The sequence below is a fragment of the Sus scrofa genome, chromosome X (genome assembly GCF_054392235.1).
Source record: "Sus scrofa isolate SSC_HxYL_T2T_F1_AM1 chromosome X, Sscrofa_HxYL_maternal_Yorkshire_Landrace_v2.0, whole genome shotgun sequence".
Taxonomy (NCBI): domain Eukaryota; kingdom Metazoa; phylum Chordata; class Mammalia; order Artiodactyla; family Suidae; genus Sus; species Sus scrofa.
Window position 1 is genome coordinate 21,053,143 of NC_139401.1, and position 576,716 is coordinate 21,629,858.

Sequence of the window (576,716 nt, forward strand, 5' to 3'; positions counted from 1 at the left end):
TGGCATATGAATTATATCTCAAAAACAGCTGTTAATAAAGAGAAAGTTGCTGCTAAATTAGCAATGGTAACTGTGATGATGATGTTGACAACAAGAATTCTAACAAGAGCAACAACTACCATTTGGCAAGTATCATTCTAGAAGATTTCCATGACTTTACATCACAATAGTTTCTTATGTTAAACAAGACGGTATTGTCTCACTTTTCCATGAGGTACAAGGAGCTCAGGTAGCTCATGCAATTTGTGTAGGGTCGCAGAGCTAGTAAGTGGTGAATCTGGGATTTAAATTCAAGTCTGTTTGAATCCAAAACTTCTGCTCAAACTACCTCACCAGACCTACATCCCTTGAAATTTGGAGCATTTGATAAAATATGTTCCTAAAACTTCATTTGGGGGAAGGGGGAAAAGGAGTCCCATTTTCCACTCTAGTAAAGGACATCTAAATGCCTTCATGTGGGCATCTCAAGCTCCAGAATGATGTTGGTCTTGAGCCACATTTATCTCTATATGAGATAAAATCTGAATTGGAATGAAAGATATGGGTGTGACTATAAGTATGGCAGCCTGATAGGCACTAATTAGGGACACAGAATGTTGTTGAAGTTAAGAACTTGGACTCTCTTGACAGATAGACTTGAATTTCAATCAGCCATCTGCCACTTTCTCCCTGTGTCATTTTGTGCAAGTCACTAAACCTCTCTAAGACCCACTTATCTCATCTATAACACGAAACTAATACCTTTACTTCATAAGGCTGATGTGAGGCTTAAGAGCAATAATGCTTGTAAAGCATTTGGAACAACTCCTGGCATAGAATCAACATTGAACACATGGTACCTCTTATTCCTGCAGTGTAGGATAGGAGGGGGACTTAGTAAAATGCAATAGCGGCGGAAAATGTATTAGTGAGGTAAGACACAGAAATTACAAGATGAGGTAAGATCACCATTAGAAAAAAAAACAACTGTGCTTGTCTTGTGTTTTGCTCTAAAGAACACAAAGAAATTAAATTTCTTCTCTAGAGATACATAGGACCGGATGAATCTGAAGTTACCCTTGAGAATAGAACCAAAAACATGATGGGAGGGCAGACAGGTAGGCAAAACTAAGGGGATTCACAGGGGGAGAAAAGGGAAGAGGTCATAGAAATAAGGGTAACTTTGCGTGGACTCTTAGGACTTTATGAAATCAGTACAAAATTATTTTATCCCAGCCTCTATACTCAGTATATATTGAAGATAATTTTATAATTTTCCCTTTCCTTCTCTATTTCATTTTTTATTTTTAGCAATAAACTGTGTGTGCATGCCATCTCAGACATTACATACATAACTAAGAAGTCACAAATGTTACTATCATTAATAGTAGGGAGCACCCAAATTCCACAGATGACTCAGAGTCAGGACTGAAGAACATATACTGGGTCTTCCTCAAGTTGTTCCCATGTCTCCTAATAGTCTGGGGATGAGATGAAGAGCTTCAGTAAAGACCCCCATTCAGCCTCACTTTTTAAAATTATAAATATAATATTTACATGTGGGAGTAAAAATTCAAGCCATATAGAAGTAAATAAAAGGAAAGCTTAAAATGTTTCTCCTTCCCACCCCTAATCCTAACGTCCAATAGTAACAGGCAGTTTTTATGTTTAATTTTTCTTGTGGTTATTTCCATTACTCTAAATTAGAGGTTCGCAAATTTCTGTGTACAAAACAATTACCTGAAAAGCTTGCTGCTTGCTTAAAAAGCAGATTACTGGGCATCATTCCAAAAACATGTGTGGTGTAGCCAAGGAATTTGAGTTTTTAAAAACTACTGTGGGCAATCTTGACTCAGGTAGTTTATGAGATGAACTTTTTGAAAAATGCCATCATAAATTATACATTTATATCTCTATTTTTAGCCAACCAGCTTATTAGCAGTACATTTCCAATATTGAAGATGGGAAATTTTAGCACACAATCCCCTCTCCTTTTCAACTTTTTGTAATGACATTTTTAGTTATAATTTCTCTATCAATTGCCATAATTTTATAATGCAACTAAAGCTTTGCTTAAATGTATGTGGTATATGTTGACTTTCACTATATAGGATAAGAAATTTACCCTCTGTTACTCTTGTCTACCACTCATCCTTCCTCCACCTCTCAGTCCTTTGTCAGTTTTACCTTTACTATAATCAAATTTACTATGGAATCATTCTGCAACCAAAAGCCAATAAAAATATCTATACTCTTGTGTTAGTGTAAATCTGTTTCCTTGTGAAATAAAGTGCATCACTGTACAATAAAGACATTTAAATATATGTCACAAAAACTTCAGCACTAACAACCTGTGCCACCACTCCAATTGTCAAGATTAAATTGGTTTTCTTTTCTTACATTGTATCAATTGCTTAAAATCAAGTCATGCATTAGTTGGCTCCACATTTTAGTTGTGATTTTTCTTATACACATTTTTCTGGAGAATTTCTTTTATCTTAATGACTAGGAAATATGTACTTTTATTACCATGTCACTAAGATCATACAATATCTTAACCATACTACTATGTTCTGGGTCTGCTGCATCCTGGGAGTTTCTTTTTGGTACAACCCTATATTGCTATTGCTTCTTAGAAGCCTCCTCTTCCCAACTTTGTGTTACTTCAAAGGAAACTAAAAGAAGTATTTCCAGAATGGAAAAGTATCTAAATCTTTGCAAATCTGAAAATATCTTTATTTTGCCTTCATAAATGATTCATATTTCAGGTGTATATAAAATTCTAGGTTAAAATAATTTTCTAGGGCTACTTGAAAATTTAAAACTTCTGTGCATTGAAGTACACAATCAGAAAAGTGTAAAGGCAACCTATGGAAAGGGAGAAAAAATTTTCAAGTCATATATCTAATAGCGAGTTAGTATCTAGAATATAGAGAGATCCCTTAACTCAAAAGGAAAATAACCCAATTAAAAAGATGTTCAAAGGACTTGAATAGACATTTCTCCAAAGAAGATACACAAATGGCCAACAAGCATATGAAAAGATGTTCAACACCACTAGTAATCAGGGAAATGCAAATCAAACCCACAATGAGATATCACCATGTATCTGGTTAAATGGTTACTATAAAGAAAAGAAAAGAGAGAAAATAAAAAGTGTTGGTGAGGATGTACATAAATTGGAATCTTCATTCACTGCTGGTGGGAATGTAATAAAATGGTGCAGACACCATGGAAAACTGTATAGTGGTTCCTTGAAAAGTTAAAAATAGATCTGCATATGACCTAGTATTTCCATGTGTGGACATATAGCCAAAAGAAATGAAAGATATTTGTACACCCATATTCATAGCAGTATTATTCACAACAGCCAAAAAGTGGAAGCAACCTAACTCTGCATCGATGAACAAACAGGTAAGCAAAATGTAGTATGTACATATAATAGAATATTATTCAGCCCTAAAAAGGAAGGAAATTCTGGAGTTCCCACTGTGGCACAATGGGATCAAAGGTGTCTCTACAGAATTGGACATTGTACATTTAGGTTTCCAATTATTCAGAATGATAAATAACCCTGTCAAAATATTCATTGGTCTAATTATTTCCCTAGGATAGGTATCCATGTTCATCTTTTAAGTTCTTAACTAACAGTCTCTGAAATTGCTTTCCAAGAAAGCTGTAAAACTCCCACCTATATGCTAATTTTATAGGTGAAAAATTATATCTTACTATTCCACTTCCTTTTAATTAAAACTTGGCTAGTATACAGACCATTCTGGATTCAAGTCAAGAAGAAGACAGTAGAAGGAGTGGTTACTTTGACTCTCATCCTGGTCCAGCCATGCGGAAAGAACAATGTCCAAGGCTTCCACTGACATCTTCTCTGGATTCTTGCTTGGCAGCCAAGGAGTTGTAGAGAAAGACCTCTCTGTAAGAAGACCTCTTGTAATAAAACCACAATTCACATTTTATTAGCACTCTTCAGTTTTTTGGTCCCTTCATATCAAATGTCAAACAACCCTCCCAAGGATGGTGTTCTTATGGATGAGATACATGGCTCCCTATGTTCCTGGGTTGCTAGGCTCCTCCATTTCCCCTAGCCTCTCTGACCATGGAAGTATTCTAGGCTGGAGGTGATAGATTAGTAGCTTGATTCTAACTCCAAATATAATACTCTTTCTATTATTCTTTCTGTTTTGCCATAGTCTAATCCTATTACAAAGGCAGGTGTACTGAAAAGAACAAAATATTGTTAGAGTGTGGGCAGTGAAACTGATAATGCCAAATCTTTAAGCCGCCCCCCACCCCGCCCCGTCTCTTTTAGTACATCCCTCTCTCAGGCAACAGACTCTTAACATTTTCTTCAGAAAAATCCTGGGTCAGTGGCCTCCTCAGGGACAAAGTTTAGCCGATATATCCAGAGCACCAACTCAGAACCCAGTGACATTGAAGGCAAGGTGGGCAAAAAGGGAGGCACATCCCAAGTTGAGGACCTCATAAAGAGGGCACAGTAGAGGCCAGGTTGAGCTGACATAAAAGAAAATGAATCATGGTGTTTATAAGTTTTGGGAGGCATGGTGCACATAATGGGGACTCGTTATCTCAAATTATGAATAAATTAGACATTGTATCATAGACTTTAGGAGTTCCCGTCACGGCTCAGTGGTCAACGAACCCAACTAGCATCCATGAGGACGCGGGTTTGATCCCTGACCTCGCTCAGTGGGTTAAGGATCCGGTGTTTCAGTCAGCTGTGGTGTAGGTTGCAGATGAGGCTCCGATCTGGCATTGCTGTGGCTGTGGAGTAGGCTGGCAGCTGTAGCTCTGATTTGACCCCTGGCCTGGGAACCTCCATATGCCACTCGTGTGGCCCTAAAAAGACAAAAAAAAAAAAAAAAAGACTTTAAACCCAACATGACCTATCTTGCCATGGCTAAACTGGCTTAATTTCACCTGTGACTGGGCTGCCATTTGTGGTTGGATCCATCAGTAAGGGGTTCTGACCCTTTTTTTTTTTGTGCATGAGCCCCTTTGACATATGATGATGTCTATGAAATGCACCCTCTTCTCAGAATAATGTTTATTTATTTATTTTTTCTACTGTACAGCATAGTGACCCAGTTACACACACATGTAAACATACTTTTTTCTCACATTACATGTTCCATCATGACTATTCAGAATTTGCAGTGCTACACAGCAGGATCCCATTGCTAATCCATCCCGAAGGCTACATTCTGCATCTATCTACCTCAAGCTCCCACACCAACCCACTCCCTCCCCTTCCCCCTTAGCAACCACAAGTCTATTCTCCAAGTCCATAATTTTCTTTTCTGCGGAAAGGTTCCTTTGTGCCATATATTTGATTCCAGATATAAGTGGTATCATATGGTATTTGTCTTTTGCTTTCTGACTTACTTCACTCAGGATGAGAGTCTCTGGTTCCATCCATGTTGCTGCAAATGGCATTATTTTGTTCTCTTTTATGGCTGAGTAGTATTCCATTGTGTATATATACCACATCTTCCTGATCCAATCATCTGTCAGTGGACATTTGGGTTGATTCCATGTCTTGGCTATTGTGAATAGTGCTGCAATGAACATGCAGGTGCATGTGTCTCTTTTAAGTAGAGTTTTGTCCGGATATATGCCCAAGAGTGGGATTGCTGGGTCGTATGGTAGTTCTATGTATAGTTTTCCAAGGTACCTCCATACTGTTCTCCGTAGTGGTTGGACCAGCTTACATTCCCACCAACAGTGCAGGAGGGTTCCCTTTTCTCCACACCCCCTCCAGCATTTGTTATTTGTGGACTTATTAATGGTGGCCATTCTGACTGGTGGGAGGTGGTATCTCACGGTAGTTTTCATTTGCATTTCTCTAATAATCAGGGATGTTGAGCATTGTTTCATGTGCTTGTTGGCCATCTGTATATCTTCCTTGGAGAAATGTCTCTTCAGGTCTTTTGCCCGTTTTCCCATTGGATTGTTGTTTTTTTTTTGTTGTTGTTGAGTTATATAAGTTGTTTGTATGTTTCAGAGATTAGGCCCTTGTCAGTTGCAACATTTGAAACTATTTTCTCCCATCCTGTAAGTTGTCTTATTGGTTTCCTTTGGCATGCCAAAGCTTGTCAGTTTGATTAGGTCCCATTGGTTTATTTTTGCTCTTAATTCTATTGATTTGGGAGACTGACCTGAGAAAACATTCGTAAGGTTGATATCAGAGAATGTTTTGCCCATGTTCTCGTCCAGGGGTTTGATGGTGTCTTGTCTTATATTTAAGTCTTTAAGCCATTTTCAGTTTATTTTCATGCGTGGTGTGAGGGTATGTTCTAGTTTCATTGATTTGCATGCATCTGTCCTGGTTTCCCAGCAATTCTTCTTGAAAAGACTGTCTTTTTCCCATTTTATGTTCTTGCCTCCTTTGTCAAAGATTAATTGACGAAAGGTTTCTGGGTTTCTTTCTGGGTTCTCTATTCTGTTCCATTGGCCTGTCTGTCTGTCTGTTTGTTTTGGTACCAATCCCACACTGTCTCGATGACTGTGGCTTTGTAATATTGCCTGAAGTATGGGGGAGTTATACCTCCTGCTTGGTTTTTGTTCTTCAGAACTGCTCTGGCAATTCTGGGTCTTTTGTGGTTCCATATACATTTTTGGATTGTTTGTTCTAGTTCTGTGAAAAATGTCATGGGTAATTTGATAGGGATTGCATTGCATCTGTAGATTGCTTTGGGTAGGATGGCCATTTTTACAATATTAATTTTTCCAACCCAGGAGCATGGAATATCTTTCCATTTCTTTACATCTTCTTTCATTTCCTTGATGAATGTTTCTAGTTCTCAGCATATAAGTCTTTCACCTCCTCGGTCAGGTGTATTCCCAAGTATTTGATTTTTTGGGGTACAATTTTAAAAGGTATTGTATTTCTGTATTCCTTTTCTAATATTTCATTGTCAGTATACAGAAATGCGACTGATTTCTGAATGTTAATCTTATATCCTGCTACTTTGCTGAATTTGTTGATCAGTTCAAGTAGTTTTTGGGTTGAGTCCTTAGGGTTTTCTATATATAGTATCATGTCATTGGCATACAGTGACAGTTTTACCTCTTCTCTTCCTATTTGGAAGCCTTTTATTTCTTTTGTTTTTCTGATTGCTGTGACTAGGACTTCCAATATTATGTTGAATAAAAGCAGTGGGAGTGGGCATCCTTGTCTTGTTCCAGATTTTAATGGGAAGGCTTTCAGCTTTTCTCCATTGAGTATTATGTTTGCTGTGGGTTTGTCATAAGTGGCTTTGATTATATTCAGGAATGTTCCTTCTGTACTCACTTTGGTGAGAGTTTTGATCATGAATGGATGTTGGACTTTGTCAAACGCTTTTTCCGCATCTATTGAGATGATCATGTGGTTTTTGACTTTTCTTTTGTTAATGTGGTGTATGACCTTGATTGATTTGCATATGTTGAGCCATCCTTGTGAACCTGGGATGCATCCCACCTGGTCATGTTGTACAATCTTTTTGATATGTTGTTGGATTTGGTTGGCTAAGATTTTGTTGAGAATTTTTGCATCTATATTCATCGAAGATATTGGTCGATAGTTTTCTTTTTTGGTGGTATCTCTGTCTGGTTTTGGAATTAGGGTGATGGTGGTGTCATAGAATGTCTTTGAAAGTGTTCCTTCTTCTTCAACCTTTTGAAAAAGTTTAAGGAGGATGGGTACCAGATCCTCTTTATATGTTTGGTAGAATTCACCTGTGAAGCCATCTGGTCCTGGACTTTTATTTGTAGGGAGTGTTTTTATGACATATTCAATTTCATTTCTAGTGATCGCCCTGTTCAGTTGATCTATTTCTTCTTGATTCAGTTTTGGAAGGCTGTAAATCTCTAGAAAGTTGTCCATTTCTTCTAGGTTGTCAAATTTGTTGGCATACAATTGTTCATAGTATTCTCTTATAGTTTTTTGTATTTCTGTGGTATCCGTTGGGACTTCTTTTTCACTTCTGATTTTGATTATTTGGGTTTTTTGTCTCCTCTTCTTGGTGAGTCTAGCCAGAGGTTTGTCAATTTTGTTTACATTTTCACAGAACCAGCTCTTGGATTTATTGATTTTTTTCTACTGTTTTTTTTTTAATCTCTATTTTATTGATTTCTTCTTTGATCTTTATGATTTCCTTCCCTCTACTGACTTTAGGTCTTTTTTATTCTTCTTTTTCTAATTCGTTTAGGTGGTGGGATAAGTTGTCAATTTGAGATCTATCTTCTTTTTTTGAGGAAGGCCTGTATTTCTATGAACTTCCCTCAGAGCACTGCTTTTGCAGCATCCCATATATTTTTGAGTGTTTTGTCTTCATTATCACTTGTCTCAAGGTATTTTTAAATTTCCTTCTTGATTTCCTCATCGACACATTGGTTTTTTAGTAGCATGTTGCTTAGTCTCCATGTAGTAGGTTTTTTTCTTATTTCTTTTCCTGTGGTTGATTTCTAGTTTCATGCCATTGTGGTCAGAGAATATACTTGCAATAATTTCTATCCTCTTAAATTTGTTGAGGTTAGCTTTGTGCCCCAGTATGTGATCAATACTTGAGAATGTTCCACCTGCACTTGAGAAGAAGGTATTTTTGATTTTCAGGACATCCAAAAAATGTCCTGAAAATGTCGATTAAGTCTGGCTTTTCTATTGTGTCCTTTAGGATCTCTGTTGCCTTATTGATTTTCTCTCTAGAGGATCTGTCCATTGATGTGAGTGGGGTGTTAAAGTCTCCTAGTATGATTGTATTCCCATCAATTTCTCCTTTTATGTCTGTTAGTATTTGTTGGAGATATCTGGGTGCTCCTGTATTAAGGGCATATATATTGATGATTGTAAGATCCTCTTCTTGAATGGATCCTTTTACCATTAAATAGTGTCCTTCTTTGTCTTTTTTTATGGCCTTCGTCTGAAAGTCTATTTTGTCTGATGTTAGCAGTACAACTCCTGCGTTCCTCTCTTGTCCATTGGCGTGAAATATCTTTTCCCACTCCCTCACTTTCGATCTATATGTGTCCTTTGCCCTAAGGTGAGTCTCTTGTAGACAGCAGATTGAAGATTTTTGCTCTTTTATCCTATCTGCCACTCTGTGTCTTTTGATTGGAGCATTCAGTCCATTGACATTTAAGGTGATCGTTGATAGATATGTGTCTATTGCCATTTTAAACCTTGTTTTCCACTTGACTATGTTTTTCTTTTCTTCTTTTCTTTTTTTGTTTGGATGGTTTCCATTTATTTTATGCTTGGAAACTTTTCTTTTCAGTTTTTGTGAATGTAATGTTCAATTTGATTTATGGTTGCCCTGTTTTTTAGGTATGTTAACCCCTTCCTATATCTGCTTGCTTTAGCCTGATAGTCATATAGGCTCAAACACATCATTAAAAAAAAAAAAAGAATCTGTATTTTCTTACTTTCCTTCCACGCATTGTATGATTTTGATGTCTTTTTTTCTTTTAACATCTTCATGTTTAGATCAGCATTCTGGCTTATTTAAGTGACTGCTTTCCAACTGTGGTTTCCTTCATCCTAATTCTTCTTACTTTTTTTTTTAATTTAGAGAAGCCCTATCAGTATTTCTTTTAGCATGGGTTTACTATTGCTGTACTCTGTTAGCTTTTGTTCGTTGGAGAAATTCTTTATTTCCCCTTCTATTTTGAATGATATTCTTGCTGGATAGAGTATTCTAGGTTGCAATTTTTTTCCTTTTAGCACTTTAAGTATATCTTGCGACTCCCTCCTGGCCTGTAGTGTTTCTGTAGAGAAATCAGCTGATAACCTTATGGGGATTCCCTTATAATTAACGCTTTGCTTTTCTCTTGCTGCCTTTAGAATCCTCTCTTTAACTTTTGCCATTTTTATTTTAATATGTCTTGGTGTGGGTATGTTTGGGTTCAACTTGTTTGGGGCCCTCTGTGCTTCCTGTATCTTGATATCAGTATCCTTTAGATTTGGAAAGTGTTCAGCCATAATTTCTTCAAATGTATTTTCAATCCCCTTTTCTTTTTCTACTCCTTTTGGAATTCCTATTATGTGTATATTGGCCCACTTTTTATCATCCCAGTGGTCTCTTATATTGCTTTCATGTTTTTTCATTTGGTTTTCTGTCTGCTGTCCTGTTTGGGTGATTTCCATTATTCTATCTTCCACGTCACTAATTTGTTCCTCTGCATTATTCATTCTGCTCTTTATTGCCTTTAGTTCAGTTTGTAGCTCTGCCAATGAATTTTCTAGTTTTTCTTGGCTCCTCCTTATATTTTCTAGTTCCTTTCTGAGGGAATCTGCATTACCATTCATATCCTCTCTTAATTCCTTCAGTATTTTCACTGTCTCCATTTTGAACTCAAAGTCTGTCAGACTGCAGAGGTCTGTTTCATTGTGGACTGCTTTAGGTGAGTTCTCCTGTTGTTTTAACTGGGAATGGTTTCTGAGCTTCTTCATCTTGCTTGTGGGTTTTTTTTCCTGTGAATTTGGGGAAGCCAAACTGTAGTCTTTTAAGTATTTTTATATGCAAGAATACACCTTTGTATTTTTTTTTTGGAGGGGGAGTTACTATTGGTTTTTTTTGTTTGTTTGTTTTAGTTTTTGTTTTTGCTATTTCTTTGGGCCGCTCCTGCAGCATATGGAGGTTCCCAGGCTAGGGGTCGAATCGGAGCTGTAGCCACCGGCCTATGCCAGAACCACAGCAACGCGGGATCTGAGCTGCGTCTGCAACCTACACCACAGCTCATGGCAATGCTGGATCCTTAACCCACTGAGCAAGGGCAGGGACCGAACCTGCAACCTCATGGTTCCTAGTCGGATTCGTTAACCACTGTGCCATGACGGGAACTCCTGTTTTTTTTTGTTTTTTTTTTTTGTGGGAGTTTGAATCTTTGCTGCCTCTTTCTTTGGTGTGAGCAGTCTGTTATCCCCAGGATGCTCAGTGTGTTTTCAGGGAGAAGGGGGGCAATGGGTAGGGCCAGCATTCAGTGGGCCAGCATTCAGTGATCGTTGGGCTCTCAACAGAAGCAGAGATCTGTAGAAAGGTGGCACAGGTTACTCTTATTTGCAGAGCCCTGGGCAGTGGTAATGAGCTCTAGAAGGCTCTGCAAGGTGACCAGAGAATTTGGCTGTAGCTGCAGCAGGGTGCATGAGTTCCCACGGGGGGGGGGGGGCGGTGAGAGCAATAAAGGCTTGCGTTTGATTGCAATGCCCTCCTCCGAGGTGTTTGGAACCACAGGTGGTGCCTGGTCAGGGACCCCTAGTGTGAATGGGCCATGATCTTCTCTAGCTTCTGTGATAACTGCGGTGGTTTGCCTCCACCACCTGTAGAACATGTATGAGGTGATCTGTCTTACTTACCCACATAGGAGGTACTTGTACAGGCTGTTCCTAGTTGTAGGATCCTGGGAAGTGACAGAGATCTGGCATATGGGTACTGCCCTGAACATTCAGCAGTGGCAGCAGCAGGGCTGGTGTGTTTGCAAGGGTGCGAGAGCACCAATAGTTTATTTGGTCACAATGCCTTCCTCTGTGATGCCCTTGAGGTGAATGGGGCTGCAAGTGGTGCCTGTTCACCGACCCCTAGTGGTGTTGGGCTACTGCCACCTCTGGAGCCAGAGATAACTGTGGCAGTTTGCTCCCCCCCACCCCCCGCCGTAAATCATGCAAGAAGCACCTGGTCCTTCTGAACAAGGTGCTCTTAGTTGCAGATTCCTAGGAAGGGACAGTGATCAAGCGTCTGGGCCCCTCCCAGAATGTTTGGCAGTGGCAGCTGCAGGGTAGGTGTGCTCCTGGGGGAGCAAGAACAACATTAGGTGGTGTTCCGTTGTAGTGTCCTTCTCTGTGATGCCTTCTGAAGTGGTGGGGACTGCAAGATCATTGTATTTCATTGTTGAAGTGCATTTCCATTTTCTTTCTATTAATTTGTGTTTGAATTACAGTGTCCTTGTTGTTGTTCACCGAAATCTTTTAAGTTATTTGTCAATTTTGTGAGGGTCACCTGAATTACTATTAGATCAATATAATAGTAATTATAATTACAGCTCATTTAATGTACAAGATATCACAATATACTGAAAATGAACAGACGAGTAAAGGCCTGCCTTAGTTTGGGGTCCCTTGGAGGCAGAGCATGAGTAGAGGATTTGAGTGCAAGTAGTTTTTTTTTTAATATTTTTTTTTAATTTTCCCACTGTACAGCAAGGGGGTCAGGTTATCCTTACATGTATACATTACAATTACAGTTTTTCCCCCACCCTTTCTTCTGTTGCAACATGAGTATCTAGACATAGTTCTCAATGCTATTCAGCAGGATCTCCTTGTAAATCTATTCTAAGTTGTGTCTGATAAGCCCAAGCTCCCGATCCCTCCCACTCCCTCCCCCTCCCATCAGGCAGCCACAAGTCTCTTCTCCAAGTCCATGATTTTCTTTTCTGAGGAGATGTTCATTTGTGCTGGATATTAGATTACAGTTATAAATGATATCATATGGTATTTGTCTTTGTCCTTAAGTGCAAGTAGTTTTATTTGAGAAGTGATTCCAGGAAGCTCCAGGAAGGCAGAGGGAGGACAGAAAAAGACGAAGGCCAGTAGAGAGTAAATTATTGAGCAAATTACCACTGTAATGGTTGGGACCTAATTCTGCAGGGGATTTCTGGAAGACCATGTAGGTTATCCTCCAGAGTTATAGAATATGTGCTTTAGAGTGCTCACCCACTGATACTCTGACTTTCCATTTCCCCTTCATTTTTGATGCCTCAGGGTTTCTATTACTTACTTGCAAACTCAGTTATGATCATAAGAGGTTTTTCTAATAGTTTATCTATATTTTCTAACTATTATGTTGAAGGAGAGTTTTCAGTTTCATTTACCATCTTTTCCAGTTTACCCAAAACAGAAATATTAGGATTAAAGATGAAAAAAATCAACAAATATATAAGATGTAAACATCTTCAAAAAATGCTTAGCACAGTATGAGAGCTCATTAAATATTATCAATTGCTAATACTGAGATGGTAGTAATAGAAGCCATAGAAGTAGATGTAGTATCCAAAGAAAAAGAGTGAAAAATTGATGGGGCTTATCTTGGTGTTCCTGAGAGGAAGAACAATAAGACTGTTTGTCCCAACAGTGTTCTATTTCTATTACTCCCACTAAAGTCCGATTCTCTCTCTGCACATGTCTCAGTTTGCATCCTTGAACTTGAACGACATATATGAATTATGTGAGAAAACATTTCATTTTATTAGCAGGTGGTATAAGAACATTTTTGTAGGAAAAGAACAGTTTTATTAAAAGGGGCTTTGATAAGCTCACCATGGGGTAGAGATAATTCTCAGATTGCTCAAGTATTGTCATAAATGAGAGAGTCACTGTGTATTAAATAAGAACAAGTTTGGGAGTTTCCTGGGGGAAGGATGAAGGAGATGAGGCCCCTGACTGTTGAAGTGCCTAAAGAAAGATATGGGGGAAGAGTCAAAGCATCCAATGGAGACTTATTTAAATGACTGCAGTGTGTTGTGTATTAAAAATTCTCTCCCATAAGTCCTTTTTGAAATTCTTCATACAACTTTCATTATTCACTAATCATTCAATGTGAATGGGTTTTCAGTTTGGAGGACCCCAAAAAGACCCGAGTGCCAATAGCAATATTCCTCCCCTTAGGAGTGGATGCAGTGAAATAATCTCTGAACTTCTCCTTCAGACTAAGGGATTGAACAGAGGGAAAGAGACAAGGAGCAGCATGGGCATCTTCTTGGAACTGGAAGCAGATAAGGGGAGGCACATCCCAGGGTACAGAGTGGTAATGAGGCAAGAGGTGTGACCAGAAGAGAAGGCAGGAGACTATGAAGAGCCTTCAGTGCTGATGCAAAAGCATAGAATTTTTAATAGAGATGATGAGGATCACTGATCAGTTTTAAAGCTGGGAATGTATTCTCATTTAATGTTGTAGAAAGGTTAATTATTGACAGTTTGGGATAATGTTTTGTAGAGAAGTAAGGCCAAAGACAGGCTAGAAAATGGATTCAGGGCTATTGTAGAGTCTCAGCCTAAGGAGAGTGATAAAAGAACAGACAGCTGGGATGGTGGTGATGGGAAGAATTCGAGAGCTACCCACAAGACAGAATTGATGAACTTAGGGATAGTAGTGTATTAGGCAGGCTAAGCTGCAGTAAAAAATAGACCCAAATTTATATACAATGGTTCAAACAACATAAAAATTTATTTCTTGCTAACTCTCCAAAAAAGATGTTCATCATCTGGAGACCCCCCTTCATTTGATGATTCAAGAATCTAGGCTCCTTCCTTCTTCTGGATCCAATGTCATTAGAACTTCATGATAGTCAGCAAAAGGGGAGGCAGAGTGTGAAGGGGGCACACCCTCATTTTAAAAGCTTTGGCTGGGAAATGGTTCATAACACTTCCACACATATTCCACTCACTAGTACTTAGTACTATGGCCACTTAGTACTGGAGTCTGGGCAATGTGGTCTAGCTCCATTTGCCAAGAAGAAAAAGAAATAGATTTTGGAAAACATCTAGAAGTCTCAGCATATTCAGTGAGGAAAAGAAAGGATCTTGGAGTAATTCCTAATACTCTGATTATCCAACTGGGTGGTTGGTTGTAGCATTAGGCAATATAGGTTTGCTTGGAGGGAGGTGGGGTAAGGAGTTCAATTTGAAACATGTTGAGTTAGAGGTGCTCATGAAATACCTAAGGGGAAATATCCACTATATCTGACTATGCACATCCTTAAGAATTAGAGATGTACAACTTTGGCCATTATGCTACTATACTAAGTCTTATATAAGCTTTAAATGTGTACACAACATATAGAATATTTATTTAAATCAAATCTCTGAAAACTTTTCCATTTGAATCCTTCACTGGTCTGTACTCAGAGGCACAGATGGGAAAAACAAAACTTAATATTCTTCCAAAGCAGGAAGCAAATTGATTTCCCATGAAAGCTAAACAATATGTTCTATTCAGAACTGAATTATTACACAGTGCACAGCCATCCTCAATGAAAAGAAAAGAGATTGGGAGCATTGTCCTGATATGGCTGTGCTTGATTTCAAATCATGGGACTAGCAAAGGTGAGATTCTTTGCTTGTTTATTTTTTCAGAGATATCCTTTTAAAAATATGCCCTATGCATTTGAGGAAGATGAAAAGGAGATATTAAAATATCTGATGTTTTGAGAGTAGGAACTTCAGTTCTGATGTCCTCAAAGTAAATTGCCTCAACATGAAATCAGTTCTGACTCTAAGGTACCACATTCTCGCTATCTATAAACCAACCATTAAGAGAAATCTGAGTGGTCTTAGGATCACTTGGTAAATGACCAAGATTTCAGTGTCCTTGATGATTATCTTGTGATCTGAAAGTGTCTTGTTAGTACCGAATACAGAGGTTTTTCACTAGAATGATGCAGGTGATTGGATGAATTAAAATATTTCCTTTTTTTTAACTTTTAAGAAAATAATAAAGTATGTATCTTTATTATTAATGAACTTGGAGAGTAATACTTAAATTAAGATTTTTCTGTATCTTTTATGTGTCAAACTTTGCTTCATTATTAATTGTGTGATAAGAGCAAAAGGATGGGGGTGGGATAAAGGCATTAAATGCCTCACTGGGATCATCACAAAACAGGTAGTTTGGTGGAGTCTACATATTTCAACTCATTCAGTCAGGGTCAGCTAGGATAATAATGAGTCAATAAAAATGGCTATAAAACATGTTTAAGAACTTCCCAAAATGTTATCATGTGAAATATAGGACAAAAGGACCAAAAAATTCAACTTTAAAATAAGAACAATATGGAAGACTATATATCAGAAGTATACCCAAGCAGTTTGAGAGAGAGAGAGACAGAGAGAGACTGAGACAGAGACAGAGAGAGGAAATGTTTATACAATGCTCTTTTCCCTTGGAAGAAAAAAAAACTCTGGCAGTATAATAGTTTAAGTGTTAGAAAAGACCTTGGCACAAAACGCCAAAATGATATAAATAAGAAAGGCTCTCTTGCTTTTCTTCATAGAACAAATATTTTTCTACTCATACCAATGAAAACCCAGATACTACATAGCCAGCCAATCTGTATTTACTTCTCCCTGTTATGTAACCTGTCTTTCCCCTAACTCTCATACCCCACAGGGGAGTCAGAGTTCTACAAACAGCCTGAGATGAAATCATCTTTATTATGGCTTTTGCACGTGGAGTTATGGCTTGGTCCCACAATTCTAAGGGCTAAACCCATAGAGACAAAAAAGATTAGCAAAGGCTCTTTGCCACTCTAGCTGCGGGAGTTCACTTGGAAGACTTCTCCACTGACTAACCCCTATGGAAACCCAGTGCCGGATTCTGTATCACTACAAAACACAAGGTTATATTGCACACCTCTTTACATGGATGCCAGATGGAGCTGCCAGTAGGGAAAATGACTAGGTCTTGAATTTATATTTCTTCTAGGGTTTGAGGGAAAAAGCAAAACCTATCACATGTCAATTGATAACATGCCCTCAGTCCTTGTCTTTCTCCCTCACTGAGAGTTCACTTCTTCAATTAATTTTCACCTCAATTAATATTCACAAAGTGTCCACAGTGAGCTAGGCCCAGCTGGGGGTAGTGGACCAAATAAGGACAATCACTCTCTCTGCCCATATTACTAGTGTGGAATGTATTCATCAATATGGAAATTTCCAGCACCCCCACTGACCTTGAATTGCTGGTCTTCATGAACTCTTCAGAAGTAATTATTAAGCCATCTGCCTTATGTAGACATATATGACCCTAGAGGAATTCCAGTGTGAGTAAGAGGTACATCTGTCTGATAGATCTGCCTTTGCCTGTGCCAAAGACCTTTTTATAGAGCTCTCTGTAATAAGATGTTTAGATGATGTCAACAAACCACAATCCCAACTATATAAAAAAATATGCACATTTAATTTTCTTCTGCAAAAAAAATAGTAATAATGTTGACACTTAGAATGTATTCGGCAGCTCATTTCAGATGAATCTGATTACAGAAAGGAAGGCATAAAGTGATAACCCAGTGTCCTCTCAGTTCTCTATGGAACAAAGCTGAGTTAAAGGATTTCCAAATGTGAAGTGATGACAATTTTCTAAGCTTCCTTTGCTCTGAAATTTATTGCTTAATATTTCTCAATGGCAGGCCCAGTCAGTGGTAGTCCCACATACACTTTGCAGGATAAAAGAGCAAACCTGAATTAGCACTAGTCTATTAGCTTTAGAGCTACATATATAAACAAATTCTTGTCTGTATTTTCTATATTTGAAAACTTGCACATTGATAGGTAGACATGAATTGTGCTATATAAGTCCACACCAAGTTCGAGGCATTTTTAAGGCTATTCCTAACCATTCTAAATTATTAATTCTGGCCTAAGGGAAGTAATAAAAATCATTCAGTCTCCACCGGAGATTAATTTTGTTACCTTTCTTATTAATAAAGGCAAAGCTCTCTGGATCCAGTGTTTTGCTATACCTTCCAAAATGTCCATTGTTTATTCTGCTTGCCGTGAATTGAAGATAAAAAGTTTGCATTACCGACAGCTCTTCCTCAGAATTAACAGGCACTTCAATTTGTCGTTAATGGCATGCAATAGTGTTCTATGCTGGAGCAGTGCCCACCTTTGCATAATACTCCAGCTTTCACAGCTGGGCTATAACTAACTCATTTACTGGTATCTGGGGCTTAGAAAGTCAAATGTCCATTTCTAGCAATTTAGCTTGTAGAGAGCATGATACAGTAAAAGGTCAGTGATCTGACATAATCTTAATAGTCCACTCTGGTGTGGTGCTACTACAGGTTCCTGCAGAAAGAGATGGCACACTCAAACTGGGTAATTGAGGAGAATTTAAGGATTGGACCATTTACAAAGGTGTAGGAAGTATTTAGGAAAAATAACATGGGACACTGCAGTTCTTCGGTGCTAGCAATATCAGGGAACCTGAAGCCTGAAGAAACAAGGGAAAGGAGTCATCACTAGAAGCTGGGTAGAGGATCTATATGGAGATACCTGTGGCCTTCAGTTAGAAGCAGTGAACTCCTGGTGATGAGGTAGAGATGGAGCCAGGAGATAAACACCTTTCCTATTTCTTGCAGGTACCTGCCTCCCACTGGCCCAATGGGAAGTCAAAGGAAACCTACAGAGGTAGTCTGCAGAGGTCAGCCTGCCTGGGCACAGCATAGCAGGAAGAGTAATACAAGGATATTGGATAGAAAAGGGCACATTCAGCTGAGAAGCCCTACCTCATCATTGGACGTTTTTGGACATTGCTCTAATGATAATGCCAAGACCTCTTTATGTCACAATGTGAAAGGCAAGATTAATACAACATGTACATATAATAATTTAAACTATATAAAAAATAGTACACTGAATTGTAAAAGCAGTAGTCTATAGTTAAGATGCACTGATAAACTCTTATTTGAAACTTCAGCATCCCAGAGCTATACTGGTTTAATATGTCACAGATATTTACCAACAACATATCAGAGATGCATGAAGTGAAATAATCTGTTGTATGACATTAATGTGCAGTTCTGAGTCTATATTAACACATTTTGAGAAACTTAAATATGTTTGTAGCTTAATCTTTCTTTCTTTCTTTCTTTCTTTCTTTCTTTCTTTCTTTCTTTCTTTCTTTCTTTCTTTCTTTCCTTTCTTCCTTTCTTTCTCTTTCTCTCTTTCTTTCTCTCTTTGTCTCTCTTTTTTTTTTCTGCTATGCTCATAGCATGAGGAAGTTCCCCAGGCCAGGGATCAAACCTGAGCCACAGCAGTGACAATGCTGAATCCTTAACCTGCTGAGCCACCAGGGAACTCAATCTTTAATTTCCTTTTATGTTCCCCAAAGTGTCACTGTATATATAGTGATTGTAACTTGAATGCATTGTTTATATCAACACAATTGATTTAGTCTTGAATACAAAAAGTCAATAATTTGACAAAAATGTTCACTTAACTCTAGATCATGTAGTTGCTTGAATAATCAAGCAAATACTCCATTGGAGACTTTCAGAGAGAAAAGATTCCAAACACTTTACAGATGCATTATCTCTGCTGTATTAATGACTACTGGACTGATCATATTCAAGTAAGTTATGACGTTTGGGTTAATTTAATTCTAGGCTTTTGCCTCTCTCTTCCATTTCTTGAAGCATCTCTGGGTGAGTAACTCATTCACCAGTTGGCTATTCCACTGCTGTAATGCTTCCATTAGTATCAGTTGATTCCCACTTCCTCTTGTAGAACTGAATTAGGTGCCTCCATCTATAAAAGCTCAGCCATCCTTTGAAATTCTGCTCATTATATTAAATCCTTTAGACTCTTCTGAAGAGTGCTAATTCTTCAAGTACTTCTCAAATTGAACACTTGGCAGCTAATGTGATGCTACCCAAGGAGTCTTTACTGGTCAGCCAGGGAGCCAGCCCTCCTGACTGACTTACTCTGCAGATCCACCACTGAAACTTCTCATAGTAACCTGTTTGTGCACTGAGACAAAGCCCAAGTGTAGGGAGCCAGGACTTTGGAGCATCATTCAAAGTGATTCTCAACCTTTTTTCGATTATCATGCCCCACCTAAGGAGACTTTTTGGACATATTTGCCCAAATAACCTCCCACAACGTGAAATTTTAATACCACAGAGTCACTCTATTTCTGTTTATGTATTATGTGGCCCTTTGGAGGGCCACAAATTATTATAATATCTAAGTTTTTTGGCTCTACCAAAAAATGATTTGTGCCTCTTTGTGATATCACCTCCATTGAGAAGGCACGCCTTATTTGGAGGACTTGAAGGACTACCTGTAGCCTCAAAATTATGAGATACTGGTTCACTGGATTTCCACTTTATCTGGAGGAGGAGGAAGAAGAGTGAAGGGTAATGGCAGAAAGTAGATGAAAATAAGATTACCATGACTCTGACTTGAGGGCCTAATCAATCACTCACTTACTCAACAAGAGATTTATTGAGTTCTGATTGTGCTATGTAGGTATACAGATACAAAAGATACAGGGTACAGTGTTTTTTTTAAAGGCTCCATTCTTTAAATATCCATTCAGTGTGCACAGGCCCTCTTCTGGTGTGCCTCATATAGTTGCCATGAATTTCAAATGTAATTACATTAAGACTTTATTCTTTGGAAGGCATTTCTGCAAAATATTTTTCTATGTATAGGTATGTTTACAAAGATGTGAAAAAAAATCACAAAAAAATGCAGTGGAAACTCAGGCTTAGCCATTTTGCTAGAGTCAGGGGAAGGAATGCATGATCTGCTTTCTAAACAGGAGCGTCTAGGTTTGATGCCAGCCCAGGAAAGAGTAATTGCTATGCCAGTAATACAATTCCCTTCATTTCCAGTCTTAGTAATATAAATATTCCTATTAACGCCTGCTCTGTCACCATAGTAACAATGAAGTTCTTCCTGGACCTGAATTTAAAATGAGTAACTAAGAGCACTTGGGCACAGAGCTATGGCCTGGGAAAGTTATTCCCAGACAGAGGACAGTTGACCTACATGAGAATAACCTGCAGAGTTTGTCAAAAGTACAGACCCAAAGGCTATGGCCATATTTAATGGAGAAGAATTTCCAGAAGTGAGGCCTAGGGATCAGCAATGTATTTTTTCAAAAGGTTTTCAGTTGCTTCTGATTCATAGCCAGAATTGGAAGGCACTGTGGGATAGTTGAAGGCATTCGTTTGTCACAGAAACAGAAAGAAAAATGGCTAAATAGTGCTCTGATTCAGATTTTGCTAGTCACTAAGTTTATGACCTTGGGCCAAGCACTTATAATTGCATTGACTTTACCCTCTTCTTTGTATGTTTTCTAGTTCTTCCTTATTCCTAGCTTCCTCTCAGTCATGAGTCCCTCACAGTCCAAGTTGCCTCAGGGCCTCTCTAACTGGTCCTCTCTTTGTATATCTTTCAGCTTCTGCTGCCACTAACAATTTCCTTGTTCTTTCCTTTTGTTTCTTACTCCAAGTAACTGAAGGAGATTAAATTGATTCAATCCATTACCATCATCCCTGATAAACAATGTTCTCATGGGCTACTGGGACTATTAGAAATCTAGGCCAGGGAATCACTGGATAGCCTGTAGTTTGGCTGCTTTAGAGCTGGATGCTCTCCTCAGTCCAAGCAACTGAGCCCAAGGGTATGGGGTTACTTGGTGCAGAACAAGGTTATCTTGGCATCTCAAACTGCCTAGGCCATTTTCCTCAATAAACCTTACGTTTACGGTCACAGTTGCCTAAAATGGTCCCTTTCTTCTCTAAAATTCTATAATTTTATTGATAATTAATTTCCCAGCCAAGCACGTAGATAATGACAAGTGTATGCTTGATGCAGTATTATAATCCTAAATAAATTACTTACTTCTTAAATGAGTTTAAGGAACTGTGAGGCAGCTAAAGGCTGTCCTTGCTGTGTGTTAGTCTTTCTTACTTATTCCTTAATGAATAAGAGGTTATTGCAGTATTATTCATGAATGTTCAAAACAACTACATTTGCTTTTTTTTATTTTGCTTCTCAAGAGAGGGATCACCATCCAAACCTAACTCCTACATATATGCCATGAATTCCACTGCCTTCCAACAGCGTCAGAACAAGAACTCATAAATTATCCTTAAGTGTCTTTATCTTCAACTTTTCTTTTCCCCTAGATCCTTCCTCTCTGTCTATACCTATATTCATTTCATTCCCATTTTCATAAGAAAACTTTCCTTGGACCAAAATCTCAATACAAGTGATGAGCCCATATTTTCTTCCTCTTTAGATTCTGAAAAAATAATTGATTTACTCACATGATATTTCTTCCCAATTTTACATCCATTCTTTAATCCACTGCATTCTGACTTCTGCCCATTCATCTGAAATGATTTTGTCGAAAGTGACCACTACTGGCCTACTTTCTGAGCCCTTTAATTATTTTTTTGGGTGGGTTCCTACTTGAAAGTTGATACTGCTAAACATTCTTTCCCTCGTAAAACTCTCTCTTAACTTGGCTTTCATGACATAATTCTTTTGTGGTTCTCCTTTTCCATTTCTTTTTTATCTTTAATTCAATTTTTTCCCTTTTTTAAGTATAGTTGATTTACAATGTTGTGCCAATTTCTGCTTTATAGCAAAGTAACTCAGTCATATATATTTTTTCTTTTTTTAAATATTATTTTCCATCATGGTCTATCACAAGAGATTGCATATACTTCCCTATGCTATACAGTAGGACCCTATTCTAAATGTAATAGTTTGCATCTATTAACCCCAAATTCCAAGTCCATCCCAATCCTTCCCCCTTCCCCTTGGCAACCACAAGTCCCTCTTCCATTTCAAATGGATTACCTTCAAAGACTATTCACATACGAGGCATCACCCTTTTCCTACCATCTGTGAACTGAAGTTTGGCGCTTGCCATCAGCCTCTACATGGAGTAAAACATGAACCACTGCAGCTGCCAACCCGCAGCACCCCCTGAATGGAGCTCAGGGTGGAGACCAGGAGCGAGGCCCTCTGTGCTCTGGGAAAACTGGAAGAACAGGTCTTCAGATAGTCAGATATTTTTAGGGGAAGATTGTATCAGCCCAATTCTTGCATCTCCTCATATATAGAAAAACATTACCATCCTTCAATGATGACTGATGTCTGTGACTAGTAGTAACCTTCACGAGACCAGCAGCAAACTTCTGGAAAATGTGTGCATGGCTGCATGCACCTCCCCCTCCAAGTTTCTGACTTCTATCTTGATATTCTCCCTCTCTTCTTTGGGGCAGTATTTCATAGCTATCAGAAATACCACCTCCTAGTCTGTGATAAGTGGACAAAAACAAAAGAAGTCAGGTCATCTGTGAGAACAGCCACTCCTAAGGGTGAGCCAGTGAACCCTGAGGAAACTCAGGAAAGAAACAGAAGACTGGCCCACTGCTGAGGTGCATATCAAAGGAGTGATTCCAGTATGACCATACTTTTACATCTTCCCATCTTCTGTAAATCTCTTTGTCTGTCAACCTGGTTATCTGTAAATCTTTTGTTCCAACTACCTTCCTTTTGTTGCAAAACCTCGTATATCCTAGCTTCCCCCCTTGCTTCCTCATAGCGGTTTCTCAGGGCTACATAAGATGCTGTCTCCCGAACTTAAGTCCTAATTTCACTCCAAATAAAACTTAACGCTCAACTTTTTGCCTTTTCTAGGGCCGCTTCCTGCAGCATATGGAGGTTCCCAGGCTAGGGGTTGAATCGGAGCTGTAGCCGCCGGCCTACACCACAGCCACAGCAACTTGGGATCCGAGCCGTGTCTGCAACCTACACCACAGCTCAAGGCAACGATGGATCCTCAACCCACTGAGCAAGGCCAGGGATTGAACCCACAACCTTATGGTTCCTAGTTGGGTTCGTTAACCACTGCACCACAACGAGAACTCCGCATCTTTTTTTTTAAGTCAACAATCTCTACTCATCTTGTTGTCTGAACACTGGTATTCCCATCAGATACTTCAAACTGTTTTCTCTAATGTATATATTAGATATATTTTTTTAGAGCCACACCCATGGCATGCCTGGAAATGTTTTCCTCTTTTGCAGCTGTAATTAAAAATGTTTTTTTAAAAGTTCCCTTTGCCTTCTCAGTTTGTTGTTACTTCAGTTCTGCATTCAGTAAGGGTTTGAATGTCTGTTGCCAACCACTGTGTAGTAGGACTGGGTTAACACAAGCATTTCATCAGTGCAGGCAAACTGATGTTTTATGGTTCTCTTTTTAATGTATTTATTGATGTAACTCCTGGTTGTCTATTACTGCATAACAAACCACTCTACACTTAGTGGTGTAAACCAGCAACAATCATCTACTTTTTTTTTTTTTCTTTTTAGGGCTGCATCTGCAGCCTATGGAGGTTCCCAAGCTGGGGATCCAATTGGAGCTACAGCTGCTGGCCTACACCACAGCCACAGCAATGTGGGATCCCAGCTGGGTCTGCCACCTACACCATAGCTCACGGCAACAACGGATCCTTAACCCACTGACTGAGGCCAGGAATCAAACCCACAACCTCATGGTTCCTGCACCACAAAGGGAACTCCAACAATCATCTATTCTTTTGCTATTATTATTATTTCACATTTCTGGGGTTGACAGGGCTCAGCTAGGCACTTCTTGTTTAGAGTTTCTCATTCAGCTACATGCAGACAGGTGGATTCAGCTCAAAGTCTTCCTCACTCACATATGCTAGCAGGTGATTGGGACCTGAGCTGGAACTGTTGGCCAGAATAGGAACATATGGCCCCTTTATGCAGCTAGACTCCCTGATAGCATGACAGTTGGGTTCCAAGAGGAAGCACTTCAGAAAGAGGCAGATGAAAGCTCTATATCACCTTCTATAACCTAGTCCTAGTAACATGGCATCATTTCTATTATATTCTGGTGGTCCATAGAGCCATAGAGGTCCGCCTGGCTTCAGGAGGAGGCAACATATACTTCAACTCTCAATGAGGGAGAGGCAATTACTTTTTAAGAAGAGAATGTAGAATGAGAGATATTGTTATGGCCATTATTGGAAAATACAGTCTCTGACAATACATAACTTTAAAAATTATACAAATAATAATATATTCATTGTAGAAAAAATTTTAATGAATATAGGTAATCATTACTTTTTTTTTTTTGGTCTTTTTTGCCTTTTCTAGGGCCACTCCCACAGCATATGGAAGTTCCCAGGGTAGAGGTAAAATAGGAGCTGTTGCCTCCAGCTTATGCCAGAGTCACAGCAACGCGGGATCCGAGCTGCGTCTGCGACCTACACCACAGCTCGCTACAATGCCAGATCCTTAACCCACTGAGCAGGGCCAGGGATCGAACCTGAAACCTCATGGTTCCTAGTCAGATTCGTTAACCACTGCACTACGACGGGAACTCTGGTAATCATTACTTTTTAACATTAAACAGGACTTATAATCTGCCAAGGAAGATAGAAGCACAGTCAACCTTAGGCTGTTTCACACCTATATGGAAATCATATTTTCTAACCCCAATGTTAAGATCCATTGATGTTTCTGCTACTTCCAGATATAGAAAGAAATCTGAGAGATAGTTTGAGTGCTTAAATATTGATAATTTTGGACATTTGATGGTTAATGGAGAGTGAACAAGATAAAATATATTAAGCTAGCATATGTTTCTCAGAAAATTCAGTGTATGCTTATCCCACTTACAGGATCTTATAGAGAACTATTCCTTTCTAAAACTTTACTTAATTGAGAGCTTTATTCTACCTTGCCTTTCTGACCTTTGATATGTTTACTTTCCTGAATCACTCATAAGAACCTTTTCAGAGTTGCTTTCATGCCTTTTTGAAGTGTTCCACATGTATCACCCCCATTTGATCCTCTGTAGTGCTGTCAGTCATTTGTAATGCCAACTAGAACAATTAATTAACAACTTTCTATTGTCATTTAAGATATTAATTTGCACAGCAGAGCCTGAGAAAATAAAAGATGGTAAATCAATGTCATGGCAAATTATAAGGCTACTGAAATGGTATCTAAGAATATGTCATAAGTGGAAATGTGCAAAATTTTTAAAAATCAAAATTATATATATATACCGTATATACATGTATATACAGTACAATATGAATATATAGTACATATATACATATGTATATACAGTACAATGCCTTTTGTTTCAATTACATATATGCAATGGCAGGAGAATAGTGATATTATAGTTGGTTTCATTCGCCTCTTTTAGCTATTCACCATTTTCCAAGTTTTCTTACAGTGAATATATGTTAGAATCAAAAAGAAAAGTTTATACATTTTAAAGCCAAGGTCAAAAGGTCAAAAGAAAATAGTAAAAGAATAAATCCTCAGTTGCATACACTATCTGTGATGAGGCTTGTACACATCCTTAATTGACCTCATTTTCATTATATTGCTGTGCATCCAACAATTTAACCAATCCTGAAAAGAAAAGTAACTTCAATTTCATATCTTTTTAGGGGTACATTTCAACTGACACAGTTATACCACCTGGATAGATCTCATTGAAACATAATGATGCTTATATGAGAAGCACAAAGTGTCATCAAAAGAAATTCTACTTGTAAAATTATGATAGTAGAAGTGTATTACCAGTCTGAACCACTAAGAGTTGTGAATTTGCACTCCATTCTGTGGTCAGTATATTTGTCATAAATGTAAAAGAGTGGAATGTAGTTCTTTATGAGAGGGCCTAACATGTTAAATTCATATTCCCAATTCAAATAACTCCTTTGGTGACAGCAACAATGTCACATGTCAGTGTGACTAGAGAAGAGGGAGCAAATACAAGAATGGAGGAGATAGAAGCCGTGTATTATAATTTATCAATATATGAAAGCTTACGATTGGTTTTTACTTAAAAACAAGTACTGGAAGAATGAGTGAATGCCGTGAATATGTACTTACTTGCAGCAACAGACAGGAGGGTGAGCACATGGACTGTAATGATGAATCAACTATTTGGGCTATGAGTCAAAGTGCAGCACATCTATCGCTATGTGTGAGTAGAAAAACAACCCTTGTGCTTCACTATGGTCTTGCATTGGACTCATTTAATATGTCTACCAAGTATTACGAAGGAAAATGTATATATATTTTAAGCAAATAAATGCAAATAAGTATAAATTCTAAAGGATACTTTCTGAGGATTTGCTGGGGGACATTTGAATGCATTTGGTATAACTCAGAGAGAGAACACCTTTTGGTTTTCCTTCTACTTGTCTGGCAACTCTTCAATCTCCTTTACAAGTACTTCCTCCTCTTCCCTCCCATTTATATTTTGTTTCTCCCACAAATTCACACTCTGTCCTCTTTTCTTTTCACTCTGGATAATTTTTTGGGGAAGTTTTACCTTCAGGAATGGCTTCCACAATACTCATGACTAATGACCAATGTCTACGTCACCAGTCTGGCTATCTCTTCTGTGCTTCAGACCCATAAATCTAACAACTGCTAGACATTTCACCTGAAAGTATCAAAAGGAATTCAGACTCACAGAGTCTAAAGCTGACCTCATGATCTTCCCAATCCAACATGCTTCAACTTCAGCTTCAGGCTTTCGTTGTTTCTTGCCCTGATTATAGAATAAAACCTCCAAACTATCTTCGCTTCCAGTCTTGTAACTTTCAAATATTTAATTCACCATTTGGAAATTAGGAGGGAAACATTTCTTTGATGAAAATTCACTACTTCCCTATTATATTTAGTAGAGTTAGCATAACTGCCTAGGTATCCATTCTTACCTCTTGCCTCTTCAGTCCCTCACTGAACTACTTGCAGTTCTTTGGACGCAAGTAATGTTAGACTCTATTTATTTATTTACTTATTTTTAGGGCACACCTGCAGCATATGGAAGTTCCCAGGCTAGGGATCAAATCAGAGCTACAGCTGCCGGCCTACACCACAGCCACAGCAACGTGGAATCCGAGCCACATCTGTGACTTACACCACAGCTCACAGCAGAGCCAGATCCTTAATTCACTGAGTGAGGCCAGGGGTCGAACCTGCATCCTTATGGATACTAGTCAGGTTCCTTACTAGTGGAGCCATGATAGAAACTCCATTGTTAGATTCTTTAGATTACAGGAAACAGAGACTAATTCCATCCATCTAAGGTATGACTGGGTCACTATGCTGTACAGTAGAAATTGGCACAATACTATAAATCAAGTATACATTGATAGAAAAAAACATCTGTAAGTTAATGTAGGAGAAAAGAATCTCACACAAAACTAGGAACAGCTGCCATTCAGGACCTAAGGTATTAAGCTGTTTCGGCAACGCTTAAGCCACAAGATACTATGGAATTTTGCAACAGTGTTCCACCACTATTCTTTTATTCTTTACTTTCTTTTTTTTTCTGTATATCTTGTCTCTTTTTCTAGTAGCAATTTTCTGATACTTTCCATTAACCCTTCTCAGATGAAAAAAGTACAACCTATGATTAACACACTTAGCCATCATTACTTTTCTAGGTACAATTTTTGGCCACAAACCTCCTCATGTATTACCAGTCAGCCAACCAGAGTTGGAAGCTCTTGAGTCATGTATTCATTTCCAGCCCATTAAGTGGCTGCTCTTCACCAAGATCCCCCCCCCCCCTCAGTCAGGTGGTCCCGCTCAAAAAGAGATAATGGGTTTGTTGGTAACAACTAGCATGTATGACAGATAGGATAGTTACAGACTATGAATCAAGGTAAACAAAAATATAAATTTGATTTCTCTATAACTGAACTGAAGTCCTATTTTGAAACTTTATTCAGATGATAGAAAAAAAATTAGGCTTCAGTAATTTAAGGTAAGTCACTCAATTCAGGGTTTTCTCAGTCAAATAAGAATTCTTCCCTTACTGATTCTCCATGTGTCTTAGTTTGGGTGAGCCCAAAAGTAGCATCTGAGAGGAGGAATTAGATTCTGGTGGTTTGTGTGAGATGTATCTTTGGAAACAACAATGAGACAGCAAAAAGAGTGAGACATAGGAGAAGAGAAAACAGTAAAGAGTTTGTTGTTGAACTGCTGGCAACTGGAACTCTATTCTACTGCATCCTCTTAATGGCTGGTTAGAATGAGACCCATAATTGTTTCTGAAAAATAGGGTGCTGAAACACTAATCCTCCAACTCCCACTCCTCATTGGTTGAGAACTTCCCCTGGAGGTATTAATTGCTCTGTATTTCTGGACTACCCTGCATGCAAATTGAGAAAAACCCCGCATCTTCAGGAAACATCCTTAGACAGTAAAGTGTAAATTTTCGTGCATGCTTGGAGTAGTCTGCACAAGAACTAGCCACTGGAGCTGCAGTCAATATCTGAGGGTAGTCAAAAGAATGTGATATGGAACCCCAAAATTTTCTACCACACTCCAGGAGCAAAGACATGTTGTATCACTGTGTGGGTGATAGTCAGATATCATAACCTATCCAAGTTGGAATCTACTGAGAAAATTAAGGCTCAATTTAACTAGTCTTTATCTTCTAGCTCTGTTAGTAAATTCTGAGGCATCTTCATTGCCCTCTAGTTTCCAATTGTCAAGGATATGTAGGAAATATGTACCCTCCTTCCCATGCCCATACAGGCCCACACAACCTGCACCCTCTCTCCACTCAGCTCTTTCTTCATTCCTCTCAGGGAAAGGCCTGGAAAGGGGCTTGAGGAGCAGTTCTTAGGAATGAAACCTGTGGACCCATTCTCAGGGACACACACAAAAATCTATTTCAATATTTGCATCTCCTGACTCTCCATTCCTTTACACTAATCTATGAGAACCCTATCTAATTTCAGCAGCTGGGGAAAACTGCCCTGACTCATTCTGTATTTTTTTCATGTGTTTTATTTATGTCATAAACTTTGTGTCCTGAATCCTTTGAGGTTCTGACTCTTGATATTATGCAACTCAAAATTTTTACTCTCATCATTACTGTCTCTTCTGGGAGTTTCAAAAGGCTGTTTTGAGCCTAAAAAGCTGAGCATTGACTCCTTTCTTTCCCTTTTGTATTTCTTAAGTAACTGTACCCTAAGAGTAGTAAGTATAGAATATCCTCTCATATTGAGTCTCCAAAAGCAGACCTTGAGATGAGGACTTGTGTGAAAGTAATTTATTAGGACATGTTCCCCTAAAATACCAGTAAAGGAGTAAGGAACTGGAATAGGGAAAGGAAGAAAAACAAGCAAGGCTGTAATATTAAACCAAGTCCTGTAAGAGGGTAACTTTGGCTCCATCCCAGAGTCTATCCCTGGAGACAATGAAGGTCATGCCTCAGAATTTTCCCCCTCAAGGGACAAGAGAGTTAGAATATTTATCCTCTCATCCCATCAGTCATTGGTTAAGGGCTGCCCAATGGGAGAAGAGGGAAGGGGAGAGGGTGTGGAGACTGTGGTATTAAAATCCCAGTCACTTCAGCAAATTCTGTTCTGACAGCATCTGTTGGGATAGCCTTACCATTATCTGAATGGGGGATCAGTCTGAGCAGCAGGAAACAGGAGGGAAAGAAACAGAGGATGATGTTTCAGAATATAATCTTGCAATGCATATCTACTATGCTTAACTCCCATGCTCTCTTACACCATCATGAATTTCATAGGGGGATATTAAGTTTTGTATACTCTCCTTTTCTTCCAGGCCAATGGCTTTTTCTGCAAAACTTAATCTCCCTAATCACAAGCTCTTTCCCTCTCTGCTCTTGTGTACTATCCTCTGAGAATAAGCCTATCAAAGTTGGGTTTCCCCTACCAGAATTTGGAGTCCATAAGAGCAGAAACCAGCTTGTTCTTTTCTGCATCCCCAGGCCTAAGTGCTCTGTAAATGCTTATGAAAGAATAGATAAAGGTGTACAGTTCACTCACAGGCTTGGAAATGTGAGGTAAATCCTGCCTTGTGCCTCCAATTCATGCATTTTTATTCAGATCAAAACAGTTTACAATGAATGTTAAGGGAACAAAATGTCAAAAATGGTGACACGTGGTTTTAGGGATGTGTATGAAAAGGGAAAAGCTTGTTTAGCCCACTTTGCTTTGATTATGAAAAGGCCAGCTGATTAAGAATAGTTTGTTTATGAGCACAAGGGTGGTTTTTAGCACTGACCAGGAAGTCCATCTCCTTGTGCTGCCTTGAGAAATGTGAGATTTCCCCCTCTGCAAAAGTGTCAGGTTTTTCTAGATTTTCTACAACCTGAGGATAGCTCTTCATGCACATGTGCAATTGCCAAAGATTAGTAATGATATGAATAGATGGGTTGATAAGTGCATGGATGGATGACGTGTAAATACATTTTACTGGACCACTAAACTCTAATAGAAATAAGGTATTAACTGGGAAGACAGTTCCTTTTAGGACAGAAACTTAATATCATGTCAAAATATATTTTTAGAGCTTAAAAAATATCCATAGATTATCATTAGGCACTTATAAGAAGAAAAATGAGGAAGTTGAGCATGAAGTGAACAATCTGATTTATTTAATAAACTGACATAATCACTGGGCCTTAATGATTTCCAAAGCAAGCATATCCTATAGTTGGGTCTATTATACCTGACAAGACCATAATAATGTGTTGCTATTTTAGTGGACTGTAAATAAAACTTCCTACCTGTACCCTTCACCCAATTCTTAGGATTGATGACATCTACGCCAAGTTAATGGAGGGAGACATTCACTGAGTGTTCCTCACACACCAAAAGATAGAACCAAAAGATTTTTTAATATTCTGTAACCCACGAAGAGTTTTGTTGTCTGGTCAACTTTCTTTGAGGGAATTTACTGACCTATGTTATATTCTGGACCACATGAAAAAAATATTTTTTTGTATAGGAATTTTGTTTGTAGACATGAAGGCTGAGATACACTCCCTTTTACATGCACTCCTCCAGTTCAGACTGTATCTCAACATAACATCACAGTTCTTTCATTGCTTTTAGAACAGTAGGATTGGCAGGCAGGCTGCCTCATATTAGAGTTTACATCTATATCTGTTTCTTTTGTTGGATTAAGACTTTCCCCAAAGTATCTAGAGTAATGCCTAGCTCATAGTCTCTGTCACTTCTTTTCTGTGTAGGAATCCCTTACTGATCTTCAAAGATTTAGCTCGAAAGTCAACCCTCATGCTCCTCTAGAACAGTTAATTGCTCCCTTTTATGAGCTCCCCCTACACTGCATTCACAGTGCTCCTATAGTGTTTATCTCAATTACAGTCACTTAAATAAATATATGACGCTTCTATTGAAGCATGAACTTATGAAGAGAAAGAATACTGCATTTTCACCATTTTTCCCTTAGTGCCTAACATACTGCTTGCCATACAGTAGATGCTAAATAAATCTCTGTTGAATTAAAGTGTAGTTTATCTACCAACAAATAACAAACTGAAGACAAAACTCCCTGAAATGGAATTCCAGTTCAAATTAGGAAATGTGAGTAAATTCTAACTCTCAGGATAATGATTAGGGCTGAAGAAGAAATATTCTTGGGCTTGATAAGAGATCAAGGAAGCGGAGTTCCCGTCGTGGCGCAGTGGTTAACGAATCCGACTAGGAACCATGAGGTTGCAGGTTCGGTCCCTGCCCTTGCTCAGTGGGTTAACGATCCGGCGTTGCCGTGAGCTGTGGTGTAGGTTGCAGACGCGGCTCGGATCCCGCGTTGCTGTGGCTCTGGCGTAGGCCGGTGGCTACAGCTCCGATTCGACCCCTAGCCTGGGAACCTCCATATGCCGTGGGAGCGGCCCAAGAAATAGCAGCAGCAACAACAACAACAACAACAACAAAAAAGACAAAAAAAAAAAAAAAGAGAGAGATCAAGGAAGCAACTGCACTAGAAAATAATTGTGTGTAGTTTCATTTCTGGTCCTTTACTAGGAGGTAGTCACTATGTTAGCATTATTTTATATTATTTATTGTAGGAATAAATTCTTAATCCTGGGTCTACAGCATATTAAATCTCTTGGCACATGCAAAACTCTAAAATTTAAATCTTAAAAAAATCATTTTGCTCCTCTTTATTCTCTAAAACTATCATGTCAATGAGAATAGTTCAAGAACCTAACATTGTTGACCCTTGTTTAATTAGCCATCTACAGCAGATTTGGATTTTTATATAACTTAAGAAGATATTCAAAGGATCCTTTGTTAGAAATATTTCACATATAAAATTAAAAACCTGGCAGGAGAGAATTTCAAAAAAAAATAGCTGGAGTTCCTGCTGTGGTACAGTTGGTTAAGAATCCAATGGCAGTGGCTCAGTTCACTGCAGAGGCCTGGGTTCGATCCCTGGCCTGGCACAGTGGGTTGAAGGATCTGGCTTTACCACAGTTGCAGCTGAGGCTTGGATTCAATTCCAAGCCCAGAAACTTCCATATGCCATGGGCGTAGCCATAAAAGAAAAGAGCTAACTAAAATCTAATCATGATGAAAGAGATGGCAAATTCAAATTAAGAATAGTCTACAAACCATTTGACCTTTACTCTTCAAAAAAATCAACACTGAAGCTAAAATTCAGCCTGAAAAATTGTTATTAATTAAAGGAGACTAAAAATACTTGACAAGTAAATGCAACAAGTGACTCTACATCAGAAAAATAAAATGCATTAAAGTAATCAATAAAACAATGTATTAAATTTGAATGACTATGGGATATAAGATAATGCTTTTGTATCAGTGATAAATGTCTCTAACTGTATCATGGTTATGTAAAAGAATGTCTTATTCCTAGGAGACAAAGGAAGTATTTCCAGGTCAAGAGATATCACATCTACAATTTCTGTGCAAATGATTCAGCAAAAAATAACAACTGCAAGTATAGATTAATTTATTCTTGTAATTTTTCCATAGATTTAAATATTTTCTTTTTATAGCCACACCTATGGCATATGGAAGTTCCCAGGCTAGGGGTCAAATTGGAGCTGCAGCTGTAGACCTATGCCACAGCCACAGCAATGCCAGATCCGAGCTGCATCTGTAACCTACATAGCAGCTCATGGCAATGCTGGATACTTAACCCACTGAGCAAGGCCAGGGATTAAACCTGCCACCTCATGGAGACAGTGTCAAGTTCTGAACCCACTGAGCTACTATGGGAACTCCTAAAATTTGTCAAAATAAAAAATGTAAAATGATAAAAATAAATAAAGGGACTAATCTAGAGAAACTCCTCTACATGTGTAACAGGAGACATGTACAAGTTTATAACAGCAAATGTGTTCTCGTATCATCAAAAAGTTACACAACCCAAAAGTTCTTCAATAATAAAATGGATAAATAAATCATGATGTATTCATACGATGGAATACTAAAGAACATTACAAATGAATCAGTAGAGTTACATATCACAACATGGATGAATTTCTAAAACATAAAAATCAGAGAATGAGGGAAGTTGCAAAAGACATTATGCCCTATGACTCCATTTATTTGAAATTCAAAAACAGGTAAAACTGTGGGGTGATTGGGAGCTTGGGGTTAATAGATACAAACTATTGTCTTTGGAATGGATTAGCAATGAAATCCTGCTGTGTAGCACTGGGAACTCTGTCTAGTAACTTATGATGGAGCATGATAATGTGAGAAAATAGAATGTGTACATGTATGTGTAACTAGGTCACCATGCTGTACAGTAGGAAAAAATTGTATTGGGGAAATAATTATTAAAAATAATAATAATAAAAGTCAAAAAAAGAAATAATATTGATACACACTTTAAAAAAAACAGGTAAAACTAATGGCTATAAGGTAAGATCCTAAAAAATCAAGGGTAAAGAGGTCATTAATATAATATAATAATCTAGTATCTGAAAGCAATGTTTATTTGGACTGAATATCTTGTTGTCCCTTACCAGTTGTGCTCTTCTCATCTTGTTAACTCTTTATGGGATTGTGTTCAGGAAGCTTCATTGATTATGGTCTCATCATCATCTGTGTTAGATCAGTTGAGGGGTTTTGTTTGTTTGTTTCATATTTACAGTCATTCTAATGAGTGTTATAATTCATGAAAGAGTCTGATGACAAGTAGGAAAACCATGAACTATCCTGTTAAAATCCCCGCCATATATATGTGGGTGTAGCCCCTCCAGGGGGCAAGCAGGTCAGGGCAGGGAAAGCCCCTGCGGTGGTCAGCTTCCTGCAAATGGTGAGGCCAGCCCTCCAGTCATCAAAATCATAAAATGTGGGAAAGGGAAGTAAGGAAATAAATAAACTCTTTGTTAAAAAATTTTTTTTGTTTGTTTCTCTTCTTAATTTTAGTATAGTAATGAAGGGTTTGAACCTACAGGACCATCAGGCCAAAACACACAATTATAGGAAGAGGTTAGCATACTTAAAAAATAGGGCACCTACAAACCAAAACCAAACATTGCATTCACAAAAAAAAAAAAAAAAAAAAAAAAAAAAAAAAAAAAAAAAAAACAAAACACTCAAGCAGAAAATAACCGGAGACCATCCAACCAAAAAAAGAAAGGAAGAATGGAGAACCATAGAATCAATTGGAACATGAGGTTTAAAATGGCAATAAATAATCACCTATCAATTATCACCTTAAATGTCAATGGACTGAATGCTCCAATCAAAAGACACAGAGTGGCTGAGTGGATAAAAAAGAAAAAACCTTCAATCTGCTGCCTACAAGAAACTCACCTTAGGACAAAGGACACATACAGATTGAAAGTGAAGGGGTGGTGGGGCTGCCTGCCATCCAGGAGGGCTGTCCTCAACAATTGCCTGAAGCCCACCACCGCAGGGGCTGTCCCTGCACAGGCCTGCCTGCCCTTTGGAGGGGCTACACTTCCGCAGAGCAGCACCAAACACCACCAGCCCCTGAGAAAAGGCCTGCAGCCCAGAAAAGCTAGAACAAGCTTAGCCAGGCTGTGAATAGATCGGCCTAATTCTCGGACGGTTTTTCTGAGTCGGGTTGCCCCGGGGAGGAGTCTCTTCAGTTTCCAACGGCCCTGCTACCCGCCCAAGCCCTCAGGGGATGCTCTAGTGGACCAGCTGCATAGGACTGCCAGCTCCAGGCAGGACCCCCTGCAGCCCAGAAAAGCTGCAACAAGCCTGGCCGAGTCGGGAAAAGATCTCAGACGGTTTTTCTGAGTTGGGCTGCCCTGGGGAGGAGCCTCTTGGGTCTCCAATGGCCCTGCTACCCGCCCAAGCCCCCAGGGGGTGCCCTACACCCGTGAAATAACTGCTCAGCACCACCAGCCCCCTGGAAGAGCCCCTGAAACCCAGAAAAGTTGCAACAAGCTCCGCCAGACTGTGAAAAGATCCGCCTACATTCTCAGGCCGTCCTTCTGAGTTGGGATGCCCTAGGGAAGAGCCTCGTAGGTTCTCAGTGACCCAGATAGCTGCTCTAGCCCCAAGGGGGTGAAGCACCTCTGAAGAGCAGCTGCCCAACACTGCCAACCCCCTGCAAGAACCCCACAGCCTAAAAACACCAGCGCAAGCTCTGCATGACCAAGTGAAATCTGCTACCATCGTGGTGTGGACCTCCCAGTCCTGTCTGCCCTCAGGAAGTCCTCCTTTGCTTCAAAGAAACACTGTTAGCCCCATCAACACTCCAGAAAAGCCATGCTACCTCAAAAAAGATTGACCAACAACGCCAGCCCTCAGGAAATATTCCACGGCAGTGACAAGGCAAACACTGCCCGATAACGGAGAGTACAACTCCCTCAGGAGAAAGAAAACAACAAGCAAGATGAAGAAGCTGAGAAACCACCCCCAGTCAAACCAACAGGAGAACTCACCTAAAACAGTCAACAATGAAACAGATCTCTGCAGTCAGACAGACCTGGAGTTCAAAAGAGAAATAGTGAAAATACTGAAGGAATTAAGAGAAGATATGAACAGTAATGCAAATGCCCTCAGAAAGGAACTAGAAAATATAAGGAGGAGCCAAGAAAAACTAGAACATTCATTTGCAGAGATGCAAACTGAACTAGGGGCAGTAAAAACCAGAATGAATAATGCAGAAGAACGAATCAGTGATACAGAAGATAGAATAATGGAAATCACTCAATCCGGTCAACAGACAGAAAACCGAATCAAAAAACTGGAAAGCAATATAAGAGACCTATGGGATAATATAAAGCGGGCCAATCTACGCATAATAGGAATTCCAGAAGGAGTAGAAAAAGATAAGGGAATGGAAAATATATTTGAAGAAATTATCACTGGAAACTTCCCAAATCTACGGAGTTCCCGTCGTGGCGCAGTGGTTAACGAATCTGACTAGGAACCATGAGGTTGTGGGTTCGGTCCCTGCCCTTGCTCAGTGGGTTAACGATCCGGCGCTGCCGTGAGCTGTGGTGTAGGTTGCAGACGCAGCTCGGATCCCGTGTTGCTGTGGCTCTGGCGTAGGCCGGTGGCTGCAGCTCCGATTCGACCCCTAGCCTGGGAACCTCCATATGCCGCGGGAGCGGCCCAAGAAATAGCAACAACAACAACAACAACAAAAAAAAAAAAGAATCAACCACATATTGGGACGTAAAGCTAACCTCAACAAATTTAAAAGTATAGAAATTATTTCAAGTATCTTCTCTGACCACAATGGTATGAAAGTAGAAATCAACCACATGAAAAGAAATGAGAAAAAATCTACTACATGGAGACTAAACAACATGCTACGAAAAAACCAATGGGTCAATGAGGAAATCAGGAAGGAAATTTAAAAATACCTTGAGGCAAACAATAATGAAGACACAACCTCTCAAAATCTATGGGACACTGCAAAAGCAGCACTCAGGGAAATTCATAACAATACAGGACTTCCTCAAAAAAGAAGAAAGATCTCAAATTGACAACTTAACCCTCCACCTAAACGAATTAGAAAAAGAACCAAAAAAAAAAAAAAAGACCTAAAGTCAGTAGAAGGAAGGAAATCATAAAGATCAAAGAAGAAATCAATAAAATAGAGATTCAAAAAACAATAGAGAAAATTTAAAAAAAGCAAAAACTGGTTCTTTCAAAAGGTAAACAAAAGTGACAAACCCCTGGCTAGACTCACTAAGAAGAGGAGAGAAAGAACCCAAATAAACAAAATTATAAATGAAAAAGGAGAAATCCCAACAGATACTGCAGAAATACAAATACCCATAAGAGAATACTATGAACAATTGTATGCCAACAAATTTGACAATCTGGAAGAAGTGGACAATTTTCTAGAATCTTACCACCTGCCGAAACTGAATCAAGAAGAAACAGACCAACTGAACAGACCAATCACTAGAAATGAAATTGAATATGTCATAAAAACACTCCCTACAAATAAAAGTCCAGGACCAGATGGCTTCACAGGTGAATTCTACCAAACATATAAAGAGGATCTGGTACCCATCCTCCTTAAACTTTTTCAAAAGGTAGAAGAAGAAGGAATACTCGCAAAGACATTCTATGATGCCAGCATCACCCTAATTCCAAAACCAGACAAAGATACCACCAAAAAAGAAAACTATCAGCCAATATATTTGATGAATATAGATGCAAAAATTCTCAACAAAATCTTAGCCAACCGAATCCAACAACATACCAAAAAAATTATACACCATGACCAGGTAGGGTTCATCCCAGGTTCACAAGGATGGTTCAACATATGCAAATCAATCAAGGTCATACACCACATTAACAAAAGAAAAGTCAAAAACCACATGATCATCTCAATAGATGCGGAAAAAGCATTTGACAAAGTCCAACATCCATTCATGATCAAAACTCTCACCAAAGTGAGTACAGAAGGAACATTCCTGAATATAATCAAAGCCACTTATGACAAACCCACAGCAAACATAATACTCAATGGAGAAAAGCTGAAAGCCTTCCCATTAAAATCTGGAACAAGACAAGGATGCCCACTCCCACTGCTTTTATTCAACATAATATTGGAAGTCCTAGTCACAGCAATCAGAAAAACAAAAGAAATAAAAGGCTTCCAAATAGGAAGAGAAGAGGTAAAACTGTCACTGTATGCCAATGACATGATACTATATATAGAAAACCCTAAGGACTCAACCCAAAAACTACTTGAACTGATCAACAAATTCAGCAAAGTAGCAGGATATAAGATTAACATTCAGAAGTCATGGGAGTTCCTGTTGTGGCGCAGTGGTTAACGAATCCGACTAGGAACCATGAGGTTGCGGGTTCGATCCCTGCCCTTGCTCAGTGGGTCAAGGTTCCGGCGTTGCTGTGAGCTGTGGTGTAGGTCGCAGACGCGGCTCGGATCCTGCGTTGCTGTGGCTCTGGTGTAGGCTGGTGGCTACAGCTCCGATTAGACCCCTAGCCTGGGAACCTCCATGTGCCGCAGGAGCGGTTCAGGAAATGGCAAAAAGACAAAAAAAAAAAAAAAAAAAAAAAAAAAGAAGTCAGTCACATTTCTGTATACCAACAATGAAATATTAGAAAAGGAATACAGAAATACTTTATAAAATTGCACCTCAAAAAATCAAATACCTTGGAATATACCTGACCAAGGAGGTAAAGGACTTATATGCCGAGAACTATAAAACTTTAATCAAATTAAAGAAGATAGAAAGAAATGGAAAGATATTCCATGTTCATGGATTGGAAAAATCAATATTGTAAACATGGCCATACTACCCAAAGCAATCTACAGATTCAATACAACCCCTATCAAATTACCCATGACATTTTTCACAGAACTAGAACAAACAATCCAAACTTTTATATGGAACAACAAAAGACCCAGAATCGCCAAAGCAATCCTGAGAAACAAAAACCAAGCAGAGGGCATAACTCTCCCAGACTTCAAGAAATATTGCAAAGCCACAGTCATCAAGACAGTGTGGTACTGGTATCAAAACAGACAGGCAGACCATTGGAACAGAATAGAGAACCCGGAAATAAACCCTGACACCTATGGTCAATTAATCTTTGACAAAGGAGGCAAGAACATAAAATGGGAAAAAGAAAGTCTATTCAGCAAGCATTGCTGGGAAACCTGGACAGCTGCATGCAAAGCAGTGAAACTAGAACATACCCTCACACCATGCACAAAAATAAACTCAAAATGGCTGAAAGACTTAAACAGAAGACAAGACACCATCAAACTCCTAGAGGAGAACATAGGCAAAACATTCTCTGACATCAACCTCATGAATATTTTCTCAGGTCAGTCTCCCAAAGCAACAGAAATAAGAGCAAAAATAAACCCATGGGACCTCATCAAACTGAAAAGCTTTTGCACAGCAAAGGAAATCAAAAAGAAAACAAAAAGACAACTTACAGAATGGGAGAAAATAGTTTCAAATGATGCAACTGACAAGGGCTTAATCTCTAGAATATATAAGCAACGTATACAACAACAGCAAAAAAACCAATCAACCAATGGAAAAATGGGTAAAAGACCTGAATAGACTGTTCTCCAAGGAAGATATACAGATGGCGAACAAGCACATGAAAAAATGCTCAACATCGCTGATCATAAGAGAAATGCAAATCAAAACTACCATGAGATTCCACCTCACACCAGTCAGAATGGCCATCATTAATAAGTCCACAAATAACAAGTGCTGGAGGGGTTGTGGAGAAAAGGGAACCCTCCTGCACTGCTGGTGGGAATGTAAGCTGGTCCAACCACTATGGAGAACGGTTTGGAGATACCTTAGAAATCTATACATAGAACTTCCATATGACCCCGCAATCCCACTCTTGGGCATATATCCAGACAAAACTCTACGTAAAAGACACACATGCACCCGCATATTCATTGCAGCACTATTCACAATAGCCAAGACATGGAAACAACCCAAACGTCCATCGACAGATGATTGGATTCGGAAGAGGTGGTATATATACACAATGGAATACTACTCAGCCATAAAAAAGAACAAAATAATGCCATTTGAAGCAACATGGATGGAACTAGAGATTCTCATACTGAGTGAAATGAGTCAGAAAGACAAAGACAAATACCATATGATATCACTTATAACTGGAATCTAATATACAGCACAAATGAACCTTTCCACAGAAAAGAAAATCATGGACTTGGAGAATAGACTTGTGGCTGCCCGGGGGGAGAGCAAGGGAGTGGGAGGGATCAGGAGCTTGGGTTATTGGATAAAACTTGGAATGGATTTAAAAGGAGATCCTGCTGAGTAGCATTGAGAACTATGTCTTGATACTTATATTTCAACAGGACAAAGGGTGGGGAAAAAATGTATACATGTAAGAGGAACTTGGTCCCCATGCTGTACAGCAGAAAAAAATTAAATAATAAAACAAGAAAAAAAACTTTAAAAGGATCATACACCATGATCAAGTGGGATTTATCCTAGGGTTGCAAGGATTTTTCATTGTCTGTACATCAGTGTGATACATCACATTAACAAATTGAAGAATAAAGCCATATGATCATCTCAATAGATGTAGAAAAAACTTTTGATAAAATTCAATATCCATATCCATTTTTGATAAAAATGCTCCAGAAAGTGGAAATAGAGGGAACATATCTCAACATAATAGAGCCCATATAAGACAAACCCACAGTTAATATTATACTCAATGATGAAAACCTGAAAGCATCTCATCTAAGATCAGAAGTTAGACAAGGATATCCACTGACACCACTTTTATTCAAATAGTTTTGGAAGTCCTAGCCACAGCAATCAGAAAATAAAAAGAAATAAAAGGAATCCAAAATGGAAAAGGAGTAAAACTGTCATTGTTTGCAGATGACATGATGCTCTAAGTAGAAAATCTTAATGCTACCAGAAAACTACTAGAGCTCATCAATGAAAGTGGCAGGATACAAAATTAATACACAGAAGTCTGTTGCACTTCTATACACTAACAATGAAAGATCAGAAAGAGAAATTAAGGAAACAATCACATCTACCACTGCTGCATCAAAAAGAATAAAATATGTAGGAATAAATTTACCTAAGGAAGCAAAAGACCTGTACTCCCAAAACTATAAGATACTGATAAGAAAAAAATTGAAGATGACACAAACTGTGTCATACTGTGTTCTTGGATTGAAAGGATCATTATTGTCAAAATGATTATACTACCCAAGGCAATCTACAGCTTTAATGCAATCCCTGTTGAACTACCAATGGCATTTTTCACAGAACTAAAAGAAAAAAAATCTTGAAATTTTTATAGAAACACAAAGGACCCCAAATAGCCAAAGCAATCTTGAGAAAGAAAAACAGAGTTGGAGGAATCAGCCTCCCTGACTTTATACTATACTACAAAGCTACAGTCACCAAAACAGTATGGTACAGGCACAAAACCAGAAATCTAGATTAATGGAAAAGGATAGAAAGCCCAGAAATAAACCAATGTACCTATGATCCATTAATCTACAACAAAGGAGGCTAGAATATACAATGTAGAAAAGAGAATCTCCTTAATAAGTGGTGCTGGAGAAATTAGACAACCACATGTAAAAGAATGAAATTGAAACATTCTCTAACGCCATAGACAAAAACTAACTCAAAATGGTGTAAATATCTAACTGCAGCAAGACTGGATACTATAAAACTCTTAGAGGAAAACATAGGCAGAATATTCTGTAATAAATCGCATCCATATCTTTTTGGATCCACTTCCTAGCGTAATGAAAATAAAAACAAAAATACACAAGTGGGACCTAATTAAACTGAACAGTTTTTGCACAGGAAAGGAAACAATAAACAAAATGAAAAGACAACCCACAGAATGGGAGAAAATCTTTGTAAATGAAGTGACCAACGATGGATTAATCTCCAAAATATACAAACATCTCATACCTTAGTATTAAAAAAAAAAAACAAATAACTCAGTCAAAAAATGGGCACACAATGGAATACTATTCAGTCATAAAAAAGAACACAATAACGCCATTTGCAACAACATGGATGGAACTAGAGCCTCTCATACTAAGTGATGTAAATAAGAAAGAAAAAGGTAAATACCATATGATATCATTTGTATATGGAATCTAATATATGGCACAAATGAACCTTTTCACAGAAAAGAAACTCATGGACTTGGAGAACAGACTTGCTGGGGAGGGGGGGATGGACTGGGAATCTGGGGTTAATAGATGCAAACTATTGCCTTTGTAATGGATAAGCAATGAGATCTTGCTGTATAGCATTGAGAACTATATCTAGTCACTTACAATGGAGCATGACAATGTGAGAAAAAAGAATGTATGTGTGACTGGGTCACCTTCCTGTACAGTAGAAAAGTGACAGAATACTGTAAACCAGCTATAATGGAGAAAAATAAAAATAATTAAAATAAAAAAATTATCATAAGGGATAAATGTAAAATTAATAAGGTACTTTAAAAAAAAGGGCAGAAGATCTAAATAGACATTTCTCCAAAGAAGATACACAGATGAGAGTTCCCATCATGGCACAGTGGAAATGAATCCGACTGGGAACCATGAAGTTGTGTGTTCAATCCCTGGCCTCAATCAGTGGGTTAAGGATCCGGCGTTGCCATGAGCTATAGTGTAAGTCACAGATGTGGCTCAGATCTGATGTTGCTGCAGCTGTGGTATAGCTCCGAATGTTCCCCTAGCCTGGGAACCTCCATCTGCTGTGGGTACAGCCCTAAAAAGCAAAAAAAAAAAAAAAAATACACAGATGGCCAAAAAACACATGCTCAGCATCACTAATTATTAGAGAAATGCAAATCAAAACTACACCAATTAGAGTGGTCATCATCAAAAAGTCTACAAACAATAAATGTTGGAGAGGGTATAGAGAAAAGGGAACCCTCCTACACTGTTAGTGGGAATGTAAATTGATGCAACCACTATGGAAAACAGCATGGAGGTTCCTCAAAAAAAAAATTAAAACTATCATATGATCTAGAAATCCCATTCCTGGGCACATATCCAGAGAAAACTGTAATTTGAAAAGATACATGCATCCCAATGTTCACTGCAGCACTATTTATAATAACCAAGACATGGAAGCAACCTAAGTGTTCAATGACAGATTACTAGTGGTAATAAGATGTGGTACATATATACAGTGGACTATTACTCAGCCATAAAAAAAGAATGAAATAGTGCCATTTGCAGCAACATGGATGGATCTATGGATTATCATACTAAGTGAAGTTATTAGACAGTGAAAAATAAACATCATACGACATCAGTTATATGTGGTATCTAAAAAATATACAAATGAACTTATTTGCAGAAGATAAACAGATTCACAGACTTTGAAAACAAACTTTTGGTTACCAAACGGGTCAGGTAGGGAGAGGGGGATGGAATGGGGGTTTGGGATTGGCAATATGCACACTGTACAATAGTTGGCCAGTTAGTACCTGATGCATAGCACAGGGAACTCTACCCAATATTCTGTGATAATCTATATGGCAAAAGAATCTAAAAAAAAAAAAAGAATGTGTGTATATGTATAATTGAGTCACTTTGTTGTACAACAGAAATTATCACAACATTGTAAATCAACTCTATTTTCAATAAAACTAAAACAAAAAAACAATCAAAAAATAGGCAGAAACTCTAAATAGCCATATATCCAAAAAAGATGTACTGTTGGCCAATAGGCACATGAAAAGATGTTACATCACTAATTATTAGAGAAATGCAAATCAAAACTGCACTGAGTTATCATCTCATGCCAGTCAGAATGGCCATCATCAAAAGTCTACAAACAATAAATGCTGGAGAGAGTGCAGAGAAAAGGGACCTCTCCTATACTGTTGGTTAGAATGTAAATTGGTGCAACCACTATGGAGAACAGTATGGAGATACTAAAAATAGAACTACTATTTGACTGAGCTATCCTACTCCTGGGCATAAATCCAGAGAAAACCATTATTTGAAAAAATAATGCATCCCAATATTCACTGAAACAGTATTTATAGTAGCCAAGATATGGAAGCAACCTAAATATCCATCAACACATGAATGAATAAAGATGTGCTACATATATACAATGGAATATTACTCAACCATAAAAAAGAATGAAATAATACTATTTACATCAACATGGATGGGACCTCAAGATTATCATACCAACTAAAGGAAGACAGACAAAGACAAATATCATATGATATTGCTTATATATATATATGGAATCTTAAAAATTATACAAATGAACTTATATACAAAAGAGAAAAAGACCCATGGGCATAGAAAACAAACTTAAAATTGCCAAAGAGGAAAAAGAGGAGGAAGGATAGGTTAGGAGTTCAGGATTAACATATATACATTACTATATTAGTAGATTCAATCTATTACTTTTTTTTTTTTTTTTTTTGGTCTTTCTAGGGCCACACCTGTGGCGTATGGAAGTCCCCAGGCTTGGGGTCTAATCAGAGCTACAGCTGCTGGCCTACACCACAGATATAGCAACACAGGATCTGAGCCATATCTGTGATGTATACCACAGCTCACAATAATGCTGGATCCTTAAGCCACTGAGTGGGGCCAGGGATTGAACCTGCATCCTCATGGATACTAGTTCACTAGTCAGGTTTGTTACCACTGAGCCATGATGGGAACTCCTAAACTATTACATTTACAATGGATAAGTGATGATATCTTACAGTACAGCACAGGGAACTATATTCAATCTCTTGAGCTAGAACATGATGGAAGATAGTAAGGAAAAATAATGTATATGTATGGCTGGGCCACTATGCTGTACAGCATAAATTGGCACAACACTGTAAATCAACTATAATTTTAAAAAAATAAATAAAATAAAATGATCACATGAAAAAAAGAAAATAAAATAGTTAACCAACAAAGACCTACTGTTTAGCACAGGAAACCATACTCAGTATTTTATAGTCACCTATAAGGGAAAAGAATGTGAAAAAGAATGGATATATGCATAAGCAAATCACTCTGATATACACTTGAAAGTAGCACAACATTGTAAATCAACTACAATTTAATTAATTAAAATTTGCAACATTAAACTTATTTAGAAAACCAAATATCTAAAGAGGTGTCTCATGGAAGCTGGATTTGACTTGCTCTTTATGAGCCCAAGGGACAGATTTGGGGCCCATGGATGAAAGCTTCAGGAAGCCAGATCTGAAACAAGGTAAGGGAGAGTCCCACAGAAATATAATACCCTTACAGAGAAGTGAATTGTGTATTTCAAGAAGCATCGTAAAAGAGATTGGCCAAGCAATGGCATTGGGGCTGAAGGGTAAAATGATTTTTTAGGGTTCTAACTGCCTAGGTTCTGTGCAGGTACTAGGTATGGGAGAGGATACTGAGCTAGCAGTTAAGAGCCTTGGGTCATTGCCCCTGTTCACCAACTAACTAGCTGTATAACCACCATTTGGGGGATTAACTTCTTCTCTTCCAATGACGCAAGTGTATGAGGAGATACTGATATCATTGTCTTGATACACATCAACCCATATCAGGTTAGTTTGACACTGATGTCAATATCATGACAGAAAATCTGTTTTAATGAGGCCAACCTAATTTACTAACTTTGGGAATCTCATGTAGACCCACAAGTTTTAGAGCATTTCCTCTCTGGGGAAACAAGAGTGAAAGTATAATGTAGGTATCAATATCATGGAGTTAAACAACAATTTTAATCAAAGGGAATACCCTCTAAGAGTAGCTTTATTCTTGGCTTCTATGAAATACCAGTCAGTATACTATCTAGAACTAAGTATAACAAACATTTTATTTTTATTATTTTATTACATTACTAAGTAGTACGTAATGAACAAAATTAATTGGTCACATATTGCTCACATTTTAAGTCTTGATTATAAGAGCATGCATAAATAGCTTACAGCATCCTTGATATCCCAGAAACCAGAGAGTCAGCTGTGTTTGTTATATTATAGATTTTACGGAGAAGGGAAAAACATTTTTTTGGCACTAAGATTCAGGACTATGGACAGGAAGTACATCTCATTTCCTACCATAAATGTTCCCATTCCTATATAAGGAATTTAGTCATTCATATCTACTTTTCAAGTGCATGGTAGTTTTTAGTAATTTCTAATGGAGAAATGTATCAGTCAAGGTTCTGGCAGGAAATAAAATTCTACTCAGGCAATTCAAGGAGGAGATTTTAATAAAGGGCTACTTCCAGATGTGTATAGTGGGGTAAGGGAAACAAAAGGAAAGTTGAGGCATCCAGAGATGAGTCATAGCTAGAAGCAATTACCAACCCTAAGACCAAAAGGAAAAGGGAAGGAAACAGTATTATAGAAACCAGTGAGAGCTGGAAACATGGAAGAGAAGACACTCAGCAGAAGCTGTAGTCATGGAGAGATTCAACCATAGCCAAAACCAAAGCACAAAGCCAGGTGGAACAAAGAAGAGATATCCCAACCTATACCTCTCTTTATGTCCTGTTGTCTCATACCAGTGCCTCCCTTTAGCTGACTCTATGAAGCATGCTTAGAAACTCAGTACATGTACATAATTACTTGTTGAATGACTGTCTCCTAACTCCCATTTCATATTTCTTCCCATAGTAGCATACTTCCATGGGGACATGGTCTAGAAATGTTTGGTGATGACGTCCAACCTGTAAGTAATTCAGTCCATATGCTGCTTGGAAAGAAAAAAGATGCATGGAGTCACCTTGATTGAAATTTCATCTTTACCCCCAAATTAATTCATCCTCTACTATATTGTGTTGGAGACAGAAATGATCTCAGACTTCATGGATCTTCTACAAACAGAAAAGTATCTGGAGACATTCTGAGCAAAAAGAAGAAGGGATATAGACAAACATGCCCATACAAAAGTTTGGCTATACAGATACACATATCTGGGGTATGTGTGTATGGATGTACATGTGTGAGCCTTTACTGAGTATGCATATATATGTATATGTGTCTGGATATTCTCCATTTCCCTTCTCCCTTCCCAGATCCACTCTTTCCTACCTGCTTTGTATTCTGGGAGACTGAACTATGTAAAGTATGTCAACAGATTCCCTCACCATTTGTCTTCCTGTTCAGACCATGGGAGGAGCACCAGCAGAAGATCAGAGGGCAGTAAAAAGGTCTGGATATTAATTCTTCTGATTCTTTCTGTTCTTATGGGGTCCCTATGGCTGGCCACCTCCTCAAATGAAAATCAAAATGTCTATCATGTAATCCATCTTTAGCTCCAAGTTCTCTCGTCCCTTTTTCCCTGTCCCTTCAGTGGTGATGATACCTTGCTGTGACCATCTCTTGAGGTATTCCACTACCTCTGTGGTTTCCCTGCACACCGCCCACATCTTGTAAATAGTACTTTTATTAAACTCTTCTCAGATTATCCAATTTGAGTGTGCCATCTGTTTCCAACAGAGACCCTGACTGATGCAATATGCCCTGACAACTCACAAGGATTAAGTGTTTTTCCAGTCTACTGCAACATTCCATGCTTTAAAAAATCATATTTGATATTCACTTGGTAATAATCCGGGTCTGTTAGACTGTAAGGTCTTCAAGAACAGGGTTCATATACATGGTTGTGATGTTTACAGGTCTAAATACCTCCTGACCTATAGCTGGCACTCAACAATTATTCTGAGGAATTGAACTAAACTAAATACAGCAGTTACTCCCAGGCTATGATCTTGAATGAACAGGATAAATATTATCTTAATCATGACATAAAAATCACGTGATCCTAAAGAATTTGGGAATGTTAACTTGCTGAACATAATACCCATTTTAATGTCTTCTTCATGCAGAAATAAATGGTGTTTAAGGGTATTATACAGCTTGCTGTATAATTACATTAATCAAAGAGTGCCTCTTCTGTTGGTTCCTTTGCTGTTGCTATGGTAGCAACTACATGTTTGCAAGTAGAAAGCACATGTAGAACCCATTCTTAATTGCACGGGTAGCACTACATTTCAGAGAACACAATAAATATGGAGGTTATGGAGTGCATGGAAAAGAGATATGATGAAAAAAAGATTTCCTCTCCAGCTTTTCTAACTCTTGGTTATTCCTAAACCCTTTATTAGTATGTTCTGACTCCCTATTACCCTTTTTCTTTCACCACAGTAAAAAGGCCGCTGCAGCCACCCACCAAATTATAATCCTCTGTTCCCAAAATGATCCAGAACTATTCCTGAAAAAAAATGTCAGTAGTAAATTAACTCCTGTCATAACAAAAATACAGTGGAAGAAAATCGTCTAGAGGCAGTTTTCTACGAAAACTGATACTACCTTCCATCTTTTCTCATATCATGGCAAAGCATCAAGGCCTTCCTTTTCAAGTAGTCTTTGTATTACTAAGAGTTCTTATTTGTGTTTAAATACCTTGCTTGGCTGCGCAATGTGGGTAATAGCTCTTGTCTTTCACAAGGATTTTGCCAAATTTAGTTAATTATTGCACATTAAAAAAATTAACAAGCCAAAAGGCATAATATCAAGCCCCAAAAGAATTTTACAATCAAAAGTTTTTCATTAAACCAAGGCTAATAATACTTTTTCCTTCTCTTTCTCTACTTTTCAGATATTTTTTAAGGAAGATAACACATTTGTTGGAGAAATAGGAGATGGTCTTTCCTTAATTCTAATTAAGTTATTCCAAATAAGATCCGTGTGCCAACTCAGTCTAGTTGAAAATCTTTTACTTATTTTAAATAGTCTCACAGTTTAATCACACAATTTAGCACTCTTTTTGCTGAGGAAAATTTAATCTTATATTGGCAATGAATTACTGTGCAACAACACATTTGTTTTTCCTCCATAACTCATCAATATTGATTATTTGTTTATTTATCCTTTCTATTAGCATTTTGCCAACAACTTATTATGTACTTGACATTTTCTCAGGCTCAAAGAACACTGAAATTAATAGTTCCAACTCTACAAAAGCTCATATTTAGTGAATGAGATAGAAATGAAGTCAACTTGAAAGGCAGCTGTTTATATTCCATGAAATCTTTAGTGGGAACACTTATCTCTGCTCCCTGTGCTTGCTCATCCTCCAGCAGCCTATTTCAAGATAATTCTCATGGAAAGGGGCACAGGAAAAAAAGGAAAAAGAAGTGAATAAGGGCTGCTGAGGCCTAAGCTTGAAACTGGACTACTCTATCGTATTGGTCAAAGTCATAAGGCCAACCCACATATACGGGGTAATTATATAGGCTCCACTTCCTGATGGAAGGGACAGCAAAATCAGCACAAAAGGAGTGGATGTAGGGAGGAATAAAGGATTTGGGCCATTTTTACAATGACTATAGTAACAAATGCTTAGTAAGAAAACAAGTTCAACCTAGTGGGAATCAGAAAAGGCTGAATACAGTCTGGAAAATGAGTAGAATTTTCTATAATGATATGCATTAAAAGATAACCACTTAGAATGACAGTGTAAAACAAGGAATCCAAAACATAAAACTGAGTAATACCCTTGAGTTAAGTGTGCCCTTGTTACATTTCTCACTTAGCTATACCTCTGAAAAGTAAAGTAAGACCTTTTTTCCTGAGCTTTAGCTATTTAAACTATGATTAAAGTCAACCCAGATTTTACATTCCCATAACCACTTCAATTGTGGGATTGTTATTCTTACAAATACTTAACCATTCTTATCTCTCAACGACTAGAGAATCACAAAAATTCCAAAGACTAGCCTATAGTGAGTGCCTCATAGGTATTTGTTTACTGAACAAATGAATAAATGAAAGGATGAATGATGTAATTTTAAAAGACTTTAAAACGTTATTAGCCCAGCCAGGCAATACCAGGAGAGATGCTGACACAAAAAATAGCCCAATCTGGGAAGTCTCTTTACTCCTACAAGCTTGAGACAGACTCCCCTCTCCCATCAAAAGAAACTAGACATCTCAACCTGGATAAACTCTTCTTAAACTCTTTTCACTTCCTCAGGCAGCACCAACAGAGACCAGTGGGAATCACAGTGGCACCAAATAAATCAAGCAGACCAAATTACTGTAAAAGCTCTGAATATTAAGTGGTAATTGGAAATAGAGCCCACAAAGGTGGACTAGGTCCTACTTGCTAAACCTAAAGAAGGTGACAGCCTGATAAAATAAAATAGTTAAATAGAACTCTGAGATTCCTAACATAATAGTAAAATATACAGTATACAATTTTTTAAAAAATAACCCAGAGGGTGTGGAGAAAAGGGTACCCTCCTATAATGTTGGAAATGTAAATTGGTACAACCACTGTGGAAAACAGTATGGAGGTCCCTCAAAAAAACTATATATAGAACTACCATATGATCCAGCAATCCCACTCTTGGGCACATATACGGACAAAACTTTCCTTGAAAAAGACGCATGCACCATATGTTCATTGAAGGACAATTCATAATAGCCAAGACATGGAAACAACCTAAATGTCCATCTACAGATAAATGGATTAAGGAGATTTTATATATATACACAATAGACTACTACTCAGCTATAAAAAAAGAACAAAATAATGCCATTTGCAGCAACATGGATGGAACTAGAGATTCTCATACTAAGTGAAGTAAGTCAGAAAGAGAAAGGCAAATACCATATAATATCACTTATATCTGTAATCTAATATACAGCACAAAGGAATCTTTCCACAGAAAAGAAACTCATGGTCTGGAAGAACAGACCTGTAGTTGCCAAGGGGAGGGGGATGGAGTGGGATAGACTGGGAGTTTGGGGTTATTAGATGCAAACTATTGTATTTGGAGTAGATAAGCAATGAGATCCTGCTGTGTAGCACAGTGAACTATATCTAGTCACCTGCAATGGAACATGATGGAGGATAATGTGAGAAAGAAAATATGCATATATATGTATGACTGGATCATTTTGCTAGGTCACAGTAGAAATTAACAGAACCCTGTAAATCAACTATAATGGAAAAAATTAAAATCATAAATATATATTTTTTAAAAATCACCCTTAACTCCAAGAAGCAAGAAAATCACAACTTGAATGAGAAAAAACAATCACTTGATATCAACATTAGGACAAGTCAGAGGTTGGAATTATCAGAAAAAGTTTTTAAAGGAGTCATCATAAAAAATGTTTCAACAATCAGGAGTTCCCATCATAGTGCAGCTGAAACAAATCTAACTAGTAACTATGAGTTTGCGGGTTCAATCCCTGGCCTCGCTCAGTGGGTTAAGGATCTGGCATTGCCATGAACTGTGGTGTGGATGGCAGATGCAGCTCAGATCTGGAGTTGCTGTGATTGTGGGTCTGATTTGACCCCTAGCCTGGGAACCTCCATATGCCACGAGTACGGCCCTAAAAGGACAAAATTTATAAAGAAAAATACCTTTCTGTATGGGCTCAATAGTAAAGTTGGGACGATATACAGTAGAATCAGTGAACTTGAGTACAGATAGATAGATTTACCTAATCTGAAAAACAGAGGGAAAAATAGTCTGAAAAAGGAAAGCATAAAGAACCTTAGATATTTGTGATACAATGAAAAAAGACTCAAGTTTCCTATCATCAGAATCATAGAAAGGGAGGAGAAAAAGAATGAGGCTGAAAAAGTCAAAGAAGAAATAATAGCCTAAGACTTCCCAAATTTGGCAAGACACAAATTTACAGACCTCAGAAGCTTACTGACACTCAAGTAGGATAAATCCAAACACATCCACACAAAAACACATCACATTTAAACTTCTGGATACCAAAGACAGTCTTTTGAAGATAACAAATTACCTATAGATAAACACCAATTAAAATGGTATCTGAAACCATGAAGGCCAGAAGGAAGTGGAAAACTTTTTCAAGCACTAAAAGAAGACTGTCAACTTCAAATTCTATGTCTGATGAAACCATACTCAGGAACAAAGGGGAAATAAAAATGTTTTCAGATTAAGGAAAACTAAACGGATTTGTCACTAGCAAATATACCCTTAGAAAAGAATTTCTTCATATAAAAAGGAAATAATAAAAGAAGGAATCTGGAGTTCCCGTCGTGGCGCAGTGGTTAACGAATCCGACTAGGAACCATGAGGTTGCGGGTTCGGTCCCTGCCCTTGCTCAGCAGGTTAACGATCCGGCGCTGCCGTGAGCTGTGGTGTAGGTTGCAGACGCGGCTCGGATCCCGCGTTGCTGTGGCTCTGGCGTAGGCCGGTGGCTACAGCTCCGATTCAACCCCTAGCCTGGGAACCTCCATATGCCGCGGGAGCGGCCCAAGAAATAGCAACAACAACAACAACAACAGCAACAACAACAACAACAACAAAAAAGACAAAAAAAAAAAAAAAGAAGGAATCTTAGACCACCAGGAAGAAAAAAAAATGAAAGACCAAAGATATGTGTATATAAAATAGATTATCATCTGTATCTGTTTTAAAAATAATACCATATAATCAATACTAAAATTCTAATACTGGGAGTTCACACTGTGGCTCAGTGGCAATGAACCCAACTACTATCCATGAGGATGCAGGTTCATTCCTTGGCCCAGCTCTGGGTGTTAAGGATCTGGAATTGCTGTGAGCTGTGGTGTAGGTTGCAGATGTGGCTTAGATCTGGCATTGTTGTGGCTCTGGTGTAGGCTGGCAGCTGTAGTTCCAATTCAAACCCTAGCCTGGCAACTTCCATATGCTACAGGTGCATCCCTAAAAAGCAAAAAAGCAAAAAAAAAAATATATATATATACATATATATATAAAATACTGATACTCAATGACATTTAAAACTGGGGAGTGCAAATAAAATGGTAAATGAAATGATAATAGTAATGGAAAATGGAAGTAAGGCATATTTCACTAGAAGTGGTAAAATGTTATTATCAGTATGTATGTATATATATACTATTAATACCCATAAACTGCTATAAAAACATACAAAAAATTGCTATACAGATATACATTCAAAAAACACTATAAATAATTCTAAGTTTGACTATGTTGATTAGGTTTGATTAGGCCCCAACTGTTTATTTTTATTTTTATGTCTATTGCCTTGGGGACTTCCCCTGTGGCCTACAGTATAACTACACATTGTTGTCTCTACTGCTTTGGGAGACTGACCTAAGAAAACACTGGTACAATTTGTTAGAGAATGTTTTGCTTATGTTCTCTTCTAGGAGTTTTATGGATTCATGTCTTATATTTAAGTTTTTAAGCCATTTTGAGTTTACTTTTGTATATAGTGTGAAGTAGTGTTCTAACTTCATTGATTTACATGCAGCTGTCCAGCTTTCCCAACACCACTTGCTGAAGAGACTGTCTTTTCTTTCAATTGTATATTCTTGTCTCTTTTGTCCAAGATTAATTGACTGTAGGAGTGTGGGTTTATTTCTGGGATCTCTATTCTGTTCCATTAACCCATATGTCTGTTTTTGTGTCAGTACCATGCTTTCTAGTCGTCTGAAGTCTGAGACGGTTATGTCTCTAGCTTTGTTCTTTTTCCTCATAATTACTTTGGCAATTCTGGGTCTTTTATACTTCCATATAAATTTTAGGATTAGTTGTTCTTGTTGTGTGGAAAATGACATGGGTAACTTGACAAGGATCACATTAAATCTGTAGACTTCTTTGGATAGTACAGCCATTTTAACATTAATTCTTCCAGCCAAAGGGCATAGGATAGCTTTCCATTTCTTTGACTCATTTTCACTTTCCTTTATCAGTGTCTTATAGGTCTCAACATATAAGTCTTACACCTCCTTGATCAGGGTTATTCCTAAGTATTTTTTATGTGATTTTAAAAGGAATTTTTTTAACCTTTCCTTTCTGATTTTTCATTGTTAGTGTAAAAAATGCAACTGATTTCTGTGTATTAATCTTGTATCCTGCTACCTTGCTTATTTCATTTATAAGTTCTAGTAGTTTTTGAGAGGAGTCTTTAGGGTTTTCTATATATGGTATCAGGTCAAATAATGACAAGTTTACCTCTTTCTTTCCAGTTTGGATACCTCTTATTTCTTTTTCTTGTATGACTGCTATGGCTAGGAATTCCAATACCATGTTAAATAGAAATGATGAGAGTGGGCAACCTTGTCTTGTTCCAGATTTTAGCAAGAAATCTTTCAGCTTTTCACCATATTGGTTGTGCTTTTGTCATAAATAGCTTTTATTATGTCGAGATATTTTCCCTCTATAACCACCTTGCTAAGTAAGAGTTTTTATTATGAATGGATGTTAAATTTTATTAAATGCTTTTCCTGCATCTATTGAGATGATCATGTGGCTTTTGTCTTTTCTTTTGCTGCTGTACAGTATCACATTGATTGATTTGCATATGTTGAACCATCCTTGTGATCCTGGGATCAACCCAAATTCATCATGGTGTACGATCTTTTTTATGTCTTGTTGGAATCTGTTTGCTAATATTTTGTTGAGATTTTTGCATCTATATTCCTCAAAGATATTGGATTATAAGTTTCTTTTTTCATAGTGTTTTTTTCTACTTTTTGGTATCAAAGTGATGGTGGTTCCATTGAATGACTTTAGGAGTGCTTCCTCTGTTTCAGTCTTTTGGAGGAGTTAGAGAAGGATCAGTATAAATTAATTCTATGTTTGGTAGAATTCCCCATTGAAGCCATCTTGTCTGGGACTTTTGTTTGCAAGGAGTTTTTTTTATTATTATTATTACAGATTCAATTTCATTTCTAGTGATCAGTCTATTCAAATGATCTACTTTTTCTTTTTGAGCTGCACCCACAGCATATGCAATTCCTGGGCCAGGGATCAAATCTGAGCCACAGTTGCAACATATACCACAGCTGCAGCAATGCCAACCCACTGCACCACAGTGGGAACTCCATATCTATTTCTTAATTAAATCTGTTTTGGTAGACTGTATGTTTCTAGAAAGTTGCCCATTTCTTCTAGGTTGTCCAATTTGTTTGTATATAGCTGTTTATAGTATTCTACTTTTTGTATTTCTGTGATATCTGTTATTATATATTCTCTTTCATTTCTTATTTTGTTTATTTGAGTCCTCTCTCTTCTTCTTGGCAAACCTATCCAGAGGTCTATCGATTCTTTTTACCCTTTCAAAGAACCATTCTTGGTTTCATTGATATTTTCTATTCTTTCTTTAATTCTATTTTACTTATTTCCTCTCTGATCTTTGTAATTTCCTTCCTTCTGCTGATTTTAGGTTTCTTTGTTCTTTTTCTCATTCTTTTAGGTGGAAGGTTAAATTGTTTATTTTATATTTTTCTTATATCTTGAGGAAGGTCTGTAATACTATGAATGTCCCTCTAAGGACTGCTTTTGCTGCAGCCCATAGATTTCATATGGTTGTGTTTTCAATGTCATTTGTATCAAGGTTTTTTAAATTTCCTTTTTATCATTGTTCCCCTGGGTTTTCAGTAGCATTCTCTATAGTTTACATGTAATCTTTGGATTTTTCTTGTTTCTCTTTCTTTGGTTATTTCTAGTTTCATGTGACCGAGGTAAGAAAAGATGCTTGAAGAAATTTCTAGCCTCTTAAATTTGTTGAGGTTTGTTTTATGTTCCATTATGTGGTCTATCCTAGAGAATATTCTATGTGCACTTGAAAAGGTATATTCTATTTTTGTTTATGTTTTTCTGGATGTAATGTCCTGAAAATATCAATTAAGTTCAGCTCTTCTATTGTGTCATTTAAGATCTCTGTTGCCTTATTGATTTTCTGTCTGGAAGATCTGTCCATTGATGTCAGTGGGGTATTAAACTCTCCTAATATTATTGTATTCCCATCAATTTCTCCACTTATGAACGTTAGTATTCATTTTAAATATTTAGGTATTCCTATATTTGATGCACATATAGTAACAAATATTGTATCTTCTTCTTGTATTGATCCTTCTTCATTATATAGTTTTCTTCTAAGTCTTTCTTCATGGCCTTTGTTTATGAAGTCTGTTTTGGCTGAGTATTGTCATTTCATTTTGCATAAAATATCTTTTTCCCTCCCCTCACTTTCAATCTGTGTGTGTCCTTTGTTCTAAAGCAGGTTTCTTGTTGGCAGCATATTTGAGGGTCTTGCTTTATTATCCAATCTGCCATTCTATGCCTTTTGAGTGGAGCATTTAGTTCACTGATATTTATGGTACTTATTGATAGATGTGTATTTATTGTCATTTTAAACCATGTTTTCCAGTTGATTTTGTATTTCTTCTTTGTTCCTTTCTCTTTTATATTTTGTTTTTACTTTTGTGGTTTGATGGTTTTCATTTGCATTATGCTTATGTTGTCTTCTTTTCTGTTTTTGTGAATCTACTGTATGTTTTTGATTTGTGGTTACCAATTAAGTGTGTTAACACATTACTATATCTACTTGCTTTAGACTGGTAGTCATATGGACTCGAACATATTCTAACAAAAAAGAATCTACATTTCCTTACTCCTCTCCCCACATTTTATGATTTTAATGTCCTCTTTTACATTTTCATGTCTATCCTTTCACTGGTCATGGTAGTTATCATCACTTTCACAAGAATTTTTTTAAAAATATGTGTACTGGCTTAATTAAGTGATTTGATTTCCAACTGTGATTCTCTTTCCTATGGATTCTTGCTTCTTTTCCTTTTATAGAAGACATTTCAATATTTCTTTTAGGATAAGTTTAATATTGCTGTATTCTTTTAGTTTTTACTTGTCTGAGAAATTCCTTATTTCTCCTATTGTAAATGATAATATTTCTGGGTAGATTATCCTAAATTTCAGGTTTTTGCCTTCCAGGATTTGTAATATATCTTGCCACTCCCTTCTAGCCTACAATATGTCTGTGTAGAAATCAGCTGATAGCCTTACTGCACTTCCCTTATGACTAACTCTTTATTTTTCTCTTGCTGACTTTAAAATCCTTTCTTTAATTTATGCCATCTTTACTGTAATATGCCTTGGTGTTTGGCTTATCTTGTTTGGGACCCTTTGTGCTTCCTACACCTGGATATCAATTTCTTTCTTTAGGTTTGGGAACTTTTCAGCCATAATGTCTTCAAATACATTTTTCAATTCCCTTTTCTTTTTCTTCTACTTCTGGCATCCCTATTATGCCAAGATTGGATGCTTTATATTATCCAATAGGTTTCACGTATTGCTTTCATATTTTTGTCTTTCTGTCTGCTGTTCTGATTGGATGATTTCTATTATTTGCCAGATCACTTATTCTTTCTTCTGCATTATTCAGTTTTCTATTTATTGCCTTTATCTCAGCTTCCATCTCAGCAAATGAATTTTCTAATTTTAATTGGTTGTTCTTTACACTTTCTAGTTCAATTTTACATAATCTGCATTTCTGTTGATAGCCTTTTTTAATTCCTTCAGTATTTTTATTACCTCCTTTTCAAACTCAGGATCTTGTAGAATGGAGAAGTCTGTTTAATTCTTCTTTTGGAGGAATTTACTTGATCTTTTAGTTGGGAATGATTCCTCTGCATCTTCATTTTACTTATATTTATCTGTGAATAGATAACTGTTCACAGTAGAAACAGTTATCTACTGTGGTCTTGAAGTACTCTTTTATGTGGGAGCCTCCCTGTATAGCCTGTGTAAGTCTAATATTTTTGGTGCAAGAGCTATTTTTAGATGGATGCCTGCTACATGTTTACTTAGTGTATGCTTGCCATTATCTCTTTGATTGGGGTGTGATTGGAGCTGTGATGACCAGCTGCACTGGCTGCTGAGTGGGGCCTTCTCTTTGTTCTGTGGTTGTCACAGCCTGGTTGGGGGCAGGGTTTGCTCCCCAGAAGCCCCAGATCCATTTCTGCTGTATTGTGAGGTAGGAAAGACCAGAGCACTTCTGCTGGGAGAGGAGCCACTGAGTATTCCTCTGCAGAGCTTGTCTATGAGGAAGTATGCTCTGTGACGTTGCCTGCCACCCATTGTGTGGGATCACAAAGTACACTGTTGTTGGCACTTCCCCCAGCCCTGCCTCAAGCATGTAAATGCAGGTAATCAGCTTAGGTTTTCCTCAGGGCACTGTATTCACATAGCCACCAGTGCACATTCATTGGCACAGATTTGTTGAAGTCAGGCACCAGGACCTCCACAGTCATGCACCTGGGCCCACTGTGGGAGCTAATGAATCAGCCCAGACCCTGGTCCCACCTCCACATGTGTCTGCTGGCAAAGATGCAGCCACTAATGCTAGACTGTCCCAGCCACAGGAGCACCAGTAATCTGCTCAGATGTCAAACAGGCACTGAGCTTACAAAGCCACAAGAAGCCCATAAATTGTGTAGCACAGCTGCTGGGAGATGGCTCAGATTTCAGCCCTGCTTCCAAAGTTGTGACCTCTAGAGATTGGCTCAGATTTCAGCCCAACCTCTCCATGTGGAAAACCCAGGGAACATGTATGCTCCCAGAGCTCATACAGGCAGAGTAACACCAGCTGTGAGCACAGTGAAAAAGAGGCTGCTATAACAGGCCATGGCCCTTCCTTCACGTGTATGCTAACAATGGGGTTTCAAAGATGGATCTGGGTTCCTTCCTGTGCACACCCCTGGTTGTATTTTGGACTACACTCTAGACCCTTCAGGCTGTCTCCATGCATCTAACTCTAGTTATCTTCTTAGGTCTGTCCACTAAAACCCAAGTTTCAGCACCCAGCCCCCACACACACCAGCAGATGTGGGGCTTAGGCTGGGGGGTGCAGGAGGTGACCAGTACCCTCTGTGCTGGTCTCCCTCTGTTCTGCCTACCATGAGCCAGCTGTTGCACTCTCCTCTGAGCCCCTGAAGCTACCTTTCTGTACCACTGATCTCCCAGCTGGTGAAGCAAGTTCCCAGGGGGAGGGACTCTTTCTTCTTTCACAGCTCCCTCCCAGGGCCACAGGTCCCATCCCAACTATTTTTTTTCCTTCATCATACCCAGTAATTTGATGATTTTTCTTGCAATTTTGGTTGGTAATCTTCTGCCAGTGTTCAGTAGGCATTCTGTGAGAAATTCTCCACATGTAGATATACTTTTGATGTATCTGCAGAAGAAAATGAGCTCCAAGTCCTTCTATTCTGACATCTTGATCTCCTTTCTAGTGTTCTTTTTAAAACGATAAATTTGGACACAGAGACAGACATGCACAGAGGGAGAATGATGTGAAGAGATACAGGGAGAGCACCATGTGAAAACAGAAGCAGAGATTGGAATTATCCTGCCACAAACCAAGGAACAACTGGGGCTACTTCCTGTGTAGGCTCCAGGAAGCTGGAAGAGTCAAAGAAGGATCCTTTCCCTACAGATTTCAGAGGGAGCATGGCCCTGACAACACCTTTAGCCCTAGTAGAAGACAATAAACTTCTGTTGCTCTAAGTCACTCAGTTTGTGGTACATTTTTATGGTAGCCAAATGAAATCAATACAAACATTAATGACTTTATGCTCATAAATATGACACTGAAAAAAATCAGACCAATTCCTCCCAAACTCAAGTAAGATGAAACAGATCATCTGAATTGTCCTATTCAGGAAATTGAATCTATAATTTAGAAGTTCCTGTAAAAGAAATCTCTAGATAGTTGCACAGGAGAATTCTGCAAAACATTAAGGAAGAATTAACATCAATTTTGCATAACCTCTTCTAGATAAAAGAGAAGGAAATACTTCCCAAATCATTCTAACACCAGTATTACTCTTATACCAAAACTTAACAAATAGAGTACAAAAAAGTTAAAGAAAAACATCTCTTATGAACTTATATACAAAATTCTCAAAATTAAATATTAGAAAACCAAATCCCAAAGTATATAATACAGGACCATGACCAAGTAGGATCTATTCCAGTTATGAAAGGCTGGTTTAATATTTGAAAATCAATGTAATCCACAACATAAACAAACTAAAGAAGAAAAGTAATACAATCATATCAACTGATACAGAAAATCATATGGATTACTTAAATACCCACTAATGATTTAAAAAAACCTCTCAGCAGGTTAGAAATAGAGGGGAATTACTTTAACCTGAAAAATAGCATCAACATAATACCAAAAACTAGCATTATACTTAATGAATAAAAATTGAAGGCCTTCTACCTACTATTAGAAACAAGATAAGGATGACTATTTTCACATCTCTTATTCAAAACAGTACTTGAAGTCAGAGCCACTGCAATAATGCAAGAAAAAGAAATAAAAGGGTATAGTTTGGGAAGAAGAAAATATAACTGTCCCTATTTGAGGTTGAAATGATTACACAATAAATCTCCAAAAAAAAAAAAAATTCCTAGAACTAATAAGCGAGTTTTGCAAGGTCGCAAAATACAGCGCCAAAAAACAAAAAATCACAAGTTCTCTTGTGGCACAGTGGGTTAAGGATCTGGTGTTGTCACAGCAGCACCTTGGGTTGCTGCTGTGGCACAGGTTTAATCCCTGGCCAGGGAACTTAAACATGCCGTGCGTGTGACCAAAGGAAAAAGAAACAGACAAAATCAATTGCATTTTATATACTAACAATGAACATGTAGAATTAAAAGCATGCTATTATTTACAATCACTCCAACAAAAAGTAGTCATACATTTATCAAAATGCATACAGGTTTTGTATTCTGAAGATTTCAAAATGCTAATGAAAAAATCTAAGGTAAGCTAAATAAATGGAGAGACATATCATGTTTATGTATTAAGAGAAGGTAAAAATGATGCCAATTCTCCTTTTGGATATTAAAACTGATTTAAAGGTTTAATATAATCCTATCAGAACTCCATCAATATTTTTATAGATATGAGAATATTATTCAAAAATGGATATGAAAAGGTACAGGCCCTAGAACACCTAAAACAATTTTGAAGAAGAATAAAGTGGGAAGAATCAGTCTACCCAATATTAATATTTACTACATAACTACATAATCAAAACTATGTGGTATATATATTCAATAATAAACAATAATGAAAAAGAATATATATAACCGAATCACTTTACAGTACACCAGAAACCAATACAACACTAACTGATTAGGTATCAGGATGAAGGCTGGGTAGGGGGAGGGCAATACTAAAGCTCCCAGTAGTAAAAAAACTGTTTTTTTTTTCCTTGACCACAGCAGTGAGCACAATGTGATAAAATTATATAGAACTAAATGCACAGACACACAAGAATAAAGGTAAAATTGGGAAAATCTGATAGACAGGTAGATTACATCAATGTCAATGTCAATGTCCTCTGTGGTACCATACTGTAGTTTTGCAAGGTGTAATCATTTGGAGATATTGGGTACACTGGATTTCTCTGTGTTATTCTTACAGATGTATGTTACCTAGAATTATATAAATTAAAATTTTCAATTAAAAACATGTTACACAGAAACTACAACCAAACAAGAAGTAATCTAGGCATTCTTTATCTTCCCTTAAACAGAGACCTATATTTTTGTTGGTATATGTCCTCAGGACTTTAGAAACTTTTCACGTTGCTGCCTGTTTTTCTAGTTCCTCCTCTATGAAGCGAAATTTATATCAGACTTTGAAATAGTAGAATTTCAAAGAAAGGGCAGCAAAAAGAAAAATATCTTCTAATGCTTTGTCAGAGCAGAGAGTCTAAACCAATCACCCATACTCTCTCAGCATAATATCAAAATTTCAAGAAACAGGTAGCAGTTTTAAGAGATTTTTTTTCTTTTATTTCTCCATTTTCCATAGGATAATTTTATTCAGTGATTTAAATTTAGAATAAAAAAGACAAAGAACAAAAGATGAAAAGAAGCGATAGACTCAGGATCCTGGACTCTAGTGCCAAATTTGCTACTGTCTATGTGAGTTTAGGCAGAACTACTTAATTTTTTGCATCTCAATTTCCTGGTAAAAAATGAAATCATTAGACCAAACCCCAAGATCCCTTCCAGCTTGAAAATAGTCTATGATCCTATGAAATTTAAAATGTTGATGAAAATATAGTTGATGATGTTTCATCCCATTCCTTCATTAGACTTAATTTAATAAGGTTCTCCAAAGCAACTTCAATTGGCAATCCAAGCATTCCCTTCAGCTGTGTAAATGATGCCCCTCATTCCAGCATAACTGTTCAGGTTTCATTACCAAGTCTCTAAGTGCCAATTAACTTTGAAGCAGCTCTCCAATATGGGCTCCATTACAATTCATACCAAACTGCTTCTATCTGCTTCCGATTTTCCCCTTCAATTTTTTTCAGACACATGGAGTTCCTAACCACTTCCTTTGTAGTTCCTCTTTTTCATTCCTCACATTAAGTGAAATAATTTTAAAGTTCAAAGAGACCGAAGAGGACATCAATCACATAGCAGCTTCAAGACTTCTAATGCTTTGGAGGGAATATTGCCTAATATACTTCTGGGACTCAGATATCACCATTCTTAAGAGATACCCTTGATAGAGTATAAAAAAAAATCTTTTTTATTTGACTGTTGCTTTATTAGACCACCCAGTCCCTTGAGAAAATCTAGGCTATGAAAATGCTCAGTGATTTTCACCTTTTCTTACTACCTGATCCTCACTCCCTGCCAAAACCATTAAATACTTTACTGAATCTCTAAGTCAGAGCTTCCTTTTCAAGGGGCAAACCTGGATGTTGATCACAACTTAATGTATGGTGTCTTCCTTCACGATGTTGTGAGGTGCCTACTATGAAACTAGGCTGGTATATTATTCAGGACTTTTACATTAATGCACTTAGTAAAGACTTCTCCCTCTCCTCCCCTCTGCAATTCTCAGTGGCTTACAGGCACAAATACATATTTCTTTCCTACAGTTCTACACGTCAGTTCTTGGTCAAATGGATTTGACTGAGCTTACCTGGCCTGGCTCCTGGCTAAAAATGACTGCAAGTCTATTTTACACATCTCTTCACTCTGCAACCAGCAGCTTTTCTGCAACCAGCAGCTTTTCAACAGTTCAAGTTCTTTGTAACAAAAAATAAGTCTGCAAGAGGGCTGGCAGAAATTTTCCTTATTTCTATGAGCCCTTTAACTGAAAACTGTCATACTCTCAATTCTGCACACGTTAAGTTGACTAAAGCAAATCATATGACTAAGCCAAACCTTAGTGGATTGAGGAAGTATAGTCTATACATGGAGAATCCATGGCAAGAACAGGGAAGGAAAGAACTGTAAACAAACAATACCACCTATCCCTTCTGCCTACTATTATAAAGAGAAAAAAAGACATAACTAGTACTACTCCAATGTAAGTTGAAGGCATTTTACTTTTCTACCTTCCTTTGGAACTGAGAAACATGCTCTCAGTTTCAATGATGTCTTCATTATTTCTCCCTGCCTAGACTCAGAGGACCTGATCAAACAGCCTGTGCTGACATCTCAGTGCTTCTAAGCTATAAAGTGAGAAACAGTCTCTGACTTGAAGGTCCAGTAAGAATTCTTAAGGTTTGAGGCAGGGTTTGGGATCAGATAGTACAAAAAGATGAGTACCACTGAGAGTTTTCCTAGTCTAGTCTTGATTTTCTCAAAGAACTGGGTGGTCTAATAAAGCAAGAGTCAACAACAACAAAATCTGACCTATATCAAGCAAGGGTAACTCTTAACAACAGTGAGTTCATGGGACTTCCCATCGTGGCTCAGCAGAAACGAATCTGACTAGTAACTATGAGGATGCAAGTTCAATCCCTGGCCTTGCTCAGTGGGTTAAGGATCTGGCATTGCCATGAGCTGTGGCATAGGTTGCAGATGCAGCTTGGATCTGGCAATGCTATGGCTGTGGCATAGGCCAGCAGCTGTAGCTCCGATTTGACCCCTAGCCTGGAACCTCCAAATACCATGGGTGCAGCCCTAAAAAAAAAAAAAAAAAAAAAAAAAAAAAAAAGATCAGTGAGTTCTGAGCCCCAGAAAAATATTGGGCACGATCCCACAAAAGCACTAGCAGCTAAAAGTCTTGAAACTGCTCTATGATTGATTGCAAGAGGAGAGTATATAGCACTTCTGTACCCATAGTTCTATTCCCACTCCTCCCCAGGCTCTCAAGTGAGATTTTAAAAGATGAATGACTTGCCCAGGGGCACAGAATGTTAGTGTCAGAGGTAAAACAAACTTCTGGCTAAAGTCTGCGGCTGATCTCCAGTAATTATTAGGATAAGAACCATCAATAATAAGTATTTTGGAAACTTGAGGGGAAATTTTTAATTTTCTCAATGATTTGGGGATAGTATTGGCATTCAGTGGGCCAGAGATGATAGATATCTTACAATGGGCAGGACATAAACAACTGTTCTTTACCTCACATGAATTCCCAATGTCTTGCCACACAGTCATTCAGATGAAAATCCCATTTATAAGTATTTACACTTAGAACCTAATTCCGGGTCACACAAAGTGTTTTTTTGCAAGGTGTTAATTTGTACTGAATTTTCTATAAATGCAACCACTATATAAATCAACTGCATGAGTCTTCTGTGGAACTTGAACAAGAGTTGTTTACCTTTCAGGAAAATCATATCCCTAAGGTAATGCTGTGCACGTATTTGAGTTCCTAGTACAACACACCTGAACTAGTTTGCAGCTGTAGCTGTTGTATTCGCACTGATTACAATAATGGATGCAAACAATGGAAATCATATCTTAAAGTGCAGTCATGCCTAAACATATACTGAAACAAACTACATGTTTCTGTGTAATATATTATATGGAATGAAATATATTGTTGAACACATTACACGCTATAAAATACACATCACTGAAACATATTTATTATAAGTTACTGTCATGTTAATTCTCCTTTATGTTACGATTTGGGTATCTTACTGCTTTTTAAAAACTTATCCATGTGAGGCCAGGATCAAAATAGTAGAATAGAAGGACTCAGATTTCAACTTGCCTCATAAACACATCAAAAAAAAAAATCTAAAGGAGTTCCCATTGGGGTGCATCGGGTTAAGGATCTGGTGTTGTCTCTGTGGCAGCATGGGTTCGATCCCCTACCTGGCACAGTGGGTTTAGGATCCAGTATTGTTGCAGCTGTGGCATAGATCTCAGCTGCAGCTTGGATTCAATCCCTGGCCTGAGAACTTCCCTATGCCATGAGAACAGCCATAGGAAAAAAAAATCATGTATGCAACAATTCTCACTGAAAACAAACTCGAAATGGCAGCACGACTCTTATACAACAAAGGCTGTAGGAAAGATCCACACAGAATCAGGTAGGAAGGGAAGAGAAGCAATTAAGTAGGGGTCCTATGCCCTGGGAAGGGACACCGAAGAGGAGGGGGATTACACAGGCTTAGAGACCCTCCCTGGGGAGTGAGCAGTGTGAACCACATATTGGGTACCTTAGGCCTGGGGTCTGACATCAGAAGTCCTCTTAGTTGGTGTTAAAACTACTAAGGTCGACACTGGGACTGTAAAACATCTATATACTGCTCGCGAAGAACATTCATATGCTTGCTTGATCCTGAAACAAGGTTGGGAAAGCAGAATGAAACTTCCCAAGACTCTGGCTGCTTTCCTATGACTGCCCTGGTGTGTGCCTCAGCCTGAGCTAGTACCAGCCAGACAGGACCTGGAATAGCATTCAGGATGCTGGGACTATGAGAGCCCACACCTCAACCCACACTTAGTGCCCATTCCAGACCCTCTTGCTCCAGCACTGCTCCCCTCTGGGATAAGGGTACCTGTGCTGGGAGCAGGGAGAGCAAACACTTAAGAGGGAATGGAGTCAGCTCATTCCTTACCCTCAGAGATTCTGCTCCAGAAACTTAGGATGTGCCCACACCCCAGCAGGCACAGTTTGCTCTTGTTCTAGCCCCTCTATCCCTAGCCCACCTTCTATCAAGATGATATATGCCAGCACGTCCTGAGGGAAGATGTTACTTGTGCTCATGTCAGATCAACCTCTCCCACCAAAGCCTTTGGGCACACACAGAATGTATAATGACACAAAGACCCTTTCAAGACTAGAGTAGATTACTGTTTCGCCTAATTTCACAGAGACAGAGAAAGTTAAGTAAAATGAGAAGACCTGAGAATTTATTTCAAATGAAAGAACAATAGAAAAACCCTTTAAAAATTAGCTGTTTCAGCTAATGAAACAGAAATAAATAATTTATAAGATAAAGAGCTCAAAGCAACAGTAATAAGAATGCTAACTAAATTAGGGAAAAGAATAGATAAATGCAGTGAGAATCTTAACAAGGAACTAGAAAATATAAAAAGGACCAAATCAGACTGAAGAATATAATAAGTAAAATGAAAAAATACATTTAGAGGAGTTTCACTGTGGCACAATGGGATCACTAGCATCTCTGCAGCACTGGGAAGCAAATTTATCCCCATCCTAGCACAGGGGTTTAAGGATCTAGTGTTGCCACAGCTGTGGTGTAGGTCACAGTAACAGCTCAAATCTGACTCTTGGCGTGGGAACCCCTTATGCTGCGGGGTGGCCAAAAAAAACCAAAAAAACACACACACACAAAAACAAAAAACCCAAAACACACTTAGAAAGAATTAACAGCAGACTAGGTGATACAGAAAAACACATAAGTAATCTGGAAGATAGAATAACGGAAATCACACTATCACACAGCAAATAGAAAAACAAAATTTTAAAATGAGAATAGTTTAAGGCACCTATGGGACAACATAAAGTGTACCAACATTTGCATTACAGGGGTCCCAGAAGGAGAAGACAGAGAAAAAGGGGTCAAAAATGTATTGGATGCAATTATGGCTGAAAACTTTCCAAACCTGAAGAAGGAAATAGATATCCAAGTAAAGAAACAAAGGAGATATCAAACAAGATGAACTCAAACAGACCATACCAAGGTATATCGTAATTAAATTAGCAAAAGTTAAACATAAAGTGAGAATTCTAAAGGCAGCAAGTGAAAAACAGAATCATACACAAGGGAACCCCCCCCCCAAAAAAAGCTATCAGATAATTTTTCTGCAGAAATTCTGCAGGCCAGAAGGGAGTGGTATGCTATATTTAAAGCACTAAAAGAAGAAAACTTGCAATGCAGGATACTCTACACAGCAAGATTATCATTAGGGTTGAAAGAGAGATAAAGAACTTCTCAGACAAAAAAATAAGGGAGTTCATCAATACTAAACCTACCCTAAAAAAACTATTAAAGGGTCTTCTCTAAATGGATAAAAAGGGGCACAACAAAAAGTAAGAATCTGTAAGAAAAGGAAAAATCCCACTATTAAATGCAAATTTATAGTAAAGGCTATAGATCAACGACTTAAATAAGCTAGTATAAAGATTAAAAGACAAAAAAATTTAAAATCAACTATAACTATATAAAAAGTGAAGGGACAAACAGGAAGTTGTAAGATATGACATCAAAACACAACATGTGGGAGAGGGCAGTAAAAATATAGATCTTTTAGAATGCATTTGAACTTAAATAACTACTAGTTTAAAACAAGTAGATATAGGTATATCAACATATATAAACATATATAAACCTATAAGCCTAAAATAGATATGTAAAAACTAGAGAGAAAGGAGCATAAGCACATCACTAAAGAAAATCATCAAACAAGGGAATAAACTAAACAAAGAAAAGAACAGAGAAGAACTACAAAAACAATCAAAAAACAAGTAACAAAGTGGGAAGAAGTACCTATCAATAACCACTGTCAATGGATTAAATGCTCCAATCAAAAGACATAGAGTGGCTGATTGGATTTAAAAAAAAAAAAGACACATCATATGTCTCTTATAAGAAACTCACTTCAGAGCTATAGCAATACATAGATTGAAAGCGAGGGGATAGAAAAAGATATTTTATGCAAGTGAAAGCTACAAGAAAGCATGTGTATAATACTCATATCAGACAAAGTAGATGTTAAAGTTTATAATAAAAGAAAAAGAAGTCTATAACAAAATACAAATATAGGAAATTACAAATACAAATAAAAGGAGCAATAAAGGAGGCTATAACACCCATTAACATATATGCTCCTAATAGAGAGGCACCTAAATATATGAAGCAAATAATTACATCCATAAAGGGAATAATTGACAATACATAATAATGATAGGGGACTTTGACACCCCACTTACATCAAATAGACAGATCAGACAGAAAATCAATAAGGAAACAGTAGTCTTAAATGACACAATAGAGCAGTTGGACTTAATAGATATCTACACGACATTCCATCTAAAAACAGAATACATATAGTTTTCAAGTGTACATGGAACAGTCTCAAAAATAGATTACATGCTAGGTCACAAAACAAGTCTCAACAAATTTAAGAAGATATCAATTTATAAGGCATTTTTTTCTGACCACAACTGTATGAAAGTAGAAGTGAATTACGGGAAGAAAGTGGAAAATGCACCAACACCTGGAGACTAAACAACATGCTACTAAAAAAGTAATGAGTCAATGAAAAAATCAAAGAGGAAATCAGAAAATACCTTGAAACAAATGAAAATCAAAACACAACTTTCCAAAATCCATGGGATGCAGCAAAACAGTTTTAAGAGGGCAGTTTACAGTATTTCAGGCCTACCTGAAGATACAAGAAAAATCTCAAACAACTTAACCTACCATCTAAAAGAATAAGAAAAAGAAGAACAAATAAAACCCGAAGTTAGCAAAATGAAGGAAATAATAAAATCAGAAAGAAAATAGAGATCAGAAAAATTATCAATAAAACAAAGAGCTGGTATTTTGAAAGGATAAACAATATTGATAAGTCTTTAGCCATGCTCATCAAAAGAAAAAGAGAGGACCAAAATAAACAATAAGAAATGAAAGAGGAGAAATAACAACTGATATCACAGAGATACAAAAATCATAGAATACCACAAAAGGTTACAAGCTAACAAATTGGATAATTTAGGAGAATGGATAAATTTCTCAAAACATGCAATCTTCCAAGGCTGAATTAGGAAGAAATAGACAATCTGAACAGAATGATCACTAATAATGAAATTGGATTTGTAATCCAAAAAAAAATTCCAGCAAACAAAAGTCCAGGACTGGAATAGCATCACAGAGGAATTCTACAAACATATAAAGGAGAACTTCTCAAACTATTCCAAACAACTGAAGAGGAGGGAAAATTCCCAAATTCTTTTTGCAAGGCCACCATTATCCTGATAGCAAAACCTGACAAAGACCCTACAGAAAAAGAAAGTTACAAGTCAATATCTCTGACGAATATAGATGCAAAAATCTTCAACAAAATATTAGGAAATTGAATTCAACAATATATAGAAATAATCATACACCATGATCAAGTGGGATTTATTTCAGGGATGCAAAGATGGTTTAACATTTGCAAATCAATCAATGTGACAGACCACATTAACAAAAGAAAGAATAGGGAGTTCCCGCCGTGGCACAGTGGTTAACGAATCCGACTAGGAACCATGAGGTTGCGGGTTTGATCCCTGCCCTTGTTCAGTGGGTTAAGGATCCGGCATTGCCGTGAGTTGTGGTGTAGGTCGCAGACACGGCTCAGATCCTGCATTGCTCTGGCTCTGGTGTAGGCTGGCAGCTACAGCTCCGATTAGACCCCTAGCCTGGGAACCTCCATATGCCACAGGAATGGCCCAAGAAATGGCAAAAAGACAAAAAAAAAAGAAAGAAAGAAAGAATAAAAATCACATGATTATCTCAATAGGTGCATAATAATTATTTGACAAAATTCAACATCCAGCCATGATAAGAAATTCTCATCAAAGTGGGGATACAAAGTAGGGAATAATTCTCAACATAATAAAGGCTATTTGTGACAAATCCACAGCTAACATCATACTCTATGGTGAAAGGCTGGAAGTTTTTCCTCTAAAATCAAGAACAAGATAAGGATGCCCACGGGCTCTTACCACTTCTAGCTTCTAATCTATTTTGTTAATGGTTGTTCAGTAGTTAGTTGTGATTTTGGTGTTTTCGTGAGAGGAGGTGGCTTGAGTCCTTCTACTCCTCCATCTTGTCTAGAATCCTTCACTGAGACCACTTCTATTTAACACAGTACTGGAAGCCTTAGCAACAGCAATCAGACAAGAAAAAGAAATAAAAGGCATCCACATTGGAAGGAAAGAGGTAAAACTGTCATTATCTTCATATGACATGATACTATATATAGAAAACCTTAGTCTCCACCAAAAAGCTAATAAAACTAATGCATGAATTCAGTAAGCTGCAGGATATAACACTAGTATACAGAAATCTGTTGCTTTTACATACACTAATAATGAACTATCAGAAAAAGAATTCAAGAAAACAATCCCATTTACAAAGGAGATGAAAGACCTATACTCTAGACAATGATGAAGGAATTTGACTTAATGCAATCCTGTCAAAATACCCATGACATTTTTCACAGAACGAGAATAATCCTAAAATTTATGTGGAATTGTCAAAGCAATCTTGAGAAAAAAAGATACCAAAAAATCCTAAGAGAATACTATGAAAGGTTAGAAGCTAACAAACTGGATAAATAGAAGAAATGGATTGTCAAAGCAATATTAAGAAAAAAAAAAATGAGCTGGAGGAATCATGCTCACTAACAGCTAATACTATATTACAAAGCTACAGTAATCAAAAAATTATGGTATTGCCACAAAAACAGACATAGACCAATGGAACAGAATGGGGAGGCCAGAAATAAACCCACACACATATGGTCAATCAATCTATAAAAAATGAGGAAAAATATACAACAGAGAACAGTCATCACCTCCATAAGTCATGCTGGGAAAACTGGACAGCTACATGTAAAAGAATGAAATTAGAACATTTTCTCATACCATATACAAAAATAAACTCAAAATGGATTAAAGGACTAAATGTAAGACCAGAAACCAGAAACCTCCTAGGCAAAAGCATAGGCAGTACACTCTATGACACAGCAATGTTTTTTGTATGAGTCTCCTAAGGCAAAGGAAACAAAAGCAAAAATAAACAAATGGGATCTAACTGAACTTAAATGCTTTTGCACAGCAAGGGAAGCCATTGATAAAACAAAAAGACAACCTACTGAATGTGACAAAATATTTTTAAATGATATGACTTAGTGGTTAATATCCAAAATATATAAACAGCTCATAAACTCAATATGAAAAAAAAACAATTAAAAAATGAGCAGAAGACCTGAATTGACATTTTTCCAAACAAGATATACAGATGGCCAGCAAGCATACGAAAAGATGATTAATATCACTAATCATCAGAGAAATGCAAATTGAAACCACAATGAGTTACCACCTCATACCTGTCAGAATGGTTATTATCAAAAAGTGTACAAATAACAAATGTGAGAATATGGAGAGAAGGGAACACTTACACACTGCTGGTGGAAATGTAAATTGGTGCAGCCACTGTGGAATACTGTATGGAGGTTCCTTAAAAAACTAAAAATAGAACTACCATATGGTCCAGCAAGCCCATTCCAGGGTATGTATCTGAAGAAAAAATACTAATTTGACAAGGTACATGTACCCCAACATTCACAGTAGCACTATTTATAATAGCCAACAAAGGAAGCAACCTAAGTAAGTGTCTACAAACAGATAAATGGATAAAGAATATGTGGTATACACACACACACCACACACACACACACACACACACACACACACACACACACAGAATGGAATACTACTCAGCCATAAAAAAACAATGAATGTTGCCATTTGCAACAACACGGATGGACCTAGAGGATATTATACTAAGTGAATTACACAGAGAAAGCCAAATACTGCATGTTATCATTTACATACACAATCTAAAAAATAAAACAAATGAATATAACAAAACAGAAACAGACTCACAGATACAGAAAACAAATCAGTGGTAGTTACTATACAGGAAAGGGAAGGGGGGAGTTCAAATTTGGGATATGGGATTAAGAGATACAAACTACTATGTTTAAATAAGCAACAAGGATATACTGTATAGCAAGAGAAATATTGTCAGTATTTTATAGTAACTTTAAATGGAATATAATCTACAAAAATATTAAGTCACTATGTTGTATACTTGAAACTAACACTGTAGATCAACTATACTTTGATAAAAACAAAAAACAAAAAGAAAAAATACTCTTTTCTCTATCACAACTGATTATTATAGTCTTTAGTCTTAATTAGTGTTGAAACAGTAACAAACTTAATTCTTATAAAAATCTTATATGCCTAAGTGGCTGATACAACATATGAATTTCATCTCAGGGTAATAAAGAGGACCTGTAAAACTATGTTATAAAAATGGAACACTGGTTTTGACAGGTTTGAAAACCCATTCTCTACATCATCCTGCTGTTTCTTTTCCCCCATCTCCTTAATTCTTGATAAATAATTTAGAATTGTAAATTAGTGAAATCAAATTCAATGAAGTAATCCTGATAAATGTCTAGTTTATCTTCAAATTCATAAGTTCAAGGGTCAAGATTATTTTCTCTTAAATATGCTTTTTACAAATGCTTCTTGAACCCATTCCTTTTCTCCATGCTTTCCCTTTTTAGGCCATTGTTTTCTTACTCACTTCTTAGCTCTAACCACATGTTATAAGATCTTTCAGAAAAACTAAGAACTAACCTGTGTTTGGACCAATAGAGAACTCATTCCATAACAACTTGACCATTTAACAGAGTTAGACTTACCGGTTTCTTATTTCACTCTTTATATTCTCTGTTACTGAACATTATATATGACTTATTTTCTCTGTCTCTGAAGAGATCTTACTCCTTTCTTACTAAATGCTTACGTTTTGTGACCCTCTGAATTAAGATCATTGCTTTGGAAAAAACCATCCTTACTCTATCTGATTCACCTGTATGAGTCTCTCCCCAAATGATCTTCCTCTGAGTCAGCCAAATTTATTACTATGTGCTAGGTCAAATGGTAAGCATTAGATAAGAAGGAAGTAAAATTTAATAATCTCCATTTGTGCTTTCAGGGAGTTTATCCTCCAACTTACACCAATCTGCACCCCAATTTTTTAACCAGGAATAGAAAGAAGACAACAGTATATGTACACATAACAATGTCACTAAAAGCCCACACACCAACATATCAATTTCTCGCACATTTTTTCAGTTCTTAGTATCATGGTGTGACTTTTTCAGAAACTCAGTATAACCTTTAAAAACTGTTCAAGACTAAACAGTGTCTGTGAGTGTTCAAACCCAGTACTTTTAAATGGAACTACATGCCATGAAAATATTATCAAATGGAATGAGTTGAAATGCTTTCACGTGTCATTCAAATTGCAATTGCTTTGTTTCTTTGCTTATTTGCTGTTCTATGATTATATGTAAACCAAGGCCACATATAAGGTTCAAATAATAATTATTTCCTAAGGGTCTGGGTTCTGTCATACAATAAACAATGGGTTTATAAAGATTACCTGTGCATTTGTCTTTGTCTGGAATTATTGCCTTAGTCCAATTTACAAACAAGTATTAACAGATGGTTTTATACGTGAATAACAAAAATAACAGGAAGAACTGGGAAAGTGTGATAATGGCATGCTCAGGAATAAAAAAATAAGGAACAATTGTGTAAATTCAGAGAATGAGAAAAGCATCACTACCCTGTCTGTACATTAGGATTACCTAAGGTGGGAGTTCCTGTTGTGGTGCAGCAAAAACAAACCAGACTAGTATCCATGAGGATTTGGGTTCCATCCCTAGCCTCACTCAGTGGGTTAAGGATCTGGCATTGCCACGAGCTGCAGCATAGGTCGCAGGCATGGCTGGGATTCCACATTGCTGTGGTTGTGGTGTAGGCCAGCAGCTGCAGCTCCAAATCGACCCTTAACCTGGGAACTTCCATATGCTGCATATGTGGCTCCCCCAAAAGAAAAAAGAATCACCTAGGGTGATTAAAAAACTCTACACAGTGATTCAAATTTAGCTAATCTGGGGAGTGGCTTGATTACTGGGATTTTTTGAAAGCCCCCCAGGTGATTCTAAGACATAGCAAAGGTTAAAATCTACTGCAATAAACAAAACCTATAACTCAGCTCTATTACCAATCATCTTTACCTGGATTTTGAAGTAATTATTTGAAAGATACTTTTCTCAAAGCAAAAAGCAATTCTGTAAACATAATAAAATATTCTTCACAGCTGTAGATAATATACATTTTCTTCTTGACTATCAATAATAATTCATTCCACCAAGATAATTTAAGTCAAAGAACTATGATATATAACATATTTCTTTCTATCCTAGCTTTCAAAATATCTGACATGGACACATTTAATTAAATGCAATAAAAACAGGTATTTCAAATTCTCAGTGAGTTCCTAAAACTCCATTATTATGCAATAACTGAGTATCCATGTTACTAATTGCTAAAAATCTTATGGACATATTTCATGCTGAGAGCTTAGGAAAAATTAGACAGGATAGCAGATGGTATCATGGCTTTCCCTCAAACTATTTAGATTACTGACACACTAATAAAGGAATTTTTTTTGCTTTTCTCTCATTAGCCAAATCTCTATCAGTTTATTATTATTATTAGCCACACCCACAGCATACAGAAGTTCCCAGGCCAGGGATCAAACCCATACCGCAGTAGTGACCCAAGATGCTGCAGGGACAGCACTGGATCCTTAACCCACTATGCTACCAGTAAACTCCTTTATCAGTATAAAGATTAGTCATATTAATAGCTAAGTAAAATATTCTTTATACAGGAAATCTTAAACAAAGCTCAGTGCATTTGAGAAAGTGAAATAAGTGTGATGTGTGCAATTCTAGTTCAGCTCATCCTGTGTTGACTCACTGAGAACTAATTCCCTATAAATCTATGCTACTCATAATGTGGTCTGAAACAAGCAACATAGGCATCACTTGGGTGCTTGTTAGAAATGCAGGCTCTCAGGTCCCTCTCAGACCTACAAACTCAGAATCTGATTTTTAACAAGATCCCCAAACAATGCACTCTAAGGTTCATATGACCACTTGCATAACCACCTTGCCAAATTTTTGAAGTTTATCAAGTTACCCAAGGAAGTTCAAAGGAATAATCTTGAATTTATCTAATTATTTGCTTCTTAGCAGCATTTTAAGGAATGTTCAGTTGGTTAAAAGCTAAGGATCATAGAACAGCACAGTCCTCTGTGAATCTATCCTTTCTATGAACATATTTATAAGGAAGTTAATTGTGAATAATATGGAGTAATTTTTTAAGATTCTCAAATGTGAATATATTAATCGAAGATATATTCATAATTATACTCATTTCATGTATATTCTAAGACTTTGAATACAATTTTTTGTAAATTTTATAAATTTGGCAAATTGGACATTTGGTGAAATGGTCACTGGATAATTAACTTTAGGTCAAATGGCATTTGGTAAATTGATTTTCAGGGATCAGCCTGCTTCCAATGGGTAATAACCAGCATGGCAAATCTAACCATATTTTGGCTATACTTCCCTTTTTCCACTGTGGTTTTAAAACCTCAGAAGTAGGCTGATTAATATTAAGGCAATATCAGGTAGGATTAAAAGCAGAAATTGGTTTGAATACTAGATTTCACTCCCTGTATGATCATTAAATTATTTAACTCTCTAAGACTCTCTTTCTCCAGTGTACAGGGCTATTACAATAATAATACACAAGTCCATAGTTCATATTAATCATGCACTAATTCTTGTTTTATTATATCATGATTTTTTACTTCAAATGAAGAAAACAAAATGAGCAAAGGTCATGCTGCTACTCTTCATTTTATTTTCCATCATGGGGAAATTATTTAATCCATTTCTTCAGAAAAAAATACTGACAAAGATGATTGATGACCTGAGTCCTTTATCTTGTTTTTAATTTTCTTGGTTTGTATTTATGAACCCCTGCTCCAGAGGTTCATAAAGACTGTCAGTCATTCTAGGCTTCAGAAGTGCTGTTTGATTTCAGCATTCTCAGTACTGAGGGACAGAATCTCCCATAGAATCTTAGCCATCAGGAGAATGAGCCAAATGGATAAATGGTTTAAGGCCAATGGTGTGACTTAGACATGATGGGAGTACAAAAAATAATCTCAATATATTTCAAAGTGTTTAATGAGAGATAATTTTGCCACCTCTCATATATTTTAACAGGGAAGAATTCAAGTAGGTAAGACAACTCAATTTATCCATAACAATCTATACTATAAACAACGCATTACCTGTATTTTCTTAGATGGTGTTGGGCTGCACCTAGAAGTCCTGCAAGCCTTGCAATTGCCCAGCCTCAAGAGCGAAGAAAGAGCCCACAGACAGCTAAAGACACCAAGGGTTTATGGGATAGAAAATCTTACAAATTTGAAACCAAAGGTCCTGGAGCAAAAGGTACTGGAAACTATGTAAGAAAGACATGGCAGCACTTGGTAGTACTGAGGGGGAAAAAGGCTACCATTTATAAGGTTCCCTCTATAAAGAGGGAACTGATGTCAGATTGGCTCTTTAATTACTAGGGAAACCAGTGGCAAGAGAGGGAACAAGCATGGAGGCAGTTACTGATTAAGCCCTATAATTAAGAGGATTGGATAGTTATGTGAGTGAAGCAGGGCCTAGTTAAGCAGAGGGATGTACAGAGAACAAGAGTTATCTTGAACGGCCTGACTATACAGATGGGAAAACAATGAAATGAAATTTCATATCATGGGAATATAAAATTTTTACCTTCAGATAGCCAATGATATGGTGAGATCAGCTCTGGTTTTAGTTTTAAGTTAAAAGCAAATTATGTAGGTTCAGTGAACTGATATGCCCTCTTCACAATAATTCTTTTACAATACGCTACATCAAAGGCAGAGAAGGGAATTACCAAATCATGTTTACTCTTTGCTAGGTACATTATACAAGTTACATCATTTACAATGGCCTCGTGAGACTGATGTTATGTCACTGATGAGAAATTTTTTTAATTTTATTATTTTTCTTCTGCTTTTATCTCCCCCTACTTTTCTTTATTAATCTCTTCTTCATTTATTTTCTTTGAGGATTTTAAACATACTTTGTTATATACTCTTCAGAATATTATAACATTGGAATTTTCTTTGGAGAAATGGTCTTTCATATATCTCATTTATTGCCTATTTTTTTTATATAATGATTTTTATTTTTTTCCATTATAGCTGGTTTACAGTGTTCTGTCAATTTTCTACTGTTTAGCATGGTGACCCAGTTACACATACATATATACATTCTTTTTCTCACATTATCATGCTCCATCTTAAGTGACTAGACATATTCCCAGTGCTACACAGCAGGATCTCATTGCTAATCCATTCCAAAGACAATAGTCTGCATCTATTAACCCCAAGCTCCCAATTCATCCCACTCCCTCCCCCTCCCCCTTGACAACCACAAGTTTATTCTCCAAGTCCATGACTTTCTTTTCTGTGGAAAGGTTCATTTGTGCCATATATTAGATTCCAGAAATAAGTGGTATTATATGGTATTTGTCTTTCGCTTTCTGACTTACTTCACTCAGGATGACAGTCTCTAGTTCCATCCATGTTGCTTCAAATGGCATTATTTTGTTCTTTTTATGGCTGAGTAGTATTCCATTGTGTATATTTACCATATTTTCCTAATCCAATCATCTGTCAGTGGACATTTGGGTTGTTTCCATGTCTTGGCTACTGTGAATAGTGCTGCAATGAACATGCGGGTGCATGTGTCTTTTTTAAGGAAAGTTTTGTCCGGATATATGCCCAAGAGAAATTAAGGTTAAGGTTAAGGTTAAATGACTTGCCAAGGAACACAAAGCTGGAAAGTGCAAAACTGAGCTCCAAACTCAGGTTTCTCTGCCTCTCAAGTCAATGCTCTATGCAACTCTCGGGGCATAAGATAGATTGGAGAAAGCCCATCTGATTTGTCATGGAAAGAGGAGACATCATTAAGAGTGTTGGGCCATCATCAACTAACACCATGATCAAGCAAATTATTTTGCCTATATTTTCTCATCTAAAAAACTAAGAGCTAGAGTATAAGATCTTTAAGATCATCTGCCACTTCTGAAAGAATGCTAATGTTTTGTGACCTGGTACATAGAACACAGTTCTATACACATGCCTTGCTCATTCATTTAACCTTTAATTCATTGATTCATTTAAAGATTCACCATTAATTTATTTAAAAATGAATTTAACAATTGTCTTTATTAAATACCCAGGTTGTCTTCCCACAATGTGTACATATAGATAACATTTGTGCTCAAAGGATGTTTTTTAAACACTTTGGATAATGCCAACACAGATGGACTCTGCCCTGACTTAGTCTCTAGCTACCAAGTACACAAAAAGCTAGTTATGGGAAGTTGAGTTGCTTATTAATCCTATGGTACTAATGAAGCTGAGATTTCTTTCAGGATAATAATAGTAATGATAATACTAATATCGATAACTAACATTTATTCCAGGTCCCTCTGGGGGGAAATGCTTTATGTTCATCATGTCATTTTAATGGCTTACACATCAAATGCTTTTTGTAATAACTTAGAGGTATTGATTTGACACAGGAATTTGAAAAAGTTAATAAGATACAGAATGTAGAAAATATTACAATCTTAAAATGTGTAGCAGATTGTCTTGTTCAGCACCAAGTCAAGGCAGAAGTATTAGCTCCATTATGATGAAAAATATGTCTATTCAGCAATGCTTTACTTCCATTGACAATTCTCTTCTGATTCAACTATAAAATGTTCATACATTTAATAGATGTGTTTTATCAGTGATATGTAAAAAAGCAATAATTGACTTAATCCCTATTTAGCTGAATCCCCCAAAACCATAACCCTGAGTAAATTCCTTTCTAGGAAAAGACAGCCTTGAAGTCAAGTGAAGAGAGTCACTTTTGTATTATGTCAAAATATTTTAAGCTTGAAGTTGCCACCACATTCCCTTGATGAAACAGCAGTCAGCCAATTCCTGCCAAAAAGGAAAAAAATCAGTTGCACGCAGCAACCAACATAGCATTAAATACCGCACATTTAGAACTGACAGATTTGCTACTCATGGAGTCAAGCAGGATAAGCTATGTATCTGGATTAGCAAATTTCACGTTTTCAAAGTAATGATTAGAGGTGACTGAGTGTAACAAAATTGGATACTTCAGTTGTGAAACTGAAGGCATCTGGAATAGATTTTTCCCTTTATTTCCACTGGAAAAAATAATTCCTGAAAAGGAGAACAGAATGTAGGAAAGTTTCTTTTTTCATTTATTTTTTATTAAAATACAGCTGATTTGCAACATTGTGCCAATTTCTGTTGCACACCAAAGTGACCCAGTCATACATATAGATACATTCCTTAGAAAAGTTTCTTTTAACAAACCATATATTTTGCAACAGAAACTGTCCACAGGATGCACTCTCAGACCTTAAACATGTTTATTCTTTGTTGTTTACCAAAATAATGGCCATATGTACAGGACCAGCTTAATACCTAAACAAAATGGGCAGCAAGCTCTCTGTTAAAGAACTTGCACTCTCTCTCCAAAACATTGCTCCCACCAACCTAGTGAAGGGGTTTAAACTGCAACAGTTCTCCCTGTGAGGTAAAAAAATTTTATCTTCCTTGAAGTGCCTGTTAACCTAACTCTAAGAGATTAAAATATTAAATCATTAGCAGTCTTTAGTTCATAAACTCAAATAAATTCATATGTCAAACGCTTACTGTAAGACATAGGACATAAAACAGGTAAATTTTGACAAGAGAAGGGCAGACAAGGTATGAAGCCAAGTTCAAGGGCTGCAAGCCAAAACAGGATATATGATATAATGGAGAGACTCCAGCAGAAAAGGGAAAGCATAAGGATCTATGTTCCTAATGGCAAAAGAGAGGCATGAAAAGGAAGAAAAAAAGAAGATGGAGATGAACTGTGCTTATATTTCAATTTTGCCTTAGGAAAGCACTAGCAATTCTGTTCGGATGCATCCATATCACCATATTCTGCTTTACATTTTTTTAAATTTAAGCTTCCTCATTTGAAAACTCTGGCCTTTCTAATTTTTAAGGATAAGATACAGAATGAATAATACATCCCTATATTACAACATGGTTATGAAGGTACCTAGGGAAGCTGTTGGTTCAGAAGTGATGGCATGTAAAATGGCATAGCTTCTGTTTTAAAAGAAGAGATGAGAATGCCCTCTGGCAGCATGAGTTCATTTTCTGCTGTCTCAGGGACACAAATGTGAATACTTCTTGCTCTTGAGAAAGCCTTGGGGTTTTCTGTAAACAGTTTTCAGGGGTTCACCAATGGAAACCATGAAAGGGACATCAGATTCAGTCCTTGCCCTTATAAAGTTCTTCCCACAAAGTATCTCTACACTAATGATGTAGAGATACTTCCCACTTTGATACATCATTAAAGACAGAGTATTTGTTAGTTGGTTACAGCTATTTTAAACTCACCTAAAAGGTCCTTTTGATTCTTACAGAAAGTTTTGTTTTCTGTGCTGGGTTTTGAGTGATTTTTTACTATAGGTGAAACATAAAGTGGTCTGTTTTAGCCATGGTTGCTTTTACCAGGGTACACCAGCAAAACAACACAAGAAGTTTTGCTGAGAGAAGTATGTATTATGGGGGAAAGTATGAAGGGTGGCGAGCAAGGGGTAGTCAGAAATGTACCAAGTTTAGATGTGGCATCTTTTCTCAAAAACAAAAAATCCATAGGTCATGAAAATATGAGTTTCTCAGAATATCTCCTGAGTTTAGGAGCAGGTCAACAAGTGTTAAAGCATCAAATTAAAGGCACTCATTAAAAGTGAGTGAGGACCTAGTAGCTCAATGGTTAATATCACAGAGCCTCTGGCCTCCAGATCAGAAGGTCCTCCACAGTGACTACCTCCCCTTTGCTTTTCTTTCCAAAAATGTGGGTTTTGTCAGGTGTACATGAACTAAGGGTAGAGAATTTATGAAACATGGAATTAATAGCTCTATATTTTTTTAAATCTTCTTGAACTCAGAATGCCAGTAAAAGAGTTTGGCTACTTCTTTGTTCCATATAGATTGTGAATTCACTATGTGCCACTAAAGGGTATAATGGCCTAGAGAGATTTGTGAGAAGGGCATGCCATGTACACTTGTAACCATATGCCATTTTTATCTATGTTTTAATTTAGATACCTTAATTTTTTTTTCTGGAGCAAGCCAGAGAAGGAAGGAAAGGAAGAAGGGGATGAAGGAGGAAGCAAGGAGGGAAGGAAAGAGGGAAGGAAGGAAACAAGAAAGGAGGAAGGCAGGGAGGCTAAGATATTACAGGTTAACCATTTTACCTATTTTTCAACCTTATAATTTTATATGGGAGGAAAAATTTCCACACAAGGGAATAATTCCAGCGATAAATAGTGCCCCAAACCAAAAAAGGAAAATAAGTTCTTACTCCCTAATGTTAAAAAGAACTGCCTGGTCCCCCATTTGATTTCCAGTTGTCCTACTTCTTAGATCAGGTTCTGAGAAGCAGAGCCTGAGATGGAAATTCTTGTGCAACTGATTTACAGAGGAAGTGATCTCAGAAGGATCCTGTAAAGGAGTGAAGGAATCAGGATAGGGCAGGGGAAGAGCTAACCAAAGATGTGGCATCAGCAGATTAGCTTCATCTTGATCCCCTGGGCAGTTCTAAGGTTTGAATTTCACCTCAAGATAAGATGGTCAGATTTTGATATTTCTGTTTCAGTTAGTCATTGGCTTCAAGTTGTGTCCTGCCCCACAGGAAGGTGTGCTGGTCTCCCAGGAAAGGCAGTTCTCTTCTGCTAAGGTCAGTTCCTTCCACCGAAGGGTGCAGTTGTGAGCCTTTAGCTGACAACATTCACAGCAACTGGCAAGTGGATGTATCATTTTGGTAAGGAGGATCTGAGTGGGGCAGCATCTACTACAGTTCCTTGAACTTTAAAACCAGGCAGCTAGATGGGGCTAAGGGTTTAGAGCAGTAGGACAACTTATCACAGGAATCCTTTTGGACTAGTGCTGTCACCTAACTTTCAGGACTCTTATCTGAATCCTTATATGATATCAAATTATGGGAGCTATGGTATAGTATGGCATTTTCCTATTAACCATACCTCTGTAACTCATGCTATAGAAGAGGTTCCTAACTGCACTGCCACAGGCATAATCTTAAAAATTATAATATAGTTTTGAACCACTCTTCATAAGCCCTGTCAGGGAAAGCTCAATACGGATATGAGATTAGGTTTTAAGATCCCTTTTATACCAAACTGCAAGAGAAAAAGTTTTTGTTTTTGGTTTTTTTGTTTTGTTTTGTTTTTTTCTAACAGACTTTAGTTCTGGAATGAAGACCAGGCATTTACTATCACTAGTTTGTATTGTTTCTTTGAAGTCTTTTAACAACATATTGAAACTAAAATTATGATTTGATTTTTCTCCCTCAGGCCCCATACTTCCATTTCTGTGTCTTTCAATGAGAGACCTATTTCCCCCCATCCTTCTCAATGGACAGCTGTCATTCTCTCATACCCTCCCTACCACTGCTTTTTCTTCTTTGTCATGTAAAATTTTAATTTTTACATAACTGTGAGGAAGGCATGAGGAGGACTATCTTAATTTATTTAGCTGATGCCCCCTTCTCAATTCCTATTAGTCTCAGACACCTGTTGCAATGTTTTACTTCATCTTTAATACACCTTAATTCAAAAAAAAAATCAACATTATATCTTGGTCTGGAGTGGTCTCTCTGCTGAAATGCCAGGTGCTAGCTATAATTCTAGCTTTAAAAACAAAACCCTGAATATTTATAAATAAAAGCTAGAACTAGTTGCCATTCTACTCCAAACCAGCTAGCCTAGAGGAAGAACCTTTCCATAAAAGCAGGGTGGTAGGCAGTTTCTAAGATGGGCCCAAATCATCCCTGTCTCCTCATATTCACAACCTTATATAATCCTCTCCCTTTCGAGAGTGGGCTGGACCTAGTGACTCACTTCTAATGAAAAAAATACAGCAAAAACAATGAGATGTCACTTTTGAGATTCGATTTCATAAAGATTCTGGCTTCTACCTTGCTCTCCCTTTCTAATTCTCTCACTCATTTTGAGAGAAGACTGCTGCCATGTTGCGAAGTGCTCTATTGAGAAGCTCATGTGACGAGGAACTGAGGAAGGCCCCTGGCCAACAGCCAGTGAAGAACTAAGCCTTCAATACCATAGCCAGTGAGAAACTGAATCCTGCCAACAACTAGGGTGAGCTTGGAAAGAGGTAGTTCCCCCAGTCGAGCCTTGAGATGAATGCAGCCCCTGCCAACGCTTTGATTATAGCCTCGTGAGAGGCCCTGAGCCAGAAAACCAAACTAAGCCATATCCAGATTCCAGATTCCAGAAACTGTGATATAATATATGTTGCTTTAAGGCTTCAATTTTTGTAGCAATTTGTTATAAAGCAGTATATAACTAATACACAAATTTTTGGTAAATTTTTTTTCTCTTTAAATTTCTATTCTTAAAATGAAGAAGACAAGTGCTTCACAAGTATGTTTGGCAGGTGGTGACATAAATGTTGACAATGACTGACTATCTGGATCTAAATTACCATCACTATTTTCATAGGGAATACAGGAGTTTTATGTAAATGTATGAAGAAAGAGCCTAAATTTGATGCAGAAAATTTCTAAAACATGAATTGAGAGCTCTTTTCCCTAAAATACAGATAAAAGCAGTGTTCTTTTATGCCATCTTAAATTTCAGTAACTTTTGTTTGTATTATTACAACTTTTGAGCTTCAGTGATGATACATTCATTTTTTCTCAAAGACATCCTGATGAAGCAGTAAGCATTTCCACAATGGCAAAAAAAAAAAAATCAAATATTACTGAATATTACTGAAAAAGAAAAGAACCCAAAAGAAACGTTGAGGCTAAAAAGCAGAGTAGTAAGTAGAATATTTGCAAGTCTTACATATCAACTATCTTTATGTCATCTATTACCATGTATCAAAAAGATATAAGTTCTTGTGATATTTAAAAAATTCTTTTTTGAGGGACTTTTAAATGCATGGTTCTTGAAAGTTACCCTGATCTTCAACAATAATGAGAAAAAGCTTGTCAAATTCTTTTGGAATTTCTCCAATCCTGGTTTCAGCCACTCAAGAGTTAGATGTAGATATAGTTAGTAATAGCCTCTAGCCACAGATCTCAGATCTGGCTACTAGATTATTTATTCCCCTTCCTACACAGTCATTCCAAAATCATGGACTTGGAGAAGAGACTTGTGGTTGCCAAGGGGAAGGGAGAGAGAGTGGGGTGGACTGGGAATTTGGGGTTAGATACAAACTATTGCTTTTGGAATGGACTAGCAATGAGATCCTGCTCTGTAGCACTGGAAACTATGTCTAGTCACTTATAATGGAGCATGATAATGTGAGAAAAAAGAATGTGTACATGTATGTGTAACTGGGTCACCATGCTGTACAACAGAAAAAAATTGTATTGGGGAAATAACTATTAAAAAATAATTTTAAAAAAATCAAACCAAAGAAAATGGCTAACCTTTAAGAAAAGGATGCCAGAATTGAAAGTGCTCATGCAGAGGCTAGCTTATCTTGGTCCCTTAGACAATATGTTCACTGGTTTTAAAAGGCATATAACTTTTTAGTGGTTTTCAAATGGCAAGAAATAGGTTTTATTTAATAACTTTATGATTAATTATTTCTGACAAAATGTACTACCATAAAATTAAATGATTAAATAGACAGGCAATCTAGTACCATGTTGGAAATTTTCTACAAATTAAGTGGGTGCATTCTGTTGAACACTGTTATGTACTGGAATTACAAAGATGATTAAGATATTTAAATAGATAGCTGTAATTTTAAGTGTGCACAGGTATGCACAAGTGCTTATGCAACACCAAAGAGGAAGTGTTATTGAATGAGAAGTAATTATCCAAGTAAACGTGTGCATTGGTTAGGGTGGCAGGGTTGAGAGCATTCCAGAAAGAGCTGACAGCATGAGCTAAAGTTCAAAAGCAATAAACAGTGTGCTATCATCCAGGAATCTATGCCAAACCAGAAAAAACAAAATTCTCTACTAATCCTGGCAAATAAATTTCATCAGTTAACAAAAAGGAGGTAAAATTTTATACTAAGGAGTTCTTTTATGGCACAGCAGGTTAAGGATAAAGTGTTGTCACTGCTGTGTCTTGGGTCACTGCTGTGGCACGGGCTTGATCCCTGGCCTAAGAACTTCCACATGCTGCAGGTGTAGCCAAATTTTAAAAAAAGTAAATTTTATACTAAAACTTTCCCTTTTAGCCCCATATATCTGTTAGAGTTTAATGTTTATGTTGAAGTTTATGACAATGAAGATCTACACATATATTTCATGTAATTCTAAAGGGGTGATCACTTTCAACAACTATTTTGTTATATCCATAAAGTCTTGAATTCCAACAGAACTCCAAAATTATGGATTTGGTCAAATCTAGATTTGGTCAACCCTACTTGAATCTTAGAGGAGCACTTAAACAGCCAAACCAGGTAAACATAACCTGCTAGAACATACTTCCGCTGCAAAGGTTTTTTTAATTTCTGGAGGTGCTGCAAGTTATTCAGGATTTTTGCAAGCATTTTCCTTATCCTACTACCAAATATTGTGATTTTACTCAAGTTCTGTGCTTTTCTAACGCAAAGACTTCCAGTTCTACCGAATACATATTTCTTTAGCTGCTTGATTATTTCTCTGGCACAAATTTATTATATCATGGCCTTTCAACTTTTAGGTCACACCTGGCAATACTGTGATGGGGATTGACTCTCCTTGGCCTAGCATTTGTCCCAGAGAATTATATCATGATGAGAAATAGAAGATAGCACTGAAAGATAAAAATGGAGTATAGGAGTTCCCGTCGTGGCGCAGTGGTTAACGAATCCGACTAGGAACCATGAGGTTGCGGGTTCGGTCCCTGCCCTTGCTCAGTGGGTTAACGATCCGGCGTTGCCGTGAGCTGTGGTGTAGGTTGCAGACGCGGCTCGGATCCAGCGTTGCTGTGGCTCTGGCGTAGGCCGGTGGCTACAGCTCCGATTCAACCCCTAGCCTGGGAACCTCCATATGCCGCGGGAGCGGCCCAAGAAATAGCAACAATAACAACAACAACAACAAAAGACAAAAGACAAAAAAAAAAAAAAAAAAAAAAAGGAGTATAATTAAAATCCTCCAAATTTAGTGTTTGTTTATAGAAATCTTCCTGATTGTTCATCTATTTATTTTTGTCACTGCTAAAAAACATTATCTCTAATCAATGTAGTGAAATAATGGTTGAACACATTTTTTTACTATTCATGAGCTTTCTAGTAATTCAATTTTCTGCTGTAGAAAAATGTCATCATTAAGTTAAAACATTTTACCTGTAGATGGAAACTCTGTGGTATTTCAAATGTACTTTCATTAAAAGTAGTTTTGCAATTTAGAGATTTTAGTGCTTCTCCATATTTGTAATAAGACATCCACGTGTACTTTAGTAATTTATGGCTAATTTAATTAGTGGAATATTTCATGGAATAAAAGAATAAAATAAAAACTGGGGGTTTCTTTCTCAAGACTTACAATATTTATTTCCCTTTAAATTGGAGGCGCCACATGACTATTACTAATCTTTTCATTAATCTACAATGCTTAGGTTTATAGAAAATAAACATTGTTAGCCCTATGTTTATTTTCCCTTTTGACTCTCAAGAAATTTGAAATAGATATTTTATGAAATTTATGGAAGTTCAATTTATGAAAGCTTTGGATCTAACCAGGCTGGAATCAAATAATAATAAAGGTAATGTACTTTAAAATGTGATTTTTTTTCCTTCCTGGCATATAATACTAAAATTACCAACATGTTAGAACAAACTATAGTAATATTTTAATCAAGTATTACTCTTAGATTTATTTCCACATTATAATTTCACTACCATAGGTGGATGAAAATTATTCAGATAAGAAGTAAAATTGTATTTCTCTTCCCATTTGGGTTTTTTAAAAAAGAAGACTTAAAGATTTACTAGAAATCAGGGCAAGAAAATTGTTAACAAAATAAGAATGTTTTCTATTATATTTAATTACAAATTATTTTACTATGTATATGACAGATTATAGAGACCAAATATATTTTGGAACTAATTATGTCCTTAACACATAAAAAGGTGAAAATAGCCTGAGATCTGTCCCTTGGTGTCTGTTTTATAAGGAACTTCTGCTGTATGTAATGGGGACTTTATTCAGAAAGGAAATTATAGTTCATCCTCAAGACAAGTAGTATCAATTTTATTAGTCTCAGTGGAGGTTTTAACCTACACTATTTGTTTCTATGACTAAAACTGGGGCTTTTTTGGCCACACCCATGGCATGTGGAAGTTCCTGGGCCAGAGATCAAACCCATGTCATATCAGTGACCCAGACACAGCGGTGACAATGCAGGGTCCTTAACCTGATGAGCCATTAGGGAACTCCCTAAAACTTTTAGTCAGTAGCAATGGGAGTTCCCATTGTGGCACAGAAGAAAAGAATCCAACTAGTATCCATGAGGATGTGGGTTTGATCCCTGGCCTTGCTCAGTGGATCAGGGATCTGGCGTTGCAATGAGCTGTGGTATAGGTCACAGTCGAGGCTTGGATCCTGCGTTGCTGTGGCTGTGGTGTAGGCCAGCAGCCATAGCTTCAATTCAACCCCTAACCTGGGAACCTTCATATGCCGCAGGTATGGCCCTAAAAAGCCAAAAAAATAAAAAATAAAGTAAGTAGAAATGACCATATATTTCTTAGAAGGTCAACTGCACTACTGAATTACTGGGGAGTACAGTCAAGTGAGTGCACATTTGTATAATTCCTTTCTCAAAAACTCACAGAAATGAATAAAATAAACTGAAAATGAAAAGAAAATTCCATCCGAAGTAAAGCAATGGAACCCCCCCCCACACACAAACACACACACATACACACATGCACACACAGTCCCCTTATCACTGATTTTGGAGAAAAATCTGTCATATAAAACAAAACCTAGATCATACTAAAGAATTACGAGATGTACAGTGTAGGGTGATGTTATCAAGTAATAAGCGAAGAACTGTTGAACAGTCATACCCAAATTCCTAAGCCTAGAAATGAAGTATGAGGAATGTTGGCAGGTCACAGTGGAAGCATTTCAGTAGAAGCGAGCTTCTATACAGCAATATTACAGAGGAGACAGGGCTAAAGGAAAGTCTACCATACAATTACATGACTTTTATTTTTTCATATTCTGCCATTAAACCAATGAGAATAGCATGAAGATGAAGTAGAAGAGAAAAAAAGACTGGGAAATAGCAGTGTACTAACCATGTGAAATATGGTTAAGGCAAAGGGAGACAACAATAATCTTGCAGTCAAAATATATAGCTACTTAATGAGGTTAACTGAGCAGAGGTAAATAATACCAAAAAGCAATGACAAAAGAAAGTCTTTGAGCATAAAGTCCTACACAAGAATCAAGGGAAACAAAATTTTCTTTTCTGTCTCCTACCCCCCACCCCCCAAATACTGAATAATCATCTGGAGCAAATAGTAGAAGACTCCAAAAATTTGGTGAGGAACCATTTAAATTACAGCAGCCAACTGCCTGTTCTATCAGCTCACCAGCCCTGCTTTTAAACAACTGTAGGATTATATCAAAAAAACACATACCTCCCAGTACAAGTTCTAACAGAATGACTCAAGTAGTGCCCAGGAAAAGATGGTAGGATTAAGCAGAATAATCCATATGTGATTTAGTGGCTAAAAAGCTTGAATACTATTGCACCATTATTAGAAACATAATAAGCTGAAAAAACAGTATAAAGCTTTTTCAAAAGTACAAAAAATAAAGTATACATCTATTAGAGGAAGAATTATTCAAGGAAATTGGGGGGAAAAAGCCAAAAACCAGTTTGCACTATTATAAAACTTTAAAAATTAGCCCTTTGAAATAAGAAATCCAAAGGAATGTACTAAATAAGATAAGATAATGAAACTAATTTTTTTAAAGAAGTTAGTATATTTAAAGAAATAAAGTGAAGAGAAAACTATAGCCATTAATGAATGAAAATCATATTACAAATGATGTACAAAAAAGATAATAAATCATGGACAAGTGAATTTATCATAGGAATGAAAGACTGGCTTAACATTAGAAAATCTATTAGAGCACTGAGAGATTTAAATATACATTTTTATCTCAATTGATGTATAAAACATGCATATTAATATTCACTATCTAGTCAGAATAAAATATCTAATCCAAAAGTTAAGAATTCTAAAAATAGAAGGGAACTTGATGTGATTTTTTAAAAACTCTATTGCAAATATCATTCTAAAATGGTAAAACAGTAAATCACTTCACACATAGTCAGAAAGTGAAGGGATGATATAAAAGAATACCAGAGTAAATTGAAACAAACAACATTCATGCTCAGATGACTCAAAACTAAAAATGTTAATTCTCTTTATATTGATGATCCATAAGCTCCATAAAAGTCCAATCAAAATTAAAATTAGGTGTTTTTATTTGCAGAACATGACAAGTTTATACTAAATTTTATTTTATCTTTTTATACTAAATTTTATATGGACTAGAAAATGGCTAAGAACAATCTCAAAACAAAAAACAAAGAAAACTCCTGAAAAAGGACCACAGTGTAGGATTTGCTCTAGCAAATATCAATACTTCTTATAAAGCTATACTAATTTAAATATTCTGGCATTGGTTCAGAGATAGACAAATAGAACATAGCAGAACAGATTCTCATATACCTAAAAACCTGATGTTTAATAAAATGTCATCACAGATTTCTGGGAAAAAGAAGTTTTTAATAAACGGTGATGAGATAATTAGTTCATATGGGAAAAATTAATTTAGATCTCTAACACATATCACACATAAACATTAATTCTAAGCAGAGTAAATATTTAAATAGGAAATGAAATTTTTTAACTTTTGGAAAAAGCATGGAGATATAAATTTTGAAGTAAAGAAAAATTTCTTAAACTAATGACAAACAATAATCCTTAAAGAAAGAATTAATACATTTATGACATAAAAATGAAATATTTATAGTAATAAAAATAATATAATGGAGTTCCCACTGTGGTGCAGTGGGTTAGGATCCCATGTTGTCTCTGTGGTGGCATGGGTTTGATTCACGACCTGGCACACTGGTTTAAAAAACCCCCTTGCTGTACAGTGGGAAAATAAAATAAAATAAAATAAAATGACCAGAGTTGCTGGAGTTACAGCGTGGGTCACAGCTGCAACTTGGATTCAATCCCTGGCCCAGGCAACTTCCATATGCTGTAGATGCAATCATAAAATCATAATAATAGTAATAATAATAATATAATGAAAGTGAAATAAAAACCACAAATGGAAAGAACTGTAACAAATATAAAGGATATAACATTGACAAAGGATTAATATCAAGAATACATAAAGACAGCAAGATGGCAGAGTAAGAGTTTCCAGCCCTCAAACCTCCACAAAAACACTAATTTTAACAACCACTCACAGATGAGAATATCTTTATGGGAGTCCAAGAGTCTAGCTGAGAAGCTCTAAGAATAGATACATTGAAGAGGATAAGGAGAGCACTATCTGGATCAGCCTCCCCCAAGGAGGCACAGTTCAGTGCCAAGAGAGACCCCCTTAGCCCATGGTTTCTCCCACAGGGAAAAGTGAGAGTGAAGTGAGTGCCCAGATTCCTCAGCCTTGCATGATGCTGCCTAAATAGCCCACTTATGTTTCATCCCATCCATAACACTACGGGGATCGGTGTAGGTGAAAAGACTAGGGACAGCTAGGAATAGGGAAAAGGGACATGGGTTTGCAGCAACTGGACAGTAAATATTAACCGCAGTTCCTACTATCAGCCTGTAGTCTCCACCAAGAGTCCTGCCCACAAATTCCATTGGATTGCTTTCCTACAGACTCCTCCAACTACTCAACGCATGCTCCCAGCATTCCACATACTCTCCCAAAGCCACTGCCCTGTGCTCCTCTGCAGCCAGCATGCTCTCCCCCAGTCAGCACATCTGTATCTGCAGGCAGCTTGACTCTACTGGACTAGGCAAAGATGCACAACCTTGAACACTTTAGGATGCTGCCTTAGGAAAGAATAAGTTGGGGGCTCTCAGCATATATCTGAGAAGGCATACAATCCTAAGACTTCTCTACCAAGAGGAAACAAAAGAAGTGGAGTGGATGAATACATAGGAAATGTCTGAAAGAACCCCATGATCTTTAGCTGGGCAGACCGGTGAAGGTATTTCTCTCCTAAAGCCAGCCAATAATGTCTGGAGGAGCTTACTGCTTTCATCAAATGTAAGGATAGGAACAGGAGGCTTCAGGGAACATAATAAATAAAGGAAACTGAAACTACAGTAGGTGCAAAATATAACTCCAGTGACTGAACCCCCCCCAAAAAAAAGAGAGATCTGTAAATGGCCTGACAAAAATTTCAAAATAATTATCTTAAAGAAGCTCAGTCAGCTACCAGAGAACACAGAGAGACAACTAAATGAAATCAGGAAAACAATACATAAACAAGTAAGAAGTTCAACAAAAAGATAGAAACCATAAAAAGAGTCAAACAAAAATTGTGGAGCTAAAGAATACAACCATTGAAATGGAAAAGTCAATAGAGAGCTTCAACAACAAACTCACTCATGCAGAAGAACCCATAAAATTACTCAGTCAGAAGAAAAAGAAAAGAAAAGTGTAAGGAAATCCATTAAATGAACCAATCTATGCATTTGGGAGTTTCAGGGGAAAAAAAAGAAAGTAATTAGGGAAGAAAGTTTATTTAAAGAAATAATGGCAAAAAAAAAATTGTAGCAACATATAGGGAACTAGAGACTCTCATACTGACTGAAGTAAGTCAGAAAGAGAAAGACAAATACCATATGATATCACTTATATCTGGAATCTAATATATGGCACAAATGAACCTTTCCACAGAAAAGAAAATCATGGACTTGGAGAATAGACTTGTGGTTGCCAAGGGGGAGGAGTGGGATGGTTTGGGAGCTTGGGGTTAATAGATGCAGACTATTGCCTTTGGAATGGTTTAGCAATGAGATCCTGCTGTGTAGCACTGGGAACTATGTCTAGTCACTTACAATGGAGCATGATAATGTGAAAAAAAGAATGTATACATATATGTGTAACTGGGTCACCATGCTGTACAGTAGAAAAATGACAGAACACTGTAAACCAGGTATAATGGAAAAAATAGAAATTATTATACAAAAAAAAGAAATAATGGCCAAAAAAAAAAAAACCTTCCCAAATATGGGGAGGGAAGTGAACATCAAGATCTATGAAGTACAAATAACTCCAAATAGATTGAACATAAAAAGGTTTTCATTAGGACACATTAGAGTCAAACTGTCAAAAGTAAATGACAAAATTTTGAAAGCAGCAAGAGAAAAGTGACTCATGATATACAAGTAAGCCCTCATAATATCACCAGCAGATTTCTCTGTGGAAATCTTGCAAGCCAAGAGAGTGTGCGGTGATATATTCAGAGTACTGAAATTAAAAAAAAAAAAAATCCTGCTAACCAAAAATACTTTACCCAGCAAAGCTGCCCTTCAGAAATGAAGGTGAGATAAAGACTTTCCCAAATAAACAGAAGCTGAGGAAGTTCATCACTACTAGATCTAGCTCACAAGCAATGCAGAAAGGAATCCTTTAAGCTGAAACCAGAGGATGCTAATTAGTAACATGAAAACATAAAAATATACAACATCCTGGTAAGGGTCAGTATATAGCTGGATTCAGAATACTCTAATACTGTAATATGCTGGTGTGTTAGCCACTTAACTCCAGTATAATGGTTAAAGGACAAAGATATTTAAAAGTACCTATAGCTACAATACTGTGTTTAGGGGTACATGATATAAAAAGATGTAAATTGTGGTACCAAAAACACAAAATGTAGGAGCTAATGCAACTGGTGACTTTAAATTGAAGCCAAAGCTCATTTACCATTCTAAAAAATGCAAGGGCCCTTAAGAAGTACGCTAAATCTACTCTGCCTGTGCTCTATAAATGAAACAACAAAGCCTGGATGACAGCGTATCTGTTTATAACATGGCTTACTGAATATTTTAAGCCCACTGTTGAGACCTACTTCTCAGAAAAAGATTCCTTTCAAAATATCGCTACTCATTGACAATGTACCTTTTCACCCAAAGAGCTCTGATGGAGACATACAATGAAATTAATGTTGCTTTCATGCCTGCTAACACAACATTCATTCTGCTGTCCACAGATCAAGGAGTAATTCTGACTTTCAAGTCTTATTATTTAAGAAATACAGGCCATAAGGCTATAGCTGCCATAGATAGTGATCCTTCTGATGCATTTGGGCAAAGTAATTGAAAACATTCTGGAAAATACTCACCATCCTAGAATCCATCAAGAACATTTATGATTCATGGAAAGAGGTCAAAATACCAGCATTAACAGTTCAAAGAAGTTTATTCCAACCCTCATGGATGACTTGGAGGGGTTCAAGACTTCAGTGGAGGAAGTAACTGGAGATGCGATAGAAATAGCAAGAGAACTAGAATTAGAAGTGGAGCCTTGAAGATGTGACCGAATTGCTGCCATCTCACGATACAACTTTAAAAGCTGAGGAGTTGCTTCCTGTGGATGAGCAAAGAAAGTGCTTTCTTGAGATGGAAACTACTCCTGGTGAAGATGTTGTGAAGACTGTTAAAAATGACAACAAAGGATTTAGAATGTTAGATAAACTTCGTTGATAAAGCAGTGGCAAGGTTTGAGAAGACTGACTTCAATTTTGAAAGTTCTACCATGCATAAAATGCTATCAAACAACATCACGTGTTACAGAGAAATAGGTCATGAAAGGAAGAGTCAATTGATGCAGCAAACTCATTGTTGTCATTTTATGAAATTGCCAAAGGCACCCCAGCCTTCATCAACCACCACGGTGATCATTCAGCAGCCATAACTATTGAAGAAAGACACTCCACCAGCAAAAAGATTATGACTCACTGAAGGCTCAGATGATCTCTGAGATTCAGACATCAGGTAAAATAATTCATATTATAAATACAAATTCTAAAACATAAAGAGTTATTACTTCTAAAATACAAGTTAAAAATTACTATATTATTTGGTGAGAGAGATGAAAATTTTAAGGGCTATTTTTCTTTAAAAGTCATTTTGCTAAATACCACACATCATACTTTATTTATATTAGTAAAATTCTGAAAACTATATGTCCTAAAACTTGGGTTGCCCAAAAAAGCAGAGTCTGACACAAAGGTTTATATGGTGGTTTATTTGGAGGATAAGGAAAGGCTGAAATATGGGAGGAATAAAGGCAAATCAAAGAATGCCTTATTGAGCAAGGTAGTGCTGTGGGTAATTGGGGGTAATTGGGGCTCAAATCCACTAAGACCTCTGGTAGGAAACATGTAGAAAGCATCTCAGATTTGCATCCCCAAGGCCTTCTTGAGGCTTCACTTCCTTCAACCGCAAAATAAGAACTTGTTCTTTTCATAAATTCTAAAATCAGATACAGCTCTAAAATTGTATTTATGTATAAACACAAATGCTGCTTTGATTGACCAAAAACAATATAACAAAATTCATACTGGAAGCATGAGTAATTTTATTCATGTATTTTGAAATATATGCCAAACTCCCTGAATACTGCTGCATATAATAATGCACAGTGGGAAATTCAGTAGGAAAAAAAAACTTTTACTTACTATTATTTTTTCTATTTTATTATAAAGAATCTACTATACCCAGGCAGTACTGGGAAGTAAGCCCAAATGACTATAGTTATAGCTGAGAATAGCTTATTCTTCAGTTGAGAATGTTTAGGATACTTTTACTCTGCCAATTAATATTTCAATGTATTTTAGCTATAAATTGATTCAATCATAATAATTATATGGAATCAAAAAAGAGGAAATAGAAACTGCTATACCTAAATCAAGAGTTTTCTAGAGTGACACAAAAGAATAAAATAATTTGAAAAAAGCTCTATCAGAACTAACATCAAAGTATTTGGAATTGTTTATTACAGTTGTTTACAACTGCTTTATATATATTATAATCAATTTTATTTTATAATTATATGAACATATAATTTTTAAATTGTTACATATATACATCATATCATTATTAATTATTTCAACCCAATGTTACATGTTCATCTTAATTTACTTTAATACTTTCCACACTAAATGGGCACCTATTATAATTTTATAGGTTAGAATAATAGTAGAAAGCCTTCTAATTTATTAACTTTATATATAAAAATAATATAGCTTTTTTATTAATATGCTTATGGAATTTCCCCTTTTTAAATTTTATTATATTTTATTGTTTTATTTTTATTAAAATATAGTTGATTTACAGTGTTGTGTCAATTTCTGCTGTACAGCATAGTGACACAGTCAAACATATACATACATTCCTTTTCTTATATTATCTTCCATCATGTTGTGTCCCAAGAGATTGGCTATAGTTCCCTATGTTATACAGTAGGACCTCATTGCCTACCCATTCTAAATGTAATAATTCATATCTACTACCCCCAAACTCCCCGTCCATCCCACTTCTATCCACTCCCCGTCCCCCGCATAGTACAATGAGTTTGCAAACCACAAGTCTGTTCTCTATGTCTGTGACAGATAAATAGATTAAGAAGATGTGGTACATATATGCAATGGAATACTACTCAGCCATAAAAAAGAATGAAATAATGCAGCTAGAGATTCTGATAAGTGAAGTCAGAAAGAGAAGGACAAATACCATATGATATCACCTATATTTGGAATCTAAAATATGGCATAAGTGAACCTATCTACAAAGTGGAATTTCTCCTTTCTTAAGAAACATAAGACAGTCAACCACCTATATAGTCTCTACATTTAACAATGATAAAAGAAAATTGAAGGAACATTACTTTTATTTTTATATTTAAATAATGGAAAAAAATTTACAATGCATAATATCATTTGTATGGTCAGAATTTATCATATTACCTGATGGTTTTGAATTTGTGTTTATAAGTCTACGCCAAAATTTTTTTTTTTTTTGTATTTTCTAGGGCCACACTCACGGCATATGGAGGTTCCCAGGCTAGGGATCTAACTGGAGCTGTAGCCACTGGCCTAAGCCAGAGCCACTGCAACACCAGATCCAATCCGAGCTGCGTCTGCGACCTACACCACAGCTCATGGCAATGCCAGATCCTCAACCCACTGAGAGAGGCCAGGGATCAAACCTGCAACCTCATGGTTCCTAGTCGGATTTGTTAACCACTGAGCCACGACGGGAACTCCTATGCCAAAATTAAAAAAAAAAAAAAAAAAAAAAAAAAAAAAAAAAAAAAAAAAAAAAAAAAGCATTTCTGGAGAGATTTTTATTTTCTCTAATAATTTTAACTGCTCCTATATTTTAATCATTGAATGAAAATATGTAAAATAATATCTGTAAAACTAGCCAAGCAGGTTTTATTCCTCTATATACTTACATGGTAACTATTCAAATTATCACTGATTACAAACAATTCTTTTCCAAATTACCTTTGAATTTTAGTGGACATTTTGTTTACTATAGGTAAGGCCAGAGTAGCACATTCAAAAAAGCACTTTATTCTACATCAGTCTTTGCAGTGTTCACAGTTTGTTAATATCACATAAAATTCTCTAATGTGAACAGAAAATGTATACTAGCTGTGTGGCTACTTCACTTTTGCATGTCGGTGTAAATCTTCTCTTAAGCAATGGAATGAACAAAAGGCTTATCTCTTCACTGTGGTAGGTCTCACAAGATTTCCCTCCTATTATGTCCTTTCCCAGTGTTAATCCCTTTGTAATCCATCAGGTAACACATTATATTGTTAAAGGGGTCTCATAACTAAATTCATAGGAGAACTCATAATTCTGGAAGGATTATTTTCATTTTTCTATAGATTTGTGTTTTGGAGAAGTGTCACCCAGGGATTTTTGAAAAACAGCATAAGTGTGAAACAAGAGTTCGCATCTCATCAAGAATCTGGGATTTTATATGAATTGTCTCTGACAAATGTTTGGCATGCAAACATTTATATGTGTGGGTTAGGAGGGTCATAAAAGGAAAACAGCTGTTTTATAAACCTCTTAGTCTCTAAACCACTGGGAAAACGGGAATATTTATACTTTTAGCCACTCACTTCACAGCTTTGTAAAGATCAACACTTGTACAATCTAAGGTCCGCAAAAAACTTCTGCCCCCTTAGAAGTTTCTCTTTTCATCATACAAAGTTTTCAAGCAGAATAAATGTATGCACTTCCATAATTTTCTTTTTATTTCCTCCCCCTACCTCAACCAATCCTGAATTATCCACTAAACAAATTAAGTACAGTTGATTCTTAAACAACATAAGTTAGAAATGCATAGGCCCATTTATACTTGGGATTTTTTTTTTTTTCAGTAAATAGGTGCTACAGAACTGCATGATCTAAAGTTGGTTGAATCTGTAGATGCAGAACCATGAATACAGATAGCTATAAAGTTGTAATGAGATTTTTCTACTAGACAGGTGTCAGCATCCCTACCCCTTGGATTGTTCAAGGTCCACTATATATGCTAGGAAGCCACTGCAATAGCAGTATCCAAAAACTTTTTAAATAACATAGAATTTTATATCTGAACCCCCCCATCCCAGCGTTACAGTAGAATTGGCAAAGTTACAACTTAGATGAAATTCTTTCTGTTAGTAATAGCATTGTTTCTTTTTACTTATTTACGAGGGTGGGGCACCATACTCTTCTCTGTTTAGAACTTTTAATTGCCTTCTTTTTAATATTTTTCTATAGAAATTTTCAAACATAGACCAAAGTAGACGGAAAAGTGTGATGAACCCCCATATACTGATCACCCAGCTTCAACAATCTATACGTCTTGATAATTATTTCATCTATACATACTTCTCACTCGCCACACATCACTGTTCTGCAGCAAATCTGACATCATATCATTATATGTGTAAGTAATTAACTGGGCATCTCTAAAACAGATCTTTTTGAAAAATTCAAATCTTCAGAAAAATTACAAAAATAGCACAATGAATACCCCTACTTCTTTACGAAGATTACCAACTGCTAACATTTTTGCCACGGTCGCTTTATCTTTTTCTACATAGTATATAAATATGTGTAAACATATTCTAATTTTTTTGGTAAGCCATGTAAAAGCAAGTTTAAGTTACAAATATCATGATCCTCCTCCCTGAAACATTTCAGCATGTATCTCTTAAGAATAAGGACATTCTCTTATATAATCATCTTACAATTATCAGTTCAGGAAAATGTTAACATTGATACTGAAGGGGAGTAAAAGATGCCACCCCAAAATATGCCATCTCGGCATACTGATTATTTTTAATTAAAGTTACTTAAGAAACAGCTGGTACAAGAAGGACACTCTGACCCTCCCTTGCCCCCTGAAAGAAGAAAATAAATCTCCCATGTCAAAGGTACCATTCCTGTGCCAGGAGGCTAGAAGGTACCTGTGTTACCAGAGAGGGGGAATTTAGGGCCGAGAAAGCTATGTAAACAAACCTTGTTACTTCCTCACTAACTTGCTACCCCAAGCCCAAACTTGTCAAGTCTTCACAAATTCATTGTTTCTTTGTCTAAAAAGTATAAAAGCTTCCTGCTTTGGTTACTTCTTTGAGTCTCATGTTTTGATGTGCTCCCGTACATATGAATTCATTAGTTTTCCTCCAGTAAATTTCTTTTATGTCAATTTAATTATTAGGGCAGCCAAAATACTTAGAAGAAGAGAAAGGAGAAGTTTCCCATTTCTACAATACAATACTATTGTCTAATACATAGTCCACATTCAAATTTCTCTGAGGGTTCCAACAATGGCCTTTATGGTAAATATTTTCAGTTCAGGATCCAATCCAGGATTACAATTAGTTATCATGCGTATCTTTAATCTCTTTTTTTTTTTTTGTCTCTTTTCTTTTTAGGACCACACCTGAAGCATATGGAAATCCCCAGGCTAGGGGTCAAATCAGAGCTGTAGCTGCGGGCCTATACCACAGCCACAGCAACGCCAGATCCAAGCCACTTTTGTGACCTACACCACAGCTCACGGCAACAAGATCCTTAACCCACTGAGCGAGGCCAGGGATTGAACCTGCAACCTCATGGTTCCTAGTCAGATTCGTTTCCACTGAGCCATGACAGGAAACCCTTTAATCTCCTTTAATCTGAAACAATTCCTTAGTCTATTTTCTTTTTTGTGATATTGACATTTTTGAAAAGTATAAATCAATTTATACTGTGGAATATTCCTCAATTGTCTTAATATAGCCTTGACATTAACCATCTTCACTCCTACTCTCTCGGCCTTTGACTTTTTTTGCAGATGCTATAGGGATAGCTAAAGTTGTCTTCACTTAGAATTGCTCTTTGACTTAAGATAAATTAAATGTATTTGGATTTGTGGAGAAGCAGAAAGGCAGTGCAGGGAAGAAAATAGGAGTGGATACTCTTAAGCATAGGCTCAAAGTCATTAAGATTCAAACACAATGTTTTCATTGCAAGCTTTTTCAATTGCTTCTTGCTAACTGTTACTATATTTATAACTTCACTTGACAAGTGCTCCAAGTAGAACATCTTAATAAGCAAGCATGTGTATCTGATGAGATTTGGTGAGCAAGCTGAGACCACTGCTATAACATACTAGTTTGCTTTCTACTTGCCCAAGGCCCTGCCTTGGCCATTTAAATCCATCCTTCCACTGCAATCAGAGGTACATATTTAAAAATACAATTCTGCTTATGCTATTCCCTTGTTAAAAAACCACCAATGAGATAAAGTTCAAGCTCCATATCATGACCAAAAAAAAAGCCTTCCATGACTTGATATTTCCTAGATAATGCTCCAGTTTCTCATATTTCTGAGCTTCCCAAAGAAGAATATGCATGTGCCCAGAGGTATGGAACAGCATGCCAGGCGGATCAGTATAGTGCAGTTTCCTAGAGCTTCAGCTTTACACAGTGGTAAGGAATTGTGACAGATTGTATTTTCCAAAGATAGTTGCCAAAATATACATCATCCCAAATACTCTTCTTAAAAGCTAAAGTTGACAATCCTTTCATCAAGAGATAGGCTCTATGTTCCCTTCTCTTCAAAAACAGTTGGGGGGGGGCAATATTTGCATCAATATCAGCCATGGCATAAAAAACTTCATTCTTCAGAATTGTCATACCTAGAAACTTGGTACATCCAATCATGCTTCTACACCACCTATTTTCAATATGGGATTCACCCATCCAAGGAGATTCACACTAGGATATGGGGGAAAAAAAATCTAGAACTTGGAACAAACTTCTGATTATATTATCTTTTATTATATTTTTTACCTCTCATAATTTTTTTTTTTTTTTTTTTTTGCTTTTTAGGGCCGCACCCACAGCATATGGAAGTTCCCAGGCTAGTGGTCAAATCAGAGGTACAGCTGCTGGCCTGTGCCACAGCCACAGTAACACAGGATTCAAGCCGTGTCCGTGACTTACACCACAGCTCACAATAACGCCAGATCCTTAACCCACTGAGCGAGGCCAGGGATGGATCCTAGTCGGGTACGTTACCTGCTGAGCCACGAAGGGAACTCCTATTCTCATACTTCTTTAATTTATATTTGAAATGCTTTAAAATATATAAAACTATACTATCAAATACTGTAAGCCATTAGCCACACGGGGATATTGAATACTTGAGATGTGGCTATTCTGAATTGAGACACTAAAATTTTAAAATATACAATAGATTTCAAAGACAGTATTAAAAGCGCAAAATATCTCATAATTTTATATTGATGTCATGTTGAAGTGATAATATTTTTGATATATGAACTTTAAAACACATTATGAGGGAGTTCCCATCGTGGCACAGCAGAAACGAATCCGACTAGGAACCATGAGGTTGTGGGTTCGATCCCTGGCCTCGCTCAGTGGGTTAAGGATCCGGCATTGCTGTGGGCTGTGGTGTAGTGTAGATCACAGACGCAGCTCGGATCTGGTGTTGCTGTGACTGTGGTGTAGGACGGTAGCTATAGCTCCCATTGGACCCCTAGCCTGGGAGCTTCCATATGCCGTGGGTGTGGCTCTAAAAAGAAAAAAAAATTATGAAAATTAATTCCTTGTTTATTTTTTTTTTTTTTTTTAGTTTGGCTATTAGAAAACTTTAAAATTATATATGTGGCTTCATTTGTGGCTTGCACTACATTTTTATTTGATAATGTTGCATATATCATGGTTTTATAGTAATATGAAATGTAAGTTTTAAACTAATAGGCCTTTATTTGGAGATGCACATTCACATTTTTATAATGACAGGAGCGGACAATTAGAAAAGCTTAGAGAATGGTGTTCTAGAAGGCCAATTCGGAAATCCATTTTAAATTATGTAGGATGCAAGATACCAAAAGGAAAGAAACATCCATCTCCATCCTTTTGCCTTTCCTACTCACAAGGCCTCCAAAAACATTCATTATTTTCTAAATCAATACCCACCCTACCCCTTCCCCCACCCCCCACTGCTTGGAGGGCCCAGTCTGCACTGTTCTCTACTCTATAGTTTGCTCGATGTACCCCACTGGCAAAGCTGCTAGCATGGGTCTTTCTCACTTACTAGCTACCTCATGCAAAAGTTTCTCTCTCAGGTAACCTCACATTAGTACTGGCTACATATTTGCGGGGTCCAAGGCAAAAGGAAAACCCAGGGTCCCCTGTTCAAAAATTATTAGGCATTTTAAGAAGGCAAAAGCAAAGCATTAAACCAAGTGCAAGGGTCCTTCTGAGCCCTTGGTCCTGGGCAACGGCATAGATCACATGGCCACGAAGCTGACCCTGCCTCAGGTCATGTACATTCTGAGAACTTCCAGGTGTTCTTAGTTCTTTCATACCCATAGGTAATTACTTTGAGGTGCTGAGAATTCCCCATCCTGATTTAACATGATGATTATAGGTCTTTATAATTATAGTTCCTTAAGTAAAGGCTCTGCTCTTTCATTAAACTGCTAAAACCATATGTTTTCTTGAGTCTTTTCTTGAGTATCTTGGACCATCTCTGAATAGAGCATTCCTGGCCATGGCAAAGAGGAAGTTTTTACTGTCTTGTCAAAAGAGATCTATCTCATTCCCTCAGCATTCTTGATACTTGTTTGACTGAATTTGAATTAGAATGTTTTTCATACTGAGACAGAGACAATGTTTTGATGATAATTATTTCTTCACATAATATAAGGCCTAAGTGACCTAATGAATGTTAAAAGAAATGCAGAAGGCTGTCACTGTCACTATTTCATTAAAATAGTAGAAATACTAACAAATGTATCTTAATATCCTATGAGCTTTTGATCCAATTTAAAATATCATTGTTATGCCAGAGAGCTGCTTAAGGATGATAAAAGGAAGGTGCTAATGTTTCTCCTGAATTTTAAAACGTGAGTTTTTATTAGCAGAGTACAAATAATTGGCCCCAATTAACTTTGGACAAATAAGTCAGAGTATTGACTTCACTACAATAGTAAATATTGATCATTTTTGTTCATAAACTGAGCTGCAAGAAAAGTGTGCCTTCCAAAAGTAGAGGAAGTTTAAAACTATGTCTTTTATTGTAGAACAGAATAGCAGCTAGTACAGGGGACTAGATATGGATAATGGAGGTGTGAAAATAGGGAAATGGAATGATTCGGAGATACTATAAGAGGGCACCATTTCACTGAACTATAACTACCATAAATCCCGTGATTTCTGATTTCACTCCAGTGACAAATGGTTTATTTTTAAATAACTTATGCCCCATACCTTGTTTGCATTCATTTTAAACTTAATTGGGTATGAGATGAATACAAAATAAAGTGAAAACTTTTAAATCAAGGTGTATAGATGTCAAATCAATACCTGAAAACCAATAAAATATACTATTAAACAACTTTCATGAAGCTATCTTGTACTTTTTTTTTTTTTCTTTTTAAGACCACACCTGTGGCATATGGAAGTTCCTGGGCTAGGAGTCAAATCGGAGCTGCAGCTGCCAGCCTACGTCACAGCCATGGCAACACTGAATCCGAGTCACATCTGTGACCTACACTGCACCTTGAAGCAACGCCAGATCTAAAACTCACTGAGCGAGGCCAGGGATTGAACCCACATCCTCACAGACACAGTGTCAGGTTCTTAACAATGGGAACTCCTGAAGCTATCTTGTTTTCTTATAATAAGGCATTTATATAGCCAACAGAAATTTCTAATATTAAGTGTAGTCAATTAGAATACCAAAACAGAAGAATCTTTTATAATGACATATCATCTAGCAATTCAGTCACTGTCACAATTTATTTGTTTTTGGTCAGCACCCTTCTACCCAGACACATAGAAACTACATTAGTGGAAATCCTTTAAATTGTAAACATATCAGGAAATGCCCAAGTGAAGTGTGCCCTTACTTTTACTAACCACTGACTGTTTATTAAGAGCAAGACATTTGTTTCTTTCCAAAAAAATAATCATAATGTTAACTCACCAGCTAATGAGGTACAAATGAGAGAAGGAATATTAAAAAATTTTTTAATTTATACATCATTGTGTAACTCTACCATATTTGTATATATTTTATATCCTCAGAATGGCCTTAGTTCTGGGGCTCATCTATAGTCTCTTCTCCTTGCAATTTAAGGATTATTTTTTCAACTATGTTGCCTCTGTCTTCCAACTGCTACCATAGCATGATATTTCACACTGTGAGTAAGCACATGGTAAGTATGATATCCACCAGTATAACACAAAGCAATTCAAATTTTGTGGTGCTTCTCAATTACCATGACTGTTGCTTATATAAAGCATTATAAGTAAGATTCATCTGCATGTGTTGCCTAAGTAAACAATCCTACCTAGTCACTACTGTAGAACTTCCAAGCTAATGTGAATTAAGTAAAAGAAGAATGGGTCTTAGCAAGCTGCATTTGCTTTGGATAGATGACTCATTTCTCACATGGTGGTTGATTCCTTTGTGACACATGGAAGACAGCAGGTGAATGTAAATGAGAAGGGTCACTTTGTTCAAAGTAGAAAAAATAGCTGTGATGTGATTTTCATAACAGTCAATCATATTTATCCATATAAATGTGGATAGTGACAAAGCCGATACTAAAATGAAACACTTCCTGTTGGATATCTAGGGGAAAAGAAAAAAGAACTTCTCCCTGAAGCTCAATCCAGCTATCTCTAGTGGCCATTTAGTTCTCATTCTAATAAATGGAACACTATCCTTATTTTAGTTACATATCGTAAATGTGGTAGGTATGCTTTGGGGGAGAAACCTAATTATTCAAAATTGTTCTATCATGATAGGTTGGATATGGTCAAATAAGCCCCAACTTGTGCCTAATCCAGTTTCAGCACCCAAAGAATTGTTGCCTGCTACTTGTTAAACACATATAAAGAATATGTACACAATATGGCCTCTAATTTTTTTCTGAATACTCAGCTCCATTCTGAGTCTGTCATTACAACTTCCCATTCTTTTATTTGGGGGGGGAGCCACACTCAGAGTATGCAGAAGTTCCGGGACCATGGGTCAAACCTGCGCCACAGCAGTGACCTGAGCCACATCAGTGACAAGCCAGATTCTTAACCTGCTGAGCCACTAGGAAACTCCCTCCAACTTCTCATTTTAAAGGAGTTTCAAGGGACAAATCTTCAAAAGGCAAAGATCATGGTCCATAATTATTTGTTCCATATCATAAAATCACAAAATATAAAGCTAAAAGAGACTGTAGAGATTTTATTGATTTTATTATATATATAAGGACATGAAGGCCTAAAGAGTTGAAATGATTAATAGAGTAAGTTAACAGTAGAGAAAAGCTTAAATTTGTACCTCTGAGATCTTAATATACATGTTCTTTTTCTACAAACTAAGTTGCTTTTACGACTTTTTAAAAAAAGTTATTAAACTATTTATTTCTAGGATTTTGGCTAAATCAGAAAGACAATTGATAAAACCCTAAATTCTGTCTTTTTTCCAGTAATTTTTTCTCCACCTTATTCACTTGCACCATTGTAACAACAACAGCAAAAATCTAAGTTATAAAATATTTTATATCATCCAAACCTCACCCTGACTCCTTCCTTGAAATTGCCCTAGGGTCCATTTCAGCTTAGATTTCTTCGTATTATTCTCTCTGGAGCCAATCCAAGAAGAGGTAAAGAAGCCCTGGTTAGAGAACAATGGGAATCTGAAAGTGCATGAGGACACTCTCAGTCCTCTCAACAGGGCTATCTTCCTGAGAAAAAGCCATCAAAAGTTGCAATTTCTCCTATGGTTTATACCAGAGCTACCCAGGACATCAATTTAGATTGACTGTTTGGCTATGTGGTTGTTATAAGTAGACTACAGGGTTTCATTGACAACTGTAAACACCACAACATACCATAGGGCCTCTCTTGGCCCCTGCTTCTTGGTTCATGTATTATTTCTACCCCTATCAGTCTCTTTCCAATAATAAGAGTTTAGCAAATATTTTTAACACCTTTTGCATGCCAGAAACTGTGCTGGCACTCAAGATACGGAGATAAATAAAATCAACCAGGTAACATCTCCAAGGAGCTAATATCCTAATGTAGCATGAGAAGAAACAAAGATAATAACTGGTCATGCTAAAGAGAGATAAAGGGAGATTAAAATGTTAATAAGATCCCATTGGTTTATTTTTGCTTTTATTTCTGTTGCTTGGGGAGACTGACCTGAGAAAACTTTTGTAAGGTTGATGTCAGAGAATGTTTTGCCTATGTTCTCTTCTAGAGTAAGGCCTTAAAGACCATGGATGGAAAGAGGGTTTGATTTTATTGTTAGTGCTATAGAAAGCCAATGAAGGACTATGGAGGGATTGACCTTTTTATAATCTCAAGGCATAAAACTGTAAGAGACCATGGCTTATTTGGTTTGAATATTTTATTACAGAGATAAGGGCAGTAATGCCTAGACAGTCAAAGTGACCGATATGGGTAATCAATAGAGAACAGACACTAAACCTGGGTCTCTTAGTTCTAGAGAAAGATTTTTTAAAAAAAGAAAAAAAGGTAAAGTTCAGGAAGGAGTAAAGGGGAAATTTTTTTAGATCATTATATAAGAGTAACAAATAACCATGGGATAAATATGATTTGGGTCATTCCTTCTAAATGAAGAAAATGGTCAGGCCAAAAAATAGCCAAAGGGCTCAGTTCCAAGGTCCAAAAAACTGTAGCACCTTTTCTCTGGCAGAGGCAAGATGGGACATTTGTGTGTTTTTAGGTCATCATTTTCAAAATGTAAGAAATATGCTCCCAAATAACCCTAGTTTCCCCTAATAATTCACTATGATTGTAATTAACAAGCCTTGTGCTATTACATCTTCTGCCATTACCATCTCTTATGATTCCACTTCCAAAGTTTGCTTCTACTATATATAACTTGAGTGATATTAAATAGGATTTTGAAAGTTTTCTTCAATTTCTTAAGCTTAATTATTCTCAAACGTGTTTCCAAATACTGCAATAAATGTATAACAATGACCATTAGTGCTTAATATTTGTTGAAGGCTACAATATACTAAGTATTAAAAAAATTTTTAAGTAGTTGTTTCACACATTCTAAAGAGAACAAAGTTTAATTTAGCAGAAATTTATTATTCATTCACAAATTTATTTAGATTTCAATAGCCCTTTATCCTTGGATCATGTTGGGCAATCATGCTCATTAGTTATTTTTCAATATTTATAAGTACTTTAGCACTTTACACATATTTTAGAAATGGAAAAATTGATTAGCAGGGACTGGAGTTCCTGGCATGAGTATAGGATGTCATATATCTGCAAAGCACTGAGATCTAGAACAACCTTTGGTCTGTAAGTGCTGCAGACAAAATCTTAGACTTAATATCCTAGAAAAAGCAAACTTTCTACATATTTGCACAAAAATGATCCACAACTTCTGACATATCCTTCCTTGGGAATAATCTGGAAAAAAGGCAATTCTTACTCCCATTCTTTTGACAACTCATTGTGTCTTATTTTTAGGCTGATGAAGCATCTAAATGGGGATATGTATACTTCATATATTTGATAAAAACTTTATGCCATTAGGATAATGAGCCAGTCATGCCATGGTTTATTTGGTCTGTCTTTACCTTTATTTATATGCATTCTGCAGGCTCTGAAATCGATTCATTACCAATTAAGATGGTAATTATTGAAACTGCTTGTTGTGTGGTGAGAAATCAGGAGTAAGTATGATGCTGATTATATAAGAAAAAGCAATTCTGTGACACCTTAAATACCAATTAAACCAGCAAAGTGACTATTAAATTGTTATGAAATGCATGCTATGAACTTAAGAACTTTATCCATTGATTCCAGTTATAGCAATTCTAGAAAATTATCTCACAGATAAAATCATACAAGTGTACAAAAATATATGTACATGGATTTTCACTGCAGAATTCTTGTATAAGCAAAAAAGTTAACAAAAATCTCAACTTTCAATAAAGGAATAGTTAAATAAATAATGGTATACCCACAAAATGGGATATTGTGCGATCATTTTAAAACAGAGACTTTGAAAAGGGCCAAGCATATTGATTTATAAAACAGTATCCATGGTATGACTATACATACATAAATTTTTCATGGAAAAAATATTAAAAGGGCTTACTAGGTAAGAAGCTTATAGAAGATTCCCAGTTTCTGCTATTTATATACCTGGTGTTCTCTGAAATTTTGTTTTTGTTGTTCTTTTTAATCTAGCTTATACTGCTTTTGTAATCAGAAAGAGTAAAAATTAAAATACAAAGAATCTGATAAGAGTTGCTATGTCTTGGAGTTCTCTTGTGGCACATCAGGTGAAGGATCCAGCATTCTCACTGTAGCAGCTTGGGTTGCTACTGTGGTGCAGGTTTGATCCCTGGCCTGGGAACTTCTTTGGTGCAGCTAAAAAAAATACATGAAGAGTTACTATGTCTTAACAATAGAATATTGAATATGTTGAAGGTTAACTTTGGAATTTGTGGATAAAAATCCTATTTACTTAATAAAAATATGAATAGAAAAATTAGAAAATAGAGTTGAAATTTATGGGGAAAAAAGTATAAAAAAGATAAAGAGACAACAGAAAATACAAAAAAATTAGAACCCATGCTAGAAGTCTATTAATTGAGAATTAGGAAATGAGAGAGAGGAAAGAAAACAGAGGAGAAAAAATGATCAAAGAAATAATACAGGAAATTTTCCCACAATTGAAGAACACAAATTTCTTCACAGACCCAACAAGTGCTCAGGACAATGAATAAGAGACCCATATCAAAGTATGTTATAGTGAAATTTTAGAATACTGAGAATAAAAGTATAATTCCAATAGCTTCCAGAAAGAAAACAGAGTGTACTTACAAAAGATTGGAAATTAGAACAGCATTGTACTTCTTAACAATACTTGAAGCTAGAAGAAGACACTGCCTTCAAAATTCTGAAGGAAAGTTATTTCTAACCTAGATTTCTATATATAGCTAAACTAATGTGACAGTTCTATGAGGACATTTTCAGATAGGTAAGAATTGAAAAAATGTACTTCTCGTGTCCCCTTTTTCCAAAAGCTACTGGAGGATGTGCACCACCAAAAGAGGAATAAACCAAGAAAGAAGACATGTATTCCAATTACTCCACACAGGAAAAGAATGAAGGACATTCCCAGGATGATGGTAAAGGGAAGTTTCAAGAGAAGACTAAGCAGCAAACCTAAAAAGTAAATTAGGGAGAAGGGGACAGTGGGTACCAGGAACAAGATGCCCAAGGGGGAAAAAATGAAGCTAATGGTTATTAGATGTGTTTGAATAGAGAGAGAATATTAACAGATCTGTTAATTTTTTAAAAATGTACTGTAGGCCAAACTGACTTTAAAGTTTTGCCTCACAGAAAAGTTACCTTGTCAACCAAATAGAATTTTCTGCCAAATGTATGTTCTTCAAATGTTTTCTTCTATAGTGAATGACCAGGGGATTGTTCATGAAAAGCAGTTTGTGCTTAGAATTGCCTTCTAATTTGCTGTTTTGAAACACTGAATCCTTCACTGTCAGAGCTGAAGATCTTCCTGTGGTACTGCTAACTCACTGCCTAGTATTAAAAATTCAGAACTCGGGTTCTGGGTATTTTGTCTCGTCCTTTGAACTGAAGGATGATCATGCTCATTGTTTTCAAGTGTGTGGGGGGTGGGATAGAATTTGAGGAGGGGGAGGGATGCTTGATAAACAGTTCTTCCTCCACTCCATGTCTATAAAAACTGTCCTTTAACTCTTAGCTGTAAGAATTGAATTGCAAACGTGTGTGTGCATGCGTGTGTGTACTCAAAAGATAGCAATATGACAGGCAGTGGGCTACAGAAGGAAACAATAGCCAAATGTTCTCCCCTCAAAGACTTTACAGTCTAATGGAAAAAGTGATAATACATCATTATAAGCTTGATCAGTATAATAAAAGAAGAAATGCACATAACAAAAGGATTTAATCTAATCTATTCACAGCTTTGTCTCCTTAACCAACATATCTACTTATTGAAAAAGCATGCCATGAATCAGCAAACAGGGGTGCAGAATTTCTCTACTTTAACTGCTTAGTTTAATCATCAGTGTGTCCCAAAGTAAACATACTGACCCTTCAGAATTACAATATTTGTACTCACTTCTAGGCAACTACATTTTTCACTGGATATAGATAAGCCAGTTTTTCTTATGCACATTCAAAATAATCAATCCAGCCTAGAATTCTATACCTAGCCAATCAAACAAGCAAACCAGCAAACAAAAACCTTTCTACATGTCTAACCCAGATTGGTCTCTCTCTGTCAATGTCTCAAATTTCACAGCTATGCTGCCTCACTGTTTTAATTTGTAACAGCATAGTTTGATATTCTATGCATTCAAATAATATGTAATGGAGCAAACCTCAGTATAACTGACTTTAGGTGGAATGAAACTACACTGAGAGATGTGCCAGTTATGTGATGGGCAGTAGATTGTCTGACTTAGTGAAAACCATAAACCAAGAGAGTTAAAAAAAACAACAGCTAATACAAATAAATCCTGTAATAGTATTGGCCATCTCTTCTGGCTCAGAAAAATGTTCATTGAATCTAAATATTAGTTATGAAAACCAGACACATAACTTATGAATAAAGGTTTGGGCTGTTTTCGTAATTTTGAAAAATTAAAAAAAATAATTTTGAGATTTTTTTCTATCTCAAGATTTTCCGATTCCACCAATGACTTTAATATTTAAGCTAGAACTTTAAAACAATGCAAAAAGCTTTTGCATAACAAAGGAAATCATTTTTAAAAAACAGAAAAGACAATCTACAGAATGGGGGAAAATACTTGCAAATGATGCAACCAACAATGGCTTAATCTCCAAAATATACGAACAACTCATACAACTCAACAACAAAAAAACAAATAACCCAACTGAAAAATGGGCAGAAGACATAAATAGACATTTCTCCAAAGAAGACATACAGATGGCCAATAGACACATAAAAAGATGCTCAGCATCACTAATTATTACAGAAATGTGAATCAAAACTACAATGAAGTATCACTTCACACCAGTCAGAATGGTCATCAATAATAAGTCTACAAATAACAAATGCTGGAGAGGGTGTGGAGCAAAGGGAACCCTCCTACACTGTTGGTGGGAATGTAAATTGGTACAACCACTATGGAAAACAGTATGGAGGTTCCTCAGAAAACTAAATACGGAACTATCACATGATCCAGCAATCCCACTTATAGGTATATCTGGATAAAACTGTAAGTCAAAAAGATACATGGACCCCAATGTTCATAACAGCACTATTCACGATAGTCAAGACATGGAAACAACCTAAATGTCCATTGACAGAGGAATGATTAAGAAGATGTGGTACATATAGACAATGGAATATTACTCAGCCAAAAAAATGAAAGAATGCCATTTGCAACATGGATGCAACTAGAGATTCTCATACTAAGTGAAATAAGTGAAAAGGGAAAAGACAAATACAATAGGATATCACTTAAATGTGGAATCTATAATATGACATAAATGAACCTATCTACAAAACACAGAACAGACTCATGGATATAGAGAACAGACTTGTATTTGCCAAGGAGGAGGGAGGAGGGAGTTGGATGGACTGGGAATTTGGGATTAGTAGATTCAAATTATTACATTTAGAATGGATAAGCAATGAGTTCTACTATATATCACAGGGAACTACATCCAATCTCTTGGGATAGACTATGATGGAAGAGTATATGAGATAAAGAACATATATAAATGACTGGGTCACTTGGCTATACAGCAGAAATTGGCACAACACTGTTAATCAACTATAATTTAAAAAAATTTTATATATAATTATTTTCATTTTTTTCCATTTTTAAATTAAAGCAAAAAAGAACAATGCTAAAGCAGTTCCCCAAATTAAATATATGTTATTTCTCAGAATAGTTAAATTTCATTGCTACAATCATATTATGACAGACACTTCGTTTTCATCCCAACTATCATCCTGAATGAATCAATGAGCAATTTCCAAGATAGTCAAATGGCAGACTAAGTTACCCTATTCAACCTCTCACTAAAAAAGAACATGTTTTAAACTCATAGATAAGCTGAAACAAAAGGAAGAATTCTGTAGAAGTAAAAGGAAGTGAAACCTTGGATTTAAGTTAACATCAAAGTCAGCCTCATCCAGGGAGTTTCTACTGGATCCTAGAGACTTTAACCTTGTACCCTGGAAGCTTCATGGATATAGAAGGCAGACAGGAGATAAAGTCCAGATGTCCAGATGCCAAAAAACTCCTCATTAGGATGGGACCCAAAGGTGTAAATGAGAAAGAAAAATCAGATCTAAACTAAACTAAACTAAAAGAACATATAGAAAGGAAAGCAAAAAAACAAATGATGATGACAGTCTTAACTTTGACACTGGATGGAATGGAAGAAATATCTCCCTTGAGAACTCGTTCATAACAACAAGCTAGTTAACCAAGAAATTTGTAGTCCAAATTCATATTGCCTACATGACCAAATAAATATCTTGAGCAAAGAATATACTGTAACTTAGTTCAAAGTTGAAACCACCCCCAGGCAACTGGTAAATCCTCACTATAGGAGAGCAATACCAACCTAAGATCAAAGAATTCTCACGGATAAAAGTTTCGAGGATAAAACTCACTATCAATCTCATCAATTCCAAAGCACAATTTTTTTTTTACACTTTACATCTCTGTAATTGAAGAGAATCTCATAAGTGATATATTTTACAATTACTGTCAACCAGGCAGCAATTGGGATGTAGTTGTGATTGCCTATTCATGTATGAACACCAAAAGGGTTAGCATCAAATTTTATAGAAAAAGAGTAAGAGACTTGGAGAAAGTCTTAGAGACAATAGTGAAGCATTTATTTATTTATTCATTTGTTTGTTTATTTATTGCTTTTGTTTAGGGCCACACCTACAGCATATGGGAGATCCCAGGCTAGGGGTAAAATCAGAGCTGCAGCTGCCAGCCTATGCCATAGCCACAGCAATGTGGGATCCAAGCCATATCTGACCTACACCACAGCTCATGGCAACACCAGATCCTTAACCTGCTGAGTGAGGCCAGGGATTGAACTTGCCTCCTCATGGATACTATTCAGATTCGTTACCATTGAGGCACGACAAGAACTCCGAAGAACTCATTTATTTATTTATTTATTTATTTATTTTATCTTTTTTTTTTTTTTTTTTTTGCCTTTTCTAGGGCCGCTCCCATGGCACATGGAGGTTCCCAGGCTAGGGGTCAAATTGGATCTGCAGCCGCCGGCCTTCTCCACAGCCACAGCAATGTGGGATCTGAGCCGCATCTGTGACCTACACCAGAGCTCACAGCAACGCCGAGTCCTTAACCCACTGAGCAAGGCCAGGGATGGAACCCAAAACCCCATGGTTCCTAGTTGGATTCGTTAACCACTGAGCCATGACGGGAACTCCTTGAAGAACTCATTTAACCTTTTCAAAACAACTGGTAATGTGGAGGGAAAGTATTGAATAAGGGTGTTCCTCAACATTCAAAAAGCAGGAATCAAAAGACTAGTTCTTTCACAAACAACTTGTACAACTCAACAGCACAAAAACCAACAACCAAAGTGAAAAATGGGCAAAAGACCTGAATAGACACTTCTTCAAAGAAAAGATACAGATGGCCAACAGGCACAAGAAAAAATGCTCAACATCATTAATTATCAGAGAAATGCAAATCAAAACTACTATGAGCTACCCCATCTCACACCAGTCAGAATGGCCATCATTATCAATTCAACAAATAACAAATGCTGGAGAGGGTGTGGAGAAAAGGGTATCTTCCCACACTGTTGGTGGGAATGGAAATTGGTACAACCACTATGGAAAACAGTATGGAGGTCCCTCAAAAAAACTATATATAGAACTACCATATGATCCAGCAATCCCACTCTTGGGCATATATACGGACAAAACTTTCCTTGAAAAAGACGCATGCACCATATGTTCATTGAAGGACAATTCACAATAGCCAAGACATGGAAACAACCTAAATGTCCATCGACAGATGAATGGATTAAGAAGATGTGGTATATATACACAACGGAATACTACTCAGCTATAAAAAAAGGAACAAATAATGCCATTTGCAGCAACATGGATGGAACTAGAGACTCTCATACTAAGTGAAGTAAGTCAGAAAGAGAAAGGCAAATACCATATAATATCACTTATATCTGTAATCTAATATACAGCACAAAGGAATCTTTCCACAGAAAAGAAACTCATGGTCTGGAAGAACAGACCTGTGGTTGCCAAGGGGGAGGGGCAGGGAGTGGGATTGACTGAGATCTTGGAGTTAATAGATGCAACCTATTGCATTTGGAGTGGACAAGCAATGAGATTCTGCTGCATTGCACAGGGAGCTATATCTAGTCACTTGTGGTGGAAAATGATGGAGAATAATGTGAGAAAAAGAATGTATATATAGATGTGTGACTGGGTCACTTTGCTGTACAGGAGAAAAATGACAGAACACTGTCAACCAACTATAATGGAAAAAATTAAAATCATTTAAAAAAAAAGACTAGTTCATGAATTACTGGGCCTCTAAGGTACTGGCAATGCTTTAGTACTTGCGGGGTAGTTTGTGAGATTCGCCCATGTTAAGTTTAACAATAACTGGTTCATTCTCATGCCTACATAGTATTTCATCTATAAATGTACCAAAATTTATCTATCCGTTCTACTGTTGATAGGTATTTGGAGAAAAATAACCCACTCACACTTAAGGGGGCAAACATATATAATTTGTGGTCTTTTGAAGCAAAGTTTGGTAATATCCAGTATCATATGAGAAGATATAATGTATTTTTCAAGAATATTAATTTCTCTCATCAACAAAGTAGTCTAATTTGATGAGTGGGCACATGAGTTTTGGAGGTAATACTGGAAAAGTAATTTGAAGTCAAACTGGAAGTGGCTTGTTGTAGAAAAAAAGTGTGAACTTTACATTGACAGTGGAGGACACTGGAATTTAGGGATAGATTTATAAAGTGAGATTATTAAAGCTGTGGGTTTAGGATGATAACTTGGCAGAAGTACACAGGAAATTTATGGGAGAGGTAGGGAGTGAAAAGAAGAATGGAAAAAAGATGGAGAGAAGGTGGCCTGTTAGAACACTTTACCTAAATTAAGGGGTAATAAGGACTTCAAATAGGACAACAGCAATGGGAATAGAGACAAGGAGACAGATGCCAATTATGCATAGATATAGATTAGGCAAATATCTAGCCACTGTCTTAAATGATTTGCCCTCCACAAACATTTCTGGACACTAAGTGGTTTTGTCTAAATTCTCCCAATGTAAACTGGATAAATATTTCCTATAATGGCAAAAATTTATGTTAAGTAACCTTAAAGATAGACAGATGAGTAAGCTACTTTATCTGCCCTGAGAAGCTGATGGTCTAACAAAGGAAAGTTCTAAATGCAATTCAGTAATAGAAGATAGATGAGAAATGATGTTATAGTATAATATTTATTATTCCTGGGGCTTATGTCTAAAATACAAAGATGTATTTTTATACCTGTATGTTTGTACATGCATTTCTCTGGAAGGAAACAAATAACAGTGATTATCTCAGGAAGGAAACGAGTGGCTTAGTGAAGGGTTGGAGAGAGACTTGCTCTTCACCGTATACTCTTTTGTACCATTCAAATTTTGTACTATCTGAATATATCATCTATTTTAAAATATTCTTTTTTATAAGAAATTATGAGTACTTGGAAAAACATAACATATTCTACAAATTAGAGTAGTTATTGCATTTTTCTCTCTTAATCATTGAGAGTGTTTTCTTTCCATCTTTGCCATTCATAGCTAAATTAATCTTTTCAAGTTAGAGAAACAGGAGTTCCTGTCGTGGCTCAGTGGTTAACAAATCTGACTAGGAACCATGAGGATGCAGGTTCAATCCCTGGCCTTGCTCAGTAGTTTCGGGTTAAAGATCCGGCGTTGCCGTGAGCTGCGGTGTAAGTCACAGATGCAGCTTGAATCTGGCGTTGCTGTGGCTGTGGTCCAGGCCGGGGCTACAGCTCTGATTTGACCCCTAGCCTAGGAACCTCCATATGACCTGGGTGTGGCCCTAAAAACACAAAAACAAAAAGGTAGACAAAGTCAATATGCCAATATTTTAAGTTATTCTCAAATTTAAGATATATTTTATCAGGAGTTCCCGTCGTGGCGCAGTGGTTGACGAATCCGACTAGGAACCATGAGGCTGCGGGTTCGATCCCTGCCCTTGCTCAGTGGGTCAAGGTTCCGGCGTTGCCGTGAGCTGTGGTGTAGGTCACAGACGCGGCTCGGATCCTGCGTTGCTGTGGCTCTGGCGTAGGCTGGCAGCTACAGCTCCGATTCGACCTCTAGCCCGGGAACCTCCATATGCCGCAGGAGCGGCCCAAGAAATGGCAAAAAGACAAAAAAAAAAAAAAAAAAAAAAAAAAAAAAAGATATATTTTATCAAAAATTACCAAAATAAGGAGAGTAGAATAAAATTCTAATAAGCACAATGTCTAAGAGTTGATATATGCTCTGGCACTTATATCTTTATGCCCATGGCATAATCCCTTACACTCTCTGAGCCTCAGATTTTCCTATCTACAAATCATATAAAATAGAGGAAATAACACTAACCCTGTGTATCTTATAAGATCATGTGTGGTAATCCCCATAATAATCCATAAAGTATATAAAGTGGCTTGTAATGTACACAATTGCAGAAATCAGGTAGGTGAATATGGAAATTTATTTACTTTTCTAAAACTAAACCTAACACCCAGATTTCTGGTTCTTTAGTCCAATTGGTAGTATAAAACTCAATCCTGCTAATTCAATCACTTTCAGATTTTTTTTTCTAAACCTCTGTCTGCTAATCAGTCTATTCTTCATTTTCCCTTTTCTCCTTCTTACATCTGGTTCAGGGTGATTGGAGAAGCTGGTGAAAGGGGTTGATCTATGTTCTTAAAGAGGGATACATATATATAATACACTACCCTGATACAAATATATGTATCTTCGTAAATTATTTGAGAATACACAATTAATATACAAATAAAATACAAGTTTTTATTTGAGAATAACTTCAATATCAAAGATATATATAGATATATATCTCTATATTGATAAGTATATGGATATATATCTCTTTGTATCTGGGAGGTATGTAATATCTGACCCAAAACAATCCTGTCTTCACTAGCCTCTGCTGAGGTATAACTCATGTCATTTAGTTTTCTTCAAGGATAGCCTGGTATTTATTGATGTCTGTCAGCTCACCATGACCTTTGACTACCATGTCCATCCGTGTATTCTATTCCAATTCTGACCTCAGACTCCTCTCAGTAATTTAGTGTTCCAACCACTCTCAAGTGCAGAGGAATCGTTAATTGCCTTAATCCTTCAGATTCCCTTTATTCTGGGCTCAACCAAACTTATCTGGTGTTTTTAATCAATCCTCTCAACAGCATGGGGCAGGATATGGAATTCTCACATTCAGGGTATGTATCAGGGATACACACCAAGGACTAGCTGTTTTATCTTCATCTCCTTATTCTATCTCAATGTCAATTTCTCTCAGTGATAACCAGCTCTTATGCTAAGTTTCATGCTCTGGGTTCTCAGTCTTTTAGACATTTGATACTTAATCTCTCCTACTTTTTTTCTACCAAAAACTCAGGCACTTGCCTTGGCTTTCAAGATTATTGCTGTGAGTCCAAAAAAAAAAAAAAAAAGATAATCATTAAGACTGTACACAAATTCCACTTCTCCTTTTAGAAACATGGTAGGATGAACTCTCCAACCTGTTTTGACATTAGGCTTAGCATAAGATCTGCAAGAGGATGCAGCATGTCACTGTGAATAGAAGTAAAAGCCAGTGTGCATTTTGCTGCATCTCATTTCAAGAGCCCTAATTATAGAAGCATATGTTGAAATGGAACTTTCATCAACTGGGTAGCTCATTGCCATAAACAGAGCTCCCTCTTCCTACCTTTTCATGTTTGACATCTAGGATGAACAAGAAACAAGGTTTTTCTGGATTAAGCCACTGAGATTAGAGGTTTTTATTTTGTAACTGTATCATCATCTACACTATTCTAAAAGATAAGCAAATGAATCAGGAACTTTAATTCAGCTGTATAAAAACCTCTACAGAGGAGGAGTTCCCGTCGTGGCGCAGTGGTTAACGAATCCGACTAGGAACCATGAGGTTGCGGGTTCGGTCCCTGCCCTTGCTCAGTGGGTTAACGATCCGGCGTTGCCGTGAGCTGTGGTGTAGGTTGCAGAGGCGGCTCGGATCCCGCGTTGCTGTGGCTCTGGCGTAGGCCGGTGGCTACAGCTCCGATTCAACCCCTAGCCTGGGAACCTCCATATGCCGCAGGAGCGGCCCAAGAAATAGCAACAACAACAACAACAAAGGACAAAAAGACAAAAAAAAAAAAAAAAAAAAAAAAAACCTCTACAGAGGATATATAAATATCGCTGATTTAATTTGAAGGGCCATGGAGCAAAATGAAATGTTTAACAAAATCTTTAGTTATTTGGAAACATCACCCATTTATATGTATTGTATCATCCATTTGTACATTTAGTTATTTAGAAATATCACTCATCTGTAGTCATCTTTTTTAGGTATGAACACCACCATATAGGAAGAAGGTAATCATTTATAAAAGAAAGGTGAAACCTATTTACCAGGTTGAAGCCTTCGGGAATAGTTAGAAGAAAAGAGCTAAGGATAATTTAAGCTGAGCTAGGGATAAAGAATAAGAGGAGAAGCTTCAAAATAAAGCAACATAGTAGATGGTATACAATTGTTGAGTGATGCTGGAGGGACATTATACTGCATTATAAATCCTCTTTGGAAAATATGGAGAAGAGTCTATGCTTTTGTTCCATTATTAACAGGAGACTTCTATATTCATGATGGCCATTCACTATTGTCTCTCAGTCTCAAATTTATTCTCCTATACTTTGTTTTGTGATGATGGGGCATGGACTCTGCAAACTACATTTCTCAGATTCCTCATTCCAGCTGAAAACTAGCTCTGGGGCACCTGTCACCAGAAATCCAAACACCATCCATAGGTCACCCCACCCAGAAGACTGACAACAAGAGCTCCCAACATAGCCCCATTCCTCAGTCGGACCACCAAGCAGGTTAATTATAGGAGACACTTTCCATCATGAAAAAAATAGCATTTTTCTCAATGAAATAAACATTCTGGATATGGATTTGCTTCTGTGGTACGTAGAATTCTAGGATGACCACACTATCCCCCAACTCCTGTTATACACACCCTGTATAATCTCCAGGATTTTGAATATAGTGAATTTTACTCCTGTGATTAGGTTATGCTATATGGCACAGTTGGCTTTAAGAAAAAGAGACTATCCCAGTGAGCTTGTCCTAATTACAAGAGCCCTTTAAAAACAGAGGATTTTGCTACCACTGGTTGCAAGAGAGGAAGTCAGTCAGAGTTTCAAAGCACGGGCAGAATTCAACACATCCCTGCTGCCTTGAAGGTGCAGGGAACCACATGTTAAGGAATGCAAGTGGCCTCTAGGAGCTGAGAACAGCCTCTGGCTGATAGCCAGCAAGGAAACCGGGGTCTACCTTCTATAGCAGCAAAGAAGTGAATTCTGCTGACAAAAAGAATGGACTTGGAAGTAGAATTAACCCCAGATCCTCCAGATGAGAATTCAGTCCAGCAACGCCTTGATGTCATCTTGAGACACCATGAACAGAGAACTCAGCCACAGCATGCCAGCTTTCTGATCTACAGAACTGTAAGCTAATAAATGGGTGTTATTTTAAGCCAGTAAGTATGTAATGATTTGTTATGCAGCAAAGAAAACTAATACACCTTACCTGTCTGCAAAGGCCTACTGAAGACAACAGCAGTAGTTGGGAGTTATAGTTGTCAAAAAAAAAAAATGCCTGGTGAGATTAGTATAGTATTCTACAGGATGTGGAATATGCTTTGAGCCAATCACAAATACATGATGCTCTTTCTCCCATAGATTCAGAACATAGGAATCCTGGAATTACAAGAGGTGGCAATGAAGGTGGTTCCTGCTTCTCTTACGTCTAATAACACAACTTGGGGTGCGGCTGTCTACCTCAGAGGACAATGTTTCCATTTAATTATAAGCTGAGACCATCACCTAGTCATTTGGAGCTTCTCATACCACTGACCCAAAAGGCAAATAAGGATAGGATGATCAATCTGTATTATCAAAGGACATGTCCACAAAACAGGGGACAATGTCTATAATTCAAGGGATTCTCTGGGATACCACTTCATATTTCCACATCCAATGGTAAAAGTTAATGGAAAACTAGAGCAACCCAATTAAGAAAGAACTATTAAGTACTCAGACCCTTTAGGAATGAAGTTTGGGATTACCTTACCATGAAAAGACACGGTCAACTGATTTTCTCTCTGACATTCTGACAGTAAAGCAAACATGGAAAGAGTAGTAGAAGAAAGAAGAAATGCCAACTATACCCTTATGACTAGTTACAGAAATAAGAATGTATGTGCTATGCATATTACTACCTTGGCTGTTACATTAACTATTTTATCTTTTGTTCTTTTTTCCTCTATTATTTTAACTAAAAAGAGTTACTATTATCTGAATGGTTATTTCAGCTTCCCCTTGTACTCTTTCAGCCTTCCAACATCTAGGTTACTATTTTTCTGTATGAAAGCCCTTGTTTGAATACCTAGCATGGTTTCTGTTTTCCTCACTGGACCCTGACTAACATCATTCTCTCCTATCTTTCTCAGGCCTCAGTTGTTCTGACTATAGATTTCATTATACTTTCTCCTCTTTCCAAGCTATGAAATCAATTCTGTTAATTTCTGTAATAAAAAAAAATTCACTATACATATTGTATGCTGACTTTCATGTGGTGATGGTGATGCCAAGAACCAAATCCTTCAAGAATTGTGGATAAGGGTAGAGAGGCGGTAGATGAATGGTGAGAAGACACAACTGATTTGGAAGTTAGGTAAGGGGGAAATACGTCACACTCTGATATACTGGCATTGGTATTTGGACTTGAATATCAATCAGGGATTTAAAATGCTTACCTTTACACATAGGAGGTAGAGGATCTGGTGGTTACCAGAACTAAACTTTCTTCCTTTTTCTAAAAATGCTCTTTTAAAAAGAGATTTCATAAAAAATTTATTATGTGCAATATATATAGAAAAGAGGTAGGTTCTAAAAGAATCCTGGTAATTTTGGACTAACTAATGAAAAAGTCAAGTTGGCTGCTTGACCTAATAAAAAAAATCATATAGCAAATCAAATTGCCTGTTTGATGAAGGCAGATGGCTTGACTTTGCAAAAATGATATTGTTAAAGAAAATCTTTTTAATGGAAAACAATTGTCTGGCATATAATAATTTTGTTTTCTTCAAATTAAAAGAGGAATAGAAAATAAAAAGTTATACAACCATTCTGCAAGTTTATTGGCAAAATGAATGAATGTGTGTTTTTGTTGGTCTGCAGAGACAACTTGACCTAATTGAAAAAGAAATGTGATGCAGGTGACAGAACTGAATAATTGTCTTTTAGAAAAAGGGAGTGGAATAATTATCCATCTTCTGTATTTCTTTCACAGAGAGTTTATGATAACTATTTCAACCCTGGGAAATAATTTATGCCACAAAAAAAGTCCAAACCAGAGACTCTAATATTAGTAGGGCCTTCATTAGTAAAACAAGCACTTCTTCACAACTACAATCACTGATGAATCAGGAACTGTCCTTCATCTAGAAAGATAATGTTACTGACTCACTATCTTATTTCTAAGACATGAGCTCTAAGATTGTTCAGGGTTTTGGTTATTGGTTTTTATTTTTGTGTTGTATTTTTATTTTGTATTTTGCTTTGATTTTCCCAGTAGCGATTTAAAGTTTTTTCTTACCCATGCACAATCCCTAGCTGTTTTCCTCCTGACCAATGCATTGATTTGTTATGGTGAGTCTGCAACTAGAAACACATTGATGTTAAACAGACATACAGAAGGCAAAAATCCATCAACTCTGCCTCCCTGCCCCATTGCCAAAATAAGTTACTCTTCCCAATTATTTGCACATTTCTCTTTAGTTCCCAGGAAAGTGTGAGCTCCCTTGAGAATTAATCTTATCTTTGTATTCTCAGTTCCTAGATGATGCACTCAATAAATGCTGATTTGTATAGAGCATTTCCTATGCTTTAGAATGGGGCTATTACCAATGGAACGGTATCAGTTATTTAACCAGGCTGCTAAATAAAGTTCATGGAAAAATATAGGTGAAAATACTTTCTTGAGTTCTTGCCTTTACTGTCATTTGGAATGGTACTTTTTCACAAGCTTAATTTCAAAATCAGAACTCCATGCTTTACACTCCTTAATGCCCCCCAAATGAGAACTATTATGGAATAATTAATGTTGTTAAGAGGTCAGTTACTTTGACGAGATAAGCTTCACAGGAGTAAAATCAACAACCACTCATTCAATTCATTTGAAACCATTTACTGAATGGCAGGTTGTGTTCTAAATGTGGATAACAAAGAAAAGCAAGAGAAAATTCCAAGTTTTAAAACACTACACAATCTGGTTGATCAAACAGATTCCTAAAATGAAAGACAGAGTTATACCACAGTATCTTATGGGACAGAAGGGGGAGGGCACCTATTGTAGCCTAGAGGGTTCAGGGAAGGTTTCCAAAAATGAGTCTTAAAGAATGAGTAGGAAGCAGTCAGGCAGAAAGAATGGTTTGAGCAAAGTCGTAAAGAACATAAAGAACATGGTATGTAGGAGGAAATGTAAACATTTAGATGTCACTGAAGCATAATGAAGAAAGGAGTGACAGAAGATGGCAGAAAAGACAAGCAGTATATACATAAGAGGGCGAAATTTTCCATATTATGAAATTTGGAAGTAAAGGGGGTCCTTGAGGAGTTTTAAGAAAAGCAATGACAGGGTTAGATTTGCATTTTAGATAGATCATCTGAATCGGAATGAGGATGGATTTGAGGAGCACACTGTTGAAGATAGGGAAAGCAGTATTACAACAATCTAGGTGAAACATAGCAAGGCTTTGAACTTGGAAAATAGGGGAAGAGTTCCAAAACTATTTAGCAGGGTTTGATGATTGATGGAATGCGAGCTGTAAGGATGAGACTCTCAGGTTCCTAACTGGGACAAAAAAGTGATTATACTGCTTCCAAAGGAGTTACAGAATGAAAAAAAAAAAAAAAAAAAAAAAAAAGGAGATGGTTTGGGGAAAGGATAAGAAGACCGTAAATAGATATGCTGAATTTGATATAATGTCCGGGCATCTGATTGGAATTGTGTATCAGAGAGTTAGATATGTAAGTATTCCTCCATCACATTTTGGCAGTTGAAACCATGAAAGTAGACCTGAGGGGAGAACAGAAATGGCTAAAAGGAATAGTATCATGGTCAACAAGAAGAAAGGAATTTCAAGCAGGGAATTATCCACATGTCATATGCAGCAAAGAAGCCTGAATGGATAAGAAGTGAAACTGCCTGGTCATATTTGATAATTAGAGGGTTTTGTAGAACATAACGAGAGAATTTTCAGTAGGGAATAAAGGCAGAGAGCTGACTGCATTAGCTTCATTGATAAATGATAGATGAAGAAGTAAAATTCAGACATTTTAGAATTTTATACCAGAAAAGAAAGAGAGATGATGATGGTGGCTCAATTTGTTTTTTAATGAATTGTTCTTTTGGTGTCATATCTGAATCTGAAATCGGAATGTATTTTTCATGTTTTCTTCTAGAAATTGTATAGTTCCAAGTTTTACCTTTAGGTTTATGATTCACTTTGAGTTAATTTTTAGATTACATTCTGAAATCGGAATGTATTTTTCATGTTTTCTTCTAGAAATTGTATAGTTCCAAGTTTTACCTTTAGGTTTATGATTCACTTTGAGTTAATTTTTAGATTAGGTCAAGGTTTATTCCTGATGGTAACTAGTGTTTTCTTGTTCAGTCTGCCTATAGGGTTATCAATTTTATTGAGCTTTCAAAGAGTCAGCACTGGCTTCATTATGCTTTTTCTATTATTTTGATGTTTCAATTTCATTGATTTTTGCTTTCTATTCTTTTCTGTCGTCTGCTTGCTATGGCTTCATTTTCTTATTTTTCTTGTTCTTTATTTTGGAAACAAAATTTTTGACACCTTTCATTTAGTGCTAAATGTCTCTTTTTATGCACTGTTTATTTCCCACAAATATTGTTTTGTTTTTGTTTTTGTTTTTTTCCGTTTTGGCCACCCCGTGGCATATGGAGTTCCCGGGCCAGGGATTAGATCCAAGCCACAGTTGCAACCTATGCCATAGCTGTGGCAACCCAGGATCCTTAACCCACTGGGTTGAGACAGGAATCACACTCCAGAGATGATGGCAATCCTGCTGCACCCCAGCGGGAAATTCAACTTCCCACAAATTTTGAAATGTTATTATTTCATTCAGTTCAAAATAGTTTTTTGATTTACCTTGAGAATCCCTCTTTGACCCATGGATTATTTAGAAGTTTGTTTTAAAATTATTAATTATTCAGAGATTTTCCAAATCTGTTATTGATGTGCTGTTTAATTTCATTATGGCCATGGAATATACTTTGTACCGCTTTTAATCTTTTATATTTGTTAAGGTGTTTTTATTGCCTAGAACACTGTCTACCTTAATGAATGTTCATATATACTTAGAAAGAATTTCTATTCTGTTATTGTACATAGTAGTATATAAATGTAAGTCAGGTGAAGTTCACTGATACTGCTGTCCAAATCTTCTATATCTTTGCTGATTTCCTGTCTACTTGTTCTATTGACTACTGAGAGAGGTGTATTAAAGACCTCAAGTATGATTACAGATTTTTCTACTTCTTTCTCTTGCTTTTTGCTTCATGTATTTTGAAGTTCTGTTCTTAGATGTACACATATTGACTTTTTGGTAATTAAAGCCTTCATTATTATATAATGTCTCTCTTTTATCCCTGGTAATTTTCTTTTTTCCTTTTTTTGTTAATTTTTAAATTTTATTTATTTATTTATTTTCTGCTTTTTAGGGCTGCACCTGCGGCATATGGAAATTGCCAGGCTAGGGGTCAAATCAGAGCTGCAGCTTCCAGCCTACACCACAGCCACAGCAACATGGGTTCCAAGCCACATCTGCAACCTACACCACAGCTCATGGCAGCGCCAGATCCTTAACCCACTGAGTGAGGCCAGGAATTGAACCCGTATCCTCATGAATACTAGTCGGGTTCGTAGCCCCCTGAGCCACAATGGGAACTCCCGTTTTCCTTTTTTAAGTCTACTTTGGTAGATATAAATATGACCACTCCATGTTTCTTTTTACAGTTTACATGGTATACCTTTTTCCATCATTTCACTTTTAGAGATTTTTTACATATAGCATATTTGTATTTGGTATTTTATATATTTGTTTTCTATAGTGTTTGCTATTATAACTATGCTGCTATGGACATTCATGTATGGAATTTTGTGTGAATATAAGTTTTTATTTCTCTGGGTTAAATGTCCAAGAGGACAACTGCTGAATTGTATTGTATTTGCATGTTTCATTTTATAAGAAATTACAAAGCAGTTTTCCAGAGTGGCTGTGCCATTATAGCCCACCAGTAATCTATGAATAATCTAGTTTCTCCACATCCTTGCCAGCATTTGGTATTGTCATTATGTTTTTTTATTTTAGCAATTCTGATAGGTGTGCCATATCACATTGTGGTTTTACTTTTCATTTCCCTAATGGTTAAGGATTTTGAACACCTTTTCATGTGTTTTTTTTACATCTGTATATCCTCTTCAGTTAAATGTCTGTTTCTGACTTTTGCATTTTTTCTAATTTAATTTTTATTGTTGATTTTTGACAGTTCTTTATATATTCTGTATACTAGTCCTTTGTCAGATATGTAGTTTACAAATGTTTTCTCCTACTTAGTAGCATGTCTTTTCATCTTCTTAATAAAATGTTTCACAGAAGAAATGATTTTAATTTAATGAAGTCAAATTTTCCTTTATGTACCTTTTGGTATCATGTCTAAGAAATTGCTTCAGCTTAGATTCTGAAGATCTTCCCAGATTTTCCCTTATTTTTTCCTGAAGATTTTATAGATAGAAAGATGTGGAAGAAGAAGCATTATACATTCATATAAAAAATCTCCATCTTTAACTTGACTTGGGCCCCTGGGCTGTAACCTTCATGAGTAATCCTCAGGTTTTCCCCTTCCTTAAGTGAAACAGGAAGGCTAGAGGGGCTAGAGTTGGGTATTTCCCTTTTCAGACATTGGTTAGGCTCTAGTAAAATCCATGTGGGTTAGGATCTGGTAAAAAAGTTTCTCTTGAGAACAGGTCTTTGTTAATAAGAACAGAGTGCTTTGGGCATATTTCAAAATAATTACTTTCTCCCTTTTTCTGACAAAAGAAGGAATTTTCTCCAATCTTCACCCTGAGAATCTGGTGGGGCTCCTGGACATATATCTCAGAGAAGTATAAGTATAGAAGAAACCCCTAAGGCTGAGTCCCTAGGAGTTTTTATCTCTCAAACTACTCCATGTTCAGTCTCCAGCAATATGTTCCTACTGTGCTCCGGCTGCAGCTTCTGATTCTGGTAAGGTATGAGTCTCTGTATTCACTTATGCGTCTAGTTTTGGGAGCTGTGATTTTCCCTATGACTTCAATTTTCTGATAGATCTAAGAAGAATTGTTGATTTTCAGTTTCTTCAGGTTTTCTCTTGTGAGGACATAAATGACAATTTCCAAGCTCTTTGTATGTTGGACCAGAAACTGTAAGTGAACTGTGGGGATAATTTTTATCCATTCTGCCAATCTCTTCTTTTACTTAATGTATACAGAAAATTTACATTTAAGTTATTTATTGATATGTTTTGGCTGGGTCACTTGATTACATCTTTTCTGTTTGTTTTCTTCATTTGTCATTCCTCTTATTTTTCTTACTTTTCAGTAGGGTATTTGAACATTTTAAAGAATTCTCTCCAGATAAATGCATAGTGTTCTCAAATACATTTCTTTGTGTAGTTTTCTTAGCAGTGTTATATATATATATATATATATGTGTGTGTGTGTGTGTGTGTGTGTGTGTGTGTGACATCACAATGAACTGGTTTCAACATTTTATCACTTTAAGTATAGAAACATAACTTCCATTTAGGTCACTTTATCCTCACCATTTAAAAAGCATATTTTTTTAAAGTATGTCCTCTACTTATGTTAAGCACCACAGCAGCTGGTGTTATAATTTTTGCTTCAGCCTTCAAGTATGATTTAAGAAACTCATGAGAAGTAGGATAATCTATTATATTTACCCCTATATTTACACATTCCAATTTTCTTTCCTTTCGGAAATTCTATGCCTCCTTCTGTTGTCATTACTTTTCTGATTAGAGAAGTTACTTTAGCCATTCTTTAATGGGAATTTTGCTAACAAACAATTATCTTAGTTTTCATTTGTCCCAGAATGTCTTTATTGCCTCTTCATTCCAGAAGGATATTTTTGTCAGATATAAAACTTGCTGTTGACAATACTTTTTATTTATTATTTTTTTTTTGGCCACATCTGTGGCATGTGAATTTCCCAAGCCAGAGATCAAACCCATGCCACAGTGGTGACCCAAGCTGCTGCAATGAAAACTCTGGATACTTAACTTGCTGTTCCACAAGGAAACTGACAATTCTTTTTAATTCTGTATTGGAAAAATGTCCTGCCACTTCCTGCTGATCTCCATATTTTCAGATGAGAAATCTGCTGTCATACTAATTTGTGTTTCCCTGTAAGTAATGCAGCATTCCTCTCTGGTGGCTTCCAAAATTTCTTTCTTTGTCTTTTGTGTTCAGAAGTTTAATTATGATGTGTCATGGCATGAACTTCTTTATCTTATGTGAGACTTGCTCAACTTCTTGGATCTGTAGGTTTATTTCTTTTTCCAAATCTGGATTGTTTCAGTGATTATTCCTTGGAATAATATTTCAATCCCACTGTCTCTCTCCTCTCCTTTTGGAACTCTAATAATACAAATGTTTTCCTTTGCTATTGTCCCATAGGTCCCTGAGACTCCATTCATTTTTTTTATTAATCTATTTTCTCTTTGATATTCAGATTGGGTAAATTTTACTCATCTGTACTCTGGTTCACTTATTCTAGCTCAAATTTCTCTCCTATTGAACCACTGAGTGAGTTTTGATTTTGATTATTGTGTTTTTAGTTCTGTCATCACCTTTTTTGTTATAACTTCTTTTTCTTTGGTGAAATTTTCATCTTTTCAAGAGAATTCACAATTGTTCATTAAATCATCTTTACAATGGCTGCTTAAAAACTTTTGTCAGATAATTCCAACACCTGATTCCTTTTGATGTTGACATCCATTAAATTGTCTTTTCTTATTCATATTTTATTTTCCTGGTTCTTACTGTGCTGAATGACTTTTTATCATCCTCAACATGTTGGAAATTGTATTATGAGACTATGGATGCTATTTAATTTTTATCAGGCAGTCCACCTGTTGAGGTGTAGTTCCCACACCAGGTAGAATGTAGGTTATGTTTCCTGCTGGGTCCTGCCAACATCACCTCTGCAAAAGCTGAGACACTGACTCATGCTGCCTTATTGCAGATGGGTTGGGTGTAAGGTCAGCTCCTTCTTCAATCATGCTGACCTTTTCCCAGTGAAATTAGGATGCTGACAGGTGGGTGTAGAGGGCTAGCTTCCTACTAGGCCCTCTTGACACCATCAAGGAGGGAAAAGAAGTGTTGTCTAGCCATATTTAGCACCATACCATTCAGTCTCATTATTACTGGGTGAGTTTGGAAGTTAAACTCGGCACTGGCCTTGTTGATACCTGAGGCAGTTGGAAAGTAAAGTGCTTACTAAGCCTTATTTGTACCACTTTATTCAGTCTCATTGATCCCAGAAGGGGTGGAGGCTTAGTTTCCCACTGAGCCCTTGAGCCCTTTGACATTGGTGCTAGTGGAGGGTAGTATATCTCCACTCCCCCACCTCCCACCACCTCGTTAATTCTCATTGATGCTAGGTACAACTGGAGGCTCAGCTCAACTCTGAACTCCATTAAAATTACCTTAGAGGAATCTGAGAACTGCCTGATTCTGCCAAGCGGGAAATAGAAGATCTGATCCCCACTTAGTCCCACCAACAGTAGCTTGGTATGAGTATCAGGGCACTTCCTCCATCCATGAGGCAGGGGATGGAAGATCAGCTGCCCACTTGGTCCAATCATTACTACCTCTATAGGAGAATCAAATAACTGCTGTTTCCTTTAGATCCCCACTCGGCTTGCTAACACCACCTAGTGGAGAAATCAGAGTGCCACTTACCTGCGCCAAGGGGACTACCAATGAAACCTAGGGGATGAAGCATACTTTTTTCCTTACTGTTTGTCTGGTATAAGGCGAGTCTTGCCAAAGAGGTTTTCTGTTCTTAGGTCACCCTTTTCCTGGTACTTTGGCTAGAGAGTGAGAACTGGTTTTTATCGCAACTTTATTTTGTCTTTGCCTGTTGGTAGTTCTAGGTTGGAGGCTTCTGCCATAACCTATCAAGAACATATGGGAGACAACAAGGAAACCCATGGAACTCTTCACTGTGTCTTTCCTCAAGTCAAAAGTTACCTAGACGGTCAGCCTTCTTTTTCACATTTCAGAGTCTTCCCATGATTGTTATGTCAGGGGGAGAACCTGGAAGGAACGGTGCTAGGATGTGAAGTCTCCTCAAAAATTAGAGAACACAATGTCTTCTGCTTGCACCATACTGTAATTCTTTAAAAGTAGACACTGAATATTTAATTTTACCAAAATTTTTCCTGCATATATTTGGAGGTTAATGTGTGTTTTGACCTTTGATCTACTGATTAGAGTTAGGATGGACATTTAGGAAAAGTGAACATGATGGCCTAAATTTTTCTTTTCTATGAAGGAGGCAAGACATTTTCTTGACTACCAATTTTTAAAATTTAAAAATTCACCAATTTTGTGGAGAACCTGAAATGAGAAGTAAAGGCTTTGATATTTGATGTTATTAGGCTATATATAACTGAAGGCTAGGAGGTGATGAAGAATGTGGTAAACCTAGAATTCTCCAATGAAGCTGGAGTCTTCCCAAATAGAAGCACATAAAACTTTACTGGTAACCATTTTAATAATTATATGTGTGATACATTAGTATGAGAGCAGCTGCTCAGCTAAGTGGCTCCCAATATTTTGTTTCAGCTGACATCACATATCACTCCTCCATATCTCACCTGACAACTGCTTAAAGTCTTCTTTATTTCTCAATGTTCCAGAAATATTTAAAAATTATGATTGAGGCAATACGCAACCTTTAGCTGGTTCTTAGTCAATGGTCGTATGTTGAACCATCTAAAGTCCATCTTAATTTTCTGTTATGTGCAAAAATATAAAATAGAATTTCATTCTTGGATATAAATTACATATCACAAGCAGACCAAAATTGATCAGCTAAATACAAAGAGTAAAACTACACCTTTAAAACACAATGTATGAAAACTTGATTTCTATTATTTCTTTTCAAGGATTTTTCAGAAATAAAAAATAATGAACTACAGATCCATGCATCAATATGGATGAATTTCAAAAACATTATACTGAGTAAAAGAAACAAGACACCAAAATATACATTATATAATTTCATTTACATGAAATTCTAAAATGGACAAAACTAGTAACCTGTGATGACAGAAATCAGATCATAATTGTTGTGGGGGACATTCACTGAGATGGGGCATAAGAAAACCTTCTATGGTGATGAGAATGTTCTGGCTCTTAATAATGGCATGGGTTATACAAGTTTATGCATTTGTCAAAACTGAACCGTACACACAGAACATTTAGCTATATTTAAATTGAACTTCAAAAACAGGTCAAGATCTATATACAAGACCTAGAAAGTATTCTGGCTAAATAAGTTTTCTTCTCCCTAGGTTAAATAAAAAGCCTTAGACATGCAGGGCAGAGAGGAAAATTTGAAGAAAGAAAACAAGAATAGTCAGGTGTAGCGGAAGAAGGGAGGCCTGTGTCCTTCCCGCCAGATGCAATACAGATTCCTGCTCTGGATGTATTTGAGAGAGTATAAAGACTTCTGTGTGAAGACCAAGAAGATGGTAAGCCTTTAAGAAATGTCCTCCAAACCATTAAAAGTGCAATAGCTATTGTTTGTCCATATTGGAGAGGGCCAGAGAAAACCCAACAGAATTTCTAGTGGGGTGGCATCTGAAAGTTCCTAGAGAGTTACAGAGTAGCTATGAAGAGAAATAATAAGCCTGTGAGAGATCCACAGTTGATAATAATGACCACTAAACTAGAGGAATGTACAGCCAAGATTAAGTATATAGTTTGATTTTAGCAGATGTCTGCATGCAGAGGATAGGCCCAAGGATTAGATAGGAGAAATCACATTACAGAGGACACGAGTTTAGGATATAACCAAATCAAATGTAAGTAGATGTACCGAATTTATGGAAACTCTTAAATATTTGTTTTAGCTTCCTTCCAACATTACATCTACTTTGGGGAAGGGAAGAGGGCAAAAGTGATGAATTTATTTAAGAAAAATCTTAAAGGTGATCAACTTTATCTGGTTGTGACCATATAAAACATTGAGACAAATAAATTTTCTGTCACAAGATAAAATTTTCTAGGCACTTGGATTAGGGATTATATTTAGTTATATAAAAAGCAAAAGCTTCTCTTTCTGTTTGTGCCTGTGTCAAATTTACAGAAAAGTTATAAAAGTAGTACAGAGAGTTCCCTTATATATCTATTCCTCACTCTGCTTCCCCTAATGTTGACATTTTACATAACCATAGTTTAATTACCAAGAACAGGAAATTAACATTGATACAATACTATTAACTAAATTACAGACTTTATTCAAAATTCACCATTTTTTCCCACTAACGTCTTTTTTCTATTCTAGGATCCTATCTAGGATCCTACATTGCTATCACAATTGAGTTTTCAGACTAAGAAATATGTGCTCATTAGGTAAGTACAAACATTCTTCATTTCTCCAAAACCTTTAAACTGAATTGAAAGTTAGGGTTGACTGTCATGAACATTTTCACTGATCATTATATGTGTACAAACGTCTCCCCAAAAGTCTTTATATGATAAATACTGGAGGAGGAGCAGGATGCATGGTGATTTCTTATTTTTGAGGTTCCCAGGCCAGGGGTCGAATCAGAGCTACAGCTGCTGGCCTACACGACAGCCATAGCAACACTGGATCCGAGCCGCATCTGTAACCTACACCACAGCTCACAGCAACACCGCATCCTTAACCCACTGACTGAGGAGGCCAGGGATAGAACCTGCAACCTCATGGTTCCTAGTCAGATTCATTTCCACTACGCCACGAAGGGAACCCCAGTGATTTCTTATTTCAGTGAAACCTTCCTTTTGTTTTCATTGTAGCAAACAACTTTCTAGGAGGCTTGCCTTCTACTTCAATGATTTTGCTTACTTTTTCTTGAAAAATCTTCTATATATCTCTATAGATAGTTACAAATTTTTCTTGAATGTTGATGCTATGGCAACAAGTTTTTCTTTTGAAATAATAAAACCTTTTGCTCATGATGCTGATATGTCACTATACTAACTCATTTCTCTTGAACAGCAAAATGTTTTGGCAACATGTGTTGCTTGGATATGAGGCATGAGAATTCACTGTATTTGATCACAAATCTATGCAAAAAAAGTGTTTTGATCTGCTAAATCAGCCCATCCCTATTCAAATTAGCACTGATTATTCTGGTCCTCTTTCCAAACTATTTGATGGTAGATCTTGGCTGATGTCTATGTTTGAGGAAGTCATTAGATATTGGTGAATTTGGAAACATAGGTTTTGCCTACACTCATTTGGAAAAAGAAGGATCATTAAAGTAGAATATCAAAGTCAAACTGTCATAAATTTCCTTGCTTGAGAATATTTTTCTCACCAGCTTATGAGGTAAGTTACACACGTCCAACTTACCTTGAGCTTTTGATTCTTTCTGTTAATCTTGATATATTTCTTTCAGGCCTTGACTCTAGGATAGTATGTAAGGTAATGAAAGGTAGCAAAATATGCCACCCCAAAATATGGTGCTTCTATCATATATTGATTGTTTTGAGCTGAAGGCAACTGAACATAGCAAATGCGGGGAGAGGCTTTCTCTGAACTCCCCTCATCTGCCTAAAGATAAATCCTCCTAAAGGAATTCAGTTATGATAAATCCCCTCCCAAAGAGTTTCACCAACCAGAGAGCTAACTCTTATCACAGGAAAGAACACTAGAAGTCCACACCATAGTCAGACAAACTTTGTCACAAACTATCATACCTCCCATCTATTCTTTTAAGACCCCATTTATCGTCCCTAAAAATCAGTTACTCTCCCCTAAGAGGTCTACTACCCTATCAGCTTTCCCTGTTAAGGTGGTATTTAAACCTGAATTCTAAAGCCACCTCTCTTGTTAACCCATCTTTGATTACTGGGGTCTCAGCTAAGAATTCAGAAGGGTAGAGGGAAAATAATTTTTCCTCCTCTACAGTGATAATGGCAGCTACGTTAAATCTATCGAAGCTGATTTCTAAGAAGCACAACTAAAATATTAGCAAATGATTTAATTCTTTGAGGTATTCAAAGTGAATGTAAAATATAGTCGTATGGAAGCTATCAGTTGGATTCATATTTATGAAATGCATACAGGGAATCTTTGTATGAATGTTTTAGGTTGCTTCTTTCACAATTTACTGAAACAGGTAAATTAGTATTAACAGACTTTTCATTTGTACATGGCTGTTGAACCAAACCTTCATAAGATCCCATCAGAGTCCAGGTATATTTTTCATAGTAAAAATGAGGTACATTGCAGGTTAACAGAACACTTCTGATAATACTAACATTTTTTGAAAGAGACTTAATAGCTTGCTATTTTCACATATTTACCTTCTAATGGACCAAGAAAAACTGAATAAATACAACTTTAAAAAGCCATGATAAAAGAGGAACACACTGCATACAGGAAAACAATATCCCTACCCCCAAAGCAAGATCACATTGACTACCGGTGAACTGAAGTTTGACACTTGCCATCAGCCTGTACATGGATTAAATCTTGAGCCACTGCAGCTGCCCACTCACAGAGATCTGGAGTAAGGGACTCTGCGCTCTGGGAAACTGGAAGTACAGGTCTTCAGATAGTCAGATATTTTAGAAGATTTTATGTGCCCAATTCTTGCATCTCCTCATATCTAGAGAAACACTAAAATCTTTCACGTGATGTCTGCTCCTTGTGACTAGTAGTAACCTTCATGAGACCAGGAAACAAACTTTTGTAAAATGTGTGCATGGCTGCAAGCACCCCCTCACATTTATCATACACACTGATATTATTTACCCTTTCTCTTTAGGGTGGTATTTCACAGTCATCTGTGAATGTAGCCACCTCCAAGGGTGAGGGCCAGTAGCCTGCAGGCTGCGAAAACTCAGCTACTTACCAAAGGAATGATTTCAATGAGCCCAGAACTCTTTTGTTCCTGCTACCCACCCTTTGTTGCAAAAATTCCTATATATCCTAGCTCCCCCATCACCTGCTTGGAGTTTTTCAAGGCTACCTGATAGGCTGTCTGTCTGTCTCCTGGGCTTAAGTCCTAATTTTGCCCCAAATAAAATTAATCCTCAACTTTCAGGTTGTGCATTTGTTTTAAGTCGACATACCTAATATAATTTCTGAATTGTGTTTTTAAACTAAATGTTGGATTTGGTTAGTCCCATTATCTTTCTAATCTCCTTCCCAACTAGCTACAACTTCATCTTCTTATTCAGGTATAAATTTTGCATGTGGTCAATCTTTCTTTTTCCATGAGATTATGCATACTAGAAATTGTGCTATTAAGGAAATAATGCTCTATATTTTCTAGGCATGGCACAGTATTTTTTTTAGAAAAAAAAAATATAATAATTTTATAACTTCTTCCTCCTGTCACTTGATGATTCTGACAATGCTATGTAGGAACTATAGGTACCTAGGTTGGGAGGGAGAACCTTGAACCCATCTAGCCTGCAGAAAGGGCAGTTCCATAAACAGAGAACAAAGGCAAGGTTGATTTTTTTTTTTTTTTTTTTTTTGGTCTTTATAGGGCTGCACCTGCAGCATGTGGAGGTTCCCAGGCTAGGGGTCGAATCGGAGCTGTAGCCACTGGCCTACGCCAGAGCCAAGCCACATCTGCCAACTACTTCACAGCTCGTGGCAACACCAGATCTTCAACCCACTGAGTGAGGCCAGGGATTGAACCCGAAACCTCATGGTTTCTAGTCAGATTTTTTTCCACTGCGCCATGATGGGAACTCCCCAAGACTGAATACTGAATTTTTTAAGCCAATTTTGTTTTATGCAGGTACTCACTTAAATACTTTGACAGTGAAGTTGTACTTTAGTGATGCAAACATTTTTTGACTCTTACCCCTCCCTTCCCCTTCCAATCTTTAGTCACAATCTTGACAAAAGGAATAGTTTACAGGAGCTGACCTTTTATTTTACCTTTCAATATTCACAGAGGAAAAAATATAACTGGATATTTCATATGTCTAATTTTACAAACATAAATCTACATGATTATCCCATTCTCTAAACTTGTGTAAAGTAGTATTTTAAACCAAACATGTATACTTAAGACAGAATAACCAAGGTGCTTATATGGAAACACTACTAAAATGTAGATAAACATATTCTTTTAAGAAACATAACCAAAGAAATACAATCAATTAGTTCTAAGGCTTCACAGTAGTCATCTTTAAGATGGTGATATAGTTCAAAATATTTTGGTAACTTTTAATATATTGCCTTCAGTAATTTTATGCGGCATGCTTTTTTAAAAGTCTATTTTATAGCTATTTTTTTCCTTAACCAAAAACAGTATTAGCTAATTGGAACATCAAATTTACTGGCCACACATGGCTTCAAATTAACTTTGACTATCAAAGTTATCCTTAAAGAAAAAAAGGGGTTGCCAGTTTTGAGGATATTTAGAAGACTATGCTACAAATTCTATGTAATTTGAATAACATTAGCCTACATTTGTATAGTTTAGAATGATTTTGAATACATTTTTTGTTTGAGCCTCATGACAATTCTAAGAATGGGAATTCGCATATTGAAGACGAAAATACTGAGGATTAGTAGGGTTATGTGATTATGTGATTTGCCCAATATTACAGAGCCTTGAACTTGAAGTTTAAACAGAGGCCCAACTCTTCTCACTTCTAATTTAGCTTTCTTTTTAAGTACCCCATATCACTTCGCAATTATACACATTCTGGAAAGCTATTTTTCTTATAATTTTATATGAAATTTATTTTCATATTTTCATAATAATATAATTATGGAGCTGCTCTATAATTTTGATGAAGACATATGCTTCAATGAAAATTAAGGTTTGCTACTGAAAATATCCTTAACTTTGCCTTTTGAATTTATACATTCAGATTCATACCTAAGCAGATGTAAAGCCTCAAATCATTATTTCTAAATTTCTGGACATCTGGTACCATAAGACTCATTGTATCAGAACAACCAATCCTTGATAACAATTTAAAAAATCTCGACACATTCAAAGGAAAATAAATAATAATGTACCCTTTCTCTGAATGGCCATAATCTGCCACAAAATAAACCAAAAAATAAGACTGCTTCATAGAATATTAAAAGTAGCCACATGCCAATGGAAAAAAAGCTTGTTAATTACACCTTCAAACAGAACTTTTGCAAAGTCTTAGGTAGCAAGAAAATGCTGTCAGGTTCTCATTATCAACTGATTCCTGTTTCTTCTATCACATTCCAAATTCCATTAAAATTGAGTTAACATAATTATATGACATTGGAAATAATATATCTTCTTCAACTAGAAAAGATGTGTGGCTTCAGTCAATTCAGAAATAATATATTGTTCCAAAAATAAGATTTCTGACTTAGAAGACATATGGTGAATCTTCATGAAGTCAGAGAGAGAGGAGGAGTTGTCATGAAATGTACTCCATTGGAATTGCCAGAGGGACAGACTGTACTTTCCCACTAACAAATGTCCCTTTTTTGATGTGGTTGTCCCTATATTTTCTTGTTACATGCACAATTCTTTCACTTTTTCCCTGTGAATATGTGAAATGTTTTCTATTTTGAATTCCCAGATTTACGTTTCTATTTAGTTATTAGAACTCAAAAGGTATATCGCAAACCCACTGCATATAAAAATGAAATTTAAAAATACACTGGAAAGGAGATAATAATTCCATTCTTAGGGATAGAGGGTGCTTGATCTGAGAGACTCCACCCTACATTTCAATAGGGTCTGGATGGGTGAGAAGATTACTAGAGAGAGTTAACCAGAGAACTAACACTCAGTTTTCTTATGTGGCTAAAACAGTGTTCCAGGGAATGGATAGAAATAGAGGTAAAGCTAGATTGGTGTCAGCCTGTAAATGATTTCAAACACTATGCAAGAGATTTCAGTATTTATGCTCTTGTCAGTCACAGTGGACTTCTGGGTTTTAATTAAAGTATTTAAAAATATTTACTAAAGTAATACATGCACAAGACTTAATAATCAAATAGTATAAAAGGACTTAAATGAGCAAACCATAGTCTTCTGCCACACTCAGGTACTCCCATTTCAACCCATTTAAACCGACTGCCACTATTAATAGATTTGTTAATTTAGGACACAGTCAAGGGACTTTCTGCCAAGGAGGAAGAGAATTTAGCTAACTCACACCATACCTTTACTGCTTCATTAATTCTTCCCAATATGATTATTTTCAGTTCCTATATTTCTTGCAATTGTAACTAAGAAATATAGTTAATGTTTATTTCCCTTTCATCAACTCTAAAAAGTAACTCTTGGAGTTCCCGTTATGGCTCAGTGGTTAACGAATCCGACTAGGAACCATGTGGTTGCGGGTTCGATCCCTGGCCTTGCTCAGTGGGTTAAGGATCCAGTGTTGCTGTGAACTGTGGTGTAGGTCACAGACGTGGCTCAGATCCCGCATTCCTGTGGCTGTGGTGTAGGCCAGCGGCTACAGCTCTGATTCGACCCCTAGCCTGGGAACCTCCATATGCAGTGGGTGTGGCCCTAGAAAAGGCAAAAAGACAAAAATTAATTAATTAATTAATTAAATAAAATAATAAAAAGTAACTCTTGACTCTTTGCCATGCAAGATGTGTCCCAGCATTTCCATTTTTTCCCTCCTTTAGTTTTCTTCCCTCCTTGAAGTCTAAGTCATCTGACATTAATATAGTCACTCCTGCTTATTTCTAATTAGTATTTGCTACATATATGTGTGTGTGTGCTATATATATATATATATATATATATATATATATATATATATATATATATTTTTTTTTTTTGGCTTTTTAAGGCCACACCAGCAGCATGTGGAAGTTCCCAGGCTAGGGGTCAAATCCAGCTACATCTGCCAGCCTAAGCCACAACCACAGCAAAGAGGGATCCAAGTCACATCTGCGACCTACACCACAGCTCACAGGGAACACAGGATCCTTAACCCACTGAGCAAGGCCAGGGATCGAACCTGCATTCTCATGAATACTAGCTGGGTTCCTTACTACTGAGCTACAATAGGAACTTCAAGTATTTGCTCAATATATTTTTTCCATCTTTTTACTTTCAGCTTGACTATATAGTTGTACTGGAGTTTCTTAAGGATGGCATATAGTTGCTTTATGTTTTTTAATTCACTCTGCTAATATATCTTTTAAAAAAATTATAGAAATACAGTTGAATTACAATGTTGTATTAGTTTCAAGTATAAAGTGATTTACTTATACACATAAACATGTATGTCTATACTCTTGTTTTACATTCTCTTCCATTACAGGTTATTACAACATATTGAGTATAGCTCCCTGTGCTATACAATAGGTCCTTGTTGGTTATCTGTTTTATATATAGCAGTGTGTATATTTTAATCCCAATCTCCTAATTTATTCCTCTTCTGACCTCCCCTTTGGTAGCCATAAGTTTGTTTTCTATGTCTGTAAATAATTTCATTTGTAACCTTAACCTAGATTCCACATATAAATGACATTATATGATATTTGCCTTTCTCTGTCTGGCTTACTTCACTTAGTATGATAATCTCTAGGTTCATCCATGTTGCTGAAATGGCATTATTTCATTCCTTCTTAAGTCTGAGTAATATTCCATTATATATATGTACCACATCATCTTTATCCATTCATCTGTCAGTGGACAGTTAGGTTCCTTCCATGTCTTGGCTATTGTAAACAGTGCTGCAATGAACATGGGATGCATGTATCTTTTTGAATTATGATTTTCTCTGGATAGATGCCCAGGAGTGGTATTGCAGGATCATATGGTAGTTTTTGTTTTACGTTTTTAAGGAATCTCCATACTATTCTCCATAGTGGTTGCACCAATTTTCATTCCCGCCAACAGTGTAGGAGGGTTCCCTTTTCTCCACACCCTCTCCAGCATTTACTGTTTGTAGCCTTTTTGATGATGGCCACTCTGACCTGCATGAGGTGTATTTTTGATTTGCATTTCTCTAATAATTAGCAATGTAGAGCATCTTTTCATGTGTCTATTGGCTATCTGTATGTATTCTTTAGAGAAATGTCTATTTAGATCTCTGACCATTTTTTGATTGGGTTCTTTGTTTTTCTAATATTGAGATACATGGACTATTTATATATTTTGGAGATTAATCCCTTGGCAGGTACTTTATTTGCAAAGATTTTCTCCTATTCTGCAGGTTGTCTTTTTATTTTTTTTAATGATTTACTTTGCTGTGCAAAAGCTTATAAGCTTAATTAGGTCCATTTGTTTATTTTTCGTTTTATTTTCATTACTTGAAGAGATGGATCCAAAAGGATAATGCTGCAATTTATGTAAAGGACTCTTCTGCCTATGATTTCCTCTAGAAGTTTTATAGTATCTAGCCTTAACGTTTAGGTCTTTAATCCATTTTGAGCTTATTTTTGTGTATGGTATTAGATACTGCTTTAATTTCATTCTTTTACACATAGCTGTCCAGTTTTCCCAGCATCACTTACTGAAGAGACTCTCTTTTCTCCATTATATATTCTTGCCTCCACTGCCATAGATTAATTGACCATAGGTGTGTGGATTTACTTCTGGGCTTTCTATCCTGTTCCATTGATCTATATTTCTGTTTTTGTACCAGTACCAGTCTTCTTCTTCTTCTTTTTTTTTTGTCAATTTTAGGGCTGCACTGATGGCATGTGGAGGTTCCCAGGCTAGGGGTCCAATCAGAGCTGTAGCTGCTGGCCTACACCACAGCCACAGCAATGCCAGATCTGAGCCACGTCTGTGACCTATACCACAGCTCACAGCAATGCCAGATCCTTAACCCAATGAATGAGGCCAGGAATCAAACCTGCATCCTCATGGATACTAGTCAGATTCGTTTCTGCTGAGCCATGACAGGAACTCCTGTGCTAGTACCATTCTGTTTTGATGACTGCAGCTTTGCAGAATAGTCTGAAGTCTGGGAGACTGATTCATCCAGCTTCGTTTTTCTTTCTAAAAATTGCTTTGGCTGTCTGAGATCTTTTGTGTTTCCATACAAATTTAAATTTTTTTTATTCCAGTTCTGTGAAAAAATTCTATTGATACTTTGATAGAAATTGCATTGACTCTTTTCTTGGGTAGTATAGTCATTTTGACAATATTGATTCTTTCAACCCAAGAACATGGTAAATCTTTCCACTTGTTTGTGTCATTTTTTATTTCTTTCATCAGTGTCATATAGTTTTCAGAGTACAAGTGCTTTGCCTCCTTAGGTAGGTTTATTCCTAGGTATTTAATTCTTTTTTGCTCATCTGTCTTTTAATTGGTAAACTTAAACCTTTTACATTTAAGATATTTATCATGTTGGCACTTAAGCCTGCCATTTTATTTCTTGTTGTTTGTTATTTATCTGTTTTTAATTTTTTTCTGTTCTTATCTTCCTGTAGGTTACATGAATAGTGTTTAGTTTCATTTAATAGTTTTTGAATGTATCTCATGTACAGCTTTTTAGTGATTGCTCTAGGTTTTACATTATTTATATGTAACTTATTACAGTCTACTGGTGTCATCATTTTACCAGGTGAATTGGAGTTTAGAAAGCTCACCTTTCTTTATATGACTTACTTTCTCTCATTTATATTGTAATAGTCTTATATATATCCTCTATGCACTATACCAGACAGTGTTATAATTTTTGCTTCATCCATCAGCCATAATTTATAAAACTCAAGAGGAGAAGGAAAGTCTGTATTATATTGTACTTACACATACACATACACACACACACACACACACACACACACACACACACACACACTGGTTTTTTTAAGGGCCACACCTGCAACATATGGAGGTTCCCAGGCTAGGGGTCGAACAGGAGCTGTAGCCACTGGCCTACATCACAGCCACAACACCACCAGATCTGAGCCACATCTGCAACCTATACCACAGTCCACAGCAATGCCGGATCCTTGACCCACTGAGTGAGGCAAGGGATCAAATCTGCATCCTCATGGATGCTAATCAGATTCATTTCTGCTAAGACAGGAAGAGAAATCCCTACTTACCCATATTTTTGCTTACCATGTTCTTTATTCCTTATGAATGTTCTACCATACCTTCTTTTTATTATTTCCCTTCTGTTTAGAGAACTTCCTTTAGCCATTCTTTTAGGGCAGATCTGCTAGCAAAATTTCTTAGTTTTCTTCTACCTGAGAATATCTTGATTTAACCGTCATTCTTGGAAGATATTTTTGCTGAATATAAAATTCTGGGTTGACAGGTTTTTTCCTTCCAGTGCATGAAAGATATTGTTCCACTTCTTTCTGAACTCTATGATTTTCCTTTTCTTGCCTTTTGTTTTTTAGTATTTTTACTGTGATAAAATTTACCATTTTAAGCATTTTAAGTGTAAAATTCTGTGGCATTAAGTTCATTCATAGTGTTGTACAACTATCACCACTATCCATTTCCAAAATTTATCAATTAGAAAATAATTTTTCATTGGCCCCGTCTCCAGCCTCTAGTAATTACCATTCTCCTTTGTGTCACTATGAATTTGCCTATTGTAAGTACTTTACAGAAGTGAAATCATACAATAGTTGTCCTTTTGTGCCTGACTTATTTCACTTAGCATAGTGCTTTCAAGGATCATCTATGTTGTAGCATGGATGAGGGTCCAATCCTTTTTAAGGATGAATAATATTTCACTGCATGTACACAACACATTTTGTTTGTACATTTACCTGTTGATGGACATTTGGGGTGTTTACACCTTTTGGCAATTGTGAATAATGTTGCTATGAACATTGCTGTACAAGTATCTAATTGAGTCCCTGCTTTTAATTCACTTTGAGATATACCTAGAAGTAGAAATGCTAAGTCATGTGATAATTCTTTTTAATTATTTGAGGAACTGCCAAACCATTTTCCACAGTAGCTGCACTATTTTACATTCCCAGCAGTAATGTACAAGAGTTCCAATTTCTGCATATCCTCTCAATACTTGCTTTTTCATTGTAGTCAACTAATGAGTGTGAAGTACTATCTCATTGTGGTTTTTATTTGCATTTCCTTAATGACTAGTGATGGTGAACCTATTTTTCAAGGGCTTTTTGGCCATTTGTATAACTTCTTGGGAGAAATTTCTATTCAAGGATTTTGCTTACTTTTTAGGTATTTTTTCTTTTTTTCCTTAGGTTGTAGGAGTTGTTTAATATCATGGATATTAATTCCTGATTGGATACATTTTCTTCCTTACTATGGATTGCCTTTTCATTTTCGTGATAATGCCCTTTAACACACTTTTTTATTTTTCCTTTTTAGGGCTGCACCTGTGGCATATGGAAGTTCCCAGGCTAGGGGTCAAATTGGAGCCACTGCTAATGGCCTACACCACAGCCAGACCAACGTGGGATCCAAGCTGGGTCTGTAACCTACACCACAGCTCATGGCAATGCCGGCTCCTTAACCCAATGAGTGGGGCCAGGGATCAAACCTGCATCCTCATGGATACTAGTCAGGTTCATTACCACTGGGCCACAATGGAAACTCCTAACACACAAATTGTTTTAAGTTCAATTTAACTATTTTTTTTCTCATTGCCTGTGCTTTTGTTGTCATATATAAGAAATCAGTGCTGGAGTTCCCTTGTGGCACAGTAGATTAAGGATCTGGAATTGTCACTGCAGTGGCTTTGGTCACTGCTATGGCATAGGTTCAGTCCCTGGCCTGGGAAATTCCACATGCTGCAGGTGTGGCCAAAAAAAGAAAGAAATCATTGCCAAAGTTAGTGTCAGGAGATTGTCTCCAGTGTTTTCTTCAAAAAGTTTTACAGTTTTAACTCTTATATTTATGTCATAGATCTATTTTTGAGATAGTTTTTTTTGTATATGATGTAAAGATCAAAATTCATTTTCTTGCATGTAAATTTTGTTGTTGTTGTTTCTTTTTGCTTTCTTCCCCCTAATGTTTCTCTTAGGGAACAAGAATTTAAAGCTTGCTAGTTTACAATCTTGCTGACATGCTTCTGGACTCCATGGTTTCTAAGGAGAAATCAACTATTGTTCAAATTATTTTTCCCCATAGGTAAGGCCTTGTTTATGTCTGGCAGCTTTCAATATTTTTTTTTTTTTTTTGCTTTGCTTTCACTCTTCCAAAATTTGACCATAACATGTCTTAGTGTGGATTTGTTTGACTGTCCTGTATGGCATTCATTCAGCTTCTTGAATCTGTAGGTTTGTCTTTTGTCACATTTGGGAAGTTTTCAGCCATTATTTCTTTGGGTCCTTTTTCAGCAATGCCATTTTTCTCCTTTCCTACAGGACTTCAATGATGTGAATGTCAGATCTTTTGTTTTTGTGCCACAGGTTACTGAGGCTCTGTTCTTTTCTGGTTTTATGTCTATTTCCTCTTTGTTGTTCAGATTTGGTAATTTCTATTATTCTGTCTTCCAATTCACTGTTATTCTATCTTCCAATTCCATTCCTCAACACGTCCATTCTGCTAGTTTACTTCTACAATGGATTTTTATTTCAGTTATGATATTCTTGAGTTCTTAAATTTCACTTCTACATATAATTTTTATTCCAGTTATTGTATTAAGTTCTTTTTTTAAATATAGAACTTAAAATACTTAATTTAGGATAACTGCTAAGTTCTTAAATTTTATTTCTCCTTTATGTCTTCTATTTTTTCTTTGCTGAGATTTTCTATTTTTTCATATATTTCAAGTATTTTTTTTTACTTTTTTGCTTTATTTTTTGTTTTATTAAAATTTAAAAAATTGTTTAATGAACTATAGTGGATTTACAATGTTAATTTCTGCTATACAGCAAAGTGAATCAATTATATATACATACATATACATAAATATTCTTTTCTATATGGTTTATCACAGGATATTGAATGCAGTTCCCAGTGGTATACAATAGGACTTTGTGTTTATTCTATATATAATAGTTTGCATCTGCTAATCTCAAACTCCCACTCCATCCCTACTCTATTCACTTCCCTCTTTGCAGTTACAAGTCTGCTCTCAATGTTTGTGATTCTATTACTATTTCTTTTTTTTTTTTTTTTTTTGTCTTTTTGTCATTTCTTGGACCGCTCCCATGGCATATGGAGGTTCCCAGGCTAGGGGTCTAATCAGAGAGCTGTAGCCTCCGGCCTACACCAGAGCCACAGCAACGCGGGATCCGAGCCGCGTCTGCAACCTACTTCACATCTCACGGCAACGCCAGATCCTTAATCCACTGAGCAAGGGCAGGGATCGAACCCGCAACCTCATGGTTCCTAGTCGGATTCGTTAACCACTGAGCCACGATGGGAACTCCTCTACTACTATTTCATAGGTAAGTTCATTTGTGTCATGTTTCAGAGTCCACATATAAGTGATATCATATGCTATTTGTCAAGTATATTTTTAATTGTTAATTTCAGCTTTTTCATAGTGGCTGCTTGAAAACCTTTGATAACTCTAACATTTCTGTTATCTTGTTGGCATTTGTTGATTGACTTTTTTCATTCAGTTTGAGATCTTCATGTTTCTTGGTATGACAAGTGAATTACGACTGAAATCTGGACATTGTGAGTTTTATGTTATGAGCCTTTGGATCTTACATGAACCTTTGTTTTTAGTTGTAACACCACTTCAGCAGAGGAAGTGAGGCTGTGGCCCTCTTTCCGCTGGGCATGGTAAAAGTCCAGGTTCCCCACTCAGCCTTCAAACATACCTGAAGGTGGGGCTTATCATTACTGCTGGGCTGTGGCTGGAGTTCTGACTTTCCTAAAGACTGCCACTAATACCTCCCAGGCTTGGAGGGGCAAGATTATTTTGTTACTTTAGCTCACCATTTGGTCTCTGCTGACATCATGGGGTGGGAGGTGGTGTCATTACTGCTGGGCAGTGATCAAAGTCTTTACTCTCCACAAGGACTCCTCTGATACCACTAATAGCAGAGAGGTAGACACTATGGTACTGCTGGGTGAAGGTAGAAATTCAGGTTCCACTGACACTGAAAGGGGGCTGGGGGAGGTCAATACTGCCTGGCAAGGATGAAAGGCCTTCTCTGATACCACCACGGCAGGGGTGCTGGAGTGCTTTGCTATAGCCTGGAAAAGGTAAAGAAGTCTAGGTGTCCTACTTTGCCTTTGCTAGCATAAGTGGGGGTGGCATTCAGTTTTCTCTGTGGTGTTTGGCTAGTGTAGAATGGTTACTGTCTCAATGTTTTGCACCTTGCCTAGTCACTTAACTAGAGGGCTCATGCTTTTCTTGGGACTTTTTTGTCTGGGCCTTTGGTATTTCCAAGTTGCTAGCTTCTTCGGCTCTAAGTCTGTGATGAGCAAAAAATAAACATCCTGGGGAACTCACCACTGTGTCATTCCTTGGGTCTGGGTTCCCTTGCTTGTTTATCTTATTTTCTCCACCTTTCAAAGTCTTATGTTTTTTTCATATATAATTTCCAGGGGTTTTAGTTATATTTAGTGGAAGGACTAGGGAAAGGTACTTCTACTTGGTCTTTCTGGAGGCAGAAGCCCCCGCTTCTTAATTTATAAATATAAATCAGATTATGTTTCTTACCTAAACAAGTCTTAAAGTTTTTTCACTACACTGCAAGCTAGTTACCACATGGACTTAGAAGACCCTTTTTGACTTGTGGCTGCCTGATGGGAGGGGGAGGGAGTGGGAGCTTGGGCTTATCAGACACAACTTAGAATAGATTTACAAGGAGATCCTGCTGAATAGCATTGACAACTTTGTCTAGATACTCATGTTGCAACAGAACAAAGGGTGGGGAAAAAATGTAATTGTAATGTATACATGTAAGGATAACTTGATCCCCTTGCTGTACAGTGGGAAAATTAAAAAAAAAAAAAAAAAAAAAAAGAAGACCCTTTTTTTCCCAACACCATCCTATTTCTCTAGCTTCTTTCATGCCTTCACCCATTCACTGTGTTTCAGCCACGCTGATTTCCTTTCTGTTCCTTAATCATGTCAAACTCTTTATTGCCCCAGGGTCTTCACACATGCTTTTACTTCTCCCTTGAATGAGCTATTCCTGATCTTTACCTGCCTGTACTCTTGTATATCTCAACACTGAGCCTAAAAGTCACCTACTCAAAGAAGTAAATGATAGTTTTGCACTGTGCTACAAAGTATCTGAAATAATTCCTAAGAGAAACTAAACAAACCAAAATATTTTATTACTTAGATCACCCAGTAATTAAGTTTCCCTTAAAAATCAAGAAAATGTCAAAAGTAGTGACAAACTTACATGCGTCTTTCTGGATACATTTCCTGCAGTGGGAATAAATGATTTGTTCCACTTGGTATGAGCATCCTTAATTTTCCAATCTTCCTAGAAGTAAATAAGACCCATTTGAGAAAAATGACAAAATCTATGGAGAAAGAAAGCAATCTTCCTTTCTCACACCCCACCTTTATTCCTCTGTAGCCTGTCAATTATTAGCCAAGGGTTAAACAAATTGTCTCCTACCGTAAGTACTTTTTATGTTTAAAAGTTTTTATTTATAGAGTTATATTAATTTATAAATAGAACCTCTGAACTTACCCAGCACCAATTTTGTCAGTTCACATTTGCCACTCCAAATAAAACTGCAAAATGTTTGGATGAAAAGGGACCTAACATCTTGAATATGAGGAAATTCCCTAGGATCTAAGTGTTTTGTAAATAAATAACACAAAGCTCAGAGGGGTTTATATCAGATTTTGTTTTTATCCTGAATATTATCAACACAGTTTTTTAAAATTAATTATGGTGCTATTTTAGGGAGCCCCAATGATTAAGAAAATGCAGTCTTTTTAAATTTGAAATCTTGCTCCCACTGCTACCATTGTTGATGATTTACTAGGCCAGAGCTGGACTGGCCTGGTTTATCCAGGCAGAGATTCAGCAGAGCTCACTCCTTTTGGGAGTATTGACGGACTTCTGAAATCAGACCTGAGCCAAGTGGTCAAGCAGTACCTAAGCAGCAGAGTGGTGGTAGCTGCTAGGTTGGCTTTTCACCTTGAACCTCCATAGATTCAGCCAATAAGGCAAAAGCAAGCCCAAATGGATTTAGAAAGTTTATTATTTACACAGACAGTAACACAAGCTCAGCATGGTGTCAATTCCCCATGTCCCTGGTCCCACAGGTTGACCAAACTGGAGGGTCCAGATGACAGACGATACAATTGGTGGGTGGGTCACTTTGTCATCGAGGCGCCAACTCTAAACTTCAGCTGAATAGTTCTTTAGTCTGAAGCTGTACACGAAGATGCTTTGAGATGGAAAGTCCCATGCCTCCCTGGAACCAGGGTGGCAAGAGAGAAATGGATTTGCGTTAGTTCCTCCTAAGACTGTCTTATCATGTTCCAGGGAAGATCACGGGGCATTTCGCCATGACATGTGTCAGACTGTGGTTGAGCTTTGTCTACATTGCCTATGCAGAGATGTGCAAGATGACATGTGCAATATGATGAGGATTTCAAAGTCAGTCTAGTTAAAAGGTGCCATCATTTTATAAATGGTGAAAGTATAATCAGATAAGAATAGACGTCATCATTTCCATCTGGGATTTCATCAAAAATAGTATTGCAGTTGGGGTGGTAAGTTGAAGAAATGTTACCATTCATCGTGGAGCCATCAGAGTAAGATGTACACATAGGTGGGTTAAGAAGAAAAATTGACTTGTGAAAAAGTTGATAGACTATATACCTTAATAAGGCCATGAAGGATATCCAAATTGACAAAACCACCAGATTTTTCTATTTCTTACTAGAACAATATCATTTTCTCATTTCACACAATTTTCTACTTCCCAGAAGTAAATAAGAGGACCTTTGCAAATTCCGTATCTGAAGCACTTAGACTCATTACATATGCTATAAAATCTTATCTAAAACATTTTGGTCAAGAGATTTTAATTTTTTATTGAAATCTAGAGGGTTTAAAAGACAAATAATGCTGTACAATAGAAATAGAACACTGTAAACCAATTATAATTAAAAAATAAAAATCATTAAAAAACAAAAAAAGACAAATAAAAAGATAAAACTATAATGGGTACATTAATATATGATTTAAAGTGGTTTATTCTGATATGGTTGCAAACATCTTACAAGTTTATATCCAATTGAATGCATCAATTTAATATTTCTTCTTTGCTTGCTTCCAAAAAATGCTTGGTTTTTTATCTACACTATTGAAGTATGTGTGACATATCATTTAGTGCATTATTTTGATATGTATTTTATGACAACATTCCTTTCCTCCTAATCTTTGAAACTGTATTGTACATTGAGTAGGCAAAATTAAGAGGTAGAAGTTTGTATGTAATCACATTATACTACAATTTAAAAAATGGGGCAAGAATTAACATTTTAAACAATAGGCAAGAGAATAAAAAGCTAGTTTATTCAAAAAGTGGAAAAAATTCAAGAAAGATTTAGCTGAGTCATTTGGAGTTAATAAGAGAGTGAAGGCAATGATTATTTAATCATTTCATTTTTCTTCACCCCAAGTAAAGAATATTTGAGTGAAAAGTCAGTTATGTTCTGAACAAATTAAGTGAAACAATTAATGCCTATTATACTGTCAAAATCAAAAGCAAATTTGTGATCTTTTGTACATTTTGTAGGGGAAACCTCAGGAAGGAGGACTTGCGACAAAACCTAAGGCCTTGATTATCTCAGGTAGTTAAAATCCTTATTGTGTCATAAATAGGAGGAGAACAGGTACAACTTAATTCTGTGATGTAATTCTCAAAATACTCTTTCTCTAGGATCTTTTTTCCATCTGTTTGGCACTGGTCTTTTCATGAAAGGTATATCTTTTATTTTTACTGCACCCTGGTCTTTGGCATTTGTTTTGATTGATATTCCATTCATTATGCAAATAATATCTCACTTTAAGCTTGCTTGCAATGATATATGGTCTGGCTGCTTGTCATGCAAACACAGGATATACTGTTTGGCATTTCAGACAGATTTCTTTACTCACTATATTCTCATAGTTGGAGCTGGTCAGGAACACTTGTGGTGACTCTCAGACACCTTTGCGGTTAACTTTTTTTTTTTTTGGTCTTTTCAGGGTCCCACCCAAGGCATATGGAAGTTCTTAGGCTAGAGGTCAAATTGGAGCCACAGCCACAGCAATGAGGGATCAGAACCTCACCTGCGACTTACACTACAGCTCATGGCAATGCCAGATCCTTAACCCACTGAGCAAGGTCAGTGATCAAACCTGCATCCTCATGGACACTAGTTGGTTCACTTTCACTGAGCCATGACAGGAACTCCTGCAGTTAACTTTCTAATGAGATGTATTCAGTTTTAACATTCAATAGAACTTCCCCCTTCCAAAATACTGTTCATGTTGTGACCACGATACAAACCTTTTTACAGGTTTTAACAACTCATATTCTGGAATCACCTTAAATTGGTATTACAATCATGCATCATGACCTCAGACAAATTACTTAACCTCTTTAAGTCTTATTCATTAATTTATTCAACAGTTATTGAACTATGTGTAATAGGCTCTGGGGATAGGAAGTGAATGTGATAGCCAAGAGTTTTTCATCTGTGAAATGTGGCTAATGATAGAGCTGTTTTGAGGATAAAATATATGTAAAGTACTTAGCACAGTGCTCAATAATGTTCATTGTTATTATTAGCAGTGTTATTTTGATCAAATTACTTTTAAAATCTCCCTGTGACTGCAACGTCTAATGATTCACAATGCATCCATTCCATTCCATTTCTGAACACAAAGCTAGCTACTCTATAAATTACTGTTGCTGGAAATGATCTTTTCTAGAAATATTGATGCAATATTCTGAGACTCAATTGGAATGTAAGTACTCCGAAATACAATACCTTTCACAACTGGTTAGCCAAGAAAACACTGTAAATCACAACCATGATCTGGATTATGAAAGGAAAGCTGCTATATTTATATTCTCTTAGTGTACACTTGTCTAGATAATCTCCTAAATTTCTTTACAAAATTGTCCGTATAAGTTTCAATTATTAGAAAAATAAAAATCAAGCCTACAGATAGGCCACCTTAAGTTTTACTTGGTTTATATCACAAGCCTGAAAACATCAAAAATATTTTTACTGTGGTTTCAGCTCTTTGTGTGTGGGAGGGGGAATGTCAACTCATGTTAGTTGAAAAAAGTGGCATTTCTGCATCTCATGCAGTTGAACTAGAGAAAATGGGTTACTGCAGGAACTGGAAAATCCTGACATTATTGAAATTGTTATAGAAATAAAATGAGTTTCTCTCTTACTCAGTGGAGCCATTTAAGACCAACAAAGACAAAACACTTAGAATGGTGGCAGAGAGTTTGCATCTCTACTTTGCATCTCTACTTTGAGGGATTAATTATGTGTCATTTAAATAGAGCCTCCTGAGGCAAACTGTTTTTTTACTAAGCGTTGCACAGAAGCCCGCTTAAGATTTCAAAAGAACATGAGTTTTGAAGAATTATGTTTACAGTTTGTCACTCGTTTTTAATCCCAGTGGTACTTTTCAGTTCTTATACAAGAATATCTGAAAACAAAAGGGCATCCTCTAAAATGGGTATTGGGCGCTCTCAGCGTCGGAGGAGTTGGTGGAAAACCCGACACCGGGCCCTTCAAAAGGTACGTGGGGCCGAACCTGCCTCGGAATGGCCACGGCCGGCGCTCGCAGGTTCCAGGCTCCGCGCCTGACTTCCCAGGCCGGCGCAGCACCGGCCCTGCTGCCTCGTCATCTCTGCGTCTCTGACCGCCGGAGCTGGGTCCCCGTCCGCGGCACTCCACACCTCCGTCTCAGCAGGCGTGCGCGGGGCTGGGGAATCACCTCGGGAGCCCACTCAGCAGCGGGGAGGGCGGGAGCGAGGAAAGCCCGGGCTCCCGCTGTAACCCCCGCGCTCAGCGGCGTCCCCCTCCCCTCGGCGGCGGGGCCGCAGGTACCTCCTCAGCTGCCTCAGCAGTCCGCTCAACTGGTGGGCAGCCCGTCCCGCCGCCGTCGTGTCCGCTCAGAGGCCCTTCGGAGCCGCGCTCCAGCCGCCGGCACCTGACTGCCCGACCCACCGACAGACACAGGGCTGGGGCCGGAGACGCCGCCGCCGCCGCCGCCGCCGCTGCCGCCGCCACCGCGCACGCGCTCCTCGCCGGCCTGCGTCCCGGGGCGGCCCGCGGGGCGGGTACTCAACGCTGCGAGCCGCCCGCACCTGCCTGACTGACAAGCAGACCCCGGGATAGGGGCTCGTGCCGGCGCGCGCACGCGCCTCGCGCGCCCGCCGTCGGCCCTGGGGGCGGGACCGCGCGGCAGCGAGCGGGCGGGGGGCTCGTGGCGCGCGCGCCCCGCACCCGAGGGCTGCGGAGAGATATTTTGGGTGGCAGGAGGCCCCTCGTCATTTCCGCCGGGCGGCTGGTCGTGCCGGGGGCTTCACTCCCGCGCACGAGGCGAACGGGCAAGTTGGCTGCGGACGTGCGGCGGCGGCTCATTCCTTTAGCGCTGCGACCCTCGGCAGTGCAAGCCATGAACTGAAGCCCGGGAGGGACGGAGACCCGAGCGGAGTGGCAGAGCCACGGCAGCAGCGGCAGCCTCAGCGGGGAGCCAGCAGAGCCGGCGCGGAGACGCGACCCCGGCGCCTTTCCCTCCCCGTCGCCGCTCCCACCGCTGCTTGCCCGCCGTTTGTTAAGAGACCTTGCCACCAGGAGACTCGACACACAAAAGCCGCCTTCTCCGCGCCGCCCTCCCAGCGAGGCAGCGGCCAGCGAGGGACCCCACCTGGGGGCGGCTAGGGCTGCTGAGTTCGTTTTGTGTCCGAGCTCCGCGCCCCGCGCCCCGCGCGGACCCGACTCCGTGCCCATGGCTCTGATCATGGAACCGGTGAGCAAATGGTCTCCGAGTCAAGTAGTGGACTGGATGAAAGGTAATGCCCGCTGTGCGGAGGGCGAGGCGACCCCTGGGTGTGGGGTCCCGGCGCGCGGGAGGGAAGGGACGCCCGCCGCGGCCGAGCCCGCCATCGGGGCTGCCGCCGGCTGATTCTGGGGCGCGGGGAGGGGGTCCTCCGAGGCTGACAGCCGCTCGGGATCCCGGTCTCCTATTGTCTCCAGCCAGTGGTTTCCCAGCGGGAGAGGGGCGCGGAGAGAGAGGGGGTTGCGGGCGCGACCCGATGGGAAGCTGGAAGCCGGGCGGCGGAATCCTTGTCCATCTTTCCGGCCCTTCGCTCCCCTCAGCGCCCCCAGGCAGGGAGGACGTGGCGATTCTGATTTCTCCCCTCAGGGAGGCGTCCCCAGGGACCTGCTCCTGCGGTCGCCCCTTCCCCGGCCCCTTTGTTCCTGGGAATCCAGACGCCCCCTCGGCGGCCGCCCCTGCCAAGTGCCTTTTCTAGCGCCAACTCTCCCGGCAACTTTTAAGCCCACATAATGGGGTCAAGACGCGCGGCCTCCCGGGTTTTGATCCGGGAAGGCCCCCCCCTACCCCAAATTGGTCTGAGGATGCTCAGGGGATGCGCTACTTTGGGGGATAGGAAAGCATGCTTCCCCTGGGACGGCATCTGCATTGGTATCTGTGGCTTCCTCCTGTGCATCCTCCCCGCATCCTCTGCCTCCTCTTCTGACCGGTTGAGGCTTTGGACCTTACAGCTTTTTACTGGGGGCTCGACGCCAAGTGTAAGGTGATGCGCATTCAGGTGCCCCCTCATTGCTTCCATCTTGAAGACTCTCCCCTTTTTTCCCTGTCAATTTCTAATAACCGTACTTACAGACTCTCGCCCTCCTAGTCTCAAACGTGGGCTTTTTCTCTAGTCCCTGGGCTTTCCTGCCTCACTATCTCCCTCTGTTGTCTGAGTTAAGGGGCCTGTTCACGACCACTGCGCCCCCCTCCCAGCCCCAAGATTCCTAAGATTTGGAGAATGATGACAGGGTATGGATGGGATGGAGAAAGGGATTCCTGGCCACACTTGGGAGGTATCAGAGCTTTGCTCGTGGTTATTCCTAGGCACAAACTCTGGGTTGATTAGTCAGGGACCAAAGGCATACTTATCATTTGAAAATGCCCGTTCCGAAGATGAGGGAGCCCCTTCTTAGGGCTTGCTTAACAGTCAGACTTTCTAAGCTCCAGGTACTTTCGAACGAAATGCAGAGTGATTGGAAGTGATTGAGAACCACAGAGAGAAACTCAGTTTTTGGGTGTTGTTTTTTTTTCCTTTTTCCCCTGAACCTTTTCAGCCTCTTGCTTGCTTTTATGGATTTTCCTTTATCCACTTGCTTTCCTTTTATTCCTCTACTTGGCCCCTTTATTGTTCATTTATTTAGTTTTTCTTTTCTAATATGTGGAAAGTGCTTTGTAACTGCAAAGCACAGTACAAATGAGACTGTATTGAATTAAATCGAATTCATTATTTATCGACTGCCCCCCTGTGTGCGGTGCATTGTGCTAAGGTGCCATGGGTGCCATGACTAAGACAAAGTCCTGCAGTGGCTCATTTTTTTCTGTGTGTTTCTTCTTCTCTTTTCATATTTGCTATTGAAATTCCGTTTTCCTAGATTCCCACCAGTTTTCCCCCGCTTTGGATTGTCAAATGCAGACAAACATCTGTCTTGTGTTTCTCAGTCATGGAAGAAAGAGTCAGGGTACATGCAAGAATGCTTAATTGAAACCCTTCCTTTGAATTTTCCTAAAGGTTGCTTTAGTTTGAGTCTGTTACTGAAACAGTCAAAAGCTATCTTGGCTCCATGGAGTCGGATTACCTTCAGAGACTACCTCTCACAAATTCCCATGATGCTTGTAGTGAGTGCTGCATACTCCATCTTCTTCACCTCCCACCCTTCCAGTATATTTTTGCAGTTTCCCCCTCTCCACACTTTAGGTCCACTGATGCATATGATGTACATGTTCTGACACACATTATTCATTTTTCAGTACACTAGTCTTTAAAAAGCTCTCCAAACTAAAATACAGCTTCTTTGCATTTGGGCTAGTATCATTAGCTGTGATTTTAAATGATTGCTATATTTAAGTTGAATAACTTATTTTCATACCTGTTGGTGCCACATTTTAGAGCTATTTGAAAAGACAGAATTTGTGTATCTTTGTATACATTAAATTGAAAGAGAATAACTGATAACATTATCTGTATATTTCAAGTCCCAAGCTGCTTACTGCTGAAATTTCCATGATTGTCATATAAATTTGATTTTAGATGCTCTCAGAAAATAAGATGTAAAAAAATAGTTGGCTGAAGCAGATATTTCCTCAAATATTAACTTACACTGTTACCTTAATTAATTTTTCCCTTCGTACACCTTCCACCAAGTAAACTTTACAAAACACATTTTAAAAATACTTTTCACCCTTTCTTCAGATGCAGTTATGTTTAAAAGTCAATTAATATAGGCTGTTGCTTTGGAATGGCTAAACCTCATTTAGCACTGAGTGAACAGGACTTTTGAACAACTGCTGCCTTGTGGGAGTTCTTTAAAGCATGCTCCTAATATGTCGGTTTCATCATCCTTAACACTGAAAGCGTATGTAATATAGTAGATGCTTTTACCTAGTCACCATCATAGGTATATGCTTTAATAAGGTATATGCTTTATGGTCTTTCTAAGGTATTTTTCTCTTCACTAAAACAGAAAATTCTGAACCATTAAGTGTGTAGGAATAGCATGGCTATATATTTAAATGCTTCCAGACAATGTATGGAAGTGTAATGGAAACTTGGGCAGCAGGGAGGAAAATAGGGGAAAAAAATCCTGGGCTGACAAGATTATTAAATTTTAGTAGAATATATTCAAGATTAATTCCGCTGAACCATATGTACATTGCAATTTACTTTATTACTTTTAATTAAAATACATTTGAAGGAGACATAAGTATTAAATTTATGTTAATTATTATTAAAGAAAGCTATAAGGAAAAACTTCCTTTTTTTGCTCACCCTAACTTTACTATTTGTGAAATCCAATACTCACTGGATTTTCTGCTGACAATAGAAATTTGATGTGACACAGTGTCAGCGTTAGTTCCAGTAAGTATATGAACTCCTTATGAATCAGTGTACTAAGCATTTATATTCCATATTATCTTGATAATACTTCAGTCTATTTGAAAGTATCTCATAGCCTTCAAAATTAATTTTAAAAATTAATTTTATAAAAATATTTTGAGAAGATCAAATACTCAACATTTAGTGTTTGAACCCAACCTTTTTCAGTTGAAGTTGCATTCAGTCCTCTTGTAGTTTTGATAAAACTTTAAAACCTAAACCATTTTACAGTAAATAAAAGCCAAGCTGTTGTTGGAAAAAGCTATAGGTAGAGAAGTAGGCCAATAACTGTTTCTAATTTTTGTTCAATCTATTACTTTAAAACACATTATTTCTCAGCTCCTATCTGTTCACTTTCAGGGCTTGGAAATATTTCATAATCTGCAGCTGCTTGAGTCAACTTTTTTTTGCCCACGGAAATATAGCAAAAAGCCCTGAATACATTAGGGCCCCTATTATTAATTTTATTATTCACTTTTCTTGTCCATGTCACACCCAATAATTCCAGTTTTCCTCTCACACCACTCTGACTTAGAAACTCTTTCAAAATATCCACATGACTAAGATAAAGTTATTCTCTGAGGCCAGCTCCCTTCATGACATTTTCCCAGTGATCTCTAATCTCTTTCTGGATCAAATAAAATGGCTTATTGTTTTCAAAGTCAACCAAGAGGCCCCATTTTGCTGGTCTTCTTTTAAGGTGATTTACCTCCATCCACTCTTGTATTGTTATGATTCCTAAAATAATCTAAAAATTTTAAGATAGCCTACTAAGCCATCCCACAATTAACTGCTCTGCTCTTTCATGTTTACTATAAACCATTTTCTTTAAGAAGCATTCACTGACTTCTAATTTCTATCCTGATGACTCAGCCTTCTTGAGGATAGGAAATGAAATACACTACTTTAGGTATTAAAAAATAAAGATAAAACCACCATTTTGCATACAACCCTAAAAAAGAGGAAAATTCAGTGATGAAATAAGGTCTGTTTAGTATAAAAGTTTAAATGCTGTAGCAGAAAATATGTCCGATAAGGGAAAGAAGTTTTGACAGGTATGATGCTCTTTAGTGATTTTTCCCCCCGTCATAGGAAGTGGAGATTTATCTTAATGAGGTGAAGGAAAATGTCAAAATTTTGAGTTAAAATTTCTTGAGAGAGATAAGAAATAATTTTCTGGCAGGAACTTCAGAAGTATACATGGTAAGGAAAAAAAAATGTATGTTAATGAATCAAATAGGTGCTATCACCTCTTTTTGAAAAATTAATTTTTTTCTCAGTGCAATGTGACTAGATGGTAACCACCAATCACCTACTTTGGATTTTACATTTTTGGAGCAGTAATTCTTATAATTTTATACAAAGAGGAAAATTTCCTTTTTGATATGTGGAGTTTAGTTCACAAGAAACACTTTGTTTATAGTGTCCTTAATATTTTCTTCTTAAGGTAACACTCATGATTTAGTGGAAGGTAGGGGAAAAAGTATATTTAATGTAGATGTATTCTGTTTCTTACTTCATCATGGAAGGTGCTTTAATGGGTGGACTTAAATAAATTATTCCCTGCTTTGGAGAAATTAATCTCTGTAAGGGATGGCAGTGACATTGACAAATCTGTGCCAAGACCGACAGGTACCAACTAGTGCATTTGGTAAATTTTAAGCGTTTGCATATGTATTCAAGCACCAAAAGTAAGAGAAGATGATTTTAGTAAGTCAGGAAAGAGCCCATGGGGAAGGTGGGGTTTTAACCAGTGTGTTTAATTAAGGCATTTTCAAGAGAGAAGTATTCTAAATGTAAAAGCACAGCAGGAGACTCTAGGGTTAAGATTGGGTGATTAACCAGAAGGGTTGTGTCTAGGTTTGTCTGGTTGAAGGAGAGAGGTGGGCAGTGAGGGAAAGTGAGGGAGGAGGGTGAGTAGGTGGCACAAAAGTACAGGAACAAATCTGCATTTCACAAAGACAATAAAACTCTCATCATGTCCTGAGTTTAAATAAATACCACATTATAAAACTTTGGCTGCCAAAAATAAGCCCACAAAGAATGTGTATTGAATTGGTACAGCTGTTTCAAATCTGTTTCTAAGGAATAATTTGGAAATAATGTTAAAATGAATTATTTTGAAGATTAATTACATCATTAACATTTTGTTGTTGGATATTTAGAATTTTACTGATCCAGATTCTTACATGAAGAATGAAGATGAGCTTTTAAATCTTGATGTTCTTAAAGCAATGATAAGTTTTCATTTTCATTTATATCAGAGTGACTTCAGATTAGGACTTAATTTGTTCTTAATGACTTTTAGCTTTCTATGTGACTTCCCTACAGCATCTCACACATAAGGCTTGTTGTGAACGATGAAACTTTAGCTTCTATGAGGAGTTCTAGAAGGATGGATCATTGGAACTAATATAAAGGTGGGGGGGAAAGGAGGGTAAGAAATTTGGGGAAAAAGTGGAGTCTAAAGCTTTTTTTTTTTATGAGTGTGTCATAGTCTAGTGTCTGGCTGAAGAATAGCAGACTGGATCATTGTGTTGAATAACGTTCAGTGAGTGAATTCTGTTTTCATGCATAGCATAGGCCTGTGCTCCCCCAAATGGTACATTTCTGTGGTTGTGGGAGCCAAATGATCAAAAGAAGCCAAAGAATTGATTTTTGCTAAGTATTTTAAAACATTTTTATATTAAAACACAGTGATGTTATATTCATGGTATAGAAAGCAAGATTGGCGTGATTTTAAAGATGAGACCAGAGGCCTAACAGGAAGTTTAGGCTTGCAGCAGGCTGTTTAAAGCTGCATTTTCTAGATCTCCCACGGTTCTGAGTACACTCCGTTCAGCAATTAGGAGTATATCAGTGGAAAAGTTGGAGAAGTGGTGGTTGGGTTTAGAAATGGTAAAAATTAATGTGCTCCGCTTCCTTTCTTTCTCCTATTGCAAAGGATGAAATCTCTTTTGAGTCAATACCATGATTACAGCATCTTACTTTGTTTGATCCATAAACCTGTAGTCAGGATGAACTTCATGAGAATGGTTCTCATCCAACCCTATCCTTTCACTTCTCACCCCCGTCAGCTTAAACAATTTAATGCTTTGTCACTGCTTTTAGGGTAAATATCATAGTCCTTAAAATGACAAATAAGACCCTTGAAGGTTTGGCTATGGCCTGTGAGGTAAACCTCATTCCTAGCACTAGCTACACCTGCCTTTTTTCAGTCCTGTTTACCCAGCCCTGAGCCTTTGCACTTTTTCTTCAAGCACTCAAGTCCTATTCATCCTCCTTATCTCAGGCCTCCCCTCCTCTGCCTCAGAAAAACCTGTCTGAATACCTGAATCACATCCAATCCTCAGTTATGGTACCTTGTATATGTTCTTTGTCCCATTTGCCAATTTCATTTTCACCTTAATTTTTATGGTTATTTAATGCAGGCGGGGAACCCATCTTTTTGCATAACTGAATAAGAAGGTGTCTGGTAAAAAGTAGGTACTGAGGAAATATTTGTTGAGTGAAGGAAATAAATAAATTTATTCACAAATCACTGGTCTGTCAGCAAATCTGCTTTCCTAAATGACGATGCACATAATAAAATCCTTATAATTTTCTAATGGATACTTCAGCACCAAGTTGTATATTGTGTGCGAGAATACAGTGGAAGTAGGGTTGCTCTGTCCATGTCTCACAGTTGTGTTTCTGTAGCCAGTTCAGTGACCATGGTTTAGATTCATCTTGTTAAGAAATATTAAATACTTCACTGATAATTTCAGTGAATCTGGAATTTATGCTGTAAATATTATTTGCTGATGTCATTTAATAGGCCAACACAATAAGCAAACATTATTTTAAAATTACGTACTTCCTTTCTTAAGCATTTATTTTCTTTCATACACATTTACTAATCGTTTTCTTCATTTTGATGTTTTTAAAAGAACTGCATATTTTGGGATGCATGATAGAATTGAAAAAATACCTTAAATTTGTCCTCTTAAAGTTTTAAAAAGTTCATATAAGAAATTAAAATGTATTTTCCTGTTGTGAGAAGAACAGGAAATTTATTTGTTAATTTGGAGGATAAAATAAAAAGCAGCCCTTTAGCTTAATGAGAACCATTATCTTTATTATATTTAATGTTGAGTTTACATTTTTGCTAGTAGGAATAAAATTGATATATTTAAAATGCATCTTAAATCAGCATTTCTTATATAATTTTTCATCTCACCCTGATTTTTAAAAAATGAATTTTGCTTTTTTAAGCGAAATGTGGATTTACTTGGACTAATTTTTGAAGGGTGCTCATTAAGAACCTATGTTGAGCATTACTCTAAACATAACTTGTTGAATACAGATTGTGCATGCGGATTTTTTGTGAATTCATTGCCACTGGATAATCACTAGTAGGCAGGTTATAGAGATTTTTCTAATAATTTGTGTCCCTCCCCCCAAATTTAGAATGGTTAAAACATAAATCAGAGTAAGTGAAATTTTTAAGACTTTTTTTTAACGTAGTTTTGCCTCTCTGTTAATGCTTAACAAAACACCTTCAGGCTTAAATGTTCTAGCTAGTACAGCAAAACAATGGATTGCAATTGTGCCCTAATTTGAATTACAAATAACCATTAAACATGTAGAATTTTTTTAAACTTTAAAGATATATTTAATTTTTCATTCAATTTCAATTTAAATTACATCATTAATTCTAATAGAAGTTTTCATTATCTTAATCTTACTCTTGCAGTTTCAGGAAAGAAAGGGTTATGGAGATTTGCATAAATTCATTGAATTTTAAATTTTACTAAAGTACAATAACCACTGTTTTAGTTTTCTGTATTCATCTATTGAATATTTTGTCACAACATTAAATTGTTTTAAAAACTCAGATTTATTAAATAAACCAAAACTCACAATGGCATTATTGTATTCTGGTTTGCCACCATAAAATCATTGTTACAAAGCTAATATCAAATATAGCATACTTGTCTGTTTTATATTTACCTGACATTGATATTCTTGGAAATGAGTTTTATGAGGTAGGTTGGATAGTCTTCTGATAAGATGATTAATAAGAACAGATCGCATTTTTGTTTGCTTTTAAAGTGTTGCCCAATATCTTTTTTGTTTGTTTGTTGGAACTTTTTGTTTGCTTAAGCTACATCTGCTATGTTTAAAATGGGCTTGGAACATGGTTTCTGAAGTAATATCTATAACAAATCAATGCAAGACTGACTTTGATCCTGGATTTTATTTTTTTCCAACTTTTTTAACCAATGATTATGAAAGAATCTATTTTCTAGCAAGATGTTAGATTTATAATGTAATTTATTAATAAAAACGCTGAAATATGAGTTCTAAGTTATGCTGAATGAGTAATTTCAATAACATTAGCTGAACTCTTATAATTTTGGTATTTTTTATATGTGTAAGTGAGAGTTTATTTCATATACTTTTTTTCAACTATCAACATTATTTCAATTTTTTTTTTTTTTGTCTTTTCTAGGGCCACACCCGAGGCATATGGAAGTTCCCACACTAGGGTGCAATCTGAGCTGTAGCCGCCAGCCTCCACCAGAGCCACAGCAACGCGGGATCCAAGCTGCATCTGCTACCTACACCACAGCTCATGGCAACGCCAGATCGTTAACCCACTGAGCAAGGCCAGGGATTGAACCCGCAACCTCATGGTTCCTAGTCGGATTCGTTAACCACTGAGCCACGATGGGAACTCCCAAAATGTTTGATAATTCTGGGAACTTGTGATTTTTTTTTCCTGACTGAGCAGAAAATTCATATTTTAATTTTGTGTAATTCATTTATTTTATTTTTCTCATTTTATGGCTGCACCCTCAGCATGTGGAGTTCTCAGGCCAGGAATTGAATCAAGCTGTGCAGCAGATCCTTTAACCCACTGTGCCAGGCTGAGGACCAAACCCACACTTCTGCTCAGATCCAAACTGCTGCACTATGGTTCTTAACCCCACTGCACCACTGTGGGAACTCCTATGTAACTCATTTATATTTTGGCTTTCAAAACAAGCTACCCAGCTATTAAAAATATATAAAAGAGAAAATGGAAGTTTCTTTTGTGGCTCAGCGGTAACGAACCTGACTAGTAGCCATGGGGATGCAGGTTTGATCCCTGGCCTCATTCAGTGTGTCAAGGATCCCATGAGCTGTGGTGTAGGTCGCAGACAAGGCTCGGATCCAGCGTTCCTGTGGCTGTGGCGTAGGCTGGCAGCTGTAGCTTCAATTCGACCGCCTAGCCTGGGAGCTTCAATATACTGTGGGTGCGGCCCTAAAAATAAAAAAAATAAAAATAAAAAATAAAAGAGAAAATGTTGTAGAGTTTTTTTCTACTAGGGCTCAAAACAGACATTATAGTCCAGTAGCTAGGTTTTCTTTCTGCCTGCCAGAACCTTTGTGGAAACCAGGTTCAGTGTGATGTGAGCCAACTTAGGGATGACAGGGCAAGGTGCTCTTTCTCCATTTCCCTCTGTATTGGTTACATGGTGAGTTTTGTGACAGTCTCTGTTTGCACCAGTGTTGCATTAAATCAATGGCAGAAGGTTTCTTATCTAGAAGGCTGCTCCCTTGCCTTCTAGCTGTCAGACCAGAGGCTTTCAGTTTGATGTTGAATTGTCACACGCAGAGAGAAGCTAGTTCTATGGAATATTTAAAACTAGATGATTTTTCTTTCTAATCTCTCCCTCAACAAAATGCTTTAAGTATATTGATGATAAAAACATCTTAATTACAGTTCCATTAATTTGGGTTTTTTGACAGTTTCAATAGGTTCCCATTGAAATTTATTCTCGGTATGTGAAGAAAGGCTTTGCTGATGCTGATCAATCTATTAACGTAGTCAAGATTGGAAAGAAATTGTTTGACCCTGGAGTACGTAGTGTTTTCAAGTACTTTGCTTTGCCAGGAGCCATTTCCATACTGAAAATATGTGAGCTAGAAATGAGCTGTATTTTTAGTTAGAATTTCTGCATGCTTAGCTGGGATCACAATTTTTTATTTTTATTTTTTGGAATATTTTTGCAAACATTCGGTAATACAGCTTGGTTCTTCTTCTCTTTGACCCATGTTAGACAGGTCTTACACATTTCACGCTTCTATTGTTATTAGCACTACTTACAATTGAAATAAGGGACAGTTGTTAATACCCCTTTCCATGTAAGTTACAGGGAAGTTAAGCAGCTCAACAGAGATGTGCAACTGTTCAGTGGTGGAATTAGATTGAACATTAACTATTTTCTTCTCACCTACTGGGTTAGATTTAGACTTTCGTGGGTTAAGAACACAGTTCACGTTTATGTATAATTTTTTTTTTTGTCTTTTTTTTGCCATTTCTTGGGCCACTCCCATGGCATGTGGAGGTTCCCAGACTAGGGGTCTAATCAGAGCTGTACCTGCCGGCCTACGCCAGAGCCACAGCAACTCGGGATCTGAGCCGCGTCTGTGATCTACACCACAGCTCACGGCAACATGGGATCCTTAACCCCCTGAGCAAGGGCAGGGATCGAACCCGCAACCTCATGGTTCCTAGTCGGATTCATTAACCACTGTGCCACGATGGGAACTCCTGTGTATAATTATCTTCAGACTTTTAAAATTTTTTCTGAATTTTCTACCTTTTAAAAATTCATGAGAATGCTTGTACAACTGTAAATATAATAAAATTCATTGAATTGTTTTAAAAATTCACTCTGTTTAGTATATAGTAAAGAGTACTTTGAAATCAAATCCCTGGATTAGTTATATCTAGGCTCTGTTACTTCCTAGCTCTGTGATCTTAGTGAGGGAGAGTGTAAATAACTTGTGAGGTTTTCTCATTTGTGTAAAGTATAGGCGATATTACCTACTCTTAGGTTGTAGTATGCTTAAAATGATGCCTAGCACATAGCAAGTGCATGATAAATGTCAGATTTTTTTAAATTAAGAAGTTTCATTCTATTGGCAATCTTCAGAGACAGAACTGTTAATAGATAGTATTTATCGATTGTTTACTGAATACCATGTACTGTTCTAGGTGCTTTCCCTGTATTATCTTATGCCTGGCCTATCTCTGAAAGGTTAGAATTATCTCTGTTTTACAGATGAAGAAGCTTTTCCTTAGAAACATTGAATGACTTGTCCTATATACCCCCAAATTTTTTGAGCAGGTGTTGAATAAATATTTTGAAGAATGAATAAATATTAAGTAGAAGTGGAATTTGAAGGAATTTCTAACTGGCTCTGAAATACCTTGCCTTTCTACCAGAGGTAGGTATGACGTGAGAGGAATCCTGGGAATACTTTAAAAGATGTGGATGGATGTCCTCTTTTTCAGACCTACTTTTTCTAGTGTGGGCTGTGATTCTTGGCTTTTTTGACCTCTGGGGTGTGTGTGTGGGGGGAGGTTGTTAGTGGTTAAGAGTTTCCACTTGTAATAGGACTTTAGCTGGTGGCAAAGATGCCACATTCAACTGTTTTCTTGCTGACATCCTTCTTATTTTGAAGTGAACTCCAGGAGTTTGATGCTCTCCTCTTCTGAGTCTAGACCTAGGAAAAGATCTACTTTAGGCTACCGCTACTACCAACCCTATGCGGAGGTGTTTTGTTTTCAGAGGATTTTTAATAAAAGTACATGGTGCCTCATGAAAAGATGCTCGGCCTCACTAACCATCAGGGAACTGGAAATCACTACCACGATGAAATATCACCTCACATTGGTCAGAATGGCTGTTGTCAAAAATACCACAAATAGGAGTTCCCGTCATGGCTCAGTGGTTAACAAATCTGGTTTGATCCCTGGCCTTGCTCAGTGGGTTAACGATCTGGCGTTGCCGTGAGCTGTGGTGTAGGTCACAGATGTGGCTCGGATCCCGAGTTGCTGTGGCTGTGGTGTAGACTGGTGGCTATAGCTCCGATTAGACCCCTAGCCTGGGAACCTCCATATGCCATGGGAGCGGCCCAAGAAATGGCAAAAAAGAAAAAACTAAAAAAAAAACACAAATAATAAATGTTGACAAAGATGTGGAGAAAAGGGAACCCTAGTTCACTGTTGCTGGGAATGCACAGGCACTGTGGAAAACAGTATAGAGATTCCTCAAAAAATTAAAAATAAATAGAATTATCATATGACATAGTAATTCTACTCCTGGGTATGTATCTGAAGAAAATGAGAAGACTAATTAGAAAAGATACATGCACCACAGTGTTCAAAACATTATTTACAGTTGCCAAGATATGGAAGCACCTAAGTGTCCATCAACGCTGAATAGATGAAGAAGATGTGTATATATATATATATATATATATATACACACACACACACACACACATGCATGTACACACACAATAGAATATTACTCAGCCGTAAACAGAATGAATTTTTCCCTTTGCAGCAACATGGAGGACATTATACTTAGTGAAGTAAGTCCAACAGAAAAAGACATTGTTTTCACTTATATGGGTAATCTAAGAAGTAAAACAAATGAATGTAGCAAAACAGAAGCAAGCCCATAGATAAGGAGAACAAACTAGTGGTTACCACTTGGGAGAGGGGTAGAAGGAAGGGCTGATAGGGGAATGAGATTAAGAGGTATGAGCTGCTATGTATATGATAAATAAGCTACAAGGATGTAATGTATGGCACAGAGAACATAACCAATATTTTATAATTACTATAAATGGAGTATAATCTATAAAAATATTGAATCACTGTGTTGTACACTTGAAACTAAAGTAACATTGTAAATATACTTTACTTCAATAAAAAATAAATTCTTCTAAAAAGAACTTATACTTCCAGTAAGAGTGAATATGAGTAAAAACATAGAATATTTTAAAGAATATGTTTAATATGTGCTTATAAATTAAAGAAAAAATCCCCCCCCCAAAAAAGTAACAATGCCTGATAATAGATGTGTCATTTTACTGCAAATACAGACACACTTTGGAAATATTGTGGGTTTGTTCCTGACCACTGAAATAAAGCAAATGTGGCAATAAAGCAAATCACATGAATTTCCCAGTGCAAATAAAGGTTCTGTTTATACACTATTGTGATCTATTAAATGTGCAACAGCATTATGCCAAAACAAGTATATGCCTTAATTAAAAAATACTTTATTGCTAAAAAATGCTATCACCTAAACCTTCAGCAAGTTGCAATTGTAGCATTGAAGATCACTGATCACAGATTACCATAACAAATATAATATTGAAAAAGTTTGAAATATTGTGAGAATTAACAAAAGTTGACACAGAGACATGAAGTGAGCAAATGCTGTTGGAAAAATGGTGCCTATAGACTTTCTTAATGCAGTGTTGCCACAAACCTTCAATTTGGAAAAAACAAAATATCTGTGAAGTACAGTAAAGTGAAGTGCAATAAAATGAATTACACCTCTAATGGCTTTGGTTGTATTCTGCTCTTCATATTTACTTAGTAGGGGTTAGTATTGTCTACATTTCATAAGTGTTTCTTTGAACAGCAGACTTTATTCAGTACATTTCTTTAGCTTGGAACCCGTTACCTACCTACTAAATGGTAATTGTTCTCCCCAGATTGTTTTGTTTTTGTTTAGAAATTCTTTTATCATAGACCAAATTGTGATATGACATGAGAGTGTAATGAATCAAACACAAAAAACCTTGTATGCTGGAGAAACTTTAATCATCATCTGCCAAGAAACTATTGTGACATTATTGTAAAATATAGAGTGGTCAAGTTGAGCTAGAGATATTTGATCAGTTGATTACTTGTAAAATGGTAATTATAGGTATAGTTCCATCTATATTATGTTTTAGAATAATACACATGGTTTTGCATGTGTATCTAAAATATATGTTCTAACATGTATTGTTGGAACCTAAAGTAAGATATGTTCAAAGTAAAAACACAAGGATAATATTTTCTATCTCTTGTTTTCCTTTAATAGAATTGAGATGCGTTTGCTTTAGGCTGGAATTTTTAAAATAAGTGAAAACAACTTTAATTCTTCTCTGGTTGTGGAGAGAATGAATTGAAGTCTCTCACTTTTAATGAAAGCTACCACAATACCCAGAACAGTAGACATTTACAAAAGAACATCATCTGTGAACTGTGGTAATTACCAACTATTTTGAAGTTGCCTTAGCAACTTGTCCATTTGATTATCTAAAGTACTTTTTCTCTCTTAATGTGCTCATTCTCTCTCTCTCTCTCTCTCTCTCTCTCTCTCTCTCTCTCTCTCTCTCGTTGTCTTTTTAGGGCTGCACCCTTAGCGTATGGAGGTTTCCAAGCTAGGGGTCTAATCATAGCTATAGCCGCTGTCCTACACCACAGCCACAGCAGCTCGGGGTCCAAGCCCCGTCTTCGACCTACACCGCAGCTCACAGCAACGCTGGATCCTTAACCATCTGAGCGAGGCCAGGGATTTAACCCACGTCCTCATGGATACTAGTCAGGTCTGTTACCACTGAGCCATGACTGGAACTTCTCATTATCTCTTTTTTTAAAAATTAAAAAAAAATTTTTTGGCTGCACCTGTGGCATGTGGAAGTTCCCGGGCCAGGGATCGAACTGGGATTGATCCCAAGCCTCTGCAGTGACAACACCAGATCCTTGAATGCTAGGCCACCAGAGAACTCCTGTGCTCATTATCTTTTAAAGTCCATACAAATTAAAATTAATTTTGTTTGAGTATGTTTTTGAGAATTTCATTACTGTCTTTGAAAAAGCTGACATCCTGTTTTGATAAAGGTGGTCTGGTAAAAAAGACTTTGAATTATGGTAACATCATGAATCTCCATCTGCATTAATTTTAAGATGTGTCTAATGTTTAAACTTTTAAATGGTTTCTAATTTTGATATTTTTCTTCAAATGAGGCTGCTTTGCGAGTTTATTTTTACGGTTGTGACTGACACAGAGAAAATAAATAGAGCAAAATAATACCTAGGGATCTAGTAATGTTTTTCTTTCTACTTATGTACCACTAATAAAATCACAAAAAATTAAGACAGGTATGTATCTCTAAAAAGTAAGCACTTAAATATATATTCATTGGGAGTTCCCATTGTGGCTCAGTGGTAACAAACCCGACTAGGAACCATGAGGATGTGGGTTTGATCCCTGGCCTCACTCAGTTGGTTAAGGATCGGGCATTGCCATGAGCCGTGGTATAGGTGGCAGATGTGGCTTGGATCCTGCGTTGCTGTGACTGTGGCCCAGTCCTAAATTCAAATTCTAGCCTGGGAACCTCCATATGCCACGAGTGTGGCCTAAAAAGACATATATATATATATATGTATATATATATATATATATATAAAAGGGGAAATATAACTTTACAGTGGAGGAGCCTAGTGAACACTATGTTGGCCGTGTGATCAGATATATTTAAATATCTGTATGATATATATATATATATATATATTCAGCACATACACCCCATAATATACAATATTATTACACCAAAGTTTCTTAATATTAAATATCTAGTTCAAATTTCTAGTTACATAAATGTTGTAAGTATTTTTACAGGTTTTTTCCCCCTTAAATCAGAAGCCAAATAAAGCCTACACATTGTAGTCTACATTATTCTTTTTCCCTACATCGATCCTTTTGGACTCAGTACCACCTTTATATGACATGCTCTATTTAATGTCTCTTGGTATAAAATTCATTAATAATAAAACCTACCTCTCACATTATTTTAAAAAATCACTGTGGAGTTCCCGTCGTGGCGCAGTGGTTAACAAATCCGACTAGGAACCATGAGGTTGCGGGTTCGGTCCCTGCTCTTGCTCAGTGGGTTAACGATCCGGCGTTGCCGTGAGCTGTGGTGTAGGTTGCAGACGCGGCTCGGATCCCGCGTTGCTGTGGCTCTGGCGTAGGCCGGTGGCTACAGCTCTGATTCAACCACTAGCCTGGGAACCTCCATATGCCGTGGGAGCGGCCCAAGAAATAGCAACAACAACAACAACAACAACAAAAAAGACAAAAAGACCAAAAAAAAAAAATCACTGTAATGCCCTATTGTAATAAACAAGAAAAATAATTTATAAAAATAAGATAGGTTTCTATATGTAGGTGCTTAACATGACTGTACTAAAAAAAATACTCATTGATATGTTTGCCTGCTTAAGAGCATTCACGGATTTAAGAGAAGCAGGGAGTAAGCTCAGAAGTCATTCCATGTTAAGTACAAGAAAATGGAAGAATGAATGTATTGATAGACACTGGCATAAAAATGAGTATTAGAATGGCTTACAGGCTAGACTATTTGGCATGCCACTCTGATAATTCCTGTTAAACACTTAAAAGTCATATTAAAAGGAACCACAGCTTTATGAAGAAATGGCAGATTCTTGAACTGAGGAGGGAAGATTTAAGATGAGCATGGAGCATCTTATAGTGCCAGAAAAGTAAGGAAGTGCTCAAAAAACAAAATGATGAGGGCATGTCAGAGACTTGGGAATCATTCTGAAAGAGCTCTCAGTTGCTGAAGCTGGAACAGTTTGAGCAACGAAAGTAGTATTGGGTTTATAAAAGAAGTATCAGTGAGCCTATACTGATATTAAAAAGTCTGAATAAATAAATGAGAGGAGAGAAAAATCTCCTATACAGATAATTCCAAATAATGTATGTAAGTACTCTTCTCTCAAGGAGGTGACACTTAACTCCCCCCTTTTTTTTGTGGCCTGCACTTAGTGACCTGTTTCCAAAGAGTATAGTGAGAGAAGGGAAAATATAACTTTACAGTGAAGGAACCTAGTGAACACTACATTGGCCGGGTGATCAAGGTTTGCATCATCATTGATAAGTCATGTTGATAGTGTATACTATTCATATGATGTTGTGAAAATTACACTTCAGGAGTTCCTGTTGTGGCTCAGTGGAAGGAATCTGACTAGTATCCATGAGGATGCAGGTTCGATCCCTGGCCTTGCTTAGTGGGTTAAGGATCCAGCATTGCCGTGAGCTGGAGTGTAGGTCACTGACACAGCTCTGATTCCACGTTGCTGTGGCTCTGGCATAGACTGACAGCTGTGGCTCCACTTTGACCCCTAGCCTGGGAATTTCCATATGCTGCATGTGCAGCCTTAAAAAGCCAAAAAAAAAAAAAGAAGAAGAAGAAGAAGAAAAAGAAAAGAAAATGGCACTTCACCTATGTGATCTTCCTTCCCCAAAACCCATAATTCCAGTCTAACCATGAGAAAAACAGACCATTCCAGATTTTTGGACATTTTACAAATTACCTCACTAATACTCCTCAAAACTGTCATGTTGTCAAAAACAAGGAAAATGAGAAACTCACAGACCAGAGGAGGCTAAGTAGAGATGAGGATTATTTGTATTATGGTCTTTTAGGATCCTGAGACAGAAAAAGCCCAAGAGGAAAAAAACTATTGAAATCCAAGTTAAGTGTGGAGTTTAGTTAAGAGCGATTTACCATGTGGTTCCTTAGTTGTGACAGATGTGTCACAGTAATGTGAGCTGTTAATGATAGAATATGGATGGGAGGTATACAGGAGAGGTAGACTATTTTTGCAACTTTTCTGTAGACCTAAAACTATTCTGAAATTACAAGTTTATTTACATGAAAAAATTAGATTTAAATTTTCAAATTTGGTAATACCAAAAGATAAGCAGAATCTCATATGTGAAATAACTTTGGTTTGCCTTTTGTGTGTGTGTGTGTGTGTGTGTGTGTGTGTGTGTGTGTGTGTGTGCGTGTGCTTTTTAGGGCTGCACCTGAGGCTTATGGAAGTTCCCAGGCTAGGTGTTGAAGTGGAGCTATGGCTGCCGGCCTATACCACAGCCACAACAACGCCAGATCCTTAACCCACTGATTGAGGCCAGGGATCGAACCCATGTCTTCACAGATACCAGCCAGTTCATTACCTCTGAGCCACAACTCCCTGGTTTGCCTTTTTCTAAGTGTTAATAATACACTCTTTCAAATAGAAAGAAAAAACTCATATGGGATACAGGCAGTTCTTTAGTGTGGGACTGTTACATTCATTCACCTTGCAGTCGTTCAGTAACTTGATCATTGTGATAACCTCCTACTCCTCACAATACTCAAAATGCTCCCAAAAGAAACTTCGAACCTGGCCTGGCTACAAGAACCTCTGCCTTACCTCTTTGCTTCTGTGTAAACCTCATGCTCTGCCACATGTGAAAAATTTTTTGAATGACTGTTATAACTGTTTTTCCTTCTACTCACACTAATCTTTTGCTTGATTAGTTTTTGTTTTTAACCTTTTGGTAATCAGGAAATGTGTTTCAGAAAAGGGAAGTGAATGTGCATGGGACTGGGACGGGATGGAGACCACCCAAAGTTAGCTCCATCTCCTTTTTTACGTCACTGCTAACAGATTTGCAGTTAAACTCTTGGACAGAAGAGTGTGCTGTTCTAAACCTTGTTAACAAAGCCTGATTCCCAACACTCTCTAATTGTAGTTTCTGTTTCCTGCAGACACTGTTTAGGAATGTTAAACAAGGCATGAAAATTTTTGAGCAGATAAATGTGGTTTATAATAATTGATTTTAAGCTGCATATATAAATGTGTATATAAATATGCATGTATATTTACTTAGTGCAGATATTTGCCTAGGGCAGATATACTGAAATTGAATGTAACTAAATGACCTTTTCCCATTGCTTTTCTGCAAGGAAGTCACCATTTTTCTTTTTGTCATTAAATGTAAACCTAATTTTCATTGTATCATGGGGCCATGTAGTGTGTTTAGTAGCTGAGTTTTGGGCGCAAGTATGGTTGTTACTTAAGACCTCCTTTGGTCACATCTCCAAGAGATTACATTTGATTTCAGAACAGAACTGCTTTAATATTTGTGCCTTATGCCCATGTCTTTTTCATTAAGATGTTCCTTGTTTTCTAGGTTACTGTTGTGAAAATTCTGAAAGGAACAGGCTCTGGTAATAAGTAGATAAGCTGTGACTGGAAATTTAATGCATTAACCTGATTTTTTTTTCTTGCCCAATAAATTGAAATGTTATGTTTATCACAGTTTCGACTTGATTCTTTGTTATTAACCCACCTCTATGAAACTGTGAAGTTCTGCTAATGTTTATGTCATTGTCTTAGGGTTGTCTCCCTGGCTTGCTGGTAAATATCCCTTTCCTTTCTTGATTTTATGCTCTGTGAGTAGGAGCCTAGATATGCATTCACGTTCTCTCTGAAATACTTACATTTTTGTGTGTGTGCAAGGTGTTTTTTAAGTTATGTTCACAGGAATGAAGAATTTATTTTTTTCTGTTTTGTTTTAGTAAGGTGAGCATGTTTTGCGTTTAAAGAAATTTTCAACAAAAACCCAATCTCTGTAGATTGTACCTTAAATATCAAGGATTTGAAGCTGTCTTTGAATATGTGACGGGAAGAGATGGGTTGACTTTCCAGGATTCTCCCGTATCTATCCCAGGATAGAATCTGTCCCAGGATAGGTGGGCAACATTTAGATTGAAATTTTTTTTACAGCTTTCCAATGATACTTTTCATAACAAAACTACAGATTTAGGATGACTAGCTATCACGATCATATAGTCTCATAACAATTAAAAACAGAATGTTAGAAACAAATTGTGTGATATGCATGACTTCTGAAATACAGATGGTGAGAAGTAGACTTGGAAGCTTTTTCAGAGTGCAGATGGACACAAGTTCTTCAGAGAAGTTAATTAAGAGTAATTATTGTATAGCAACCACTGTCTTGCAGGCTGCCATGAATGTAATGTTCCTCTTTCCCAAATAAAAATGCCAGATGATGGCTTTCAAGGCTGCTGAAAACATCTTTATCACCTGTAGCCGTGCCAAAAGCCTCAGTCCCCTAACCTACCCCGTACTTCCTCCATCTCTACATTTCATACAGATGAATAAAAAAAGATTAAAGGGACAAATATCTAGTCGGAAGCACTGTATGTAAAGGACAACACAAATTATCTGAGGTATTGAGTTGGATCTGGAAATCTCTCCACTTGTGCTCCAACCTGAATTCTATCCCGTCATGTATGTTTAACTCATCTCTTCATTTCTCAAACCCTCGGTTTCTTTATCTAAAAATGAAGGTAAGGACAATGTACTTGATAGGGAATTCTGAAGAATAGTCAACATGAAGTCTGAATAGAAATGGAGTAACATTTTGACACTGGCAAAAACAGTTTGTTAATTACCAAACAGGATTTTAAAATAACTTTTGTGGAAAAGAATTTTTTAAGTATTCCAATTTAGAAATAAATTACTGGATATAGCAAACAAAGAAAATTCTACTGATTTTAAAATTTAAGGTCACTAGCTTTCTCCTGAAAGCTCTTCCTCTTACTAGAGTCTTTCTGTCTTTTTTTTTTTTTAATGGCCACACACACGGTGTATGGAAGTTCCTGGGCCAGGGATTGAATGCTAGCTGCAATCACAGCAATGCTGGATCCTTTAACCCACAGTATTGGGCTGGGGATTAAACCTCCATCTCTGCAGCTGCCCAAGCTGCTGCAGTCAGATTCTTAACCCATTGTGCCGTGGCAGGAACTCTAAGCTTCTTTCTGTCTTGTGTGTAGCCATTTCTCAGCTGTGGCTAAGTCCGAAGCAGTGTAAACCTCCTCTCAGTAGTAGAGCTTGCATATCATGGTTCCTCATACTTCTCAGTTTTATTTTTCCAAAAGGTTCATGATCACTGTAATTTCGTTTCTCAGCCATTGTCAGAGGATTGGAATATAATAGTTTTCTTATCATAGACATATATATGATGATCAAAATTATTAAACACCAATTCTGTGTAATGAAAATAACAGGCACTTATGAGCACTAGAGCTCCACTTAAGTGATAAGAATGAAATGACTTTTCATAGGAGAAACAGTCAGTTGTGAGAAACAAATGAACCAATTCATCTGAGCTTGGATCATTGAAAACAAGAGACAATCACTGACAAAACAATGCCTTTTCTCATTCATGTGTCACAAGTGGTATTTGGATTGAGGACAGTTGAGAAGCATTAAGACTACAAATTAGTCCCCATGTTTTTTATTATAGAATGGTTGTTGGAAGGTGTACTTTCCCAATGCTTGTATGCTAGATTTTTTAAAAACTGCCAGTTTTGTTTTTCTCATTAGGTTTCACATGTTGACTTGCATTTGTGTTTTCCTTGGAAAAATGCTCCATGTATTCAACATTGGTACACTCATGTAAATTATGTCAACTCACACATAAAATTTGGTTTAGAAGATTTTTTAAATACAGAAATAGATTAAGAGCCTTCTTTTTTTTGGTCTTTTTGTCTTTTTAGGGCCGCACCCGCAGCATATGAAGGATCCCAGGCTAGGAGTCTAATCAGAGCTGTTGCTGCCAGCCTACACCACAGCCACAGCAACGCCAGATCCAAACCGCATATGCAACCTACACTAAAGCTCACGGCCGTGCCGGATCCTTGACCCGCTGAGCAAGGCCAGCTAGTCGGATTCTTTTCCACAGAAAAGCGCCGCAGTGGGAACTCCAAGAGCCTTCTTTTAGTCAGTGTAGCAATGTTGACTTTAAAGCTTTTGAGAAATAGTGTTCTCCATGATTTTGTTGTTGTTACTACCTTTCCTCCATCTTCTTGATACTGTATGTGTCCAAATGACAGGAGACAATAATATGACAGATTTTATTCTTCTACTCAAACTTTGAAAACCATTTGAATTTTTTGGTTGCCCCTGAGCCATTTGCAGCTTGTTTTTAGATACTGTGTAAATTTTAAACTGAATGAATATATTTTTAAAATGAGATCTTGTGGTTGAGAGAGCTATACTTTTATAAGAGTTAGCTACAGTAAATAATTTGGACTTCTGATTTTTCTTGCTATAAAAGAATGTTGAGTGATATGTTCTCTTTAAAACTCTGCACTGGGAACTATATCTAGTCACTTGTGATGGAGAATAATGGAGGATAATGTGAGAAACAAGGATATATGTGCGTGCATGTGTGTGTGTGTGTGTGTGTGTGTGAGTGACCGGGTCACTTTACGTGTAATAGAAAATTGACAGAACACTGTAAACCAGCTATAATAGAAAAAATAAAAATCATTATAAAAATAAAACTCTAAGATTCTCTGATTCTAAATTTTTAATTCCTTCTCATATTTGGTTTAGAAGCAGTTAAGTGATGAGCATTCTTGCTTTTCTTCATATCTACTTTAGTGACAATTGGGATTTCTGAATATTTAGAAAGCTAAATTTTTTTTCTTATAAATTGAATGGGAGGCTTAAAACTTCGTATACATTATATAAAGACTTGTTTGTAACAAAAACAGAAGATGTATTTTTGATGTAGGTGAATCTGAATCCCCTAAATCTAGGCCATCAGTGCTAGAATGCTTTTGCAAATTCTGGTTGGCAAATTCCTACTAGGTTACAAATCTTCTTTTTGCTTTTTCTTTTTTCCCCTTTTTTATATAATTTTTCACCACCAATAATTGGAACTTAAGTTTAGCAAGCAGGCCATTGAGCAAATACCTTCTAGTACCTTGGGTAGTCTAACTCCTCATACTCTTTCTCTGCCTAACTCTAGGTAATGTTAAAAAAATTTTTTTTCAGGTAGCTGAAAACTCTTACTATATAAAAATAAAAGTATGACAGTTCCCTTGTAGCTCAGTAGGTTAATGATCCAGCGTTGTCACTGCTGTGGCTTGAATCACTGCTGTGGTGCAGGTTAGATCCTGGCCTAATATACATGCCACTTGTATAGCCAAATAAATAAATAAATATATATATATATATGAATTACAAACTCATTCACAAGACCAAGAAAAACATAAATTAGAACATGTGATATGTGCAATTTGATATAGAGTATCTAAAAAAAAAGCTTTTTGCTCTTGTTCATTTTTAAATCATCCTTTTAAAATCGTCTATGTAATGCAATAGTTTTAAGTTGTTTCTAGGTATATGTGAATGCATCAAACAGATTTATATTAATGAATGTAATATAATTCTTAGCAAAATTTACAGGTATTTTTACAAACCTTTAACATCTGTGGTTTTAAGTATATTTGATACACAAATTTGCAATAAACTCAAATACAGTACTTGTGTGCCTTTATTGAAACACATCATTAGTTAAAACAATTTGCAACTTTTCTTTTATAAAAGAACATGCTTAGTTTCTCTACATGTTGACACTCTTGTTCTCTGTGAGATGAATTGATAAGTTAAAACCAGAAAGAACTTACAGAACTCTCTTGGTCCTATGCCATCATCGTATTACATGGAAGCAGCTGAGCTCAGAGAGGTTAAAGAACTTGTCTAGATTCACATATCTTTCTAGTAACAAAAACAAAAAGAACTCAATATATGAGAGCTCAGAAAATATGCATAGGTCTCTTCATTGTTATAAAAACATCTCTGTTAGGAACAAAAGAGAGTGAATTCTTTTGATCACTGGTGTCAAAGCTAGAGCACGTCTTGATTAACACATGCAGCAGGCCCACTTCATAGAATAATCCCCTCATTAAGAATGTTTGGTTTAGATTTCATTTTATGTAATCAGATGTAAGATTCAGAGAATGCCCAACCCCATTTATAGGGAGTTAAAATGCTATTAAGTGCTAGAAAAACTTCTGATGGTCTTCTAATCTCTGTGTGCTATGACTCAGTGATTTTAAATCTCATTTTCTAAGGCTTTGCAGTTTGTTAATATAGTCCAGTGCAACAGGATTAAATCCAAATCTGAACACAGAGTAGATTTTATGGTGTGTTTAGAGCTGAATGAGTGGTTTTCTATGCTGAATAGTCTATTATAATTCACTCATTTTTAATTATTTTATGATAAACATGCACCTCAGACTCTAAATTGACCCTGTATTCTTTAACTATGTATCACTTAAATAACTTTCACACTACTAGAATTAATATATTAGAGTAAATTGGTCCCAGCCAAATACAAATAGTTGTCTTTGATACATCAAAAAAGTATGTTTGAAAGATCAAGGCCACTGAGTTATTTCAACATTTGTTCACAGAATTTATGGTGATGTCCTCCTTGATGCCTATTTTTAAACATTTCCTTCTTCTATGTAGTAGATATTGCACCATTTATACTATTCTCATTCTTTTCTCTTTCCAACATTCCTACATCTCAGTGTTAGTTAAAGCCTCAACAGTTGGAGTCTCTGATTTCAAGGAATATTTATTTATTTAAAATCTGAAATAACTTAACAGTGTGACATTTGCTTTTGTCAGTGGTTTGTAAATTTCATGACCACAGTGAGATTTCGGTAATTATTTTTTAATAAATATATGAATGCCAAATAGAGAGAAATGACTAAATAAAAGTATTTAGTGAAATGGAAGCAAACATGTTAATGGATTTTTTCCAAGTTAAAAATGTGTTTGGGTCTCTTGTATTAGATATGCTATCAAGTATTCAATAACTAGATGAAAATTTAAAGTACTTTTTCTTTCACCTCTGAAATGCCATTGTGTTTTCCATTCTAAATTTCTTTCTAATGGCATTTGCTATCCTTTAGCAATTACTTCCTTTTACATATTAAGTTTTAGATATTATATTTTCAAGATTTGTCATGCTTTTAAGGCAGGCATAATTATGTAAAAATCACTCAAGAATGAACTGTGGCATTATGTACATTTTCTGATCGCTGCTGTCAAAAATGGAATAATAACACTTTTCCTGACAACTTAAGAAGTGTGGTCACCTCAGGACAAGCACTTAGTCATACTTCTGGGGCCAGTAGGAAAAGTTCGCATCATTGGCAGCCACCTGGGCTCTTCATGTTCCATGACAAATGGCAAACTGGCACATGGTGTAACTGAAATGTTTCTCAAATGTCTAAGTCCCAGGAAAAATTAATGTTAAGAAGTGTAAAAGCTGAAGTCCATGACTTATTTTGAACCAGGACTTTTAAATTCTTAATTCAATTATACTTATTTCACAAATTTGCTGTGTTTTAACTTAACTGAATTTGTATTATAACTTGATAGGATAAAACTAAAGCACCTTACACAGTAAAGAGCTAAAGAATTGGGTCTTGTTTATATGGGTGTGTGTGTGTGTGTGTGTGTGTGTGTGTTTATATATATATATATATTTAAGTGTAGTAACCCATCTCAACAAGCCAGATAACACTGAAATAAAACCGTTAATATTTTTTCTAATTTATCTGTCATAGATATACAGCTGTTAATTTAGCCTAGATATTTGCGGGACTTCTAATTACATGTATATCTGAAGAATATAGACCAGTAATACAGTATTAGAAAACTTGATTTATTACCCTCATAAATACCAATAAAATTTAGAGCCAGAAACTACCCACCTCCACCTACTGAAACAACCTTAAAGCATAAATAGTATTTTAGAGTATTTTACTAATATTATCAATGTCAGTGTGACTAAAATAAACACCTTATAAAAACAAACAAAACTTTTAATTGAATGGCTTCTTTCTTTTGTAATGTATATCCTCAAGTTACATCTTACATTTTTTATATATGGAAATTAATTGTATGCATATCCTTCAAATGAAAGGAAATTTGTTTTAGAGACATTTTTTCTCTCTTTTTAAATCATACTTGAAATTCATAATTTGCTAATTATATCAGAGGTAATCCTGTATGGTTGGGTAACATTTGTATTTGTATGTGGGTTGTTTTTTAATAGTAAAATACAGCATATGTTGCTACGTAATTAGGTATTTTTGAAATTTTCTCTAAACATTGGAGTCTAACATAAAAACTTTTTGGGATAGTTCAGTTATTCTTTTCCTTAGGTAATTAGAATGTCCCCATTCTAATTTTTTTTCATCAAAAAAATTTTTTTTACTGTTTAATCATATTAATTTATAACTCCAGTCAGGCCTATCCACTGTCACCATTGTATAACCACCTCCAATACTCTGCTCCAGTGGTCACTATATTACACAGACTACTCTAGTAGTCACTGTATTACAGAGGGCAAAATGTAGGCTTTGAAGCTAAATATGCCTAGATTTAAATTGCAGTTTTGCTACTTATTGGTTGTATGGATTTGAGCACATAATGACCTCTTCTTTTTAAAATGAGGAAATAACAACACTTAGCATTTGAGGTTTAAATAAGGTAATCTGTTCAAAAGATACACCTCAGTCGTTGGTACTTAGTAAGTTCTAAATAAACATTGGCTATTATTATTATTGTTACTACCAACAATAACACCACCTATAAAAGAGGGTTGTAGTCACGAGTTGATAATGTATGCAAAGATTATAGTAGGAACTGGAAAAGTACTGGTTTTAATTGTTACCACTAACAATACAAATTATGATACTAGCTTACAAACAATTAATTACTGTAATTGATGCTGAATGTAAATAATCAGGTTTTTTTTTTTAACTGCTCCATTTAACTTTACCAAAATTGCATAATGAAACTGGAGAAAAAGAAAAGAATACTGAGAAGATAAAAATAGACATAAAGATTCCAGAAGTTTACATTTGAGTCAGAATCAAGGTTCTTTGCCAAGCATGGACAATTCAACCTAACATAGCCTATTCATACACACTCTTCCGATTATATGCCTCATGCCTGAATATACTTGAATAATCCTGTTCTAGCCATTAAAAAATTGGGAGTTCCCGTCATGGCTCAGTGGTAACGACCTGACTAGGATCCATGAGGACACGGTTCGATCCCTGGCCTTGCTCAGTGGATTAAGGATCTGGCATTGCCGTGATCTGTGGTGAAGTTTGCAGCTGTGGCTTGGATCTGGCATTGCTGTGGCTGTGGTGTAGGCCCACAGCTACAGCTCTGATTCAACCCCTAGCCTAGGAACTTCCATTATGCCATGGGTGAGGCCATTAAAAAAAAGACAAAAAAAATCATACTTCTGAACTATATAACTATGCATATTTTCATTTCGTGATATATATATATTATTTTATTCAGACTTAGCAATGTCTGAGTTTCAGAAGACTTTGAGTTGTATCTGGCATATCTGTACCATAAACATTTGTAAATGAAATAATGAATAAAATAACACAAGCTAACGAAACATGATCTAAGGTAACTACTACTCTTAAACTTCCATGTTATATGTAAATTTAACTACAGAGCTAGGAATATTTTTCTCTCTTTTAAGACCCAAGAAAGATAATTTTTATTTAATTTCAGGAGCAGAAACTCTTTGTTTTATCTGTGTAAATTAAACATGTTATTGAAAGCTTTTCTTTCATAAACTATAAGTTCAAATGTTGTTGCCTGAATGAAAAACCGGACCAAAATATATGAAGAAAATATTTTAAAATGAATAAGCTTTATTTATTTTGGGGCAAATTTGCCTTAATTTGAAGGATTCATTAGGAAAGAGAAAAAGAGTGGATGAAAGAACATTTTAAAACTTTCACGTGTCACTCCTTTCTTCCTTAGTTTTTTTTTTTTTTTTTTTCCCCTGGTCTCTTGTCTTTTTAGGGCCACACCCGAGGCATATAGAGGTTCCCAGGCTAGGGGTCTGATTGGAGCTACAGCTGCCAGCCTATGCCACAGCCACAGCCACAGCAACACTGGATCCAAGCCACATCTGTGACCTACACCACAGCTAATGGCAATGCCGGATCCTCAACCCACTGAGCGAGGACAGGGATCAAACCTGCAACCTCATGGTTCCTAGTCGGATTCGTTTCCACTGGCCACGATGGGAACTCCTTCCTTAGTTCTTTATAAGTGTTTTGCAGTGGTAGAATTATGCAAATACAATTTTAAAATCTTTTAGTCCTTTTTAAGAACACTCTGGAATTTAAACCTACAAGCCATACCTTATTCAAGCTTGTTCACTTTGGCCAAGATGTATCTTTTCTGAGCAGTGATTTGCTAAATTAGGAGTTCTATCATAAGCCAGGATATTGTAATACTAATAGTATTTGAATGAATGAGCTTAGAAAACTGGGTTAAGAAATGATCAGAAAAAAGTAAGAAGGTTGGATAGTCCACTAAAAGGTTAGTGCAATAGCTGAAATTTGTGAATGTAGACAACAACTTTTTGACTTTTTATATTATGTGGTCAAAAATAGAGGGTTTTAAAATTGGAAATAATATATGCTCATATTTCTTAATATTTATCTAACTCTACACTTAACCAAAATGATGACAGCATGAATTATCTTAGAGATAATTCATTTTGGCCTTTTTTTCAAAGCCAGACAAGTATCTCTTATGAGTTTGGGGAGTGTAATACATAAAAATATATATATTTCCTCTTCCTTAGTTTCTGACCCAGACCTCCTAAAATCTTTGGAATTTCCTAATTGAAGAGAGCAATAAAGATGTCTTGTTATGTTAGTGAGGTGACTTTTGGACTATACCTAAGGATGTGGGCTCCTCGCCAGTGGAGCCAACCATGTAATTAGAGGATTCGAATTTTCAGGTCTACCCCCCGAACCTCTGGGGAAGAGAGAGAGTTTTGAGATTAAGTTCAATCATCAGTGGCCAGTGATTTAATCAGCCATGACTATGTAGTGAAGCCTCCATAAAACCCTGAAATCACAGTGTTCATAGAACTTCCATGTTGATGAACAAATGGAGATTTGGGAAGAGTGTCCTACTCAGAAGGAGCTCAGAAACTACGTGCCCTTTCCCCAGCCCTTGTCCCATGCATCTCTTCGATCTTGCTCTTCCTGAATTATATCCTTCTATAATAAACTGGTAATTTTAAGTGAAATGTTTCTCTGAGTTACATGAACTCTTCTAGCAAATTAATGGAACCTGAAAAGGAGGTTATGGGAACATTTGCTTCATAGCCAGTTGATTAGAAGTAGAGGTAATGTTACCGAATCAAACTTGGGTCCACTTGCCCACCATGCAGCAAAGCCAGTCTATTGATACTACATTGTCATGAAGGAAAGTACAGCATTTATCAAAAGGATGCCAAGCAAGGAGAATGCACAGCTAATGCTCAAAAGGCCTGAACTCCCCAATGGCTTTCAGGAAAGGGTATTTATTTACTTATTTATTTTTACTTTTTAGGGCCACATCTGCAGCATATGGAAGTTTCAGGCTAGAGGTCCAATCAGACCTGCAGCTGCCAACCTACACCACAGCCACAGCACCACTAGATCTGAGCCACATCTGCAACCTACACCACAGCTCATGGCAACACCAGATCTTTAACCTACTGAACAAGGCCAGGGATCAAACTCGCATCCTCTTGGATACTAGTTGGATTCTTTTTTTTTTTTTTTTTTTTTGTCTTTTTTTTTTTCCCTTTTCTAGAGCCACTCCCGTGGCACATGGAGGTTCCCAGACTAGGGGTCTAATTGGATCTGTAGCCGCCGGCCTACGCCAGAGCCACAGCAACACGGGATCCAAGCCGCATCTGTGACCTACACCACAGCTCACAGCAACACCGGATTGTTAACCCACTGAGCAAGGCCAGGGATCAAACCCACAACCTCATGGTTCCTAGTCGGATTCGTTAACCACTGAGCCACAATGGGAACTCCCACTAGTTGGATTCTTTACTGCTGAGTCACAATAGGAACTTCCAAAAGGCTTTTCAAGGGCAACATTTAGGGTTAAGGTTGCAGGGTGCGTGACTTTCTTCTCAAGGGTTGATGATGAGGTAACAGGATATTCTGGGAATCGTAATCATTAACCTTCTGGTTCCAGTCAGTCTGGGGTCTATGTGATTGTGGTCAGCATGTAGTTACCATCTTCTACCTGAGAAGGGTAAGGGGAGTGTATCTTAGTTTCTACAAAACAACATTTGTGTCTGATTGTTATGTCTATCACCTGAGGAGGAGCTAGAAGTCTGTTTTATCTCTGAATTATTGTTTAAGCTATTACTTTACTTACTTGACAGCTTTCCTATGTTTCTGCATTTCCTTAATTAGTAACTGCTTGAGTTTGCCCTTTGGAACTCAGGGAAGGCCTAGGAGACTAAAGCCTTTTTCTACAAATAAGAAATGGGGGGCCAAGGAGGAGCTTTTGTCCGGAAGGGCCCTGCATGGTCTTGCTTGATTTCAGTAACTATTTGGGCTTATAGTTGGCATCCTGAGTTGAAGGGGATTGTTGGAACCCCCAATTTGTAACTGGTCAATCAGAAACCCAGGTAACAACCTGAACTTGCTCTTAGCCTCTGAAGTGGACGGCATCTGATGCCATCTCCAGGTAGATAATGTTAGAATTGAGTTGAATTAGATTGTCAGACACCCTACTGATTTTAAAGAAGTGGTTTTCCACTCTGATAGCAAAAAGAAAAATAGGGCTGCCACGTTTAATTGTATAGCTTTGTACTATACTATTTATGATTGTACAGGTTTGCAGTGCACTTCCTGCACAATTCTGTGTGGTGCCCTCAGATAAGAAAGTACGTGGAATTGAAACCTAGAGCAAGTAAAGGGAAACTTCATAAAATTCCTGGTTTTGCTTATCCAATGAAATTAAGTATATTAGAATAAATGATTAATATTTTAGAATGATTTAGTTTATGTTCATATTTGGTTTGGGTAATATAAATGCTTATGCCAAAGGCTATATTCGGATTTATGGTGATACTTAATAGGTTTAATATTTTTAAAGAAAACTTATGTTTATAATTTTTCCACTTCTAATCTAGCAACTAATCTGAAATTTAAATGGCAAGTGATTACATATATTACACTACATCTTACAAATAAAAATGCATTTTTTTAGTATTCCAGAACATGAAAATAATTGACATTTAGTTAGCTCTTAAATATTTATGCTAAAGTGAAAGATCATGCTAAAATAGTAGATAGTGAAATTTTCATATTTATTTGGCATAATTTTTTGTGCCTGGTTTACCATCCTAATTATGTTTAGGACATAATTCTTAATCTGTTGAATCCTTAAGCTTGTGATTGAGTATATTAGTCATCAAACCTATAAACATATAAAAAAAAAAGAGCTGGGAAAACACAGGAAAAGAAACACTATAAGGTGAGATTAGCTTTATAAGACACTAAAACATTCAAAAGCCTCTCTAATAAAACCAACATTGTGCTGGCCCATGGAAAGACAAATATGCCAGTGGAATAGAATAGTAAGTCCAGAACTAGATGCCAGCACATGCAGAAATCTACTAGATGATAAAGGTAAAATTAGATCCATACCTCTTACCATACACAAGATATCCTTCAAATGGTTTCAAGATCTAAATATAAAAATGAAGCAAGAGTACTAGAACCCAAGATTTTAATCTCAGTCTATATTTTAAAAGAAATTTTCTTTTTATGGCACATTTCCCCCCTCATTTTGCAAATATGGTCATTTGCAGATAACAGGCATAGGGGAAATCAGTTCTCCTGTATTCTCAATCTTATCACCCAGTATATGTAGTCTCTTTTTTAAAAATCACTCTCAAGGAGTTCCCATTGTGGTTCAGTGGTTAACAAATCACTAGGAACCATGAGGTTGTGGGTTCGATCCCTGGCCTTGCTCAGTGGGTTAAGGATCTGGTGTTGCTGTGAGCTGTTGGTGTAGGTTGCAGATGCAGCTCGGATCTGGCGTTGCTGTGGCTTTGGTGTATGTTGGTGGCTACAGCTCTGATTAGACAGCCTAGCCTGGGAATCTCCATAAGCCATGGGTGCGGCCCTAGAAAAGACAAAAAAAAAAAAAAAAAACACTCTCAAAACTATGAATCCATACTGATATTATTTAAGAATAGGTTCACTCCCAATGACTTTGGTATGTTTATATGTAGTAGTAATTCTGCCCTCAATATTTTCTCCATGAGCTTTAGTATTAACTTATCTAACTCTAAAAATATCAGTGACAACTCAGATCCCATGATGGTGAGACAGGGAAAAGTACTTATAACTATGACTAATGGGTGTAAAGTTCAGTTATAGAGAAAAATGAGTTAACTGGTGACTGTCTGTTCACTCCATAAAAATTTTAGAAGGAAAAAATCATAAAATTTAAAGAAACCTCACAAAATTAACTTTAAATCTGTGTTGAATTTTAAAATAAAGGAAAAGATATTTTTTATGCAAGCATGTATTAAATATGTTCTGTGAGCTAAGTTCTGTTCTGGAAATACAAAATAGCATAGCTGGTCTTACTAAGTACCTGGAGTTAAATGGATAAACCCATTCCTAAATAAGTGTATTTATATTGACTGCAGTATATGAGTTTCCATCCCGTTTGATTAAAGTATAGTTGATTTACAGTGTGGTGCCATTTTCTGCTGTATAGCACAGTGACTCTCATATATATATACACACATACATTATTTTATATATATATAAAATTATATATGTATACACACATACATTATTTTATATATATATAAAATAATATATATATGTATACACACATAATTTTTTTATATTACTTTCCATCGTGTTCTATTCCAAGGGATTGGATATAGTCCCCTGTGCTATACAGTAGGACCTCATTGCTATCCATTCTAAATGTAATAGTTTGCATCTGCTAACCCCAAACTCCCAGTCCCTTCCACTCCCTCTCCCTCCCCCTCCCCCTTGGCAACCACAAGTCTCTTTTCTATGTAAGTCTGTTTCTGTTTTGTAGATAGATTTATTTGTTCCATGTTTTTAGATTCCATATATAAGCGATATCATGTGATACTTATCTTTCTCATTTCACTTAGTATCATAATCTCCAAGTCCATCTGTGTTGCTGCAAATGACATTATTTCATTCCTCTTTATGACTGACTAGTATTCCATTGTATGTATGTACCACATCTTCTTAATCCATCCCTTTCAATGGACATTTAGGTTGCTTCCATGTCATGGCTATTGTGAATAGTGATGCTGTGAACATTGGGGTCCATGTATCTTTTTGACTTATAGTTTTGTACAGGTACATACCCACAAGTGGTATTGCTGGGTCATATGGTAGTTCTGTGTTTAGTTTTCTGAGGAACCTCTATACCTTTTTCCATAGTGGTTGTACCAGTTTGCATTCCCACCAACAGTGTAGGAGGGTTCCCTCTTTTCCACACCTTCCCCAACATTTGTTATTTGTAGACTTATTATTGATGGCCATTCTGACTGGTGTGAGGTAGTACTTCATTGTAGTTTTGATTTGCATTTCTCTAATGATTAGCGACACTGAGTATCTTCATGTGCCTCCTGGCCATCAGTATATCTTCTTTGGAGAAATGTCTGTTTAGGTCTTCAGCCCATTTTGTGATTGGGTTGTTTGGTTTTTGGTTGTTAAGTTTGTATTAGGTTTGTATGAGTTGTGTGTATATTTCGGAGGTTAAAACACCCTTATTGCATTGTTTGCAACTACTTTCTCCTGTTTCATAGGTTTGTCTTTTTTTTTTTTTTTTTCATGGTTTCCTTTGCTGGGCAAAAGCTTGGAAGTTTAATTAGGTTCCATTTGTTTATTTTTTTTAAATTTGAGATTCTATTTATATGGCTACTATATACTTCACTTGAACCACATGCTGCTTGTCAGAACAAAGGGTACATTAGAAAAATATCTGTTTCCAGAATATTGCATTATGTAACTATGTAACTAGTATGCATTATGTAACTAGTGCAATTATTGCACTGTTCCACATAGGGTCTTCCATTGTAGCTCCCATATTCATAAATAAAAACATGCAGCAATGTGTATATAAAGTAAACTAGATTGCAAGCATAGGTTAATAGTTAAAAGAATCAATTAATAAACCTCAATTATGTAAACTAAAATTCATATAGATAGGTCTGTTTCTGGATACTCCATTTTTAGTTCATTGATCTATTTTCTGTTTCAGTGCAATTTTGAATTAATGTTGCTTTATAGAATGTTTGCTGTCTGAGTGGCAAGTCCATTACCATGTTCTGCTCTTTCAAATATTTCTTGGTTATTGCTCATTTTTCCTTTCCTATGAAATTTGGGTTCAGTTTGTCAAGCCTCACCAAAAAAAAAAAAAATCCCTTGAGGATATTGACTGAGATTGAACAGAATTTATAGGTTAATTTGGGGAAAAATAGTATCCATCCATTATTGGGTCTTTTCATTCAGGAATGTCTATGTGTCCTTTCTTATTACTTGGAGTTTCTCTTATATCCTTTGGTGAAATTTGATATCTTTTAAAAAAGTGTCTTCTGCATTTTTTGTTAGTATTTTTCCTGGGTAGTTTGTTTTTATTCCTATTGTGAATGGAATTTTTTCCATTACATTTTCTAATTGGTTTTGCTGTATGTTGGGAAGTTATTGTATACTACTCTTGTTGGCACTTTAATAAACTTCCTTAATCTAATAGTTTTTCAGTTGATTTTCTTGAATTTCGACCATTGTAACATACATATGTATGTTGATAGTTTTTTATCTTAATGTCTGTAACTTCTATTTTTTCTTACCTTTTTGTGTTTGGCTAGGGCTCAGTGTTGAATATTCTTGACTTTAATGAGAATGCTTTAACTTCTATTTTGATCATATGGTTCTGAATTGTTCTAAATATGTCTCTGCTTTTAATAAGGTCTGGTTAGTTGATACATTAACCTTTAAATTTATGATCAAAATTTGTCCTTAGAAATAAATGTGCAATATTTATATAAATTATAGCAATCGGTTTAGAAAAGTTAGTTTAAGGAAATGATCATAAGGCTTAAAGATTTAGCTTCCTGTCTTCTAGGAAGCAAATTTATGTTGAGGATTATTTTTTTATATATTTTCACTTAGTAACTTAGTTTTTCAAATAACTTGCTTTCATATTTTGTAATAAAATATAATTTTAGCTATAAAAATTCTCTGTTGAGTTAATTTCAGTTTATTTATATGTTCTGATGAGATCATTAACATTTTAATTATTGATCCTTAGGGCATCTGCCCCAGTTATTATGTAAACATTCCTGAAAACTCTGTAAAGGCATAAAGCAAGCCCCTGAGAATGAAGAGGTGGAGAGGTGAAACCATTGGCCCACTCCCAGGTGGGCCAATGGGTATTCCATTGTTTCTGATTTTCCCCTTCATTCTTTCCTTGACTTGTCAAGACCAGAAGAGATGGGAGTAGGAGAGTCAGTGTCATGTCGCTCTTGAGTTTATATAGATAGTAATTTGAAATTTGAGTGTACAGTCTTTTTGAAGTCTTCCAGATGTATGTGAGGAACATTAATCTTGTTGCTGATGTTAAGGCCTATTTTTAAAAAAGCAGAGTAAGTGTTTGCATTATCCTCTTTTTGTTTTCTTAAAGATCACAATATATAAGAATCACACATTGAGAAGTTTCATTGGTTCTGCTCCTCATTGTAACACTTTTGATTTTGTGGCTTTACTAGGTCATAGTCACAGAGTAACACTACTCTTACTATTTGGATAGACTCTGCCAAAGCTTTTAATTGTGGATCATGGATTAGAACTTTATTATTTCTAAAGTAAATCTAAGAACCATAAGATATTTTGAAGAAAATTTAAACGTGTAGTTAATGTTGTACTCTTAAATTATTTGAAGATTGAAATGAAGAAAAAGAAATAAATCTTATTCCAGAAGAAATATCCTTAATTTTAGTATTCATTAGCTGCCCAAGGTTGAACCAGTTAACCTCAAGGCTAGAATACACCATATGTGTTGAAGAGAAGATGCACAAGGGCCACATTTCTGTCCAGAAAGGACTAGTTTTTTCCAGATTAGCTCTATTCTGTTTCCTATGGTAATCTTTTAAATCATTTTTTAGTTTTTTTTTCCTTTTTCCTGTTGTATCCTTACAAGTTTATCACCAACTGCATGTTCCTCCTAATCAAACAGAAATAAATTTGGTTGCTTTTCTCCTCATATTTGACAAGGTTTGGGATTACTATGAAAAGTAATGAAATCAGTTCTTGACATGACTCAGTTTTGAATAGAAATACAAGGTTTTATTTTGAATTCTTTACCTGTTTTTTTGTGGTTTTTTTTTTTTTTTTTTTTTTAAGAGCACTGGAAGGTCAAGATCAGAGTGCTCTTTTCATAAGTAGAAGTGCCCAAAGCTTTAATGGGAACTTAAAGTTGCATTTGTCGTTATTGAATGAATCACATTCTTCCTAAATGACTTTTAATCTGTGATGCTATAACCAAAGAACATGTTTCCTGGGAGGCTGCTGACAATAAAAGTAATTGTAGCTTTTCTTGCATTGTTACATATTTTAGTATAATTCATTTTTTCTTTCTTGAAATGAAAAATTCATATTCACTCTAGGTTCCTTCAAAAGTTTTTCCATTTCTGGAAAAATACCTTGAATTCCATAGCCTGCTGTTAAAAGTTATGAGTAGTGAACTGTTGCCTTTGGGAAAAGAGCAATTTTGACTCAACTATAAAATTAAAATAGAAAGACAATATTAATCTTTCTCATATACATTTAGAAATGTCTGCCAGTATTTCTCTAGCTTTCATCAGGGTTGTTTGTAATGCTTATCACAGTTAGTTTTACTTTTTATATTTATGGCATTTGCAAAACAGTTCATGAAATAGCTTAGTTTGTGGCTGCTCAAGATGATTCTTGGTAAGAACTTGGTTCCTTTCACAAGTTGATTTACAGCTGTCTTGAGTATAGGCCTGTGCTTCAGTCAATGGTGGCACATTTATATGTATGCAAATCTTACATCCCTCAGGGTCTTTTTATTGAAATTAACCAATGGAGAGATTTGGGATTGAATTGAAATAAAAGCTTGCTAAAAGATTGTTTGCACAGCTGCTTTCAGGCAGTGACTGAAGTCTCATCTGAGAGTGAGTGAATGCACTCTTGTTGGAGAGCTCAGAAGCTTTTGGGTAGTGCTTTGCATAATATAAAGTCATTACATATGTTGGGTCTTTGCCCTTGCCCTAACCTCCCCCAGCCTTTTTTTCCCCTCTTCTTCCTTAGTCTCCTTTCCCAGGAAGAGCTGATTGTTCATTCTTTGTGTCTTGTGGCGGTAATTTTTTAAAAATTGTGTTCTCATATGACATCAGTATCTAGCGATTTTAAGTTAAATTTCATGTTATACAGTTTTTAAATTCTGAGAACTGAATGAAAATGATATCCATGCATTTTTCTCTTGTAAACTGCTGTCTATGAAACTCAGCTTTTTGAGCAGTAATTTAATCAAAAGAATCATGGACGGGAACATTAAGCTCCATTAACTGTTGGGTCGCCAACAATATGAATCTAGGATTAAATTATGACTTGGAACTTTGCAAATGTCATCTAAAAGTTAATTCTTAAATTCCTGGCAAGCATTTGCCATCTGGTAAGAAACAGATGTGGTGGAGGTTAATTTGTGTCTAGAGAAGCAGTGTTGTCACTGCAGTAAGTAGTGAAGGCAAGATTGAACAACAAAAAAAGCAGATCTATCAAATTGTTTCTTTGACACAGTATTTAGCCAAATCTTTGATGTCTTCCTGTCCTCTCTCCTTCCTCTCCCCTCACCCCAGCTCTTTCCTCCCCTCTCCCTGATCCCCTTTCTCCTGACATTCAGATGCATCTCTCTAGAAATATTTCATCCTTCCTTCCTAATCTCCTGGTTTTCCTGATTCTGGTCCCTGGGGAAGAATTTGGCATCTGGAGGGAACGGAGGGAAAGCAATGCTCATTGACACCCTTTTCCAGTTTGGCAAAAGGAGGAACCCCACATCCCTAACTGATGGTGATTGCAGTAGAATGCTATTGTGGTGAGGGAGAGTTTTACTGAGCAAAGAGGAATTACAAGATGTATTAGAAGATTCTCATATTTTAGGAGCTCTTTGAGAAATGCTTAGTGATAATGAAACCTAGCAGGACCCTGTGGGACCCTCCATGATACAAATCCTTTCTGTGTCCCTGTTTCTTGTTAGGAAACAATAGTGCAGCAATTAAACCAGGTCCTAGTTTGTTCTCATGGAATATACATAACAGTATCTTTGAGTTCTTCTACTGGAAGTGAGCCACCATCATCACCACCCCAACCCAGGTAGAAGTTGGTAACTTCAGGCTCAGCACAGGATTTCTGGAGCACCGCCCTGCTACCTCACCACCAGCCAATCAGAAGAAAATCCCACACTCTGCAGCTCTCCCCCCAGATTTTGCCTACAAAAGCTTCTCCCTTGAAAACTATCAGGGACTTTGAGCATAAGCCACCTGTTCTCCTGACTTGGCCCTGCAGTGAGCCTTTCTTTGCTTCAGACTTTGGCCTCACTTTGCATCGGGCACAGGAACTTGCATTTAGTAGCAATAAGGAACATAAGTTTGTATTGTTTGTGGTTTCTTTTCCTTTTGATAAATAACTTCCATTGCACTCTTTTATGATCAGTGATAATATTGTGAAGGATGAGACTAATTGTGCTCATTTAGGCTGGTGAGTTTCTCCATAGACTTCATGTTTTGGAAAATTAGGAAATTTTCTAAATACCTATCCTTGAAACATGCAATTAGAGATTTATTCAAATAAGCATAATTACAATTAGTTTGGAATAGCCTTTTCTTTCCACTAGGTCAAAATAATTTGCCGAGCTTACACTATGAGGAATTTGTTCCTTTGTGGTTTATAAATTTATAACGAATATTTGTTGATCCTTCAGTGTCATTATAAATATATTTCCTAATTAGGACTGGTAAGCCGGTAAATGACATGGCTCGGTATTTAGCAGCATAAGCCTACTTCCATCTATTTATGTGTATTACCAGTCATTATTATTGTCCTGTTTCAAAATAACCTCATCATTTGTTGAAAAAAATCAAGACTCTTTTTGCCTCTGACAAGCTCTGTTGTAGTAATGGCTATTGTTACACGGGCGATTGTTCGAAATGCAAAATCTCAGGCCCCACTCTAGACCAACTGAATCAGAATGTGTAGTTTAATTAGACCCCTAGATCTTTTGTGTACACATGAAGTTTGAGAATCAATGGAAAACTGACATTGTTTTGAGGTATAATTATTAAATTATTTTAAGGAGGTCTTATGAATCTTTGCGGAAAAAAAAATCAGCCCCTCCAAATAGCCTGTTTTCTTAGGCCAAGTAAAATTTACATCTTAGGCTAATAAAAATTACTTGGCTTTTGATATAATTGTATTATATTATGTATTGATTCTGATACATGAAGGAAAACAAATATAAAATTTAGTATCAACACATGTTTTTATTTCACAACCCAGAAATGACTGGGATAAATGTAGGATTCTTTTTATCTTGAAAATAAATCCTTATGAATACATTTTAATTTTGTATTAAAAGACCAAAATTCATAGCTTTATTTTAATTTCAATATTCAGTAAAACTAAGTGATATCAATATTAGATGGGAACTAAATGTTGACTGAAAATTAAATTGGGCCTAATATTTTAGAGCCTGTTTTAGGAGTCATAAAAATTTTAAAACACCAAAGATTTATTTTTGGCATGACCCTGTCAAATTATTGAATAGTTAATAATGCTGTCATTCATTTATCAGGTAAAAGTGTGTGTGTGTGTGTGTGTGTGTGTGTGTGTGTGTAACAGGAAGAGGTTCCAAACAGTGGATTTGGAATAATGGGAACAAGATTTGTTTTGTAATTAGGGAAGGATCATAGGAGATGTATTGAGATTAGGTTTACTAGTGGATGATACCCTTTGTTTCTGCAGTTACTTTTATGCTAGAGTTTTCTTTTGTAGACGTTATTTCGATCAAAATTAGTGAGCTGCATGTCTGAATTAAAATGATTGGCTGTAACTTCTAAAGGCAGTTTTTTACGTCCCTGTTACCATACCGTTTTTCTAGAATCACCATTTTAAAAGAGGTTTCTACCTTTTATCATATTTTTTCCATTGATTTTGATTTGTTTTTTGGGAGACCATGGGTATAGTTATAAATAACATGGACTAGATTCTATTTCTAGGTCTTACCTTCTGTTACCAGGAGGAAACTAAACAGGATGTATATAGTAAGTAGGAATAAAGTGGCCAAATAAAGGATATGTTTGGGAAAGCTGTATTCAACTCATATGGCTGAAATAATCAATGAAGTGAAGGTGCTGAGCAGAAAGATGAGTTCCTGCCAAAGATGATCTGTTCTTGGCAAAAGGCAAACTGACTACAAGTTGCTGTGTTACACATTGAAGCCAGAGAGAGCTTTTGAGAACACAAGTCTGAACACAGTCTGCAGACATGCTGGCTTTTTTCAGTGCCTCACACTGTCCATCCTGTCTCGCTCTCCTGGGTCTTTGCTGTTTTCAGAGCCTAATGCTCTTCCTTACCCCTTTGCCTAATTGACTCACACTCATTGAGACCTCACTTCTTGCCACACTTTTCCCAGAAAACCTGTCCTTGAGCTGTTGAATTTGGATATCCCTTATTTAAAAGCTTTTGGAGTGCCATGTAAAGATATCTTTCCTTCCCTCCAATTTACTTGTCAGGATTGTTTGTGTGATTCTTCACTTAATGTGCTTCTTTCCCAATAAACTATTAGCTCCCGGGAAAGGGACCATGTCTGTTTCTGCGTACCTTTTATTTATAATCCCTAGAATTTTACCTAGGTCATTGAGAAATATTTGTTGAATGAATAAATGGAAGTTTCTATCAGGAATTGGAAAAGCACTTGGTGGGGTGGGGGGAAATCCCGATATTAGGGAAAGGAAAGTTAGTTGGTCCGAGGAAAATCATATAGAGGTCTGTGCTATGGCGGAAGTATAAGGAATAGTTAGAGATTTAGGAACCTGTTTTAAATCGGAAGAAATCAAGAGTATTAAGGGAGGGGGATTCCCGTCGTGGTGCAGGGGAAACAATCCGACTAGGAACCATGAGGTTGCGGGTTTGATCCCTGGCCTTGCTCAGTGGGTTAAGGATCCAGCGTTGCCGTGAACTGTGGTGTAGGTCTCAGACACGACTTGGATCTGGTGTTGCTTTGGCTGTGGTGTAGGATGGCAGCTACAGCTCCAATTAGACCCCTAGCCTGGGAACCTCCATATGCCGCAGGTGTGCCCCCAAAAAAAGACCAAAAAAAAAAAAAAAGAGTATTAAGGGAAGCCTGGGGCTGAGATAAGCCAAGATTAGATTTATCTCCAGAAGTAAAGTTGGATCAACAGATTTTGCCCTTTTCACTGGCATGACTCAGGGTTGTCTCCACATAAACACCCTTCCCCCTGCCCACACACACACAACCTTCCATCCTGCCCAGGGACTTGTCCTCCCTGGAGAAGGAAATCTCTCCCAGCACTCAGAGATGACTGATTAATCCTTTGCACTACTCTTCCTTCAGTATGCATCTGGTTGTCATTTGGATACAAAGTTATTTCCCCCCCATTGGTATAGCTTATATACAATTTTTTATATAATTCACAATTCATACATTGCTGAAACTTTTTGGCATATCATCACACTCAACAATATTGTTTAGATATTAAATGAAAATAGTAAAGAAAAAGATGGCAGCCATATTAAATCCTGTTGTGATTAGGCTCATTATTTTTTCATGATGAATTAGCTTGGTTGTGATATCATATTGATGAGTTCCATGTAAGATTCACTGAATTTAGTAAATCATTGGCTTTGATGGTTTCTTTGTAGTCAATAAAAGGAAAAAAATTGTGTTTCTGTTATAGCAATTTGATTATACAGGGACTTAGCTGTAGGAATCAGATATAAAATAGTGACTTACAGTTGTGGCTTTCATAAACCCATATACCTCCCCAAATGTTTAAGTATAATTAAAATTTGAAAGTAGCAAATTTAGGCTAAGTTGACTTGTACTTTTTTAATATACATAATGTAAAATTCACCATTTCACCATTAAAACTTTTAAAATACACATGACAACAAATTTACTATTTTAACCATTTTTAAATGTACATTTCAGTGCTGTTATGTACATTCATACTGTTATGGTACCATCCCTACCATCTATCCACAGAACTCTTCATCTTGCAGAACTTGAAACCTTGTACCCTTTAAACACTAACTCCCCATTCTCCCTCTCTCAGCCCTGACAACCACCATTCTATTTTCTGTCTTCATGAATTACATTACTTTAGGTACCTCACATGAGTGAAATTATATAGTATTTGTCCTTTTGTGATTGGGTTTATGTTACTTAGCCTAAAGTCTTCAGGGTTCATCCATGTTATAGCATGAGTTAGAATTTCCTTTCCTTAAAAAGACTGAATAATATTCCATTATGTTGTTTGTCCATTCATCTATTGATGAACACTTGGGGTGCTTCCACCTTTGGCTATCGTGAATAATGCTGCTATGAACATGGGTGTACAGATAGCTTTTTGAGACCTTGCTTTCAATTCTTTTAGGTATATATTCAGAAGTGGAATTTCTGGGTCATATGGTAGTTCTTTTTTCATTTTTTTTTTGAGTAATTACTTTACTGTTTTCCATAGTGGCTGCACCATTTTACATTTCCACTAATGATGTACAAGGGTTACAGTTTATCCACATCTTTGCCAGCACTTATTTTGTTTTTTCTTTGTTTTGTATTTTTGGATTATAGCCATCCTAATGGGTGTGAAGTGGTAGCTCATTGAGATTTTGACTTCTATTTCCCGAGTGATTAGTGATCTTGAACATTTTTTAAAGTGCTTACTGGGAATCTGTATATCTTCTTTGGAGAAATGTCTATTTAAACCTTTTGTCATTTTTAAAATCAAGTTGTTTCGTTGTTGTCGTTGAGTTACAGGGGAGTTCTTTATACATTCTGGATATTAATCCCTTGTCAGATTTATGGTTTGTAAATATTTTCTCCCATTCCATGGGTTGCCTTTTCACTCTTGTTTACAGTGTCCTTTAGTAGACAAAAGTTTTTAATTCTGATGAAGTCCAGATTATTTGTTTTTTTTTTCCTTTGTTGCCTGTGACTTCTACTTTTTTAAGTCAAAATCTGTAAACATGCTTTTCAAGGTAAGTCTGACAGTAGGAGTCTTTCATTTAAAATTGTCATTATATTAAATGAATATATAGTATGTATCCCCAAAACATTTTAGGCACCTGTTGACAAACTGTCAGTTTTCCAAAGATGATTCAACTCCAACTCACCTATTCATTTTTTACCATTATAAAACAGAAACTCTGCTAGCTGTTTTCTTCATAGGATTATTACCTCTTTTGAGAAATTGTAGCATCCTTAAAGCCATTAAATATAGATATTTTGTCTTCATGATAATCAGTTAGTATTTGGAATATAATATGATATAATTTTAGAAAATATATGTTTCAACATTACTGTAAGAGACACTCCAATTGGAACCTGTGCTTGTGTTTATTGAAGGTGGTATTCATTATATCACACCAGGATTTCTTCCAATGGGAAATCTTTTTTTTCCTGGCTTTAGTATCAGAAATAGATGGATTCTCTGAGAAATTGGCTTGCTTTTCTCTTATGACTGTTTTGAACTATGTACCTGATCCTCTTTTCCTCCTTATTAGTCTCTAGACAATTTATAGGCAGTGCTTTAGCTCCTCCTACACTTCAGTAATTCTAATATTTTTCATTGGTGTGAATTTTTTGTATTACTATTTCTTTCTTTTTTCTATTTAGGGCTGCACCCACGTCATATGAAAGTTCCCAGGCTAGGGGTCAAATTGAATCTGCAGCCATGGCCTACACCACAGCCACAGCAACATGGAATCCAAGCTGCATCTGCAGCCTACACCACAGTTCACGGCAATACTGGATCCTTAACGCACTGAGGGAAGCCAGGGATTGAACCCACATCCTCATGGATCCTAGTCTGGTTTGTTACCCCTGAGCCACAATGGGAACTCCAGGATTATTATTTCCGGCTCTCATCTTATGACTAATCACATTTTCCCTCAATCATACTTTCTCATCTACTTTTAATTTGTGGTATTCTGCTGAATTATGCATCCATGTATGTGTAAATGATGTCCTTAAGCCCTTTCTAATACAAAATGTAATCTAAATAAGTAGATTTTAAAACAATGTTTTTAAAGTTTTAATCAGAAAAAGGGGAAAATAATTTTGGCATAATGTTTTTGGTACGGTACAGAGATCATTTTGGAAACAATTACAATTCCTTCTAATTTAACATAAGCTTTTTTTTTTTTTTCCCAGCTATATCTGCAGCATGTGTCTGTTCCCAGGTCAGGGAAGTTCCCGTGCCACAGCAGTGATAATGCTGGATGTTTAACCTGCTGCACTACAAGGGAACTCCTAATGTATTCATTTTTTATTGTCAATAGCTTTATTGATGAATAACTGACATATCAAAAATTGCACATTTAAAAAGTGTACAGTACAGTGTGTCACCATGTGTATACACCTGTGAAACCGTCACCACAGTTAAGATACTGAATGGATCCGTCACCCCCTAAGTTTCCTCATGCTCATTTGTAATCCCTCCATCCTGCCTCCTCTCCCAGCATTCCATTCTCAGGCAAAAACAGATCAAAAACAGATCTGTGGATTAGTTTAAGTTTTCTAGAATTTTATATAAATAGTACTATACATTTATATACTCTTTCTTTTCTGGCTTCTTTCACTCAGTGTAATTTTATTTAGATTCTTCTGTGTTGTAGCACAGTGAATAGTTTATTCCTTTTCAGTGCTGAGTAGAATACCACTGTATGGATATACTACCGTTTATTTATTCTTTTACTTCTCAAAGACGATTAGTTTGTTTCCTCTTTAGGTTATTATAAATAAAAAGCTTCCATGAACATTTGTGTGTAAGTCTCTGTACAGACATACATTTTATTTCTCTGGGGTAAAAGCCTAGGAATGGGAATGACTTAAGTCGTACTTGATATGACTGTATGTTTTTAAGATTTTAAGAAAGTGCCAGATTGTTTCCAAGTACTTATTACCATTTTTCATAGGGAACTCCTAATTTAGCATAAGCTTTAAAAGCAGAAATTTGGTGTCAGATGGACTTGGTTTTAGATTTTGTCTTACTATTTATTAAGCTGTGGGGCCCAGGGCATGATCTCTAAATCTCAATTTTCTTATCTGTAAAATCAAGATAATGACCTGTAATTCATAAGATTGTCCTACAGATAGAATGAGAAAATGTTTGTGAGGTCCTTAAAACAGTGCTTGGCACACAGCACAAAAGATAAATGGAAAGTATTACTGTTAATCAGCATTAGCTCTTCCATTTAGGAATAACAGAAAACTATTGCCAGCTTAGCATTTTCTAAAACAAATTAGGGCAGAGTAAATGAGAACAAGCCCACAAGAAAATTGACCTTCCTTTTTCTATTTTATTTGGTTTTCTTGGGAATCCTTGTGAAAAGAAATTATACGCTGTTGTAGAGCAAGGATGACGTTAAAGAACATAAGGAAGAGAGTTCTCAAGTCAGCATGTATTGTGTTGGTTTTGGTGACATCTGAAAACTGCAGTGTTTCTCCTTTCATTCGTTTGAATGCAGCTTCAGATTGCATGCCAACCAGGTAGTCTACACTGTGTTCAATTCATCAGCATAAACTTACATGGAATTTGTTCCTTGGTGGTTTTAAATTATTTTTTCATGTACCTTTTGGAGAGTATAATTTTGTTAGCTACTTCTCTGTGTTATCCTTTCTTCACTTTAATAACCGTATGTTTCTGTCTAGTTCCATTTACCTCTTTCCTTTTGCAAGCATTGAGGTTATTGTTGAAGTATATATTTTTTTAATCTTGAAATAATCTGATGTGGTCAAAACAGATTGGACTTCAGAGTCCTCTGGGACTAGATTTAATCCTTGCTTTACCAGTCAGTTACTGTGTACACTTTGAAAGTTACATAATCTGACAAATGGATAAATGGTGACATTATTCACCTTTAGTTCCTCTCACCATATATCCTTTAGTTCTTTGATGTCCAAAATTGGTTCAAAAGTAGTCCCTCTGACCCAACATGATACCTGCTTATCAACTCTCCATCCTTACCAATTCCGTACACTTCCCTAAAAGAATATTCTATATTCATGACCTCTCTTTCCTCACTCCTCAATTCCATGCTCTGTCTGGTTTCTGTTTTTACTATTATGATACTCTTAAGGTCGCTGGTAATCTCCTAATGGTCAAATTCAGAGTGGGCTTTGAATTCTTGCCGTCTGACCCAGAGTTTTCTTTTACCACAGTCCTATACTGCTAGTCTTGCACCTTTTTTTTTTTTTTCCTGTTTGCTTCTACCCTTTTCTCATTTTTCTTCATTCCTCTCTGGCTGCACTTCCTGTTTTCGTTGCAGGTTTGCCTCCGCCAAGCCTGTTATTTTCAAGTTTTGGGGGATTTTTTTGGCCACGCTTGTGGCATGTGTAAGTTCCCAAGCCAGGGATTGAACCGTCACCACAGCAGTGACCAGAGCCACTGCAGTGACAATATCAGATCCTTCATACACTGTGCCACAAGGGAACTCCCTAGAGTTTCTTAATGTTTAGTTCTAAATCTTCTTTTCACTCTATTCATTTTTCCCGAGTCAATTTTCTACCTATATACCACTGACTTGCAAATGTTTATCTCCAAAGTAGACCTTTATTTGTGACTGACTACTCAGCATTGCTGCCTGGCTGTCTCAAAGGAACTGTAATCCCAATATGTCTGGAAGAGAGCCAGCTACCCTAATCTGCTTCTCTTTTGGTGTTTCCATTGTCTCTGAATGATGTCACCATTTATCCACTTCTGTAATCCAGAAATGTAGGCATGCTCTTCTCATGGCCTGCTCTTCCTCACACATCCAGTCTAGCACTAAATGTCCTGCACATTTTATCCTCTTTCCAATTTCTCTTCTTTTCCTTACCTACCATCATCCTAGGACAAATTACTAGCATTTCATACTGGGATTACTTCACATGTCACAACCTGCCTGCCTCTTGGCAGCCTACAATTCATTTAACATACTGTAGCTGAAATAATGTTCACGAAACACAAAACACTTTTAATGTTGCCTATTTCGAACTCTTCGGTACCTTCTCATTGCTCTTAGAGTCATGGTCAGGATCATGAATATGGCATACAAGACCCTGCATTGTCTTGTTCTGGCCTAGCTCTTCAGTGCCATGCTCCTCCTTTCTTTTCCTCATCTCTGCATTTTAGCCGCACCAAACTCTTCCAGTTTTTAAACAATGTACCATGTTACTTTTGTAGCACAAGGTCTTTGCACATGTTCTTTTGCTTGCACCATCCCCTCACTTCCTCCCCTTTGCCTAGTAAACACTTTTTAACCTTATAGATCATAGCACAGTCATTGGTTCCACAAGGAAGCCTTTCCTGACTTCTACCTCAGCCTAGGGTAAGTCTGCATTTTTGTATTTCATAGTACACTATGTATTTTTCCCTTCATAACACTTATCACAGCTTCTATTTACACATCTATTTTGGCAATTAAGTGATTATCGGTTGTCTTCAGTGTTATACTATAGACATCATCAAGTCAACTCCATGACAGTTTTTGTTCAGTGTTGATTCCTAGTGCCTAGCATGTAGTGATCACCTCAGTAAATACTGATTAAGCGAAGGAATGACTGAATATCTATCAGGTGCACACTATACTCAATTCTGTATGGAGGAGTCGGTGATGCTACCCTTTAGGCCCTGTAATCTATTGAGAGAATAAGACACTAATATAAAGATTATAAAAGATGGCATGGGTAATAAATACCATTAAGTGTAAAATCAAAGATATTAAGAGAAAAAAGATCCATCTGATTCAGTGATCAAGACCTAACAGGATTTCAGCAACTAAATATGTAGAAGAAGATATTCTGAGTGACTGGAATCACATTAAGGAAGCATTTGGTTTTTGTTTTGTTTTTTTTTTTGTCTTTTTGCTATTTCTTTGGGCCGCTCCTGCGGCATATGGAGGTTCCCAGGCTAGGGGTCCAATCGGAGCTGTGGCCACCAGCCTACGCCAGAGCCACAGCAACGCAGGATCCGAGCCGCGTCTGCAACCTACACCACAGCTCACGGCAACGCCGGATCCTCAACCCACTGAGCAAGGGCAGGGATCGAACCCGCAACCTCATGGTTCCTAGTTGGATTCGTTAACCACTGCGCCATGACGGGAACTCCTTAAGGAAGCATTTGGGATGTCCAGTTTGGCTGCAATGTGGGATTTATGAATGTATGAGAGATAATGTTAGAAAGATAGGTTGGGCCTGAATTTAGAGGTCCTCCAATACCAGAATAAAAGATGAAAGGCTTTGATGTCCTTAAGCTTCCTTAAAAAAAAAGAACAGGAAATGTTTACCTGTAAAGTTATAAAATGAAAGACGTTACTAATCCTTAGGTTTGCAACTGATTCATTATGCTGGGTCTCCCTGTGATTCATATTAAAGTTGTTTTTCTTTAATAAACCATTCTTAGTAAGTACTATGAAGATGTGAAGAGAGAGAAACAGTTTCAGTTTTAGCTAAAACTGTCTCTAAAACTGACTATTGATTTGGGGGAGAAAGTGTGATCCTTGAAAAATTTGGTATATGAATTCTTAAATGTGTAAACTTTAAGCTCCATGATAATAATAGCCAGCAGTCTTTGTTTATTGAAAATGTCTTTAAAATCATTTTAAACTTTCTTTTAAATATTAAGATATTGAATTCCCATCGTGGCTCAGTGGAAACAAATCCGACTAGTAGCCATGAGGATGCGAGTTCGATCCCTGGCCTTACATAGTGGGTCAGAAATCCGGCGTTGCCATAAGCTGCCATAGGTTGCAAATGAGCTGTGGTATAGGTCACAGATGTGGCTCAGATCTTGCGTTGCTGTGACTGTGGCATAGGCCAGCAGCTGTAGCTCCGATTTGACCTCTAGCCTGGGAACTTCCATATGCCTTGGGGGTGGCCCTAAAAAGCAAAAATAAATAAATAAATAAATAATAAATTAAATTAAAATTAAAATATGGAAGTGCAGAATAATTTATAATATTTAGAGTTTATGTCATTTTTCCTTAAGGGGTATTTAAAAGTTTATTCGTAGGCTATCCTGAAAATCACTTTGAGAAAAACTGCTTGTCCAGATGATTTACCATGTTTCACATCAAAACCTTTAACACTTACAAAATTGTGAAACCATTTAAACACTGTTATTTTGTGTAATGTGCCATTGCATTCTAAGGTTGTTATCTCAAATTACTATATATCAATATATATCAATAATTTAAAATTAGATAGCATAAAATTACATGTAACTATTAATTTTAATTTTTTAAATTAGTAGAGTAAAATTGACTTTTAGGGCATTATAGTTGTATGAGTTTTAATACATGTATAGATACATGTTATCAACACTGCAAATGGGGCACAAAACAGTTTCATGTCCTAAGAAAATTCCCTCCTGGTGCTTTGTAGTCATAGCCTCTTTGTATTCCCAGTGGTGGCAGTGTGATCAGAAATGAAAAGACAGAGCCTGAGCTATTTTGAATGAATAAATTATGTTTCTCACTAAGCGACAAGATAAGAGGTTAAATTGGGGAGTCATCAAAGATGGCTCTGAAACTGGAGAAATGGTAGAAATAGACATATGCTTAGGAGGAAAGAGATTGGCAATGGAGCAGTTGAATCTAGTGCTATTGGTCATTGATCTTAAAAAAACCCAGGGTCAGTGAAATGGGGAGACTGAAAACTAGATTAAAAGTAAGATCATCTATCTTGAATTATCATTCATGTATACTAATACACAAAAGCATATTGGACTGATGCATGTTTGTTTGATTTTCCCAACTTTATTTTGCAGAGGTGGGACATAGGTTCTCACAAAGCTTCATATTCTCCATCTTTGTTCTTCACAGTAAATAGTGAGTGCCAATAGAACTCTAAGTAATGAATTTACTTTTTTTTTTTGCTGTAAATATCAGAGTGTATGATAAGAGCACATGTATTGTGTGTAAAATAATGTAGAAAGAAAATTTCCTGAATTTGAGATAGAGCCCTCCTCTAACATTGATTTTAAGTGCGTTTTTAAGATTATGAACATAAAATTTAGTAATTTGTATATTCTAGTTACACATTGTAGTGAACTTATATATTTATTTTACTTCATCTTTTGTAATATTGTCGACATACTAGAAACATATGTCCCTAGGATATCTCTCAAATATCGACATCATTTTGTAAATGTTTCATTATTTTTGGAACCTCTTTCTGGAGCGATGATTATGTTCATTCCTTTCCCTGCTGCAGATGGCAGAAAATCAGTGTAATTTACTGAAAAAGTCAGAGACATGTTGTAGTAATCATTTCAAGCCTTCCTTTTGATTTTTTTAAGGTGTGGTCTTTCACAAAAGAGTGCATAGTTTGTTTAATATTTCAGTTAACCAAAGTGCATGATTTTCTTCAAGATATTAAATATGCGTGGTTTAAAGTATGGATCAGCATTTATTTTCTGTATCTTTTCATAACAATAGGTAGTAATTACTAAGTGGAGGTTATAAATATTACTTATAACTATTTAGAACATTAACAAGAAAGGGTAAAATTTGAAGGAACCTAAGAAAAGAATTCATGTAACATTAAAGCTTAAAATCTTAGGAAAATGGGGTGGATAATAACATTTTAAAAGTCTGTATATTCTCCAAGGCCGTATATCTGGTCACTTTTGATGGAGCATGATAATGTGAGAAAAAAGAATGTATAATGTATTTGTAACTGGGTCACCATGCTGTGCAGTAGAAAATTAACAGACCACTGTAAACCGGCTATAATGGGAAAAAAAATCATTATGCAAATTAAAAAAAATAAAAAAAATAAAAGTCTATATCAAATATTTTTGATATTTTCATTTTATTTATTTAGCAAATGTTACAGTATTGAAGACTAGTCATATAATCACTAAAGAATTTCTCATTCTTGAAAATGAGTTAGCTCTGCTTTAATAAAATAGTGTATGAGTGAGCGAAGTTTAAATTATTACATGTCTGCTGGGTAGATCCCCAACCTAAATGAGGTTCAGGCTTTAGCCCAATTTTTTAATGTATTCATTTTTGTGATTTTTGTAAATAACTCTGAACCATATTTTCTCCATGCAAATTTGAGATGTTTCTTCTGACTTTTCAGTTAAAACAGCAACTCTTAAAATACTACAAAGATATAGATTACTTATAATTCAGCTGAGGAAAAAATACATTAAAAAGCACTGTATGGGGAGTTCCTGTCATGGCACAGCAGAAACGAATCCAACTAGGAACCATGAGGTTGCGAGTTCAATCCCTGGCCTTGCTCAGTGGGTTAAGGATCTGGCGTTGCTGTGGCTGTGATATAGGCCGGCAGCTATAGCTCTGATTAGACCCCTAGCCTGGTAACCTCCATATGCTGCCAGTGTGGACAAAAGACAAAAAGACAAAAAACAAACAAACAAAAAAACACAAACACCACTGAATGGTTCACAAATACATATATTGACATAAGTGGCATTATTATGATTTTATCATAATATTCTAGATATATATTTACTGTATATTTTACATTTTAAATATAGGAACCAAGATACTTTCTATATATTATGGGCTAGTATACCTTGATAATTAAATTAGGCAGCAATTAATGAGGTACAGGATAAGCCTCTCTTCCTTATTTCTACCCTGCAAATTAGTGTGTGACTTGGTCTGTAGCTATAATGATGCTGGCATTGGTGCTTTGGGAAATCCTTTATCATTCCTTTGCACAGAAGAATTGTAAGAAAAATCAACTCAAAATAATAAGACTCTATCATATTATTCTGCAGTGTATCAAGATGTGGGTGCCTCAAAATGCTGTATACCAAATGTTCTTTTTCCCCCTCTAATTTTATTTATTTATTAGCCATGCCCACAGTATGCAGAAGTTCCAGGGCTAGGGATTGAACATGAGCCGCAGCAGTGACACTGGATCCTTAATCCTCTGGGCCACCAAGGGAACTCCTCCCCACTCTAATTTTAGATTTAGCTCTTATTTGAAATGTTCCTTTTTTTTCCTCTGACCAGGTTATATAACACAAAATTACATGTAACCCTTAATTTATTCAGTTTACACTTACTGAGCATCACTCTGTGTCATCACTGTGTTAAGCCCTGCATTTTCCAAATTCAGAAAACACAGTGCCCAACTTCAAGGAATTTCCAGGCACACAAACATGGGAACAAAGAATTATAATGTGGGTATTGTTGTAATGGAGATCTGTAGATTTGTAGGTTGGAAAGTGTGGAAGGGGTCTGAAATGAGTCTGAAAGGTAAGGACCAGGTCAGGAAGGGCCTTGAACACTATGCAAACAAATTCAGATTTTGTTCTGTCATATATATGAGGAAACATTGAAATTTTCAGAGATAGAGAACGACTTCAGAATTTTTATGTTGAGGAAGATGGGAGGAGATAATGACGAGCAGCAGGAAAACCATAAAACTTTTAGCACACATGAGAGATATTTGTGACCCGATTTAGGAAGATGGCAGTGGAGAATGAGAGGAAAGGATATAAGTAAAAGATATTTCAGAAGACCAGTTGTTCAGACGTGGAGATTGGTTAGGTGCGGAAATATAAGGAAGATGGATAAATCTACATGGCTCCCATGTATTTAGATTTTATACTGGGATAGGTGGTGGTGCTATTCGTTGAGACCGTGAGTGAGGTAGAGAGACTTCTCTGGAGGGGAACATGAGGAGCTGGCTTATGGACATGTTGAACTGTGTAGATGTATAGGTCTAACATTCATGAGGGAGATCTGAAATGGAAGTATGAGGTTCTAGATGGCAGTTGCAGAATGAGATTATTCAGTTAGTATGTAAAGAATGAGGGCAAGAAAGAGGTCCCTGGAATGGAGAGTAATAACATGTTAGGACAGTTGGAGAAGGTGTCCTGAAAGGTGACTGAGAACGAATAGACAAAAAGGACCGAGAAAGAGTGGTGTACACATACCAAATGGAGGGCGAAAGAAAGATAAAGTAGTATAGAGAGACAACAGGGTAACTCATGTTACTTTAAGAAAGTTTGAAAATATAGTAAGAAAATATGTGGCCTGGTACTAAACTATCCTATCAGGAACCATGTGGCTTTTAGGATTGATTCTTTTCTTCTTTGAGTGGCCACATAATCTCTGTTATGGGGCTTTGCTTCGTCTCTGCTTGTGCTACTTATAATCTCTGCCCTGTCATAATTTCATCTGAGTCGTAACCTGTTATGACCTTTTGTCTCCTTCCTTGGTATATAATCAAACCTTTTAGTTTTTGTGAATTGCCGTATTTTCTTGATATTCCTTTCTTACTTAAAAATCTGGAGAGAAGTAATCTTGTTAGTCTAGTTCATCATTTGTATCAGATCATTTCATAGGTGAATACAGCCACTCAATCTATAGCCTGACTAACTATTTATGAAGTGCCCCAAGTAATCTTGAGAAACATACCCACTGTGGATCTCCTCTTTGTATCTTGGACCACTTCCAAATGATAGTGAATTAAGGAGTGCATTTCAGGTGAAGAAATAAAGATGTAAGGGTTTTGTTCTGACTAGTGGGGAACAAAGAATCAAGGAAGTAAAGGACAGGGTTTTTTTTTTGTTTTATTTATTTATTTATTTTTGGCCATGCTTGTGGCCTGCAGAAGTTCCCGGGCAAGAGAGTGAACATGAGCCACAGCAGCAATCCACACCACCACAGTGACAGCACTAGATCCTTAAACCCGCTGAGCCCACAGGGAATTCCATATTTTTTTTTTTATGGAAGAGGTTTGAATATAAAAGGCGTCAATAAAAATGAAATGGTTGACATAGAGCATTTAATTTTTTTAATTTTTGAAGTAGTGAAGTTAAGGTGGCAGAAGATTCCAGAGGAGAGGAAGATTGATTTGCCTTGTATAGAAAGATACCTTTCCCTCTGCAATAGAGTTAAAGAAGAAAGGAGGAGTGAGGTAAAGATAAGTTTGGAAGTAGGGGAACCTACATATTAGCACATTTTGTGAAGCAGGCAACAAAGAGAACTGCTGAAAAGAGATATAATATTTTCCAGTAATTGTTGAGGAAAATTCAAATAGGAACCTAAAAACTAGGGATACGAGGAAGTGAATTTTTATCCCCCAGTGCAGCCCATATATAGGTTGAGAAAAGGTGGATGATTAAACTAGTCCAGAGTTGAAATCCTCTTAACTTGTTAATTGGTAGGAGTTAATGCTTATTTTATTTTATTAAAAAAAATTTTCAAGCTGTTTCTTCATTCTTGTCTTCCATGTTTTCCTTTGTAGGTCTAGATGACTGTTTGCAGCAGTATATTAAGAACTTCGAGAGGGAGAAGATCAGTGGGGACCAGCTGCTGCGCATTACGCATCAAGAGCTAGAAGATCTGGGGGTCAGTCGCATCGGCCACCAGGAACTGATCTTGGAAGCAGTTGACCTGCTGTGTGCCCTGGTAAGGACATGATAAAATTGGTGGGAAGGGAAACTTTGCTTTTTATTCTTGTTTTTTTTTTCCTTTTAAATTTTTTTCCTTAAAAGTTTTTTTGTTTCTTCTCCCTTTTCCCCCCTTTTTAAAAAAATAATTTAATGCAAGCAGAAAAAAAAATTCCCCTAATTCTTAATTGCATGTGGTAGTTACTTCTTTCATTGAATTTGATGTTAAGTGCCAAATTACAAGTTAAAGAAGTTTATTAAATCAATTGGTAACACTTTCTTTAGCTACTTGAAAAACTAAGTTAGAGCTCATCAAGTGAGTGTTTACAGCAGTATTTGGGATATATGATTGCATACAATTGGTTGTAAAGTTCATTCCCTTTTAAAAAATTTGATTTAGTATCACAAATGTTAAGTAATTTTATTTTTTAAAAATCATCCTAAAATAATTATTTTAATGTTCTTTGTATATACATCAATGAAAATTGATATGGTACATTATACTTTTGTATGTTAAAAGAGCAGTGCCTAGTAAGACAAGAGAAATCAGTGTCAGCGTTATCCTGCAAGATTCCGATAGTACATTAGAAATTCTGAGAGGAACATAGATTTTTTTCCATGCTAAGTAAGATGACACTAACATGATTGGGGCTAGAGCTACAGTGACAAAGAACATGAGTTTTGTAATATAATCATCGGGTTGAAATTTGGCTCAGTCAGTTACTAACATTTATGGGCAAATAATTTCATTACAACCTTAGTTATTTTAGTTATTTTATTTAAAATGGAACTACCGGAGTTCCCATTGTGGCTCAGCAATTAATGAATCTGACTAGCATCCATGAGGACGCAGATTCGTTCCCTGACCTTGCTCAGTGGGTTAAGGATCCGGTGTTGCCATAAGCTGTGTAGGTCACCGACACGGCTCGGATCCTGCGTTGCTGTGACTTTGGTGTAGGCTGGCAGCTACAGCTCTGATTCGACCCCTAGCCTGGGAACCTCCATATGCTACAGGTGCAGCCCTAAAAAGACAAAAGACAAAAAAAATTGAACTACCTCTTGGTGGTGCTGTGAAAAGTAAAGAAGATAGTGTTTTAGTGCCTAATTCAGTGCCTGGCATATAGTAGGCATTCAATAAGCAGTAACTGTTGTTAAGATGATGGTGATAAATGATAAATGTGTAGGTAATTAAATGTAATTTAAAAATCAATACACTCAGCACTGTGTATGTCAGATTAAGATCTACTTCCTGCCGTCTTGAAAAGCCTAGTGGGCGGAGAGTGACATACAAATAATCACAATATTAGAGTGTAATTACTAAAATAAAAGTATTGGCTAATTATTACAGGGCACAGAAGAAAAAAATAACTAGTTTTGACTAAGCTAAGTGAGTTCGTATTGCAAAAGGTGTGATCTTTAACAACCTAGTTGGGAATTAGCATGTATTTAAGAGACTGAGGAACAGAGGAAAGGGATTTCCAGGTAGATAAAACAACATATACACAGGCATACAGAAAAAGGAGTATGCCCAGTGTGCATGAAAAATGGTAAGCTATTCTCCCACCAAAAATAAGTGAGAAACAGTGGCATAAAATTAGCCTTTAAAAGGAAGAAGGCCAGATTGTAAAGGGCCTTAATATCCTGATAGGAGATTTTTACTTTTTAGTGTGGACACTGGAGAACCATGCAAGAATGGTCAGGTGGTGATGGTAGTGGAAATGGTGGAATGGAGTAGACATAGACCGAAGACAGGAAGAACATTAGGACATTTTTAAGATAATCCACTTAGGCTCTGAGTAGGGCTTGAACTAAGAATATGCACTAGGAATAGAGAAGATCGATGAATATGAGAAGTGAGTGAGATAAAGGAAGTTGAGAAAGATTCCATCTTTTTGGCTACTGAGACAGAGTAGAAGATTTTGCAATAATGAAGATAAGTAATAGCAGCAAGAATAGATTTAGGTGGAACTATAAACTGGGTTTTGGATTTGTTGAATTCGAGGCCTCTCTGGGTTATCCAGAAAGAGATACTAATCAAACAATTGAATTTATGAATTTGAAGCTGAGAAGTGGCTAAAGACATAGATTTGGGAGTCTCAAGGATATAGGGATTAATCCATAGATAGCAAGATAATCCAGGGAGGGCCTATAGAATATAAAGAATGAAGGACACAAATTGACACTCCAGCTGGGAAGGAAGAAGAGGAGGCTGTGGAGGAGACCTAAGGAGTGGTCAGAGAAGCATGGAGACAACTATGAAAGAGCTGTCACAAGAGTGACAGGAACTGTTATTTTCATTAAGGTACATTGGTCATGTCAGCAGATTTCACTAAAAGCCAATAGGATAAACAAGGGAAAAAGAGCTGATTGAAAATAGTTTTATAAAGAAGAGTAGAATCTCAAACTAGACTGGTTGAATAGTACCTATTTCACCCTTACCTTAATTGTCCTTTCCTCAGAGACATTCCCTGATCACTCCTCCCTGCTCCCCCAGCTCCAACCTGGTCTAAAATTGGCCCTCTACTGTTCCTCTATTTTTAAACCCTCATCTTGTTTTATAACTATGTATTTATATGTGTATTTTTCAGTTTATTGTCTGTTTCTTCTGCTGGAGTACAAGCTATATGGGAAAAGTGACACTGCTTATGGAACACCTAGTATGTAGTGCAAATGCCCGGCAATAGTGGATGCTGAATAAATATTGTTGGAAAGTGGTGATGAAAGAGACTTGACATATTTTTCAGACAATAATCTTGGCATCTTATTGTTTCCTTATTCCTGCGATAAGAGAAATTAAATCAGACCAGAAAGCATGCTTATCTCTCTTATCTGAGTCAAATTGCAAAAATCATGCCTGAAATGAAAGCTAGTACCCAGGGTAAGGAAAGAGTCCATGTTGTTTTTGCATAGTGGTCTGCAAAGCTGAGTCAGAGTGGCCATGAGAGTGCAATAGAAGTGGTGCTTGGAGATGGGAATCTGACTTAGCATCCTCTCTTTGCCACAGCTGCTACAATAGTAAGAGTTGGGTGTGTCAGACCTTGAAGTCTACAGTGTATGTCTCATGAGCAGGGTTTCTCATAGATGAAGCATTCGCATGCTGAGTTCCACTCACCACTTTGAAGAAGGAAGTAAGGTTGGTGGTTACAGTACGACCTAAAAGTAGTAGATCGTAGGCTTTGGAGTTTGGCCCATGATAAGCTCTGCTGACCTATAATTACTTAAAAGGATGGCATTAGAGATGTAGATCATTCCCATGCAATTCTGAATTTAAGCACCATAGTGCTGAATCATTTTCTTGGGAAAAAAAAATAAACATTAAATTCATTCTATGTTTATTCCCAGAAGAGGTCAATTATGTTAAACTTCCTTTTCACTGCTTCCTAATGGCCATACATCAACAAGTTAGAAGTGCACACATCTTACAGTTTATGTACCAGATGTTTTCCAGTGAATATAAAGCAAAAATCTGAGCAGCGGATTCTGATTTTCTTCTATGTGCCATTATAAAATCATAGGGTCTGAGTTGACTAGACCAGGAACTGTGCTATTGGGAATGGGGAGCTATGTTTTGTCTCTTTGAAGCTGTAACATCTATACTGGCATCATTAAAAAGTACAGACTTTTCCTTTACATCTGCTGTATTTATTTCTTCTTTTAACAATTATATATTCATGCTCATACAGTGCTACCACAGGGAATACAAAGATGAAAAAGGCATAGTTTGTGTTCTTAAGATAGATACAGACTAGTGAAGGAGACAGCAGTCATTAAAACAAAATGTAGGTTTAAAGAGGAGTTCCCTGGTGGCTCAGAGTGTTAGGGATCAGGTGTTGCTTCTCTGGTTACTTCTATGGTGCAGGTTCGATCCCTGGCCCAGGAACTTCTGCATGCTGTGGGCAGGGCCAAACAAACAAACAAAAAAGATAACATAGATTTAAAGAAATCCCAGGGGAGTGCAGAAGATGATGAACACTCCTGAGAGTGTAAATGGGATTTGCATTGGAAATAGCAGGATGGGTAGATGTTAGCCAGACAAATTGTTGGAGAAAAGTTATCTAGGCAGAGAAAATATGTGTAACACAGAATGGTGAGAGTATGGGGTGTTCAGAAAAGAATGGGGAATTTGATTTAGCTGCCACAGAGTGAGAAGTGATGGGAAGAAAGGCAACTTAGACTTTATATCACAGTCTTTGCTTAGGTTTTTCAGTCCTCGATATGCTTCCTACCCAGTGCTTAGCCCATAGAGGATATCAAATTAACGTTATCTTACTGAATGAAGTTCTCTGCCTTTCTCCAGAGAACCGTAATTTTTTTTCTCTTGCTACATAGCCTCTGACTTTGAAGTTTCTGTTCTTAATATAAGGAAGACACAGAAAAATTACTGAATTCCTTTGTTTCTTTTAAGCAATGGAATATTTTCATCTGCCTTGTCTTAAAACTAGTTCTGATGGGAAATTAGTATTATGGAAGCTGATGAAAATCAAAGGTTTATTTAGTAACTTGTTCATTCATGCAATATATATATTAAGCACCAACTATATTGTTTGTACTGTGTTATCCTAGAAGGAAATAAGCTGTTCATGATTTTGAGGTGTATTAACTCATTCAAGCTGTTATGCTAATTTGCTCTACTTCAATACAGAGCACATTGTATTAGCAGAAGGAGTTAAGCATAAATAAAATGTATATTGTTTAATGTATAGACCTTAATGTTCTGAAATATACCTTTTATTGAGAAGTATAAGTGAATCATTTTTGACAGGATAAGAACAGTTGTCATTTCATTCTTCATGTATTTTTCATGTAATAGATATTTTGCATGAAAAACTTGATGTCTGAAATTGCTCAGATTTGTTTCTTTGCAACATAATTGCTTGGTTCATTCATTTCAAAATAATTCATTTCTAAAAAAATTCATTAAAGCAATCCTTTTAGTACTCACTCATATTTATGAAACAAAGCATTATAAAACCTAAACACCTGCTGCATGATGCATTCTGATTAATAGCTCTGAATAAAATAGCATTGGCATTGTAAAATATGTGGTGCCAGTATTTTGAGTTAAATGTTTAGTGAGAATTTGCCACTAGTGAGAGAACAGCCAACTCAGTTTTATAAAATGTTAAGTGTATTCCTTCTTTGTTTCTTTCAAATGCTTTTGCATGCATATAATTGAGAGAAGAACAGTATGAACTTCATACCAATTCGTTAAGACTAGACTGGCTATGTTCAGTCAGTGTGGAGTCATGCCTGGTTCCTGGCATGAATGTCATTGGCCAAGTAGGTAAGACATAGGACAAAGAAAACAGTTAAGCACATTTTATGTCCAAGCTTTTATTTACTTGATGTAGTCCTTTCTATACCAATAATAATGCCTATTTGGCCTATGCATATCCAGTAAAAAGCAAGTCTGTAATGAGTAAACCTGTATTTTTAAAACGTTCACAGTCCTTCTCATCGGCACACCTTTGGCCAAGAGCAAAGGGGTGCTTAATTTATTTGTTACTTCTTTACATGGTAAGCAGGGAAGTGTGACTTACTGGTGACTTAGTGAGTCATAAGAAACCATCCACTTTCATGAAGGAAATAGCAAAAGATACCTGTGTTGTCAGTAGTTGATTTTGATCTATTTAGAATTGAGAACTGCAATGATAAAAATTAACTTGAGAGATAAGTAATCCATCTCTTTTGTTAAAATAGTATTACATAGACTCTGTTATATACAAAGAAGCTTCTAACCTATTTTTATACTCCTCTAGAATTTTTTTTTTTTTTTTTGTCTTTTTGCCTTTCCTAGGGCTTCTTCCGCGGCATATGGAGATTCCCAGGCTAGGGGGTCTAATCGGAGCCACAGCCACTGGCCTACACCACAGCCACAGCAACTCGGGATCCGAGCCGCGTCTCTGCAACCTATACCACAGCTCACGGCAACGCCGGATCCTTAACCCACTGAGCAAGGGCAGGGATCGAACCCGCAACCTCATGGTTCCTAGTCGGATTCGTTAACCACTGCGCCACGACGGGAACTCCTAGAATTTTTAAAAATGCTTTTGAATTATTGGCTTAACTAGTTATATTTGTTAATTAGAATAAGTTTTAAGAATTTCCTTTTCTACTCTCTACTCCGCACTTTTGTCTCTTCTTGCTACTGAATTCCTCTGTCGTCCTCATTTTTCACCTGAATTTCCTCCATATGTGATATTTCTCTTTTCTTTTTTGTTGCTTTTTAGGGCCATACCTGTGGCATATGGAAGTTCCCAGGCTAAGGGTCAAATTGGCTCTGCAGCTGCTTGCCTACACCACAGCTTACAGCAATGCCAGATCCTTAACCCCCTGAGTGAGGCCAGGAATCGAACTCACATCCTCATGGATACTAGTCAGGCTCGTTACTGCTCAGCCACAATGTGAATTCCTAGGATATTTCTTTAGTGGGCTTCCAAGTTAGGAGACCTTCTCAGGGTATCTTACCAGGTTTTGTCCAGAAGATTTTTCTCCTAATTTTTTTTTTTAATTTGGTCTTTTTAGAGCCAAACTCTCGGCGTATGGAAGTTCCCAGGCTAGGGGCCTAATCAGAGCTGTAGCCATTTGCGTACACCACAGCCACAGTAATAATGCCAGATCCGAGCTGCATCTGTGACCTACCACAGCTCAAGGCTACACAAGTTCCTTAACCCACTGAGTGATGCCGGGGATTGAACCCATGTCCTATGGATGCTAGTTGTGTTTGTTACTGCTGAGCCACAATGGGAACTTCTATCCTCTAATTCTGGAGTCGTTTTTTTTGTTTTTTTTTTTTTTTTAGTATAATACTAGCTTAAGGTTTGAAAGCTTTGAAATAAGTTTTACTTTGCCTTCAGATTTTCATTTATAAGAAGATGTGTGTTCTTTTAAAATCATTTTGACTTTTATAATAAAATATTTGTGATGCTAATATTTAAAGAGATAATTTAAATGAATCTTTTATGGGAAATTAATGGCTGCAGAGTGAAGGTTATCACATTGACTGATTTGGTTCAACTCTTATAAACGATTTTAATTTGAGCTTCTCTGAAAACTATTCTGATTTGTTTGTAAACAAATATTTTCTCACTAAAATCATTAGTACACAAAGATGAAAAATGCAAAAACACTGTTGTACTTAAGGTAAAATGCTTTAACATAGGGAAACACTTCTGAAAATACTTTCAGCTACTTTGGAAGTATCATTTTAAGTTTAGTTGATATTATTGTAAGTTGTTCTTATGTAGTCATTAGAGACTATCTCTTATAAGAGAATTTTCTTTATAATATAGAGACATCTTGAATAAAATTTCCCAAATGTTTTGCAAATAATCCTAAGAAGCAATAGAATTTGAACAGAATATTGTTTTATTTGTGTAAACTAAACCTCTTGACTTGAGAGACTATGGCAATTCAAATTTAACAGTGAACATATAATAAACTATACTTAAAAAAAATCAAATCCATGCTTCAAAAACAGTCTTTTTTAAGTAAAAATGCAAATTCTCAGTGAAGAACAATCAGATTTGTATCATTTTTAAATCTTTAATGATAACATTCATAATTTGATATTTAACGTTTATATATCAGAATCCTCTAGTCTCTCCCGTTTTCCCCCCGCTGTTTTTTTTTTTGTCTTTTTGTCTTTGTTGTTGTTGCTATTTCTTGGGCCGCTCCTGCGGCATATGGAGGTTCCCAGGCTAGGGGTCGAATCAGAGCTGTAGCCACCGGCCTACGCCAGAGCCACAGCAATGCGGGATCCGAGCCGCGTCTGCGACCTACACCACAGCTCACGGCAACGCCGGATCGTTAACCCACTGAGCAAGGGCAGGGACTGAACCCGCAACCTCATGGTTTCTAGTCGGATTCGTTAACCACTGCGCCACAACAGGAACTCCTGTTTTTTTTCTTAAATTGCCATAGAAAAAACAAACCTAAATTATGTATAAACTAGGCACCGAGTGATTGCTGACCTAATTATCTAGCTAAATTCATTGTACTATTTGCTTCCCTTTCTCATTCCCCAGTAGTTTATCTTCCATTTTACTTCATTTCCATTACCCTGCTTGGACAGGAGTAGATTGTTGCTGCTAAGGAGTTGTGGTAGAGCTATTCCCTCACAGGTGACCTGATGACTTGTAGTCTCATTTTCTACTCTAAGCTCTGAGCTCTTTAAGCAAATCAAAAAATCTCTCTGTGTCTCACTTTAGTTAACTGTAAAAGGAGGGTAAATCAAGCTTAGAATTTGTTTTGACCTCAGTGGTTTTCTAACATTCTTGGGTTTTATGATTTTCTATAAGTTCATAATACTTTTAATTTTACACATGACAGTGACATACATGCTGCTAAGTAGTTTGATCAAAGTCTTCCTTTGATCAGGTTAACAAGCCTTTCTTAGAGCTGTTTTACAACTCAAAATGATCTATTTTACTATTTAATTGTAATTTACAAAATCTTTCCCTAAAGTTTATTTGAGGGGATCATACAGTATTTTCCTATTGAATATAGCTTTTAAAAGCTTCTTTATATTTATTCATATAAATCCTTTTTGCAGTAATTTATAGATAAAATATTTAGAGTGAAGTAATAAATATTACTGGAAATTGAAAAATGAGAACAAGGAAAAGAAGAAAACAAATTATACTTACCAAAAAGTAATTACAATTGCTCTAGATGTGCTTCACATTTGACTGTGAGCTAGTGCCACCATGGCAAATTTGAAAATAAGTTTAGTTTTATAATTTGCCTTATGAAAAGAAGAAAGTGTATTGATTCCCCTGAGGATGCAGAGATTTTCCTGGTATTCCGTATTATAAAAGAAACTTCTTAAACTGGAGTCATTATGAAGAGGACAGAGAAAAATAGTCATATCGTATATGATTTAATTTTTGCCATTTCATTTTATTGTTGCATTATATATACTTTGTTCATTCTGGGGAAACAGAATTTTTCCTGGTACCTACATTGGTGGCTATGCATTTGCTAATAGCATAGATATTCAAAAAATAATTGTTGATAAATATTGTCACAAGTAAATGAACCTAGGTTTGGGTTAAAAAAGAAACTTATTATGAGTCATTATAATCATTCTATCCTGGGTGTCATAGTTCCAAGATATAATGTCCTTATTTTTCCATGTTCATATTAGTTATTATACATTTTATTGTAATTTGTTTATCTGACATTTTCCCAAATTCTCATTCAATTATGGGTTCTGCTAGGCCAGGAATTCTAGTTTATTTATGTGTTACTTACAGTTGTTCTATTGCCTGTACATATAGTACCCAGTAAATATTTTAATGAGTGAATAAAATACTGACTTTAAGTATATTTGTCCTCTGTCTTTTTATAATTCAGAATTATGGCTTGGAAACAGAAAATCTAAAAACGCTTTCTCACAAGTTGAATGCATCTGCCAAAAATCTACAGAATTTTATAACAGGAAGAAGAAGGAGTGGCCATTATGATGGGAGAACCAGCCGAAAATTGCCAAATGACTTTCTGACTTCAGTTGTGGATCTGATTGGAGCAGCCAAGAGTCTGCTTGCCTGGTTGGACAGGTAAAATCTTATGCATGTTTCATAAGTTATCCTCCTCAGACACCAGTTTGAATATAATATTATTTTGTATTTTCTTGTCAAAGGTTTAGGCAAGTGAAGGAATATTAAGTAACACATATCTAATTAGGATTTACTACAGTATAAGCATATCAGCAAATAGATACAAAATTGTTTGCAGAATTTCATATCCAACTAAATAGCTAATCAATGCTTAGTCACTGACAGTTTCAAAATATCTTTACTGCTTCATAAGCAAAATCATTTTTGGCTATCGTAAGTAGTTTTATAATACTGCCTTGTCTCCTGATTTTTCTGTGTTCCTTTCGTTAATTGGTCATATTTAAGATGTGACCGTCAGGATTCTATTTACTGTTTTAAATGGGCAATTAGATACTGTCACTTTTATAGCATGTATTGCATGTCTCATTACCTTTGCTTTATTCATTCTTTATTATTACTCACTTTGCACAGTAATTTTGGATATTATAAACACAATTTGATCCTTTTGTACTAGTTTAGTTAATTTTCATTTGTCTTGGAACATATAAAAGTTTTTATAAAATGAGAAAAGTTAGAATAAAATTGTATATGCAGCTAGACATTTTAATGGTAAAACATTACAGCTATTTATAAACACTAGAAAGCGCTTTCATTTTTGGGTTTTTTTGTAAGGGATGTGTACTGTATTATAATGGTTCCTTAATCAAATCCTAAAAAACACTTTGTCTCTCATAAGAAACTGAAAATATACAATTTTACTAGAATTATTTCTTGAATAAATGTCAGTAGGATTTACATATATATGTGTATATATATATATTATTACAGTTCACCATTGAACAATATGGATTTGAACTGCGTAGGTCCACTTATATACGGATTTTTTTCGATAGATACGCACTACAATACTACGTGATCATCATCATCAGTGTGTTGAATCTGTGGCTTTGAAGGGCTGACCATAAAGTTACAAGCTGCATATTATTAGCTTTTTGATAATTAATTGGTAGACAGTGATTTTTTTATACTATATCATTAAAAGTTTCATGATTGTCTAAACCATGTTTATCAATTATACAAAATAAATTCTACAAGTAGTATAATAGTCAATATATAAATATATTTAAAATATAGCCTATCCTTAAATAATGTAATGCATTTGTTTCAGGAGGCTTCTTAAATTTAAAGAAAACATTTGATTGTAGTTGTATCTTTTTATAACTATCCTCTGTCCTATAATTATAAATTAGTTTAACCTTGATATTTATGTTTGGTAAATTATAAGTAAATAGAATGATTAGAGAATGTTTTTACTTCTTAATGGCAGATATGGCTGTTTATAAAATCACATAATGGCTTTTAGAACACTATATAATAGTTTCTGAGATAATGCATTATGTAATTTTTATGATAGCATTCTTTTTATCATCTAATAAGATGCCCTTAGTAAATGTCAATTCATCTACAAACATACTGAGTGTGCACACACATACATAGCAATCCATGAAGTGAATCAGTAGTGTTTTGTGTTTGTTTCGTAGTAAGAGAAAATGTGACAAAAAGCCTGAAAGAAATAATTAAAATCATCTCTTTGGCTGCCATTGCTGCAGCAGTTCTCATAATGCTTGTTTTGTGTTATATCCTACCCTGATGATAATTAAGTCAAAGGCCATTTAACAGTTTGACCATAAAAATTAAAGGTAAACTTGGAAGAAGAAAAAGACAACTTTGTGACGATAACTTTAAAATCTTCTGCTGAGACTGTAAATTGAGAAAAGAAACTAAAGTTTATATTTTGAAGATTTTTTTGCAAGAAAATTCAGCTCCAAGCTGGCTTGCCTATAACAATTATGCTTGAACAGCTTAGTTTTAAAAAGGAAAGAAAGAGGAGGAAAAGAATTCTTTGCCATGTTAAGGCATTTGGATTTTATACTGCAGGCTGTGGGGAGCTCTTTAGGGCCATTATTGTGTTGAGATCTTTGAATTCTGAAGATTACTTGGGCTATAGCGCTGGGAAAGATTAGAGAAGAATAAGGCTGGGGAAAGGGAAACCAGTTAAGAGTTTATTTTAGGAATAAGAGCTTATTCCTAAAATAATTTCTGTCCCTTGTTATCTGCCAGGGACTTGCTTCCAGGACTCGCTCAGATTCCAAAATCTGAGAAGAATTCCTTATATAAAATGATGTAGTATTTGCATGTAACATATGCACATCCTTTTTTTATACTTTAAATCATAGGTAGGTTACTTATAATACCTAATACAATGTAAGTGCTATGTAAATAATTGCTGGTGCACAGCAAATTCAAGGGTTTTTGTTTTTGTTTTTGTTTTGTTTTGTTTTTTGAGCTTTCATTTTTTTCCAAATATTTTTGATTCGATGTTGGTTGAACTCATGGATATGGAACCTGCCAGTATGGAATGCCACCTGTAATCATGCTGCTGCTTCTATTGGTGATTCTGAGGCTAACAGGCACACTCATTTAATCAAAGCAGCCCTAGGAGCGTTGTCTTCATTTTACAGATAGGAAAACTACCACTCACAGAGGCAGAGGTTAAGTTCAAAACCAAATAGAAAGGAAGTGGTGGAACCAGGATTCATTCCAGGCATCTGACTACAGAGTTGATACTCTCCTCTGCTGTTTATTGAGATCTTTAATTAGAGAAGCAGCAGTGAGGATAGAAGAATGTTAGAGATAGAGAGACTAAGGAAAAGAGAGAGATGATTTGATTGTAAGTTAAAGGTAAGTGATAATTCCTCATTGAAGAATTTTTTCTATGAAATGATTTGTAGATCAGGGTGATTTTTTATACTTTTTAAACTTACACTTTTCATAGAGTCTTAATCTTTTAGAGTGTTGGAAAAAAGGAAAGATAAATGAAGGGTGCTGCTTCCGTATTTGGGAAGTTGACTTTGCTTCCTCCTCTGCCATGGATTGTGTAAATATCTTAACTGTTCCTTGGCTAACATAAATTTCAGAAGTTCTCAAAGTCAATTTACATGTGGCAGGATTTTACCTATAATTGTGCCAGCTGAAATGTTTAGACTGTTTTCCTGACAAGTAGCCCAGATTTTCATTAGAGATTATTATTGGATGTGTATTTCAGTAATTTTTTTATTCCTTTCAAAGAAAAGAAATGTTTTCTAGGTAGCAGCAACAGCACAAGACAACACTCCACATGCCCTTTTGTTTCAGTGTGTCCTACAAACTACACAGGAAACAAAACACATTAATCAGTGTTAGAAGAGCCGAAAGAGCAGTGTTCTTCATGACTGCCTTTGTGAATCCCTGCTGAAATGCATCGTAAAATGGTATAAAAGGGCAGAGGGCTGAGAAAGAGTGGAGTTTCAACTCTGCCTCTAGCCCTGGGTAATCTTGAACCGTAACCTCTGTTTTTATTTTCTTTTTAGAATAAAAATATAAAACCTGCAGGAGTTTTCTTCTAAGCACTAGTATTCTATAATTCATAGACTTTGTTCACCAAAGCCATGTGAAGAATATATTCATCTTATTTCCCTTTAAGTAATTTCAAAAGCTAAGCATTAACAAAATTTGTTAGTGACTTGTAAAATCATGATTTAACTCCCTACCTCTTCTCTAACTGAATTTAGTTAATATTAAATTCTAGAACAAAACTAATCTGTTTTTATGCTTCCTTTATATAAGGTAAGAATGTATCTTGTCTTTTATTTTTGTTTGTTTTGAAGAACTTAAGTACCTAATTATAAAAGTACCATAGAAATGATATTGACCAAAAATTTTTAATATTTTGATTTGTCATGGTAGATTGGGGTATTTGCAAGGGCCATTTCAATTTAATATTGCCAAGCACTGGATCTTTAACCTTGGTTTATTCCTTTAGTATACAATATTGTGTAATTCTTTAGTTGAAGAATAAAAAATTTTGTCAGTTAAATATGATTGTTTTGATGCCAAACAACTGACTTAATTTTCTTAAAAACTGACTTTTTGGCATTAAAATTTTTATTACATTTTGGGGAAGACTTGCATGTATGGCAATATGACAAGTTTATTGCAGTTTTTATTTAATGTTCCTTAACTGGGGAGAAAGGAAAAGAAAGTATAGGAAAAAATCTTTAATTTAGTTCCATACAAGCTAGATACTTTACATGTATTGACTCACTGAATCTCTCACAAAGCACTTGTCATTATCGCCATTTCACATATGAGACATTAAGTAACTTGCCTGAAGTTATTCCCTAGTATGAAAATTATAATTTGCATCTATTTTTGTTGTGTTAAGAAAGCCCTTGTAGTTTCTCTTTTATCATGTTCCTCAGTCATGGTACATCTCCTTTTGAATGTCAGCTAATTCTTAAGGATTTTGAGGAAGTGATTCTTAGGAATGTGGCATATAAAAACATTTATTTGTGCTTTGGTGTTTCTCTTCAAATGCTAAAGAAGAATACCACTTTTCTGTTTCTGACCTTGATTCTTAAAATTCCCATATAGAATTTTATATATAGGAAGTATTTGTAATTCTGCTTTGAAGATATCAATGAGATATCTTTAATATCATTCAAAACCTTTTGAATGTTTAGGATATAAGCATTATGGTGCTAGGGAAAATGTTTACAAATTGCAAAAACTGCATTTTCACTGGAGCTTCCATTTAAATAACATTTATTTTCAAAAACCAGCTCCTTACATAAATAAAATCAACTCTAAGGCTAACAAAAATCCCCTTTTCTGTTTCATTTTAAATATTGACTTGAATGAAACAACAGACTTTCCCAGAGGAAAAGCCTCAGAGATGAATCACAGTTGGTAGCTTTACTGTTTATTTTCAATTCATGGTTTACTTGTCTATTTTTAACCTACATCCTGCTGTTTTTCACACCTCATCTTTCTTGCAGTTTTATGTGGCTTTGCCAAATCAGTCTATACTTGGAGTTTTACAGATCAGTGTATGCACCATTTTGTACAGTAACATCATTAAAAATGTTCAAAAGTATTATTTATAGAAAAAGTTTATTTTGCTATTTATAGTGAAAGTTTATTCTTTTCTCATTTTCAGCATTAATACCTATTTCTATTTGTTTCTCAAATACATGTTAAGACCATTCTGGGTTTTTTTTTTTTTTTTTTTCCTTTTCTTTCTTTCTTGGCCACTCTGTGGCATATGGAGTTCCTGAAGCAGGGATCAGATTCCAGCCACAGTTGTGACCTAAGCCTCAGTTGTGGCAATGCAGGATCCTTAATCCACTGTGTTGGGGGCTGGGGATTCAATCTGCATCCCAGTGCTCCAGAGATGCCACCAATCCCATTGTGCCACAGGGGGAATTCAAGACCATTCTATCTTGAAGGGATCAATGAGGTATCTTTTTATAGCATTGAAAACCTTTAAAATATTTAAGGCATGAGAGGTAGGCCTCTAAAAGAAAAAATATATATTCTTTGAGATTTTTGCTTTATTTAAGAAAGTTGTTGAACTAATTTCTTTTTTCATGCTATGAAAGTATAGGACAAAAATTATTTCTATACTGTTGCTGAAACTCGGCCTCTGTCAACCGGTGCTGGAATAGAAACTCAGAGACAGAGTTTGGGGTGAAGGAAAAAAGAATAGCTTTTACTGCTTTGCCAGGCAGAGGAGGCCACAGCAGGCTAATGCCCTAAAGACTGTGCCCTCCTATGGGGAAGAATTGCAGGGAGTTTCATTCTCTAAAAGGAGAAAAACAAGGTTTCAGATAAGAATCGGGGTTGGGGCAATTCTTTTTTTCAGGAACCTTAGTCATCTAAGCTGTTGACAGGGCATTTCAGCATGATTCTGGTGGTGGTGTTCTGGGTTATTGCTTAGATTAACAGTACTTGCAAAAAGGGCATATTGATCAGCGATCAGAACAAACTAGGCAAGTTCCTGAAAAACATCACATGCTTATAATCTTTAACCCACAGCAATTGTGCTCAAGGTACCTAATCTTTAGTTTACAAGTGATTGTATTTAGGGTGCAATCAAATGAAGGAGAAGCACAAGGAAGGGCTCCAAGCTATTCAATTTTAAAGTTTTCATTTCTAAGCTATTCATTTCTAAAAGAAGCATAAGGAATATAACTTTTCTCTTAGGTGTATGAGATGCCTTACATCATTATGTGTATCCCTTGAGGGGGAGTCAGGATCCTGCCCCAAGGCTGTACTGTTACTGCTTGACTGTTCCTTGTCTTTGGATCCCCTCCCTTCCCCATCAGCAACTGCTGAACCTGCCCCTTGGAATTCAGACCACAGAGCCTGAATGAGGTCCATTTCCTAAAAACAAGAAATGGGGGACACAGAAAGGCTTATTGTGCCCTGGAGCCCCACAGGGTCCTGCTCAGTTTCAGTACCAGGAAAATTACAGAGACAAAGAATACTACTTCAAACACTACCCAATACTATGGCTTATTGTAGTTCGGTCTTATTTCCTCTCCTGTGCCCACTCCTCCCACGTGGCACCTCTTGTTCCAGAAATGAGCAGTGATGTTACAAGGCCACTGTCCATAAACTGCCCCTCAGGCTCAACAGTGCCAACCTGAGAAATAGTAAGACCTTCCAGATTTCCTAGTTAACTCCCTAGATTTTCTTAACAGCTCCTAATTTGTTTAGGATTTCTGAACCATTAATAACCTTTCTATAAGTGCTTTTGTTTGAAAAGAATGAGCAATGAATAATTTCTTATAGGATCATAAACTTTTCCACTATGAAGAAGTATAAGCATTGTGTTATCTGTATGATGATTTTAGAAGGTCAGTTGTTTAACTTTTAAGATCTAAATAGTATAGTTCCTATAATAGCCATTTACTAATGAACTAAGGGTTTCATCTTGTTTTTTGTTTTTAACTTTCTGGCACCAAAAAGCTTTGCTTCCATGAGTTTAATTTCCTTTACTTAAAGTAAGCCCCATGTTTTTCTCTAAGTATCCTGAACTCTAAATCGAGGTTTCTTTAGACTGAGGAAGAAATTCCTCTTAATTTTTTTTTTTTTTTTTACTTATTTTTTTTTTAGGGCCACACTCTGCAGCATATGGAAGTCTCCAGGCTACGGGTGGAATCAGAGCTGCATCTGCCAACTGGCCTATGCCACAGCCACAGCAACATGGAATCCAAGCCCACTGAGCCAGGCCAGGGATTGAACCCTAATCCTCATGGATACTAGTCGGATTCTTTTCCACTGCACCACAAAGGGAACTTCCTCTTAATTTTGTTTTATTTTCAACCTGATCATGTTTAGCTGTTCTACAGAGATCCTTTTCTTTATCTCGTAGATGATCATTAAGTCATGATGGAGTGTTGATCTTTGGTGACTTACAAAGATTGGAACCTGTCAGCCTTCTTTAACTTATACGTATATGTAGCCAAGATCATCAGACCAAACTTTAGCATCACCTGGCTGAGAACGGTTCTTAGTATAGTTGTATATGACTTGCCTTTAAAATGAAAACTTTAGGGGAATTCACTATAAAATAAAATCAGTGTTTTCCTTAGTATATGTTTATTTTTTTTTTCTTTCAGTTTTCTTGATATTTAATCTTGAGAGAGAAGCTTGTCCTACTTGAAATATGAATGGTCAGGGAAGTGGAAAACATGCTTTAGAATTCAGTTTGCTACAGGCATTTCAGTCATCAAATAGATTTTTCTTTTGGTACATTTTGAAGATCATATGACAGTCTTTTTTTAAGATTTTATGGGAAGAATCATGCTGTACTTCATCTCATCACTTTTGAGTGAATTTTTTTAGATTTTATTAACAGACTTTGACCTTTGCAAAAACTAGGAATCCAAGCTCTTTCTAATCATGCAAGAAGCATTTTTAAATTCTTAATTAAAATGCCAATTTTTATGCTTCAATGCAGCAAAAAATAGTTTTTGGGTAGTTTTTTTTAATGATGTTTTCCTGGAAATGCTTATATTTTATATCTTTTAAAAATAGTTTTATTGAGGCCTAATTTACCTTCTATAAAATTTATCCATTTTAAGTTTAATGAGTTTTAATCAATTTAGATACAGCTATGCAATGACCTCTAAAATCACATTTTAGAAAACTTCCATCAGGATAGGTTTTTTTTGTTTTGTTTTGTTTTAAAGCTGGTACTTGCTTACGATTAAAGAAGTTAATTCTTTTTTTTAAACTGAGAACACAGATTAATTAATTACATATATTTTGTTCTAATTAACATAATTTGAATTCCTAATGACTCCTGTTTTAGTAAATGAAGATGAAAAATATACTATTTTGGAATAGAAATGAACAGTAGACTGTAGAATATAAACTCATTTAGAAAACAGTATGTTAAAACCACTGGAAAAAGCAAGGGCATTTTAAGAAATGGAATTGAGGCACTTGGTTAAGGCTTTGGAATGTAAATAATTATAGAACACTACTTGTTCACGATAATAATTTTAAGTATATCATTTAAGTGGGAAACATAAATCCCTGAGAAAACTGGAGAAAATATAGTCAAAATGATTCTTATTAAGTGTTTAAAAATAGAGAATAAAATGCCAAGAAATATGCTTTTTGGCTTTGACTACATACAATTGTAAAAAGTGACTAACTGTAAGACAGATGACAAACTGGGGAAAATATTTGCAACTAACAGTTGGGAGAAGCAGAGAGTTAATGTGTATGTGACTATTACATTTAAATTTAAAAAGCACCAAAATGCAACAGATAAACATATAAATAGACAATTCAAAAAAGAAGAAACAGAAACTGCTAAGATGTATATACCAAAAAACAATTTCAAAGTACGTGAAGCAAAAGCTGACAAAAGAAGAAATAGACAAATCCACAACTACAGTTGGATACTTCATCTTTCTCAAAACAAAGTCAGTAAGGATTAGAAGAGCTGAACAACAAAAAATAACAAGATCTAATTGACACTTTTAGAACATTTCATTCAACTACAGTAGAATGCAAATTCTTTTCAAGTGCCCTTGAAACAGTTATGCAGATGCACCCTATCTCTATCCTAAAACAAACTTTAACACATTTAAACTAATTTAAATCAGTTAGAATGTGTTCTTTAATCCTAATGGAGTAAAACTAGAAATCACACCACACACTTGTAAGTAATCCATGGATAAAAGAGGAAATCTCAAGGGAAATAAAAAGAAATACATTGAACATAATGAAAATTAGAACAAGTCATAGTTTTTTTGGCATGCTGCTAAAGCAGTGCTGAAATCAGAGAAATTTGTAGCACTGAATGCTTATATCAGAAAAAAATAAAGATCTCAAATCAATTATTTAAATTCTTAAGAAGATAGAAAAGTAATTACTAAAAAACATGGGCATAAAGTTTCAGTTATGCAAGATGGAAAAATTCTGGAGATCTGCTGTAGAACATTGTACCTGTAGTTAACAGTACTGTCTTTTACAGTTAAAATTTTATGAAGAGGGTAGTTCTCATGTTAAGTATTCTTTAAAAAAAAAAAAAAAGTAAACTTAAAAAAGAAAGTAGAAAATAAGAGTAAAATAAGCCCAAAGCAAACAGAAGGGACCAATATCAAGAACAGAAATCAGTGAAACATGTTGAGGGGACAATTAAAAGGGTAATAAATACTACAAATAACTTTATACATACATTTGACAGATTAGATGAAATGGCCAGTTCCTTCAAAAACACAAACAACCAAAACTTATCTAAGATGAAATCGATTCTCTGAATAATCAGTAACTATTAAAGAAATTGAACTGTACTTAGAAACTCTTTGGGGTAGGGAAAAAAAAGGCCTAGGCTTATTAGATGAGTTCACTAGTGAATTCTATGTTTAAAAAAAAAAAATAACATGAATTCCACACCCTGTGTTCCAGAAAATAGACATGGAGGTAAGCCTTCCCTTCTCAATTTATTACAAAATCATTATCCTGATTCTAAAACCCAGGAAAGTACAAAAACAAAAACAGACTAGTAATATACCTTAAACTTGTATGTTAATATCCTCCACAAAATATTGACACTCCAAGTCCAATCATACTTAAATAGAATAGTGCACTCTGACCAAATGGGTTTCATTACGGGTAAGCAAGGCTGCTTCAATACTTGAAAATAAATCAGTATAATCTACCATGTTAATGTGCTATAGAATACAAATCATGTAATCATATCAGTAATTTGATAGATTCCTATACTCATTCATGAGAAAAATATTTAGCAAAGTAGAAATAAGTGGGTTAAGGATCTGTTATTGCCGTGAGCTGTGGTGTAGGTCGCAGATGCGGCTTGGATCCTGCGTTGCTGTGGCTCTGGCCAAGGCCTGTGGCCTCAGCGCCAATTGGATCCCTAGCCTGGGAATCTCCACGTGCCGCGGGTGCGACCCTAGAAAATTCAAAAAAAAAAAAAAAAATACAAAGCTAACTAGAAGTAATGGTAATACCTCAGCCTGATTTAAAGCATATATAAAAGGCAACGGCTGACCTTGTATTTTATCGTGGAAGACTGAATGCTTTCCTCCTAAGGTTGGAAATGAGGCAAGGCTATCCTCTCTCATCCCTCCCTTCAGTAATATATTAGAAGTCATATCCTGTAAGCTAGGCAAGAAAAGGAAATAAAAGGCATAGGAATTAGAAAGGAAAAAATAAAATTTTCCTATTTGCAGAGGTATGTCTGTGTGTAGAATGTTCCAAGATATCTACAAAACATCTGTTTGAACTAGTGAGTGAATTTAGCAAGGTTGTATAATACTAAGTCCACATAGAAAAATTAATCGCATTCCTATATATTAGCAATGTACAACTGGAAACTAATAAAAGTAAAAACATGGTACAATTTACATTTGTTGCAGAATTAATTGAGATACCTAAATATAAATTTAGCAAAATGTCCTCAGGATTTGTATGTGAAAACTATAAAGCACTGATTTATGAAATCAAAAAAGACCTAAATAACTGGAGAGACATACTGTGCTTGTGAATTGGAAAACTCAACTTAGTTAAGATGTCCTTTCTCCTCAAATCTTCTTTATATTAATGAAATTCATATAAAAATAGCAGCAGGATTTTTTTCTATAGCCACAGACAATATGATTCTAAAATATGTATTAAAAAGAAAAGGAACCAGAATTCTTCATCAATCTTGAAGTTGTCTTTTTTTGTTTTATTTTGTTTTGTGTCTTCTTAGGGCCACACTACCTGTGGCACATGGAAGTTCCCAGGCTAGGGGTCAAATCAAAGCTGCAGCTTCCGACTTATGCTACAGCTACAGCAGTGTGGGATCCCAGCCAGGTCTGCAACCTACACCACAGCTCATGGCAATGCCAGATCCTTAACCCACTGAGTGAGGCCAGGGATCAAACCCACATCCTCATGGATACTAGTTGAGTTTGTTACCACTGAGCCACGACGGGAACTCCAATTTTGAAGTTTTTAAATGCTATTTTAAACCTTACATAACTTCAGTAATCAAAGCTGGTATTGGTGGCAGGATACACACAGAGAGCCCAGAACTTTATGCATATGGTTAGGTGATTTTTAACATTCAATGGACAATGGATAGTTTTTCAACAAAGGGTGTTGGAACACTTAGATAGGCATAGAGAAAAAAGTGAACGTCAACTCAAACCTCACACCTTATACAAAAACTGACTTATAAACATGGATCACAGATCTAAATATAAAATATATATATTTTTTTACTTTTTTAGGGCTGCACCTGTGGCATACGGAAGTTCCCAGGTTGGGGGTCCAATCGGAGCTGCAGCTGGCAGCCTATGCTACAGCCACAGCAACACGGGATCCGAGCTGCATCTGTGACCTACACCCCAGCTCACAGCAAAGCTGGATCCTTAACCCACTGATCGAGGCCAGGGATTGAACCTGCATCCTCAGGGATAGTAGTTGGGTTCGTAACCTGCTGAGCCACAGTGGGAACTCCCTAAAATATAAAACTTTTAGAAGAAAATATGACTTAGAGTCAGGTTTCTTAGATATAACACTAAACATACACTCCAGAAAACAAATTAGCAATAAATTTGACCTCATTCAAGTAAAAAAACTTTTAACCTGCTAGAGATCAGGATGGAAAGATAAGCCATAGACCAAGAAGAAATTTTACAAGTTACCTATTTAACAAATGACTTGTGTAAGAAAAATATTAAGAACTCTCTTAAACTCAATAGTGATACCAAAAATCTAAAAAAGAATGGACTAAGGTCTTGAGCAGACATTTTACTAAAGAGTATAAACGGATAGCAAATATGCACATAAAGATATTCAGCAGCACCAGTTAGAACATTGTTAGAGAAATATAGATAACTATTAGATATAGATATCATTTAATAGAGAAAATACATACAGCTTTGGGGAAATGTAAATCAAATCTGATATGCTGCTACATAGCTATTTGGCCAAAATACAAAAGTGAAAAACTTTTTTTTTTTTTGTCTTTTTTTTTGCTATTTCTTGGGCCGCTCCCACAGCATATGGAGGTTCCCAGGCTAGTGGTTGAATCAGAGCTGCAGCCACCAGCCCACGCCAGAGCCACAGCAATGAAGGATCCGAGCCGCGTCTGCAACCTGCACCACAGCTCACGGCAACGCCGGATCCTTAACCCACTGAGCAAGGGCAGGGACTGAACCCGCAACCTCATGTTTCCTAGTCGGATTCGTTAACCACGAACTCCAAAAAATGTTTTTTAAAATGTAGCCAATAAAGGGCCTTTCTCATATGGACTCCTGTGAGATTGGGAAATGCTTGAGTTGTAGAGTCTTCCAGAAGTGAAACAAATTCAGTTTATAACCAGGAAGCAGCTTTATATAATCATGTCTTATAAATTGGTTTGGTGTAAGTAAAAACCTACCTAAGTTTATAGAAGTAGTATATTAGTGTTTCATTCTGTGAGAGGTAGGCTCTGGAGTCACATTTGTGGGTTTGAACACTAGCTCCACCACTTACTAGTTTTCACTTAACCTTTCTCTACCTCAGGTTTCTCATGTGTAAAATGAGAATAATAATAGTGCCAGGCTTACAAGAGTTATAAAAATTACTTGGTACATGTAAAGCATTTAGAACAATAACTGGCACATAGTAAGTCCTCAGTTAAGTGATAGCTGTCATTATGACTGGCTCTTAATTGATACTATTTCAAGAAGATGCTGGACTCAGACTCTCAGCTTCATTTGAAAGTAAATTAAAATGTCTTTGCCTAAAGTACTCCTTTTTTGTTGTTTTATTTTAGATGTAGTGAAGAGACCTTGTAAGAAGTACCAAAGAACTTTTACATATTAAGAACTAAAAAAGAAAGTTGATGAAAAGCAAACATTGTTTCTTGAATTTAATTCTCTTCCTAACATTTCCCATATTTTTCCTTAAATATGTCCCAAATATTGTCTATCACATTGTAAACTTCAGAACTTCATTTCATATTATTCAAAATCTTATTTTAGGCTATTTATTTGGGGACCTTTCAAAAGCTGTTCCTACTAATCACAGTTTTCCTTTTCCCTTTTATAGGTCGCCATTTGCTGCTGTCACAGACTATTCAGTGACAAGGAATAATGTCATACAGCTCTGCTTGGAATTAACAACAATCGTGCAACAGGTATTAGCTGACAAACTTTCCTTCTGTTAATTTATTAGTTATTTCATATTCTAACAATGAGAAGTAGTCCTGTTTACCAAGAGTTTATAAAATTCTGGTTTTGGCTTCAAAAGGAAACAATTTAATTCATTGGAAAACTATTCATATAGCTCAATAAAAAGGGTTTTATTTATCAGCAGATGTAAAAGTAACCTGAACCTGTAGAGACATCACTGTAAGTGTATTAATCTTATGCTTTTAGTAAGTATGACTAAACCGTATTGCCTTTCACAAAATTAAATTGGTCCAGTTGGATAACAATCTGAGACTTTTGCTCTAAGACACTATTAATCCCTTCTTTGGAACAACTATAGTTTCATCTGTATAGGTATACATACAAACAAATATACACAATAGTCTTTAATTATCACTTTGATCATTTAAGTGATCTACTTACATGACCTGATTTTTTATTTTGAATATTATTTAATCCAAGGACCTCCAAATCAAACATATTCAGGAGTGCAGCAGCTAATTTATAAGTGTTTTAATCAAGCCTGGCATAAGATATGGGGAAATGGCAGAGGAGTGAATTAACTAGTACATATCCTGCAAAAATTTGTTTAATAACAAAACGCATCTGAGAGGTCTGAGGCCTGCAGCCACTGCCCTTTATAAGACTGATGTTAACCTATTGCTGCTGCTGCTATTTTCTCAGGGTGCCATTATTTGTTAACCTATCCAGTGATGCAGAAATAGAGAAAGCAGAGAATAAAATGTGATGATGTAGAAGATTACTGGGAAATTGATGATTTAATTTATCCTTCTCCTCCCTGTCCTTTACTATCAGGGATAATTAAGAGTTTGTTATATTTCCTTTATTTTCTCAAATAAGACATTTTATTAATACAGATTTAAATGCTTCACTATATTTTCTGTTGTGCTGTATAGATTTTATTTGCACCATTTTTCTGAAACTGCAGGTTTTAAGGTGTTTTTCAATATAGAAAGGAGAGTAACTTTGTGACTTTTAATTGTGGAATACATCAGACATTCATCAGGATTCTGTCATGGCAGTAAGAAGGTCAGCAACCCATTGCTGTTAGTCACAGACATGGATGAAGATGATGAACATTTTATGAGCTTGAAAATACTCTAACAGTCTTACTTCATGTCTTCATGTTTGTTATCAGTAAATTTTATTTCTGAATTTCACAGATATCTACTGAATAATAGGGAGAAGAGTGGCTTTTTAGGGCAGGTGTCAGCAGATGTTTCCTATGAAAGGCCAAATAGGGAGTTCCCATTGTGGCGCAGCAGAAATGAATCCTGGAACCATGAGGTTGCAGGTTCGATCCCTGGCCTTGCTCAGTGGGTTGGGGATCTGGCATTGCTGTGGGCTGGGGTGTAGGTTGCAGACGCGGCTCGGATCCCGTGTTGCTGTGACTGTGGTGTAGGCTAGTAGCTACAGCTCAGATTCGACCCCTAGCCTGGGAACCTCCATATGCCACGGGAGTGGCCCAAGAAATGGCAAAAAGACAAAAAAGAAAAAGAAAAAAGAAATTCAGATTCTGGGCATACACGCTAAATGTACTGTGTGGAATGCCCAGGAATCTGCGTGTTTACTAGTTTTCCAGGTGATTTTAGTTCTCATACATTGTTCTAGAGCACAGGGGTAAAAGTAATAATATAATCTATGGGTAATTTTTCTTACGGTTCTGTATTATCCGTGACATTTCTTCAAAAATGTGTTTTCTAAAGCTATTTTTTTAACTCATTGAAGTTGACCAGAGATTTGAAATGTGGATAGCAGATTATTAGTTTCTTCCCTTGTACTATGAGGGAAAGGAATTCTCCCTGCTTTAAGAGTAGTATTGCACAGTATTTGTATGATAATCATACATAGTATATTGGGTATATGCTCACTAACAATGTATATGCAATCATAATAATACAATTATTATTATCTGCCACCTGACAAGATCTGTGATAACTATATAATATGAATTACTTAAGGTTTTCTTTTCTACCTGAGACCCGAGACTATTGAAATACCATAGAATTAAATAGGAAAACTTTGCTTACATTAGAAACTCATACTGATTGTTAGTTCTATGAAAAGGCAACATATCTGATGTCACCTCCCCAAATAATTTCATTTCCAAGCATAATTATGAAAGAAAATGGATATTTTGAATTTCTCGTGTCCTCTTTATATCCGGATCTGGATGGCCAGTTTAAGGTTAACTTTTGAGTAATTGGCCCATTCTTTGTTGCCTTATAAAATGAGCCTGCAATTCTAAATGGCACCTATGATATATTTTCTTGGAAATCTTGAAGAAGAATCAGATGTACTCGTTTTCACTTAATTTATACATACCTAATGTTTTCCCATGTCAAAAGCAGATAACATGGTCCTGAAAAAAAAAGTTACCTTTCTTTTAACTTTTATCTGTAAGAGTGAAGTCAGAAGTAGAGAGGGTTTTTTTTATTTTAATAATTCAGTGAATTTTATTATAGTTGTACAACCATCATCAAGAGGTGGAGAGTTTCTCTGTTTAGAACTCTCAGGTTCCAGAGCATATCTTTGTCACTCTAACCTTCAAGATGTTACATTAAGAAAGGCTGAAGTGGGAGTTCCCATCGTGGCTCAGTGGTTAACGAAATCGACTAGGAACCATGAGGTTGCGGGTTTGATCCCTGGCCTTGCTCAGTGGGTTAAGGATCCGGCATTGCCGTGAGCTGTGGTGTAGGTTGCAGATGCGGCTCAGATCCTGCGTCGCTGTGGCTCTGGCGAAGGCCGGTGGCTACAACTCTGATTTGACCCCTAGCCCAGAGTGGCCCAAGAAATGGCAAAAAGACAAAAAAAGAAAAAAAGAAAGGCTGAAATGATTTTCAGTGAATTAAAATTTCCTGTAGAGGCATGTGCAGGGGTGGAAGTGCAGTTGTGTTAAGATATGACTAACCCACCCATTCTGCTATTTTAAGAACCTACCATCTAAGTAACAAGTGATGCAGATTTTGTTTGCAGAATATGTGAACATTAGCCATAGACAGCTACTTCATAGAAAACATATGCCCTTCTGATATTGCCCTCAGAGGCTTGTACATACTCTCAACAGGACCTTTTAACAGCAGCACTGTTTGACTCGATCTTCTCTTTAGGAATCTTACGTCAAGGCATAATGGGTTTAAGTTTATCTGTTTACAGATTAGGAAATATTAGGTAGAAAAGAAAGAGATATGCTTTTTAAGATTGAACTTTCAGTACATTCCATCTTGACCAAACACAGAATTACTGAAATTACTCCAAATATACTGAGGACATAGAAGGACTTCTGTACCCTCCACCCATTACACACTTTGTTTTGAAGAGGATGCCTTGTCCCTTCTTAGGACGTTTTGTTCTAACATTACCCATTTCTGTAGTTCATTACCCAGTTCAGTAGTTCATAACATTTGTCACAGTTCCTTCTACCTCACTCTCATTTCCCTGTCACATGTCCTGTTCCACGTGTTACCTTTAAGATGCTTCCAAACTGCAACTTGTCTGTACCTGGGCATTCTTGGTTCTTGCCTTGCCTACACCATCCCAGCGTGTACCTGACTTGGTATCTTAATTCATCTACTTTAACTAGGTCTTTTCTGTTGTGCCTTCAAGGAAATAATAGGTGTAAATTTCTCTTAATAAAATACATCCTGATTTAATCTACTTATTATAAGTATAAAATTGATCACTTTCAGACTAGTCATCCCAAAGCCCAGCTCTAATTTTGTCACTTCCACCACTTTTCCCCCAGTTTCCAAATTGATTACATGTTCCTCTCTTTGGAATTCAAAGGACTCCAAGTATGGTTCTAACATAATTTCTTTCAATTTTATCTTCCATCACTCCCTTGTATTTTAATTATACTCTAGTTCATGTGGAAGAGTTACTGTTGGTAATATAGATCTTCCAGTTTCATCTTTAATGTTGTAAGGCATCCTCAGAACATGCCACATGTACATTTTTATCTCTGCCTGTTGAAATTATGTCCCATCCTCTTAAGGCCTCTAGGAAGTGCTACCTCGCTTATGAAGCTTTTACTATTTCTCATAACTGTTTATATTTCCCATTTTGAACACTTATATTTAATATAATTATTGATATGGTTGGAATTAAATATACCACCTTGATGTTTGTCTTCTGTTTCCAATCTGTTCTTTTTTCATTATTCTATATACTTTTGTGTTATTATGATTCCATTTTGTCCCCTTTGTTGACTTATCAGCTATAATTCTTTTTGTGTGGGAAAAGGGAGAAAGCTCTTAAACTTACTTTACATGCATTTTACACCTCATCTATAACAGTTATATTCTGCTGTGAAACATAATTATGTGACTTCCATTAGATTGCAAACTCCATGAAGACAGGAACAATGTCATGCTCATTACTTCCTTGTTAAAATAAATTCACCTGAGCCCCATTTATGTCATCTGGTTATTAGCACATCCTTATTTGTACTCCTCCAGGAAAATCTAGAAATAAATGCTTGAATTATTGCTTATTTTTATTTCATCTCCAGTGTAGAAGCTGTAGTTCTGTCTCTGCTATTCATGTGAAGAACCTTAGACATACCCATCTTTTTACTTTTCAGTTTATTCTTTATTTAAAATATGAATATTGATCCTCATAACCATTTTACAATGCTAGAATGAAACTGAACAAAACTTCTAAAACACAATACTAATGTTTAATGCCAGCAAAACATTTTCTAGAGGAAACTTTAAATTATAAGCATTATATTAATGTTTATAAATCACCTCTTAAAATAATCTATTGTTTTTTTACTGTTGTGTGATGTCTTATCTTTGATAGCAAATCCTTCTGGGCTCTGTGGTTTGTTGCTACTATCTGAGCAACGGGAATGAGAATGATAATTAAAATAATGAAATAAAGCAAGTGTTTGCTTCTTGATGATGAAACTATCAGTGATTTTAGTTTATTTAGACTCTGCTTTTCTGTATTTTTCAAGTTTTCTGAAATTAATTTGAGTTATCAGAAAAACAGAAAGTAAATGCTATGTACATTGAATAATTACTACTTTAAGTCTGATGAAAGAGCACAGCATAGGTGAATACTTATTGAAAACTAAATGACATATGAAGATGTGGTATATATACACAATGGAATACTATTCAGCCATAAAAAAGAACAAAGTAATGCCATTTGTAGCAACATTGATGAAACTAGAGACTCTCATACTAAGTAAGAAGTAAGTCAGAAGGAGAAAGACAAATACCATATGCTATCACTTATATCTGGAATCTAATATAGGGCCCAAATGAACCTTTCCACACAAAAGAAAATCATGGACATGGAGAACAGACTTGTGGTTGCCAAGAGGGAGGGGGAGGGAGTGGGATGGACTGGGAATTTGGAGTTAATAGATACCAGCTATAGTCTTTGGAATGGATAAGCAATGGGATCCTGCTGTATAGCACTGGGAACTATGTCTGGTCACTTGTGATGGAACATGATAATGTGAGAAAAAAGAAAGTGTACATGTATGTGTGACTGGGTCACCTTGCTGTGCAGCAGAAAATTGACAGAACACTGGAAACCAGCTATAATGGAAAAAATAAAAATCATTATTAAAAAAACCGCTAAATGACATAGTTTATAAACAGTGTCCATTTAATGGTCTTATTTAACCATTAAATACACACTAATAATTGCATTCACTTGGAATTGTATGCAGTATCTAAACAAATTTTTTTTTTTGGCCATGTCTGTGACATATGGAAGTTCTCATGCCAGGGACTGAACCCACACCATAGCAGAGACCAACTGGCTTCAGGGACAAAGCCAGATCCTTAACCTGCTGAGCCCCAAGAGAACTCCTGAAGACAGAATTAAACTTAAGCTGCCAGTAAAAGAGGCCAATTTGAATAAGCAAAGTGTAGATTTAAAAAAATATATCTAGGGCATGCATTTATTACCAGGCTTTCAAGAAATCTCACCTGAACAGTTATGATGATAGTTATGCTTTGAAATATGCTGTACTTCAAATTATTTTTCACTCAACTCTAATTATTTTTATTCCCTTTGCAGCAAGATGAGATGATCAATATCTAAAAATAAACTGTCATAAATAGCTTTTCTTTCCCTTCTTAACACAAAAGGGTGGTGCTATGGAGTAAGTGAAAAGTGCTTCTTGATATTGGCTACTTATATTTAAAGTAATGCAAACATTAGAGGTGAAAGATAAATTTCTTTTAGCAAGCTCTGTTTGGAAGAATTTATTTAATCCTAGTCTATCTGCTTTACTTATCTCCAGTTCTGATTGGTTTAGACAGTTATAGTTGAAGTGTTTTAGAGAGATTTAACCCCCCAACACCTCTTACCAACATAAAATTGGCTATAATAACACATTTGAGAAAAAAGGGAAACTGGTTTTAAAATGTTAAATGGAAAGAATTCTCACAAAGAATTGAAGCTTCATTTAGAGCACTGTCAGCACTGAAACAGAAAAATGAGACAGGTACCCACGCACTTCTTGTCAGCATTGAAATAATTGCCATGATGCCTGCCCTAATGGGTATCATCTTAACCTAAAATTATTCTACTGTGCCATTTCAAAATTTTCCACTTCAAACACAAAAAAATGATTAATTGGATTGTCATTAGTTCAGAAATGGGCGCAAAATTATTGGTTTATAAGGTGCAACTTTGGTGGAACTGGGCAAGGGACAGAGATAGGGACAGTGCATACTGGGAGACTTGAAGCTTAATGCTGTTGTTTCATGAGCTTTTCACCTTGGCCAAACTATGTAATTGCTTGTTCCATCTATAAACAAATAATTCTGTCTGTTATTGTGAGGATCAAATTAGATGTATTAAAAGTGGCTCACAAATGTCAAGTGAAAAACAAAAGAAAGTAATATTAAAGTGGATGAGAAATAAAAAGACTTGATACAGGGAACTAGAACAACTTTGTTTTAGATAATAAATGTACAGAGATTTTTTTCTCCATTTCATGTTTTCTACAGTGAATTATGTACTAAGAAGAATTTCAACGTGTGAAACATTTTATATATTTATGTATTTTTTGGCTACATCCATGCCAGGCCAGGGATTGAACCTGCACTACAGCAATGACCTTAAACCACTGCAATGACAACACCAGATCCTTAATCTGCTAGGCCACCAGAGAACTCCAACATGTGAAACATTTTAAATCAGATTTTGGAATGTTAAATGCAGAGTGAAAACTTCCCTTTTTCGCTTATTTAAAATTTATTTTTTGAGTACCCTTTTTCTTTTGAGATAATTTGTGTAGATTCACAGACAAATGTAAAGTGAAAAACTTCTTTTAAAACCCAAGTTCTGGCAATATACTCTTACCTGAAATGGTCTCTTCTAAATTGTATGTGTTAAAATGGCTTTGTGTGTTCTTATGGTCCTCCTCAGTTTTCATCCTTTTAAGATTCATTGTTGTATGTCTTTGGATAGTAGTACTGGTTTTCTGAATACTGTTGGAAATATACTTCTTCCCTTTCCATTCCTAGCTTAAAATTGAGGGGGGGGGAAGAAAAGAAGATCAATAGTCTTTCACCTAATAAGATTGTTATTAAAAAAAAAACTTTTGAGAAGAAAAAATATGAAGAAAAGAGAAATTCTAGAAGCATTTCGAAAAACTTCAATCTATTTTAAGTATATTATTTTTACCTACTGCATAGTCAACACTTTCTCTCCCCACCCTCTAAAATTTGAAGAAATCGGCTTACTGTTCAAAAATGTTAACTGAGAGAATCTTTACTGAGAACTGAAAGTTCATTTAGATGTTGAAAGAGAGCTTTTGTGGTCTGAGCTTGTATTCATTCCGTTGATATTGAATGCCATCAGTGTAAAGGTTTGTATGTAGGACACTTAATACTCTAATTATTTTCTATGTTTTTCAAATTATAAAAGTAATCTGCTTTAGAGAAAAATTTAGAGTAATGAAAAAAAAGGAAAAACGTTGCTTGTAATATTTCCACTCGAAGAAAGCCCCGTTATCATTTTACCTGTTTCATTTGCCATCTTGCCTGTTTTCATATACATACACATAAAAATATATGGCCTTTTTCATTTAGTATCGTGCCGTAATTTAAAAAAATTTACTGCATACTTCATACTAGGTCTTTTGTCCTTTAAGAAAGTTTATAAAATAATAATACTCATTAATTTAAAAAAATTACAAAACTGTAAAGAAGAGTAGTTACAGTCATCCTAGCCAAAGCACCAGCAAAAACTGTGGCACTCTTTTGGTCTTTCCTATAATAAACGTCTTTATTTAAGTTTTTATTCTGACTTTCTGACAGTTCATTTGTTTGATTTTGATGTTTTTCCCCATATTTCCTTGTCAGATGTACTTTTTTTCCTTTCTAAATCTTTGTTCAAGAAAATGGAAAAAGTAGCCTTCAAAGGTCAGTATTGGAAATGTTTCTTTTTGAAGGGCAACTTCCTCTAAATTATGTGTGTGTATGCTTTCTAATCACTTTTGTTACCTTTATAGCATTTAAAATACAAATCAGTAAAAGTCAGCAATTTATAGGTTATCCTCTAAATATGCATTTTAAAATAAAAATATAAGTTAATATATTAAATATATAGCCCTTTTTAAAAAACATTCCTGCTTAAATTTAATTCAACCTGTTTTTATCTTAATCCGGTTCTTATTTACTCAAGGTAAATACCCAAGAGAAAATAAGAGCTTTTCTAGGACTTAATTGAATTGATATTTGTGGTTTAACTTGGTAGGGCATGTGTTTATAAATACTAAAAAATTAAAATAAGAGATTATAGAATTTTGTAAAAATAAATAGCCTTAAAAGTGATTTTTAATGTTATATTAAGGATTTATGCAAAGGAATTTGGCCTATAAGTTTATTGACAATAGCTATGTATTTTACTTCATTACTTTTTATCTATATGCATAGTACCTCCTTTACCTTCCTAGTTGACATTTTGTATCAATTACTCTTACATTTTGTGGTGGAATAGTGCAGTGAGCTTTGACATAAAAGTAGATCTGAATTCATTATGACTCTGCTTTTTGACAAACTGTATGACTTGGACAAATTACTTCTTATCTCATACTCATCTGTAAAGTGGATCACCACCTTGTTGGATTATTGTAGATGAGTTGCTGTGAATATTGGAAATTTATCTAGTTCATGATTTTGCATTTAGTGGGAGCTTAATAAATGGCAATTTTAGATTCCTTATATAGCAAAAGGTCCTTTGTAAACTCTAAATTTAGTTTGTTGTTCCACACAGAACTTAAAGGAATGATTGTCTGCTTACTTTTGGTAATGAGCAGCAGTGAACAAAGACCTATTTATAGAATGAGTGATTTTTTTTTAATTTAATTTTTTTTTTACATTGGAGTATAGTTGATTTACAATGTTGTGTCAGTTTCAGGTATACAGCAAAGTGATTCACTTTTACATATACATATATCCATTCTTTTTCAGATTCTTTTCCCATATAGATTATTAGAATGAGTAATTTTTTTTAAAAAAAAGGATTTTGCTTTAGTTTAGGATGTGTTTTAGAATTTAATGCAAATTGATAAGTGTACTTCCTTTTCTGGATGATATTTTCAGACATCCATGTTCAAATGGAACAGAGAAGTTAATTTTGATCACCTGTGAACTTGCCATCCCTATCTGTATATTCTAGTAAACTAGAATTGAAAATGGAAAACTCAGAACATGTAAAGGTAAAAAAGCCTAGTGTATAACAGTCATACAGAATATGTGTTTTAAAAGAAATATTAGGATTTAAGTAGTAGTGAAATACATGTGAAGTTCTAAATTGGGGATATAAATTATACTGGAGTAGTCAGGCTATATATTCTAGGGTTCATATAGTAAATACTAAACCATATAAAGCTTATCCAGGATAGTTTTATCATTCATCTCAAACACAACTTAAGTATTAGTTTTGCTATATTTTCAGGGCTAGTGTTTAAGCCTTCCTAAATCGGACACTCTAGGTGACCTGAAAATTGGACTTGGGCTCTTGGGATTGAAACTGGGGCATTTCAGACTAAAACCAGGACAAACTTTATATGTAATTTTTAAATAATTGTTATATTACTTAGCATACCTGTTGAAAGCAGTATGAAGGGTGATTGTTTTTTGTTTTATATTTGAACAATATATTTGGTTCAAAATAATTATACTTAATCCTTTAAGTTTTCTTCAGCTGTTTTAGTTGATGATGAAGCAAAACCATTATCTTTTGAAACTTTTATTTTATAATCCTAATATAGTGAATCACAGGTTAGATATAGAACTATTAGACATAGTACCCAGATAGCTTGAAGACTTTTTCTGAAGATAAATTTGAAACTAAAATATATATATATATTATTTACAAAGCTGAGATTATATTGTATATTTATGCTTTATCCCACCGAAGGCCTAGAATATAGCATTATCATCAGAATAGTTATAAATATACAGAGAGAAAGAGAAATCCTCATACTTGATGTAAAAAAATGATTGTTAGTAGCTGCAAATTTTTTGAAGGCTCAGAGTGAAAGGTAGATAAGAGAGATGAAATGATCACATGCTAAGACTTTAGGAAGGCACTATTTAGACTATCCAGACATAATAATTTTTTATTTATTCTTCCAGCTTTGAGATACTTGCCTGACTTGTGAATAAAGCTTTAAAACTTACTGTATATTATAGGAAAATGAAATAGATTGTTTTTATAGGTTTATTTTACAAACCTGGATCATATTGCATGTTATCTGAGCATCTCATGAAAACGCTTTTAAAGATGTAGAGTATCACTAGCATTAAAAACAGCTAGACATTTGTTGTGTGGTATACTAATCAAATTCTTTGAGATAGAAAATGGCAGGATACTATTTCTCACACATCTGTTTTCTCACTATTACATTTTTAATTTTATGTAATATATATAGAAAAGAAAGTATGTCATATATACGTTATGATGTATAAAAATCAAATACTCAGAAATTGGCCATTTAATTTAATAACTAGAACATTAGCAATATAGTTTTAGTTATTGCGCTTCTCCGTTTTATTACTGTATCTCTTCTCAAGGTGTTTATTATTTCATTTTTTAAAAAAAATAGTTTCCTATATTTTCTAAACATCTCAGTTATGCTTGTCTTTGAGCTTTGTAAAAATAGTATCACTCTGCATATTACTTTTTTCACTTGATGTATTTCTGAATTCATTCCTGTTTTGTTTAGTCACTATAACTCATTCAGTTTCACTTCATATAATACTTAATTGTATGTGTATACTTCAGTATATTTATCCCTTCTCCTGACCATGTACATTTGGATATATACCTCCATTTAAGTATATTTATATATATATATATATATATAGGAGGATAATTGCTGGGTTATACAGTATACACTGCTCATATTTACAAATGTACCACATCCTGTTCTCATAATTGCTTGTTTACGTAATGTACTTGCATTGTCTTCGTACTTTCTGAATTTTTTTTTCTTTTCTTTTTAGGGCTGCACCTGTGGCATATGGAGGTTCCCAGGCTAGGGGTCGAAATCAGAGCTGCAGCTGCCGGCCACAGCAACGTGGGATCCAAGCCTCGTCTTCGACCTGCACCACAGCTCATGGCAACTCCGGATCCTCAACGCTCTGAACGAGGCCAGGGATCGAAGCTGTGTCCTTGTGGGTACTAGTTGAGTCTGTTACTGCTGAGCCACGATGAGAACTCCCTGAATTACTGTATTTTATCATACTGTCTTATTATGCAGTTCACCTTTCGAGAGGCTTTTAAAATTTTCTCACAAAGACCCCAAGAAGATAGAACTTTTACCATTATCGCTATATTATATATAAGCACAGGATGTAGAAAAGGTATGTAATTCTTAACCCGTGTAGATGGTAATTTTTTTTTAAAGAGAATCCCTGATATGCTCCCATTTGTAATGTACTGTAATTATTCTTTTTAAGGAATCAAGCTGAAAGTAATCCTATTCTATTTAAGAAAAAATTTGCTGTGGGAGACTTAGTGAAGGCAGGTTGTCTACCTTTTGCACCTTCGTGTCTCCAGTGCCTGGCAAATAATCATCTTTTGAAAGAATGAGAGGATTCATTTTCCCCTTAAAATCTGACCTAAAAAAGGGTTACAGGATTTTAAATGTAGCTGCTATAACTCATTCTGATGTTGATGAAAGCCTGAGAGCGAGGTAAACAGAAAATACGGTTTTTTGCACCGTTGATAAAACCCAGGTTTAGCATAATTATTACAAATACAAAATTAGTCCTTAGAATTTTAAGGCTGCTTCTTCCTGTTTCTTCTCCTTTTAATGCTTACAACCTCGGAGATGAGCTGGGGGAGACAGTAGTGATAGCACCAGTCTCCTTGTGAGACTGATAATGAGCTGGTGAATTGGGATGGTGCTGGAAAGGAATTCTTATGGAGGATCAGAGGCTTGGAGAGGACTTGTTTTAGAGCTAGAAAAGGTTCCTATTACTGTCCAACCTCCATCCCACCCTCCCCAAATAAATCTATGTGTGTGTTTCTGAGTAGCTTAAAATTTTGAAAGTTCCAATTTTGGAAGTTCCTACTGTGGTACACTAGGTTGAGAATCCAACTGCAGTGGTTTGGGTTGCTGCTGAGGCATGTGTTTGATCCACAGTCCGGTGCAGTGGGTTAAAGGATCTGGTGTTGCTGCAGCTGAGGTGTAGGTTGCAGCTGCAGCTTGGATTCAATCCGTGGCCCAGGAGCTTCTATATGCCACAAGGTGCAGCCATTAAATAAATAAATAAATGTTCCTATTTTGACCTGATAGCAAATTTAGAAATATGAGCCATAAAAGAACATAGAACATGATGTTATTGGACTATGTGATGCCATAGTGGGAGTCATCCAAGTACCTAAAGAGAAAAATCGAAAGGTCTGATTAGGTGCTTTCATTGGTTCTGGTTCTATAAATATTTTATTGTGTATCTTGCTCTTATTTAGGTGCTATCCACAAAGTTTTCAGTGCCTTTTTTAAAAAAATGTCTACCCTAACACTATTCAGCAGATTTTAATACCATAACTATTAATTTCCTTTTTAATGTCTGTCAGTCCTTCTCTCCCCACTAAATATCCCACTAGGCTTCCTGTTTCTTTCCATTTAAACTATCTACACAGATGCCCTGAGTTCCCAACAAGGATTCTGAACTGCTTTTTGAAATTGAAATGTATTCTACCCTTGGATCTTCTGTTTGCCTTTGTAACCCCTCCCTCAAAGTGTATCATCTGGATAAACCCTATTCCTTATGACATTTAAAAATTATTAGCGAGAAAAAAGTGTTATATAAAGTATCATAGGCAAGCAGTAATCTCATTACTATTTTGAGGTTAGCAAAATGCTTTTAGAATGTGTTCTCAGATTTGTTTCTCACAATAATCAGGTGAAGTAGGTAAACCAAATGTCATTATCTTAGTTTTGTAAATGAGTACATGGAATTTCAGAGAGGAACAGTAGCATAATCAGTGAGTTCATTGGCCAGCATATAGATCCAGGTTCTTTGACACGGTTTATAATACTTTTTGTTTCTCAAGTTTGGTTTCACCCTAGAATCAAGTAAAGAGCTTTTTATTTAGAAACACCGATATCTGGCTCCCATCCAAGACCGATTAAATTAGACTCTTTGTGGTGGGGTTGTGTCAGTATTTTGAAAATGATGCCTCAATTGTTTCTGATATGGAGCTAGAGTTAATAATCACTGATATAGTCACACTTTTTTGGTTTAGTATGAGATGAATGTGAGGTGGGAAGAAAATGTATGTGATAAAAAAGCCTTTCCCAACAGTTGGTCCATGGACCATGATTCACCTAGGGAAGCTTGTTAAAAATGCAGATTCCCTGGGCTTCACTACAATATGAATGATTGGTAACTATGGATCAGGAGGTGCAACTATTTATAGGTGATAAACCATATTTGCACTTTTATAAAAGAGGCTACTTAAAGTTTTGAATTAACAACTATAGCTCATAGTCCATATGTGCCACAAATGCATATCCAAAAGAATCAGACTTGTTCTTTGAAACATCAAATATAAGTTATTAACAGAAATGGCCATTGTTGATTTGTAGTAAAGGGAGAACCAGTGCTAGAAACGAATGTGGTATCAATAGACAGGGGCAGAAACTAGAAGGAATGTTAACATTTTTAGCATTTATTATGAATTATACCTTACATGGATTATATCATTAAATCGTTACACAAATCTATGACATAGATTTTCATACCTACATAAGATGAAAACAGCAAATCAAAGAAAATATAGTGCTGCTAGTTATAGGCACTGATTGTCTAAGGAGTTTTGCCCTGCTGCTGAAGTAGTTTTTAAGAACTCAGGCCTCTTGGGTTAGGTCAGAATAACCACCAACATCAGATAGGTAATTCAGAGGAAATTAGGCCCTTTCACAAGTGAAACAATGGATTGAAATTATAATTGACAGTGGCAGGTTGAAGAACTGGTCAGAATAAAGGTATTAGGACAAGTGAGTTTGAATCAAACTTACAAAATGATGGAAAAATTCTATAAAATACAAGATGGGAAAAGACTAGATTTGAATGAAGGTAGCAGAATGTAATACAAGATTAATTGTAACTTACATTGTGTGGAAGTGACACAGAACCTCTGAAAAATAGCACTCATAGTTCCTGAATTGAAGAGGTACAGCATGTAAAATTCATGGAATAGTTATTGCATTAAATTCTGTATTGATTAGGTCTTCATTTCCATGAGTGTTCTATTTTTCCCCTCTTTTATTTGATGCAGGATTATATCAGTCAAGGTAAGCTAGATTATGCTATAGTAACAACCTGAAAATGTTAGTGTCTTTTAATAACACTCGTGTCCAGTGCTCATGTTTCATGTCCATCCTGGATTGCTATAGCTTCATTGTGAAGGTGTATCACATTAAGCCTAGATTTAAGCTAGTACCATTACTTGGATAATTTAGTGTATATTAGTACCTAAATGTTTTATCATCATCAGTGATCTAAAAATATTTATTGAATGCTTAGATAAAGGGCACTTTTCACATGTTGGACACAGTTACTGAAAAGCAATGGTTCCATTTTGTCCAAGAAAGTGCAAACTAAATAGATAAAAAGGACAAAGCTATGTGGATTTAAGGAATTTCTTGGGATATGTTTCACATATACTATAACTTTCATTTATTTTCTGGCAGCCAAGTTCATGATCCTAGATTGATGACTTAATGTTTAATTTATATTTTTATTTGTAATAGGGTGTGGTACTTAACATTGCTTGAACTCATTAGTTGAATTTGTCACAAGGGAAAAATTGTCTCCTAATTTTAGATCCTATAGATTTTCTTTCCATTGTGATATATTAGATGGTCATTATAGTAACTTGAACATATGGAAGTTAGAGAGACTTATTATTACAAAGAAATTTTAGCTTCATTGTATGAGTATAAAATTCTTATCTTTTACATAATATGAATCTTCACGCTGAGAAAGGCCCAATTATTTTTGTTGAAAATATCTGCTGAGATAGGCAGATTAAAGTTTAAAACCAAATTCATATTTAAAACGATTTTAAAGCTGACTATTTATTTTATACAAAATAGAAGTGTGTAGAAGCTAAATGTACTAGTTAGTTTAGCGGTTAGTTTTGTTTTAAAAAATATGATTTTAAAAGTTTAATTTTTATAACTAACCTATTAAAACCATGTTGGATATTTACTGTGGAATATGAAAATAGAGAATCAGTGGAATGAAATAATCATAGCTGATAAATTCAGGTTTTATTTTTAGAGTGTACAGAGCACCTTGAGATATTAAAGAGACAGTGCAGTTGAATCTAGTGTTCTGTCTTAGAAAATATTGACAATCTAATGGGAAAGATTAAGACTAACAAATAGATTACTGATGGAAACATAAAATATGTAGAGTTAATAGTTACCTGAGTGGCCATTTAAAACTGTTTACGTATGGACTCAAGACCTGCATCATAAACAAACTTGGTTCATTGTGGTGATTAGCTCACTCACTGCCTCTTCAAGTTGTCAAAACAAAGCTATTAAAGTTACAGGGATCACAATCTCACTCTAATGAATTTTCTAGTCAATGGCACATTGACTTGACATTTTTACTTTTTATGCCTTTTGACACTTCAATCTTGAAAAGCCTCAACGATTTTGGATTTGTTAGGGAGCCATTTAGATGCTGAAAAAACAATCAAGCTCACTTCTGCTTGTACCCCCAAGTCTCTCTATGCTAAAAGATTAGTTTCCACACATATTCAACTGTTGGAACATTAGTCTCTCATTGTTAAGCGAAAGACTAGAGTGATTAGAGTCAAATGGGGGTTCATTTTAGATGACCTCCCCAGGGGAGAACTGGAGCAGAATTCTGAAAAGGAATATGATACCAAATGCTGAAGGATATGGTTATGTTCACCAACACAAAGACTTATGGCCACTAAGGTCATGACCACCCACATTCTCCTCCCATTCTTTGTTATTGCGAATTTTATGTTATAACTTGTAACCTTATTTAACCCAGTGAAAATCTTAGCCAATTCTTTTAAAAAACGGCTATTTAAAAATTTGCACAGATACCATCCTTCATGAACCTTTTCATTCCCAAAACAATGGCAGGAACACAAGTTGTGGTCATTAAGTCAGACACAATGGTGAAGGGATTACCAAGGAGGTAGTTGTGAAGTTAGAAGTGCCTTTGCTTTATTATGCCTTCACTTCATTTACCAAGGACAATTACATATCTGAAATGAGAGTTAAACAATGGCATTTTGATACCACATTCAGGGAGAATGCCCTTGCCTGTCTGTTCACCATGGACATTCTTCTTTGTGCTTGGGGCACTCAGCTATTGGTCTCTGATGAATCTAAATTTAGTTTGGACTTTTAAAAAAAATTATTTATTTTATTTTATTTTTGGCCATACCTGTGGCATGCAGAAGTTCTCCGGAAAGGGGTTGAACCCGTGCCACAGCAGTGACAACACTAGATCCCTAACCACTAGGCCACCAGGGAATTCTTAGTTTGGATTTTCATCTCATATGCATTGCAAATCTTTTATCACAGGCACCACTTTCTCTATGCCCACAAAGCTATGTAATGGGTACTTTGATTCATTTCCATGGTTCTTTCTGTATATTACCTTACAGAGAGAATTGGTATCATTCTACTGTGCTGCTACTGTAAATGTCATTGTAGACTAGAATCTGCCCTTGCTTAAGAAAGAAAAAAAAAAAAGGTTCTAGTTAATGACTGGGAATTCAGTCTCTTCGTGTTTTCTTCCCAGATACTGCTTTTACTGTTACTTGTTTGAAATTCTTGTTAAATGGGAGTTCCCCTCGTGGCACAGTGGTTAAAGAATCCGACTAGGAACCATGAGGTTGCGGGTTCAGTCCCTGCTCTTGCTCAGTGGGTTAACGATCCGGCGTTGCCGTGAGCTGTGGTGTAGGTTGCAGATGCGGCTCGGATCCCGCGTTGCTGTGGCTCTGGCGTAGGCCGGTGGCTACAGCTCCGATTGGACCCCTAGCCTGGGAACCTCCATATGCCGCGGGGGCGGCCCAAGAAATGGCAAAAAGACAAAAAAAAAAAAAAAAGAAAAAGAAATTCTTGTTAAATGGCTTCTTGTTTTATAACTGGCAGATGGATATAGTATATTTCTTTAGACCTGTGCTAACATGGTAACACTAGCTGCATGTGGCGATTGAAATGTAAATTTAATTAAAATTAAGTAAAATTACAAATTCAGGTACTCATTTGCAGTAGCCACATTTTAAGTGCCTAATAGCCACATATCTAATGACTATTGAATGAGACAGCACAGACATAGAACATATTATTATACCATATTATCACTATAAATTTTATTAGATATGTCTCTGTAGCACTACTTTCTCCATTTACTCCTGGCCACACAACAAACTTTTCCTCCAATTCACTCTTTTTTTTTTTTTTTTTTTTTTTTTTGTCTTTTTGCCTTTTTTCTAGGGCCGCTTCTGCAGCACATGGAGGTTTCCAGGCTAGGGGTCTAACCAGAGCTGTAGCTGCCGGCCTACACCACAGCCACAGAAACTCGGGGATCCGAGCCACGTCTGTGACCTACACCAGAGCTCACAGAAAGCCGGATCCTTAACCCACTGAGCAAGGCCAGGGATCGAATCCACAACCTCATGGTTCGTAGTCGGATTCATCAACCACTGAGCCATGGCGGGAACTCCCCAGTTCACTCTTAAACAAAAGCATTGTCTGATGTTTTCTTTATCTGTCTTTACACTATACATACTCTTTTGATGACTTCGTTGTTGTTGGTTTTTTCTTATACTTTTACCTGTCTTTTCAGTGTAAATATCTCCAGATCTGGCTCTATTCTAAATTCAGCTTTTTTTAGCTACTTTATGGACAGTTGCATATGTCCTCTCAGGCACTTCTAATTTCACATGTATTAAATAGAATTATTTTATCTTCCCTGAATTCTCGCCTCCTACCATCTCTACATTGTTATTCATCCATTTGTTCAGGCTTGAACCTCTGTGGTGATGTTTAACTTTGTTCTTTCCCTGTTATTCTCTGCACCTAATGAATCAGTCACCCAGTTCTCTCATTCTTGGCTACATGTATGTCATCCACCTCTTCTCATCTCCCTTCTGCCATGATAACCTCAGTTCAAGCTCTGTTTTTTTTTTTTTTCTTTTTCTTTTTATGACCTCACCCGTAGCATTTGCAAGTTGCCTAAGCTAGTTGAATTGGAGCTGCAGCTGCAGGCCTATACCATAGTCACAGCAACACCAGATCTGAGGTGCAATTTGCAGCAATGCTGGATCCTTACCCCACTGAGTGGGGCCAGGGATCAAACCTGCTTCCTCACGGACACTATGTCATGTTCCTAACTCACTGAGCCACAGCAGGAACTCCACAAGCCCTGATTACATGTCACATTTTCTTTCTTTTTTAAAAAAAAATTTTTTTCCTTTGTCATTCTTGCTCTCACTTGCTCTCTTCCCCTCCCTCCCTCTTTCTTTCTACCTCTCTCTCTCTCTCTCTCTCTCTCTCACACACACACACACACACACACAGAGAGAGTCACCAGCTCAGTTTTTTTATACGTGAAAGTTCCTAGGAAGTTTCAGAGGAGGGAACTGTTGGGTTCCAGAGTAGGCCACCCAAAAGTGTTCCTCCATGCCATTTTGATTATTGACTGGCCAACACAAAAGGGACACACTGGCCCTCCTTTCTATCTCCCAGAAAACAGGAGATAAAAATCTCTTCCCACAAAGGAAGATAGCAAGTGATGATGTCCATTTCTACACACAGCCAGAATTCTCTAGCAGTTTTGTGGGGTCTGGGTTAGGAAATGGAGGAGGCTTCTTTGGCCAGAGACCAGGTGAGTTTCACATATACATCCTTCCCCACCCCCACCCTGCCTACTACATGCAGTTTAGAAGGGGCAGCCTAAGGGTGGGGAAATTGGGGAAAAAATATGTATCACATTTTCTATCAGAAAAAGTATTCTGACTGACCTCCCTGAATCAAGTTTTTCTCCCTTCCAAATCCACGACCTCCTCCCCATCATTTTCGTAGAATATACGTTTGATCACATACTTCCCATACTCAAGCATCTTTGAGTACTCCCTTGTAGTAGAGCGCATATTTCTTCATCCTCGCTAGAGTTGAAATGTCTACTCGCTATGTCTAGGGAGACCTCAGCTTTGCAGAGATTCTACTGTCTGAGACATTGCACTGAGGTTACTTTTGTAACTAAAGGAAAGAACTCTGAGAAAAGGAACAAGCAATGTCTGTTTGAGTCATTAAGCTAGACCAGAGGGTTTGAACTCCACTCCTACCCCTCTTCCCTGTACCCCCATCACCCACCATTCACATTGCTATTTAACACCAACCATGGCACTAGACAAGCTGCAGCCTTTTCCAAATTAAAGTCACAAGAAATTGTCAATTGACTGAGTTAAATCTTTGTCTACCTGGTAGAATGGGGCTTCAAAATAGATTGTTACAGAAAAAATGAAACTTCTGTTCCCTTTAAAACAACAAAATTCCTGCAGCCTAACATTGGTAGCTCTCTACAATTTAACCTTTGTTATTTCCTAAGCTTTCTTTCTCATTGCATTCACCCCTATTGCGTTTCATTCTCTTTGTAAGCACATATCTTATGCTTTAGTCACATTGGTTTGCTTACTGCTGATTGTGCCTTTGTTTGGTGCGTTCACATAATCCAGAATGATCTTTCCCAGTGCACCCCCAGTTTCCACATTTAAAAGCTATTTAAGGCCAGCTGAAATATCTCCTCCAGAAGGTCATTCCAGAGTTAACAGGTCAGGATTTATCTCCTTTTTTATGGGATCTTTTGTTGGCATTTATCTTGTCTGCTTTGTATTACTATTTGAATGATTTTTGCCTCCTTCTTTAATAAGTAATGAATTAATGATGGCCAAAGACCAAGTTTAATTTAGCTTTGATCACCTAATAGTGCCTAACAGTGAAGTGCATTTAGAATTTCCCTAAAAAACCTTTTTGGCGAATGGTATTGTGACTTGAGGGAATGAATGATTAAGAGTGTAACACTAATTCATTATGTGAATTAATCACATATGAAGAAATTTTGATGCCTAAATAATAGAATATATGGGAAGTATTCAGTATGCAGGTACCACTATTAAAGGGTTGCATAGATGGATCATTTAAATATTACTTGTAAACAAAACAGTATTTTTTATATTTTTGTACAAGCATACTATATGTACTAAAAAGATACAGATGAAAACTTATGATTATAAAGTTCCATGGAATGGTATATACCATTATAGATATACACTATTTCTCTTCCCTCTCTCTTTATGTATTCAATATTAATAACCTATGTACTGTTCTTATGATGATATATAATATACAGATAATGAGAACTATTACTTGTACTGAGCATTCTCATCCCCAGGTGCTTAAAACTTCTGGAGAAAATATGGACCATCAACAGTAACATATAGGATAGAATTTTTATGTGTTCTACGTAGTATAGCAATTGGATCATTGTTTCATAGGAAGGATAACTGATTCTGATCCTGTGTGTGGGCATAACTCATCTATGGGAGACTGGTTCTGTGCATACTTACTTTTCTAAGAATAAAAATGGTCAAAATGGAAGAAACACTCTTCATTTTTATGAATATTGCATTATTAGGAATTTGGTGCATTTAAATGTGCATCACATGGTTTGTATAAGCATTACATGGAAAAAGATAAAGAATAAATGCAAGTATTATTTCACATTACAGTAAAAGACAGACTGAAATACTGAAGAGAATTCCTGGAGTATACAGTGACAAAGCTCTAAATCCAATTTTAAAAATCTAAATTTAATCTTTTCCTAAAAATAACTAGACTGTCGGAGGTGTAACTTTCCACAGTATGAATAAGTTCATAAAATGGAGGTTTTTCCATATATAGTGCATTTTTATTTTTAAAACTTGGGATGTGATCTTTTGGGAAAAGATTTGGCCCTGAGTGTTAATAAAAACCCACACTTCAGAAGCCAGTAATTTAAAAATTACGATTTGATGGAAATAAAATAACTTACTGATTAGATGAATCTCCCAAAGTACCTAGGGTTATTTAAATATTTAGCATGATAAAATGAACTCCAAAAAATTATAGCTTAACTAAGTAGAACATAGCTATTTAGTTTCTAGTCTTCTTCCTGATATAAAGTAGCAGGTTAATATGTGCTTTTCTTTAAAGATTTTTGTTTTTTCCATTATAGTTGATTTACAGTGTTGTGTCCATTTCTATTATTCAGCAAGGTGACCATCATATACATATTGTATTTTGTATGTATATATCTATTTATTTATATATATATATATAGTTGTTATAGTATCCTCCATCATGTTCCATCACAAGTGACTAGATATAGTTCCCTGTGCTATACAGAAGGATCTCATTGCTTATCCATTCCAAAGGTGATAGTTTGCATCTATTAAACCCAGATTCCCTGTCCATCCCACTCCCTCCCCCTCAGCAGCCACAAGTCTGTTCTCCAAGTCCATGAGTTTCTTTTGTGTGGCAAGGTTTATTTATGCCGTATATTAGAGTCCAGATATGTGATATCATATGGTATTTGTCTTTCTCTTTCTGACTTACCTCACTTAGGATGAGAGTCTCTAATTCCATACATGTTGCTGAAAATGGCATTTTTTTCTTCTTTTTATGACTGAGTAGTATTCCATTGTGTATATGTACATCGTCTTGATCATTTCATCTGTCAATGGACATTTAGGTTCTTTCATGTCTTGGCTATTGTGAATAGTGCTGCGATGAACTATACAATAGTGTTGCATGTAACTTTTTCAGTGAATATTTTGTCTGGATATATGCCCAAGAGTGGGATTGCTGGGTCATGTGGTAGTTCTATATATAGTTTTCTGAGGCCCCTCCATACTGTTTTCCATAGTGGTTGTACCAATTTACATTCCCACCAACAGTGCAGGAGGGTTCCATTTTCTCCACATCCCCACATCCTCCCCAGCATTTGTTATTTGTGTTTTCTTTTTGTTTTTCAGTGGGTTTTGTTTTGTTTTGTTTTTTTGGTTTTTTTTTTTTTTGGCTTAGGATCAAATTCATATATATGTATGTGTGTGTATATATATATATATATATATATATATATAATGATTTTTTGATTTTTTTCCATTATAGCTGGTTTACAGTGTTCTGTCAATTTTCTACTGTACAGCATGGTGACCCAATTACACATACATGTATACATTCTTTTTTATTGCTTTATCATGCTCCATCATAAGTAACCAGACATAGTTTCCAGTACTACACAGCAGGAACTCATTGCCAATCCATTCCAAAGGCAATAGTCTGCGTCTGTTAACCCCAAGCTCCCCAATCCATTCTACTCCCTCCCGCTCCTCCTTGGCAACCACAAGTCTATTCTCCAAGTCCCATTAGTTTCTTTTCTGTGGAAAGGTTCATTTGTGCCGTATATTAGATTCCAGATATAAGTAATATCATATGGTATTTGTCTTTCTCTTCCTGACTTATTACTTCACTCAGTATGAGAGTCTCCAGTTCCATCCATGTTGCTGCAAATGGCGTTATGTCGTTCTTTTTAATGGCTGAGTAGTATTCCATTGTGTATGTATACCATATCTTCCTAATCCAGTCATCTGTCGATGGACATTTGGGGTGTTTCCATGTCTTGGCTATTGTGAATAGTGCTGCAATGGGACCTAATCAAACTGACAAGCTTTTGCGGAGCAAAGGAAACCAAAAAGAAAACAAAAAGATAACTTACAGAATGAGAGAAAATAGTTTCAAATGATGCAACAGGCAAGGGCTTCATCTCTAAAATATGCAAAGAACTTATACAACTCAACAGCAAAAAAGCCAGCAACCCAGTTGAAAAATGGGCCAAAGACCCGAATAGACATTTCTCCAAGGAAGATATACAGATGGCCACCAAGCAAATGAAAAAATGCTCAACATCACTGATTTTTAGAGAAATGCAAATCAAAACTACCATGAGACACCACCTCACACCAGTCAGAATGGCCATCATTAATAAGTCCACAAATAACAAATGCTGAAGGGGGTGTGGAGAAAAGGGAACCCTCCTGCACTGTTGGTGGGAATATAAGCTGGCATTTTTTATTTGTTGACTTGTTAATGATGATGATTCTCACCATGTGAGGTGAGATTTGTAGTTTTGATTTGCATTTCTCTAATAATTATTAGAGAAATTAATTTGCTGTTGAGTTGTATAAGTTTTTTGTATATTTTAGAGATGAAGCCTTTGATATTTGCATCATTTGAAATGATTTTTTCCCATTCTGTAAGTTGTCCTTTTGTTTTCTTAATGGTTTTGTCTGCTGTGCAAAAGCTTGCAAGTTTGATTAGGTCCCGTTGGTTTATTTTTGCTTTTATTTCTGTTGCACTGGGAGACTGACCTGAGAAAACATTTGTAAGGTTGATATCAGAGAATGTTTTGCCTATGTTCTCTTCTAGGAGTTTGATGGTGTCTTGTCTTCCATTTATGTCTTTGAGCCATTTTGAGTTTATTTTTGTGCATGGTGTGTGTGAGGGTGTGTTTCAGTTTCATTGATTTACATGCATCTGTCCAGTTTTCTCAGCACCACTTCCTAAAAAGACTGTCTTTTTCCCATTTTATATTCTTGCCTTCTTTGTCAAAGATTAATTGACTGTAGGTGTCTGGGTTTATTCCTGTGTTCTCTATTCTGTTCCATTGGTCTGTATGTCAGTTTTGGTACCAGTCCCACACTGTCTTGATGACTGTGGATTTGTACTATTGCCTGAAGTCTGGGAGAGTTATGCTTCCTGCTTGGATTTTGTTCCTCAGGATCGCTTTGGCATGGATAATTTGATAGGGATTTCAGTGAATCTGTAGATTGCTTCGGGTAGTATGACCATTTTAATTAATTTTTCAAAACCAGGAGCATGGAATATCTTTCCATTTCTTTGAATCCTCATTAATTTCCTTGATTAATGTTTATAGTTCTCTGCATATTAAGTCCTTTACCTCCTTGGTCAGGTTTATTCCCAGGTATTTAACTTTGGGGGGTACAATTTTAAAAGGTATTGAATTTTTATACTCCTTTTCTAATATTTCATTGTTAGTATACAGAAATATGACTGATTTCTGAATGTTAATCTTATATCCTGCTACTTTGCTGAATTTGTTGATCAGTTCAAGTAGTTTTTGTGTGGTGTCCTTAGGGTTTTCTATTTATAGTATCAGGTCATCTGTGTACAGTGAAAATTTTAGCTCTTCTCTTCCAATTTGGATGCCTTTTATTTCTTTTGTTTGTCTGATTGCTGTAACAAGGACTTCCAGTACTATGTTGAATAATAGTGATGAGAGTGGGCATCCTTGTCTTGTTCCAGATGTTAGTGGGAAGGCTTTCAGCTTTTCTCCATTGAGTATTATATTTACTGTGGATTTATCATAGATGGCTTTTACTATGTTAGGGTATGTTCCCTCTATACCCACTTTGGTGAGAGTTTGATCATGAAGGGACGTTGGACTTTGTCAAATGCTTTTTCTACATTTATTGAGGTGATCATGTGGTTTTTGACTTTTCTTTTGTTAATGTGGTGTATGACGTTGATTGATTTGCCTATGTTGAACCATCCTTGTGAACCTGGGATGAATCCCACTTGGTCGTGGTGTATGATCTTTTCTATATTTTGCTGGATTCAGTTGGCTAAAATTTTATGAGAATTTTTGTGTCTATATTCATCAAAGACATTGGCCTATAATTTTCTTTTTTGGTAGAATCTTTGCCTGGTTTTGGTATTAGGGTGATGGTGATGTCATAGAATGTCTTTGGGAGTGTTCCTTCCTCTTCAACCTTTTGGAAAAGTTTAAGGAGGATAGGTATAAATTCCTTTTTGAATGTTTGGTAGAATTCGCCTGTGAAGTCATCTGGTCCTAGACCTCTTTTGTAGGAAGTGTTTTTATGACATATTCAATTGCATTTCTAGTGATCAGTCTGTTCAGTTGATCTGTTTCTTCTTAATTCAGTTTTCTTGGGCTGTATGTCTCTCGAAGGTTGTCCATTTCTTCTAGGTTGTCAAATTTGTTGACATTCTATTGTTCATAATATTCTCTTAGGGTTTTTTGTGTTTCTGCTGTATCCATTGTGATTTCTCCTTTTTCATGTTTTGTTTATTTGAATTCTTTCTCTCCTCTTCTTGGTGAGTCTGGCTAGAGGTTTGTCAGTTTTTTTTTTTTTTTTTTTTACCCTTTCAAAGAACCAGCTCTTGGCTTTATTGATTTTTTTCTATTGTTTTTTGAATCTCTATTTTATTGATTTCCATTCTCATCTTTATGATTTCCTTCCTTCTGCTGACTTTTGGTTTTGTTTGTCCTTTTTCTGATTCTTTTAGGTGGTAGGTTAAGTTGTTGATTTGAGATTTTTCTTATTTTCTGAGGAAGGCCTGTATCGCTATGAACTTCCCTCTAAGCACTGCTTTCATGGCATCCCATAGATATTGAATGGTTGTGCTTTCATTATCATTTGTCTCAAGGTATTTTTTAATTTCCCTTTTGATTTCCTCATTGACCCATGGGTTTTTTAGTAGCATGTTGTTTAGTCTCCATGTAGTCAGTTTTTTCTCATTTCTTTTCCTGCAGTTGATTTCTAGTTTCATGCCATTTTGGTCAGAGAGGAGACTTCTAATAATTTCTATACTCTTAAATTTGTTGATGTTAGTTTTCTGCCCCAGTGTGTGGTCAGTCTTTCAGAATGTTTTGTGTGCCCTTGAAAAGAATGTATATTCTGGAGTTACCGTCGTGGCGCAGTGGTTAACGAATCCGACTAGGAACCATGAGGTTGCGGGTTCAGTCCCTGCCCTTGCTCAGTGGGTTAACGATCCGGCGTTGCCGTGAGCTGTGGTGTAGGTTGCAGACGCGGCTTGGATCCCGCGTTGCTGTGGCTCTGGCGTAGGCCGGTGGCTACAGCTCCGATTCGACCCCTAGCCTGGGAACCTCCATATGCCGCGGGAGCGGCCCAAGAAATAGCAACAACAACAACAACAACAAAAGACAAAAAAAAAAAAAAAAAAAAAGAATGTATATTCTGATTTTTTTTTTTTTTGGATGTAACATCCTGAAAATGTCAGTTACGATTAACATTTTCTTTTGTTTCATTTACTATCTCTGTTGCCTTGATTTTCCTTCTAGAGGATCTGTCAGTGTGAGTGGGGTGTTAAAATCTCCTACTATTATTGTATCCTCATTAGTTTCTCCTTTTATGCCTGTTAATATTTGTTGTATGTATATGGGTGCTCCTGTATTTGGGGCATAAATATTGACGATTGTAATATCCTCTTCCTGAATGGATCCTTTTATCATTAAATAGTGTCCTTCTTTGTCTTTCTTATGCCCTTCATTTTAAAGTCTCTTTTTTCTTTTTTTCTTCTTTTTTTTTTTTTCATCTTTTTGCCATTTCTTGGGCCACTCCCTCGGCATATGGAGGTTCACCAGCTAAGAGTCAAATCGCAGCTGTAGCCACTGGCCTATGCCAGAGCCACAGCAATGCGGGATCCACAACCCACTGAGCAAGGCCAGGGATCGAACCGCAACCTCATGGTTCCTAGTCAGATTCGTTAACCACTGAGCCACGATGGGAATTCCTAAAGTCTGTTTTTTCGGATATGAGTATTGGAAATCCTGCTTTCCTGTCTTTTCCATTCTCATGAAGTATCTTTTTCTATCCCTTCACTTTCAATCTCTGTGTGTCCTTTGCCCCAAGGCAAGTCTCTTGTATACAGCATATTGTAGGCTCTTGCTTTTTTATCCAATCTGCCACTCTTTGTCTTTTGATTGGAGCATTCAGTCCATTGACAATTAAGGTGATTATTGATAAATACGTATTTATTGCCATTTTAAAACTTGTTTTCCAGTTGATTCTATGTTTCTCCTTTGTTCCTTTTTTTTTGGTTGGATGATTTCTTTTCATTTTATGCTTGTGTCCTTTTTAGTTTTTGTGAATGTAATGTTTGGTTTTGATTTGTGGTTGTCCTGCTTTTCAAGTATGTTAACTCCTTCCTGTATCTGCTTGCTTTAGCCTGATAGTCTTGTAGGCTCAAGCACATTCTAAAAAAAAAAAAAAAAACAGTCTAGATTTTCTTCCTTTCCTTCCCCATATTTTATGATTTTGAAGCGCTTTTTTAACATCTTCACATCTGTCCTTTTGCTATTCCTTACTGTTCCAAAGATGCTGAGAGTTGTTTAGAGTTACGACAGCAGATTATTTTTTTTAAAATCATTTTACTTTTTTTGGCTTCTATATATTTGATCATTTTTGTTTTGATTTGGTTTGGTGTTTTATCACATGATATCCTATAGAATAGGGTAAGTCTTACTCAAAATATTATCTTCCATCTTGACCCCTCACTCTGCATCTGCTGAATCTCTTATTTCTGGACATGGGCCTGGGATCTTCATTTTAACCCACTCTCTGAGTGGTTCTTAAATATGTACAGAATTGAAATCTGAAAATTACTCTGGTAGCTTAACTGTATTTGAGTGTACTTTCCCTGCTTTTGCTGAACCTTTATTTTCTCTGCCTAAGGACCTACTTTTTCCAAGACCCGATTAAGAGCCACCTGTCTTGATTTTTTTCTAAGACAAAGTTAGTTGTTTCCTTCTCTGCTTTCCCAGCCCTATGTTCCTGCCTTTATTACAGTAATTATCAGCGTCCCAGAAGTCTTAGTGCATAGTTAAGCTTTAATAACTTCTCATGTGTAAATATGCTACAAACTTACACAAACATCTTTTGAATTTTTCATTAGTTTAAGTTCTTTAATCATTTAGTTCTATTTTATATAGTAAGTTTTTAATTTTAATATTTGTGTGTGTGAAAGTTTTTTAGACCCATGGAAACACTCGGGCACCTCAGTTACTTGATGTAGCTCTCTTATAATTTGTCTCGTGGAGTCATCTCACAATTGTTAAGTATGCATCAGTACCTCATTCTTTGAATACTACTAAGGCCAGGTTTACAAATGTAATGCTTTTGGTCTTTGAGGAGCAGGAGTTGATGAAAGTTTTACAAAGTTTGAAATTTGACTTATATAATGTGTAGCACAACACAGTGGTCATGTTGAATTTTGGTAAGAAATATATGAATATTTTAAAATTTTAAGCAATTGACCTTTCATACATTGATTTATGTAATTTTGTGGCATTTATGCTTCTAAAGTTATTGAAACTTAAAACTGCATGAAGATTGTAGAATTCTATATATTTTAACTTATTTGTGTTAATACCTTTCTCCTTCAACTGTACTTCTTTAAGCCATGTTTTATTTATCTTTATATCCCTAGTACAGTACTAGCTGGATCAAGAGAAAAAGTACATTGTCCAGTTAGTTTACTATATTCAGTGTTATTAAAGTATTACCAAATACATGAATATATTTAGTATATTTAAAATTTAGCTTCAATCATAGTAGTATATTTAATATTACTAATATTTACTGTTTCCATCCATTGTATTTATCCTTTTACATGCTAAAATTGCTCCATCTCTGGCCAGCAACAGTCTCTTCATGATGAGTTCTGAGTCCTACTGACACAATCCTCAGAGTCTTTCATAGCTTCTTTCTATTTTGTGTCACAGTATAATCCAAGCTCCTCTTGTGCAATTTGTGTCCCAAATCTAACATTAGCCATTTTCCAAGAAGGCCTGGGAAATGGTATTTGAAGACCACCAGTTGTGGGGAGTTTATTTATTACTAGACTGGTCATTGTTTCTATGCTTTTTCAGTGGACAGAGCTAAAGCATTCATACATATATACATACATAATACATTAAGAGGCTCTAAGGCTTTTATTTAACCTCTTATAGATGTTTTCTGCTTCCTCTCATTCTAAATTGCTTATCAATGTCACCAAAAGTGATAGAATGGTATAATCACATAATGGTTCAGTTGCTTCATCCTATAAAATACATGCAACTGTTTCAACAAAGCGGTAATCAATGTGGTTACTGAAAATAGTATAAGATGTTGTTTAACAGTTCTTTTTTTAATACTAGGGATGTGCAAGTAAAGTATATTTTAAAGAGTCAAAATAGTTACTCTGTGTGATTATCACTAGCAGGATATACACTTAGTCGTATTTACTATTTCTTTGAGAAAGAATCCCTTTGAAATTTGGACATTTAATCATATCTTCTGATTCTAGGAAGGTAGATAGTTAATGAAACTTTTATCCTTAGCACTGAAGCAAGCTATAGAGGCAGCATGGGGAAATTGGGCAACTTCCCAGCTTTTTCCAGATCATCTCTTCCCAGTGTAATGGTATTTGAAGTTAATTTTGTAAAATTAGACTTGTCCAAATTCAGGTGTAAGTACAAATGCACTTTCCAAATATAAATGTTTTATCTACACCTTGGATCCTTTGTACACATAGTTCATACTTACTTAGTGACTTGACTTTATGTAAGTATATAGACATAGATATAATTCTGTTTGTTAGAAATTTCACCTTTTGAACCAGACCCATTCAGAGCAGCATGGCCCAATCCTTAAGTATTTCTATTAGTTTGTGAAATGAATTAGACCAAATGTAACTTAAAAAAATTTTGCCCTGATAATAATACATACTTCTCCTGACAAAGTATTGTGGTGAAATGGCATTATCAAAAGCTATGTTGAAAAAGATTCCTTATTGTTAAAATTAAATTCAGAGAAAAAAATGAGTGACTCTTATTCCTTGAAAAGTACACTACTGTGGAATATGCTCATTTTTTTCAAGATTAGATGGCCAAATAACAATTAGTTAACTTTATGTTTTGAGGTAAATGTAATTCATTTAAAATTTTAAAATAATGATGCAAAGCAACAATAATTCATAGTTAAAATGTATTTGTCATTTATTCTATGCCAGATACTGTGCTAAGCCATTTATTTCATTTTCTCATTTGATTCTCACACATCCATATTGGATTACTACTAGTATCATGCCCATTTTATAAATTCCTTGAGAAAACAGAACTGTACAAACACAAAGTTTCTAAGTAAAGATCACTTTGCTGTATTACTGCTTATTGAGAGTCTGGCAGTTTCAGGTAAAGGACAGTGGTGAATTTTTTAAAACAAGTTTTTGTACTGTCAGGGACTCAAATTTAGGCAAGAACTATATATACTTGATATTTGTTAGTAGCGTGTGTCAATTTTAAATGTGTAATATAAAGTATGTTTAATAGTTCGTAGTGAAATATTTTTGAGATTTTTTTTTTCTTTTGCTCTTTAGGGCCGCACCTGCGGCATATGGAGGGTCCCAAGCTAGGGGTCCAATCAGAGATATAGCTGCCAGCCTGCACCATAGCCACAGCAACGAAGGATCCAAGCCACATCTGGAACCTATACCACAGCTTGTGGCAACGCCAGATCCTTAACCCACTGAGTGAGGCCAGGGATCCAACCTGTGTCCTCATAGGTTCGTTTTTCTGCTGAGTCGCAACAGGACCCCCAGGATTTTTGAGATTTTTGATATGACTATTAAAATAAATACTGGAGTTCCCGTCATTGTGCAAGGGAAACGAATCCAACTAGGAACCATGAGGTTGCAGGTTCGATCCCTGGCCTCGCTCAGTGGGTTAAGGATCTGGTGTTGCCATGAGCTGTGATGTAGGTCGCAGACACGGCTCAGATCCCACGTTGTTGTGTAGACTGGCAGCTACAGCTCCCATTGGACCCCTAGCCTGGGAACCTCCATATGCAGGTGTGGGCCTAAAAAGACAAAAAAATAAAAAAAATAAATACTAGTATTTTCCTTAATGTTCCAATCTCTAATAAATCACTATTTGAAATGTTGGAACTATTTCAACAAAAAGTATTTATCACATGTAAAATTTTGGACAGTAAATGTTTATAATAATTTTTCTAATATTTGTTTTTACATGTATTTAATGTATATTGTCCTTTAGTATGTGTGTTTAAAGTTAGTAAAATTAGAAAAAACAGCTAAGCAAAAATAAAATCAACCTCGTAACTGACCATCAGAGCTAACTTCTGTGAATATATTGGTGTATAGCATTCAGGGTTTTTTCCCATTCTTATTGCTGTATTTGCTTGAGTTTTCAAGACTTTCAAATTGTAGTACAATTCCTAAGAAAGTATTTTAATAGGAATGCTTGATTTTCCAAAACTAATATATATGTTTCTTTTTTTTTTTTCAGGATTGTACCGTATATGAAACAGAGAATAAAATTCTTCACGTGGTAAGTATACTTGGATTTATTTTCATCATCATTATAAAATATATATTCCATTATTTAAATAGTTATTAAGTAAAAAGCTACAGCCTATAAAATAGTGAGCCCTGTATATTTTATAGGAAAAGTACAGAAGAATCAAAACATAGCAGGTTATATTAGTTATAACCATTCTGTTGTAATTTTATAGAAAAACATGATACAGTATTTTAAGATTGTAGTATGTAGCAAGGTTGAAATGCAATAAGAAAGAATCTAGAGACAAGAGACTGAAATAAGAATTTTTCATTGTTCATGTGTGGCAAAAAGAGATCAGAGAGAAGTATTTGGTTTTATAACAGAGATAATTTACCTCTATTGTTATTTGGATGAAATACTTCACAAAATAAACTGCCTTTACTCTGATTCTATACTCACCAAACAACCTTCCAAATTTTAACTTGGCAATATTTGTTGAATCAATTAATGACTTTGCATGCACTTCATTAATAGAAATATTGCATATTAGTACATATACTTTGTAGAAAATTATTTTCTTTCTTCTTAATGAACATTTTGCCGTTTTTCTTTATAAATCCATTTCTTGGTTGATGCTCATCTGACCTAAAAATTTCATCTCTATTAGAAATGACTGACATGGGAGTTCCCGTTGTGGCGCAGTGGTTAACGAATCCGACTAGGAACCATGAGGTTGCGGGTTCGATCCCTGCCCTTACTCAGTGGGTTAACGATCCCAGCATTGCCATGAGCTGTGGTGTAGGTTGCAGACGTGGCTGGGATCCCGCGTTGCTGTGGCTCTGGCATAGGCCGGTGGCTACAGCTCCGATTCGACCCCTAGCCTGGGAACCTCCATATGCCGCGGGAGCGGCCCAAGAAATAATAATTAAAAAAAAAAAAAAAAAAGAAATGACTGACAACATAAATAACATTGAAGAAGTTTAGAAATGAATGCAATACGTTTGCTTTGGCAGTTTTGCATTTCAGCTAGGAAGAGTTTAAATTATCTTGTCCAATGGTTTTTGAGGCAGTGGATGGCATTAACCAATCAATTCAACTCAGAAAGCGCTTGTATTTTCATGTTAGCATTCCATTTCCCTTCCTGGCCTTTTATGCAAAGATGGAACAGCCTTCACTAAAAGGTTGTATGCTTGTGTATTACTTTTCTCATAAGAAGAATTATTTTTAAAAAATAATTAAACAGTATACAAATCCCTTGCTATGTGATGTTGGAATACTTTATTTTTGTTTATTTATCTATTTATTTATGTTTTAAGCATAGTTTACAGTGGAATACTCTCTTTAAAATAAAATGTTCAGAAAGGTATCTTTCTAGGTTTCTTGTGATACAGAAGTAAAAATACTTGGGAGTCAAAAAACTGTTTGAATCTTAAGTTCTATCACTTTCTATCTTAGTGACCTTAGTCAAGTGATTTTACTTTTTTCAGATTTTGCTTTTTTAAGGTAAATTTTAACAATTTTTTATTGAGATAATATTTATATATAAAATTATGTTAGTTCCAAATATACAACACATGGTTCCATATTTGTAAGAGACTTTGTTCTTAATATGTAAAATGAATATGTATACTGAGGCAACTGAGTAGAGATTATAGTAGCTTGAGATATGCACTGAAATGTCACCTCAGACCACACCCAACCCCTGAATCTTTATTTAGTCTGGAAGATAGGGGAGACACTTGTCAAGAGGAAAGAGAACTTACCAGTTTTGAAAATCTGCTATATCCTAGGAATTACACAGACGATGCAAGCATCAGAGTGTTTTTCAGTACCTGGGCAAACAGATAGCTCAGCAAAGTTGGGAGGTGTGTCTTCTCTTGACATAGATCTCTATTTAAAGATGAATAAAGAAAAAGAATGGGAAGGAGAAAAGGAAGTATTCTGTCATAGATTCGAAGAAAATCTTTCCCATGAAGTAAGTGTATTAAGAACATCTATTTAATGTTCTCAACAAGAACCAAAAGAACATTGTTTGTATTAAAATACAATACTATACTATAAAGAAGGTAATGCCACTATAAACTGAATTTGTAACATGAACTCAAAAAATAGTCTCCAAAACTAAGAACATGGAAAAAGAAATTAAACCAGGCTGAAAGCAGCAAAAAGCAGACTGAATATTGCAGGAAATTGAAACAGTGAGACACAAGATAAACTTTAATGATGTTCAGATATTTAGTAAATTAATGAAAAGACAAAAAATGAGAGAAGATAATAGCTACAGAGACTCGATTATGGTTAATCCACCTCAATTAATTTTAGTTTCTAAGGAAGAAAGTAATAGGAAACAACTAAAAGTAGAAGTTGGCAAATTTGGATTACTCAAAGTCAAAAAAATCTGTGGGAAAGAATAATTTCGAGATGTTTTCTGGTAACATGTTATAGCTTCTATTGCAAGAAGCAACTTAAAGTCATTCAACCAGTGGGAAGAGAGAGATGAGAGGTTTACTTTATAGTGTATTTACATATTTACTCTGAAACCATAACTGCCAGAAGACAATGGAACAAAATCCATAAACCTTTGGAGCAAAACTTTATATCTAACTAAATTATCATTCATGAGTGAAAGCAACCAAAAGATATTTTCAGCAAGATGAGTAAAGGACCATTTTGAAAAGTGTTCTTGAATAAGTTTACCAAATAAATGAAACACACCAAATTCAACAAAAGCTGAATTCCAGGATAGGAAAGTTGTGATAGCAAAGGACTGAATGGATAGTTTTATGCTCCATATAGTGCAATGATCAAAAGTGACTTGTACAATCCTTAAGCTAGATTTCCTATTTACCTTTCTTATCTTTAAAATTGGAGAGAGTTGTTCATGCTTAAAATGAGAAAATAGTAGACCCTGAAGAACAAAAAGCTGGATAGAAAAGAGGGTTTGTTGATTGCAGTAGTAGACGAGATGTCTAATAACATGAAATATGAGAATGGATCAAAAGAGACTGGACCGCTTGGGTTTCCTTGTAATTTGCCATTAAATAAAATGGAACAGACAGTGGAGTAAGATCTATTTTATTATTTTAATGTTAACATTATATTTTCATTGTATAGTACTTTACAGTTTACAGGGCATTTTCATGAACGCCCTGTCTTCTCTCTCCTCTCTTTTATTTCCAAGCTATTTTTTTCATTACTTATTTAGGTTTGATAATGAATTAGGCTTGTTTTACCTTGTTAACTATTTGTTTTATTTCATGAACATTTTGTGTGTAAGTTTTTCCTTTCTTTAAATGTATGAGTTCTTTACTCCTAAGCTCCATTTGGGCTGAGATTATTCTGCCTTCTCTGTTCTCTAGACTAGAAATGGCTGAAACTGAATAGAACCAACAGTTAGGTTAAGAGAAGAGCCTGGAAGAGAAAATAAAAAGCTCATTTTAGACTTTGCCCCACCATCTATATCATTTTATTTATGTAAGCATAGTTTCCCTCTTATAATATCCCAAAATCTTGAGGATGTAAGTACTAAGACAGCAGCATTACCCATAATAAAATAAAAGTTATTGTATTAATAGTTTATTTTTAGAAATGTCTTGAAAACAGTGGTACTGTAATGACTTTATGGAAATAATTATATATTGGACTTCAGAAGCTCCCTGATGCTATGAAAAGGCAGCTTTGCCAATTACAAATTCTTCTCTTAAAGCTGTGGTCTTGGGCCACTGCAAACTGAATGTTTTTGTGTAGTTGACATTGTATGATAACTGTAGCATTTGGACATACAGATATTCATCAGTCTCCTTAAAACATGAATTCTAATACTGAGTTTTATAGATGGAAAGCATTCAGCTGCCTCTTTATAGTGAAAGTTAATGTGACCCTCCTGTCTTGGTCCCCTTTACACCAACACTATTACTGGAATAGGCATTGATTTCTCGAGGGTTAGATTATCTTCAGGTTTTGGTACTTTAATGCTTTATTGCCTTATAAATTGTTTTAACTGTAAATTAGCTTCTCCACAACTGATGTCCCATGCAGGAATGAAGAAATCCAGGTAGAATATGATGGAGTTAGAATATGTTTATCTTTTCTGGGACCAAAGAGGAAAAAAAAAGTGTACATGTGTGTCTTAGTGTGTCTCATGATGTGGATAGACAGTATGTAAGTTGGTGTATTTATGGATGTTTTTGCTAACATCACGTTTGCTGAACACACTATGCATTGTAAAATCCTTTTGTATTCAGATTGACTCTGAGTGTACAATCCTTGTTTTCAGAAAATTTGTTTTAGTTATGGAGTCAAGTGAGGCAGAGTAATGTAGCAGAAAGAGCAGCAAACTGAGTTAAAAAGATTTCATGTCCTGACCCCATTCCAGCACTTACTAGCTATTAACAAACTAAATTAGCCTCTCTGATTAAGGTGGGGCATTGGAATATCTGTGACTTCAAAGGTCTAAATGCCGTAATTCTTTGGTGACTAACTCACAGAATCAGTGGAAAACAATATGGCCACGAGTTCCCATTGTGGCTCAGCAGAAAGGAATCTGACTAGTTAGTATCCATGAGGATGCAGGTTCAATCCCTGGCCTTGCTCAGTGGGTTAAGGATCTGGCATTGCCATGAGCTGTGGTATAGGTCGCAGATGCGGCTTGGATCCTGCGTTGCTGTGACTGTGGCTGTGGTGTAGGCTAGCGGCTACAGCTCCGATTTGACCCCTAGTCTGGGAACCTCCATATGCCATGGGTGCACCCCTAAAAAGACAGAAAAAAAACCTGAAACAATATGGTCACATAAAGAGATAATTTGAAGGACTGTCTTAATCTAAGGCCATTCTTTGTGTGATAAAGACATTATGGTTTTTTGTTTGTTTGTTTGCAGAAATAACCCAGTAATTTAAGGGAAGTTTAATCTAAATAATTATTAAACTGTGATAGAAGAGTACCTATGCAGATGTAAAGAGACTCACTAACATACCATAGGACTAGGGGAGAGCACCCAAGGAAAGACAGCTTGTAGGTGGACACCCTTCCCACTGAGGGTCAGAATTCATTGGAGCAGTAGGATTGCAACTTCACTGAGTTTCCTAAACCAGAGCTTGTCCAGGCAAGCAGAAAACAACTTTCCAGAATATAGGCAAGTGATGCTGGTAAGAGAGCCCTCAGAGAGAGTAGTGTGCTGCTATGGGTGTGAGTCTGGGAGGGCCACAGGACTGTGGTCACTGAGCCCAGAGTGAAGCTGCAAAGCCACTGAGGGACTACATATTCTGGGCATCTTGGATGCCCTCACACACATGTCATTGATGGAGCATGTAGCAAGAGCAAGAAAAATCAAAACATTGCACAGAAGAAAGAGAAGCTTCCTTCCCCTGCAGTTCCCTCTAGCACCCCCTACTGACACAAAATTAACATTATGCTTGCTGTAAAACAAACACTTAAAGAGTCCTGCCCATTAGCAGAGAGCAAGCACTGAAGGGTGAATTTGGAGCTCAGAGCCAGTAAATTAATAACTGGTACAAAGTAATTAGCTCTTTTCTCCATAAAATCACATATGGCAACTTTGAATTTCTCTGCTCTAAGTAAAGACATTACTCACAGGTCTGTTCTCTGTTCCCTCTTTGCCCGTAAGCTATACATGTAGTGCCTGGATTTTCTAGAAGCTCATCCATTTATAAAGAACGGCTTCACTCCTGCTCTTTTAATCTGAAATCATCTTCCTAATAACCTACATCTTACTTGAGCCACCAACATGTCCAGACCCTTGTTAATCTTGAGCCTGATGGGAGTGTTTCCTCTAATGAATACTCCTTTCATCTGCCTGGGGACTCCCTACAAGCCTGCCTGGCTCTGTTTCCTGCCCCTGAGAGAGCAGACACATAGAATGGAGGTTTTCCCAGATCCATTTCTGGTTTCCATATGACTCTTTCCCTATCAGAAATCATAGGAGTGGCAGAGGCTCTTGTCCAAACTTTAATTCAGACCAGGGTGTCTCAGGAAGGTTGTTATAAGTAGGTTGGATGTGTCATGAGTCCACTTCTTGCTCCTCAAAGTAGGTGCACATTTTTGGGACTGATGCTCTCTCACTGTTTAGTACTGAGTTCATCATTCTTAGATAATTATTATTTTAAAGTATTATTATTTCTTTTCCATCATCAGGAACACAAGGACAGCATGGTTAATGTCAGTGATGTTAAGGACAAAGCCAAATACATCACTGGAAACGCTGTCCCAGGTTGTAAAATCTTTGAGCATAGCAGTGGCATTTGAATCATGTAGGAGATACTCAGTGACTGTTGAATGAATGAATGGCTTAATGAGGCAGTCAGTGGTAGTGGTGGTTTCTTTCCCTTTTGCAAATTTTTTGTTGTTTTTTTTTTCCCCCACTATTCAGAGTTTGAAACCTCAAGGGATTGTAGAATTTTCTAGGCCTTGTTCATATTACTTATTTATTTGCAAACACAGTTGCTTTCTAAAGCTGTTTGAAACCCTTAATCTTTGCTGTATACAAATATAATTTTTACATTGTTTTAAAACTGAAATTTTGTTCTATTGTGTTAGTTTTTTAAGTTTAAAAAATTGTTTCTCATTCCGTTCTCACTCATATGAGCAAGAAATTGTTCCTGTGTTTGGGATTATGTATGTAGATTAATACTCGTTAATATCAATTTAAATTATATTTGTGAATTTTACTCTTTCAAATTTACCTGTGATTGTTCATTCCTGGGTCTTGTTAGGGAACATTATAATTAGAAGTACAAAATTGCTAGCTCAGTAGAGATCTGGCAAGTACTATGAATACCGTATTTGTGAATGAGGCTTATATAATTTAGAGCTCTCACTATTTACTATTAGAATAAATGTAATATTTTATAAAAACAAAACTTCTATTGTTCACCAAATACAGTACAAATGTCATCCTAAATTGGCACAGTTGCATGATTTATAATACTGAATTGTACTAATAGATTAAACCAAACAATAAAATAAAAACATGCTCTGTCCTTGACTATTTTATTTGAAATAATATTTATAGCAATAACTAGTTTAAGCTGCATATGCTGTTTATCAAAATTAAACTTTAGTTACTATTTTCCATGTTATTGATATTAAACATGAATTGTTTAAGCTGTACTTAAATTGTAGCTTTCACATCATTCTTGCCATCTTAAAATGTATAGTCATCTGTTTATTGTTTCCTCAGTTTATCTTGCTTTTATACTCTTGTCCCTTTTATATTTGTATATGCCAAAAGTAGAAATTTCCTTTTGTAAAACGTTTTGTTAAGTTTATGTACCTGAAGATCTTTCCTGTGTCAGATGAATTTTTGATTTTTTAATCCAAAGATATTTCCCTTCATTTCTTTCAATATACTTAAGAATAACTAACCAGTATTCCACTTATTTAGGAAAATATAAATAAAAATACTTTAGCTTAATCATGTCTGCTCAGCATAAGACTTTGTCCTACCTCCATAGCTTTTCACTATTGTTTGAATTTAGAACACTTTGTGCACTTCCTTTTAAAATACAATAGCTAAAACTTATTAATCTAAAAAGTGTTTGAGGGAGTTCTTCTTGTGGCTCAGCAGAAATGAACCTGACTAGTATTCATGAGGACGTGGTTTCAATCCCTGGCCCTGCTCAGTGGGTTGGGGATCCGGTGTTGTGGTGAGCTGTGGTGTAGGTCACAGACACGACTTGGATTCCGGGTTGCCATGGCTGTGATGTAGGCCGGCAGCAGCAGCTCCCATTTGACCCCCAGCTTGGGAACTTCTATATGCCACAAGTGAGGTCCTAAGAAGACACAGACACAAAGTGTTTGTTAAATTCAGTGCTAATGAAAGAATACTATTCAGAGATAATGAAATGATGCTGTCTATTATTGATTAGTATATTAATGTAGTGTCGCTGTTTTTCCAATCTCCACAGTGACTATAATGTTTAAACGACTGTTTTAAAACCATTATTTTATAATGAACATGCTATGTTCAGATCTTTTTTTCCCTCAAGAACTTTAGACTTGGATTAACCGGCCGTACACATGTATGCAAACCTGTGTAAAATATAATATGTATATAGAACAGAGTATGAAAACTTATTTCTTCCTGAGAATATGCAATATTAATTATATTAATTCATAGTTGAAATATAAACAACTGGAGAGGAAAAAAAAATCACAATACCAATAAGTCCAACATGCTTCCGTTTTAGAAGTTTAAGTCACAGCTAGCTCTATTAACTGCTATTCAGTCACTAATCCTTTGTTGCCGTCTTGGGTAGTTTATAATAGAATTCAGAGGGTCAGTTATAATCCTCATTGCCTTTTTTTGTTCCTTTTAGCTTTACCAAAGTCATATTATTTACTAAGCTTTAATTTAAAATTCAAAAATTTCCTTTTGTTTGTAGAACTGAAGATAAATAGAACTTAAAATCCTTTTGTATAAATGTTGCAAAAATAGCAGAATTCTCTTTTATACAAATGGTTACCAGTCATCTTCTAGCTAGAATAGAGCTGTCCCTTTTGCTACTAAAATTGCTGTAAGTTTTTTCAGAGAGTTGTGTCTTTTAGTCTCAGACCTCCTAGTCCTTATCTAAACTGAATTCTAAACTACAAGAACACTTGCAGGCTCACCTTGTGTTTCACTATACTGTGTAGTTTAAACATGTTATATAATACTCATTTAATATTGACAGATTTTAAACAATACAAAATGAAATTGATCAAAAACAAATGGAGATTTATGGATTGAAGTAAGAGATGGTAAGCACCATGACTAAAAAGTTAAATGCTTCTTTTGCCAAGGCAATGACCTTGATCTATTTATGTAGCCTTGCTTTCTCATCTACTAAACTGGCTATTAAATGCTTACTTCAGCAAGTTGTTATAAGGATACATGTAGTAATGAAGTTTTAGTGCTGTGCCGGACAATGGTAGATGCTCTGCAATATTGTTGTTAACTTATAATAATAAAGTATTTTTCTTGCTATATTATAATTTTCTTTTTCTAGGATATGCTATTCAATGTTATATATTATATTATAATGTTATTATTATATAATATATAATACTGTGTTTTAAAATAACAATGTAATATCACGATTTCATTAGATGAAAAAATTTACTTTTCTTTTTCATCTTTTTTTGTCTTTTGAGGGCTGCACCTGTGGCATATGGAGGTTCCCAGGCTAGGAGTCCAATCGGAGCTGTAGCCTCAGGCCTATGCCAGAGCCACAGCGACGCGGAACCGAGCCGCATCTGTGACCTGCACCACAGCTCACGGCAACACGCACACATCCTTAACCCACTGAGCGAGGCCAGAGTTCAAACTCGAGTCCTCCTGGATGCTAGTTGGGTTCGTTAATCGCTGAGCCACGACACAAACTCCAGAAAATTTACATTTTACAAAAACATGGAGGGCATTATACTAAGTGAAGTAAGCCTGACAGAGCAAGTTAAAAACTGTATACCACTTATATGTGGAACCTAAAAAACACAGCAAACTAATGTTGACTGGAAAAACACACAAACTAAAAGTTGAGAATTATGTTTTATTTGGCAGACTTTCTGAGGACTCAAGCCTCTCAGTGCCAAAGAGGTAAGGGACGAGCCGGGGTATATAGAAGGTTTTGCAACAAAGATGTGGTAGTTGGAGGAGCAAAAGATTGCAATTGATTAAAGAAAGCCAGATATCTCAGGTTAAAGAATTTAGTGCTTTTCTATGTATGGGAAGTCTGAGCTTAATGAAATCAGTTTTTTGATGTGCACCTTGGCTACCTAGGACCAGTATCCAGTTCTTTCCCGTCCTGAGTCCCCTCAGGGTACACCTTTGGGGAGTAGCTGCAGTGGCTGAGGGTTTGACAGTGGGTAGCCCTTGGCTCCTTCCCAAGTTCCCTCAGGACTCCCCATGGTCCCCATGGTAGGGGGGTGGGGGTAGCTGTTGGTTTGATCACTTCAGCATTCTTTACTGATATGACAGGCAACATTTCTTCATTCAGACTAGTGAATATAATAAAAAAAGAAGCAGACTCACAGAGAACAAACCAGTGGTTACCAGTTAGGGCAGGAGGACAGTGTAAGGGTAGTGGGAGGTACAGACCATTGGGAATAAGATAGGCTCAAGGATATGTTGTGCAATATTCTGTAATAACTGTAAATGGAAAGCCACCTTTAAAAAATTTGTATAAAAAGGAAAAGAAGTTCTAAACCCTATTCCCAATCCAGTAAATAAGTTAGTAAATAATTTAATTAAAATAAAAATAAATAACTTCTCTGGAACTTTGCTGTAGTGCACTTAATGTGGTTTCCTGAATGGCTTGATGTATGATGCAGTAATGAGCGTAGAATTAGCATATAAAGCCAGGCCATTTTATACCCCTTCTAATTGGCTTATTTAGCCAAGTGCCGAATGCTACAGTGTAAAGGTTCTAGTACATTATCCCCAAAACAGGCAGCAAGATTCTAGTGGAATTTCTTTTCTAAGTCTTTCTATTATTTTTTTTCCAAGATCTTTAATCTATAAAATCCTGATAGCTTTGCTGGTAAAGGCACTGTTTTGCTCATCTTTCATATTCCTGGTGGACCTGGCGCATAGCAGGCATTTGGCAAACAAAATTACTTGAGAAATCTGAAAAAATGATTTGCAACTTAATACGGTGGATTTAATTCATATTTCCTTTTTTGTAAAAACATCTACAGTCTAATATTTCTGCCTTTCCTCCTTCTACTCCACTTCTAAGTGCTTCCAAAGCTTGAATGAATGAGAGCTCCTATTGCTTATTACTAGTGTGTTATATGAGGCCCTGAGTGTTGTAATGCACATATGTTGAGCCATTTTTATATCTCCATTACCTTGCTATTTATTTATACTTTGAACTCTTTTGAAATATGCATTAATTTCTAGAAACCAGAAAGTGTTATTTTTAGCATACTGATTTACTAGCTTTCAGATTATCATGCAATCCAAGTATCCTCTATAGAAACCCTTCAGAATTAACAATGCGATAGGGAAAAAAAGAATGAAAAGTAAAACTGCGTAAGGAAAGGAAGAGGTAAAAGATTTATATCTGCCCCAAATTGTTTTTTTTTTCCTGTCAAATAGCAACAATTTGAACTATAGCAAGTTTTTGTATGTTAAGTGCTGCCATTCTGTCCTTCCCCCCGAAGCTGCTAGTGAATATTTTTAAGAGGAAGTAAAACACACACACACATATACGTACACGCAGACTGAGGTCCCAGGATGCACTACATGATATGTGAAACCCAGCGCAAAATGAAAGCATCCTTAGAGCCCCCAAATTCCAAAATGGCACACACAGAGTGTAATACTAAATGCAGGTCCTTGTGGAACTGTACAGGTCACAGCCCATGAGGCTGGCCCTGTAGAGTTCCGTATTTCTGAGAAATGGGCTTCCAGCTAGCGCTTTGCTTGGCAGCTGCTGTAAAGACAAAAAATTAAAAATAAAATAAAACAACTTCAAGTGATGGACGACGCTGATCAGGCTTTAGTAAGTAGAGTGAGAGTCTGTGAAGCATCCAAGGGCCAGAACACTTTTGAACAGTGTATTCAAATTTTCATTCACTTATGTTATAATTTCTTCATGATTTTACCATGTACAGGTTTTAGCCATACCATTATGGATGTCATATACATTTTAAATACATTATTCAGTTTTAATAGATTTATCCTAACAAAAGCACTAGCTTTCTGTGCTCAGTCAAGCCAGTCTACCAGTCGTTAAAGCTTATTTGCTCTTCAGTTTATTCAACTTGTATTTATTGAATGCCTTGTATGTTCTAGGATCTGTCTACCAGGCAAGGGGAAGAATAGAAATCAGATGAGAAAGACATGATCCCTGCTTTAGAGGGCTTCAAGATGGTGTTATCATACCATTTTAGACTGTTCATAGGACATTGACAAAGCAGGTTTGAGAAAGTGCCAGACTTTGTCTGGAGGAGGAGGGAAACTTTATACAGAGGTAACCTTGAGCAGAAGAGTCTAGATAAATAAGGAGGCGTTCACCAGGAAGATTTGAGAGATTTGTCTTCTCTGGACTTTGGATGGATTTTTTAAAACTTTTCTGATCATGAAAAAAAAGTCAAGGTCTTTTGTTCGTTTGTTTGACTGTGCCCGTGGCATGTGAAAGTTTCAGGGATCAAGCCTATGCCACAGCAGTGACCCAAGCCGCTTCAGTGACTATGCTGGATCCATAACCTGCTGAGCCACCAGGGAACCCCACCATCAAGGCTTTTGAAACTATTGAATTCACTTCAGTCCATTGGTTGTTATCAAGAAGTTCTCATGTTATTAAGATCACTTAGAAATAATTGTTTTATTTTAGGTCTGAAGAATTAAATAGTAGAAACAAGACATAACCATAACTTTCTTGAATATTTTGATGTACAGTTCTTCTCTCCATAATTTAGAATATATGTATATTGTGTGTGTGTGTGCTTTAACCTGAATACTTTTTTAATACAGATTTTACAGAATAAAATGCCACCTATTTCTTCTACTGTTTCTTTTATTTTTCCTTGTAAAAAAATGTTATAGTAAAATGTGATTTATATGTTACTTACGAAATGTGTTTACTATAATTTTTTTTTTTTTTTACTTTCAGTGTAAAACTCTTTCTGGGGTCTGTGACCACATTATATCCCTGTCATCAGATCCTCTGGTTTCCCAGTCAGCCCACCTTGAAGTAATTCAGCTGGCAAACATCAAACCAAGTGAAGGGCTGGTAAGAGATACTATGTTTATCAAAGCACTGTCCGTCAGTAGACAGCGAATGATGTGGGCAAAGCAGCTTCTGAATATGAGAATCCATGAATTTTAATAGACTTTGCAAGGTTTTGTGGGGTTTGTTTGTTTGGTTGGTTTTGCCCTAGATAATTTAAGGTGGTTAGAATTAGTCATGATAAGAAATTTTATAAAGAAAAATGGAAGAAAATTGTAAATGGTGATTTTTGAATCAGCCTATTTACTTCAGTAAATAAATTAGCTTTAGTTACATTTTTTACCCCCACCAAAGTTCTTTAGGTTTAAATGAAGTTTAAGTTAAAAGTTTTATAAAAAGAACCACAGTGTTAACCTGCTTATGGAAATGAATGTTTTGTTTATTTTGCTTTTGTTCCAGTTTTTGTATATCTCTCTTCCCTTAAATTGTATAAGCTAAACAAATCCTATATTCTTTATAACTCGTATCTACTCTTTCTTTCAAGGATGAGCGACCAGGTGGTTATTGCTAAAACTAGGCCAACATCTATGAGATGTATTTTTTATTATGTCATAATAAAGATTATCATCTTCTATATTTTTTCACATGATCAAAAAATTGCATTGGTTCTAAATGTTAACCCAAAAGAAAGCTTTTTCTTTAATAAGCCTCTAGAAAGAAAGCATATAATATGAATGAGGTAGAGACAAAAAACAAGAAACTGGCTGGAGACTGTCTTACCTACTACACAACTATTACATGTTTATTTGCTGCTGCAGTGTTTCTACTTCCCCCCATTGGTGAATTTTCCAAGGATACCTTTAATGATATTTTAGAAAACAGAAATCTTGGAAACAAGTGTTAACAATTTAATTCAGATAATATATTCTTAAAGATCTCCGCACATTTTAACTTTTTATGTGGCTTTTCTTCAAGTGTGTGTGTGTGTGTGTGTGTGTGTGTGTGTAAAACTGTTTCTGAAGGCAAAGCCTTCGTTGGTCACCAGTGATTTCTTGGTTCGAAGTCATCTATCCTATAGAGTGGCTTTTCTCCTGATAATTAGCAAATTACTTTTGGGTGACCGTAGCTCCTCATGTTTTTGCGGCTTTTATTCGTGTTTTCCTGAGAAGATGGAAATCAGCATCTCAGACAGAGCCAAAGTATGTTATCATTATAAGCATAAGTGTTATATCTAACTTTGATCAGTTTAAAATTTATATCTGTAATGTTTGCAAAATCATATGAAGTAATCTTTATGATTTTAAATTCTTACTGTTTTTTTTGGTTATCTTTACAAAGTCCAATTTTGTTTAAAGCATCTTTCTACTTGTAGTATTAAAGATTTTCCTTTCTATCTCTCCCCTTTCAGTAGTTCTGAAGGAAAGAAAGCTCTCTAAGCATGATTTGCAGAGTGGGAAATTGTGAACTAATACTATATTATGTTATAGTCTAGCAGTCGGAAAACCTGGAAACAAATCACTTATATAAAATATAGCTGTGACTGTGATCTGGGGGGAGGATGAGGGAATATATTTAACTGCCTTGACCTTGATAATTTCATTTGTAGAATATTGGAGTCATGAAGGGATGGGCTAGATCCTCTTTAAAGCTCCCTCTAGCTCTATTACTTTGCACTTCTAAGGATAGTATTGTTCTGAGAAAAGAGCGTGTTTTTCTCCCTCTAATTTCCGCTGATATAATGGGGGAAAATAACCATGTGAAGTGATTCTGCACAGTGCTCATTAATGGGCTTGATAAAATACTGATTTTTTTCAGTGAAAGTACAGCCTTAGAAAGGTCTTTTATTTTTTAATTTTAAGAACATAGAACTGGGTCTGCTCTTTGGACTAGTCATGAACTTAAAATGCTAAGAACTAGATTCATATACTCTGGAAAAGAGCTGGAAGAGAAAAAAAAAAGAAGTGAGTACCTACCTTATGCCTGTAGAGTAGATATTAATTCTCATTTTGCAAATGAGCAAATGGTGTCACACTTTGCCCTCTATGACATAGAGGTAATATACAATAGAGGCAGAGGTTAAATCCAGGTAAATCCAAATGAGGCACAACTAACAAAGCTTGTTCCATTATCCCACATTTAAACTTGGAATTGCTAAAGGGGAGGGTATGAGAAGTTTAGGAAGATGACTTTAAAACCGTAACTACCTAGAGAAATCCATTTTAAAGGACAATCAGCAGCCCTTCACTGGGAAAATATTTCCAAAATAGGAAAAGAAAAAGCTAACATGTTCAATATTAATAAAAAGAGTGAAGTATGAAACTGTTTCTTGTGATTCATGTTAAAGGAGAGATGACTAAATAGAAATTTTATATGACTTAAGTTATTTTAAAAATCAGCCACTTTTAAGTAACTTTGGTCGCATTTGAAATAGATTTAAGGATTTTGATAACATCTAGCATGTGTTTAGCCATAGGAAGGGTCTAAATTAAGGAAAGAAATAGAATGCAGTGAGGAATACCAAGCTTTAATGAAGTTTAATCAGCTTAAAACATCTGCAGAAGGTCTTCTGCATTTTTCAAAACAGAACATCTCTCATAGGTAAAAGGTAACAGCTTTGTTCTTGCGTTGATAAACTGAATAGATTGTTCATCAGCTTTCTACCTAATTAGTTGTATCTCCTAGGATTTCTTAGTTTTGAAACTCCTAAGCATTATTAAGGAATGGTGGGAAATGTGCTTAGTAATGGGTAAAATATATCAATCTAGCTTCTAAAATGCTTTTAAACAACAATAATTAGCAGAAAGTTAAAGGAAGGGAAATGAGAGCTATTGGAACATATCAAAACTAGATCATAGCCAAGAGATGGGTTGAATAAAGAGGAAAGGGCTTGGAGGGCATCCTTGGAGAAGCCTCTTCGCCTCAGAGAGTTCTTTCACTATTTAGACATTTGGACTATTTCCAAATGTGCCTTATTCCATTGATTTGACTATGAGGTTGCTTTGGCTCCCGTTGGTTAACTGACATTTGGAGACAGTGAAGCAAGTATCATCTTGGCAAGCCGAGCAGAAGAGAGGGAGCTGTTGGAGTCAGCTCCAGAATTAATTGGTTTAAAAATTTAAAAAAAAGAAAGAAGGATGAGTGAAGATTTTGATGAAATGGAAGACCAGATTGTCTCAGTTTCAGAAAAAGAGCCATTTGAATTACATGTCCTCCTGCTGTTTTACCCTTTTGCAGAGGTAACCAAGTGATCAGATGTATCTCTATGGACTCTTCATTATTCAAAAGATGATTAGTTTGAAATTCATCAGGCAACTTGTTTCTTCTCTTTCTTTTGGTGCCTGACTTGGCCATTTGTCTCATTAGTACTACCAGAGAGAGATTAAAAAAAAAAAAAAAAAGCTGAAGAAGTCAGTCAGTCTCGATTAATAAAAGCAATTACAACAAATGATTAGAAATGAAAATATTGCATAAAAGTGTCTTCATTGTGGCGTTTTAAAAGTGCATTTTCTCTTTTATTGCTTATAACTATGGAGTTGCTAGAATTGAACTCTATACATAGCTACATCCTTCTTTAAGCATTTAACAATATTTTTATCCACCTGAAAAAAATTAGCTTTAATATAAATAACATTTAATTACATGTAAATAATGATGAAATCCTCTTCCTGTTACTAATAGATACTTGCTTTAGCTTACAATTGCCATTTTAAAAGTTCGTGGTATGTGCAGTAATTACATACAAATTTTATTTCCTGAGTCATAATTAGATTATCTTCATAAGTTCTTATTGTCCCAATGACTCTAATGTCTTTTCTAAACATTTATCTTAGGGTACTAGATTTTCTCCTTGACCTAATCATTTAAGAAATTATATAGAGCTTTGTCAAACACCTTATTTCATTATCAGTAGTGCACAGTGTTGAAAGAAGTGTGGGGAGAAATATAATCAGCTTCTGCTTACAATGTTGGAAGAGATGGGTGATTAAAATAAATTAGTAGGAGTTCCCGTCGTGGCGCAGTGGTTAACGAATCCGACTAGGAACCATGAGGTTGCGGGTTCGGTCCCTGCCCTTGCTCAGTGGGTTGACTATCCGGCGTTGCCATGAGCTGTGGTGCAGGTTGCAGACGTGGCTCGGATCCTTCATTGCTGTGGCTCTGGCGTGGGCCGGTGGCTGCAGCTCTGATTCAACCACTAGCCTGGGAACCTCCATATGCTGCGGGAGCGGCCCAAGAAATAGCAAAAAGACAAAAAAAAAAATAAAAATAAAAATAAATAAATAAATTAGTAAAATATCAAATTCAGTTACTCTTTATACCCACATTGCACATAGTACATCTATGCTAGAGAGGTCTTAGTCTTTTTAGAATAGATGTTGAACAGTGAACGTTTGACTCGGTGTCTGCAGTTGCCAGATATGTTCTAATAAGAAAAGTGAAGGTGTACAATTCTCCTGTTAGTAAATCTGTAAATTAGGGGCCTCCTGGTTGAGAGTGTGGTCTGGAGTCAGATTGCCTGAAAGCCAGCTTCATCTTCGTGGGCCAACCCCCCAGTCTCTCTGTATCCCAGTTTCCTTCTGGAAAAGAGGTAATGACAGTTTGTATTGCATAGGCTATTGTGAAATAAATTTCAAACACTTAAAGCAGTCGCTAGCATGTTGTAACAAGTAGATGTTAATGATGATAGTGATAGATAATGATGGTGACTGGTGGTTGTTGGGCATGTACAAGCAATATATATTGTTTCTTTCACTGGCTTTTTCTATTTAATCTTCTCACGATCCTTCTATGTAAAAAACTAAAACCAAATTTAGTTTTTAGGTCTTATAGATATACTTTAAGATCCTTTATCAATTTGATGTCATTTTATTAATTCCCATGGGGGAAATGATTGCAAGGATCTTGTCCCCTTATAGGTTCTATAATAGTATCATTGTATTATCTGCCAATAAATAATGGGATTAAACATTAACTGTAAAAGTAAGTATGTTTTACACTTATCACCAATATAAGCTTAAGTATTACCATATGTTTATAGCCAAGAACTACGAGCCAATTTCTTAAGTAATTTCCATTTGTACTTTTGTTGAGGTTAGTTATATATTTTATATAAAGTGATGAACTTTCATATGAGAAACTAGAATTCACAAATAAATGAATATCTTTTAAAATTACATTCATTTTGTTTCACAGTAGAGATCTAGGCTCAGCCATTTTTGGAAATGATACCAACATCTTAGACATGTGACATTACTGAAATGACTTTTCAGAATTAAAACCTAACCAATGAGTTCTTAATAGTTCCATACTATGAACTTACTGCTTCTTGTTTTTATTTCTGGTTTATTTTCAGTGAAAACACATGTATATTTGGTTATCTAAATATATAATTAACATAAAGGTATAGGAAATTAGGATAGTGATTGTCTACTTCACATAACTGTTTAAATAGTTTGCTTCTTCTGAAAAGATATTGTTAGTTATGTTAAGTCCCTTATATTTCAGAATTCAAGTTTATTAAAATTAATATTGAAAAATTTTTGAAATCAATTATTTTGAAATGCAAAACACTTTTGAAGTAAAAGTCTCAGTTAATTTTTCCCCAAAGAGAATTTAAAATAACAGAATTCTCCTTAGGCAGGAATAAAGGCCACTCACTGATTCATCTATTTTTTTTTTTATTTACCTAAATGAAAATATTTCAGTATTTAAAATGTGAATACTTTCTTGTGATATTTTTTCTTTTAAGATCCTATCACGATGCATAATTTAAAGCTTTTATTTGCTCTTAAAGCTTGCACAATTTGAAGATTTCTGGATAATCTTTAAACTTTAATGAAGCTTTATCTAAAATGGTTTTATCTAAATGGAAAATGGAATCTGTCTCTCTTTATTGGGAGGAGGAGTTACCACACATTAGCTCTTAATTATTGATAAAGAGATGATTGGATGTAATTATTAAATTTCATCAATTAGAAATAAAGGCAGAAAACATAGGATACTACAAAAAGCAGGAGAAAAAAAATTATATTAACAGTATTTTATCATTCTCCTGTCTCCAGTAAAGAATGATGAAGTGGTGAAGTGGCTCTGTAGGAGCCTAGTTTTTAATTGTGTAATATGTATCAAGTATAATAAGCTAATAATATCCCAGTATTTGAATTTTTCACTGTAACTTTTATTTTGCCATAGAACATATAGTATATGGATTTTGAAGGGAGTGAGTGAGGTGTGTGTTTTCTTTGGGATACTGAATTACTATGCTGCATTTTATAATTTTCATAGGTAGTTCACTTTTCAAGTAATGATTTGATTAGGCTGAGTACAGGCTTCTCCAGGTAAACTTTTAGAAGCCAGAACATTCAGATAGGAATTTCTTACCAGTTTAAAGATAACCTTACTGGATCATGGATTTATCCCTGGGACGCGGGCATTTTTGTTTTTTAGAAATGCGGTTGCAATATACTTTTATTTTTTTATTTTTTATTTTTTTGTCTTTTGTCTTGTTGTTGTTGTTGTTGTTGTTGTTGCTATTTCTTGGGCCGCTCCCGCGGCATATGGAGGTTCCCAGGCTAGGGGTCGAATCGGAGCTGTAGCCACGGGCCTACGCCAGAGCCACAGCAACGCGGGATCCGAGCCGCGTCTGCAACCTACACCACAGCTCACGGCAACGCCGGATCATTAACCCACTGAGCAAGGGCAGGGACCGAACCCGCAACTTGGTCGGATTCGTTAACCACTGCGCCACGACGGGAACTCCCAATATACTTTTAAATATTTCAATTGCTTCACTTGTTTTTCTGTGCTTTTTCTTAGGGTATGTATATTAAATCAACATATGATGGCCTCCATGTAATTACTGGAACTACAGAAAATGTAAGTATTCTAATATTTCATATTTTGTTGTTTGTTTTTCCTTTTATTATTAAACAACTTATGTAGCTCACATAATTGAGGTTGACTTCTGAGAACATTAACAGATTAGGAGATAAAACTCAAAAGACATATTGAGTTAGGAAGTGCTGGTTTGGGGAGAATTTTAGTCATTTTAGTTAGTTTAGCTGTTTACATGAAATAAATCAGATGTTTTCTGTTCGTAGCCAGAGGTTTGTCTTTGTTAAATATTTTCTGATTCATGACACGTTACAGTGACATCTAAAAGAATCCACTTCAACCTATCAAATAGTTTAGTTTTATTAAGAAACTTAATTCATGTAAGAAAGAAACATCAAATAAGGCTTTCTGAATGCATGAAGTATAATTCAGCTTAATTCAGTGGAGGGGCAGCATGGTTCAGATCAATGCGTTTCCACAGCAAAGTCCCTCAATGGGCTAGCAGCATCAGACTCCCTTGGGAGTGTGTTTAGAGATGCCTCACCCCAGACCTACTAAATCAGAAACTCTGGAGCCAAGCCTGTTTCTTAAGAAGAGATTCTGTTTTGTTTTGTTTTGTTTTTGCCTTTTTGCCTTTTCTTGAGCTGCTCCCGTAGCACATGGAGGTTCCCAGGCTAGGGGTCTAGTCGGAGCTGTAGCCATCAGCCTACGCCAGAGCCACAGCAATGCAGGATCTGAGCCGCGTCTGAGACCCACACCACAGCTCAGGGCAAAGCCAGATCCTTAACCCACTGAGCAAGGCCAGGGAATGAACCCGCAACCTCATCGTTCCTAGTCGGATTCATTAACCCCTGAACCACGACGGGAACTCCAAGATTCTATTTTTAACAGGTGATTCTGAGACAGGCCCCAGTGTGAGAACCACTACAAGCAGTGGGTCAGAGTCCCTATCCCTAGGCCTAGGCCCTGCAACCAGTTTTGCATCTTAATGACAGTGTTAATTTTTGGCAAGTTATTCATTCTCTCATTGCTTTAATTTCCTCAACTATAAATCTGAGATAATATATCACCTGCACTGCATACCTCACTGGGCTGTTGCAAAAATCAAACAAGCTAATACATATGAATGACTATGCTATAAAAAGCTATAGACATGTGAAGTGATTGTGTTGGACATTAACATGATCAGTATAGTAGATTTGAACTGCATAATAAGTCATTAATCCTGTATTAAGATTGTCCCGGATTTCCATTTCCATTCCATTCCAATTTGAAGTGCTGAACTTCAAATTTTTTTTCTGTTAGAAATTCTGACAACTTGCATGTTTATATTGTGTTCCTTCAAAGAAGACTGACATAGAATTAATCTTCAAGTTACTGCTGATCTCAACATTTTACCAGCATTTTCTTCTTAAAAAGTTAACATTCTTGTCACCTAATTCACCTGTTACTTTAATCATTTATTGATTTTTCCCCCTTCGCTTCTCTCGGTTTCTTGTGAATGGTGAAACATATATTGCACTTGGATTATTGTACTCGACTCAAATTGGTATTAACTGTGAGCGTTATTTGAAATCAAGAATATCAGTTGTATCCGTATTGTCAACTACTTAACATTTTTAAATGCAGTAAGATACTATAGCAACTATAATGTTGTCACTAATTTATGGTTCTCATTTGTATGTACATTTCTCTGATCATTTACTCATTTGTTCATTTAACAAACCTCTGCTTCATGTCTGCTGTGTTCCAGGCTTGGGAGTAGGTATTAAAAAAAAAAATTTAATTAAACTAGCTTGCTGCCTCCAAGGAGTACCAGTAGAGGTTAATCTGTGTAAACAAGTAGTGAAATTTACATAGAGGGACAAAGGAAAAAATTGGAAATGATATGAGGGAAAGAATCACAGAAATGGTGATTGTGAACTAATTGTATCTTGAAGAATTGATAGAAACATCTCTGTATTGAATGGAGTCTGTAAAAAAAAGTTGAGCGTTTCTCATTGCTTATAATAAGTACTCAGTAATATTTGATAAATGGATGAGTGATCAAAGAAAGATTGATCCTGTGAGTAGTTCAGATATGAACTAATTTAATTAATAGTTTATCATTTAATTCTTTTTTTGAAAACATTGTACTATTTTCAGTACCCTCAGTCATTAATCATTAGCAATCTCTGTTGAGTCTTAGTAAAGCTGCTCACTAAGTGGGTAAGTCATTTTGCTTTGCTGTGCCCTAGTTTCTTAGTTTTCCCCTGTCTAAAAAGGAGGGTTTTGGTTAAAATGGATCTAGGATCCCTTTTAACACTGCAAGTCTATATTTTGTATGACTTATTTTCGTTTTTACTTATCTGTTTGAAAACTTGTTTCACTTTCTTTGAATTTTATATACCAGCTTTCATTTTCTTTTACATCATGACTTAGAGCCATTAGCTTGATTTTTTTTAAATACTCTTCTTTAAAAAGATCAGTTGTGAGCCAAATAGCACGGGGACTGACTCTATAGTTACAGTTCTGTTTACAAACTTTTCAGAAATTTACATAGTACTTGTCTGATTTGGTAGGTGCTGTGAAATAAATACTTGTGTTTTTCTTGTCATGACACCATTCTTCAGGTTGGGTTCACACTGTAGATGACCTTCCCTCTTTAATAATATGGTTGTGTTATTTCAGTAACTGGAATTCTCTGGGAAACCATTTAGTCTTGGATTCTAGCCTGTGGCAAATAATTTTATTGTGAATTTTTAAATTGGTTCAAATGAGATTGTTTCAGGACTTCTTTATTTTAGAAATAATTGGAAATTGAAAATGAAGAAAAACTAAAAGAGTTGGAAATCACTTTTAAAGTAAATCTTATTCCATTGTCTCAAAAGTAGCATTTTACTTTATAGATTCCATCACCATGTCATTCTTCTTTAGCTTTCAGTAGATACTAATGAAGAGTATTACAGTATTTATAGTTGTATATAATAGATAACACACATATAAGTACATGTTTTTTCATTAAAAACACATTTTCTGTATATTCAAAAGTACAAACACATATTATCATCAAAATGTCTAATATGCATAATCAATCAGTAGTCACTAGAGGGAAAATAAAGAATAGTATTTTAAATTAATTATCCATACCTTCGATATTATAAAATTTCTATCTTAAATATCGTTTTAGTTTCCTAAAGACTTAATAGAACTTGTCAATATTAGCTTACCAAAGTTGTTTTTTGCTTGTTTTTAATCTTTTGGGGGAGTAAAGAAAAAAAGTGAAAATTGTACCTGTAGAAATGTTGGCATTTTACTTTATTTAATGTGGCTTTGTTTGCCAATATATTACACCATATGAAACATAAGAAATAGGATACTCTTGTAATTAGATATTTAGAAAGAGACTCTATAATGTAACTTTGAACTAATGACTATCTATCTTTTAATTTTCTTTTCTCATTTATTCAGAATTGATATTATTAATAATGAAATAAATTAGCAGCTTAATCATTAGTTGACAAAGCTTTGATGCTGATCATAAGCATCCACTTAAAAATATTTGCTGAAGTTAATGAGAATTATTTTTTTTAATGGAAGAGATCAGAGTTAAAAAAGATAATGTTTTGACATACATTTTTGAACTAGTTGCCCAGTAGTGCCTAAGAGGGTTGTTTGTATAAATTTATAATTACCATTTTCCCTTAATGCTCTCAGAAACATATTGGAGCAGAAATTGACAGAATATTGTAAATCAATCATAATAAAAAATTTTTAAAAAGAAGCAAAGAAAAAAAAAAACATTGGTCTTTTATACCATAAATATCTATATATTGTTTTACATTCTCACTTTCTGTCATTAGTTATACATAGAATACAAATAGTATATAAAACATTAGTAACCATTTTTATTAGTTTAATTTCTTGAAGATTATAATTAAATTCTTGATCTAATTTAAAGAGGTGAACTCATACTTTAGTGTTTCCATAGAGAAGAAATGACTGATAAAACTTATGTTCTTTGTTATTTCCTTTATGTTAAATTTAGTCACCTGCAGATCGGTGCAAGAAAATCCATGCTGGGGATGAAGTGATTCAAGTTAATCATCAGACTGTGGTATGTATAATTACCTTACAAGTCAGTGGGAAGAACTAATATAAAGATTGAATTAAGCTTTAAAAGAATACCGGTGAAATGAACTGCCTGTTTGTGTACAAAATAATTGAAAAGCCTTTTTAAAAATAATGACTGTTTTTCTTAATTATCTGAAGGAATATAAGGCACAGTTTGAAAAAAACATGAGGAAATATTGGTGGCTGAGGTAGGCTGTGCGTTTCTGTACGGAAGGTGCAGGTTCTTACCCCATGAACTGGAATGATGAATTTGGAGTAGAAATTAAAGTTATAGTGCACACAGATTCAATCTTTTCTTCATGTAACTTTTAAGTTTCATTTTATAAATCATCAAATTACCTAGTAGATATCTTTTGTAATAGCATACATTCATTCATCTACTTTAACATTTTTTTTTGTTCATTAAACTATCTGGCAGATTGATTTATTTTAAATGTTGATTTTTTTTAATTTAAAATTTTAATAGCTGAATTGGCTCTTCATTTCCCAAAAGAGGACTTAAATATAGTTTAAGTTTGAAAACTATTTCACTTAACTAAATAAGTATATAAAATTTTCTTGCTCTACGAACCTCACGAACCCCTTTCTAGGCTAAGAATGACAGTGGCATTCTGTACCTATGGTAGATTTTCAGGGGCCTTTTTTTTTTTTTTTTTTTTTTTTTTTTTTTTTGGTCTTTTTAGGGCCGCACCCACAGCCTATGGAAGTTAGCAGTTTAGGGGTCGAATCGGAGCCGCATCTGCCGGCCTACACCACAGCCACAGCAACGCCAGATCCGAGCCCTCATCTGCGACCTACACCGCAGCTCTTGGCAATGCCAGATCCTCAACACACTGAGTGGGGCCAGGGATCCAGCCCATGTCCTCATGGATTCTAATTGGGTTTGTTACCACTGAGCCACAGCAGGAACTCCCAAGGGCAATTTTACTTAATCATAGATTTAGAAAATGAACATCATATGATTTTTATTGTGGACTAGTTTCTGTTGATCTAGTTTGTTCTATTTCTGACAAAATTAATTGTATGGTTTTTTAAAAATGAGTTAAAATTAAAATAAGCTGATTATTAATGAATAATCCTCATTTTTAAAAAATGGGGTTTTTCTAGTAAATATTCTCCTTACAGTTCACTAACTCTTCAGAATGAGTCATTATTTCCTGTTGTACCTTTTAATGAAATTTGGTTTTGCATGTTCTAGTCATAGAAGACACTTTTGAAAGGAAAGGATATATTTTGGTGGTAAGAAGGAAGACTCGTTTGAAAAGTTTGATCTTTTTCAGTGATTCTGATCTTAAGGCAAATACTATTTCAATTTAGGATTTGAATAAACTGAGAAGTTTGTGACATTTTGAGCAGCTCCTGAATGCTAATAATAAAGTTATAATATCTCTTCAATGAGTTCACTAAGTGAATAAAAGTTAGTGAAAGTTTGAAAAATGTGTGGGTGTAAAGTTAATGTTAATTAATGCAGAATGCTGGTGCAACAGAGCCTTTGCACACTATGACAGTTTGGATGATGAGTATGTTCTCATTACTAGAAGTTATACAAAGTGATTGTCCTGAATAAAGTTTCTTGTCCCCTTAGGATGAGAATTTGGGCAGTGGGATAAAGCCGCTGCTTCAGTAGATAAGCAGCTTCTTTTTCTTCTGTTCATGCTGCCTCCATCTACAATGTGACCTTAACAAATATGACATCTTTTGGACAGCTGGACTTACTTCCAGTTGGTCAGTTCTAAGAGGATAGAAATTAGTCTCTATTGAAAAATAAAACTGTTAAAGGGATATTCTTTGTGGAGCCAAGATTCTCATGTCTATCAAGTATGAAGGTCTTTGAAAGACTTCGAGTGAACTAGTGAAATAGATATGGAGTGGTGATAGACTGTGAGAATGTATAAACATATCTTTGCATCACAGGAATATTCTTAAATATTAAAAACTACACAAAATTATGGTTGGCGGAACTTGATTCCAGTTTTTGCTCTGTAAATAACATGTTTTTAGGTGAGTCATGGTAACTATTTAAGCATCAGTTTATCCTTTTATAATAATTACCATAACCAACAGTTACTGAGTCCTTACAGTGTGCCAAGCATCATGTTAAGTACCTTATATATTTTATGTCATTTACTCCTCACCGTAATCCTATGAAGAAGGTGTATGTGAAAACTGAATGTTTTTTTAACCTACCCACAGCTCGAAGCTCACTGACTCCAAGGCCCGTGCTCTTACTTCAGTTTTAATATGCTCCTTCCCCAAACTCAGAATATAAAATTAACAAAAGGGGAAGAATTCTAATAAACATGTAGGTAAATTCAGGGAGAGATTAAGTGGAGCCAAGCATAGAGAAGAGGAGTGGATGTGAGAATTTATGTAACTGGGGTAGTGGATCAGCTGAACTGAAATTAGAAGTGGGGTTGAAATTTAACTTTACTGCCACTTTTTGACACATTCCTTTCCTTCAGATAGACAAGCTATGTAAAACATCTATCACAATGCCAGGGACACGTTAGGAACTCAATAAAAATTAACTTTCCAACCTCCCTCCCTCCTTTTTAAGCTGCTACAGCAGTTGGGCTAATTGGAGTCCAGTTTCTTGGTAAAGTGCTACTAGAACCTACAAATTGATAATAGAGACATTTTGCTGGTAGGAAATTATGTTGAATTCCATGAAAGTACCCTTCCTTAATAATGTGATCAATCACCAGATTTTCTTCTTTGTGTTCAAGTGAAGCCATATCTGCCCAAGAATGGTACATGTCATTAAACGAAGCCTACTCTGTCCTCTTTTTCTTGCTGTTGCCTACACTGTGGTCTGCAGTGCTTTTAACTTCTTACTGGCCAATATACAGAGATGGGGAAATTGAAATTACCTGAGTTTTGTTACTGTGAAAGGTTTGCTAGGTAGATTGATTAGTTGAAACAAGTATAAGTTATTTGCCATTTGCAATTACCCATTCTATCCCTACATTCATTACTGGGGACATTAGGGGTTGGTTTAATAATTACATTAAAGCATAGTCTAATACATTTGAAATACATATTTAATAATATCCAGTAATTAGTTGACCAGAATAGTGAGATATTGCCAATATTATTCTATACCAATTTAGATTCAATAATGAAAAGAATAATTTTACAATCTTATATTTTGAATGTTATTAGCCCAGTTAGTAGTTTTCTATAATTCTCAAATTTCCTACTGCTACAGGTAATAATATACAACATAAAATTTGATAACTTTCCTTATTATAAAATACATAGAAAGGTAATTTGAAATTTTTAGCTGAGAGTCTGAGAAAGTTGAACAATCAAAGATGAATTCAAATACTGTTTTTTGAAATTGCTAGTATGGTATATCTTCAAGATGTCCTATTAGGTGTGTGTCTGTTTCTAGTTTGCTATTTTTTAAGTATATTTTCTTCTTTGAAATGAAACTGGAAGTTTTATGTCCTTTTTCACATTGCTATATTCTCTATTATAAGTGGCTTTTAAGCTTTTCTAATCAGCATCTTCTGTGGCTGAGAAATTGTGGCTGCCAGGTAGGAAGAAGAAAAAATCATGAACATCCAAGCAAAGCAGACTGAGTCCTATTGCATGTCTTCCCTGCCACTGAAGATCCAACTCCTCAAAGCCTGCGGGAATCTCCCAAGATTTTTTCCACTTCATCTGCCACTACATTCTTCTCTGGGAGATACCTCGGCATAGTTTGAACCAGCAACTGCTCTCATGATGCACTTTTAACACTTTTTTTAGCTGATAAGACTATAGTTATTAAATCTACTTAGGCATATTCCTAATGAATCTGTTAAATTTTATGTCAGTACTCTTTTTGATGTGTAAGTGTTCTAAAGATTCTAGCCATACTAAAAACAGATATTTTCTTCTTAAGAATATCAGTTGAAAAGAGTGGGGTATGTGATGGTTGAATCCAGCATTTGGAAAATTTTTCCTTTTATTTTGTATAAATGTTAAAACATATTCACCACCATTTTGAAAGGTCTTCTGGAACCTGGTGACTACATTATGGCAAGAAACCATTTGGTAGAAGGGGCTTTAATGCCTATTGGAATGGAAAATAACCAGGTTGTGATAGTCTAGAAGAAAGTAGATTACAACAGATAGGGTGTTGCACATTGATTAGTGAGAAATGGGAGATAAGCACTGAAAGCTAGTGGGTTTTGTTACCTCCCAAATGGTAAACATTGTTGAATGAGAATGCAGGTGATGATAGGGGGTGGGCAGGAGGGAACAAATTAAAGGACTATTGAAGTATCTGGAAAGATCATTCTGACTTCATTTATGTAATTCTCAAAGGTGTCTTCCTTATTCTCGCTCTAGTCTCTCATTTTTTTACTCTTTCTTCACCCTCTGTTCCTTCAACCCCAGAACAACAAGCGAGTATTGTTTAAAGGGGAAGGCAACATAATCAGAATGGATGGGCAGCGTGGTGACCCATTAAAACCTAGCTCCCCCTTTCCCTCCCTTTCACCCTGCCGCCCCACACCTGAACTTCAGCAGGAAGGAGTCGCTCCAGTGGAACTGTACTATGATGTTGGCTAATACTGATGTGCTTTCTCTCTCCTTTTTTTAATTTGTTAAATTGTTTTTCTTTTATAGATTTTTCTTCTCCTTTCCTTTACCATCCTCCTCTATTCTCACTTGACTATTTCTCTACTGTTCTTCACCTCTTTCAGGTTTTTTTTGTATTCCTTTCCATTTTCTTATGTTTTTTTTTTATCAAAGAAGAAAGTATTTATCTTATAATTCCTTATGACCAAAACGTTGAATACTAAGACCTCATATGGCAGTACTTGTGATGCACCTCTTGTTTTATTTCTGTAAACACAAGATGTTGGTGGAGTAGAGATTGAATATGTTAGCATGGTGTTTAACATATTGCTTAATACATGGCTATGATACTTAAATAACTCTGTTAGATTCTAAGAAATTGGTTTTCTAAAGCAGAGCAAAGGAATTGTTCTCTTTTAGAAGAAAAAAAAAAACCATGAAGAGAAACTTACCAAAAATTAAAAGATATAATGCATCATAGATGTCGTTACTCATAGTAATATTTTACTTCAGAGTCTATCTTATATGGTATGTAGTCTTTGAGATAATCATAGTTTTTTCTTTTATTTAACATTTACTATTGTGGATTTTATAAGAATGTGTAGAAACTGGTTTTGAAGTGCCACATACTGATATAAATTATATATTTTATGTTGCCTAGAGACATCAATTCATTACTTTATTATCCAATATAATATTTTATTTTTCTGTTATCAAAAATTATCTTAAGTCTTTGTATAAAGGAGATAAGTTGTATGATGCCTTAATACTGGTAACTTCCTGATAAGCAATTTATTTTTTCTGCAGATCTCTGCATACCAATTTGTTTCTTATTTATACAGTTCTTAACTAGCTTCACCAGGAAAACAGTAATTGCTTTTAAAAATAGTTATTATAGTTTATTTTTATTATTAGAAACATCTTTCAGTGTCAGCATACATTTAATATGGTTTAGTTATTTTACATGGAATTTAAAAGGTTTCCATATAAGTGATTATTTTGTATGTTTAAAATGTATCTATTGGTTAATGTTCTTACCTACTCATGCTTATTAAGTGTGGAACTCATTTGCAAACCAGTGTCAATAACTATATCCTTTTTCCCACATCCATCAAAAAGGCAAAAATCGGCCAGTTGCAATTCCCTGATTTACTTTCTGTCTGTAGTAGTTGTGTGCAATTAGTCGATAACATTTAACTGCCTGATGAAGATAAAAAATTATTGCATGAAAGTCAAATACATAAGAACATCATAAAATAGGAAATTCAAGAGATAATGGTAATAATTTAAAATTATTTTTAGGTTATTTAGCCTTAGGATTCAAATATAGGTTTCAATCACTAAATTAACATTCTGATCAGCATGGTGGCTGAAATTTTAGGTAATGTAACAACTGATTACTTTCACATTTCCTCTCATCTTATTACTCTAACACTGAGCAATCAAGATATTTTAAAATTGAGACAAATGGCAAGTAGAGTTCACTGTGGCCCTACTTAGAGCTGATATTGAGAACCTTTTCTGTCTGAGTTGTTACATTTCTGGTAAAATGATTTCTCAAGATAACTTCTATAGTGAAAGTATTTACTGCCATGTGAAAGTTCTTAAACTAAAACTTTTTATTAATAAATGTGTAGAATGATGTTTATTTAGCTATATAAATGCATATATACACATGCTTTAGTTTTGTTTTGATAAATATAGGCATCTATTGCAGTATTTGCTAGTATTTTCAAATATATATATCTTTGTAAAATGTCTACCAGTAGATAACACTGTAAAACTTATTTATAGAAAAGTTGTAAATTTTTAAGCATAGTTTTGAATCTTTTGAATACCATGGTTTTGGTTGATTTTAATGACATTTTTCATATGGATTCCGAAATTAAATTTAAGCATGCTTTTTTCATAAGTGTAGATGTTTTCTTTACTCTCTCTCAGTATTCTTATAAATAAGATCTACAGATTTTTAAATAACAATACTTTGTTTCATCCCTTAACTTAGGAGACTAGGACTTTATTTTAAAATACACAGCTTTCCATTGTCTTTGCAAGGAGAACAGAGATGAAACATGGGAAGGAATGGCATAAATGTGATAATTTCCATATATATGCAAGTACAAAATTGTTTTAAAATTTAACCCATGCAAATATCTTTATAAAAATTTTAGTTAGGAGTTCCTGTTGTGGTGCAGCAGAAACAAATCCGACTAGTATCCATGAGGTTAGAGGTTCAGTGCCTGGCCTCGCTCAGTGGATGGGTGATCTAGTTGCCATGAGCTGTGGTATAGGTTGCAGACACGGCTTGGATCCCACTTTGCTGTGATTGTGGTGTAGGCCGGCAGCTGTAGCTCTGATTTGACCCCTAGCCTGGAAACCTCCATATGCCATGGGTGCAACCCTAAAAAAAACAAATTTTTTTTTTAATTTTTTTAGTTTAAAACTTGTATTATTATGATTCTTTTAGAATATGTTACTGATTTGGGGGTGAGGATGAGGTTCTGTGGTGTGATCAAAGATTCATCCCCACAGTCTTTTGCCGTGATATGATTTTCTTCCTCCTTTGTGTCCCCCTAGCAGAGGCTTTCAGACTCACTCAGTTTTATGTTTTGATGATGGTAAAGAATACTGTGAATGATAATGAAATAAAAATGAAATGGGCTTTGATTTAGTTTTCTATTGAACCATGAATCCCCCAAAATAAACTTTTGGTCTTCAGAAACTGAAATAGTACCAAATATCATACTGAGCTATAAGAAAGGGGTGAGAGCTGTATGTTCAAGATGCTAAACTATACCCATAGTTTTTGAATCACCTTGTCACAGAAGCAAAGATACCAGTGATACAAGGGCTGCAGTTAATATAGGTGACAGGTAACAGGAGATAATGAAAGTAACAGGATTCAGAAATGTATCGCCTTTGGTGAAAACAATGTGGGTGATTTGTAGAACTTAGTGGAAAAAATTATGATTATTATGTTCTTCCTCCCACCTCATGAACCAGTCAAACTCTGATTTAACCCTCAATTTCTCAGTTATGGAGGAAAAGACTCCAGGAAGGTGGTGTGCAATACGTGAAAAAAAAAAAAGGTACTAGCTTCTTGTAGTCTTCAATTTGGCTTTCTCTTCTATCCATCTTCAGCAGTGTGGAACTTTGTTCTCGGCGCTTTCCTTTTAAATCTTTGTCTCACTCCCTCTGTCTCACACACACAGACACACATGCACGCATTATGTTTGTGACTGTCTATGAAATTCACGTAAAAATATCAAGTACCAAAACATATCTGTAAACTCAAATTGTGAGCAGCTCAGCACGGTCCACGTTTTATAGTAAAATTAAGCCACATAAAAAATAAGCTGTTAAAAAAACCAAATGTTTTGATGTAATCTTATTTCACTGGCTAAGTACTTTTTAAAGTTAAGGAGACTATGACATGAGTGGTTCAGTGAGTAAAGACATAAAATTATGGAATTTTTCCCATCATAAAAATAAAAACTTAAAAATAAAATAGTTTAATTAAAATATAAAATTTATATTTTTATTAAAATTTTTAATAAAAATTAAAAATAAGAAAATAAAACTCAATTCTCTTATTCCTTCTTTTCGAATGCTTGTTCCTTTTATTTTCTCCCACAATTATCTCTTTTAATCATGTTAGTAAAAATATACGTACTGTTTTTATTTAAAATAGATAACACCTTGGGACTTTTCTGAATACTCTGAATTAAATTACCTATATAAATTACTCCATACTGGAATTTAAAATCACTTTTTTGGATTTAGTTACTTAAGCAGATTCATACATTTCAACCTATAGTCCTTTATATTTGAACCATGAATAGTTCTCAGTTTCTATTCAGTAAATGAATGATTGTGGAAGAACAAAATTAGGATGTCTCCAGTTATACTATAGTGAATATAGTATATATAGTATATATACTATATATAGTAAGACTGTATCCTTTATTGTGAAAAATAAATTTAGGTGAAGGTGAAATCTGTAGATTGGTACTCAAGATTTCGTAGTTCTAGGATCTTTGAAAGAGATGCAATATCAAAAGTCATTACTTATGGAATGTTTTTAAATATTTTAGTAATACAGGGGAGCAGAGCACTGTAGTAACTCAGCAACAAGAAATTTGGCAAAGACAGTGTCATTAGTCACAGTGTGATGGGTGTGTGTCAAATTAAATCTCTTCAGTGCTTCTAAAGAGACCAGGAGAATATTTGGGTATGGTGTGACTCATATCATAAAACATCCATTTAGGCACCCTTAAAGTCTCTTTGCAATTTCCTTTGTGAAGAGGTATAATTTATACATTACAACCTGTGGGTAAGAGCTGGTGTATACACAGGAGCAAGTATAAATGTTAATGAATGAATCTGTTACTTTCTCTTCTGAGGGATAATAACTTTGAAAACATTTTGAGAATGTCCTACCTTCCTGCCTGTTGGTATAGAGATGCTTTCTCATAACTCCAAATACAGCTACGGCAAAGGGTGATAGGCTTACATTCTTACCTTTATGCTTGTTCGTTTGTAACTTTGGCTACTTGGGCTCATAGAGTAGAGATTCTTTTTATGTGTTGGTCAAATAAATCACTAGCTCTTGTTTAGAAATCAGGTAAGCTAGAGCAAGTCCTAAAGGGGTCAGAGACAACTTCTTCCCTCTCTTTACAAAGAGTAAAGGAAGACTCATCTCTCCAGCACTAAACCCAAAGCCTCTTGTACACTTAATCTGGGCAACCCATTGTCTGAGGACTTGTTCACTTATGTTGCCATTCCCCTGGTATCTGCTTCAGCCTGATCAAAGCAGTTACAAGCCCCATCTACAAGAAAGCACAACTTCTGGCTTTGAAATCTTGGAATACCTTAAAAGCTTTCTTGGACAGTTTTAATCCTGTTGAGTTGTAGATAAAATACATTTCATAGTCCAAGGTGGGAATTACATATAAACTAGTAAGACTTGCCATTGTTTAGCGACACTGACTTTGGCTACCTGGACAATCAGGAAGATAGTAGTACAGTATATATGAAAAGCATATTGGAGTTCCGGTTGTGGCACAGCAGAAACAAATCTGACTAGGAACCATGAGGTTGCCGGTTCGATCCCTGGCCTCGCTCAGTGGGTTAAGGATCCGGCATTGCCATGAGCTGTGGTGTAGGCCACAGACGCAGCTCGAATCTGGCATTGCTGTGGCTCTGGCGTAAGCCGGCAGCTATAGCTCTGATAAGACCCCTAGTCTGGGAACTTCCATATGCCATAGGTGTGGCCCCAAAAAGACAAAAAAAAAAAAGAAAAGAAAAGAAAAGAAAAGCATATTATCTATAGCTAATAATAATATTTTGTGTTAAGATATATTTGGTGGCTCTTAAATGGTTTATTCCAGTCCACGAACTTAATGTGAATGAAATAGTCTATTAAAATATTGATAAGAGAAACTTGGACTCTTTACAACTGCTATAAAATATTTTTCTGGCAGAAAATTTTCCTAACAGTGCTTATATAATGTGTATGATAAAGCAGAATCTTTCTATGACAAATAGAAACTGCATCTACTGTAATATTCCTTGTCATAACCACATCACTATGTCTTTGACTTTAGGTGAAGATTCCATGATATAAATATTATTTTTTTCAAATGTTCATTCATAAGACAGTTTATTTGTAATTTGAGGTAAAGAATGTCTATAGTTTTAGTATCAAGTATATTATACTTAGAGAAAACTTTAATACTATATCTTGGTTTTACGTACAGATCTAAACTTCCTTTGGAGTTTGAAGGCACTTTATTGTCTCTGAAACATTTACATTCTCATGTCACCATATTGTTTCACTAGTTATCACCAATATTGACTAAGTCTGTGCCATTTGTAAAGCATTGATTGCAGGTATATCCAGACAAATAATACTCAGTTTTTATTCTCAAAAAAAGAAACCCTCAAAATTCAGTTTTTTGATGATACATTAAGGGAGGTGAGGAAAAATACATAACTTTAAAAAGAGGAGGCACATGAAAAAATGCCACTAGAGAGTTACAAACAGTATGATAGGAGATTCACATGAGGAAAATGAGGTTTTAACTGTAAAGACTTTATGATGAACATTGCATTTAATATCAGCCATTATGGATACATAGATTTTATAGGTAGGAGAAAAAATACAAGTAGAAGAAAGAATTCTTTTACAAAGATAACAGCTGAGGAGAAAAGCACTGTATTTGAGGGGAACATATGCTTATTTCACCAACTCTTACACCCATACTGAACTACTGAAAGTTGCTCAAACTGGTTTTACCTTGTCTCATGGCTTTCTCCACATCCCCTTCACCTATCCATCTCCTAAGAAATTCAGCTTAGACCCAATAGGAAACCTTCCCTGAACCCTCAAGGATGGACTCGATGCCCCTTTGGGAGGCTCCCATTTCATGTTGTATCTATTCTATAGATGTACTTCTCTTACTTATTGTGAAGATTTATTGACCCGCTCATCTCTCCTCTGCTTATTATGCTTTTTAATGAAATCACAGGTTGTGCTATATGCCCCCATTGTATCCATGACACATGGAAGCACACAATAAATACTTAGAGATTCTTTAAATTATAATATATAATCTTAAAAACATATTAAAATATTCTGGACATGGGCAAGTCTCTGCCCCACTCTCTTCAAGAAGCTCATTCTCTTATATAGCTGTTCTCAAAATCTGGTTCCCAGACCAGTAGCATCAGTATCCCTTCTTGTGAAAAAAAAAAAAAATGGGGAACCCCACCTCAGACCTACTAGATCGAAGACTGGTGTTTCCAGGTACTTCTAACACATTCTGAAGTTTAGGAACCACGTTAAAGAGAAATCTAGGAAACAGCTATGGCCATATTGGCAAAGGACCTATTTGAGGAATTGATTCTGTAGTTAGGCCTTGTGAGAGCTTTTCAAAGGTTTTGAGAGGAAGAATGTTGTTTGCACAGTAGCAGTATTTTGGAGCTGCAAAAGACTGGAAGTAAAAATAGCAGTTAAGACTCTGTTTTAAGTCTAGCAATCAGGCATCCAAGGCAGAAGTAAGGCAGAGAGAAGAGGTGTTAATTGCTAGAATCTATTCTTTAGGTTATATGTGGATTAAAAAGAGGGGAACTGTTATAGGTTCCCTATAACTGAAAACTTAAGAGAATGATGATGAAATTTTTGTTGCTGCTGTTGGATGAGAACAGGGAGATGTGTTTGACTTTTAAAGTGTTGCGTTCATGTGAACTATCAATGGAATATTTATATAGCTGTTCTCAAAATCTGGTTCCCAGACCAGTAAGTTGGAAAATCAGAATTCACATTCACTGATGCTACTGGTCTGTGAACCAGATTTTGAGAACAGCTATATAAGAGGATGTCATAATGCCTTATGTTTTAGAATCAAACAGACTTGAATGTGAATTCTGATTTTCCAACTTACTGTGTTTTTAATCTTAATTTCTTTTTGCTTCAGTTTCTTCACATGTAAAATTAGTTTAATAGTTTACTTCTCAGGGCTGTTGTAAGAATAAAAATATAGATAAAAGAAATGTAATATAGATATGAAGAATCTATCTTGGAGTTTATGTCGTGGCTCAGGGGAAAAGAATCCGACTAGGAAACATGAGGTTGCGGGTTCGATCCCTGCCCTCCGTTAAGGATCCAGCGTTGCTGTGAGCTGTGGTGTAGCTCGCAGACGCGGCTTGGATCTGGTGTTGCCACTGTGGCGTAGCCCAGCGGCTACAGCTCCGATTAGACCTCTAGCCTGGGAACCTCCATATGCCACGGGTGTGACCCTAAAAGGACAAAAGACAAAAAAAATAAATAAAAAAAAGAATCTATCTTAATGAATTACTGGTGCTTGATTATTCAGAAACTATTAGTATGGGTGAACTGAACTGTTGGAAATAAGGAGCAGGATTGGTTAGAAAGATTTGGGAGTCATGCAGAAAGATGTTAGTGGAGCTCTGGGAAGAGAGGTATAAGAAATGCTAGAGGTATAAGACTTAGCTTAGAGGCAATGACTGCACTTACTGGTTGTGAGGAGAAAGAAAAGATGGAGGACAAGTAACCAGAGATGTACCAGGACCACATTCCTTTACTCAGGCTCATTTGTTATATGATCTATTTGCACTTTCCTACCCATTCTGAGTATTCAAGTTGGAACATACCGTGATTTTGGAAGTCTAATCTAATCATTTAGGCTGTATAAGAATATTTAAATATCTCTGTTGTTGTTGAATTCACTTTGTCACAAGTCAGTGAATTCCTTTTTGAAGGTCTTTGTTAGAATGCTTTCCTTCATTTGTATCCCAAACCCATTATCTCTTAAAATTTTGTACCTTATTTAATGTCTCCCCATATTAGTGGATTGTACTCTTATATTCAAAGCCACCAGGATCCTAGGATCCTTCTTCCTTCTTTCAAAGCTCTCTCTATCTTCTAGTACAGAAAGACTTTCATTATGGCCCATGTAAAGAATACTTTACAATCATTTTTTTTAATTCAGGTCTGTCACACTTAAAACTGTAGCCAGAAACTCAGTGAGGAAATGGAAACCTAATCTTGAAACATTATTAACAGGCAGTGATATCTTTTACCTATTTTGAGGTGTATTAACTCTGATCATGAGGTTTCCCAATTTCTTCAAGTTGTAACCCATATACTTGCCTTATTTCTTCATACCATCTACTCATGTCCCCCAGTAATCTGTAAACCATAAGTATCTCAATAACAGTTAAAGAGAACTAAGTTTCTTTCAAGAATTAACTACACTTAATTATATGTTTGAAGGTATGTTAGGATATCACAGAACCAGAGCTTGGAATCATTTTTCCCTGGGGTTCTAGGACCTTGCCATATTTAGCCTTGAAGAGAACCCAATAAATGGGGACAGTTGTTAAGAATAATATGCAGTAGAGAATACAGAAAATAATGATCCAAGTCAGAGAGTTTGAGAAAGGACTAAGGAAAAAAGATTATTCGAATGGGAGGCTTGTTGTCTGCTTGCTGTTTATGTGTATACAAGTACTGGGATGAGAGTGATACAGCTAAAAACCTGCCTGTTGTGAAGAAGAAAAACATTGCACGTAGGCTGGGATTTACTCAGCCAGCTTCATTCTCATTCAATAATTTTTCCATGAACCTGGCTTAACTCTTAAGTAAAGTATCAACTGAAATCATTCACTGAATAAAAATATCAACATATAATGTAGTTCTTGACCATGCATAGTTGAGTAATAAGTTTGTTTTTCTTTTGATGGTTGTGTAAAAGTATAATGAACAGAACGGATATCATTTCCTCATCATCACCTTTTACTCTTTCAAACAGTGTTATCTTTCTGGTTCTATAAATTTTGTTGAAATTTTCCATGCATAACAAACATAATTAGATAATTCATAAAATTCATGATTTTATAACTGGAATATTACTATTCATGGGCTACGTCCATTTATTGATTGTTTTTATCATTTATTAAAAAATAACATTTATTGCCTAAAGTTCAGGAAATAAAAGTATAAAGAAGAAAACATATTATTGTAGCTTTTTTTTTTTTTTTTTTTTTTTTTTGGCCACCACCGAGGCTATGGAGTTCCCAGGCCAGGGATCAGATCCTAGCCACAGCTGCGGCAACACCAGATCCTTTAACCCACTGTGCCCGGCTGGGAATAGAACCTGCATCCTGGTGCTGCAGAGATGCTGCCGGTTTCGAAATGCCACAGTGGTACTCCTATATTGTAGTCTTTGTTCCCCTTTAATGTACTCATTGTAGCTTTCTGTGTTTTCTATACATAATTTTTTTTACAAAAGTAGAATTACATTAGCTATTTTAAAACTGACTTTTTTTACACAATTTTTGTATCCCACACTAATGGATTTTTACATAAAGTACAGTTTTTGATTGGTTTAAAAGTACTCCAGCACACATGTTGCACATTTATCTCTGTTCTTTTATCCAGTCATTTCCTTGTAATAGTGGAAGTAGAATTTAGGAACCAAAGATATATACTTTATATCGGTCACTTTTCTTTAAAAATTGCTAATCTTATGTCAGAGTGGGAAAGCTGATTGAAAAGTAGAAAAGTTATATAATTTTCTGCCATTAAATAACATTCAGGTATAAAATTAACCAAAGTATTATTTTCTTATCAAAAAACAATTTAACTTTCTCATGGGAAGAGAATTCTGCCTTTTGAAATTGTGTGTTCAAAAAGAGCAGAGAGAAATTGTGAAAGACCAGGATGAATTACCCTGAACATTACATGGGAAAACATCATCTAGCCTTGAAAATTTTCACCTGGTCCAATGATTATGACAAAATAAAATGGAAAGAAACTGATGAATAAAAATCAATGTGTAATTCATTGTCGAGGGTAGATATGCTGAAAAAAAGAATATGGTCATCATATTGACTGCTTTAGTATAGTTAGTGATTATTTGAATAAATAAAATAAATAGTCAGTGTGGTTATCATTAATAAGTTTTTCATAAACTCTGAATAAGCAGTATGTTTTCTCCCTCCAAAGCTGGAACTCAGAAATCTGCTCATATTTTTTAACTAACTTTACTTTGACTCTTGGCTCATAGAAATGCTGTAGAGATACTACTTAGCTATCAGAGGAATCAGAATCAATGTAATGTACCTTTGGGGACATAATAATCCCCACTTATATATAATGGGAGACATTTGACCAGTTCCACTACTGTAGTTGATCCACATTAGTGCGATTATTTTTTTTTTTACTGGCAAGTATCATAATGATCATTTAAATTCATATCTGAGACCCCTGAAGTTTTAAGCATTGTAATATCTTGCTTCTTTTTTGTCCTCTTTCCCTTCATCATCACCCAGTTCAGCTATTGTAGAGGTTATAGTTTAAATGAGTGGTTACTCATATAAACTAAAGTCTTCCGTTGTCCTACAGTGGCTGCAGTCCAGAGTACCTCTTCATCACAGTCTCTGGGATCTGTGCTTCCTTTCATGGAAGGGCTCATTCTTTACAGTTGGAGCATTATCTTCCAGGAAAAAAGATGATGAATAATGGACAAAGGCAACCATTCCCTTTCATTTGGGCGCTTAGGAAGAAATTTGTGAAATTCTGCTTGTAATCTAGGATAAATTTTGACCCAATGCATTTATATAACACACATCCTGGAAAATTCTAATCCATTAGAATTGGAATAAGAAGTTATTCTTTCTTTTAAACTTTAGAATAATAGATATTTAATGTGTTTCTTTAAATCATAGTTCTAGAATTTAGGATAACTATATAACCAGTATGACTTAAAGGCAAGGTAACAGGAGTTCTCTTGTGGTGCAGCAGGTCAAGAATCTGGCATTGTCACTGCAGCAGCTTGGGTCGCTGCTGTGGCACGGGTTCATTCCGTGGCCTGGGAACTTCATCATGCCACATGTGCGGCCAAAAAAAAAAAAAAATGCAAAGTAGCAAAAATTATTCTGTGTTCAAAAATTTAAAATGGTGATAAGTAATTTAAGATGGACAACAGTTGAGCCAGGTTTCAGAATATTTATCAAGTACTTCGGTTTAATTATACAATATGTTTTGAAGTAATATTCAAGTAGAATGGCTTCATTAAATTTAGCACATTATATTTTAAGTGTAGAGGGTCTTTTGGAACACATTTCCAATAGCTGTTGCCGTAGAGTAGCATTACCTTGTCATTTCTTATTCTATCTTTATATCATGGTAAAAGGTTTATTTTACTGATGCTGATTTCCACGCATCAGAATGTTGCCTTGGAGTGTCAGTACCAGCTACTAGTGGTATAATGGCAGTCTGACTTAGGGACACTTGTACCACGTATCTCTAAAAGATAGTGATGAGAAAGCATGTGGTGTAGTTTGTAAGCTGAGGACATTGACAAATCCTTGTTTTCAGGCATGCAGATTTTTAAATAGTACTTGTGAACAGAGGTGGGATGTAGACCTTGTGCAGCATTAATGATGACATAATTTCTTTAAATTCTAAATTACGCCATTGGTAGGATATCATTTTAGTCTGCTTTGACTGGTTAATGCCCATTATGTTATCTCATAGTGATATGGACTCTAATGCAATAACATGGTTAATCAATTCGAAAATAAAATTTCTTTCTTGAGTTTATTTCTCCTGAAAATTGATAGGATGGTACACCAATTATGTGATTTTCTTTTTTTTCTGACTAATCTTATTAAAGGGGGAGAACATTAAATCTTTGAATACTGTACCTCAATTTTATTGTAATGATTTTGCTGGTTACCAGGTGGGGTGGCAGTTGAAAAATTTGGTGAATGCACTACGAGAGGACCCGAGTGGTGTTATCTTAACTTTGAAAAAGCGACCTCAGAGCATGCTTACCTCAGCACCAGCTTTACTGAAAAATATGAGATGGAAGCCCCTTGCTCTGCAGGTAATGAAGCTTAATCATAAGTCATACACCATCATTTTAGCCATAGATTATCGCAGTTAATGCTTCTTTATTGTGCCTCATCTCAGCAGCATATGGATTAATCTTGTATGCTTTTGAAAATTTGTTTGTGAAATGATCTCTTCACAGCTTATCCTAATAGCCTTAATTGGAATGAAACCTCAAAGTTACTATATACCTAAAACCCAAATGATAAAGAACTCTGCCTTAATTCATAAACATTTAAAGCATAATTCCAAAAAACCACATTATTTGAAGCCAAAATATGAATAAAAATGAAAGTGAGAAGTTTCACTTTGTGATGTAATCTTCTATTTAAATGTTATGCCTGCATTTACTTCTAGAGACTAGACGATAGTTAATAGAATTCTTTTAAACCAGGTCATAAGATTAATTTATAAATAGTAGGTAAAGACAGTTTCAAATAGTAATTAAAATGTACCTATTATATTCTTCCTGCCTGATCATTTTTTTCTATCCCACCACAGTACAGAAGCAAAAATAGGGAAATTGTTGCATTAGAATTTCTGCATTTTTCTTCAACATGAAACATGACTCTAAAATTACTCTAGATATTGATAAATTACATTCATTAAGACCCAGAGGTATCTAAGAAGTTATAAAAATACTATTCTGCTTGATGAAAGGCAAGGAAGTAATATATTTTCTTCCGTTTCAGTGAGGATTTAATCTTTAAACACATCGTAGAGGAAATTTTTGTTCTTCAAAAGACTTGCATTTTTAAAATAGAAGACTATTACCTTCCATAGAAGTTTAATTTTTAAAAAATTTAAATTGCCCATTAAAATAGAACATTGCCCATTGTTCAGATTAAAAAGAAAAGCAATAGCAATAGGTGAATATGCCATTGTTTTCACTGCTATATAAATCACTAAGTTCTAGATTAGCACCTTATATCATTCTTAGTTATTTTTCCCTAAAATCTTAGATTCTTCTTTACACATGAATGGCCTTATAGATTGTAATGATTTCTCATTGTTAAAAACTTTCCTACTTCTTGGCCTCAGAGTTACATTATACTTAAATTTAAATAATTTAAAAAATATAAAATATTCTAGCATTAAGGTCTTTAAAATTTTAATGTGAATCTGTTTTCAAATAAATATATGTAAAACTATATTAATGTGTCCAGATGCATTTGACTTGCAGTATATGTTTATTATCAAAGATTTTTGATGATCATTAAAGTTTAGAGCTCAGTGTTTGACTCATTAATTCATAGATTAGCAGATAGATTTTCCCATCACATCATTTTATTTTCTTGCTGCATTATAAGTTGCTTTGTTGTTCCACTCTGTAGTTTTCTATTGACATGTCTTCCCCAAAGATCCTTCTTCAGAGACCAAGAGGTGGAAACCCTGAAGAAGAGGCCCACACTTTCAGCCATTAGGCTTTCTTCTTTCTATGTGTGGCTAAATTTAACAACTTCTCTCTAGTCCCTTCTGTTTCACATTGAGTACCAAGTAGACAGGAGTTTCTTGTTGATCCGTAAACTCCATTTAGGGGAATAGCTCTTAAAAATAAATTGATAATGTCCATTTTTAGATTCTTTTCTACAGGCACAATCTGGAGAATTAAGGTAATGACAGTATCTAATTAAGAATCAATTTTATATAAAATGCTGAAATAATTGAAAGACCAGCATTTCTTTTTTGCTACACATACATTTAGTGTGTGTATTCAGAACTAGAGAACAAAGACTTTAATTTTCAAAATTACTGTACATCTTTCCTTAATTATAATTACAATAGATACTTAAGGCACTGTTTCTAGGTTCATTCCTAAATGCCAGTAGATGGGCCTCATCAGATCACTAATTATATTTATTCCTCATTGCCTATTCAGTTACTCTGAGTATATTTGTAAATTTACTTTTCCAGAATGCTGAAATCAGAAAAAAGAAAATCAGCATTTACATAAGTGCTTATAATATGTTGACATTTTTGTAAATGTGTTGTTTACACTGAATTTAGTTCACCTAAAATGTATTGTCCAAGTCCAACCCCTTATAGTTAAACAACACTTTTAACTGGGGCTCTGGGGAGGAGTACCTGCTTTTCAACTTCTTTGAAAAAAGACTTTTTGCAGAGCAGAAGAGTTTTAGTTTTAATTAAATGCTTCCAAGTGCTGGTAAAACAAAGTCTTAGGAGTAATGGCAGTGAACAAGTCCTCTAACATACCACACCACCACCACCACCACCAAATATCCCTGAAATCTATTGTGAAGACCTGAAAGTATGCCATTTCAGAGTTTCTTGTTGATCTTATGGCTTTGGCCTGTGCTAAAATGCAAAGACCAGAAGCATAATGAATATTTTGATACAACCAAAGGTGGACAAAACCTGATGGTTCCATGATCCGGAGACGGAAGATAGACTGCTTCCAGAGTGGGAAAAGTCAAAGAAGTAGTGGGATGAGAAGGTCTTACAGGCAGTTCTGGACTCTTTGTGACTTTGCCTGAGGCCACATATTTTTCCTGGTGGCTCAGGAAGGACCTCAGATGTGAAACATACATGCTTACTGTAGCAATAGTCCTCTGTGCAGACAGAAGTACCATTCTTACTGTACTCCTGCTTCTGGTATGTGTATGAATATATTGGAGCTAAAATACCCATTAACTCACCTAAATATAAATTTCAATCTTCAAACCTTAAGAATTGGACATTAGGTTATTTCTGTTTTCATAGGGTGTACCAATAGTCTACTAAGAATTATTTTAAATAGAGATTACAAAAAGACAGTCTGTGACATTTATTTAACCTCAGTATGTCTATTTTATCTTTATACTATACCAGCCTTAGCATTTTCAGATAAAATATAACAAAGTTTCTGCAGTATGGAGGTAGATTCTAATACATGTTCAAAAATGAATAACTTTATTCTAACGAAGAAATAATTATTTTTTAAAGCAATAAGAAAATAATATGTACCTACACAAGTAAAACATTGTCTACCCAAAGGTAGAAGGTTTGTAAGGAATATGTTTTAATGAAGTCATTTTATTTCTAAAAATAATCTAAAACAAGTGGTAACTTCTATTATTAATGAATTTCAATAATGAATTTTAACTTGGATTTCCTTTTGAAAATTATTGATGGAATTACATAGCCAAATAAGCAAAAGCATACAATTCAACTTCATGCTCACAGAGCAATTTCATTAGTACATTTCATTAAATTTGGCAGCTCTTTTGTTAAATTCCTGATTTCTCAAACATTTTCCAATACAACTGAAAACTTAAATATACCTTAGTCAAATACTACAAGCACACTTAATCTGGACTTGAAGTCTGTTATCATCTGCATCCATTTTAATATAGTAGAGATGTTTTACCAGAGGTAGAATCTTTTATTCCAAGAAAGTAAACCAGTGATTCCTTGGTTTCTGAGAAGTGTTTTTAAAACATGTCCTTAGTAGCACCCTCTACTTAATGTCCTGGATTTTGGTAAGCATGGTGTTTGCTTATGGTCAAGTTCTTCCAAGTCCTTGAAAAAAATCCCAGGGTATTATGGATAAACCTCAAGGTATATTTTTTGATTTTTTTGTGGCTTAAATTAGCATGCATAGGTCACGAGCTTGCACGGGTGGTGTCTTTTTCTTAATACAAACTATGTATGGGAGAATTAATTAGCTGGACGCTGGCAAGAGAAATCATCCCTGGGGATCAACAATTTTTAAAAAAACATTTAGGAACCCAGCTTTTTTGGTGAGAATGCATCTCAGAAGTAATCACTAAAGTCAGGGCTGGAATTTACTATAGTGATATACGTTTCATTTAACACTTTTTAATATAATATCAAGCTGTATCATTAGAATTGTTCCTAAACTTTTCTAATCCATAAATGTCTTATATCGGTGTGATAGTTTCTTGTGAGGTTTTGTGCTTTTCTCTTTAAATTTTATTGCTTAGCATTATCTTGATACTTAAATTAAGTAAATTTGAGCAGAAAAAGAAATGGAAAGCATATAGTCATAGTAGTTGATTTTGTCTATCAAATTGGTGCAAAAACTGAAGAGCACTGATTTAGGTACATTTCAAATACATACAGATATGAATGTTTGAAGTCATTCTGTAAAAATCAAAAAATATAAGCAATAATGAATTTTTTATATCAAAGTTATGGGTTGGGGTGACTTAAAAAACCATTAGTAGCAAAGTTAATTTTTCTGACAGTTTCATTTTGAATGCATGTTTGAAGGGGAAGATAACTAATATTAGATATGACACTAGAGAAGAAAATAAGCTTTAACTAAAAATGTAATTGTACTCACTGGGAGGCAGAAACAATTATATGTTTTACATGCTTAAATTAGTAAATAGCTGCAAGCAGTTGTCACATCAAATTTTTGTTCACCACTGTTCAAGCAAATTTAATTAAAGGATGTAAATAACATTTATGTTTTTCAGCCAAATGCTTTTAAAATGTTAACACTGACTACAAATAATGAAAACTTATTTTTTTTACTTTCTTTATTCTTCAGCTTCCTAGTCCTTCTTTAGTTAATATTCTAAAAATGATGTTTACTGTAAATTAAAAAAATTCAAAGTCCAGTTTTAATGTTGCAGTATTAACTATGCCAATAAACTGGACAGCACAAGAATAAATACACTAGTGATAGTCTTAGTAACAATGTGCAAATTTTGATGATTAACTGGAAAAAGCCATTTTGTAGTGACTCTAAGTCTATATTAGTTATGTATTGTGTAACTATGTACCTAATTTTATTTTATTAACCTATAGAGAGATAGCTTCCTGATCAAATCTAGGGTTGGAAAAAATGTTTGTTTTCTTTGTAGTCTGGTAGGAGAGAGATTACATGCTTAAAAAAGAAGAGTCAAACCTTTTGTATTTATAAATTTGGATTCTAGAAAAGGCTGTGAAAAAACAGAGTGGGAGAATTTTGAATACATTTGTTTCTTGCAGGCTCTTTTCAAAAAACTTAGTACTTAAGAAAAGCTTACCCAGGAAAAATTATGCCCAATTATTTTCCAAATTAGATCTAACATTCTTTATATGATTGAGAAGTTTATGAGATTATATGCAACGTCTTGCCTCCCAAAATCCAGAATACATTTTCTCTGGAGCGTTTGTTTAGATGATTCAGAGTTGCTAACATGTACTTGTATTGGGAATCATAGTAAAAATGTGTTGGAACTGAATAAGGACTTGTGTGAATATTCTGTGCTAGAATAATGGGGTATTGTGATCCATTTGAGCCTGTACTTATTTCCAAGATAAATGGCTAGGTTTTATATTTGATGTAATCATTCATATTTCAATGAGTATTTTCCCCCTGGAAGACAAAGCAAACTCTTTGTGATCTTTGCATTAGTGAATTTTAGAGACAACTACATAATGTGTAATGCACTGCTTTCATCTTTCACATTGGGGCTGTCTTTATGTCATTTGTTTCTTCAAGACTTTATATAGCTCTATGAAAGCTGGGTCACTTAACAGAAAAAGGGACAACTAAATTAAGATCTTTGCTTGCCAAAGTTGTTAAAATGTTTCAAATAAAACGTTTAACATCAAATGTACTTTAAGTATAGACTTTCTTTCCTCTTAAAGACCATAGGGTTTCCAGAGGTACATTAATACCTTCCAGATGTGCTCAGTTACCTTAGAGATGTAGGGACACAGGGTAAAGACCCTAGCCATCAGAGGATTTAAAGAGATTTCAGAGATCCCTTGCAAAAGCTGAAAATTTTATTTGACAATAATCACAGTCTTCCAATGATGTTTAAACTGGCATAGGATATTATTTCTAAAGTCATCATTCATGATTCAGGGAAAGATTTGTGCCATACCATAATGTGGGATACAATTTGAAGGTATTTATATATAGTTCACACTGACAGTATGAAAAATGTACGTGTACGTTTTACCTAATTAATTTCTGAGTCCTGTTCACAGTAGTAAGTTATTAATTGACCTAAGGTTATACATGTATATTAGAAGAGATGCATATGATTATTTTATTTAGGATTTGGATATTTTAAGAAATGCATCCTGGTGCCCCTCAAAATCTGTCATAGACTTAATTCAGAAGAGTAACAACATATATGCAAAATTTGTCTTCTCTGTTGGAGCCTCACTGAATCTATGGAAGGAAGGCTTTATGTTAGTAGGACCATTTAGATATGAAAAATAGGGAGTTCCCATCGTGGCTTAGCGGGTTAAGAATCCGACTAGTATCCATGAGGATGCAGGTTCAATCCCTGGCTTCACTCAGTGGGTTAAGGATCCGGAATTGCTGTGAGTTGTGGTATAGGTTGCAGACGCAACTTGGATCTGCTCTGGCTGTGGCTGTGGCTGTGGCTGTGGATGTAGCGAAGGCCAGCAGCTGCAGCTCCAATTCAACCACTAGCCTGGGAACTTACGTATGCAACAGGTGCAACCCTAAAAGAAAAAAGCAAAAATAATAGTAATAATAATAACAATAATTTTATGACAGGTTCCTTCCAGGAAATAAACCAACTTGGATAGAATCTAAAATGGATCCATTTCATGTTTGATTGCATACCATAGTGGATCCAGTTATGAAGCTTTATGCTTGCTTGAGTAATATGATGCAGTCTTAAAGTACCCTTGTATTTGATCCATAAGTGATGATTTGGTTTTTAATTTTCTTCCCATGCAGATTTTACCAGTATAAGAGAAAAAATAAAAATGGCGAAGCGGTAAAATAAAAGAAAATATTACCCTTTATTTCTACTTTCTTTCCTTAAATTGGAAATTATTTATAGTGTAATAGTAACTACTTTTCTTATACTATGTTGTGAACAAATGATTAAAAGTAAACGTTGCCACAGTAGGAAAAATTATTCTTCTGCATTATTATATTCACAAATTTAGGTATTTTTTTCTGAAGCTTAAGGAATGTGCCTATTAAATTTTGAAGTGAATGCTGGAAGAAATTTTTTGACTTAAGGAAAGCTGTATTTGTCACTTTTTGTGTATTTTCACGTGCTCAAAAGGTTATTGGTGGTAGATTTAATTTTAATGGCACTTGTTACAACGAGGAATTTCTCACTGATAATTTCAGCTAATAGTATCATTTATTCTGTGCTCAATTTAGTCACATTTCGCCTATCTTTCTAATGTTCTTTAATGCCCTTTTCCTTCATGTAGTCATTTAATTGTACCTTTTCAATTCTTGTCCATAGTTAGAACGTTTTCAAAAGATAATCAGTTATCACAGATTTCCTTTTGGGTTCAGTAGCTATTTCCATTTTTTCATGAAGCTTCTATTTTACCATACTTTATTTTTCCATTGCTCAATGTCTTTTTTAAAATGAGATTGTCAAGAATAATGTTTACTTTTTAGTTTGGATTAGCTTGAGAATGCTAGTACAATTAGTAGACACATAGTGAATATATCTACCATGTGTTTTACTTAGTACACAGTGTACTGATTAGCCAGATGATGCTGCATGGTAAACCAATTAAAATGTTTTCTCTGATTAACCAGTATAAATAAATAAAGTAACTATCCAGTGGAGTTAAACAGCAGGATTGACTAATTTCTTTTTTCTCTGAAAGAGCAAGGTTTTTTTTTTCAACCACTTGTTAATGAACCACCTGGCACAATCAAACTTGTTATACATTTAAGCACATTTATGAATCTTTTTCTTCTACATTTTTACTAATTTAACTAATTACATTAACTGAGGACATTAATAGCAAGGCCTTGCTGAATATAGAAACCTAGAGAAAATATCAATTTGAAATACGTCCACAAAGCTAATGTTTAAAATTCCTGGAAGAGTAAAGGTACAGATACCTTAAGTGGACAATGCTGGTAATAGTCCAAGAAGAGTAAAATATTTTGTTGGTCCTTAGCTTACACTTCAGGGGTATTTAAAATATACTTGTAACCACTGACTACTACTTCTTTTTTCCTTCCTTCCTTCCTCTTTGTTTGGGGAGGACAAGCATAGGTACTAACCAAGAAAATTCATCTTTAGTTCTATAGATGGTGAAATAAAAAGAGAGAAGTCTTCAAAATAGAAAGTAGTAACCCTAAAAATAGAAGAAAGAGAATAAAAATTTGTTAGATTTTTAAAAAAAAAATGCTTAGGTTTTTAGAACTTGTTTTTAAGGTCACTTGTAACATTAGGATAGCTTAAAATAGCATATTAGAGCATTTTAAAAGCAAACTGAGGGAGTTTACTGGTGGCTCAGTGGGTTAAGGATCCAGCTTTTTCACTGCTGAGTCTTGAGTCACTGCTGAGGTGCAAACACAGTTCCTGGCTGGGGAACTTCTGCATGCCGCTGGAGCAGATTAAAAACATTAATTGATTAAGTAATTAATTGAAAAATAAAGAGCATACTGAATATGTTTTCTCACAGTGCATCTGTTATATAGAAAGTTTTGGAAAGTAATATACTGTGTTTTCTTTACATTTATATAATGATGAAATTTTGGTTAGACTTGTTTAATGTCATCTGTATTTAATGCCAAGATGTCCTGACAGAGAGGAAACAATTACAGAGTCACATCACAGTATCTAAATACTTACAGAACCTGTCGTTCAAAGATCTGCTGTAGAGAGAGGCATGCAATATATCCTTAGACTATAATTCTTTATTTCCCCAGACTTTCTGTTTTCATCTTTATAGGTAACTCCTGATTATGTATATTAATTTCAGGATTTCCCATTGCTGAATTTTTGTTTATAAAAGATAGGCATAGTTTAATCAGACACTATTCCAAAATCAGCATAAACATGGTAGTCTTTATTGTGTACTTTCAGAGTATAACAAAATTCCTCAACATGTATACTCCCTGACTTTATTTTTTTATATCATATAAGATAGAATATTGTAGAATCCCCAAATAAATTATCAATTATTTTTCCCTTCTCTCTCTCTTTAATTTCTACTTCACATAGATTAAAACTTAACCATCATTTTGGCAGGATGTGTGATTTCAAGCTACTAAGGTGAGCTGTTTAACAAGGAAGGTCAAAAACCATGAACTGAGCCATAAACTATGTAGCCTACCCCAATGACCTACATTGTACATTGTATTTATGCTTGGCTTTTTATTTGTTTATCTGTACAAAAGTATTGTCACAGTATAAAATAGTTGTACTATGCCATTTTTTGAGTGTCCAGCAGCACGTGTTTAAATTATAGAACTATCGGTCTTATATAGATAACGCAGTGTTTTCATAGTGGCTAAAATGGCAACATCTTGTCATGTGAAGACACAGTTCATTTTGTGATCATTATTTTTGTGTTTACAATTGCATAAAAATTCATTTTAATGTTATTGTATATGTAGGTGACCAGTAAGATCTGTAAGATAAACAGGAAAATTTGTGAATTTCACTTTAGAATAATTCCTTGAACCACAACATCATTTCGAAATGCTGTGATGCTTAGAATTGGGAGTTAATGCATCCTGATGTAATGCAATATATATAGTATCTTAATTTTTTTAGCTTATTTAATACTTAATACAGGCATGAAAATGAGATCTATAGGTATGTGACAAAAAATTACTTTAAACAATGGTAGATGTGTGTGCCTTTGAAAAATGAAATGATTGTGTCACATGTCACACTAATCGCCATACTTTGATACTTTTGAAGATGTACCATAAAATGACTTTGAGAAGATAGTTTTGTTTATATTTTTCCAAAAAGTAAATTTTCCTAGAAAATATTCTCTCGCATTGGCCTTTCATACTCCATTTTTGTAACCTTTTCTGAGAATCTGTGACATTCTACTAAGTTAGGAGTATGGTGTATCTTTGGGGGGACAGGATCTGAAATATCTTTCTAAGATATCATTCAGGATGTGAGTGAACTAATCCTTTTGGTGGTTATTCTTTATTATCATTCTTTCAAAGGTGGGATTCTAACAAAGCAAATTTAAATAAGTTTCTGACTGTGAGATAAGTCTTCCCATTATGAAACCCTACGTGGTACTCTATTACCTTACAAATACCTTTTGCCTGGTTGTGCCATAAATTAAGGTGAGTTAGGAACTAAGTGGAAACCTGTAAAGTTATAAGTTATTTGTTTTTGGAGATTCAAAGGAATATCCATGTGCTAAATAACATGCTTCTTGATTTCAGCCAAGTTCGAAAACTTTGCAGAAATCGATCATTTTAAAATGATAACTATATATCATTGTTGTTGTTGTTTTGTGTGTTGTTTGTGTGTGTATGTATTTTCTTTTTCATTTTAACCAGCCTCTTATACCTAGAAGTCCCACAAGCAGCGTTGCCACGCCTTCCAGCACCATCAGCACACCCACCAAAAGAGACAGTTCTGCCCTCCAGGATCTCTACATTCCCCCTCCTCCTGCTGAGCCATATATTCCCAGGTATAAAACTAACCATCTTGTTGTTCTAGGTAGCTTCTAGCTAAAGACTAACCTAACTGCATATAAACTGTGAAGTAAATTCTCACGGAATACCTTGAATATTTTCTCAGTTAAGAATTCCAAGCACAGTGGTTAACAAATCCGACTAGGAACCATGAGGTTGCGGGTTCGATCCCTGGCCTTGCTCAGTGGGTTGACGATCCGGCGTTGCCGTGAGTTGTGGTGTAGGTTGCAGATGTGGCTCGGATCCCACGTTGCTGTGGCTCTGGCGTAGGCCGGTGGCTACAGGTCTGATTAGACCCCTAGCCTGGGAACCTCCATATGCCGCGGGAATGGCCCTAGAAAAGGCAAAAAGCCAAAAAAATAAAAAAGAATTCCAAGCACATTCTGGAAAATCATCGAATTATATAAAATCTGGTTAATAATAATAATAACAATAAATAATTTGTATTAAACTACATTAAATATCTTATAAGTATTATCTCAGGAACTAATAGCAACTACTATAAAATAACAACTAGGATTATATTAGTAAGTAAAAAATATGTGAAGCTCTTTGGCTAAGAAACCTTGGGATATCTCTGGTTACTTTGATATTGTACTTTCATATTTTTTTCTAAAAGGCAAAGTTATAGATAACTTTATGCTTTCTTAAACATATGTAATGAGGAAGATTTTTTTTTTCTTGAATGATGATGAGGGAGAGTGTTTTTCCCTCCAAGTACCTCTGTATCTCCAATTTCCACTTAGTTCACTAATGTTTCTTTCAGAAAGTAGAGAGAGTTTGCTGGAGAATGAGTTGCCTTTAAAGTCTATTTTCAGATTTCCGGAGGCTGTATCTCCGTTTCATGTTCCAAATTCCTATTTGAAATTCCTGGCAGGTGGAAGAATATAACTTTGTGCCGTCATGCATTCTGTCCAAAAGCATTCTGATTTCCAGCCTTGTGGAATACAAAAATTATGGAAAAGGGCCAGCACTAAATGGGTATAATTAATACCAATCACAAAGTATTTGATTCAGTTTTTAAATTAGTTGTGCAGTCATTCTAAAACAGTAATTTAAGGTCCCTTGTTTTCAAGCTATAATTAATATTAAATTTCTTCAGTAAATAAACGAACTGAAATTCCTTATTTTAATTATTTTTCCTTATTCTTTGCTTTAGTACACCTAATGTCTCATTCTTTTAGATATGATAGTACTGACATTTTATGATCTAAATGCCACATGACCTCATGGCATGTCTGCAAATACTGTGTTGTCATCTAGTAATAAAACTACAATCAATTTTATAAACATTTTAGGTCTTATTTTCAAGAATTGTGGTTGTTGAGAACCTGGTTTTTGAGAAAATATAATTTACTAAGCTGGCATTTCACAAATCTTTCTAATATATAATTTATAGTCTTATGTTAAATTTACAATCAAATATACAAATTTATCTACTATCCTAGACAAATACAAGTTGCATTTTAATTCTATTCAGACCTTTAGAATACTCCTGCATGAGGAGCAATAAAAGCATGTGTGTTTCAAATAGGAAATGACTCTTTTTTGGCTTGTTTTCATTTTAATTGGAAAGATTTTGATTTCATTGCAAATGATTATTTAAAAGACCTTATCCTTCAGAGGGCTTCATACAGATAAACATCAGAAAATTATTTTTAGCAAATCTCTGCAGTTTTTTAATGTTCTTTCCTTGTCTCTTGGTTAGGGAGGAACTTGTAGTAAAGAGAATATTTCCCAGACAGAAAGTATTTAAAATATACTTCAGAAGACAAAAGAGTAAAAGGATCCAGTTTTGTCCTCTAAGTGTGCTGCAGGTATATGATTAATATATTGAAGTCAACAAAAAGTTTAAACATGCTATTTAAAAACAAAGGGGAATGTAAGAGGTTGAAGTATCAACATAGTGGTACTTGTTTTGTTAGTATCTTTTGAAAGTGCTACACCTTTCAATAAAATTTATAGTTAGAATATTATCTCTCACTTTAATTGATTTTTAGTCTAGTGTGTAATTTTTAACAGAATATTCTGTATGTATATTGAGTCAAATTATTAGTTATCCAGTCATACAATCATTTGATAATAGCACAGTTAGAAAACACATGTACCAAAGTCCCTTTGTACAACAGCCCCGTATAAATTATCTGCATTTCCAGTTTGACTTGAAGTTATAGTCATAAAACTCTTTACATTTGTCATTCTTTTATACGTACAGCTGTGGCATTTTTTTCCATTTTATCGTTGTGAGGATGGGTGAGGTTCACCGTATGTAACTCAGCTGTATATTCCCTTTTTCCTATTTATGTAGGATAGGCATTTTGATAATAATTTGAATTGAAAATAATAAAAACTTCCGCATCTTAAAATGAAAAATCCTTTAAAAAACAGTAGGTCTAGTTGTCAAATGAGGTAGAATTGTTTTCATGTGATTATAATTCCTTGCACACATTTATTCCAGAAAAAGAATGTGATTGCAAAATGACTGTCTAAAAGAGAAAACACTCATGTATGGAAAGTGAGTGAAATTTGGCCCGTATTTTATTAAATGTCTTATGACTATATACAATCTCATCATCATAGTATATAGTGAATTTTTATACTTATCCAAATTTCTTTTTCTATCATGAAAATCAAGAATTTTAGGTCTTTGCATAACTGTGAAGTTTAAGTACTAATATGCTCTTATCGATGTTACTATGACCTGTTATCATAGATAGTCCACTAAAGCTCTAACTTTTCATCTGTTCCCTTAAATCCTTTTAACAGCAAAAGTGTAGTTTTTTTTTTTTTTTTTGTCTTTTTGCCATGTCTTGGGCCGCTCCCTCGGCATATGGAGGTTCCCAGGCTAGGGGTCTAATCAGAGCTGTAGCTGCCAGCCTACGTCAGAGCCACAGCAACACAGGATCTGAGCCATGTCTGCAACCTACACCACAGCTCACAGCAACGCCGGATCGTCAACCCACTGAGCAAGGGCAGGGACCGAACCCGCAACCTCATGGTTCCTAGTCGGATTGGTTAACCACTGCGCCATGACGGGAACTCCCAAAAGTATAGATTTAATACATAGATGTATAACATTAAGAAGTTTTTTTTAAATTTCACAGCAGAACAGCTTAATGTGTTGAGTTCTACAGGGGCTCAGGCTATGGGGTCACATACACACAGGCACACACACTTACATACACAATGAATGTATCAGTTCATTCTACTGCAAAGTTTGTATTGGGTTTGTACTTTTTAAATTCAACTTTATTGAATGCATTTCATATTGATGTGTCTGAAAATCCTCTTTGTGAATATAAGGCCCATCTTTCATATCATTATAGAGTAAGCAATACCAGCTCTTTCCATTTTCTGCCACAGGGTGTGTCCTTACAAATGGATCTTGGTGAAATAACTAGAGCTGAATCACCCTCTGATTTCAGCTGCATTAACATTCATGTCACAGTCCTGATAGAAACATCTTCCGTTTATAGATAGGCATAACCTAACCTTCCCCAGTGCCCCAAGTTCATTAGCTAAGTTTCCAAGCTAATTGCAGTGTCCTTTTCTTTTTGCTAAAGGACTAACAGTAACAAAAAGTATCAGGCTGTTCCTTCAGCTATCTGAAAATAAAACTGTGCCTGAATTTTATATTTATTTTCTTTGTGTTGTCTAAGGACTAGCTTTCATAGTTACAATTTGGTAATAAGCAATACTTTTATTTAAAAAAATAAAAGAGCGACAGCTTGCTGATTCAGTCAGTCTTGAGAATATTATTTATTACTTTCTACATAGTTCAAATAATAGGAATATAGTTCTCTTCACTGGGACAAACCCAACCTAGACATTTGCATACCAATACAGAAGTAGAGTATACTATAGTATGAAAGTGTAGTATTTTTGCTGAACTAAAACTCATATTTTAGAACTGACATTAGATTTATAAGCTCATTACCATCTCATAATACTTAATATGTCAATTAACATTTTGTTATTTTTATCTGTCTTAAAATAATTCAGTTTATTCCGTGGATTTAAGATTTCAGTTTTGGCACTTAAAAATTTAATTTTTATCTGATTTGATAGTGTTCATGGCACTATTTAGGGTAGAGCCGGAAACAGTTAAGAACTGGGAAGAAATAAAATTAATGATCCACAAGGGAAGAAACACTGCATTTACATTCATAGTCGTGTTTTAGAATATGAGCTTTTCTAACAAAAATTTCAGAGCTAGTCAGTGCAATTATCATAAAGTTCATTTTAACTAATTTTAAATGGAGTATTTCTACCAAAATACCATTTATTATGGGCCCAATTACCTGGGCTTTTTGAGTGATACTATGTATTAGTCAATAGTTTTAGGGATCCCATAAGTTATTAGAGATTTTTCTCTTGGGAATCCTATCAGAGGAGTCCAGATTTGTCTCTTTGGAATCCTACCAAAGGAGTTTCCTTCGTGGCTCAATGGTTAATGAACCCGACTAGGATCCATGAGGATGTGGGTTTGATCCCTGGCCTCACTTGGTGGGTTAAGTATCCGGCGTTGCCATGAGCTGTGGTGTAGGTCGCAGACATGGCTGGGATCCCATGTTGCTGTGGCTGTGGCCTGGGAACTTCCATATGCTGTGGGTGTGGCCCAAAAAAGCAAAAAAAAAAAAAAATCAACTTCCCATCATCTTAAATCCCACTTGTAAACTCTATATATGATCAGGTTTCTCCACCCTCTCTCCATAAGAAATGTTGCTAATGTGTAATGAAATGTCTGTTTAGAATGAGTTCTATGAATACATGTTTGTTACTATTAAATGAGATACATACAGTTTAAATACAGAGAGTAAGCCTTTTAATTAAGGCTTAATTTAAATTAATAACAAACTTCGAAATTCTTACAATACCAGTTTATAGAGTGCTAACTTGGCTCTTAAGGTCAAAGTACCCTCACAGAGGGGGTAGTTCCTAAATACATCTTTGTTCTTAAGCAGTGCAGATATTACTGTGAATCAATTAGGTGAACTGGCAGAAGGCTGTTTTGTTAGCATTGTTAACATTATACCTATTGTCTTATGCACTAAAAATAATTTATGTGCTAAGATGATTTCTTTTATAACATAGTGTGGTGAACATGGTCTAGAGCAGAAGATATGAGATCCATGGCCCTCATGTCTAGCTGTGTCATTTATTACCTCTGTAACTTTTAGTCAAGTCATTTAACCTCTGTGAGCCTTGGCCTTTTTTTTTTTTTTCAAAATAGGAATAATTTTAAGTTGCCCTATAAACCTCAAAGAAAGTTTGGAAAGATCAGAAGACATATTATATGGAAAAGATATTATTACTATTTTACACCCTCTCTGCCATTTTACCACCCTAACATTTTCCTACATCCTTCTCCTTTACTCTTTCTTTAGAGATGAAAAGGGAAACCTTCCTTGTGAAGACCTCAGAGGACATATGGTGGGCAAGCCAGTGCATAAGGGATCTGAATCACCGAATTCATTTCTGGATCAGGAATATCGCAAAAGATTTAATATTGTCGAGGAAGATACTGTCTTGTATTGTTATGAATATGAAAAAGGAAGATCAAGTAGTCAAGGAAGACGAGAAAGCACCCCAACTTATGGTAAGAGTTCTTCTCTTACATTGACATAAGAGCATATGTCTGATAAAAGAATCTCAATTGCTTTTCCTAGGCTTTTGGGTTGTGAAAATTATGTGATAGCTTTTGATCTTTATAATTGATCTGTGTCATGTGCTTCCAAGTGGAATCTCAACAATATGAAGCATGTTAAAATTTTTCTAGATTTTTCAAAGATAATCAAGAACAGTAAAAGCATTTTTAGCTCATTAATGATTTATGGAAACCTTTTTGAATCACCTGTAATTTTTTGTGTATCAGGTGTTGCCAAATTGGAATAGTTCAGAATAGCTCAAGGGTTTTTTTTCCCTTCTTTTAAAAAAATGAATACTTACAATTAACATGACTTGTTGAAAATAAAATTTCCTTATTTCTCAGGTATTAAAAAATCTTTAGATGGACTTTTCTGGATAAAATCTTTTGTCACCTTTTTTTTATGAGAAGCTGCAAATTTTGAACGGATTTTAAATAGAAAGGACATACTGTATTTAAAGCAAAGATGGGAGTTCTCGCTGTGGCTCAGTGGTAATGAACCTGACTAGTATCCGTGAGGTCCCGGGTTCGATCCCTAGCCCCACTTGGTGAGTTAAGGATCCAGTGTTGCCATGAGCTGTGGTGTAGATCGCAGACTCAGCTCGGATCTGGCATTGCTGTGGCTGTGGCGTAGGCTGGCAGCTGCAGCTCTGATTTGATCCCTAGCCTAGGAACTTCCATATGCCGAGGGTTCAGCCCTTAAAAAAAAGGAAAAAAAAAAAAAAAAAAAAGCAGAGATGGGCATAGAGTTAACCATGTCACAAGATTTTTTATCTTTGACTCCTGTTTTTTCCTTGCATGACCAAGAAAGTAACCCAGTTACAAATACATAAAATTGATATAATGTAGCTGAAAGATTTGCAGATAAAGTTGCCTAAAGTTTAAGTAGTAAAGAAGAATGAATGGATTTAATTGGAATTCCTTCCTTTCCGGTTTTGGAAATGATCCTTGCTGGTTAGTCCAGATTTGATCAGTGGGTGCTGAGCAGAGGGAAAGTTGTTTTTAACTTTCTCTTTCCACCTGCCTCCCTTAATTTGTCCACCTTGGCCCTATGCCTCCCTCTGTGGTCCCAAACAATTGATCTTCACATACCTTGTTATTCACACTTTATTTCCTTATATCTCTTTGGTAATAATTATGTATGGAAAGTTTTGCCCAAGATGATCCTAAATAATAAGAACCACATGTATCCTACTTTGTGTTATTCTCCGTACCTGTGCTATAGTATCATAAGAATAAGTAATAATGTCTTTTAGCATAGCCCCTCAGTTGTACTACTCTGGTGGCACTCATTTTGAACTGTCATAAGTTGAAGATATTTGCACCTTTGCTTTTCTCCGCTATTATATTATAAGGCTCTGTAGTATAGAGGCTTGCCATCTTTGTTATCCCTGCCCCTGCCACCTCACATAAGATTTTTATTTTTGTTCATTCAGTCCACAAATATGTTTTGACAACCTATTATTGGATAGGCATTAATGTGTATCAGCTTTTTTTTTATGTTCCAGAATTTCTTGGATATTTTCCACTTGTATTGAAGTAGATAGGAATGTTAATTGAAGGGGAAATTATAGGCACTAGATGAAGTTGATTATTAATAGCTTTATACAAAATAGTTTACTAGGGTCTTACTGAAATGGCTATGAATTGTTAGTTTCTTCAGACCACAGCTTAAAGCACCTAGTGCTATCATGTACCACAAATCATATTTCTTCCAATAAAATAGAACACTATTTAAATTTTAGAAAATGTTGATGTCTTATAGGTACTTGATATATCTTTATAATAACTTAGGATAAAAGAAATGTATATATGCTTAAAAGAGGGATAAGGAAGTAAAAATGGTTCTTTTACTTTTGATGCTGAAAGGTTTTTTTTTTTTAAAAAAAAAAAAAAACTTTTGAACCTGAAATACAGTCTGAACCTTCACTAATGATACTTACAGATACTTCAGTGGAGATTCCCTGGCACGACTTGAAGGTTGTTCCAGGTAACTAGTAATTTAATGTATTTATCTTTTTAAAATCAGATCTTAAATAATAAAACCTACCTGTCACATACATTCATTTGTGACCATAATTTTCCTAAAGATTAATTCATCTGTTAACTCATTCAGCTAATATTTGTTGTGTACATAAAGTCAACCAGGTTCTGGGGATGCAAAAATGAATAAAACACAGATCCTCCCTGGAAGGCAGATATAACCCAGAGGGAAAAAACAGAGAAGCGGTTCAAAGTATGAATGAAGTGCTGCAGTAGCTTGTGGATGAAGCCTCAGAGTCTTCCTGGGAAGTCACATAAATCAAAGTGACATTTATACTTTTTTAAGTGATGAATAGTCATCATCCAAGGTTTCTAAAGGCTAGTTATTGCCACCATATACCTGACACCTTCTCAAACCTGGATCTGAGATCTAAGGGTTTATATAAATCTCCCAGCCCAGGCACTAAAGGCCCCTAATACTAGTGACTTCAAACCTTAATAAGTAATAATGGATGACAACATCTTTATTTAACCTATGAAATAATCCCATTACATGGACCCCCAAAGTGTTCTCTCGGATTTAAAAGTAATGATAACTGGAGTTCCCATCGTGGCTCAGTGGAAACGAAACTAACTAGCATCCATGAGGATGCAGGTTCGCTCCCTGTCTTCACTCAGTGGGTTAAGTATCCAGCATTGCCTTGAGCTGTGGTGTGGGTCACAGATGCAGCTTGGGTCCCGCGTTGCTGTGGCTGTGGCTGTGGCCTAGACCGGCAGCTACAGCTCCGATTTGACCCCTAGCCTGGGAAATTCCATATGATGTGGGCACGGCCCTAAAATGACCAAAACTAAAATAAAATAAAAATATAAGGCATTAACCCATGGAATCCTCGCAACAACCCTGTGAGGTTGATATCAATAGAATCCTTACTTTACAGATGGATTAAATAACTTGCACAGCTAGTAAGTAGTAGAGCTGTGATTACATACGCTTGGATATTTAGGTACTAGCTAACTAAATACTGTGAGAATAATTTGCTAAATTATAGGCAAGTTATTTCCAAAAATTTCATGACTCCTTCCAAATTCAAGCATTTGATTTCAGGCAAGCAGCACTAGGTCTGATTTTGTTCTTTGATATGTTTTGTGTTTTTTGGCACTATAATAGACATACGCTAACATAGACATGACCCTTAGGAAAAGATGACTAAAATTGAGGGGTATAGTTAGCAACAATGAGTTATGTCCTTTTTAAATCCTAGAGAATAAAATAAGCCTTACTTTCCTAAAAAGATAAACAAGAATGATTTCTAGAAGCACTGATACAGTAGAGGAAGCAACCTAGATTAATGACTGCTAGCGTTGACTTTATCATCAGCCCTACTTGGTAATCCTGTTGGCCATCTGATTACTTCAGTGTGACCTTAGAAATGTTACTCTAGGCCTCAGTTTTCTCATTTATTAAATGAAGGTGATATATGCCTCATAGACTTTTTTGTGAGAATTTAATGACAACACACTGTAAATTGCCTAGAAAGTGCCCAGTAGATGCTAGGCATTTTTTTCACTTGTCATTATTGCCTGGAGTCTTTAATGTTGCTAAGAGAATAGATCTTGGTGTTTTCACCACAAAAAAATAGGATAACTATTTGAGATGAAAGATATGTTAAATAGCTTGATCATGGTAATAATCATTTCACAATGTATACACATAATATCAAATCATGATGTTGTACACCTTAACTATATACAATTTTTATTTGTCCGTTATACCTCAGTAAAGCTGGAGGCAGGGAGAAGCAATAAAAGAACTGCAGTATCTCAATTGGTAAAAAACTCATAGTATCAGCCATTTAAAATTCTTTGCAGAATAAGATGGGGTAGATAAACAGAGAGTTCAGAAAAATATAAACCATAATGTGAAAACAAAGGAGGGGAAAGGATAGCATTAAATTACTTTAACTATTTGGTCTCATCTGCTCATGCTTCAAAGGCAAAGGTTCAAATTTGATGAGATCAGTTGCTTGGCAACTTTTCAGAATAATATTTCCCACCAGCTTCCCTTTTCACCGTTCATAGACTCCTTGCCCTTGCTGTTCCATCACAGCACATTTCTATGCATAGAAACCTGCTAAAAGGTAGGCACAGGTGGCTGAGTCCCTTTGTGGTTGTGAGTGGTCGTATTTTATAAAAATAGGAAGAACATGTATTTTTTACAATAATATTATAGAATAGTACGAGTTTGAAGGAAGTCAGATCTTTTCTGATTTATTGAAAATCTAGAATCTCACAAAAAGCACATGAATGAATGCAAGACTATCATTTTACAAGTGCTCCTAATAAATGTTATTTGTACATACTGTGCATTGAGAGAAATTAATTTCTGTAGCAGTATACCTGAATACTTTCCACTTGAGTAACTAGGACAAAAGAAAACCAAAGACTATGTCCCTTTTATCCACAAGAGTAGCAAATGGCTTGAAGTGACTTAGAATAGCACGATGAAGGACCTATGGGCAGTGATACTGTAAACTGAGTAAGGTTATGATCTCTAGGTTCCAGGGTCTCATCATATTTCAGCATCACCTTTCTTTGTCTTACAACTTCTTTCTATCTTTTCAGCAATTAAATTGTAGTTAATAGCAATATTTCAAAGATTTGTTAAAGGTATACACAATACATTCACACTTCTTTATTTCTAAATGCAAGCTTCTTCTCTTTCCTCCGATTTTTAAATATAAATTATCTTCCTTATTGGGTAAAAGTTCAGCTGACATCTGCTATGCTTGAGAAAAAAGAAAATGGATTCTAAGCATAAGAAATTTCTGTGTTTAAGTACAACGTACTACTTCCAAAGCAGAACTGACCATAGAAATAGAAATGAGTGAATCAAAAATGTAGAAATATGAGATATGTACTATACTCATAGGAATCCTTATTCCTTTGGACTTATTACATTGCACAAAGACTCCATGTTAGTTAGCCTCACAAAACAATTTTGAATATTAAGCTGATGTGGATAAGGGACCATGTAACTGATGGAAAAGTAGTTCAGCAATATAGTGGCATAGAAATAGAAAATAGTCTGTTCCTAATGTAAAAATTAGAGTAATCACCTAGGGAAGGCACGCTTCTGTAATTTGTATAATTTTACTGATAGAAATAGCAGAGTGTGAGTTTTGAGGTCAGATAGACCTGAATTTGGTGCCAAGGCTTGGCCTTTAATAACTGATTGACTTTGAACTTGAGCCTTAGCCTCTCTGTGCTTTTGTTTCCTTATCTGTAAGATGGGATAGCAATACTGATAGTGTTTTTACAGGGATTAAATGTGACAACGTACATCAAGTACTTAGCACTGATCTTGCCTCATGGAAAGCACTCAAGAAATGGTGCCTAAATGGCATAATAAATTACTACTGCTCATCAATAAAAATGTACCAAAGATTGTCATGTGCTGATGGATCACATTAACACTTCCTCCTTTCCTATGAAAGGACTTAGTAAAGAACAAAAAAATTGGAAGTATTCCCTTGGTTTGGTCTCTCTACCTACCTAATAACCAGCCATTAAATCATACCAATTAAAAGAAATATAGAATTTGCTTGAAAACTGGTTTTGAAAAGTAGAAAGAAGAGCATTCATGTAGCTTATAACACTAGAAACCAAAGGATAGAGAAAATAATATGTGAAATAAATTCAGTAGTTGGAGACTTTCAAAGAAATGAAACCTGGCAAGAGAAGATTGCGCTGAAAGAATTGAAGGTGCTAGGTAATAGATAAAACAGTAAAATTAAGAAAAAGTAACTTTTAATAAAGTTCCAGGATATTAATGTATGGATAAAATGGAGGGGTTACCAAACTAAATCAACGAAGCAGATTCAACTATTAGAGGGAAAAAAACACTCTTCAAATGAATTAACAGAAAGATATGAACTAGGTGAATTAGTGCTTCCCTTAAAGACAAAATTGGAAAGCCATGAATAGAAACCATCAGACTCAGAGATTCTCAACTGAGGTCAGCATTGCCCCCTAGGGGACAATTGGCAATTTCTGGGGACATCTGTAGTTGTCATAAATGGGGGTAGAGTCGAGGCCCAGGATACTACTAAATATTGTACAACAAATAGGACAGCCCCCAACAATAATGATCCAGTCTAAAATGTCCTAGCTAAATTAAGGAGAATCACTTGCAGACAAATTGAATACAGAAGCAGATATTTATGACTAGAAAAGTCAAAGAGCCCTTGTATGACACCGGGCCGATTGCTTTTTATTCTTTCTTTTTTTTTTTTTTAATGGAATGAATCTGGAAAATTATTGCTCTGGAAAGAGAGACCTGCATTTAATCCCACTTAGCTGGGCAGAAGTTGTATAATGCTGTGAGTATCTGAGATGACTTACTGTACAATAGGAAACCTAAGCATGACATCCCCTGAAGCAGGAGGGTACCCATTGCCCCTAGATGAAATCAGAATGCATTTTCCCCCATGGGAAAAAGATGCAGTAAATGGCAGCTAGGTGAAATTTAAATAAAGTGGTTACTGTCAGCTTTCAAATCACAATTTGGCTTAAGTTATCTAGCATTTTCCTAAGTGTGTTCTTCAGATCACTAGTTCTGAAAGAGAATCTTTGTAAAAGAAAGTAGTTATGTAGTTAACTAAGATTAAGAAGTTCTGCATATTTTATCCCCCTTTTGGAGATTAATAAGTGCACATTAGCATAGTAAAGGCCTTGAAAATCTTGTCGAATTGGGATTAGCTCATTGTTTCCCAAATGTATTTGTACATCTTTTTTGGTTTTGGTCACAAAATACTTATTAATCCTCCCAATGGAACTAACATTTGATGGAGTATATTTTGGAAAAAGCTGAAAAAGACTTACAGCTCCTCTAAAAGATCCCTATACCAATGATAAAAATTTCTTTGTTTTAAATTACAAAAAGCTGACTTACATGATAAGAATTTAGAAAAGCCTCTATTCTTAAGTTGTAGCTTGCCCCAGCAGACAGCTTATTGAATGTCATCTTCATTTTTTATCTTGGAGAAAAGCCATTTTCTAGAGTAAATCTTATTTGTGATAAAAGTCCAAACTAAAGTAATAAGTACTAACTGGAAAGATCAGTGCATCGTGTTCTATATTCCAGGCTCCTCAGAATTACTGGTATCACTGCAAAACAATTTGCTAGAAATCATGGAGGAAATAGATCCCTGGGGATAAAAAATGTCAAGTGTTACATCCAATTTTGTTAAAAGAGAGATGACTAGAAATTATACACTGATTATCTTAATGACTGGAGACATGAGAGCAAATAATTAAAATTAAATACAGCCATGTAAAAGTATACCTATGACAAGCTAGCATTGCTTAATAAGTAACACATCATGTCAAACCAATTTATTTTCCAGCTTTGTTTAGGGATGGACAACAAATCCCTTACATCTACAGTTTATGTTCTAATCCTCCATTAGTTTTTTCCTAGCCTTTAAGAATTTTCTACAAGAATTGCAAACTAACTAGGAGGATACTTTTTTTAAAAGCAGTAATCATACATGTAGTGAATTATTTTTGAAAAAAAAATGAATCGAATTTTTTTATAATGCAATGGACTTGAATTCATCACTGAGGCACTGTGATGTAGTGAAAAGAGTACTGGGATAGAAGCTGAAAGTCTATATTCCAGGGCTGATTCCAACACTGATTATCAGTGCAGTCCTCAGAAATTAACTTGGGTGTGTGTGAAGTTTTTCATCTCTACCTTTCTTGATAGCTTTGCTGACTCATGATCCAAAGAGAAAAATATATGAAAGGAATTATAAAGTTATTATAAGATGTCATTTTGTTTCTTTTAAATGAGGTCTTTGATATTGTCTTTTTGGCATTTCATAAGAAAGGGTGACTGTCTTCCATATGTTGATAAGATTTTCAAGACACTGCTTTAGTGAGATTTAAAAAAAATAGTTTGGTTTAATTTGTAGTTATTTAACTTGAAAATAGAATGTTTTTAATCAGATAATATTTACATGCTCACATCATCTTTCTTTCTCCCAACTGTATTGCTAAGCACAGCAGGGGGCAAAAGAATTTAGCATAGCTCTTTTTTTTTTTTTGACCCACCAGAGCAGAGCCTTCAGAGGAGAAGGCAGAACTCTTTTGCCACTTAGACAGTATTCAAACCATCTGAATCTTTCCCAGTCCTCCCACACCCTTCTAGTGTGGAAGAATTGTTTATATGCATAGTGGCAGCATTTCAACTAAAATAACCTGTCTTTCTGAACTCCAGTGTGTACAGCACATTTGCTCTCTTGGTAGAATGTAATTTGGTTCAAAATATAATTAGCCTTGGAATCAAGTGTTAAAAATTCCCTATAATTTTTGATGCAGTTCATAATTTTCTCCTTCAACAATTTTTATGTTACTCTCCATTTAAAGTCTAGATCACTTTTAGGAAGCAATAGGAAAAATCACAAACAAGATGTAGCTTATTCTTTGAAATGAGATTTTAATTGTTTTTGTTCTCCGTTAGTGCAACTGAAAAGGTTTCAAGTTAATAATCTTTGGGTTTGTATTTGATTTATTTTATTATAAGGCATTAAAGCCAGTACTTAAAGAATCATCACACTGTGGTGTTTACAAGCCATTTTTTCCCAAGCTCTCTTATCCAGAAATGAAGTTTTAAAAATATGGCCTTAGAGATCAAAGTGCCCATTCTTACTTACTTTATTAGATCCAGATATGTTGCCTTTATCCTTAAGAAATTACTGACTTTCCATTTACTTCAGTTTTACTCCTCTCTAAATGTGTGATTCTGTACCTTAAATAACCTCGGGATGTTTTCCTAGAAATGCAGTCAACCATCTGAAAGTAATTTTTCTGTCTGGTATGTGGGGAGTTTGATGGGGGTATGTGGCATGCTTATAGCTTAACATTCCTTACTGCACTCATTTTCATCAAAATATTGGCTAAAATATTCAGAACAGATGTGTATATGTGTATGTGTATATATATATATTTTTTTTTTCCTCCTTAGACTTTAGAGAAAGCTGCTTTTGTGAGCATAAAATGGTATGTGAGATGTAAGGAGAAATTTCTCAGCCTTTTTTTCTTTCCAACTCTTCAATGTAATAGCGAAGATTACTTATCGGGTGCTGTTTATCACCCTGAAACTTAATGATTTTAACATATTGGGGACAGAGTTTAAAAAGATGGGAATACAATTGAAACAGACAGCAAGTCACTAGTGTTTCAACAGATATCATGGATCGCTTAATATGGGAATGTAATTTTTAGATAAGAAATCAGGAGACAAGACTTCTAGTTCTGACTTGATTAACAAACAGCTCTGTAAGGCTCAGCTTTTTAAAACAATGAAAGGGATTGGTCAGGTTCTTTAGATGGAAGCAAGGAAGGGGGAGGGGTGGAGATGGGAAGGGAAAGTGAGTGGAAGAGGAAAAGGGAGAGGGAGCGGAACAGAAAGTTGATAGGAAGGAAGGGGAAGGAAACTTTGAAAATAAAAACTAAGGGTATATCTTGGATTCTTTTTGATTCAGTATCTGAGGAAGGTCCCCTGTTTACTTTCTTAACAAGTAATCAGTCAACAAATATTGAGCTGTTACTATGTTTAAGGCACTGTATTAAGTGCTAGAAATACCATGCTAAGCAACAGAGAAATTTTTGTTCCCTCCTGAAATTTACATTCTAGAATGGGGGCAGAATTCATGGAACTAATTTAATAAATACTTATTTGATTAAAACTGGCATGCCATGAAAAAAACTACAAGAGAAAGTAAAAACAAATACAGAGAAATCCAACCTAGAAGAGAGACTATCCCTGAGGAAATGACATTTTTGCTTGGCTCTGAAGGATGCATGTAAGTTTTGGAAGAGAAGAGGAGACAAAAACCATAGGAAGATAGAATCCTGGATGCCGAATGAAGCAAGTGTTTCAAGAAGGAAGTAATCCTCTGTGTTAAATGTTTCAGATAGATCAGAAAAGTCAGGGTTCTGAAAATTGTCTGTTGGCTTTAGCAACATGGAAGTACTGGTGGCCTTGACAGTAATAGTTTTGGTGGAGTTGAGGGGGCAAAAGTTCAATTGGAGGAGGTTCGAGAGAGAAAAGGAGATTCCACATGTAAGTGAGATGGTACAGTATTTGTTTTTTCGTGTCTGGCTTATTTCACTTAGCATAATGTCCTTCAGTTTCATCCATGTCATCACAGATGGCAAGATTTCCTTCTTTTTATGGCTGAGTAATATTCCATTGTATACATAAACCACATCTTCTTTATCCATTCCTCTGATGATCATCACTTGGGTTGTTTTCACATCTTAGCTATTGTGAACAATGCTACAGTGAACATGGAAGTGCAGATATCTCGAGATAATGATTTAATTTCCCAGAAGTAGGGTTGCTGGATACTGTGGAAATCCTATTTTTAATTTTTTGAAGACGCTCTAATGTTTTCCTTTATATACTTGAAATCCGCTAAGAGAATAGATCTTAAGTGTTCTTATACCCATACACAGATTGTAACTATGTGAGGTGAAAGATGTGGTAACTTGATTGTGATTATTTCACAGTATATGTAGATATATGTATATATCTGTGTGTGTATATATCACATTCCACACCTTAAATAATCATGCTCTACAACCTTAATGTGTAACATTTTGTCAATCATACTTCAGTAAAGCCAGGGCAGAAAAAAGAGGAGGAGAGAAATTGGAGACTGAGAATAGAAATGAGACTTTAGGAGTTTTTCTGTAAAGGGGACCAGGGAAATTAAGTGGTAGCTGGGTGGCTATTTGTTGGTGAAGAGAGGGGTGGTTTTTTTAAGACTGGAGAAATTAACAGCATATTTGTATGCTAATGGGAATCATTGGGTAGAAAGGGAAAAACATTGATGCTACAGGAGAAAGTAATGAAGGATTGCACAAGAGATGCTCTTGAGTAAGAAAGAAGGAGTAGGATCTGGTGAACAACCCAGTAATTTGTGATCTCTCTAATGTCTAGTATCCCTTCACCGAAGCATTCAAGAGAAATTTAATAAATACCCACTCTGGGTCAGAATCTTTGCCAGGAACTTTCATAACAAAGATATATAATCCCTAATTCCTGCCAAAAAGTAGAAAAACCTATAAACAGACGAATACAATATAGTATAATTAAAGATTGCATATACCAAAGGCACTAGGAAAGTGCTAAGGGAGCCCAGGAGAGTGAATACTTAACTCTGCCAAAGAGCATTGCAGCATTTGTAACAGCACTGAAAGTGCTTTATTCTCTAAGGAAAAAGTTGGTTTATTATCAAGCAATCCTGTACACTAGTATTAAAACATAGCACTTTCATATTAAAACAGTATTAGATCATTATAAAGAACTCCATAATTGTCAACATGCTTTTTTTTCTTAGTAGAAAAGGTTTATTACAAAAGGATATAACTCAGGAATAGCCAGATGGAAGAGATGCATAGGGCAAGGCATGGGGGAAGGGCTTGGAGCTTGCATGCCCCACCTAGGCACACCACTCTCCTGGAATATCCACCTGTTCACCAGCCTGGAAGCTCCCCAAACCCTATCCTTTTTGGTTTTTAGGGAAGCTTCATTGCATGGGCACAATTTGATTAAATAATTGGTCCTTGGTGATTAAACTCAATCTCCAGCCCCTCTCCTGTCTCTCGAAGTTGTGGGGTAGGACTGAAAGTTCCAACCCTCTAATCACATGGCTGGTTCTTCTGGCAACCTACCAATTAAATTGGGACATTACCCAATGCCCTTGTTTCCAACAGTACATTCCAGTCCTACCCCATCTGGCTGAAGTTACTGCTCTTCTGAATTATCTACTTATTGTTTCTTTGATTTTTAAAATAGTTTTTATTAAATTGTATATGTCCCTTATAATATGCTGTTTGATTTAGCTTGTTCCTGGATTTTCTAAAACTTCCATCTGCTGGCACTCAGGGTTTTTTTTTTTTTTTTTTTTTTTTTTAGATTTACGTGGTCATTATTTTATTATTTTTTTTTAATTCTGCTTGAGTTTATTTTATTTTTTAATCAAAGTATAGTTAATTTACAATGTTGTATTAATTTCAGGTGTACAGCCAAGTGACTTAGTTATCCATAGTCCATTATATACAGGTTGTTAAAAGAGATTGAATATAGTTCCCCATGCTAATATTCTTTAAATTATATTTAGTTTTCTGTTTGTGTTTAATTGCAACTAAATAGTTTATCATTTTTAAAAAAGCTACTTGCCATTACTTTTAGAATAAAATTCAAAGAAAATCCAAAAGTATTTATCTTTGACCTGTTCTCCATTAGACTGCAGTAAGAAATGTAGTGCACAGTTCCTGCCTCTGTAGAGATCCCAGTTAGAAAGCTCCAAATGTGCAAAAGATAGGAAAAGCCAAGTTATAGAATAATAATTTAACTATGAAATACTAGCACAGAGATATCATAAGGCTTATGATAGCATTTCAAATGCACTCTATAATTAATGCTTTCTGCTTAGAGGAATAAAAAATTACTCTCAGAAAGTGGTCAACAAAATTTTTAAATGGGCTTTTACCTTCATGTTTTTATTCTTGACTATTATTATTAATTGTCATTATGAATTAGTAAATAAAGTATCTAAAGAGATACTTTAACATTTTCCAGATTATTTTTCAGAGATTTATTACTAATTTGTATACAATTACATAGGGATGAGTCCGATGTGTTTAATTTAATAAGCCTGAAAAGGTGATATGAGCATAAAAATACTTTGCATGTATTAATAATAGTGTACATTTAAGTCTAGCAATAATGCATGTAGAACTCTTTATTACCAACAACACTAGAGTATCAAACTATAAAGATTTTTTTTCCAATTTAACTTTGCTGTCTTATGAAAGTAAAACATTGCTATATACAAGCAGTGACAAATATTTCCAAGCTGCAGTCAAAGATCTGTATATTTGGAATTAGAAATAATTTAAGCCACTCTTTATTTTTCAGTTTGCCAAAGACTCTTGTTTATATAATAATGCTACCTTCTGTTATTTCTTTAACAGTTTTATTAAATCTCTTTCAATATTTTAACAAAGTAAAAATTTATAAAAGCATTTATTTGTAACAACAATCCCACTCCTCTTAATTGTTATAACAGTCCCACTCCTGAGCATATATCCAGACAAAACTCTAATTTGAAAAGATACATGCACCCCTTTGTTCACAGCAGCACTATTTGCAGGAGCCAAGACATAAATGTCCATTGACAGATGAATGGATAAAGATGTGGTGTGTGTGTGTGGTACTACTCAGCCGTAAAAAAAGAATGAAATAATGCCATTTGCAACAACATGGATGGACCTAGAGGTTATCATACTAAGTAGTCAGAAAGAGACAAAATACCATATGATGTCACTTATACGTGGAATCTAAAATATGCCGCAAATGAACTTATCTACAAAATAGAAACAGACTCACAGACATAGAGAACAGACTTGTGGTTGCCAACAGGGAGGACAGTCGGAGAGGGATGACTTGGGAGTTTGGGTTTAGCAACGGCAAATTATTATAAATAGAATGGATAAACAACAAAGTCCTACTGTATAGCAAGGGAACAATATTCAGTATACTTTGAGAAACCATAATGGAAAAGAATATGAAAAAATGTATATATATGTATAACTGAATCACTTTGCTATACAATAAAAATTAACACAATATTATCAATCAATTATACTTCAATAAAACAAATACACTTTACTTTTAAAAATACTTATTTTGATTTGCATTGCTAAAATTCATAGCTTATATAACCAGTAAAAGCGAAAGCTCGATGTCTCATAAAAGTAATTTTTTTAATGGCCACACCCGCAACACATGGACGTTCCTAGGCCAGGGACTGAATCTAAGCCACAGCAGGTGCAGCAACATGGGATCCTTTAGCCTACTCTGCTGGACTGCGGGTCGAAGCTGCACCTCTGCGGTGTCCCGAGCCACAGCAGTTGGATTCTTAACCCACTGTTCCACAGCAGGAACTCCAAAAGTAATTATATACATACATATATATATATATATATTATATACAATTATATACAAATATATATATAAATACATATATATACACATTTGCTTTTTAGGACCGTACCCATGCACATGGAGGTTCCGAGGCTAGGGGTCGAATCTGAGCTGTAACTGCTGACCTATGCCACAGCCATGGCAATGCAAGATCCGAGCAACGTCTACGACCTACACCACAGCTCACGGCAATGCCAGATCCCTAACCCACTGAGCCAGGCCAGTGATCCAACCAGCATCCTCATGGATGTTAGTCAGATTCGTTAACCACTGAACCATGAGGGGAACTCCCTCCAAAAGTAATTTTAATTAAAACTTCTTGTCTAAGTTTTTTTTTGTCTAATTCAATACATTTTTCTTTTTTTTATTTTAATTTTTTTCCTGCTGTATAGCATGAGGACCAAGTTACTCTTACATGTATACATTTTTTTCCCCATGCTTTGTTCTGTTGCAATATAAGTATCTAGACATAGTTCTCAATGCTACTCAGCAGGATCTCCTTGTAAATCCATTCCAAGTTGTATCCGATAACCCCAAGCTCCTGATCCCTCCCTCTCCCCCCAGGCAGCCACAAGTCTATTCTCCAAGTCCATGATTTTCTTTTCTGTGGAAAGGTTCATTTGTGCTGGATATTAGATACCAGATATGAGTGATATCATATGGTATTTGTCTTTGTCTTTCTGGCTCATTTCACTCAGGATGAGATTCTCTAGTTCCATCCATGTTGCTGCAAATGGCATTATGTCATTCCTTTTTATGGCTGAGTAGTATTCCATTGTGTATATATGCCACATCTTCCGAATCCAATCATCTGTCGATGGACATTTGGGTTGTTTCCATGTCCTGGCTATTGTGAATAGTGCTGCAATGAACATGCGGGTGCATGTGTCTCTTTTAAGTAGAGTTTTGTCCGGATAGATGCCCAAGAGTGGGATTGTGGGGTCATATGGAAGTTCTATGTATAGATTTCTAAGGTATCTCCAAACTGTTCTCCATAGTGGCTGTACCAGCTTACATTCCCACCAGCAGTGCAAGAGGGTTCCCTCTTCTCCACACTCCCTCCGGCACTTGTTATTTGTGGACTTATTAATGATGGCCATTCTGACTAGCGTGAGGTGGAATCTCATGGTAGTTTTGATTTGCATTTCTCTTATAATCAGCGATGTTGAGCATTTTTTCATGTGCTTGTTGGCCATCTATATATCTTCCTTGGAGAACAGTCTATTCAGGTCTTTTGCCCAACAATACATTTTTCTTAATTTTGTACTTTATATTGAATATACAATATACTTCTGTTTAAAAAAATCACTCCATGAAAAGTGTTTAAATCTTCTACAAATTTTTCTCTATGGCTTATGATATAACCAGACATATGAAAGGCTTAATTACAGAGATGACCTAAAATACAATGAATATAATCATACATTTCATATTCCGTGCGTGAAGTGTGTTTCTTCTTGTTTTGTGCATATATATTTGACTCCAAACAACCAGTCAGTTCTTCAAACAGCTTTTTTTTTTTTTTTTTTTTCATAGAGAAAGTAAAACAACTGCTTGTTGCTTGGAATTTTCACTTTTCAAAGATTTTTTTGGTGACCTGAGGAAACAGTGTTAGAGCTGTTAACTGTCTCACTTTCAGTGCCCATGTTGAAATGGAGTTTATTTTAAAAACTAGATTCTAAGGAACTAAGTTGTATGAATTTTGAAAATACAACATTCGTAACATCAACCCTCTGGAGGACTGATTTCTGCAAAGCAGTTGAACAGACATGACAAAAGGAGACCTTTCAGAAAACATTTATGCCATCCTAGATGGGGAGATACATTGACCTGCATCAGCCCACTTAAACTCCCTCTATCAAATTGCAGAGATCTACCCCATAAGAATTTTGGAAACTGAGGTGATGATGTGCACACCTTGAAAGTAACCCATTAAATAAATACTTCATTTGGGGGCTCATTAATAATTTTATCATGTCTAGTTCATCCTCAGACTTTCAAACAGCTTAGGAAAATATACTTAGTAAAGAGTATCAGCATACCTAAAATGCTATAAGGTTGGCACATTTTCCTTGTGAACGTAATGAGCAAGAAGTATCTTAACGGAGTTTTTTAAACTACATGGAGTGTCCATAGCAATTTGATTGTGAAATTTACCTGGGCAAGGAGGGAACTGAAGAGGACACACAGTAACAGAGAGATGCTGAAAGGTGGAAATGTGGGTAGATTAAAGGAGGAAGAATCATTGGACTGGGAGGGCTGTAGAGGGTGTGCTAAAAATACAAAAGGTGGTAGTTGGAAAATGGGGTACTGGAAAGGGCTGTAGCCTTTGCAGGTGACAAGATTAAGCCTATGACTACAGGAATGGGTGGAGGAGAGAACCTCAAGAAACTGAGAGACCAGAATATTGAAGGGAAAATATAGAAGTCACCCCAAATTACTGCACAAGTAGTGTTTGAGTGCCTGGGTTTGAACCATGATACTATACACTTACCAACTGTGTGTCTTTGGCAAGTTACATAACCTGTCCCAGGTTTTTTCATCTGGTAAAATGAGGGTAATAGTATATTTTTCAGAGTTTTGAGAATTAAACATTTTAATACTTAGAAAACCTTAGACAGTATGTGTCTTATGGTAAATGATATATACATGTTAGTACTGTTGTCATGATCACCATAATCATTATTACTCTTATTACTATGACCCAGTCCCCTGTGACTTTTCATTCAGAATATGTTAAGCAACTGTTATGTATCAGGCATTGTGCTAGGTATCCTTAAACTTTTCTATGATTTTCTGTTGGCTGTTTTGTGCTTCAGGAATTTCAAGTTGATCAGAAATAATACACTGCATCCTCACCAAAAAGTTTTCCTTAAAGCCTATGCCATGGGTTCTGCTTGCTAAAGTAAAATGCCGTTTAGTAAGAACACAGACCCAGAGGGAAGTGGGACAGCCTAAGCAGTGATTACTCAGGTCTGGAAACTAGAGTTCACAATAGCAAAAGCCATGTTTGGGGCAGACCCAGCTATAGGATGTATAAGAGAATCTCGCCATGTTGCTGAAGCATGGTGAGGTCCGAAAAGCAGATAGGAGTTAGGAGGCAGTGAAGATGGGAAGTTATTACTGTGGTGTTCTAACATGAAATCATGTTCTGGAAGCAGGTTAAACACAAGGGGCTCCTATCTTGGAGATTGGCTATTAAGATAAAGACACTTGGGCATTGACGAATATGACAGAGATCCAGTTATTGAAAATGAAGTCTGAGTTCCTGTTGTGGCTCAGTGGGTTAAGAACCCGACATTGTCTCCGTGAGGATGAGGGTTTGATCCCTGGCCTCAGTAGGTTAAGGATCCAATGTTGCTGCAAGCTGCAGTATGGCTGTGGTGTAGGCCAGCAGCTGCAGCTCTGATTTAATCTCTAACCTGGAAACTCCCATGTGCCACAGGTGCAGCTGTAGAAAGAAAAAAACAAAAACAAATTAAAAAAAAGAAAAAGAAAATGAAGTCACTAAAATAATGATCCTCTTTGTAAAGGACCACATTCTTAAAGTCTGGGGCTCCTAAGAGAGCAAACCTAGGCTCTTCATTATTCTATATAAAAAGTGCCTTAAGTTTACATTATCACCTGGCCATTTGCCACAGGCAGTTTCACCTTCTGGCTCAAAACACACATATTTTTCATCTTCACAAATGCCAACCATAATGTTGCATATGAGTGAGTGTGTTTTGCAAACTGTAGCTAAAAGTCAGTTTAAGTTTGAGCGGACATGGGGAAGAAAAACAATGTGATGTGAATTTTGTTCTCTGTGTTTAGGCAAGCTACGACCTATATCTATGCCAGTGGAATATAATTGGGTGGGGGACTATGAAGATCCAAATAAGATGAAGAGAGATAGTAGAAGAGGTAAGTGTTCTAGAATTTCAGTGTAGGCTGGGTTGTTACAACGAAAAGCAAATTTAAATGTTTTTTTAAATAGGATGTTATGGCTTCAGTGGAAAACTGTTCATTCTCTCATTGACTTTATGATACACCTAAACCAACTCAGACCAACCTTTAACTATCTCAATCTCTTATTAAGTAGATATCTTCTCTGAATGCCTCCTAAGGGATTCAGGGTAGATAAGTACACTGTAAAAAATTAATATCTGATTGTTATTTGAAAGTTAATACTTAGAAAACAAGGTCAGAAGTGTGAAACTGCATAAAAGAATTAAGTTCAGCAAATAGGAAGAGTTTGTGATCATTCCCCATTGGTCCGCAATGCATCTTCGTTACTTTTGTATTGATATAACCTTAAATTGAGCTTTGAAGCACATGGGTAAAAGCTAATAGAAACTGGGCCAGTGACTCTAATGAAAACCATATAAAAATGGAAAAAAACTGCTTTGCTTTTTTTCTCTTCTGTTTGCTGTTCAGGGTTATCTTCTTACTTGGGGGTGGGCTACACTTGAAGTATCTTCCAAAAGTAAGTTTTTATGTTCACTTATCCTGCTATTGAGATGAGCAGTAAAGAGAGCAACTGGAAGTCTCACTGCTAAACGGGATTCAGCCAAGTGTGGAATGGTGGGCCCAGTGGGTCATGCTGCTACTTCCATTTTCTGAAATGAGATCTATAAGGTTGTAGATGAAAAAGAAAATAAAACAAAGCAAAAAACTTCATAGAACCTAAACTCACTAAGTTTCCCTTAGAGTATGTTTAACTCATTTGCTTATTATTTCTAGTCAGTGTGCAGAATTTATTTCATTAATGTACAGATCCACAGAATACACAGGGGTAAGCAAGCAAGAATATTTGCTTCTGGAGTTCCCGTCGTGGCTCAGTGGTTAACGAATCCGACTAGGAACCACGAGATTGCGGGTTCGATCCCTGGCCTCGCTCAGTGGGTTAAGGATCCGGCGTTGCCGTGAGCTGTGGTGCAGGTCGCAGACGCGGCTCGGATTCCGCATTGCTGTGGCTCTGGTGTAGGCTGGCGGCTACAGCTCTGATTGGACCCCTGGCCCGGGAACTTCCATAAGCCCTAGAAAAAGGCAAAAAGACAAAAAAAAAAAAAAAAAAAAAAAAAAAGAATATTTGCTTCATTGGTCTTCTGAACACTTGTTTTATAGAGCAAGCTTTGCTGAAAATGTTGGTAAATATAGGAACATTGACAGATTCCTTGACATCTATGCATTCACTCCCATTTTCCAAACTTCAGTTTCTAACCTCATCTGTTTTATAGAATTAATCAAGAAAAACATAACAAGAGAAACACTTATATGCTATCTCTGTCACTCTTTTGGGACTTGATATGATAGTGATATGTTGGGGGGAAAAAAAGCCTTATGAAGTACCAAGTACTGGCTGTCAATTTAAGCATAGATTTTATGAACTAAAGTTTCTTCATTATTGGTCCATAACGAGAGCTTTAACTTTTCCAAGGATGCATTCTAGCTTGCCAGAGGTCAGTGTTTGTCATTAAATTTTAGCAGAATCTCCCTGGGGGAGCTCGTTAAAAATTTTATGAGTCACATACCCAGGATTTCTGGTTTAAGTTCCATAGGTGCTTCTGATATAGTTGGTTCAGAGCTAAAACTTGAAGAAATAATCTATAGGCTATCTATTTCCTATTGCCCTGTGATCCCAAATAATTAAGATCCTCTATAGTTTCATTGCAAAGTTATTTTATAAATGAAATCAAGTTACATTTCTGAAATGAAATCTAATAACACAGTTAAGAAAGAATGAGAAGTTTGGAATACTTGCATATTTACATTTGTATATTTATCTTTTTTTGTATAGAAAACTCTCTACTCCGCTATATGAGCAATGAAAAAATTGCTCAAGAAGAATACATGTTTCAGAGAAACAGCAAGAAAGACACAGGGAAGAAGTCTAAAAAGAAGGGGGATAAGAGTAGTAGCCCGACTCACTATTCGTTGCTACCTAGTTTGCAAATGGATGCACTAAGACAAGACATCATGGGCACGCCTGTGCCAGAGACCACACTGTACCATGTAAGTAAAATTTCAAAGACTCTATGATAATGCTTTTATTGGCAGACTAGCAAATGACTCTTTGGGATAAATTCCAGATTATTTATTTTTATCCTCTTGCCAGATTTTGACAGAAGATCCTAAATTTAGTTTTTATGCCCTTTAAAAATGATGGTTTATTGATTTGTTCTTCAGTGCATATTATATGTTCAGTGAGTTCATATGTTGTAGCAGGTTATATTTTTAATGAAATAAGTTAATATGCAAGGAATTGGTGGAGAATAATTAATTAGCTGATCAATCATTCATGTGAGAGTACGCAGTAAATGAAGAGCTATAGAGTTCAGCATTAAAGATAGGATGTTTAATATATTCATGATTTCATTGTAAAATGAGCATCTTCTATGCACTAGACAGGGAGTATAGTGCTCGAGGTCGAAATGGAAGACATAGCACACACCACTATGTGGTAAGAAAGACACACAAGAATCCCAGTACAGTTTGTAATGGGTGGTTGCAAGAAGTGTAGGAGGACCCTAGGAGAAGAAGGGCCTTCTTGGGAAGTAAGAAAAGCCTTCAGAATGGGGAGCACTTGGGTGAAGAGTGAAAGCTGAGTAGCACTATTTTGTGGGAAGGCACATGGAGGTTTGCAACAAATGTGTGCCAGTATGGCATGTTCCAGGGACTTCATGTGGCTCAGAATTACTGGTTCATTCAAAACTGAGGAAAAGCATGTGAGAAGGGGCAGTAGATGGGCCCCTAGAGAGGTAGGCAGGGCTTAGATCAGGAATTTTGTGTATTTAGGCTCTTTTCTGCAGTGGTGAAGAGCAACTGGAGAATTTTGACCCTGGGGACTGGCCTGATGAGATTGGCCTTTAGGATCTCGCTGGTGCAGAGTGTGAACAAAGAGAGATGAGGCTAAAGGCAGGGTGGTTAAGCCCAAGCTAGATGGATAATGAGAAACTAGGACAATGGCTGTGTGGAGGCTGAGAATCTTGTTAGCCAAAACATTCGATTCACAGAATCAAACCAATTTTACGACATTTTGGTTGAAAGGGAGTTTGATGTGCGAATAGAACTATAGCTTCTTATAGGAAGCCCTTGAAAAGCATGGGCTGGGGGGTTTTAAATAATTTGAACAACTATGCTTTGTGTTCACAGTATAAAAAAAAATACATTTTTTCTGCCACTTCTGTAGAAGGTAGACTGTCTCGATATAGTCTATAGGATGTGAAAGTTAGTAACTTACACTTGAGTTGCTTTTCTGAGTTTATCTATTCAATCACCCAGTTACTTATCCTATAGTTCTCTCATAAAACTAAAGTGTAAAAAAATATTTTCACTTATTTGAGTTGAAGTAGGAGTGCAGTTAGCACTCATGGGTGCTCATTCTCAAACTTCTCCTGTCCCCAGTTACATACCCCTAACTTGTTCCTCTCCAAGAGAATAGTGCCCGTATCAAAACCTGCTACTTTAAATAACTGACAAATCAGGCTATTGTTTTTTCCACAGACATTTGCAGTCATTCTGAAGTCAATACTCAGAGCCGTATGACGAGGGCCACTTTTGCTCCCATTGGTCAGAAATGCCGAACTGTCCCTAGAATCTGGTGTTTTAGTCAGAAGTAATAAAGATCTAAACATAAGAGACAGCTGGCCTATTCGAGAGGGAAGTTGGTAGTGAGAGATGAGGCTAGAGAGGGCAGAAGAGGCCACTTCACCAGAGCATGTAAACTACTAAAGGGTTTGGGTTTATCCTAAGACGAGTGATAAGCCATTGAAGGCTCATTTAAACACTCAGCCTGTGTCATTCTGTTGTGCACATCCGGACAGGAGTATACTGTGTGAGGTGAGGAAGGAAAATAACTGAGTCTTGTGGACTTTTGAGGATTTAAACTATGGAAGAGAGTAAAGGGTGAAACTGTTCATCAGAAATATAGTGAGTATTGTCTTGGAGTATAAATTGTTACCACCTTTCTGAAAGGCATTGTTTAGTTAAATATATCAAGAACCTGGTCAACTTCACTTCTAGAAGTTTATTCCAAGACAGAAATCTGAGCCAACTTTAACTTCCTACTTTTATTCCATGTCCTAAGTCTATAACATGGTATTTCCTAGATAAATGATATTTATCCCAACGAATTCCTGACAGAGGGACAGCACGGGGTAAGGAATATTGTTAATCAGAGAGGAAGTCCTGCCATGTAACACTGACCCACTAATTTCATAGTGAAAGGCTGCACATCTTCTAATTCTATTCCCTGGTTTAAAAGAAGCTAAATAATTGTTATCCCCAGAATGCATGTTAAATGCCTAAAACCAGTGTTCAAAAAGAAAAAACACCGATTGGTGGGTTTTTTATTAGACTCTTAAATTCCTTTGAGGACCTTACTTGGATTTATTTAGTACTTTCACAGTTATCAAGGGAGTTTCCACATTTGTTGTCTTTTGAACCTCACAACAACTGTATTTCCAAATGATAAAACTCAAATTCAGAAAGGTTAAGTGATTTATCCAAAGTTGTATTGCAAAATAATGGAAGAGTAAGGATTAGAACCCAAAGCATCTACTGCAGAGATCTCTTCACACTCTGTCCTGGTCCTCCATGCATGGCGGGCATTGCATTCACCAATGAGTTTGTGCTTTGATGACTCAAGTGAATTTTGAAAAAGTTGGACTCGAAGAAACTTGAGAGTTTATATGTTGATTTTAATAACATTTTCGGTAACTGGATTGATTTCTACCCAGGTTTCTCTTTTGCTCTCTGTGACTATTTTTTATTAAGTTCAAAAAAACACACAGAGCTGCTGCTGTAATAAAGCCAGGTAGTTATTCAGCATGATCTACTACTGAGATCTCGGGGTATTATAGTTAAATTTGCATGGACTTCTTAGGTAAAATAATGTATACTTAAATGATTGCTTTTTTTATTTCACAGGAATTTTTGTTTTATTTTTTAATCTCTATGTACATACTTATTGAAAATAAAAGGATGTTTCCTTATGTTAATTTTTGTAAAATATAAGATCAATATCAATATGTGATCCAATCATCTCTGTGATGAATCACTAGTCTTTACTCTTGCCAGTTATTCCTTTGGATAACACAGCTATTTTTTAATGAAATAGCACTTAATTAATGATGGCCATTCTGACTGGTGTGAGGTGGTATCTCATGGTAGTTTTGATTTGCATTTCTCTTATAATCAGCGATGTTGAGCATTTTTTCATGTGTTTGTTGGCCATCTGTATATCTTCTTTGGAGAAATGTCTATTCAAGTCTTTTGCCCATTTTTCCATTGATTGATTGGCTTTTTCGCTGTTGGGTTGTATAAGTTGTTTATATATTCTAGAGATTAAGCCCTTGTCCGTTGCATCATTTGAAACTATTTTCTCCCATTCTGTAAGTTGTCTTTTTGTTTTCTTTTGGGTTTCCTTTGCTGTGCAAAAGCTTTTCAGTTTGATTAGGTCCCATGGGTTTATTTTTGCTCTAATTTCTATTGCTTTGGGAGACTGCCCTGAGAAAATATTCATGATGTTGATGTCAGAGAGTGTTTTGCCTATGTTTTCTTCTAGGAGTTTGATGGTGTCCTGTCGTATATTTAAGTCTTTCAGCCATTTGCAGTTTATCTTTGTGCATGGTGTGAGGGTGTGTTCTAGTTTCATTGCTTTGCATGCAGCTGTCCAGGTTTCCCAGCAATGCTTGCTGAGTAGACTTTCTTTTTCCCATTTTATGTTCTTGCCTCCCTTGTCAAAGATTAATTGACCATAGGTGTCAGGGTTTATTTCCGGATTCTCTCTTCTGTTCCATTGGTCTGTCTATCTGTTTTGATACCAGTACCACACTGTTTTGATGACTGTGGCTTTGTAGTATTTCTTGAAGTCTGGGAGAGTGATGCCTCCTGCTTGGTTTTTGTTTCTCAGAATTGCTTTGGCAATTCTGGGTCTTTTGTTGTTCCATATAAATGTTTGGATTGTTTGTTCTAGTTCTGTGAAAAATGTCATGGGTAATTTGATAGGGATTGCATTGAATCTGTAGATTGCTTTGGGTAGTATGGCCAAATAACAAGCTGGAGAGGCTGTGGAGAAAAGGGAACCCTCCTGCACTGCTGGTGGGAATGTAAACTGGTACAGCCACTATGGAGAACAGTTTGGAGATACCTTAGAAATCTATACATAGAACTTCCATATGACCCCACAATCCCACTCTTGGGCATCTATCCAGACAAAACTCTACTTAAAAGAGACACATGCACCCGCATGTTCATTGCAGCACTATTCACAATAGCCAGGACATGGAAACAACCCAAATGTCCATCGACAGATGATTGGATTCGGAAGAGGTGGTACATATACACAATGGAATACTACTCAGCCATAAAAAGGAATGACATAATGCCATTTGCAGCAACATGGATGGAACTAGAGAATCTCATCCTGAGTGAAATGAGCCAGAAAGACAAAGACAAATACCATATGATATCACTTATAACTGGACTCTAATATCCAGCACAAATGAACCTTTCCACAGAAAAGAAAATCATGGACTTGGAGAAGAGACTTGTGGCTGCCTGATGGGAGGGGGAAGGAGTGGGAGGGATTGGGAGCTTGGGCTTATCAGACACAACCTAGAATAGATTTACAAGGAGATCCTGCTGAATAGCATTGAGAACTATGTCTAGATACTCATGTTGCAACAGAAGAAAGGGTGGGGGAAAAATGTAATTGTAATGTATACATGTAAGGATAACCTGACCCCCTTGCTGTACAGTGGGAAAATAAAAAAAATTATTAATAAAAAAAAAAAAGAAATAGCACTTAAGTGGAAGAGGACCATAAAGATTGAACACTGAATTTCACAGGCTGCTATCTCTGCTGTAATACTAGCTAGCTCCATGTGGCCCAAGTTGAAATTTAGAGAAAATTTAGTCAAATTTAATAGCAGGATCAGAATTAAATACCCTTAAACAATTTGCTAAAGGGGCGTGGGGGTGTGTGTGTAGGGTATTTCTTATAAGCAGACCTAGATCGTAATGCCTATTAGTCTGTTCTGGGAAGCAGCCCAATAAAAATACACAAAGCCAGGTAAATACAATTTGATTTCAGTGTGACTCATTCCTCTTAGCAATTATAGTAGAAATTTTTATATAATAATAAAGAAGTTTTAAATGTTTATATTATTGTGAAATACATAATTTTAATTTTTATTCTATATATTTGTTATTCCAGTTAACGTATTTTTTTCTTGAATTTATTTGAAAGGAAAGCATTCAGTATGCTATAACTACCCTCATCATCCACCAGGCTTTGCTACCTCTTTCCTTTTTGGCATGTTCTTCCCTCTACTGAGAATGCTTCTACCCCATCTTTCCCCCAGACTGACTCCTATTTAGACCTGAAATTGCGGAGAGACTTTCTGACCACTATTCCCTAAACTCAATCAGTTTCTCCTATTATAGTCTCAATATTCTGTATGTTTTCTTTGAAACCTTTCTTATGATTTGTAATTATATATTTATTTCTGTGATTATCTGCTTAGTGTCTTTCTTCACTCTACTTGGTAGGAATGGCATGTCCATGGCTGGTAAGGACAATTTCTCCTTTTTGATCAGCAGTATATTTCAGTACCTAGTCTAGGTCTAGGACCTTATAAGTACTTAATAAAAATGTGATAAATAATCAAATGAGTGAATCAAATGAGTGAATCAGTGCCTTAGTATCTCTCAGTTGATGTCCTCAACCTACAAAAACAGAGCCACTTCCATGTCCTATGCCAGCCCTGCCCAGTTGAGTGTGTTCATAGTGGAACTTTTTACCATAAGCTCAGTGTCTCGTGTGCCTGGGGAGAGTCATAGGGCTCTGAATGTTTTTTGTCTTATTTGCCTAGTCCACATAACTAAATTCCACTTTGTTTTATCCATTAACTTTTTTTTTAATTTATTTTTTATTGTTATTTCCCCCAACACACTTTTTTTTTCCACTATACAGCATGAGGACCCAGTTACACATACATGTATACATAATTTTTTCTCCCATTGTCGTGCTGTGTTGTAAGTATCTAGACATAGTTCTCAGTGCTACATAGCAGGATCTCATTGTTAATCCATTCCAAAAGCAATAGTTTGCATCCCTTAACCTCAAGCTCCCAATCCCTCCCACTCCCTCCCACCAGGCAACCACAAGTCTATTCTCCAAGTCCATGATTTTCTTTTCTGTGGAAAGGTTCATCTGTGCTGTATATTAGATACCAGATATGAGTGATATCATATGGTATTTGTCTTTCTCTTTCTGACTTATTTCACTCAGTATGAAAGTCTCTCGTTCTATCCATGGTGCTGCAAATGGCATTATTTTGTTCTTTTTTATGACTGAGTAGTATTCCATTGTGTATATATACCACATCTTCCTAATCCAATTGTCTGTCGATGGACATTTGGGGTGTTTCCAGCTCTTGGCTATTGTGAATAGTGCTGCAATGAACATGCGGGTGCATGTGTCTTTTTCAAGGAAAGTTTTGTCCAGATGTATGCCCAAGAGTGGGATTGCTGGATCATATGGTAATTCTATGTATAGATTTCTAAGGTACCTCCATACTGTTCTCCATAGTGGCTGTACCAGCTTACATTCCCACCAAGAGTGCAGGAGGGTTCCCTTTTTTCCACACCCCCTCCAGAACTTGTTATTTGTGGGCTTATTAGTGGTGGCCATTCTGACTGGTATGAGGTGGTATCTCATGGTAGTTTTGATTTACATTTCTCTAATAATCAGTGATGTTGAGCATTTTTTCATGTGCTTAAACAGACCAATCACTAGAAATGAAATTGAATATGTCATAAAAACACTTCCTACAAATAAAAGTCCAGGACCAGATGGCTTCACAGGTGAATTCTATCAAACATACAAAGAGGAACTGGTGCCCATCCCCCTTAAACTTTTTCAAAAGGTTGAAGAAGAAGGAACACTCCCAAAGACATACTATGATGCCACCATCACCCTAATTCCAAAACCAGACAAAGATACAACCAAAAAAGAAAACTATAGACCAATATCTTTGATGAATATAGATGCAAAATTTCTCGACAAAATTTTAGCCAACTGAATCCAACAACATATCAACAAGATCATACAACATGACCAGGTGAGATTCATCCCAGGGTCACAAGGATGGTTCAGCATACGCAAATCAATCAACATCATACACCACATTAACAAAAGAAAAGTCAAAAACCATATGATCATCTCAATAGATGCAGAAAAAGCATTTGACGAAGTCCAACATCCATTTATTATAAAAACTCTCACCAAAGTGGGTATAGAGGGAACATTCCTTAACATAATCAAAGCCATTTATGACAAACCCACAGCAAATGTAATACTCAATGGAGAAAAATTGAAAGCCTTCCCATTAACTTTCCATTTCACTCCAGAGATTGGAACTCTGCCCTTATTGCCACCTCCTCCAAGGAGTGTTTGGCTGGTTTACTGACAAAGAGGACAGACCACCCACCCATTTCAAAGACTATTGGAAGCACCTCATAATTTACACTCACCATGTTGGGCTCCCAATCAAAGCAGGTCCCAGTTTGCACCTTTAAACAGGGTGATTTACAGGACTTCTCTGCTGCACAGGTGCCACCATTGCAACAGGTTTAGCTCCCCTCAGCCTCACCGCCTCTGCTCCATCTCAGAGCCTCAGGCCCAGCTAGTTCTTGCTCTGTGCCTGTCACTGCCGTCTCATTATGGAGGTCACAATATGCCTGTCAGCCAAGCATGTTCTGCTATTTTTCTGCAGAGTGTGACTTTATTTTACCTAGTCACTGATTTTCTGTCTGAAAATGTGGGAGCTGTTAGCAACCAAAGCCCTTGTCTGACCTGAAAGCACATGAAGAAAAGGCAGGCAGCAATGTGTGTGTGTGTGTGTGTGTGTGTGTGTGTGTTTATGCGCATGCATGCACACATGAGAAATCCAAATGTAGTGATAAAGGCCTTTAAATATGATTAGGTTTAGGACATTTTTTCGCTTAATATAATGACTATATGGCACCTTGCTCTCACATTAAAGCTGTTGAGCTAAATCCATAAACAAAATAATAATTTATTTTAAATCTACATGCTGAGATGCCAGTAAAATTTGATGATCAATCTAGGCAACATATAGATATACTTTCATAAACTGAATAATGTGATTTTAGGTGGCTTATTTAAAACAGATTTTGAGTAGGTGTTAAAAAATCTGGACAATTCATTTCATAACATTCCAACATTTGTGTGGCTTGTCTTAGTTATTTAGAATATAACTGCAAACATTGTTACTGTTTTACCTCTAATAAGTACTTTTAGCCATTTTCATCAAACTGTGAAGGGATTTTTGGTGAACTTTCTGGAGGAAGAAGGTGGGGAGCTGTTAAAAGACATTTTAAAAAATTTAACAAGTAAATAAACATGAAACAGATACTAATCAAAGTAATTTGCAAATTTTGACTCACTTCATCCTAAAAAACCTAGGGGGAAGGCGCTGATATTACCCTATTTTACAGATTAAGAAGCTGCGGCACATGGATTAGTAAATGGTTAAGTGGTAGGCTGGGATTTGAACATTGGCAGTTTGTCTCTTACACACTAGAATGGGCAATACTACCATCAATAGTAAACATGTTCAATTCTTTGCTGTTCTTTTATGTAAATGGAAGGTTTCTGATTTAATATTTACTCCCATTACCATCTTATCCCACTTGCTTATATTTAGACTTTCGGATACACAATAATAAGAAATAAGGGAAAATACTTTTCTTTGTGAAATATTTAAATCTCAAGAGCTTTTCTTTATTTGTTTATTTAAAAATTTTAATTTGTAGAACTATTTCTCATTTGTCCTGTTTCAAATTGCCTCTCAAAAAGTACCATAATTTAGCAGAAACTCAACAGCAATTCCAGTAGTGCCAACCATCTTTAAGGCCCAAAAAATGCTGTGGAATATATATCAATAATATTGCCACTGCTACTATTAATAATAGTTAATATTTACCTGTTGCTTACTAAGTTCCTATAATAAGAAGGTACATACATAATTTCATTGAATCCTCAAATTGACCTTCTGAGGCCACTACTATTATTGCTACTATTCTTTCTATTTTGAAGAACTGAAACACAGAATTTATCTTGCTCATGGTCATGCAGCCAGAAAGTAGCAGGCTTGAAATATGAGTACAAGCAGTCCGGCTCCAAGACTCAGATTTTTAGATGAATGAAACCTTTTCTGCTTATAAGGATTTTATCATCTATTAGGGAAGCTGGAGCTATTATGATCACGAAGATGGAAAATATGCTATATTGTCAGCCTGTAAACATTTATACTTAAATTTATTTAGTTATAAAGGTTGGCTTATGTAATATCTGTCTGAAATAGCTGCATTGTTTCAGGATCAATGTAACTAAAATAAGAGTGCTGTTAGTTTCAGTGACTAGATAACCATATCTGAGCTAACAGTTGTTTATAACAACCGCTTTCTCCACACTTTGACTTTACTCACCTAGATGACAGCCATGGTGTAGTGTGACATGATGTTTCTCCTCACCAGGGTGTGCAGACATTTTAGATATACATTCTAAATATTATTACATTCATATTATATGTACTCTCTGATTCCTGTGGATGACTTAATTATTTCTAGACCTCTAATGCCAAATTCATAGTAGCACTTGCAAAGCCCTGCATGGGTCTAGCCTGACTATGACAAGTGATTCTCATTGGAGCACTTCACTAGAGCAGTGATTCTTGAACTATGGGCTGTTCTTGGCGAACGGCTCCTGATGGCTGAGGCTTGGTGCAGAAATGGCAGTCCTTTTTTTTTTTTTTTTTTTTTTTTTGATTCTTATGGGCAAATAACACAGAATTTCATTTTCACGTGTGACTAGATATTGCTTACTACTAACTACTAAATGATTTAAAAAGATTATAAATTGAATAATCCTAAAGTAATGCATTAGTAGAATTTACTGAATCATCTAATTCACTGTTTTTCCAAGAAGCCCAGTATCCATGCAACTGACAATGTAGTTGTGCTCTTACTGTACAAGCCCAAGTGTTGATGGTTTACTTCCGACAGTTTTCAGGAAGAATGCTATGTTGGTACGTCATCAGGATTTTTTAAAGTTACCAAGAGTTTTCACTTGCTGGTTTTTTATTATAAATTATCATTAGACTTCATCACTATTGATTTTAGTTTGTTTTCATTCCCTTGGTTTACCTTCTGGCATGTTGTAATCTATATTACCCACAATTTTCTAAAAATGATACTATGAGTCATACACACCCTACAGTACTTTTACAGTCATGTTCTATTGGTATTACCTAGTTAATTTTCCATTGGAAACTAGGAACAAATAGACTATGGAGTCTTTGGGCCTGTCTTAGAGGGTCATAATCAAAAACTGTTGAGACCCACCTTAAATACAGATATGTGGTTTGTTGTTGTTGTTGTTGTTGTTTTAGCAGAAGAAAAGAAAACAAATCTTGGCTTTACTTGTCTATAAAATATGAAAGAGTTTTATGGAGTGCAAGCCCATGAAGAAGTCTAAGAAGAAAATTCACTTGTGTTTCCTGACCCATTTATTCTAATAGTTATTTTTGTGAGAACTACGAAAAAGAAATCATGTTCCTCCTCCACCACAACAGGTGTAAAAAGCATTCATTCAGGGAGTTCCCGTTGTGACACAGCAGAAACAATCCAACAAGGAACCATGAGGTTGCAGGTTCGATTCCTGGCCTCTTTCAGTGGGTTAAGGATCCAGTGTTGCCTTGAGCTGTGGTATAGCTCAAGACGTGGCTCGGATCTGGCATTGCTTTGGCTCTGGCATAGGCTGGCAGCAACAGCTCCGATTAGACCCCTAGCCTGGGAACCTCCATATGCCGAGGGCGCGGCCTTAAAAATAAAGACCAAAAAAAAAAAAAAAAAAAAAAGCTTTCATTCACTAAGAGGACATAACAATCTTAAATGTATATGCATCAAACAACAGAAATTCACAATACTAGAAACAAAGTCCAACTGAACTGAAAAGAGAAATTAATAAATCTATAATTAGAGTTGAAGTCTTTAATACCCCTCTCAGTAATTGATAGAGCCACTCAACAAAAACTCAGCAAGGGTATATAGTGCTCAACAACTACCCACCAACAGTGTCTGACTCCCCAAAACAGCAAAATACACATTCTTTTCAAGTATGCATGGAGCATTCATCAAGATAGACCATATCTTGGGTCATAAAATAAACCTTAATTTTAAAAAGAACTGAAATCATACAAAACATGTTCTCTAACCGTAATGGAATCAAACTGGAAATAAATAACAATTAACAAGTCAGTTTCCAACCTCTTTGAAATTAAAGGACACATTTTAAAATAATCTGTAGATAAAAGAGGAAGTCTTAAGGAAAATTGAACTGAATGAAGATGAAAACAAAACATGCTTAGGGGAAAAAAAATTGTAACACTAAATACTTATGTCAGAAAAGGAGAAAGTCGTCAAAATCAGTAATCTAAGCTCCCACCTCAAGATATTAGAAAAATAACAACAAAAACTAAGCAAGCAGAAAGAAGACATTTGAAATTTGAAAATGGGCAAATAGTAGACAAATTCAAATCAAAAACTGTAGATTTTTTGAAAAGCCGAAGAAGAACTCAGTAAACCTCTAGCAAGACTGACAAGGGAAAAAGAGAGAAGGCTCAAATTACCAGTATCAGGACACTACACTACAATCTCGTTATAAACATTAAAAGAATAATAAGGAAATACTATGAACAACTCTGTGCATTTGTTTAACAGTTTAGATGAAATAAACCAATTCCTCAAAACCCACTAGCTACATATCTCTCCCAAGATGAAGTAGATGATCTGAATAGGCCTATAACTATTAAAGGAAATTAATTAATCTTTAAAAGACTTCCAAAAAAAGAAGTATAGAAATACCAAAAAAAGAATAAAACATTGCGCTTTTATATTGGTTATGCGCACGAGTAATCCATTTGGCATCTATTATTATGTTCTGTGGTGCCTTTGAAGTGTTGGAAAGCTATAAAATATTTGATGTATAAGGCTTGCGACTTAATGCAATTCCTAGGAGACTGATTAAATTCATAAATTTTATTGACTGTGAAAATATTGTTTGATATTTGAAGAAAAATTTGTTTCATAAATTTTTAGGTTATAAATTAAGCATGATATAAACAAACAAGAAGATTCATTAATATGCCCTCACTCTTGAGAGAGGTTTCTGCTTAAACTGTATAAAACTGATTATTGATAAAGTAAAGCCAGTCCTTTTGGTTTCCTGTTTGAACCAATGGGGGCCTCATTCTTCTAGTTCCTGCTTAGATAATGGCTGCCAGGAAACAAAACACAAAATCTGGCTTAATTAGCGAGTATCATGCAAAACAGGACACAGAAGAATTGAATTAGGAATTTATTAAGTTGAAATTTATTAAATTTAAATCATGTTACAAATTCCTTGTTGCCTTTTAAAAAAATAAAATAAAATGAATTCTGATGAGAGCCTCTTGGCTTGGTTGCTATGTTCGGTAACTGCGAACTACATAGGGACATTCCACCCTTGTTCAGAGAGGTTAAAGAAGCCTCTTTTTCTTTCACGTTGTAGGCCTGTCTCTCCCAGCTCTGGCCTCACAAAAGCTTCCTCAGGTTTTGTTGGCAACAGACCTTTTTTGCTCCCGTAATCAGTAATCACTCTACCCACATTAACTTACCACCATAGTTCATTTAATCAGACATCTCAAGTTGAATGACACTCAAGGTAAAATTACTTTACCCCTAGAACTGTTCAAATCCTCTTCTGATTGCAGGACCATAACCTATATCAACCCATTTTCTACACTCAACTCAAAATATATTTCTTTCTTGATAGTTTTAGTACCCTCCAGTTCTACACAACTATAGGCCTAATTATTTGCTATATATACCCAAATTTCATCCAAAGATTCCTCCTAATAAACTACATGTTTGAGTCTCTTGGCCCAGATCTTATGTGAGAATGAAGTTTAAGGCACAATTACTGACTACTGTTACATTCTAGTTTCTTGACGATAACTTCCAAGAACAGTGTTAAATTGTTTGCAGCCTTCATGGATTCTTTGGCTTTTGACTCAGATGGCAACTGGCAGTGGGCCAAAGTGCCTGAGCTTAACCTCGAGTCTCAGTTCTAAATGATCCTGCTAAATCTGTTCCTTAACATCTCTGCAAGTATCAGGTTAAGCCACAATAGTATGCTAATAAGCTTGAACCCCAAACAATCTGGAATGTTGAGAAATAGATCAGCATTTCAATCCCTATTCTTTATATGCAAATAATTTTAGATTAACTAAATGCAGACTTTCTTGAAACCTGAAACAGGAGAATAAATTACCTTCTCATGTTTTCTTTTATTATCATAAATTTGGAGTGACCTCAAAAGACAATGGCTCTTGTATCTAGCTATCTCCAGGTAAAAGGGCCCAAAATTAAAGAAGAGAATTGTCTTTTCTGAGATTCAGATGGCCAAGAATAATGTTGTAGTTAAGAGAACAGGAGCTTTAAGTAAGCTGTTTGAACTTAGACACATTTCTGAACCTCATTTTCTCATCAGTAAAAAGAGGATAATAATATTTAATTCACTCAGCCATTTCAGAAGTGAGTCATACAGTGTATATGAGGTTTGTTCCATTGTGCTGGGCACATAGTGACTATTCTTAAGGCCATATAGAGAAGAAATGAATTCATTTCTTACGTGGAAGGGAATTCATTCATTACGTGGGGGGGAATTTACTTCCTGATGATCAAATCAGAAAGGCTTCTAGGACTAGAACATCTGTCCTCCTTGGCCATTAGGGACTGTATCTGTTAAGGTTCAATCAGGGACATAGAAGCACTAGGTGGTATGGAATAAAGGACATGATCTTACCCTCCTGAGAAGCTGGTGACAATACCTCAGCAGAGCCAGTGATCATGAAGAAAATCTGGATATGAAGTCAGGCAGAGCAGGGAAGCACACTGGAACCCTGCCTTCAACTTCAGCAACAAAGCAAGTACCCTTTGCCATGGAGATTTATAGGGTCTTTAAGGATGCAGGACTTGGATGCAGGCTTGACTGCTTGACCCAACGTGAGCCAGTGGAAGAGTGGCAATGTGTGTGCTGCAGCAGTGACTGACATCCTGCCCTACCCTTCAGGGCAGAAAGGCTGCTGCTTTACTTGTATTGTCCAAAATTCTCGTAAATTTACATTAGCCAGCCCTAACTAGCACCATACAGGGAAGAGAGTTCTGAGCTAAATAGATCCAGCTTGCTAAGTCGACATAGTAGATAAAACCACCATGCTGAGATTTCCTTTTCTGTTGGCACCATAGATACCTACTGGGTAAAGCCTGCTTTGAAAATTCTAGTGACATTGTGTCACTAGAGGGTCAGTGGTAAAGTGAAAAATTCTAAACAATGATAAATTTGGAGTGGACTAAAGGTGCTGTCCACCTCTATGAAGGTATCATCCCCACAGCCTGCTTATTTAATTTCCCAAAGCATATATTGAAAAGTGTAACTTCAAATTGTCTTTTTATCTATCGTCAGTCAAAAGATTGACTAAGTAATAACTAGGTTAAAATGTCTAATTTACCTAAAGAGGTTTCTACTTAATGAAAAACATTAGGCAATCCTTCAAAGAATTTCTTTGCATACTCTGAGGAGGAGTACGAGAAGCCTCTGTACCTAGACCAGGCTTAGTCACTTGTTGAATCTCCTTCACGTAGTTGCATTTTAGCATCATGTCCTCAATTTTTATCAGATGTCAGGTACGAGAAACAGCCATATGAAATCCACTTCCTTGTTTGCTAGTAAAATATTTCTGGGCATATTTTAGTTTCTATTTCTTTGTGCCCCCGTCCTCATATTTTTATAATTGGGTAAGAGCCTTGGCTTCCTGTGATAACAATGTATATAAAGTATCTGATAACAGTGTTTGGTACTATGGCAATGCACAAATATTCTTAGGATCCTTTTTCCAACCATACTACTAAAACGTCCTCACCAGAGGACTGAGACCAAGCCAAAGCTAATCTCAGTGCATTTGAGGCAACCAGTTCTAGAGAAGTGGCAGCAAACATCAAGCCCTACAGAAATCTAATTTTTCATATCTGAGTTTGCATAAATTGCTTTCTTTCTCTTACTCAGTTTTCTCATTTACAAGATGAGCGTAGCACTGCAGAGAGGACTATGGAAAATGCCATCTAAATTGACAGCATAATGATGATTTGATTCCTGCTGAAAACATAAATTCTTTAAAAAAAATATCTCCCCATCAAGTTCTTTTTCCCCTTCTGTTAGATAAAACCATTTTTACTTTTTTAGGCTAAAAATCATGTCCTACTAGATGATTCAGTGTGGAAGAAAAGAAAAAGTATGATTTATCTCTCTCAGTTATTTTACTATAAAATGAATTGCAGATAGTGACTTTTGAAACTTTCTAAGTTTAACTTTTATTTTTATCCATATTACCTTCGAGAGATTTTCTGTTAAGGAAAAACAATCTCTGGATCAAGAAGACTGCAGCTAAGCTAGCAGAGGTAGAAACATTTGAAGTGGTTGTCTTGGAGAGCTTGTCTGTTCTATAAAAACAAAAATCTCAGGATAAGAGCTAGATATAAACATACTCTTAGCCATAAAGGTATTTAGATAAAAGCTAGCATTCTTGGAACAAATTAAACTCACCTGGCAAGAATTCCATAATGAGAAAATATATACAGTGTATCAGAGCAACAAACCTAAAAATAAAGGTAACCCAAAAAAGCTGTTCACTTTCAGATTCTTTAAAATGAAGCCATTAATTCAATAGCCAGAATATTTTTCAACTATTATGATTCAGTCATAAAATTGCTGACAGAATTATGTCATGACCCCCCCCAATTTATTTGAGATTCTTAGGTTTCATATATTCTTCATTAGAAGTGATTTTTTTTCTGTTATTTATTTCTCTCTTTTCTTTTATAGAGAATTTAGTTCCTTGTCATTGAGTAGGCTTCAAGAGGCAAATCTGGCTTTGTCAATTTTTTCAGAAAAGTTTTTGTCACAAAAGATGGGCAAGCCTACCTTGATTTCTCTGACACCCAGATGTCGACAGTTTGTCAAACAGAAATGTCAGGAACAGCCACTGCCCTAGTTCTGCTTTTCAACGATTCGAACTTTCTGCCTGCCTCGCGTTGTACACATTTATCAAGCACCCCAAAATAGCTGTATCTAATGTGGCTGGTGATGAGTTATTTCCAAACATGGTGGAGCTTAAACATAAAATTAAGTGCCTTTCAGTGAATAATCTAGCATTAAATATTAAGACTGACACTTATTACCAGTATACATAATTCTTAAAACATCAATAATTGGGTGCACATTGGTGACTGGCCATTTTTCCCTTTATTTTAAAGTCAGGGAGTTCCCGTCATGGCACAGTGGTTAACAAATCTGACTAGGAACCATGAGGTTGCAGGTTTAATCCCTGGCCTTGCTCAGTGGGTTAATGATCTGGCGCTGCCGTGAGCTGTGGTGTAGGTTGCAGACGCAGCTCAGATCCTGCGTTGCTGTGGCTCTGGTGTAGGCTGGTGGCTACGGCTCCGATTAGACCCCTAGCCTGGGAACCTCCATATGCCACGGGAGCGGCCCAAGAAATAGCAAAAAAAGATAAAAATAAAAAATAAAGTCAGGATCATATACAGTTAGTGCTCTGTGAGGTATTCTAAGAGCATCTTTCCAAGTCTTGCAGATGAGGAAATAGAGATTAGGATTACTTTCAGTGACTTATTAACCACAGTCATAGAGCTGGAATATGGAGAACTAGAAGTCAGGTCTACTGATCAGTACCACGGTATTATTCTCCTGGTACTTTGCATTCCATTATTGCTGAAACATAACCATTCAAGAGTGTTTCACTCCAGGTGGTGTGTGGTGAGAATAGGCTGGAGGGGTTGGAGGTAGTTGTGAAAGCTGGAAGACAAGATAGGATCTGGCCATTTCAGGTGAGAGATGACAGGGGCTTAGCCCTGGGTGTTAAAGTGGAAGAGGTGTTAAGGGCTTGGATTCTGGATGTGTTTTGAAGGGAGAATATACAGGATGTGCTGACAGATTTCATATGAAATGCCATAGCTCATAGTCTTGGTGTCCGCACACATAGGTAGTCAGTAACTGTTTGATTCATGCTTTAAATAGAAAAATTCTACATTCGGTCCAGGGATAGGAGTTGAGTGTAGAGTGTGGTGAGCTAAGCAGATGGTTTCTGCCTTTGTAGAAACTAATGCAATAGTTAAAAAACACATTTTGAGAAAGTGAACAAAGTAATTCTAAGGCATTGCATAATAATCAGCAGTGTATCAAGTGAAAAATTGCATAACACAATGAATCAGCTCCAAGAGATTTCTCCTGTGTAAAGAATTAGTGGAGAGGCAGGCTTGCCTTATTTGGATCACTGATTTCCTCATCAGTATTGACATAGGGTTTTTTAATTGTGTTGAGTTCAGCTAACACTGTTAATAGGTTTGGGATAAAATGTGATTGCAGTCCCATCCTTGTCTAACTTGGCTGAGCCTTATTACCTTTCTGTACCTTAGTTTCTATTTTATTTGCAAAATTAAAATGTTAACATGCACCCACCTCTCATGAACATACGATTAATGGTTGCTTTAAAAAAAATAAAAACCACCCAACTATAATGGAAAAAATAAAAACCATTTAAAAAAATTTTTTTAAAAAGCTGCAAATCTTTTTTTTAACCCGCAGAGCAGTGTACCTTGCTAATTAAAATAAAATTGACAAAAGCATGAAAATTAGAGATTGATAAGATGTTACTGGTTTGAATTATCTCCGTTAGTATAAAAGTGTTATCTTTTCTCTCTTTCTATTTTATAGAATCTTTCCACATGGCAGTGTACTTAAATCACATGTCAGGGGAGGTTTTCATAAATGCATGTCTTCATGTCAGAAGCAGTTTTTCTTTCCTCTCACATGGTTACTATGACTACAGAATACTTGCTTAGAGGCAGTATCCCACAGAGTGGTTAGGAGATTGGGTTTGGGGATTGATAGGCCTGGGTTTGAATTTCGACTCTGCCACTACCTGCATGGTCCTGATCAAGTTGTTTACCTTCGGTTTTCTGCTCTTTAAAATGGCATTAATGATCACCAACTAAACAGATTTATTGTCCAAATTAAGATTCATAACTGGTATAAAGTGCCAAATACTGTGCCTAACACATAAGCCCTCAGTAAATGATAATTATTACGATTTAAGAATGACAGTTCCTGTTTCCCAAGAGTGGTGGCTTTTGTTACCTTTCCTAACCATTCATTGCTCATCGCTCTTCTTCCCACCTTGCCACTTCCCACCCCATCAGAAAAAGGGTATCACCGTATAGAATCTTGGTTAAGATTCATTTTCCTCCTTCCTTCAGAATCTGATAGGCATGATTTTCTTTTGATGAAACATTGACTCTGCTCATCTAACGAGTTTGACCTTCTCTAAATTCTCCTGTTCTTGTTTGACTCATAGTTTATTAGCATGCTTGTTATTTTCTCTGGCCATGCCCATGGCATGTAGAAGTTTCCAGGCCAGGGATCGAACCCAGGCCACAACAGCAACCTGGGCCGCTGCAGTGACAATACCAAATCCTTAACCCATTAGCATGATTGTTATTTATAAAAGCACACTTATTTTTGAGTGCATGTGAAGCTGTTTTCAGTCAACATAAAGTCAGGTTAACCTTATTGACAGAATTCAGAGCAACCTCACCCACTGTTGTCAAAGACCCAGTAAGCGTGCAGTGCCATTCAGTGCCGTTTGTCTCTCGTGCACCAGAATGGGCAAAACCACCACCAACAGCAAACTTGTTCAATTCTATGATGTCATTTGATGTAAATGGAAGGTTTCTTGATATAGTATTTACTCCCATTGCCATCTTACCTGACTTACCATATTTAGACATTTTCTGCTGACACACAATAATGACAAAGTAAGGGAGAATACTTTTTTTGTGTGAAATATTTAAAACTCAAAGGCTTTTGTTATCTGTTTATTTAAAAAATTAAATATGTGGAAATAGTCATCGTTTGTCCCAAGTGTTTCAAACTGCTAAGCACCTTTTCTTATGTATGAGAAATAAGCTATTGGTTTGACTAGTCACTAAAGAAATCTTGGAACTTTGCAGAAAATTACAGTAAGAGGAAGTTGCTTGCTATATTGCAACAAGAGAGTATTTTGATTGCAAATTTTTCCATAAGTGTGGCAGTTTGCAACTTGAGAAGAATTTAATAGTAGCTGAGCTTTCAAAATGTTACACAGAAACTGTCATTTTCTTCCACAATTAAAATAAGTGCTTCTGAAAGTTTCAGGATAAGAATGACCCAAATTACCCTCCCCCACACTTCCTCATCCAGAAGAAGGGGGAATGGAGTTTGAACAGAACATCTGTGAACAAAATGAAAGACAAATGGTCTTTTCAGGCAAATGTCTGAAAAAGAGATCTTTTATAGCCAAACAGAATACTATTGCATGCATCGCCATGGTTAAGAAGAGGATCAACAATGCTTTCATAATGGCCTTTTATTTTAGCACATTCTATTTTTATGGATTGAATTGTGATTTCAACACATCTATTCATAATTCATCATATAATTATTTGCATAAGTATCTTTTGACTTAGATTTAATGCACTTTTGCCTGCTACATCTTGACTTCACATTTATACTGTTAAGTACACTAAGACAATCTCATTACAAGTAATGTGAAAGGAATGTGGATGAAAAGGAGTGTTATCTACCAAAAGGAATAACCTACTAAAGAACTGAACTTTCATTAATGTGCTAGACATGGACTACTGGAGAAAAGGCACCAGGCTTGTTTATTGCCTGCTGAAGGACTTCAGGTTAAAACAATCAGTTAATTAAGACTTCATCCTGTGTACTTTGCTGGTGGTTTCTTCAACTTTTATGTACTCAACCCGGTATTTAGTACTTCCTCTGTCTTGCTTGAGGAAGTACTAAAACCTTGTAGTTAGAGGATAAAACAGTGCATAAAATAGTTAGAATTCCTCTTCTTTCATGCGGTTTATTTGTACAGGGAAGGCTGGGTAATAAACAAGAAATATAAGTACTTTTAGTAACACTAAGTTCTAAGGAGAGAAATAAAGCAGGGAAGAAAAACAGGAAGTGTGGAGGGTGATAAGGATAACAACTTCTGATAAGGAAGCCTGGGAAGCATTTACTAAAAAGGAGGCATTTGAGTAATGATCTGAAGGAGGTAAGGGAGTAAACCACAACCATCTCTGAGCAAACATTTCAGATAGAGGGAACAGCGAGGGTATAGGCTCTAAGATGGAACTGTGTTCGGCATAATCTGGGAACAGCAGCTGTGACTAGAGCAGAGTAAGTAAGGGTAAGGTCAGGAAACAAAGGTAGCAGGGGCCAGGTCATACAGGGCCTTCAAGGACAGTGAAAGGTCTTGGACATTTATTCAGAGTGAAATGAGAAGCCATTGGAGAGGAGTTCATGTTGTGACACAGCGGGTTAGAGGATTTGAGTTCGATCCCTGGCCTTGCTCAGTGGGTTAAGGATACAGCATTCCCACAAGCTACAGCATAGGTCACAGATGTCGCTCAGATCCTGCATTGCTGTGGCTGTGGTGTAGGCCGGCAGCTGCTGCTCCGATTAGACCCTTAGCCTGGGAACTGATATGCCGCAGGTGAGGCTGTGAAAGGAAAAAAAGAAGAAGCCATTGGAGAGTTTTCATGATTCAAATCACATTTTGCAGGATCACTCTAGTTCTTACGTTAAAAATAAAAGAGGCAAGAGCCAAGGATTGGAGAACAGGGAGGAGATATCTCAGTAATCCAGGTGAGGGGTGATAGTGGCTTCAACCAAGGCAATAATAGTAGAGGTGGTAAGGAAAAGTCATATCATAAACATATTTTGAGGATAGAGCTAGTATAGCTTGCTGGCGGATTGGCTTTGGGATAGAAGATAAAGAGTTAAGACTGACTCTAGTATTCTAGGTGTGAGCCACTGTGGGTGGAAATGGAATTGTCATTTATAAAGGTTTAGAAGACTAAAAGAGGAGCAGATTTGGTTGATGAGTGGTGGATGTCATGAGCCCAGTATTGTTTGTACACATTAAATCCTATTGAGTTCGGCAGCCTGCAGCTTAACCAAGAAGTCCTGATTGGTTATATAAATTCATAAGTTGCTAAAAATCAGATCTTCTTAGGGAGAAAGTTCAAAGAACTTTCACCCAGATGCTCACCCACTGAACGATGATTCAGGAAGTAAGATAAAAATATGTTTTTTAAGACAATTGACCTTCACAGATATTCACAAAAGGAGTCTATTTTGGTGGAGCATGATGAGCTTCTACTTTAAAATCACACATACACACGCATACACATATACCCTATTCCAAACACAAAAAGATACAGTCAAAGCCAAAAGCAAGATCTAGTGTCGAAGGACTAGAAGAAAGAACGAAACTGCACAATAATAAATGGAAACTAAAGCTACATAGATGGTAGGCTCTGAGTCCAGAAAGAGATGACTGGGAGTCTACTCTAATGGGGGTCAGAGAACAAATGGACCACAGCAATGTCAGGAAACTGAAGACTGACTCACTGAGTGAAACCAATTGGGAAGGCAAGCAGAGCTTCCTCTCCCATGAGTAAGGAGGCTGAATTGACCAGACTATGTAAAGGTGATTCTTTCCTTACTAAATGGAAATTATGGGAAATCTCCTAAAGCCCTTAAAATAAATTTTTAGATAATAACAGGATGATTAAGAACACTAGATATTCAAAAGCACTGATATCTACTAGACATCCTGGATATGTAAAATGTAGTCAGTGAAGTAAACACTCTATAGGTAGGATAAACTTTAGACTGGATAAAATCTAGAGAGAGAATTAGAAAATTGGAAAACAGTTTGCATTCACCTAAAAAGCATTGTGGAAATATGAAAGGATAAAAAATAGGAAAGATACATGGATGATAAATTGAAAGGTACCAACTTATTTCTAGAGAAGAAAAAAAGGACTAGTAAAGAAGGCCATTGAAGAGATAACCTAAGAATCTTCAGAATTGAAGAAATAATGCCTTCAAGTACAACACAATGAATGTGAAATGGGTCAGTTAAAAGCGGTTATATCTAGAGCATCCTAGAGCAATTACAAAATATTAGGCATAAAGAGGAAGCCACAGAGAGACTAAAAACAAATTATAACAAATGACAGAGTAGCTATAGATGTTTTAAGGGCAACAATAGATGCCAAGGAAAATAAAATGATATATTCAAATTGTGGAGGGAAAATTTTTCTCAGCTTAGAATTCTGTACCTAGCTGAGCTATTATTTTATTTAAGAGTGAAGGCTTCATTGTATTTTCAGGCATAAAAATCTAGAAGAGTTTGCTACTCATAGACTGCTATGAAGGAATTTCTAAAGGATATACTTACTTGAACATGAATCCAGAAAAAGGGTGATCTGAAACTAATAAGAAAAATAGAGAAATAAAGTATATTACAAATTTTCACTCTCATGAGGAAAACATTCATCATCATGAAAGCTAAGATTCTAGGCCTTTTTTTTTAATGGTCATAACACCTTATACAATCTACTGTGTTATCCATGTAATCATGTATCTGTTTTTAATGTCTTTCTCTTATAAATATTTCATAATATCACTAGAAATTGGAAAAAGTGATACCAATTAAGTATCTGTCACTCAGAATGTATAATTCCATCAGTTCTACTAGAAAAGAGTACACGGGATTGTAAATTTGCTCCTCAGCGTATTTAATCACACTTGCTGATGACACAAGGAAACCTTTACTGCCAGGAGTTTATGTATATGAACAGTGAACAATTTCTGATATAAGTCTGTAAGGAATCTTTTGAAAAGAAGGCTGTTTCATGGGTCTCCCAAATCACCCACATGTCCAGTGATTCTCTGAGAATCAGAAGACCCAACGTACAGTTCTCCTAACAGCTGAGATTTTATGACAGTGACACAGCAAAGGTATACAGCCAGATCAGTATGGAAAAAAGATACCCATGGAATCTGGAGAAATCCATGTGCAGGCTTCCTGTGCTCTCTCCCTCTCATGACAGATCATGCAGAGTGCACTCTCCCCCAGCAACAAAAATGTAGTCATGTGTGTAGTATCTCTGCCCAGGGGAGCTCATTAAAGACTCCTACCCGAGGGTTGTATTGGGTTGGCTACATAGGCATCCTCTGCCTAGCCATTAGAAAAATTCCAGACTCCCAAAAGGAAAGCAGGTGTTTAGTCCCCAGGTGGGCAAAATAGTCTTATCGCTTAGGGAAGCTTCATGTCAGTGTAGGGGACTGTTTATCCATCAAGGTCCCAGATGTCAGCCAAGGGCCAACCCTGTAAGCAGGCCATTCTAAGATAGCAGCCTCAGGCCTGCTGTATTAAGTCTTTTCTGCACAGAGACCTATTTCCTTAACAGTAGTTTTCATTGTTTTTCCTTTCACTTTCCAAAGCATATAATTCAATTAATTCTTTCATTTTAGAAAATGTCATGTCACTTGGAAAAACAATGAAGTCTCTCTTAAGAGAATTTCGTTGTAATATTTACAAAAGACATCTAAAGCTTTGCTTCTTTGAATGAGGGATAAATCTATATTGTGTGCTTACAAGTTTTTAGGTATCAACAATATGTATACTGATTATACTCTGCAATCACCATCAGTCTGAGAATATATTTTTATAGGGAAAGAAAAGATAATCTTGCTAAAAAGAAAACCTGGAGAGCATAAAATATGCTTTTGTATATATTTTAAAGTAGACCTTCAGGTTATAAGAAATAATGTGCAAAAAAGCACAGGAGGTACATTGTATAACTCAGTTCTTTCAAGCTGTCTGTTATCCATGTAGCTTCCTAAAAACAAACCACCCTCATCTTTGTCATTTTTGAAAATAATGAGCTGTAAAATTATAATGATTACTTGTGGAAACACAAAAGAAAAAACTAATCAGTAATTTTACAGCCAAACAATTTAGGGAAAATAACTATATGTAAATTAACTATACTTAAGCACACTAGCCTGAGTTATTATTTGAGTTGTTAGTATGAGGCAGAGTGCACTCAAGAAAATCAACATATCATAATGTGTTTTATCTTTCATGCCTTATCGCCAAAATTGATTGTGAGTTTCTATAGCCATGGATCCTGCAAAGTTTTATACATACACACACACACACACACACACACACACACACACACACCACATACATATGTATTTATATTGCTTTGACAATTGGGTGATTATTTCTGTGTTATCTGAATGTCAGAAAATTACCTGATCCTTATCTTTTGGGCCGATATCCATCCATAATATTATATGCATGAGAATTATGTAAACCATATGCAAAATGTGAAAATTACTGTATAAGTAGAATGTTACTTTATAAGCAATGATGCTAAATAAGAAAGTATGTCACAGAATATGAATTCATTGTATAAAACCAAGGCCAGCCAGTTTTATGTAGACACAATCCAATTGCACCTTATAGATATATCTTTGGAAAAAAGAAAGAATCTGTTATCTAAAATTCGTTTTGAGGGATTATCTCTGAATTAAAATTACACATGCTATCTCTGTGCTCTTTTAGCTGGCTAATCATATGAGCATCACTAACCTTATTTAGGTCAGTGAACAATCTAGTTTAGTAGACTGGCTGACTGGAACCAGTGATTTATAGTCATTAATTGAAAGCTAGACCAGTCTTACAGTTGTGGGTTTTTCTATTAAGACATTACACTGTTCTGGTCCTTAGCATGGAGTAGACTGATAGCTGGGTTTAACTGGAGTGGATGTTTAGCTAGGCAAGTGTGATACAGGAAGTATAGGCTCAAGGGAATGGTTATGGTGATGTCCCATGGAAACCAAATGGAAGAAGAGAAATAAAGGCACAAAAGGACGGTGAAGTCAATGAACTGGATGTGTCAGTGGAGATTTTTTTTTAAATTGCTGGATTGGGACACTGTACTATGTAAAATGGAGATAATATCAGTAGCAGAGGCAGAAGTAGGTGAGAGAAGAAAATACTGATTCAAGTGCTGAAATACTTAGAGACTAAGGGAAAGTGCCTAGGAAATAATAGAATCTATTCTATGGACTAGAATAAACTTCAGGGGAGCAAGTGAGAATCATATTTGCTTGACTACTTCATAAGAGTTTGTGATGTGATATGAGATAATGCCTGAAAAAGCACAATAAACCCCTTTAAAAGGTACACAGTATTACTATGCATATATAAGAGCCCTGAGTTTCACCACTGCTTTGTACCCCGATTTCTCTGCCTACAAAAAAAGAACAAAGATAATATTATCCTCTCCTACTTCACAAGAGATTAGAAAGCTTAGTGGCATGATATATGTGAATTTGTTTTGAGTCTTTGCAAGAAGAAGATACTTGCACTGACCAGGGTTCAGCTATTAAGGGTTCTCTGCAGCTCGTTGGCATTCTGATGGTACCCAGAATATCAAATAACAGCCTTCCCTATTTTTTATTTCAGACGTTTCAGCAGTCTTCTCTGCAGCACAAATCAAAGAAGAAAAACAAAGGTAAGAAAAGGAAATGAAACATGTAGCTCCTTAGTTTGCAGGGGATAATCACCAGCACACTCCACCCATCCTCTCTTGCCTGATCCCAGCGTGGTTTGGAAAAGACCAACCCCTCCTAGCACAAGAGCTACCAAGACCGGCTTCTCCTTCAGGTCAATTATGATGCAAGGTACCTTTCGCAACAAATGGTCTCCACAGGTTTTGAGACTAGGATGATTACCCACTTCTGATTAAACTATACGTCACTCGCACTGGTGAAAAGGTTTTAAAATTTCCCATAGTTTTCTATTCTGATACAAGAAAATGTTAAGTACCCAGACTTATTTTTATGATGTATAGATTAATATTCTACCTTCACATCTATACAGAATTTAAAGAGCATTTTTATCCATGATTACCTCTAGGTCCTATAGCTGGCAAGAGCAAAAGGCGAATTTCTTGCAAAGATCTTGGCCGTGGTGATTGTGAGGGCTGGCTTTGGAAAAAGAAAGATGCAAAGAGTTATTTTTCACAGAAATGGAAGAAATACTGGTTTGTCCTAAAGGATGCATCCCTGTATTGGTATATTAACGAGGAGGTAAGACAAAGCATATTTTGTCTTCTCATCCATTTTCTATCTTTAACCAAAGAGTCATTGTTTTGAGACTTACATTCTGATTTTTTTATTTAATTAAAAAAATGTTTTTTATTTCTCCAATGCATTTTTTTCTACTGTACAGCATGGTGACCCAGTTACACATACATGTATACATTCTTTTTTCTCACATTATCATTCTCCATAAGTGACTAGACGTAGTTCCCAGTGCTACACAGCAGGATCTAATATTTTAAAATCATATAATCACCTTAAGGCTAATTCAGGAGACTTCAACTAATTATTTTTCAGCCTGCCTTCTTAAAATGACTGCATTGTCAGGTTCTAGAAGGGTAGTTGTCCTAATTATTCCAAGGTAATCTGAAACACAAAGTATAGTAAAATTTTGTGTCTAATTAAAAATACCAAACTTATTCAAGAAACACCTTACTTAATAGGATTATACATGGAAATTTGATAAATATTTTAAAATGTCTTGCTTTTGTTCAGAATTTTAAATTTTTTTCTATTTGCTTTTTTGGGAGGAAGTCATTTAGTAAGTTATTTAATATCATGTGCATTTGTCTCAGTTTTTCTTAAGGAATAAATGAACTAGTAGACTAGCTTTGAACATCTGCAAGTACTCATTTCATTTGGTCCAATAGAGGCAGCAGGGGGAGGGTATATAATACATGTAAGTTGTTCTTATGATTTCCTGTTTCATTTGCAGTAAACAGATTTATATCCAGAATAATTATATGACCTATCACATATCACAACAGTTACACAATATACCTTATATTTTGTTATTCCCTTGACTCTACATTTGCTTCTTTTGCTATAGCTCTCTGTCATTTCACCTTAAGTTTCTTTGATTAAAATTCTCTATTGTTAGCTTTTTTCATAAAAACATACATAGTTTAATGTAGTATACTGGCTAAATACTTTTTACATGCCAATCAAGTAGTATAAAAACACAATGTCTTTGTTTCTCTTTAAGATCACTTAATAGATTTGTCTGCTGAACAGCTAGCCTGTCTTTCAGAGTTTAATGGGGAGATCATAACTATCCCCAAAGTATCTTAAATGCTCAGAATTTTAAATTTTAACATTACGGACAACAAGAGTAACATAACAGAAATCAAATTTGAGGAATGCCCTTGTGGTACAATGGGTTAAAAATCTGGTGTCGTCACTTCAGCAGCTCAGGTCGCTGCTGTGGTGCAGGTTTGATCCTGGCCCGGGAACTAATGTAGGCCATGGGCATGGCCAAAATTAAAATGAAATGAAATGAAATAAAATAAGAAATTAAAGTTGAGCAAGAGATTCGGGACTTTTGTATTTATCCCAAGATTGGAAGAAAAAGTACTCAGATATTGGAAAAATTATACTACTGCTCTTTTATATAATATATGCATTTCAGTCACTATCATTAGCATCAAATTTTTATTAAGCTTTACATATATACTTCCATACACACACAAACTAAAAGGATTGAGAATCTCTATTCTTTTTCTTTAAGATAGTAGATGGGAGTGTAATCTCCCTTGAACTTGCTATATAAGGAGCCATGAACTGGGACAACACAGATCAAAATTTGGGAGAGTAAAAGTCTGAGGAGTTGGCTCATATTGGAAAGGGACAGTAATTAAAGGATTTAGCCAAGAATAGTCTTAGCCCAGTTGGAATTACTTTTATCTGATGTAAGATTTTAGATAATTCTCCTATGTTGTATTTCTATCCCACATTGGGGTGGGAATGGGGGTATGGATTTAATTCAGTTTTCCAAGTGAAAAATGACTTTATGTAGCATGTAAACCAAGTCAGATATTTGAAAATCAAATTAGCCTATTCATTTGTAAAAATATTGACTATGCAAAATATTTCATTCACTTTTGATAAGGGGTTTCTTTTAGAGGCAGAAAAGGAATTCAATTAGTAAGTGTCCCTACATTTTACAACTGAACATTTAAAATGCTAGAAAACTGTGAATTGTAAATGTGGACTAAAGTTGTTTTATATGTTATAAAAGTGTATACAAACTCTAAGGAGAAAGTTACTTATAAAGCAGGTTTTACTTTTGAAAATTAAAAATGTTTTATTTTAATACAAAAAGAATTTTTAAAAATCTCTGTATATATTTTACTTTGTACTATTCTAAATGTTCAAAATATACATTTAATTTAATGGGCTGTAACAAGTAAGAATGCAAGTCTAATCTTTAAAATGTCTAATTTAAGGAATTAAATAAAGTGATTTATTAGTATAGATATTTAAGGCACATCAGCTTCAAACCTTTGTATATAATACCCTAAACAAGAGTGTTGCTTCTTTAGGATGAAAAAGCAGAAGGATTCATCAGTCTGCCTGAATTCAAAATTGATAGAGCCAGCGAATGCCGCAAGAAATAGTAAGTTGATTTTACTTGGGGCAAGGGAGAGAATGGGAAGATTTTTTTTTTTTTAATTTCTGGCTTTTAAATTATAGGTCACTTGTCTAATGCTTTCAAATTGAGGTAATAAGAAAGCAGTTTTGTGGGCAGAAAATTGAATTTTTTACTGATTTCTGTCATCATGGCAGAAGTATTATATATGTGAACTCAGGTTAGATGCTGAGGTAATTTTATCCATAAAAATCATTTCGTTCTAACTTATTTCCCAATTTGAAATAAAATAAATGTACTCTGTTTCCTTTTGCAGCGCATTCAAAGCCTGTCATCCTAAAATCAAAAGCTTTTATTTTGCTGCTGAGCATCTTGATGATATGAACAGGTAAAATGTTACTTAAATTTCAAAATACTTAAAAATCAATTAGGCTTAGAATTCTAAGTTTTCCTCATTAATGCTTAAAGAATAATGTCACTACAGTTTTTAGATCAGTCAGTTTAAAATACAGTAACCAGCCATATTTCTGTGTAGCCATACCTAATTATAAAGAATAGCAGTTTTTTTCTTTTTTTATTACTCAATGAATTTATCACATTTATAGTTGTACGATGATCATCACAATCCAATTTTATAGGATTTCCATCCACAGCCCCAGCGCATCCTCCCACCCCCCAAACTGTAAGTCAGAATAAACTCATTGGCTTATTGTCAGGTTTACCCAAAATGTTCCAGAGTCCAAACACAGGCCAAAAAAAGAAAAAACCCACTATAGAAAAAAATGGGTTTTTCTAAAAGTCCATTTTGAGAATATGTCTTCAGATTTATTCCCAAGTGAGGAAAAAAAGATAACCACCAAAAAAAAAAAAAAAAAAAAAAAAAAAGCTAGCTTTTCCAAGTGCTGAGTATTTATGACAGAATATTCATCTCAATAATGGATATTCCTAAGCAAAGTTGGTGTATCTTCCTGTCAGCTTCTTTCTATCACGACAGGAATGTAAAGCCAAGTGATTGGTGATTAGATTAGGTGGCTCTGGGAAAATCTGCATATATATATATATATATATATATATATATATGTATTTTTTCATCATCTACAATATATATCTCATATTTCCACTTTAGCTCTTATGAGTTTGATCCTTCCTTTTTCTTTCCTTTACTCTTTCCCTTTTCTAGGTTTGTAGAAATTGGATTTAAGATTCAAAATTTTCCCCTTTACTGGTCTTCGGCAGATAGTGCATGTAACATATATGATGTGCCAACAGTTAGGGAGATGCAGCTTTCCCACTTACTATCTGCGTGACCTTGGATATAGAACTTAACCTCTCTATGTCAGGCATTAACTCCTTTAAAAAATGGAGATGATAACTATCTCCATCCATAGAACTTTTATGAGAAGTGAATAACCACACATATAGGGCACAGAACAGTGTCTGCTAAGTGGTAAGTGCTATGTGTTTGCTATCAATATATATTATTTATATATACTTTGGACTCTTACCCCATGTAACTTTCTTTGTGTATCTCTAAAGAATTAGTGTCCAGATATTTTTAAGCAGAAAATTGTGCATCTTCATCAATGTGCTTGAACATACTATGAACACATAATATGCTTTTATAAATAACCTTGTTCTTTGACTCTTGGGAACACAGGCATGGTTCTTCCAAAGCAAGAATATGAATATAAGGAAAGGGCAAAGAAAGGTGTTGAGAACACTTGATAAAATATTTTTTGATTAGTAAAAGAACTGAGCCTTTCTTTTTTTTTCTTGAAGTGTACTTAACAGTGTTGTGTTAGTTTCTGGTGTAAAGTGATTCAGTTATACACGTATATACATTCTTTCTCATAATCTTTTCCTTTATTGTTTATTACAAGATACTGAAGTTCCCTGTGCTCTATAGTAGGACCTTGCAGTTTATTTCATGTATAGTAGTTTGTATCTTCTATTCTCTAACTCCTAACTTATCCCTCCCCCACCATGTTTCCCCTTTGGTAACCTGAAGTTTGTTTTCTATGTCTGTGGGCCTGTTTCTGTTTTGTAAATTAATTCATTTGCATCATATTTTAGATTCCTCATGTAAGTGATATCATGTGGTATATGTCTCTCTCTGATTTACTTCACCTACTATGATCTCTAGATCTTTTCATGTTGCTATAAATGGCATTATTTCATTCTTTCATATGGCTAAGTGGTATTTCATTGTGTGTGTGTGTGTGTATATATATATGTATATGTATATATATATATATATACACACACATTTTTTAATTGGGTCACACCCGTGGCATGTGGAAGTTTCCAGACCATGGATTGAACCCATGCCACAGTTGCAACCTGTGCTACAGCTGAAGCAACACTGAATCCTTAACCTCCTGTGGCACGTGGGAATTTTCCTATACCACATCTTTTTTATCCATTCATCTGTCAGTGGACATTTAGGTTGTTTCCATGTCTTGGCTATTGTAAATAGTGCTGCTGTGAACATTGTGGTGCATGTATCTTTTCAATTCAGGGTTTTCTCCTGATATATGCCCAGGAGTAGGATTGTAGGACCATATGATAGTTCTATTTTTAGTTTTTTAAGGAACCTCCATACTGTTTTCCATAGTGGTTACACCAATTTACATTCCCACCAACAGTGCAAGAGGGTTCCCTTTTCTCCACACCCTCTCCAGCATTTATTACTTGTAGACTTTTGGATAATGGCCGTTCTGACTGGTGTGAGGTGATACCTCATTGTAGTTTTGATTTTCATTTCTCTAATAATTAGTGATGTTGAACATTTTTTCATGTTCCTGTTAGCCATCTGTATGTCTTCTTTGGAGAAATGTCTGTCTAGATCTTCTGCCCATTTTTTGATTGGATTGGTTTTTTTTTTTTTGTTATTGAGATGTATGAGCTGTTTGTATATTTTGGAAATTAAGCCCTTGTTGGTCACATAGTTCGCAAATATTTTCTCCCAGTCCATAGGTTGTCTTTTCATTTTTGTTTATGGTTTCTTTTGCTATGCAAAAGCTTATAAATTTGATGAGGTCCCATTTCTTTATTTTTGCTTGTATTTGAATATATTGTTATGTTTTATGTTCTTTTGTAGGAGTTTTATGGTGTCATGTCTTATATTGAAGTCCTTACACAATTTTGAGTTTATTTTTGTTTATGGTGTGAGGGAGTGTTCTAATTTCATAGATTTCCATGCAGCTGTCCAACTTTCCCAACACCACTTGCCAAAGAGAGTTGTCTTTTTCCCATTGTATATTCATGCCTCCTTTGTTGAAGACAAATTGACTGTAGGCACGTGGGTTTATTTCTTGGCTCTCTATTTTGTTCCATTGATCCACTTGTTTTTGTGCCAGTACCATGCTATTTTGATTGCTGTAGCTTTGTGGTATAGTCTGAATTCTGGGAGGGTTATGCCTCCAGCTTTGCTCTTTTTCCTCAGGAATGCTTTAGCAATTCTGCATCTTTTATGGTTCCATATAAATTTTAGGATTATTCGTTCCAGCTCTGTGAATTGAACCTTTCATTTAGTTTCCATAATCTCCTCTTTATTTATATGTTACCATTCTTGAAATTTCACACTAGGCTAGGCAATTCGAATCTGAAGAGTTTGTTCTCAAATGAAAATGTTTATGTACTTGTTGGGGAGGGTACTCTATTTTTGTTTTAATAATTTTATAATTCTACTGTTAAAGTTACTCACTATCCATTTTACCACAATTGAGCTCAATGCCCATGAGATAAATCTGAAGGATTTACATCATAACCAAACAGAAAATAAGTGGTATATGTGAGCATATCCTTTTCTACAAGATAGGTCCACCTGAACACAGTTACCTCCATTATAGAATTAACATAATTTAATCATTCATGATATTTGCTAATCAAGATCTTTTTGGTTTTAGAAAATGGCCTGTTCAAAAATACATTTTTATAAACTATAAAACCATGCCTGGTCTCCATTTTCTATCCCGTGTTAGCAATAACTTCAGAGGTGTATGATGTCACTGTTCTTCCCTGATATGCCTGTGCATGTATCTGGATCAGAATATCAGAGAAGAACCTACACCAAACCCATATGTTTCATTTCGTTGCCTATTCTAAGCAATAGGTCAAAGAAAAAATAAATCTGATCAAATAAGTCATCACCACAGCGAACATTTAAGATGCTGTGTGCTGTTTTATATAAGCTTTGCCATGGTGGACTACAACCTTCCGAATTAAATTGTCCTGAAATACTGAATCTTTTTTAAAAATTTAAGTAGAATGGGCCTTTATTATTTTGTTTTGCTTTTTATATTTTTAATAACAATATTCCTAATGTCTACTTTTCGGTAGCCAAGATTTTTTTTAAATTACATGTTAATAGAAAGAAAGAAAGTCAGTGCTGGCAATATTCACAGAGGATTGGTGATGGGGAGAGACACCCTCCAAAAACTTTATTTTATAATCTGGTTGTAACATAACAGCAAGATGATCTGGGTATTACTTCATTCTATAAGTAATCTTTTGAAGATATGTACCTATGTCTTCAAAAGATGATATAGCTATAAATAATTATGATTGTATTATAATAATTATAAATAAATGCCTCATCTGATTATTTTATAATTTCTAAAGTATTATCATATGTATTTTTTAATGCAGTGCTAGTTTTGACAGGACCTAGTAATTAGAATAAAAAAGCAATACTTTGGTTTAATTTTCTTCTATAAAATCACACACACTCATACATATACCCAAATATAAATACATATACATATACCCAAATATATATAACATAGAAAATTTTAAATCTCACCTTGTATTTTTTGAGTAACTCCAGTTTGATTATGAGGTTATTTGCAAAAACACATTTGAGCACCCTACCACCAATCCATCTGTTCCCTCCTCAGAAATGAGCATTGAAACATTAAAAAAACTTTTTTGCCAGTCTGTGTGAAATCTGTGGGAAGAAAACAAAACATTTTTCTCAAGTATTCTGAGACATTTACTGATTTCACTTGGCCTGTGTACTCCTTTTCATGTCACCACATATGTCCTTGTTCTTGCAAGAACTTACCAGTTTTTATTTGGTAGTTATTATTTGTACATTTCTTCCATAGTTCTTACTCTTTTTCTCCCTCTCAGTACTGTGAGATTCTGTGTCAGCTGTTGACAACTTCATTGGAATGTTCACTCTAGGCCCAATTGTCTTATCCCTGTTTATTGTCTGTCTCCCTTAGGAAGATAGAGGCAGCATGAAAACAGATACTTTGTTTCATTTATTTCTGTATCCTCAGTGCCTAGAACAGTACCTGGCACACATAAGCTCTCAATAAATATTTATTGGCCAAATTAATGCTGTTCCTAGTCGCATATAAACACTGAATCGTAACTGCAGTGAGTATTTGTTAAGCATCTTCTAGCTGAGGCCTAAGGACAGCTGTACCCAAGATGGCAACAAAAGTTGAGTAGTGTTCAGTCTTTTGGGCCTGTATGCACCAGCCCAACTTTACGCACACACTTTCTAAAGAATTTTTATTGTGAACAGAATTTTTCTTCCTAAAAGTAGGTCAGTTTTTTAATTTTCTTGTGAAATTTAGGTATTCTGGAGCTCATGGAAGGCAAGAATTATGTCTTATTCATTTTGGGACCTCCAAAACAGAGCTCATTATTCAGCATGTATCAGGCCCTTGATAAATGTTGTTGAACTGAAAAATTAATAAGCCTCTTTTTTGTTTCTTGATTCATCTCATAAAGACCTCGTTGCTCTTTAGACTTCCAATAAAATGAAATTTCAGTAATATATTAAAAAGCAGTAAACATGAGGTACTTGATTAAAATTCAATAACAGATGTTCCCCTAGTGGTATCATCATTTCCACCCAAAAAGCACCAAGCCGCTCAGACTTGCCTTGTAGTACAAATTCAACCCCTTTCCTCCTACAAACGACCTATAGACCAGATTTTAATTTTAACCTTTTACTAATGGTTAGAGTCATTTTGAAAAGGTTATTTGTCATGAAGTTGATTCCTTGACTTACAGTTTATAATTTTCTGGATCGTGTGTGTATAACATGCTACAGAATTTATCTTTTTTTTTTTTTGCATTTCTGCTCCAGTCCTTTCTTTACTTCCCAAACATACTTGAGGAGATAATTACACTGTAGGTTTTGTCAAAATAAAGTGGGGCTTTAAGTGACTTATTCTTAAAATTAAAGCTTAAATTTTTGTGGATATGATTTTGTCCATTAGAGAAACAACTTTCCTTCCTCGCTTTTCAAGATATTCTAAGTACCTGATGCACAGTTAATACCACTTGGCATAAATGATGAAATATATGATCACTTCAAAGACTGTCATCTTCCACTTGACAGGGGAGATAATCTCTTGGGAGAAAAAGTTCTTAAACACACTTTTTTTCTTTAAAATGTATCTCGATCAGATTATTGCACAATTTAACAATGTTAACTCTACCAGCAATTCCTTTCTCATTTGGGAGAAACATACAGATCATAGCTCAAGACTGACAACTGGAAATTTGTCAGATTAAAGATTTTGTGATTTGATAGTCTGTTGCAGTGTAAACAATTTGAATAATGAACACAGGGAGAGACCTGGTGGGACAAAAGCTGGAGATTGAAATGGTGCTTTGCTTCAGGCATTCCCTACACTGGCAATAGCATCACTACTGAAAGAGGAAAGAATTAAGTTTGGGCTTTTTTTTTTTTTTTTTTTTTTTGCCTTACCCAGAGCTTGAGGTAGTTCCTGGGTCAGGGATCAAACCGGCACCACAGCAGTGACTCCAGCCACAACAGTGACAACCCCAGATCCTTAACCAGTAGACCACCAGGAAACTCCTAATATTTATTTTTAAGTTATGATTGTTCATGGAGATAAATTTTTTAGGATCCAAACAGAAGTTAAAATTGTATATGCTTATTTTGTCTTTGGAAAACCTAACACCCTTATACTTAGAGGCAGTTTTCCCAAGTACTATTGAGATATATTTCCCCTTGGATCCTGAAACTTAAGGGAGATTCATCAAAACTAATATTTCATAGTGAAACTTACTTTTGCAGGCAAGGTCTATAATTTTTCCCTTCTCGGGACAAATTATATCTAACGTTGTTTAAATATCTCTAAAGGAGCATTTGTTCTCAAGAAACAGAACAGCAAAAATATTTGGGGTGCTTCTACATTTAGAGCAGCAGAATTAATAGGGCTTTAGTCATCTTAAAACCCTTTATGTTACAGATATTAACAGGTTTGCCCAAGACTTTTCCACCAAAATAGCATCTTTAGTGTGGAAGCAGTTTGTACTGCAGCAAATTATAGCTCAATGAAGACTCCACGTATCTAGAGTAGCAAAAAATACATCATTTATCTGGGATTATTCCATATATATTTTTAAACATTTAAAAATAACAATTTCCAAGAAGTATAAAGTTTAAGAAATTTGGTTGCAGTGTTACTGATTTTAATATTTGTTTTTTCAGGTGGCTTAACAGAATTAACATGCTGACTGCAGGATATGCAGAAAGAGAGAGGATTAAGCAAGAACAAGGTAAAGGAATACTTTTTTTTACTATTATATAACACTTTTTTTCTTGCTCTTTTTCTGTACAGTGATTCACTGCTATCACTTTAGATAAAATGCATATGTTGGTCTCTGGTTGTTTATCTGCTATGCACTTTGAATCCAAATCCTAGCATCTCATGGCTAAAGTTTAGTAAAGTAAACAGGGAAGAAACTCTCAGATTTTTGGAGCAGCTGATATGGAGTTCATTTCTGTTTGTTGCTATCTCCTTCAGTCTATTTCCCATGGAGGAGTAAAAACTTAGAAATTAAAAAATCTAGAATTGATCCTATATATTCACCTAAGCCTAAGGCCTTGGTGGTGAGTTGTTTTTTCTACTTAGCCAATTCACAGATATTAAAGTGGTCTTTTATGCATAAAGCTCAAATGAATGATCCCTTCTTCCATAAATTATCTAATTTGATTATGTTCTTCAGTTCTTTTACTGTGTTAGCTCTATGATCTTGCCTTGGTATTGACCTCACATTTATGAAACACAATATAACCTGATGCAGAATTGAAATCTTAACAAAAGCTGTGGTCCCTGTTCTAAAGTAGCTTCACATTTCCCAAAGAATGTTTGTTGTACATCCCTTGGAAGCATAAATAGTTTTTGTAAATGTTTGCAACATCCTGAAGTTAAAAAATTCCACAGATTGATACATATATACAAATGCATTTCTAGTTGTGCCTCTAGTAGGCAAAGCCTGTTTGTTGATGTGAAGAGTCTGAAAACCTTCTGTTTTCTCTCAGAGTAAAACCTCAGCTAAAACTTTTAAAAACATCTAAAAACTAAAGGTTAGAGAGATCTAAAGAAGATAACCAGATCCCCAAACCAATCTGTCAGTAAATGTTTAGGTCAGAGGTCAGCAAACTTTTTGTAAAGGGCCAAATAGTAAATATTTTAGGCTTTTCAGGCTTTATGGTTTCTGTTGAAACAATTCAACTCTGCTGTCACAGTAGAGAAGCAGCTGTAGCTACATGAAGAGGAGTGGCTATACTTCAATAAAACTTTATTTATGGACACTGAGATTGAATTTCATAACATTTTCCACATTTTGAAAATATTCTTCTTTTGATTTTTTAAAAAAATTCTTTTCAAAGTATAAAAACGATTCTTGATCCACAGGCTGTATAAAAACAGGCAGAGTCTCGTTTCGCCTGTAGGCCATAGCTGGCCAATCCCTGGTTTAGAGCCTTGGGGAGAGAGAATGGGAATGAATGGAGCAAGGAGTAAGGAGATAGGGCAGGAAGATTTCTAAGAAATACCAAAAGCCAATTCATTACTGCCAGCGGGAATTTATCTTCTTGTTAAGACTCTCAAAAATACACACTCAAAATTGCCTAAGAAAAATTAAAGAGCAGCATAAAGTAAATGAGTACTAATTTTTGCACAACGTGCAACTGATTAAAAAATTGCTAAGTGGATGCAAATTAAAAAAAAAAACCTGAGAAGGAGTCAAGATTAATGAGAAAATACTTGCTGGAGAAAGTAATCAGTGAGCCTAATGTAAAGTTAGCAGTGAAGAGGGAGAGAAGATATTTTCTTAAAATTAAAGTGTTTCTGTATAAGGCCTGCAGCTCGCACTCTGATTATATTAAGGTGAAATAGGCACCCATCCTGCCTGAGATTACATTGGATTATAGTAGAAAAGATACTCTTAGTACAATACAGAAAGTGAAACATGGGGAAGTACAAACCAAGTGCCATGGGAATGAGGCTGAAGAGATTCCTTCCTAGAGGGAAATGGAAAAGGCATCATGTTGACTCCATTATCTGAACTGGTCCTCTCAGGATAAGAAGTAGTAGAATAAAACATTCCTGAAGGTGGACGCAGCATGGATACTTCCCCAATGTAACATGGAAGTCATCTCCATCAAGTCACTGTGCACAGGCACATCCCAGCCAGGACTGACTGTGAGGTGTCAGGCCAGTTATTAAGCCACATTTTTTCACTGTTCAAAGTTTATTCCCCACTTTCATACTTCAACCTAATTTATAGGCCAGTTATAGTTAGAGAACTAAATACATACACACGCACACACATCAGCCTTCCTTTTCAAATTTCTTTAAAAAGCATGAAACTATCCTTTTAAAAGTGCATATAGATTTATTTCTCAGTTTTTTAGGATGCAAGAATTAGAAGTGTAGGCCATGTGCTGATAGGAAAACAAATCTTGAGAAAAGTCAATTTGCATGGATAAGGAACCTTGGATTTTCTGGCCTGACTTCTGTATTTTATCACTCGGCATTGCTTTGAAGCTGAGCATGGCCTTGATTTTAGTGGATTTCCTTTGTACTTGGTATTATGTAACCAGATTTCATTATGGATGAAAGAACTGGTAAGTCATATTGCACATGCAGGTTTCAAAAAGTATTCATTCAATGGATTTATGCTGCCATAGGCTGCCATGTGAGTATTTATTTTAGTGCCTACTGGAATGTTGTAGACAATCATAGGCAGAAGCTAATAGTTACGCAGTTCAAGTCTCTTGCTAGCACAGTACAACCAGAATCTCTAAATAATTAGAGCACCATTCACCAGGTGCTCTCACATAGGTCAGAAACATATTAGACTTCCTACCTTCTGCAGGATTAGTTCTCATGGTATTCTATATAGAAAATTACTGGAGGCACCTGTCTACTCCACACTTCTATAGAATTGTTTGACATCTGAGTACTACTCTCAGTACTGAAGTTAAACTTGATACAAAATAGAGCTCTTTGAGGATTGGGAAAATTTCAGAAAGATGCAAAGGAATAACTGCCAAACACTGTTTCTGTTTAAATACCCAGTGCAGCTTGAAAGTGACTCTTTCATTGACTTAAATAAAAGTTTAGGGAATTGCTGTCTTTAACTACAGAAGCATAAAGGATTTGGAGTTCTTTTTTATTAAGCATTGATTTACTTAGAGAAAACAGGGTTATACTAAATTTTGCCAAGATCATAATTTGGCTAATTGTCTGCTAATCATTTTTCTACATTTTTCCGTCATTAAGTCAGACATTCATGACACATTATTTTCAGTCCCACATAAGGTCCTCGTAAAGCTTTAATTACATAAAAATGAATGAAATACATTGTATTTCTTTGATCATTCTAGATGAAAAAGTCAATTTTTTTTTCAAATTATCCTTTTGTATCAACATGAGAAGTGGAAATTTTCCTCTTCTATTGATGGCACTGTTTATTCATGATTAGTTACTTGTAAAATTGAATGTCACTATAAGAGACATTAAAAGTATCCATTTATTTTGTGCTAAATAGAGAGCTAAGAAAAATAAATTAATTTGCTTTTAGAATGAAAATCAGACTGGTTTCAGCCTCTGGGCAGCAGTGTGCCTGTAATTTTCCATACAAACTCAAAAAGGCCTGACTAAATTTACTGTGTAGCCTCTTCTCTGGCATCAGTCTCTCAAAGACACACTGCTTAGTGTGTGAAATGAAGTTAATTTGCAGTCGTTATTTCAGCCTTTTCTGAGGCAACCCAAGCAAACTTTGGTTTGATGGTGCTTTTTGTGGTTTGATGGTTAATACACCAAGAATTACATCAAATAGTGGACTAGAATTCGTCCTAATTAAGTTGAGGGGGTGGTGAGGTAGAAGGAGAATCTCCCAAATCTGTCCCTCGTAATGATAGCTGTAGAGATCTTGACAAAATGGTGATCGTCTCCTTCTCAGTGTTCTGATAGGATCACTTGAGGTGCTAACGCCTTGAGACCAGAGTGCAAAGGTGAAAGGGAAACTCAGAACACGTGCCATAGTTTCTGGAAATAGTGGGAAGGGTAAGAGCAGAGTGATCTTGGCAAGCCCACTGCCTGGGAGCAGGGTGAGTGGGTGCTTAGTCCCTTCACCTTCAGCAGTAATTTCCCAGGAGTATTTGAAGCTCTGGCAGAGCTACCCAAGTGAGGCCCCAGAGTTCCAGGATTCACTTTTCACTGCTAGAACTTGCTACAGGAAAAAGCTAACGTCTAAGATGAACACCAGGCATTTATCTCCTGTGCGATCTGGGTCAGACTGCCCTGGCATGCTACCTACAAATGTCCCAATATTAGAGATCTTAATATTTACTTACTGACTGCTTTCGAGGTGCAGGGCACTTGAATATATGTTACCTTACTTAGCACCCCACTCACACTATTCTGGAAGGTGGTTATTATTAGCCCCTCCCCCCCTTTTACGGATGATGAAACAAACTCAGAGAGATTAAGTAACCATCACAAGAGCGCAGAAATGGTTGTTGGTACAGCCAAGCACTGAACCTACATCTACATGAGTATATAGTCATGGTTTTCCCACCAGTGTTTACTGGGTCCGTTTCTGGGCAACTACATTCATTCGTTTTTGAGGAGAGACTTAATGTGCTTCTCCTTAGTATGTGACCCAGTATGAAAACCAGATATCAGATTTAAGTTAACTAGTCTTTGTTTATCTTTTGCTCAGAATAATTAAGGTAGGAATAGAATTTTGAGGCCTTGTATTTTGAGACCTGAATATAATAATCTCCATTGCTCAAGAATTTCTTTTCTTTTTTTTTTTTTTTTTTTTTTTGTCTTTTTGTCTTTTTGTTGTTGTTGTTGCTATTTCTTGGGCCGCTCCCGCGGCATATGGAGGTTCCCAGGCTAGGGGTCGAATCAGAGCTGTGGCCACCGGCCTACGCCAGAGCCACAGCAACGCGGGATCCGAGCCGCGTCTGCAACCTACACCACAGCTCACGGCAACGCCGGATCGTTAACCCACTGAGCAAGGGCAGGGACCGAACCCGCCACCTCATGGTTCCTAGTCGGATTCGTTAACCACTGCGCCACGACGGGAACTCCCATTGCTCAAGAATTTCCTTGCACAATAGCCAGGGTTATGGAGCAGCAGGAGGAGGGGGCTGGAAGGATCGAGAGTATATGTCATGTGAAATTCTCCCACCAAGTCATACAAAAGAGACCCAGTGGTTTAGAGCAAGGCAGTTTCTTAGTTCAATTCCCAGTTCTGTTATTTTCTGTTTATATAGTAAGTGCTCAATACATGTTAGCCATACTTATTAATCAGCACTACAAGCCCCCCCCTCTATATATATATGTAAAACAATGTGGGAAATCCTGGGTGGAGAAGGGTACCTGTAAAAATATGTGCCGTGACTTTTTACCTAAATCTGGATATTAGTTAAGCCTTCTGCTGTTTCTTTTGTGATTTAGATTTTCCTAAGAATAAGGAACCTTTTGCTTTAATGCCTTTTCTCTTATCATCTGAAATTCACACGCGTAATACTTACAGGTTTTTTCCTTGTAAATCACATAAAGAATTAACCCAGCAGTTGCAGGGCGGTTAGGATATGGTAGAATATCTTATTCTGATTATTGGCCTTTGTGCTATATTTTTCTTACTCAATGAATGTATCTCTCAGAGTTTTTCCCCTTCCCTCTTGCCTCAGGTCTGCCAAGTCACTTTGTCTAGCGGCTTACATTTTCTACCCTTTCAAGTAGTTCTAGAAGTTTGGAACTTACAACCCACATCAGCAGATTTGCCCTTTTGTGTTTGGCAAGAATCAGAGTTTGCCATGTGTTTCCAAGTAGAGGTGGGAGTATGGTGTTATAGAGACTCATGTCAGCATGACTGGAAACAGCGATTGTTAGGTAACCAGTGAACTGAAGCCAGAGAAGAGAACTGAGAACATTATTTTTGAGCTGTTTATGTCTGTAGAGATCTTCTTTGAGTGTTCATCTTTAATATAAAATGATACACCTTTAAGAGGCATCATGTGACATTCATTAATTGAGCTTCAAGTGATTTATTTCGTCTAGAATGTAAAATACCCTAAACTTGGATTTCCCGCTGTGGTGCAGTGGGTTAAGGACTCAGCATAGGTCGCAGCTCTGGGGCTCAGATTCAATCCCTGGCCCAGGAATTTCCCTGTGCCCTGGGTGTGGCGGAAACCTAAGATACCCTAAACCCGATTTGTCTTATGCGGTGCCTTTTCTTAACTCCTTAAAATTGTGGCTCTGTGAAAATGCTTGCTTCAGAAGGAGATTGGGATCAGGTGATCGTACTCTTCCTTCCACCTCAAAACCCAGCGAAAATAAAGGTTGGTGAGCCTAGAGTAGGGAGTGCTGGGGAGCAGGGTGTAGGAATGGGATTGAAACTTCCTTTTGTTAGCTGGTGGTGTATGTTCCTGAAAATATGGCTAGAAACTTTTAATAGAATGTTGATGTGTCCATGTGTGTGAATTTGCAGATTATTGGAGTGAGAGTGACAAGGAAGAAGCAGATACTCCATCAACACCCAAACAGGACAGCCCTCCACCCCCCTACGATACATACCCACGGCCTCCCTCCGTAAGTTGCCAATAGGAGTGTATTCAATATTGCATCAGATTCTTTGACCTGAAATATCGATTTGTATGTTTAAAAAAATTATGTAGTGAAGTACATGTCAGACCTTGGGTTTTTTAGGAGGAAGCTGTCTAAAAGTAATAAGGGAAAAAATTTTAAGTATACAAAGAATGTTTAATCAAGAGGAACAGTCATCACAGATTCCATGCCTAATAAATATCAGTTTTAAGAAAAAATGCCATTTGTGTCAGAGCTGCCTTCATAGAAATATCAACAACTAAAAAGTTTTCTTAGCTTGAGATGTCTAAATTGACCTTATCTGTTGTAGACTAACAAAGTTCATTCCTATGTTTTTTATTTTATTTATTTTTTTAATTACTCAAATGAATTTATTGGATTGTTATGATCATTATACAACTACAGATGTGATAAATTCATTCCTATGTCTTTTAGAAGCAACTCATAAAAACTAATACTATATCTGTATTGAACATGTTTTGGCATGTAGCTTTTCAGACAGCCATGGAGCCCGGTTTAATGTATGTGTTTATATGGTGCTCTTCTTCTTAAGGCTTCTTAAACCTGTGTAAATCATTCTGTATATAGAGTGTACCTCGATCCTTTCATAGAGTAAACAACTGTCCTGATTTGCTTGGGCCTATCCCAGTTTATGCCCATTTCCCATCAGAATTACCAAATGTGTCTCAATACTGTCCCAGTTTAGGCAACACATTGTTTGGTCAATTCTGCCTGTCTTGGGACTGAGTCTTCCACATAGGAAATGGAAGCTGGATTTAGGTGACAGTAGCAGCCAACCTAATTCCACCTCCCTTTTACTCCAGGGGATTTTTAACAAGAAGAATGCTCTGCAAGACTTTGATAAAATTCTAGGCCACTTCTTAACCTTGGCTGTGCATAAGAATCACCCTTGGAATGTTTTAGAACAGCAGATACTCAGGCCTAATCAAGACATATAAAATCAGAATATTTGGGACTGCAAACAGCTCACTGGACTGGACTGTGAACTTTTTATTTTTTTGAGAACAGAGACCCTGTTCTATTCATCTACACATCCCCTTGTCCTAGCCCACTACTGGCACTTATTTATTAAGTGCTCAGTAAATATTTTTGAAATAAATAAATGAAATGAAAGAATGAATACTTTGGGTTAATGACTAAAAGGAAAGTCACATTTTTTTTGTTGTTGTTGTCTTTTGAGGGCCACACCTGAGGCATATAGAGATTCGCAGGCTAGGGGTCCAGTCAGAGCTGTAGCCCACCAGCCTATACCACAGCCACGCATGGCAACGCTAGATCTGAGCCACGTCTGTGACCTATACCACAGCTCACGGCAACCCTTTGTATCCTCAACCCACTGAACAAGGCCAGGGATCAAACCTGCATCCTCATGGATGCTAGTCGGGTTCACTAACCACTGAGCCACGAACTTCCAAAGTCACATTTTTAATTGAAATGTTTGATGACAGTATCTCTTACCTAAGGGAAACAGGACAGAAGGAAAAAAAATGCAGAATTGTTCCCATCCATATGCACATATTCTTAATAAATGCTGCAGTGTACCAAGGTCAACAGAATGCAAGGATGAACTGTGTAACTGAAATAACTAGGTCAGTAACAATATATAGTTTCTATCATATTTTACCTCTTTCCCTAAAACATCAGGGTCTGAATAATTCCCTTAAAATTTTTGTAAAAGTGGGGAGCTCCCCATTGTGGTTCAGCGTTAACAAGCCCAACTAGTATCCACGAGCACGCGGGTTCAATCTCTGGCCTCGCTCAGTGGGTTAAGGAACCAGCATATCCATGAGTGGTGGTGTGGGTCGCAGACGTGGCTCGGATCCCCCACTGCTGTGGCTGTGGCATAGGCTGGCAGCTGCAGCTCTGATTCGATCCCTAGCCTGGGAACTTCCATATGCCGTGGGTTCGGTCCTAAAAAGACAAAATAATTAATTAATTAATTAAATTTGTGTAACAGTGGTTGAAAGGGAAACTGCAGCTTGACCAAACTGCTCTTTAATCATTAGCAACTTGGGAATTTCAACAAGGAAATTACTCTCATTGTTATTAACATGTGGGAGGATAAACTGCCAAAGAAAATGCCACTTAACTTCTCCCTTACCCAGAGGGGCAGATGTACTTTTACCCTGGGCTTTTCCTGGCCACAACCTCAGCCTCAGTCTTGATGGTGACATCTAACAAAATCTGGCTCCTGCCAGAGAAGGGCCTGGGCTGGTCTCTTAGCCCACAGAGCTAGAGTAAGGCTCGTCCCAGTAGGGGTGCCTGCAAGTCTTCTTACAGCATTTACTTGATGCCAATCCTTTTTCTTGGTTGTGCTTTGTACTGTAGCATATATTCCCAAACTTTTTTTTTTTTTTTTTTTTTTTTGTCTTTTGAGGGCCACACCCGTGGCATATGGAGGTTCCCAGGCTAGGGGTCGAATTGCAGCTGTTGCTGCCGGCCACAGCCACAGCCATGCCAGATTCGAGCTGCGTCTGTGACCTACACCACAGTTCACGGCAACGCCAGATCCTTAACCCACTGAGCAAGGCCAGGGATCGAACCCGCAACCTCATGGTTCCTAGTCAGATTTGTTTCCACTGAGCCATGATGGGAACTCCTATATTCCCAAACTTTAAATCCTGAGGATAAAAATACTCCATTTTTCTTTTGTGTTTATGTGCTCTGCAGTGCCTCTGCTCAAAGCAAATACTAATCCCCATCAGGGTGTAATGTCATCCTTCCTACATTTTTAGCTCTCTAGAAAGTGCCACAGAATTAACAAGACCATGAGAAAGCTTTTCCTTGACACCACAGGGGCAGACACTCACCTATAAAGAGAGGGGAGGGTTATCTGTGACTAGAGGTACCTTGTTTTCACATCCAAAAGCCTTTCTCCTTGCTGGCATCCCCATCCCCAGACTCCCTAAAACCTGGAAATAAGAATTTGGCCACAATTCTTCAGGATTTCGAATGCATAGAGATTTTTAAACTCTGGGTTTTGGGGGGTGTTTTGTTTTGTTGCTGGATATTTCTTACCTAGGCACTCACAACTCTTTGTTATAAAAGTTGGCATTAATATGTCTGACTCTTTTCATGAGAGCCCAGTGTAGCTGTGTTTCAGTACACCCATGTCTGAGTGTCTGAAAATGTCAGCCGGGCCCTAACTCGGAGACATCTGAAAAGTTGACTAGTCATTAACGAGTAAATGTTACCTGCTGGAAATCAAATGTGTTCCCAAGTGATTATTTCTGGGGAAACTGATCAGAGGCTCCTTTCCACAGATGAGTTGTGCCAGTCCTTACGTGGAAGCAAAACACAGCCGGCTCTCCTCAACAGAGACCTCTCAGTCGCAGTCCTCCCACGAGGAGTTCCGCCAGGAAGTAACTGGGAGCATTGTGGTGTCCCCCATTCGTAAGACAGCCAGTCAGCGCCGCTCCTGGCAGGATTTAATCGAGACGCCCCTGACCAGCTCAGGATTACATTATCTTCAGACTCTGCCCCTGGAGGATTCTGTCTTCTCTGACTCCGCGGCCATCTCCCCAGAGCACAGGCGGCAGTCCACCCTTCCAACCCAGAAGTGCCACCTCCAGGATCACTATGGGCCGTATCCCTTAGCCGAGAGCGAGAGGATGCAAGTGTTAAACGGCAATGGGGGCAAGCCTCGAAGTTTTACTCTGCCTCGAGATAGCGGGTTCAACCACTGCTGTCTGAATGCGCCGGTTAGTGCCTGTGACCCGCAGGATGACGTGCAGCCCACAGAGGTGGAGGAAGAGGAGGAGGAGGAGGAGGAGGAGGAAGGGGAGGCAGCAGGGGAAAACATAGGAGACAAAAGTAAGTATGTTGATGGAGATTCTTAGCCTGTATACACAGATTCCTAACCTTTTCAAACTTCTTATTTTAAGAAAATAAATTTTGTTTCCCCTTTTTCTTAAAATAATGGTTTTGCTGCATAGGAAGTTAGCTATCCTTTGGTGTCCTACTTTCACAACCTGAGTAACTTGCGGGGGGGAAAGATGAGCAATGACGCCTGTATCCCAGGACACTCACAGCCAGAGCAAATAATCCCCCCACCCAAGCAGCCATTTGCCTTTTAAGGTTAATGGCATTCACCTGTTTTTCTTCCTCCTCTTACCCAGTGTCTTCTCACTTGCACCTTTCATTCCTTTGGTCCACAGTCATTGCCTCCTGAGTTTGGGATAAGAAACTATAAATGCTTCAAGCAGAGTGTTAGCAGAACCTTGGTTGAATAAGTAAGTGAATACACACACACACACGCACACACGCACAGATACATACATACACACTCACATGTATAACTTCCCCTTTCACTATTAGAAGATTTGAAGGAAAAAATCCAAAAGAATTTTTCAATGGAGAAATTTTACCATGGCGTTTCTGTCAACTCCATAGTCCAGAATCCGTTTCTAGAAACCAATTTGCTAAAAGCATCCATTTATTTTCTTGGTGTGTGTGTTGCTTGCAAAGCTCAGTTCATCTGAAACAAACCTTAAGAGAGAGAAGTCATTTAAGTAACGTTCTGTCATGTTGACATAAAGCATATGTTTACTAGTTATGAAGTTATTTATCCAACATGCTACATACCGAGCTTCTGTTTATAACTAATGTGATACACCAGTCCAGAAACCCAGGCTAGTTTAAGAGAAAGGCCATAATTCAGTTATTTTGCTTAGAAAGAAAATCCAGGACTGGCTAAAAGACTTGAATGTAAAATACCAAAAAAAAAAAATAGTATAGAAGAAATAGCATAAAATCATTTGCATCTCTTTATTCAAACTTCAGTCTGGGCCGATTAGTGCAGATCACCCGAGCAAGTGTTGACGAAACCGCAGTTACTGGTCCCCCTGGGGGATTTGACTTCTGTTTTTTAAAGTATACAAACCGACTATATCCTTCAGCCCATTTCATGGAGTATATGACACTTTGATTACAGGATATATTGATGTAAGTTCTTCATCACAACTGGAAAAACAACTCAAAGCTCATGGATTACCAGCAGGTCACGAGCCTCATGCCAGTGTCAAGCTTGGTTCATTTAAAATGGGGGTTACTTTGAATATTCTTGACAAGAAAATACAGTGAGCCTCTTCTATCAAAATATGAGTTGCTTATGTAATAAAATTCCTATGTGAAAGCAGTTTCCACATAAAGTATATTTTAGCCATAATCTCCAGGAGGAGAATTATAAAAGGTATGCTGTTGGTTCAGGAGACATAATTACCTGCCGAGCCCTCACAGCATTCACATTTAGTAGAGATCATAGAAGAATCTCGTGGAGGAAAGACCTAGGAGCCATGTTAGTTCTCTGTAGGAGTTCTCGCGAGCACAATAATACATGTTTAATATTAAGATGCTTAGTAAGTTGTTTTCTAAAACTTCACTGAAGATGAGTTAGAAACCTCATTTTGACTGTCGTCCACGTGCTGCAGAAGTGCTTCAACTAAGTATGTGAGGTTCTTTCAGTATTCTATAAACATATTGGGGAAAATACTTCATCTCTGACATTTTGAAATAAATTGTGATGAAATTAGGCACAATCCTCTGAAATAGACTCCTGTTCAAGACACAGTCCATCATTGCCACAGGTAGAAGTCATTGAGGCTGTCTTTTTCCATTAAGGTATACACTTAGCAGTTCCTCCTGGTCTTTGTGTAGGGAGGACAAGAAAGCAGAAAATATGTCATAGGACCTGAAAGGAAAACCTAGCCCTGGGCTCACCCTTCCTTCAGGCTCCACTAACCCACAGAGCATTTCTAGTTAGATGGCTCATGATTGTTTTTCCTTCTAGTGTCTGTTTGGGTTTTGGGTTTTGGGTTTTGGGGTTTTTTTGTTTGTTTGTTTTGTTTGGTTTTTTTTTTGCTGTTTTGTTTATTGCATGCATTTTTAGCCATACAGATATACTCTAAGTCGGTGGGGTTTTCCTTCAGGTTCCCAAATGAGTCAAGCGGGCAGTTACTCAGTACTTTCCATCTTTTCCAGCAGGCTCTGTCTTTGTGGAATGATTGCAATACAGCAGAACAGCCCTAGGAAATGTGTCGGTAAACTTGGTGTTGCACATTTTGTCTTTACAGTTCGATATTGTGGGGAAGTTCACACTGTTTCAGTTGGGTTTGTTTCACTAAAGATGGCTGTGCACTGTCTTTCAGGGCCCCCGTTTTTCTCTGGGTATTTTTCTATAAACCTTGCCATTTGATATCTCAGTGTCCTTTAAATCATTCTCAACAGAGAGTGCTTTTCCTGCTTGTCTGGAAGATGCTTCTTATTAATGGCATACGTGTTCACCTTCCTAATAATGGTTTTGGTGCATTACTTTTTTGAATATTTAGGAGTGTACAATTTGATGAACTCTTCATTTGGAAAACATCAGCTTTAAAATCAGTGTTGTCCAAAAAATCTTAAAGGTCTAGTTAAGGAATGTCTTTTCATGGCTGCCCTGAGTTGGCCATTAGGAGTACATATTCCAGGCTACTTATTCAAATCAGTCTGTTTGGTGTTATGACAACAGAGCAAAAATGATACGTGAGAAAGAAGCCATGGCCATCCCATCAGCCTCAGGTTTACAGCGTGCCCTCCGCATGGAGCGCTCACTCTGCTGCCACTCAGGTCAGCAGGCCATGGTGCTGTTACAATCAAAGCCCAGCAGCGCTGTGTTACTAACTCTCCCGCTCAAGGCCAGCATGCAGTGTGACCTACTAAAGTGAATTTGCACTAATCAAGTACAGACCTGCAAAGGAAATAAGTTTCACGTCTCTAGCTCCAAACATTTTTTTCTCAGTTTACTGAGAAATTAAAAATAGGATGTATCAGGCAAGTGAGCAGAAGGAGCAATGGGAGAAAAGATGAAAATACAGCCTATCTTCAGCTTTAAGGGTGAAGAATTATGTCATCAACTCCTTCATGATATATATTAAATAGTGCGTAGGGGTTCACAGAGCAACCTAAGAAGCAAGATAGACCTAATCTGTGACCTAGATGTTTTTTCATTTTCTTCGAACAGGTGGCAGTCAGCCCTGCTTATGAAGTGTAAATTTAGTCTTCTTTAGAGAATACATCAATCTGTGTTCTCATGGTTGAACTGCCTTTTGTCTTATTTTGAAATTCAAGTATTTAACTGAGTCATACTGTGATTTTTCTCAGGCCGAACTCATTTTAGTCTAAAGTGGATGGTACTAAAAGTACACAGATGAGACCTGTCTTGTTTTCCTTTGACTGAAAAGTCAGCTTGCATATTAATTATCCTGACCTACTTCACTGGCATTTGGGAGAAGACAAGTAATTTCCTATTATCCCAGTTAGCAGTTTCTAAGCTTACTGAGGTATGGGCCTTCTAATACCTCCGTGAACTAAAATTATAAATTATGTCAGCTTGTACAACTCTTAAGGAGTACAAATCATAAAAGTGTGACACAAAATATGGATATTATATCTATTCCTTATTCAGAAATCATCTGCCATAACACTAAAATACGGTTTTGGTTAATGCAGCTTGAAGTCTGCTTCTAATAGCTCTCTTTCCTTTACCATACTAGGCAATTTAGATGAGGTTTTTGAAGGCTTTATCCTTTAATCCTGCTGATTTCCCTCTTGGCAGTTAAAAGAGTACTCAATTTACTAGCCATACATTCTTGATGCCGCCAGGTACCCAATGAAGTTATAATGTGCTCTTTTTCACTGTCTTAGAGATAACCTATCAGTATTCTTACTTAATTTATACATTTATTAGCTCAATCTTAGAAATCTAAAGCAAAACCTAGGATTTTTTTACGGGAGTGGGGATAAGGGTAGATAAAATGTTACCTAGTAGCTACAATGCATCTCAGGTTATCTGGCCAAGATATTTATTGATGCTTTCAAAATGAGATCTGCCAAGAAATGTGTTTTAAAGTTATTTTTTTTAAATCTAACATCCATTGCACACCATTAAGAACTGTACAAGATATGCAGCTCAGTGGCCTAATATCTTAAATTATCTAGGCAGAGAGGCTGGATAATGACTAGCAATATCATGCAGAAGAAGATAGATTAATCCTCTTCAATCATTTTAAGGGTCCTAGAGTAATTTCCTCAAGAGTTTCTAAAAGCCATGAATTTTATTTTTTAGAATATTCAGGTAGGAAGTATGTGGGCAAGGAGAAGATATTCCCAGAATATGAAATTATGTTAAAGGAAAAAAAGGAGCAAGTTGAAAATAAAAATGTCACAGCACTTTTTACTGTTTTATTCATTATCAAGATAAATTATGCTCAAATACAAACAATTTTGGAAGAGCATAATCACAGTATTTTTTTTTTTTTTTGGCTTTTTAGGGCTACACCTGTGGCATATGGAGGTTCCCAGTCTAGGGGTCAAATAGGAGCTGCAGCTGCCAGCCTACACCACAGCCACAGCAACACAGGATCCGAGCTGCGTCTGTGACCTAAACCACAGCTCACAGCAACGCCGGATCCTTAACCCACTGAGCAAGGCCAGGGATCAAACCCACATCTTCATGGATGCTAGTGAGGTTCATTACCACTGAGCCACGACGGGAGCTCCCATCAATAATATCTTAAATTATAGTTCAGGTCCAAAAGGAATAAATGGAAAAGATATATAAGCAATGTGAATAAAAAGACATGTACTAAATAGAGAAAGAATAGCTGAGAACCTTAAATGCGTCACTTTGGTGAAGTTGAAGGACACCATTCTTGGCTGGTTATGTAACAAGTGTATATTTTAAAAAAAACACAGAAAAATCTAGGAAGCAGTAAAAAAAATATTCACTTGATACCATATTGTCTAATTTTTTTAAATTGTCCACACCCACAGCTTATGGAAATTCCCAGGCCACGGATTGAATCCAAGCTGCAGCTGCCCCCAGCCACGAATTGAACCTGCATCTCCACAGTGACCCCAGCTGCTGCAGTCGGATTCTTAACCTACTGCATCACTGCTGGAACTCCATATCATCTAATTTTGAAGAAAAATGGTTAGGAAGGCATAAAACATTAAAAACTGGTTATACAGTAGAATGTAGCCATAATTCTGATATTGGCTATAGCTTGGATTTTTCATCACACCTCCCTCATTTTTTGGCTTAAATAATGGGGAAGAGCTAATTGTCTTAATTTAACTCACTGCAAGTTCAGAGGTGGGATTGTTCTGGAATAAATGTCATGGTTCTTCCGTGTCAGGACTCAATTAAGTTTTCGGTAATGCCAACAGCTCCAGGCATCACTTTTCCTAAGATAGTATCCAAAGAATCCACGGTCAGGCCCTCTTCTTAGTTCTTTTTGTAAAATCAAACTCCCTGGATCCTTCCAGCAGACTTAGCCCTAGATTTCATTGGCCAAGTTTGCATCGCATGCCCCTGCCTAAGTGGCAGGGGAAATGGAATGATTATGAGTAGTTTAGACTAACCTTGATTTGTTATTAAGATTATAGAGGAAAGGAATGTACCAAACTGCTTATCATTACTATGTATATGAGCCTCTTACTATTATATATGTTATGTCTTCAAATATATTTGCTCAAGTAGGTTTCAGTTTTTCAGTACATATATGCAAGCATATACCCTGGTCACATCACGTCATTTAAAAGTCCTGGCCCTAACAAAATGTTAGATATTGAACAGGGGATAAAAATAAATATCATATAACTCTGAAAGTATAGCAAGCTAGATATAATTGTTGCTGACCTTTGAAATAAATAAGCATGTGTTCCTGTAAACACTAAGTGATCAGAGTTTAAAATACAGTCCCTGGAAACATTTCTCAGTTCACATCCTTGCTTTTTCTGTCTTCCACTTCCAAGTGGTATGACTGATCAAGTTATTTAACACCTCTAGCCCTCAGTGTCTTCATTGTCAAATGATGTGGTAAGAGAACCTACATCTTGAGGTTGTGTGAGGATCAAATGAGGTAATGCCAGAAAGCACTTAGTTTCCATTTCTGACACACCGTGAGTCTTTCCAATAGGTGCTTTATAATTGTGTAATTTATGTAGATTTCATACAGATTTGAATTTAGGCAAAGAAGGTAATTATAATACTTAAATAGTGAATTAGTCCTGGTAAACCCCACTAAGTAACATTTACTTTACTTCATGACCTAACTTTGTTCAGTTCCAGCTGTTGAGTTGAACCATATGAATTGCTATTGCTGTTTTTATAGGCCAAAATGATGAAATATCAGCAATTTTGTGTATTTCAACACAGTGTATTAAGTGTGCTTTAGGAGCTAAAATAGAAATGTCCCTCATTTCACATTCTTGTCACTCACTCTTCCTTTCCTTTTTGAATTTGGACATTTGGGAACTCAAAAGAAACTCTGTATCTCAAATAACAATAACCTTATCATATGTATTTACTGAAACATGTTTATAGATCTTGCTAATCAGTTTCAGATAGTTTCCCCATGGAAAGTCCAACCCTAATAACCAGTCTGACCCAGATGCCCTTCCTCCCACTACCACCACCATTCACCCTTGGGGATGTTACCCCGTTGTGTATTCTTCACAACTTTATCACTACCAGAATAATATCAAATATTGTCCGCTGATTTATTTTCCATCTCCACCCACCAGAGTATAAGTTTCTTAAGAGCAGGGATTTTATTACTATCTATTACACCCAGTGCCTGAAACAGTATATTACCTATAAGTAGGTCTGGCGCTATCAATGAATGAGTGAGTGAGTGAATGAATAATAATAGCTAAGCCCTTTGATCACCATTTTTTTTCCATTTTGTTATATAGTAGTTAATGCTAAAGTTATTTTTTATTCATTGTATGACATAAAATCAAGATATTGCAAAACTCTCTGTCTTGGGTATTTTGTAAAGGGAAGGACAGAACTGCATGTGTTCAGTATACTCTGATCTTCATGCCGGGAACCACAAAGCTAGGATACTAATAACTAGAATTACTACCCTTTGTATTATAACTCATTTATAGTTACTTTATGTTAAAACCGTTTTCTTCCTGTTTCACTCCCATTTCAATGATGAAGGGTCAAGAATATGACATGTGAGATAAGCAGTTCATTATTAAAAAACAGATCTTCCAGCGTCCCTAGGCAGTTGATTTTCTTACCGAAATCTGCGGCCTATCAAAGGAAGGCCAGCTTCCTCAGAAGTTACGCATCACCTAGCTTAATCCTGATTCATTTGTAAAACATGTTGAAAATGCAACTTGCACTTTAATAGCCAATAGCCCACATCAGCAAGGAAAATAATCGCAGAAATTTTATAATAAGTAATGAAGCCACATTCAAATGGCAGAAGAATGAATTCTAGATGCTGCAGAGTCATACCCGCAGAAGATGTAGACAGATGAGAATTAAAGCTCACATAAAATGATGATAACCCCCAACCAGTATAGGGAAGACAAGTTATGAATTACAGTCCCTTTTACCAAGAAATATGATAAGGTTCATCCACACTGCTACTTGTTACTGTTTTCACACATCAAAGAGGCAAACTACTTTCTTCATCTCACCAGTAGCATATAGTCAGTTTTTCTAGTTTATTTTATGAGGACATGTTCTAAGTTTAGTCTCCTTTGACCTTGGTTGCCCTTGCCAAGAGCAAGCTAAAGGTCACAAATGCCTCCTTTTTTCCCCTCTTCATAGAAAACCTACCTCCTATGATTAGCAACTACTGAAAAATAGTAGGTTAAGACATAATATGATTGCACCATAAAACATACCTTGGACATTTTTAAATTTCCCTATGTATTTTTCTTTTGTTTACTTGAAAAGTAGTAGCTTGTTTGTTCCTAAACCAACAAATAAACAGTGATGAAGATAAAAAGCAACCCTCTCTTCTTCTTCCTCTACAGAGGTAGCTCCTGTTAAAAGCTAAGGCTTTAAAAATTCTTGTATGAATTTGTTCTTCTCATGGATCTTGTGCCTGGAACTCAGTGTGAGTAAAGAGGCGAGGTGTGGTTTAGTTGATTTTTAGTTAGAATATTTCCTCAGAAAGTTTTTGGATGTGACCTTAGTTTGTAATACAAGCAGCAGTCCTGTGCTATTACTTACATACCACCTCTGAACCCAGCCCCAGCCCCAGCATATGTCACTCTAGAAAATGAAGCAGTTACCCACTGACTACCTCAAAAATGATGGAAGGAGAAGTGTAAGAAGAAAGAAATGACAGTGGCTGTACAAACACGCTTACACCCCGCATGCACTCATAGTGATGTCTCTGAAGCTCCTTGCCTACCTGCCTGTTGCCTTAGTGCTATATGACTTTACCCACCCTTCCTTATGGGGGTCTTCTGATAATTTCAACTTATCCCAGAGCACTGTGGTGAAAACAGCTAAGCCAGAGCCAGCTAGCCCCAAAACGTAGCAAATGTAGCCTTGAAAAGCCTGAACCGAGAACTCAGAGATGGGCTTCCCAACCACTATATCTAGTGGTCATAGTTTTTTACGTGTGACTTTGGCTTTAAAACTTCTACTGAGCCATCTCCCTTATTTCTTTTTTCTGGTGTTCTCACTAGTTCTGTTCTTCTCGCATCCCAGATTTTCTTATGTTTAACCATAGGCACTTCAGCCCTGATATTTGGTCTCAGTAGCTCAATCTATTACAGTCTGAAATCTTTCCTTTAATGTGAAAATACTCTCATTAATATGACACCCAATAAGGACAAAGTACCTATTAATATATATATATATATTTTTTTTTAATGTAGAAGTGACAGTTGGTCATTAAAAATTTGTAATATTTAGACCTCATCCTTGAGAACTTCTAGAAGCTTCTTAGGTATTTAATTTCATATATGGAGTTCCCATCGTGGCGCAGCAGAAACAGATCTGACTAGGAACCATGAGGTTGTGGGTTCGATCCCTCGCCTTATTCAGTGGGTTAAGGATCTGGCGTTGCTGTGAGCTGTGGTGTAGGTCGCAGACGTGGCTCAGATCTGGTGTTGCTGTGGCTCTGGCTTAGGCCAGCGGCTGCAGCTCCGATTTGACCCCTCCATATGCCGCAGGTACGGCCCTAAAAAGACAAAAAGGCAAAAAAAAAAAATTTCATATATCTTTGTTTCTATTACAAACAGTATGCCAATAAAATCAAATTTCTATGTTATTTCACAGAAATTGTAGAATACTTGAAAATAAGAGTGAGAGTTACTAAACTCCTGGATTTATTTCACAGCTGTAAATTCTTTAACATTTGTGCATTCCCTAATATTTTGATATCTAGATTTAGCCTACTGAAATGTAAACTGAACCTTCATATTATACTTTTAGTTTGCTGTATCAATATATAGTCTAATTAGTGCTAAATGTGTGTTCATTCATTGAACATTCTTTGTTTTTTTTTTACTTCATGCCAGATACCATGTTAAGGGTATATCTAGTTCTTCCATAAGTCTACCTAAAACAACAAAAATTTGTAAATTATCTTTGAAAAATAAGAAATATCTTTCTGATAACATGAAACAGAGCAAGTAATTCAAAAAATCCAGCCTCTTTGTAATGTTGTGCCAATAATTTCCTCTAACAACCAGTTGTTACTATTATAAAAATGATTCTTTGAGAGATAGCACAAGATATTCTGTGTTCATTTTAAGGTACTTATCACTTAGGCAAAATTTATAAAACTGGTTAGAAACAGATGAGATCACTTTTAGAGCTATTTCTGATTTGGCTCATTCCTTCAGCATTATGGTTGGGGAAAATACATTTTGGTTACTCAGATATGCTAAGTAACTCAAATCAGATGTCTGAAAATCTCCATGATTTCTATAAAATTAGGACGTATTTTCTCAATCATCAAAGAAATACTAATCTATATGATCAGTATAATATTATATATGGGTCATGATATTATACTGACAATATGGTACTGACCACAAGGTAAATATTTCTTTGATGACTGAGAAAGAGGCTTCCTAATTTTATAGTATAAGTATGGAATTTTTCAGAAAAACCTATGTATTACCAAATACAGAAAATTATACTATATTTTCTAAATAGAGAAATATGAACTTTAACATTTTAAACAGTTTCTCACTTTCTTCCAAAGTTATAATCCCATATCTCCCATAATTTTGAATCTCATATATTGACTGTGCTATTTCTCTTTTGATAAATTGTCTTTGGAGTTTATCGACTTAATACCTAAGAGCTGTTCATTTAAGAACTCTGAATTTTCTCATCCATGACTTTATTGGTTCCTTTTTTTTTTCTTAAATTGTTGTTATTGTTGGCCTCATTTTGAGTCTATCTTGTAACCTTATGAAATGGCTATTTTAAAGCAGTCATTCACTTTAGGATTCTTGGTGAGAGAAAATAGCCCATAGCTTCAATATCACTAAACCTAAACTTTACCATTTCTCCCTTAGCATCTCTGCTGTTTCCTCCTTGTTCTTTAACAATGCCAATACACAGGGGTTTTTCAAGCTTTTTCTAAAAAGAACAGGGAGGAGAGACAGCTTGGAATCAGTGTGGCTTCAATACAACCCACTGCCAACTCTGACAGTAAGGCCCACCCCTCACTTTGTATGCTATTGTCTTAAACCCTATGTAGCCATCTCTTGATTTAGCATCCTGGGTTCTAAGACTCATGATGAGCTTTTATTAACCTAATTAGAAGGATTGGGCCTCAGCACTGGAGGTAGGAAAGATGTTTACCATTCCAAAAATAATTCTGTGCAAATGTTGAATATCTTTTGAATAATCGAGTGAAAAGTTAACCTTAACTTTGAAGTCTTCTTTAAATGTATAGCACCTTTTTTTGGTTTGTGTTACTGTGAGTGGTGTCTCTGGTAAATGCTATAGAATCCATTTTAAATACTTTATATTAAAGTAAAGAATTCATTGAATAGTAGATAAATTGTTTTTCCTTGGAATAGGCATATAACATGTGCCGTGCTATATGTAAATGTGCATAATAATTAGCTATGTCACCATAGAAATTGGTTTTAAATATCCGTCCTCCCACCCAATGCAGAAATATCTTTTATTCCTTTGAAGAATTGTTTTTAAGACTCTGCTTAAATATGTTAAGGACTTAGAGCTCACTGGCCCCAAAGACAAGGAATTCTATGTTGGACAACTCTAGTTTAAAAGGTCTTACTCGTATTAATGTAAAAGCTGACTTCTTGTAAATGTCCTATTTGGGGATCTTGACATTGCAAATTAGAAAAATACAGAGCAAGTATTTGAAAGGCTGACATGTGGAAGGAGGGAAAAGATAGTCTTTGAAGTTCCAGAGGACATAATAGGTACAGGAAGGCTGATTTTAGATTGATATGAGGGAAAACATTCAAATGATTGTGTATGGCCATGAGTGGAATAACTGGTCTTTGTCAGTTTAGAGGGCCCCCCATTACTTGGTGTTTAAGAAGGTGCTAAAAACCAGCTACTAATCGGGACTTCCCGAGCTAACGGGGCAGTTGAACCTGATGGCTTCTTCTACCTCTGAGGTTTTAGGATTCCCTTCAGCATAATGGCCTCACCTTTGCTTTCTCGTGTGCTCTGCCTATTATACGTGTTCAAAACTATACAATGGAATTATGTTACCAAACATAATTTGTGTTGCCTCATCTCTGAGCTGAATGCATATAATCACCTTAACTTTATAACCTGTGGCATGAGTTCTAGATAACTCACTATCCTGGTAACCTGCTTCTGTACACCCTGTTTCTTTTTAGTGTCTCCATGCCAAGTGTACTGGAACTGTTACAGTAATCTAGACATTATATTTTTGTGGACATGATTATATTAGTTTTGGCCTACTCACTGTTGACTCATATGATGCTTTTATGTTCCAAGTCCTGAGTAACATCCCACATTTATTTACTTTATTTTTTAACCTAAATGCAACTATCTATACTTCTTTCTGTTAAAGTTTTAACTTTTCACCCAGCAATATTCAATCCTGTGAAGAAAGCTTGGACTCTCAGTTTTATCATCTATGATATTAGTCATTCCTCTTGTTGTTGAATAACCCTCCAAAGTTCTAAGGATCTTTTCTGCATTTTTAACTGCTTCACTGAATAAGGAAAGAACATTTTCAAAGAAAACATTTAAAGAAGAAAGGAGCAAAGACAGAGCTGTGTAGCATTCAATCTAAAATTGTATACATTCATTTCATTCCACCATTCAGTATCCTTATCTGGATTCACCTAAAAGTAGTAACACTCAGTCCATATTACAGCAGTTTAGTCATAGGATATCATGCTAATTTTCATCATATGCAAGGCACACTGCACTTGACTTTCCTTTTGTCTCCTAACCTAGAGCTACTCCCCCCCCGAAAAAAAGCCAGTTTAAATGCTTCATTTTTATTGAATCCATGTTGATCCTTAACTGAAATAAAAAATTGAACTCCTCTCAATAATAGTCTATTCTAAAACTTTACCATGTTTCTACATCAAGTTTATCACTTTGTTCTCTGTAGACCCTATGAGGAGTTTTGTTTGTTTTGGATAATACAATTCTCTTTTAACAGCAAGTCTCCAAGGCATTCTGACGGTGGCCCCTAGGATATTCTTAAGGCGAAAAAATTCTTTCGGTTCCTAAGATTATTCTACTAGTTCAAAGAGACCACAGAGTAGGTCTTCTGATAAGATAGTCCCTTATCACAAGATGCATGTCTTTTCAAATTTCCTAGTGTAAAAACTTCTCTTCCTATAGAAAAAGCCTAAAATATCATATGCTTCTACTTTCTTTTGTCATTTTATTTTTTTCTTTAAAAAAAATTAAGCTCTGTCTTCAACTTTTTCATGATCCTCAGCTGAACATGGCCTTCCTGGCACTCTTCTTATAAGCAATTGATATTATTTTCCACTTGTTCATTTCTAGTAGCCTCTTCTTCCATCTTTTATTAGAAATCCTCCTGAAACTAAAGCTCTTTCTAAGGAATCTTCTTGTAACTGTCTTGACTAGAGATCCATATCCTTTCCCTCTCTCATTAGGACAGTTTACGTTTGTGTTACTAGAATTTCATTTTTTAAAGCTACTGATTGTAAAGAATTTATATTTACCTATCTAAAGTTTTTAAATCATATTTCTTACGATCTAGGGACCATATCCAACTATGTGTCCTCTCTCCTCGCTACTGGAGGAAACAAAAACAAAAACCAATTAAGCTTCTTCTAGTCCCCTTCATGTCTCCAGTGCCACTTAGTTCTTCCCTATTGTTTAGTGCTAGCTTCCAAACAGATTTCACTCATTTCTTTATATTTTTGAAACATGAAATGTTTTGAAACGTGAAACATAAAGCTATAAAATTTAGGCTACTTCATTAGAACATTAGAACAGTGTGCAAGATTTTTAATCCTTTGTTCTTACGTCTCTCAGTTAATACCGAAATGTGCCAGGACAGAGTATTACAACCACAGAGACCTTAACCGTTTACAGAATCTGGTAAAAGGAAGGAAATAAGAATACTAAAGATTTCTGGTAACATTTTTTATCCCTGAGTCCTATCCCCCACCAGCCATATTCCTTGGTCAGCTGCATTCAGTGGGTTCTAAGAGTTAGCATTTCTGTAATGTAACCTAACTCACATCCCCAACCAAATGTAGCTTCAAATTATAGAAACAAGTTGTATCATAACCTATCCATGTTAAGCCCTTTTATATAAAATAATAATATCTTGGAGTTCCCATCATAGTGCAGTGGTTAACGAATCCGACTGGGAACCATGAGGTTGCGGGTTCGGTCCCTGCCCTTGCTCAGTGGGTAACGATCCGGCGTTGCCATGAGCTGTGGTGTAGGTCACAGACGCGGCTCGGATCCCGCATTGCTGTGACTATGGCGTAGGCCGGCGGCTACAGCTCCGATTCGACCCCTAGCCTGGGAACCTCCATATGCCACAGGAACGGCCCAAGAAATAGCAAAAAGACAAAATAATAATAATAATAATATCTTGGTAGTAAAAGCTGTGCTACCAATTTCTGTTCTAAACAGTTTATGGGGATGACACTTTCATACTTCTGTTTACTAGATAACTTGCTGTAACATATCCAGTGCTGGATATGAGCTACTTGTCTATAAAAGACAAGGATATTTCTTGAAGGTGATCTCTTTTACTATGATTTTTAGAGAGTACATGGTAAGATTTCATAATGAGTGGTTGAGTGAAAAGTAGAATTGAGCTATATTGCCCATATTCCTTGATATTTTCGCACATATACAGTGATATACCTCTCCTCTCTGAATAATTAACATAGCTGGTGGGAAAAATAAACAAACTAGATTTAACCCTTTAAAAATTACTTTGCTAATGGTTCACTGAGCATATGTGTATTAAACAAGATTTATAGCATATACTTCATTGTCATGAAACCAAGACTAAATAGATACTAAATAAAGCTATTTGGGGGATTTATAACTTGCAAAATACTGCATAGTGTTGGAAGAAGAAAGACATGGGTGTCCAAAAATTGGTTTCTCATCAATTACAATATGGAGAATAGAAAAGAGAATGGAATAATAACTATTCTATAGTTCCAGCTAAAATTTAGCAATTCCAACTAGTATTTTGAGTAGTGAGTCTTTAAATGACTTTCAGGCTTTTAGAGTTTAATAAATACACCCCAACAATGATAATGAGACAGCCAAATTACATGAAGGACTCACTGTCTAAGCACCAGTAAGATTCCCACCGGTGACTTCAGACTTTGGTTTCTGAAATGTATAAGGAAGTCCTATGCATTGCTGATATCAAGAACTATCTTTTTAGTATATTGAGATGATTGACATCAAACTAGGGGCTTTAAACCATTTAAACTGTTTTCAAAAGATGCAGAGCTATTCTATTCAACACTGTATCTTAAGTTTAAAGAAGAAAAAGAAGGAAAAAAGACATAATGCAGTTTGTTTTAGTTTGTTAGTCATCAAAAGCCTGCTACGCATTAGGGCTTGGTTGTCATCCTAGAGGTAAATCCTAAAAGCAGTCATAAACTGGATGTTTTTAATAGGTCATATATCTGACCAGTGACTAAAAACTCAAGAACATTTTATTGTGTCTGCAGTTGAGTTTAGTGGAGTTGAAATGATGAAAATTGTGCCTGTGAAGTTAGAACTGTTCAGGCTAAATATGAGAAATCCAGAATGCTTTTCTGATAGGAAAAGGAATGGACTGTCGTAAGTTTTCTAGCATTACTTATTCCAGTGGTTTCCAAGTTAAGTAGAATTATGATGTATTAATTTACCTACCTAACCAAACTTTTAATCTATTCATTGCTCACTTTCTAAAATCAGAGCTTGTCTTAGATTTCAGATATCTGACATGCTTGTATATTACTCCTAATAGCTCATAATTCAGGTGGTTATTACCCAATTAAATGAAAGTGTGAGTGATATAAGCCATTAGGTTTCAGAAAGGTAGAATACTAATTCCTATGTTATCATTGTCTCTAATGACATGACTTAATCTTTAGAAAAGCCATTTAATTAATCCAGTGATACTATAAGAAATCAAGTATTTTTAGTGATTGGAGAATGCTTTTTATTCATCTAGAATTCTTTTAACTACAAATAAATTAAAACAATTTCAATTAGGTTTCCCAAAAAGATTATTAAAATAAAAAGCAGGTTATATTCTAAAAGCTTAAAAAAGGAATGAACAAATGGGTAAATCATTCAAATATTGGGGTAAATTTTGGCTACTTTTTGTTAATTTTTCAATATTTTATGGAAATACAGCAATGAGTAGATATGTAACATGGCATTTTTAGGTATAAAAGAGTAACTAGTGGTTATGTTACAATGGTGTCTATTATCCAAGCCATGTGGTATAAAATAAAAACCTACCCACTCAAAATCTTCTTAAAGAACTAAGTTTTGGACATGGCAACAAACCCATATAAAGTAACTTAACTGCAACACCTTCCAACATCTCTCCAAGGCAACAAGGTGATAAGATTTTTTTTTGCAGTAGTTCCTTTTAATCGGCCTCTGTCAACAGAGGACCTTACAAGAATGTAGTTATAGACTGTATTTATAACGAAAAATTCATCCTGAATCTAAGTAAAATTTTACTCACCTCATCTACTCCAAATATGAATGACATGTGAATAACTTGACAATCTAGGTCATTCAAAGAAAACACCCTTTAGCAGTGGTTAGGCTATCACTTCATATAAGGTCTAGATCATTTTTCTTTGACATAGCAGTGCCATAAATAGCATTCTTTGACCTCAGCGACCTATTTTCCTAAGGTTCTCCCCCCTCCGCCACATAGTTCACATCAAAGAGTTGAAATACATCTTCTTACTAAAATGGAAGCTCTAGTGAAGTGTAAAGTATTTTATCCAGCTGTTTAATAGAGCACTTTATTCAGCTTATACCTCATATACTTAGACATTAAATTAGACTTATTTTAGTTAATTCAATTTAAATAATATTTATGGAACAACCACAATGTCCTGAGTATGCACTCTGCTAAGTGCAGGAAAAACAAAGATTTTAAAAATCAAAGAATCAGTAAGTTTGCCATCTAATGGGAGAGAAGAGCATCCGCATTTAACGGCACAGTATATTAAGTGTTTCAAAAGATGGAACGTGTTAAGTTCCATGAAACCAGTTAAGAGGTCTTGATTATTCCTATCTTGTGAAATTAGACTAGGCCTCACAGAGGAAGTGACATATAAGCTTGAATAAGATTTCATCAGGAGGAAAAGAAAAGAGGGTTACATTCTAGGTGGTTAAAAAGGATAGCTACAGCAAGAGCAGAAATGAAAAAAAGAATACTTTAGAGAAATATGGCATATGGTATTGGTGAGTAAAGATGAGACCAAAAAAATATGCAGGAACTAAATTATAAAACTCCTGGTATTCCATGCCCAGAAGTTTGAATTGTATTCCAAAAAACATGATGGAGAGCCTTTGGAGATCTCAGTAGGAAAGTGATGTAATCAGACATACTTTTCAGAAAGGTCACTCTCATGGCAGTATAGACGGTGTATTGCCATGAGAAAGTACAAATGATGGGGAGACAGGTTGAAAAACTTTCAACAGTCTATATGAGAGTTATTATATTGCCTCTACAAATGCGGAGGCCAATCGTTATCTGCTCAAAGGACGATATACAGGTAGACTAGGGCCTGAAGTATCTAATGGAAGCTTGGAGCACCCCCAGTGGGGGATTGGAAATTGAGCTAACCACACTAATATAAGGTCTGCCAATTGGTTCTGAATGATCATAAGTCAGAAAACACAAGTTTAGAATGGTACCAATCAGCATGGATAGACAGTTTTTTTTCCTAGCAATTGTCTAGAAACTGCTACCCAGTGCACCAGGCCAGAATAAGAAAGCAGGAGTTGAATACTGGAAAGTATGTGGGTTGTACATACTCAAAAAAAAAAAAAAAAGGGTGAAGAAATTGAGGTTCTTGTCAGAGTGGTCCAGCTTGGATAAGGAAGTGAATGTAGGAGGGGGCTGTGTTCTTAATCAGATCAGAGATTAGACATAGTTGGAAGAGAGAAGAAGAGGAAACTGTAATCAGGGCGAGCTTTAATACTTTAGAGGTGACCTGGCTCACCATGATGACAAACTGAAATATATGATGTTTTTGGATTTGGCACTAAATATCCAACACAGAGGCACTTATTTCAAAATAACTTTTCAATATCCCTCTTTTATGTTTGTATCTCGAAGAAAAAAAATAAATTTTGGAAGATTTTGCCACAGTGCATAAAGTAAGCTGTCTAATTGCAAGAGGGAAACACCCATTGTTATGGGAAATAAATCCCTTTTATATTAATATGATTTATTACTTATTTCAATAGTCTAGTAAAATACATAAAATGAAATGAAAATTGGGAAGATGCTTTAACCTGCTACCTGCTTTCTAAGTAAACCTCGACTCATTTCAGTCAGGTTTACAACATCATTAACTGGTCAGTCTTTTAATAAAATAATTTTAAATATGATATCAAGGGCATTCTGAATGAATGATGAATTAATGTATTTGTCCTTTTTCTTTCACTGTTGTCTCACAAAAACCCTTTTCATCTTTCCTGTGAACTATTCCTATCTGTTGAACGAAAGACATTTTAGTGATTTATCTTTTCTATAAAGGCATGCTACATAGTTTGGACTTGAAATGCAATCTGCGAAGCCAGGCATCCCCATAAATCTGAATCTTTCATTCCTTTCTCATGTGGAGAGAAAAAATATTTTTCCACATGGGAAAAAATACTATAATAGATTTGCCTTCCCTATTAAAGCCAGCACATCTATAATTTGGTGTATTTTGTTTACAGTCTTGTAGGTTTATTGAACACATTAGTCTATCACAAATAATAGCTAACATTTTTTAATGAGTGCTAACTATTCTAAGGTTCTTGCATAATATAACCCATGTAATCTTCACAACAACCCTAAGGGGTATAAATGCTATTATTACCTTCGTCTTCTGGATGAGGAAACTGAGTTTAAATAGCATGACCCAAGACTCATTGGTAGTTAATAGCAGATCTGAGATTCAGACTAAGACATTCTTACAGCAGAGTGAATGCTTTCAATCCCATATTGCCCCTCAGATCTATCATTTTAATTCAGGTTAAAATTGAGCAAAATGTGTCCTTTTTCTGTATATATATATATTAGGCCTATATAAAAGAAACTAAAATGTTTAGGTTTTATTACAGCAAGTCAAGATCACCATTAATATGCTCCATCAAATAAAGCAAAACACTGATCACCACTTTATATTTTATTACTAAAAATTATAATCAGTGTACTTTCCAATTTTAACTAATTAGTATCCAAAAATCATGTACCTCAGTATGTATAAACAGTGAAAGAATTCCATCACTTCAGTCAAAACTCTTTCTTAGTATTTTAACCTTTGACATGATTACTTTTATAGCTAATTTTTGTTACTTAATATCAGGATGTTTAAAAAAAAAAAAGACTACTTCCCAAAAATCAAGTCTTGAGTCCAATTTGAAAAGTATTTCACGTGGTGAACAAAGTTGCTTCAGTTTTTTATTCTAAGTTCCACATTATCCATCTTCTTTGAAACAATTCATTTTTTCTGCCCTTTTTTTGGTATCAGCTAAAGGATCTTTTGTTTGTTTATTATATCTTTTGATGGAGGGAGAGGGTAGAAAAGCAACAGATTTAGGAGTAAAATTGGAAGATGACACTGATCTTTCCACTTCCTGCTCACAAGTACCAAGTCTGATGTATTGTGAATTACTATGTTTTCTCTCATGATAAAACATTACTTCCTATCACCTCTTACAAATCTGAAAAGTGGATTTATGTGCCATGAAAGGACTATTAAAGAATGTACCATTCACACTTTTATCTGTTTCCAACTTCTAATTTCTCATTTGTACTATGCAATATGTAGTATGAAAAGAAAATTCATTACCAAAGTGAACTCTAGTGAAATTGTCATATTTTCCACATGTTCTTTTGAGATATTGCATATAAAGCATTTTATAAAGTGGAAAGCAAAGTACAAATGTTAGTATCATAATCGATTTGCCTTTGGAATGTTTACACTAAATTTAAGAAGAGTAAAAGTTTGTCCAGGGCTATTTCTTAGAATTTTTTAAATACTATATGAATTTTATAGAAAACAGCAATGCCACTGTTAAACTCCTAGATCCTAATTAAGAAAACCAAATTCAGAGCTAGTGAATAAGTTATCACTTTCAACCCATATCTTCTGACTTTTGATTTGATGTTTTAGTCGTTAAATGAGGTTGGGTGTATGTAACCCGCCTTTCTTAGCAGATTGCCATGGTAACTCCTGAGGTAAGGTACTAGTTCACTGGAGCTTTAGGCTTTTGTCGATGCTAAATACAGAAGCTGCATTCGATTTGAGCTTGTCTGTTTCTATGGGGAGCAATGTACCACAGTTCTTTCCACTTCCCAGGCTGACTTTTTCATCACCATGGAGACCAGATCTGCCCACACAAACCACTCCTAGTATGGCTAAAACTAAGGCCTTGGGAACCAAGGCCTTCTATAATTAAAGTATATTGTTAAAGAAAAGTTCCTACTTCTGCTTTTGAAGTATTTATTGATTTTCTACAAAGAGAAAACAGACTTTCTAGGGCTGTGCTGAAGATTTACAATAAGGAGAAAGAAAATGTCATCATGACATTTTCCTTGGTCAGGTTCTGGTTTTGTGAGTATTTATTGGGTATACTCGACACAGTCAATTACTATGAAGTAACAGTTTCTTTCAAATTAGGTGGCAGTTTTCCTAAATACTAGTAAACACATTTAATGTACACTCCATGGTGGTCTTAAAGTGCTGCTTTTAATTTTGGTTTTGGATCATCTAACTTTGTTTCTAAATCCAGTATTGATGTCTTTTCCATTAGTTCTGCACTTTCTCACAATAAGATCAGTATAAGAAAAGTTACTCTAGAACCTTGGTCATAGCTCTACATGAATTTAACAAGAAGGGATTGGTGTAGTTTATCACCATAAATCTAGTTATACTACATCCAAATGGAACAGATCAACTATTGATGTGTTCTCTTTTTTAAATTTTTTATTTTTTGTGCTAGTAATGTATTCTTTTATTTATATATGTATATATTAGTATCACAAAAAGAGCCAAAGTTTTTCAGTCCTTTGATGATCACAGTTGTATTAGGGAGATAATAATTACACCATAGCAGCCAAATGGCACCAGTCGAAAGAAATGGTAAGGAAGTCTGAAGTGGAACTTGAGAATCCCAAATTCACCCCTTGATTTGCACATCCTTACAGATTCACATATCTGGTTTGATGGTTATGTTTTCTCACCATAGAGAAGACAGCATGGTCCTCATTTAATATAAATACACTAAGTAGGAATTCCAAAAAAAGCCTGACTTCAGGGAAATATGAAATTTTTTTTTTTTTTGGTCTTTTTCTAGGGCTACACCTGTGGCGTATGGAGATTCCCAGGCTAGGGGTCCAATTAGAAATGTAGCCACCAGACTATGCCACAGCCACAGCCACAGCAATGAGGGATCCGAGCCGCGTCTGCGACCTACACCACAGCTCATGGCAACGCCAGATCCTTAACCCACTGAGCAAGGCCAGGGATTGAACCCGAAACCTCATGGTTCCTAGTCAGATTCGTTTCCGCTGCACCACGACGGGAACTCCTGGAATCAGTTTTTAAAAGATGTTATGAATAAGCTAGCACCATAAAGTTGCTATAAATTAATTTACAAATAGAAAACAAAATTGTTGGAGTTCCCGTCGTGGCACAGTGGCGTTGCCATGAGCTGTGGTGTAGGTCGCAGACGCGGCTCGGATCCCGAGTTGCTGTGGCTGTGGTGTAGGCCGGCAGCTACAGCTCTGATTCGATCCCTAGCCTGGGAGCCTCCACACACCGTGGGAGCGGCCCTAGAAAAGACACCCCCCAAAAAAAAGAAAGAAAAAGAAAACAAATTTGTTAATATAATTGGATTTTTTTGTTTTGTTCACTAGCAGGAAGTTAGCAATTCATTGCTATATTTGAATACAAATTAAGTTGTCTCATACGGAGAACCTTCTGACATTTCAAACATTTGAATTTTGCAAAATGAACTCTCACCCTAATAAGTCCCTGTATGATTCTAGTTTTCTGTAATTACACTGGAGAGTGTGAAATTCAACATGTGATGCTAAACGTTAAACACAGATATAGCTAGAAACCTTTTGCAATAGCTATAAAGTCATTTGTGTTTTTCCATAAGAACATGGAGGGTCAGCATATCTCCCTAACGTTTTAGTAAAATTTACTTTCTTTAAGAGCGCAATGCTATACAATTTTGTCAGGAGGAGAAAAAAATGAAACTCATATATAATAGGATATTTCATAAAAAATATGTTCTTAGATTCCATGGCTTTCCATCACAGATGTAAAATGAGTTTGCTGGTCTAAAATGTAATAACTGATAATTCAAGATAACTAATATTGAGTATGAATATTCTTGTTCTAACCTCTGAATTTTTTACTAAGATGGATGTTGGTGCTAATTTGTTTACATCCATTAGTTGTGTTTCTAATAGATGTGATTTTATAATAGTTTTTACCAAAGTAATTTTTATTATCATGTACACAATGCATTTTAAATACCTAAAATGTAACAATTTAAATATCATAGTATGCAGATGATGACTCAAACAGTGGATAATTATGAGAATTATTATGTCTATGATGTAATTATTATAGATTGAAAAATATGAGAGGAGTTCCCGTCGTGGCTCAGCGGAAACGAATCTGACTAGGCACCATGAGATTATAGATTCAATCCCTGGCCTTGCTCAGTGGGTTAAGGATCTGGCGTTGCCATGAGCTGTGGTGTAGGTTGCAGATGCGGCTCGGATCCCGAGTTGCTCTGGCTGTGGTGTAGGCCGGTGGCTACAGTTCCGATTAGACTCCTGGCCTGGGAACCTCTATATGCCACACAGGTGCGACCCTAAAAAGACAAAAGACAAGAAAAGAAAAATATAAGAGAATATGAAAATGTTACTGATTAAGGTAAGAGATTAGATTTATAACAGATTTGAGGTAGGAAAAAATATGAATTCCAATAAGTAACTGTTGAGATAAATTTTTAGATTATTACAAGTATCTTTTGAAATTTTTTTAACCTTTCTTGGCACTCGCCTTGTTGGGGAAGGTATTTTTGGTTGTCTTTATTACTAAGAAATTCAGTTGGCAGTGCCCCCAGTGCAGCTCATCCTTGCCAGCCAGAACTGTTAATGAGCAAATGATCCCAAATGTCAGGCTGGTATGCCAAGGAGGTTAGTAATAAGGCATTAACATTTAGAAGTTATCGAAGGGAAAAAATCAATATTACAATTTTTTGTAATATTATAAACTCAGCCAGAAAAAGTGAGCAGAAGTCCATTTCAAACTTCTATAATCATAAACAATGTTATAGCATGAGAGAAAGTAAATATCTCTAAATTTTTAGCATAAGAATCACTCTTTTTGTTACTCTACTCCACACCCACACACTTGTACCCATACACTCATAGTTGTATTCTCATTAAAAAGAATTTATTATTTCACTCACTTTAGTAGATCTTTCTTCCCCTCATGTAATTTGGAGGGATATCATGATACTGGAGCCAATACTGAATGATAGTTTTTTTAAAAAAGAAATCTGACTAAAATCAAGGTGGTAGTACTTTGACAATAGTATATGAATTTAGTATGAGAATAAGAATAGAGTGGAACTCCAGAGAGCAAAAGTTCAAAAGAATATATGTAACTGTTAATTTGAAAAAATATATTTATATTTTATTTAGTTTATAATGTATCTTATTTTGGATCATATTTTCAAGAATCAAGTTATGCCATTGATTGTCTACTTACTAAAGAAGCTGGACAGGAAAAGCACAATTTGCATAGCATCAAATTTTACGATCCTTAGTCGTGTTTGCTGAGCAGCAACTTGGTAGAAGAAAAAGAGCAAAATTCTTTGTTTGCTTTGAGTAGGTTCTGATGGACTCAACGTACTAAACCTATCTTTGCACCTCCAACTCTCCAGGCACAGATACCCTTACCTACTCTTCCATCAGAATGCCCAATTTGGAGAATTAAAATCAAGTGCAGTAAGCAAATGAAATAGTTTTGGTCATGGAAGAATAATCAGTGTTCTGAAGACATTTTTACCACTGAGTAACATATGTGGTTCAAGGTTCAGATAACAGTGGAACTGCTTTTTAGGGTTCTTATCAGGTAGGAAAGAGAATGTCTTCATAGGGTTGGAAGGACCAAAGAAAAATCCATTGAAAGAAATAGGCAAGAAAACAAATGAAATGTAGTTGTTCCCAATTTACCTTTTCATTTGGACAGACCAGACATAGTCACAGATGAAGTGTTGTGTCACATAGGATTTACCTGTTCACCCCTTTGGCAGTTCGCATCACAGAGTTAGTTCACACTGATTTTCATCCAGACTGAATATAATCTATTGAATTTCATCCTTTTAATATAACCATGTAAGGTGGCGATAGAGATTAAAAATTCTCATAAATTAAAAATATGAGAGTTCCCACTGTGATGCAGTAGGTTGGGAATCCTACTGCAGCAGCTGGGGTTGCTGCAGAGGTGCAGGTTCAATCCCCAGCCACACACAGTGGGTTAAAGGAACAGGCATTGCTGTATCTGCCACGTAAGTTGCAGCTGCAGCTCAGATCCATTCCCTGGCCTGAGAACTTCCATATGCTTCAGGTGCAGCCAATTTAATTTTTTTTTAATTAAAATAGGCACTGTTCATTTCCACATTATTGGAAAGTAAAGAAAGTCTGAAGCTGTGTCGACTCTATACCTATTTCATTTGGAAATGAGAATTTTAAGATTATTTTTAAATGAATAATTATCAATCATAAAATAAGTTGCAACAGCGACATATTCTGCCAATCAGCTGCCATCTATCCATGATGTTGGAATTTATCTTAAAATAGCTTTCTCTATGAAATACATTAACTTCATATATAAACATTTTGAATATAAATAATTTTAAATAGTTTTAAATATGGATGACTTAGGATGGAATGGTTTGAGTTGTTTTAAATGTCTTATAGGTAAAGAAAGAAACTTTTGCTCTACCTTCTTAGGTTCTTTACCTGGAGTCTGTGAATTAAACTGAAAAATGACAGATTAACAGGAGAAAAGGCATATAGATATCATTGTTAATTTAATTTTTAGGTGCACAGAGGCCTTCATAGGAAACAACTGAAGACCCAAAAACACTTAGGCCTGGGGTTTATATACCATTTTAACAAAGTGTGATAAATAATTGCGACATGGCAAGATAAACAGAAAAGGGGTTTGGGCTTCTAGAGTGGTTAAGTTTTGGAAAAGTTAATATATGGGAAAACTAACAGACGATCAGGGCTATATAGTAACATTTGTTTGTGTAGACCCATTTTGATGCCAGCTTTCTGTCTTCAGTGATAAGGGTTGTTCTTCTCCTGGTATGTAAGAAGAGAGGGGGAATACCTTCACAGTGGGAAAGTATTTTATGTACAGATATGGGGCTAGCCAAAGATATTTCTGTGTCTACTGCTTCTTAGGCCAAAGTGGCATACTTTGAGATGGCATATTATGATCCTCTTCAAGTTCTTTTTAAATTGGTTTGGTTTGGTTTATTTTTTATGGAAATATAGTAGATGTACAATATCATATAAGTTACAGATGTATGGTAAAGTTATTCACAATTTTAAAGGTTATGCTCCATTTATAGTTATTAAAAATATTAGCCATATTCCCTGTGTTATACAATATATCTTGTAGCTTACTTATTTTATGCATAATATTTTGTACCTACTCCTGAATTGCCCTTCTCCTTCCCCTTCCCCACTGGTAACCACTAGTTTGTTCTCTACATCTGTGAGTCTGTTTCTTTTTTGTTATATTCACTAGTTTTGTTATATTCACTAGTATTTTTCCACATATAAGTGATATCATACAGTATTTGTCTTTCTCGTCTGACTTCTTTCACTTAGCGTAATACTCTCCAAGTCCGTACATATTGCTGCAAATGGCAACATATCATTCTTTTTATGGCTCACTAGTATTCCATTCCATATATATATATTTTCTCATCCATTCACCTGTTGATGGGCACTTAGGTTGCTTCCATATCTTGGCATTTGTAAATAATACTGTGAACATTGAGGTGCACTTATCTTTTTGAATTAGTGCTTTTGTTTTGTTTTGTTTTGTTTGAGATATATGGCCAGGAATAGAATTTCTAGGTCACATAGTAGTTCAATTTTTAGTTTTTTGAGAAAACTCCATACTGTTTTCCACAGTGGCAGCACCAATTTGCATTTCTACCAACAGTGTAGGTGGGTTCCCTTTTCTCCACATCTTCACCAACATTTGTTATTTGTGTTCTCTTTGATGACAGCCATTCTGACAGGTATGAGATGATATTATATTGTGGTTTTGATTTGTGTTTCCCTTATGATTAGTGATGTTGAGCATCTTTTCATGTGCATGTTGGCCATCTGCATGTCCTCTTTGGAGAAATGTCTATTTAGATCTTCTGCCCATTTTAAAATCAGGTTGTTTGTTTTTTTGATGTTGAGTTATATGAGCTGTTTATAATATTTTGGATATTGAGCCCTTATCAGTCAGATCTTTTGCAAATATTTTCTTCCATTCAGAAAATTGTCTTTTCATTTTGTCAAAGATTTCCTTTGCTGTGCAAACACTTCTAAGTTTAATTAGGTCCCATTTGTTTATTTTTGCTTTTATTTCCTTTACTTTAGGAGACTGATCCCCAAAAATATTGTTAATGATTTATATCTCAAAGTGTTCTGCCTATGTTTTCTTCTATGAGTTTTATGGTTTTCAGTCTTTACATTTTGGTCTTTAATCTATTTTGAGTTTATTTTTGTATGTGCTGTTAGAGAATTTCTAATTTCATTTTGCATGTAGCTGTCCAGCTTTCCCAGCACCATTTATTCAAGAGACTGTCTTTTCTTCATTGGATATTCTTCCCTGCTTCGTCGTGGATTAATTGACCCTAAGTGTGTGGGCTTATTTCTGGACTCTCTATTCTGTTCCAGTGTCCTTCACCTTTAAAGTCTATTGTAAGCATCAGAACTCAGTTGTTTTATATCTCATAAAACACATATACACACACATATAGTCATATTTCAATGACCTTTAAATTTGCGTTAAATTTCAAACATTATTTTGTATTATTAAAAATATATTAATCAAATTAAAATTAACATGTCTATATGATATATATTATTAATGTAATTATATATAGTATAATTACATATAATATGCACTGTTAGGGTAATTATATAATTACATTATAGTCATAATTGAATCTGTATATATGTATGTATATGTATTTATACTTAATAGTTTTATTTTAGTGATAATCCTTAACTATAAAATTATAAGACAGAAATGAGGAAAAGGTTATACAAGCGAACCATGAGCTCTCTGAGATCAGGCTGTCATTTTTGTATATTTATCCCTAACATTTGATATAGTATGTATACCCATAGACAGCCCTTATTGAACAATGCATGTCTATAAAAATGAATTCCTCCCAGTTTCTATTTTAAAACCTGAAAGGTGACATTTGGAACGACAATAAAATGTGGCAGAATTCCATAGTACATTTTTCTAATGTATCTATAGATGCTTCATTGAAAATAAACTGGAGGTAAATTGAATTAACATATTAAGTACTTCTGTGACTATTAAATATTAAAGACCTCTTCAGTCCTTGCTAATATATAAGCTTCATTTAAAGGGCACTTTAGAGAGTTCCCATCATGGCTCAGTGGTTAACGAATCCGACTAGGAACCATGAGGTTGCGGGTTTGATCCCTGGCCTCGCTCAGTGGGTTAAGGATCCGGCGTTGCCATGAGTTGTGGTGTAGGTTGCAGACACGGCTTGGATTCCACCTTGCTGTGGCTCTGGCATGGACCGGTGGCTACAGCTCTGATTTGACCCCTAGCCTGGGAGCATCCATATGCCTCCGGTGCGGCCCTAGAAAAGGCAATCAATCAATCAATCAATCAATAAAGGGCACTTTAGATGTGCCTTTACTTCAGTTAGCGGTTTTAATGCAGACAGGAAAAGCCCAAGTATGTGTTATACCCATAATAACTAAGTTCTAAATTCACTTTGAGTTCATAGTATAGCAGTAAGTACTTTAAGATGAGATACTACTTTCATAAGGAAATACTGTCTCCTGTTAATCATGCACAGAGGATGGAATTGTTATTTGGCAAGTTAAAGGAACATTCTAATTTGAAAACAGTCTTTCTGTATCTGTTTTGCTTGTGGCTGCGTTCATCGGATACTTTTATCTTACCTGGAATTGCTAATTAAAGATCTCCATAAGTGTTATAGCACAAACTATATTACTTTTTAATGCTTATCACTTTGTTTTGAAAAAAATGCTTTATCATGAAAATTTTACTCCTCATTCATAAAAATCTTCCCAGTTTCTTTCCCTTCTGGTGTTAAAAATAAGCAAACAAAACAAATTTTTAAAAATCTGATATTCTTTCTATTTGAACTCCGCCTTTACAAGAAAATAGGCCCTCAAAACTTGGACAGCTACTACTCAAGTCGCAAGTCTCTTGGTCCCAACATTTTGAACCAAGATTTCAGCCCACCTTTTCCAATGATTCCACTGAGAAAAGTAGTTACCACTGTCAATCCATGATGTTAGACATTCCTGTTTTACAAAAAGAAAAACTGAAATCTGAACACATACATTTAGAAGACAGGGGAGATCCCGATAAATGTGTTAAATAAGATTTGTCTCAAAAGCGCAGAAAACAGTTCTGCTCTCCCAGGAGCTCTACAAGTGTTACTATTGATAGGCTTGGATGTCTGCCTTGTCATCTGCAAGCAGCTTAAGAACAGTAGTCAGTGGCTTTGCCCTTAAATTTACCCTCAAGTAAATTTATAATGGAAGTGAATAAATGGAACCAGTTTTCTCTTAGAACTCAGAAGTAGGAATCCTTGAAAGTGCTATTCCAGCTTAAGTACTTCTTACTTCCATTTTCACGTATTTTTTTCTATTTCATTCATTAAGGAAAACATTTTTTTCACCTATTTTGTATTCAAACTTAATCATTCTCTTGCAAATGTTTGTGCCTCCATCCTTACCCTATAATCTAGTCGGCAGGATTTGATTGAAGAATCATCAGCTATTCCTACCAGGTACACTATTAGAAGTCTGATTACATTTCTAAAACTTAACGTTTCTGGAATTTCTATTTCTGCTTATTATTTGAGTGGTCCTTAGTGGGAAGAGTTTCAACTTCATAAAACAAAAAAGGGAAGAAATATCCTTCTTCAACATAACCTACATAGATTCAGTCTGTGAAGAGCTTGCATGAGAAGTGAATCCACACTGGAATAAGTCATCCTATACATGACTCAGCATGGCATTGCATCTGGGTGCACCATCCAGGTCTCAAGGGATTTAGTAACAGGGAAACAGCATCTGTTTCTTTCTATACACTGGGCTGATGGCCTCACAATTGGAGGTTTCAGTAATGAATGGAAGTTCGATAAACCTTCAAGTAATATGCCTAACACAAACATTACTGATTTGCTTGGGATAGCATAGATCTGTTGCTGTTGTTTCAAGATGTGCTTCATTAAAAGCTTAGTAAATAGTGAAGTTTATTTTAATAGCAGGAAGGAGAGAATATTTTAAGTTGGGGGCTTTTTTTTTTTAAAAAAAAACGTGCAGTTTCCATTTGTCCTTTAAAGAAAACATGCATAAATAAAATCAGTCTGTCTCTATAATAAACAATTTTAACTGGTTTGAATATTTTGTCTGTTTGAGTAGAGATAAATAAAGTTGTCAGCTACAAAGGGGAAATGTAGAACTAGAGAGAGAGAATGCCTGACAAAAATACAAAGGGAGAGAAAAGGAGAGAGTTGAGAACCAGAAAAGGACTTATAAAAATTTAAAGACACGTAAATATGAGATTCACAGGGAGTTCCCGTTGTGGCTCAGTGGAAACAAATCCGACTAGTATCCATGAGTTTGCGGGTTTGATCCCTGGCCTCACTCAGTGGGTTAAGGATCTGGCATTGCCGTGAGCTGTGGTGTAGGTCACAGACGTTGCTCGGATCCCACATTGCTGTGGCTGTGAGCTGTGGTGTAGGCCAACAGCTGAAGCTCCTATTTGATCCCCTAGCCTGGGAACTTCCATATGCCACAGATGCGGCCCTAAAAATGCCAAAAAAAAAGGGGGGGGCGGGGGAGAAAGATTCACAGAAGTCAAAGATAAGCATATATGCAACAGTAAGTATCTTTATGAAGTGAGTTTTTGTGTTTTGGAGATGTCATATAGATTAGCCATATACCAGTCTATCATATCTGACCCTCCTGGCCTGCCAATGCTGTGCATACATGACATTCAGAATGCATACACCAAGATGTACAGTTGATTCAATGGCTTGAGTCTGGAAATATCTGTATAATTGTTCTGTTTGCCTCAAAAATAAAGAACTATTTAATGCTACCTGAAAGTGTAGCTTTAAAGAATTTATTCAAGCAGTTTACCAAGGCCTCTTTCATTTTGCTGTATTCTCAGTAGATCAGGATATTTCCATCAGATTCCTTGGCAAAAAACCTTGAAATTCTTTGATTTACATAATACAATGTTATACTGGTGATGGGACTAAAAATAAAACCTTGTGTGACATGCCCAAACTACAAGGCTTCTGACTGCCAAACTACTTGTATGTGTAGTACCAAAATTGGCTTCACTCCAACCAGCCCTCCTGCCCCATGGTGTAGCCCATCACAACATGCTCAGCCTACTGCTGGGGGGTCTCAAACTGCAATGGGCGCAAGAATCACCTGGGTTGCTTTCTTAAAATGCAGATGCCTGAGTTCCATATCCAGAAATTCTGATTGAATAGATTAGGGATTGGGCCCAGAAATCTGTGTTTAACAAGAAGACTTCCACCCCTGAGATTTGGTAGCCAGTGGTCCTGACCACTGCTAGTTGAAGAGACACCTTGTTGGAGAGCGTTCTCATTCTCTTATGTTATTATATACAGACTAGGAAATAGCTATAGTCGTTTTGAAATAGCAGTCCACCCCCACTGTCCTGCACTTTGGCAGGGCCTCATCTGAGGAGGTGTTGCCGGTCTCTTGAAGTAGAATTTGCCAATCCTGTATAAGCAGTGTCTTAAATGTAACTAAATGTGACTTGATTACCAGGGCTCTAGTTCAGGTTTGGTATGAGCTAAGAGCAGTAGAAATTAAACCGTTCATGTAACACTGTTTGGGGGCGTAAATGTTTGAGTTAAATAGATTTGGAACCATTTAAATTTAGGAACAACCTTGTGCCCAGCATTTGATTGCCTCTGATTTGCTGTTTGAAATTCCATGACCTTATGAAAGTGGCAGGATCCAGAGGTAGCCTTCCGGTGTTAGAATTTTCTAAAAAATGAGGTATTGTCTTTTGTTTAATTTGACCTACCTATGAAGATTACTTAGTTCCCAGCCCTTTTCTGCAAAAGAAGGGTATGATATCATAAACAAAAATTAATTCTGGTGACTTCTGGACCATGTCGCATCCTATTTTCTAAATACTATGCCGTGGGCAACATAATCCCTTCCTTTCTTTTAAGGGAGCTGTTCATGAACAACATGCTTTCTCTCTTCCCTCTCCCACTTTGTTCCTTCTTCATATAACTCAAAAGGAACTACAGGATGGGGCAGAGAAAAATCTGCCCTAGGCTAGAAAAAAATATATCGCTGATTTGTGCCTGGTGACAATATTTGAATTCCTCAAAATCCAAAATAAAATGAATTCTTTTATCCCAATTGTTCTTAGTTTCCCAGGTCATTCAGAAACTTTAGTCTCTTCTAGTTTCTTAATACCTTGGAACGTGGCTTGTGCTCAGGTGTCAAGTCACCCTTTCATCACATTGACCCTGTTAGAGCTTTTCACTTCTCTTCACTTTTTACAGGTCAGCAGTAGGCCACCTCCTTGGAACCACATTAGCTGGGCTTTTCTGTCTCACCAGCTAGCATATGGTAGCATGTGAATCGGGGTAGTTAGACAGAAGGTAGACCAGAAAACTTTCCCTTATCCTTCTAGATTGGATGAATTTGAAGAAAGCTCTTGCATAGAAATACAGTTTAATTTTCTCGAAAGGCTGGTCATTTTACATGTGTATGGAGAATACTTTTAGCATAAACTTTTCTGATTAAAATTATAGATGTGCAAATACAAGTATAGAGGCAAAAAAGATCTATCTGCACTGTGGATTATTTTGTATATGTAAGATTAGTATTTCCAGATTACCAAGCCTAAAACAAAAAGTGTCCCATTTATGGCCAAGTAGACTTGCATGCCAACAGAAAGACATCATGGTATTAAAACCATATGCAATTCTAGCCATATTTTTCTCTTTTCTCTTCATGGGTATTGCATGATGGTATTTCTAATACAAATACTAATATGCTTTGGAAATAATGGCACTCGCAGGTCATTCATCATATTGTATCACTGCTTTATCATATTAGGCTAATACACTGCGAGAGTTGGTAGAACCTCTCCATGCCAAATCGGATCCACTTCTGTTGGCACTCAACCCATTGGACTCACAGATTGATAAGCTAATGTTTAGAGAATTTAGATCGGAGAGAGTCGGCACGACGCAGACTCAACATCAACCTCTTGCAAGCAACTAAAATGGCCTCGTCCTTGCTGTTTATTACAGAGAACAGACTTTTAAAAGCTTAGATCATCAAGTGTTTTTGGATTGGGGGCCTCCCTAAAGGGATATTAAGAGGGGCAGGCCACTCTTAAGAAGAATGCGAGCTTTCTCCACTGGGACTAGCGTAAGATCAAAGCCAATCAAGATGGAACACAGTGACAGAAAACTGCTGTTTCTGTGGGAGAACAGAGGGAAAGGGGATTGACTGGGGAAGGGCTCTGTGTGGTGACACCTCAGTTATGTTCTCCTGACACCAGGAAAGGAGAAGGGTCAGCTCCAATAACTAGAAAACCCTGGCTGTTTAATGGACTCTTTGGTGGCCTCTTTAAGGCAAAGCAGAGAAAGCAAATTCTGTGTGTATTAAGTGTATTTTGCATTTTTACAACTTGACGTGCTGTATTGTACTAAATTAAGTGTAATCTATTAAGGCAAGGTATCCACAACCTGCTCTGAAACTTACTATGTTTATTCTATTATAAAGTGTATTCAGGTGCAACACAGAGACTGCTTTCAGTGACACTAATGAAGACAATTCCTCATGCCAGGCTTTACTAGATTCCTCAGCTAAAAGCCTAACTTTCTCCTTATTTCTTGGCACTTGTATACAAATGGTATTGCCTCATAGGACAGGCATGGGCTATTCTTTTCTGTAAAATTTTCCAAATCTATAGGCTGTGGTTTTCACTTTTGAAAAAGTATTTTGTCTGGTTGTCTTTCAAACTAGCTTCAGATATTATTTAATACTTACTATGTAACTGGGTCCCTTATGGCTCAATACTGCTTATTTTTCTTCTGTAGTGGATGTGATATTTCCTTTATTTAGTTGGATAAGATACTCTGTAATAATTTCAATGCTAATTAATGGATATTTCATACTGTGCAATGAACAGATAATTTAACATTGTATTTGGAAATGTTTTTTTTTTCTCCCTGTCGCCGCAGTGTGTGGTATTGCATAATGTGAATACCTGTAAAAATATAAATTACGTAAAAATAAAAATATGACCAGTTGGTATCAGATCTTTTCAGATAGCTAAAAAATATGCTTCGTATGCTTGATAGTATATATCTTTCTAAAGAGAAGTAACCTATGCTTCTTTCTCACAAATGGAATTTGTGTTGTGAATAAAAACACATTGCTCTGCCTTACAGTTGCTTCTGTGCTCTAACCATTTGAATGTGTTTTTTTAAGTATATCTAAAAATGATGGTTTTGGTATGTAGAAGTGCATCAAAAAGCATGTTGTTGGCATTTAACATTAGTGGGATTGTCTTGGGTCATTCTCCCTATTTAAGTCATAGTAAAATTTTATAGTATGAAGAGTTTTATCTTTTCTCATTAAGGAAGTATGGTGACTCCATGTTAATTTTTAAATATAGTCATCTCTTAGCTTTGGTTTTAAACTGCCCCCTTTGTGAATTCCTGCCTAGGAGCCAGATACCTTGACCCCCATGTCTCTATTAGTTAAATTCTCCAAATTATGTGGGTAAATATAGAATCTGTCATTCATTTTTGTAGTTGTCCTTCAAAGAACCTTCCCTTTGGGTCAATAAATCAATGCCAAGGACATCAAGATTCTTCCATCTGAACTATTTGTCACTAAAAACTACTGTAGTCCCCTGAAAATTCAACCACTGTCATATACTTGTGGCATTAAACCACATAATTAGGCAGAAGTCACATGCTTAGAGAAAGAAGTGCAAAATAAGCTTCAGCTCTGTCTCTTTTGTCACATCTTTGTGGACGTAAGCTTTACTGTTGTGCAGAAGGGATTGACAGACACTGGTATGGGCTGTACTTAATTCTGGTGAAGCACAAGATCATTTGTTACAGGATGGGTTTCACATATTCTTCTTTAAAAATACACTTAGCAATATTGGTGGCTTCACTCAAGCTGTCCTTTCAAAAGAAGTGGTTTTTCCTCATTAAAATCTATTTTTTTCATCAGAGAAATGATTATTATTTTGCCTAAAAGAAAATAAACCAATTACTTCTAATTATGAAAAGGGTAGTTGATTACAGACTGACAAGTAAAAGCCAGCTTTTAAAATCTTATGCTTTTTTTCTGATACAACAAACTGCCATCTCCTCCCCCAGTTTTACAATGCAAGGCATAGCTAGTTGACTTATATAAAAACATGAATTAAGAGAGCTAATCTTTAATTATGAAACAATTCAAATTACAGTGTAAACTCCTGAATACATAATCATCTTTAGTATAAAACCTACAAATGCTAAACCCATCTACATTAAAACCATTAAAACTTTGTCACCTTACATATAAATACGTTGTTCATTATGGTGCACTAGTAAATTAGTATTCACAGAAAATAGTCCTGTGTTTCCATGCAAATGTTAATTGCCTTTCATGGCAAGAACAGTGCTCCACGGACGTGATACCATTAGCCTGGAAGCCTTAGAACACTCTGTGGCCGTGCAAGAATGAATGCCTCTCACGTTTGACTGGTGACTAATGCTGCTATGTCCAGCCTTCTCTCCCACTTGTGACTTAGCCTCTCCCAGCCTTCTGTGCTCATTACACAGCAGTGTTGTGGAAGGAACAACTGTTTCCACAAGGACATCATTGTCCAGTTTTAAAAGAGCACAGTTCCCTTCCAAAATACGTACCAGCACTGATTATTCATTGTTGGCTTGGTTCTTCAAGAGCCCAGTTGGTATTCTCATTTTGTTTTGTTTTGTTTTGTTTTCATTTCTTCCTCTCCTTCCACATTGTCATTCCAGGGGCAGGAAAACAGGGAGGACACTGGAATGACATTTTAAGTTTCCACATTTGTATTCTGCTCTTTCAAATTTTCACCAAAGAAACATGAACAAAATTACACAATAGACCGGCATAAAAAGTACACAGTCACCTGATGGGGAGCCTTTTTTGGAGTACTTAGTGTATAAAGTAGAGAAACCCATCACTCAGTGTCAGTGTTGGGTGCATGAGACACCATGCCAGCTAGAAGAGTGGGAACTGCAGATGAGAGCAAGGCATATACGCTCTGCGGAAGTCACAGTCTAGGTGTCTGAAGGACGGTACACGTGGGATGAGGTGCACGAAGAAAAAGCATTGGAATTTCTCCTCAGGTTTTATCTCATCCTCTCAAATTTCTTCTCTGTGTTTATTTTGAAATAGGCGTATCTATTAATACAGAGTCAGTACCGATATATAAGTTATCAACAGCAGAAGTGTTTCAACTGGTAAGGGTGCACAATCAAAAAAGTTTAAAAACCACTGGGCATGAATGTAAGGAAATACGTCAACCAAAGACTTTATAGCATTTGAGAAATCCATTGTCATCTGCTAATAAGCCATTTGCAAGAAAATTCCAACCAACTATTATTTTGCATTAGCTAATCTTTTCTTTGAGCTTTTCTTCATCACTACCTGAAGGTCATATGCAACCTGAAAGAACCAGACAACAAACTCTTGTGCTGCTCACCACACAGTGTTTCATAGTGTAGCTAGAGTATTAAAAGGATCTTCTTCCATCTCTGCCACTTATGACACAGCCAGAAATGACTCAGAACACAAGTTGATTTATCCATAACTTCCTTGTGGTCTTCAGATATATCAATGAAATTTTATATAGAAAAGAGAACTTTATGTGTTCTCTTCACTTTAATAAAATTGGAATAGAAAAGTGTGTCATCTGGCCCAGGACTAATTTACATGTTGTAAACATAAATATAATATAATTCGAGAGGGAATTGACTCTTGCACAGGCCCAGAATTCCCTAGATACAAATCAAACTGTCATTGTAGCAGTGATAGACTTTCTCATTGGGAATTGCAGAAGGTTCCACTCTATGTCCTGTGGTTTGCATGTGGTATTCTACACTTTGCCAACTTTCAGAAAACTTTCATTCACGTGACAAAAAGAGCTGGATTTTGGCCAGTGTTTCCACGGCTGAACTATTGAAAGTCGATCAGGAAGCAGACCTCACCAAGTGCTTGCCTTCTCTTCCAAAGCAAGCCTCTTCTAGAAGAAGAAAAGCAAGGGTTTAAAAACAAAGAGAGGAAACCAGAAGAGAAATGAGAAGGAGATGAAGAAGAAGAGGGCAAAAAGAGAAGAGGAAAAAGGTGCTTTGCACATTTTCACTTGCAGCGGTAGCCCCACTTGACTTAATTGGTATTCATCTGAGGAAAAAAAAAATCGAGGAAACCAAATGAAAATTATAAAAGAAAATAAAGGTCTGTTTTTGTCTTAAATGTTGAGTTCTGTGTTGTTTTGACTGTTGAGCACAGTGAATCAGATTTAGAATGTGACTCTGCCCCTCACCCCCCTCCTTTGAAAATAAAAGCACTCTTTGTCTAGTCTGAAAATGTTAAGTAATTGATGGCATTTTGTGGTAGCCTAGCATCTCAGTCTTTCATCCTTCCTCATCCCACTACTGTGTCTTGTGGTGTTGCATATGTGTATGATGTGTAGGGGCGGGGGAGGGGCCTGACTGATCTGTAGTATCTCTATTCCATTGCTATACTTGGAAATGTTTCTGTGTTCCGTCTCATTGTGATTCCCTGTTCAAATGTGCTGCCCGCAGATAAATCCATACTCGATTCCTCTTACAGTGATCAAACCAGATTCTCTGTAGAATGATGTTGTCCTTTGGTTGAATGCTTCCCCCCTCCCCCCTCCACGTAACAGCAAGAAGGAAAAAAGCTTTCAGTTTTTAGACATTTGTCACTTTATATTAAATCTTTGCTTACCCTTCATTGAAATTTCATTTAAAAAATTAGTCATCTAGCCCAGTATTCCACAAACTTTAAGAATTCACAGGAAGGAAAACTGAGTAAGAATGGTTTTTCAACAAAATAGACACTCCCTATAGTGTTAGGTAATATGGAAGAAGGTTATCTTAAAATTTTACTATGTGAAAATACTTCTGCCTCCCTTAAATCCTAAAACTATAGTCTGAATCCCTTTTTTTCTTTACCTTCCTTCAAGAACTGAAAAACTAATAAAACATTAGGCTACCTGATATGTAAACAACTCTAATTCATTTGCATCCGTTAAGCCTCCCATTTCTCCCCTACCCTCTGATCTATGAAATTACATCTGGCTTTAGATGCAGTCTTGCCTTGAGGCAAAAAGAATGATAACCACTGAATAATTCCTCAGGGTCCCTTCCTGGCCTCTGATTTTATAAAATGGAATTATGCTACTCAAATGTATCCTTGTTTTTACAACTCCATTTAGTTATTCTGAATGACCTTACAATTTTGTGCCTTCCTAGCTCTAGACCATCCTCCTTTAAAACTCCTTAGCTTCTTTCAATCTTCTTAGCCCACAAAGTGGTTCCTTCTTTTAACTGCCCTATGTTCCCCTCACCTTTCAGAATCTTCTAGGTGTTGCAAACATTGAAGGACGAGCCAACAGAAAATTAAAACGCTGTTATTTAAGGGGATTTTTGTATTTTTAGATTATAGTTCTAACTTAGAAGATTAGGAAGTTAAAATTTGTTATAGAGGCATTAGTGATAGCATGTGCTGATAACAAGGAACTTTCTAATGGAAGGACTCAATAATCATACTTACCAGCAGTCACTAAACTCAGCAGAGAGCCAAAAATTGAATCTGAAACTTAAATGAAGCTACTCTTTCATCCTAAAGGTGATCCCCTCAAGTTAAGGTACTGTATGGGCTTCGGGAGCAGTTTTGGTCATACTCTGTAAAGAAATTTTTTTAGAATGGTGCATTTTAAGTGAGTCTCACAAATTCATTAACACCTACTGTTAAATACACAGTTCAAGTAATTCCTGACAAAGTGGACAGTCTGGAATTGTTTAAATTATGGATCCTGGAGCCAGACTGCCCAGTTGGAATTCTAGCTTCACCGCTTACTGAGTGTGACCTTGAGCAAGGTACTTCCCTGCTGTAAAAAGAAAATCAAATAGATCTAGTACTGCTGTGAGGATCAAATGAGATTATGAATGTTAAGCATTTATCCTATTGCCTAACACATATAAATGTTAACTACATTATTACCAATTAGGGTGGTTTTTTTAACTGTATCAGAAAGCCTAAAATATTCACTTAGAAAACGGTGGAATGAACAACATTCCATATTTATTTCTTCAGCCAGTGTAATTAGTGTTCCTGAAATAGGACTCTTTGGCTATTAAAGGAAATGTGATCTAACCCTTATCCTATCTCCCAATCCAAGCAAAATCCAAGTTCGTCTTTGTTTATCATTGAGAAAGATATGACATCAGTATTTAGACAGTTAAAGAATATGGGAATTTGATTTATTCACATTGATCTAAGATCCTTTCCTGAACCAGTCTCTGATTTTTTTTTTTTTTTTTTTGTCAAAAATATTTAATTGGAGTGTTTTCTTCCCAGGTCTTACAAAGGCTCAGTAGCTTCTTTTAGTACGTGCCAGATTTTTCCTCACATATGCATATAAACATTCCCATATCTCATTCTAATTAAAGTATTATTATTGACGATAATTTATGATCATTTACCGTATTTACAATGTGGCAGGCATTACGGCAGTCACATGAAACCTAATAATCCTCTATGGCACACTATTGGAAGATTTTTACGATTATATATTCTCCAGTGAATGCCATTCCATTTTATGAAGTCTGGAAAATCTGTAAAAGTCAGTACATTCAGTATTGCTAAACCAGGAGAGCTCTGTTAATTAGCAGTTCTATGCTTATCAGTATAATGATGAGATAATAATTAATGTTCTAAAATATTAAATTATGTGCAGGCTTGTTTCTGTGTTGTGTACCTTTTGTACTCTAATTCTTTGAACTAAATGGACTCAAGATATGTATGGTGATTTGCTGTTCAAACAATATTTTGTTAATCAAAGCATCTTATTAATTGTTTATTCAAAAACAATTGGCTGCCTGTAGCTAATCTTACCCAATAAACTAGCCACTGTGGGTTTGTTAGGGTTTTTTTCTTAATGTAATAAAGTATTTTCCCAGTCATTCATTATCCTGTTTTTCAGATCTTTTTTAGTAGATTTTTGGAGTGTCAAATAACTGTTTATTACACTGGGTTCATTTCTCTCTTTTTTGTTTGTTTTTGTTTGTTTTGTTTTGTTTTTTTGACATTGCAGGTGAAAGTAGGGAAGAAAAGTTAGGAGACTCTTTGCAAGATTTATACAGGGCATTGGAGCAAGCCAGTCTGTCACCACTGGGAGAACACCGCATATCAACCAAGATGGAATACAAGCTCTCATTTATAAAGAGATGTAATGATCCTGTGATGAATGAAAAACTACACAGGCTGAGAATTCTCAAAAGCACTTTAAAGGTAAGATATGAAATAGAAAGAGAAATTCCTTTCAAAGATTCATTCCTGAACTAAAAGTGGGTTATCAGATACTCTGGGGGACGAAATACAGAAGGGGGAGGTTGGGGAAACAGAAAGCTCCTGAAGCTGAACTGTTCCTCTAGTGTAATTAGTGTATTTGGCAAAGAGGAAATAATCCTAACTTTTCATTAACATCTCAAATCACTGACTAAATGTTATATGACTTAGTTCTAGGGGAAAACGGGATGTAATTAATTTTTTTTCCAAAAATGTAGGGCTGGGGTTATCCCTCATGTCTTTCGTTGTCTTGAGATAAATATGCCATGTCGTGGAATTAATATAGTTATTAAAAGAACACAGCATGCATGCAAAATGCAGTAGTGGGTGCTAAAAGAGTTAGAGATATTTCGTGACTATCTCCTGCAGCACATTTGGAGTGAAGCCACAGTGATTCATGTTCTATGTAGAAATTTCGTGCTTGTTCTGTATACACTATCAGTTCCCAGCTCACATGTTACTTTCTTATTATACATTTCCTAAGCGCTTACATTGTCCCCAGTCTTATTATGCCACCCCCAGACTGGGGAGGAGGTGGTAAGGAAAGGGGAGCGGGGAGGCAGGGAGTTGAAGAAGGAGTCAGAAAAGTCAGCACCCTCAGTGTGTGTGTGTGTAACTGGGGGAGAGGGCCTGCCACCGAGACTAGCCAAGCAGGCCCTGCACCCGTGAAAATGCTCAAAAACTGAAAAGAACTGTCCTAGAGTATAAGACGCAGTCGCTGCAGGAAACAAAGGTCAGAGGGCTCCTTTGGGAAGTATTTCAGAGCCATAGTTTGCTGCAGAGGTTTTGTGATTTTTGAACCCCAAGGGAGGAGCAGTGAGGTCAACAAAACAGGAAATACATGATTTGAAAAAAATTTCTGTAGCAAGCAGCCAAGTTTGCAGGCTCAGTTAGCTTCCAGTTGGTATTCGTGCAAATACTATTGCAAATCCGTGGGACCCCTTCAAAGGCATTCTCATCCTCTCACCTCACAGAGCCCCCGCCCGCCCCCAACTCAGGTCCAAACTGCCTGGGTGCAAAAGCAGGCGGGCATCTTGAAGCAGAGCGGGTTCACATATTTTAAGGACCTGCTTCTATCCCTCTCCCTCTCAGCCCCTCGCCCCTGCCTTTTGTGTACTGTGGCTGCCACGCAAGTGTTTTCTTCTAGGAGCAAAGAATAGGAGCACCTGCCAACGTTGGCTTCAGTGAGCATTGCTGAATCCCTGATGCTATGCTCCGCTCTCGGGGGCAAAGATGAAGAAAGTCACTGTAAAGAAATGCCCCTCATGGGTAGAACGAGTCACAGAGCCCCATAGCTCTTAGTATGAAGAATCAGCAGGGACTGGCAACCCTGAGTGCGTCTAGTTCCTGGAGTTGCCACAGGCTCCTTCCTCATCAAGCATGGGGTGACTCGCAACATCTTGGGTCCCAGCCCCGCTGTCTCCAACGACCAGAACCTCTGCTGAGGGACATTACTGTCCTTCCCTCCCAACTCTGGCTGGCCCGGAAGAGTGCCTCCCCACTGGCCGCTGAACATCCCCCAGACTGCCCTGCCCCTTCCTTGGGCTTCTCAACGTGCTTTACCCCCCTTCTCCTCTGGCCCACCTCCCACCTGGGTGACTCACTTCTCTTCTCAGGTGGGAGCTCTCCCTCAATGAAGCTTATTCCTCAGTTGGGAGCCGGACCCCAGCATGGAAGGAGGGCCACTTTGCGCTGCAGGCCCCCGGTGCTGCAGGAAGGGAGTCCTACCATTCACACAGCAAGAATGATGGATTTGGGGTATCAGGAGGGCCGTGCAGGCGGAGCTAACTAACCATCTAGCAGGAGGAGAGGGGACAGTGCCAGAGTAGCTCAAGACATAGAATGTGACAAGTCTACTCAGTGGCAGTGATCCAGTGTTTCGGAGGCTCAGATAAACAAGGGAGAAAGCAGTGTTTCCCGTGGTTGAAGGGAGACGTCAAGAAATGAGAGGCATATGAACTGGGTGGTAAAGACTGAGGAAGGCTTCCAGAGGCAGAGATGGGAAACGGGACAGGCCAGAGGGAAAAATAAGCCACACAGAGTGGGCAGCATGGGGTCTGCCTGTGTGTTGAAAAAAGTGCACTAGGACTTGAGCCTAAGTAGCTGAGTTTGAGTATACCCGAACTGTTTCTGATGGGCTTCTTAATATTTTGCCTGTTAACTTTTTATTTGAAATGTGAAGAAAAGTCTCTCCCTGTCATAACCGTCGAATCCTTTTGCTTTTCAGGCCAGAGAAGGGGAAGTAGCCATTATTGATAAAGTCCTGGACAATCCAGACTTGACATCGAAAGAATTCCAACAATGGAAGCAGATGTACCTTGATCTTTTCCTGGATATCTGTCAAAACACCACCTCAAATGACCCAATAAGTATTTCTTCTGAAGTAGATGTAATCACTTCCTCTCTAACACACACTCATTCATACATTGAAACGCATGTGTAAGTGTTTTCTGCCCGCCGGCCGTCTGGTACCTTCTGGTACTTTGAGCAAGTATATAAGGTAGTTTTTATATCAATGTGTGGGACACTTGACAAGCTATACTTTAATGTTACCAAACTATATGAAACAAAACCTATATGGTCATAATACCACTGTCTTTAATGAGCATTTGTATATTTTATATGCAGTTAGTGCTCAGCTTATGTTTACCATGTGCAAAATCAACTATCTTCAATGACTTAAAATTAACTTTTGCAAACAACTCTGAAGACAGGTGGTCTTCAAGGAGAAAAACCACAAAAAGGCAGTTTTCTATCTAAGGTCATCTTTTCTCCCTTTAAGTTAATTTTATATAAACAAGACTTCAAAATTAAATCACATTTTTTCAGGTGCAGATATCCTTGCGGGTGGGAAAGAATTTAAACCTTTTTTATATTTATTAAAATGTTCTAAGAATTTTCTTAAACATTGCACAAAGTTTAATGCTGTAGTTTTATTTTTGTGAAATGTAGATGCGCATACAAGAGTTAAGCAAAATAGAAGAGCATCAACATAAGAAAAGTTCAGGTATCTAATATTCGTCTTAATAGTCTATTAACTTGTGAAAGCTGGTTAATGGAAATACTATTCCAAATCCATGAGGACACTTAATGGTGTATCAGGGCAAAGCTTTGTAAGATGTTTTTGTAACTGAGACCAAAATTGAAGATAGAGCTGCTTTATTTTCTTGGTTTAAATCTTCCTTTATTTTTGTAGTGATGAAATGCTGATTGTGTACAGAGGAATTTGAGAGTGGATTTTTTAAAACACACAACTCACCCAGAAAGGCAGCTAACACACACACACACACACACACACACACACATATATATATATATATATACACACATATATATATATATATTTCAGCCCAGCTCATGTTTTTAAACTTCAGCTTCTAAAAAACTACAAGATATAAACCGAAATATATCAACTTCCCAGTTAGTTTCCAATTTTCCCCCAGTCCATTAATTAAATTTACATAATTAAACTTCAGGCAGGGAAGTAGAATATATTTAGTTACAGGCTGAGGTGTGTTCTAATATAGAAAACAATGTTAAGAAAGGAAAATGTACCTCTCTCCTGAGGAGCAAAAGGATGATGGTCATTCAGAGATACATTGCATTGAATTACATGATAGAAACAATTTTTAGAGGTTTTTCCTAGCTCCATGATTTGTTCTCTAGAGTGGATCAAGTCTATGAAAAAAAATCCTCTTCATATATTTCCATTTATAAGCATCTCATTTTTGAAAGTGATCACAGCATGATGATAACTGTGCTGCTTTTTAGTGTCTGGCTGCATAACGTACAAGTCACAATTTGCTGTTTTGTTTTGTTTTTTAAGGAGGAGGAAGAGACCCTCCTTTACTATTCTATATCCTAAAACCTACTTCTAATCAGCTTTATACTGTTGCCTGTACAGCTCAGTGAATGTACTTTCATCTCTAAGAGTTCAGATATCTGCCAGTGAATATTTTTGCTGTAGAGGAGAAAGTAAAAACTCCACAGCGGGGATCTTTTTCTTTGGTTTTGAAACCACCATTGAATCACTATCGTTTTGCAGACTTTGCACAACTGTACAGGAGAGTGGCCTTTCTACAGCACATTTTCAGTAACCCTATATTTAGTCAAAATGGATGAGAAATCATGTATTAATGTTTGTATGAAATTTGGGGTCCAGTGTAATATTTTTATCATTTAAAAAAAAAACCTATTTGTAAAAACATTTATTTACTGCATGGATATTGATGCACATTAAATTTGTGGGATTTTGTATATGTAAACAAAAACATAAAGCAAAAAAAAAAACACAAAAAAAAACAAAAACAAAAACCTTTTGTCCTAAAATGAAGTGTGCTTGTTCCAGGTGTTTAGATTTGTTGATGTTTACTAGACCAAATGTGTACATTTACTTAAAAATACCAGTACCTGATGGATGTGTTGTGGATACAGTGGCCAGGTTATGCCCTGTAAACAGCAAGCAGTTGATGGCAAGACTAGCTGTGTTGTTACTAAGTGGCTTTTACTTTTGTAAAGTTGGCTCTGTTGTTTTAAATGGTAAAAATTAAACTAATGAATTTTAAAAGATTCGTGGCTAGCCTAGCATGAAAGAGACCTTTGAACACTATATATCTGTACATTTTATTGCATTAGTTTCAAATCTAGGAGAGAGGCAGCACTGTAAACTGAAGTCAAATAAATTCAGCTCTTAACGAATCCTTATAAAGCACCTATTTTATTCATGCAGTCCTCACCACATTTCTTTGTGACCTGATCGCACAGCCGCCATCCCCGTACCCCCAGTTACAATTTCTAACTTTGTCACTCCTGTTGGTAATACAAGCCAGAAGAAGCACCTGTCCAGTGTATAGAAGAATCTTCTCTGAGATCCTCCAAAATCAAGATGCTTTCCCATTTAACTGACATGAACTTAAAATTTTTACCTACCCCTTTTTCCTTTCTCTGATTCTTTTGGGAAGGTGGGGCAGAGGGTGGGAGGGGTTCTATCAAAAATAAATTTTTAAAAAATGTTATACAAATATTACCTACAGCATGTCTGCAGAATGAATATTTAAAGGGGATGAAGGAAATGGAGGGGGGTGTTTTTTGTTAGATCTCCCACTAAACTAGAGAAGCCTGAATACTGTGGCCAAGAGCTGTGGAAATAAAACTTAAAACCAATGAGCTGACAAAAGCCAGGGCAAAAACAGACTAGGCTAAGTAAGGATGAAGTACAGAAAAACTCAAGTTATTTTCTCAATAATCATAATACAGAGGGATGTGCTTTCCTAGAGATTTTTCCCCTCTAAGTTCCATATTCATATCAAACCATCAGAGCAGAACTATAACCACTATTCTGGATCATAAAATCACAGTTCTCCCTACAATGATTGATGTTTACTCAAGGCACTTTCCCTTCACTATTTATCCAGGTAATGCAGTCTTCTAAAACTATTAGTCTTTATAGCTAACAGTTTTCTGGGTCTTTTATGTAACTTCTTACGGTACTTTTTTTTGGCACAAAAGTAATCACTGTCTAAAGTCTAGGAAACACTAAGACGGAAAAGAGGGTCATTTTTATTTTCGAAAGTCCATCTCTAGCCCAGCATGAGAATTTCTAGAAATTCTCAGCTGAAGGGGAAATGTTCCTCGTAGGCCAGGCCCTTGTTTGTGTTCTTAACCTTCAGAAGCCACTCTGCTACCTGAGTCCCATTCTTAGGAAAAGCCCACGTGCTGCTCTGGAAGCCGGCTCAGGCGCGACTTGCTCCTGCGTGGCCCGGAGGCTGCACTAACCCATTAAGCCCAGCGCTAAATCTGGCGCCTCTCCAGACCCTCCCTCCCTCTCCTCGTCCCCACCCTCGGGCAGCTGCAGCACTGCGCACTGCAGGCCGCTCCAGGCCCAGGGGAGCGCGCAGCCAATGTCCTCCCAGCGGTACAGGTCCAGGTCGTAGCCCACCACGTTACGGGTGGGCACCTGGCGTGAGTCCCGCCACTTAAGCCCGCCCAGCAGCAGCGCCGTCTCCTCCACCACAGCCAGCCCATAGCAGAAGCGGTCATAGGGTAGCGGCCGCAGCCGCGTCCACTGATCGGTGCCGGGGTCGTAGCGCTCGATCTCGGAGAAGGGCTCGAAGCGCCCCAGAAAGGCGAACACCGCGCCGCGCAGTGCGGCCATGTGGTGCCCGAAGCGGGCCGTGCCCATGGGCGCCTTCTTGCTCCACGCCTGCTCCCCAGGGCCCAGGGCGAACACGTCCCGGAGGCTGCTCGCGCCCCCCTCTCTTCTCCCCGCCTTGCCCCCGGAGATGTACACGACGCCGCGGTCCCCGACGGCCCCCGCGTGGCCGTGCAGCGCCCGCGGCAGTGTCCCAACCGCCGTCCAGCGGTCCCGGCGCAGGTCATACATCTCCACCGAAGCCAGCGCTTCACCGTCAGCGCCCAGGCCTCCAACGGCCAGGAGCCCCTCGCCCACGGCGCCGCACCAGAAATGGGCCCGCGCTTCCCGCATAGGGGGCACCGTGGTCCAAGCGTGGAAGCGCGGGTCGTAACGGTGCACTCGGGCCGTGACCGCCAACGGGCTGTCAGTGGCGGGGGAGGAGGCACCGCCCGACAGGCTCTCCCCGCCCAGGACGAACAGGAAGTTGCCCGCGGTGCACACGCTGTGCCCCAGCAGCGGAGTGGGCAGCCGCGTGAGGCTGCGCCAGCGGTGGTTGTACACGTCAAAGGCCACCACGTCCTGGGTGAGCTCCCACTCCTCCTCCTCCTCCTGAGGTTCCTCTTCCTCCTCCTCCTCCTCCTCCTCCTCCTGGGGCTCCACCGCGACGCCCCTGCCCCTGGCTGCCGCCCGAGGGACCACGACCTCCTCGGTCACCGCCTCCCGCCCTCTGCGTCCCCCGACCAACACGATGCGGGTTTGAGGGCTTCGGACGCTGGTCTGCTCGCCCTGCATGAGGGGCTGGCGGGAGGGCGCCGTGTGGTAGTTGAGGGCCTGGATGATGAGGCCCTTGACCCGGGCGGGCAGCGTAAGGCCAGAGCCCGAGTACACGCGCCGCAGCACGTCGGTCGGCACCAGGCCGAAGCGGACGCGCTCGAGCAGCGGGGCACAGTAGGCCAGGCGTTCGGCCTCGGGTTCCTGCCGCAGCCAGGCTAGCGCCAGGCCCAGCAGTCGGGCCTCCGGCACCCGCGCCACGTCGGGGGCACCCAGCACGGCCCTCAGCGACGAGGGGTTGAGCTCCAGCAGCCCGGCGGGGCCCGCGCCCCGCGCCAGCAGCTCCCGCAGGTGGCGTACAATGCAGCGCTCGGCCTCGCCCAGCGTGTGCGCCAGGCCGAAGCGCGCCGCCACATTGGCGGCGAAGCAGCAGTTCTCTGGGGCCAACTGGCGCTCCAGGTAGCGACCGCAGAGGCCCAAGGCCTCGGTGACCTGCAGGTAGCTGGCGGCCTCCAACGTGTCCTCCACGGTGTCCATGGAGAGCGGCAGCCAGGCGGTATAGATGAAGTCCAGCAGGCGCTGTAGGCCAGCCGCCGACGGCACGTGCAGGTGGATCACGCGCGCCCGGGATTCCCGGGTGTGGCTCTTGAACAGGGCCCTGAAGTAGTCGCTGGAACACGCAAGGAGCGACCTGTGCGCTGGGAACTCGCTGCCCTCGGCTTCCAGCGTCACGTCGCACAAGAAGCCCTCGGCGCGCAGGGCCTGGTAGCCGGTGAGCAGTGCGCCGCCATGAGCTTTGCAGTAAGACAGGAAGTAACTCATGATGCCCAGGGCGGGAAGTGGCAGGGCCGGGGCTGGGGCCAGTCGGGTGCGGCCGGAGGCATCCCGGGATACGGCGCCCGCAGGCCCCCCGCGCGAGCCGCAGAGCCCCTAGCAGGGGCCCATTTTTGCCTGCTCAGCTTAAAGCTCAGGGCTCCTTCATCCAGGTCCACAGATTTCTCTGGACCCCTCTCAGAGCAAATTCGGTCGGGCAACGGTTTCCAGAAGACCCTAGTGGCGGAGGGCGCGGACTTCGGAGTCTTCGAGGAGGTGCAGGGTTTGGTTTTGGCGGCTGCTAAGGCTGCCAGCGCGTTGCCCAAATCCCCCTCCCCGGCCCAGTTTGGGGAGCCCACACCTGCGCGCCAGGGGCCGCAGTGGCCGAGCACCATCACCTGAAAGGGCGGAGCTGCGGGTGGACTGACTCCGGCAGGTGCTGGATCTCCGACAGCTCAGGTGCGCAGACGAGGCCCGGCTCGGGCCGTCCCGGGAGTGCGGGGCGAAGACTCTGACCTCCCGGGGGTGGACAAGGAGGGTTCTGCGGGCACCCGCGAGGGCCAGACCCAGCTAGCTACGGGGCAGAGGGGGGTGAGCTTGTTCCGCGCGGAGGATCAAATCAAAGCCTGGGGGATTAGGGACGGGGGGGGCCGCGGGTCAGCGCCGCTAGTCGGAGGCGTGATTGGGCGCCGCACATAACATGCCGGTAGCTCACAGCGACAGGAATAGCGCGCGGCCTCGGCCTCTCAGGAGCGCCCCGCCCCGCCCCGCGCCCCGGCTGCCGGGCGGCTGGCTGAGAACCGAGGGCCGGGGCGCGGGAGCAAGCGGCCCGGGCCTGGGACGTGACTCCGGTGACTGGACAAGCCGCGGGTTCCAAAGGGTCCCAGGAACCCGGCTGCGGTTGGGTGGGGGGGGGGCGGGGCGGGGGGCACTCACTGGAGAGGCGCGGGTCGCGGGGACCTGTGCCTGGTGGCGCCTAGGGAGCGGCGTCCGGCGGGCCCGGAGGAGTGTCGACCCCCCGATGCCCCTGCGCCTGGGAGAGCAGCCCCTGGCTGGCAACTTTCTGCTTTGAGGAGGCCCTAATTAATCCAGCGGGAGCAGAGATTAAGCGGCGACTTTGCGCGCTGACACCCAGGAGGCGGCTGCACTCGGAGGAGGCACTGGCGGGAATCACGCCCGGGCGAATCCGGGCTCCCCGCCAGCGGCGCTCGGGAACACTCTCCTCACCTGGACTCACCCTGGCGAGATGCTGGGCCTACTCTGCGCTCTTCCCTGGCGGGTCTCACTTTAGGCTTGAGGGAATCGCCTCCTACCCCGCCCCCCTCCCCGACCCCGGCCGAGTTCTCCCTTCCTGTTCTTATACCTTGCCCGGCCCATCCCTTGGCAAAGTGGACAAGGAAATCGTAGGTGACTTGGGTTTTCTTTCTTTGAGTGGCGCCTAAACTTTACGAAAATAATTCGTTCCAGTTTCTCTCCCTGACTTTCCTGGCTCTGATCTAATTACTGCCTGCTACATCCTCAATGCCCTGACGAGATAATGGGCAGTAAGGTTGCAAAGCTCATAGAGGCTGGAGTTTTGAGAGGCCCCCCCTTGTGAAGTTATTTTCATAGGATGCACCCAGCGCAGAAATGATGACTAAAACCACCCCAATCTTGAGACATTAGGAAAGCATTTCTCCATCTCCTCCACCCTGCTCTTAAATAACTAAGTGATTAATATAACTGTTCTTTCTTGCCAATTTGGAGGATTCTGTGTGTTTTGCTTTCATCTAGAATTGATTTTTCTATTTTCTAATGCAACCTCTCTGGTAATCTGTTTTTAAGCAAACCTTTGAAGGCGTCTGAAATAACTTGCTTTTCTGACAGTTGGGGTTGTATGTCATAGGAAAAAAATCCAAGGAAGGATAACATTCAGTCGTTTTCTGCCTGGCACTTACAAGGTCTCCAATTAGAAGTAATTCTTGAAGTGCATAAAAATATTAGTAAAATGATTTTGCTTTGCTGTCAAAGATGGAACTGCTTTATGACTTAAATTGGCCAAATTATAAAATGCAGGCAGGGGCCCAGGTTAAGGGCTTGCTTAAACTCCAGAGGCTAAAAATACTCCAATTTGAATTCCTAATGTTAGAGCTACAGATGGGTTGGGGGGCGGGGAGTGCTGCTTGGTTTGGATTCTTCTCTTTTTTTAAGTACTAAAATTCTTAGTTCAAAAATAAAATACCACTTTGGTTCACTGTGCACAGATCTATATGGTGAAATTAAATGGCCTTTACTCAACCTGATAGAATTTTGCCGGAAGGGATATTAAAGATCATTTAGCTAAACCCTCTCCCTTTCCTCCCCAATTTCTGGTTTTCCTTTTAAACAAATGCGGCAAAAGAGCCCCAGAGAGAGTACGGTTTGTCTGGGCGTCTTGGATATTGAGTTACAGAGTCTGGACCAGGATCCAGGGCTCCCTCCCTACTATATAATGTGACCTCATGTATGATAAAAATAAAATAGTGCAACACACAGTTTATTTAAACCAAATTTCAGAATGATAAAGTTTAAATACCGATTTTTTAAACAGCTTATTTCTAACCCCGAAATTGGATCACATCCCATCAGATGTGTCCATTACCATGCATTCAGTTTGAATCCAAACTGCCACACTTACTTGAGAACAGAGATGCTGTAGAAGATTTTTAACTCTTGACATCAAAAATACAATTTTATATAACAAGTACCTGTTCATTGCCGGCCCAACATACCACCTTAGCATGCCTTGCCACTGAGGATATGATGAACTGTGTTGAGTGAAGAAATTTTCATGTTGGATGTGTTTACAAGGTCTTGTTTAGAAAATGTAACTGTCACCCCATCCAAGAGCATTCTTTGAGTAGTGTATCGATATTTTAACCTCTGTGCAGTATTAAGTAGGATGTGATCGTTATGTTGAAAATGATCTGCTTTTAAGTTGCCCTCCCCCTTTAGACTCTAAACCTCTTGAGGGCGGGGACTCTTTTCCTGGTCTTTGTATATCCAGCCCCTGTCACAGTCTTTGGCATAGGTAAGTGTTGAGTTGAACAGAAAGAGGAAATGGCACTGGCAGCGGGAGGACTACGGGTTGTCTAGAGGAACTTGACAACCCGTAATTACTAAGACAATTACTTCTTTCTCCCTCCTTGTCTTTCTTCCCTTCACACAGCTGGGGTTGCAGACACAGCAGCCCACCTGGGAATCAGGTGGGTCACTGTGGGTAGCCCCCAACTGAGAGAAGGCCAGACCACTTCATCCAGGCCCCACTGCAGCCCGGGGCTGCCCCATAGCCTCAGTCCTTTACCCAGACCAGCCCCACATGGCTTTGGGCATCCAGTCAGACCCACTGCTACTCCTCCTACCTGGACGCAGGGCCCCAGGTGCCCCAGCAGCCCCTCCACACCCCACTTGACTGTATGGCCCGAGGCCCAGCTACACACTGCAGCATGCTTGTTGGGACCCTGTAATTCACCTTGAATCTCCCGCCCCTTGTCAGGACCCTGACCTGCTGTCAGACAGTCCCTTCCGTACATCTGCTCCTCCTGTGACAGAGCCTAGGACTGAAGCTGTCCAAGCACCCACCTCGCCTCCCACATCAGAGTGGCAGTGCTCGCCAGTCGTGGCACTCCACTGTCCCTGAATTGGCTCTGCCTAGCTAAGCATAAATTCCACAGCTCTCACCTCTGAACTAATTGTGTATGTCGAAAAAAATTCCAAAACTACAAATGTCCATGTATAATGGGCACTTCAAAGGTTGTTTGCAAGTGTAAATGTGCTTTTTTCGGTAATTGCTTTGTTGAGGTATAATCCACATGCCATACAATTCACTCGTTTGATGGTTCTCAGCGTATTTACAGAGTTGTGCAAACATCACCAGAATCTAATTTTGGAACATTTTCATAACCTCCAAAAGAAGCCCCATGCCCTTTAACTATCACTTTCCTATACCACCTGTCCCCCGAGCCCTGAGCAACCACTCATCTGCTTTCTACCTCTATCGATTATGTGACTGACTTCTTTGACTTAGCATCATGTTTTCAAGATTCATCCATTGCAGCGCCCTTTTGAGGGAAAAAGAATTTGCATAATAATAACATGGGGAACATGTTCTCAAAATGGCAAAATTCTAAAATGTGCCCTTCAATATTTAGGCTACAGCTTTTGGCAGGTCAGCTGTATCAACTATCATTACAGACTCCTTTCAATCCCAATATGCTTCCTTCCTTCTTTCCTTCCTTCTTTCTTTCTTTCTTTCTTTCTTTCTTTCTTTCTTTCTTTCTTTCTTTCTCTCTTTCTTTCTCTCTTTCTTTCTTTCTTTCTTTCTTTCTTTCTCTCTCTCTCTCTCTCTCTCTCTCTCTCTCTCTCTCTCTCTCTCTCTCTCTCTTTTTTTCTTTCTTTCTTTCTTTATCTATCCAGTATGCTTCCTTCTAACGCATGGCTTCTGGCAACCTCCATGGAGAGCCTATTACTAGAAATTGACACATTAACTAATCTAATTGTGAAAACATGATTACAAACAATAACAGATGTGCAGTAGAGAAAAAAACCCCACGTTCACTTCACTCAGGTTAACAAGACCAAGTTTTTGTGTATGTGAAATGCATTTTATCTTTGTGACATGCAATTCAAGTGAAAAGACTTCAAGGGGTGGAATGTGCGTGTGTGTTTTAATCATGGCATTCTGGCCCAGCTGACAGCTAAAAAAGCAGCGTGGGAAGGACTGGGCTTTCGGCTCAGACAAACCTGGGCTCCAGTTCCAGATCTGCCCCCTTTGACTTTAAGCAAGTGACTTAAATTTTATGAGTATCATTTTATTATTTTAAAAGGAAGATAATGCTTCTGCATCCATAGCACTGTTAAAATAAAAATGAGTGTATGTATATATGTCCATTCCTGGCCAGAGTATACACAGTAGATGTAAGTTTCTCTTCTTTCTTCCTCCCCTGACTTAAAGCCTTCTGAAAACTCAATACCAGAGACCAAGCAGCCAGGAAATGTAATAAAGCAGTGGTTTCCAGTGGTCCTTCTGCAGTATCACCTGGGAACCTGTTAAAAAAATGTAAATTCTTGGCTCCACCTCAAACCTTCCCCATTAGCAACCCCAGGAGCCAGGAGAAGGCCCAGATGTCTGCTTCACAGTAAGCACTCCTGGTGAGTCTGGTGCACCCAAAAGGGTGAGATAGAAGTGATACCAACTTGTGCTGGGCGTGATGTCAGCATCTTCCCGAAAAAAGAGAGGAAGCCCACTAGCTCCAAAATGTCAGAGGTTGGAGACTTAGAGGGAAAAATTAGTGACTCTGCCCCACATCATACGACTTTCAAATAGATTGTGGGCATGTTTGCCCTTCCCTACCCCAGACAAGATGATGGTATTAACAGCAATCTCTGTGATAGGAAATGATGATTTCGTAACCAACACATTTCCACAAACAACACTCGATTGAGATTGAATTCTCACATCAGAAAGTCACTGTAGGAGTTCCCGTTGTAGCTAAGCGGGTTAAGAACCCAACTAGTATCCATGAGGATGCAGTTCGATCCCTGGCCTCCCTCCGTGGGTTGAGGAGCCTGCATTGCCATGAGCTGTGGTGTAGGTCGCAGACGTGCCTGGATCTGGCATTGCTGTGGCTGTGATGTAGGCTGGCAGCTGCAGCTCTGAGTCAACCCCTGGCCTGGGAGTCTCCATGTGCAAAAGAAGAAGAAAGGAAGGGAGGGAGGAAGGAAGGAGCTGTAGCCAGATTGCCTTTGTAGATGCCACATTTTAAGAGGCCCATTGAAGAGTCAGGGACTCCCCAAAGAGACCCGCCAGAAACAGTCTCTCTCGCAGAGAGAACAAGTGAAGGAGCTGGAGATTTTAGACAAGAAAGAAAGAACCATCTGGTGGTTTAAATAATTGCTCTTTTCAACTTTCTGAAGGGCAAGAGAGACTGAAGGCAGACCCAGACCTAGGACCAGTAAGTAGATGTTACAAAGAAAAGTTTTGCCACAGCATAAATGAGAAACTTAGCAATGTAGAATCTTGAAAGAAAACATACAAGCAGAAGTAGAACGTGCCAAGTCATAGGAAGTTACGTGAGGCTCAGGGAAGAGAGAGAGAACCTGTCCAAGGTGACTCAATTCGGCAGAACTTGTCAGAGCCCTTCCCAGATCCCCTCCACGCTTTACCATCTTTGTCACATCAGTCCCAGTGGCTCTTGCTCCCAGCAGCCGGCAGCTGTGTCCCTTTGTGGGAAGGCACCCCTGGCCTGCTTGAGCCCACCTTGCCTGTGCACATGAACAGAAGCACAAGTGCTCGCAAACTTACATCTCGTAGGGGCTACCCTTGACCCACAACTAACTTAACCCCTTGCCTGATGTAGCCCGCACCGTTTCCAGAGCTCCCCACTCTGACTGAGTCACAGCTCTCTCTTATGAGACCCTTCTTGGGGTCACACATTTGCTTAAGCTCCTTCCCTCCCCTGTCTGACACTGCCAGCCCCCTGCCTATCTTTTCTGGGGAGACTTCCTAATAAACGACTTTCACAGGTATCCTCATCTCAGAAGGAATCCTTCCCTCTGGGTACAATGAGGTGGGTTGACTCTTAGTATCTGACCTCAAAGAGCCAGCTGTGTGTGTACAGACAATCACACCTATGACTTCTCGTGATCAGACCTTCTTCAGAAAGATGCGTCAGATGATGACATCAGCATCAGAGCCTCTTACACTTCTTTCCACATACGTGCATAGTACAAACCAAGTCATATAATGGGAAGTGGCTCAGATATGTCATCTGAGCACAACCAGAACTAAAACCACGGAACGTCCTCAGGGTGTTAGTAAATTTCTCTAACCACCCACCCATTTAAGGAGTTATAGAGCCTGAGACTTCAAATGTTTTTTGTTTTTTTTTTAACCAATACTCTTTTACAGATATATTACTGTCTTGCCTGAGTTTTCCCATGTCTGACATATGGCCAACATGTCAACTGTGCCAATTACTTCTACTATTTTCAGAATCTCTTTCTAATGATGCTGGTCAGTAACTAATAGGGAAAAATTCTACACATGATCTTGCCAGCACTAGGGAGCTTACAGGATAGTAATCTCTCAATGGCTTATGATTGATTGTCTTAGGGTACTCATAAGTTTTTAATTTTTTAAAAATTTTTATTAAAGTATAATTGATTTACAATGTGCCAATTTCTGCTGTATAGCAAAGTGGATTGGTTATACATATATATGTATATATACATTCTTTTTTATATTCTTTTCCACCATGGTCTGTCCCAGGAGATCAGATGCAGTTCCCTGGGCTATGCAGTAGGACCTTGTTTATCCATTCTAAATGTAATAATTTGCATCTACTACCCCCAAACTCCCAATCCATCCCACTCCCTCCTCCTCCCCCTTGGCAACCACAAGTCTGTTCTCTGTGTCTGTGAGTCTGTTTTGTAGATATGTTCCATTTGTGCCACATTTTAGATTTCACACATAAGTGATACCATATGGTATTTGTCTTTCTCTTTCTGACCTCATTTAGTATGGTAATCTCTAGTGGCATCCATGTTGCTGCAAATGGCATTGTTTTGTTCTTTTTTATGGCTGAGTATTATTCCACTGTATATATGTACAACATCTTCTTAATCTTTTCATCTTTTAATGGACATTTAGGTTCTTTCCATGTCTTGGCTATCGTCAGTAATGCTGTGATGAACATAGGGGTGCTTGCTAAAAGGGTGGGCTCTGGGAACAGCGTGCCCAGGTTCAAATCCTGTCTCTACCATTCTCAAGCCATTAAACATGGACAATTTGTGTGATTTGACTCCCCAGTTTCAGCTTTCTCATCCTGGAAATACTTAAGACAAGGGTGAGGTGTATGTTAAATCATAACAGTTGGTACATTATGGATAATAAAGATAGATATTCTCCCTAAAACATTAGGGAAATATACATAGTCCTGGGAAAAAAATGACTTTTAGTGAAGAGTTTACATATATTGTTCATTCTCCCTCAGTGAAAATCGCAAGCATCTTACAGAAAAGCAGGAAGTAATCCTTGAACTGTGGTATTTTTTTTTTTATTTTCCCACTGTACAGCAAGGGGGTCAGGTTATCCTTAGATGTATACATTGCAATTACAGTTTTTTCCCCCACCCTTTCTTCTGTTGCAACATGAGTATCTAGACATAGTTCTCATGAACTGTGGTATTTAATAGCAAGTGTAGATTGATACAATATATTAACTTATTAAGCCACCTTTCATTAGTAACTTATACTCCTGTAGAAGGGAAAAATCATGTCAGGGGAGGAATCTGTCATAGGTTCATGCACTATGATGGGATTTCAGCCTGGATCCTCCCACACTTGCTCCAAGGCATTCACATTTACTTGGGGGCAGAGTAGGACTCTGCGATGTGGTGGGAAGCACACAATGAAAAAGAACAGCAAGTGATGCTATTCTTGCAGTTGTGTTCTTGGATTAAAATAAACAGCAGAAAGGGATTTTGCAAAACATTTCTTTCAGCCAATAATCCAAGAGTAATGAGTTTGTGTGGTACAGATGTTTATTAGACAGTGAACATTGAACAGTTTTACAAATTGACATTATAAACAGAGCACATCACATAAGCCTGTGACTGTTGATTGGAGGGCACCCCTGAAACCATGGTGGCCTGGTAATGATGTGCTGTGTCAGTGTTGAGACTAAGGGTTATGCAGGAGATCAGCCATCTTACTGTCCTTATGGTTATGAAACCACATTTCTTACAACTGACTTGTTGCATAATAATATGTAGTAAATGCTGCTTGCATTTTTCTAGCATGCACACATTTCCCTTTTTTAAAGTTAATATGATTTTTTTATTTTTTCCATGATAGTTGGTTTACAGTGTTCCATCAATTTCTACTGTACAGCAAAGTGACCCAGTCACACATATATATATTCTTTTTCTCACACCATTGTCCATCATGTTCCATCACAAGTGACTAGATACAGTTCCCTGTACTATACAGCAGGATCTCATTGCTTATCCACTCCAAATGCATTAGTTTGCATCTACTAACCCCAAACTCCAGTCGATCCCACACCCACCCCTTCCCCTTGGCAATCACAAGTCTCTTCTCCAAGTCTGTGAGTTTCTTTTCTGTGGAAAGGTACATTTGTGCCATATATTAGATTCCAGATATGTGATGACAAGCTTTTGCACAGCAAAGGAAACCATAAAAAAAAGACAACCTATGGAATGGGAGAAAATAGTTTCAAATGATGTAACTGACAAGGGTTTAATCTATAAAATATACAAACAACTTATACAACTGAACAGCAAAAAAAGAACAACCCAGTTGAAAAATAGGCAAAAGACCTGAATAGACTTTTCTCCAAAGAAGATATACAGATGGCCAACAAGCTCAACGTCACTAATTATTAGAGAAATGAAAATCAAAACTACTCTGAGGTACTACCTCACACCCGTCAGAATGGCCATCATTAACAAGTCAACAAATAACAAATGCTGGAGAGGGTATGGAGAAAAGGGTACCCTCCTCCACTGTTGGTGGGAATGTAAATTGGTACAACCACTATGGCAAACAGCATGGAGGTACCTCAGAAAACTAAATGTAGAACTACCATATGACCCAGCAATCCCACTCTTGAGCATATATCCAGACAAAACTTTCATTGAAAAAGATATATGTATCGTTATGTTCACTGCAGCACTATTCACAATAGCCAAGACATGGAAACAACCTAAATGTCCATCGACAGATGAATGGATTAAGAAGGTGTGGTATATATACACAGTGAAATACTACTCGGCCATAAAAAAGAATAAAATAATGCCATTTGCAGCAACATGGATGGAACTAGAGACTCTAATACTAAGTGAAGTAAGTCAAAAAGAGAAAGTAAAAAACCACATTTTCCCTTTAAATAAACTATGTTGTTAATTTTCTCCATCTCTTTTCAAAGATATAGAAATTTCAAAATCTTTAACAAAACAGAGAGGAATAACAATGAAAAAAATGCCAGAAGTCTTTCTCTACTATGCATTAGGACCTTGTTGTTCACGTGTGCTTTTTTAAAGACAATTTTTACTTAATTATATGTATTGAGGACATTCCCAAGTGAATGTATATGGCTATAAATACCCTGTGTAATGTTTGTATAGTGTTATTTAGATGAATATAGCAAGGTTTAATGAATCTTCTAATAGATATTCAGATTACTTCCAATTTTCACTCTTATAAACTAAGCTGCAGAGAACATCCTTATATAAACATCTTTGTATTCCTATATGATTATTTCCTGAGGATAAAGTACATGAATGGAATTCCTAGAGTAGAGGAAGAGTACATATACCTAAGTGCTTGAATATGCAAATACAAGTTTGGAAGGGTATAAGTGAGAATATTGTCAGTAATCATAACTAGGTGAACTGTAGGTAATTTTTCCATTTATATTTTTAATTTTTATATATTTTCTCATTTATTTTAATATTCATAGAGCTATTAGCTAAAACAAAATTACAGCTGTAGAGAATTACTTGGGACAATCATAGGAATATAGATGAACAGATAAGAGATGAAGACAATTAAAAAGAAGTAAATATATGTGGAAGACCGATAATGATGAGCCTGAAATAGAGGATAATTGATGTCCCTGAAATAGGCCCACTAATGAAGGAAGGTATGCCCATGATATTACATAAGAAAATATCCCTGAAATAAATGAATGTGTTGATTGAAAGGTTACACTTCACCCTAGGGAAATATGAAGCAGAACACTCAACATTGAGATATATTCTCTTTTTAAGCTTTTGGACTTTGAAATAAAGGAAAAAATCAAGTATTCAAGAAAACAATGAAACGCATCTATAAGATGGAAAAAATTTGGCTGCTTCTGACTTACTTATGCCTGTTACCCAATAATTCTTTATCTAGGAATTTAATCTAAGGAAATAACCAGATGAATATACAGGATTTACCAACAAGGATGTTTATTATCATATATTTAAAAACTTTTTCAAGTATGTGAAATACCAGAAAGATTCAAATGGTAGAGTACTAGGTCACCTTTAAGATTATATTTAGAAGAATATTTAATGACATGGGAATATGCCCAGAGTATGTTACTGTCAAGTGAAAGAATAAGGTTACAAAAGAGTAATTGCCGTATTATTCTAACTACATCTGCACACATTTAGAGAGAATAAAAGGCTGGAAGGATATTCATTAAGATGAATCCAGATAAATATTATGGCGAATATTTTTTCTCTTTGTGATTTTTTTACATATACCAAATTCTCTGTGATGGCAAGTATTACTTCATTGGGGAGAAAATGATCGATTTTATTAAAAATATTATCAATAATAACAGAATCTTGCCTTGGTATTTCTGTAACAAATCAGAAGGATTTAAAATATAGAGATTTGGAGACAGACTAGACTTTTGGAAAACTCAGTAGGTTATATTTGTGACCAACTAGCCTAGAGATGTGCTGATAAAAAAATAAAGCTTTGAAAGCTTCAAGTTCTGTACCCACTCCAGTCATCATTAACCCGCTTTACTTCATCAGAGGAAACTTCAGTCTGGCTGTAAATTTAAACAAGTTCTTTCTTAGATCGGAACATGGAATATCACTGTACACTTAAATAAGCACCATTTGCTTCATGGTATGAATACATGTGTCTATAAGATGAACCTCTTTTAGAAAATCAAGTTTCTTGAAAAGACAACCTATGGACTGGGAGAAGATATTTGCAAATGATGCGAGCAACAAGGGCTTAATTTTCAAAATAAACAAAATGCTTATACAATGTAATAACAAAAACAACCAACCCAATTGAAAAATGGGCAGAAGACATAAATAGATATTTCTCCAGAGAAGACATACAGATGGCCAACAAGCACATGAAAAGATGCTCAACATCACTAATTATTAGAGAAATGCAAATCAATATTACACTGAGGTTCCACCACACACCTGTCAGAATGGTTAACATTAAAAAGTCTACAAATAACACAAGCTGGAAAGAGTGCAGAGAACAGGAATCCTCCTACACTGTTGGTGGGAATGTAAACTGGTGCAGCCACTGTGGAAAACGGTATGGAAGTTCCTCGAAAACCCAAAAATAGAGTTGCCACATGATCCAGCAATCTCTCTCCTGGGCATATATCCAGACAAAACCATAATTCAAAAAGATACATGCACCCCTGTGTTTGTAACAGCACTGTTGACAATAGTGAAGACATGGAAATGACCTGTGTTTCCATGGACAGATGAATGGATAAAGATGTGGAACATATATACAGTGGAATACTACTCAGCCATAAAAAAGAATAAAATAATGCCATTTGCAGCAATATGGATGGATATATCAATTATCATACTAAGTGAAGCAAATCAGAAAGAGAAAGACAAATATCATATGATATCACTTATATGTGGAATCTAAAATATAACACAAATGAACTCATCTATGAAACAGAAACAGACTCACAGACAGAGAACAGACTTGTGGTTGCCAAGAGGGAGGGAAGTGGGGAGGAGGGATGGATTGGGAGTTTGGAACTAACAGATGCAAACTATTATATATAGAATGGGTAAATAATAAGATCCTACTGTATAGCTCAGGGACCCATATACAATATCCTGTGATAAACCATAATGGAAAATAGTATTAAAAAGAATATATATAAATATATGTAACTGGATCACTTTGCTGTATAGCAGAAATTAACAAAACATTTATAAATCAATGATACTTTAATTCAATTAAAAAAATAATATTAGCATAAAAAATCAAGATCTGACCATTGTCAGGACGCACACCACTAGTGCATATGGTACTAGTAAAAAAAAAAAAAGTGTTTATTGAGGGAAAATGTATAAAAGAGGAAGAATGCACATACAACCCCCCCCCCCAAACTCACATTGTTCCACTGCTTACCTTTCCCTCCCAGGATGCTCCACATACTGTAGTTCTAGGATCAGGAGGCCAGGAGACATCAACAGAACTATGTAACCTAGTGGAGGCTTCCTGGGCAGATGAGTGGATTCATTAGAAAGGAGAAGCCTCCAGACCCAGTAGTTGCTATAAGCATGTCCTTTTCTTGAGCTAACTAGACCTGCTGAGCCAGATTGTCCCTAAACTCCCAGAAGTAGGGAGGAAATCAGTCTTTGGAGCCATGTGGATGGGTCTTGCATCACTGGTTTTTGATAAGTTTAGAGCTGAAACCAGGTTTCTCAAAACTGCTAGATGTCTGGATTGCCACAAGTGTCCTCCACCAAATAGGAAATAAGAGCTATTCTTCTTGAGTTCCCGTCATGGCACAGCAGAAATGAATCTGAGTAGGAACCATGAGGTTGTGGGTTTGATCCCTGGCCTTGCTCAGTGGGTTAAGGATCCAGCATTGCCGTGAGCTGTGGTGTAGGCCAGCAGCTGTAGCTCAATTTGGACCCCTAGCCTGGGTACCTCCATGTGCTGCAGGTGCGGCCCTAAAAAGACAAAAAGAGCTATTCTTCTACTTGGGAGCTTGTCACCCATTATGTAGAAACCCAAGATTCCCCACAAGGCCTTGCCCAAAGGACAGCCTGTCCCGAGTCTTCCGTTCATGGCTGGGAATGATTTCTCATGCTATGTTATTCTGCTGGAGGCTCCTCCAGCTCCAATATTCTTATGGGATGACACCAGTGATGGCTTCAAAGACTCACACCAGCTCCCTGGTGGCCTCTCCAGGTGATATTTTAAAGTTCCAAACCATTATAGTCATCTAGTCAGTTTTTGATCTTTTGTCATGAATCTGCTGTTTCTTTGAGTCTTGGGATTTTACAAAATAATTTTCTGTTTGTCTAATACATTTCACTTGCTTTTAAAACTGATTGATTCTTCCACAGTGAAGCAATGTGCTAAAATGGAACTATGCAGAAGGGGGTTCTTTCTCAAGATTATTATGCCCTAAGATTTATTGAAGACAAAAGCCCCCTCTCAGCTCTCAGTGGCCTTCCAAAGACAGAACTGGTTTTTTTCTTATTCCAAGAAGTCCTTTTATGATAAGCTTAACATTTCTCCAAAGAAAATGTTACAATACCAGGAACTTTTAAGTTGACATTTACTTAGTTTTTACAGGAGAGGTATTTAAAATTTACACAAGGCTTACATCTGAACATCTTCAGGTTTTGTAGGTATAAACCTCAAAGGGTAACTCTAAAAACAAAACTTAAGGCCACTGCGTTTTCACAGGTAAATAGAATCATGTCCATATGACTAGTTCTAAGTCAACACACTCAAATCCTTGGAGCTCCGCTGGGTTATCACCCCAGGTGGCCACCTGCTTGCCAGGGAAGGCGTACCCAGCAAGCCATGTTCCCAGTGGGTGATTTACCCACAAGAAGCAATACTCGTGAGCAGTTAATTATTTACATTCCTGTCCCATAAAACCTACCCACAGACTCCCTCAGGAATTTTGCACCTGTAGTTTAAAGCAGACTGTGCCATAGACTCATTAGCAGCCTTTCCTTAGGAGGCTCCTTTTGCAAGTAAAAACCTTTTACAACCCCTCACTTAATAGTGGTCCTGCTCTTCAAATTGTTCTCTGGGAGAAAAGAGACCAAAAGTTCCCATATCCTCGGCAACACACAAGATTGTTTTTGAAAATCCAACAAAATAGAGTATAAAGAAAAAAAAAAAAAGTGTCCACATTTACATATCTAGAAGAAACTTCTATCTTGCCCTGTTTCCTTACAAATTATCTCCCTCCCACTCTCCCTCTTTTCCCTTCCCTTATTCCTTTTTTCTTTTTAAGAAAAATCAGCCTTCTTTTGTCAATGTAATACATGCTTATTTTGAAGAAATTAAATAGTTGAGAAAAGCGAAGAGTTAAGGAAGTTGACAGTCACCCACAAAACACCATGCAGAAGCAATTATCACTGACGTTGGGAGAGTTCCAGACAGCTACCTCAGCTCGTGCAAAAAGATAGATAAGGAGCTAGATGGACAGATACAGAGAGGGAAGCTTTTAAGAAAATGCTATTTCTGGAGTGCCCATCATGGCTCAGTGGAAACGAATCTGTCTAGTATGCTTGAGGACATAGGTTCGATCCCTGGCCTGGCTCATTGGGTTAAGGATCCAGGGTTGCCGTGGTGGTCTTGGTGTAGCTGTGGTGTAGGTCACAGACACAGCTTGGATCCCGCATTGCTGTGTCTGTTGTGTAGGCCAGCGACTACAGCTCCAATTCGACCCCTAGCCTGGGTCCCTCCATATGCTGTGGGTGCTTGCGGCCCTAAAAAGACAAAAAAGAAAATGCTATTTCTTAATGAAAATAAAAATAAAGCAGCTAAATGGTATTTCCATCAAAATGTTACTTTTATTTTTACTTGAATATCACAGAAAAAAAAAAAAAGAAAGAAATGTAACCTGAAGAACCCCTAATCGAGATTTCTTCACCACTAGATCGTATTTTCTGGAAGAGTCCTGAGTTTAAGGGGGGGTGGGATTTTAAAATATTGTTAAGTGACTGGAGTTGGAAGTTTTGAACTCCCTGTTCCAATTAGACAGTATTGACTCCCTGCTAGAGAAAATCAGGGACAGCGAGGATGCTCGTGCTTTCACACCTCCTTCCCCACATTCCAGTGTTTGATGGTTATACCATGTTTTTTTAATTGGCAGTTCAGAGCCTTCTCACCCTCCCCTGTGATGGCTGAATAGCTGCGAAATCTTGCACCTGATCCTTCCTGAACTCCTCTTAGGAGGGGTTTCTGATGCTTCTGTTGCTTCTGTCCTGGGTCCTGGGCTTCCTCGCCTTCTCCAGCGTGTCACTGAAGCCCCCACTTCCGGCCGTCTCAGCAGCACTATCACCAGCCCCTCACATGCTCCCTTAAGATGACGGGAACTTATTTCCCTGCCGCTTTTCCCCTGTCTCTTATGTTTCTCAAACAACTGAACAAAGCATCATTCCAGATTTTGGAGGCCAGAGCCTCCTTCCCTTCGGGCACTTTCCATAACTCACTGCTATGGGGTTTGTCTCTTTAAAGAAAAATAGGATCGTAAGAAAAACATGGCTTAGGAAAAGTATGTGGAATATTTCAAAGCATAAATGCAAGCAATTTACCTAATAAAGCAGATTCCTGATGAGGTTTAAAGCCCTTCATCAGGGGAAATTATACGTAAGTGCTAGGTAACAGGAAAATATGTAAATAAAAAACACAGCAGGGGTGGTGGGATGGTGGAAAGAAATCTCAGGAGGATCAGTGACAATACTTTTAAGCTGACGAACATTTTGTATTCACATGCAGCGAAACTTACAGGACATCCTTCCCAAGCCTCCTGCACATGTGGTCCTGGGATGCATAAAATTTAGTCCCTAAACTAATGTCTTTTTAAAATGATGACTGACTTATTAAAATGTATGTTTTAAGAAATATCTGCCCTCAAAAATAAACAACAAAATGTCCAGCAGTCATGGTTTTCCCAAAGCACTCACATTTCAGAAAGTCGAGAAAGAATGACTCAGAGATACTTTGGATCACAGTAAGCGCAAGGTTTGTTTTCCATCTCACTGAGAACAGCCCGTTTTTGAAGGACTGCCCTTGACACTCTGTTCAGAACCGTGTCTTGGGTGTGGTAGGCTCCTTTCTAAGACAGCCCTCAACAATCCCCACCTCCTGGTGTTTACGCCTTTGTGGGTGGAACCTCTGACCTGCTTCTAACCAAAAATATGGCAAAGGTGATGGGATGTCACTTTCATGATTAGGTTACAAATTTGGGTGATTTCTGTCTTGCTAACAGACTCTATTGACTTCTCAGCTTGCATGTTTTGAAGGAGCAAGTGGCCACGCGGGAGAAGCTGAGAGCAGCCCCAGCCAACAGCCAGCAAGGAAGAGGGCTTCCAGCTAGTACAGAGGGAGCTTGTAAACAGGTCCTTCCCCTGCTGAACATTCGGATGAGACAGAGACCCTGGACCACTAACATCTTGATTGCAGCCCTGTGAAAATCCATAAAGCAGAAGACTCAACTAAGCCATGCCTGGACTCCTGACCTACAGAAATTGTAAGACCGTGAGTGTATGTGGTTTTAAGCAGCTAAGACATGGGGTAATTTGTTACACAGCAAGTATAGTTAATACTCTTGGATTCATGGATACTAATACACACCACTTCCAGGCAGTTCACCCTTGTGGAGAATTAATTACTGAACCAAGACAAAATGTGAAAATGTCAAGAGTAGCTATGAAGAGTTTACAAAAAGAGTGAAGTTAATGTGGCTTACATTTTTTGTTCAGTTGGCTATGACAAACCACTGCCTTTTTTTTTTTTTTAATGGCTGCACCTGCAGCATATGGAAGTTCCCAGGCTAGGGATCCAACTGGAACCACACCATGTCTACAACCTACACTGCAGCTTGGGGCAATGCTGGATCCTTAATCCACTGAGTGAGGCCAGGGATCAAATCTGCATCCTTATGGATAATAGTTGGCTTCTTAACCCACTGAGTCACAGTGGGAACTCCAAAACTACTGCCATTTAAAATTAACCTTCCACCTCAGTAATTTACACTCTGCTTTTTTTTTTTGTCTTTTTAGGGACACACCTGCAGCATATGGAAGATCCCGGGCTAGGGGTTGAATTGGAGCTGCAGCTGAGGCCTATGCCACAGCCACGGCAGAGCCAGATCTGAGCTAGAACTTGTGGCAATGCCAGATCCTTAACCTACTTATCGAGGCCAGGGGTCTAACCCACATCCTCACAGAGACAACATCAGGTCCTTAACCCACTGAGCCACAATAGGAACTCGTACACTCTGTTTCTTTTCATTTGGATGCTCTTGTTGATCTGACTTCTGAAGTGAGTTCCAAAAATTTTTATTTGGGTGTGTTTTTCTCTTTTTTTTAAACTCAAGTCTTCAGTACATCTTTTATCTTCAAACAGTTCAGTTCTAATACATGTTCTTATAACATTTACTTCAAATTCCCATCTTTCAAATGAGGAAAATAATACATCTCTCAAACATGTCAAGGGTATTAAAGATGATGCTTAAAGTATCATGGAACTGAAAAGTGCTATTAAAATCATTTTTATCGAGTCTGCTCTTATGAGCCATTATCACATCACACTTTTACACAGGCTCTGGATTATCTACCGCCACCCAGAGAACAGGGAGTTCAGGCTTATTATGTGAATCATTCGGTGCTTCTATCAATCAAGGTTCTTTGCTGCAAGCAACAGACACTCTGGCTGACTTAAATGCACAAGGAATGATTAACTGGTATTGAGTGGCTCATAAAATCCTCTGTAGGGCTATAGAATAAGGCTTGAGAGGCTGTGCAGCTAAGAAAATGCGTCAAATCACACCCTAGCGCTGGAACCACATAGACACCATTAGTGCTTCCCCTGGGCTTAGACACTATGCACTGCTAACTTCTGGACATCATCATTAAGACCACTGCCATCCTTGGAGAAGTGGCTGATTCTGGGCATGAGGTAGGTACCAAGTGAGCCAGAAGCATTGTCTGGTACAGAAAGCAAGAAAGCATCAGAAGGACCAGTGGGCTTGCTGGAAGGGACTCCCCCTGGCTGAATTTGGGATAACTTGAGGGCCACAATGAGTAATGATAGTAATGGATTATAACAAAAGGAAATCAGTGAGTTCACAGTATATATAAAGGTGGGAGGAGGGAAAGTTCTTAACAAGTGTCAGTTTAGACATTTAGAAGGAATGATAGAATTTGAAAATTACCCCCCCCCAAAAAAAAGAGGGAGTTCCTATCATAGCTCAGCAGTAATGAACCTGACTAGTACCCTTGAGGATGCAGGTTCCATCCCTGGCCTCGCTCACTGGGTTAAGAATTTGCCATGGCCGTGAGCTGTGGTGTAGGTCACAGACACAGCTTAGATCCTGCGTTGCCGTGGCTGTGGCACAGGCTGGCAGCTGTAGCTCCGATTCTACCCCTTGCCTGGGAACTTCCATATGCCATACTGTGGCCCTCAAAAAAAAAAAAAAAAGAATTGAAAATTACCATTTCACAACCAACAATGTAATAATTGATTTCAGGCAAAAATCATCAATGAATACAAAAACCAATGAGTGAGAAATTATTGGCTAACAAGATATTCATATAATCTCAAAGTACTGCCTCACAGATTACTTACCAATTTCAAAGGGAAAAAGATGTCTACACTAGAAAGATATGGTGGACCCCACCTTGAACAAATTATCAAATTTAGCACTTCTAGTAATAAGACAAACTGATATCATGCAGTGGAAGGACACAGAAGAATTATTTAGAATTCTTGTCAAAAATGTTTAACCAATATCTAATAGTGAGGAATATTTAGACAAATCCAGAATTTCAGTAGTCATGAAAGATGAACTAGGTTGTAGAGACTGTTCTAGATTAAAGGAGACTTAAAAAACATGGCAGCCACATGTAATTTGCAATAGTAGATTTGACCATGGTTTTTTAAAAAGAAATGCATATAATAGTTAAGGGACAATTGGAGAAGTTTGAATATTAAATGTATATTAGATAATATTATTGTAGCAACATTAAATTTCTTGGGTGTGTTAGCGGTCTTGTGGATATGTAAGAGAATGTCTGTTTTTATTTATTTATTTATTTATTTATTTATTTATTTTTGTCCTTTTGCCATTTCTTGAGCCGCTCCTGCGGCATATGGAGGTTCCCAGGCTAGGGGTCTAATCGGAGCTGTAGCTGCCAGCCTACACCAGAGCCACAGCAACGCAGGATCCGAGCCGCGTCTACAACCTACACCACGGCTCACGGCAACGCTGGATCATTAACCCACTGAGCCAGGGCAGAGATCAAACCCCCAACCTCATGGTTCCTAGTCGGATTCATTAACCACTGCGCCACGACGGGAACTCCGAGAATGTCTGTTTTTAGAAGATGCATCCTGAAGCATTTAGAGGTAATGTGCCATGATATCTGCAACTTACTTCACTGTTTGCAAAAAGAAAACAAAATAATACCTCCATGTGTTGACAGGGAAAGGGGCAAAGCTTAAGCAAATCTGTGGCAAGATGTTTAACAATTAGTGACTATAGAGGATGAATGGAAATTTAGACTATTATATATTGCCCCACGTTTCACTTCTTCTCTGTTCCTTTTTGTTTTTTTTTGTTTAATAAATTCCAAAGAGGGAAGAACCATTCCTACAAGAGCAGAGATCAGCAAATGCTTCCCTCCCAGGAGGCAGCAGGTCTGAGGATCCAGCCTGCTGTATGCTGAAGAGACATCATAGCGGTAAAAAGAAATGAGGGAAGCTTCTAACAGTTGTGTGGGCTAGCACAACTGACAATCAAGAGGAGCCCCCAACATATAGCCAATTTTCTCTAGCAGGCCCTTTGCTGAGTTCTAGGGAAGTGAGGGAGGCTGGGGATAGAGTCAACGTGGTAGATTTAAACCCAACTATGTTATAATTACATTAAATGTAAATGGACTAAACACTACAACGAAAAGACAAAGGCAGCCCAGATAAAAATCCAACACCCAATTACATGCTGTTTATAAAAGACAAACTTTAAATATCAGAACACAGAAAAATTAAAAATAATAGGATGGGAAAGATACACTAGAAAGAAAACTATCTGGCTATGTCAATGCCAGACAAAGTAGACTTCAAGGAAGGAAGTGTTATTAGAGGTAAAGAGGATGATCCATAATGATAAGAATCGACTCAACAGGAAGACATAATGATCCTAAATCTGAATGAACCGCTAATAACATAGCTCCAAAATCTATGGAGGAAAACTTAACAGAAATGAAAATAGGGAAGACAACAATCTTAGTTGCACAGATTTAAACTTCTTTTTCATTAGTGCTAAAACAAGTAGGAAAAAATTAGTAGAGATAGAAGAAATGTAAATATGCCATTAGCCAACGTGACCGAATTGACATTTGCAGAACACCTGTGGAAATCTCATGGCCCATTAACCAAAATAGACTTATATTCTCAGGCACAAACAAGTCTAAATAAATCAAGGATGGAAATCATACAGGGTAAGATCTCTGACTACAGTGGATTAAACCAGAAATCAATAGCAGAAATATATTAAGGGAAAAAAATAAGAAAAACTTACAGTTGATGAAAAGCATTTGGGTCCCTCATGCTTCAGCCACGGACCAGAGGAGGGGAAGCTGATTGAATGATGCATGTGGGTCATCATTTATCCTGCCTGCAAGTAAGAGTAGAGTTCCCTGAAATGGGATACATGGGTAGCGTGACAAGATATGTGGCTCCAGAGCAGAGGACACTCCCTAAATAGCACCACCAGGTAAGTTTCTGTTGTTGCCATCTGAGAGAATTGGGAGGAAGAGTGGTGAATTTCTTATCCAAGGATAAGAGCCCTCTGCATTCTGAAATATTTATAAATGAAGTGGAATTTACTTCACATTTTTATGGGAGCAGAGATCTGAATGAGTATATAGATGAAACAAGATCAGCCATAAGTTGGTTATGGAAAATCTAAGTGGCTGGGTACATGGGAGTTTGTTATACTCTTCTGTCTGGTACATAGTTTAAACATTTCCATAATAAGATTTTTAAAAGAAAAGAAAAAAATCAGAGAAATTTGGTATGGGTATGGGTAACTGGTTTGAACCATGAGGGTAACTGGTTTGTACCATGGGAGTGATCAGTGTCTCTTAAAAACTGCCCTTGGCAGAAGGCAAATGAGAGGGGACAATTCCCTTTTTCCCTTTTCCACGTCCAGAAGCATAATCCATAGGAGGATGATGGGAGAACAAATGGAAAGACAACACCTGGTTCTGAATAAGAATGTATGGGTTGTGCTCCAGGATGAGAATGGTTTCCAATTGATTTAGAAATTGATTCTAAGGTCAGGAGTTTTAGAGGAGCACCATAAATAACTTGCATAATGGAACTTGGTGTAATAATCACTCTTTTGACATTTTCTTCTTTCCAGTTTTTATTTTTAAATGTATATAAAATTTCTCAGCTGTGGGCCTAATGTGTTTTCCCTTCCTGCATCTGGTGCTCATGGTACTTAGAAAGGCCAGTTCTCTATTTTTAGCTTTTGTGGGTTTGAGCAATACTTCCAGGTTCAAAGGATAAAGATTGCTCATTAATATTTGTTTAGAGGATGAGGTAATTTCACAAACCAGGCTGTGAAGATCAACAGTGTATGGAATCTGATGAAATTATGAATATCAAGTCTAGTGAGGAGAATAAATTCAACAGAATTATGCAAAATTATGGTGACATTGATATGATATAGTTTATTAATCTCTTATGAACTGTATGAATTATTGGAGCATGTATACAGCATGTGGGCCATGCTTTAATAAGCACAGTATTGGAGGCATAAATCAAAATCAAAATAACGGAGACTTCTCCACTCGTGTTTGTGAAACCAAGAGATGCATTCGGCTTAGTAGCTGATTAAAGCAGTCTTCTATTTATTCATGCTTTTGATAAATGTTCATGAAGTCTCTAAGCCAGCCACTTTCTTTTTCTTTTTTTGTCTTTTCCTCTTTTTTTTTGTCTTTTTAGGGCCGCACCCATGGCATGTGGAGGTTCCCAGGCTAGGGGTTGAATCAGAGCTGTAGCTGCTGGCCTATGCCGCAATCACAGCAACGCCAGATCAGAGCCATGTTTGTGACCTACACCACAGCTTATGGCAATGCCAGATCCTTAACCTGAGCAAGGCCAGGGCTTGAACCTGCGTCCTCATGGATACCAGTGAGATTCGCTTCCGCTGAGACACAATGGGAACTATTTTTCAAATTATGTCCAATTCGCAAAGATCCAAAGATCTTAGATACCCTTCTTTGAACCCTAAAAAAATTAGTAAGGGGAGTAAAATTTCACCCATGAAAAAACTGAGTGTTAGGATTCAATTTGGGAGCAAAGCCATCACTAACATTTTCTGCCTGCTTGTACCGCAGTTAACCTCTGTAGTAGGTTCAACTCGAGGATAAATTGTAGCATGGCCCTTGCAGAAATCATGATCTGAAAATTGCCCAAACCCTTAAATATGGCTGACAAAGTCCTTCGAGATCTGGTTCCCGGTGCCTCATCAATGACAGCGAATCACCCATCCCCACCATCATTTAGATTTCCATACTTCCCTCAGGTCACATGATGTTCCATCCTCTTTCTTGCCTCCTGGACTTGACACATACTGTTCCCACTTGCAACACTTTTCCCATGTTCTCCTTCCAGTGGCTGACTTTTGGGTCTCAGTTAACTTGTGTATCAGCCAGGATAGGCTAAGTCATGTTCCAGGGACAAACTCCCAATCTCAATAGCCTGGAATAATGGAGGTTTGTTTCTCTTTCATACAAAGTCCTTTGTAGGCCTAGGCCACTCTCCAGGGCAGCTTTCCCCCTTGGGCTGACCCAGCACTGCACCTCTGTACCAGCTTGGCCTCTACCATCACTGTTGCAGGGGAAAGGGGAGATTGTTCCCATACCAACCAGTGATGGCTCCAGTCTAGAAGTGACATGTCACCTGCATTCACAATTCGTTGGCAGAATAGTCACATGGCCAAAGCCCTGCCTAACATCCAGTGAAAAGAAACATAAAATCTCTCTAGGTTTTTATGTTGAGTGATAAAACCCAGAAATTATCAATAAGCTGCACTAACATTTATTACAGGGTACTACCTCTCGGAGTTCCCATGATGGCTCAAAGATAACAAACCCAACTAGTATCCATAAGGACAGGGTTTGATTCCTGGCCTTGCTCAGTGGGTTAAGGATCCAGCATTGGTATGAGCTGCAGTGTAGGTTGCAGACATGGCTCAGATCTGGTGTTGTTGTGGCTGTGGCATAAGCCGGCAGCTGCAGCTCTGATTCGACCCCTAGCCTGGGAATGTCCATATGCTGCATGTGCAGCCCTAAAAAGCAAAAAAAAAAAAAATAATAATAATAATAATTTAAAATTAAAATGAAAAAAAAATGAAAAAAAAAAGACCGTACTACTTCCTATGAGAAGCTTCCCCTCACCCTCTAAACAGATGGAACTGGTTTGTTGAGGAGTCTCTGTTTGGATTTTGTTCACTTACTACTCCCCTTTCTCTACCAGGTTAGGAGATCCTCTGAAACATCTTGACCAGTCACTTTTGATTATCAGAACAGTTTCCATTCAGCTTAAATAGTCAGTCCTCTTCACTCTCAAATTTCAGTCTCAAGGTCAATTTAAAAGTTATCTGATCCCGTAGTCTCTTTCTACACATTCCCTTCCTTCCTGTTGTCAAGGCTAACTTCTCCATAGGCTCAGTATTTTTTTGACAAGACCAGGCCAGCTAACTTTAGTGTGTAAAACTTTAATAAAATATTTTAAAGGGATGTGAAAGATGTGCCTGTTTTCAGGAAGAAAATGGAAGATATTCCAAATAAGGGAAATCATTTGGGGGTCAATGTGCAGATAGAAAATTCCACACCTATGACTAGGGTTAGGCTTATTTACATAGAAGAAGATGACTATGTGCTGTATCGAGAAATGACAAGTTGCTTTATAGAATATATAGTTTCATTTTCTGTAGTATCAACTTCCCCCATTGTATAAATCTGGTAAAAATATAGTAAGCTGTTGATATTCAAAACATATGGTCTCAGAGTTCCCATTGTGGCACAGCGGAAATGAATCCAACTAGGAACCATGATGTTGCAGGTTCAATCCCTGGTCTTGCTCAGTGGGTTAAGGATCCGGCACTGCCGAGAGCTGTGGTGTAGGTCACATGCGGCTTAGATCTGGCATTGCTGTGGCTGTGGTGTAGACTGGCAGCTGCAGCTCCAATTGGACCCCTAGCCTGGGACCCTCCCCCTGCCACGGGTATGGCCCTAAAAGACAAAAAGACAAAAATATATATAGTCTCAATTGTTATGGCAGGACTAGCCTCGACCCACTTCCAGAATTTCTAGAATGGACAGACGTTTCAGGTGGAGATAAACAAAGAGTATTACACTTCATTCCTTTCAGGTATTGATGCCATCGAGGTTTGCTGAACAGTATAATCTCCAAAGAATTACTCTTGGTTCCCTCCAGTAACTCAGTATATGCTGAATGAACTCTAAAAGCATTCAGGGCCACACGTTTGGTCATGAAATCAATGTCATGACCGTGGTTTATAAATACCTAATTAAAAGCATTATTCTTGCTGAAATTCTCTGTATATCTCTGTTCAGTATTACATATCCTGAGTCCTTTTATGAGTATTCCAGACCCAATGTAATTTACCTGGACTGGATAGGCATTTATAAGTTATTCTTACAGAGATTTTCCCAGAGGTAAGGGAAATGTGTGTTATGTGTTGAACTATGCGAATTTGAAGCAGAAGGGTAAAGCTGATTTTCCGGATCACCTGTCTCCACAAGAAATTCTCTTCTTGGATCAGTCTGCGCTGTTTGACTCCTTTTGAACTTGACGTAATCAGTAGACTGCTTCATGACTGCTGGGAGAAATGGCAAGGTTTGAGTGTAGGCTTGGTTAATGGCATCTGCCCTTGGAAAGTTGACAAGTGGTGCTCCACTAGGAACAGAGTTTTCTCTTAGACCTGTCCTTGACTGGCTGTGGTTGATAGTGACCTGCAGAAATCAGTTATTTGAAGAATCTGGTTCACATAATTTCTAGTTACAAACCGCCATTCTCTCTCCATCATTACTTTCTGGAATGAGAACTTGAGCTGACACTCTATACAACCTTGAGTTTTCCCTTGGTGTTTCCTTGAACTTTTTTCTTAAAATCCTAAGAAATCGTCACATATTTCCCCAGGTATTTCATACCAGTGCCCCTTGATTTTCTCTCTTTGGCCCATCTACACATTCTGTCATGAGGCAGAAGGTACAGCCTTTCAACCAGACAGGCTCTTAATGCTGTGGAGAAATTCTTGGCTATGTCTCTCTAAGTCCCAACCTTCCTTTTATGAACGCAGACCTCCCTTGCTATCTGAATCTAATACATTTCTGAAAACATGTTGACAGAAAAGTTTCAGAAAAAGAAAGTTTATATTGTATTATTTTAAATGGCAAAAAAAAAATGTATTCCCAGCCCATCCAAAATTCACAACCAATTTTCTCAAATATCACTAAAGTACTCAAAGCCCCCATAGCCATCTACCAAGGATTTCTACATAATGTAAAAACATTTAAAACATCAACTTCCTGATTTTTTGTGTGTACAACACTGTGTAGTGGAGCAGGGATTTTTAAACTTTGGCACACATCACAATCAGCTGGAGGAGTTTGTAGAAGCACAGAATCCTGGGACCGAGTTTCAGATTCAGCAGGTCTGGATTGGGACCCAAGAATTAGCATTTCTTACAGGCTCACAGCTGGTCCATCGGGAGGAGGAATGCTATAGAGTAGGTGAAGTTCATCTTTCTTCCACAATTATTACTGAAACATAAATAATTACAGTAGAAATGATATGTTCAAGATTCTTTAAACAAGGGATGACAATTACACTTAGAAAAGGAAAATGAGGAGTTCCCGTAGTGGCTCAGTGGTTAACAAACCCGACTAGGAACCATGAGGTTTCAGGTTTGATCCCTGGCCTTGGCTAGTGGGTTAAGGATCCGGCATTGCCGTGAGCTGTGGTGTAGTTCGAAGACATGGCTCAGATCTCGTATTGCTGTGGCTGTGGTGTAGCCTGGCGGCTACAGCTCCAATTAAACCCCTAGACTCCATATGCTGTGGGTGCAGCCCTAAAAGAGACAAAAAGAAAGAAAGAAGGAAGGAAGGAAGGAAAGAAAGAAAGAAAGAAAGGAAAGAGAGAGAGAGAAAGAAAAAGAAAGAAAGAAAGAAGGAAAGAAGGAAGGAAGGAAGGAAAGAAAGACAGAAAGGAAAGAGAGAAAGAAAAAGAAAGAAAGAAAGAAAGAAAATGAAATAATATGGCAATTTTCAAATTGTGGTTACTGACCAATGGAGGAGTTGCCTGAGCAGGGGCTGATAGCCAGAGGAAGGAGGTAGAAGCTTCAATTGCAGTTGGGGTTTGGGGGTGAGTGCAAGAGTGAGTGGAACCTTAGATGCCTACCTCCTACAAGTCCAAACACAAGCAACTGGGGGACAGCTGTCTCTGATTGTGGTTTTGAACCATCGTCTGGAGCTGAAACACCATGTAGGAGAATAAAGCTCTCAAAATGAACATCTGTTCATATTGTCTTTGCTTAAAGTTATACGGCTCCAGACAGCATAAGACAGGGACTGTCACCGCATTTCTGGAGTGCGGTGCTTCCTTTGAGATCATGATCACATTCATTTGGCTGCAGCAATGGTTTTGTGATCCACAGTTTCCATGGAATATTCAGCACATGGATCCTCTTCTTTTCCTCCAAATGATGATGAACATGAAGCTGAGTGCTACTCTCTGCGAAAATGTCTCTGCGAAGACATTTTCACTTAATAACTGGGAATGCTGATCTTCCGAATGCTGATGGTACGCATTTCAACAACATGCATCAGGCAGCCGCTGAGAGAGGACTCTAATACAGTCTACGTTCTCTTACTGGACTTGCACCATAAACAGGCTTTCTGGCATTTGTTTGCTGGTTTGCAGTAGCAGTTTTAGATTCAGACAATAAAATCTAGAGTAAGCATTTTTGCAAGTCATTTCAGTAGGTAGCTAGATAGTGAGAGTTCAGATAATGAGAGACACCTGGATGAATTAAACCTTTACTGTATGGCAGGCACAGGCCTGGGTGCCAGGTATCTAGTAATCAACACAGTAAATATGGTGCTGTCCTCGTGGCCTTACAACCAGTAAGAGAGAGAGACAATAAACCAGCAAACAAATAAAATGTAAACCACTGCAAAGTGTGATAAAAACCAAGAGAGAAAAAAATAACAGGATGCTATTAGAGATAATAACGTACGGATGGGGAAGGGGAGGGGAACCCTTCTGAGAAGGTAACATTTTTGTTTTTGTTTTTAATGGAACATTTTGTTTTGAGTTTTCTATGGGAATGTTTAAAGTGCAAAAAAGTACCAGGAATAAAATAACATCCACCCACATTTCCACCATCCAGAAATAACCTCTTAGCATTTTGGCTGTTACTTCCAATTAAAGCTTGTAAAAGATCTATTTTGCTGCTACAAGGAGCAGTGGGTTTAATGGAGAACTCAGGGTTGCCTGGCTCAGTAGTCACTGTGGCTGTGGAGTGAAGGGAAAGTGATGGAAAGGATTTGCTATGCAACAGGGCTTGGGGATCATTGTGTAAGTGGCTGAGGGAGAAGCAGGCAGGTAGGATGAATCCCAAGTGTTTGGCATAATCAAATAGGGGATGGTGAGGTCATTAGGGAGATAGAAAAGGGGCATGTGGAATAGGTTGGTGGTGGGGAAAGGAGGCCAAAAGTTGGGTAATTTGGAAGATTCAGGTGAAACGCCTAAATGGAGCTGTAAAGTGGGCCATTGGAGAGAAGATGCTGGGGCACAGAAGAGAGGATATTAATTTGAGGTGTTGCATACAGATACTATCTAAAGCCAGGGGACTGAAAGCCATCACCTCTGGAGAAAGTTTAGCATGAGAATGGAGCCAGGACTGAGCCCCAAAAAAACGCCAACTTGAAAATGAACTAGAGGAGGATCCCTTGGGCTAAATGAATGAAAATGACCTCCAGCCTCAGGGGTTGGAGAAAAGCCTAGTGAGTTCTGTGGTAAGCAGAACAGTGGCCCCAAACTACCCATGTCTTAATCCCTGTACGCTGTCCAATCCCATTACCTTAAGTGGCCAAAGGAACTTTGCAGATGGAATTAAGGTTATGGAATTTCAATAGGGGGAAGCTTCCTGGATTCCCAGGTGGGCCTAATGTAATCACGTGGGTCCTTAAGGGTGGAAGGCGGGGCAGACGCCAAAGTCAGAGAGAGATGAAGATGAAGGAGAAAGTGGCTAAGTGTCGAGGTACTTCATCCACTGTTGCTGGCTTTGAAGACAAAGGAATGGGGCCATGAGCCCAGGAATGTGGGTAGCCTCTAATAGCTGGAAACAGTCGTCAACTGACAGCCAGTAAGGAAATGGGGCACCCAGTCCTACAACCACCAGCAACTGAATTCCTCCACCTTCAATGAGCTCCAAGCAGATTCTTGCTGAGAGCTTCTGAAAAGGGACCCAGCCCTGCCAAAACCTTGATTGCAGCCTGGTGAGACCTGCACTGGACTCCTGACCTATCAAACTGTAAGATAATACATTTTGTTGTTTTAAGCCTCTAAGTTTGTAGTAAATTGTTACAGCAATTAGCACTTAAAGAATATTAGCTATTCGGACCTTTTTTGAGACTGTTTTTCCTGTTTAACTCACGAAGGTAGCGATTGTTTCTCATTTGGTGTGGTAACGAGAGATTTGCTTTTCTCATTTGTGACCTTGGTGAATCCTTATAAGGTTAACCAAACTACCCATACCAGACAGCAGCAGAGGCAGTGATCAACGTATCTTCCATTATGTCATCCTGTCTTAACTAATCGAGTTGCCCAGTTCCCAGCTGATGGTACAAAGATGCGATCTGCACAGGGTGTGCTGCTGCCTTGTTAGGTCAGTTATGTCAAGGCCATCCTTAGTCCATCATCAGAGTTGTTGTTTCCAGCTAATGCCTTCTCTTCAGAGAAGCAGAGAGGAGTTGCCTATGGAATAACCAAAGTGTTGAAACATCTTGTGCTGCCTGCCTAGATGTCAGGCTTTGACAAATATTCCTTTCTTATTGTTCTCCCAACATGGGTAATGTGAGTTCTTGAAGGCTGGAACTCACTCACCTGTTGGATCCACCCCAAGATAACCTGCAGCCGTTGTTCTTAGGTCAGGGTTTCTCAACTCTGGCTGCACATTGAAAATGGCTGGGAAGTTGTGTTTAAAAAAAAAAAAACTGTCAATACTCAGGTCCTGTTTTACTCCATTGAACCTGATCTTCTGAGTGTGGGGCCTCGGTATGGACACTTTCTGAAAGCATTCTGGGTGACCCTAAAGTGAAGTGATGCTGGAGAAGCAAGCACTGCCTTAGGGCATTTTCCCTTTCACTGCTGAGAGTTGGGGCAGCACCCTTTGGACCTGGACATCTATCATAGGCTGAACTCTGCAGAGCTAATGAACAGAGGGTCCACAGTACAAAGCCCTTCCACAGAGACGGTGGGAAGGGGCATCTGAATACAGACATCCCCTAATAGGGATGGAGGTCTTCCCTGCAGTCCCCCTCACTGGTGATATTGTGCCCTGGGTCACCGGGGGATAGGAAGTTTGGAGGGCCAGAGCATTTCACTCTTTGTCTCATAAGCTTTATTCAGGATGCTCATTTTTAGCTAAGCAAGGAAAGATGATTGGTTCTATCAAAAATGTAGCAAACAAAATGCTATCATGGTCTTAGCTTAGGCTGCTCTGACGAAATACCATAGACAGGGTGGCTTTAACAACAGACAATTCTTTCTTACAGTCCTGGAGGTTAGGGAGTCCAAGACAAGGGGCCAGCCAATTTGGTTCCTGGTGAGAAGGCTCTTCTTAGCTTACTGATGGCCATCTTCTTGCTCTAGCCTCAGGTGGTTAGGACAGGAAGCACTGGGGTCTTTTCTTACATGGGCGCTGATCTGATCATGGGAGTGCTACTCTCGTGACCTCATCTCAACCTAATGGCCTCCAAAAGGCTTCACCTCCTATCACATTGGGACTTAGGGCTGTCAACACATGAACTTTGGAGGAACACAGTCAGTCCATAGCACCATACAACTTGCTTGGAATCTGCAAATTAAAATGATGAGTGTCCTCTGGGTACCCCCAGGAACCCAAATAACTAGAGATATTTTTATCGAAGTATAGTTTATGTACAATATCGTGTTAGTTTTAAGTGTACAGCAAAGCAATGGAGTTATTTTTCAGATAAGATTCTTTTGTAGGTTATTACAAGATATTGAATATAAGTCCCTTTGCTACACAGTAAATCTTTGTTGCTTATCTATTTTATGTATAGATAGTTTGTATCTGTTAAATCCATCCTCCTAATTTGTCCCTCCCTCTCCCTTTTGGTAACCCTAAATTTGTTTTCTCTGTGAGTCTATTTCTGTTTGGTATGCAGATTCATTTGCATTTTTTAGATTCCACATATAAGTGATAACATAGAGTGTCCACTAAGTATGAGATTCTCTGGGTCCCTCCATGTTGCTGCAAATGGCAATATTTCATTCTTCTTTATGGCTGAGGAATATTCCACCGTGTGTGTGTGTGTGTGTGTGTGTGTGTGTGTGTGTGTACACGTACCACGTCTTCCTAAGCCAGTTACTTGTAGACTTTTTGATGATGATAGCCATTCTGATTGGTATGAAGTGATTACCTCATAGTAGTTTTGATTTGCATTTTTCTAATAATTGATGTTGAGCATCTTTTCATGTGCCTGTTGACAATTTGTCTTCTTTGGAGAAATGTCTGTTGAGATCTTCTGCCCATTTTTTGATTGGGTTGTAGGTATTTTTGATAAGTTGTGAGCTGTTGGTACAGTTAAGATATTAACCTCTTGTCAGTCACATCATTGGCAAGTGTCTTTTCCCAGTCTGTAGGTTTTTTCATTTTGTTGGTTTCCATTGCTATGCAAAAGCTTTTAAGTTTGACTAGGTCCAATTTCTTTATTTTTGATTTTATTTATTTTGCCTTGGGAAACTGATCTAAGAAAATACTGCTATGATTTATGTGATTTATGTCAGAATGTTTTGCCTGTGTTCTCTTATGGGAGTTTTATGTCATATTTAGATCTTTAATCCATTTTGAGTTTATTTTTGTATACAGTATTTTTGAGAATGTTCAAACTTTATTAATTTACATGCAGTTGTCAAGCTTTCCCAATACTGCTTGAGGACACTGTTTTCTCCATTGTATATTATCACCTGCTTTTTCATGGATTAATTGGCCACAGGTGCATGGGTTTATTTCTGGACTCTCTATTCTGTTCATTTGATCTAGATGTCTGTTTTTGTGCCATTACCACAGGTTGTGATTACTATAGCTTTGTAGTATAGTCTGAGATCTGAAAGGATTATGCCTCCTTCTTTGTTCTTATCCTTTAGGATTACTTAAGCAGTTCTGGGCCCTCTGTGGATGCATATAAATTTTAGGATTATTTGTTCTAGTTCTATGAAAAATGTCAAGGGTATTTTGATAGGGATTACATGAAAGCTGTAGATTGATTTGAACAGTATGACCATTGTAACAATACTAATTCTTACAACCCAGAAGCATGGGATATCTTGTCATTTCTTTGCCTCATCTGCAGTTTTCTTTATCAACATTTTATAGTTTGCACCGTAGTTAAGTCTTTGACTTCCTTGCTTAAGCTTTAGCCTCGGCTTAACAGAAGTGGTAAGGAAACCTCACCTTTGGATTCCTTATCTAAGACTGACAGTGAATTGCTGTGGTAGGTAGACTCTTCCCCCAGAGATGTCCATGCTATAAGCCCTCAAACCTTGAGTATGTTACCTCATATGGTAAAGGGGGCTTTGCAGATGTAATTAGGGTTACAGGCCTTAAAACAGAGCTTATCCTGTGTTATCTAGATGGGTCCAATCTAATCACATGAGTCCTTTGAAGCAGAGAAGCTTCTCTGGCTGGAGGCAGAAAAGATGCTGTGCCATTGACAGAATGAAGATGGAAAGGGTAACATGAAGAGGGATGCTGATGGCCTTAATGAGATGAGAGAGGTTGCTGGGTGACAGCCAGCAAGGACATGCGGGCCTCAACCATATAACTTTAAGAGACGAGATTCTGCAAATGACCTAAATATAATTGGAAGCAGACTCTTCTCCAGAATCTCCAGAAGTGAACTTGAGCCAGACAACAATCAAAGTCAATGGCACTAAAATTGTTTAGCACAAACCACAGGTTAAAAGATGAGAAACCTGGCAAGTTTTGGTGGTCAGTTTACTCTGGGAACATCTAGCCTGACTGTTGACTTGCCCAAGATGAGTTGTGATGGTGTTTATTTCTACAAAGTCCTCAGTGTGATGGGCATCAGAAATTATTCTGCCTGACCAACCCTATTGTAAAAATGTGACACAGTGGTATGACTGTTGCAAGAAGATGTTCAAAATGAAATGGATATAGGCGTAGGAGAACAGAAGGAACTTGTGAGCAATTTAGTAATTTGTCTTGGTCATTTCCCATGAATGTTAAGCTAAACAGCCAGGCACATCCACAGCCTTAATTCTCTTCTCAATCTCCCAGCAAGAGATTTCTAACCAGAGGAATCATTAGAAAATGCCTGCCTTTTAGAATCTTGGCATGAGCCTTTATTTCTTTTTTTTAATGGCCACACTTAGAGCATATGGAAGTTCCCAGGCAGGGGTCAGCCTATAGCACAGACACAGCCACGCAGGATCTGAGCTGCATCTGTGACCTAGACCACAGCTCACGGCAATGCCGGATCCTTAACCCACTGAGCGAGGCCAGGAATCGAACCCTCATCCTCATGGATACTAGTCAGCTTCTTGACCTGCTGAGCCATAATGAGAACTCTTGGCATGATCCTTTAAAAGGCTTCCTTGTGGGCATATTTTATTAACTCCAGCAGCAGAAACCAACTCTCCTAGCTTGAAGAAGAAAATGGATTTATTGCCATACTTTATTGAATAGCTCACAGAATTAACCCGAAGGTCTGGAGAATTGGCTCTGAGAATGGGCAGTAAACAAAGGAAGCCAAGCAACTGGATCCACTGATAAAATTATATCATAGGAAGAGTCAATTAAAGAAGCCCACTTCTGAACCACTGATGCCACCTACCTGCCCCCTGCCTGTCATGTCTGGAAACTGGCCACCATGGCTACTGTTCCATATTACCTCCAGATCCAGAATCCCACGTGGGAAGAGTGAACTTTTCTCAGCTTAGGTAGCATGCAAAAAATAGTTCCAGCCACAGGAAAGGCACATAATTTAGTTTCTCAGTAAGAGGCAGGACTATTGTTCCCCCCCCCCAAGACTTAGATTGTGAGCCATTCCCAGACATAGGGAAGGTACAAGGTGGATGGAGCTCTCCACCCCTTTGGCTGTCCCAACATCCCAGAAGACGTCTTCTCATGCATCTTCTTTTTTTTTTCTTTTTGGGGCTGCACTTGGACTAGGGGTCCAATCGGAGCTACAGCTGCTGGCCTACACCACGGCCACAGCAAAACAAGATCTGATCTGAGTTCTGCGACCTACACCACAGCTCACAGCTCCTGCTCTCTCTCTTTTACAGTGCTGCCACTTCAAAGCGTAACTCCTTCTAGCCCTTCCCCAGGGCACCTGAGGGGGTATCTATTTGTCATAATTCCTTCTCAACCACCAGAGCATTGTAAAGGAAAAATATAAGAAAGAGCAAGCACTTTAAAATGTATAAATAAGTGACACAGTGAGGAAAAGAATCTTAAGTCTAAGCTGTGTCTTTGTTTCTGGATCTGATGATGAAGTATTTACAACTCCATCATGAGCCCATTAGCTTCAGCCCCACCTGAGCTGGCAACAGTGTGCTGGTAAGGTCTAACCAGCTCTCTTATATGAAGGATGTTTAGCACATACTTTAAAACAAATAATAAAATAGGAGTTCCCATCGTGGCACAGTGGTTGACGAATTCGACTAGGAACCATGAGGTTGCGGGTTCGATTCCTGGCCTCGCTCAATGGGTTAAGGATCCAGCGTTGCCATGAGCTGTGGTGTAGGTTGCAGACAGGGCTCGGATCCCACGTTGCTGTGGCTCTGGCGTAGGCCAGTGGGTACAGCTCTAATTTGACCCCTAGCCTGGGAACCTCCATGTGCCGTGAGAGTGGCCCTAGAAAATGCAAAAAGAAAAAAAATAATAAAATATACAGTGCTCTTGATTATAAATTCCATGTAGCCAATTGATTGTCAAGGGTTGGGTTTTTACTTTTAGTGGGGGGGATGTTGTTAGTTGTTGTTACTGTTGTTTTTACCAACCTATGGTCACAGTTGGACCATCATTTGACAGAACCAGACTACACATAAAAGCCCTGGGAACTATCTGATCAAGTCAGGAAGTTGCTTGAGTCATTAATTAATGAGTGTAATTCTGACATGGGTATTGGTTGATCATTCTGTTTGCCTTAAAATAGTAAAATGAAGTAAAAAACATGAAAATGTATAACAGAACTTCATTCATTCACCAATGACATGATGACTGCTTTACTGACTTAAAACTGCTTTTTAAGTTTTGAAATATTGAAATAATTTTTCCTCAAATTTTTGTGCATATGTATATATAATTTCAACTATTGGTATACACTTGACCAAAACAACATAAATATAAATGTTGATAATCATAAAACACAAAAGCAAAATTTAATTAAAATTGAATTTCTTAGTAATATAGAAGTAAAATATTGATTGAAAAAAATAAGTTTATGTGTCTATCCATGGGTGAATATGACTTACTGCTAGAATGAGGCAGGGTTCAGTGATAATTCAACAATTTATTCCTGATTTTTCATTGTTAGGGATGTGAGTTCCAAAAATCTTGCTCACATAAATAAGTATATAGGAATGGAGGAGTTTTGCTATACCAATGTCACTCAATTTGTTGAACTCTTTCCAAGTATGTGTTAAATGTAACATGGTGATCTATCAATTAAAATTATTTTAGAATAATGTATCAGCTTTCAGCTGATAAGGTTTTTCAATTCTGTCGAAAGCAAAAACTTAGAACTATATGACTTGAGAAATAAATTGTCATCTACTCTTTGCATCATTTACTTGCTTTACTTCTGAAAGCATACTAAAAGACATTACTATGACTTAATACTATTAATTTTACTTGTTCTTTGTCCATCAAGCATCTCGTTTAGCCTTTAAACTAAGAAGAGGTTAGCAAATACTTCTATTTGTCACTATACTATAAAGTCTGTGTATATTGGCACATGCCTTAGTTATATTTTCATCAAAAGCTTGGAAGTGCAGTTTCACCCCATTCAAGTTACAGAAAGTGTCTGCCACATCATGTGTGTGGCAAAGCCCATCCTCACTGTCAAACTAGTTGCTCACATCTGACTTGTGTCTGTATTTTTCCATGTGACATCTCATATTGACTTGGCCTTGTCCCGGTGTGGTGGTCTCAAGATAGTTGCCCTGCTTACAGGGCAGTTGCCTTCCAAGAGCGGAAGTGCCTGGCCAATTAAGGGTTACACATACAAGTGGCATGGCATTGCTTCTGCCCTATTCTATTGATCAAAATAGTCACTGTGACCACCCACATTAAAGGCAGTGGAGAAATAGACTCTACCTCTTACTAGAGTAGTCACCAGTTGATGTTTTTAAACACCGTTGGGATGGGAGATAGCATTGCAGCTATCTTGGGAAAATAAAACCTGCCACAGTTCCTGAGAATGTATTTCATCAGTACATAGGAACTGAAGAAACAACCTGAAGTTGGGTTCAGTGTCCTGTAGGCATTACCATGAGGTGGAGTCCTGTCCAACATGGATTTATCTTGTGACAAGTCTAACTAATGAGCCACAGTAACTTTTCAAGCCCTTGGGAGTTGGTGTTATCTTAGATCCAGTGTCCAGTAATCCCCCAAAGATGTATGTGATTTTCTTTTCCCCCAGTGCACATTTACATTGGTAAATGATGGAGTCTTTCTGATGAGGGCCAGAAGGGAGATCCAGGAGGTACAAGGGAGGTCTTTGCAAAGTTGCTTCTGGGTACCTACAGCCTCCCCTTCATTCAGGGAGTTCTAGTCTGGGAGCTGTGGGACTCAGATTTTAGAATTGGATAAAAGGTCTCAACTCAGTATTTTCCTTTGAGGGCACAAGTCTAACCCTTGTTAACCAGATGTAGAATGTTGCTGTTGTTGTCAAAATCAAATAGAGCCTTAGTAGACTACCCATGACCTAAGGACCTGGCCATCTGAGGATCATTCCATTACTGCGTGAAAGATCCCTGTAGTTCAGACCCTTCTGATTCCCGCTCTGGTAACCATGATCATCTTGCTTCTGGTGGTGAAGTAGTGCCACTTGGCCTTTTAATGGTAGGACACATTGATACAGGGAAGCCCATCTCCACATATCATCTCTTGTCTGTAACTGTGGTCTACTAAGAAGGGCACGCCCCTCACCAATTTATTTCTGAAGGCTGTGAGGGAAGAGATTGTCTTCTGGGCAGTTCTCATGTGACATTAGTGGAAAGACACTAAAGAAATGAACGCAAGCTTTCTACTCCCATGAGCCTTTGGAATCCTTGCAAATAAATTTCTTGCATCTCAGCCTCATTTAAAGTGAACGCCATTGGAATCCAGGTAACCAACCAAGTAAACTATTAGAACTGCTTTCAGCTTCTTGAGCTAGCCTGCTGGATCTATAATCCCTGATAAGTGGACCCATATTGATTAATTCAGCCTAATACAAAGTATTTTTGGCCTTGCAATCTCATTTCTACATACATTCCCCAGATTTTTGCTGATTGATAAGTGACCAACCTGGAAAGACTTGTGTATATAAGCCTTCTTCTAAAAATAGATGATTATATGGACTTCCCATGTGGCTCACAACATAAAAATAGATGATTAGGAGTTCCCATCATGGCTCAGGGGTAACAGAACTCAGCTAATAGCCATGAGGACAGTTTCGATCCCTGGTCTTGTTCAGCAGGTTAAGGATCCAGCATTGCCACGAGCTGTGGTGTACATCACAGATGCTGTGGCTGGGCCTCAGGCCGGCAGCTGTGATTTGACCCTAGCCTGGGAACTTCCATATGCCATTGGTGAGGCCTTAAAAAGACAAAAGAAAAAGCTTTAAAAATAAAAATAGGCGATTAACAAGAACCTATTGTGTAGCTCAGGGAAACCTACTCAATAGCTTGTAATGACTTTATGGGTGAAAAAGTGTGTATGTGTATATAAACCAATTCACTTTGCTATACACCTGAAGTTAATACAGCATTGCAACTCAACTATACTTCAATAAAAGTTTTTAAAAATAAATAAAGCCAAAAAAAAAAAAAAAGCTTTCTGGGAGACTAGATCATTGGCCACCAGAACACTGGATGTAACTCTAAGGGTCAAAGGAGTAGAGAGTAAGAATTGTCTCTTTATTGAGTTGCTTTTTCTAGAAAGTTAAGAGAAAAACCACATAGTCACTGGGGGAGGTGGGGCAGGGAATTTGAAGCATTATTAACCAGTACCAGGAGATGAGGTACAAAATAGTATGGCAGCCTCTACTTCTAGGCTAAGGAAGGAGCAATCTGGAAGAAGCCCATCCACCAAGCCTGTGATTCAGACCGTGGTGGAGAGGGTGTGACTGTAGCCTTGGGTTTGAGAGAAGTTCCCTGAGATGCTACAGGTCAGAAGGGGCGAGCGGGAAACCAGATGCTTGGAATGTCAGTGAAACTCACTAGGAAGCCTCTATTAGTAGAACTTGCTGGAAACCACCAGCAGGGGCGCCCTGAAATTTGCTGGATGGGGAGCCCACCCCCCACCTCCACTGGATTTCTTGTACTTCACTGGCCATTGCATGCTGAGGAAGCAAGAAAAAGCACATTGGGGGAGTTCCCTGGTGGTCTAGTGGTTAGCGTTGGGAGCTTTCCCTGCTGCTTCCTGGGTTCAATCTCTGGTCTGGGAATGGAGATCCCACATCAAGGTGCTGCACACAGCTCTAGGTCCCGTCTCTCTCACACTTACCTTTCCCAACTCCCCTTCACCCTTAGCTGCCTTAGGACCACCAGGACTAAGGTCATTGTGTCGCAAATTTCTTCCACCATTGCAAAAAGCCCAAACCACCATGTAACCCTCATCTTCTGTGCTTCAATCTCACCTGGCTTTGCATATCCTCTGCTCACATCCCACCTCCCAGCCTTCTGCAACCCCGAATTGTTCATCTGCCAAACCCCCTCAGTTTCGGTCGCTTTTCTGAATGACCACTTAGCACAGGGCTCCCTAATGGAGCACAGGGCACAGTCTAACAGAACCTACTAGAAAGCTTCAGGGCTTCTGCATGAGGACATTACTTGTTCTGCAACCTTTCTAAGTCCAGGTTTATGACTGTAAGCAGGAGATACTGACCCATCACTGGAAGGATGTTGGATAATCCACATGTTCAGTGGGGGTGCTGGAGAAACAGGCTTAGAAAAACAGTAAGAAATGAGGAGGACAGAAAACCATACCATAGTAAAGTTGAGTTAGGCCACCAGTGTCCCACTGTCCCATACTGAGCCTTGCCTCAGGCACTGCTGACATTAGACTGGGCAGACCACTCCCGTCAGTCTGGAATGAATGCTAAGTTCTAAACTGTTGACTTTCTTTTCCCACACTCACATGAGTCCATTTGCCTTCATGCACGTGCCCACCCTCTAGCTTTCCAAGGAGGCAAGTGTCTGTCTTTTCTGTGTGGTTCTGTGCAGGGAAGCAGGAAGAGACTCAGAAAGACTGGACCTCCCATCGTAAGAACTGAGTACAGTGGCAGGTCAAAAAGGAAGATCTCTTCCAGCAAATAACTCACAGGATCCCATACTCATTTCCAAGGAAGAATAACCTTTATATTAGTCAAAGTAAATTTCAGCTGTAACATAGCCCAAAGGACAAAGTAGTGGTTTTTTCTTCCTTTAGAAATGTAGACAGGGAGTTCCTGCTGTGGCTCAGCAGAAATGAACCTGACTAGTATCCATGAGGTTGCAGGTTTGATCCCTGGCCTTGCTCAGTGGATTAAGGATCCTGCATTGCTGTGGCGTAGGCTGGCAGTTACAGCTCTGATTGGACCTCCATATGCTGCGGGTGTGGCCCTAAAAAGACCAAAAAAAAAAAAAAAAGACCTAGGCAGCCCAAGTCCACAATGGTGGCTCTATGGACCTAGGCTCTTAAAACCATACAACTTCTACCTCGTGGCTCAATATGGCTGTTCCTGTCCCAACCATTACATCTTCATTGCAGCTAGAAGGAAAGAGCAAAAGGGGAAGAAAGAAGTAGCTGACTTCTCCCTCCAGGGACACTTACCACGAATTATAAACAGTGCTTTTGCTTAATGACCATCAGCCAGAATTTAGTAACAGGGCCTCCATGAGCTGCAAGAGAAGTAGCTGTGCAGCCAGTTACAATTTAGAGATTTTATTGTGGAGCAAGAGGAGGAAGAGGGAATATCACTGGACATCTAGCTCTCTGCCACTTTGGGGCCATTTTTGGAGCTCCCTGGTGGCCTTACAGGTTAAGGATTTGGCATTGTCACTGCTGTGGCTTGGGTCACTGCTGTGGTGCAGGTTGGATCCCTGGCCCAGAAACCTGTGCATGCCATGGGTGTGGCCAAAAAAAAAAAAAAAGATGTTTTTACATTGACAGTACTGCAACTACCTTTGCTCTTTTCTTTGCTCCCGTCACCACCAAATCACCCTGGTAGGGGAGCCACTCAATGGAAGAAACTTGCTTGCCACACTTCAGTTTCAGAGCATCTCAGGACATCATATAATCATCTACTGAAGCACGTTTCCATTGCTGGTGCTTTCATTTCCTATTCCTTCTTGATGCCATTACCTCATTTGCCATTTTCACTGCAGAGCCTAGCAGGCTACCAAATCATTGATATCGATTACACATTATGTTCAAGTCTCCTTTCTCTTTTGCTCTTTTTATCAATTTATTCAAGGGTGCTTTCTTATTGAACCGATGCTTAAGCCCCAAGTCGTGTACAGTTTTGCAATGACTTACATAAACAAGACTGACAGTCTGGGGTGCTTTGGGGCCAAGGGGTTTAACAGTGCAGATGTTTTATTGGCACTTTCAAAAAATCCTGATAGAGGAACACATGCTGCTTTTACAGAAAAGGGAAATCTGAAGCTGATCAGCTGCTTTTCTAGGGATACATGTATTTTAAAAATAAAAGCAAATCCTCATAGTGATAGTCGTCAAGCATGTTTTGTATGTGGAGAGCAAGTGTCATCAGTCATGTAATATTATCTCTATTTACCCAGGTATGTTTATATCTATATTTACCACAGAGAGATGTATGCTTCCCTGGATTTATCGTTAGAACATTATGAGGAAGATATAGTTTGGAAACTATGCAGAGGTAGGGGTATTTGTGAAATTGCCGTAGGATGTCCTGTAGAATTTCTAGTTTTTGTTTGATTTTCATCATTACTATTGTTTCAAAATGGTTACCCTTGTAGGAAAAAAACCAGGAAGCCACTGCCCGATCCAGGAGATGTTCTGCCCCTGATTTGTCGCGGGAGAATTCCAGGAATAATTCACTTCCCGAATTAAAGTAATGATGTAGGTTTAGCCAGTCACATTTTCAGTAGAAAATGTCTGTGACCTACAACAAGAATTCCTTTTTTTGCCATTTGTGCACAGAAGCTATAGCAGGTCCTGTGCTTCACTCGTATTCTCTTGGCTCCCACAGTTCATCATGTGACCCAGCTTCCAACCTGCCAGTCACCACATTTCCTAGTCAGGGGCTTTCTCTGACCTGCAACGTGGGCTTTGTCACCTGGAGCAAGTGATTCTCAATCGGCGATAGAGGGGAGCTGGCACATAAAAGTACCAGCTCCCTGGCTTGAGCTGGGACCACTCTGGGCCATGTGTTCTCTTCAGACCCACAGAGCTTCCCCGGCAGGATGAAGCTCCAGTAACCCCATAGTTAAAATTGGCTTCACAGCCTCGCTCTTCAGCTCCCTTCCCTGCCTTATTTCATCTTCGAAGCCCCTGCTATTATTTCCTTCTCTGCCCAGATAAGCTACTGTTACTTAAATGCTTGTCTCAGAGTCTGCTGCTGGGGAAAGAAATGAAAACAGAAGCAAACCTCCCTAAAAATGTTTATTGATGTGCTCATTACCCTCGAGGAATCTGGATTGTGAGGGATTTCAATTAAGTCAAAATGATTTGAAGCATGACTTAAATCACTAGATAGATAGATTCATCTTAAATCATTGTTGGTAATTTTCCCCTATAATTTAGCTCTCATCAAACATATCCATCAAACTCTGAAAGCGTCTGCATGGAGGGCCACCACAGTGCAGTGTTGTTTGCTCCGACACTGCCTGGCCCTATACTGGATCGAGGCTCCCGGCCTATTAAATGGGTTGTCAGTTTACTCTTGACAACACATGCAGCATTTGAAAAGATTGTGACTCTTTCTAATAGAGCATCTGGGATTGAAATGCAGAGGGGTCTGAGTTCAGAGACCAAGCTCTTAAACCGGGTGGAACTTCACTTCAGTGCTAGCCCCTGAAAGCTAAAAGCAGGAGGTGGGGGGCCACCCGGAGCCGCTTGGCGAGGCCAGGGCTCTGTTAATCTCACTGGAGTAAGGAGAGCAACTAAGGGATTAAGAAAGGACTGGGGCCTGAGTCACCGTAGGGCAGTTCCAGGTCACATGTGCATTCGAGACTATGTGACATTTAGATGTCTCAGGTCACCCCAAGCCAGATTATCTTTTAGTCCTCACTTGACTTCACCACATGCACTTGGAAGCCCTCATGCATCCTCCTTACCCTTCAGAAGAAAATAGATGATGAGTGTTCGATTGTGCATGAAACAGATAGGTTTCCCCTTTTCAGCCAGATGAAGAAGCCACAGAATCTTCCTAGGTGACCTCAGCTCTAGAGCGAGTGCACTCTCCTGCCCTCCCTTCTTCTCTCTCCCTCTCGTGTTTTTTCATTCTCTCTCTCCTCCCCTCCACCACCCCATCCCTTCGGCACACCTTTCTCTTTACTGCCTCTTAGGCAGCAAGACAGCTCTGAAGGTTAAAAACAGACTTGCTTTGTCTTGATGTGGGTAAAGTCATGTGACCCCAGACCGCCCCCTCAGCCAGCCATGCTTCGTTCTTCGTAGCTCCCACCTCTCCTGACCTTGGGTCTGGTTCGCTATCGAGTTCCTAGTACATCCATAATCGGGTCAAATGCATCAGGCCTCCAGAGGAAAGGTCAGTCGTTCTAAAAATCCGATTCCCAGAACCATAGCAAGTGATCACAGCTTATTTACTGGGATCAAAAGTTGGCAAATAACCATGCTGTCTGAGGACAAGAGACTGTTGCATAATCATCCTTCGGCAGAGACAATGAGGTCACATGTTGGCCCATCTAATCGCTGATCGGGGACATGTTTGATTGCAGATAATGTGCTCGCTGGCCCACAACTTAATTACTGAGTGTCTGAATCAACAGAGCTTTCAGATGTAGGTCTTGCCTAATGGTGCATCTGTTGGAGATCATTGCCTCTGTTCGGCCTCTAAACGAAAGGTCTGGGGGACACAGTGGGCCATTGCCAGTGCCGTTCCCGATGACCTCTCGTTGACAGACATGCCAATTCCCACGGTTCATTTTCCAGCCAGCAATAGGCGTTATTGTTTAAATCCAGGGCCAAATGGAACGAATGACTACAGGATGGCAGACAGTGGTAGAGCCTCTGGTGGGAGCAGGCTCTCCAAGGAAATGAATGCCACTGCCATTTTGGTAGAGCAGCTGCAGCCAGAGTCCAGTTATCCAGATGGGAACGTTCTAGAGCCACGGAGAGTGGACAGTTCCTTTCTCAAACTGGTAAAGAGAATGTTTCGAGAAGTCTGGGGAAATAGGTGATCAGTAAAGTAAGGTCAAAATGTTGAATCTATAGGTTGGGAGTCCCAGTGTTGAACCAGGATCTGACTACGCAATTTGGAGCCCACTGGATCTTTCATTAGGGGACGTCTCTCTGGCTATTTCCCCCTCTCTCGCATTCCCCACTGTGTGTGTGTGTGTGTGTGTGTGTGTGTGTGTGTGTGTGTGTGTGTGTGTGTGTGTGTGTGTGTGTGTGTGTGTGTGTACGCGTGCACATGCGCACTCAGGCCTGGATTCCAAGTGGAGCTCCCCTCCCCCATCCTCCTCAGCCATCATCATCACAGCCATGATGCCTGGCAATGACTTCAAGATGTGGAAAATACTAAGTTTGGGATAGGGTGGGATTTTGTTTTTGTTTTTTTGGTGTTTACGATTTAAGGAGTCTTGGTCTCTGCACAATTGTTATTAATCACTAGAGACAGCTCTGCCTGTTTCCTTGCCTGCAAATTGAAACACATGCAGCATACCATTTTAAAGAAATGATAATAAAGTTGGATTCACCCACATGATTTTAGAACACTAGACAAAGGCCTGATTTCCAGTAGTGAGTGGAAACATCCAGGCCCCAGTGAGTGTCCAGCCCCCGAGACAGAGGTGAAGGAGGGTGAGAAATGCCTGAGCCTAAGAATCTGTGTGTGTGTGTGTGTGGCTGGAGCCAGAAGACCCAGTATAAAACAGAACAAAACAAAGCTATAAAGAAACCTCAAAATCTTCCCCGTTTGTGGCTTTTTTTTTTTTTTTTTACTGCTTTTTGTGGGTTTTTTTGTTTGTTTTTGCCAAAAGCCTACCATTAGCTGTGAGGCAGCGTGGCCTGTGTGGGCGGGTGCAGTCAGCGTCGGTATGTTCCAAAATGCTTCTGAACAGAAATTCCTCTAGGACCCTGTCTTGTTGAGTGCACCATAGGGTCGTGAGCATTATTAAGGAGCAGGAAGAGTTTGCAGAGAAGCCAAGAGCCGTTGTTCTCTTTGTCGAGAGCAGCCCGCCCACCAGGGTGAAATCCTGCCTGCATCTCCTGGAGCTCCCCGTTGCTCCACCCAACTGGGGATCAGATTTGAAAATTAGATTTTAAGAGAGCAGACCTGCTTTTGCTTTGCAGCTCCTCTGCAGGCATCTGAAGCCCAAGGGAAGAGCTCCACTTCCCCCAGGAATCTGCATCTTGAATATATCCTCACCGAACCAGGGGAAGAGCAGGTCATAAAAAAAGAGCCTTGTTATCTGATAGTGCAATGTCTCCTAGTCCGGGTGACGCTGAATTATTTTGCACCGAAGTCAAATGTTATGGGAGTTATTTTCTCCTTTAATAAACAAGCATGGGGTTGAGGGATATGAGGGCCAGGGCATCCCAGAATTTGAAAATGGTTGCTTAATTGAGGTGGTTTTTCTTTGAAGAACACCTTTAGGTGATGGGGTTGTTAAGGCTATAATCTTACTTTACAGCTGAATCCCCTCTTTTATAATCACATATATATATATGTATATATATATATATATTTGACAAATATGATTTGCTTTCAGTGTGGGATCTGAGCAGGTTTGATTATTTGCTTAGAAAAAAAAAAGAACTCTGCGTGCTAAGGGTTTTCTTTGTCCAGCAAAGTGCTGGCAGGTAGATTTATCCAGAGTGGTACCCCTGTGCGTGGTTTGTTGACTGAATACACAATCACATCTGAATGTTAGGACAATGTATCATCTCCTTTGGAAAAGCACAGGAATTTCATTGATGGTAGGTGAGGCAAGGAACTGGCTGTGGGCCCCATTGATATATGTTCAGCAGCAGGTTAAAATCCCTAGTTTTAATTAATCACTAGTTTTAATTGACCAACCTGTAGTCCTTGAATCCAAATGAGATCTGTTCCCATTCCCCCAAACCTTTCTTACCTCAGAGGGGAGAACCTAATTCTGGATCAGCCAAGAGCGAAGGAGAGGGAGCATCATAGGCTGGCATGGCCACATCAGCAGTGCTCCTTCTAGGGACCTAATATCACAGGAGGCTGCGTGTAAATCCTCTATCTGCTCTGGTTGAAAATGAGGGATTCGTTGGGGCGATTACCAGCCCCAGTGCCCTGGGCCTCACTTAAAAATTCTATTGTGTCATTCAGCTACTTGGGAAGTTACCATGGAAGCAAAGCCTCCAATCTGTGCTCTTGAAATGTAAAGATCAGGGGAATTCTTGTCGTGGTTTAGTGAAAACAAATCTGACTGGGATCCACGAAGGCACAGGTTCAATCCCTGGCCTCGCTCAGTGAGTTAAGGATCCAGCGTTGCCATGAGCTGTGGTGTAGGTCAAAGACACGGCTTGGATCCTGCGTTGGCTGTGGCTCTGGTGTAGGCTAGCAGCTACAGCTCCGATTGGACCCCTAGCCTGGGAACCTCCATATGCCATGGGTGTGACCCTGAAAAGCAAAATGAAAAAAGAAAAAAAATGTAAAGATCATAAGTGAGGGATTGAGATGATTCTAGAGAGCCTCGCTTGTTCCAGGTGCCTTCTGCTCCAGAGGGCGAAGATTTTCAAATGTCCTGTGTGGTCCTGAACCCTCTGGGGGCTTCTCCTTTCACTCAGGCCTCAAGCATAATACAGGAAAATCCCATTCCGGGGAGGGGACGCCAGGGGATTTTCTGGGTGAAGGTGCCATGTTCCTCCTGGCACTTGGCACGCGGCACTCGGGGAGCCTCCCTGAGAAGGGCGGCCAGTTGAGAGGGCGGAGGGGCTGCACTTTGCACCTGTCAGCAGCGTTGCTGAGAGGTGGACCATTGACAACACGTGCACTAAAAACACACCACTGTACCTGTGCTTGCTTTTAATTACTTAAACCAGTGTTATTTCTAGTTTTCGATCCCTCCCTCACTCTCTCTCCTAACGAACCTTCAACAACTTGTATCTTGTTTCGCCCCCATGGCAACATTGCATAATAATCATTGTTGACAAACCTATAAGGTAAATAATCGCACTGTTTCCCTGTGATGTATGCGTTTTTAAAGGGCCATTTAGCATGACATGTGTGAATTTCTTAAATTATACCTTCATTGAAAATAAAATCTGTCTTGTCCTAGATTATATGTACTGTCCAACAACTGATCGATTATGGTCCTTACTAAATCCCATTCAGTGAATTTGAGTCTTAACAACATCAAATACATGTTAAGTGAAAAGCTCAAAATACTCAGGTCTATACTATGCTGCACATTTGATTTGGGAGACTGCATTAAAATAAGAAGACAGTTTTCTATAACATTAAGCCAGAGTTTAATTTTGAAACCAAACATGGATCATTTATATATAAACAAAGGGGACAGTGAGGTAAAGTTTGTAACCCTACCCAACTACCCTAATTAGGAAAGTGGAATGGCCTGAGGCAACATATCACTATATTACTTATAACCTGTTTCGCTGACAGATGACTGTTCTGCTTGATATTCCCCGCCCTGGATCTCTCTTTTAGATTTAGATCAGCACACTAAGCCACAGTCCAGCGAGATGTCTGGCACACACAACCCCTTCAGGGAAACCTAAACCCATCAGACACCACCTTAATCTGCAGCCAGTCACGTGTGTGCAATGACCGCCCTACTTTTGGAAACTCATCTCTATGAAACAAAAAAAAGCTAAAGGCTAATTTATGCTTGGGATATTTAAAGGTACATCTGATTTTTTTAAATGGCAGGCAGTGAAGTGAGGAAAAAGGTCAGTGGTGTTGGGGGTGTCTGCCTCCCAGGTAGGTGACACACTTGTCTTTAAAAGTGTGATCTCGAGAACCTGGTCTCTCAAATCTTACTGCGAAGTTGCAGAGGCATCTGGGAAGATCAGCAGTCTCTAGCCAGGCCCTGGGTGATTCTTTTTAGCTTCCGATTATTTCAGAGACTCTTGATCTTAGCAGCAGGAGGCACGTTTCATCTTTCTTTGGGCAGCTAAGGTATGAGCTGCCCCCACCCCCCGCCCTGCCACCTCTTACCTGCTGATCTCTCAGCTCTGCTTTACTTTGTGCCCTATCATGGACTCTATTCCATCTGCACCAAGATCATTTCTGAGCCTCTATGGGAGAAATCATGTTCACCATACAAGCTGTCCTTGAAGGAGGAATGTCAGCGATGCCCTGTGTCTCAGGCAAGGTTTAACTTAATCTGCGATGATGAGTCAGCCATAGTCTTACCCATGGTCCCCAATAGTTCAGAGTGAGAAGCACCCACTTAGGCAACATGGGCATTTGCTTGGTGCTTCTATCTCCTTTCTCTCCATGCGGGGGCAGGGGGGTACATGTAGTTACCTGAATGTATGAAAATTCATGTAGCCTAGATGCATATTTTACGTTTACTCACATATTTATTTGAACTCATAAAAAGTTTATTGACATAATTCAGAAGGTGAAGAACTAAAATACAATTCCAAATATTGACCAAAATAGTGTGCGAAGTAGCTTAGAGAACTCTCTATCAAAATCACTGTTATTGCCATATGCCTATTGCCATATCCTTCTCCAGAAAATCATATCCCTCCTCAAAAACCACACCCTCCAGGCAGTGAGTTCTTGAGCTGACTGGCTCTGCAAGCTGCCAAACATGAAGATAAAACAAGTAGTGCAGCCAACTAGAAGGAAGAGATATAAATGTACAAATGGGACATTTCTGCTAGAGTCTCAGGCATTCCGGAGGTACATAATCTTCATACAAATATATAAAATTTTTAGTGAGCTACTTTAATTTGAATCCATTCTCTTACTCTTCAATTCTTCACATCAAGCCTGCAAAGGAAAAACCAAAGGAGCCATTAGTTTGGTTTTCATGAGGTATTTTTAGGGACAGCTTGTAAATCAATGTGATAGGAACAAGGCAAAATTGAAGGCTTCATTTTCACCTGAAAACCTCATCTCTTGATTCCATGAAGGTAAAGTGAACTGTGAGTAAAAGGTGTGACTGTCAACTCTGGCTTGAGTGATGTGAGTAATTCCAAACTAAATTAGGATGGCTTCCTTCTGAAGGATTAGGGTATAATCCTAACCCTACGATTATGACTTGCAGGCCCTCTGGTGCCTCTGGCAAATGTTCATTCATGGCTTGAACCCTCCAGGCCTCCCTAGCAGCATCCCTATTGCCATGTAACCTTTTGCTTTCCCACCACTGTGAGTAGGGTGGGATTCTTCGTGCCTGAGTTGGACCATGTGACTTGCTTCAGCCAACAGAAGGCACAGAAGTGATGGTGTGCCAGTTCTGAGCCTAAACCTCAGGAGGGAGCCCATATTTCTGTTTCATCTCCTGCACCTCTGCTATTGGCACAAGCAGGGTACACCCAGGCTCGCCTGCTGATTTCAGGAGAAGGATGAACAGCACGTGGACCAGAGACCCCAATATATAAGTGAGCCCAGCTTAGACTGGCTGGGCTACAAACATGAGCCAGAGTAATAAATGCTTTTGTTTCAAGGCATTGGTTTTGGGGGTGCTTGGTTAGGTAGCAGTGGTTAGTTGAGGTGGTGCCATTTCTTTTAAATGCTCTGGCAGTGCCAGGGTGGTTGAACACCATTCACCCATTTGTTTGCCGTCATTCTTTGCCGTCATTTCTTGTATGTTTTACTTAGGTAGGTGGGCTAGATCCTTTCTAAGAAAAAGAATGCCTACTTTTTTTTTATTACCAATGGCTCTAGAAAAAAAAAAAAAACTGCACAGACAAGGCCATCCCAACCCCTCCTGTGGCAGTCACTATGGCTTGGCTCTCTCCATGTCCATTTACAACCCTCTTCTCCCTTGCTTTTTTCTACTACAAAGGCTGGGAGCCAAGTACCGTCTTTGCCAGTCTCTCTCACAGCTCGGGGCAGCCATGGACACAGCTGTGGCTGTCTGCAGCAGAGGTCTCTTAGAAAGCTTTGCTTTCCTCTGTATTTCTTTCGAGATTACAAAGCCTATTGTGTCGTTTAACATTTATATAGCATTGCTGTGATGCAAGCTGTATTGAGCTCATTGTTGAGTTGAAACACGCAGAGGTTCAAAGAGCAGAGTGGGTAGCTCGAAGTCTCATCGCTGGAAAATAGAAAAGCTGGGATCTGAACTCCAGTGTCCTAACTCTAGGGCTCTTTGCACCCCACTAACAGGGAAGGTTTGGATGGTTCCAGAACTGCAGGGGAAGGTAGGAAGGTGTGAATGACTGCAGAACTGAAAACGTTACCAATAGCAGTCAGTCAGCACTGGCTCTCATCTTTTTTGAGCATTTATTTATCTTTTTTTTAAGAAACTCGATGTTCAGTCCAGGCTGTTCAGGAAGAAGCAGAATGCCACCTCCTTCCCAGCTCAGGATTCCCCAAGCGAAGTGTACTTGACTGACCAGCAACTTCAGAGTCTCCTGGGCTCATTGTACCATCTCTGCCTCGGTTGTGCACCCTGCCCTGAGGGTGCTGGACACTTACTGCTGGGGTAACGTGACCCAAGCCTTGATGCCTCTCCCTCTTGGCTGATAGCTTTTAAGTGAAACCCCCACCTCACCCTCAGGATGCGTTATAATAAGTTGCCCCCATGCATCCTCCCTCTGCTTTCATCTCTTCCCCCCATAACTGGCGTGCCTCTAGGCTGTGACCTTCTTTCTTTTTTTCTTTGTTTTCTTTCTTTTTTTTTTTTTGTTTGTTTTTTGTTTTTTGGGGCTGCACCTGTGGCCTATGGAAGTTTTTTGCCTTTTCTAGGGCCGCTCCTGCGGCATATGGAGGTTACCAAGATAGGGGTCCAATCAGAGCTGCAGCCACCAGCCTTCGCCACAGCAATGTGGGATCCTAGCTGCGTCTGCAACCTACACCACAGCTCACGGCAACACTGAATCCTTAACCCACTGAGAGAGGCCAGGCATCAAACCCGTAACTCATGGTTCTTAGTCGAATACGTTTCTGTGGCGCCAAGATTGGAATTCTGAGCCCGTGACCTTCTGAAGGCTATGAACATGACCTGTTCATTTTCACATCCCACCACCTATCATGGCACCTGATACAAGCGGAAGCCTGGGGACTGGCACATCAGAGCGAGGGAGTAGCCGGAGCAGGACAAGAACTGGCACTGGCATGCTTGTGAGATGGCAGGAGAGAGTGAGGGGCCACAGATGCAGGAAGCCAGCAGTGTTGAGGTGGGCTGGGTTCCCACTGTGCTGACAGACCTGTTCTGGGCCCTAGCCGTAGCCTCACCATGGCCAGCGTGTGCTCACACCATTTTACTACTGTGGTCACTGTGCTGGGTGACATAGGGCCAGTCCCTCTGCAAGTGAAAGACTCATCACAAACTGCCCTTGAAACCGAGACATTCCTTGGGCTTCTCTGAGCAGCCCAAAAGGGGTGATGATTCATAGCAAATTGTCACTGAGGCATGTTCTGTGAGGTGTGATTTCTTTACAAGAAATGTCCAGACCAAGAAGCACCATCTGCAACCAGAAATGGGAACCATTTCTAGAACAGGCCTGATACGGACTGTGACCACCTTCATCTGTCTCAAGTAGGTGGAATTACAGCTCTACTGAGCAAGAGAGGATGAGCCACTTGCAGCAACCCTCTAGTGACTGTTTAAAAGCCCTAAGATGCCCCTCATGACTGGGTTCAGCTTGTGGCCCACTCTGACTTTAAGACAGTTTTTGGAAACACAGGGAAACCTTGATCGAGTTTGCTGAGATCACTGTGGCTGCTGAGATCACTCTATTATTCAGGAAAACCAAATACACAATTCTTTATGCAATACTAGCCCCAGGGGGACTGTGCTTCATCTGGGGATGGAGCAAACACTGCCTTTCCACAGTTCCCTCCCCTCAGCTACAAAGGGAACCTGGGTCTTCCTTGTAGAAAGCACAGGGCAGGAGGCAGGAAATGGAAGACAGGAGTCACTGTAATTGTCACTCTGCAGGTCCCCCAGCCCTCCCTCAGCTTCCTATCTTCCTCCCGGATTCCAGTAGAATCTGAGAGGGCTCAGCAACTCTGGAAATAAGACACCGCTGATGGCCAAGGTCACACATGGTCCTTTCAGGAGTGCAAGGCCTCCAGAGGACGAGAGTCTCTTCATCCTTGGGCTGGTGGGACGCAGCAAGTTCTCAGAATGTCTATATGTTACCGGAAGCCGGGAATTCAGAGACCTGGGTTAAGGGCTCGAATTTTAAAATGGGAACAATGGGAAGGGATCCAGAGCTAAAATTGCCCATGCTGTAAAGCACACTTGTTTGTTGGGGTGCTGGAATGCAAGTGTGTTGGGCGCTATCCCGGGCCACGCTGCTTCGCCGCCTAGACAACAGCTGTCGGCTATTCTCCTGTGACCTGGGGATATTTGTGAGAACGATGGGGGATGCAAGGCCCCCTGCTGAAAAGTCACTCTCTAGCTGCCCCACACACCTTTTGTACCCAAATCAAAAAAGTTGACACTGGGAAAGGCACACCTTGGCTGGAGCAAGGGTGATACGCCACATATCTCCCTTGTGTCACTCTTAAGTCCAGGCTGAAGAGCATGTGATGTTTACGCCTTGCCATGGCCCATTTATAGCTGTGTTACTCATAGTTGCCGCGGCCCCACATATATCATTTAGGAAATGGAGTCCACTCAACACTGCTCTGCCTTTGGTCCTTTTACCAGACACTCGGGGGCGGTGCAAAGATTACTTCCTCCTACGCGGTGCTAAATCATAGAGCCATAAACACAGTGACACTCAAAAGTAGTGGCGAGAAAGGCTGTGCCTCGTGATGCATCCGGTTCTATACGCAATGGCCAACCAGAGACCCAGAGAAAACTGGTTAAAGCTTTGGAGTTTGTTAGGCCATTTGTGGAGTCCTCCAGGGTTGAAAAAGACACTCTTGCCACACCTGTACATCAAGGTCAGGGAGACAAAGTACACGGCGTGAAACGGCACCCAGGGAACTCCAAACCCAGAACTCTTGATTTTGTCCCCACCAGCCACTCATAAAGTCAAATAAAGAAAACTCTAAGTAAAAACTTACAAAGTTTTCTTGAACCGTGAAATATCCACCCTATTTGGCTTTTGTGCATCATGAAGCCTTTGGTGGCTAATGTAAAAACAGAAATGTTTGTATCAATAACTAGTAAAAGCGAGGAAGCTGAGAAAGACTCAAAGAACAGGACTTTTTTGGGTAAATTTCTGCACCTAAAACTCAAAGTCGAGCAGTGTTGCGTGCTGGATGTGGAGAATTTGAGTGACCTTAAGGAAAAGGCCAGTTGCATGTTACAGGTCAAATTCATTAAAAATAAGTTCGAAAGGGGTTTTTAAATCCTATTGTATTGAGAGTGTGCTGCATGGAAATCAAGCCAGGGGCTGGCCGATGAGACAATACTGAATTTATTTGGGGAGTTCTTGGTGAAATAAGGGACATAATAACCAGAAGTCACTGTTGTTGGGTCCTGGTTTTGAGGTCAGTTTCTTCATCCATCAGAGCACAGACCTCCCTGTTTCTAAAGAAGCCACAGATTTTACTGGAGAAACACTGACCTGAGGTTTCCTAGTAAAGCAGAGCTCAATAAAGCACAGAGGTACAAATTAATGGACAAGTCAAGCACACTGCTGTCTTAAGTTTTCAAAGATGGAAAATTCCTTCTATGTTGTGTAGGCCTGAGCATTTGAGACCTGGGGACAATGGGACTTCCGTCAGAAATACCCAGTATCAGAGTTCCCATCCTGGCTCAGCGGACATGAATCCAACTAGTATCCATGAAGATGCCAGTTCGATCCCTGGCCTTGCTCAGTCGGTTATGGATCTGGCATTGCCGTGAGCTGTGGTATAGGTCACAGACAAGGCTTGGATCCTGCATTGCTGTGGCTGTGGCATAGGCCGGCAGCTGTAGCTCCAATTGGACCCCTAGCCTGGGAACCTCCCTGTCAGGGAGATCCCTTTAGAGCTGATTGACTGTTTTGTTTGTTTGTTTGTTTGTTTGTTTTTCCAGGAACGATGGTAATAAGTGGCCCAAAGTCTCAGTATTCAAATTAAAAACATGGTCACTGATGCACCATCAGGCAAAGATTTAACTATAAAGCTTTTTTTTTTCTTACTGTACAGCAAGGGGATCAAGTTATCCTTACATGTATACATTACAATTATATTTTTTCCCCACCCTTTGTTATGTTGCAACATGAGTATCTAGACAAAGTTCTCAATGCTACTCAGCAGGACCTCCTTGTAAATCTATTTTAAGTTGTGTCTGATAATCCCAAGCTCCTGATCCCTCCCACTCCCATCAGGCAGCCCCAAGTCTTTTCTCCAAGTCCATGATTTTCTTTTCTGAGGAAATGTTCATTTGTGCTGGATATTAGATTCCAGTTATAAGTGATATCATATAGTATTTGTCTTTGTCTTTTTGGCTCATTTCACTCAGTATGAGATTCTCTAGATCTATCCATGTTGCTGCAAATGGCATTATGTCATTCTTTTTTATGGCTGAGTAGTATTCCATTGTGTATATATACCACATCTTCCGAATCCATCTGTGGATGGACATTTGGGTTGTTTCCATGTCCTGGCTATTGTGAATAGTGCTGCAATGAACATGCGGGTGCGTGTGTCTCTTTTAAGTAGAGTTTTGTCCGGATATATGCCCAAGAGTGGGATTGAGGGGTCATGTGGAAGTTCTATGTATAGATTTCTAAGGTATCTCCAAACTCTCCATAGTGGCTATAAAGCTTTTTAATCTTCTAAAATAGTAAAGCTATTTTCAAAGATGAGTGGAACTTGAGTTTTCTTATTGCTCCTTATTTTAGAAACTAGGAGATTAAAATCCAGAGGGGTTGGATCATTTGTACAAGGTCCCCCAGCTAGTTAGTGGCTGGTCCAGGATTAAAAGCCTATCTGGAGTTCTTCGCCCCTACAATAAATCTGTACATGTTGACAGTATTAGAGGCTCCCTTGCATGAACAACTGATACACAGAAATGTATCTGTGGTAGGAGTTCCCATTGTGGCTCAGCGGAAATGAATCCATTAGTAACCATGAGGTTGCATGTTTGATCCCTGGCCTCGCTCAGTGGGTTAAGTATCTGGTGTTGCTGTGAGTTGCGGTGTAGGTCATAGACGCGGCTCGGATCTGGATCTGGCATTGCTGTGGCTGTGGTGTAGGCTGGCAGCTGTAGCTCCAATTCGACTCCTAGCCTGGGAACCTCCATATGCAGCAGGCATGGCCCTAAAAAGACAAAAAAAAAGAAAAAATAAATGTATCCGTGGTATAAAAATAATTTGACCTAATGTTCTTGTGGTAGCTCTAATGAGCACCAAATTTTATTTTTAAAAACATTCTTTGCCTTCTCAGAATTGAGTAGAATATCTTTTTTTAATATTTTTACAGAGTAAAATGCAGCATCGCCATGATCTGCAGTGTAGGTCACAGACATATCTCAGATCCTGCATCGCTGTGGCTGTGGTGTAGGCCGGCAGCTGCAGTTCCGATGTGATCGCTAGCCTGGGAACTTCCATATGCCACAGGTGCAGCCCTAAAAAGCAAAAAAATTAAATAAAATGAGACCTGAGTGATGGGTAGAAGTCAGCCTGCTCATAGGTAAGGAAGAAGAGAGAGACTGGAAAATAACATCCGGAGCGTGTGTAAAGGCCTAGAGTCAGCATGGCACCTCCCTGAACTGGGCCGAAGCAAGGATGTTCTGGGGAGTCCGAAATGCCAGTTGGGAGACGTGGTGAGTCTGAAGCAGTTAGCACAGGCCCCTGAGGGTAACGGGGAGCCATTGAAGCCTGTTCACAGGGCAGTGACATGATCACTTTTGTGTTTTTACTTTTTTTTTTTTTTTTTTTTTTTTTTTTTGCGTTTTAGGGCCGCACCCTCAGCATGTGGAACTTTTCTTAATTTTTAAGAAAATCTTGGAGTTCTTGTCATGACTCAGTAATAACAAACCCAACTAGCATCCACAAGCATGCAGGTTCGATCCCTAGCCTCGCTCAGTGGGTTAAGAATCTGGTGTTGCCATGAGCTGTGGTGTAGGTTGCAGACGCGGCTCAAATCCACATTACTGTGGCTGTGGTATAGGCCGGCAGCTATAGCTCCAATTCAACCCCTAGCCTAGGAACCTCCATATGCCTTGGGTGTGGCCCTAAAAAGACAGAATTTTTTTTTTTTGTCTCAGAGTTCTGTCAACAAAAAACAAGAGAGAAAGGGCTTTTAGGAGTGAAGGGCATGGGTCACTTTGACAGCTGTAGACCATCAATGCTCCAGCTGTTCAGTGAGGTCACCTTTGTATCAACAACAAGCATGGTGGATGGAGGGAGCTTGCAAGCCTTCTTTTAAGGTGAAGAGAGGGCTCTTGCCCAAGGATTGAGAAAGACAGCCTTTTACCAGCAGTTAAGGCCTGGGGGCTCCTCCCCAAAGCCTCTCGGCCCCTAGTCTCAGGCTTTCAGCTGGGGCTTGAGAAAATTCCCTAGAGCCTCCCAAGAACTACTTGGAGAACTAAATATGAGACAAACCACACGTGACCACAGACTGCTGGGCAGACTCTCACCTGTCAATGCACGTATTTTGTGGGCAAGGAAGAATCTGAGCTTAAGTAAAGCAAAAATGGACAGCCTCTCCCATCCCATGGCTTCATTTATTGAACAGGGGAAAGAAGCCTTGGGAGGGAGGTAGACCCATTCCTAATGATTTAACCTTTAATAAAGCCCTGCTATAAATGGAACTCAGGAGAGAAGGTGGCTTGTCAGAGGGCAAAGAAGTGGGCCCCATTAGACAAAATAGGTCGGGCAAGGAGAGAGTCATCCTGTCTCCTGACTAGTTACATTGAGCAGAGATGACCGGCCTTGTTGTTTTTAAACTGTTGGAAAAGGGGGTGGAGACTATATATCAGAGGTTTCTTTCTTGCTGTTGTCCCTCTTAGAAGATGGCTGTTTCAAAGAGGATCCTGGAAAGAAGTGATAGTATTTATCACGGTTTGGAGTTTTAGGCTTAAAAATATGTTTGTGTGTTTCTGGACACATAAGTTTTTACAGAAAAACAATTCTATGCTTCTCCTAGGGGGCCCCTGCAGCTGATGATTGTCTTTCACTGGGGTTAATGAAACACCAACTCCTAAGGAGGGTGGCCCTTTCTGGGGTTTGATTTTTGGTGTTGCTCTCTCCTGCTTTCTCAATTTTGTGTTGACCTTCAGAATTCGAGCGAGAACAGGAAACCTCTCACGATATGCGCACAAGCCAAGGAGAAGGACTAGTGCATAAAAAGCTGAGATTGATCCCTCCAACCAGGAATGTTCAGGTTACTTCTAGATTTGCCCTCCCTAAGAGGTACCGCTCTCTTCTCGCTCCTTCTGAAGCACCTCCTCCCTAATGACTCAAGGTAATGAAGAAAAACCTTTCCCAAGTGCTCAGAATTTGCACTTTGCTTCTATGTCGTCTGGTTGATAAAAGCTTCTGCTGTTAAAAACATCAGGGAAACTGGCTTCACATTTGGAAGTAATCTTTCTAATCTCTCCAAAGATAAACAACATTTGGTGTTTTTAATAAATACAAGAAATTGTGGGTGGTGAGGATCAGTAGGGTTGAAAAGAAAGCAGATAGTGAAATGTTAAGGCTGTGTGACTTTGGGCAAAACCTCACTTCTCCAGACCTCAGTTTTCTCATCTGCTAAATAAATAAATAAATAGATAGATAAATAAATAGGTAAAAAGAGGGTTAGCTCGTTGTGGTAGGCAACCTTTCGTATGGCCCCCAGTGAGTCCTACCTCCTGATATTCATACCCTTTGTGTGGATTTCTCCGACACTGAGTAAGGCTGACTGGTGTTAATCAATAGCGTATTACAGAAATGACAGAGTGTGACTTCTAAGACTGGGTCCTAAAAGCCACTGTGGCTTCTGCTTTGCTTTCTTTTGAATCACTGGCTCTGGGGAAAAGCCAACTGCCATGTTGTGAGGGCACTCAAGCAGCCCAGTGGCACCCAGGCCTCCTGATAACAGGCATCACCAATCAGCCAGCAGCATGAGTGCACCATCTTGAAAGTGGACCTTCTGGTCTTAGTCAAGGGTTTGAATGACTGCCCTGCCAGCCAACATCTTGCCTGTACCGTTGTGAAGGATGCCAGCCAGAACCACCTAGCTCAGCCTCTTCTGAATTCCTCACCCATAGAAATTCTGAAATAATACTGTCTTAAGCTGCTAGGTTGGGGGTAACTTGTTATACAGAAATTTATAACTAATATAGTTGCCTTAGGTCAAATCTAGCTCTTAAATGTTATGTGTCAATGAGTAGGTGTTATTAATGGGAATCACAAAAAGTTGGCATTTCTTTTAGGTCAAAAACCAAATCCTACTTGCAGGGTGGGATCATATTGCTTTGGACATTTCTAAAAAGATAAGTAGCGAGTCTCTAGAGACCTGGCATCTTGAGAACTCATGGATTCGACTTTGTGGAAACATGCCAACACAGCTGGCTGACCTTGAAGCAAAGCTTACAGTGCAGTAGTTCAGCACCCAGCAATTCATCCTTAGCACATCCTACCAAAAACATATCCCACTTATATTATGTTTACACCCAGACACTGAACTTGTTAGAAGAAATGCCAATGGAATGAGGGCTTACCCAGGATCTGCTCTTAATGAGTCACTCCAAAGGGTGCACCTGGCATTACTGGAGGAATAAGCACTCCTAGCAGTTTTGTGGTTTTTTTTTTTTTTAGTGTGAGATGAATTGAGATAGGGGTTAAAAGTTGCTGAGTTCATAGTTAAACCCCAATGACTCTCCAGGGTGGGGAACATATCTGGAAAGCAGGGGGTAGAGAGAGGACCTCTGCATTGAGCTGGGTCTTGGTTAGACTAAGTGACATTGATGGTGCCCTGGCCTGTGAGAATATGACTCTAGGTATCTCGAGAGAGACATGCATCACAACACTAACAAGGCACAGCACGCTCACTAATGTGGACCAGCATCTCATTAGCCTCTTCTAAGCCCAATATGGCTATTGTTCTGGACTCATGGGCCAGTCTGGATAATTTAGTATCTCTTCTCCCATGTCCTAGCCCAAACAGAGGCTTTGACTCTCCTCTGGATCACCCAGTGAATAAGTGTACACGTATGCTGCATGGGTTTCCAAGAATGTGTGGACTTTTTCCACAGTTTAAAGACTTTTATCCCAGCAGCCTAGACATTCAACCAAAGAAATGCTTTTCCATATGAGAAAGATTTTAGTTTGGTTTGTACATGGAGGATCTGAGAAACATCCTGTAACTCAGTCCTTCTGACCCAAGCAGCACATTAGGCTCAGCTGGGGGTCTTGTGCAACATGCCCCTCCCTCAAAGAATTACTGATGAGGGGGAGGCGGGGGTTCAGGCAAGTCCGAGTGATCTTAGTGTGCAGTCTGCTCTGAGGACGGGGTCTAACTGTATCTGGCAATTTGCCACTGCCTGACTCTAGGACTAAGATAACTAGAATAAAAAGTGATTCTCACCCAAAGCCCAAAGCTGGACAATTTAGTTGTTCAGAAACTGGCTTCAGTTCTTATATGATAATATTTGAGAAAAGCGCTACAACTGCCCATCAGTCAGCCAAGTAGCTCGAATCCTGGTCTTGTCTCATATTGGACTTGAAAGGTGTTCAAATTTAGAACGTCTTTTGTGTTTTATTTCCACTACCTGGACATCCATAACAGGGTGCTTGAATGAAGATGATCAAACCTGGCTTTTTGGTCTTTGCATATATTTGAAACTTGGTAAGGCCTTCCTTAGAAATATTTCTAGAGAGATCGGAAAAATGATTCCTCTTCTCTTTTCCCCATCATTGCACCCTGAGATCTCTGTATTATTTCTTACAACTGCATGTGAATCTAAAATTAGCTCAAAAAGTGTAAAAATAAAATCAATGGAGTTCCCGTTTGTTGCTCAGCAGAAACAAATCTGATTAGTATCCATGAGGTTGTGGGTTCGATCCCTGGCCTCGCTCATTGGGTTAAGGATCCAATGTTGCCGTGAGCTGTGGTGTAGGTCGCAGACACGGCTCAGATTTACATTGCTGCGGCTGTTGCACAGGCCAGCAGCTGTAGCTCTGATTGGACCCCTAGCCTGGGAACCTCCATATGCTGCGGGTGCGGCCCTAAAAAGACAAAAAAAAAAAAAAGATAAAATTATCTCAAAATAGAAAGTTTAAAAATAAAACCAAGAGGTGGGCTGTGTTTGGCCCTTGGACCCTGGTTTGCTATCCCCTTGGAATGTAGCAGTGTTAGAACTTAATAGTTACCGAAATTAATGCTGTATCAGTGAGGTTAAGTGGTTGGTAGGTAAATTGAAGGCAGAATTCCTCATGCATTACATTACAATTATCCCAGATAATTTACACAGCACACTTCACCCCCATGGATTACTCTGTCTGCCACATGGAGAATCAGCCTGAACCAATGGTTAAGAACCAGACAGCCTGGATTTGAATTCTGGCTGCCCCACTGTCTAGTTGTGCCACCTTGGGGAATTCATGTAACTTCTCTGTGCCTCAGTTTTCTCACCTGTAAAATATAGGTCTTAAATATACTGACTTATTTAAGAATTAGAAGGTAAAATGCTTAGAACACTGCCTGACCCTTGGAAGCACTATTATAAGCAGTCATGATGGCTGCTTCATTGATACATTGTCTATCTGAATTTCAGCAAGGAAATTTGGCCAAGTTGCTCACTCTATCTTCGGGTACTAGCTATAAAACTATGGAGTAGGTGATGGGATAGTTAGGGGATTTGGAATGTCCAGACCTAGACAATTTGTTATTATTATTATTTTTGTGTTTTAGGGCCACACCAACAGCACATGGAAGTTCCCAGGCTAGGGGTCGAATCGGAGCTATAGCTGCCAGCCTACACCACAGCCACAGCAATGCCAGATCCGAGCCGCATCTGCAACCTACACCACAGCTCGTGGCAATGCCAGATCCTTAACCCACTAAGAAAGGCCAGGGATCGAGCCTGTGTCCTCACAGATACCACTTGGGTTCATTACCGCTGAGCCACAGTGGGAGCTCTAGATCCAAACAATTTAGATTGATGGCGCTAGGTCAGTGGTTCTCAAAGTATGATCCCCAAACCAGCAGCAGCAGCCCATGGTAATGTGTCAGAAATGCAACTTCTTGAGCCCACTTCTGATCTACCGAATTAGAAACTCAGGGGTGGGGCCCAGCAATCTAAGTTTCAGGGAGCCCTCCAGATGATGCCCATGGACAAGAAAGTTTGAGAACCACTGCTCTAGGCCAATCTGAAGAGTTTCCATGGCCACAGCCCACAGGATGCTGTCCTTGGTGCTACCTTGTCCCCGCTCTCCTCAAGAGCTCAGTTAAATATAGGGACAAGCTTGTTTCTCAAATTGGCAGATCAGACATGCAAAGCCAGCCTGGAGAAATAACTACACTATTGGATGCTAGAATGCAGACCTGAAATGATCTCAGTCAGTTGGAAGTGCCAGCCAAAATTTGCAAAATTGTTTGGATTTTTAATAAAGAGAGCTTTATTTTTATATAATACAACTTTTTAACTCAAATTTGTGGGCATTTTAGGTCCTACATGTTCAGTGCAGTTATCAGCGATGATGTGGGTACCCAGGCACTGTGCTCCTGGTTAGCACCAGGGCCAAGACTGCAGGATCGCAGCAGCTCGACCCCACGTACAGCAGCAGATCCCTGCCATCACCTCTCAGCATTTCATCATTGGATCACCTAGTGAGAAAGGGTGCCACCCAGGAGAAAGGAGAGTCTGGAGTCCATTATGAAGGGATAGCAGTGAGGCGATAGGGAGGATCAGGGGTCATTCCAATGCAATTGCATTTACCATCTGGTCTGGTCTCTGACCATTATCAGCTGTTTTGTCTTCTCTGGGCCACAAGCTCTTGCCATGCACTGGGATTCCTTGCCAGCCAGGGACTCTGAGACCAGCTCAGTTGGTGGTGTAGACTGCTCCTGGCAGTGGAAGCAGGTCTATAATTGGCCCATAACTGGATTGGATTTGGCTCAGAATGACTCCCAGGCTCCCTCTCCCCTGACAGATAACCAGCAGTAAATTTCATATATAATTCTGCAGGGAATCTGGGATGCCATTTCTTGGCTGTTGCTGACAATGGAGAGCTTTCCAGAAGAGTTGGCCTTTAGGGTGAGGATTTGAGGGTATCTTAAGGTGAAGTTTTTCTCAGGTGGATTTGTTTGCCACCTGGTTGGTCTTTGTTTTTCTTTTCTTTCTGTCTTTTTTTTTTTCTTTTGATTTTCTTTTTTCTTTCTTTTTTTTTTTTTCTTTTGGTCTTTTTAGGGCTGCAGGTGCAGCATATGGAAGCACCCAGGCTAGGAATCGAATAGGAGCTATAGCTGCTGGCCTACACCACAGCCACAGCAACTCCAGATATGAGCCATGTCTGTGACCTACACCACAGTTCATGGCAACGCCGGATCCTTAACCCACTGAGCGAGGCCAGGGATCAAACTCTTTATGGATACTAGTCAAGTATGTTATTGCTCAGCCACAATGGGAACTCCCGCCACCTGGTCTTTCTGAAATTAAGACATTTCAATCTAATTTTCCAATTCCAGGATCAAATATGTATGTATGTGCATGTATGTACATTGTAAATATATAAGTGATATAGTATGATTTTTAAAAATTAAACAGCAAGAAAATAACAAATAGAAATGGAAATTGAAAGAATACCTTTCCTTTTAAATATATCTGTAGATACAAATGGGTAGTTTAATCCTAGCTTTCTTTCTGTGCCATTAAGAAAAGTCCCTCTGGGTATAAGCAGAGCCATTATCTGCCCTGTTTAACCCCTCCTTGGCACCCGTTACGGACTCCATGGTGAACCTGCTTTTCTGATTAAAAGGGATCACACTCATTTTCTATAGCTAGACTTAACTGGACTTAATTAATAATTAGTCTTAAAATGAACTTTCTCTTGAGGGACACGATGCTACACCCCACAATCTTCCACCCTGGGTGAAGGTGGAAGTCACATAAGAATGAAGTGCAAATAATTCAATTCCTGCCCTACCTGGAACTCTTGTGAGCCTTGAAAGAGAATGAACACACAAGGACTTTGGGATCTTTCAAACCAAGTGCAAGGGCTTGTTAATATTATTACTACAAGCAGCTTCTAGCTAAAAGATGGGATTTAGTTTTTGCCACAAAACTCCAAGTAAGCCTTCCTCATTGCCTGGTTCATGATGCCCCCTGAAGTGGCCATTTCACTGAGTCTCCAAGCTGCCATGTTATGTGGCACCTGTATTTATTACTGACTGCCTACCTGTTTCACTCTTACTGCAAAGCAGACATGACTTAAATATCAAATTAAGTAACATCAGAAAGAGGGAGAAAACATTCCTAGAGAGTACCAAGAAGTGGAAATTGGATGGGAATGGGGCAGAAGCCAGGACAGGATGTCATAAAGGGAACACAAGGGCATTTCCAGATGTTTAGATCAACATGGGATCTTGTTTGAGTTTCTGAACCAGACTTCAATAGTACACAAACTGTGTACAAGGGACTACCTAAAAGCTGAGATGCCTCTCTTTTTGGCCATCAAGCCCATCCAGAATGCTCAATACAATGGTGTCTGAAATGCATTGTTGCACTTTTCCTTTATAGTAAGAGAATCACAGCTTGACTCTCTAAATATTTCTAAAACTGATTTTCTTCAAAGCAAAATCAGAAATTACAAACCAGACATATTCGGTAGTTAAAAGTGGCCAGGAGGAGGTGGAAACGCATTGAAGTCTCCAAAATCAAATGAAAGTGCTCAAGCGAATTGTTTGTGATTCTGCTGTCTCCAGACAAGGGCTTTGGCAACAGGCACTGCCGCAGGTTGTGAAAAATGGGACTGCAGCGCCTCCTCCAGGAAGAAGAGGGTACTTGCAGGTTGGAAATCACCTCAGGAACTGGTTCCTGCTCAAATCCTTCAAGGTGGGAGGTGACTGAAGACAGAGGTTCTCCCAGGTGCTTACAAGGGCCTCCGTGAGCTCAGATTAGTCACAATGAATGGGTTTTCCTTTTCAGTGGGCTTTTTAATATTCGCTGGGAAAATAGAGCTACTTTTCAGAGACTATTTCATTTAAAATCCAACCAACCAACCCTTGCCCTTGGAAGAAAGAAAGGGGCAGAGAGCAGAGGGCATGGGCAAGTTTGTGAGGACCACACAGGGAAGAAACACTTTCTGGATGCCAGTTTGCGCCAGGTGCCCCATCAGAGCCAACTCACTGTCTTTACGGTTGCCTCTCAAGGTCGGAATTATCATTCCTATTTATAGACGTGGCTCAGAATGGTCAGGAACATGCCCAAGGTCACAGACTTACTACATGACCTAGCCAGAAGTGGAGCGCAAGTGTGTCCCACTCTGTCCAGCACGTCCAGTGCTCAGTGTCTTAAGTTCCTTCCCATGGTAACAGGCTATCGTTAGTAATAACAGTAGCTACTGCTCTACTGGGGCCTTTGTACACATTATGTACGTAATTTGGAGTTTCTCAACCTCGATGCTATTTACATTTCTTGCGGGGAGGGGGACAGTCCTGCACATTGTAGAATGTTCGTGGCATCCCTGGCCTCTGCCCACTAGTTGTCAATAGTACCCACCCTTAGTTGTGACAACAAAAATTGTCTCCAGTCGTTGCTAAACGTCCTTTATGGCGGGGGGCAAAATCACCCCACGAGATAGGTACTTTTCTCACTTTTCAGAAAAACAGTGATGATCCAGATCACTGACCAAGAGAATAGTAAAGCCAGTCTATGAACCTATGCCTTCTTCACCCCTAACGTGTATGCTCTTCAACCTTCTCCCAGTAGAAGGTCTATTTTCCAACATCCTGTCTAGAATCTTTGTCACTTGTCTTTAAAGACCAAGTCTTGTTTTTTCCTTCCCGCTCCAGCCATTACGTGCTAACATCCCCTCACATTCACTCCCACCTAAACTGTGAGTCCCTCCAGGGACATTGTCTTATATCAGCTACCACGGATGTGGTTGTGCCTGGCATGTAGTAGGTGCACAGATGTTCACTTATTCCAGGAGTGAATTCATTCCAGTACTTTAATTCTTGCCACTCAAATACAGCTCATGATGTTACCTTGCTTCCGAAGAAAAAGGTTACTTCAGCCAAAGTAAATTCCAGGTAGCCCATGTACAAAAGGATCAGGAACTGAAAATTAATCGAGTCTGAATAAATGGCTGTTTGAACACTCAGAATTTAATAACCCCATTTGGAGAGTTTTCAGGCATTGTTGCCTGTGGAACCAAAGGGCAGCCATGATTCCTGTCCTTTGTATCCAAGAGTGGGGCTCAGGCAAGAGAGAGTCAGGAAAATGTGTATTATGTGTTAAGGAATTGGCTGTGCCTGTGACACATCAGGGCGTGTTTTCTAGGGTGGAAGGAAGAGCCACTGTCCTTTCGAGAAGGCATCCAGTGTCTTCCGGGCAGTAGGACATGCTTGCTTAGTGCTGTTTTTCCAGCAGTCAAGATGAATTGTTCTGAGCAGCCTTCGTGCCACCTGCCTGGACCAAAGCAACTCCTATCTGTCTGCTGCTTAACAGAAATGTCCCTCAGTGAGAAGTTGGTTGACTGACCTTAAACCGGAGGCTGGGGAATGATCAGTTCGCGGGCAGGGAGCAGTGGTGAGGGAGTACAAGTTAAATGTGCAAGTCTTGATTTGCTCCTCGTGATTCCTGCTCCTTCTCAAATGCCACAACGTGTGGGGGGGAGTTAAAACTAGCAGCTTTGTCACGATGCAGCCAAGCCCGATTAGACAGCCTGGAATTCACTTCCCCAGTTTCTGCGTGGGCTGCACACAGCGTGAGAAGGAATGAGAGAAAAGGCTTCCTGGGTAGGAGACGGCTGCCTCTTGATGACACAGTGAGGCCTGCCAAGCCCTAGCTCATCCCCAGAGCAGAGGCGGGCTCTGCAGAGGCCTGGCCTTCCTCTGCTGCGGTTTTGTCAGCACCCGGCCAGGGCTCCACCGTGCCAGGATCAGGCGGGGTGGCTACTGTTCTGTCCCTTCTCCTTCCTCCTCCCCGCCTTTTCCTCCTTTCCTTCACTTCCTTTGCCTTTCTCTCAGTCCTGCTCTCTCTCAGGCTTTCTCTCTTGATGGAGGTTAATTAACCCTTCCTTTTTTCGAGACCCTTAAAGCAAATTATTAGGGCTTCTAGGCAGTGTTTTTCCCATTCACCTGACCCTGGGTAGACGCCTTGATATGTATTTGAACCCTCAAAGCGGATACCCTTGGCTCCTGGTGCATGCTTTATGCTTGATAGATGCTGGTCGAATGACTGAATGGATGAATGCATGAATGAATGAAAGAAAAAAGAAACCAACAGGTTGTGGTGTCACTTTTTTGTGGAGATGACAGTTTCTGCAGCCTCTTTAAGCCTTTGCTTGTCTTACTGTGACCTAGCACAGTGAAATATTGGCAAAGCCCAGAAGACCACAACTAAAAGAACATTTTTAAAGAATGCAGTCAGTGATGGTGATTAAAAGGGCTGGCTGTGGAGTATGACAGATGACATTGGCATCTTCCCTCTGTGACTTACAAGCTGGATGACTTTGGTCAAGTTACACAAACTCTCGCAGCCTTCTTTCCCCCATAAATGAAATAGGCAACCAGTATATATTCCATGCATGAGGAGTAAGTGAAGTGATGGAAGTGAAGCGAGGGGCACAGTGTCAGGCATTATCACGAGCTTATAATAACCGCTAACAATGACAATAAAAATGATGACATTGATATTGGTGCTGATGATTACTAATGCATAACATTCATATTTTAAAAGACTTGATGAGCTGCTGAGATAACCTACTGCTTTCTGATACATTTGAGATGAGAAAATAACCTACCAAAAAGTGTCATGTTTAAGGCCTTATACCACAATTCCATATATACCATATACCTATTTAGTTTACCAGTTTGACAATAGAATCATGTTTAAGAGTGCTTGATTACGGAGTCTCTGATTAATGTGAAGAGACTATAAATATTGGGCAATTACCTTTCTTTTTATTAATGTTTTCATTTCTGTAAAATGCAATGCTGTGATTGCTTGGAAAGGAACGCTTGCAAATTGGTCCTGACACCAAACTTTCAAGTAGATCAATCAAGGTTACTTACTCTTAGCACAACTAACATTGAGGGCTGGATAATTCCTTGCTTTGGAGAGGCGGGTGCAGTCCTGGCTCTCGTGGGACATTTACCAGCATCCTTGGAAACTCCCCACTGGATGACAATAGCTACCCATACCGCCCCCAAGCTGTGACAACTCAAACTGTCTCCAGACATTGCCCTCTGCCCCCAGAACCACTGGGATGGGGGAAATGAGTTCCATTGCTTGGGAAGCAGGGCAAGTGCCAGTGGTAACTGTCCTTTAGCCCGTAGAAATCTACATGTGGGAGTACAAGGTTCTAAAAATTGGGTCCTGAGTCACCTCTTCCTTTTAGCGAGCTGTCCAGAGCAGATGGGCTTCTCTGGGCTCAGATCTACTCCCACCAATTCCAAATTCCTCCAGAGAATTCACACACTAGGCCCTCCAGACATCTGTTTTAATAGAAACCATCCAGGTCGCTTCTGTGTGTTTGCTGTAGAGAGGCTCTTAAAGCAACTGCCAGAATCGGCTCAAAGGCTCCTCATGTTCACCCTCAAGAGTACTTTACTCCCACACAGGCTATAACCAGGGCCTAGAATAATAGCTTTGCCAGGCAGGTTAACAAATGAATAAAACCTTGATGCAGTTCAGAACCACTGCAAAACTCATCTTTATCGTAACCAAGTGGGGAGCAGGAGGGGAAAAAAGAACATCACAAATCAAAAGAAATGTGGCTTCACTAGAGAGTGAAAAAATCTCAGCATAAAAAATTTCCTTCAAAGAAAGTAAATAGAGCTTCTGTAATTGGGTCAAAGCAGGGAACATTTCAAAATTGAGGACAAAAATTTTCCAGCAGACCACAGAGAAGATATTTGGAGAAGTTGTTCGGGTTTTTTTTTTTTTTTTTTTAAAGTTTAGTTCTAGGTAAAACAATAAACAGTCCTCTGTCTTTTGACAGAGGGAAAAGGTTATGAAGTCATGTTAAGTCAAAGACTATGAGAAATAAATCATCTTAATTCTGAAAGCTACAAAGTAACATAAATTCTTCTGATAGAGAAAGACAAATACTATATGATCTCACTTATATGTGGAATCTAACACACACACATGCTTAAAAAGATCAGATATGTGGTTTACCAGAGGCAGAGGGTGGGAGGGGGAATTGGAGGATGGTGGTCAAAAGTTACAAATTTCCAGTTAAAAGATAAATAAGCATTAGGGATGTAATGTACAACATGGTAACTAGAGTTAACACTGCTGTGTGATACATAGGAAAGTTAAGAGAGTAAATCCTAAGAGTTCTCATCACAAGGACAAAATGTATTTTCTTTCTTTCATTTTTACCGTCATCTATATGAGATGCTGAATATTAGTTGAACCGATTTCTCTAGTCATTTCACAATATATGCAAGCGAAACCATCAAGCTCTATTCCTTAAACATACATAGTGATGTCAATTATTTTTCAATAACACTGGAAAAATGCTCTTACGACAAAATGTAAAGTAGAAAAGCAAGATACAAGACCATACATGTACTGTGAATGATGCTATGTGAGAAAAAAGCAAGAGGAGAACCAGTTCCCAGATGCTATCCCTGGACACACTTCTTATTTTATTTTTTTGGCTGCCCCATGGCATATGGAGTTCCCAGGCCAGGGATCAGATTTGAGCTGTAGTTGTGACCTAAGCCGCAGCTATGGCAATGCCAGATCCTTAACCCACTGCACCGGGCCAGGGATTGAACCTTCATCCCAGCGCTCCCAAGACAGGGCAGATTCCATTGTGCCACAGTGAGAACTCCTGGAGATAGTTTTTAAAATGCATCCTTTAATCCTTCACGTCTCCCTAATCCTAAACCCTATGAGGAAGATACCATTTTCTACTTTTTATGAAACAAGGAAATAAAGACATGGAGCTCAAAGTTGCAAAGGTAGAAGAGACCAAGTCTTCATGACCTCAAGCCTCATATTTTTAGCAATTCAGTCATACTGCATCCCACATGTAAATGCAGGGGGAAAGACTAGAAGGGAAAATACCAACGTATTATGCTAATTGGTGATCTTATAGGTGATTACTTTTTATGTCCCAGCTTCTATTATAGTGTTTATACAAATAGATTTTTTTAGTACATTTTAACTGAAAGAGCTGATGTTTCCCGTTCATGCATCAGCTTCATCATCTGCCATTTATGTAGATATGGGTTAAGCTTGCTCTCAGATGATGAAGGGCATGGTCCCCAAATGTGGAGCTGCTAATGTTGACTTGATTGATTGGGTTTTGTTTGTTTGTTTGTTTGTTTGCCAATTCTTGGGCCACTCCCACAGCATATGGAGGTTCCCAGGCTAGGGGTCGAATCAGAGCTGTAGCTGCCGGTAAATTCGAGTCACGTCTGCGACCTACACCACAGCTCAAGGCAATGGTGGATCCTTAACCCACTGAGCAAGGCCAGGGACCGAACCTGCAACCTCATGGTTCCTAGTCGATTTGTTAACCACTGAGCCATGACGGGAACTCCGATTGGTTGGTTATTGATTTGAGCTATTTCTTCTTTTTTAACATAGGCATTTACAACTATTAATTTCTCTCTAAGCAGTGTTTTTGCTACATGCCACAGTTTGGTATCTTGTATTTTCATTTGTATCAAAGTATTTTTTTTTCTTTCTTTTTTTTTTTTTTCTTTTTGCTATTTCTTTGGGCCGCTCCCGCGGCATATGGAGGTTCCCAGGCTAGGGGTCGAATCAGAGCTGTAGCCACCGGCCTACGCCAGAGCCACAGCAACGCGGGATCCGAGCCGCGTCTGCGACCTACACCACAGCTCACAGCAACGCCGGATCCTTAACCCACTGAGCAAGGGCAGGGACCGAACCCGCAACCTCATGGTTCCTAGTCGGATTCGTTAACCACTGCACCACTAGGGGAACTCCCAAAGTATTTTCTAATTTCCCTTGTGATTTCTTCTTTGACTCACTGGTTATTTAGGAGTGTGTTGTTTAAGTACTATAACTTGTAAATTTCCCAAACTTCTTTCTGTTATTGATTTCTAATTTTATTCCATTGTAGTCTACGAACATAATTGCCATGAGTTTGGCCCTTGGAAATTTACTGAGATTTGTTTCATGGTCTAACATGAAAACAGTCCTGGACAATGTGTCATATGTGTACTTGAGAAGAATGTGTACTCTGCTGTTGTTGGGTGGAATGTTCTGCTGATGTCAGTTATGTCTAGCTGATTTGTAGTGTTGCTCAAGTTTTCTATTTCTGCTATAGACTGAATGTCTATGTCATGCCCTCCCTCAAATTCATCTCTTGAAACCTAATCCACAGTGCGATGTTATTAGGAGGTTGAGCTTTTGTGAAGGTGAAGAGGTCATAAGGGTGGATCCCTCATTAATGGGAATTAGTGCCCTTATAAAAGAAACTCCAGAGAGCTTCCTTGCCGTGTGAGAACACTGAGAGAAGATGGCTACCTATAAACCAGGAAGCAAGTTCTCACCAGGCCCCAAATCTGCTGTGCCTTGACTTTGGACTCCTCAGTCTCTAGAACTGTGAGAAATGAATTTCAGTTGTTTATAAACCACCCAGTCTATGGTATTCTTTTATACTGGCCCAAACAGATGGAGATAATTTCCTTTTTCATCTTCTGTCTAGTTGCTTGATTCACTGTTGAAAGTGAAGTATTGCAGAAGTTGTCTGCTATTATCATCCAGTTGTTTATTTCTCCCTTCAATTCTGTCAGCTTTTTTTTTTCATGTCTTTTGGAGGTCTGTTGTTCAGTGCTAAACACACTTCATCAACTGTCTGAGTATATCAATTTGCCCTTCTGCCAGCATTTTTGAAATTAGCCTTTGAATCAGCAAGATAGACCATGATGCATAATGCTTAACATTTAAGAGTAATACACACCTTATGTTCTCCTCTAACAGAGATGGCATCTCTCTGGATGATTGGTTGGAAAATATGTCTTATCTGGACATAGATGTTCTTTGAAAAATAAAGCCAAAGAACTCATGAAAATTAAATTTCTTTCTTCTGGATTTACATATTTTCTCCCCTTTTGAGGTTGATGAGCTAAACTTGACATTTTCCCTAATTTTTCAGTTTCCCAGAGGAATAGTTATAATCAAATAATTAAAGTCAAATTTCTGAGCTCTTTACTGATCATGGTCACAGTGTTACTTTCAGTCCTTAAGAGAGAAGCTAGGCTAGCTTTTAAGCAGTAATCTATCTGAGAATTCAAAGACTCGGAAAGTCTACAAGAACACATTTCTAGGGGACACTGGACTTACTGTGGTCAGGGCGCTAGTAACAAAGCATGTGTGCTCAAGATGTATCAGATGTCCCAGCCTTTAAGAAGCTATATCCTGGCATCATGAAGAAAATAAAAAAGAAAACCTGGAGTTCCTTTCATGGCTCAGCAGTAACGAAGCCAACTAGTATCCATGAAGATATAGCTTCGATCCCTGGCACTTCTCAGTGGGTTAAGGATATGGCATTGCTGTGGCTGTGGTGTAGGCCGGCAGCTCTGATTCAATCCCTAGCCTGGGAACTTCTGTATGCTGCGGTTGCAGCCCTAAAAAGCAACAACAACAAAAAAAGAAACAAAAAGAAAATAAAAGTTATACATCACTTTGGTAAGGATTGTGACAGTATAAACAAAAGACGCCAGGGTAGGGCAGAGGGCTGGATGTAGAAGGCATGCCTCCCACTACAGGGCATTACTATAGTTCTTTTTAAATCTACAAAATCTAGAATCAAGACTGGTTAGCCAATGCGAGTATGGAATAGAGACTAACTTTAGAGCATGTGGCTGCTTATGGCTTACAAGACTTGGAGATCATTCCAATTCACTCTTATTTATTGTCCTAGGGCACTCTTTCTCAAAGTATGGTCCAATGACCATGGGGTGACTTCAAAAGACTCCCTGTTTCCAAAATGCAAATGCTTTCCCCATTTCTTACAGGAAAATGAGAATCAGTTCCATATACTTTCAGTTATATACATGTCCAAAAGCTGCTAAGTGAGTTATTATGGATTATCACAACTTTGCATTTTAAAGCCCTCGTTTAGTCCATAATCATAAGGTCTGATTGTGCACAACACATTGGCTGTGCCGAAATGTCGAACACAGAGGGGAGGAACTTCAGAACAATTTCTTTCTAGTGCTTCATTGGTCCCAGGGCTTTCACTTGCTGCTGTCTTTCTGTTTATTAACATAATTGTAGAATTATTCTTAGGGTTTATCTTTGTTAGTCATTTTGCTCATAATTGCTGCATTGCTAATACTTAGATACTTATTTTGTTCCTCTCTAATTCTTTGTTATCATTGAGTTCTTTTACTGCTGCAAAAAAGAGAAGAGATGGTACAGGCAGGTTGTGGTATGTTGCTCTGCCCCAAAAGTCTAGAAAGTATTGCCCAAAAGGAACTCTTTGGTCTCAGCAGGCTAGTACATTAATGATGCTCTGGACATTTCCCTATGTCCAGAGGTTATTTCTGAGCCTCTTTTAAAACCATTCTATCCCCATCACCCTCTTGAAATTGTCCCTGACGCCAAATCACAATGAGGTCCTCCTCTAGTAAGCTGTGACATGGGCTTTGCTCTACTGCCTAATTTGTTAGTGGGTCACAAACAGCCATAGGATATCTTGAATCACTGAGCTGCTATCTAATTCTTGAATTGTTAGCTACTTTTTGAAGTACTTTATTTTTATCTTTCCATTAAGATGTAAGTATCCTGAGTATAGGGACCAGAATGAAGAAAGTGCCCATGGTACAGAAGCTAATTACAGAAGTTCTTTACTGGGCACCTGTGGTCTGATCTGAGAGTTGAGAGGGAGCAGAAGTGGATGCCAAATCTACTGGATACCAGTCCTTAGCCTTCCTCCAGGCTCCCCAGAACCCTGTCTGTGAAGTCTGAGGTGGCATCTGCTGCAGCTACAAGCAAACAAGCTGGCAGTGGCTTTTGACGGTGGCCATGAGATGAGGGATTCCTGATCATGCAGCAAACAAGCAGGCATAGGAGTGTGGGAGGGCTCTTGGTTTTCAGACCTTGCTGCTGATCATGTCTCTTCATCTGGCTCCTGAGCTTGCTTAAATCACCATCTGGCCACCTTAAATTATAGCCAGGAGAATCCTGAGAGGTACTTGGCTGAACATCTGACCTTTCCTACCCTGGCCTGTTCCAGGATGGATTAGGACCCCATTTGGAATTCTCCTTTGTCTCTTGGTCTTAACCTGGTATGTACTGTCTCCGTGTTGCCTGGTTGTGGTTTCTGATGAGGTCTATGTTCTAAGTCCTTTGCCACAAGCCATGATTACTGATCTCTAACTGGCTAGTCATTGGCCTTTCTGATTCTTGTCCTATAGTGTTTTTATTGATTTTAATGAACAGTTCTAGCCATGACACAGGGCAAGGAAAGAATCTGAAACCCCATTTAAAAGGAAGTGCCGATCTTAGCCAGAAGGCGCTTCTCTGTCTTATGTCTAAAATATTCTAACAGTTATAACCTAGACTTTGAGTCTTATGGTTTTCGTAGTTGGGTACTATGGACTTATTCACTCAGTTGTCAAACAGTGATCTGTTTGATTAAATCATTGAACAATACATGGTGGCCCCAAAAGGAAAAAATCAAATCCAACCAGTGAGGGGCTAAATGATGGCTGGTCAGGGTATTTATTGCTTATAAGTCGACTGAATCAATCAACATGAAGAAATGTTCTCCCTCTGTGACTATAAACCATGCCCATGGAAGTCTCAAAATCTGACAGATTTGCAGACGAATTGATGAGTCAAAAACAAACCAGCTTACTATATCTCCTGCAAGAAATAAAGCTCACTCCTTGGCTTACAACAATGACTGTACTCACTGGGAATTCTGATCAATTACCTCTGCAAATTAGGTTTTCCCACTCCTGTAGAATAAGGACAAATGGGTCTCTCTAAGTAGCTTTGCATTATTAGAATTTGTCCAGGAGAGACGAATTATTAAAGCCTTCTCTTAGAAAATGAAGTAATAAAAATGTATTCTGGATACTCTGATACCTCTTTGATATTTTATCAAGTTGGTATTATTCCCTGTCACTATAACCATAGATCCAAGGCTACAGAATCAACCTTACTGCTGAATAACACTGCAAGATCCTCTCTGAACTAATTTTAAAGCAGATTCCTTTGAATCTTCAAAACCAAATTTTTCTGAAACTGGAACTGGGGTTAAATTTAGGTCAACACATATTTCATAAAGGCAAAACCCTTTAAAGTTTGCATTAAAATTTCATGTGTCTAACTGAGCAGCCTTGTTGGAAGGATGATAAGAAATGCTACCAAAAGTCCATTTCACTTCTGTGGGACTTCTCACAAGAAAGCTCTGCAGCTTCATCCCAAGTATATTGGAATATTTCATCGCAGTTTGGCAACCCAAGCGGGACTGAGCATAACGATACTTAGTCATCAGTTTGTTTCATTCTGTCATCATTAATAACACGTGTATGTGGCCATGCTTCCAGTCAGTTCCTGCTCACATCACTTTGTCCCCATCCAGTTTCCTGGGATTCACGCTATGGTCAAAGAATCCACTGTGTTTTAATCTTATTCCTTTGTTCTTTCATGTAACTGTGTTGAAAACACTAGATACTGCTCTGTTCTTTTAACTCGAAATAGTTCCTCTCTTTCACTGCACTACGAAGAAACCTTTTCGACAAAACTTACTCGCACATGTCCTAGTAAATCAGCAAAAGGGTGACACAAGTAACATTGCCACCCCGCAGGGGATTGTCTCACAGAACGCCTGCTCTTCATTGTGTTAACCGAGGACACAGTAGGGCCCCGTTGTTCTGCTTGGCTGTGCCACCTATGTGGTCAGAAGATTTCACCCTAATACTTCCAGGGAGTGTGCAATCTATCTGGAAGGTACTGTGTGAGGAAGGGGTGAAGCAGTATATTAAGTAGGTAGCAGCACTGACTTCGAGGGCAGGCACCCTCATCTCGAGAGCAGCCGTGATACTGGGTATCATGGGGCCTAAAGAAACAATGGATGGAATGCTCTTCGCACGGTATCTGGCCCATGATAATTAATTAGTGTGTGTGTGTCTCGTGTTTAGCATATAGCAGATACTCAGTAAATCTTACTTTAATAAACGAGTGGATGAATGAACAAATGAATGGATGGTCAGCCAGAAAAATATGTTTTACATTCCCAGTTTAGATTCCTCTCATCTAGGCCTAAACTTGGGCTTTAGAAATGGAATACACTGTGGGATGCTGTGGGCTGCAGTAATGTTGGATAAAGTGGATTTGCTCCCAGGGTCTCACAGGTGAAAGAGTGATGACTTGGGCCAATTCCACAAGCCCTCTGCTGACAGACATCCCGTAAGAGACTGCAGGCATCAGGTCTGCCACTGAAGAGTGGGGCTGAGCCCTTATCCCGGCACCACGTTGTTTTTGTTTTTGTTTTTTGCTCTTTAGGGCTGCACATGTGGCACATGGAAGTTCCCAGGCTAGTGGTCGAATCAGAGCTGTAGCTGCTGGCCTACCCCACAGCCACAGCAAAACAGGATCTGAGCTGCATCTGTGACCTACATCACAGCTCATGGCAATGCTAGATTCTTAACTCACCGAGTGCGGCCAGGGATTGAACCCATGTCCTCGTGGTTACAAGTTGGGTTTTTGACTGCTAAGCCATGACAGGAACTCACATTTTTTTTAACAGATCCGGTTAAAATGAAAATACAGTCACAGGCCCTGCTTGCAGCGCCTGTTGGGGTAACAGGTAGAGTTTGAGCCTGCCCTTCCCTCCTCTACCTCCAGGGTCATCACAGGGTCCTCTCGGTATGCCTTACCTCTACCTGGGTTACCACCAAACCTCCTTAGCTCCTTGCTCCTCTGATCCTCCAACTCAGAAAGGAGCTCATCACTCTTTGGTACATCTGGGTGGGGAAATAGGTATGCAATGAGGGAGGGCTCCCTGGGCGCCAAGATCAAAAGCTCCTCAAGGCCCCCAGCCAAGCGTCTTTCCCCTCTCAACTCCATCATTCCCTAATTAAAAAGGTGACCAGAAAGGGGGTGGAAGGCACATAGCCTCAATGGCCCTCTGACTGGATTTGGAATAAGATGGGCGTAAAAGCTTGGGTTTACATACCAGAAAACCTTTGCGCCAGAAATACTGGTCTAACTTGAAGGCTCTGATACTTAGTAAAGACTTCTGGAATTCCAGACTCCTTGGCGGAAGGCTTCCGTAAACAGTTTTTATAGTGGTCTTTTTGAGACAAAGAAAATAGTTTTTCACTCACCTTTTTTTCTTCCAACTACTGTTCAGCTCTGGGGACGTACTTCAGTTCACTTTTAATGTTCTGGATCTCCGATAGGTTGACCGCAGGTCCTGGGAGTTTCTTTGCTCCTGGAATTGGCTTCTTCTCCTCATCTGAAGTAGGAAGAACAGCCTGAAGGGGGGAGAAAAAGGAGAGAGTCAGTCAGCTCATTCCTAAAAGACATGGGGTCCCTCTGGGTGACGGACATGAAGCAGAAAAAATTTCAAACAAGAATAATATCAAGGTCTAGTTCTAGCAGAGTGACTCTTTCTTGTCCTGTTGTGACACCCTCAGACTTCCAAAAAGATCTCCCAAAGTTTGTAAAGGAATAAAGTTGAAAGAAGAAAACAAGTCATTTCCCCGTGACTTTAAACATAAGAGTACCGTTCAGTGTCTGATAACTAATGTAAAAGACCACTAGGTATAAGGATTTGTGTTTCCAAGAGAAGCATCTTACAAGATCAAACTGAATTTGGTATCATAATATGCCTGAAAGGCAGAGGTGTGTGGGCTATTAGTACACCGCTGGCTCTAACAATGATTTGGTCCAGGATCATTTTTTTATTTGGGGTGCAATGGCCGCCAGCCTTTGTTCCAATGACATTTCTGAGAAGCATAAACAAAGGAAACTGACATAAGCAAAACCTCTTTGAATATGGGCGAGATAGGAGGGAGGGAGCAGCAGATGAGGCCTGGCTCTCCTCTCCCGCTTTGGAAAGTATTTTAAATTTTCTGTCATTTTATGTTTCTGCATTGTTGCCACTTTAGGGCAAAACCACATCCTATACTTTTTTTAATGGCTCCTCCAATGCCTGGTACACAAACGCAAGGGCACAGGCCTGCTTGTTGATTGTTGTTTAGTTGATTAATCCCGAGCATGTACCATAGCGACCAATCTGTGCCCCTTGTACACACACCAAACAAACATATTAACAGCTCCATTGCTGTGTGAGGCTCCTAGAACGCCATCTCATTACTTCTGAAGCTTGCTGGTTAGTTCTTTCCTCCTATTTGCTAGTGGTGGCAGGCATAATCTCCAGGGCTTTGGAACAAGAGTGTTGGAGGAACATTTGATCTCTGTGGCAGCCACAAGAGCACGCCTCACTGATCAGTTTCCTGCAGGGAGGATAATTGAGTGACAGGCCAGCTGCTTGGCCCTGAAACCCGCCCATCACCATGCTGAGGTCACACTTCCCACGGCTGCCTGTGGCCAATGACTGAGTGTCACAGGATCCTAAGGCGGGTCTATCCTGGGTGAGCTAGGCCTTTGAACAGCACTGCCCCCTAAGAGGCTTCCGCCCAACCCTCTGTCCCAGGCTCCTTCACCTGCAACGTGGTCTAATGACCCTCCCATCTTGCCTGACAATTGTTTTCCCCCAGTAAATATTTCGCCTAATCCCCTCTGTGGGTTGGCTTCCTGGAGGACCCAAGCTAACACAGGCCCCGTGTGAGGCTGGCAGGGCGCCACCTGCTGGACCAACAACCAAGTAAACCAATACAGTTCTGTGAAAGGAAATTAAGAAATCACACGTTTTTGCCCCAGGTTCAAGCCCTACGCCCCTGCAGCACCAGCAGGCCATCACATGGGTATTAAAGAAGCTGCTTTGCTTTATCCCTCATCTGGCTTCTACCATGGGAAAGGGAAGAAAGTGGTCAAGCTTTCCCAACTTTGAACAATTATTTGGTAGATGTGTCCTTTACAAAAAACGTTTTTAAATTGCTTATTTGAGGGGATGAGTAGAAATAAACAATTTTGAGGTGCTCTTCTTCTACTAAAGGCTAATGGTTTTTCCAATAGTCATTTTCTTTGAATCTAGCAGAGTGCTGATGAAATAGCTAACGTGTCACCCACACGAAATGATAAAGTAATTGGATGTAGACAGTACCTGTTGTAAATATCTGGAAAATATGGCTTCCCCAGGCCAATGTACAGACCCATAGCCTCAGCTTCCTTTCATCATGCACACGTATTCATCATTTATAAATGCAAGTTTAGAAGCAATGGTTAAAACTATTAAACATCCACTTGGAGGACAAGGAATTCCAAAATGTTCTTTGTTAGGTTTTTGGGAAGAAATTTTAAACAAGGCTATAAAGTGCTTTTTTTAAAAAAATGTGTAGCATTGAAATGAAGAATGTTTCTTCACTTATACATGTTCCCATGGTTCTTACCTGGGTAGATCTTAATAAAGAAGCATGAAGGAGAAAAATATTGCCAATTCCTTCTGTTAAGTTCCGAGGTAAGTCACAGTCACTAGCTTTCTAATATCAAAATGTGCTAGATTGGCACATTATAAAACCAAAGTGTGCAGTTATGCGTCCGTGTGCAAACATTTATTGTGCGAGCATACACAGATAAAGGATGAAACTATTTAACATGAGGCACTTTCCTTGAAATTTATTAAAATCTCAGTGCACCATTTTTTATTTATCAAGGTAAGACTTGGAGCACCTGATTTGGTAAGGTCACATATAATGGAAAATTATAAGTAGATGTATTTAATAAGTAGGTATTAAGATATTGAGTCAGCAAGGGGGTTGGTGGTGGTGCATATTCTTAATTGAATCCTCTCATCTTTTAAAAAATAATTGAATCAGTTTCCATTTCTTCTATGAATTTGTTATAAGGATTATGATAAATTAAGGCATGAACAGGCAGGGTCCAGATGGCCCCATTTGGCTAAGAATGTTTGCTTTTCTTTTGTAAGTAGATAATTTGAAGTGAGAAGGGATGTGGAAGACATTCTTTGGTTTAGATCAAGAATGCTTGAGAGAAAGCTTATAGGCCTCTGTGCCATTCCCATTTCAGGAATGGCTATTGTCAAGGGGAAATGTCCCTCTTGGGGATGACAGAGTATTTGCAAAAATTCAGCAAAATGGTGAACCATTTTCCAGCTATCTCACCTTCATCTTCCTCTTTACTACCAGATGCCCTACTGGATTTTCCCCTAAACTCTCCTATGTAAGACACTACTTACTCATTGTTACGAGTGGTGCATATACTCATTATGCGCAAACACTGAAGGCTTAATAATAACAGCAAACACACCACTAGCTCTTCTAAGTTACACCGACTAACTCATTTAATCCTCACATCAATCCTCAGTCTGATACCATTATTATTTCTATTTGACAGTTGAAGAAACTGAGGCACAAGGCAGGGAAAAGGAGTAAGAAATTGCCTGTGGCCTCATGGCCAGGAAGTAGTGAGACCAGAATTAAATAGTGGTTTGCATCGTTAATGGGACCAGGTGGAGTGGGAAATCATTAACAGAAAATCCCAACACGCTATATTGTGGTGTAGTAATAATGATGGCATTTCCGTCAAAAGAGAGATTTGGGAGGCAGAATAGGGGCTCATCATTACCCTTCAAATCACTTTAGTGAAGCAGCTGCCTTTTCTTAGGCAAAAGACTGGCCCTGCTTATTGGGATGTGGTTGTAAGGCCTCTGTCTTGGGCACATGCCAAGTTCTGGCTGGGCCAAGGAGACAGAGATGGCCAAAGGCTCGTCCTGGCTTCCTGCTGGGGTACCTCTTCCTCTTCAGGTCTGTGATGGCATCAGCATTGAGATGGGGATGATGCTGGCAGTGATAGAGGTGGTCTGTTCTGCTCAGGGATGGCGTGCTATGACCTCCACTTCAGATAGTGATTATCTTAATGCAAAGCTAGCCAATGGGTCCCAAATCTAGAAAAGTAAGCAATTGCAAATTTTCAAACTGGATAGTAGAGAAATGTGGGACTGTATACGTTACTTGAATTCAGATTCCATTTTATCCGTTTCAAGTGGCAAAAGGTGGCTGGGTCCTGTAGCCAAGCCAAGCTGCCTAACTGCTCCCCTCGCAATATTGTTTCCATGAGAAACTCACTCCAAGGTCCAGTCCAGAACTTGAGTCATTAGATCCCACCCATCCCTAAGACCCCACAAGTCCTGAGAGTTCATTTCTGCTCTTAAAATAAGGGAATGCCACCCCTCACCACCCTCCCGACCCATGAGAAAAGGGTAGCTCAGTTCCAGAAACACTGCTGGGGTCTCTGGATCTCTGGGGATACCTCACTCCCTTCATCCTGCGAAGAATGTTGTTTGGCCATTTGTTTACATGGCTGGTCATAAAGTAGGTGTTCATAACCCAGGCGGTATCAATTCTTGGCCATTTTAAAATGTGTGGAACCATCAGACTGGGGAGAAGGCAAGAGTGAGAACAAAGTGCTTTCCCAACCCCTTAACTGGGACACTTGTGTGGAGGCAAGTACCAGTTGCAGAGAGGAAGCGAAGCCCACCTGTACCACAGAGGGCAGATGAGGTGCAAGCCTCCAAAAAAAAAAAAAAAAAAAAAAAAAAAAAAAACCAGTCACAACAGTCAATTTAGTGAGAAAAGAGAGTCAAGCTACGTTGCAACTGCTTGCTGTGGTTATGACAGTCATAGATCATGAAGAAGCACGGCAAGAAAAGCTAATGACAGATAAAGAGAGGTGTAGGAAGAATTCCTTTCTGCTCTCCCTTCTACCTCCCTGTGCCTTTTTCTAACAATATGCGAAATAACAGGCCTAGGAGTCCTTCATAAAAATTGGATAATTCAGTCAATCGCTGAACAGCCATTTATTGAATAGCTGCTATGAATTGAATAGGTTATGCCATGTCCATGATATCACCAACTCTTCCCTCCCAGCAACCCTCTGAGGAATGGAGGGGCCTGTATTTTAGTGACTCAAATACTTGACCAGAGTCCCAGAGGGAGAATTCATGGTCATGAGTTAACTGGGTGGCCAAGTTAGCAGCAGCAGGACTTGCAGTGAAGGGTGTTCCTGCTGTGGCGCAATGGGGTTGGTGGCATCTCTGGAGCACCAGGACACAGGTTTGATCCCCGGCCCAGCACAGTGGGTTAGAGATCAGGCATGGCCACAGCTGCCGTGTAGGCTGCAACTGTGGCTGGGATCTGATCCCTGGCCCAGGAACTCCATATGCCGCGGGGTTGCCAAAAAAGAAAAAAAAAAAGGAACTTGAAATTATGTACCATGGAAGCAGAGTAGGGCTGGGTCATTTCAGCTTATATGTTCAAAATTTGTTATTCATCAAGAGTGACTTGGCGACTGAAATTCCAGAACTTGGCGATATCACTGAAATACTCCATCTCCTCCTTTCAGAAATTATCTTTCTATTTTTGGAGGCTGGAACCACTAACTTGGGACCACATCAAGAATTATTTATGAGAAATAACAGATTAGATGCAGAACAACCAAAGTTTTATTAGGAAATTTTGAAATGGTGATAAGTGTTCTTTTGGAACAAATACCTACCTAAAAGGTCATCTACAAGAGTTTTTAAAAAAAAGTTTTTCACCTTTAAAAAAATGATACACTTTGCAATGCCCTGTGACTTTATTTAATACTCTAAGACCTTACCTTTTTTTTTTTCCAGAATCAGACCTTCCAGGTTTCATTAGAAAAGTCACAATTGAGGAAGAAATATATAATATATTAATTTTAGCCCCTGTTTTAGAAGACTGGGTATTTGAATTCGGAGGAAAGGTAAATAATTAGTGGGAGGGGGAAAATGCAGAAATCGATAGACTCCCTTGGAAGTTCCTCTTTCCAAAGGATATAGCCAGAGATTGGGGGTTTTTATTTGAATCCACAAGTCATTTAATGTGCTTCTTACCTGCACTCCCTCGGGGATTCATCACTCACCAGAAGTTGTACTACACACATCCTGCTCGATTCAGTAAAAGCTCCGGAGTGAAAATGTAGCGAGTTAGTGACATTTGTGGACCTAGAGCATGTGAGAGGGTCCCCCCCTCCTTTACACACACACACACACACACACACACACAATCAATCAATAAACCAGATACTAAACTCGGCATCTTCAACTAACTGTGCCAGGCACTTAGATTTAGCTGAAGAGCAGTGAGGGGCAGTGTGTTTTGTGGCTGATTGAGCAGTACAGTCAAAGAAATGTCTGTAATACGCAATGACTCCTTGACCCACGTCCTCTTGTGCCCTCCTGGTCCCTGAAAGCTGGCCTTCGCCTTGCCTCTGCCCCCCTCTAATCAGGATGGAGAGGAGAAAGACAGGCAGCTCAGTTTTCCTCACCTCCTCTGTTTCTGGGGTACATTCTTTTTTTCTGGGGGGTTGCCCAGCTCCTGGCCGAAAGGCTCCCATCGGAATATTGATATTTGCCTAAAAGAAAAAACAGGGAAGCTTTAACTAAAGAAGAGTAAGAAACTGCAATGACACTCTGAGATGGGAGTCATTGTGAGGCAAAACAAATCTGAAAAGTACATCTTTAAGGCTTTTTACCTCAAAATTGCTGTACTGACAGTACAAAAATATGCAAAGGAAAATTGGACTTCCATTTATTCCACATTTCTGGTACTCATCCTGAAGTCTGTGCAGTGATTTCACAATATGCTATTGGCTGGAAGAATTTGAAGACAGTGTGTTCTGGCTGTTGCCCTCCTGTGGTACTTAATATTTTCTGCTTTCCACGATGAGGAAGGAACATATAATGACAGGAAAGGAGGAAACCATCCCACACCTTAGCCCTCCTTCAGCGTCCTTTGGATTTACCACAGGAGGAGGGAAGTCACACCGCCTGAACCCCTGAACCGCCACTTCCTTTTCATAATGCCCTATGGCTGTTCCAGCACTTCCTTCCGTCTCTCACCAACACTCTTTTACCTTCTCCCCAATACACCACTGTGTAAGTCAGTGTGTCAGGAGGGTGCTGGAAAGTCAAGTTTATGGGTATCACAGTTCATAGATTGTTGTCCTTTATTAAGATGATATACTAATCTCCATCTACCCATAGTAAGCATAAAATACCTTCTAGAAAATATGAAAGATGCTAAACATTAAACGATGTAAGTAAAATACTGACACGGTAATTCCGCCTGGGGAAAGAAAACATGTGAATTCGAATTTTACCCATATTTCACCTTTTATCAAAATGCAAGACTGTTTAACACAGACCAAAAACATCTTCACCCAGGAGGATCAGTCACATAAAACAAGCATTAAGACTTTTTTTTAAAAGGCAAAACGTAATTCTTTTCCACTTGAGATAAAGTATTGCCTTATGAGTAATTGGATACGTGGGCTTGAAAAGTTGCAGTTGCACTTAGATGTTATGAATGAAAATGATGCCTAAGCAAAGGGAGCAAAATATTTTGTTACCTTATTTATGACTCAGTTTGGTACCACAATATGACAATTTTGGTACCACACCAAACAAAGTTATTAGCAAGTGCGGTGTTTGGAACTGCCTGATATGAGCTCTGTTGCCAAGGAAATGTTTAATTCAGGACATAGGAAGTATCCAGTGTCCGTGTTCACACAACCTGGCAGATCTATGTTCTGCTCTGGAGAACGGGAATTGACGTTTTCCACATAGGGGCTTTAAAACTTTTTTCCCCACTAGAATAATGCTGATCCCACAGAAAGGACGCAGATTCAAAGTGTTTGTGGCTTTGATATCAAGCCGCAAAGAGTATCAAGACAGGTTTATCACCATTCCTGGGGCCAAGAAGTATTTAGGGTCAGTATATATTGTATATGCTAAAATATAAGGGCAGCATAATTTTAGAGGGAAGCATTTTGGGAAAACTAACACTGAGCCTCCTATGTTATTCCTCTGCTTAATGGAAATAACAGATGGCCTAGAGTGGAAGGAGGAGGGGGCATAAGACAAGGGGGGAAATGTGTCTTATATGGTGGCAAATATGGTAGCATACTTCATGAATTCCAACATGCACCTCTTTTAATATCTCTGAAACCAGAATATGTCTTACAACCAGTGTTATCTTAAAATTTTAATAGGCACATTTATTTTATTTCTTAGGACATAAAATACTGGTATTTTACAATTGACAGTGTCTTAGATTGGATGAAAAATCATTAGGGTCCTGAAATAAGGTCAAAACAATGTAAATAAGACTCACCAAAGATAATGTATATTGAACCAATAGCTCTTTTCATTACCATACGTTGGATGAGAGGGGAAAAGTTGATATAGGAACTATTTGGAAGAAAGTTAATTGGCTAAAAGTTTAATTAGATCACCACTACCCTGATTCATTTATTAAGTATCTACAAGGGGCGTCTTACAAATGGGAAGTTCAGGCTAACATATTGTTTCTGAAAGACTTGATTGCTAAACTAACCCATTTACTGAAGTGTGTATGCTCTATGGTAGGTTGTAGTTTTCAGTAAAGGAAGAGGGAAAGGTCATCCAGGATAATAATGTATTCAATAAAGCACCTGCTATGGAAATACTACCTTTTCTTGTTCAGAGATTGATTTTAGCAATGCCTGTAGCCTTTCCATCATACATGGGTGACTTATGGTAGCAAATAAGAGCCCAGTGCTAGGAGATGCCACAGATTCTCTGTACTTGAAAAAGTGACGACTGCTCTGGGTCTCATCTTCCACATTTTTAAAATATGAATGTTGTGCTTCATTAATGGTTTCCAAACCTCTTGTGCATGAAGTGCTTCCTTTAAGAAAAGTATTGTGAGAGTATCTAGTATGCAAACTAGGTGAAGGTGGAGCTGCTCTGGCTGAGGTGGTAGGGAGCCCAGACCCCGTGTGCTTCCCCAAGCCCTGGGCCATAAGCAGTGCCTTGGGACTTGGGGGCCTAATCTCACCATCATTGAAGGAGATTATCCCTAAGTGGATGAGTATTGATGTGCATTTAACGTGTTTTCTCTGTTCATTCTTAAGATGACTGTCATTTGCTTTAAACCACTTTAGCATAGACAGTGTGATATTTTATAAGCACAGGTTGGTTTAAACTGCAACTCTAGGGAGCTCTATTGCTCTAGTTGGGAGTTCAACCTCCTGGGGTGCTTAGATGGTCAGATATCCCTAAGACCACATTCCTCAGATTGCTACACCAAGTGTTTTCTGTTAGCCTTATCTCCACCAACACCTGAGGCTTTAATGTTTGAAGAAATGTCAAAAACAACTGAAATAATGGAATGAGCATTAGAAATCATTTTTGTTGGGAGTTCCCGTAGTGGCTCAGTGGTTAACAAATCCAACTAGGAACCATGAGGTTGCGGGTTCAATCCCTGGCCTTGCTCAGCGGGTTAAGGATCCGGCGTTGCTGTGAGCTGTGATGTAGGTTGCAGATGTGGCTCGGATTCCACGTGGCTGTGGCTCTGGGTAGGCCGGTGGCTACAGCTCTGATTCGACCCCCTAGCCTGGGAACCTCCATATGCCGTGGGAGCAGCCCAAGAAATGGCAAAAAAAAGACAACAACAAAAAAAGAAACAAAAAGAAATCATTTTTGTTGACGAAGTTGGAGGAAGTTAAGACATGTAGAGCAGTTAAAATATTTTAGAGACAATTCCCACCCTGCTGAACTGAGTATAAGAATCTGATGCCTATAGCTTGCATCTTTAGAAACAGAGCTCAGAGGAATGATCCCAGAATGGGCCTGTCTCCAGCCATTGATAAAGAGGATTTCGAGCTGGCCGTTGCCAAGTAGAGATAACAGAACCCCCACCTGCCTCACAGGACCCTTTTATGCACAGTGGCAGTTACTGAGGGCAATTAAAGGAACAAGCACTGAGGCTTCATTGACCTCACAGACAAACCGTATCAATGGTTTCTGCTTGTTTGCTAACAAATGTGTGTTTAACAAAGTGGCAGAGTTGGGGTGGGACTAGCTTTCATCTTATCCTGGTGACAAGGTTGTGGGACAGTTACTGCTCCTCCCCCTTCAATCCAGCGCAAACTGCCTTATCCACCCCCAAACCCCAAGATTCAGCCTAGGTTGTCACAATACCATCATCCTCACAACAAACTTCTGAGATTCAGACTATTATATCATCTTCATTTCACTGATAAAGAAATTGACTCTGAACGACATGATGATTTACGCAAGGTCACAAAAGAGTTCAAGGATTCCAACTCGAAGCTGCCTGACCTTAGAGACAGACTTTTTCACTCTATGAAATCCCTCTCCAAAGGGCTCTTTTTGCTTGACCACAGTTGGCTCTAACCACTCTAACATTCTCTAAACTAGCTCTTAAATTGCACACTTACACCTTGAAAATGGCCTTGGAAAGGGGGCACGCAAAATGGATAATTCTAGGATAGGTGTCAAAGAAAAGCCACATTGAAAAACGAGCCATTAACTCACTGGCTTGATGCTTTTTCATCTTTAAGGCATCACTCAAGAAACCAGGAACCTAAATGGGTTTTCTGACAGCAAATATTGACAGGCTCCAAAGTAGCCTATGAACATGTCAGGTATCCAGTCATTAATGTATGCCTTGAGGGAGTTTTGGGGGAGTGCTTTGTAAATGATGAGACATTTCATTAATATAATTGTAGGGTGATAATATTTAAGTGACAAACTATAGACTAAATTATAGCCCTAAGAAAAATTCCCTATAACTTGAAGTTGATAGAAATGTTTAGACCTATAGCTCTCTGTTTTTATTCCATCAGCCAGAGAGTTGATGTTATAGTCTTATCTCTTTTACTGACTTGCTCTGTTTGAACACAAACAAAATACCTTCTCCATGACTCGATCTTTTCCATATGCAAACTGAGCATGGTATTTGCTGCTCAAAATGGGTTTGGAATATAAGCTACTTTTTCAGGAAAAAATAAACAGACACAGAAGTCAATGACCTGGAGTTGATAAAAGGTTGGACTTCCTTCTCTGTATAGATTCTGTATGAAAGTAAAGGAAGTAAGCTTCTTTTCCCTTTTGTAACATATTCCCTTGCATCTTTTCCCTCCTTGAGATTTATTTATCTTCTATATTTTAAATTATGCCTCGACGCAGCATCACTTTCCCGAGTTATACATAATTTGTTACATCCTCGAAGCTGGGAATGGAAAAAATCTACAAGATCATCTTTTGCCAGAACAGGATACAGTTCCCTGATAATAGACCTATCTGATGTGAAATGAATACTACACTTGATCTCACCAGGTGAAGAAAAGCAGAAAGAATTCCCTGTAAGTTAATTCCACTACTCCCTTAATTATTTGTATTGTTCTCCTGCTTGGCTCCAGGCTTTGAGAATTCTGGAAACAATACTCCCTCCACAGCCGCTCCTGTGTGACTTACAATGCGATGACATCTTTCTCCAGTGGGATGGATTCTGATAGCTGCCAGCCACTGAGTACTGACAATCCCAGTCCACTTTGCTTTCCAGAGCCATTCTTCTCTCATCTCCCCCTACCTTTCTGTCCCCATTCCATCTCTGAGGCTTTTGGAGTTTCCTCCCATTGCATATTTGTTTCAGATGACTCCCCATTGGGTCTATCTTTAGTCTTCAAGACTAAAGCTGCTCCTGCCAGAATCGCTAGCTACCCCTATGCCTTTCTCCCAGCTGTGTGCAGGGGAACCCCTATAGGGTTGCATTTTGCCGTATTTCTTTCGATGCTTTCCTATTCTAACAGTCCTAGTCCTTCTCTGAAAGGAGCAGGATTATGGCATTTTGAGATTTCTAACATATTTACAGACGGCTTTCAGAAAGAAGTGTGTGTGTTTTCCCAATAGCTAATTAAAAAATAAAATTTCTTATTTGATATATTAGCCTTAATTAGAAGACAGGCACACAGGCAGGCGCCAACTAAAATACATCCAACATATTTTAAAATAAAATTCTATATCATTTGAATGCATAACTTCTTTGCCTTTAGGGACTCTTGAAACGTGAAATGGATTCAGAACACAGAAAACTTTCCCACTCAACACAATTTTGAGAAACTCCCACTCAGCCACTGTTCTTCACCCATGATGTTTCATACTGAAAGGTTTTTTTTTTTTCCTCCTCTGTTCTCAACACTTTTTGTTCTTTTCAATAATTTCCTGAATGACTCAACTGTAGTCTTGTCATCCAGGGGAGAGCAAATTTCAAGAATGTACTGTACAGCTATTAAGATAATGTGTACACTTGGTTGGTGGCAGGTTATATTTCTGAAGTACTTGTGAATGTCAGACTCAAAAAAATGACATATTTTAGTCAGTATATGACTGCTTGCCTCATGTCACCAATATGGAGCCCTGGGCAGAGAAGCAAAGATCACCAGCTAGAGGTAGCAATGAAACCACTCTGGAGTCAGACTGCTACATTTCAAGTTCTGGCTGCACTTCAAAGAAACCAGCATTGGAAATCATAAACAATGTATTACAGTGGTTTGCCTAAGAAACAAAAAGTCAATCCAAGGTCAAAGAAAAAACAGAAGGCAAATGAAAGTTCATTTTTTTTTTAATCTCTTAAATTTAAAGAAAAGAGTAAAGGAAGGTATGGATCAGTGGATCACCATTTTTAATAAATGTATTTGATTAACTGAGCAACTCTGGGTGGTGATAGTCGAATCCTTTGTATATACCTGAAATTGTCATATACCTGAAATCTTTTTTAAACTGGAAATCCTACTTGGGATTAGAGTCGCTAACACCTCTCTGTAAATATTTTTGTCAGCCTGTCCTCTTCATCCACGGAGCCCCTGTGCCCCGGGCATTGGAGACTGGAAGAGCAATGCTAACGGGTGGGGAGGGGAAAGAAGCATTAAAACTCAGGGCATCAAGATATTCTGTTCTACATGTGGATTGGGTAACAATGGAAACTTCCCATAGTAAGAAACCACACACTAATGATTCAAGGCTCGGGTAATCGTTCCTCTAAAATGTATGATGAAGGAGTTAGGTTTAGTTTCCCAGGCAGCTCGGTTAAGTCAGCTAATCAAGAGAGGTGGGATTCAGTGGCCATGATCGTTTATATTTCAAGACTGTTTGTCACTGAGTCACTTCACTTTGTCCTTTTCACTCTTAACCAACTTACATTTAAGATGACTTTAACCAGCATAAGCTATCAGCTTCTTCACTGAAATGCTGACATGCTTTCTGAATGGCAGTTCAGGGCTTTCGAAGGGAGGACCCAGCATCCATAAAATGATATTTGTCTCTCCAGTAGCCTTGTTACTTATGATTACCCTTTAGATGATCTGAACCCACTGTTCCATCCTCATTCTCCATGCTGGCATGGAGATGATAAGTCATGAGACTAGCCAGTGTTGCAGAGTGGTTCCAAACATGGGCTTTCAGATCAGGCAGCTTGGGTTGAGTTCCTGACTTTCCTTCTCACATGCTGTGTGATCCTCAGTGAATTCTTTTGCTTTCCAAACCTTTCATAATAATCCATGGAAACCCCATTGCGCTATGCCAAGTACATAGTAAACTCTGAAAAAAAACTGTGACTATCATTATTGTCCTAATAAGCCTTAGAAGTTATTCTCAAGTTCATAGACAATTAGAAGCTGTACAGAAGCTTAAAGGTCATTTAATGGAATACCCCCTCCTTTGTAGCTCATGAGGAGCAGGGGGGTGAAGTCACAGAGCAGAACTAAGACTAGGGGACAGGACTCTCCATTCAACCATGAAACTCAAATCTCATGGAAGAGGACAAATAATACTTAGCTTGCTTTGATCAGTGGTGGAGAGAAAGGGACCAGTGACAACTCAGAGAACAATGGCTCTGGGTGGGCCAAGGCCCTGGGAAGGTCTCTGATAGTTTCCAAAGGGGGTGTGTTCAGGAGGAAAGGGAAGGATAGGCAGGTGCTGCCAGTGGCCAGTGTCACTTGGTCTGATTAGAGAGACTTACTGAGCAGATCGCTGATGGGATTAGATTTCCTAGCAGCTCTAGCTTTCCCCACCTGTCATGTCAAATTCTTTCATTTAAAGGGATCAGACCCACTATATACCTAGTGCGCTGGTGTTACCTTGGTTGCAACTTCATTCCTGTCAACAGTGGAGTTTAACTAGCAGCTTACAGAGCACAGAACCAGGGTCAACAAACTACGGCCCAGGGGCCAAATCCAACTTGCCACCTGTTTTCGTAAATGAAGTTTCATTGGCACACAGCCACCTCCATTCATTTAGATATGGCCTATGGCTGCTTTTGTGCTATAACAGCAGAGTTGAATAGTTCCAGCAGAGACTGAATTATGTGCAAATCTTAACATATTTTCTCTCTTGGGCCTTTATAGAAAAGGTGGGCCAACATCTGATATAGAGCCTTGTCAACTGCTTAGGAGACAAAGGCCATGGAAGGATTAACTGATTCCTTCAGGATATTGGTATGCCCTTGGAATAAATGTAGACTTTGTTAGAATCCCCTTACAATTCAAAGGCCATATCTTCGCCAATGTGGATGTGAAAGACAGCGTCCATCTCCTCTAAGGGTGGGTCTAGTTCTGGCCTCCCTCTTATTCTGAGGCACAGAGGAGAGGGAACCAGCTGATGAGAAAGCAAGGCCATTCCATTCATTTTTTGGATAGTTAGAAGAACTGTATCTTAAGGACTTTGTATGCTATAAACCAGGCACTTGTCCTACATTATTTTGTGTATTCCTTATGAGCAGTTCTATTAGGTAGTATTATTGTCTCCACTTTACAGAAGGGTAAACTCACAGAGTGAATGAGTGGCAAGGTAGAGATTTGTAACCATTTGGCTCCATGTTGTCTGATGCACATAGGTGCAGTAATTCAACTACCTATGCCTAAGTATTAGAAGTATGGTTGACAGTGGCTTAAATTCACTCAATTCAGACAAAATAGATATCTAAGTCATTACTTCTAGAAGTTGCCCTGAAAAATACTGTTGTACAAGATAGAAAACATTGCATACATCACTGCCTTCTTGGAAATATATGAAGCCATTAGCAAGTTACGGACTCTGAGAAATCCTGCAGTAAAGATCCTATTCAACTTTGCTTAATGTAGCATTTTCCAAACACTTTATCATGGAACTCTTTAATTAACAACATCCCATGAAACTAGCACCAAGAGACACACTTTGGGAATGGTTGAGCCAGATGATTATGATGATGATTGATGATAATGGCTACTATTTATTGAGTGATTACAGTGAGCCAGAAACTGGCCTAGACATTTGCATGCTTAGTTCATTTAACCCTCACAGCAACCCTATGAGTACATATTATTTTTTTTGTCTTTTTTTTTTTTTTTTGTATTTTCTAGGGCCACATTCGTGGCCTGTGGAGGTTCCCAGGCTAGGGGTCGAATCGGAGATGTAGCCGCCAGCCTACACCACAGCAACATGGGATCCGAGCCACATCTGCAACTCACACCACAGCTCATGGCAACACCAGATCCTTAACCCACTGAGCGAGGCCAGGGATCGAAGCCGCAACCTCATGGTTCCTAGTCGGATTCGTTAACCACTGAGCCACGACGGGAACTCCACGAGTACATATTATTAATTCCCCACTTGACAGATGAGGAAACTGAGGCACAAAGAAGATTAAACAACTTGCCCAAAGGCACAGAGTAGTAAGTCCTGGAGACCATGAATGCTTCAAACTCAGGGATCAGGTATGAGTTCATCTTTGCAAAGCCTATACTGCTTATGTTGCCCAGGAAAGGACAGTTGAACTAAATTGGCAATAAGATTCTAATAAAGAGAAGTGATTAGAGTGTTTTGAATAGAACATTTAATATCTTTAGTATTTATACAACAAGGGCACCCTCATCCACTGGGGTTTCTGTTTGTTCCACACAAGTCTATACCCTAGATAATGTTCCTACTAAAAAGCATTTGTATAGTGTAACCATTTTCATATTTTATATAATAGACCCTTCTTTAGGTTAATGCAGAGATGACAGGAAAATATCAGAGAAGATCCTATTTAGCCACCAGAAATAATATTTCATTTGAAGGTGCATTAAATTAGGCTTTCTGTGTGGCATAAAATATATTGAAAGAGGCAATACCGCATCCATAAGGAAGTACCGTATTGCCTTTGTTGGCAGAGTAGATAGATTTTTTTTTAAATGCAGTATAATAACAGCTATTGAGAACAGTCAATAGCAGCTTTTTTAAAATTTTACAGGCCTAAAAATATATCAAGGTCAAAATTTGTAGATAAAATGCTGGTGAATTTTCAGTGTAGATTTGAGAGGGCCAGGAAGGACTAAGGAAGAAAAATTATCACACTTTCAGCTTTAAAAGAAAAAGAAGAAAAGGCAGCCTGAGAGATTATGTTTTTGTGTCTCGCAGAAAGAAAGGAAGGAAAAAGGAAATTTTATGTTTAGCACTCTGGGAGCTTCAAATGCAGTGATTAAATGGTATTATTTTTCACCAGTTTAACATAAAGTATTCTTGAATGGTAATTATTACGATAATACTGTGACACTTAATGAGGGCTTGCTGTGCTGTTTTAAGCATCTTATACGTGTTGCCCTTGGAGGTGAGTTCTACCCCCATTTTACAGATGTGGAAGCAGAGGCAGAGAGGTCAAGCAGTTTTCCCATGCACCCACACCAGTACAAAATGGATTCAGGATTCAGACTCCACTAATCTGGCTTCATAGTCCATGCAAACTAACAGCTATACACCCTGGATAAAAGAGAAGGTTCAAAGGTTCAAGGATACCCACAGGTCTCAGAGGCAACATGAATTCTGCTACTAAGGTCAGGGTACATCAGAGACTCACTAGGTGGACACCAGAGGGCCAAACGTGGCAAGGGTGACTTGAAGCCCTGCCAATAAATAAGCCCTTCCTTGGTGATTTGTTCTACGACAGGTTTCTTCCAGAGGTTGTTAGGCATCTTGCCACTTAAGAACCCCATCCATTTAAGGCCATGCATTAGTCATGACAAGTAAAGATGTGTCTCTCCACCCACTTCTACCACCGGGGTGTTGCTAGGATTCCCCACCCCACACCCTGACCACATGCACGCTCCGTCAAAATACGGTCCATTACTTATGAATAGGTTTATGCTGTGATGGTGCATCAGACCCCAAATATTCAGGAACAGCCATCTGCTCTGCAGTATTCAGAAAAGTCCAGGGGAAAAAAAAGTTTAAAGTTTCCTTTAAAGAAAATACAGATGGCTCCTTTAAAGAACAGGAAAGACGGGATTTTACAATAAAATGTTGTGTCCAGTGTGTCACTGTGGGAGCCATTTGAGAGTTAAACACAAAGCCCTTAAGAGAAATGACAAAATAAGTACTGAGTAAAAACAAATACTGAAAGTTTTCTCTGTAATTGTATTTATGTTCCAAAATGCCTGCCTTCCCCTCCTCTTAATGTGGGTGACACTTAAGTCAGTTGAATCAACCAAAGAACTTGTTTGCAGGGAAGGCATGAGAAGACATAATAGCATACAGCCTTTAAAAGATAAATACCCATGCCTTGGGAAGAACACTTGACAAGAGAAGGATCTTATCTAAAGAAAGGTGTATTCTAGGAGTTCATGTTGTGGCTCAGCAGAAACAAACCTGACTAGTATTCATGAGGATGGGGGTTCGATCCCTGGCCTTGCTCAGTGGGTTAAGGATCCAGCATTGCTGCGATCTAGTGTTGCCGTGGCTGTGGTATAGGCCGGCAGCTGCAGCTCCGATTCACCCCCTAGCCTGAGAACCTCCATATGCCACATCTGCGGCCTAAAGAAAAAAAAAAGTATTCTAAACAGATGAGTCAACAAACAATTGGATATAAAAGTGGAAACTGAATTTTTAAATTCCTATCAACAAGCATAACAAAAACTTTCACATCAGAAAACATATCAAAAAAACATATGCACTACACTTTTGTAGAAGACCATTTAATTCTCATTCATAAACTTCGTCTTACGGTTCAGCACCATTACACAAAAATAGCTTTTCTTTTCTTAGTTGTACCGCAGCAGCCTTATCTCTTTCCTTAATTGTACCTTACAGGAGTCTGTCTTTTCTCTTTGAACTTAATCATCAGTTACGGGTGAACAGTCAAAGAAAGTCTGATTTATTAAGCAAACAGGCTAGAAGTTGCAGAGCTGATGTTAAAAACACAAATACACCTACTTACCTGGATGGCTCTGACATTGGAAACTGGCTGCTTCGACATACTGATGTGGTCTTAGCCCTAAAAAAACAAGTGAGAAACTGTTAGAAGTGGCGGCATTCAGATTCTCAGCCTTGATAAATTAGAAGCAAACTCATGATTCAAATGGGCAGTCACCCCTTTCACTGGCCATATATTCTTTCAGTCTCAGTTTCCGGTTACTTACAGACTCTCCTTCCTAATGCCTCAGGGAGAAGGAACACTAGAGCACCGGATAAATCATTCAGGAGGAGAAATGCTGAGATGCCTCGCCCCTGATGCTCATGATAGGCAATCAGAAACTTGAAAGGCGCTATCATCTCCTTCCCTGCCCTCCTGTCCCCCGCCCCTGCCTAGAGTAGCAAAGCAGAGGTTATGGGAATAAAACACCTTTGTCTGGGGCCTCGGAAGCTTTCCGCTTGAAACTGAACTTTTGATCTGAACGAGTTGTTGTTGCCGAGGCTGTGCGTCAGTCCATTGGAGCGCCTCCCTTCCGTGGGGGCCCAAAGAGAGGTGGTCTGTGCGGCTTCCTACACCTATCATGCTCCCTGCTCGCTGGCAGGGCACGTGTCCCTTTGCCCAGCGACCTGCGGGATGCTGTGAGGTTGTGAGCTGCATCTTCCCTGCTCTGTGCAGTCCAGAGCCTGGGCTCTGTAAGTCAGGCGGCCTGGCCAGCAACCCTCACCTGGCTTCTTTTCTTTTAATGAAACAGTCTCAGAGGGCAAATAGGACTTAAGTGACCATGTCACATCCCCAAGAGGTAGCACTGCTTCCTCCCCCAAAGGACCTTTGCTTTCTTTCATTTCATGAGACCTGACCTAGAGCCCCGTGACCAGTGGCTGGGGTTTACTGGGGCTTGGGGAGCAGGGAACAGCCCCCCTCTACACAAGCATTGTTTATAGCTTAGTCTGTTAAATGTTGACAGGATCAAGTGGAGATGTTGGAAATTCAGTGAATTAAAAAATGCTGCTTTTTATTTTATTTTTTATTTTTTTACCTTGCAGTTAGTTTATACATGCTACTTTTTAAACCCAAACTATAAACTGGATTGACTAGAATTTCCTCTATTGACTGGTGTGAGTGTGGGGGCTAACTGGTGAGTTAATGACCACATAGAGCAGTGCTAGCTTTTGCCACAAGTCAGGTGTAACCTGGACTATGTCAGCCAGCGTCTCTAGACCCGTGTCCTCCTTCCTTAAGTTCTGCCTGCTTCACAGGTTGTGGTAAGACTCAAAATGACATAATGTGCCTGAAACTGCCTTGTGATCTATAAAGCATGGTACAGAAGTTTCTGGTTGATTGCCCTTGCCCTTACATAGTGACTTTTTAGTACCATACTGATACAGGGCTTTACGTACAGCATTAAGAATTGTAGTTATGTCCCACAATACTTCAGAGAGAAAAGATCTGCAAACCCTGGAAAACTTACTTTTTTTTTTTGAGATCTTCAAAGTCTTAGGCGCTATTATATGAAGTTAAACAATTATATCATTTTTTAAAACCCCTACAATTAGTATATCCAACTATTTAGTCTTTGGGGGTCACATCCATGACAACAATGAGATTCTTTTTTAAGTTTCTCCTGAATGTTTTGGTAATATATAGACACAGCCTCCATGCATATGGATCTAGGTAGTATTATTTTCAATATGGTTAAAAAATTAAAAAGCAATAACATTGAAAAATCAGGAACACATTTACTCTATGATATGTTTCAAATAGGTTGCTGTCTTTCCTGCAATGTCAAAGAGTCAATGAAGGATTTTTAATTTTTGGATCTAGGGCACACAGCTCAGTTTCAAAAGGAAAAGCTTGATAGTTTAATTTTTAATGTTTCTATTCCTCAAAAGCTATTAGAAGTCACGCGAAGCAATAATTCTCTCAGGACTTTAAATATCTCATCATATAGTATTCTCTGTGAGTGTACAATTAAAGTTTAACTATTATCACTTGGGAACTTTGAAAAATTTATTGTACATCGATTCAAAACATGGGAAATAAGAATTTCTTTATGTTACTATAATACCAAGTTGAAATGTAAAAAAAAAAATGAGGCAATGAATATTTATACTCCATTGATTTTTTTTTTTAATTAGGCTGATTTTTTTTTTCCACTGCACTATTATGTTGCTTTGTATTTTGTGGCACTCTAAGCCTAATGGAGGGTTGTCCTTGGGCCTTGTCTCCAGTATTGCTTTGGTATAATCTCATTCGCATACAAATTCCTTCTCAACATATATGTCAATCTGTGAGAGAAACGTTGCTAGAAAGTTGGTCAGATTTGAGCTCTCATTCCTTGCAAACAGGCCAGATAACATTTGTGTAAGTCAGTTCTGCAGCCGTTCTTGCTGTCCTCATTATTCTCAGAGAAATCAGGGCAAAGCACACTGATGAATAAAAATAGACAGTGTTCCCTGCTGTTTCCCTGGCCCTGCGTTCACCTCCATTAGGGCTGCAGGGTGTAGCATGCACCTTCTTTATCTCATCCTGGGACCAGAAAAGAAAGCCATGCCTTAGATGCACAACTCCACTCACACCGGGGCCACAGCTTTTCATCCAAAGAGGTACTCTTTAAAGCACTCTACTACTCTGTCTCCTCATTCTGGCTACAATTTGAAAACATGTTTGACCGGCTATATATTGACTTGTACAAAGCCTATGCTATATAATGGAAATGCTTGCCAGCTTAGCACAGTTAAGTTGTCCCGGCAGTTCTGCGAGTCAGTGGAGAACTTTAATGGTCTGTATGCTGAGTCATCTACAATATACCTCTGCTGGTATTTGATTGGACAGCAGCTCATATCTGACTTCTAAATAAGACTCTTTCACTTACTAAAAAAAATTTTTCAACATTAATATCACTAATTTAATAAGAAGGGATTCAGAGGAAAATACAATCAATATAGGGAGAGAGAGGGCTTTGCTTTTTCTTTTTAAAGGTCAATTAAATAGCTACAGCTCAATCTCAAAGGGAATTATCTTCTGTCCTGCAGCTAAAAATAATTCCTGGGAAGGGTGTAGAAAGATGTTCAGCTGTCCAGACTAAATCTTGATTCAACTCTGCCTGAGATATACTGAGAGGGAAGAGGCACTCAGCATTGCCATGTACCAGAATCTGGTGCCCACACAGAGAGAGGCAAGGCTTTGGAAAAGATGGGTTGGGTTATTAATGTATATCTACATTAATGGATCTACATGTTGATAGAACTTAATCATTGAGGCCATGTCTGGTGCTTAGAGAGAGGAGAGAAGAGTTCTAAACTTGTACTGTGTTAACAGCTCTGGCAATAGTTTGCATTTAGGTAAACCAAGGAGCTTGCATTATAGCTTTTCTCTGCCCCCAATTCTCCTGATAATTTCTAAGCTTACAGCCCAAATCAGCCTACAGCTGACCAACTGTAACCCTGGCCATAAGCATCAAAATGACATAATGTTCAGAGGCACAGCCATCATATCTGGACCATGGATATTTTCATAAATGTCATTATCAATGAAAACTACTTTTAGTTCAAAATTCTTTCACCCCCGCCCCCACCCCAGTCCAGAACAATTTATAAAACAGAAGCAACAAGATCACCAATGAACAGTAAATTTACCAGGGAGCTACATCCACTGGTTACAAGCCAACAAAGTTATAAGTAGCCACTTCAAGTTAGTTAGCAAGGAAATTTCCTTCAGAAAGCCCAGTTATCCGAGCGGGACATTCTTGCTTACCTGCTTTATGTATTTGTTTCCTGCCTGAGGAAGGTCCCAGGCAGTCAGGTGCAAGAATACAAGGCTTCTCAGTGAGTGCAAGGGACGCCCGGTGTCCTCTGAGCTGCGATCTCAGTTCCGATGCTTTTCATGTGGCTGAAATAGCTCAAGTGCTCGGTGCCTCACCCTGTATTGAGAGCTGCTCCCAGCTCAGGGCTGGAGGGGAACTTGGTTTAAGGATAAGTGTTAAAGAGAATTCCTGTCATAGCTCACAGTTGTTCTTCCTAAATATAGAGTTTGATACAAGCCATACGCTGCCTCCAAAAGGCTTGACCGTGCTGAAAGCAGGGCTCAAATGTCAGCCGGAAGGTGGCTACGGAATCTTACTGCCCTCCTAATCTTCCAGAAGATGCTGGCTGCGTTTTCTCACAGATTCTGAGGAAGCACAGTCAAGTTTGAAAAGTAGGAAAAGTTTCTATCTTTAGCTTTATTACCTGGAGGCCAGAAGACAGGAGTGTTCAATAAAAATCGGAGAGAGGCGGTGTGGCACCAAGGGGCCTGGGCACCAAACAGTGTTTTGAGTCCTAGCTTGGTCATGGAGGAGCCGCGGAAGTTATCTCATAATCAACACCAATAAATGGTCACCAAATGATGGCGATTGTAATGTTACATTGAACTACACGACATCGTCCCTTTTGTAGGTCAAAAATGGTCGCACATCAACCAACTCGTGTGATTCCAGGGCCCAGAGTCCTTGCTGTCTCTGCCCTACCACCTCTATTTGTGGCAATGACTTTGACCCTAGAGCATATGAAACAACAGAACAAAACAAAGACACAATATCTATTTTAAGTATGACAAAGGCCAAGACGAGGTATGAGGCAAAACCCTTTTTAACGAGAACACTGCCAAATCCTAAAGCACATATTCATTATTTTTAACACTACTTTTATTTATTTTTTTACACTTCTCTAGTCTCTAAAATTACCTTTACACAGCATTTCCATTCAGTAGAAGGATTACACAGAGTGGACTCACTTGTAAATCATCTAATGGATGAAAGTGAGCCCATGCGAGTCTCTGACAGCATGGTCAGCAGCTAACCAATCACCAGCAACCATCTGCTACTAGTCCTCTCATTACCTGAGGCAAAGACGTTCCAGTCTATATGAGCCTCTAAAGTCAGGTGTCTGTTCCCTGCAGCTGAATGCATTCTGAACACTCAATTTCAGGTCAGTAAAGGGAAAACCAACATTCCAGTAGCCTAGGAGGTCAGCAGAGAATTGTGGTTCATTTCAGTTTAGGGTTCACCCTTAAATTCTGTTCATAGGCTGTTTAAAAGAATCGTGTCTTCGAGGAGTTCCCTGGTGGCCTAGTAGTTAAGGATCTGGCATTTTCCCTTCTGTGGCTCTGGTCACTGCAGTGGTGCAGATTCAATCCCTGGTCTGGGACCTTGCATGTGCCACAGCCAAAAAAAAAAGAAAAAAAGAAAAAAATGTGTTCTCAAAATTCAGTTTAGATGTTGTGCTTTGAGATCATATGGCACCACAAGTGAGTGAGTTATACACTGGGGAAGAGATGAGGGTAGGCACCTTAATATTTCCCCAGGTATTCGGCTGCTCCTGTGTGTTCACAGCTCTTCACCAGACAATAGGTGGCATCGCTTCCCCAAAGAACAACAGCAATGAGCCATTTTTGACCCCTTATCCTGCAGTCAGCCCATAAATTTTGCCATAGTCCTTTTGCCCCCAAAGGCCTCTCAGTAGTTACTGGTGTCATGTATGTCAACGAAAGTGCCCAGCATGCAGGGGGCTGCCTTTGTGGGAAGAACTGAGGTGAGCTGCATAATCAGGACTTCTTTGGTTGTGAGTGACAGAAACCCAAAATGAACTAGTTTAAGCCTTGAGGAAGTATAGCAGACACTGTCGATGTCTTTCTCAATATCCCTCTGCCGAGCTGAGTGCTGCAGCTGCAGACAATCCCCAGTACACTGTCAGCTTCCCACCTTAAAAGCCTGAACCTCTGCCTCTCTGCATGGGGGCCCTCTCCCTCTCCAAGGCAGGTTGTCTGAGTGTGCTGCAGGCATGACCCAAAAGTGTCAGGGAACAGAGACCCCTAGGGACAGACCTCAGCCAATGGGGATGGAAGTCGGTGATAATCACCCCACCTCCCTGTGGAACAATAGTGACACGTGGTCCAGTTTCAGAAGTGTCCAGCAGGGCCTGAGCCCCAGGTGCCCGCAGCAGGAACCGACTTGCTCATTACGATACCCCAGTTGGCTTTCTTCTTTCCCTGTCTCACTTCCTCACTCCCTCACTTGTGTTTTCTAGGATCATCACCGAAATAGACCACCAAATAGATAAGACCAGGTTCTTGTCTCAGTGTCTGGATTTGAGGCCGCCCAAACCAAGATGAAGGCATTCACTGTGAAAGCTTCATATTGTGGCAGGAAAGGCATAGCATGCAGGTGGGCCTCCAAAATAACCAGAACCAAGAACTCAGACCTCGCTAGAAAGTACCAAATTTATTTCTTCAACTCCAGTCTTAAAAATCCCAAGGTTCAGAGTTCCCACTGTGGCTCGGGGGGGTTAAGAATCCGACATAAGCTCCATGAGGATGTAGGTTCAATCCCTGGGGCTTCACTCTGTAGGTTAAGGATCTGGCATTGTCGCAAGTTGTAGCATAGGTCACAGATGCAGCTCAGATCTGTTGTTGCTGTGGCTGTGGCTTAGGCTGCAGCTGCAGCTCCCATCCAACCCCTGGCCTGGGAATTTCCATATGCCGCAGGTGTGGCTGTCAAAAAATAAAAATGAAATCCTAAGGTTCTGATTGCTGAGTTATTCACCAAACTTCTGGCCGGGGCAAGGTCAACTGGCATAGAGGAGGCCTCTGGGGTGCACAACTATGGAGGAGGTCCTTCCCAGAGAGAGGAATAGTTGTGACTTGCATAGCCCTCCCAACTAAGGTCTCCAAAAAGCACTGAGAAGCCAAGTGCTCTTCCTTGACCTCCTGCCACAGCACCCTGAAATTTCTACTGTTGTCACCCCTTTAGTTCAAGGCCCCCATATAACAGAGGAAGCCCCGGCACATAATTGGACTGGTGGGCAACAGTTAACTAGGCCCAAGGTGATGGGCACAAGATGAGCCCATTTCTTATTGGTAAAATTGACATGGGGAAAGAAGGAAGAAGAAAGAGTCTTTAAGTATGAGAAATGGAGAGCTAGACAGTACTGGGCATTGAAGGGGCAGCTTGAGACCTTTCAGACTATTTCATTGGAGATCGTGAAAGAGGGACAGGGTTGGAGGTTGTTGGCAAAAGCAAACTTCACTGAAGTCATTCCTACCAGCACGCCTCCATCCCTCCTCCACTATAGCCAAACAGCAGGAGGACATCTAGTAACACCTTAGGTCTATATAGGCCTTGTTGAGTTGCAAAGCATTTTCATTTGTATTATTTTATTTAGTCCTCCCATCAACTCTGTGGGGTAAGTGTATATTCCCACTATGTAGATCAGTAAGTTAAGGTTCACAATGTTAATTCAGAGCCAGTTATCCCCAGCTTTTTGAGTCCTATATTTAGTGCTCTCACCTGTTACACCACAATGTCCTTAAAGAAGCACACTCATATGCACACCCCCCATAAGCACTATATGTATATGATATCAGGTAGGATACATTTGGCTGCAAACAACAGACTACCTGACTCATGGCAGCTTAATAAAGACATTTAACCATCTTGCAAACCTAGAAACCTGAAGGAAGGTAGTTCCAGATTGGTTCAGAAAGTTTATGAAGTCAAAAAGACCCAGGCAATTTCCAGTCCTACTCTGCCACTCTCAGCAAGCCAGCTTTTCATCCTCAGCTTCTTACCACATGTTCTCAAGATGGTTGCCGTAGCTCCAGAGATCAGGATCTTCCACTAGCATCCAAACAATACAGAAAGGCAGTGAAGGTGACAAAAGGGGCTTTCCTACTATTAGGCAGGAAACACTCCCAAAGCCCCAGCAGACTTCCCCTTACGTCTTGTTGGCTGGAATTGGGTCTCATGGCTGCAAAGGAGGCTAAGACAATAAGTAAGTGGCAGACGGTGAATGGAATAGGACTGACTAGCTAAGCTCAGGCATCCCATACAGAATCAGGATGTTCTTAGCAATGAAGAAGAAAGAGAATGGTAGTGATGTAGACAAGATACATACACACATACAGAATTTTATAGCGGAAAGTGGGCTTTCACACACATAAATCATTTAATCCCTACCACTTTATAAAGCAAATGTTGCTTTGTTTATCTCCATTTTATAAATGACAAATCATCCACTTAAAGGTCAACTCACATGTCTAACAAGTGTCCAAGTCACAACTTGAATCAAAGTCTTTAGGATGCAAATTTCATAGGTTTCCCTTTGTTCCTCTACATACAAGCCAACAGAGGGAACTGAGCTGCTCATACTATTGCCCCATCCCTGAATGTCCTCACGGCTAAGGCTCTTATCTGGTGCTCCGAATCACAGCCTTCTTTCAGGTTCCTCTTTGCTCAGTTCTACTCTATCCTAGGTCCACCTACAGTTTGGGCAATAAGTAAAATAAATCACATTATCGAAAAATTTTAATGAATTAATAGCTATTTGTATCAATAGGTCTAAACTTGTATTCTCCCCCCCCCAAAAAAAAAAAAACTGTGCAGGCTGAAAGAAGAAAAAATTAGCAAATGAAGAATGATTAGCTAGGAAAAAAAGAATTATAAAAAGAAACTAGCTATGCCCTATGAAAACACTTTATTTTCCCATAATGTTTACTTCTGTGTCAAATTTAAACTTTTGACACCATAACTATGAGAAAATCAGTGCTTATTTTTAATTCAGGAGGACAGGTGACGAGATTCACCCCCCTGGGGTGCGTGCTATATCATGGCCTCCTTCCGTGATTGCATGAGCCAAGCCACTTCTCTCCTTGGGTCCTGTCCTCTGCCATGATGCAGTTGCCGTGTTTCTCCTTCCTTGAAACTGAGCTTACTTCCATGAGTACCTACAGAGAGGAAAAATCATTTTTCTAAGAAGTAATGTGCAGAGTTAGAACTCTACCCATAGGAAAAAACATTTTACAGAATTACGCAGAGCAGTTTAGCATCTCCTTGTCTCCAAACTTCTCATTTCGAAAAGAGACCTCTGTTTTACCTTTGTACAACTCAATAGCTTTCTTTCCCCAAAGCATTTTCTTGGCCCCAGTAAAGGGGCTATCTAACCCCTTAAGTGAATTCAGATTTCTGTCCCCAAAAGCATGGGATCTGCTCCTCTGTCCTCAGTCACTCCCAGCTTTTAGCTAAGTCATCCTCTTCCATGAGAATATATTTCATTCATTTATTCATACATTCATTCATCATGTTCCATCTTTTTTTATCAAGTGCCTACTAGGATTCAGGCATGGTGCTAGACACGGAGGGCTTAAAAATGGGTGAGATACAGCTCTGTGTTCCAGAAGCCTGTTCATCACGGTCTGGTCGAGGAGACAAACAAGCAAATTGGACTTATGTGCTATAGACACATTCCACTGTGTCACAATGGGTTAAGAATCTGAGTGCAGTGGTGCAGGTTGCTGCAGAGGTGCAGGTTCGATCATCTGCCTGGAGCAGTAGGTTAAAGGATCTGGCATTGCCACAGCTGTGGTGTGGATTCAATCCCTGGCCCAGCAACTTCCATATGCTTGTGTGGCCATTTTAAAAAAGAAGAAGAAGAAGAAGGGGGAGGAGGAGAAGATGCCCCTATCTCTCCCATGGTGCTGAGACCTTCACAGAGAATGAATCTTTGTGCTGAATGCCCTGAGCTTCTACTAAATGCCAGCACTGTCCTATCCCCACTGTCCATAGGGAGAAAACTGTGAATAAGCATATGCTTCTGCCTTCAGAGCTTATGACCAGGAATGGGTGGCAGACAAAGCTAAGTCGACAGATAAATAAGATAAATCCTGTTAAATATATAAAAACAAACCAAAGACTGAGGAAGCAGGGGTAGTGGAGGCCGGGGATGGGGGGTGAGTAGTAGGACATGCATCTCTGCCAGAAAAACTAAGATCGATGAGGTGAGAAAAGAACATGTCAGGCAGAGGAAGCTGCATGTGCAAAGGCCCTGAGATGGGCAGATAATATTCTCAGAACTCACAGAGAAACAGTTCAGCCCAAACATAGAGAAAATGGTATGACATGAGTGCTGTTTTTTTGTTTTGTTTTGTTTTGTTTTGTTTTTCCATTTAGTAGGAATCCATGGAAGGTTTTAAGCCATGGAGTTGCCTGGTTTGAGCTTTGATGCCCTCACTTTCTTTGCCGTGTGGGAGATGGCTCTGAGAATACGCAGAGAGCAGGGGAGAACGTTTCAAAGGCTAGAGATGATGGTGACCTAACAGAGGTGTTGGCAGTGAAGATGAAGACGAGAAGAGAGGTTCAAAATGTATTTTCGTAACAGAGTTAAATATATCCTTGCTAATGGATCAGATAAGGGGCGGGGGGTGGGAAAGAGGAATGGTGGGTGTCTCTTAAGTTTCAGACTTGAATCATGAGCCCTGAAGAAATGTGGTGCACTGGAGGACAAGGGAGGGTAGCAGTGACAATGAGGTGTGCATCTGAAGTGCTCCACATGGGGCCTGGCACATGGTGGGGAGCCCTTGAGATGAGGCATGAAGAACTAAAAGGCCCTGTTGACTCAGAGAGATGGGTTCCCGGGGGTTGAATCAAGGCTTGAGACAGCAAAGGGACCCATCTCTTCTAGACCCTTGATGTAGCATAGAGAAAATGGATAGTAGCTGGATTTGGAGATTTCCAATATGGAGAGAATTTGGGGGGCTACATCTTATTTCAGTCTGAATAATATTTAAATGTGTTTAGAAGCCAAGGTGCAGAGGATGGTAAAGGTCAAGAGGAGGTCATTGACAGGCACGGTCTACAGAAGAGGATGATATCCTGCCCCTAGGATGGGGACAGATGTTTTTATCCTCTGAGGGGAAGCTAAGGTCAAAGGCTGACACCAAAAAGTTTGTAAGAAGGTCTGTGGGGTTGGCAGAGGAGGAGTGCAGAGAACAGAGGCCATCTGGCGGCTGGCCTCAGCTTTCTAAGGATCTTAAACAGGAAACCAGGTTCAGAGCACAAAGAGCTGAAAGTACGGCCCAGCAGTGCTGCAAGTCCAGTTGAGGTTGCAAATCTTGCTGCCTCAGAGACAGCTGTTCCGTCAACATGGTACCTGCTTTGCGGGGCTGTTGGTTCTCAAGAACACACCTTCAGTCCGGTTCCCCCGAAAGCAGATCTTAAAGTCAGGATGTGTATACAAGTGCTTTATTAAGAAAGTGTTTCTGGGGGAGTTCCCATCATGTCTCAGCTGAAAGGAATCTGACTAGTATCCATGACGCAGATTCGATCCCTGGCCTTGCTCAGTGGGTTAAGGATCTGGCATTTCCATGAGCTGCGGTGTAGGCTGGCAGCTGCAGCTCCAATTTGACCCCTAGCCTGAGAACCTCTATATGCTGCGGGTGCAGCCCTAAAAAGACAAAAAAGAAAATAAAGTGTTTCTGGGTAAAACTGGGGAACAAAGGAGCTCTCTCAAGTCCCCCAGAAGGCATTGTCTCTCTGATCCTGCAGGGGAGTTCTGGAGTATAAGCTACACCATAAAGGTTTGTCCTAACCCGGGCAAAGGAGTGAGGCTGTCATGTTCCTGCACCTGTCATCAGTGAAGGGCCCAAGGGAACAAATTCCCAGGGACCCTGGCTGTCATTACCAGTTGGAAAGGCATGTTCTAGAAGCCCTAGGGCAGACTTAGCTCCAGAACAGAGCTAAGGTGTTGGAAGTAAAAGCCCACTGAAGCCAGAAGCAGACAACAAGCTGAGAAAGTGTTCCTGAGGGGATCTGGGCCACCCTTGGTCACTATCTGCCCCAGCACAGCCGTCCATTATGGCCCATGGACCTCAGCAACATTGTTCTGCACCGCATTGGCATCTCGTTTCTCAAAAGTCTAATTTATTTGGAACGATCTTACAAAGTTAGATTATTGCAATGTCGAGCACTTCTGTTTCTTATTAGTCATTTTCTAATGAGTGTTGAAACGGACTATTTTTGCAGGCTTTTGGCAGCTTACAAACGTTTTTAGAGTTACATTTTCCTGCGCTGTCATATGAAACCTCTATAACCTGGCTCTTTTTCAAAAATGAGGTAATGCTAGTCCTTCTGGTGACACATGGTAGATGGGGGAGGGTCCTCCTCTTGGGTCTGCAGCAGAAACAGTAGCCACCTGGCACCAGAGATCTGGAATGTTAGCGAAACTGCATCCTGTGTGTCCTTGAACATAATTTTTACCTAACTGGGATTTTACCCAAGGTCATGATCTGTAAAACTGGGGAGAAACACAATGGCACCATACACTATGCAGGGCAATTTCCCCCATCTCTTTTCCTTCCTGCCCTGCAAAGTTTTAGTCTTTAAACTAGAGCTATAAATGTAAATGAGACAATAAATGTAAGCATTTGGATCCTCCTAGAGGGAAGGAAGGAATAAAACCCTAACTTAGGAGTTCCCAATGTGGCTCAGCAGAATCAAGCCCTACTAGTATCCATGAGGATGCAGGCTCAATCCCGGGCCCCACTCAGTGGGTTAAGGATCCAGCGTTTCTGTGAACCATGGTGTAGGTCACAGATGCGGCTCAGATCTGGGGTTGCTGTGGCCGTGGTGTAGGTCTGCAGCTGCAACTCCAATTCAACCCCTAGCCTGAGAACTTCCCTATACCGCACCTGCTCCCTAAAAAGCAAGCAAACAAACAAAAAAACCCTAACTCAAAGCACATCACAGAAGCAATGCCATGAGTTCAGCCGATGTCTCCTCTTCCTGTTCACACAGGACACTTTATTTTCTAGGCTCACACACAGTTGCATCAGAGTCACATGTCTAAGTTCTGGCAAATAGGATGAGGGTCCAACCACCGTAAGCCAGTGCTACCCAAAGTGTGGTCCATGCACCATTGCTCATTTACAAACCATTTGTTACCAATATGCAGTGAGTTAATACAGAAATTTAAATGTAAGCAATTAACAGAGGTTCCCTAGTGGCCTAGTGGTTAAGTACTTAGCATTGTCACTGCTCTGGCATGGGTTTGATTCCTGGCATGGAAACTTACACATGCCACAGTTGTGGCAAAAATAAATAAATAAATAAAAGTATTAGTCCATGATGAAATAAAATTTTTTAAAAACCTGGTCCTTGGAGTTCCTATTGTGGCTCAGCAGGTTAAGAACCTGACCTAGTGTCCATGAGGATGTAGATTCAATGCCTGACTTCACCCAGTGGGTTAAGTATCTGGTGCTGCTGTAAGCTGTGGTGTAGATTGCAGATGTGGTCAGATCTGGTGTTGGTGTTGCTATGGCTGTGGTGTAGGCCAGCAGCTGCAACTCTGATTCAACCCCTAGCCTGGGAACTTCCCTATGCTGCAGGTGTGGCCCTAAAAAGAAAAAAAGAAGAAAAAACATGGACCTCAGATAGTTTGAGAAGCACTGCTGTAAGCCATTCCAGGCCTGGCCCTAAAAACATCCTGTTCAATCCAGATCTTTCTTCCCCATCTACAGCAGCCTTAGAAGCTATTATTCCTAGATGTCGTAGCTACAAGATGAAAAAGGATCACCAGACTCATCAGACTCTGACATGAGTGAGAAATATTTACTCTGTAAAGCTACAGAAATTTGGGCTTGTTACTGACACATAACCTAGAATTATTTGATTTATACAAGGAGCTGTTGCCTTCATTCTGGGAGTTGGACCAGCTGGGGTTGGAGGACCCATTTCCAAGACGGCTGCTTCACTCCCATGTCTGATGCCCTTTGGCAGGGATAGTTGGAAGGCTGGCCCATTTGGGACTGTCAAGCAGAAGGCCCACATGTGGCCTCTCCAAGGCAGTAGTCTCAGGGTAGTTGGCTTCTTACACAGAGGTTCAGGGTTCCAAGAGCAATAATTCAGGAAAAACAGCACAAGCTGCACGGCCTTTTATACCTAGCCTTGGAAGTCATATAAGCATCATTCCTGCTGTACTATTGGCTAAAGCATACACAACCCTATACAGATTCAGGGGAAGGGGACATGGACTTCCCTATGTGTGTGAAGAGTGTCACAAAATTTCTGGCCATATCTTAAAACTACCTCATCCTGATTATAATTTGGGACTCTGGTTCCAAATAGCTTGTATTTTCTTCAGATCATCTAATCCAGAGCCTTCTCACTATGTGTGTGCTGATGATGCGGCGGGGGAGGGGGGGATATTGCTAGGAATGTTGCTCCTGTTTTGAGGATAACAGAATCTCAGGTCATGGAAATTTGAGTTCATGGATTCTAAGATGCACATTTTCCACATTTTAGCATCTCTAAAATTGACATTTGTTAACATTTATGGCATCTTATAATGATGTTTGGCAGGGTTTTTTCTTTCTTAGGGGTACATAAGATAACCATGAATCATGCAACCCGAAGCTTATTAGATGAAATACAGTAAATGTCAGGGACTCAATAGTTAGTAAATGGAGCCTTAGCTAATGAGAAGCAATGAAAGTAAATGATGGGAAAATGTCTACTACCTCTGAGCTGAAACTGGTAAGTAGCAAAGGAAGCTGGATGGAGGACCTATAGTCACTGCCGTAAGACATTCCTAGCACTGTAAGGAACCCCAAAGTGTGTCATGTCCCAACTCTCACCCATTTGCCACCCCACTGCCACACTTGCTCCAAATCTATGCAGTCTCTGGACCCCTACCCATGCCCCCTGTGCTGTAACAGAATATACCTTGGAGAAGGGCCAGTTGAGGTTCAAATATGGACTCTGCCATTCCCCTCTTTGATTTTTAATTTCTTCATCTGCAAAATGGGCAAGTACAATAATTACTGCCAAGTGAGCTAGTAGAAATATAGCACAGGGATAGGTACATAGATTATATACCAATGTTATTTTCCTTTTCTTTTCCTTCACTAAAATCTCCTGTTGTTTCCAATTTGTCTATTTTCCTGCGAGACTCTATTACTTTGTAGGCCTTGTCTCCATAATTTGTTAAACAAAACTCTTTTGAGAATGTTTTCAGACTATTTAATATCCTGATTCCCCAAGTCTGAAGAATCTGACAAAATGACTCCATATTAACATTAGAAATATTGCTATCAAGTCACCCACAGCCTGACCTCCCTCCCTTCCTGGAGGTTTTCCCAGCTGTCTTGTTAAGTCATTCAAAGCAGGAGGAAAGAACATATAATAGAGAATCCTAATTCAAAGGAAGAAAGAGTAAATTCACTCATGTATTCATTCAGTCTTTCAACAAATAATTTTTGAGCAGCTACCATACACCAGAATCTGCAATAAGCCAAGAAAATACACAAGACAGGCAAAGGTCCAATCCTCATAGAGTTCACGGTCTATGCAGGAGACTGACATTAAGTTCAAAATTACTAGAGAGGGATGGATACACTCAATGTCGAGAAACCTAATCTAGTTAGGCAATCAGGTAAGTTATGATTGTTAAAAGCAGACCCTGAGAGAACTGGGCAGCAGGGAGTTGATTTGGGAAGTGAGCTCTAGGCATAAGAACAAGGGAGTGGGGAGAGTGAGATGGAAAGACTTTTGTAAAAGCCAATGAAGGGCACCCTAATGAGCAATTTGCCTTTGTGGGCAACTGAGGCTCAGTCCTGCTGGGGACCCTTCAGGAAACTGTGGAGAACATGCCTCAGAATTACCCTACCAGAGGGCAGGGAGCCTTGGGCATATACCCAGGGGGCTGCTCCCAAGAACATTCACACACACACACACACCCCTCTCTCTCTTACACACATACTTCTGAGTTGCATCAATATCAGAGTTTCTCAGCCTGGCACTACTAACATTTAAGGCTGAATCATTCTTGAGGCAGGCAGGGCCTGTCCGGTGCACCATAGGCCGGTCAACAGCATCCCTGGCCTCCACCCACTGGATGCTGGTAGCATTCTCCACCCTCGGCATGTGACACCAAAACATCTCCAGACACTGCCAAGGGTCCCCTGGTCTCCAAATAGCTGAGTGAGGCTCATCGTGCCTAACCATGTATTAAGTTAGAGAAGGAAAAAGATGCTGAGAAGAGGGAGGCTGAGGGATCATGGGGCCGGGCACCAGCAGCTGCTGCAGCGTTCCTCAGGATGACCTGATAGTTAAGCTGTGACTTGAAAAATGAGTAGGAATCCCCCTTCAAAAGTGGGAAACCATAAGACAGGGCGCTCATCTGCTGGGTTGATGATAGACACGCCAGAGCCAGCCCAATGCCCAGGGATGAGTAGTAGGAGATTCACATCAACTGAAGTGGTGAGAAACATAACCTCTGTAAGCAAAGGGACAGAGCTCCATGAAAACATTCCGTGTTCATTACTCCCCCTCTCCCCCAAGGGGTGCAGCCCCAGGCAGCCCCAACATGCTTGGCTGGCTTGGAGCCCCATGCGCCCCCTTTATCCAGCCGGTGTGGCTCCCGCAGCCCCACCCCAAGCCCCTGTGCACCACCCCTCCTCCCTCCCTTCCTGTCCCCCAGTCACCATGTACAAAAAGCCATGGTGTGTAGGGTTTGGGGGTGACAGAGAAGGGTTGTAGCATCACACAGCTTAATAAACAACTTACTGCTACTGTTCTGAATGTCCTTGGGTCCTTCTGCTGTGGCTGTCACTAGCTAGAAAGTATTACTAGCTGCCTTTCTCCCCAAGCTCTGAGCTCTGTCACATCGTTCCCTCTGACTGGCTCTCCCAAGGTCTCTTTGTCCTTGTCTCTGTCTGTCTGTGGTTCTGTATGCACCTGTCTCTCTCCATCGCTATATATCTATGTCTCCCCTTCTCCCACCTTTCAACTCTTCCTTCCAATGTATTAGTCTCCCCCTTTATTGTGTTATCCCTCCATCATGGCAGCTCACCCCAGGGCCCTTTGTCTCTTCATTAAAAGGTTTGGCATGGCAGCTCTCATCCCTGGGACAAACATGCTCATTTGCTGAGTCTCTCTCACCCATTTCGTCATGCTCAGGTGGGAAGGGGATGCCTTCCTCCCTTAGCAGGGCCAAGACTAAACATGAGTTTGGGCTTTGAAAAGGAGAAGACTGGCTTGTGAAAAAGGTGAACCTGGCCAAGGTCAAGGAATTTTCCATCCTGTCTATGAATTGGCAGTGTGCTTGGGAGCCACAGCCCGGGAAGTAGTAGAGCCTGGTTTGCCTCGTGTATGCATCTGTTTCTCTTGACCACATAGAGGTGGGGTTGAGGAGCAAATGATTAATAAAAGATTAATTTGGATATTCCTGAATCCCCTTAAGAACTTTCTCTTAAATTCATATTCTTAAAATCACGACAGAACCAGGTAGTGGAGTAATAATTGTAACATTTCTAGGGTGGGTGCCTGCTTGGCACGCTGAACCAACTGCCTTTAGAGTAGCAAGTCAGAAGGTAAAAGAAAAGGTGTAGCCACAGTTAGATCATGTAGAGCCTTAGAGAACATTCCATGTGCCAGGAATAGTTAAAGGGGCCAGAGGCTCCTGAGTAGACAAAAAAAAAAAAAAAAAAAGGAATCTCTGACCACTTGGATATTATATTCTAGAAAGAACCCCCAGCTTGAGGCCTAAGCAGTTAGTGAATGGGGAGTGCTGCGGTGGGGGCAGAAAACAAAATTTGATTTGGATACGGTTCAGTTCATGATGCCTATTAGATCTCTAAATGGAGATATCAAAGAAGTTGAGTATGCAAGTATAGAAGAATTCCAGGCTATTATCCCAATTTAGGAGTCACCATATGGAGATGGCGTTTAACACCAGGGGTTTAGATGAGGTCTTCTAGAGAAGGGGTATAACCGTAGAAGAGATGGCGTCAAAGGGCTGAGCCCTGGAGTACAGCAACATATGGAGGTCAAGGAGAAACTCAGGTGTGGGGGGAGGGGGCAGCTAGTGGTTCATGGGTAAAGAGTTTTCCTTTTGAAAGATGGAAAGAGTTCTGTGGATGGGTGATGGTGATGGTAGCACAACTGTGTGAATGTAATGCCACTGAACTGCACACTTACAAATGGTTAGGATGGTTATGTGTATGTTTACCATAGCTTTTTAAAAGAGAGAGATACATGGTTACAAGAACCCAAATGAACGTGTTTCCATAGGCGGGAGGGATCAAGGAGGTCAAATACTGCTAAGAGGTCAACAGAGTTCGCCACTGGTTTTCGCAACATGGTGACTTTGACAGTAGAGCAGGTGGAGGCGAACAGTTGCTTAATTAAACTGGGTTCAAGGACATCATGAGGAACAAGGAGGGCAACATGTAGGGCTTAGAGGGACGAGGAAGGCAAGGTGGAGGGGGTAGCTGACTTTTCAGGTGGCAGAAAAATGAGAACAGTGGCTGCAGGCAGTCACAGGAAGGAGCATTTTTTTTTTTTTTGTCTTTTTTAAGGCCACACCTGCAGCTTATAGAAGTTCCCAGACTAGGGGTCGAATTGCAGCTGTAGCCGCCAGCCCACACCACAGTCCCACCAGCACAGGATCCAAGCTGCGTCTGTGACCTAAGCCACAGTTCATGCCGGATCCTTTAACCCATTGAGCGAGGCCAGGGATCAGACCAGTGCCTTCATGAATGCCAGTTGGGTCTGTTACCACTGAGCCACAATGGGAACTCCTCCAGGGTCTTATTTTAAGATGAAAGATAATACATCATATTTCAGGGCCAAGGCTGGAATGATCCCACAGAGGGGGAAACGTTGATGAGGGAGGAAAGAGAGGGGACACTTGTCACAGGGGCACTAAGCCCAGAGCAGCCGTATATTGGTGGGGATCCAATTTACAGTGATGGCATAGGAGCAAGGGCAGCTGATGGACATGACAGGAGGGGAAGAAGCCCATGGACGCAGAGGTGAGCAGCTTGGTCCATTGTTGTGGGGACAGTAAGGATGTGCTCTTCTGATTGAGAATAATTTTGCAGTGAAATAAGAAGCATGGTTGGCAGCTGAGAATAAAATATGAGGAAGAAGTTTTGGAGGTTTGCTTTTTTAAATTTTATTGGAGTATTGTTGACTTAAAATGTATTAGTTTCAGGTGTACAGCAAAGTGAATCAGTTATAAATATATATACACATATCCATTCTTTTTCCCCATATTGGTTATTACAAACTATTGAGCATATTTGAGGAAGTTTAAAATAGCCCTCTCAGGAGTTCCCATCATGGTTCAGTGGTAATGAGCCTGACTAGTATCCATGAGGACGCAGGTTTGATCCCTGGCCCTGCTCAGTGGGTTAAGAATCCGGCGTTGCCATAAGCTGAGGTGTGGGTTGCAGACGCAGCTTCAGTCCCATGTTGCTGTGGCTGTGCCATAGGCCGGCCACTGCAGCTCCAGTTCGACCCCTAGCCTGGGAACTTCCATATGCTGTGACTGCGGCCCTAAAAAGACTTAATTAATTAATTAATTAATTTAAAAAATAGCCCTCCCACAGAGGGAGAGGGGGAAATGTAGTAACTGGGAGGCACTTCTTGGGTCCAAGTTATGGTTTGTGGTCGTAACTTTCAAATGGGACCTGGATCAAGTTTCATATGAATATACATCATTTTTAAGAATTTCTTAATAGTGTGGCATTTCAGTTTTTATTTCTTCTTTCATTCATTTGTCATATATAAGACTTTAAAAAATACCAACTTTTTAGAAATATTTTAAAATACAAATATGTCATCAAAATATATCAATCATAAATCTCTAGGTACTGGCTTTTTGTTAAAATAGAGCACAGACTATTATAAATGCAAAAAAAAAAAAACTTGAAAAAATGCCTCTTAGAAATTGGGAAAACTACCTAGTTAAAAGTGGATATAGAAGATTGTAATATTACAGTTTTTAAAAATTTTTTTGGAGTGTGCTTCATTTACAGTGTTGTGTTAGTTTCAGGTGTATGACAACATGAATCAGTTATGCATATACATATATCCATTCCTTCTTCCTGTATAGGATTTTACAGAACATTGAGGAGACCTCCATGTGCTGTACAGTAGGTCCTTATTAGTTATCTGTTTTATATATAGTACTGTGTATGTATTAATCCCACCCTCCTATTTTATCCCTCCCACCCACTTTTCCCCTTTGGTAACCATAAGTTTGTTTTCCAAGCCTGTTAGTCTATTTTGTCAATTAGTTCATTTGTATCATTTTTTTAGATGCTGCATATAAGTGATGTCATATGATATTTGTCTTTCTCTGACTTACATCACTTAGTATAATAATCTCTAGTTCCATCCATGTTGCTGCAAATGGCGTTATTTCACTTTCTTTTATGGATGAGTAATATTCCATTGTATATATGTACCACATCTTCTTGATCTATTCCTCTGTCAATAGACATTTATTTTGCTTCCATGTCTTGGCTATAGTAAACAGCACTTCAGTGAACATTGGGGTGCATGTATCTTTTAGAATTAAATTTTCTCCAAATACATGCCCAGGAGTGGGATTGCTGGATCATATGGTAACTTCTATATTTAGTTTTTTAAGGAACCTCCATACTGTTCTCCCTAGTGGTTTCACAAGCTTACATTCCCACCAACAGTATAGGAAGGTTCCCTTTTCTCCATACCCTCTCATTTACAAACAGTAAATGCTGTTGTTGTTTCTTTTTTTTTTTTTTAGGGTCAAACCCGTGGCACATTGAGGTTCCTAGGCCAGGGATCGAATCAGAGCTATATCCGCCAGTCTACACCACAGCCACAGCAACGTCACATCCGAGCTGCATCTGTGACCTACACCATAGCTCACGGCAACGCTGGACCCCTAATCCACTGAGCGAGGCCAGGAATTGAACCTGCATCCTCATGGATACTAGTCAGATCTGTTTGCGCTGAGCTACGACAAGAACTCCTGTTTGTAGACTTTTTGATGATGGCCATTCTGATTGGTGTGAGGTGATACCTCATTGTAGTTTTGACTTGCATTTCGTTAATAATTAGTGACGTTGAGAATCTTTACATGTGCTTTTTAGCCATCTGTCTGTCTTCTTTGGAGAAATGTCTGTTTAGATCTTCTGCCTATTTTTTAATTTGGTTGTTTGTTTTTCTATATATATATATATGCTTGAGATATTTGTATATTTTGGAGATTAATCCCTTGTCTGTTGCTTCATTTGCAAAGATTTTCTCCCATTCTATGGGTTGTCTTTTTTTGTGGTTTCCTTTACTGTGTAGAGCTTTTATACAGTTTTTAAACTTGATTGAATATGTAGATATACATACATACCTGATTATATATGTGTAATATATAATATTTTACGTGTGTAATATATGTATATACGTATATTTATACCCATACACATAATTTTGTGTGTGTGCTTTTTAGGGATGCACCTGCAACATATAGAAGTTCCCAGACTAGGGGTCAAATCAGAGCTACAGCTGCCAGCCTATACCACAGCCACAGCCATTCGGGATCTGAGCCACATCTGTGACCTACACCACAGCTCACGGCAACACGGATCCTTGACCCACTGAGCGAAGCCAGGGATCAAACCCACATCCTCATGGATAATAGTCAGGTTCATCTCTGCTGAGCCACAACAGGAACTCCCACAGACACATAGATTTTTAATTCAACGTTTATTTCTCACTGCCACAAAATATTGACAAAAGTGTTTAAGGCACTTTGAAACTAAGAAAACCTTAAATCCCCAAATTTAGAAATTGCATATTCCACAAACTCTGACCTGAATGTTAAAAAACTAGAATGTAATAACAAGAAGAAATATAACTATTAAGGAAATAAATACTAGGAGTTCCCTGGTGGCTTAGCAGTTAAGGATCCAGTGTTGCCACTGCTGTGGCTCGGGTCACTATTGCAGCGCAGGTTCGATCCTTAACCCAAGAACTTCGCATGCTACAGGCATGGCCAAAAAAAGAAAGAAAATAAATAGCAAAATACTCCTTTTTTTTTTTTTTTTTTAATCTTTTTGTCTTTTAGGGCCACACCAGCAGCATATGGATGTTCCAAGGCTAGGAATTGAATCAGAGCTGTAGCCACTGGCCTACACCACAGCCACAGCAACACCAGATGTGAGCCACATCTGCAACCTACACCACAGCTCACGGCAGCGCCAAATCCTTAACCCACTGAGCGAGGCCAGGGATTGAACCCGCATCCTCATTGCTGCTATTCGGGTTCATTAACCACTGAGCCATGACGGGAACACCAGTAAAATACTCTTTCTTCTAAATAACTGGAGGGCCAAAGGGAAAAAAAAAAATCAAAGTTATAAGTACATGGAGTTCCTGTTGTGGCTCAGTGGAAATGAATCTGACTAGTATCCATGAGGATGAAGGTTCCATCCCTGGCCTTGCTCATCGGGTTAAGGATCCACCATTGCTGTGAGCTGTGGTGTAGGTCACAGACATGGCTCAGATCTGGCATTGCTGTGGCTGTGGCGTAGGCCAGCGGCTACAGCTCCAACTGCATTGCTAGCCTGAGAACCTCCATATGCCACATGTGTGGCCCTAAAAAGATGAAAAATTTAAAAAAATAAGAAAATAAAATTACAACTCCTTTATAAACTAGCCACAGTGAAAACAGTTCACACAGAGGAAAATTCTTAGCCCTAAAATTACCTCTTGATGGAGGAAGCTGCAAAATAGTGTGGCCATGTGTTTCAATTTACTTTGACGGCAAAAAATAGCAAGGCCTAAGAAGGTAACTAGGGAAACTACTGCTGTATATATCTTCTCCTTTAGAAGATGCTCTTGAGATCCAGTGTAACGAGCTCAAATATGTCCTGTTTAGGAACAAATGACTCAAAGTAGGAGCCAGCAGCAGTCACAACTTGGTCCAGAACTGGCCACCAACATCTTATCCTGTTCAGCCACTTGCATCTTAAGGGCCTGGCCAGACCAAGAGAGCATCCTGCCTTATTTTCAGGGTCAAGGGAATAGCAGAATAGGGGATTCTGTCTTTTCCTTCCTTCTCTGTCCACTCTGTCGACTGTGCCCACATGAAGAGTCTTTGTTTCCTTGTTATGTGTATAGTGATGTTCAATTAGGTTCATCCGCACATGCAGGTTAATATGAGGAAAAGGAGTTCTAATCATGGCTCAGCAGAAACAAATTTGACTAGCATCCATGAGGATAATGGGGTGTGGCCCTAAAATGACAAAAAAAAAAAAATATATATATATATATATATAAAAGGATGAAAAGATTTTAACTCCGCCCTAATTCTTTAGGTCAACTGAAATGTCTTTAGGAATATGTATAAATGTTCAGCTTAAATATGTAAGATTCCAAATGTGTACAAGGATCAAGGGAACAGCTGTTTGGAAGGGTAAAATGCATCACTGAGACAGGGAAAGTGAAGTAGGAAGGGGAACATGGACTGTGTATTGACTTCACAGGAAATTCATTGAGTGGATTCAATATACACTGCCCGGCACTGGAGAATAAGATATGAAACATGTCTTGAAGGAACTCACAGATTATAGGGGCTCTCATATAATGTTTGTTAGAGCTTTCCCCCTCAGGAGTGGGAAAAGAGTTGAAATCTGAAGTGATCCAAATGAAAAGAAATTATATGGAATTTGAAAGGTTATAAAGCACTGAATTCTATATGTGATTTTCACTATTTATAACTAGATCATAATGGTCTCCCTAACGATGTATAGCAAGGGTTGGCAAACTATGGTCTGCTGCTTGTGTTTATAAATAAAATTTTATTGGACCACAGCCACTCCTGTTCATTACATATGGTCTGTGGCTGCTTTTCTCCTACAAAGGTAGAGTGAAGTAGTTATAACAGAACTGGCATAGCCCCCAAAGCCTAAATTATTTGCTATCTGCCCTTTACAGCAAAAGTGTGCTGACTTCTGATATATAATGTTGTTCAAGTGTCCCCTGGGTTACTCAATTCTCCTGAATCTTCTTTCTTTTCCCTGTGGGGAATAATGGTTTGTTTTCATGTGTAAAAACAACCACCCTCATTCAAAAAATTCTGCAAAATAATATGAAAAACACAATGTTATAGTCTCAAATGTTAATTATATTAATACATAAGTATAATTATATATTATATAATATGATTAACATAATTATAATTTTCTATTTTACCAAATTATTAGAAAAAATTGCTTTTATTAATGAAACGTGTATTCTGCAATGTAGTCACTGGCTTTTTCTAGTTTTTAAAAATGAAAACTTTTTTCCTCAAATTGTGACAACCTGTTTTGGAGAAGAAATAATTGCTCTGTGTTAGGGTAACTTGCTTTATTCTGTTTTATTATTGCCAAGCAACCTCGTCTTAAACCCCAAAGTTCTAACTTCCTTTAATAGACATAGAGGTATTATCTGAGTTCCAAGAATTTATATTAAGCTCTTACAAAGTGTATTATGAATGTAGCCCACACAAACACTGAAATATAACTCTGGGACAGCTGCATTAGACCCAAGGTTGGTTTCAGTTACCATTTAATCTTTGAATATGATAAATATCCAGCAGTGAAAAACCCTTAGAGAAACTAAGATATTGGTTGGCTTGGATTAATCCTACATAGGCATTTGTGATCATCAAAAACCTGCAGCCTTAGTCATGAGGCCCAACCAAAATGGCAGCATGAACTTTCTTCTTCATTATTACCATTTGGACACATCACTCCCCCAATCCCTGACTTTTCTTCTAATACTCTCTTCTAGTCACCCATCCATTGAGTAGTTCTAAAAGCGTTATGTAACCTGTTGTGAAGACTGATATTATCCCAAAATAGAAGTGAAGAAGCAGCTGAGGCCAAGAAAGGCCCTAGAAACCCTCCTACATTGTTGGTGGGAATGTAAACTGGTACAACCACTATGGAGAACAGTATGGAGGTTCTTCAAAGAACTAAAAATAGAGTTACCATATGATCCTACAGTCCCACTCCTGGGCATATATCCGGAGAAAACTCTAATTTAAAAAGATACAAGCACCCCTATGTTCATAGCAGCACCAGTCACAAGAGCCAAGACATGGAAGTAACCTGTGTCCACCAACAGAGGAATGTATAAAGAAGTTGTGGTATATATATACAGTGGAATATTACTCAGACATAAAAAAGAATGCAATAATTCCATTTGTAGCAACATGAATGGATCTAGAGATAATCATACTAAGTGAAGTAAGTCAGTTGGGAAAAGAAAAATATTTATCACTTACATATGGAATCTTAAAAAATGATACAAATGAACTTATTTATAGAACAGAAATAGACTCACAAACATAGAAAACAAACATGGTTATAAAAGAGGATAGTAGAGAGTGGGGAGAGAGAAATTAAAAGTTAGAGATTAACATATACACACTACTACATATAAAATAGGTAAACAATAAGAACCTATTCTATAGCACAGAAACTATACTCAGTATCTTATAATAACCTATAATGGAAAAAGATGTAAAAAATGTAAAATTCAGATTATATATATATTTGCTATACACTTGAAACTAATGCCACATTGTAAATGAACTATACTTCAATTAAAAAAAGAGAAAGACCTTAGAGTAAAACATATGCATTGACAGACGATTTTGGAAAATAGATAAGAGATGTATCTTTAGGACAAAGAAAGGAAAAATCCTGTTCGGTTAGAGAAAAGTGCTTAAAAGATTCTGCTAATTCTGAATATATTTTATGTCCACACTTTATCTGAAGAGAGGAGTTTGCCCACTAGCAGTCTACTTCTGGAGCACAGCCAAGGTTTAAAGCCATAATTGGCACTTTTCCAGTTAGTAAATATTATGTATTAAATTGTGTCTCCCCCAAAATTCATATGTTGAAGGACTAAACCCCAGTACCTCAGCATGTGACCTCGTTTGGAAATAGGGTCATTGTAGATGTAATCAGTTAAGACAAGGTTATCCTGGAGTTGGGCAGTGACCCTGTAATGTATCTACAAGCCAAGGAAAGCCAAAGATTGCCGGCAAAGCACCAGAAGCTAGAGGAGAGGACTGGTACAGATCATCGCTCAGAAAAAGTTGTCCCTCTTCACATCATGATCTGGAGACTTCTAGCCTCCAGAACCTTGAGATGATAAGTTTCTGTTGTTGAAGTCATCCAATTCGTGGTACTTTGTTATGGCGGATCTACGAAACTAGTACAGTAGCACCCCCATCACCTTCTCAGTCAGCAACTGCACATCTATAACAGCACTGCTCTAGATCACAGGACATCCCCCCAGGTTCATTCCTTCTGTAAACCACTCTGGAAAAAACTCTGGTCTACTGTATATAGACTATTGTTCCTATATATGGTAATGTTTAGTTCACTTTTTCATTCCTCTACTAAAGCAGCTGTTTCCCAGCTTTATCAATTTTTCACTTGCGGTTTCCAAACTCAAGTTCTTCGGTAAATAAAAAACAATGCATACATTATTTCTTTTTTTACTTTTATTTTATGTTTATTTATTTATTTATTTGTCTTTTTGCCATTTTCTTGGGCCACTCCTGCGGCATATGGAGGTTCCCAGGCTAGGGGTTGAATTGGAGCTGTAAAGGCCAGCCTATGCCAGAGCCACAGCAATGCGGGATCCAAGCCACGTCTGCAACCTACACCACAGCTCATGGCAACACCAGATCCTTAACCCACTGAGCAAGGCCAGGGATCGAACCTGCAACCTCATGGTTCCTAGTCGCATTCGTTCCTGAGCCACGACAGGAACTCCAGCATACATTATTTCTTTACCCCCTGATTGGATTAAAATAAACATAATACCCCCAAAAAAGATGTTAGTTGCAAAATACAAATAACTATAATACTCATTGAATGTTTTTCTAAATCAGGATCTGCACAATTATCTCTAATATATGATCTCAGTTTCTGTTTCATCATTTTTCTTTTGAGGGACAGTTAATGTACAAGGACCCCCCAAATCTTTATACTTAAAGAGTTTTGTTCCACTAAGTCAAAATATCTCAAATATGAATTATTGAAATTCTCTCTTAAAACATAAAATTAAGGTAACAAAAGAATCCCAACAAAAGTATAATAGTCCACTTTGTGAGATTAAAGGGTTTGGAGACTTTGACTATGATCAAATCCATGAGTCATAAGTAACATGGAGAAGAATATATACATAATATGGCTAAGAAATAACTAATGTTTTCTATATTAAGTGTGGTAAGTGCTTTAATGACATCAGTTATTCCACTGCACAATCTTATACAATAAGTAGTACTAATATTTTCCCCATTTTATAAATGTAGAAACTGTGACACCAAGAAATTAAAGTTAATTGCTCAATGTCACAGAGCTAGTCACTGCTGGAGTAGGAGGGATGTTTAGGCAGCCTGACCTCACAGTCTACACACTAACCCCTCTCTGATACAGACTCTCAGTATTCTGGTACATATACATTTATATTTTGTTTTTCTCCTTCTGCATGTGAGAAGTAGAAGGCAATATTTTTTAAAAAATACAAAAAACCTGTAGTCATTTAAAGACATGACAGGTCAAGAGTTGAGGAAAATTGATATTCAGTGCTTTTAGAGACACTTCATTATCATTTTCTAACAGGTCCACTATCGTTTAAAATTTTTGCTATCATTGAGAAGTAGGAGTTACTTGCTTTTTGAAGATGAAGAATTCATAAAGAAAGTTTCTTACGTACTTCACATTAATAAGATTAGATACTAAGGAAATCTATGACAGAAGAGGGAGTGAGTCATTACATTTGAAGGCACTGACAAGCTTTTAGGCAAAGGCACTGATTATACAAAAATAGATTAATCCCTGTCCCAAATCCAAGGCAGAATCGTGAAGCCAGTGAAACTCGGGTTCTGTGTCATGACGCCCCTTGTTTTATGCTCCTGTCTTCAGTAAAACCAGTCACAGGAGTTGAGGGGAAAATGAGGAGTCCTAGTGTGGATTCCCTAGGAGCAGAGCCTGATATGGGAATTCTTGTTCCTATCATCTCACAGTCCTTGGGAACAAGGTCAGGCACTAGACAGATCCCCAGCATCTTCTTGAAAAGTAAAAATGAAGCATTTGGGGGAACATTTACACCTAAACTTCCCACAGATTTGGAATATGAAAGTTCAGCAGTAGAAAATCACTTGCCAACACAGTGTGAACAGTGTGGTTTGCGAGATGTTTACTGCAATTGGCACTTCTGAGGCCGCTGTGAGATTTGTTGTCCTTCATTTCCAGAGTTGTTTCTGACCTGCTCTCTTCCTTACCATCCCACCAGGATCAAAACGGAGGAAAAAACTTTGAGTTTGCTCAAAGTGTTTTCCTGAGTACTTTTAATTAAAATATTTTGAAGGATAATGTGCTTCCATAAGAATGTTAATGGCACTTGTCTTTAGACCTCATATTTTATGTCAGCGGGCAGTTATGACCTAGACTGAACAAAATTTGGGCCTGACTCATTTTTCCATTAATATAGTGATAATCCCTCATGAATATTCATAATGTCTTCATTCTTACTGTTTTTTACATATCTCCCTTAGATGAAACAGCTTAAAATTCCCATTTTATCATGGAGGAAATAGGCGTAGCAAATTGCAAACAGGTTATGTAAACTTTACCAAACTTAGGCTAGTTTTCTTCATTGATTTTTGTATAAGCATACTTAATTCTCAAATGAAACTTGAGTCAAATGAATCTCAGTCCTTGAAGGGCACCTGATACAGCAAGTTCTTTCTTCCCACTTCATAAGGTCTCTTTCTCTTCCTTCAGCAAAAGCATTTTTTTACTAAATCTTTAACTGCTCATATGTTCTAAACTTCAGTTTATTTGTTCAATAAATATTTACTCAGACCATTCTCTCTAATGGGCCGTGAATTAGACCTGGACTAAAACAATAAATAAGAAGTGTTCTGTTCCAGAGTGAGGAAGACAAAATAAACCTAACCAGACTGGAGGTACAATAGAGGCAGGAAAGGAAAGCTGTAGAAGTACCGAGGAACTCACCATTAATCTGTTTGAGGGATTAAGGAGAAACGTAAAAGAGATAATGATTTTTTTGAATTGGATCCCGAAGAATGAGTAGGAGTTTTCCTAGTGGCAAAGCCTTGAAGAAAGCACTCCAGAAGAAGTTCCCTGGTGGCCTAGAAGTTAAGGACTTGGCATTGTCACTACTGTGGCTCAGCTTGCTTCTGTGGCTTGGGTTCTATCCCTGGCCTGGGGGGATAGACAATCTAACTTTGAGATACAGAATTTTCAGAAACTAAAATTAATTAAAAAATCAAGGGGTTCCCTTGTGGCTCAGTGGGTTAAGGACCCAGCATTGTCATTGAAAAAGCTTGGGCTACTGCTGTGACATGGGTTTGATCCCTGGCCCAGGAACTTCCACATGCCACAGACACAATAAAAAAAAAATTGAAAAGTAAACCTAAATATATTAATCCAAAAATTAGATGAGAAGATACATATAAAATGTATGAAAATAAATGCCTCTAGAAAGAGTAGGAAAAATAGAGAGATTTCAAGTTTATCAATAATGCTTACTTCTGTATAAAAATAAATTTGATATTAATCATTAGTAATTATAGCTTATGAGAACAATGGTATTTATTGGTCTTTGTAGTTTTCTATATTTCTAAAATTTTGTCAAAAATAAATTTAAAAATAGTAAAGCAATTTAAAGTGGCGATGGTTAAAATAGCTAATAAATCCATTTAGAAGAAGGACAGAGATAATCTTTTATCCATTCCTTTTTTGGGAAGGTTCCCAAACTCATAAATTTTACTTAGTCCACCTACAAATCACTAGCCAACACAATGCTTTCTCTCTAACAACCCCCCTCCTCCAACTTCCATCTCTTGAATCAAGAATGTTGAAAAAAATTTTAATGTTAAAAAAATCCCCCCAAAATTAAAATGACAATAGGGAGGAAAAGTATCATATTAAATTACTAATGAGCTATCTGATGATTAAACAAAGGAGGTCAAATTCCAGAGGCAAAATTATATGAAAGGACTGAAATGAAAAACAGCTTCATTTCAGTGGAGAATTTGACTCAAACTCTTTTCTAGGGTTTTCCTTTTACACCATTCTGTCAGAGACCTGCCAGTACCTTTCTCCACCTCAAATGCCTTGTGCTCTGAAAAGCTACTATGACTCATGTGCCTTTGACTGATGCTTGTATGTTTATCATGCAAATAAGAGTTCACTGTGACAGTGAATATAACATAAAGAATGATCTCATTATTTGTCCTCCAAGGTGTAGTTTGGCTATATAGAGCTATATTTCCTCAAATTTCAGTTTCTTATTATTGTCATTCTTCCAGTATCAGGACAATCCCCAAAACTCATTTTTGATTAAAGCATCTCTAATTAGTTTGTTAGCACACTTGTAAAACAGTGTTCATGTTCCAAAACCAACTTCAACTCAATATGAATGTGGTATAATCCTACCAATTGTTTTTGGAACACAAACTTTTGTGGAACACTCTACTTAAGAAAGAATTACAAAAAAAAATCTGTCTTCCTAAAATTCACGTTCTGTGTGAAGGAACCAGCATATAAAGAAATACTTAGGCTGTTTTGTGATAAGCACTGTACTGTCACCCAGGTTTATACACAGCATTATGACAGCACTCAGGAAGTGGGGATTAATTTGCCTTTTTAAGGTGGCTTTATAGGGGAAGGGATATTTGAGCTAGGTATTAAAGAATGAGTTAGCCACAAGCAAAATCCAGTAAAGGCATGAAGGGAAGAAAGGCTACATCTTGAGGACAAAGATCTGAAAAAAAAGATGTGATCAAATATTTATTTTAAAAACACATCAGTTTTTAGATATGGCAGCAGTGTGGGTCAGGTACATTCTTTATTCTTTACAGTAACCCTAACCACAATGTGTCCTGCAGATTTGCCCAAGAGGGATAACATCATAGCTTTAAACATCAAAGGAGAGTGCCAAAGAAAGGAAAAAAGAAGTATGAGGTCTCACGGTGTGAAGTCAGATAATGAGAAAAGTAGAAGAAAACTGAGGGAGAACAGAGTAGATGCAGTCACTAAAGGAATGTAAATGTGCTGAACAGGAATCTGTTTGTTAATGGTTGAGAGCAAGAGTCTGGTGTAGGAGTTCCCACTGAGGCTCAGTGGGTTAAGAACCCAACAGTGTTCATGAGGATGCAGGTTCAGTCCCTGGCCTCCCTCAGTGGGTTAAGGATCCAGTATTGCCACAAGCTTTGGCGTAGGTCACAGATGCAGCTCAGGTCTGGTGTTGGTGTGGCTATGGCATAGGCTGGCAGCTGCAGCTCCAATTCAACCCTAGCCTGAGCCCTTCCATAGGCTGCAGGTGCAGCCCTAAAAAGTAAATATGAAAAATAAAATAATAACAGGCAGGAAAGACAGAAAGGAAAATTGCTAAGTCCTAGACAAAATGAAAGAGATGAATCCAACGATAGATCCCTTAAAGCAGAGGTTTTAAACTTTAGCTGCACATTAAATCACCTGATTAAAAATAAATAAATAAATAGTACCCAGGGCCCAGACAGAAATTCCTGTTTAACTAGTCTGAGTGGGGTCTGGGAACATTCGTTATTTTAGAAAAAATGAATCTGACTAGGAACCATGAGGTTGCCACACCCATGGCATATGGAAGTTCCCAGGCTAGGGGTCTAATCAGAGCTGTAACAGCTGACCTATGCCAGAGCCACCACAATGCCAAATCCAAGCCATGTCTGCGACCTACACCATAGCTCAAGGCAACGCTGGGTCCTTAACCCACTGAGCAAGGTCATGGTTCCTAGTCAGATTCATTAACCACTGAGTCAGGACGGGAACTCCAGATCTACATTACTCTTGAAGGCTTTGGAGTTAGACTGGGTTTTTCTTTTAATTTATTTTTTTAATTAAACTGCAGTGTTATGTCAGCTTCCGCTGTACAGCAAAGTGACCCCAGTCATACATATAGATACATTCTTTTTCTTATATCATGGCTTTTTCTTTTAAAGGTATAAATATGCTGAGGCTGGCCTCAGGGTGGTCTAGTTATGGGGAAAAAACAACACATTTTTATAAGCATTTGATCTACAAGATCTGCAAGAGGGATGAACAGAATAAATGCACCTAAGAGAGAACATATGGCTGGGTCTGGGAATTTCTATTGCCTCCCTGGGGACAAATCCAATAGACTAGATAACACTTATTCATGATCTCTCTTGTCCTGATTTGAGGCGGAAAATAATTTCCCATTTGATTTTAGACAAGCTTTTAAGGAAAACAATGACACTGGGTCAGTGTTTGTTGAGGATTGGGTTGGCAGGGAGACTCAGAATGAGAATAGATTGAGGATCAGCCCCAAGAATCATAATTGAATGAGCCAAGGGTTCTTACTTCAATGACCGGGAAAGAAACATCGCAACAAAAACAAGCCCCCCAGATTTCATCTCCTCAAAGAGGAGGATGAAAATTAGTGGCACATGTAACATATTAACAACCACCCCCCCCAGAAGTCCACAGCAAATTTAGAACTAGGAGAACAATCAAGCTAATCTTCGTTCTTTAGTTATTCATTTGTATCATTAGATTACCATGTTCAAGACAATTGGTGGTAAATACGGTGCAATGAAAAGAGTTGGACTTTGCTTTTCAGCAAGTATTGTTGGGAAACCTGGACAGCTGCGTGCAAATCAATGAAACTAGAACACACCCTCACACCATGCATGAAAATAAACTCAAAACGGCTTAAAGACTTAAATATAAGATAAGACACCATCAAACTACAGAAGAGAACATAGGCAAAACATTCTCTGACATCAACCTTAAAAATGTTTTCTTAAGTCAGTCTCGCAAAGCAACAGAAATAAAAGCAAAAATAAACCAGTGGGACCTAATCAAACTGACAAGCTTTTGTACAGCAAAGGAAACCGAAAAGAAAACAAAAAGACAACTTACAGAATGGGAGAAAATAGTTTCAAACGATGCAATGGACAAGGGCTTAATCTCTAGAATATATAAACAACTTAGACAACCCAAAAAAGCCAATCACCCAATGGAAAAATGGGCAAAAGACCTGAATAGACTGTTCTCCAAGGAAGATATACATATGGCCAACAAGCACATGAAACATTGCTCAACATCACTAATTATTAGAGAAATGCAAATCAAAACTACCACGAGATTCCACCTCACACCAGTCAGAATGGCCGTCATTCATAAGTCCACAAATAAGTGCTGGAGGGGGTGTGGAGAAAGGAGAACTCTCCTGCACTGTTGGTGGGAATGTAAGCTGGTACAACCACTATGGAGAACAGTATGGATGTACCTTAGAAAACTCTACATAGAACTGCCATATGACCCAGCAATCCCACTCTTGGGCATATATCCAGACAAAACTTTGCTTAAAAAGGACACATGCAAGTTCATTGCAGCACTATTCACAATAGCCAAGACATGGAATCAACCCAAATGTCCACTGATAGATGATTGGATTAGTAAAATGTGGTATATATTCACAATGGAATACTACTAAGCCATAAAAAATAATGAAATAATGCCATTTACAGAAACATGGATGGAACTATAGACTCTTATCCTGAGTGAAGTAAGTCAGAAAGTGAAAGACAAATACCACATATCACTTATATCCGTAATCTAATGTTATGGCACAAATGAACCTTTCCACAGAAAAGAAAATCATGAACTTGGAGAATAGACTTGTGGTTGCCAAGGGGGAGAAGGAGGGAGTGGGAGGGATTGGGAACTTGGGGTTAATAGATGCAGACTATTGCCTTTGGAATGGATTAGCAATGAGATCCTGCTGTGTAGCACTGGGAACTATGTCTGGTCACTTATGATGGAGCATGACAATGTGAGAAAAAGGAATGTATACATGTATGTGTAACTGGGTCACCATGCTGTACAGTAGAAAATTGCCAGAACACTGCAAACCACCTATAACGGAAAAAAATTAAAATCTTTATACAAAGAAAAAAAAGGAGTTGGACTTTGAAGTCAAACACACCTGAATATGGATCTCAGATTACTAGGTGTGTGCTCTGGTGCTTACTTCATTAGGTTGTTACCAAGATTAAATGAGATAAAGAAATACAGAGCATGTGCCTGGTGCATAGCAATTCCTTGCCAAATGAACCAGCAGTCACAGTAGTAGCAGTAGTAATAGTAGTATTAATATTATTTAATAACCTTTCTGAACCTCACTTTCTTCATTGGTGAAGTTAGAAAATGACATCCACCATCTAAGAGTTTTGAGAGTAAATTTGCAGGTGAAATAACATATTTAAAATACTTAGATCATGGAGTTCCCATCGTGGCATGGTGGTTAACGAATCCAACTAGGAACCGTGAGGTTGCAGGTTTGATCCCTGGCCTTGCTCAGTGGGTTAAGGATCTGGTGTTGCCATGAGCTGTGGTGTAGGTCGCAGACAAGTCTCGGATCCTGAGTTGCTGTGGCTCTGGCGTAGGCCAGCAGCTACAGCTCTGATTCGACCCCTAGCCTGGGAACCTCCATATGCCGTGGGAGCGGCCCTAGAAAAAGCAGAAAGACAAAAATAAAATAAAATACTTACACCAGTGTCTGGCTCAAAGGAAGTATTTAATTAATATAGTTGTTATTGGTGAGTTATTGTTTTACAGGACCTCATGACCTTCCCTCCCTGATCCCTGTCCCCTAGACATGTCCTCAAAATCATATCAACTATTCAGTCAGTGGGCCATCATTCTCTCTCTACACTGGGGCACATGACATGCAATTTGAAATGTATATCGTCCTTAAAACACAGCAGATAAGAACACTGGTTTGGCCTGGTCCTCACTGTAAGTCTTCCCTCCCTGGTTCCTTTGGCACCCTTTCCCACAATGGGATTCTTTATCTCTTACCAACCTCCTTCAAGGCACCGCTCAAATACAAGTATTTTTATCTTAGGAAAGGAAGCAGCATTATTGCTTAAGACCCAGTCCTCCAGGCATTAGAAGATGGTGATGTGGAACTTCCGTGGTGGCTCATCGTTAAGGAACCCGACTAGTATCCAGAGAACTCGAGTTTGATCCCTGGCCTCTCTCAGAGGGTTAGGGATCCAGCATTGCCGTGAGCTGTGGTGTAGGTCACAAACACGGCTCAGATCCCACGTTGCTGTGGCTGCGGTGTAGGCCGGCAGCTGCAGCTCCTGTTTGACCCCTAGCCTGGGAACTTCCATGTGCCACAGGTGCGGCTCTAAAAAGACTAAAAAAATAAAATAAAGATTGTGATGTGGTGAAATCTCTATTCTAGTCAGACTTTGCAGTCTCTTGCTCAGACAATGTCAGGAGCAGCCCAAGTGACATGTAAAATGGGGGCAAGCCAAAATCCTGGTCCTGAGAAACACAGGCTGAGCCAAGCGGTACCAGGTAGATGGTGAAAAACAGAGACCACTTCTTATTTTATAGCTTATTTATCAACTCCAAGTTATCTCCATTTTGTTGAAGGGGACCTTTAACCTCTGACAGAACAAAACCCAGCTTTGATTAAAAGCCTTTATTGTGAATTAAGTGAAGCACCTGAATTTACAAAGTATGGGTTCTGACAAAGTAAATGGTGCAGAGAAATGTGGCTCATGATGACAAATCCAAGCACAGAAGAAAAAAATCATCTCCCACTCCACTCAGGTTGCTATCTTTTTCATTTACCTTAAATTTCTTTTTGCCTTATGTTAACTGTTTCAAACAAGCAATGAATATAGAATAAACATGTCCTAACTTTTTAAAATTAACTGCTAAGTCCTATCGGACTAACACTCCTATTTTCCATTTCCTGTCTTGTGTCCCAGTTAAACACAATTATGAAAGGAAACAGCATTATTCAATCAGCCCATTTTAAGAAATTTATATTTCTCTTTTTTCTGAAGGGTAATTTAACACATGCTCCTTGTAGAAGGTAAAATTTTCACAAAAGCCAAAGACAAAAGAAAAATCACTTATAGCCCCAGTGGAGAAATAAACATTATTAACCTGTTGGTGAAGTTCACTCCTGTACTTTGCTATGCATTCTATGTTTTATTTAATCAGAAAAATTGTAGTGTATATATTGTTTTGTGATCACATTTTAAAGTCATTCACTGTCTTTCTCAACATGATTTTTAGTGGCTGCACAGTAGTCCATCAAATGGTTAGATAGTCGATTTCAAATGATCGACCATCTGAATTGTTTCTCGATATTTTTGCTGGGTTTTTTTTAATGATTTTTATTTTTCCATTATAGTTGGATTACAGTGTTCTGTCAATTTCTACTGTACAGCAAAGTGACCCAGTCACACACACACACACACATTCTTTTTCTCTCATTATCCTCCATCATGTTCCATTACAAGTGACTAGACATAGTTCTCTGTGCTATACAGCAGGATCTCATTGCTTATCCACTCAAAATGCAAAAGTTTGCATCTATTAACCCCAGATTCCCAGTCCATACCACTCTCTCCCCCTCCCCCTTGACAACCACAAGTCTATTCTCCAAGTCCATGAGTTTCTTTTCTGTGGAAAGGTTCATTTGTGCTGTATACTAAATTCCAGATATAAGTGATATCATGTGGTATTTGTCTTTCACTTTCTGACTTACTTCACTTAGTATGAGAGTCTCTAGTTCCATCCATGTTGCTGCAAATGGCATGATTTTGTTCTTTTTTATTTTTGCTGTATTAACACTTCAGGGAACATTGTACATACATTTGGGCATAAAATTATTATATCTCTAGGATAAATTCCTAAGAGGGGAGTTTCCATACAAATGGCATGTTTATTTTAAAACGGTTCTTTTAAAGGGTAATTTTTTTTTACCTTTGTAGAACATACCACAAATACAACTAAATAACAATTCATGTAATTTATTTTTCAAATGACCGACCTCCCAAGTAGTTCTCACAATTTGGCTTCTAATCTATATCTCCCTCACTGTCTTTCATGTCTGAAAGCAATGTAAAAGTCTTTTGTCAGGAACATGTATCTATCTTCTTACTTTGGGAAACATGGTAGCCATAACCATATGCTATGAAAGCAAAGTGTTCAGCAAGGCCCCAGATACTTGCTCACCTAACACAGATGTTCCCTACAACCAGTAACTTCTACAAGGGCAGGGCTCATATGTGCTTACCTCTGTGTCTGTAGGCACAGTATAACATCTGGCAGATAGCAGAAGCTCAAAAACTACTTCTTGAATAAATCAATGAATGATCATCTAGTAAGGATTACATCAATTTCCATTCCCACCAATAATGAGAAGAACTCTCACAACCTCAGTCAGCTAATTTTTAGGCAAAAATTCTATATATTCCATAAATGCTCAATTATTTGAGAAAATATATTTTAGCACCATAAACAGATAAAACTTTCTAAAGGATTCACTCAGTCTCACCAAAGTTAAAAGCATGTGATGTTAATTTACCTACTTCATATGTAAATTACCAGTAGAAATATGATATAAACCATTTATGTAATTTTAAATTTCCTGGTAGCCACATTAAAAAAACTTAGAAAGAGGGTTCCTTTGTGGCTTAGTGGGTTAAGGATCTGGCATTGTCACTGCTGCATGAGTTGCTGCTGTGGCATGGGTTCAGTGCCTGGCCTGAGGACTTCTGCATGCTGTGGGGATAGCCCAAAAAAAGAAAAAGAAAAAGAACTGTGTGCAGTTAATTTTAGAAATATATTAATAAAATATATTAACTGTAAATCCAATAAAATATTTCCACTTCAACATGCAGCAAATATAAAGAAGTTAGAATTTTACTTTTTTCTTTTTCTTTTTTTTTTTCTTTTTTGCTTTTTAGGGCCACACCTGCAGCATTCAGCATTCAGAAATTCCCAAGCTAGGGGTCAAATTGCAGCTGCAGCTGCCAGCCAGCGCCACAGCCACAGCAATGCAGGATCTGAGCTGCTTCTGTGACCTACAGCATAGCTCACAGCAACACTAGATCCTTAACCCACTGAGCAAGGCCAGGAAATTAAACCCTCATCCTCACGGATAGTAGTCAGGTTCGTAACCCGCTGAGCCACAGGGGGAACTCCTATAGTCTTTTTTTCATAATAAGTCTTCAAAATCCAGTATCTTTCACACTTAGAGCATGTAAAAATGAAGACACTAAACTTTCATCAGAAATACTTGACCTGTGTTTACACTTATTAACACTTATAGCTGTTTCCGTACTCAAAATGTTCCAGTCACACCCAAATTGTTCTAAATATCCCACAAACTTTGCCAATAACTGAATTAAGTATCAGTTTTTAAATTTTAATTCACATAAAATAAACTTTAATTCCTCAGTGGCACTAGTCATACTTCAAATGTTCAATAGCCACATGTGGCCAGTGGCTACTCTATTGGACAGCATTACAGAGGATAGCTCTTTAATGTATGACCTATTAGCATTTAACAAGTTATTGCATCAATTAAACCATATTACCCCTGTTCCAGATGAGGACATGGAAGCTCTGAGAAGTTATCACTTGTATAAGATCACACAGCTAGGAATAATTTAAGATTAAAATCTAGGGATTTTTGTAAAAATCTAGGTATTTAGACCTCACAGGGTGAGTCCTTCTCCCATCCCACTAGCTGCAAAAAAAATCTAGCAAAATGGAACATCTGTGTTAGGTGTGCAAATATCTGGGACTTTCCTAGACATTTTGCTTTTGTGGCATATGGTTATGGCTCCCATGTTGCCCAAATTTAAAGACACATGGTTTTGACAAAAGATTTTTGCACTTCTTTCAGGTGTGAAAGACAGTGAGAAAGACATAGTTGGAAACCAAAATGTTGGAATTTGAGGACATTTCAATAGTTTATGGTAGTAGTTTCTAACTTCTTTTAAGCAGCAGAACGCTGAGATCTTAGATAGAACTCAAATATATAAAATCAAGAAAAGTAAAGCTGCTCTATTAAATCGTAGGTGAGGGAGTTTCCACTCCACATCCCTCTCCACCACCCCCTCCTCTCACCATGGAAGCCCCTGAGATAACACCCCAGAACCCCATGACCCCATGAAACAGCATTTAAGAACTGCTGTTTAGAAAGGACTTCTGTTTTCGGAAAGGTGAAGTAGAATTTCCTTTTCCCAATTTCACCTTTCAGTACAGCTAAAAAAAAAAAAAAAAAAAAAAAACCCTGAACATTATACATAAAACAAATATAAGAAGGCTCAGAAAAGTAAAGATAAGGAGGCAGACAAGCTAGAGACCTTGGGGCCTGAAGAAAAACATGCTGGTGAGTTCTTGGTTGGCTTTTTGTTTATGCTGCAAATAACCCAGTCCAGGTACTGGAGAAGCTGGCAAACTGGAAACTTCACTGGGTACAGACCGAAAAATAAAACAAAAAAGCCCGAGAAAAGCTTGCCCTCTCTAGCCATGGGACCTTGAAAGAGACAGCCCAGAAAGACAGAAAACTTTTAGACAATAACTGTTCTCCAGGTAAACACCATAGAAAAACTGCAGCCACCACAACCATCTCCATCAGCAAAGGCAAGTATGGGAAACCCAAACTTCTACACTCTCTAGATTTTCATAAGGCACTGAAAGCCCACCAACAGAGGTGTTATTAGAGAAGGCCAAGTGGGGAGCTGGGACCATTACTTCCATGGGGTAGTAACAAGGCTCACCGACCTCCTGGTGTCAGTGGAGGCCATGTGGAGAACCTGAACTTCCATTCCCACCTGGCAGGAAGTAGGCACCTCCTTCCTTCCCACTGGAGTGGTGTCAGAGGGGGCCTAACAGAGAGCCAAGACTTTCATTACTATCCAGTGATAATAAGCCCTCCCAGTCATGGTGTCAGTGGAAGCTTTGGGAGGAGCAATAAAGAGGCACCCCAATTCTTCCCAGCCAAGGTAGTATTGGCAGAGGCCTCATAGGGATGGAACCTGAACTTCCACCTCAGCCCTGCAATAATGAGAAGGCTTCCCTGCCTAGGTGTCAATGGAGGCCAACAGAGAATCTGGATTTCTACCCCCACCTAGCAGTAACAAGGCAGCACACACACTCCTTCTCCTTGCCGGGATGATGTCAAAAGAGGACAGCTGGGAGTTCCTGTCGAGGCTCAGTGGTTAACGAATCTGACTAGGAACCATGAGGTTTCAGGTTCGATCCCTGGCCTCGCTCAGTAGGTAAGGGATCCAGCGTTGCCGTGAGCTGTGGTGTAGGTCGCAGACGTGGCTCGGATCTGGTGTTGCTGTGGCATAGGCCGGCAGCTATAGCTCCGATTAGACCCCTAGCCTGGGAACCTCCGTATACCACAGGTGTGGCCCTAGAAAAGACACACACAAAAAAAAAGGCAACTGAGGAGTTCCCGTCGTGGTGCAGTGGTTAACGAATCCGACTAGGAACCATGAGGTTGCGGGTTCGGTTCCTGCCCTTGCTCAGTGGGTTAACGATCCGGCGTTGCCGTGAGCTGTGGTGTAGGTTGCAGACGCGGCTCGGATCCTGCGTTGCTGTGGCTCTGGCGTAGGCCGGTGGCTACAGCTCCGATTTAACCCCTAGCCTGGTAACCTCCATATGCCGCGGGGGCGGCCCAAGAAATAGCAACAACAACAACAACAAAAGACAAAAAGACAAAAAAAAAAAAAAAAAAAAAAAAAAAAAAAAAAAAAGGCAACTGAAATGGAAGCTTTAAATAAGATCTAGTATCTCATAACATAATACTAAATATGTCCAGGTTTCAACCAAAAATCCCTCGTCATACCAAGAACCAGAAAATCTCAACTTGAATGAGAAAAGACAATCAACAGACACCATCACTGGGATGACATGGATATTAGAATTACCTGACAAGGATTTTAAAGCAGCCATCATAAAAATGCTTCATTGAGCAGGAATTCTATTGTGGCTCAGAGGCTTAAGGACCGAAACGACATTGTCTCCATGAGGATGAGGTTTTGATTCCTGGCCTAGTTCAGTGGGTTAAGAATCTGGCATTGCCATGAGCTGTGGTATAGGTTGCAGGTTTAGCTTGGATTCTGCGTTGCTGTGGCTGTGGCATAGGCCAGCAGCTGCAGCTCTGATTCAACCCCTAGCCCAGGGACTTCCATATGCCACAGGTGTGGCTATAAAAAGAAAAAAATTAAAATTAAAAAAAAAGCTTCAGGAGTTCCCATCGTGGCACAGTGGTTAACAAATCCACCTAGGAACCATGAGGTTGTGGGTTTGATCCCTGGCCTTGCTCAGTGGGTTAAGGATCCAGCATTGCCATGAGCTGTGTTGTAGGTCAAAGATGTGGCTTGGATCCCATGTTGCTGTGACTCTGGCGAAGGCCGGCAACTACAGCTCCGATTCGACCCCTAGCCTGGGAACCTCCATATGCCATGGGAGCGGCCCTAGAAAAGGCAAAAAAAAAAAAATGCTTCAATGTGCAATTATGAGCACACTTGAATGAAAAATTAGAAGCTCTCATCATAGTAATAGAATATATAAAGATGGAACAAATGGAAATTTTAGAAGTGAAAATACGATAACCAAAATTAAAAATTAAATGAATGAGCTCAACAGCCAAATGTAGAGGATGGACAACAGAACTGGTGCACTAGAAGACAGGACAAAAAAATTACCCAGTCTGAACAGAGACAAAGTAGACTGAAAAAAAAAATAAATGAACAGAAACTCAGGGACCTGTGTGATGGTAACAGATAATCTGACATCTGTGTCATCAGAGTCCAATAATGAGAGGAGAAAGGGGGCCAGGCTTAGAAAGTATTTGAAGAAATAATGGTTAAAACTTTTCCAAATTTGGCAAGAGACATAAGCAAACTCGAGAAGCTAAGCAAAAAACCCCAAATGAGATAAACATCAGGAATTGCACACAAAGATACATCTTAGTCAAACTCCTGAAAAGACAAAGGAAAAATGTTGAAAGCAGTGAGAGGAAAAGGACATGTTACTCATAGGGTGAAACAATTTGAATGACAGCAGATTTCTCATAAGAAACTAGGGAGGCTGGAGGGAAGTGGCACAGAATTTTTCAAGTGCTAAAGAAAAAAAAAAAAAAAAACAAAACCTGCCAACCCAGAATTCTACATCCAGTGAAAATAAAGAATATCAAGAAAAGGTAAGGCGTTCCCCTTGTGGCTCAACAGTGACAAACCCAACTAGTATCCATGAGGATGTAGGTTCAATTTCTGGCCTTGCCCAGTGGGTTAAGGATCCGATGTTGCCATGAGCTGAGGTATAGGTCACAGACGCAGCTCAGATCTGGCATTGCTGTGGCTGTGGTGTAGGCCAGCAGCTAAAGCTCTGATTTGACCCCTAGCCTGGGAACTTCCATATGCCAGGGGTGCAGCCTACAAAGAGACCAAAAAAAAAAGGTAATAAAGACATTCTCAGATGAAGGAAAAATAAGGGAATCTGTCACTAGCCGACCTGTGCTAAAATAATGGCTAATGGAAATTCTCTAAATAGAAAGGAAATGATAAAAGAAGGAAATTTTGGAACATCAGAGAGGAAAAAAGAAATAATGGAAGGCATTAAAATATGGGTAAATACAAGAGACTTTCCATTTATTCTTGAGTTTTCTAAATTATGTTTGATAGTTGAAGCAAAAATTATACTACTGGCTGGAGTAGTTCTCCATGTATGTGGAGGAAATATTTAAGACAATGATATTATCAGTGGGAGAGGGTAAAGGAATATAAAGGGAAGTTAAGATTTCTGTACTTCACTCAGACTGGTAAAATGCTGAAATTATTAGACTGTGATAAGCTTTTTATATGTGATATAGTAATTAGAACAACCATTTTAAAAGTTATTCAGAGCAATAGAGTCAGAAATAAGAAATCATATAAACACAAATTATATAAAAAAAAGATCAAAATGGAATTCTAAAAAAATGTTCAAGTAACCCATAGGAAGACAGGGAAAAAACGCAGAGAAAACAAACAGAAAACAAAAGTGACAACAACAACTTCTTTCATGAATTTGGAGTAACTAGATCTCTCTGACATTGCTGGTGGGAATGTAAAATGGTAGAGCCACCCTGCAAAATAGTTTCATAGTTTGTTAAAAAACTAAACATATACTTCCCTTATGACCCCGCAATCTTGCTCCTGGGCATTTATCACAGAGAAATGAAAACGTACAACCACAAAAAAACCTGTATGTGATTTTTCCTAGCAACTTTATTTGTAGTAGTCCCAAACTGGAAACAACCAAAATGTTCTAAGTGAATCATTAAACAAACTGTGCTACATCCATGCCATGGAATCCCACTCAGCAATAAAAAGTAACGTACTATTGAAACACACATCAATTTGGATGAATCGCAAAGATACCACCCTGAGTGAAATGGGCCATCTCAAAAGGTCATAGACTGTATGATTCCATTTATGTAACATTCTCAATATGACAAAAGTATTGAGACAGGGAGTAAATGAGTGATTGCCAAAAGTTAGGAATGGTGTGGGGAGAGTGGTGGGTAGAACTATAAAGGAGCAGCATGAGGGAAGTATTGGTGGTGATGGAACAGCTGTATCTTGATTGTAATTCCTTCAGTTGATCATTATTTCAAAAAAAAGTTTTGTAAGTGGTCAGTCTGAGGGAGTTCTCATTGTGGCTCAGTGGGTTAAGAACCCAACTAGTTAATCCATGAGGATGTGGGTTTGATCCCTGGCCTCGCTCAGTGGGTTAAGGATCCAGCATGGCAGCAAGCCGTGGCATAGGTCAAAGATGCAGCTCAGATCCAGTGTGGCTGTGGCATAGGCTGGCAGCTGCAGCTCTGATTTGACCCATAGCCCAGAAACTTTTCACATGTGGCAGGTGTAGCCCTAATAAATAAATAAATAAATAAGGTCAATCTGAACCATATAAAATGTCAGAAAGAATGTAGAGTAACTGGAACTTTCACACACTGCTGATAGGAATATAAATTGATGCAATCACTTAGGAAAACAGTTTGGCCTACTGAATCCAAATATGTGTGTTGTGTTTATAGCCAAAATGTATATATACATATACACACACACACACACTTTTTGATTTGTCAATTCCACTCCTTAGTATATATTCTCAAGTGAAATGAGAGCATATGTCTACCAAAAAGACCTATAAAAGGATGCTGCTCATGGTAGTTGTATTCATAATATCCAAAACCTAGAAACAACTCAAAAATCCATGACCATTAAAATAGATGAGTAGACAAGTAAATTGAGGTATATCCATACAATGGAAATGACACAGCCCTGCATAGACCTGACTGCTGTCACACACAACCACACAGAGGAATCTTAGAAACATTTTGTTGAGCAAAAGAAGCCAGACACAAAAGAACACATAGTGTATGGTTCTATTTGTGTAAAATCAAGAACTGACAAAACCAACCATAGAGGTGATGGAGGTCAGAATACTGATTATCTCAGGAGGGTGGGGTGGATATTGACTGGGAAAAGGCATGAAGGCACCCTCTGGGGCTGTGGGTATGATCTATATCTTACTCTGGGTGGTGTCTACATTGCTGTACACCTGTGTAAAAATTTATCAAGCTGTATGTGTAAGATTAGAGCACTTACCATATGTAAGGAAAACCTCAATAAAAAGTAAAAAAGAAAATGAAACAAAGCCAAAAAACCTACACACCAAACCACTGCTATTGGTAGACTGCTCTGCACTGTCTGGGCTATCAGGTCACTTTGAATGCAGCACCGAAGGGAGGAGCTGTGAGTGATGGCCACACATATACCTTCCTGCTCTTTGGGGGCCTCTGGCACAGAATGCCCTTCTCACTTCCCCCACCTCCCTTGGTAGCAGCATTTAACCCCACATCAGGAGTCAGGAGTAGGTGTCCCTGACTCCTCAACCCAAGTTGTGTTTGTGTGATTCTATGCATTTACTTAGCTCAGTTAAAGAAGTTATCACACCTTGGGAGAATATCTATATATCAACATTTGCAAGGAGAAAGGTGCCACAGGGCTTAGGCATGTGGGCTATGGAGTTACACAGCCTAGGTTTGAATCTCTGTCACTTACTAACCCTTCTTTGAGCAAGACCTTGAGCTCTGTGGCTCTTCAATTTCCACTTCACCATGGGTAATGACATCTAGTGAACTCTAAAGTTGGGTAAGATAGCCAAGATAATATGCCAGTCTCTCACACTTGGGGGTAAGAAGCAAATCTGATTCATTCCTGTGTCCTTAGCACTTACTACAGTGCTTCTCATACAGCAAATGACAGGACTGCCTAATGGTTAAAAGAAAGGACTCTGGAGCCACCAGAGACTCAGGTGTTCAAACCCCAGCTTTACCACTTACCAGCTGTGTGACTTGGGGCATACACTTAACCTCTCTGATATCAATCCCCTTGTTTATAAACTGAGGGAATTAAGTGGCAATTCATAGAAAATGCCTAGCACAGTGTTTGGTGCAGAGTAGAAACTCAAAAATATTAGCCTAAGAATAAATAGCTCTTGAACCACATTGAACTATAAAGGGCTTGTAGTTGAATCTACAAAATGAATGATTATACCTTTCTGAGTAATTCAGGTATAAAGTCTACATGGAGTTGAGGAGAAAATATTTGCCCCCCAGAGTATCCATCATGGATGAAATGTAGAATGTGCTTTTGGGGGAAGGTAAACTTCTTTTACTTCAGATTCAGCCTCTGAGGGGAGAGAAAATGTGAACTGCTTTCACTGGTGAGTCAGAGCAAAGAGAAGGAAAAGCTGGCCTCTTCATCCTCTCCTTCTGGATAAAGGCAAACTACTGTGTAGAGGCTGGTGGGTGGCACTGGGCCTACTGAGGGGTATTGATTTGTTCTTTCCAGGAAGAAATGCACATTATTCATTTTTTAATAGGCTGTCTTGTTCTGGAAGGCAACTCTCTGTGACTTTGAAATAACTCGTTTGTGTGGTGTAGGTATTGGCCTCTTGGGGGGGGTGCTGTTTTGATTAAGTGGGTACACAGGAGAGCTCTGTTCTCTGTCCCATGATTAATGGAGGGAATGTCCTTAGTCCGGCCCTCTGCCTGTTCCTCGCTAGACTCTCGTGGTGCAGTCTCCCCAGAGCTCATTACGACCAATAACTTGTTCTATGGCACCAAATTCTCCCATACGGTCAGAGGTGTCTTTCCACACCATGGTTTGAAAAGTTCCTGGTCTGGTATCATTTCGAAGCGTACTGATCATTTTTCCAAACATTTTGCATCACTGTATCATTTTGTCTTCACCATGGCAACTCAATGTCCAGACCTGTTTCACTGCTTAGAAAACTAAGGCCCAGGGGTGGAAAACGGAGGACAACACAAACAGGAGTGAGCCAGCCTGAAGAATGAGCTGCAGAGGCATTTAGGAGCTAATCAATCATTTAATTAGTTAGTTAAGTAATACTGTGCAGCATCTGGTGCTTTTTCTACTAAGAAGAAGACAGGGGAATATAGATATATTGAAACACCGGGAATCTAAGTCAGATACTTAAGAACACTTTCCCCAAATACACGACACAGCTTTATGCAATCGGGTTTCCAAAAAGTTGTGCTAAATATTGTTTCCTTCTCTGTTCATGAGTTTATTTGTGAAATATCTCTATAAATGTCTGTTGCATGCCTCTTAACTGCAAGACACACTGGGGAAATAGAAAAATGAAGAAAACCCATGTGACCTCAAGAAGTTTACCATAGAGTAGAGGGGATTTTAAGGCATGCAAATAAAACAGAATATGGAGTAGTTCCCACTGTGGCTCAGAGGGCTCCAACATAGTGTCCATGAGGATGCAAGTTCGACCCCTGGCCTCACTCAGTGGGTTCAGGATCCAGCATTGCTGCAGCGTAGGTCAAAGATGGGGCTCTGATCCTGCGTTGCTGTGGCTGTGGTGTAGGCTGGCAGCTGCAGCTCTGATTCGACCCCTAGCCTGGGAACTTTCATACACCACACATGCAGCCCATGAACTCAGTTCTCCCATATTGTAGGTTCTTTCTGCTTGAATTATGCGTTGTGCAAATTCAAAGTAGTGTTTTCTAGAAGCACCGACATGATTCTCTATAGCAGAGATGCAGCAGAGGAAGCAGAGGAACCTTTCCTCATCCTATCTGGATGCTTTTTTTTTTTTTTTTTGGTTTTTAGGGCTACCCTCGCGGCATATGGAGGTTCCCAAGCTAGATAGGGGTCTAAGCTGAAGCTACCGGCCGACACCACAACCACAGCAACACCAGATCCAAGCCTCATCTGCAACCTACACCACAGCTCACAGCAACACTGGATCCTTAAACCACTGAGCGAGGCCAGGGATCGAACCCCCATCCTCATGGGTATTAGTCGGATTCATTTCTGCTGTGCCACAACGGGAACTCCCTGGATGCTGCTTTTAATATAACATAGTCCCTGTGAACCCTGATTGGGCTTTGTAACTTCTGACCCCAGAAAGAAATTGATCTTTAAAGGGCTGCTTTGATAACCACCTGGAGTTTCCAGCCAGGCAGGTTTTGTACCATCCAAGATTTGTGTTGCCTTGTTGGGCACGCTAGAACATGGACAGCTGTTTCATTCTGGGCGGAGAGCTCACCTCCCCTGGATTTGTCCCAGACAGCTGTTTTCCTAGCTGTCTTCACTGGATGACCTTTTCTATTGTTGCCCCTGCACAGGGGATAAACTGGAGATGAGGTGTAAACTCCTTCCCAGCAGGCCGTAGGACAGAGCATTCAGATGCCACCTGCCTTGTGCCCTCATGGAATTACTGACCGCAGCAGCCTGGAATGGCCTCTGCAGTTATTTTTAAGCCAAGTAGTTGAGAATTAGTCATCACCTAGAATTTAGTATGTGTGTTTTTTGGCCTCCTAACAGAAAACGTTGCTCAGTACCAATGCAATATATTTACTCCTGGGTGCAACATATAATAAAGCTGTACTGTTTTGTAATAGTTGCTCATATCATAATCCAGGGTAATGGATCATCTTGAGCCTTTAGCTGCTCACTTAGGTCCCCAAAAGAGAAATGCTGCCGAGATCCTTTCCCACTGGTAGCCATGGATCAGGGATTGACTCTTTTTTCTTTCTTTCTTCTTTTTTTTTTTTTAGGGCCACACCCATGGCATATGGAAGTTCCCAGGCTAGGGGTCAAATTGGAGCTGTAGCCACTGGCCTACACCAGTCACAGCAATGTGGGATCCCAGCCACCTCTGCAACCTACACTACAGCTCACAGCAATGCCAGATCCTTAACCCACTGAGCGAGGCCAGGAATTAAACCTGCGTCCTCATGGATGCTAGTCAGATTCATTTCCACCGAGCCACGACAAGAACTCCAGGATCCGTTCTTATTTAGATACCTTCCCTCACAAACCAAGAGCCATCAGGGTTTTCTCCCTGTATCAGCAAGAGGTCTGTGAGGCTTTCTAGTTTGTGAGGAATGACTGCCCATCAGATCAAGGCTTGTCAGTTTCCAGGGCTCATACTGCTTCCTGGATGGCTAATTTGGTCCCCTACCCCTACTCTCCCTGTCACTTAGTTCCTGTGGATTCTCTGGTTCTTTACTTCATGGCCACCCTTTGACCCTCTGCCTCTCACCTTCCTGGCTGCCCAGTCTCCTGTCTGACTGCACTGCTCTACCCTTCCCAGAAACCCTGCAGCCCTGCAGTCTTTCTCCAAAAGGACAGCTCACCTGGCCCTGGGCTCTAATAATAACCAAAAGGTGGGAACAACCCAGGTGTCTGTCAACAGATAAATGGATAAATAAAATGTGATCTAGCCGTACAATGGGACATTATTCAGCCATAAAAAGGAATGAAGTTCTTACATAGGCTACAGCATGGATGAACCTTGAAAACAGTATGCTAAGTGAAAGTCAGACAGAAAAGGACACATGCTGTATGATTCCACTTATACGAAATATCTAGAATAGGCAAATTCATAGAGAGCAGAAGAGAGGTTACCAGAGGCTGAGGGGAGGGAGGAATTAAGGAGTTATTATTTAATGGATACAGGCTTTATATTGGGGATGATGAAAAAGTTTGGAGTATAGATAATGGTGATGGGTACACAGCATTGTGTATATAGTTACTGCCACTGAACTGTACACTTACAAATGGTTAATATAATAAACATCATATTCTATATATTGATATATATGTATGTATTTCAGCACAATTTTTACAACTGTTTTTTAAAAAAGCAGTCTCCATCACCAGCGCAGTCTGAGTTACTCCAAATGGGCTTTCTCCTTTTGGTGCACTGCACCCACTCTGCCTCTCAGTCCATCTGTGGACAGTAGTTGGCACATAGAAATGCTCAGATATGAAAAACAAATGAGCTTACATAAGGATAGAATTGACTATACACTAAAGGACTTGCCATTTCCAGCAGACTGCCATGGTCTTGCAGAGTTTCAAAGACAAATATAATCATAAGGAAAAGAGTCAGGGCCTGTGTTTCTTAAGACAGCAAGAGAGAAATGGCAGAGTAAACTGAAAAAAGGGATAAGGGAGCTCCTGTCATGGGGCAGCGGAAATGAATCTGACTAGTAACCATGAGGTTGTGGATTCGATCCCTGGCCTCACTCAGTGGGTTAAGGATCCTGCATTGCCATAAGCTGTGGTATAGGTCACAGACATGGCTTGGATCCTGCGTTGCTGTGGCTGTGGCGTAGGCCTCCTAAAAAAAAGGGATAAGGCACCTTGCAGATGCCAAAAAGTGGGAACATGAAGCTTGTTCCTCCACCTCCATTCCTCAAGCTTCTTTCCTGGATCAGCACAATTGTAGGAGAAACCTCATCCCCAAACAGCCATTCCCTGGCCCTGGTGCTTCCCCAAGAAGGCAGTGTCTCTGAAATTTGTCCAAGAACAAAATGGATTTTTAGGGATCAAAGACTTAATTCACATGAAAAGCAAGGTTTACAGCTAGGAAAGATTACCGTTTAGGGCTTTTTTTTTCCTTCCTTTCCTTTCTGGAATTTATTTCCAGTGTTAGAAAGTCCTGGGGGAAAACTGGTATAGCTATATGATTTTTAAAAAATTAAGATGGTCTCCAGTGAAATTGTCACTATACTCCCCAAACCTCAAATTTAGAAAGACACTAAAGTGAGTACTTATGGAAATATCCCTCAGTGTTCTAAATAATGTCTTTAAGGTGTACTCTCTAATTTTTATTGTGTCTCTAAGTTTAAAATTCATTTCCTAAAATATGTAAATAGCAGTGTCAAGCAAAGGATCACCACTCCATTTTGTACACAGAAAATAGAAGCCCAAAAAGGAACAGTAGCACTCTACTTTGGTTTGTTTGTGGGAGAGACAGGACCACAGCCAAAACCTCCTCAGTCCTAAAATCCAGGCCTCTTTTCCAAAATACCACGCTGAACAGATGCATTGCACGGATTAAGATCAGGTTTCTTGGCCAAAGGCAAAATGACGTCAGCAGCATGAGAAATTCTAAGGAGCAAGGCACTCAGAATTCACATTTTTAGCACTGAGAAGAGCTGTTTCTAGGCCTTAACCTTCCAGGCAGTGTGAGTTCCAGCCAGCGTGGGCCCACCCATCAGCTGCGCTGGGTGTCACCTTGGCTGAGGTCTTTCCGGGAGGCATGCATAAGGCAGAACTGGACAAACCTGGGACCAAGGAAGCTGACCTTGCCGTGGGTCGACCTGTAGTTCAAGTCACAGTATTCCAAATAATAGGGGAGCCTTGGGTCTGGAAAGACATCAACACAGAAGGGGGGCGATTCAGTGACTGGGACACCACAGTGAGACTCTTGCCAGACTCTGCATCTGAGTGCAGGTAATCAGGGCATCCTTAGGTCTCAGCCAGTGGCTGAGGATAATCCACTCCAGCACCTTGGAGAGAGGGAAAGGCAAGCACTAGGAAAGCTAACAACGCCAGGTCAAACAAGGGCCTGTCTTGGGGCCAAAGAGTATGCACATCAGGAGAAAAGACAGCAGTTCAGGTACACAAACGAGACATAACACAGGGTGAGAGTTGAGGCATCATTTGGAAATGCTTCTGGCTATATGTGACAGAAAAACAGCTCACAGGTCACAGTTGGCTTAAACTTTAGGAGCATCTGTTGTTTAAAATAGAGTCCAGAGATAAGCAGTCCCACGATTCGGTCAGCAGCTCAACCAGGACATCGAGATTTCAGGTCTTTTCCATCCTTCCCCTCTACCAGTCCTCAGCATATTGGCTTTATTGCCCTTGGACTTGCTATCTAATGGTCACAAAATGGTTACCACATCTATAAGCATCATATCCTCCTATAACTGTCCCCAAAGGCAGAAGAATTCTCCTTCTGACATTTTGGCCAGAGCTGTGTCACATGACTACTCACAAGAACACGTGGTCTTTGATTTCGTACTTTTACAATGTGAGGTAGGCAAATGAAAAAGAGGAATGGTTATAGGATAACCAGCCAACAGCATCTGCCACAGAGTAGCAAGGAGGCTACAGCCTGATGGAATATGCTTCCAATATATACGTGACAGAAAAACAGCTCATAGCTCACAGTTGTCTTCAACTTTTGGAAGATCTGTCGTTTAAAATAGAGTCC

General features: G+C 37.9%; 3 protein-coding genes and 1 long non-coding RNA gene across 20 annotated transcripts; 1 reads left to right on the plus strand and 3 right to left on the minus strand.

Moving 5' to 3' along the window:
• Positions 1-152,031: 152,031 nt before the first annotated feature.
• CNKSR2 (connector enhancer of kinase suppressor of Ras 2) lies at positions 152,032-428,969 on the plus strand. Of its 16 annotated transcripts, XM_021080286.2 has the most exons (23): positions 152,032-152,519; positions 206,614-206,777; positions 216,116-216,318; positions 229,765-229,852; positions 261,614-261,655; positions 274,220-274,339; positions 281,090-281,149; positions 285,135-285,203; positions 302,059-302,205; positions 312,451-312,584; positions 317,976-318,187; positions 320,181-320,225; positions 336,093-336,182; positions 338,059-338,273; positions 363,848-363,896; positions 364,301-364,473; positions 366,807-366,880; positions 367,170-367,241; positions 374,337-374,404; positions 380,645-380,745; positions 384,045-384,594; positions 424,018-424,214; positions 426,499-428,969. In XM_021080286.2, exons 1-23 carry the CDS (start codon positions 152,456-152,458, stop codon positions 426,712-426,714), a joined length of 3,153 nt encoding a protein of 1,050 aa, XP_020935945.1. In that variant the 5' UTR covers positions 152,032-152,455; the 3' UTR covers positions 426,715-428,969. The 16 variants fall into 16 exon arrangements, 12 of the variants coding, with proteins under 12 accessions (XP_020935945.1, XP_020935946.1, XP_020935948.1 ...); XR_014835808.1 differs by lacking the exons at positions 320,181-320,225; positions 424,018-424,214; positions 426,499-428,969 and adding exons at positions 384,939-385,013; positions 416,736-418,078; XM_021080287.2 differs by lacking the exon at positions 320,181-320,225.
• LOC146394503 (uncharacterized) lies at positions 357,594-364,374 on the minus strand. The gene is made up of 4 exons (XR_014835814.1): positions 364,295-364,374; positions 363,755-363,865; positions 360,761-360,794; positions 357,594-357,733 (listed from the first exon to the last, which is right to left on the minus strand). It is a non-coding gene; the product is annotated as an uncharacterized LOC146394503 (long non-coding RNA).
• Positions 428,876-433,081, minus strand: KLHL34 (kelch like family member 34). The gene has a single exon (XM_021080298.2). It carries the CDS (start codon positions 431,995-431,997, stop codon positions 430,042-430,044), a length of 1,956 nt encoding a protein of 651 aa, XP_020935957.2. The 5' UTR covers positions 431,998-433,081; the 3' UTR covers positions 428,876-430,041.
• Positions 433,082-479,792: 46,711 nt separating this feature from the next.
• Positions 479,793-529,509, minus strand: SMPX (small muscle protein X-linked). 2 transcript variants are annotated; one of them, NM_001078687.2, is given in 5 exon segments: positions 479,793-480,224; positions 507,774-507,923; positions 513,883-513,969; positions 525,630-525,686; positions 529,359-529,458. In NM_001078687.2, coding segments are annotated over 3 exon segments (261 nt in total). In that variant the 5' UTR covers positions 525,669-525,686; positions 529,359-529,458; the 3' UTR covers positions 479,793-480,224; positions 507,774-507,788.
• Between the last annotated feature and the right edge of the window lie 47,207 nt (positions 529,510-576,716).

What these genes read in the sequence shown, in the direction of transcription:
- CNKSR2 (XM_021080286.2), top strand. Translation starts at nt 152,456, where the DNA reads ATGGCTCTGATCATGGAACCGGTGAGCAAATGGTCTCCGAGTCAAGTA. An exon ending in TAACAACAATCGTGCAACAG is followed by an intron (nt 229,853 to 261,613) that starts GTATTAGCTGAC and finishes TTTTTTTTTCAG; the next exon opens with GATTGTACCGTATATGAAAC. An exon ending in AAGTTAATCATCAGACTGTG is followed by an intron (nt 285,204 to 302,058) that starts GTATGTATAATT and finishes GCTGGTTACCAG; the next exon opens with GTGGGGTGGCAGTTGAAAAA.
- KLHL34 (XM_021080298.2), bottom strand. Translation starts at nt 431,997, where the DNA reads ATGAGTTACTTCCTGTCTTACTGCAAAGCTCATGGCGGCGCACTGCTC.